General features: G+C 32.3%; 73 protein-coding genes, 8 long non-coding RNA genes and 1 pseudogene across 98 annotated transcripts; 41 read left to right on the forward strand and 41 right to left on the reverse strand.

The window, feature by feature from the left end:
• Window positions 1-17619: 17619 nt before the first annotated feature.
• LOC126669283 (protein TIME FOR COFFEE) lies at window positions 17620-24449 on the forward strand. 2 transcript variants are annotated; one of them, XM_050362718.2, is made up of 12 exons: window positions 17620-17974; window positions 18055-18600; window positions 18698-18891; window positions 18972-19287; window positions 19413-19833; window positions 19941-20001; window positions 20107-20199; window positions 20304-20553; window positions 20671-20737; window positions 20819-20885; window positions 20982-21344; window positions 21441-24449. In XM_050362718.2, the coding sequence occupies exons 1-12, from the start codon at window positions 17875-17877 to the stop codon at window positions 23910-23912; spliced, it is 4950 nt and encodes a 1649-aa protein (XP_050218675.1). In that variant the 5' UTR covers window positions 17620-17874; the 3' UTR covers window positions 23913-24449. The 2 variants fall into 2 exon arrangements, with proteins under 2 accessions (XP_050218675.1, XP_050218674.1); XM_050362717.2 differs by having other exon boundaries at window positions 17621-17974; window positions 18052-18600.
• Window positions 24450-30271: 5822 nt separating this feature from the next.
• LOC126669981 (uncharacterized) lies at window positions 30272-30957 on the forward strand. Its single transcript, XR_007638600.2, has 2 exons — window positions 30272-30642; window positions 30769-30957. It is a non-coding gene; the product is annotated as an uncharacterized LOC126669981 (long non-coding RNA).
• A 994-nt stretch (window positions 30958-31951) lies between these two features.
• On the reverse strand, window positions 31952-37781 carry LOC126669257 (vacuole membrane protein KMS1). Its single transcript, XM_050362676.2, has 8 exons — window positions 37422-37781; window positions 36596-36807; window positions 36272-36350; window positions 35209-35508; window positions 33436-33593; window positions 33231-33347; window positions 32595-32774; window positions 31952-32411 (listed from the first exon to the last, which is right to left on the reverse strand). The coding sequence occupies exons 1-8, from the start codon at window positions 37477-37479 to the stop codon at window positions 32235-32237; spliced, it is 1281 nt and encodes a 426-aa protein (XP_050218633.1). The 5' UTR covers window positions 37480-37781; the 3' UTR covers window positions 31952-32234.
• Window positions 37782-57163: 19382 nt separating this feature from the next.
• On the reverse strand, window positions 57164-58086 carry LOC126667468 (uncharacterized). The gene is made up of 2 exons (XM_050360449.1): window positions 57805-58086; window positions 57164-57448 (listed from the first exon to the last, which is right to left on the reverse strand). The coding sequence occupies exons 1-2, from the start codon at window positions 58084-58086 to the stop codon at window positions 57164-57166; spliced, it is 567 nt and encodes a 188-aa protein (XP_050216406.1).
• A 2695-nt stretch (window positions 58087-60781) lies between these two features.
• On the reverse strand, window positions 60782-61930 carry LOC130015055 (uncharacterized). Its single transcript, XR_008790068.1, has 2 exons — window positions 61586-61930; window positions 60782-60967 (listed from the first exon to the last, which is right to left on the reverse strand). It is a non-coding gene; the product is annotated as an uncharacterized LOC130015055 (long non-coding RNA).
• Window positions 61931-66945: 5015 nt separating this feature from the next.
• LOC126669411 (probable linoleate 9S-lipoxygenase 5) lies at window positions 66946-72960 on the forward strand. The gene is made up of 9 exons (XM_050362874.2): window positions 66946-67391; window positions 68782-69074; window positions 69573-69813; window positions 70468-70797; window positions 70885-70970; window positions 71151-71258; window positions 71366-71670; window positions 71743-72006; window positions 72092-72960. Exons 1-9 carry the CDS (start codon window positions 67184-67186, stop codon window positions 72858-72860), a joined length of 2604 nt encoding a protein of 867 aa, XP_050218831.1. The 5' UTR covers window positions 66946-67183; the 3' UTR covers window positions 72861-72960.
• A 3788-nt stretch (window positions 72961-76748) lies between these two features.
• Window positions 76749-78891, reverse strand: LOC126666660 (suppressor of disruption of TFIIS). Its single transcript, XM_050359496.1, has 7 exons — window positions 78656-78891; window positions 78504-78569; window positions 78313-78410; window positions 78184-78221; window positions 77996-78083; window positions 77697-77906; window positions 76749-77203 (listed from the first exon to the last, which is right to left on the reverse strand). Exons 1-7 carry the CDS (start codon window positions 78696-78698, stop codon window positions 76958-76960), a joined length of 789 nt encoding a protein of 262 aa, XP_050215453.1. The 5' UTR covers window positions 78699-78891; the 3' UTR covers window positions 76749-76957.
• Window positions 78892-81185: 2294 nt separating this feature from the next.
• Window positions 81186-85074, reverse strand: LOC126667008 (thermospermine synthase ACAULIS5-like). The gene is made up of 10 exons (XM_050359951.2): window positions 84566-85074; window positions 84008-84074; window positions 83794-83888; window positions 83592-83694; window positions 82466-82554; window positions 82222-82378; window positions 82071-82146; window positions 81822-81880; window positions 81598-81734; window positions 81186-81475 (listed from the first exon to the last, which is right to left on the reverse strand). The coding sequence occupies exons 1-10, from the start codon at window positions 84709-84711 to the stop codon at window positions 81397-81399; spliced, it is 1008 nt and encodes a 335-aa protein (XP_050215908.1). The 5' UTR covers window positions 84712-85074; the 3' UTR covers window positions 81186-81396.
• A 4233-nt stretch (window positions 85075-89307) lies between these two features.
• On the forward strand, window positions 89308-94823 carry LOC126669208 (amine oxidase [copper-containing] alpha 3, peroxisomal-like). Its single transcript, XM_050362615.2, has 5 exons — window positions 89308-90184; window positions 91007-91391; window positions 91534-91647; window positions 93383-93921; window positions 94514-94823. Exons 1-5 carry the CDS (start codon window positions 89400-89402, stop codon window positions 94710-94712), a joined length of 2022 nt encoding a protein of 673 aa, XP_050218572.1. The 5' UTR covers window positions 89308-89399; the 3' UTR covers window positions 94713-94823.
• Window positions 94824-101802: 6979 nt separating this feature from the next.
• LOC126669209 (primary amine oxidase-like) lies at window positions 101803-112768 on the forward strand. The gene is made up of 5 exons (XM_050362616.2): window positions 101803-102644; window positions 103563-103947; window positions 104375-104488; window positions 109642-110180; window positions 112061-112768. The coding sequence occupies exons 1-5, from the start codon at window positions 101863-101865 to the stop codon at window positions 112257-112259; spliced, it is 2019 nt and encodes a 672-aa protein (XP_050218573.1). The 5' UTR covers window positions 101803-101862; the 3' UTR covers window positions 112260-112768.
• A 1217-nt stretch (window positions 112769-113985) lies between these two features.
• LOC126670270 (primary amine oxidase-like) lies at window positions 113986-131136 on the forward strand. Its single transcript, XM_050363962.1, has 5 exons — window positions 113986-114752; window positions 115609-115993; window positions 117138-117251; window positions 117337-117875; window positions 130796-131136. Exons 1-5 carry the CDS (start codon window positions 113986-113988, stop codon window positions 131001-131003), a joined length of 2013 nt encoding a protein of 670 aa, XP_050219919.1. The 3' UTR covers window positions 131004-131136.
• A 10056-nt stretch (window positions 131137-141192) lies between these two features.
• Window positions 141193-146920, forward strand: LOC126667470 (amine oxidase [copper-containing] alpha 2, peroxisomal-like). Its single transcript, XM_050360451.1, has 5 exons — window positions 141193-141968; window positions 143387-143771; window positions 144653-144766; window positions 145466-146004; window positions 146725-146920. Exons 1-5 carry the CDS (start codon window positions 141193-141195, stop codon window positions 146918-146920), a joined length of 2010 nt encoding a protein of 669 aa, XP_050216408.1.
• Window positions 146921-152362: 5442 nt separating this feature from the next.
• On the forward strand, window positions 152363-154931 carry LOC126670273 (uncharacterized). Its single transcript, XR_007638703.2, has 3 exons — window positions 152363-152593; window positions 154293-154365; window positions 154767-154931. It is a non-coding gene; the product is annotated as an uncharacterized LOC126670273 (long non-coding RNA).
• A 4962-nt stretch (window positions 154932-159893) lies between these two features.
• On the forward strand, window positions 159894-162462 carry LOC126670272 (uncharacterized). The gene is made up of 3 exons (XR_007638702.2): window positions 159894-160124; window positions 161824-161896; window positions 162298-162462. It is a non-coding gene; the product is annotated as an uncharacterized LOC126670272 (long non-coding RNA).
• A 2913-nt stretch (window positions 162463-165375) lies between these two features.
• Window positions 165376-168535, forward strand: LOC126670271 (amine oxidase [copper-containing] alpha 2, peroxisomal-like). The gene is made up of 5 exons (XM_050363963.2): window positions 165376-166142; window positions 166557-166941; window positions 167204-167317; window positions 167404-167942; window positions 168242-168535. Exons 1-5 carry the CDS (start codon window positions 165376-165378, stop codon window positions 168408-168410), a joined length of 1974 nt encoding a protein of 657 aa, XP_050219920.1. The 3' UTR covers window positions 168411-168535.
• Window positions 168536-169353: 818 nt separating this feature from the next.
• Window positions 169354-174409, forward strand: LOC126669454 (pentatricopeptide repeat-containing protein At4g19440, chloroplastic-like). 4 transcript variants are annotated; one of them, XM_050362923.1, is made up of 5 exons: window positions 169354-171235; window positions 171356-171489; window positions 172021-172124; window positions 172419-172479; window positions 174250-174409. In XM_050362923.1, the coding sequence occupies exon 1, from the start codon at window positions 169475-169477 to the stop codon at window positions 171161-171163; it is 1689 nt and encodes a 562-aa protein (XP_050218880.1). In that variant the 5' UTR covers window positions 169354-169474; the 3' UTR covers window positions 171164-171235; window positions 171356-171489; window positions 172021-172124; window positions 172419-172479; window positions 174250-174409. The 4 variants fall into 4 exon arrangements, with proteins under 4 accessions (XP_050218880.1, XP_050218879.1, XP_050218878.1 ...); XM_050362922.2 differs by lacking the exon at window positions 174250-174409 and having other exon boundaries at window positions 172419-172518; XM_050362921.1 differs by lacking the exons at window positions 172419-172479; window positions 174250-174409 and having other exon boundaries at window positions 172021-172371.
• LOC126669453 (primary amine oxidase 1) lies at window positions 171491-174284 on the reverse strand. Its single transcript, XM_050362920.2, has 4 exons — window positions 173106-174284; window positions 172920-173033; window positions 172015-172559; window positions 171491-171818 (listed from the first exon to the last, which is right to left on the reverse strand). Exons 1-4 carry the CDS (start codon window positions 174225-174227, stop codon window positions 171656-171658), a joined length of 1944 nt encoding a protein of 647 aa, XP_050218877.1. The 5' UTR covers window positions 174228-174284; the 3' UTR covers window positions 171491-171655.
• Window positions 174410-178080: 3671 nt separating the features above from the next.
• LOC126670431 (heat shock 70 kDa protein 8) lies at window positions 178081-181052 on the forward strand. Its single transcript, XM_050364157.2, has 2 exons — window positions 178081-178239; window positions 179130-181052. Exon 2 carries the CDS (start codon window positions 179146-179148, stop codon window positions 180865-180867), a length of 1722 nt encoding a protein of 573 aa, XP_050220114.1. The 5' UTR covers window positions 178081-178239; window positions 179130-179145; the 3' UTR covers window positions 180868-181052.
• Window positions 181053-184495: 3443 nt separating this feature from the next.
• Window positions 184496-188320, reverse strand: LOC126666797 (uncharacterized). Its single transcript, XM_050359670.2, has 7 exons — window positions 188085-188320; window positions 187880-187997; window positions 187453-187541; window positions 187315-187361; window positions 187012-187100; window positions 186096-186229; window positions 184496-185362 (listed from the first exon to the last, which is right to left on the reverse strand). Exons 1-7 carry the CDS (start codon window positions 188169-188171, stop codon window positions 184643-184645), a joined length of 1284 nt encoding a protein of 427 aa, XP_050215627.1. The 5' UTR covers window positions 188172-188320; the 3' UTR covers window positions 184496-184642.
• Window positions 188321-202393: 14073 nt separating this feature from the next.
• LOC126669193 (uncharacterized) lies at window positions 202394-203606 on the forward strand. The gene is made up of 2 exons (XM_050362595.1): window positions 202394-202709; window positions 203302-203606. Exons 1-2 carry the CDS (start codon window positions 202409-202411, stop codon window positions 203415-203417), a joined length of 417 nt encoding a protein of 138 aa, XP_050218552.1. The 5' UTR covers window positions 202394-202408; the 3' UTR covers window positions 203418-203606.
• An 817-nt stretch (window positions 203607-204423) lies between these two features.
• LOC126669192 (uncharacterized) lies at window positions 204424-208427 on the reverse strand. Its single transcript, XM_050362594.1, has 10 exons — window positions 208091-208427; window positions 207912-208006; window positions 207480-207544; window positions 207263-207306; window positions 207030-207107; window positions 206711-206864; window positions 205944-206120; window positions 205666-205725; window positions 205447-205574; window positions 204424-204664 (listed from the first exon to the last, which is right to left on the reverse strand). Exons 1-9 carry the CDS (start codon window positions 208228-208230, stop codon window positions 205464-205466), a joined length of 924 nt encoding a protein of 307 aa, XP_050218551.1. The 5' UTR covers window positions 208231-208427; the 3' UTR covers window positions 204424-204664; window positions 205447-205463.
• A 4286-nt stretch (window positions 208428-212713) lies between these two features.
• On the reverse strand, window positions 212714-218628 carry LOC126667478 (uncharacterized). Its single transcript, XM_050360458.1, has 2 exons — window positions 216886-218628; window positions 212714-216796 (listed from the first exon to the last, which is right to left on the reverse strand). Exons 1-2 carry the CDS (start codon window positions 218626-218628, stop codon window positions 212714-212716), a joined length of 5826 nt encoding a protein of 1941 aa, XP_050216415.1.
• A 1373-nt stretch (window positions 218629-220001) lies between these two features.
• Window positions 220002-223229, forward strand: LOC126669767 (probable serine/threonine-protein kinase WNK9). The gene is made up of 7 exons (XM_050363318.2): window positions 220002-220176; window positions 220261-220298; window positions 220444-220671; window positions 221034-221254; window positions 221384-221541; window positions 221629-221977; window positions 222095-223229. Exons 1-7 carry the CDS (start codon window positions 220111-220113, stop codon window positions 223096-223098), a joined length of 2064 nt encoding a protein of 687 aa, XP_050219275.1. The 5' UTR covers window positions 220002-220110; the 3' UTR covers window positions 223099-223229.
• A 3347-nt stretch (window positions 223230-226576) lies between these two features.
• Window positions 226577-229846, reverse strand: LOC126669791 (uncharacterized). Its single transcript, XM_050363349.2, has 6 exons — window positions 229517-229846; window positions 228997-229108; window positions 228789-228844; window positions 228545-228676; window positions 228317-228433; window positions 226577-227252 (listed from the first exon to the last, which is right to left on the reverse strand). Exons 1-6 carry the CDS (start codon window positions 229763-229765, stop codon window positions 227145-227147), a joined length of 774 nt encoding a protein of 257 aa, XP_050219306.1. The 5' UTR covers window positions 229766-229846; the 3' UTR covers window positions 226577-227144.
• A 1744-nt stretch (window positions 229847-231590) lies between these two features.
• LOC126666705 (uncharacterized) lies at window positions 231591-234402 on the reverse strand. 2 transcript variants are annotated; one of them, XM_050359554.2, is made up of 6 exons: window positions 233881-234402; window positions 233650-233752; window positions 233003-233046; window positions 232434-232598; window positions 232186-232296; window positions 231591-231907 (listed from the first exon to the last, which is right to left on the reverse strand). In XM_050359554.2, the coding sequence occupies exons 1-6, from the start codon at window positions 234250-234252 to the stop codon at window positions 231815-231817; spliced, it is 888 nt and encodes a 295-aa protein (XP_050215511.1). In that variant the 5' UTR covers window positions 234253-234402; the 3' UTR covers window positions 231591-231814. The 2 variants fall into 2 exon arrangements, with proteins under 2 accessions (XP_050215511.1, XP_050215509.1); XM_050359552.2 differs by having other exon boundaries at window positions 233003-233058; window positions 233881-234395.
• Window positions 234403-236475: 2073 nt separating this feature from the next.
• Window positions 236476-240045, reverse strand: LOC126669741 (uncharacterized). Its single transcript, XM_050363287.1, has 6 exons — window positions 239656-240045; window positions 238469-238571; window positions 238209-238264; window positions 237397-237561; window positions 236946-237056; window positions 236476-236692 (listed from the first exon to the last, which is right to left on the reverse strand). The coding sequence occupies exons 1-6, from the start codon at window positions 240022-240024 to the stop codon at window positions 236600-236602; spliced, it is 897 nt and encodes a 298-aa protein (XP_050219244.1). The 5' UTR covers window positions 240025-240045; the 3' UTR covers window positions 236476-236599.
• A 1993-nt stretch (window positions 240046-242038) lies between these two features.
• Window positions 242039-243808, reverse strand: LOC126669742 (uncharacterized). The gene is made up of 4 exons (XM_050363289.2): window positions 243348-243808; window positions 242650-242752; window positions 242356-242411; window positions 242039-242207 (listed from the first exon to the last, which is right to left on the reverse strand). The coding sequence occupies exons 1-4, from the start codon at window positions 243717-243719 to the stop codon at window positions 242124-242126; spliced, it is 615 nt and encodes a 204-aa protein (XP_050219246.1). The 5' UTR covers window positions 243720-243808; the 3' UTR covers window positions 242039-242123.
• Window positions 243809-244727: 919 nt separating this feature from the next.
• On the forward strand, window positions 244728-252584 carry LOC126670500 (uncharacterized). Its single transcript, XM_050364251.2, has 8 exons — window positions 244728-247464; window positions 247998-248130; window positions 248239-248327; window positions 248563-248801; window positions 249556-249642; window positions 250161-250260; window positions 250379-250592; window positions 250673-252584. Exons 1-8 carry the CDS (start codon window positions 245107-245109, stop codon window positions 251908-251910), a joined length of 4458 nt encoding a protein of 1485 aa, XP_050220208.1. The 5' UTR covers window positions 244728-245106; the 3' UTR covers window positions 251911-252584.
• A 527-nt stretch (window positions 252585-253111) lies between these two features.
• Window positions 253112-257742, forward strand: LOC126670403 (uncharacterized). The gene is made up of 8 exons (XM_050364116.2): window positions 253112-253408; window positions 253512-253645; window positions 253863-253967; window positions 254050-254142; window positions 255470-255544; window positions 255761-255823; window positions 257121-257230; window positions 257402-257742. Exons 1-8 carry the CDS (start codon window positions 253171-253173, stop codon window positions 257427-257429), a joined length of 846 nt encoding a protein of 281 aa, XP_050220073.1. The 5' UTR covers window positions 253112-253170; the 3' UTR covers window positions 257430-257742.
• LOC126670404 (photosystem II D1 precursor processing protein PSB27-H2, chloroplastic) lies at window positions 257635-259114 on the reverse strand. Of its 2 annotated transcripts, none has more exons than XM_050364118.2 (4): window positions 259004-259114; window positions 258689-258799; window positions 257977-258371; window positions 257635-257892 (listed from the first exon to the last, which is right to left on the reverse strand). In XM_050364118.2, the coding sequence occupies exons 2-4, from the start codon at window positions 258756-258758 to the stop codon at window positions 257755-257757; spliced, it is 603 nt and encodes a 200-aa protein (XP_050220075.1). In that variant the 5' UTR covers window positions 258759-258799; window positions 259004-259114; the 3' UTR covers window positions 257635-257754. The 2 variants fall into 2 exon arrangements, with proteins under 2 accessions (XP_050220075.1, XP_050220074.1); XM_050364117.2 differs by having other exon boundaries at window positions 258689-258850.
• Window positions 259115-259744: 630 nt separating this feature from the next.
• Window positions 259745-268467, forward strand: LOC126670402 (uncharacterized). Its single transcript, XM_050364115.2, has 3 exons — window positions 259745-260853; window positions 265192-265499; window positions 267898-268467. Exons 1-3 carry the CDS (start codon window positions 259991-259993, stop codon window positions 268248-268250), a joined length of 1524 nt encoding a protein of 507 aa, XP_050220072.1. The 5' UTR covers window positions 259745-259990; the 3' UTR covers window positions 268251-268467.
• A 5568-nt stretch (window positions 268468-274035) lies between these two features.
• Window positions 274036-277538, forward strand: LOC126667686 (FRIGIDA-like protein 4a). Its single transcript, XM_050360733.2, has 3 exons — window positions 274036-275086; window positions 275862-276037; window positions 276738-277538. The coding sequence occupies exons 1-3, from the start codon at window positions 274195-274197 to the stop codon at window positions 277233-277235; spliced, it is 1566 nt and encodes a 521-aa protein (XP_050216690.1). The 5' UTR covers window positions 274036-274194; the 3' UTR covers window positions 277236-277538.
• Window positions 277539-278130: 592 nt separating this feature from the next.
• Window positions 278131-279992, forward strand: LOC126670467 (uncharacterized). Its single transcript, XM_056104790.1, has one exon. The coding sequence runs from the start codon at window positions 278461-278463 to the stop codon at window positions 279457-279459; it is 999 nt and encodes a 332-aa protein (XP_055960765.1). The 5' UTR covers window positions 278131-278460; the 3' UTR covers window positions 279460-279992.
• Window positions 279993-280199: 207 nt separating this feature from the next.
• On the reverse strand, window positions 280200-280853 carry LOC126670468 (ferredoxin C 1, chloroplastic). The gene has a single exon (XM_050364206.2). The coding sequence runs from the start codon at window positions 280730-280732 to the stop codon at window positions 280286-280288; it is 447 nt and encodes a 148-aa protein (XP_050220163.1). The 5' UTR covers window positions 280733-280853; the 3' UTR covers window positions 280200-280285.
• Window positions 280854-282124: 1271 nt separating this feature from the next.
• Window positions 282125-285341, forward strand: LOC126670462 (cysteine synthase-like). 2 transcript variants are annotated; one of them, XM_050364203.2, is made up of 11 exons: window positions 282125-282217; window positions 282469-282532; window positions 282646-282755; window positions 283037-283094; window positions 283471-283734; window positions 283845-283982; window positions 284241-284292; window positions 284431-284510; window positions 284761-284820; window positions 284924-285004; window positions 285088-285341. In XM_050364203.2, the coding sequence occupies exons 2-11, from the start codon at window positions 282491-282493 to the stop codon at window positions 285178-285180; spliced, it is 978 nt and encodes a 325-aa protein (XP_050220160.1). In that variant the 5' UTR covers window positions 282125-282217; window positions 282469-282490; the 3' UTR covers window positions 285181-285341. The 2 variants fall into 2 exon arrangements, with proteins under 2 accessions (XP_050220160.1, XP_050220161.1); XM_050364204.2 differs by having other exon boundaries at window positions 282131-282214; window positions 282467-282532.
• A 1740-nt stretch (window positions 285342-287081) lies between these two features.
• On the forward strand, window positions 287082-288618 carry LOC126669127 (prefoldin subunit 2). Its single transcript, XM_050362473.2, has 2 exons — window positions 287082-287279; window positions 287986-288618. The coding sequence occupies exon 2, from the start codon at window positions 287992-287994 to the stop codon at window positions 288433-288435; it is 444 nt and encodes a 147-aa protein (XP_050218430.1). The 5' UTR covers window positions 287082-287279; window positions 287986-287991; the 3' UTR covers window positions 288436-288618.
• Window positions 288619-288813: 195 nt separating this feature from the next.
• On the reverse strand, window positions 288814-289483 carry LOC126669126 (preprotein translocase subunit SECE1). Its single transcript, XM_050362472.1, has one exon. It carries the CDS (start codon window positions 289460-289462, stop codon window positions 288950-288952), a length of 513 nt encoding a protein of 170 aa, XP_050218429.1. The 5' UTR covers window positions 289463-289483; the 3' UTR covers window positions 288814-288949.
• Window positions 289484-294459: 4976 nt separating this feature from the next.
• Window positions 294460-295503, reverse strand: LOC126669125 (transcription repressor OFP12-like). Its single transcript, XM_050362471.1, has one exon. The coding sequence runs from the start codon at window positions 295352-295354 to the stop codon at window positions 294686-294688; it is 669 nt and encodes a 222-aa protein (XP_050218428.1). The 5' UTR covers window positions 295355-295503; the 3' UTR covers window positions 294460-294685.
• A 4903-nt stretch (window positions 295504-300406) lies between these two features.
• On the reverse strand, window positions 300407-302935 carry LOC126670410 (late embryogenesis abundant protein D-34-like). Its single transcript, XM_050364124.2, has 4 exons — window positions 302834-302935; window positions 301807-302441; window positions 300855-301142; window positions 300407-300778 (listed from the first exon to the last, which is right to left on the reverse strand). Exons 2-4 carry the CDS (start codon window positions 302125-302127, stop codon window positions 300617-300619), a joined length of 771 nt encoding a protein of 256 aa, XP_050220081.1. The 5' UTR covers window positions 302128-302441; window positions 302834-302935; the 3' UTR covers window positions 300407-300616.
• Window positions 302936-303077: 142 nt separating this feature from the next.
• Window positions 303078-304982, reverse strand: LOC126670411 (uncharacterized). The gene is made up of 4 exons (XM_050364125.2): window positions 304823-304982; window positions 304502-304729; window positions 303506-303581; window positions 303078-303400 (listed from the first exon to the last, which is right to left on the reverse strand). Exons 1-4 carry the CDS (start codon window positions 304904-304906, stop codon window positions 303366-303368), a joined length of 423 nt encoding a protein of 140 aa, XP_050220082.1. The 5' UTR covers window positions 304907-304982; the 3' UTR covers window positions 303078-303365.
• Window positions 304983-305498: 516 nt separating this feature from the next.
• On the forward strand, window positions 305499-306893 carry LOC126669617 (uncharacterized). Of its 2 annotated transcripts, none has more exons than XM_056104771.1 (3): window positions 305499-305811; window positions 305912-306006; window positions 306589-306893. In XM_056104771.1, the coding sequence occupies exons 1-3, from the start codon at window positions 305625-305627 to the stop codon at window positions 306637-306639; spliced, it is 333 nt and encodes a 110-aa protein (XP_055960746.1). In that variant the 5' UTR covers window positions 305499-305624; the 3' UTR covers window positions 306640-306893. The 2 variants fall into 2 exon arrangements, with proteins under 2 accessions (XP_055960746.1, XP_050219081.1); XM_050363124.2 differs by having other exon boundaries at window positions 305500-305811; window positions 305912-306003; window positions 306586-306893.
• Window positions 306894-309227: 2334 nt separating this feature from the next.
• LOC126668695 (uncharacterized) lies at window positions 309228-311917 on the forward strand. Its single transcript, XM_050361878.2, has 4 exons — window positions 309228-309366; window positions 309460-309547; window positions 309866-310422; window positions 310661-311917. Exons 2-4 carry the CDS (start codon window positions 309492-309494, stop codon window positions 311767-311769), a joined length of 1722 nt encoding a protein of 573 aa, XP_050217835.1. The 5' UTR covers window positions 309228-309366; window positions 309460-309491; the 3' UTR covers window positions 311770-311917.
• Window positions 311918-313133: 1216 nt separating this feature from the next.
• On the forward strand, window positions 313134-316717 carry LOC126669760 (protein OBERON 2). 2 transcript variants are annotated; one of them, XM_050363308.2, is made up of 5 exons: window positions 313134-313466; window positions 313694-314072; window positions 314718-315280; window positions 315395-315461; window positions 316010-316717. In XM_050363308.2, the coding sequence occupies exons 2-5, from the start codon at window positions 313706-313708 to the stop codon at window positions 316444-316446; spliced, it is 1434 nt and encodes a 477-aa protein (XP_050219265.1). In that variant the 5' UTR covers window positions 313134-313466; window positions 313694-313705; the 3' UTR covers window positions 316447-316717. The 2 variants fall into 2 exon arrangements, with proteins under 2 accessions (XP_050219265.1, XP_050219264.1); XM_050363307.2 differs by having other exon boundaries at window positions 313135-313466; window positions 313684-314072.
• Window positions 316718-319027: 2310 nt separating this feature from the next.
• On the reverse strand, window positions 319028-321914 carry LOC126670423 (uncharacterized). Its single transcript, XM_050364145.2, has 2 exons — window positions 321005-321914; window positions 319028-319304 (listed from the first exon to the last, which is right to left on the reverse strand). Exons 1-2 carry the CDS (start codon window positions 321627-321629, stop codon window positions 319300-319302), a joined length of 630 nt encoding a protein of 209 aa, XP_050220102.1. The 5' UTR covers window positions 321630-321914; the 3' UTR covers window positions 319028-319299.
• A 2670-nt stretch (window positions 321915-324584) lies between these two features.
• Window positions 324585-327265, reverse strand: LOC126670195 (uncharacterized). 3 transcript variants are annotated; one of them, XM_050363864.2, is made up of 6 exons: window positions 327157-327265; window positions 326833-326938; window positions 326294-326338; window positions 326077-326185; window positions 325388-325634; window positions 324585-325203 (listed from the first exon to the last, which is right to left on the reverse strand). In XM_050363864.2, the coding sequence occupies exons 1-6, from the start codon at window positions 327199-327201 to the stop codon at window positions 324997-324999; spliced, it is 759 nt and encodes a 252-aa protein (XP_050219821.1). In that variant the 5' UTR covers window positions 327202-327265; the 3' UTR covers window positions 324585-324996. The 3 variants fall into 3 exon arrangements, with proteins under 3 accessions (XP_050219821.1, XP_050219820.1, XP_050219822.1); XM_050363863.2 differs by having other exon boundaries at window positions 326294-326341; XM_050363865.2 differs by lacking the exon at window positions 326294-326338.
• Window positions 327266-328107: 842 nt separating this feature from the next.
• Window positions 328108-331338, forward strand: LOC126667480 (pentatricopeptide repeat-containing protein At4g14820). The gene is made up of 2 exons (XM_050360459.2): window positions 328108-328784; window positions 329310-331338. The coding sequence occupies exons 1-2, from the start codon at window positions 328108-328110 to the stop codon at window positions 330901-330903; spliced, it is 2271 nt and encodes a 756-aa protein (XP_050216416.1). The 3' UTR covers window positions 330904-331338.
• A 52-nt stretch (window positions 331339-331390) lies between these two features.
• Window positions 331391-333078, reverse strand: LOC126670194 (uncharacterized). Its single transcript, XM_050363862.2, has 3 exons — window positions 332311-333078; window positions 331995-332144; window positions 331391-331902 (listed from the first exon to the last, which is right to left on the reverse strand). Exons 1-3 carry the CDS (start codon window positions 332941-332943, stop codon window positions 331615-331617), a joined length of 1071 nt encoding a protein of 356 aa, XP_050219819.1. The 5' UTR covers window positions 332944-333078; the 3' UTR covers window positions 331391-331614.
• Window positions 333079-336391: 3313 nt separating this feature from the next.
• LOC126670196 (uncharacterized) lies at window positions 336392-337186 on the reverse strand. The gene has a single exon (XM_050363866.1). It carries the CDS (start codon window positions 336980-336982, stop codon window positions 336635-336637), a length of 348 nt encoding a protein of 115 aa, XP_050219823.1. The 5' UTR covers window positions 336983-337186; the 3' UTR covers window positions 336392-336634.
• A 22486-nt stretch (window positions 337187-359672) lies between these two features.
• On the reverse strand, window positions 359673-363525 carry LOC126670193 (folate-biopterin transporter 1, chloroplastic). Its single transcript, XM_050363860.2, has 9 exons — window positions 363229-363525; window positions 362888-363117; window positions 362585-362649; window positions 362347-362509; window positions 361132-361280; window positions 360785-361039; window positions 360528-360696; window positions 360341-360433; window positions 359673-360120 (listed from the first exon to the last, which is right to left on the reverse strand). The coding sequence occupies exons 1-9, from the start codon at window positions 363461-363463 to the stop codon at window positions 359821-359823; spliced, it is 1659 nt and encodes a 552-aa protein (XP_050219817.1). The 5' UTR covers window positions 363464-363525; the 3' UTR covers window positions 359673-359820.
• A 5643-nt stretch (window positions 363526-369168) lies between these two features.
• Window positions 369169-371288, reverse strand: LOC126670334 (FCS-Like Zinc finger 8). Its single transcript, XM_050364037.2, has 2 exons — window positions 369903-371288; window positions 369169-369445 (listed from the first exon to the last, which is right to left on the reverse strand). The coding sequence occupies exons 1-2, from the start codon at window positions 370691-370693 to the stop codon at window positions 369331-369333; spliced, it is 906 nt and encodes a 301-aa protein (XP_050219994.1). The 5' UTR covers window positions 370694-371288; the 3' UTR covers window positions 369169-369330.
• Window positions 371289-376427: 5139 nt separating this feature from the next.
• Window positions 376428-377617, reverse strand: LOC126667111 (uncharacterized). Its single transcript, XM_050360082.2, has 2 exons — window positions 377146-377617; window positions 376428-376737 (listed from the first exon to the last, which is right to left on the reverse strand). The coding sequence occupies exons 1-2, from the start codon at window positions 377573-377575 to the stop codon at window positions 376688-376690; spliced, it is 480 nt and encodes a 159-aa protein (XP_050216039.1). The 5' UTR covers window positions 377576-377617; the 3' UTR covers window positions 376428-376687.
• A 2033-nt stretch (window positions 377618-379650) lies between these two features.
• Window positions 379651-380357, forward strand: LOC126670566 (uncharacterized). Its single transcript, XM_050364325.2, has one exon. The coding sequence runs from the start codon at window positions 379744-379746 to the stop codon at window positions 380302-380304; it is 561 nt and encodes a 186-aa protein (XP_050220282.1). The 5' UTR covers window positions 379651-379743; the 3' UTR covers window positions 380305-380357.
• Window positions 380358-380698: 341 nt separating this feature from the next.
• LOC126670568 (uncharacterized) lies at window positions 380699-381317 on the reverse strand (annotated as a pseudogene).
• A 1705-nt stretch (window positions 381318-383022) lies between these two features.
• On the forward strand, window positions 383023-383818 carry LOC126670567 (uncharacterized). Its single transcript, XM_050364326.2, has 2 exons — window positions 383023-383341; window positions 383477-383818. Exons 1-2 carry the CDS (start codon window positions 383077-383079, stop codon window positions 383761-383763), a joined length of 552 nt encoding a protein of 183 aa, XP_050220283.1. The 5' UTR covers window positions 383023-383076; the 3' UTR covers window positions 383764-383818.
• Window positions 383819-385073: 1255 nt separating this feature from the next.
• Window positions 385074-388223, forward strand: LOC126669367 (protein CDC73 homolog). 2 transcript variants are annotated; one of them, XM_050362819.2, is made up of 4 exons: window positions 385076-386289; window positions 386385-386467; window positions 386592-386718; window positions 387928-388223. In XM_050362819.2, the coding sequence occupies exons 1-3, from the start codon at window positions 385212-385214 to the stop codon at window positions 386682-386684; spliced, it is 1254 nt and encodes a 417-aa protein (XP_050218776.1). In that variant the 5' UTR covers window positions 385076-385211; the 3' UTR covers window positions 386685-386718; window positions 387928-388223. The 2 variants fall into 2 exon arrangements, 1 of the variants encoding a protein (XP_050218776.1); XR_007638466.2 differs by lacking the exon at window positions 387928-388223 and having other exon boundaries at window positions 385074-386299; window positions 386592-386717.
• Window positions 388224-388313: 90 nt separating this feature from the next.
• On the reverse strand, window positions 388314-389411 carry LOC126669368 (non-specific lipid transfer protein GPI-anchored 5-like). Its single transcript, XM_050362821.2, has 3 exons — window positions 388925-389411; window positions 388763-388819; window positions 388314-388643 (listed from the first exon to the last, which is right to left on the reverse strand). The coding sequence occupies exons 1-3, from the start codon at window positions 389247-389249 to the stop codon at window positions 388507-388509; spliced, it is 519 nt and encodes a 172-aa protein (XP_050218778.1). The 5' UTR covers window positions 389250-389411; the 3' UTR covers window positions 388314-388506.
• A 1267-nt stretch (window positions 389412-390678) lies between these two features.
• LOC126667488 (uncharacterized) lies at window positions 390679-400369 on the reverse strand. The gene is made up of 17 exons (XM_050360468.2): window positions 399893-400369; window positions 399546-399735; window positions 399074-399382; window positions 398875-398964; window positions 397880-398341; window positions 397614-397721; window positions 397032-397162; window positions 396800-396929; window positions 395712-396072; window positions 395094-395614; window positions 394811-394990; window positions 394579-394737; window positions 394196-394270; window positions 393317-393482; window positions 392486-392637; window positions 391942-392157; window positions 390679-391458 (listed from the first exon to the last, which is right to left on the reverse strand). Exons 1-17 carry the CDS (start codon window positions 400117-400119, stop codon window positions 390793-390795), a joined length of 4143 nt encoding a protein of 1380 aa, XP_050216425.1. The 5' UTR covers window positions 400120-400369; the 3' UTR covers window positions 390679-390792.
• Window positions 400370-401375: 1006 nt separating this feature from the next.
• On the reverse strand, window positions 401376-403205 carry LOC126669743 (non-specific lipid transfer protein GPI-anchored 5-like). The gene is made up of 3 exons (XM_050363290.2): window positions 402797-403205; window positions 402632-402682; window positions 401376-401740 (listed from the first exon to the last, which is right to left on the reverse strand). The coding sequence occupies exons 1-3, from the start codon at window positions 403119-403121 to the stop codon at window positions 401610-401612; spliced, it is 507 nt and encodes a 168-aa protein (XP_050219247.1). The 5' UTR covers window positions 403122-403205; the 3' UTR covers window positions 401376-401609.
• A 1715-nt stretch (window positions 403206-404920) lies between these two features.
• On the forward strand, window positions 404921-406392 carry LOC126667065 (non-specific lipid transfer protein GPI-anchored 20). The gene is made up of 4 exons (XM_050360028.1): window positions 404921-405341; window positions 405451-405477; window positions 405765-405824; window positions 405999-406392. Exons 1-4 carry the CDS (start codon window positions 405008-405010, stop codon window positions 406217-406219), a joined length of 642 nt encoding a protein of 213 aa, XP_050215985.1. The 5' UTR covers window positions 404921-405007; the 3' UTR covers window positions 406220-406392.
• An 801-nt stretch (window positions 406393-407193) lies between these two features.
• LOC126668948 (uncharacterized) lies at window positions 407194-408356 on the forward strand. Its single transcript, XM_050362209.2, has 2 exons — window positions 407194-407689; window positions 407916-408356. Exons 1-2 carry the CDS (start codon window positions 407383-407385, stop codon window positions 408263-408265), a joined length of 657 nt encoding a protein of 218 aa, XP_050218166.1. The 5' UTR covers window positions 407194-407382; the 3' UTR covers window positions 408266-408356.
• Window positions 408357-411229: 2873 nt separating this feature from the next.
• LOC126668947 (GLABROUS1 enhancer-binding protein-like) lies at window positions 411230-412755 on the reverse strand. The gene has a single exon (XM_050362208.2). The coding sequence runs from the start codon at window positions 412630-412632 to the stop codon at window positions 411481-411483; it is 1152 nt and encodes a 383-aa protein (XP_050218165.1). The 5' UTR covers window positions 412633-412755; the 3' UTR covers window positions 411230-411480.
• Window positions 412756-415693: 2938 nt separating this feature from the next.
• Window positions 415694-418432, forward strand: LOC126667713 (sugar transport protein 14-like). Its single transcript, XM_050360763.2, has 4 exons — window positions 415694-415930; window positions 416418-416740; window positions 416830-417459; window positions 417891-418432. The coding sequence occupies exons 1-4, from the start codon at window positions 415789-415791 to the stop codon at window positions 418338-418340; spliced, it is 1545 nt and encodes a 514-aa protein (XP_050216720.1). The 5' UTR covers window positions 415694-415788; the 3' UTR covers window positions 418341-418432.
• Window positions 418433-418509: 77 nt separating this feature from the next.
• LOC126667714 (non-specific lipid transfer protein GPI-anchored 25) lies at window positions 418510-419708 on the forward strand. Its single transcript, XM_050360764.1, has 3 exons — window positions 418510-419096; window positions 419272-419340; window positions 419425-419708. The coding sequence occupies exons 1-3, from the start codon at window positions 418709-418711 to the stop codon at window positions 419706-419708; spliced, it is 741 nt and encodes a 246-aa protein (XP_050216721.1). The 5' UTR covers window positions 418510-418708.
• A 38-nt stretch (window positions 419709-419746) lies between these two features.
• LOC126667712 (probable RNA helicase SDE3) lies at window positions 419747-423782 on the reverse strand. The gene is made up of 5 exons (XM_050360762.2): window positions 423529-423782; window positions 422510-423291; window positions 422276-422440; window positions 420634-422100; window positions 419747-420281 (listed from the first exon to the last, which is right to left on the reverse strand). The coding sequence occupies exons 2-5, from the start codon at window positions 423287-423289 to the stop codon at window positions 420036-420038; spliced, it is 2658 nt and encodes an 885-aa protein (XP_050216719.1). The 5' UTR covers window positions 423290-423291; window positions 423529-423782; the 3' UTR covers window positions 419747-420035.
• Window positions 423783-424511: 729 nt separating this feature from the next.
• On the reverse strand, window positions 424512-426920 carry LOC126669615 (proteasome subunit beta type-2-A). Its single transcript, XM_050363121.2, has 3 exons — window positions 426663-426920; window positions 426426-426549; window positions 424512-424992 (listed from the first exon to the last, which is right to left on the reverse strand). The coding sequence occupies exons 1-3, from the start codon at window positions 426818-426820 to the stop codon at window positions 424666-424668; spliced, it is 609 nt and encodes a 202-aa protein (XP_050219078.1). The 5' UTR covers window positions 426821-426920; the 3' UTR covers window positions 424512-424665.
• A 2235-nt stretch (window positions 426921-429155) lies between these two features.
• LOC126667331 (uncharacterized) lies at window positions 429156-429812 on the forward strand. Its single transcript, XR_007638160.2, has 2 exons — window positions 429156-429448; window positions 429658-429812. It is a non-coding gene; the product is annotated as an uncharacterized LOC126667331 (long non-coding RNA).
• A 5823-nt stretch (window positions 429813-435635) lies between these two features.
• Window positions 435636-436289, forward strand: LOC126667330 (uncharacterized). Its single transcript, XR_007638159.2, has 2 exons — window positions 435636-435864; window positions 436077-436289. It is a non-coding gene; the product is annotated as an uncharacterized LOC126667330 (long non-coding RNA).
• Window positions 436290-436806: 517 nt separating this feature from the next.
• On the reverse strand, window positions 436807-439284 carry LOC126669757 (vicilin Jug r 2.0101). Its single transcript, XM_050363305.2, has 5 exons — window positions 438357-439284; window positions 438076-438251; window positions 437919-437999; window positions 437551-437814; window positions 436807-437476 (listed from the first exon to the last, which is right to left on the reverse strand). The coding sequence occupies exons 1-5, from the start codon at window positions 439051-439053 to the stop codon at window positions 436979-436981; spliced, it is 1716 nt and encodes a 571-aa protein (XP_050219262.1). The 5' UTR covers window positions 439054-439284; the 3' UTR covers window positions 436807-436978.
• Window positions 439285-443186: 3902 nt separating this feature from the next.
• Window positions 443187-447566, reverse strand: LOC126670161 (type IV inositol polyphosphate 5-phosphatase 7-like). The gene is made up of 13 exons (XM_050363832.2): window positions 446989-447566; window positions 446816-446900; window positions 446670-446738; window positions 446475-446559; window positions 446271-446375; window positions 445460-446162; window positions 445176-445369; window positions 444852-444960; window positions 444591-444739; window positions 444189-444444; window positions 443703-443785; window positions 443457-443592; window positions 443187-443358 (listed from the first exon to the last, which is right to left on the reverse strand). Exons 1-10 carry the CDS (start codon window positions 447016-447018, stop codon window positions 444222-444224), a joined length of 1752 nt encoding a protein of 583 aa, XP_050219789.1. The 5' UTR covers window positions 447019-447566; the 3' UTR covers window positions 443187-443358; window positions 443457-443592; window positions 443703-443785; window positions 444189-444221.
• Window positions 447567-465233: 17667 nt separating this feature from the next.
• LOC126669107 (ATP-dependent RNA helicase SUV3, mitochondrial) lies at window positions 465234-471330 on the forward strand. 5 transcript variants are annotated; one of them, XM_050362443.2, is made up of 16 exons: window positions 465235-465384; window positions 465544-465643; window positions 465764-465885; window positions 466022-466212; window positions 466905-467045; window positions 467690-467812; window positions 468216-468293; window positions 468687-468855; window positions 469171-469283; window positions 469376-469456; window positions 470121-470186; window positions 470390-470454; window positions 470631-470676; window positions 470751-470867; window positions 470988-471079; window positions 471159-471330. In XM_050362443.2, the coding sequence occupies exons 1-16, from the start codon at window positions 465315-465317 to the stop codon at window positions 471271-471273; spliced, it is 1689 nt and encodes a 562-aa protein (XP_050218400.1). In that variant the 5' UTR covers window positions 465235-465314; the 3' UTR covers window positions 471274-471330. The 5 variants fall into 5 exon arrangements, with proteins under 5 accessions (XP_050218404.1, XP_050218400.1, XP_050218401.1 ...); XM_050362444.2 differs by having other exon boundaries at window positions 465547-465643; XM_050362445.2 differs by lacking the exon at window positions 470121-470186.
• On the reverse strand, window positions 471300-473112 carry LOC126669106 (pentatricopeptide repeat-containing protein At3g22670, mitochondrial-like). The gene has a single exon (XM_050362442.2). The coding sequence runs from the start codon at window positions 473095-473097 to the stop codon at window positions 471406-471408; it is 1692 nt and encodes a 563-aa protein (XP_050218399.1). The 5' UTR covers window positions 473098-473112; the 3' UTR covers window positions 471300-471405.
• An 850-nt stretch (window positions 473113-473962) lies between these two features.
• Window positions 473963-475569, forward strand: LOC126670091 (protein RDM1). 2 transcript variants are annotated; one of them, XM_050363747.2, is made up of 3 exons: window positions 473963-474103; window positions 474237-474401; window positions 475117-475569. In XM_050363747.2, exons 2-3 carry the CDS (start codon window positions 474257-474259, stop codon window positions 475479-475481), a joined length of 510 nt encoding a protein of 169 aa, XP_050219704.1. In that variant the 5' UTR covers window positions 473963-474103; window positions 474237-474256; the 3' UTR covers window positions 475482-475569. The 2 variants fall into 2 exon arrangements, with proteins under 2 accessions (XP_050219704.1, XP_050219703.1); XM_050363746.2 differs by having other exon boundaries at window positions 473967-474103; window positions 474253-474401.
• Window positions 475570-475622: 53 nt separating this feature from the next.
• Window positions 475623-478192, reverse strand: LOC126670090 (homocysteine S-methyltransferase 3). Its single transcript, XM_050363745.2, has 7 exons — window positions 477851-478192; window positions 477225-477281; window positions 476908-477134; window positions 476571-476700; window positions 476285-476488; window positions 476029-476100; window positions 475623-475938 (listed from the first exon to the last, which is right to left on the reverse strand). Exons 1-7 carry the CDS (start codon window positions 478025-478027, stop codon window positions 475753-475755), a joined length of 1053 nt encoding a protein of 350 aa, XP_050219702.1. The 5' UTR covers window positions 478028-478192; the 3' UTR covers window positions 475623-475752.
• A 6569-nt stretch (window positions 478193-484761) lies between these two features.
• On the forward strand, window positions 484762-486819 carry LOC126668893 (pentatricopeptide repeat-containing protein At2g22410, mitochondrial-like). The gene has a single exon (XM_050362112.1). It carries the CDS (start codon window positions 484823-484825, stop codon window positions 486725-486727), a length of 1905 nt encoding a protein of 634 aa, XP_050218069.1. The 5' UTR covers window positions 484762-484822; the 3' UTR covers window positions 486728-486819.
• A 95-nt stretch (window positions 486820-486914) lies between these two features.
• Window positions 486915-491097, reverse strand: LOC126668894 (serine/threonine-protein kinase STY13-like). Its single transcript, XM_050362113.2, has 6 exons — window positions 489810-491097; window positions 489143-489264; window positions 488696-488901; window positions 488430-488604; window positions 487983-488117; window positions 486915-487264 (listed from the first exon to the last, which is right to left on the reverse strand). The coding sequence occupies exons 1-6, from the start codon at window positions 490132-490134 to the stop codon at window positions 487058-487060; spliced, it is 1170 nt and encodes a 389-aa protein (XP_050218070.1). The 5' UTR covers window positions 490135-491097; the 3' UTR covers window positions 486915-487057.
• A 12077-nt stretch (window positions 491098-503174) lies between these two features.
• LOC126669226 (protein tesmin/TSO1-like CXC 2) lies at window positions 503175-507304 on the forward strand. The gene is made up of 10 exons (XM_050362639.2): window positions 503175-503431; window positions 503883-504043; window positions 504116-504806; window positions 504947-505419; window positions 505524-505592; window positions 505943-506123; window positions 506204-506299; window positions 506382-506448; window positions 506555-506711; window positions 506797-507304. The coding sequence occupies exons 1-10, from the start codon at window positions 503378-503380 to the stop codon at window positions 507137-507139; spliced, it is 2292 nt and encodes a 763-aa protein (XP_050218596.1). The 5' UTR covers window positions 503175-503377; the 3' UTR covers window positions 507140-507304.
• A 66-nt stretch (window positions 507305-507370) lies between these two features.
• On the reverse strand, window positions 507371-514436 carry LOC126669225 (protein NETWORKED 1A-like). Its single transcript, XM_050362638.2, has 5 exons — window positions 514172-514436; window positions 513645-513726; window positions 513307-513554; window positions 508919-513030; window positions 507371-508711 (listed from the first exon to the last, which is right to left on the reverse strand). Exons 3-5 carry the CDS (start codon window positions 513407-513409, stop codon window positions 507557-507559), a joined length of 5370 nt encoding a protein of 1789 aa, XP_050218595.1. The 5' UTR covers window positions 513410-513554; window positions 513645-513726; window positions 514172-514436; the 3' UTR covers window positions 507371-507556.
• A 15720-nt stretch (window positions 514437-530156) lies between these two features.
• Window positions 530157-531549, reverse strand: LOC126666699 (leucine-rich repeat extensin-like protein 6). The gene has a single exon (XM_050359546.2). The coding sequence runs from the start codon at window positions 531499-531501 to the stop codon at window positions 530392-530394; it is 1110 nt and encodes a 369-aa protein (XP_050215503.1). The 5' UTR covers window positions 531502-531549; the 3' UTR covers window positions 530157-530391.
• A 6955-nt stretch (window positions 531550-538504) lies between these two features.
• LOC126669520 (leucine-rich repeat extensin-like protein 6) lies at window positions 538505-540013 on the reverse strand. Its single transcript, XM_050363009.2, has one exon. It carries the CDS (start codon window positions 539955-539957, stop codon window positions 538680-538682), a length of 1278 nt encoding a protein of 425 aa, XP_050218966.1. The 5' UTR covers window positions 539958-540013; the 3' UTR covers window positions 538505-538679.
• Window positions 540014-542623: 2610 nt separating this feature from the next.
• On the forward strand, window positions 542624-546437 carry LOC126670569 (U-box domain-containing protein 70). The gene is made up of 8 exons (XM_050364327.2): window positions 542624-542920; window positions 543901-543994; window positions 544078-544128; window positions 544236-544409; window positions 544578-544757; window positions 544880-544999; window positions 545746-545879; window positions 546060-546437. Exons 1-8 carry the CDS (start codon window positions 542766-542768, stop codon window positions 546133-546135), a joined length of 984 nt encoding a protein of 327 aa, XP_050220284.1. The 5' UTR covers window positions 542624-542765; the 3' UTR covers window positions 546136-546437.
• Window positions 546438-553452: 7015 nt separating this feature from the next.
• LOC126670072 (uncharacterized) lies at window positions 553453-554090 on the forward strand. Its single transcript, XR_007638640.1, has 3 exons — window positions 553453-553595; window positions 553683-553938; window positions 554021-554090. It is a non-coding gene; the product is annotated as an uncharacterized LOC126670072 (long non-coding RNA).
• LOC126670073 (uncharacterized) lies at window positions 554083-554432 on the forward strand. Its single transcript, XR_007638641.1, has 3 exons — window positions 554083-554115; window positions 554214-554283; window positions 554393-554432. It is a non-coding gene; the product is annotated as an uncharacterized LOC126670073 (long non-coding RNA).
• The last annotated feature ends 3143 nt before the right edge of the window (window positions 554433-557575 follow it).

Genomic DNA, 557575 nt, shown 5'->3' on the forward strand with positions numbered 1-557575 from the left:
TCACACAATCACCAATGCTAGTGTACCGAACTGAAGAGATGCAGAACATAATCAATTTAACCCACGCATCACAAAAACCCAACTTTCTGAGCATAAACTCAATAAAATCCCAACGGACCCTGTCATAAGCTTTGCTCATATCAATTTTCAAAGCTGCCATTCCATTCCGACCCCTCCTCTTGCATCGCAAATAATGACCAATCTCATAGGCAATAAGAAAATTATCTGTGATAAGCCTATTTTCCACAAACGCACTCTGATTTTTTGAAATAATTCTTGGCATTAGAGACTTCATACGATTAGCCAATACTTTTGAAATAATCTTGTACACAACATTACACAAGGAAATGGGTCTAAGATCGGACATAGACTCTGGTTTACTGATCTTGGGAATGAGCACCAAAGCGGTATCGTTTAGACCATGATTAAAAAAACCATTTAGCATAAAGTCCCTGCATAACTTCACCACCTCCCCTCCTACTATCCCCCAATAAGATTTAAAAAAAGCTGGATTAAACCCATCAGGACCTGGGGATTTGTCATTGTGCATGCTAAACATTGCTTTCTTAACCTCAGCTTCCGACACAAAACTCATCAACATCTCATTATCAGCTTCACTAACACAAGGATCAAAAGGAATAAAATCAATAGGATCAGCATTATCTTCCAAAAACAGGTTACTAAAATACCTGAACATAATCCCCTCCACCTCCTGCTTCGAGTTCTGCCACTGCCCCGCTTCATCTCTTAGTTTCTTCACCTCATTCTGCCGATTCCTTGCTGAAGCAAAACTATGAAAGAATCGCGAATTTGAATCCCCCTCCGACAGCCAGAAACTCTTCGATCTCTGCTTCCAGTACACCTCCTCTTCTCGAAGAATTTCATGATATTCAGCCACTAACCTGTTGTAAACATCCAGGTTATAACTTGACTGACTAGATTGAGCAGCCTCCATTTTTTTCTTCAATCTATCAATACGATGTCTGAATTTTGGAGCTTTCTCACCACCCCAAACTTTCAAAAATTCTTTTGTAGCTCCAAGCTTATCAGCTATACTTCCATTCACACAGGACCTCCACGCTTCCTTCACTACCCCAGAACTATCTTTTTTGGCTAGCCAAATATTGTTAAACCTAAACTGCCGCGCCACTGGGACTTCCACTCTTCTCTCCAAGGACAAATAGATCGGTAAATGATCAGAAGTTGATGATTCCTGATTATGGACAATAGCGCCTGGAAACAGGTCCAACCAGTCACTTGAGCAAAGCACACGATCAAGTCTCACCTCTACTCTTCTATCCACTGATCTCCCCCTATGCCATGTAAACTTATAACCAGTTGCCTCCACATCTAACAAACCACAAGAAAAGACTGTCTCCCTAAACCCATTAATTAACCAGTTTGGGTAAGGCAAACCTCCTCTTTTCTCTTCTTGCAAAAGGATATCATTAAAATCCCCTATCACACACCACGGCATCGAACTATCCTGACTCAGCTCCCGAAGTAAACTCCATGACTCTCGCCTACGGTTTTTGTCCGGACAACCATAAAACCCAACCAACCTCCATTGGACACCCATCACTGATTTCACCTCCAAGCTAATGAAATTGTCACAAGAATCCAGGACTTTTACTTCATAATCAGACTTCCAAAAAAACGCCAATCCTCCCTTTCTTCGCACGCTATCACAAACACCATCAAATTGCATTGCCTCTTTTAAAGCTGTAATGCGAGGCCCAGTAATCATAGTTTCGCTTAAAAATAAAAAAGAAGGCCTAAGCCTCCTAGCCATGTCACGTAAAAATCTTATTGCCCGCGGGCTGGCCATTCCCCGGCAATTCCACCCTAAGCAACTCATTGCTTCGGGCCGGCCTTATTATCAAGGCCCGCCAGTCTGTAACCTTTCGGATCAATAATCATATCTGAGACATGAAAATTTGGCCCGGAGCTGCTTGGTCCCTCTATTAATCCCAAGTTAGACCTCTTCCTCTTTGGGTCCACAGCCACCTCACCCTCCACATCGTGCAAGAAATCAGAGGCGCCATGATTCAAATTAATTTGATTAGATCTCCTCCCATCCTTCACCACTAAATCAGCAACCTTCCCTCCAAAAATCTCCTTATCAGTTTTATTCCCTTTTCGAAATTCAAAATTTTGATTTGATTTTATTAATGACAGATTTTTTGCAAGCTTTCCATTTAAATCCTCCACGTCATCATCCCCAACCTCGGTCGCCTCCTCCTCCACCGGACCTGTCTTCCTCAGCCACTTATTTCCCATAGAACTCGTCCCCTTCTTCAAGGAAAACCTCAACGTGGAATCATAAGGGAGTTCCTCCTTTGGAATTGGATTGTTAAAATACTTCAAGCAAAATTTCTCAGAATGCCCCATAATTCCGCAACAAAAACAAAACTTTGGAATTCTCTCATATTGAAAATTGATGTAACTCCATGCATTCGCGCTTCTCGTCAACTTCATCCTCTTCTTCAATGGTTTTCGAACATCAAGACGAACTCTAATTCTCATAGAGCTACGGTCCACTCTTTTGACTGTCCTATTATCATGACAGACAAAAATCCCTAAGTAATTCCCAACATCAACACCAAGTTTTTTTGTCGCCAAACCCAAAGGAATGTCCAACAAATGAACCCACAAATCCGCTTCCCACAACTCAACACTTGCTGCTGTCTCCCCTACTTCCAGTTGCCTGCAAATAAACAGATGATATTCAAAAGTCCATGGCCCATCTTCCAACACTCTCTTCATATCCATTTCATGATAGAATTGAAACAGAAACAGATTCGGAGCAGCCTGTGTGATACGAACACCGCAAACAGGTTTCCAAATAGGTGGTAACACCTCTTGAACAGCCAAGCAGTTCACTGTTTTATCAGTGAGAAACCTGCCTATCAAACACCATCTATATTCATCAGAATCATCCACCACATCCGCCTCATCCGCCCCTGAGATATCCAATCCACCGTCATCCTCCTCCTCCACTACCACTCTAGCTTCGGCACCCACCACCTCCACTGAATCAGCCATTCTAAACCAGAAAGATCAAATGGAAAAAATTGCTCAGCAAACCCTAAAACCACAACTAAGCGAGGAATTGTAATTTTAAGGAATAAAGGCCATGCACTGGATGTGGAATAGCCAATAACTGGAATGAAAGAATAAATAGGGGACAAATCTTTTCAATTGTCAGCTCACATGCACTTCCACACACGTCAGTTCCCACTCACACGCCGCCTAACCACCACAAGAACAAACCTACTGCCACACCCGCCACTTGTCGCAAAGCACAAGACCACCTACTTGCCACTATTCAGTGCAAGACCACTACTTTCAATTTAAACGTGTAAAAAATTTACAGTTTTATATTTTCTTCTCCGTTTCTCAGTTTTCTAAATAATCATAGTTTGATTCATTTACTAGTTCTTTTTATTCATTTTCAGTTAAAATTCCATGTGTGTGTTTAACAGTTACTCGATTTCCATATAGATTCGTTGCTGATTTTAGTATTTTAAATAATTTGTTTAGATTTGAAAATGTAAGGAAATGTACGCATCAGAAAATTTGAATCGAATTTCTATTAGACTAAAGACTAAAGACAATTATATGTGCAGAAATATTTTTCCATCAAATCTATCAATCAATAAAATTACAGGCAACCATTTAATAAAAAAGTGGTTGCAACTTTGCATCCTTTGAAAACAAAAATTGCATCCACTTCTTTTTCTATTTCGTTTGTGATAGAAAATTATTTAATTTTTTTAGAAACTATTATGTTTAAAATAAATTATTGATTAATATATTCTTTTGTGAACGAATAATTTTTATTTTAAAAAAAATACCATTTTGTGATTTCTTTGCAAATATACATAATAAATTCTATGAAAATTTATAAATAATTAATCAAAAGTGTGGAGAAGAATAGAATAAATGGCTAAAACGGTCCAATTCAACAACCTTTTTTTGTAAAAAAACATATTTTACTCGGCACCTAAAAGTTCTCGCTTTATCCATTTTATCTATACTATATATAAAAGCACGGATGGGGGGGACAGACAAATTTACCGAATAATCCTTTTCAGTTTAGTATTAAATAAAGGTTTTATAGTCATTACCTAATTAGTTATTTAATTAATCACTATTGTAATTAAAGTCCTAATTAGAATAGGTAGCTAACTTATCTCCAATTTAGTTTTAATATGTAAAAAATAACTAAATTGTCTCCAAATTAGTAGGAATACCTATCTTTTATTTTGATTAAACTACAAAATTAAAATACTGTATTTGGTCAATATATTAATATTTAAATTTCTATCTTATTATTATTTTTAAAGATATTATATTAATAAAATAAAATTAATTATTTAATTATGGTTACTATAAAACCAAAAGAAGAATAAATTCAGTATGGAACAAATTTAATAACCGAATATATTATATTTACTTTTACAAAAATTCTTAACTAATTTAATATTAATCATAAATAAAAAAATTGATATAATTATAATAAATTTACTAATATATTCATTGACGTGTTACGTTACGAGCCACGTGCATAGCACGTAATGCGAAACTAGTATCAAAAATGTATTAGCGATGCATTTTTTGAAGTATCAAATAAATTTACGATATATTTTCAAGGTAACAATAAAAGCGTAAAAAAATTTCGTTTTGTCCACTCTGTATCGTAAATGTATAAGAGAGGTATATAGAGAATGTATGAGCGGCGTATTTTTTAAAGAATGAAATAAGTGTCTATAATGTATCAAAATAAAAGCGTAAGGGTGAAAAGATTTTTGTTTTTTTATGTAAATATATTTTTTGGGGATTATACCGTGTTTTTGAAAATTAAGTGGTGTTTTGGATAGTTTTGTGGTTTTTTCAAAATATAAAATTTGTCATTTTTTTAAATAATTTTTTTGTTTTCAAATAATGTGAGGTTAATTATTCTGAAAAATAAATTGATAAAGTAACCTAGAATATATAGCTGTGCATGCAGCTGTACAGATTCTACTTTGAAATCGTAAGATGCGGAAAGCAATAAAAGAATGGCTAAATGTCCTAAAAAAGTCAAACCTTTCATAAAAATTTCACAAAAATCCTGACCTTTCAATTTTATCAATTTTGGCCAAAAACAAAATATTTGGTTTCAATGTGGCCAACTCTCAATTTGATTTCAATTTGCCTATGTGACGCCTATGTGACATGTCAAATATTGAAAGGTCAGGACTTTTGTGAAACCAAATAATTCATTTTTGGCCAAAATCGAAAAAATTGAAAGGTCCGGACTTTTGTGAAACTAAATAATCAGTTTTTGGCCAAAATCGACAAAATTAAAAGGTCAGAACTTTTGTCAAACTTTTGTAAAAGTTTTGGCCTTTTTATAACATTTGGCCTAAAAGAATTAATCTTTTATATGAATTTTTTTTTGCAAGAGATGGCTACAACACTAGGTAGCACGAACATTTCATTCAAACGACGTGTTCTGTTTTAAAAATATTTCGGATACATGACGTTTCGGACACAAAACTTCATTTTTTACATAAAAATCCTTAAAATACATTGTTTCGCCGTGTCCAAGTGTTCCGTTTTTTCGTGTCCGTATCTGTATACAGTGCTACATAACTACAATATGATGTGTAAATGGTTAATTATATATATTAAAAAAATGTGATTGAATTGAGATTTGAAGATTCGAGATCTAATTAAATTGTAAAAAAAGTTTATGTAAAAAGGTTTATTTCATGGCATAACAATATATATATTAACTTGACATGTGAGACATGATATTAATTATTATACTATATAATAGTCCAGATTGGACGAGTAGATGGCAGAAAAAGTTACTTAATTGATTCATTAAATTATTAATATATCGAGAGTGATGCTTACCACATGAATTTTTTTTTTCCAAAAAATAGAATTTATTAGAACAATACCAAAATACAATTTAGAAAGTCATATCACAAGATTAAAACTATATGATCTTTTAAGTTTTAATTTATCAAAGACTTAATAAACAACAAAAGGAAACAAATACAACAACAAAGAAAACTAGCAAAATATTAATCGAAAATAAAAAGAAACAAGTTGTTGATCCCGCTAAGGTTGCCATGAAATTCGCACCTTATAAATTATACTATTTCTTATAATCATTGAATTAAAAACATAAAATGCGTTCAGAAATTTAATAAAGAAGACAAATAATTAGATTGAAACTCATGTGTAGGGCTGGCAATTTGTCACACATGACATACACGAGATGAAGTAAACTGGATTTATGATGGGTCAATTTATTTATAATACGGTTAAATAGTAATTTAGATATTTTAAATCCATCTAGCTCGTACGTTTAAGACACATCAAAACAAAGTTAAATTTATTTATTAACTATTTTAATTAATTAAATTATATATAACCAAATATACTTATATATTAGTACATATGATTATTAATTTTTGTTTCTTATATTAAAATTTGTAGTTGTTTTAGAAATTTGTAACCATTTTATTAGAAAAATGTGTTAAATAGGTTGTATAGGTTTAATGATAAAATTGTTAAACATATCATATATATGATTTATTATGACTTTTTTAATAAACGGGTTAGGCAGTCTTATATGTATTATCCTGTTTAATAAGTGTGGTGTGTTTGAATTTGACTTTTAACACAATTAATTAAACGGGTCGTGTTCGGGTTGGAAATTTTTTAATAAGAGTATTCCTCCACCATTTATATGTAATAATTGAATGAATTTTATATTTATTTTTTCGGTTTGTTTATTTTAAATGATATTTTGTGTGTTATTTGTAAAGGATGACGTCCAATAAAGATGCCATTCATGAAAGAAAAACATGAATTGATAATGTGCAATGCACAGTAGCAAATTGAGACACCAATTTTGACCAGTTAAGTCATTATTTAAAAGCTGTAGAAAACAATGGAAGCAAATTAGAGACCAATTAAGTTTTTTGACCAAATAAAATTTCTTTCGACCAAATAAAATTTACTGGGTGAAGACTTATATGTAATATTTTTTTCGACCAAATAAAATTTCTTTCTTTTAAATGGAGTACATTTTTCGGACTTTGATACTATCTGTAATCAATATTTGAAACTGATTATTTCTGATTTGAACTATATAAATGATAAAATTGTGACAATTACATTTTATCAGAACTGCATAGTCCGAAAATAGTGGAGCACGAATGTGATTGGACTTGATATATTACATGTGAATGTGATAGGTAGCAGCCATTATAATAATAATAATAATTAAAATAAATAAATAGAATGACTCATAAAACCACAAAAATGACTCATAAAACCACAAAAATCAAGTTTAATTAGCTTGATATTCATTTTTCTAAATCAACTTGCACATAATGATTAAAGATATATTTCTTTTTGAACTTTAGGTTCATCAATTTGGCAGCTCATTTGAGTATGTAAACATGAAAATAATTTGATGGGTAGTTATTGGGAATTGACTCCATTCAGAAGCAAAGTGCTGCCTCCACTTTTGAAGAACACAAATAATATTTGGCATTTTTTAATTGGTTTACTAGCCCTTGTCCATTATAGTTTCACCTACAACTAACTACAAGGATGGAATTGTACATTTTTCAAATTATAAAGGGGCCATTTTTGAATAATTATTGTTCCCTGCTTCCCCTAAGACCAACCACTTTATAAATTTGAAGAACCATTTTTTTGTTGGAATTATATGATCAGCCGTTTGAGAAGTAATCGGATAGAAAAACATTGGTTTAGTTTTATTAGAGACATCTGAACAAATTATGAAGTAGTATTACTTAGATACTTAGATAATTATTGTAAAAAGAATATTAGATATTCAAATGACTGTTATGATTAATACATCATTTGACCCTTAAAATATACTCTTTTATTTTATGAGACTCCTAAATTAATTTTTATATTCTATTAAACCTTTTTTTTATTCTATTTAACCCCTCAACTGCATATTTTTTGCCGATCTAACCTTTTTCTTCCAGCATGAAAGAAGCGCGTGTTTTCAAACGCTTTGAAGCGGGTAAAGGATAATTAAAATGCATAAATTGTTCTATTTAACCCCTGAATTATACTATTTTATTTTATTTGACCCCTGAACTATTTTATTCCTACTGCACCTTCAAACTTTTAATTTTTACTCATTTAACCTCCTCGAAAATACAATTATTTAATTTTCGACCATTTTATATCTAGCATGAATGATTGGAATTTTTAGTGTGTTTCACGAATTTTCAATTTTAAAAATTTTAATATACTAGTTTTTAATTTTTTGCAATTTCAGACTTTTCAAATCAATTCTGAATTTTTCAAATTTGTGTTAAAATTGAAAAACACGCTAAAGTTCATAATTTTTAAAGTAATTAAGTCTTAAATAATTTTTTCAAATAATATGTAAAGTACGTCAATTTTTATTTTAAGTAAAAAAATATTGTTAGACTTAATATATTTTTAACCCCCTAATTTTGTTTTCTATGACCTCTAAACTATTTTAATGTTCTATTGGACCTTTTAGCTATTTTTTGTTCTATTTAACCCCATCTATGTCAGCAATTTTATCCACGTCAACGCGCGTTATGTGCACGTTTCGAATGAGGGGTTAAATAAAATAAAGAAAGAGTTACTAGATTCAATAGAACACGAAATTAGTTTAGAGGTCGTACATAATAAAAATGGTGTATAATTTAAGGGTCATATGATATATCAAGCCGTTATAATTTCCTATAAGGATGTGCATCAGTTACTTCTGTTTCATATTAAAAGAATTAAAGAAAAAAGGTCCAATAGTAAAATAAATACAAATTTTAACTGTTATTTTAATTTTATTAAAACCTTTAAATTTTTATAATAACATTTTAATTTGAACATTTCGTTGAAATTTTAGCCAAAAAAAAATCAATCACTTTAATTGTTCTTATATTTAGCTGAAATTATACATTAACTCTGTAATTAGCAAAATCTGTTTTTCAAAATTTCAAAATTTAACTTTTAATGTTAAAGAAATTCAAAAATACCGTTGAACTCTAATTATAAATTCTATAACTTTGAAGCTTAAAAACAATTTTAAAGCCAGAAATGACCGAAAAAGATGAACGAAACTAATAGATATTGTATTTTAGGTGCTAAATTGAAACAATTATATATTAATTGAAAAAATTGCTAAAATTACAGTCAAATGTTAAAATTAGGATGGAAATTAGGCTATTATAATAAAAATGGATTATCTCAAAGTATCAAACCTTTGCGAGTTTCGACTGTTATATCCAAATTTTTCAAAATCCGCTATTTTAACCAATTTCATAATATTTTAAACTTTTTTTTAGCATTCGTGAATCTAATCAAAAGAGTTGCCATCTCACCCGTAACATCGCTGCCAACTCAGCGGTCATTAAGTGAAGCCGAGTTGGGAGCATTTAAAATCTAACCAGATTAAAGGCATCACTAACCAAACCACGTGATAAACAAACCAAAATCAAACCCAATTTAAAATTTAATATCTAAATCTAAATTAAATAAATTTATTAAAATTGTATTTATTTAAATTAAACGTTAATCATCTCAAAATTTTATTTATTCTACTCAATATAAAATCTACTTAAATTTAAATTTAAAATATAATTAAATCTAAATTAAATAAATTTATTTAATAAGTTTATTAAAGTTAATTTTAATTACATTTAACTAAATTTTAATTAATCTTGAATTTTTTTATTTCAAAAAAATATCATTATAAAAATTTAATTCTGCCACCACTGTCTCGCATTCCGGCTATCGCCGCCTCCTATTTAATTTTTACATAGTTAATAACTTAAAATTAAGTTCTTCAATCTACTTTAGTTTTTCTTTTGACCTTTCTGGTCTAATTATAGAATGCAATTCCAGTTTTATGTTTAAATTGGGTTAAATCTAGTGTAGTTGAAGTTTATATTTGTATTTTTTTTCACATTTTGGAGTAGAGATGCGAGTTTTGCAGTTTAAGAAGGCTAGATCTCAGCAATCAAAGCCTCATCCTCATCAAAGATCACGTATGAACAATTGAATATCTGTAAACCTTCGGTATTTCTACCTCTCAGTCAGTGTTTTAAGAACCAAACCAATGACCGAACCGGTGAGACCACCGGTTCCCGATTTAAATGGTTCAACCGGTTTAACAAGTTAAACAAATTATAAAAAAATTCGAGTTCATCGGTTCAATCCAGTTCGACCCGGTTCAACCAAGAGATTTGGTTTTAAACACAAAACTAGAATTCTTATACGTTTATAATGCTCTTCTATCTTATAATATTTGTTCATTTTTTTATAATTAAAAAAAATATTTATGGAAGGAACTGAACTTAAACTGTTGGGTGTTGTGTTATTTGTATTTGAATTTTATAAATCAATTATGATTATTATTAATATTTATTTTTAGCTAGTCATATTTTACATTTATTATGATATGATTCATTTATGATTCACAAACATAAATTTTCATATATTTTTGTTTTTTCAGCTATGTATTTTTACATTTTCCTCTTTCTTTATTTTTTTAAGGAAAAAAAAAAGCAAACGTAAAAGCCAATAAAGATGGGCCTAGACTTGTCCATGAGAGCCTGCCTCATCCATTTTCTTCATTTCAGCCAAACTGTCTTTGTTCAGCCCAACCTTTTGGAGTTGGACAGTGGACCCAATCTGCTCCATCTTGGTTCTCTTGCATAATAATAATAATAATATAACAACAACTACAGTAATAAGATAATAAAAAAATTATAATATAAATCCATCTTAATGGCATTGCAATTTCCTTAACATTCTTGCACAACAATGGGATTCCACAATTGGTTATATACAATTGCTTTAATTTTAAGATTATTTTTTCTTTATTAAAAATTTAATATGCCAAATTTTCTCTCTTAGGGATAATATATATAATTTATCATAAGCTATAGTTGGATATCCTGTAATGCATATGAAGCTCAATTGGCTTAATTTTTTTCCAAACCACTAAAGTCTCAAATAAAGAAGGGAAAAAAACTAAGTACACAGGAAATAAAACTGAATAAAAAAGAATAGATTAATTTAATAAAATTGTTCATATTTATGTTAAAGAAATTATATAATAAATAATTTTACTGAAAAATGGATTTTAAAATATAATTGAATTAAACAAAGAAAAAATTATATTATATTATAAATGATGTAAGAGTCACATTGTTTAGGTCCATCACCTCCAATACAATTGCAATTTAGTAACCAAGTTGATTATCTTATACATGCTTTAATTTATGAAAGTTTAGCTTAGGGACCATCATAATGGAAAATAAATAATAATTCCAACAAGTATAAACTACATAATGCTTAGCAGTGGACACTTAAAAAAAAAACATATTCTATGAAAATATTAAAAAATAGATTGAGAAAATAGATTGGGTCAAATTAATTAAAATTATAGTATACATTTTAACAGGGTCAAAATGAAAATTTGTAGTAATATCAATCAATTATACAATAATTCTTTTTTAAAATAAAAAAGATACAATTATTTATAAACTACTACTATAAGAGTATCTTAATTTTTTAGTAATTTAGTGGGGTAATCGACTCCACTAATAAAAGAAAGTTTCGTCATTAAAGGTAAACAGTGATGTAGTTTAAAAATACACTAGTTAAAAAAAATCAAACGAAATAAAATAATAGAGATATTTTTATTCGCTTAGTAGAGATTCATTGAATTTGGTTCAAGAAAATAATTTTATATGGGAAATATAAAATCTGAAATGACTAATCTTCTTTGGTCTATTGTTTAAAATAATGAAATCAAAGTGTAAAAAAATATTATAATCTTACCAAGTTTTGAAAGCGAACAAAATTTTAAGATAAACTAAGATATAATTTAATGAGAATAATGAAAATATCATCAATGTCATGCTACTTAATGGAGTACACCTTAATCCCTCTTGCTTAATCATTAATTATTTCTTCATCAATAGAATAGAAATTAGTTCCATTTAACTATAAAAAATGAGAATTAGCCAATCCATATAGGCCACTAACCAAAAAGATAGTACATGATAGGATGTAAAAATACGGAAAAAAATAAATTAGTCTCGACTATGAATCTTCAGTTTAATCGAATAATTTTTTTTATAAAAGATAAATTTATATTTATAAATTTTGAACAACTGCGTACATATATATAGTTTGAACCCGCTATCTCGTTTAAAATAAAAAATATCTATCAACTTATTTGTGCTTTACGAATAATTTAATTCGCTTTTAAATACATTTTTTAAATTGTTATGCAAGAAACCAAATAGAAACATCAATTGAACAGATTAATACGGTTCTATTTGATTTTTTATATATATTTTCATGATATAATATAATTTTATAATTTCTTTGAAACTAATATAATTTTATAATTAGTCTAACTTACTTTAATTTAAATACAATACAAACCCATAATATATGCAACTTATTGTATACACTTATTAGTAGACAAGATAACAACCCTAATTTATCACAACTTTGCACTTTCATAGTGTTGCACGTGGGTCCATGTCTATGTGGCACACCAGACGTGTCCATTAACAAATTTTGTTGATTTAGTTTTTTTGACAAAATTGATCATTTTGTTTTTTCCATTGCATAAACTTGGATCTTGTGATTAAAATAAAATAAATTGATGTTTTTTGTGTATAAAATATTGAAGAAGCAAGCTTTGATTTGTGCCACTATCACAAAAATAGGTTGTCTCTATTGCTTTGAATATTAAACAAATGAAACTATTAATAATAATGGTAAGGTTAGGTCAAAGAAATCCAAATATCCATATACCCATATATTATTATATTATCCAATTAAATAAATATATATTCTTTTAATTTATTAAAAATATTACTATATGATAAGCAATTTTAATCTTGTTTTGATATGGTTGTTTTTCATATTTTTTTGTGTGAATTATAAAAAAGTTAATTAATTGTTATTTGGCTGTTGTCTTTTCTATCGAACTATTCTTAAATTTTAATTTATATTTCAATTATTTATAAATTTTTAATTGTTCATGCAATTTTTATGTGCTAATTCTGACAATTTTAATAACGTGATGTACTAACTGAAATTCCATTTGAACACCTAAACTCATGACACGGAAAAAATAATACAATATTACCGTTCATATAAAATTCAGTTTGTCCACTATTTTTTTCTATTGAGGAAATAAAGTAAGAATAACGATAAAAATAATTTAATTACTTAATTTAATTAAAAACAATAAGAATGTAAACTAAAATTTAGAAGACATCATAAAGTAAAAAGTGACAGTCATTTTTATTTAGGTGGTCGGACTCCGCTCTAAAGAATGGTCGGGTTCCGCCGGGAGTTTTCTCGTCACAAAAAAAGTGATAGTTTAGAGACGATTAATGTAAATTAACCAAAAAAAGATAAAAGGCTAGGTTTCATTTGAAGCATAGATAAGATCACATCAAAGTTTGATTATTTTAACTAAAAATAAAACAAGAAAAATTATTGCACACAACCGTTGCGCCATGTCATTCGTGCAACAAACCAATTACGCGTTAGCCATGTGGAAAATTGAATGATAAAAAAAAATAAGTAATAATTAAAAGATTCCCTATCGCAAATGCTCATTGGCTTGATGTAAAAATGACGTGGCGCAACGGTTGCATGGGATAAACACTCATAAAACAAATACAAACAAAGTGGTGCTAAAGTCACTGTATCATACCACACGCTTTGTCCCACTTTGTGGACTTTCCTATTCTTTTTTACTTTGTAAATTTTTTTTCTTTTCTCAAACATTGCACCGTCAAAATATTAAAAAAATAAAGGATTTAAAATGATATAAAAAGCAAATGTTCATCATAAAAAGAAACATTTTATATTATAATAATTACAAAAAGCTTAATAGGAAATGTTCTTCTATAAATAAAAGTGTGTTCATGCCAGCATGTAAATTCTTGGTCACCCATTAAGTTTTTATTTCTATTCTTAATTCATTTCCATTATTATCATTTATCATCCATTTTAAGTATTGTCAATGTGGATATTCTACCCTGAATTTAGTTTCATTTTATCAAAAAAATAATGCATGGACTTGTTATATTAATATATTTTATAGAAATAAACTTTATTTAGAAACTCTATTTGGAAAATTCCCAAATCTAAGAAAGATTCTATAATAATGGCTCTTAGTTGTTTTCTTGAAAAATTCTTAGATAGATTTAGTCTACCACGTCATCTGTGAACTAAATTTATCATATTATGACACGTCATTAAAATAATAGAATTATCATAATATTCCTATTCAAAAGTCTAAATAAATAATAAATAAAATTACGACATTGCCATTATTTGAACGACGTGTCATAATGTGATAGGTTAGTCCACAAATAACGTGGTAGACTGAGTATACCTAATAATCTCTCTGTTTTCTAATAATATTGAAGAAATATTTTTCATATCTTATATTTTTACTATAATTAAATAGTCCAATAATCAGTCTAATAAATATTAAAAAGTAAAAGTCATGTATAGTTTTTGAATACCAAAAATAATAATCTTATCCTTTTATAGTAAAGTAATTTAATGCACCTTCCACAAAAAAACATACAACACATTAATTAATTGTAATGTTTTTATTATATTAAAGAGAAATTTTTAGGTAGACTCAGTCCAGCACGTCATCCGTAGACTAAACCAATTATATCATAACACCTCATTAAAATGAGGGTATTCTTGTAATATCATTATTCAAAAGTGTATGCAAATAACAAACGAAATTACAAGAATGCCCTCATTTTAATGAGGTGTTATGATTTGTATATAGAAAGTTCACCAATAAAATGAGACGGAAGGGAACATTTCAAGTAAAAAATTATTTATAATTTTAGAAATATTTAATAAAATAAAATTTTAGACAATTCAAAAAGTAAAAAATTAATACTAGTTCATAACTTTATTTATACTATAAATTTAATATTTTATAGAATTGAGATCTCCTATAAAAAGAGGTTTTACTTAACCAAAGCTAAAATATGAAAAGGAAAATAGTAATATCTTTAAAGTTCATGAAAAAATCATAATCGAATTATTATTATGGTGGCAAAAAAGAGCCTTTATCGATGACTGTTTCGGCAGGTCTCATCATTTTGTTATGTAATGGCTCACTCAAGTCTGTTGAGGAGTTATTCATTTGTGTACTTTTCATTACATTCAATGAAATATAACCTTTGTTAAAAAAAGAATTATAAACTCATAAAGAAGAATAATAATTAATCTTTATATAGAATGAAATAGTAAATCAATACACAATGTCAAAATAAAAACATTATTGACCTTGACAATAGATATATGTAAATAAAAAAATATTGAAATTTATAATTAAAATCTAAACTGATAATATATATGTTAGTCTTTTTATTTTTCTTATTGAGGGGGCAATGGCCCTACTGGTCCCTTAGAGGTTCCACCTGTGAATAAAATGTATTATAAAATTCTTATTATTTAAATTTATGTGAAGAAAATATGAAAATATTAAAAAAAATATAATGCGATTACTTTAATTCCATCTCCAATAATTAATATTTAAAATAAAACAGGCAGAGCCTGTATAACAATAAAATATTAGAGCATTATTATGGCAACACTTTGAATATAAAATTGTAATTAAGATTAACAAATAATGTGCAAGGAGATCGAACTTATATGCCTTTTGACATTATTCAATTGCTTTAGAAACAAATTGACAATAAAATAATAAGTAATCACAATTAGTGAATATATATATATTCACATACAGCGACGAAGAAAGCAACGACCACACTGATGACTTAGCAAAACGAAATTGTATACGTGGCTAATTTGTAGATTTTGCGATAGTGAAGGAATGAAAGGCCACTTCAACATATTATTTAATGGATAAATAAATAAAATAATAATTAAATTAATAAAAAAGCGACAAAAAGAACGGGGAGAGGGTATAGAAGGGGATCAATTATGGTGGGTCAACCCATTTAAGTGGGGTCATATATCTGACGTGGCCACAAGGTTTTTTTATTCAAAGAGTGTTTAATTTTAATTTTCTTTCACGGTTATCGGTAATGATAAAGTGACACGGCTTGGTTTTTAAAACTTCCTACTACAACCTATCAAATCGCTTTGCCTGATAGGTGACCTACTTGTAACTTTATCATCTCTCCGCAAGAGAAAAAGAAAGATTTTTTACTGGCTCGTGAGAGCGATTAACAAGATCCAAGGGGGGCGAGAATAAAGTAAAGGAAATAGAAAACGTGGCAGATCCTGAACTCGACACGTTGCGAAAAGACGTTGCCAAGCTGGACTTTTTGTTTATTTTGTCAGATGTGAAAAACCGCGATAAGCGCGTGGGGTTCAAAGCGGGGCCTTTTTTGTAGGTAATTTCATTATTGTTATGTTTTTAACCGCGCGGCTAAATTTGACCGCGGCGTTAGGGGAAGTAGGTTTCATCTGCTAGGGTAGGCCCCACCGTTTTGAATGTGGGATCCATTACACGTCATCAATAAGCTACCACCATCTCTTGAACGTGACAATAAGGCCAACGCGCGGAAATAATTTCCAGAGAGAGATTAATATTTTTCTAATCGCGGGCCCACTTTTCTCGGGAGTTCCGTGACCATAGCTCTGCAGTGATATTATACGTTGGATTAAACCTAATCGACGATCAGTAATCTAAATCGCTAATCAAACATAAAAGTCCGAACCTGTTGGTTCGGCGCCAGATAGGATTTGTTTTCTTCTTTCTAATTTAGTGTTTATTTATTTATTATGATGCTATAAAGCCACGTCATATAGGGAATCGGACGGTGGAAAATGATTTATCTTCAGTCATAATGGTAGATCTCATCCGTTAAAAGAGCCCCAAATGAGTTGCTTTCTCAGGTGGGAGCCACCGGTCTTTCTTTTGGAAATATACTGTAAGTTACTCTCATCCGTAATAATTAAATCTGGAGAACAATATAATTAGCATTAAAATATTATTAATTTAAAAAGTACAGAAACGTGGAACCGAAATAATGGATTTTGACCGGTTGGAACGATATTTTCTGCGGTCACCTAGATTCCATGTGATCGTCATATTGCTTTTACCAAGGTCTTTCTTACCGGCTATACCCGGTAACGACATCGCTTTGGGAAATTCAAGACCAAAACCAACCTATTATTAATTAATTTATTGATCGTGATTCGCGGATAATAATTTATTTTTAGCATCAGATAATTATTAAAATAAGTAAAATTACTTATTTATTTCAAATAGCAGGTAGTGAGAGTGGTGTAAACATGAAAACTTGATGAGAAAGGAAACGGCCGACACGTGGCACTGTAATGCAGAAAAAGTTAAAAGGGATTAGATATTTGAAGGGATGAGATTTTGCCATGTAGGTTAACGATCTCTAATCTCCGTCCAATGTGGTCCTTCATCCAACGCTTGATACGAATTCATGTAAACATCGCAAGTGAATCACAGCCGTTGATTAGAGGACAGAGTGGGTTTGGCTGAGAGTGAAATAGCTAAAAGGATGAGAGAAATCAGAAAATGATGAAGAGGAGGACGTGAAGTTTGAGAGAAAAAGAGAAAAAGATAAGCCAAACAAAGCTTAAGAATAAGATCTTTTAAAACTACGTCGTTTCTTATAATTGTTCAAGAAGATTCAGTTATTCTGCAACTTCCGGTAGCCTCCACAGCAAATCACCTCCGTTTTCCGGCAAAGAATGCTTGGTTTCCGGTGATGAGATATAAGAATCATAATCACCTTCTGGATTTATCTGTACAAAGAAATTTTAGATTAGATGGAGCGCAATAGAGAAGCTAGAAGAGTCAGTATGGCAGCTGGTAATGGCTTAGCGTCAAGAAGACGACACCGAAGTGGTAGCCTAAGAGACTCTCCCGGTAACTAACTTATTTTCTTTCAAATTTTTCTCCAGATCTAAACTGCTTCTAATTGATTTCTTTAATTGTAATTGTAGAAGACGACGGACCGGTGGAGTTACAAGAAACGGCGAGATTAAGAGATCGAGGACCGGTAAAAAAAGATCGGGAACGAGATCGGGATCGAGAGCGTGACCGGGACAGAGAGCGTGACCGGGACCGTGACCGCGACCGAGACAGGGAGCGCGAGCGGGAGAGGGAGAGAGATCGGATGATGAGTAGCGCTAGTAGAGGGAAGAGAAGACGAGGAGATAGATTGATGCACGGGAATAGTATTAGAGAAGACGGAGGCGTAAACGACGATAGTTCTGAAGAAAGTGTAAACGACGAAGAAGAAGACGACGACGACGACGGAGCTGCGGGTTTAGGTTTAGGTAGTTCGATGAGGATGTTACCGCCGAATCCTTCCTCTATTTCTTCTTCTTTGTCTAATCATCATCACCGTAAAAGCTTCCCTCCGCCGTCCAAAGTTTTTAGGTCAGCGGCGGCGGCGCCAGTTAATACAGCGGCAGCAGCCGTAACAACATCGCCGTGGAAGGCGCCTGATGAAATGATTGGCGTGTCGGTTCCTAGAAAAGCTCGGTCAGGTAGAGAGGTGGTTTTGTTTTTCTAAATTTTGATTTTCGTATTAGATTTTGGTTTGATTTAGTAAGTTGATTGATGTGTGTGTTTGTTGTTTTTCAGCTTCAACTAAAAGGTCTCATGAATGGGCGTCAAGTTGTGGAGTTGGTGGTAGTGGTGTTGAGCAAATTCACGGCCAAGCTTCTCCGTCTCCGGTGAGATCGAGTGGTCCTAGTGCTATGTTAGCTTCGGCTTCCGCTTCGCCTGCTCCGGTTTCGCCTCCGTCTTCATCTAATGCTTCAGTTAAAAAGAAAATGGTTAGGGATTTGATTGTTTTTATGCTTGGTTTGCTTGGATTGATCATTGATGGTTAACTGAGTTTTTTTTGGTGGTGCAGAAGCCGAATGGACCTAAGCAGAGACCGCCGAAATCATCACCGAAGTTCAATAGTACTACTTCAAATCAAGAAGAGATTGAGATCGAGATTGCTGAAGTTTTATACGGATTGATGAGACAACCTCAAGGTCCTTCAAAGCAAGAATCAACAAACGATTTGATGAAGTTTGAATCGAGAGATTCGAGTAATAATAATATCAGTAAATCCACTGGTGATGCTAAATCCAGAGTTTCATCTCCGATCTCTAATCTACCTCATTCTTCTTCAATTCCGCCTACTAATTCTAGCTCATCCGCGGCTCCTATGACTATAAGTGGTGAGTTATTTTAGCAAATAAAAACTCAAGGATTCGTTTTTGATTGGTTTCAAAGAAACTGATGAAAAAGTTGGGGAAAATTTGAGATCCGTGAATGATTACTTAATAGTTTTTGATTTTTGCAGCTCCAAAGAGAAAAAGACCAAGACCAGTGAAGTATGAGGAAGATAATCCATCAGTTTATCCAGCAAGAAACAATCCCATTTCGTCTACAATCAAGTCTGATATTGATCAGCCTGCAAAAGTTGAAAATTGTTCTCACAGTTTGGATAAAAACTCAGGATCTTTAGTTGAAAATGGCGCTGTTTATCTTGATACTATCGCCAAACAAGCTGCTGCACCAGCGTCAATAGAGCAAAAGGTTGAGCTGGTGAAGTCTGAGAATGATCTGTTATCTGATTCAAAGCCGGCGATTCAAGAATCAGATAGCAAAAGAGATTCAGTTGTAAATCAAGAAGAGCCCTCTCGGTCGCCTAGAAAAGAATCTCCCTCCATTTCTGCTATGAGATTGGATGATGATCGCGAGGGAGCCACAGCCGCTAAAACGTGAGTATTGAAAATGATTTCCTTTGTATCAGATTTTTATTTTTATTTTCTTGGTTTTTCCAAAAAATGGGGGATTTTACATTTTTTTTCTCTTTCTCATGATTCAGAAATTCGACTGTTTCTGAGATTGAAACCGTGCGAGAAGAGAAGTTCCAAATAGATCTAATGGTGAGGATCTTCAACAATTTTCTTTATCAATCTATATTTTCTTTTTCGAAATTTAATTCTAGAGTTTTTTCATTTATGATTTTAACTTTTCTTCTGGAATGACAGGCTCCACCCCCATTAAGATCATCTCCAGAAAGGGACAGCGAGGTTGATTATGTGGCTGTAGATCCTAAAGCAGTAGTCACAGATATGGAAATGGTGAATAGGCCCCACCCTTTTTTCTAGTTTATCATCAATGAGTCCTGTCTAATGCTGCGCTGTTTAGTGAAAATTAATGTGTTGATTTGTTCTGTGATGTTCAGGAAAAGAAGTCCACGGTCAAAGAAGTTAATAAGGCGGTAAGAATCGGAAAAGATGGGAGTATGGGTTCTGAGGAGAAAAAGGAAAAAGTCATTGCTGAAGAAATTGAATCCCAGAAACCAATTATTAAAGAAAGAAACATTGATCTGCAGCTCGATTTGGAGAAATCTGACAGAGATAGCGGCAATGTTACCGGAAGTGGTAACAAGGCGCATCACCATGTTCAGAAGCAACCGAACAGTGACAAAGCTGGTATGGTTTTGTAATTTTTCTTGAGGGAATGTTTATTTTTCCTTGTGGAGACTTTCTTCTCAGGAATTTTTCCTACTGGAGTGCTGAATCAATTTTTTTCTTCTTTCTCATCTTCAGCTCAATCAAATTCCCTTCCTTTGCCTATGTCTATGGCGAGCTGGCCTGGTGGGCTTCCTCACATGGGGTATGGTCCGGATTGTTTTGTTTGCCTTCTTTTTATATTATCTTTTTTCTTAAAGGAAATTGACAATTTGATAATCGCCAGATATGTGGCACCTCTGCAAGGAGTTGTAACTATGGATGGGAGCTCTGTACCTCAGGCAGCTATACAGGTAATTCATGAATATTTTCTTTTTGAAGTTTCAGGAAGTATGATATATTGATTTTTGATGATTTTTCTTTTCCTTTTGGTTCTAAAATTCTTGTAGCCTCCACATTTGCTTTTTAGCCACCCGAGGCCAAAAAGGTGCGCTACGCATTGCTACATTGCACGGAATATTCATTATCACCAGCAATTTACAAGGATGAATCCCTACTGGCCAGCAGGGGCCGCTGGTTCTGCTTTGCAATTTGGGGCAAAGCCATGCAATGTGAATGTAGTGCCTTCAACTGATTTGCATGCCGGGAGGGCTATTAACGCTGCGCAAGAAAAGGGTCAGAGTCTGGCCATCTTCCCTGGTCAGAGTGTAAAGGATAAGAACTCTCAAGCTGCCAACATTGTAGATGCTGCGCAAAGAAAGCAAATTTTGCTTCAACAACCACTACCTCCAGGAGCACCCAGTAATATCTTGGTATGTTTCTTTGTGCAAGTAGCAGTAATGTTTCTCTATGGAGTTTTAAGGCTGGTTGTCTAAAAATTGTTGGTTTTTGCGTTCTGTTCATTACAGCATGGTCCTGCTTTCATCTTCCCTTTAAATCAGCAACAGGCAGCTGCTGCAGCTGCTGCTTCAGTCCGACCTGGGACTGTGAAGTCTCCTCCTGGTCCAGGTAGCGCACCTTCGTCAAGCACCTCTAGTTCTGCGTCATTGAATGCTGGTGCTACAGCAATGAGCTTCAACTACCCAAATATGCCTGGCAATGAAACCCAGTACTTGGCGATATTGCAGAATAGTGCATACCCAATTCCAATTCCTGCACATGTAGGGGCAACACCAACTTATAGAGGAACCCCCTCGCAGGCGATGCCTTTCTTCAATGGGTCTTTTTATTCATCCCAAATGATCCATCCTTCACATCTTCAACAACAACAGTCCCCAAATCCACACTCTCAACAGGGGCAACAAGCTCACCAGAATGCAAGTATTTCCAGTTCTTCATCATCTCAAAAGCATCTGCAGAATCAGCAGCAGAGGCCTCATGGAAGTATTAATGGTGGCAATGGAAATTTGCAAAGCTTTTCTACTTCAAAAAACCAGTCAGCGCAGCAACAGCTGCAGCATCGGCAGCAGATGCAGAACCAGAATGCCCCCCATCATGGTCGCCAGCATGAGAGTGATTTAGGTGAAGATAGCCCTTCTACTGCTGATAGTCGAGTTGCTCGAGCAACCATGAATATATATGGTCAGAATTTTGCAATACCCATGCATCCGCCAAATTTTGCTTTGATGGCTCCATCAATGAGTGGGGCAACTACTACAAGTGGCAATCCTGGTGAAAAGAAACAACAGCAGCAATCACAATCACAAGGCTCTAAGATTGAGCCATCTCAGGCCTTTGCCATGTCATTTGCTTCCATTAATGGAGCCACAGCTCCTCCGAGCCTTGATATGGCATCAATTGCACAGAATCATGCTATTCTACAGAGTCTTCCAGAAGCTGCCAGACAAGGGTATCAGTTTATGGCAGCTGCGGCTGCCCAAGCAGCTCAGCAGAAGAAGAATTACCGTGCTTCTGAAGAAGGGAAAACTGGTGGTACTGCTGATGGTCCAAATGCAGAAGATGACAGGAAGACGATTCCAGGAGGAAAGTCACAGGCAACTGCTGGGCAGTCGATTGCTTTTTCTCGGCCAGATTTAACAGATGCATCTGTTTTAACCATGCCAGGCAACACTGTGATTGATAGCTCTGTACGACCATTCAATCTAGGATCTGCTCCTGCTCGGACCAGTGGTTCTGTTATGTCAGCCTCTATAAGCACTGGAAATGCTACTAGTATACAGCAGCAAATGCAGCGCAATCAACAGCAACATCAGCAACAGCAACAACATCAACAACAGCTTCAACAACAACAACAGCATCAACAACAACAACATCAACATCATCAGCAAATGATTCAACTCCAAAAGCAGCACCAATTTGCAGCAGCAGCTGCGGCTTCTGCTCGAAGCAAAACGCCCACAACTAATGGGAGTGTATACCCAGAACACATTCCTTCATCTTCGTCAATGTCTGCCAAGTTCTCTAATGCACTCTCAGGGTTTCCCTCAAATCTTATACAAAGCGGCAATAGTCCGGCTCAGTCTCCACAATGGAACAATTCTGTCAGAACCACTACATCCCGAGTTCCTTCGCCATCTCTTGCCTCCACTTCAACATCCCTTAAGAACCTTCCCCAACAGCAACAAGGCCGCATGCAACAAGGACACACACAGATATCTTTCGCTGCCAATCCGAAAGCGTCGGGCGGACCGCAAGGACAGCCAACCCCTAACGGTAATCAGTCTCCATCTCCTCCAGTGGCAGTTGGTTCTCCAACTACTTCAGTTTCTAAGAGTGCTGGTGGGAGCCCAAGGACAACATCAAATTCCACAAGTAACAAAGGGGGGCAATCGTCTACACTTTCCTCTCAGCAGGCCAAGAATTCCTCGTCAGCGCCTGCACAGAAGTCATCTCCGGTGGGTGGGAGGAATGTTCAATCAATTCTCGGGCATCCCCAAAATTCAACGTCATCTTGTAACTCAGCTACAAAGTCTCAGGTACAGCAGCAGCAGATTCCGAAGCATGCACTGCAGCAAGCACAGATGATATACACAAATAGTTTTATGCAAGCTCAAGTTCAGCATGCTGCAGGTTCAACACATTCAAATCCCGCAAGTGGGTTTTATCTCCAAAGACATCGTAGTGACCAGCAGCACCAGCAACAAGGCTCGTCGGTGACATCTTCAGGAGGGATGATGCTTTGTCCTGTGTCAATGTCAAATGCCACTACTACCGATCCTGCAAAGGCAGTTGCAGCCGCAGCTGCTGCAGCAGCTGCAAATAGTATGAAAGGTGGTGGCTTGTCTTCGCAGGGGCTTATGCACGCCCAGTTTGCTGCTGCACAGTCTTCCGGCAAGACACATCTCCTACCTGCTAGTTTCCCATATGTTCATGCTGTTCAGGTGAAGCCAGCAGAGCAGAAACAACCAGCTGCGGATTAGAATGCCTCCACTACATTATATCATGGCAACCCCCAGATGGTGAGCGCCGAAGATAGCCACCCGTGCTGAATGAGATTTGGGTGAACGGGGATCTTATCCCCTTTGGCAGTCCGGGAAGCAGCGGACATAGCCCACGATTTTGGAAAACAAGTCGAGCCAGTGGGATGGTATGTGTACTGAGGTTTTGCTTGCATTGTTCTGTTGCTCTAGTGTATATTAATCATCCTAACCGGACAATGTGCAAATGAATCAAAGGAAAAAAAAAAGAAGAGATCAAAGAAGATGATGATAATGAGCGTGAGAGAAGAAAAGAAAAAGATTTGTATTTTCCTTGTTTAGGGATAGCAATGGAGGATTTAATTTTCAGTTTTAGTAGAATTTTCCTTTTTCTCTTTTGGGGATCTAATTATATTTTCCAGGAAAGATGAGTAGTAATTAGACAAATTTATATATGAACATATATATGCAGAGGGTGTGTATGTATCTGTTAAAACCCCCCTCTAATTTTTTCAAATTTAGCCTTCATTAAGTTTCTCATGATGGTGCTATACTGATGTGGATGCATTAGGAGTTGGGGTATAATGTTACTTGCTTACTATAAGGCTGCTTTTTTGTTTTTTATATTGTGCCTTATCTTGTGGGCCCATTAGATGGTCCCACCTAGTGATGGTGTAGATAGATTTGTTTGGTTAAATTGTAAATATACTAAACTAGTGATAGTGGTGGCAATGGAATTTTCCACTGCAAATTGGCTATCTTTTGACAAAAATGGGTTGTTGGAAAAGGGTTAGTCTCTTTATTGTGAGTATTACTATTACTAACTTTTTATCAGTTTTTAGTTCTGCAAACTTATTATATGAACAGTATCTATCTGTGATATCTATCTTTCATATGATGTGATTTTTTTTAATTTGTCAAATTTGCCCTTCCCTAGTGGTCCCTTAAAAAAGAAGTGGAACAGAATTGGGTCCCATAAAAAAAGGTTTGGTCCTACTTGTACTACTAGTGTGGGTCATCATGTGTGTACAGACAATCATCTGACATCTTCCCTTGCCTGTAGGTTGTGTTTTAAAGCTATTCCTCATCTACACACGTGTACCCACTTTTTATCAATTCTTTATAAATAAAATAAAAAAAGGAACAGAATAACGGATGTGAATTACATTACCGCAGTAAAATAAATTTAAAGAGACAATAAATAGTAGCTAAGCTGAAATAAAAAATTAAATGAAATGAAAAGTATCTTTTTGAATGGAGATAACAAAAAAGGAAAGGTTATCAGAGTCTCATGATAATTGAAAAATTCACATTTAATTATTTTAGTTTATTAAAAATAATTGTTTTTAAATTTAGGTCAAATAATTCCTATCAGTCAGCGAAATCATAAAGTATTTATTTTGTACATTCTGAGTGCTATTTAACCTGAAATTTTAAATATTATTTTAAATTAATTAATTTTAACTTATAAATTCAGAAACGGCGATTTTTTTTGCTAGCCTATAAGTGATGGATGCATTTAACTAGTATACTTTTTTTTACGAATTCAACTGTAAAAAAGTTGAATGTATTTGATAGTTACGAACTTCTATTTTTATAAAAATAGTAATTGACTGTTATAATCTCATGTATTAATAGTTAAATATTCAATGTCATTGCATTATTAGTGAAATTTCATATATGTTCCTTAAATATTAATCTCTTAAATTGTGAGTGAAAATTTAAACTAAAGACCTCTATCCTATAAAAAAGAGCTCCCATCACCAGATTGCACCATCTAATTATGGTTACAAACTTGTTGGTATTAAATAAAAATATTAACCAAATAAATTTGATTTGGCAATAGCATGAAATACAGAGGGAAAATTAAAATAATGAAGGGATTCTTTTTGAAGGGTCCTACAAGAAAGAATCAATTAATGGAAAGAGCAGCCCATGACGCCACTTTATTATAATTATTTTATTATATGAAATATAATTTTATTTTTGCTTTGCTTTGAACCCAACAAAATGGAAAATTTTGAGTTTATATGAAACATTACAAGATTACGTTATCCCATCCAAAGATTAGCTTATCCCAACTTATGACCCCACTCATCCATCCACCCTTATAATAGTTATTTTAATTGTTTTTAGATATTATTAAAGTCTTCATCATCCATTGTGTTTAAACTTTTTTTTGATGATTTAAAACAAAGAAGTCACTATGTTCATTTTTTATATTTGTCAATTAAATTAAAAAATCTGATTAATTACTTTAATCTTTAAAAAATCTGATTAATTACTTTAATCTTTAAATTTACTTTTAACATAAATATATATATATATATATAATATTTGGTTAGATCTAATAATTTAATAATTTATTTTTTAAATAATTTTCTATTTATTTTTAATATGTTGCTTTTCTTAACTTTTTGGACTAGAACTCAGTGGCTACACTATGTAAATTTAGATACAATATAAATGGGCAAAAGGATATTTTGGGTGAGTAAAAAGTTCAAAGGAATATTACTAAATTTATGAATTGAATTGTTAAAAAATATAGGTAGAGGAAATGAGACACGTAGAGGCATGTTAAGTTTGACATAAATGGAGTCCCAGTCCCACCACAAGCTGTATCGTATCCCATAGAGGCCTTCCTGTCCAGTGGACAATGCTGCAAAGATTCATCAATCATTCAATTGTTTTCTTCTTTTTATAATTTGGCTTAATAATCCAAAAATGCCAAATATTTAGTGAAAATCTCCATTATATCCAAATATTTAAATTATCTCGATAATATCCAAACCTATATGATAACGTTTTAAAAATGTTCAACCTCCAAATGGAATGTGTTTGTGCTTATGTGTCACTTAAGTGGCGTGTCAGTGCTTGCCACATCGATAAAAATTAAATCTTAAAAAGAGCAAACATTTAGTAAAAATCTTCATAATGTCCAAAAGTTTAGCAAAAGTCTCCATAATATCCAAAAATATAATATGACGTGTCACGCACAACGTGTCACCTAAGCGACATATCATCAATTTTGGAGGTTGAACATTTTTAAAACGTTATCATATAGGTTTAAATATTATGGAGACGATTTAAACGTTTGGATATAATTAAAACTTTTACTAAACGTTTGGTCTTTTTGAGTAATTAGGCCTTATAATTTCATCAAAGTGAAACTTTTTTTTATAAAGACAAATTATTTTCCCTTTTTATGCTTCAATATTAGTAATTTATTCTTTTCGTTTCATTCTTTTGTTATATTTTTATTTTCACATACATTAAACATGTACTGAATATTGTATATTTTTTTAAAAAATTCTCATTTTTATCTTTTTTTAGAGGACTCTCATTTTTATCTTGTATCATTTTATTGTCACTCTATCACAATTGATTTGGCTATATTCGAGACTCTTAGTCGATTTTTTTAATAAAATTACCATTTTATGACAAAAAAATCAATAATTCTTCTTTTAGATTATTAAAATTTAAAGTTAATATTAGAATTAAAAAACATGTCAAAAGTTCATACTTTAATTTACAATAAATCCTGTAAATATATATATGTATACCAATTTTATTACATCTTCCTAATTAAAAACCATATATTAAGATGGATTCCATCTCTCCCTTTTAATTAGTATTGGTTTTCAGGGCTAATGCAAAAATTTATAAGGAACGACTCTTAGGCCAGTTGTTTTTCTTTTTTTTTTTTTTTTTTTAACAAAGGCTAAAACTTTCATTGATGAAAATGAAAATTACATAGATGAATGGTTCTTCAACAAATTAAAAGAACTATTCTAAAATAATGATGAGAGCTGTTAATACAGTCATCGATTAGGGCTTTTTCAACCATCAAAAGGTTACCCAAAACATACATGGTTCAAATTGAAAATACGATCTTGAAACGCTTGCTTCTTGAAACTTCAAACTTTCCAAATCCCATCTTCAATATAGATCCATTAGTGCTTCCAATTTTTAGATCTACAAGAACATAGATCTAAAACTCGAACGGATCAAAGAGGAGTTAAAAGACTTTATTCAATCAAAATAACATTCAAATAAACACCTTAGAATAAAATTTATTGCAACAAAAAAGTAGATCTGCGATTAATAGTACTATGGGCGGAGAGAAAATGATTTTCCGGTTAACCGGAAAAATCATCATCTCCCACCCTTGAAGAAGATGAAGAAAAAAAGAAGTAAGCACTGGTAGGAAAAAAAATCAAAATTAACAACTTTATAAGAATGCTGCTCAAAATTGATATTATTTAAACTATTGTTCAGTGACGATTTTATCAATGTTAGAAGACAATAAATTTTCATCAATCAAACTAATGAGCGAATGTAAAATTTTTTTATTGATCATATAATACAAGGTATGATTGAAATTTATTTTGAGCTTGCATGTAGGAAATTCTTGTTTGATTAAATTTTTTAAAGATTAAATTATTTTTTAAAAAATGGAACATCGTCAAAAAGCAAATTTAAAGGTTGTAAAAGATAATTTGAAATTTTAGAATATACGGATATTTTTAATTTATTTTATGTCATCACAAGTATACCTTTAAATATCTTTTCTATTGTTTTATTTTATTTTTAAATAGATCAAACATTAAAAATTTATTTTCAGTTGGTCTTATTTAATTAATTTACTCTATCTTCAATAGAATGGTATCTTTAAATATTTATTTAATAATTTATATATTATACTATTAAAAAGGAATAAAGGGTCAACGCGCATCCTGAATTTATGATACGGATCATCTCATCTAATTTATACTTTTTTGAACAATTAAGTTCAATTTTTTTATTTTTGATCAAATAACTTCATAATTGTATTTTTAAAACGCGTAAAATACAAATTGGATGTGAGGCATATAAAAAATATAATTAAATTCTTCTCTAATTGTTACGAAATAATTATTATAAACTATTTTTAAAAAAATATATAAATTAAGTAGTTATTTATCTTAAAAATTAAGAGTTTTAGAGTTATTTATTTTAAAAATATAAATTAGATTAGATAATTTTGTGTCACAAATTCAGGACTAGTTGACCCATTATTTTTAAAAGATATATTATTTTACATGAAATTTTCAGAAGACAAAAGAATTTGTTGGTTTTTTCTTTTTGTTTTTATAGAAAAAGGAAAAAATGGCATGCAAAATAGTCCACGTAAACTTAACCCGTCATTACCAATAACTAGTATCAAAGACACGTTGCTGTTATATAAGAGTGTTATGTCAAATAACTCATGACTAGTTTAACTTGTTTATATTTAGGGGTGAGCATTAGTCGGTTTGATTGGTTCGATTACGAACCGAACAAAACCGACCACTGAAAATGGAAAAATCTCCAAATTGAACTATAAAAATCAAACTAAAAAATTTGATTTGGTTAACAAACACAGATTTTTACTTTTTTTATTTTAAAATTAATTTAACATTAATTTTCTTTTAAAGTACAGTCGTCCATCTGATAATTAATACATATGGTGGATCAAAAATTTATTAATTATTAAAATTATTAATTTATTGAATTTGTATAAAACAATTATAAAAATATAAAAAATATTTTAAAGCATCTATATTAATAGACCTAATATTAATACTAAATTATAAAAAAAACTAACTAAATACACTTTACAAATCACTCAATTTTAAAAAAGTAATTTTACATTCAATTTAAAAAATATCAATTGATATCAAATTAAAAAATAATTATCAAGAACTTGTATTCATAAAGTAAAATAATTTTTAATATCTTTTTATATTAGAGATGCTTCACTTACTTTAACTTGTTTATCTAATAACTTTCATTGAAATTTCTCAAAAAAATAAAAAAGTCATAATTTGATGGTATTTTAGCTTCCACTTTATGAATTAAGGTTAGTATTGCCTCAAATAAATCATCAACTGTTATATATTTCTTTTAAAAAATCTCTCTAATAATTAATATTCATATAGAATATATTTTAAATTTTATTAATTATTAAATAATAGAATTGTTAGTTATCCGACGTGAAACGAAATTGGTTCTCTTAATTTTTTATTAATTATTAGAATTATTAATTTATTGAATATTAACTATTAGAGGGTCGACTGTAACATTGAATAGTTAGTGTCAATAAATTTTTTATATATTAATATATTTATATGTTGTATGAAATTATATTTTTTTTCATTCGGTTTATTCGATTTTTAAAATTAAATTTTTTCCGGTGAATAACCGTACCGAACAATGAACTTTTAGTTCGGTTCAATTTTTAAATGCATATACACGATAGTTAGGGTCACATTAAATGTGACGCTGCCCCACCCACCACCCAAAATTGTGGGTCTCCATTTTATTTAGTTATAGAATTTATTGCTCCACTTTAATCCAATCATTCAAACCTACAATACATCTAAAAATCAACCATTCTTAAGAACCTTTTTCAACAACTACATAATCCACTTCCATAGCTCTTCTTCCTTCAGTTCAATATTCAACCATTCCATGATTCACCAAAACATTCTGAAAACAAATTTCATCATTCTTGATACTTTCTTGAATTCGTCGGATTTTAATTTGAGAACGTTTTTAGGCGGAATTGAACTAACGACATAGCAGATGCAATATTCTCGACGCTTATACCATTTGATATATAGCAAGTTTTTTGGATATTCTTCTTAATTAAGACTCATATCAGAATTTTGATGTTTAAAGATTTTCACCAACAAGCTGAGCTGCAAATCAGGTGATTTTTTTTTCTTTCAAAATTTTGGATTTTTTTTCTTTATTGACGAAAAATGTAAGCAATTCAGACCACCTTGATTTTAATTCTCCGACAATAAAAATAGTATAAACTGAATTTTGTTTTCAGGAACGGAAGCACCAAGTAGATTAATTCATCTTGGTTCACTATCAGAGGTCTCATTCTCACATAATATACACATCAGCATCCGCGTTTAATGACGTCACTATTACATATCATTGACCAAGTCTTATTCAATACTCTTAAATCTTAATTAAAAGCAATAAAAAAATAAAAGTAATTTGAAATTTGAAATGAGTGATGCATCATGGTGGGGTGGGGAGATTAGTAATTATTTCTTTTTTTTAATCTGTCAAATATAAATTTTAATTAAGTGGGTCATAATTAAAATATATCATCTTACGTCTTGTTTATTATTTTAATGTACACTTATTTATTGGAACTAATACCATATCTTATTCTGTAATGGCAAGTAAATCAATAGTGTTTAAACTTGTTAGATTATAGATTATCTTCATGATAAAATAATACAGATAATCACTTCCACATGGGCACCCATTTTAATACTAGTGATGACTAGATATACAAATTTAATTAAATTCTTAATCAGTAGACCATCAATATTTTAATTAATGTCCTACTCATACTAATACTATACTTATTTTAATGTAATAGTGGATTTGCTAATATTATTTATTTGAATATTCAGAACTTGATTTGGTTTGATATATTATTATTGTTGTGAGAATAATTATTTTTATTCATCAGATCTTAAGAATAACATATAATTAACTTCATGATAGTCTGTTGACCAATTTCAAATATATAATACTTGAAAACTAATTTGAAATATAGAGAAGATGAAAACATAGCCGATAAAAAAATGTTCATTTTCTAAATAGCGAAAGCGATATTTACAAATTACATATATAAATTTTACTGTCTTATAACAAGACACGGCATTATTGAATTGAGTCTAGTTTAAAGAAAAAATAAGCTAAATTTTGTTACAGTTATAGATATTTTTTATATTTCGGTCATCATTATTTTTATTTTATTTGTTTAATTTTACTTTCCTTTGTTCTAAAATTAAAAGTTATTATCACAATTCGAATCAATAATTATTTGCAAGTTGAAGTGCCATATAAATTTTTTGTCATCTATATAAGACAATAATTAGCCAGAATTCAGCCTATTGTTGAAAAAATAAATATCGGATTGTCAAAAAACTATAGCTCAATAACCGCAAAATATGTATATTTAAATTTTTAAAGTACAAAATGCCATAGAATAACATAAATCATTTGGCTTGCATTTCGAAAGAATAATTGTAACATCCATTCCAAATTTCAAGGGTTCCTTAACAAATACTTCACCCCAATGAACACTATTTCTATACATACCTTCTAAACAGGAATTTCCTGACGTAAAGATTTCTCTGAGGGTGACTTAAATGTCTCAGGAAACAGCTGCCTAATTCTAAGTTGTAACAAAGGGCAAAAATATAAATCCAAAGAGAAAATAAACTTCGAATGTCGTCTGTTAATCAAGGCGGTCCGGTTCAGGTTAGATTATTAATCAGAATGTGTGGAAGATGACACATTATTTGTCAACTCGGCGATTTGCTTCTCCTGCTGTTTCTTGAGATATCTCTGAGCAGTGGCGTTCACAATTTTGAAAAAGAAGTTCAACAGCATAAGCCACACGATCGTGTTCCACATTGCAGCGAACGACAAATCCCATTTTTTCACCTGCGAGGGAAAAAATTCAATTTAGAACAAAGACTGGCAGTGTGAGCTCAAATTAGATTTGTGCAAGTGTGGAAACAAAATAAGACACTAACAAAAAATTTGCATTTTTTATTTCAAACTTGAACATTGTGTTGTTTATGAACGTAAAACTGTACTGAACGTGTAATAGTTGTTCGAGAGAACCTTGTTATTTGATGGCAGAGGTAGTGCAGGGGCCATGTATTTTTCTTTAATTGTACGCAACTTTGCTGTGACGTTGGGTAGCACAGAAGCGAGACCAGGGACAAAGCTAAGTACCCAAATGCACTCATTCTCTATCCAGTCGAGGAGTTGATTATTGCAAACAGAGATGATGAAAACCGTCTGCCGGGAATACATAAAACAATGAATATTAGCACATAAAAAAAAAAACTGGACACCTTCTATCAACATTTAAAAATGCAGCATCAAGTTCAATTGTTATTACCCTTTCACCACAATCACAGCAACAGAGGATCGAAAGCAAGAGCGTAATTGTCTAAGCAATACAGGTTAATTTCGGCCATCCAACTTGGCAAAAAAGATAAAACAATTCCAAGTTGGCGATTTTGGACAAAACACCTACAGCTTGTTAATTATTAGTGAATGACATCAGATTAGGGTGTAAACTGACCAAAATTGACAAGTTGTAGGTTCTTTTGTCCAAAACCTCAGACTTGGATTCTTTTGGTCTTATGTGCTAAGTTGGAGGGGCGAAATGAACCTTTGTTTGTCTAAGCAGCAAAAGCTAATCTAACCATTCAAATGACCAATGCATAAATTTTTAGAAAAATTAGAAACCTGTATATGAGTTTTGATAATCGCCTTTCCTATCAAAGTTGCAAGGAAAAACTTCCAAAATGAAATCCCGAATTGTCCACACATAATGCCAGCAAGGTCAAACAGGGGATTTGGCACCTGAGAGATGATTACAGTTTATCAGCAACACATATGTATAATAAATACAACATGAATCAATCACACGTAATACGGGAATCAAACTAACCGAAGCAAGTACTAGTATTGTGATGAAGTTTAAATGTTGAGAATGTGACAGAAGCCAGCGTTTGATTGCATTAAGGTGTGAAGCTATGAATCCACTGTCTTCAGATGAGGAAGTATTTAATTCTTCCATTGCATCCACTTTGCTTCCCGATAAGCTTGCTGTATAAAATGTGCATGTTATTGCATGATGGAACTAATAATCAAGCCACTTCTATAAATGTACATTTTCTTTCTTTGCAAACTTATTTGATAGTGAAAATTTAAAGACGGAATGAAGAAAAAACAATTTTCATCTTTTAAAGATCAGCAATACACTCAATTAGACAGCAGTAAATTAATATTCACTAGAATCACTATTGTATATGCACAGAAGCATATTAGAATAAGCATCTATTTTATGCTTTGTTGGTCTCAACACCACACTTCAATAAAAAAACAGCTAAAGGGGAAGTGTCAATACTTTACATAAGATGATACTACTTTACATAAGATGATACTAATTTACATAAAATGATACTAATTTATCTTATTGTACATTGCTTCCGGGATACATTGGTACCAAACGTCAATAAAAGAACAGCTAAAGTAGGGGAAGTGTCAATACTTCACATAAGATGATACTAATATATCTTATTGTACATTGCCTCCGGGATACATTGGTTGTAGGTATACTACATTGCATGGAAACGGAAATGGAAATAGACAAAAAAGTGGAAACCGCGAAATGAATTTCTAAAAAGTAAAAGAAACAGATATGTGGGCGAAACATATAAAAATAAATAATTTAGGAATATATCTATAGATATTAAAAATAAAAATTTTGTTTAAATATAAATATATATATATATATATATATATATATATATATATATATATATATATATATATATATATATATTTAAATATCAAATTTTATTTACAAAAAGAATATTTCATGCAAATAAATTGTTATATATTTATGACAATTAATAAAATAAATTATTTGACTATAATCAAAATTTAAGTCCATAACAAATAATAACGTGGATGATAAAGATTATATATTTAGAGGGTAACGTGAGAAATAAGGTGAAATAAGATTTATGGAAGACTAAATAGTTTTTTTTTTTTAATTGTAAGTAACTCTTTAGATGTTTTTTAGAAACCGAGCATCTAATTTTTATTATAAACAAAAATGGTCCTGAAAAATTTCACATGAGTTTCTAGAAGTTTCTGAAACGGAAATGTTTTTGAAATGAGAAAACGCAGCTTCCTCAAGATTTCCATACATGAGTTCCTTAGCATTAGTACATGCGCGGGACTGAAGATTCCAAAAAAGAAATCCATCCTTCAGTATTTTTATTGTCGGTAAGGGCAGTTAGATAAACATGCTAGTATGTAGCAACCTTTTCAAAATCTATCAGTAATACTTATATATTCTATTACAGATGTCAGATGCCATACCCATATTGAAGTAACTTGCCAAACGAAGATAAAAGGATGCAGAGATGAAGATGACCTAAAATCATCTTCAGGAAAACAGTTTCAGAACAACCTATGACACTTTGATTCTATTGGACAATAAGAAAATCCAAGGGGCTTCAAAACCAGAAGATATATGAAAATCTCACTCTTACAGTAAGAATCAACCTTAGGACGTCGAATATTTGCCAAAAGAAACCAAATCAAGGCTTCTATTCCTATAAAGTATGAAGTCCGCCTCTTTGAACAATTTTCAACAGCTATGTAATGCAATTCTAAAAAGATGATCCAGAACATGATGCAAGAAGCATACCTGCCCTTGAGATGAAATAAGGAGGAAGCTCTCCAAGAGCAGTCCCAACTCCCCATAGAATAGCTTCTATCTGGACCTGTGGCAAAATGCTGCTAAGTGGAATCCGCAACCCATTAGCTGATGGGAACACTGGGTCTCCAAATTCATGGCAATCTTTGTCGAGCCATGAGGGCCCTCTTTTAAGCTGTATGGTATCATATACAGCGCTTTTTAAGTCAACTCGGCCGCATTGCATTGCTTTTAATGTGAACAATGCGATGTGCGGACCAAGATAAAGAACAAAAGTGTGCAAACCAGACCCTGAAATGCGAAGAGAGAGACAGAGCAAGATTAGGAGAAACAGATCCTAGATTTATGATAGGAATACAAGTGCTTATAAAACTAGTATGTCGATCACTTTAATCACCAAAAACTTTATTTGACACGAAAACCACATAATTGAATCCAAAAGCCAGCATTAAACTAATCTATCAATAATTCTTTGCAAGTACAATATGCATAAAGTAATAAACCGTGCAGCATGAGATTCACAACTGAGCAAGACTATTAAGATAACTCATTGGATTATTATGTTTTAATGTAGAATTTAAGAACCTCAGATTGCAAATTTTATTTTGCATTAAATTTTTGTTCTATCATGGACAGGGACACCGTAGAAAAAAGGCTAACATGGAACATTTCGACCACTATTCCTCCGATGTAGATATGAATATGCTGTAACAGTAATTGCATACTTAATGTTCATTTTAATAACTTCCATCAGAAAAAAATCAATTGAAAACATACAAAGTAATACCCCACACCAGCTCTTTGCACATAAGCATTATTTTCAGAACAAAATGCCAAGACTGATAGTTGAGTTGAGTAAACCATATTCAAGAGCCGGCAAGCCTACTTGGCATTAAATTATTGAGCATGATAGAAACACTTTCTAGTCAGGGGAAATTATCTAACAGTGAAACCAAAAATTATATCCGAACTTTTAAAAATGCATATCTCTAGAGAAACTTTTGCCAAGTCCCAACATAGAATCTAGACATTCATCCAAACTATTTCTGCTTACCAAGACCAATGGAAGATGCAACACCAAGGGCAACCCACCACAATCCAAACCGCCAGTAATGAGAAAGTTCTTCCATATGCTGCACGAGCATGCAGAAAAAAGTAAGCACCAATTATGATATATGCATAGAAAGTGTTTAGTACAACAAAAGGATAAAAACATTGTGTACATCTTATTAACAAATGTGGTTAGAAGATTAAATCATTTTGTAATTGAATCATCTATAGCAAACTACAAAAGAGCCTCTTAAACATTTCGATATAAATACATGTTGTGCTTTCACAAAAACATAATAAAGCCTAAGACAATTAGCGACTGCAATACCTTCTCATGAGGCCCGTCAATGGTCACAAGAAGAATCCCAATCGCTGCCACAATGATGCTTAAGAGCATTAGCCAACCACCTTTTGCCAAAAGATACGATACTGATCGCTTAAAATACAGAGCCATAGCAAAAATAAAGAACTTCATTGTTTTAAAAGGTTGCGTTGTCAGTGTCAAGTTTTCTAGCTCTAATTGATGCCTCTCTTGAACACCTACAAAATATACAACAATGTCAGCCATTCATTCAAATCAAATCTATATACTTCATGTCGTTTAACCAAATGTCCATACATTCAAACCATGCAACAGTAATATACAATTCCAAGAAGCACATTATCATCAAGAGCTCAACTATCTTATATGACAATCAAAAGTGCTGAAATCATTAAAATTTAGTAATTAACTCGATAATAACCTCCATAAGACGAGATGAATCAAACAACAAAACTATCACCAGAACATAAACACCAACAAACCTAATTCCTTCTCCAAGTATGCACACATGACTTAGAATTATCTTTTCTTCTAATTATTAAACTCTTCAGACAACAATGTTAACAACTAATAAACGTCCTAAGCCATAAAAATGCCTGCTTTAAGATACCCACAAGCTACCTCAAGCTAAAGCAGCAATCACAATACAATTCAAAATATATCCAACAGTCTAAAATACAGATTCAATGAAACAAATCAACCCGAATTCAAAATTCAAAAAAGATCCAAACTTGTTTAATAAAATTCCAAAAACACAACAAATTTAAAGCCAAAAACATAAATTAACAAAAGAAAAAAATCATATAAAACAGATCAAAAGTGAAGGGCTTACCTGAAATATCCATAATTTCAGAAGAGGAAGAAGAAATTGCTCCTTTGCCTGACCCCATTAAAAAAACATACTAATAAACAAGATTAAAATCTAATCTCTTTTACTTTATCTATGAACTTTTAAATAAAAATACTAAAATTTGTTTTTTAGATCAAAAAACACAAAATAAAGCTCAAATTATTAAAAACTGAAGCGAAAATTAAGAGGGGAAGAGAGTTTGCGTGGAGATCTCGCAGTGGGAGGAGATTTTATAGCTCTCTCTCTCTCTCTAAGTTTTTTTTAGAGTTTCGTGAGAGAAAATAAAAGAAGTGAAAGTGTTTGGATTGCGCCTTAAATAATTTGGTTTGGTTTGGTTTTTCTGTTAAATTTTGATAATTTGAGATTAGTTTGATGAATACCCAGAATTTCAGCATTTATTGATTTTGGATTTTGTTTTGTAATTTCTGTTCCGTCTAATAATTCTTAACTCCTTTTATTTATTTATTTTGCTTGAGTTTTATTTATTGATTGGTTAGTTTTTAATCATTATTAATTGGTCTGATAGTAAAATAAATTTAAATTTTTACAAGTTGTGATGTTTTATCTTTTTTTAATTTTTATAATAATATTCAAATTTTATTATTTTTTGCAATACTAGTCAATTTTTGTTTAATTAATTTAGTTGTTTCAAATTTTAGTTGAATTAATAAATTAACTATGTTATAATTTTTTTAATTTTTAATTAATTAAGATTGTCTATTTTTAGGTCAATTGATGATAATTTTTTTAATTTCAAATCAATTTAGGACAAATTGAGTCATTCTATTTATGAACTTGTCATTTTGTGTAATTGTTGCTTAGTATATTTTAAAATAAAAAATATTTTTTTTATTAAAATGACTAAATGTGAGTTAGTTGATCCTGAAAAAATCGGGATGACCCTTTGCTCATCTCTCTAATGTATTTTACTATTTTGTAAGAGTTGTTAAATTCGTGCATCTATGTCTATCCCTTATGAAATATAAGCAATTATAAATCGAAAGACCCAATTGGATTAAAATGAAATTTAAGGACCCTATTAAAGGAAATGGGGAAGTAATGTAACCTATTGATGATTTTAGTTTTGTTGCATTTCTCAACAATTTTTAGTCATTAATTTTTATTTTTCAATTTTTTTTTATAATTATCCATAATAAATTTTACATAAAAGAGTGTACACAAGTTAATTCGAGTCAATTTAATATATTTATAGATTCAAGTTCAACTTAGTTTTAAACTTTAAAACTCAACTACATAAAATATTTGATATATTTAAATTTGAGTAAGCTACCTAAATTAAATGTGAGTGTTTATCCCATACATTGGTTGTGCCATGTTATATTTATAACAAGCAAATGAGTATTTACAATAGAAATTTTTTTAATTACTTTTTAATTTTTTATTATTAATTTTTCCATGTAATTAACGCTTTATTGATTTGTTGCAGAGATAAATACTGCGCAACGGTTGCGTGTAATAATTTTTCATTAAAAGTTCATTGTGCAAGTCAAATTTCAATTCTTTGATTTTGTCCAAATTAAAGAGGGTTTGCAAAAGTAAAACTTTTAAGATCCTCCAAATTATCAGCATCTGCATTTATAGTGTTAAAATCAAATTAAGGGTCAGCACCAACAACTAAATCCGTCCTGATGGCGAAGGCCAAAAAAGAGGTATAATATCTAAAATTAGCTCTTAACCTAAGAAGCATGGAAACTTCGATAAAGTTGCGTTTCCCGTTTCGGAAACGTTTCGGAAACCGGAAACTTTTAGACACCCGTACGAAACGTTTCGGGCCGTTTCCGTAAATAATAAAAATTAAAAATTTGTAAAAAAATTAAAATTATTAGCCACAAATAAAAAAATCTAACTTGTTATCCATAAATTTTACATTTGCATTACCCACAATACATCAAATATACTTATTTGTGTTGAATTATATTATATTTTTTTATATATTTATAAAATTTTAAATATTAGTATATTAAAATGAATTATTTTGTTAATTATCATAAATATTTAGATAATATTTTTATAAATATATCCCTATATTTTTGTTATTTGCACGTCTCCCCCACGTTTCGTGTCCTTCATTTTGAAAAACTTTCGTTTCCCCGTGTCCGTTTCGTATCGTTTCCGTTTCCCGTTTCCGTTTCCGTGCTACATAGCTCTTAACTAGTCAACACCGAAGGCTAACATGCCATATCTATATGCTTTATAATTATATCTAATCTAATGGTGTGTGTGTTTTCCCGTTTTGATAATTAAGAGAAAAGAGCGCTTGTCGAAAAAATTAAATATACAGCATAATATTAATAAAATATTGTCAAAACGTTTATACTATTTGAACATCATCTTATTAGTATTTAATGGTTTTCAGTATGCTTTAATCAATTGTTCTCTAATCCAATAAAAAATGTGAAATAATATATTTAATTTTCAATATTGTTTTCCTTAATCCTTACGCCGAGTAATATGACATCATCTTTCAAACTCAACACTTAAAAGTGTGAAAATATGTGCATATTCTAAAGATTTTTTTTTCTTTTAGAATGATAAACTAACATTTTTGGTTTTTGATTTCTCATTTATTGTTATTTTAATAAGACTTTATACAAATTTTAAAAATTAAAACAATTATATTTTTTTCATTGATGAAAAAAATTACATTTTGAAAAAAAAAAAGTTTTCTTTTAATATGAGAAAATATTATTTTTTAATTTATCCTCTTTATAAATGTGATATGCACATGACACATTAATTTCCATATTTTCCTTAACATTTTAGTATTATTATAGAATATATATTTTACATGACTAAATAAAAAATATTTTAATTCCTTGAAAACATTTTTCAAAGAAATATTCGATAGATGAAAAAATCAAGGTTTTTGGGGTTGGCATTATTTATTTGGGGAAGATCATGTGTACAATGCACATGCAAAAGATATAAATGGAGTATTATGAACTAATAAGAATGATTAAACGTAATAAATTATAGACCTAATGACAGGAGTTATCAACTAAATAAACTGAAGGCCAAACCCATCCTCAGGTCCCTCTACTCTTCACTTTTTTTTCATTAATTCCTTTTACTTCATTTTCTCCTTATCGAATCCCTTTACTTTCGTTTTCGTTGTTATTACACCCTTTTATGGATGGAACTCAGAGAGTGCAACACACTCTCCGTTACTGAGAGTGGCGAAAAATAAAAATGACATTTTAACCTTAAAAATAAAATAAAAATACATTAAACCTATTGTATTTAGCCTATAATACAATAAAACCCTTGTACTTATCATACAAAACAAATCAAATCCAAACTTTAAACTAAATTAATCAATAAAATAATTAACTCGAAATTTGATTTTTTTTTTAAATAAAATTTAGTTTCGTTACCCTCATATAAATTTTATTTAATTAAATTAAATTTCAATTTATTTTTTTTTAAAAAAAATCAATACCAAAAAAAATTATGCCGGCCACCACTGAAAAGTGGTGGCCTTTTTTTCCTCCATTAATGGAGAAAATGAAGGTTTCTTCCATTAATGGAGGAAACCTGCTCGTTTCCTCCATGAAGGAAACGAGCAGGTGAATCTCGTTTCCTCCATGGGAGGAAACAGATCTCGTTTCCTCCATTATGGAGGAAACGAGACCTGCTTGTTTCCTCCATAATGGAGGAAACATGGAGGAAACATATCTGTTTCCTCCATTATGGAGGAAACTAGCAGGTTTCCTCCAAATGGAGGAAGTCTTTGGTCCATTAATGGAGGAGAGCTTCTCCATTAATGGAGGAAAGAAGAAGACTCTGATTTTATTTTTTAGAAAAAAGTGTTATTTAATTCTTATATTTTAGCCTTATTATTTTTTTATATTTTTTTTATTTTTACACATTATTATTTAACAGAAGTTTAATATTTAACGGAGAGTGTAGCACACTCTCCACATCTCATACGTCTAGGAATATATAAACAATGAAAACGAAAGTAAAGGTACTCGAGAAGGAAAAAATGAAGTAAAAGGATCCAATGAAAAAAAAGTGAAGAGCAGAGGGATCTCAGGATAGGTTTAGCCTAAACTGAATTATGTCTTTTATGGGTCACATGTGCCATGTATCTTGAGTAACAACAAAAAGCATTTCTGTTATCTAATTTTTTAATTTGAAAAAATCTTATACTCCCTCCGTCTTAATAGAATTGTCCACTTTATCTTTATCGCAAGTTTAAAAAAACAATTATATTTTTTGATGTCGTAATTTTTTTTTACTTTTCTTATCATACTCCTATTTAATATAGGGTCCACTTGTAATTTATTCATTAGTAGATTTTAAATAGGAGTAATATAGGAAAATTGAGTGTAAATTTTGGTTACTTTTTTAAAGTGTACAAGAATTTTGGAATAAGGAAATTTCTCAAAATGGACAACTCTATTAGAATAGAGGGAGTATTAATTTGAAGTGGAAGATTGATGAATCTTTAAGTGACCTAATTTTTCTACATACTACATAAGTCGGGGTGTACACTAATCAAATTAAATAAAAAAAATTAAATCAAATTAATAAATTTAATTAAATTGATATGTTGTTATTAAAAAAATTTAAATTTTTAATTTATTTAAAAATTAAAACTTAATTTTTAGTATAAATCAAATTCAAATATTGAATTGAACCTCAAATCGGTCAAATAATTGTACACCCTTAATTTTTTTTAATTTTGTTCAATTTTAAAAACATTTTAATTTGATTTGGTTGAAATAAAATGTATAAAACGAGATTGCATCATTAAAGAAAATAAAGCAAAAGAATTTGGGCCATTTCTGATGTTCTGCAAAACTTGAAGGCCGGTTTCGTGGATGTTTCATGGTGGTATCAAAGTGGATACTTCAGAAAATGCCATTTACATACTGCTAAAGGATACAACAATAATCCAACAACTTTACATAATATAGAGACAATATTTCATTATTCAAAACTTTATAATTGCTACAAAATATAAAATTTCAGATGTTTTAATATTTTAAAATCGTATTAAACTCCCACTTTATTTATAATCCAACCAAATGGATCCAAAATAGTTAAAACTTGCTCTATATTTTTAGAGTTACATCAACTGTATATACGCCAGTGAAACCTAATCCAAGTGGTTAAGGCTCTGCAATGCATTTCTGAAGTTTCCGTTTCAAATTTCAGTAGGGCCCGTTGTTTAGGCTAGTTTAAAAAAATTTAAAAAATCTAACTACTAACCACTAACTGCTAAAATAATTAGATTCTACCTCTAGTAAAAGAAAAGCTATATATATTTTTTAATATTTTTATTTAATTACACATATAAATATTACATCATCTATCCCATTTAGAAAAACACTTTATTACTTTTCTTACACATACAACTTAAAAAAAATATAAAATTATACTTTTTATTTTTATTTAATTGTTAATTTGGATTCCCGTTTTATAACTAATTACTTGTAAAGTATGTTGAAATATAAAAGTAAAGGAGTAAAACATACAATTCAAATCAAAAATTATTTGTAAAATGGACTTTTAAAAAAGGGACGTTATAAAGGATAAAAATGAATTTATTTAAATTATTGTTACTTATATACTTAATATATTATTTTTAGATTCATTAAAAATAAAAGTTACTATTGTATTTATCTTTTTTCAAAATTTTCTATAAATTACTAAATTAACTAACTATTGATAGTACATGATGGATATCGAATCCTACCCTAATGGCAGACTCCATCGGTACAATTTATCTTATTGTGTCTTTTATTATCTATAAATAATTAAATTATTTTAAGTACATAAATTGTAATAAAAATTACTATGATACTTTTATTTGATATTACTCTCTATTTACACTTCTAGCATATGTTAGGTTATGGAAAATGAAATCTTAACTACATAAAAATGGAAAGAATCAAATGGGCTTGAAAGATTGGATGTTTTTTTTGGTATATGGTGTAATTTCTTGGGCTTTTTATGCAATCAATCAACATTGGCTAAATCTTTACTTTTATACGGGTCATATTTTCAGCTATCTAAACTACCATGTGCGGACACAATTCTTACTTTTATACGGATTGTATATATTCAACCCTAATAGTAGAGACATCATAATTTCACTTTTTTTCTCTCTCCTCATTATTCAATTCTCTCTTCCTCTCAACTCAATTTTCTCTCTCTTCGCTCATGTTTCTTTCTTTCACTCTCAGGTCACCTCTTTTTTACCGTTCTCTGCCGTCTTCCGTTGCGTCGTCCTCTGTTCCTCCGCTCCTCCGTCATCGTTCTCATCATCGTCTTCTTCGTCATCTTCGCCAACAATATCATCTCCTTTACTCGTCGTCGTCATCTATTTGATTTCAGATCTATAATTTATTCATTATTCTTCTTTTTCTTTTTTATTTTCAGATCTGCAATTTTTTACTGTTTTTTCACGATTAAACATGTATACATGCTGATTTCATGTTATGTAAAATAAATTTATGATTATATGGAATAATTTTTTGTTATTTCTTCATTTTGTTTTTGTGTTTGGTTGTATTTCTGTGTTTATTTATTCTGCAGCTCGTTTTTTTGATGATGGTTGATTACTGAATTATTATAATGTTACAGTGTTGTTGATTTGTTGTTGATTTTGTGTTGATAATCAGTTGGTATTCCTTGATTTTAACATCGGGAAAAAAATTAATTTTTTTTTGGCAAATTAGATAACTTTATCCGCAAAATAAACTAAATAAAATAAAATTTAATAGAGACTAGATAATTATATGTTAGCATTATCATGTTGACATGTTGTTGATTTCTTGTTGATATTTTATCGATTGTCACAATTTTTCAAAAAGTTATGTTTTATTTTATTCCTTATGTTGATTCGTTGTTGATTTATTGTTGACATTATTTTGATATGTATTTCAACTTTTTTTGATTTTCAATTTTATGTTGACATGTTGTTGATATACTGTTGATAACATGTTGATTTTTTAATCATTGAAAGAAAAATAAAGTTAGTCTTAAATTGATGTATTAATGAACTATTGATATGTTTTTGATAATATGTTGATTGTTTTTGACTTAAATTAATCAATGTTCTCATTTTACAAACATCTTGACTAAATTAGCATTAATTGTTGATTCTTTGTTGATTTATTGTTGACATTATGTTGATAAGTATTTTAACTTTTTTTGATTTTCAATTTTATGTTGACATATTGTTGATATACTGTTGATAACATGTTGATTTTTCAATCATTAAAAGAAAAGCAAAGTAAATTCTCTCTCATCTCTCTAAACCCTCTCTTTCTTTTCAGAAACCCTAGCCGCAATAAGAGGGAGGTGATTTTGGCCACTTTTTGGTTCAAAATCACCTCCCTACCTTCTCGTTTTCTGTTCAAATCTCGTATTTAGTTTATTTTCCGTCAATAATCACAGATCTGAGATCTGTTGGTATTTTTCTTTCTTCCTTTATGGATGTTTTATCTTCCTTTGTGGAGTTCTGGCTCTTATCCTTTATGGGTTTTGTTTTTTCCTTAATGGAATTATCTACGGAGCGTAGATCTGAAGTGCTATTAGTAGAAATCTTATTTTTAATATTCTCCCAATCGGACTCATTCAAAGACCAAAGAGTCGATTTGTGGTTTAAAATAACCTTCGAGTGGAGCGGACGTATCGCCGAATTGCATATCCAAAGAGCTCCGTCAATGCGATTGAAGAAATTAGATATGATTTTCTGTTATTTTACTGATGTTCTATTATTGTACTTCTTAAATGTATTGATTTATTCAATATTTGATCAAGTTGTATTTTTATTTCTTTATTAATGAAATTTTTATTATTCTCAAAAAAAAGAAAGCAAAGTTAGTCTTAAATTGCTGTATTGATGAGTTGTTGACATATTTTTGATAATATGTTGATTGTTTTTGGCTTAAATCAATAAATGTTCTCATTTTACAAACATTTTGATTATATTAGAATTAATTGTTGATATCATGTTGACATTATGTTGATAACTTGTTAATATGATAGTAGTAATTCTACTAAAGAACAATAAAAGTACAAAATGTTTAAAATAAATGAATCAGCTAAAGATGTTAGCAGAGTAAGTAATCAAAACAATATGAAAAAACAACAACAATAATTCAAATGAAAAAATAAAATTATTCTTACATATAAAAATAAAAAAATATTAAATATACACCAGCACAACATTTCACAAATTAAAGAAATCTATTTCAAAATATATTTGTTCCTCAATTCTCTTTGCAGCTGCACAGTTTCTTCAAAATCACTTGTATAATTGTTTTGCATTCCACCTCTCATACCTAACTAAATTTCGACAAAGATGGTTATGATACAGTTTCATTTCATCCAACGAAAGTTTATTTCACAGACAATATTATCTTATTTGTCAATGTTAAAATAAAAAAAATCAGTATATATCAACATAATATCAACATAAAGTCAACATAAAATCAACAACACTGTAACATTACAATAATTCAGCAATCAATCATCATCAACAAATCGTTCTGCAGAATAAAAAAACGCAGAAATACAACAAAACACAAAAAAATGCAGAAATAACAGAATTTTATTATATAAAATCACAAAATTATTCTATATAACATGAAATAAGTATTAAATTCTTTAAAGATACTCTTTATACATGTTTAATGGTGAATCAACAGTAAAAGATAAACAAATTACAGATCTGAAAATAAAAAAAGAACAAAAAATTTCAGATCTAAAATTAAAAAGATAAAAAAAAGATGGCGCGGCGAGACAAAGGCGAAACGATGGAGGCGAAACGGCGGAGGCGCAACAGCGGAGGCGGAACGGCGGAAGCGAAGGAGTAGAAATCGTGAATTTTTTTTTCACAACTCAAAAGAATTTACTGTTATATAAGCAAGAACGGTTGAATAATGATGAAATAGAGATGAAAATGAGAGAAGCAAGAGGAGTCATGCAGTAATGGAGATAACGCACAGCAAAATCGTGGAGAAGAGAAGCGAAAATGGTGGAGAAGAATGAAGAAACCGCCAATTGAGAAGGAAAATAAGAAAACGGTAAAAAAGAAAGAAATTCAAAAAAAAAGGTTAGGTTTCATAAAACTGATGGTGTGAAAAGTAAAGATATGGATTGGGCCGTATAAAAATAAAATCTAGCCCAAATCCTTTATTTTATATAAAAAGCCCTAATTTCTTCATTATATTATAGACAACTGAGAAAAATATCCATAAACTTGAATGTTTCAAAGCCCAGAGTAATGGGCCTAAGGTCTCAAACTCACAATAATAGCGAGGATTCATGGGTCTGTGAGCCTGCTTATTATTGAGCCTGTCTATCTGAATTCGGTTTAAATTTAATTTTACGAGCTAGATTATTTTATACCTATAAAAAAATTTAATTACAAAATAAAAACTGAATTCCATATAGAAAATTTAAATTGAAAATAAATTCAAATTCAGGCAAGATTTGATGAAAAATCAATATTCAACACAACGGACGGGTATCCGGCCTATTGATTAGGTTAGGTATACCTCCAAATGTTTCACCGAAACTAAATAATTTTATAAACATACTGAAAAGAAAAAAAACCTAAAGAAGGTCAATAAAATAGTCGCATATTTATTAAAAATTGGTACTCTATTCCTTGAAGGACAATCTATTTAGGCGTTATGTCATAAAAATTCACGAACTTTACACGTTTTCTCATTTTTAATCATGCATTTTAAATTTTCTCATTTTCATACACGAACTACCACTTTTTCTCAAATTCATACACGGTGCTGAGGTGTCACAGCTCTATTGGTGTAATTCGCTGAGGTGGAGGTCATTTTACACCAATGAATGAGTGCCACCTCAGCACCGTGTATGAATTTGGGAAAAAGTGGTAGTTCGTGTATGAAAATGAGAAAATTTAAACTTCATGATTAAAATGAGAAAACGTGTAAAGTTCGTGATTTCTTTTGACATTAATCCATCTATTTATGTTCTATTGCTTTTATTTTTTATTTTTTTGAGGACCAAAAAATAAAATCGTCCCTATTTTAAAACTTTATGAACGATAGTCACCGATACCCGTCCAATAAGGACCACTTTCATCCTTATTTATAAGGACCTTTTATAAGGAGGATGACCTCTAATAATGATTCTCATCCCTAACAATGGGACATTTTTGATTCCTATAATGAAAAGAACATTTGTTCTCATATATGAATACTAATTTGGTTCCAATATGTAAAAAGAACACGATCATAAAAATATACAGAGACCTATATATATTATAGGGTTAATTCTATAAAAAACACACGAATTTTACACGAAATTTTATTTTAATCACGACTTTTAAAAGTTGCCATGTAAAACCATGACCTTTCATTTTTTTTCCAAATCTATCACCGATTATTTTCCGGTGTATTTTTACCTTTCATTTTTTTCCAAATCAGCCGGATTCCGTTACCACGTCAGTAAAAATACACTAAAAATTAATTTGGTGATAGATTTGAAAAAGAAAAAAAAATTATATGACAACTTTTAAAAGTCGTAAATAAAATGAAACTTCGTGTAGATTATATATTATAATGATAGTGAAAAGTAACAAATTATGTAATGAACAAAAAGTCAACGCGCCCCCTGAATTTATAACACGGGGCATTAAAAAATATCGGGTAATTTAATAAAAAGATAAAGAATTTTGGAGTAGTTGCTTAAAAAAGTAAAAATCGGATTGAATAACTCTGTGTCATTAGTTCAGAGGACACATAACTGAATAATACCAACTTGTCATTAAAAATATTATGTCTGGCTTGATTATCATATTCATGAAAATGAATAATACATTTTCTCCTAATGACATATTCTCATGTAAAAAAAAATTAAGAAGGAAGTCAATGAAAACTTATTAACAATTACTAACTTCTATCTTAGATGAATAAGTACTACTATTATTCTCTCTCTAAAATTTTGGTGCTCTCACTTCTCTCTTAAAAAACTTCATTTCTCTTCATCTTTTTTAGGGTGGGAGAGGATGATTTTCCGGCTAGCCGGAAAGATCATCTTCTCCCCGCCCATATTACTAGTTTTTCTAGATCTACTTGTTTAGTTCAATAAATCTAAAAATAAAAGTCTAGTTTTTGCTTGATTTGGGTTTTGTTTCTTGCTTGTTAGCAATAAAGTTTAAGTCTTTTTCCCTCCTTTGTTTATATTTCTTAGATCCACAAGAAATTTTAGTGTTTGTTTTGAGTTTAACTCCAAAGTATTGTAGATCTAAGAAATGAAAAGGATATGGATCTATCTCTATAGAGTTATAATGAAGATGAAGATCGACGATCGGAAATAGTAGGTTTCAACGGTTCAAGCGGTTTGATTGACAAATCGGTGCAAGAAAATTTCGAAACACCCTTCCAACTATTTCGTTGTGTTAAGTTTTGGGGATTTATGTCTAGAATTTTCTTTGTTTTTCGATTTCTTTTACTTGTATCTTATTGTTGTCTATTATTTTGTAGTTTAATTTTTTTTTGAAAGATCATATATAAGTCCTTGTTATATGACTTTCATCCCTTGTAAGTTGAAACTTCATAATTAACTCTACCTTGGAAAAAAAAATGAAAACTTATTGATAATACTATCATAAATCACATTTATCCAAAAAAATATAGGCCAAACACATATTTAAGTCCCTACACTATCACTATTTTCCAACTTAAGTCCCTGAACTATAAAACATTTAAGATAAGTCCCTACACTATCAAAAACATCTATTTTAAGTCCCTATCGTTGCGCAAGTTAACGGAATGTGGATGACGTTAACAATTACATATCAAAAATGCTATTTTGGTCACCGCACTATCATTTTTTTCCAAATTGAGTCCTTACACTATTAGAAACATCAATTTTAAGTCTTTCTATCACATAATTTAAATAATATTAATAATATTTTTATTTTCTTTTCTTTTTTAATGTTATTAAATTTTTTTAAAACTAGAATCATCTTCGACTATTAATAAAAAATTTGCAATTTAATTTAAAATTTATTAATTTAATTATATAAAAATAATTTTTTATTTATACAATTAATTTTTTATTTTATACAATTAATTTTTTATTTTTAAGAAAAAATTAAATATATTAAAAAACTGTTCGTCTACCTCGCAATCTTTAAAATATCATATTTTTAAAAATATTTATTTTTATTTAACTAAATTAATTTATTTTGAATTAATTAATTTTGAGTAATTAAAAGTTTAAGTTAGATTTATAGTACAAGGACTCAAATGGTAAAAAAATTATAGTGTAAGGACTCAAAATTTTAATTTCATAAATTTTAACTACAACCAATCTCAGAGTCAAGCGTTTGTATCTCACTCTCTAACGGAATGGCACGGAGGGACTTAAATCGGAGACTTTTGATAGTGAAGGGACTTATTTTAAACGTTTTATAGTATAGGGACTTAAGTTGGAAAAAAATGATAGTGCAGGGACCCAAATATGTGTTTGGCCAAAAATATATCATAAATCACATGGCTACTTAAATAAATGCTATGAACAGCTAGCATTCGGTAAGCAATAACAATATAATACTATAATATAATGAGAAAACAGATACCAGAGAAAAATAAGTGTTTATATAAAAGATTATAAGAAAAATACTCTCTAATCAAATGTGTGCACATAATTAAATATCTCACTAAAAAGTAGTGTCTCTTTCTCTAAAATTGTGCTCTCCCTTATTTTTAGGGGTGTAAACGAACCGAGCCGTTCGCGAGCAGCTCGGTGTTCGACTCGATAAGAGCCCGATCCATGTTCGTTCATATTCTAAACAAACCGAGTTCGAGCTTAATTTTATGTTCGTTAATATAAACGAGCCGAACATGAACATAGTGGTGTTCGGCTCATTTACGTTCACGAACAACTCGAATAAGAGTTTGTGAACAAATTCGTGAATGAGCTCGATTAAGAGTTCGTGAACGAGCTCGTATATAGTTCACGAACAAGCTCGTTTAGAAACGCGATTAGGTGTTCGCGAACTAATTCATATTTAAATTAATTTATATAATTATATTTCTAATTTATTCAGCTCATATTCATGAACAAAATCAATTAGATTGTTTTTAATTTATTCAGTTTATATTCGTGTTTGTTCGTTTAACAACTCTGTCTGTTCGTTTATTCACTAAATGAGCAGGCTCGTGAACGAGCTCGTTTAGTACTTATCGAGTTCATTCGCGAGCTTGTTCGAGAATTTGTTCGTTTAGCGGTTAAACGAACACGAGTTGAATACGAACCGAACATGAACACTATAAAATCTAAACGAACCGAACCGAACATGAACATTCGGTTCAAATTTCGACTGAACATGAACCGAACATGAACACCTTGTTCGCTAAAAGAGTCGAACATGAACACTCCGAACCTTGACTCGACTAGGTTCATTTACACCCCTACTTCTGTATAAAAATAAATGACTTTTTTCTTCATCTTCTTGAAGGGTGGGAGAAGATGATATTCCGGTTAACCGGAAAATCATTTTTTCTCCGCCCCAAAATTATACTATTATTTGTCGATCTATTTCTCTTGTTTCAATAAGTCCTTTTTAAGGTGTCTTTTTCCGATTTGGATTTCTATTTTGCTTGAATAAATTTGTAAGATCTTTTCGTACCTCTTTGATTCGATATTTTAGATCAGTCAAGAATCTTTAGCGTCCGTCACATCCATGTTTTTATAGATCTAAGAATGTAGAGGTTTATAGATTTATCTTTTTAGAATTTTTTTTGAAGATGAAAACTTAAAATATTACCCTTTATCGGATAGAACGGATTGCTTGTCAAATCGGAAAAATAATAATAATTCAAATACCCCCCTAAACGGAAGCATAGATATTCGTTTTGTCAAAGTTACGAGATCCATGTCTAATTTTTTTTTCTTTTCGATTTATTTTTTTCCTTATCTTGGATGGCGGTTTAGTATTAATTAGTAATTCAAACTCGAAAGATCATATCATGTTCTTTGAGATATAATTTTCATTACTCGTACTTATATTTTTCATAAATTAATTTTATTTTTGGAAGAAAAAATAATATCCCACTATAAAAACAAAATCAAGAAAATAAAAGGAGAGACTAGAAACTAATCCGATCACAAAATTGTTAGCATATATTAACACAGAGCTAATAAGTAATCCAAAGAGTCTACGGTTGACCTGCAAGAACAAAAAGATAACCAGCCAAACAAACAGAAAAACACATGCCCACATTGAGAAGGATGTTATGATGAAAAAAATAACGAAAATATACACAAATTAACATCATTTGAATTAATGAGAATTCGTAAGCTTAAAAAAAAACATCATCAAATTCATGGATAAAATAAAAAGAGAACAAACAAATAAATAACTGAGCATTTAACTAATATGGCATATGTTATCGGGTCTTCCTGAAGAGATAACTAGTATAGCATATGAAAATGAGATAAAAGAGAGATGTTAAAATGGTAATTTAATATAGCCATAAATAATCTAATTATTAATTGTTACATTTTATATATAAATAAGATAAAGGGTGCATGTTAGAAATTTAGGAGGAGTAATTTAACACAAATATTTTTATTTATACTAAAAGAAACGTTTTACACACACTAATATACTCATGCACTCATACACTACACACGTCACACACTCTCCACTAACTCTTTTGTTTCATACATGTACAAAATTGACATGGCCAACCTATATATAGGCCTTATAAGTTGGTGGATATTTGTTCTAGTTGTTTCTTTAAGTTGGTTTATAGTTTCTAGGTGTTTCATGCTTAACTAGCATAATACCCGCGCTACGCTGCGGATTTTCATTATATAATATATAAATATATACTATATTACAGCAAAAAGGTTTATGCAAAACTTATACAATAATTTTTTTTTACATATACTATTTATATATAGTCATGCACATTACATGCCAATTATTTTATGTACAAAAAAAAAACTAACGTGCACTTGAAGTTGTTTAGTCGTTATGTTTTTTTTTTGCCAGGGCTGCTTGTTTCTTCCTTTTCATGTTTTTCACTTTGTTCTTCTTTATTTTTTTTCCTTTGTTTTTGAATATGTTTTTATAAAATAATATAGAAAATGATATACGCTAAATAATGTAAATTACAGTCTTACAAATAATAAACCATCATGAATAGTAATTTTAATATTTTAAAATAATAAAATAAACATCCATAAAAAATCTAAAAATACATTTTTAAAAAAATTGTTTGTTACTTCTTTTACCGTAATTTATTATCATATGAAGTCTACCATTTTTTTAAAATACCAATATAAATGTCAAATATTCTTATACTACGTACATAAATTGTTACTATATTTATTCATCTCATAATGTAGGTTATTTCGTTAGTTTTAACTGTCAGCTTATGAAATTTACGATTTATTTGTGACAGGTAACAATTTGTTGAACTTAATCATAAAAAGTAACAACTCTAATGTAAAGTCTTCTTGCAATTTTTAATGTTTAATAATAACAGTAATAGTTAAAATCAGATTCATAGATATAAATAATCCAACTATCATATATTATACGATCAAGTATACAACAACTATTTATCTCAAAAAAAAGTATACAACAACTATTATATAAAAAAATATTATTACACACAAAATGTCTAATTTTGTAAAATTTATCAAACGCTAATATTATACATCTGATATTATCAAATTCTACACATCGATCGAGGCATCGAATCTTGTACTAACAAAAGGAATATTTCTTGAACATTTGTATAAAATATTTAAAATATGAGACAAACACATTATATGATTAAGCCAATAATTTTCTATTATTATATCGCGTCTTTTATGTTCTTGTACTAATTTCTCAACACCTGATGCACAATTTATAACTGAATTTTCGCTTTCTTTTATAAAAATCATAAAGTATATGATCATATTCTAATAAAGGTTACGCAAAAGTACGATATTTACTCTCTTCGTCCATAACATATAATTTCCTGAATTTGATTATTAACTAATAATATGCAAATTAAAATCATGATTAATTAGCATACGGGTTCTATTTAATTTTCTCATCATGCATTTAACTCGAGCTCATTGCTCAGGTGTAGGTATGCGGTGAGGAGTTATTGCCATTAAAACCATCTTTACCTAAATATATTGAAACTAAATAAATAAATTTTCTATTCAACAATTTATTTTTTAAATTATAAATTAATAAAAAAAAAATATAAACACACATATAGAGAGTAATTTAAATTAAATAAGATATTGTAAACATATTGTAATTAATAAATGTATTTAATTTTTAACTCTCTTACGTCACATTAATTATTATTTTTACTTGTAATTTGTTTTTCATGAAATCTTTATGTAATGCTTCTTTATTTTTTATTTCTTTACTATTAATATTTAAGAATTTGTTTTTTAACATTCTATTAGTCATTTGGAATCTCAAAATCAATTCAGAAAATATAATTTAATTTATGAAAATAGGTTTTTGAATATTTCTGAATAAGAACCATCGTATATTACTTGTAAATTGATAATTATTTATTACTAAATTTATTTATTATTTTTTGAAAAGTATATTCTAAAGAATATAATATACAAAAAAATAATTATTATCATTATATCAAATTAGAACAATTTTTTTTTTAAATAAAGCAATTCATTTTATTTACATAAAGGAAATTTTTAAAATTGTGTTTTATATATATTAATTTTTTAAAGGAAATACTTTTCCTATGTTTTTTAGCGTTTCCTATTTCAAAAAGATTTTCCCTTGTTACATAAATCACAAATACGCTATAGTGTATATGAGATGATAAACATTTTCTGTGACTTTTTTTCTATTGATTTCTTTTTTCTAAAATTATTCTCATTTATAAAAAAAAAGTTAATTAATTATATTGTACATGTGTATTCATTGTGAAATAAAACTAATATAATCTACACTTATGGCTTAAAAGTGTATAACAGATGAAAGTTAAATATTAATAACGTCAGTCATCATGAATTGAATTGAAAAATATAATGATTTTATACTTTAATAAATTAACAAATACTTTAATATTAATGAAAAAAAACACACAAATCTTTTTATACATTTTACTAAGTTTATTGATATCCGATAAATTGTTTACTGACCTTTATATATGAAATTTAATGTTAGAAGACTATGTGTCTAAAATTAAATAAACCATATATAAAAAAAATTGTATCTAATTATAAGTTTTTCGTAAATATTATACAAACCTAAATAATTTAAAAATTAAACATATTACAAATTAATAATAAATAACTAAAATAAAATCTCACCTTGATCGTATTCCGTTTCTAGAAATTTAAGGCAAGAACAGTAAGCTGAGGATGTGCTTTTATAAACAAAGTGAAATAATTCCAAAGGTTTAAATATAGTTATAGGGTTTATGAGGGCCGGCCTGATGAAGAAATCGTCTAAACGGGTTTTATTTTTTGTGAAATAGGTACTGTGATATATATTAAGTAAAGAAAATATATAAACCCATTTGCATGAGTAGAGGTACATTGACACTTGGACATGTGGATATGTCCTTAACAATTTAACTCTATCTTTTACATGCTTTAAGAAGTTTCATTTTGGCTTTTTGTTAATTTGTACTGTATTTCTTAACTGTAATGATTAGTTTACATCACCATTTGACAAATTAACCTACTAAACATCTCTGTCACTTTAAAATAGTTGTCTCATTCACAAAGTCTAAAGAAACAAAGCGGTGTGCCTACGGTAAGCGACCATATATACTTACCCTTACCATTTGTAACTTAGCTTTTTAATATCTGTAGTTTTATTTTTTATGTCGTTTTTTTTTCAGTTTTAATGTATAGTATAATAGTACAAATTCTAGAGATAGGAAATACTGAAAAATTCCAGGAGAAGAGTTGTTGTTGACTTTTTAACACTCTCCCTCAACAACTACTCTCTTGATGTGTTTCTTTACTTACTATACCAAACTGCTTTTGAATTCCGGTCTTCATATATTTCCTTTTTAATTTTTTACTTGAGATCGCCTCTTCAAATGCCGTAAGCAATTTTTTATTGTCATCTTCAACAAGTGCCACATTAGCGTATTTAGGATTCGGCTTTCTTTGTTTCTCGCTCCGTCTAAGTTGTACCTCATGTTCCACTAGAATCTCTTTTTGAATATCGTCCTCAAGTTGACTTGGTCGTTTTTCTTCCGGTGTCCGTCGATATATTCCTGTGCGCCACATAGAGTTTGCTCTTTTTGGAGATTGACTTCTTCTATTTTCTTCACTTGACTCCACTTCTCGAGTACTCTACTCGATCACCTTGTCTTCTTGAGACTTTTCTTGTATCCTCTCTTCTATCTCTTCGGAGTCAGGAAGAACAATTCCTTGAGAAGACCACCACGAGGAAGTTTCATCGAATACTACATTTCGCAAAGTATAACATTTTCCCGTACTTGGATCACAACACCTCCACCTTTTTCTTTCGTTGTCATAACCCACAAATATGCACTTCAACGCCTTCTTATCGAATTTGCTCCGCAAATGATCTGGCATGAATACATAACACACGCATCCGAAAACTCGAAAGTGACTTACAGTGGATTTTATATTCTTCAGCTTCTCATAGGGTGAAACAGATCCAATCGGTACTTGTGGTAGTCTATTGATCACGTGAGCAGCTGTCTTCATACACTTTGCCCAAAACCGAGGTGGAACATTCTTCGCGTGTAACATGCTTCTACATGTTTCCACTAGATGTCTATTCTTTCTTTCCGCCACTCCATTTTGTTGTGGAGTATTTGGGCAGGTCAACTGTCGACTTATCTTGCAATCTTGCAGATATTTTGAAAATTCACGTGATGTATATTCTCCCCCATTATCAGTATGCAGACACCGAATTCTTCTACCGAGTTCTTTTTCTATCATCTCCTTAAACTCAATAAACTTACATAGTGCTTCCGATTTCTCTTTCATAAAATAGACCCAAACGTACCTCGATAAATCATCAATGAAAGTAATCATGTACCGAAAGCCACTAATTGATGGATGCTTCACTGGTCCAAACACGTCTGAATGAATTAACTTGAGCGGCTCTTTCGCTCTATACTCAGAATCCTCAAATGGTAACTGGTGCGCTTTCCCAAACTGACAGCCAGCACAAATTGTATCTTCTTGAACATTCAGTTGAGGAAGTCCCCTGAGTATAGACTTTTGCATCATCACCTTTAGCTTGTGATAATTCACGTGTCCTAGACGTGCATGCCACAAGTCAGCCGTCTCATTTTTCCTTGTTTTGTCTACATATGCCGTTTGCGCAGACATCACGTAGACAAAATTTAGCATTCGTCCCTCCATCAATGGCTTATTTGGTAATCTCAAATTTTGATACACTTTCACATCCTGGGGTCCGAACATCACATAGTTTCCCGAAGATGTGAGTTGCGACACCGATATTAGATTCTTCTTCATCCCGGGTACATGAAGTACATTTTCCAATGGTACTTCTTTGGAGTTGTATCGGGGCACTACCATTGTCTTACCGATGCGAGTGATAGGTAGCTTCGAGTCATTTGCAGTAATTACGACTCGTTCTCTTTTATACTCCGACATGCTTAGAAATTTTTCTTTGTCTCCACTCATATGATTAGAGCATCCGGAGTCTAAAATCCAATCATTATCATAATTAATAAGATTATCACTCACCGCAGCAGATGCTTGAAAACTAACTCCTCCTCGGTCTCCACCTGTGGGTGTGTGGATGCGATGTTTCCTTCAACTTTTCTATACCAACAATCGCGAGCGTAGTGACCTCGTTTGCCACAAACGAAGCATTGATTATTCGTACGTCGTCTCGTCTCCTCTCGTCGATCATTGTTGGTTTCTAGTTGAGCTCCCCCTTGTTGCCAGCTCCTTCTTTCTTGTTGTCTACGCCAATTTTCATGCATTGGCCTCCCTCCTCTTTTGGATCTCACACCTTGTGGATCCTTCACATTTTTATTACTAAAGAGGGCTTTCTCATCTTATTTGATTGAGGTTTTAGACATTTGCTTGTCTAACTCCTCTTGATTTGCCAACACATTTAATAACTCATTTAAAGTTGGTTCCTTTGACATCCACGGGTTGCGGTCACAAGAGCATTGAATTCTGGACGTAGCCCGTGAGTAATTATTCTTCGCATTCTTGTTTCTGTAATTTTATTTTCCGGATCCAACTTTGAAATTTCTTGGCATAAAGATTTAACTTTAGAAAAGTATTGACTCACCGTTAAATCTTTTTATGATATCGATAATAACTCATTCTCGAGTTGTTGGAGTTTGGCATCGTTCTTCCGTGTGTATACTCCAGCAAGAGTGTCCCACGCCTCTTTGGGCGTTTTCGCATCCTTGACATGTTGTAGCAAGTCGTCCTCCACCGAAATCGATAAAGCGTACATTGCTTTACCGGCCCTAACTTTCCACTTTTTAAGGTCGTTTTCATTTGTCGGGGGTATCGTTTCACTCCCTCCGACGATCTCCCACAGATCTTGACCGAGCAAATAAAATTGCATACGAGTACTCCATGTGCTATAATTATTAGCATTGAGTTTTTCAAGGGTACTCACCGAAGTTGAAAAATCCGCCATATTTTATTTGGTTATTTCTCTAATTAACCAAATCGCTTGGTCCCTGACCAATACTCCGCACGGTCCTTGACTGCGTGCTAGCGATGTTCCAACGTAATACGATTCCGGATCGCTTGCTCGACCTTTCCTCGAACCGGTCCCTGACCGTCCTGCTCCGATACCACTTGTTAGAAATTTAGAAGGACTAATTTAACACAAATATTTTTATTAATACTAAAAGAAACTTTTTACACACACTAATAACTAGTATAGCATATGAAAATGAGATAAAAGAGATGTTAAAATGGTAATTTAATATAGCAATAAATAATCTAATTATTAATTGTTACATTTTATATATAAATAAGATAAAGGGTGAATAGTTATAATTTAGTATTTTTCGAAACGAAACCTGACCCTAGTAATTTTTTTTTATATTTAAACAACTAGAAGCAAATTGTCTATATTTAAAATCTTATTTTTTTTCTAAAAAATAATTCTATACTACTTATCCTCTACATCATTAAATCGAAAAATTTAGAGGTACAAATTTCAACCTTCTTTATCATTTTTTATTTAGATTATACAATTTGTTGATGTTGATGATTGAAAGTGATTCATCATCTTTTTATTTTTAAATATATATACATGTGATTTTGCTTATATTAAAAAAAATTCTTATTAATTCACAATTCACGTGACCTTAATTTATGATATGGTAAACGTTTCAATGGTTATTTGCTTTATTTATCAATAGAGATGATACAAATTTCAAGTACAGTCGACTCTTTAATGGTTAATATTTTATAAAATAATAATTCTAATAATTAATAAAAAATTAAGAGAACCAACTTCGTTTCATGTCGGATAATTAATAATTCTATTATTTAATAATTAATAAAATTTAAAATATATTCTACATGAATATTAATTATTAGAGAGATTTTTTTTAAAAAATATATAATAATTGATGATTTATTTGAGGCAATTCTAATTTTAATTTATAAAGTGGAAGTTAAAATACCATCAAATTATGATTTTTTTATTCTTTTGAGAAATTTTAAAAGAAGTTATTAGATAAACAAATTAAAATAAATAAAGTATCTCTAGTATAAAAAGTATTAAAAATTATTTTATTTTATGAATACAACTTCTTAATAATTATTTTTTAGTTTGATATCAATTGATATTTCTTAAATTGAATATAAAATTATTTTTTTAAATTGAGTGATTTTAAAGTGTATTTAGTTAGGTTTTTATAATATAATATTAATATTAGGTCTATTAATGTAGATGCTTTAAAATATCTTTTATAATTTTTTTATATAAATTCAATAAATTAATAATTCTAATAATTAATAAATTTTTGATCACCATATGTATTAATTATTAGAGGGTCGACTGTAAATGAGATGGTACAATTTGGTTTTCTGCGCAATTTGTAAAGAGGTGTAAATAATATGGCAAAGATAAATTTTTTCATTTTGTTTGATCTTTTTATATATATAAAAAGAGATACAGAAATTATCAAAAAATTTTAACTTTAATCTTATATATGTTGAAGAGAATTATATATGCAATTTAAATTTAAATTTAAATTCTATTCATTATATTTTGAGAAAAAAACAAAAATATTCCAAAATAAATCAAATATTACACAAATAGCCAAAACCCAATTTCTTTACATTCATGACAAAATAAGGAGAAAGTTTACATTTTTTAGCCACACCACTAAATAGTAGACACATGGCACACTTAAAAGTCAAGAAAAACATGTTAAACAGCTGTCAACAGCTGTAAAAACGCGTCAAAACGCGTCAGTAACGCGTCTGACACGCGTGTCAGAAATGCGCGCCAGTCACGCGTCGGCACGTGTCAACGTGTCAGAATTACTTAAACATGTATCATTTATGTATCTATTATGTATCATTGATGTATCTGAACATATTTGCAACTCAATTTCAGTTTTTATGATTTTATTTGGTTAATTAATCAACCAATTTCACTAATTAGGCAATTGTACTAAATTTTTATTATTGGATGAATCTGTTTCAGGTCTCCAAGAACCCAAAAACTTGGATTAGTTGAGAATGTGATTTTGTCAAAATGGATTCTTTAATTAGAGATATAAAACATTTTTATTGAAAATAATGTATCGGTGATGTATCTACAATGTATCAGTCTCTTCAAAATTTAATCGTTGAAAATAATTATTATGGGTTGGAGACTGAGTCGAGAAGTTATAATAAATAGTGTATTTTATGATGTATCAATGATGTATCAATGTTGTATATATATATAATGTATCGTTGATGTATGTAATAACATATACATAAAAACTGAACCAACTTAAATTTTAGTTAGAGATAGCTAAAAGTTTAAGACAAATCAAGCAATATATAGTTGATAAGAGCATATGATTTTATAAATTATAACCTATGATGTATCTATAAAATTTATTTTGTTAAAATAATCAAAAAAATAAAAATATGTATTTACGATGTATTAATTGTGTATCTATGATGTATCAGCAATTTATCTACCATGTATCAGTGGTGTATATACGATATATCATTTATGTATCCAATATATATATACAAAATAAACTGAACAAATAATTATATAATGCCTTCATTAAATTTATCATTAGTTGAAGTTAATCTTACACATACGAGTTTATATCAGAAATGTAAATATTTACAAAACAAACTAAATCTCAGAAATAATCCAGATACATCTCAAAAACAAATCATGTACATTTTAAAAATATTACAGATGCATCTCAAAAACAGTAGAGATACATCTTAGAACTAACTCAGCTACATTTTTCGGAAAGCTACATTCTTCCGAATAAAGATGGTAGTCTAAACTTCTTGTAAAAAATATTGATGAAACCATTCATCTACAAAACAGAAAAGAAAAATCATTGAACAAAAAAAGAGTAATGAACATCATATAATACATACGAAAATATAAAAATAATACATTTCAGATACATCTATTAAACAGATAAGATACATCTGAAAAACAGTGTACATGTGTCTCATAATTTCTAAAAAACATAACATTCTACGATTCCACTTAGATCATCACATGTCACAAATGATCTATTTTTTATATGTTTTTGACACATTATTAATACATGATACATTTCAGATACATAAATAATACATATTACAAACAACTTTATAATTCATATACCAGTGTAAAGTATCACTCTTTTATGCACTGATAACTGAATCACATTATGGAGTTGAACTGATACATATGAATCCAACTATATATGTACACAACATTGATACATCAACGATACACCATTTAGCAGAAAAACAAACATTAGCAAAAACTTTGTTACAATTTTCATTATAAAATCAGAATTTTCATCAACATATAATTGTACCTAAATGAACCAAAAATTGAAAAGCAAACTCCTTTCATAAAATTCATAGCACCCATCATATCATTAACCCAAAAAAACCCGTCTAGCAATATAGAAAAATCTACATACATTGTCACTTACCCTTAACCATCAAAATTGCCTTAGCCACTGCCTGCACCGGAGAAAAAGACATTCACCATGAAAAAAAAATACAACAGTATTACCCTGATCCCTAAATTACCCTTCACCGGAGAAATAAACAAAATGTTTGGAATCCCTGAAGAACTGCTTTTGGCACCAAATTTCGACAGATTCTCCAAGTTTTCGATTCAATATCCATAGATCTAGGAGATTATGCATGAATCCACAGTCATTTCTTCTGCCAAAGCATCTAATAGAGCCCTCCGATGAACAGCTCTGGATCGTAATACTTTACCTCTGTTTCAACAGCAAAATTGTAGAAAGAGATAGAGGAAAAAGCAACCGATGAAAGGAAACAAGAAATAATAGAAAAAAGTAAAAAGTGAGAAGAATTAAGAATGAAGAAATATGTACACGTGTTTGTTGAAGGAGAAGATGATAGTTAATGAAATAAATACAACAAATGAGTCATTAACTGTAAACCAAAAATTGACAGAAAATGTAAAAAAATTAGCAAGTGGCCATTAGAGAAAACAAACACCGGTTTTATAATAATTGTGTAATTTTCTCTTATATTTTAGTGTGTGTGTATATATATTATTTTGTAATTATATATTATCTATTTAAAACTTGAAATAAAAACAAATTTATATTCAAAAAAAACTCTTAAAAACTAAAACTAAAATTTGATATAAAAGATAATAATAAAATAATCAATTTAAAAAGAGGCGTCTACGTAAAACTGATGTGACATGCCACACATTAGCGCCACATAAGTAAAATTGTATAGTTGGACATAATTGAAACGAAATATTGCGTTTTAGGACAAATTGGATAAAATTAAAAAATTTAAAATTTTATAAAATTTTCATAAAATATTTGGCCTTTTAGTTATTTTGCCTTGATATTATTTTTGTAATAGTAGCATATTGTATGACTCTGATTTCTTCTATCAATATATTTACATTTTCGATTAAAAAAAACATAAAAAGAACATAAAATATCACATTAGAATATGAAAGTTGGTCTGGTGGTGGATCTGAGCCAACATTTGAACTTTGAAATGATCTAGTTACGTGTAAAAGAAAAAAAGAACCCACTAATTTTATGATATTTATGTCAATGCTACATTTAATTTAATGAACATCTAATGTTTGTATTTATCTTAATATTTACTTGTACCTTGAAAATAGAATTGTTCTAAATAAAAAATAATAATTGAATGGAATACAAAAATGACTATGAATTCATGCATGTAGATATCAGCCATGCAAATTGACGAGAGGATATATATAAACACACAAGATTATTATGTATAGACTATAGTTTACAAATATTGACCATACTATATAATTATAATTTAGGGTTTGGACAAAACGACGTTGCATTTGCATTATTCAGCTGGTACAATAATAGCCATCAATTATCAAATACTAGCAACAAATAAAACAAATAGATCCTACATTTTTTTTTATGATTGAAAAAAAAACACTTCCAAAAAAATAATAATTAAACACACAATTTTAATATAATATAGTCTAACTTTTATACCATTTGAACTATATTTCCTGCAATTCTTTTTATAAATTAACTAGAAAATTAAATTTGTTCAATTTCAAGTGCATGCACATTATTATATTTGGTAACGTTATTTTCTTTAATTTTTCAATTTGCTGCTGAATATTTAATTTGTAATTTGATGCTCCAAGTAAAGAAGATAATCTCATTGAACAAAGTTTCTCTTAATATATGTGTATATATATAATTTTCTTTTGATATTGGGGTACTATTACTTGTGGGATTTGCTTTTTGGTGAGCTTTCTTTTTATTAATCTTTCGGTGATTAAATTAGGAATAATTTATTTCAGTTTAAAACTATACTTTCCTGATTAAGTACACATTGTTAAATACTTAAATTTCCATCTTTATTCTTCTAAATATGATTCGATACTTTTCATGGCAATCAAGCAAAGCAGAGTATCCACTCCACTATATATAGATAATGCATGTATATATATAATTAATACAAATTTATATATAGCTATTGCAATTTTCATTCAACAATTAATATACCTACATAATAAAAAGATAAAACTCTTCAGGCATTCAGTTATACGTACTTCTTTCCATTTAAATAGAACTAATAATTAAATCACTACAAAATTTAGAGCTAGAGATACGATTTTATGGAACAACCAGGGGCAAACAAAATGACGGACTAATCGGTTCAATTTAATTAAAACTTAGGTCAATTTGATTTTTATTTTTTTTGATTATTTAGTTTCGGTTTTAATTTAAGAAAAACTAAAATCAACCAAACCTACTGACTAATTATATATTTGTATTTTTAAAATATTATATAATTTTTTTTGTATTTTTGTTGGTTTTAATCGAACCAACCGATATTCCAAATTATGTATTTGATTTTTGATTCGATTCGATTCGGTTTTGATTTTTTTTTTCGTCGGTTCGGATGCAGTTAAAGTTAACCTCATCCGTCTTGATTTTAAACTAGTTGGTTTTCAGTTTGGTCAATTCTGGAGAATTTGATTCGGTTTTAGCCAAACCAGCCAAATGCAAACTCCTAAAAACAACTAATTATTGGCGATCTTCATTACTCCATTTTAATAAATAATGTTTTTTTAAAATAAATTAATAAAAGCATTCAGCAATATACTTTAGTTATCACTTTATAAGAGAACATGAGTAATATATAATAAATATATATATATATATAAGAGATTATAAGAGTAGCCATGTTAATGCTGCGTTGGATGGCATAAAGCAAATGTTGAATGGCATAAAGCAAATGTTGGATGGCACAAAGCTTGTAAATTATATACTAAACACATCAAAAGAATATATTCAGCTATGTTGATGTTGGATATTCATGTGTTAGCTTTTCAATTATATCATTGATATGAGTTGATCAATTATTTCTTATAATTACTTTATCATCAATATAGATTAGAACATAAATTTTAATATCGTGACATAAAAAAAAGATAGCGATTTGTTTGAGTTTTTAAAACCAACCCCGCGAGTAAAAAAGGTTGCTCAATCTCATAAACCAAGCTTGTAGATTTTATCCGTCGGTAAATATGTCGACCCGCTCTCGATAAAAAATTACTAACCGGATCTTCAGTGTGAACTTTCTCGGGTTAAAAATCTACTTTCTAGTAGCAGGCAGAATAGTTAAGAGTTTGTGTTTATATTGTATATGATTTCTCTGTCATTTTTCACTGAACATTAGGGGTGTGCAAAAACCGAATTGAACCGAAAAACCGAACCGAACCGAACCGAACCGAAGTTTCAAGATTGGTTTGGTTTTTTGGTTAAAACGGTTTAATTTGGTTTTTGTCAACCTAAAAATTTGATATTCGGTTTTCAATTTGGTTTTAGGTTTTTACAAACCGAACCGACCGAAAAACCGAATAACAAATTATTTTTATTTTTATTTTGAAAAATTTTAAATTTATATGTTTTTTATACCTTTTTAGTATTTATTCTTTAATAATATGTAATATATAAGTGAATAAATTTATTATAATAGATAAAATATACAAACAACATATATAAAATTATTATTAATCAATGTTTTTTTAATTTTTTATATTAAAAAACTGAAAAAAAAATTAATTAAAAAAATCGGTTTTTAACCGGACCGAACCGAACCGAATTTTTCGGTTCGGTTCAATTTCGGTTTTTGGTCTATTTCGGAACCGATTCGGTTTTTGATTTTAGCCTATTTTCGGTTTCGGTTTTTTCGGTTCGGTTCACCGAACCGACCGAAACCGACCGATGCACAGGCCTACTGAACATGCAGCTAAACCCAAGCAAAGATCCCACAAAACAACCAAATGATTACTTCAAAAATCTTGAAAAAAAGGAAAAATATTAAATATATTGAAAGAGACTAATCAACAAGTACCATGGCAATGGTTGTAGGAGTTTCCTACAATCAAGGTTATAGAAAAATTTTATTCTTAATAAAATAGTACTACAAGCGTAAAATATTTATATCATATATCACAGTAAAACGAGTCATTTTCAAAAATATTACTATATTTTATATTTATATTTATTATTGAACCTATGAAAATAATTTCGATATTTATATATAAAGTATAAAAAATTTAAAAATTGTTTAATTAGGGGTATACATTGACGGTTTGGTTATGAAAACTATTTAGTTTAAAAAAAATCAAACAAAATATGTTTGACTTTCTTTGGTTTTTAATTTAATCGAAATATGAGATTTTTTTTTCTAATTTAAAATTTAAAAATAAAAAATTTAATAGATGTAAAATAAGAACCGGATCTAAATTAAAACTGTAATATATCGTATATTTTAATTATTCGAATATATAATAAAAATATTTTATTAAGAAAATACTATATTCTAAAAAAAAATTAAACTATATAGATGTAGTTTGATTTCTTCAATTTTTATGTTCTTAAAAATTAAAAATCAAATCAAAGCAATCCATTTAAATATTTACAACAAATAAATCAAACATGCATGACTATTTTTGTTTTTATTTTATTTGAATTTTTAAATTTTTGCACTTATAATATATGGATAAAGGGAAAGTAGTTTATGATGGTTGGCATGGAGGAATAAGATTCCTTAAACGTCCAATAGAAAAATACATACTCTTTCCCTACAAACAAAGGATCAATTCACTCCCTCAACTTGGCACTATATATCAAATAGATGATTCTCGAACCAAAAATATCAAACAGACTAAAAAGTTATCCATTTCATGTCAAATTCACCCCCTCAATGATTGAGTGTTTTAATTTTATTAATTAACTTAATTAATCATGACTAACTCTAATTTAATCTCTAATTTTAACCTAATTGAAACTCAAAATTAAATTAAACCAAATGAACCTAATTAACTAACCTATATCTAACCTTTTATTCTCACCGCCGCAAGACTTCCGCTAGCTGAGTTTGAACCACGTTGGCCCGCAATCTTTCATGGATGAATAGGGAGTTTGTTCATCCACAAACAAATTATTTGTCAGTTGAGGTTTGTCTATTTTTGTGATTATTTTGGCATTTTGGATGGCGGAGGATGGTGGTAAAGACAATGGTGGTACAAAGACCAGCAAATTCCGTCCAAAAAAGAACTTATTAAATCCAATTTGAGTACACCTGCAGTAAATTCCGTCCAAAATAGAACCTATTAAATCCAATTTGAGAAATACAAGAACCTAATCAACACAAAACTTTAAAAAATGACCAAATTAACAAAATAATAAAAGTATAAGAGCCTTATCATGGATTTGGCCATAAAAGTAGTATACACTTGTAAAAGTTTTTTCGGGCAGGAGTACCATCAGTAAACTGTCGTGTCGCCAACTACAATATTATTAAAATACCCACCAGATCCTCGCCGAAAAATAAAAAATAAAAACCCTTTAGATTAATATATCCTGTAGAATTTGAACTTCACAAACAAAATTCAAGAAAATCTCACTGTATCAAACACCCAAATAAAGCCACCATTGCGAATCTATATAAATACCCACCAACTGATCTTCATTAATCTTTATTTCAAGATCATCAGAATCATTGAGATTCAAGAAATGTTAGAGAAAACAATGGAAGTTTTCTGTGCTCAGCCGGCCGACGGGACGGTGAGGGAGACAATAAAGATAAAAGGAACAGTTGTTTTAATGAAGAAGAATGTGCTTGAGTTCAAAGATGTTAAAGCTTCGTTTCTTGACCGAGTTCATGAGTTGGTCGGAAAAGGTGTTGCTGTGCAGCTTATTAGTGGTGTACATCAAGACCCAGGTCAGCTTCATCTCTTCCATTATTTTTATCTGTTTTAATCATTGTTCTTTAATTGAGGAACAGAATGCACGTGGCTAAGATAATATGCCGGTTAATTATTTGAGTGGCACCTATATTTTGCCTCATATTCAAAATTACTACTCGAGATTGATTCGAAAAATTGAAATTAAAAAAATTGAATGGAACTCAAGCTCGAGAAACTGTGTTTTCGGATATTAATTAAAGAGTCTAGTGCAATTCGCCACTTTAAACGATTCTCTAACACACATAAAATAATAATTTATTTTCTTATTATATTGAATTTTTATATTTCTAGATTAAGTGTATAATATCTTGATTGGTTATATTTTAGATTTTATAGTAATTTTTTTTTAAAATACATCGAATGTGATTTTTTTTAAATATTTGTTTTTCATTTAACTCGAGTCGAGTTTGGACTTGTGTAACACGGTAGAGCTAAAGCTCGAACGTGGCTTAATTCGATTTTGGCTCACTCGGCTCGTTTACATCAACGTAGAAACCATTTTTATAACATGATTACACTGCTCTGATGTCAAGGGTGTTTGCTTTATCCAACAAAGGTTTACTTTGCCCCATCAAGTTGGAACAAAATATCACATAAGTCAAGTTCATTGTTTTGAACAAAAACCACCCTTAAAATAGGCATACAGAACACTTTTAAAATTGGCGTTTTGACTTGTTTTATCCGTTCAACTCCAAATAGTCTAATAGTTTGTTGCCACGTCAACTTCAATTTTTCCAATCATTTTTACCACCTCAGCAAAGGGGATAAAATGAGTCATATTAACCGACGGGTGTTTTACACCAAAGTCATGAATTCATTTTAATTGATATTTTGTGTCAAATTGAGGGAGCAAAATAAACTTTTGTTGTCACTTAAACATACAAACTACCAAACCAAACTAAAAATGGTCTGTTCATTTTACATATTCTAAGTTTCTAAAATTTTAGTTTGCTTGATTTTTTATTTTGCAAAACCAAAAAAATTCAAATTATATACACATAAAATAGTTTTAAAATAATATAATTGTCTTATGTATTTAAATGCTAAAATGTACAACATATTACAGTTTCACTGAAATTTAATTTTAAAATTTAATACTTTTATTTTATTGATTTTTTCTTTAAATTTTTAAAATAGAACAATTATTCTTGTATTTCGTTAAAATCAAAAATTGAATCGAACCAAATTTTAACGCGGTTCGATTTGTATTTTTTCTTTTAAAAAATTCTTTTGACATTTTTACCGTCAAACCGAACCGAATTACCGTTTGCGCAAGTTTACCCAATATTGCATCATATTTCAAGAATATACATCAATTAGTTGTCACATTAAATTAACTTTTAAAACTTTTTTTTTTGTGTTTAGCAAATGGGATGAGAGGAAAGGTTGGAAAGGTATCATACTTGGAGAAATGGGCGACAAAAATGAGTCCATCGTTAAAAGCTTCAGAGACAATGTTCGACATAAATTTTGAATGGGATGAGAGTATGGGAGTTCCTGGAGCTTTAATAATTAGAAATCATCACCATAGCCAGTTCTTCCTCAAGACAGTGAGTTTAGAGGATGTTCCCGAACATGGTAGGGTTCATTTTGTCTGCAATTCCTGGGTTTATCCAACACACTATTATAAGTATGACCGAGTCTTCTTCTCTAACAAGGTAACTCACCTTATTAGCATTTTATAAGACGGAACTCGGTTTTAACGCTTAGCAAAAATCAAATCGAACCATTAATCCGAAGCAAATCAAATTAAATATTAGTTTATTTTGGTTAAAATTGATTGGTTTTTATTTGAATAATAAAAAAATATAGAATTTTGATTTTTATTTCATTTTTATTAATATTTATACGTGTTTAAATAAATGTATAATTTTCTTATGTAAACATTTATATATAAATATAATAGATATGTATAAATACATATATGTGAATAATGTATATACATATTAATTTTATTACTATTATGTATAATGTTTATGGAAATCTATATCAATCAAACTAAACCGAAATCGATAATAAATGTTAATTAAATTGTATCAAAATCTATATATTATTATGTCTTTCTAATTAGGCATAATTACTGTTAATGTTAATTTCTATAGGTACGAAATACAAAATATATTGACTAACTGCCTACCTTGTGAAATGTAAATTAGAGCTATCTGCCATGGCAAACACCTGAGGCACTACGCAAATATAGAGAAGACGAACTTATAAATCTACGAGGAAATGGAAAAGGCAAGCTACATGAGTGGGATAGAGTGTATGACTATGCTTACTACAACGACTTAGGAGATCCAGACAAGGGTCAAGATTATGCCCGGCAAGTTCTCGGTGGAAGTAAAGAGTTCCCATATCCTCGGAGAGGAAGAACCGGTCGAAAACCGACGAAAACAGGTTCGAAATGTTGACTGGTTTTTATGTAATCTATATCTATATCTATACTATATATAAAAGTACGGATGGGGGGGGACAGGCAAATTTACTGAATAATCCTTTTCAGTTTAACACTAAATAAAGGTTTTATAGTCATTAACTAATTAGTTATTTAATTAATCACTATTTTAATTAATGTCCTAATTAGAATAGGTAGCTAAATTATCTCCAATTTAGTTTTTAGTATGTAAAAAATAACTAAATTGTCTCCAAATTAGTAGGAATACCTATCTTTTAGTTTGATTTAACTACAAAATTAAAATACTATATTTGGTCGATATATTATTATTTAAATTTATTATCTTATTATTTTTAAAGATATTATTAATAAAATTAAGTTAATTATGGTTATTATAAAACCAAAAGAAGAATAAATTCAGTATGGAAAAAAATTTAATTACCGAATATATTATATTTACTTTTACAAAAATTCTTAACTAATTTAATATTAATTATAAATAAAAATTGATATAATTATAATAAATTTACAAATATGTATATTGACGAGTTACGTTACGAGCCACGTGCATAGCACGTAATGCGAAACTAGTATGTTTAAATGCATTTATCTTGGACTATTCAATCTAACATTTTCATTTTATCATTGTGCAACAGACCCCAATTCGGAGAGCAGATTGCCACTTTTAAGTCTAGATATATATGTTCCTAGAGATGAACGATTTGGTCACATAAAATTTTCGGATTTTTTAGCCTATGGTCTAAAATCTATAGCTAAGGTATTAGTTCCGGAGATCAAATCGTTATGTGACAAGACTATAAACGAATTTGATAGCTTTGAAGACGTTCTTAATCTCTATGAAGAGGGTGTTCAATTATCTAATGGAACCAAACCTAAGAATCACATCCCATGGGAGATGCTCAAGGAACTTTTGCATATTGATGGCGACCGATTCCTCAAATTCCCAGTGCCTGATGTAATCAAAGGTATAAGATTGTAATTACAAGCTTAGATTCAATATGATTTTCAAGTTTTACTGATACATTACGAGCTTTTGTATGACATATTTGCAGAGGATAAATCTGCTTGGAGGACAGACGAAGAGTTTGGACGAGAAATGCTCGCCGGAGTTAACCCTGTTATTATAAGTCGACTCAAGGTAAAAACACATAGCTTCTACCATACCAACTAATCTTTAGAGAAATACTTTCCTGGAACGGATTCATGTAGACCACTCTTGCATAAGGGCAGTGGAGTTCTTGCGAGAGGGGTCCAAGAAAATCCTGTAACTTCGATGTTTTAAGGACTCCACCGTGACTTAAACTAATAAAACATGCAGGAATTTCCACCAACCAGCAAGTTAGACCCTAAAGAATATGGGAACCAGAAAAGTACAATCACAAAAGAGCTCATAGAAGGGAACATGAATGGTCTCACAGTAGAACAGGTAAGCGTAATGTCCGTATTCTAACAGAAAAACCATTTATATTATATAGTAGGAAAAAACAACTCAAATTTTTTAGTCCCTAACCAGAAGTTTAAAACTTTTTATAGGCAGTCAGAAATAACAAGCTATTTATATTAGATCATCATGATGCATTGATGCCATACCTGACGAGAATAAACTCGACAACCACGAAGACATATGCTTCAAGAACAATCCTTTTACTGCAAGACGATGAAACGTTGAAGCCGTTGGCAATTGAATTAAGTCTTCCCCATCCACAAGGGGAAAGTCATGGTGCTATCAGCAAAGTTTTCACTCCAGCGAAAAATGGTGTTGAGGGCTCAGTATGGCAGCTTGCCAAAGCTTATGCTGCTGTAAATGATTCTGGATATCATCAGCTTATTAGCCACTGGTATGAATTGGCGGCACAGGTAAAAATATATTCGTCGTTATCAAGAATGCTAATTTGCTCCTTCGTTTTCAGGTTGAACACTCATGCGGTGATAGAACCTTTCATTGTGGCCACAAACAGACAGTTGAGTGTTCTTCACCCGATATATAAGCTTCTGCATCCTCACTTCCGAGACACGATGAACATAAATGCGTTTGCTAGGCAGATTCTCATCAATGCTGGTGGGATACTTGAGATGACCGTCTTTCCAGCCAAATATGCCATGGAACTGTCTGCTGTCGTCTACAAGAATTGGGTTTTCACGGAGCAGGCACTCCCCGCTGATCTGCTCAATAGGTATGTCACAGAATCTTGCATTATTGACAAATCATGTAATAATATCTTAAGTTCTAGTTCTTAATCGAATTTGGGTACATTCCAGAGGAGTAGCAGTTCCAGATTCAAGCCAACGACATGGTCTGAGACTTCTGATAGAAGATTATCCTTACGCGGTTGACGGTTTAGAAGTCTGGTCAGCAATTCAGACTTGGGTTGAGGAATTTTGTGCTTTATACTACCCAACAGATGACTTGGTTCAAGATGATTGTGAACTTCAATCATGGTGGACAGAGATTCGCAATGAGGGTCATGGCGACAAGAAAGACGAACCATGGTGGCCTAAGATGCAAACACGAGCAGAACTTACCCAAACATGCACCATTATCATATGGATAGCTTCAGCACTCCACGCAGCTGTCAATTTCGGACAGTACCCTTATGCTGGCTATCTCCCTAACCGTCCAACAGTAAGCCGCCGATTCATGCCCGAGCCAGGAACCCCTGAGTATGCAGAACTTGAGAAAGATCCAAATTTGGCATACCTGAAAACAATCACAGCCCAGCTACAAACTCTCCTCGGCATATCACTTATCGAGGTTTTATCAACGCACTCCTCCGATGAAGTATACCTCGGGCAGAGAGATACACCAGAATGGACATCAGATCACGAAGCATTAGCCACATTCCAAAGATTTTCAGAAAGGCTGCAAGAAATTGAAAGCAAGATTATGGACATGAACAACAATAAGAAATATAAGAACAGAGTTGGGCCAGTGAAGGTGCCTTACACCTTACTCTACCCCGGCACCTCAGATATATCGAAACAGGGAGGACTCACCGGCAGGGGGATTCCCAACAGCGTATCAGTGTAATTTGTTTTTTTCATATATGATTTTGAAGAACTAAGTTGATAGTAGTAGTGTTTTGTGAATTAGTTGTGGCTTAGAACATTAATTTTTAGCCATTTTTTTATTTTTGTGTTTTTCCTTTGTATAAAATGCAGGCGTAAATGTGTGTAAATACATTAATTAATGGTTCACCAACATGTTCTATAATTATGTAGTTGTACTAGTATACACATGTTAGAAAAAAATGCCTTATGAATTCAAAGTGAGACAACATAAGTTAACCATTGATAACTTCTCCTTAGGAACAGTCCTATACAGAAATTAATGTCACCTCAATTTCATACTTTTCTTCATTTTCTATTTTTTACCAATTGTTTTTTTTTTTTACAGTTGTTAAGCCCGCCATGCGTATTGAGTAGGATAAAATTGAAAATAGAGAAAAGGGGCAAATATGCTCCTAACGTTAGGGGCCAGGAGAAAATATGCTCCTTAACATTAGGGGCCAGGAGAAAATATGCTCCTAAAATCTAAAAAGGAATAAATATGCCCCTTTTAAACGGCGTGTTGACAGTATATACACGTTGTGTAAATTTTGCTGACATAGCAAAATGAATCTATATGGCATTATTAAATTCTCGAATTGCATCTTTACAGCTTTTTTAATAATAAAAAACGATTTTAAAATTACAAACTCTAAATTCTCAAATCCAAATCAATTAAGAACTCTAATTTAAACGATTTTTATATTACTTTCACGCCTCAAATTAGAGTTTTTTTATTGATTTGAGTTTGAAATTTTAGAGCTTTTAATTTTAAAATCGTTTTTTATTATAAAAAGAGCTAAAAAAATAGATAAAAGAAATGATTCGTGAATTTAGAAATGCCATATATGATTTCAAGTATAACATGTCAGCAAAATTTATATATATTTGACACACAGTTTATAAGGGCTTATTTGCCCCATTTTATAGACGCTAGGGTTTATTTGTCCCTTTTAGACTTTAAAAGCATATTTGCTCCTAATCTCACACGTTACCAGCATATTTGCCCTTTTCCATTTAAATAATAGAAAAATTGGGTAATTTTTACCAATGGTCCCTAATTTTTTTTTCCCACTAAAATCCTTAAACTTAAATTCATAACTATAAAACTTCATATTTTTCTTCTTTTTCCCACTAAAATCTTTAAACTTCAATTTTATAACAAGAAAATGTCTGATATTCCATTAAATTTTTATAAATGTTTTTTCATCTCGTACTTTTAATTGAGACTTGCGTGTTATATACAAAAGAATTTCAATGACATTCATAGAAAAAATTAAATAACAAAATGAGGTTCTGATCTTTTTGTACATAAATGAAGTCATGATTTTTTTATATAATTGTATACTTTTAGAAAACTATATAAATTAGTTAGTTAATAGTACGAGATGATGATCGAATTCAAATTATTTTTTTATAATATTTGAATTAACTTAAATTTTAAAATGACTTTTTTCTTTAACACGTGAATAGATAGAAATCGGTTCTTATTTATCTACAAATGATGGATTGACGAACAGGGCAGATAAAAAAAAAGGCTATTGATTTTTGATGGGTGGTGGTGGGTATAGAATTATGGATAAGGACATAAGGTGACATGTTTGACAAATTAAAATGGTTGATTTTGATAGGAACTTGCCCCCTAAGGTTGGAGATAACCCTCGACGCGAAGGTGTTGGGGTGACTTTTAGCCCAATCAAGTTAAAGCTAGTAATATAATTAATTGCTCAATTATGTAATCATTACTTTGTGTTATAATCCATGTCAGCTTTTATCGATTTAATTAAATTGAATATTAGTTAAAAAGTTAGTAAATAATAAATTTTGGCGAATCTTATAAATAATTTTAGTTTTTAATGCTGAATTGTTAATTTTTTATGATCCAAAAACAATGAATTTTTTGATAAAAAAATGATGATACGGATTGACTTGTTGATCGATATTCAGAACAATGACAAAACTAAAAATTGATTCATGTGGGGGAAATTTAAGTTTACGAACTATATATCGTTTGACTATTAGACATGTTGATTGATTTTTTTTAAAAAAATAGACTTAAGGATATTTTTTTAAGACCAAACATATGTTTGTCTTTTTTTAGTTTTTTTAAGACCAAACTATATTAGAAACCAAGCCCATACTGAAAAAAAAAATTATTAGGATCATTCCACCGTTGATTATGGGATGTCGGTTCCATGAAACGTTATTGAGAAACCATTGGAAAACTATTAATAGTAATAGTGTAGTAGATTGGTATTATTAAAATGAAGTGATAATTACAATGTTTGAGAAGGACATGCTGGCTCGCTGTTGGCACGTCCATCTTAATCAAGAAGAACACGCCATCCATCGCTATCTTCACTAATAAATAACATAAACTAAGCACATTTTGGCATATTCTATTGCTGGCTCATTACACATTTTGTAACGGTGATCATCATTAATTATTATATAAAACAATAATAGAAACAAACTTTATAATAAAAAAAAGATAATGTACATTATTGTAGATTAATAAAGAAATTGAAAGTGATGGCCATTGCTAAACTCTACCACACAACCACCACCATCGGTCCATCATCCTATCATATGATTTGATGCTTTTGTTTTTATTGCAAAACCAATTAATTATGTCTCTTAACTTTAATACAAAATATTATCATGACGACAAAATGATGTTCAATTTCGTTATCTCATGACGCCCTTTTAGGTGACACCATAGTTGGAATTTGGAAAGCAACATTAAATCATGCATCTATATCATTGGCATATGCATATTTATGTCAATGCAATGATCACATTTTTAGTAGTTAAGTTCATGTACTAAATTAAAATGTTCATATTGACTCCCTACATTATTAATCTTTTTTTGATGAATTACACTATTAATTGTAAACTTATTGAGTCATTTCATCCATTTTCATTAGAGATGAAATCAGTGTGTTTATATGGACAAAATAAACGAAAAAACTTGACTTAAATGAAATTAATAATGTAAACATTTGATGCTAACCTTTTTTTAATAAAAAGACTTAATAGTTAAAAATGTAATAATGCAGTGAACTAAATATATGTTAAGTCTTAATCATTCCAACTATTGGCAATATTACCTTACTAACAAGGCGAAGTAAACTAATCTGCTCACAGTTTTAACTATTTTGTCAAATATAATATAATTTTTAGTTGTTGTCAGTTTTATCCAACATTTTTAAATTTTTCTCAAATATATTCACAACTCATTTGGAGCTGATGTGGCGCAAGGTTGTATACGCTACATATATTATTTTGTACATATAGACAAATAATATTGTGGCACGTCAGTTCAAAACGAGTTATGGGTATGTGGCAAAAATCGAATAGATAATAGACCAAACAAACAAAATTTTGAAATCGTGATAAATTTGATAAAAAATACTAAAATTGTGGTAGATAAATTAAAAGAAACTCATATTTATAAGAACTTAAAATAATATTTTATATAATTTTATTTATAAACTTTGAATTAAATATTTTTACAGCTATCTAACAATATTATATTTACATAACAGTCACCGGAATAAAAATAAGGAGGTTATCTAATCAATTCAAATAAAAATTTGAAATTTTAACGACTATATGAGTTAAAAACGGCTTGAATTGTTAGGATGATAAACTCTTGTTTGAAAAATTGAATATTAAATTAAAAAAAATATAACATTATTCAATATCGATAATTATTAGATAAAAATAATACAATTAGATAACCGTAAATATATAACTTATAACTTTTTAGTTGGTCTAAAATTTGGCATGGATTAATATTTCTGATTATTTAACTTTGAATTCATAGTTAGTGTTGCCAATAATATGCCAATTTATTACAACATCAACATACAAAAGGAAAGGAGATACAATTTTTTTATTTATATAGTAATAAACATACAATTTACACATGAAACAACACATATGCACATTTGATGGATTTCTTCTCCATCAAAATTTTGGATGGATTTCTTCTCCATCAAAATTTTGGTAATATATGTACCCAAATACTTGACAGAAAAGTTAATTACAAGGATCCAATTGCGAATTTTGACCAGATTAAGCTCCAACTGGTGTGGCTGCAAGAGCTAAATCCATTTCACTTCTAGTTCGATTGATTCTTTGATTATCATCATCCAGATCCTCTCCTCTCATCCAAATTTCAGGAATCACTTGAGGTAGATTAATTACCCTCTCCACAGCATAATCAGATTCTTTACTTTTCACTGTTTTACCGACCAGCACGGTCCGTAATCCCAGAGCATTTCCTGCTGCCACATTACGAGTGTTGTCGTCGAGAAATAACTGCACAAATAATACCAACTCATACATGAGCAACTAATAAGCGGGTCCTTCACATTTATCTTTAATTGAGAAAAAATATCAGAGTTATTTGATTCTCGTACTTGACTTAAAATTAATTGACAAAAAGCTAAGTTCAGATTATCCGAGGCCTGCTCGTCGATCTAAAATTGGAGACTTTTATTTTTAATTGACCAAAAAAACAAAGCTAAATCTAAATTATTTGTGCATAAATTTAGATACCACATTTATCTTTTGCTTAAAATTTGGTCCTTGTACTAGACTTAAAATTAGAGAGTTTATTTTTAATTGACAAAAGGCTAAGTATGGAGTATTTGAGTAAGGCGCTTAGATTTAAGAGTCGCCTTATCTAATATTAAGGACTTTTATTTATAATCGAATCTAAATTATTTTATCTTCATGCGTAAATTTAAGTACTGCGTTGATCCTTTCCTCAAAATTAGATTGTTATTTTTTTTATTTTCAGCATACATACAGTGCGAGAGGGATCGATATGAGCGACATGGAGAGCAATCTTCATAGCGTCAATTGATGGCTTGAGAAGAACAGGAAACTCGTCGGGACGAGTCGATTTGGATAGATTTGGATTCATTGTTTCAAAGCATATAATTTGTTCAAAACAATCTTCAATTCCTATTCTTTTCAAGGACCTCATCGCGTGATTCCTGTCCGAATTAGTGAATATCTGAACCAGTAATTAAGAAATTCAATTAGTTTGAGTCTAATGAACTAAAATTAATAAAAAATTAATTAAATTTGATTTCCGAAACTCACTAGTTTTCTTTGAGGAATGCTTAGTAAAATATTTCGTAATTGATTATCAGGCTTGATCAAATGGTACGGCAATTTCCCGTGCACGAAACTGAAAATTCGATACACAAAAAATTAAATTAGAATTTAGAAATATAAACGAAGAGCAATCTGGAAAAATATTAGGGATTAAGAATTTAATAATGAAATACCTATGATAGTCATCTGCATCAATATCATAGCCTAATGCCTGAAATGCAATAAAAAAAAAATCAACCGTCAAACAAATAAATTGATCGTCGTAATATAACATTAACGGCGGTTAAAGAGTAAATAATTACCCGGAGACCGGCGAGAGAGCTGCCGTAAGTTTTGAAAAGTTCAACTCGAAGACTTGAAGCTTTGTTCTCTGCAAATCCGCATTTCTCCACTAGAAAATCTGCAACACATTGAATTTTTTTTTTCATTGCTCATTTTAATTATTCTTAAACAATTATTCATATATAATCAAATAAAATTTGATCATGTTTACCGTCGATATTTTTTCTTAAAGCTTCGGAAATTCCAAGCTTGGAAGAATACAGAGTATCATCCAAATCTGTAATTCAAACAAAATGTGATCATAATTATTTAAAGTTTTAAGAGAAGAGAAAATTAATTGGAAGTATATAATAGAGTAATTACCGAAAATGAGGCAATCAAACGGAGTTTTGCAGCGAGAATCCATTGAAGTGGGAATGGAAATGAAATGAAATGAAATGGAAGAGAAGTTTGTTTTGGTGATTGGAAATATCAGAATTTTGAGAGGTGTAATAGAAAGAGCAGAGCAGGGGATTTGAGGAGGTGGCAGGGAGGGGTATTTATAGCAAATGGGAAAGAAGAGAGAGAGATGGTGTGCTGAGTCACCGTCCAAATCTTCACTTCATAATTGTCTGTTCATTGACGAAACTGTCCTCAACTATCTACTGCCAATGCCTTCGTCTATAATCTCTCTGTCTATTTTAAAAATTCTTACTATTTTATTTTTCGTTCCATTTTAAAAATTTATTTATGTTTTTAGATAAAATTTAAATTTAAATTGTGCATTGCCTCCTTATTTTTTTATTCAAATAAAAAATCAATACATCTAACACAATTTATAAAAATCATTATAAATAAAAATGATAATAATTTTATGTTTTTTTAAACGTGTAAAATACAATGCGACTTTTAAAAGAAAATGGAGGGAGTATAAATATGAACAAGTGGTCGGTCATTTCCACCTTTAGATTTATGCGTCATAACCAATTAATCTACATTTAGTAAATTTAATCAATTATGAATATTATTATCTTATTGTAGGTCTATTCATCTCAAATATATAAATTAAATGTATTCACGGGCCGCAATTATTCAATTTGAAAATTAATTGGCCTAAAATTAAAGAGTATTGTTTAGTTGATAAAATTGTCGTGTGAGTTAATTAATCGTGATGTATATAATTAGTCATTGTGGTAGTTTGTTAGGTGTATAATCAAAACGACACAACTTTAATTTTAATTAATTCAGTTGGATTGATTATTAAAAACAAATTAAATTAACAAATTTTTTTATCGTTTTTAGCTGTAACTAGATCAAATTTTACCAACAAATTATAATTCAAATGGTATAACCATTGGACATTATTCTGCTAAAATCGTCGATTCAATTAATTTTACAAACGCTTTGCCTTTCTCGATCATCATTAAAATAATCAAATTTCAATTTACAAATTTAATTTAATTATGCGAATAATACGAAACTGATCCCATCCATTCCAATCCAGTAGAATAAAAATATATCATAATTTACCACTATAAACTGGACACGTTGTCATCTTCACTTTAAGGAGAAGACGAGGCATTTGGATAATTCTAGATCAAACCTGTCAAAATGCTATGAAAGTTCAGAGATATTTATTTGTAGTTGTCCTTCTGAGTTCTGCATGTAAATTGTGTGGGGAATATTTGAAAGATGTACTGATACAATTTTTTTTTTTATAATTGGGGATGGAGAGCGCTTGTGGTAGGAATTGAACCCACGGTCTTGACAGTTCGCTGTCTAGCTTATACTATTTGAGTTACACCTCCTTGGTTATACTGATACAATTATACTATTTCCATTCACAACAAAATGTAATAGGTATGAATTAAAATTTTCTACTCTAATTCTAAAAAAAAAATTATACTCTATATGTGATTGTTTTCATAGCTATCCAAAAATATATTTCATTTACATCCATATCTAATTTTTGTCGAGTAAAAATTTCTAAAAAATATATATATTAAATTTATATATATTTTATAACTCAAAATAAGGACATTTTAATATAAAATAAAACACTTATATCCATTACGCAAAATAGAACACCACTACCTCATCTGACCATCGCCCGTAAACTTTAAAAATTAAACCCTAAACTCTATAAATTAAAGTTGAAAAAATAAACCATAAATTCTAAACTCATAGTGATGGGTAAAATAAGACTATAAATATTTTAAGGTATCAATATAAACTCTTAGCAATAATGCTAATATAAATATAAACTTGATAAAAAGTGAATTGTATAAGGTATAATTTTTTCTACATAAATGAATCGTGAAATGATATAATTGACTAATTTAAAAAAGGCTTAAATGTACAAAAAATCACCAACTTTCGCGTGTTTTTGGTATTTAACACGAACTTTTAATTTTGGCGTAAAAATACATGAACTATCAAATGTTTGCATATAAGACGAAGTTTGCATATATTTTTTCAAAAAACGATGTCGTTTTAAGGCAAAAACGGTGCCGTTTTATGGGGGAAACGGTGCCGTTTTATGGGGGAAACGGTGTCGTTTTATGCCCAAAATGATGTTCGTGTTATTATTGCAAAAATCAGATAGCTCGTGTATTTTTATGCCAAAATTAAAAGTTTGTGTTAAATACCAAAAACACGCGAAAGTTGGTAATTTTTTATGCATTTAAGCCATTAAAAAAATAATAATAATGTAGGGACTTTGGGTTATGTTTTTTTTTCTTGGAAAATAATATAATTATTAATATGTCAATATTATTAAAAATAAAATAGATTGCTCACGCATTTTAGCAAATTCTTTTTGTAAAATTAGAATTACACAAAAAATAAAAATAGAATTACAAGATTTCCTTATTTTCATCCTTTTTTAATTTTGTAAGAAATAAATAAAATAAGATAAAACACAAACAAGGATCCATTACTATAATATCATTCCATTGAGATACAGAAGTAGAAAAATGTCCAAGCTTTAGAAATTAAATTAACATATAGATAATAAATAAGCATATAAAAAACAAAATAAAAACATTATATTCTACTTTCATTCTGAAAATGCCTACAACTTCTAGTATTGTGCTTCTGATGGGGGCTCCTTTGTATTAATTTTCTTAAGCATGTTCTTGCTTCCCATGCCCATATATGAATCTTGCTGTTCCTTCAGTGTATACATGAGTTTCATTGTTCAGTCTGCAATATAATATATACATATAAGATAAAAATCAGTACTCGTTTTAATTAATTACGGATAGAAAAATATTAATTCGTACAAAACGTAATTAACTTGTTTCGATTAGTAAATTAGGCCTTACGATTTGCGGACGGCTTTGCTCAAGATAGAGGCAGATGAAAATGTTTTACCATCAAGGTACCTATTCTCTCCTTTTATATTCTGTTTTATTCTTAAATCTAACTCATCAGCATTTAGCACCAATGGCGAATCTGAAGCCTGTTAATTACAATCATAATAATTAATTAGTTTTGTCAAATTTTCTTATAAAAAAAGATAATAAAGTTGTTAATTAGTAGAAAATACCATGATCCATCCCCAAGTATCAGCATAGGATGGAATATGAGCCGAGTAAGGCACAACATCTGCACATAAGTACTTGTTAAAAAATGACTAGTTCAAGGGACTAATTTATCAAAAAAAATTAATTTTCGTATTAATTACTCATCCCATACAAGTTGAGGGGACAAATTGTTACTTTAAGTCCTTAGATTAACTTTTTTTTTCCTTTTGTTTCTTTACAAGAAAGTTCAAAAATCGATTTTGGGTACTTACATTTGAAGACCTGCCTTAAAGTGTTGTAGATGCAAGAGAAAACTTCTGTATGGCTGAAAATTCCAGCTGGTCCTGCCTACATAATTTTAAAAAACGTTGGTATTAATTAATTACATTTTTCCAATTGTAAAAATAAACAAAGTATAGGTACCTGTGTGACAAAAATGCCACCCGGATTAAGTCTGGGTTTAACAGTAAATTCATAAAAGGATTTGGTGTAGAGTTTGTAACATGGGCCTCCTTCTATTGGGTCTGCCAAATCCCCTATTATCACATCATAGCAATCTTTCTTACTTTCTAGCTCATTCCTGCAAATTTTATATTTCTAATTATTTCTTCTTGATTAATTAATTAATCAATTATATATTAATTTTTTTAAATAGTCAGAATAAAACCTGGCATCATTGATAATTATATCAAGTCTTGCATCACAGAAAGCTTCTTTGTTCACAGCCAAGTATGCCTTGCAGAAGTCTACCACCTCCTGCTCCATAAATTCATTAAATTGTGCTCAATTGGATTATATAATTAATATTTTATTTATACATGACATAGAGAATACAAATAATGAAAAATAGACATTTGTTCATATTTCACTTAGAAATAAAATAAGAAGACACATAATGATGATAATGAATTGATTATCAGTTTCTTTAGAGAATAATTTAAAATTTAAAATTTAAAAATTTGAGATTTGAGTTTTTTTATTAGTCTATTATAATAACAAAAATATGCATCATTAAGGGCACTAAAAGGGAAAAGAAAAAGAAATATATGAATATTTGTAACCTTACCCAAGTAGTAATAAAGAGAAATAAGAATAATTCATAATGGGATCACTGTATTTTACTTATTTTTCATTTCAGTTACTGTGCTTTGGTTTGTTTTGATGACTACTCTATAATTTTATTTTAACAAGAAGGATTTATGGTCATCGAAAAAAAAAAATCAAGTTAATTTTTAATTAATTACATAAGTACATATAGTATAAAGTAGGCTTAATGGCGTAAAAAATCATAAATTTTAGCGTATTTTGCAAATTTAACATAAACTTTCAATTTTAGAAAATTAATACACAAACTTTTGATTTTTTGCAATTTTAGTACCGATCAATTTTCCTTCAAAAAAATAGAAAAAAATGCTGATGTGGACGCCGGAATAGTGGTTATTCCGGTGTACACATCAGCATTTTTTTCACGAAAAATTGATCGGTGAAAAAATTGCCAAAAAATAAAAGTTTGTGTATTAAGTTTATGTTAAATTTGCAAAACACGCTAAAGTTTGTGATTTTTTACGCAATTAAGCCTATCAAGTATAGTTTGACATAAATAATCAAAAATCGATTGTTACATATGCACAATTTAATTAAAATTCATTTAAATCTCTCAATATCACTAAAATTATAATTTGTTATTTAATAATTAAAATGAATTATTATATGATCATCAATCTAAAATAAATGCAAAATACAGTAACATTGCGAATCAATTATCCAAAAACTAAAATTGAATGTATTATTACCTCATCAATATCACACATGACAACCTTCTCAACAGTCTTATGTCTCAATATTTCTCTTGCAGTTGAACCTTCACCTCCTCCCATGATAAATATTGTCTTTGCACTTAATAAAATCAAATAAACAGGAATTATACAATCATAAATTAATGCTGGATAAATAAATAAGAGAATTAATGGAGAAAAAGAAAATGTATTTAAGTACTTTGGATGATGTAGAAGTGGTGGATGAACTAGAGATTCATGGTAAATAAATTCATCCACCTCTGCACTTTGAAGCTTCCCATCAATCACTAGTGCCTGGAAAAATATAATTACAACAATAACCCATTTTATTTATTAGTTGATATAATTATTATTTATTGAAAGCATAATATAAAAAAATTACAGTGACTAATATTTTGTTAATTAACACAAACCTTTCCAAATGGTTTTGTGTCTAGCAGTGCAATATCCTGATACTTTGAAGCTCCTGTATGCAAAATGCTGCAGCAACCAAATTGTTTTGAAAATTGTTAATTTCTTTATTAATTGTTGGCTTAAATAGTGGTGGAACTAAAAATATTCTTCAAGTGGGGCAGTTTATTTCTTTTATCAAACTAGATGTCGTTTTAGCTATTTTTTTTTAGACCAAATAGTATATTGCTCAACTTTTATAAAAAAAATACTAGACCAAATAACATGTCGTTAATTTGACTCGATTTTTTTAAATTAATATTTGATCCTCTTTAAAATAATTATTAATTGATTTTTTGAAAATCTCAGAACCGGGATGGGGTGGTCACCCACCTCGTCCCGCTCTAATTAAGCCGATGGCTCGAAAGATATATAATGTTTAATTGCTACTACCGTCATGAATTAATTGAAATGTAAATTACTATTTTCTAATGATTTTTAAAAAATTATAACATTTTAGCTTGAGTTAAATAAAATCTCAAAATCTAAGAGCAAAAAGTAATTATCCTTCATAAAGTTACCTATTGAGAGCAAAAGACCATCTCAAATTCTCTTCAATCTCTTCTTCATACCAGCAACTCTTCCTGTAACCATTTGGAGATGAATGCCCTAATTTTCCATTAATCACTCCATTGCTATTCTCATCGGCACAAAAAAGATCACCCATCTCCTAAAATTGCTATAATACTTTGAAAGAAATAGTTGAAAAATGAGAGAAACTATGAGAAACGAGGGAGCAGAGGAGGCCATATAAATGGGAAAAAAGGTGGCAAGAAACTAAATAAAAAATATTAAATGTAGGTATTGATTACAGTAGTGAAGTTTTGGAGCAAATCTATGGAAATGGCCACCAAATTAATATCCTTTTGGATTTTCGTGAACTTATAGTTATGATTTGAGAAAAAGTGTAACAAATGGTGAGAGTATGATTTCCAAAATGTAGTTGATTGCAGTGGCGTGGTTTTGTTATTATTCTGTTTTATATTCCTGGGTTTACTCATTGCATTATGATCTTGACTATATACATGAGATTTTATGAACATACGGACAAACGGGAAATATTCAGATGACTCAGTCCACCACGTTATCCGTGATCAAAGCTACTTAAAAATTTATCCAGATAAAGATTTGATTTAAAAAAATCAAACTCTATACAAGCGAAAATGTAAGAAAAGGATAATAGGTGATGATTATGATGATGAATTAACGGAGTTGGAAAATGTGTGAAAATCTTGTTGGATAGAGAGAGCGTGCAGTGGGGAGTATGATTGAATATTATTCTCCCAAGCTTGCTTCTTCTCAGTAAAATATGGAGGACGGCGTGCCATTCCATGCCAGGCGCACTCATCGTCATCATCACCATCAAAAAAGATTCAACACCCATTCATAACATCATCTCCCCAACAAACACCATTCAAACCTTCCAATTATCCATCAAACAAGCCTAAACTCGCCTTTGGCTCCTTATACTATACTTACATCTTTTGATTAATTAGTTTTTTCGTCGCTAAAAGGCTGAAATCCATCGGTGAATTAATTTTCTTCAGTAAAAGGCTGAAATTCGTCGATAAATCAGGATTTTTCCGTCGGCAATTCGTCGTTTTTTAGTGAAAGCCGTTCTGCATCTATTGTTTCGTCAATTGAATTCTTTTTCAATGGACCGTAAGTCGCGTGTCCTTACATTCTGTCTGTGCGGTTTTAGGACCAGCTAATAAAAAATGTATAGTACATAAATTGGCTAAACATTTTTTTAATATCAATTATAATTAATTAAAAGACATATAATCATAATGCATTCTACTACTTTCTAAGAATTTAATGAGTTTAATAGAAATTTAAATTATTTTATTGGTTCAATATATAGAATCCAAACTGACTATATTATAGCACCAAATGAACTATAAATGAGTTGATATATCATCTAAAACTAGCAAAAGTAGAAGAAATTTGTAGCATGTACAACTAAAATAATTAAATTTTAAAAATAATAAAAATACAAATTAAAGTTTGTCAATAGTTTAGGGAGACAGAAGATAAGCCGAGTATGTTTAGAGCTGTAAATGAATTGGGTCGAGCTGAGTTTTGAGATGTTCATGTTCGGTTTGGTACGTGAATAAGATGTTCACTGTCGGAAAGTGTTTGTTCAAACTTTGAAGGAAGTCTTCATATTTGGTTCGTTACGTGAATAAGGTGATTTTGTTCGGTTCATGTTCGTTCACACTTTCAACGAGATGTTCATGTTGGTTTATTTAAAATTTATAATGTTCATATTCGCTTTTTGATCAACTCGTGTTGGTTCATTTAACTGCTAAAAACACAAACTCGTTTGTTTAGTAGCTAAACAAACGAAACTAAACAAGCAAACACAAACAAGATCTGCGAAATAAAAGAACATGAGTTTTTTGTTCGTCAACACTATACTGTTTTGTTTAAAATTGTTTAGTTTTAATAAATTAAAAGAATATTTGTATTTAATTTAATTATAAGCTATTTCGTGAACTCTTAATGAAGCTTCGATACGAACCGGTCAGACTCTTTATCGAGTTCATATACGAGTCAGTTTACGAACTATTAATCGAGTTTATACAAGAGCTCGTTCACGAACAATTAAACGAGCTCATGTACGAGCTGTTCGTGAAGATAAATAAGACAAACAATATTATATTCATGTTCATCTCATTTAAATAAATGAATATAAAATCAATCATGAGCTTGATTCATTTAAAAAATAAAATTGTTTAAGAAAATACAAAAAGATTAGACTTTCGGATGAAATAAAGCAGCCGCTAACCGTTCCAATGCGTTTTAATATAAACAAAGATCTTATCTAGTCGAACATCAAGCTATTTGTTAGATGTTCGTAAGGTTATAGCCCTAATTACGTCTATGGAAATTACTCGTTTATTACGGTATTAAGATCCCCTCAAAATCATTTTAATTTGAGAAGATTAAGTTTACGACATATATCATTCATTAAAAAATAAATGGTGTAGATTAATTTTATTAAAATTATATTTTATAATTTATATCATTCATTTTATAACGAATAGCGTAGATTTATTAAATTTGACCCTTTATATTTAAAACTTAAAAAAATTATTAACCATTTGTTGACTATTGAATCCACTTCTTGGACCTATATTATCTTTATCAAGCCTTTTGCTTTGCCACGTGTCAACCATTAATCCATACTTTAACCCCAATTTTTAGGGCCTATCTCACAGGTAATACTGCCATCAGCCTGATGTATCATATGCAAAAGGAGTATTTTTCATTGTTATAATTATTATTATTTGAAAAAGACAAGAAGAATTTCTCGAAAAAACAAAACAAAACAAAAGAAGAACAAGGGCCATGAATGACCCAAGAAGCTGAGCCTGAAATGAGATCAAAAGCATTGACATGAATGAGGCTTGGGCTTCGATAGTGGCCCAATATTTATCTTATCATTTTACAATGCAAATCTTATAGTATTTTTTTTTTTAAGCCCATCCGGTTTCCAAGGTTTCGCCCTGACTAATCCGGATCCGACTCGCGTCGCGCACCTGGCATGGTGGGTGAGTCTGCCAGTGGGAATTTTCTGCATTCACAAGGAATCGAACTTGAGACCTTACTTAAGCGATACCAAGCCGCTTAACACTTGGACCAACCCCCATTGGTTATAGTATTTTCTTTTTTGAAATATGGAGTTTATAAATATATATAAGAGTGAGAGTTCTTTGAAAAATAAATAAATATTGGCTTAAAATCTTTATAAAACTACTTTCACCGGGAAAATTATAAAAAGAAAGTTTGAGTATACTTTTAATAAAATTTTAGTATGTTTAATTCATTCTTATTATCAAAAAATAAATAAATTTAGTATATACGTTTAATATATTATTCATATAGTTTTAGTATATATTAGTAAACCATATTCATAAAAAAAACCATAAATATATAGTTGAAAAAAATATATGCTGTAATTTAGTATAACTAGTTTCTTTTGTTTTGTATTGCCGATGATATGATAACATGTCTGAATGGAAATTTTGTAGGGTGTTACTATTCACCGTCCCAACTTTATTACCCACCATCATATATTTATTTTCTCGCCCTTTTGACCAATACCTAATTACCTACAATAAATTTATGTTTATCAATAACATATTGAATATTGTATATATTTTTTATTTTTTATCTTTTGATTTTAAAGTTTTAATTAGTTAATTACTATATTAATAAATTATGGATCAATCTAAAGCAGAATTGTCAGCGTAAGGAATAAACCACAGGTTCCGCCATTCCTAGCCAAGAAAATCAAATGCATTCAGGTCAGGAAATTAAATGCAACAGCTCCTCCCACCAATCCATTATCAAACGTTATTTATGTCTATCTAAAGTAGGACCATTTCTGCTCCGACCAATATTTACAAGGCTGACATTGATTTATTACTATAAAATAGACATAAATGTTAGCGATATTTTTATAGAATAACCTGGTATAGATGTTATAATTATATAGTGCGTTATAAAAAATTTGTGGAAAAAAAAAGTTATATAAAAAATTTAATATGTCACAATAAATATATTTAAATATTGCTATATATAATTACATATGTTTGGTTAGAATATCACATAGATAAAAATAGACAACCATCAAATTAAATGATAGTTCAACAATGTTTATATATTAAGTCTAATGTTTTTGTAACACACAATGGGTGTGATGCTGATGTGGACACACACATGCATTGTGTGTGATTGCATTAGCTGCATGAACTTTATTATATACTTAAGTGATATTTTCAATTTTAAATAGCACTTATCGAATGTTATAATAAATTAGATTCACTGTATATTATTATAAACTAAATTTATTGTAGTAATCTAACGAAATAAACTAATTTGATATTCTTAGAATTTGATCAAAGTTTGCAAATTACAATAAAAGTCAAGGTATTAAAATGATAAGAACTAAAATTCAGATATATATTGGATATTAGTAAAAAAAATTAGATATTAAAACTACAATTAACCCTAGAGCAAGAGCAAGCTTTTTTTTTTTTGGGTACATGGTCAATAACATTTCCCGAGCGAGCCTCAACTATAAGACGACTCTTTTAAATCTTTCACATTCAGATTAATTCTCATTCGAATAGAGTTAGGTCTCTTATGGGAGGCAAATTCTGTCCCCAAATTTTAAATGGCTGCATATGAATACGGTTTGAACTTGTGATTTTATTTAAATCAGAAAAAGACCCAAACAATTCACATGCGCTTTGCTATTTAAATAAATGAGTTTTAATTTTTAAAAATTGGGGAGAGGGGACGCTTTTAATTTAAGTGCGCAGACATAAATTTCACATCACAACGATGGCTTTAACATCGAATTTGTCATTCTTCATCTTCTTCAACTCCATTTTTATTTCTTCAATCTCAAGCTTCACCACCCAGCACCCGTTCGACCCACTGAGTCCATACGAACTCATGCAAATCCAATCAATAGTCAAGAACTCACTCTCTTCCTCAAAATCCAGCTTAATCACTTTCCATTACGTAGGGTTAGATGAACCAGAAAAACCACTCGTTCAATCTTGGCTATCGAAACCGAAAACTAAACCGCCACCTCGACGAGCCCTAGTCATGACTCGGTTTGATAAACAAACCTATGAATTTATAATAAATTTATCATCAAAGCCATTCTCAATAATCTCTACTAAAGTCTATAAAGATTACGGGTACCCTACGCTCGGCAGTGATGAACAAATATCAGCAATTTTACTGCCGTTAAAATACGGCCCGTTTATTGACTCCGTTAGATCAAGAGGACTTCATTTATCTGATGTAGTTTGTTCTACATTTACTGTGGGTTGGTATGGTAAAGAGAGCAACAGAAGAGTGATAAAGTTACAGTGTTACCATATAAATGGCACGTTAAATTTATATTTACTTCCGATAGAGGGGATTAAAATAGTGGTTGATCTTGATGAGATGAAAATTGTTGAATATGTTGATAATGGAAGGGTTCCGGTTCCGAAATCTGAAGGGACTGATTATAGATTATCGGAGCAGAAGCCGCCGTTTGGTCCACATATTAATGGTGCAGCTATCTTGCAACCTAATGGTCCAGGGTTCATTATTGATGGCTATACTATCAAGTAAATTTTCTTACACTTACTGGTTTCTTATCTCTCTTTCGTATAAATTTTTGAGGAGTAAATGTTTAATCCGGTCCCTCATCTTGTAAATCATGATCAAATAACTAATTAATTTCATAGACCTGATTAGCTACATAAAATTATGCACAACCCATCAAATACGTGACATGTGACATTGTTTAGTGTAATTAATCAATCAATAGTTTATAATCATCTATGAAGAATTAGGTTCATGTAATTTTTTTTTCGTATTTCGCCCTCAAATATGTGTGGGTGTATTTATTTTTTGGAAAGTCAGTCATTCTAAAATCTAAAAACATAAGAAAGAGTACTGTTTAGAATTAAGATTTTTTTTTTTAATTATATCAATCTTTTAGATTGTAAAACTTCAACTTTCAATTAAATATCCATATACTAACTCCATAATTAGCAAAAAGTTTTTTTTCAAACTGTTAAATCTAACTCTTATTCTAATAAAATAAAAACAACAAAATTCAATTTAAATTATTTATTTTTTAAGTGTTAAATGTCAAAAAAGGGCAAACTTGAAGTTTAATGTGAAATAAAAAAAATAAATGAGTATTATACTGATGGAGAGATTGACACAATTAAATTGATTGAAAAAAATAGATAGATTTGCAAAAATATAATTGTCAACTTGAGAAAAAATGTCCGTATATTTAGTGATTTGGTTAAATATTGTTATTGACTATATATATACACAAATGACACAATAGATAGAGCTTATGTAATTAATTTTTGTATATATAAGTTATAACAATTAAATATTCAACTTTGGTGGCATGCACACTCTAAAATTAGGTGGATGAACTGGGATTTTCATCTAGCATTTGATGCAAGAGTTGGTCCAGTGATATCTTTAGCGACCATTTATGATCAAGAAAAACAAAGACATCGCAGCGTAATGTACAGAGGACATGTCTCTGAGCTGTTTGTGCCGTACCAAGATCCGACAGAAGACTATTACTACAAAACATATTTTGACTGCGGTGAATTTGGGTTCGGTCTACTGGCAGTTTCATTAGTGCCACAAGCTGATTGCCCTAATAATGCAGTATTCATGGATGGATACCTTGCGGGTCAAGATGGGTCACCCGTTCAAATACCGAATGTCTTTTGCATATTTGAAAGGCATTCAGGTGATGTTATGTGGAGACACACTGAGTTTGGTATCCCTAATATAACGGTTTGAACTTCTTCCTACTTTTTGGGCTTCGATTCACACTTTCTTTTTTATCTAAATAATTGTCTATTTAAACACTAATAACCGATTCGTTTTAAAATTCATTTTTTTAAAAAATATTTTCTTTTTCTTTTATTAACTGCAGGTAACTGAATCTAGGCCAGAAGTGAGTTTAGTGGTGAGGATGGTTGCTACAGTTGGGAACTATGATCACATTTTGGACTGGGAATTCAAGCCTAGTGGTTCTATCAATGTCCAGGTATATTCACACCAATGCTTTACATATCCTTTATTACAGCTAAGTTGACAGAAATATTTCTGAAAATTATTTTTAACAATTTAGTTCTTTAATTATATGAGTCCTGATAACACTACAAGAAATACTAGAATTAGCAGCAAACATTTTTACTATTAATAATGCTAAACTTGTTACTATTAATATATAGCAACAAAAAAAATTGTGACATGTTGCTGCTAATAAAACGTTGCCTTAAATAATTGTTAACAAAATTTGTAGTAAAATGCTGCCATAATTTAACTAATGGCAGTAACTTTTAAAATTTATGCTGCAAAATGTTTTTTAGCAGCAAAAGAAAGTTATCTGCAAAAATATTTGTTGCCATATACAAAATTCTTTATAGTGTAATTATATTCAAAAAAAAAACAAATTAAAGAATAAATTTAATTGATAAAAATAAGATAGAATTAATACTTCATGTTAATTTATGACGAGTTAGTCCATATTTTATACAATTTTTTTATAATAATAAAAATACTTTTATAATAATATATAAATTTTCATAAAATTAAATAGATACTTTCTTGTAATTTAATGTTTTATAAATTATAAACGAATTTATCATACAAGTAAATTAAGTGACTAAAATATTTTTTTATCAGTTTAATCTTTTTTTATTGTATTTACTGTAAGAAATTAGATTATAATATTCCACTAAACATGTTCATTGGTCGGATTTGGGTGGTCTCGGTCTAGACTCGGGCATGCCTGACTACTTTTTATAGGTAAGCCTAAATTTGGTTAGAGCCCGATTCGGCCATCAAACATACTACCAAGCCCGGCCCTAAAGTACTGTTTTTACGGATTCGGGCCGGAGTTGAGCGGGCTCACATTGATTTTATATAATACTAAAAGTTCAAGCCTGTCTATTAGAGCATCTCCAAGGGGAGTCATCATTTTTCCCTCACCATTTTTTAATTTGGTGAATTTTCACCAAATTTACTCCAATGGTCATCACCAAATTCTTCACCAAAAAACATACTTTTTTACTTTTTAATATAATAATCATTTTTAATTCTTAACATTTTATACACTTTTTACCAATTACACCCACAAACTTATTTATACTTATATTCGTCCGAATTATAGTATTATTTATATTTAAAAAAATAAATTGCTATTAATTTTTTTAATTATGAATATCTTATAAAATTTAATTTATATTAAAATTATTTAAAATGAACATTACATTAATATTTTGTCTCGTAAAATTAATTATGTAATATTATTGTCTCGTTAAATTAATTATGTAATATTTTTTTAACTGTCTCGTAAAATTATTAATGTAAGATTTGTATGTTATTGTTTTATGAAATTATTCATTAAATACTTTTATATCATTGTCTCGTTAAATTATTTAAAAAATAAGTAATTAATTAAATACAACCACAAATAAATTATATGTACCAAAATATAAATTGACCATATAAATTGACCATTTTTGATGAAAGAGAGTGTGAGGGAGTCACCAAAATGAATTTGGTGACTTCGATGGGGGGAGTCATCAATTTCCATTTGTCTTAAAAAACAGACTTTTTTGTTATTCGGACTTGAACCGGACTTTGGACAAAAAAATTATGTCCAAGCCGTGCCCTAAAAAGACAGGCTTGGGTGGACAGGCCGGATATTTAAGCCCAAGAACATATGTTTATATTTCACCAATCTTATTTTCATAAATTTTTTAAAATAACTACAGGCTGGTCTAAGTGGAGTTCTAGAGGTGAAAGCAACAAAATACACCCACTCAGACGAAATAGACCAAGAAGTTGACGGAACGTTGTTAGCTGATAATACAATAGGATTAAACCATGACCATTTTTTAACCTACCGACTCGATCTCGACATTGACGGCGTAGAAAATTCATTGGTTAAGCAAAATATGGTAACTAAAAGGGTACTGAATGGAAAAACACCGAGGAAAAGTTACTGGACAGTAGAAAGTGAAACAGCCAAGACAGAATCTGAGGGTAAAATCAAATTAGGGCAGAAACCTGCTAACTTGGTAATTGTAAATCCAAATAAGAAAACTAAATATGGAAACAGCCACGGCTATCGTTTAATTCCGGGGACGGTGGCGCATCCGATTTTGGAAGACGACGATTATCCGCAAATTCGAGGGGCGTTTAGTAATTATAATGTTTGGATAACACCGTATAACAAGTCGGAAATATGGGCAGGTGGGCGTTATGTTGATCAGAGTCATGGTCAAGATACATTAGCAGTTTGGAGCCTCAGGTATATGTTGTTTTGGTCTTAAACTTTTTGCAGCCACTCAACTATACTTTTTTTAAACGGTTTTGAATTATAAAATGTTAAAAACGGTTATTGAATTATAATCTTTTTACAAAATAGTTACCGAACTATAAAAAGTTATAAAACGGTTACCGATGTCTTTATAAAAGGGTGGACAAGAAAAAATATGTATAATAATGAAACTTTTTTTTTTAAAAAAATTAATAGTTCGATAACCGTTTTATAAAATAGTTATTCTCCGGTAACCAATATAATTCTAGTTCAGCGACCTCAAAATATTTAACCTTGTTCTTTGTATAGTTGAAGAATTGTTGGTTGAATTTATTTTTTAGTTTGGTTCCATTATTTTAATTCCATTTACACTAAAATTTAACCATAATATTTTTTTATATCCAATATCAAACTGGACAAGAGTCGCTTTTTTATAATTTCAACTAAACCAAGCTGAATTTATCGATTCGGATTCAATTTAGTTTGATTTTTGTGCATCCAATTTCATAATAGTATTAGATAATTTATTCAATCATGAGGGATATAGTCTAATCATAATGTATGTGTTATTTTGAATGTGCAGGAATAGAGAAATTGAAAACAAAGACATAGTGCTATGGTATGTGTTAGGGATTCATCATATCCCTTGTCAAGAAGATTTCCCCTTGATGCCAACATTAAGTGCTGGATTTGAGATTAGACCAACTAATTTTTTCGAGTTTAATCCTGTCTTGAAGGTGATACCTCCTCAGCCTGTAAACATCCAAAATTTCGGTCCCTAATCTAGCGTTAAGAAAATTTACAGTCACTAAATTACAATATTAATTTTACAGACAAATTTCAAATTCGGTGATTAACCAATTACTAAATGAATTTCGGTGATTAATTACTTATGTGGATGACGGAACAATATGTTGTTACCAAACTATAGTATTTTTATATATAACAAATTACAGTATTACCATATTAAATTACACGGTAAACTTAATCTAAAAAATAACAGTATTACCATATGAATTACACGGTAAATCTTTATTTTGTCCGACCGATAGTGGGGAAAAAATGTTGATCTTGATAAAATAAGATCAAAAAGTACTAAAAAATATAAAATAAAATTAACATAAAGAAAATGAAAATACAATTTAACAAAAAATCATTGTGCAAATAATCAAATAAACACAATATACAAATAAAAGTAAATAAACAATTCTTAACAAATTGAAGTAAAAGAATACACATATCGACAAAGTATATACTCCCTCCGTCTCAATGGAGTTGTCCACTTTGCATTTATCACACAGTTTAAGAAACGCAATTATTGTTTATAGATGTTTTGTAAATTTTCTTTACTTTTCTTATCATACCCTTATTTAATATAGGATCCACTATCAATTTACTTTTAATTTATTCATTAGTGGATTTTAAATAGGGGTAGTATAGGAAAATTGAGTGTAAAATTTAATTATTTTTTGAAAGTGGACAAGAGTTTTGGGACAAATTTTTTTTTCAAAGTGGACAACTCTATTGGGACGGAGGGATTATATTTTTTTAAAGTAGAAATAAAATCTTAACTACATTTTTCTGGGGTTTTTCAGTTGTAATTTACTTTTATTTTTTGAGTCACAAGCTTATTCATGTGCATGTCTCTTTCTTGAAGAATCAACATTGAATTTTGCTTCAACTTCATTTTTTGATGTTCAAACTTTACGTGGTGATCATATCTTAGCCATTGCATGCCTTTTTAGCCATGATTTTTTCCTTATGATGATGAAGGTTTTCAAATAGTTCAGACCACATATTTCTGCAGCTTTTGATCCATGATTTTTATCATGAAAAATAAGAACAAAAATCTAAATTATAGATGATTGAACCAAAATAATGGAGTAATGAGAAAAAGTTGATCATTTAATGTGATGAATAAGAAGTTAATTCGAATTTTATAATGTGAAATTAAAAGAGTAAAATGTGCATGTCGAATGAATAAAAAAATAGAGTGAAACCGAGATTCAAAAGAGAATAAAATAACCTTGTCTAGGAGATATATATTGAGTTTCATCATTAAAAAAAATAAAGGATAAAATAAAGATAGCGAGATATAAATATAAAATTTTCAAATAAATTGCAAATTTTAGGCAAAAGGATTTATGAATCACTAATATATAGTATTTTATTGAACAAAGGATCAATTTACCCCCTGAACTTGGCACGAAGTATCAAATAAGCCCAAGCTCGCAAAACCGGATCAAATCACCCCAGAACTATACAAAACCGGATCGGTTTCACCCTTTTGACCAAAAAAGAGAGTGGAATAACCTAATTTTAAAAATTAAGTATAATTAACTCTAACTAATCTTAATTAAAACACTAATTAATCCTATTTAATTTAAAATTTAATTACTATAAAATTAAGGGTTTTTTCTACTCTTTTGCCTAATTAAGTCCAATCATAATCTAACTTAATCTAATTAACCTAATTAAACATAACCTAATTAACCATACCCAGCCACCAGCCGCCTCCACCACTTTCTTCACCCAACTATGATCAGACCACCATCAACCACCGCCTACTTCATCAACAACCAATAAGAGCTTTAACAAATATAAGATGGACAAGTAGTAATGAAAAAAAAAATCGCCCATTCAAAAAGATGAACAGATAGCAATCAAATTCACATTTAAAGATATGAACAATCGACATCACTACAACTCAAGAAACAAAATCATTCATTTACATTTATTACATAAAACAGAAATTATCCACCAATACTTGCCGCCTTCACCCACCTGACATCTTCTGTGGCATCAGATCTAATCCAAGCCATCACCACCGCAGCACCATCGTCCCTGCCTGACAAGCAGGAGAAACAGTAGCGTCCTTGCCGGACAAGCAGCAGCAACAATATCAGTCTTCAATTCCAGCAGCGGTGGATGAACGGTAGCAGCAACGATCTTCGCCTCCGACGGAAGCAATTGACAAAGAATGAAGAAAAGAGAAGCAGTGGGTCTTCGTCCACCGGAGCAGCAGTTGGTTCTTTTAATTGTTCACCAGAACAGAAACGACAGGTCTTCGTTCACCGGAGTAGCAGCTGCATTTCTTTGAACGACGATGGAGGGTAGGTGAAGAAGAATGTTCGAGTTTGAAAATGAACTGGGTTAAGTTTTTTTTTTTTTATTAATTAGGTTTAGTTTGTAAATGAAAAGGGTATAAAAAGATCCCTCACTTTGTATCTAAAAATTAATTTAATTTGTAAAGTTTAAAAATATAAAGGACGCAATTGAAATTTAAAAATGATTTGATGTCAGTTTGAAAGATAAAATAAAAAATAAGGGACTATTTTAAGCTTTTTACAATTGAAAACCGGAGAGTGTGTTCACTCTCGGTGGTGAGAGTGGGGAAGGGGGTATTTGATACATTTTTGCATAGTTTTGGGGTGATTTGATCCACTTTTGCGAGGTTGGACCTATTTGATCTTTTGTGCCAAGTTCAGGGGGGTTTTTGAACCTTCACTCTATTATAATGTATAGTTTCCTCTTTTAAATAAAAAAACATTATAACACCGGTCTGAAAGAGGAATTCTTATGTTTTAGTTGGTTAATTATTTTAATAAATTATAGTAGGTCCGATCTGAACAAAAAGTTGTGGAATGCAAAAGTTTTAGAAATAGTTAGATTAAATGCAACAGCTCAATCCATATCAAACGTTGTTTTTATGGTAACTGACGGTAGCTTGGATCAAAAAGAGGACCATTTCTGCTTGGACCAATATACACGAGGCTGACATTTTTTTCATAGATTAAATTTTATTGAATGAAGTATGAAAACATTCATCAATAAAATGACCTAGACACTTTAAAATCAAATGATAGAGAGCTGCAGATGCAATTATCCACAAGAAATTTTTTAACCACCGAATGGACCATCTAATAACAAGTACGATTTATGAATAGTAGCAAAAAAACAAATTTAGTATAAAAATAATATTGTTACTATTAATAATTTATAAAAATATTAAAATAAATCTTTTAACTAATATTTCTTGAAGTAAAAATCTTAAGTTAATTCGCATACACATAATTATCAATTTAACCTATCAAAACTTTATAATTCTTTCTAATTTAAAATTTAAACCTAAATCACTAACTATAGAATTAATTGTCATAATTCATAAAATTAACAAATCAAATTACCATAGTTTTTAGGAGTATCACTTTAACCAATAATAAAATTTATTGTAGTGATCTAATAAAATAAATATATTTTATCTCGACTTCGTAGAATTTGGGCCAATTGGCAAAATCGCTATGAACATTTAAAATTGTACTAAAATATAAAGTCTTTAAACGTTAGTTGAGTTATAAGGTTAAGTGTTAGTTGGGTAAAAAATTCATTCTAAAAAATATTGAAATAAAAATTAGACAAACCGAACTATTCTATTCATAAATTTAGTTTTTTTATCAAATATACCATAATTTTTTAAATTTTGTCAGTTTTGGTCCATCATTTTTTCAATTTTCAACAAATATACTCATAACTCGTTTTGAGCTGATATTGTGGCTACATGTACAAAATTTATCATATGTGGCATGTACAATCTTGCGCCATGTCAGCTCCAAATGAGTTATGGGTATATTTGCAAAGATTTGACAGATGATGGATTAAATTGAAAAGATTTAGAGATCGTGGTATTTTTAGCAAAAATGTTAAAGTTGAGGGAAGATAATTTTTTTTTGCCTAAAAATTATTATACGAATTTGAATGAAATTGGAGGTTTTATCCCATTTTAGCTAATAATTAACCCTCTTTAGTTTGAATTACCGAAGTCGAAAATATTTGAATTTTCTGGTCCAATAGACCTATAAATTAATAAAAGTTAAGGCATTAAAATGATAAGAATTAGAATTCAGATATCAATTGGATAATACCTAAATATTTGGATACTAAAAGTGAAATTAACCGGTAAGCAAGCTTTTATTTAACGGCAACAAAGTGCAGACTTCAATTTCACATTATAACAATGGCTTTAACATCAAAGTTATTCTTCATCTTTCTCTTCTCCATTTTTATTGAGTCTCAAGCTTCAGAACTCAGCAAAACCCACTCGACCCACTGAGTCCATATGAATTCATGCAAATCTAATCAATCGTGAAGAACTCACTATCTTTGAGTGTCCTGAACAGATCCTACTATAAGACATGCAACATTTTTAAACATTCCACGTTCAAAATAATTCTCATTCGAGTTGGAAGTTTTAGTCTGGTGCATATATAAATACATCTTAAATCTGCAACCTCACTTAAATTAGAAGAATGTCTTACCAACTTACCTACGTTTTAATATTAAAAATCATGGATTTAATTTCTCTTGCATACTTTTTTTTTTCCAATAATAAAAACATAAGGACAATAATGGGCTACTATGTGTGAAGGAAATGAAATGCAACATATCCACCATTAACCACAACGACGAAACGTTGTTCTCATATTAATTGGCTTGGTTAGAAATAAGGACCATTTCTGCTCGTAGCAATTTGTTTGATCCATTATCCAATGATTTGTCAAAACAAATTCTTTGGCTGGACTCTTTATTGACAATATTCAATCGACTATACCATTTGCCTTTTATCGGCTTTGTGGGTGAAAATAGCTCTACATACGAAGAACTATTTTCATTCTATATTCTAAATTTAAAGAGAGTCCATTGGACTTTTATTTTAAAGTCAAATTCTTTAAATTAAAAAGTTTCACAAGGATAACATTGATTTATAAAAAAATTACTCTCATTGTCCTACACAATCAAAATAAATTATTATTTTCGACGTTCTATAAAAATCAAAATAACAATGATAATCTTTATTATTAGTTATTAACAAAATTATCAAAATATTTTATAATTTTATCATATACATTAATATAATGGTTTTTGATATAAATCACCAATTCATTATAATTCACTTTGAAATTTTAAAAATATTATAATAATTTGGTTAGTGTTGCGAAAAAATTAACTTTTTTGAACTTTTAGAAGTAAGTTGTGATTTTTACCCAATTACTTCTATTCATTCAAAATCTATCAAATTTTATAAAATCGGTGAATATTTTTTAAATATTTTTTCTCCGAAAGATTCCCAATTTGCAACTCCTTCTTTTTAAAAATTAACATTCAATTGCCACATAAATACAATTAAATTAATTTTTAAAAATTACATAAATTTCAAATGAATTTGTGAAATTGAGATAAATTTATAATATTTGAAAGGTTTGATAGGTTTTCAGAAAATTAAAAGGTTTGTCTTTTTAGCACCATTTAACCTAATAATCTAACTATAGTTAATTAGTTTATTGATTCTTGTTCTTTTTGGATAAATTATTGAAAAAAAAGTGTAACTTTTTCTTTTCATGAGATAGAGATAATATAAAGATTAATTTTAAATGTTAGTAAATAAAAGAGCTTTTCTATATCCATTTTAATAATATAATTAACATCTTAACTCAACAAGTATGTGGGTCGAGTTTAAAATTCCAATCGGGTATAACTGAACTCGACTCTTTTATATGCAAGTCTAAATCTGATTAGAGTTTGTTTGGATCTCATATTTACTACTTAAATCCGACATAAATATTATATTTAGGCCAAATGAATAAAAGAGGCTAAATATTTGAAGAAAATTTCACAAATGTCCAAATCTTTCAATTTTATCCAATTTGTCCCGAAATACAGGATTTCGTTTCAATTATGTTCAACTCTAAAGTGGCGGGTTAAAAATTCTGAGGGTCACTCAACTTTCACCGAGTTGCAAAATGGTCACCCAATTTTAAAACGTTACAAAATGGTAACTGTACAATAAAAAAACGACTTCCGGCGGTTCCTAAATTAATTCCGGCCAGATTTTTTCCTATGTGGCACTGGAGTCCTAATCACCCTTATTCTTTTGCCATGTCATCATCTCCTTCCTCCATTATTTTCGAATTAAACACCGAAAATGGAAAATAAATTAACCTAATCTTCTACCACCTACACCCATCATCAGCGCACCCTTCCCGGCGCCGCCCTAGCAGTCGCTCTCCGTCCAAGACAAACTCTTTTCGTCTGGTTTGAACCAGAAGAAGAGAGACTCTTCGTCTGGTTCAAACCCAGATGAAGAGAGATCTCTCTTTATGTGGGTTTGAATCAGACGAAGATAGATCTCTTCGTCTGTTCTGGATTCGTCTCCAGACAAAGAGCCTCTCTTCGTCGTTTGTTTCAAGGAAGGAGGTGGTGGTGGTCTGAAGGCTAGAGATGGTGGCGGCGCTTGGAGGTGAAGGTAGAGGTGGTGTTGGTTGAAGGTAGGAGGTGGTGGCGGCACTTGGAGGTGAAGGTAGGAGGTGGTGGCCGCACTTGGAGGTGAAGGTAGAGGTGGTGGCGGCTGCAAGATGGAGAAGATGAGGTAGTAGGGTTTATTTTTTTTGAATGAAGGAGAAGATGATGTGTCGAATTGACGTGGCAAATTACAAAATTATAGTATGATAGGACAAAAAAGGTGTAAGAGTGACTCGAACTCCGGCTGCCACGTAAGAAAAAAATGGTCGGAATATATTTAGAAACCGTCGGAAGTTGTTTTTTAATTGTATAGTAACCATTTTGTAACGTTTTGAAATTGGGTGACCATTTTGCAACCTGGCGAAAGTTGAGTGACCTTGAAAATCTTTAACCCCTAAAGTGGCGCATGCTTTTATTTATGTGGCGTTTACGTGGCGCTGACAATAGTACCAATGGATTCTGCTGAAGCGTTGGTTCATTTTCTCGCACAAGTGATCTCTCCTTTTCAATTATTAAATTTATTTAACAAAAGTTAAGGTATTAAAATTGATACGAATTAAAATTCAGATATCTATTGGATGCAAGCTTCTATTTAAGTTCAATAAACCTGCAAGAAAAAGAATTCACATCACAACAATGGCTTTAACATCAAAGTTATTCTTTATCTTCCTCTTCTCCATTTTTATTTCTTCAGTCTCAAGCTTCAAAACTCAGCACCCACTCGACCCACTGAGTCCATACGAACTCATGCAAATCCAATCAATAGTGAAGAATTCACTCTCTTCCTCAAAAACCAGCTTAATCACCTTTCATTACGTAGGGTTAGATGAACCAGACAAACCACTGGTTCGTTCTTGGCTATCAAAACCCAAAAGTAAACCGCCACCTCGACGAGCCCTAGCCATAACTCGGTTCAATAAACAAACCCATGAGTTTATAATAAACCTATCATCAAAACCATTTTCAATAATCTCTACTAAAGTCTATAAAGATTACGGGTACCCTACGCTCGGTGGTGATGAACAAACATCAGCAATTTTACTGCCGTTAAAATACGGCCCTTTCATTGACTCCGTTAAATCAAGAGGACTTAATTTATCTGCTGTTGTTTGTTCTTCATTTACTGTGGGTTGGTTTGGAGAAGAGAGCAATAAAAGAGTGATAAAATTACAGTGTTACCATATGAATGACACGGTAAATCTTTATTTACTTCCGATAGAGGGGATAAAAATAGTGGTTGATCTTGATGAAATGAAAATTGTTGAATATGTTGATAGTGAAAGGGTTCCGGTTCCGAAATCTGAAGGGACTGACTACCGATTATCGGAGCAGAAGCCGCCGTTTGGTCCACGTATCAATGGTGCAGCTATTTTGCAACCTAATGGTCCAGGGTTCACCATTGATGGCCATACTATCAAGTACAATTTCGTGCATTTTAATTCTTATACTCAATCTCATTTAAATTATAAAAACATCAATTTTATTTTATATTATGCATCTAGTATAACTTTCTAAAGAGTAGAATTTTCGGAGAAATAGCATTTTTTTAAGTGATTCAAAATATTACTTTATTTCAATTTGTTGACTAAATCTTGATTTGTTATATTTTGGTTATTACACTTCGATAGAAAATTTTCCGGCATACATGACAATCAATTTTTATTTTTACCATATGGAAATCCTTTTTTGCTTATTTCTATATGAAAATTTGTCATGTAAATATGCATAATTTTATTTCAGTTGGCTTAGATTAAATTATGCACATGTGATTGTTTTCAAGCAAAAATAAGGAAAAACTTAATTTTTCAAATATGCATTTTTGCTGAAAGATTTATTTCTCAAAAAAAGAGGATGAAAGATCTAATTGACAAATAAAAAATATTTTTAAATTTTTATTTTATTTTTATGATAACTTAGTTCATAACTTTTTAAAAAATCACACTAGTTTAAAATTTATCCATCTAAATTTATAATTTTTTAAGTATTATAAAATAATTTAATTATTAAATAAACTATTTTTTTCAAATGTATAATAATTTATCATAAAGATAACATAGTTAATATATTCATCATGAAATCATATAATATATATTTATTAAGTAGATTCTTCATTTTTATTTGTTTATTAGATATAATTATACAGACTTGCAAAATTGACAGTTAAACTGTCAAAATTGTTATTAGCAATATTTTTGTCAATTTTATCATAGTTATGATTTTATTTTGAATATGAATGCATTAAAACATAAAAATAATGGAATTTAAATTGTTATAAATTTTTTATTTAAAGTATATCTATCAATTTTATAATAGTCATAAGATATATATATATACAGGTGGGTAAATTGGGTTTTTCATCTGGCATTTGATGCAAGAGTTGGTCCAGTGATATCTTTAGCGACCATTTACGACCAAGAAAAGCACAAACATCGCAGTGTAATGTACAGAGGACATGTATCTGAGCTGTTTGTGCCGTACCAAGATCCGACAGAAGACTATTACTACAAAACATTTTTTGACTGTGGAGAATTTGGGTTCGGTCTATTGGCAGTCTCATTAGTTCCAGAAGCTGATTGCCCCAATAATGCAGTATTCATGGATGGGTACCTTGCGGGTCAAGATGGGTCACCCGTTAAAATACCGAATGTGTTTTGCATATTTGAAAGGCATTCAGGTGATGTTATGTGGAGGCACACTGAGTTCGGCATTCCGAATATAACGGTTTGAGCTTCTTCTCACTTTTTGAATTTTGACCTTATTAATTAGGGTTGAATGTATACTTTATATTTTAAAAGAGAGAACCGAGTCAATTATTTTACTGGATTCGAACTCGATCGAGTTCGAGCAATATTAAAATTGACGGTGTTTCGATTCGAGTAGATACAATTACTCGTATAGTATATCAATCACACATGCATGCAGATTGCCAATTTGCCATCAAAGGTTTGTCTATGTTTTTATATATATATATATATGTACATATTCAATTCCTATTCGTTTTAATTTTTTTTTTTGATAATTGAGGAGGGGAGCGCTTGTGGGAGGATTTGAACCCACGACCTTAGCATTTGCTGCCTAGCGCTTATATCATTTAAGTTGCAGCTCGTTTCAATATTTTTTCAGATCTTAGATTTGCTCTTACTCACAGATAACTGAATCAAGACCAGAAGTGAGTCTAGTGGTTCGGATGGTTGCGACAATCGGGAACTATGATCATATTTTAGACTGGGAATTCAAGCCAAGTGGCTCCATCAAAGTCCAAGTACTATGGCAAAATATTTCACTAAATTATTATTCGTACACAGCAGCCTTGCAACACAGTTACTGATGTTTATTGTTTGAGTCAAAGGAGTGATAAGGATGTTGAAAAATTAAGGAGAGATAAGGATGGATGCTCTAACAATAACATTCAAATCAGTGGAGTGTTGCTGGAGGATACAACAGATTCAAGAGAAACAAATTCAAACCAATATGGTAATCTAAAAGATGAGATAAGATCTTAGAAGATATAGTTTGTTATAGATCTTAATCTTTTACTTCAAGTGTATCTCTTTTACTCTATATAATGTGCTGTAACCATCACAATTTAATTATGAATGAATACAACCATTTTTCTTCTCTAAGCATTTACATTCTCATTTTCTACTTGGTATCAAAGCCAGTTAGCATCTGCTATCACACAAATCCCTCTCACCATGACTTCATTATCTCTAAATGTAGGAAACTTTATCACACTCAAACTCACTCCATCCAATTACCCATTATGGCGTGAACAAGCCTTGGCCCTTGCAGAAAGCCAAGAACTCATTGGTCATCTCACAAATGAAGACCCAACTCCTACTAAATACACAACACCAAATCTAGAAAACAACACAAAAACAGAAAACACAACACCAAAACTGACAGATGAATTCATTTCTTGGAGAAAGTCTGATCGTCTTCTCCGTGGTTGGATTATTGGAACACTCTCTGAAGAATCTCTTGGATTAGCTGTTGGTTTAGACACTGCTCTTGCAGTGTGGGATGCATTAAAAAATGCATACGCACAGGATTCACAAGAACGTGAATTCACTCTACGTCAACAAATGACATATCTTCGCAAAGAAGATGGCAAAACCATTGGAGAACACATTCGTACTTTCAAAGGTCTATGTGACAATCTTGCAGCCATTGGGAAAGTTGTTCCAGACAAAGAAAAAGTTTTTTGTCTCCTTACTAGCCTTGGCCCTCAATATGAAACCTTCACAACCACCATGCTGAAACCACCAAGACCTTCATATTCTGAACTGATATCACAACTTCAGAATCTTGATCAACGACGTAATTGGTTCTCCGGCCGTGTTGATGGATCCATTCCACAGTTCACTCCACAAATGGCATTCTATGGGAAACAACAAAAGTCTTATTCTGAATATCGTGATAACACACAAAGATTCACCTCGACTGGTCGTGGATTTCAGGATCAACAGCGCAGGGATTACAATCAAAGCAATAAAGACAATCTTATCTCTACCAACCAGCCACGGCGCCCTCCGCCATCAGGTGAACGTCGTATGACTCAATCCGAACGGGACTTGTACCGAGAAGAAAAATGCCAATATTGTGGAACTATGGGTCATATTGCAAAAATATGTTGGTGGGTACCAAAAAGATCGACTCAGGATAACGAAATTCCACATGCTCTTGCCGCGCTTACTTTGGACAACACCATAGCTGAGACTGAGTGGACATCCGACACTGGAGCTTCCAACCACATGACAGGTAAACCAAGTATGTTAACGAATATTCGTAAAACTTGTGGAAATGATTCTGTTATTATAGGTGATGGCTCATCATTAGCAATTACCGGTATAGGTGACTCTTGTATTAATCAAAAAAATACAGCCTTACCTTTGCATAATGTGTTGTTAGTACCTGAATTAACTAAAAATTTGCTTTCCGTGAGTCAGTTAACCACTCAATTTCCCGTTAATTGTGAATTTTCTAATGTTGATTTTTGTGTTAAGGAACGAAAGACAGGTCAACCATTAATTATAGGGAGACGCAAGGGTGATCTCTATGTCTTATCCACATTACCAGAGTTACACTTTTCTCATCGATTCAAGTCGGGTTCAGCGGATGTTTGGCATCAACGTTTGGGACATCCTCAAGTTTCAGCATTACAGTTGTTAAAAAATAAAGGGTTGATTGATGTTTTAGGATCAATAAAAACTGAACATCTATGTGATAGTTGTCAGTTAGGAAAACTTAGTAAACTGCCTTTTAATTCTTCTGCACATTCTAGTTTTAGTGTCTTCGAGAAAATTCATTGTGATTTATGGGGACCTGCTCCTGTTCTTTCTCTTGGAAATTTTAAATTTTATGCTTGTTTTGTTGATGATTTCTCTAAGTATACATGGATTGTTCCATTAAAGCACAAATCTGATTTTTTTAGTACTTTTATAGCTTTTGAACAATATGTAGATAGACAATTCAACAAGAAAATTAAAATTTTCCATTCAGATGGAGGTGGAGAATTTATCAATTCAAAGCTATCCTCTCACTTTCTCTCCACAGGCATCATTCATCAGGTATCTTGTCCGTATACTCCTGAACAAACAGGTATGGTTGAAAGAAGACATAGAATTATTCGAGAGCTTGGTATGACTATGTTATTTCATTGTGGTGCACCTTTATTTCTATGGGTAGAAGCCTTCACTACTGCTGTCTATCTTATGAATCGTCTACCTACATCTGCTCTTAATTTCGATACACCGTATTTTAAATTGCATGATACTCAACCAGTTTACTCTTCTCTTCGCGTATTTGGCACCAAATGCTTTCCTTATACTTGGGACACTCTACGAAATAAGTTTGATCCCAAAACAGTTTCTTGTGTTTTTGTAGGATATAGTGATAAACATAAAGGATATAAGTGTTTTCATCCTCAAAGCAAAAAAACTTTTATTTCTAGGCATGTTGTTTTTGATGAACTATGCTTTCCCTATAAAATTGCTCATAATTCTGCTATATCATCTACTGCACCACATGTTATAAGTATATTTGATTCATGGTTACCACATATTAATTGTTCTCCTCATTCAGGTTCAGATTTGGAAATGTCTTCTCCACCATGCCAAAGTACATTACCAGCAATAGCAGTTCACTCCGCTCCTTCTCTGTCAACAACAACTTCGATGCCTTCCTTTGAAGCTTCTTCCCCACAAATGCAAGATGCCACGTTACTAAACGAAACAGCAATATCTTCTTCTTCCGACTTGATCTCTTCGTCACAAGCTGAAACCGACCTCGAGTCTTCACCAAACTTGCAAACTTTACAAAGTGAACCTGCTCACTCATTTGCACAACCAGATCAGCCTTCGGAAGCGCCGCTCTCTCGGGCCATGGTAACTCGTTCACAAGCTGGAATTGTTAAACCCAATCCCAAATATGCCTTATCGAGTATTACAACATTTGATATTCCTCGTGAACCACATAACATCCGATCAGCATTAGCTCATCCTGGTTGGAAGGAAGCAATGATTGAAGAGCTTGCTGGTCTACATTATAATCACACATGGAAACTTGTTCCTCGTACTTCTGACATGCATATCATTGGCTCTAAATGGGTTTTCAAATCTAAGCTTAAACCTGATGGACAGCTCAACCGTCTCAAAGCTCGAGTAGTGGCAAAAGGATATAATCAAATTGATGGAGTTGACTACACTGAAACTTTTTCTCCAGTCATAAAACCTGGAACCATTCGAATGGTCATCACTTTGGCTCTTGTTCGGCGTTGGCCAATTCGCCAACTTGATGTAAAAAAATGCCTTTTTGCATGGTTACATTTCAGAACATATATATATGGAACAACCACCGGGTATGGCAGATCCTCAATATCCAGACCATGTGTGCAAGCTACAACGAGCCCTTTATGGTTTGAAACAAGCACCACGTGCTTGGTTTGATCGTTTTAGTTCTTTCTTACTAAATTATGGTTTTTTTTGTAGTTTGGCTGATCCGTCCTTATTTGTTTTTCATTCGAATCATGGATCGCTAATGTTACTTTTATATGTCGATGACATACTTCTTACAGGTTCCACATTAACACTCGTTGCGGCATTTATTCAACTATTAAACAAAGAGTTTGCAATGAAAGACTTAGGACCCATTCATCATTTCCTTGGCATCGAAGTTCTGGAAACTAACAGTGGTCTTCTTATGTCTCAGTCTCATTATGCTCTTACCATACTTGAGCGGTCTGCGATGGTAGATTGTAAGCCCATTCGTACTCCTCTTGACACGAAGGCCAAGTTCTCTACAAATGACACTCCTTTAACTGATCCAAGTCAGTTTCGAGGAGTAGTTGGTGCGCTTCAATATTTGACTCTTACACGACCTGATCTATCTTATAGTGTTAATTTTGTCTCTCAATTTATTCATTCCCCAACTGTTGCACATTATAAATTGGTGCAACGGATTTTACGTTATGTCAAAGGCACCATTGATATGGGTTTACATTTTAAATCCACCACCGCACTTGATCTTTGTGCTTATTCTGATGCAGATTGGGCAGGTTGTCTCACTACCAGACGTTCTACTACTGGCTATTGCACCTTTCTTGGAAGTAATCTCATTTCTTGGTGTGCCAAGAAACAACACACGATATCCCGCTCAAGTACCGAAGCTGAGTATCGAGCCATGGCCAACACTGCAGCGGAGCTTACTTGGCTCACCTATCTTCTCAAAGATTTGCGCATTCCTTTGTCATCTCCTCCGATAATTTACTGTGACAATCTGAGTGCACTCCATTTGACAGTTAATCCCGTGCTTCATGCTCGAAGTAAACACATCGAATTAGATTATCATTTTGTGCGAGAACGCGTTGCTCTTGGACTGCTTGTTACTCAACACATCTCCACTGATCATCAGGTTGCAGATATCTTTACTAAACCCCTGCCTAAAGCTGCCACTGCATATTTTCGAACCAAACTCTGCCTTCAGCCTCGGCATAGTTTGCGGGGGGATATTCGTACACAGCAGCCTTGCAACACAGTTACTGATGTTTATTGTTTGAGTCAAAGGAGTGATAAGGATGTTGAAAAATTAAGGAGAGATAAGGATGGATGCTCTAACAATAACATTCAAATCAGTGGAGTGTTGCTGGAGGATACAACAGATTCAAGAGAAACAAATTCAAACCAATATGGTAATCTAAAAGATGAGATAAGATCTTAGAAGATATAGTTTGTTATAGATCTTAATCTTTTACTTCAAGTGTATCTCTTTTACTCTATATAATGTGCTGTAACCATCACAATTTAATTATGAATGAATACAACCATTTTTCTTCTCTAAGCATTTACATTCTCATTTTCTACTATTATTACATTCAAACAATCTTATTTTCATTAATTTCTTACAAAATACCCGCAGGTTGGTCTGAGTGGAATTCTCGAGGTGAAGGCAACAGAATACACTCACTCCGAAGAAATACACGAAGAAGTCCCCGGAACATTGTTAGCAGATAATACAATAGGATTAAACCACGACCATTTTTTAACCTACCGACTCGATCTCGACATTGACGGCGTTGAAAATTCACTGGTTAAGCAAAATATGGTAACTAAAAGGGTGGTAAATGGTAAAACACCTAGGAAAAGTTACTGGACAGTAGAAAGTGAAACAGCCAAGACAGAATCTGAGGGTAAAATCAAATTAGGGCAAAAACCTGCTGCATTGGTATTTGTAAATCCAAATAAGAAAACTAAATATGGAAACAGTCATGGCTATCGTTTAATTCCGGGGCCGTTGGCGCATCCGCTTCTAGTAGAGGATGATTACCCGCAAATTCGAGGGGCGTTCACTAATTATAATGTGTGGATTACACCATATAACAAGTCGGAAATATGGGCAGGTGGGCGTTATGTTGATCAAAGTCGTGGTCAAGATACATTAGCCGTTTGGAGCCTCAGGTGCGAATATGTCGTTTTTTTAGTTAAAGAACAGTCGGCTTCTTTCGATTATTTCGGTTGGATTTGCACTAAAATTTAATTTAAATTTTTTTATATTCAAGAAAGAATCGAATTAAAAAATAATTTTTTTTATAGTGTCACACCAGATCAAACAAAATTTATCAGTTTGGTTCTATTTTGGATTTTGCTTACTTCTATATATGACTTTAATTATTTCAAAATTTTATTTTATTTATAAGCCTAATGGATAAAAGAATCAAAATCTTTTTGTTCTTTCGTAACTAACAAAATTTATCAGTTTGGTTCTATTTTGGATTTTGCTTACTTCTATATATGACTTTAATTATTTCAAAATTTTATTTTATTTATAAGCCTAATGGATAAAAGAATCAAAATCTTTTTGTTCTTTCGTAACTCTAACTAAAACTGGTAATTTTGATAACTATAGTCCAATTTTTAGAATTGACAGCAATTATGGTCCAATTTTAAATGTTACTTAATTAACAAAATATGTGATATTAAGTATTAGAAATTAATTATTAGATGTTATCTATGTATAAATACAAAAATAAAGTAAATTTGTTTAGAAAATGCATATATGGATTTTCTTAATTTATTGATTAAAATGTTGAACATATACATGTTAAATTGAACAATTATTAAAATCAGTTAAAATTACTATTAATTTTTCAAATCGTGCTAAAGTTGCTGAAATTAAAAGTTTTAGTTAAATTTTTAAAATATAAAAATGTTTGAATTTTTTTTGAACCAGTGAGCTTATTTATATTTGCTAAAACTATATTCAATTATTTTTTTCAATAACTAGAATACCCATTATTTAGCCATTAATATGAGATTAAATAATAAATTTATGTGCAATATAAAATTAGTTTTAAATTGCCAGTGCTCGTGTAGTACAATGGTAATAGCCATATGCATTTTTATAAGAGATCTCGTGTTCGAATCTCACTTTCCCCTTCCTTAATTATTAAAAAAAATTAGTTTTAAATAGTAGAGTATATATAATCTAGGGTTAAGTTTATTTAACTATCACGTGATTTTATCTTCTAATACAAAGGGTCTTATGAATTTTTTTACATCTTAAAAGATCATATGATATTGTAATTTTAGCAAAAAAAGAAGTCCAATTTCGTTAGTAAAATTAGTTGAATAACTTAATTGACATAATTAAAGTACAATTTAATTGCTCAGTTTATTTCAACCCAAACTAGTCTAAGTATAAATAAAAAAATAAAAAATATATTAATAAATTATATTAGTTTTTAATAATGTAATAAATAATATAGTTTTAAATAAATAAAAATGATAGTTTGTCCATGTATTCCTTTATATTTTATTTGTAGCTGGACACAAACAATTTGAGTGATTAAAATTTATTTTGTTGCAATAATATCCAAATTGTACTTTTTATGTGAATTTTTTTTGAGTTTTTTTACCATTTCTTGGGACTTTTACTATGTTATTATACATCAAAAAATAATAATAATAGCCTAATATTTTAATTGAAAACAACAAGTGTAGCCATCAATTTGACTATTATTGCTACAAAAAATTCAATTTGGATATTATTACAAAAAAAATACAATTTGGATATTATTACAAAAATTAAAAGGTTTGGATATAATTCCAACAAGTCGTATAGGTTTGGTTTTTTTTACCATTAAGCCTTTAATTTATTATAAATGTTGAACATTTTTTGGGAAAACATTTATATCCCCGGACCCACTATGATGTAAATAATTTCAAGTGATCTTTTGTGTCAAAGGTTAAAACCGCATGGTAGTTAAATGAATTTAACTCTATAATCTACGGAGAATTTATTTTAATGGGTAATAATATATGTTATTTTGAATGTACAGGAATAGAGAAATTGATAACAAGGACATAGTGCTATGGTATGTGATAGGGATTCATCATATCCCTTGTCAAGAAGATTTCCCATTGATGCCAACATTGAGTGCTGGATTTGAGATTAGACCAACTAATTTCTTCGAGTTCAATCCTGTCTTGAAGGTGATACCTCCTAAGCTTGTAAACATCCACAATTCCAATCCCTAGTTTAAGGTTAAAAAAAAATTACGGTCACTAAACTGTAGTATATTTTATAAACCGGTTACCAAATTTTAAATTCTTACATATAGATTATTAAATTTTAAATTTTTAAATAATGATGTGCCACTATATGAATTTCAATGATAAATGTTCATGTGGACACCAAAAAAATATGTGGCTACTCAACTGAATCGATGTTAGATTATTATGTACGTGGCTACACATTTTTAGGTCGTTCACATAAGCAATTTATCACCGGAATTAATTGTGTCATTCTATTGTTGGAAAACCTATGTTTAGTTATCTAAATGTAAGAATTTAAAATTGGAGAACCGTTCTATAAAATTACATATAGTTTTGGGATTGTAAGAAAATTTAACCTTCCTATTCTACATGGATATTTGGACTTTATTTGAGAATAATCTCATGAAGAATCAAATAAATTGTAATACTAATATCACTTGCGCTATCATAAATAAACTTGGGTGAGATAATAATAAATATTTAATTCTCTACATGCCATCCTAAAACGCAATCTCTCAATTTGTTAGAAATGAAAAGCTTGAGTAACAATAAAGTATCCCTTCAAAAAGCATATGCGTGTTTTATGCAAATATATATGTAGGTAGATTAATACAAAGTCTTAAATAAGTGAAAGATTATATTAAACAAATTATGGACTCAATAACGAATTAGAAAGGTTAATTTGGCTTTCCATGACTTCTTCAGATAATTAAGATATTAGTTGGTGGAGGGTGGTATGGTCGTGTATTTATGTTCAATTGTTCATGCATTTAAAAGTAGGCAAAATGTATATCTATCCGCAATCCCTTATTTGTTAAACATATAATAATTTTAAAATTTTGTTAGTTGTTTGATTTATTATTTTTTCCAATATTTCTAAATATATTCACAACTTATTTAGAGATATCATGGCGCAATTTTAGACGTTCTTGTGTACCCAATTTATCCTAGTTGGCATACACAATACCATGCTATGTCCATTAAAAAATAAATATGAATATTTGACAACGCTTAAAAAATGATTGTTCAAAATAATAAAATGTTGGAATTTTGATATATTGATATATATTCGACAAACGAGATATATTAGAGGATAAATAAATATATTTTGTCTTAAAAATACTTTTTCTCCAATTATTTTCCACAAATAAAAAAGTTGCAAACTTAAATGTATACAAAAATTCTAAGAATCATATCTGAATATGATTAAATATGAAGATGGTGTGGATATAACATGACTTGAGCGTATTTGAAAAAGTGAAAAAACTGAAGTAGTGACAGATCTATAACTACGGGAACTCGAACTTAATTGTTTGCATTTTAGGTGTTGCTGGGGTTCCGTTCAAACGATCGATACACATAAACTTTGCACATGGATTATGCTGTTTTTGGAAAAAAATTATCGTTCAGGCTTCCGAAACGCGATCCTTTAAACTTACTGTTTTACCTGTGCATGAATTCGCCTACACGGACACTTGAAATTTCGGACTTGTATCAGTTGCTTAATTAGGAAAGTGTAACAACAACAACAAAAGATCTCATTATGGTAATTGGTAAGTTTTTAAGGGATGCCAAACTTCCTCTTAAGAACATGGACCTTCCAAATAGAAAACTATAATTTAAAAGTGAGGATTTTTCATAATGAAATAATAATAATAAAGTGCCCATATAATACGAACATAGGATTAACATTTTTCTTCACATAGCCATGGCATCGACATATTTCAAGTTACTCTTCAATTTTATTCTATTCATTTTCACCATCTCTCCCACCTCAAGCCACCCTCTGGACCCTCTAACTCCCGAAGAGCTAACCCTAGTTCGAACCATTGTGATAGGCGCGACCTCAAACAACGACACAATCTTCCATTACGTAGCATTAGACGAACCAGATAAACCCCTGGTTCTGTACTGGCTATCAAACCCTATGTCCACACCTCCACCTCGACGAGCCCTAGCCATCACCCGAGTCGACAAAGAAACGCACGAATTTATCGTCGACTTATCGACACAGTCAATTATATCCGACAAATTAGTTTCCGACCATCATGGATATCCGACACTAACGCTCGAAGAAGAAACAGAAGTGTCGGAATTGCCATTTTCATACGTTCCATTTATCGAATCGATGAATCGGAGAGGACTCAACTTATCTGCTGTGATTTGTTCTCCTAATACACTCGGTTGGTTCGGACAAGAAAAGACCAAACGGAATGTGAAACTTCAGTGTTTTTATTTAAATAATGGGTCCATTAATTATTATGCTTTTCCGATCGACGGGATATGGATGATCGCTAATCTTGATAAAATGAAGATTGTGGAATATAGCGACAGGTACACAAAACCAATTCCGAAATCTGAAGGGACGGACTATAGATTTTCCGAGCAGAAGCCTCCGTTTGGTCCTCGCATTAATCGTGCGGCTATCTGTCAACCTGATGGACCTGGAATTGAAATCGAAGGCCATATGGTCAGGTCAGGTTTCACCACTATTGCCTGTTTTCTGTTTGATTAACTACAATTTTTGGGCAATTAATTTTCAGGTACTCAAACTGCAGGTTATTAGCCAAAATGGTACCGAACCTTTGCATCTTGAATCAAAATGGTACCCAACTTTTAATTTTGTATCATATGGTATCCAACCTTCTAACGTTTGTCAAAATGATTTTTTAAACAATTTCCGGTCACTTTTGATGATGTGGCAACCGGAAAACTAATTTTTTAACAAATAAAATTTTATATAATTTAAAAAATTAAAATGAACTCTTATTTTACATCAATAAAAAAATTATTTTTCTGGTTGCCACATCATCAAAAGTGGCTGGAAAATTTTAAAAAAACCATTTTGAAACAAATGTGAAAAGGTTGGGTACCATTTTGATACAAATTAAAGGTTGGGTACCATTTTGATACAAGATGCGAAGGTTGGGTACCAATTTAGCTAATGACCCTCAAACTGCCGTCTTATTTTAATTTGATGATTAAATTTTAATTCGTTTTGTTTTAGTAATTAGATTTGAATTTTATTTCAACAAAAGATTTAAATATGATAGCAACTGTTCAAAGATATATTAATTTTTCATGTATATTTTTATTGTGTTTAAAAAAAATTCTCTTGATGTGAATTGTAATTTTTAATTTTTCACCTCCCAAATAAAAGTATTGAGCATTGATTAATTTTTCTTTATTGGCATTTCATTTGTATTTTAATTTTTAAAGTAGCTAAAAACTATAATTAAATATACACACCAAAATATATATTTGAAATTTACGAGTCCCAATAATATTAAGTTGATTATATAAAATATATATATTTCTGATTATTTTACAGATGGGGTAATTGGAAATTCCATGTATCGTTTGATGCACGAGCTGGTACAATGATATCGACAGCATTTATATATGATGAAGAAGCACAAAAGTCTCGCAGTGTATTATACAGAGGGTATGTATCAGAGGTATTTGTACCTTATATGGATCCAACATTGGACAGATTCTCCGATACGTTCTTTGATGCTGGAGAATACGGTTTAGGTTACAATGCAGTTTCATTAGTAGCATTGCTAGATTGCCCCAACAATGCAGTGTTCATGGATGGTTATTATGCAAGATTTGATGGTTTGCCTGTGAAAGTACCCAGAGCGATTTGCTTATTTGAAAGATATGCAGGAGATATCATGTGGAGGCACACTGAAACAGGCATTTCTTCGACAACAGTAAGCCCTAGATTTAGATATATTATATGTTTAAATTAAATGATCAAAACTATCAACTTAAAATTTCTACTCAAAAATATTAATTTTAATTTTTTTTATTAAAGTGACGCTATAATTTTAATTTATGGTAAAATAAACTTATCGAGCTTTAGTGTGTTTTTCAAATATTTAATTATTTTTAAATTTTGCTAGTTTGGTCTATCATCTATTTTATACTTACCATATATATTAGCGACTCGTTTGAAGCTAATGTGGCGCAATGTTGTATATCTATATGTATAAAATTTAGCTTACTTTGCGTACATAACATCATGTCATGTCGGCTTAAAACAAATCGTGGATATATTTAATAAGACTCGAAAAGTTGGTGAACCAAAGGTCCAAAACTGATAATAAAGATCGTACGATATATTTGACAAACAAGCTAAAATTATAGATAAATTAATCCATTTTACTTTAATATATTGGTAAATATCAGTAAAGTTCATAAACAATTTTCTTAGTTGTATATTCTTTGCTAATATTATTATTATTATTTTATCCTTTTACAGGTATATTTATATAGACTTTTTTTTGGTATAATTTATTTAAACATTAATAATTAGTAAAATGATTTTATAGGTCCACATCTTTGGTCAGAATGACATATATATATCTTTAAAAATAATTTATGACAATCTAATCCGTCAATTTTATAATTTATAACAAATATATTTAACCCTCATTTTAAACTTATTTTGGATCAAATAATTCTCATTTTAAACCTATGTAACTATTTCTAATTTAAAATAAAAGACCAATCGTATAAAATAATATATGGAATCTAAATTAATTTATCAACTACGAAAAGTTTTTAAAATATGTTTAAGATGAGAGTTGGATATATATTTGATGGATCAGATGTGATAAATTTTTATAATGATATATTTGATATTTTGATGAAAAATATGAATACATAAAATACTTTTATCTTAATAATATGATACAAAAAATTATAATTATTAATTTATAATATTAATTATACTGTACATATTTTAATATTAAAGTGCATTTAATGAAAAAAATAGACTGTCAAATTCAATACTTAAAGATTTCAATATTTATTACCTTAAATGTTTCAAATTCAGTATTAAATTTTTGGCAGATAAATGAGGTTAGGCCTGATAGAAGTTTGGTTGCAAGGATGGTTAGTAGAGTTGGTAATTATGATTATGCATTTGATAAGGAATTCAAGCTAACCGGTTCCATCCACATGGAGGTATTGGAACAATTAATTGATATTTTTTGCTGGACAAAAACAAATTAATTAGCCTCTCTTCTAAGAAATTGTCTATTTTGAACAGGTTAGTTTAACTGGAATTTTATATATGAAGGCAACAGAATACACTAACAATTGTCAGATCGAAAAGGAAATTTTTGGACCGTTAGTTTCAGAAAATACAATTGGGTCGAACCATGATCATTTCTTCATGTACCGGCTTGATTTGGACATTGATGGAGTTCAAAATTCCATGGTAAAACGCCACTTAGTAACCAAAAGAAACCGAAATTATGATACACCAAGGAAGAGCTATTGGACCGTTGTTAGTAAAACAGCAAAAACCGAATCGGACGCGAAATTACAGTACGGCTTGGACCCGATTCAGGTTCTGATAGTTAACCCAAACGAGAAAACCAGACTTGGAAATAGTCATGGATATCGTTTGGCACCAGCATCAATAGTACACCCACTTCTAACCAGAGATGATTACCCTCAAATTCGTGCGGCTTTCACAGAAAACGATGTGTGGGTTACCCCGTATAACAAGTCGGAAAAATGGGCGTCGGGATGGTATGTTGATCGGAGCCGTGGCCGGGATACATTAGCCGTCTGGACTCGCAGGTGTTGTGCCTTAACTCAAATTAGAATATTTATCTTATGTTTCAATTTGGTATCGGAATTTTCATTTTTATTTATGTCCAAGTATTTTAAATCAAAGAAGTTGATATAATTATAAGGCCTAATGTCTTAAAAACCCCCGACTTTTTAGCCCCTTTTCAATCATACCCTGACGTTGAAAATTTGTCAATTTTACCTTATTTTGCATTTTTGTGTTTCAATTGTACCCTGAAAAATTAAATTAACGTCTTTTGCGTTTGGAAATTTGTTTAAAACATTCTACATGTCTCGCATATATTAATTGTACATTTTTAAAATTTATTTAAATTTAGTTAAATTAATTAAGAATTTAAATTAGTGTTAATTTGATTATGGTTTTTAGTTAGTTTTTAAAAATAAAGGACTTATTCGTACTTTTTTGAATAAAAAAGAATTTAATTTCATGTTTAGACTTAATTAATTGAATGATTTCATCATTTAAGTAAAAAAATTAACAAAAATTAAAATATTGGGGTACAATTGAAAACTGAAAATTTAAAAGTGGGTAAAATTGACAAATTTTCAACGTCGGGGTGGAATTGAAAAAAAGATTAAAGGTGAGGGGTTTTTGAGTGATTAGGCCTAATTACAATCGTTGACATAGTATTTTATAAAATTTATTATTATATAAAGCGCCACGATGATTGATATGTGGGCTAAATATTTTTATGGTTATTGATAACGTAGCACATCTAGTAGGGGCGAAGCAACCTCGCCAGGAACAAACATCGCTAAGTCAAGCATTTCACCGACCTGGTAACAATGTCCGACCTTCTTGAAACCATAGAACGCATGACTTGGGGGGTCACCGGATCGATGGGAATTCAAACATCATCCGAGACAATCATGCCTGATAAGGTCGGACCAAGAATCTCACCCGAGCTCTGAAGTATGTTCAACTCAGACCTAAGCCGAGCTCCGAGCTCCTGAGCCCGAAGGATTGGACCATCTGGTTCGAGCTCTGAACTGCTCTCAGATACGGGAACCAGGATAACTTGACTTCCAAGTTATCCGGGCTCCGAGGTCTTGCCCAAGAGCGCTCACTCGTGTACCAGATTCTGGGACCACAGAAGATCTTCTGACAGGTACGTGAGGAATGTTCCCTCTGACACACCTAACAACCCGTGCCACCCGCAAGGATATTCTACCACGTCAGCATAACTGATTCTTGGGACCACTGGGCTCACAGCCTGCCAGCAAGGCAGGTTTGTCCTTAAACCCCAACTATAAATAGAGGGCTTAAGGACAAACCCTAGGTAATTTCTTTTTCTCTACTCTAAGCACTCTCTTTTCTCTTCTTCTTCTTCCTCTACTTCAAAACCTTACTTGAGCGTCGGAGTGAACGTCCGGTGACCCCCACCGGAGTTCCTTCTGACCTCTGTTTGCTTGTGGTGTGCAGGTCGTTACAGCTCGGATCTAGTTTGGTGATTCATCACTTGGCGCCGTCTGTGGGAAACGTTTTGTATTCCCTTGTTCTACTCTGGTTCTCTTGACGTTGCTGATCAGATCTTGACGAGAAACAATGGCTGATGATCCTGTTTTGGACAGGGTAGATCCTCTGGGAACTACGGTGGCCGACGCTAACTTGGTTGGTGGAGTCTCTGCTAGTGGTCGGACCTCTGTGATCACTGGCTTAACTCCTCCGGCGAATGCTCAGGCGGGAGGATCCAGGGCCTCCGGCAGTGGAGCTGGATTTGTGCCTTTATATGGGTTGGAAAACTATCCAAGGGCGAACCCTTTTGCTTCAGATCCAAGTCACACCCACTTATCAACCCCAGGAACCACCGTGCCTCAGAGTTTCCTCCACAATACCTTGTCTCCCACTCAACTCAACTTCTCAGTAGACGCTACACTGGTGGCTACGGGAACGGGAACAACTTCTGGGCAGGATATACCTCCGGCGGTCTTACAAGCTCAAGAATATTTAGAATACATGGCTCGCCAGCTGCACCAGGCTCAGCAGATGCACTTTGCAGTCATGTCCCAGTATTACCCAAGTTACAATCCCTCAGCCACCCCTGTGGCCCCACCGCCCCGAGCTTCTGAGTTTCAGGATGGTCGTCTTCCGAGAGAAGAAGGTCGGAGCGATCACCCGCGACCCAGACCTAGGGGTCCCACAGAGCATCAAGCACCAAGAGGCGAAGATCATCGTGACACTAATCTGCCGAGAGACGAAGGTCGGCATGATCGCCCTTTTCCGAGAGACGAAGGTCGGAATGATCCTCCTCCTCCTCGAAGGGAGGGGGTGCAAGACGAGAATCTACCACCGGGGACACAGCGCGGTGACGCTGGTTTGGGGAGGGGAGACCCAGACCCGGAGGCAGATCCTCTGCGGACCGCGAGAGCAGGAGCTCCACCGGTCAGGAGAAACGGGGCCGAGAGTGTTCACAGCTCGGGGGCAGCATCTCAGCATCAGAAAACTTTGCATGACGAAGTTACCCGTCTAGTCCAGGCCGAGCTGGATAGGCATAAAGGGCACAAGGCAGAATCTCGACCCTTCACTACCTGTGGCATTGCTAGCCCTTTGTCAAAGGCTATATGGGATGACCCATTTCCAGATAAGTTTAAATATCCGCCCATTGACAGATATAACGGTAAATCCGACCCGATGACTCATTTAAGTTGCTTTCAGGTTGCCATGGGAGTTCAAAGTGTCTCGGACGCCACGGTGTGCAAAGTTTTTCCTTCAACGTTGAGTGATGCGGCGCAAAAATGGTACCAGAACCTCAAGGAGGGCTCTATTACCAGTTTCAGGGAGCTCGCCATGGCTTTCAAAACTCATTTTGCCCCGAGCATCGAACGAAAGAAAAGATCCAGTGATTTGAAGAAGTGCTTTCAAAAGCCGGGAGAAAGCTTAAAGGCTTACATTGCTCGGTTCAATGCCGAGGCGATCATGATAGAAGATTTGAACGATGATACCGCCATCGATGCTATGAAAGATAACACCAGCATGCAAGTCTTCCGAGATAGCCTGATCACCAACCCGGTTGACACTTACACCGAGTTGATGGACAGGGCTTGGAATTATATCAATCTTGACGAGGAAAGGCAGAGGAAGTCTTACGGGACGGCTAGCCCGGTTCCCAGTAAAACGCAGAATACTCAGGGATCTAACCGTAACCAAGATCGGTATCGACCTCTGAACGAGACTTCGGGATACAGAGGTAACAAACCATTCAATGCTCAGACCAGTCCGCCAAGTACGGGGCCTGGTACTAAGCCAAGTTTCAGTATTGGAGGAGGAACGGAAGGATATGTAGATCGAGCAGGAGTGCCGAGACAGTATGTACCACTCAATACTCCGAGGGAACAAATTCTATCCTGGATCAAGCACAACAACGAAGAGATTCGTTACCCGCCGAGGCTAGTGAAAGATGGAGACCGATCCAAGTTCTGTGATTTTCATGATGGTTATGGCCACGAAACAGAGGAGTGCGGACGTTTGCGAAGTGAAATAGACAAGTTGGTCTGTCAGGGGCGATTACAACATTTTGTTGTGGCCAAGGAGGGCCAAGACCGAGGAAATACGAGGGTCAACTCGGTCAGGTCGGAGCCCGGGGGGAGTAGGGAGGCCCAATCCCCATCAAAGAAAACACAAGTCACGGGGGTAATTAACACAATCTCGGGAGGAACCTCAGAGTCCGAATATGGTCGCAAGCGCAGAAAGAAAAAGCAAAAGATGGTCATGTCGGTATCTACTGGGACGCCATGGCCTAACATTGTTTTCGGGCCAGAGGATGCGAAAGGAGTAGATTTTCCTCATGAAGACGCCTTGATCGTATCCGCCATCATTGGATCGAAATGGGTAAAACGATTGCTGGTAGACGATGGAAGCTCGGTTAACTTGTTGACTCTGACAGTCTTTTTGACAATGGGAGGATCCAAGACTGACCTCAAGCCTGTGAACATTCCTCTCCTGGGGCTGGGGGGAGCTCCAGTTACCCCAGAGGGCATGGTCGAGCTGGATCTAGAGCTCGGCATCGAAATACCTCAGGAGGACGGAACAGAGGGAATCCTGGCGGAACCAACACGGAAGGTACGTTCACTGTTCATGATAGTTGACATGCCTCTGGCTTATAATGGTATTCTTGGTAGACCTATGTTGTATAGCACAGGTGCAGTGACTAGTATTCGTTACTTGATGATGAAAATCCCAGTGGAAAACGAGGTCATAACTATCAGGGGAAACCAAACCCTATCTAGGCAATGTTACATGGCCACTATGGGCAGCACGGTGGAAACGATGAACATCGATACACCCGAGCTGCTCATCAGAGAGAAAAAAGCTCAGAAACCCCGAGAAAACTTAGAAACGATCGAACTTACAGAGGGATCCGAGATGTATGTAAAGCTGGGGGTAGATTGGCCAGACGAGCACCGGGAGGCTATCATAGCTCGGATAAAACAGTACGTGGAGGAGTTCACCAACAAGCCAGAGGATATTGGGGGGGTAGACCCTAAGATCATCTCGCACAAGTTAAATGTGGATGCGAAATGCAAACCTGTCAAGCAAAAGAAAAGAACTTTCTCTCTAGAGAAACAGATTGCCATCCGAGATGAAGTGGAGAAGCTCTTGAAAGCCGGGTTCATCAGGAAAGTAGACTACCCTGAATGGCTGGCTAATGTAGTCTTGATCAAGAAGTCCAATGGTAGATGGAGGCTTTGTATAGATTTCACTGATCTAAACAATGCCTGCCCAAAGGACAGTTTTCCTCTGCCAAACATTGACCAACTGGTGGACGCGACGTGCGGATTTGCGGTCTATGCATTCTTAGATGCTTCTCAGGGATATCACCAGATCCCGATGAGTAAAGATGACGAAGAAAAAACAGCTTTCACAACGGATCTGGGGACTTATTGCTACAAGAAGATGCCTTTTGGTTTAAAAAATGCTGGGGCAACCTATCAAAGACTCATGAATCATGTTTTTAAAGATCAACTGGGCAAGAATGTCGAGGTTTATGTGGATGACATAGTCGTGAAATCTAGAGGAATCGAGGAACATGCAGCGGATCTGGCAGAAACTTTTGAAAAGCTGAAAGGTTTTAACCTTAAGCTGAACCCGGAAAAGTGCGTTTTCGCAGTACGCTCGGGGAAATTTCTAGGGCATCTCATCTCGGAGAGAGGCATTGAGGCCAACCCGGAGAAAATCGAGGCAGTAATGAGCATGAAAGCACCCAGCTCGGTGAAGGAGGTACAAAAGTTGAACGGGAGAGTAACGGCGTTGGGCAGATTCATGAGTTGCTCGGCCAAACGATGTTTGCCATTTTTCAAAATCCTGAAAAATACAAAGAATTTCAAGTGGACAGAGGAGTGTAACGCAGCTTTTGAAGAGCTGAAGGTTTACCTCAGCACACCCCCGGTGCTGGGTAGACCTGAGCCTGGGGAAATCTTATACTTGTATCTCTCGGTGAATGACGAGACAGCAGCGGCAGTCCTGGTGAAGGAGGATAAGGGTCTGCAAACCCCGGTTTATTATCTCAGCAGGGTCTTGAAAGGCCCGGAGGTCAGATACCCAAAAATTGAGAAATTTGCTTTGGCATTGAAGGTAGCGGCGGAAAAACTAAGGAGATATTTCGAGGCTCACATCATTGTAGTACGTACGAACCAACCTCTGAGAAAGGCGCTGCAGAGGCCAGAGATGTCCGGACGGCTGGTCAGCTGGTCGGTCCAGCTGGGAGGATATGACATCCGGTACGAACCAAGACCGGCTCTGAAAGCACAAGTACTGGCAGATTTCATAGCTGAGACCACTGCAAGCGACCAACCTGAAGAACCTGACGAACAACTCCTACGGTGGGTATTAGAAGTCGACGGGGCATCAAATCTAGAAGGATCCGGGGCAGGCGTAGTCTTGAAAGGCCCCCACGGAGTCACACTCCGAAGCTCGGTAAAATTTGATTTCCCGGCATCCAACAATGCCGCGGAATATGAGGCTCTGTTGATTGGATTGAGAATGGTAAACGTGGTCAAAGCCGAACACGTAACAATAAGGAGTGATTCTCAGTTAGTCGTTTGTCAAACTCTGGGTACTTTTGAAGCTCGGGATTCGGAAATGAGGAGATATGTAGACAGAGTCAAGTTCTTCTTGAACAAGATTCAGGAGCTCGGAGGAAAATGGGTAATAGAGCAAGTTCCTCGTTTGGAAAACCAAGAGGCCGATGTATTGGCCAAAGCAGCAACAGTGAACGAAAAGATACCAGGAGTCCATTTCTCTGTTTAAAAGCATTCCAGTATCGACAACTATGAAACCATTTTTCTAACTCAGCCTTTGGAAAACTGGATGCAAGGTATAGCCCACTACCTGATGGATGGAACTCTGCCAGAAAACAGAGATAAAGCCTACAAAATCTTGCGACAAGCTCCGTACTACGCGTTCCTCGACGGAGTCTTGTACAAAAAGTCATTCACCCACCCGTGGTCGAGATGCTTGACAGCGGAGGAAGGAGAGTATGTGTTGAGAGAGATACATGAGGGTATTTGCGGAGCACACATAGCTCCTCGCATGTTGGCCAAGAAAGCAGTGTTGCAGGGCTACTACTGGCCCCTGATGGTTAAGCAAGCAGAGGAGATAGTAAAGAAGTGTGAGAACTGCCAGAGACACCAGAATATCCGACATGCTCCTACTACAGAGCAGTGTCCTATTACAAGTCCTTGGCCATTTGCAACGTGGGGAATTGACATCCTGGGGCCTTTCACGCCAACCACGGGGCAGAAAAAGTTCTTGATAGTGGCAGTAGATCACTTTACTAAGTGGCTCGAGGTAGAGGCAGTGAGCACCATCACGGAAGCTCGGATTCGAGATTTCTTCTGGAGACAAATTGTGTGTCGTTTCGGTATACCCAGAGCGTTGGTAACTGATAACGGAAAGCAGTTCAACTGCCGAGCCTTCAAGGAATTTTGCAACGACTTGCACATTGACCTGCGCTTCACGTCAGTAGTTCACCCGCAGAGCAATGGGATGACCGAGGTGACCAACCGAACGATCCTAAAAGGGCTCAAGGCCAGGCTAGGGGAGTTCGATAGACAGTGGCTGGAAGAGCTACCGAAGGTCGTTTGGGCTTACAGAACCACGCCAAGGGCAGGCACAGGAGACACCCCGTTTTCTCTAACATATGGGTGCGAGACCATGATACCGGTGGAAATCGGGATGCCAACTCTAAGGGTCCAGTTCTTCGATGAGGCAAAGAACGAGGAAGAACAGAAATTATGCTTAGACCTGCTGGAAGAGCGAAGAGAACAGGCAGCGCTAAGAATCGAAGCATACAAGCAAAGAATGGCTAAGTATCATAACAAGAGAGTTAAACCCTTGAGTTTCCAAGTCGGCGATCTGGTCCTACGACGGGCAGACATTGCTAAGGGAAATGCTGGAGTGGGAAAGCTCGAACCTAACTGGGAAGGCCCCTATCGAGTCACGGAGGTCGGACGAGCAGGAGCTTATAAAATAGCACACATGTCGGGCAGGGTGCTCCCGAGAACTTGGAACTCCCAGGTTCTTCGGAAATACTATCAATAGTTACTTGTTTTCATTTTCGAGGTACCTAGGGGTTTTTTCACTTATGTTTGAGTTAGGCTTTTGTAAAACTCAAACATAAGTTTTTCCCCTCAATGAATAAAAAAGCTTAAAAAGAATTCATGTCTTTCTCAAAACCCGAGCACTTTACTCGGTAAAAAATCCACGGGCTATGTGCCACCAGCGGGCTATGTGCCATCTACGGGCTATGTGCCATCTACGGGCTATGTGCCACCAGCGGGCTATGAGCCATCCACGGGCTATGTGCCACCAGCGGGCTATGTGCCACCAGCGGGCTATGTGCCATCCACGGGCTATGTGCCATCCACGGGCTATGTGCCATCTACGGGCTATGTGCCACCAGCGGGCTATGTGCCATCCACGGGCTATGTGCCATACACGGGCTATGTGCCACCAGCGGGCTATGTGCCATCTACGGGCTTTGTGCCACCAACGGGCTGTATGTCGCCTGCGGGCTATGACAATCCCGGGTCATCCGGAGATAACAAGTTATCCACGCCGAGCAACTTGATCAAGCTCGACCTATGAACAACTAAGAACCTACCCTAGCATTTTTTATCCCAAGTCTAAGTCAAGAGCCCACGTATAAAAACAACATAGAAACTAGAAAATTTATACTACTAGAAGGAGCTCGGAAACTAAGCTAAGTTAGCCATGAAAAACTTCATTCAGAAAGATAACAGGCAAACCGGCAGGTAAAAAACAAGATATATATACTAAGGCCAAAGTGACCAAACTTTGCAAAAATATTCAAAGCATAACAAAGGAGTTCGGAGCTCAACATTACAAAAACAATGGAAAAATTCATTCAGGAAAAACAAGTATACGAAAGGAAATATTCAAACCAGCAAAAAGAGCTCAAAGCTCAAACATCCTAAAAATTTACAAAGACAAGGAAAACTGTTCAAAACTATAAAACAAAAACTAAACGATGTTCAAAAATTACAAAAACAAAGCAAAACACAACTATGGTTATTTTAAACTGGGCCCTGATCTTGGTCGTCAGCCAGGTATTCATCGATGTCTGCTTGCACATCGTAATCTTCGGGCAGCTCTTTGGCCCGGCGATGTAATTCCACGGCATCCAACTTGAAACTTGATACATCGGTATCAGCCCCGAACCGACTTCTTACATACTCCCCGACCTGGATCTCCCCGACATACAACATTCGTCGGAAGTCCTCGTACATATCCTCCTCCCGAGTAGCCGCTTGGGCAACCTTAGCCTCAGCATCCCTCGCCCGATTGTTGGCCTCCTCCAGTTTTTTCTTCTGGTCGTCCACAGTGTCCCGGAGACCTTTGCTCGCTAGCTCGTTCCGGCGGGTTATGTCGGTAAGCTGCTTGGAAAAGTCCTCCTTTTCAGCCACCTTCTCGGTCTCCAGACGACCAACATCCTTTCGCAGGGACTCCAAAACCCCCAAGTCCTCTGCCCGCCGGTCCTCGGATTCCTTCAAACGGTTTTCCAAGTTGGCCACCAAGGAAGCTCCTTCGGAGGCTCTTCTCTCTGCTTCGGCAGCTCGCTTCTCAACATCCCGGAGTTTAGCCCTCTCCGACAACAGTAGATCCTTGGCCAGAAGGAGGTCCACCTCGCTTTTGTTGACGTTCTGGTCCGCCAGATAGGACATCTGAGCCGCCTGTCGTCAAAACAAAGCATGATTAAAAACAAACAAAATAAACAAACACTTAGAGAAAGTTAATCAAAACAAAGAATACCTGAAGGCAAAGAGAGGAGACCGCAGCCAGAAGATTCTCGGGCTTATATGTCTTGTAATGCGCCAGGTCTATGGGCAACGTGGTCACCCGGGCAACATCCCCTGCAATGGCCATCTCGGTCAGAGATGGGCGAGCCCCGTCATTATGTCGGCTCACCCACTCGGCAAAACTTGTCCGAGTTATTGTCTGGGGACCGGGGGCGGTGGTGCTAGTATCAGAGGAGATCTCCGGCAGATCCGGGATCTCACGTCTCGACCTTGGGGCACTCGGGCCACCTTCCCCAGGAGCTCTTCTCTCAGGGACCTCCTCAGCTTGCCGAGGCCCCACCACGGTCTCAGCTGAACCTAGGTCCACAAAGGGGATATCCCCAACGGGTTCCGCAGTGGGGGGAACCTCAATCCCTCCGGGCAGCTGCACCCGGAGCGGGACGACATGAATACCAGCTCCAGGGGCCTCCCGGTCCCCTGCAGTTCGCGGAGCAGAAGTCGCATCCGCAGCAGTCTGGGTAATGGGAGGGGGCGCCGGAGTGGCACCTCGGCTCGCCGGCCTCTTTCGCTTTTTCCCAGCCAACCTTGATGGGTCCAAAGTATTCACTGTGACAAAACAAAAACATCAGCTAGTCAGACACCAGCACAGGCAAGAAAACAGCAAGACGACGACACGCAAGCGTAAAAATAATAAAAAAATGCACATGTAACAAGCCAAAAATAAACTGGTACCAGCAGGCCCCGAGCTTTTCCAAAATTCAAAAGCAACCTTCGGGCACAGCTCGTCGGCTTGAGCCTTCTCCCCAGTGGGATCAGCATCACGTAGCTTCACCATGTCGACCACCTCTAATGGGGCCGGAGTATGGAACCACTTGTCCGGTTTGTAGCATTTCAAAACCCAGGTAGTCACCATCCCTTGGAAGGCAGTAGGATGGGTGACCTGGAAAAAATCCTCCTTAAAGTCTCGCAGGGAGTCAGTGATCCCGGATATCAGCCCTCCCGGCACCTCTTTCCTCTCACCTCGGAAGCGGATATAGGCAAAATGATTCCTATCTTTCAAGGACAGCAGGTATAAGCAGCAGAAGAGCCGCATCGTGGCGTTCACCCCGGTCTGTTGACACAACTTCAGAAAACAGGAGTAATGACGAACTCCGTTGGGGTGGATCTGCGAAAGAGGCACCTCGAAATAGTTGCTCAATCGCTTGTAGTCTTCAGAAATCGGGAATCGTATACCCGATTGAAGATGCTCCAGGGTGAGCATAATGGCATTCTCGGGGGGAACGTCGTTTAGCCGATGTCCTTCCGGGACCAACGAAAGCCCGTACTCCTCCGGGATGTCAAACGCTGCACGAACAGCAGCTAGAAAGCCCGGGGTACACCGCGATGCTTTCAAATCTCGATCCTCAGGTTTCTCCCCAGCATCAGCAACAACTTTCTTCCCTTTCTTTTTCTTGGCGGGAGCTGGAGCCGATGTCCCTACTCCCTCCACCTCGGAAAAATTTGCTCGGGCAGAACGGACGACATGGAATTCCGTAGATACCTCGTCGGTCCCCATGTCGTCATCATCGTAACCCCTTCCCTCTTCGCGTTCTGACAATTCACCCGACATACCTAGGCCAAGCAGAAACAATCTCGGATGAGACGAGTTTCCAAAAAAAAAAAAAAAAAAAAAAAAACAACAAATCATGAATCAACAGAAGCCTCCTAAGGGGTGAAATCATCAGAACGCCAAGAACACCACAATGAATTCCCAGATTTCGGGACATTCATTTCCAGATTTCAGGCACATAAAATCAAAATCACAACGAAAACACAGAATCTAGATCATCTAAAACACAAAAATACAGCGAAATCATGAAACAGAAACAAACATGGAATCAAACCAGAAGAACACAGAATCTACAAAGCACATTATATCAAAATCCCTACGAACAGAGCATCTAACAAGCCAAGGTAAAAAGTTTATACACAAATGCCAATCTCAGAGAATAAACACATAGCAAAATAAAAATCACACAACAGGAGCAAAAGAACTAACACTAAATCCAGGAAAAGCAAAGAATACTCACTTGTGAAAAACGCAGCAAGATTCTGGAGAAGAACAAAAATAACTGGAAACGTCAAACGCGATTGACGACGAAGCTTTGAAATCTCAAGAACAGAGAAGCAAGGAACCCTTCACACAGCAAGCAGCAATGGAAACTCAAGGCAAGAGAAGAACAAACGGTTTATCTTCGAAGAACAGAGAGCGTTTGTTTTCAGAGGAGAATAAAAATCCAAAAGCTCAGAGAGAATGCAAAAAGTTCCTAAGTTTTTGAAAAACGAAATTTATACCTGAAAAGAGAGGGAAATTGAAAGGACACGCCTTTAATTTTTCTCTCTCTTCCCATTTAAAACGTCTCCTAGGAAACTGCACTAGCAATAACCGCTAGACACGTGGACGAAACGTGCACAGAAGCACAACCGCCATCTAGGAGACCCATCTCTAACAGCTGTCATGCTCACCAGCTCGAAAGGACAGGTCTTTTCACATCCCACCAGCTACTCCTTCTGACAAACGGCCCGGTGTCAGCATTGACCAATACCAGGGCAATCAAATCACCAGTCACGTAACTGGGACCTCGAAGGACACTACCATCTCGGACATAAATATCCGATAAACCAGGGGGGGGACTAGTGATAACGTAGCACATCTAGTAGGGGCGAAGCAACCTCGCCAGGAACAAACATCGCTAAGTCAAGCATTTCACCGACCTGGTAACAATGTCCGACCTTCTTGAAACCATAGAACGCATGACTTGGGGGGTCACCGGATCGATGGGAATTCAAACATCATCCGAGACAATCATGCCTGATAAGGTCGGACCAAGAATCTCACCCGAGCTCTGAAGTATGTTCAACTCAGACCTAAGCCGAGCTTCGAGCTCCTGAGCCCGAAGGATTGGACCATCTGGTTCGAGCTCTGAACTGCTCTCAGATACGGGAACCAGGATAACTTGACTTCCAAGTTATCCGGGCTCCGAGGTCTTGCCCAAGAGCGCTCACTCGTGTACCAGATTCTGGGACCACAGAAGATCTTCTGACAGGTACGTGAGGAATGTTCCCTCTGACACACCTAACAACCCGTGCCACCCGCAAGGATATTCTACCACGTCAGCATAACTGATTCTTGGGACCACTGGGCTCACAGCCTGCCAGCAAGGCAGGTTTGTCCTTAAACCCCAACTATAAATAGAGGGCTTAAGGACAAACCCTAGGTAATTTCTTTTTCTCTACTCTAAGCACTCTCTTTTCTCTTCTTCTTCTTCCTCTACTTCAAAACCTTACTTGAGCGTCGGAGTGAACGTCCGGTGACCCCCACCGGAGTTCCTTCTGACCTCTGTTTGCTTGTGGTGTGCAGGTCGTTACAGCTCGGATCTAGTTTGGTGATTCATCAGTTATCAAATTATAAAAATTACAAAACGGTTATCAAACTTTAGCTTTTCTATGAAACGGTAATCGAAATACAAAAACTACAAAGTGGTTACCGGACTACAGTTTCTTTACAAAACGGTTATTGCCTTGCTTACTAGCCGTATATCTTTGCCGTGTCCCCATCAGCTAATCGATAAGCGTCTTGTAACTTATTATTATTTGGTGTGAATATGCAGGGATAGAGAGATTCATAACAAAGATATAGTTTTATGGCATCTTATGGGGATTCATCATGTTCCTAGCCAAGAAGATTATCCCATAATGCCAACTCTGAAGGCTCGCTTTGAGCTTCATCCCAACAATTATTTTGAAAGAAACCCTGTCTTGAAGGTCATTCCTCCTGAGCCCGTAACTCCGTGTAATTGCACGGCATCTCCGACCTAGTTTATGATTAGTGAAGTTTATAAAAAGCAAAATACTAGTATATTAGATGAAATTGCCAAATATATCTTAGTTTAAAAATTTGTATCAGTTTAAACCAATAGTTATTTCATTTGTATAAATTGTATTCAAGTGAAAAAAATTCAAGAGATCTAATGAATAAAAATTATTATTAATTTTTTAATTTAATTTTACGACAGTCTACTACAGTAAGCCGTCACTTACGCCAGTAACCCTCCACCAGAAGTCGTCCGCCTGACATGCTTCCCTCCAGCAGTTTACTCGCTTTTTTCGGCAGTTTCTATAACTTCGATTATTTTAATTTTGTATTTATTTGTTTTAGTTCATTTAGTTTTTGTTGTAACCTGTAAAAAATGTAGTCATGAAGAAGAAGTACAATGTATACCACAGAGTGACCACTCCATACCATCCTCAAACAAGCGGATAAGTAGAGATGTCAAACCAATAATTGAAGCTGATTTTGGAAAATACAGTCAATATATTGAGAAAGGACTGATCTTTGTAGTTTGATGATGCCTTGTGGGCTTATAGAAAAACATTTAAAACGTTAATTAGTATGTCTCCATATAGGCTTGTTTTTGAAAAATTATGTCACTTGCTGGTAGAGTTGGAGCGCAGAGCGTATTGAGCCATTAAGGAGTTGAACTTCAATGAAAAGGAAGTCGGCGGGAAGCGACTTCTACAATTAAACAAGCTAGATTAGTTCCGGTTGATGACATAAGGAGAAAATCAAGTGGTGGCATGATTCTCATACTAGTGCCTAAGAGATTCACTGAGGGAAGCTTTCTACTCCTCTATAACTCAAGCTTGCGGTTGTTTCTGAGAAATATTGAATTAAATCAAGATGGAGTGGGCCTTATAAAATCCGCCAAGTTTTTTTATCATGGGGCGGTTGACTTAGACAACACAAAAGGCGAAACCTTCAAGGTTAGCGGACAACGTGCAAGCCTTACCTTGGTCCACTAACTGATGAAGTGCAAGAGAAAATTGCTCTTATCGAGCATCTCTAGTTCAGGTTCAAGGTCAAGTTTACGACCATAAATAAGCGCATTTGGAAAGCAATTCCAAGAAAAAATTTTATTTTCATGTTGTTTTGTTCTTAGTTTTCTTTAATTTTTAGGGTGTAGTTGCATTTCTTGCAAAATTTATAATTCAGATTAACACGAGTGCGTTTTTGTTTTTATTGTGCAGGTATTAAGCGATTTATGTAGTTCTGGAGCCAAAAAACAATTATGCCTTGCAGACTAGTATGCCAGGTTGTCTGGTCTGGTGTCAGAGACTGTTGAGTTAGTTTTGTCTTCCTCTGGCAGAAGTTGATCTCTTCGTACGATTGGCAGACTAGTATATCAGGTTGTAAAACCATTGAGCTAATTCTTTAACTTACTAATGAATTTTGCTTTGTTCATTTATGATCCTGGTTTTTCCTTTGTTGCACATGGGTGATATGTCATTGTACTCCCCATTAATGGCATATTCATTAGTACATTCATTCAAGGATATATTAACCATTTGATTACAGAAATGTCCTTCTAGATTTGACTTAGCCTTCAAGCTAGTAGATTTATGAAATTTCTAAAACCTTCAGTACCTAATATATCCTTGACAAGTACTTGATAAAAACATTAGTGAATATTTTGTTATCATCAAAATACAAGCCTCGAAGCTAGGGTCTTAAGCCAACAATAATGATATATATAATTTAAAGATTATTGTTGGGTCTAGCAATAGTTCAAGAGGGGGGGGGGGGGGGGGGAATGGGGACTTAAAAAACTTTTCTGAAAATATGTTAAGCTAATAGGTTAGCTTAAACTATAATATAGAAAGTCTCTTCAAGCTAATCAAATATGGATCGATTTAAGAGTAATGTAAGATTGACTTGTAAAAAATTATTTTGGCAAAAATTAAAAATTAGTAGTTTGAGAAACAGTTTTAGCTTAAAGAAATCTTCTTTTGAAAACAGTTTTGAGTGAAGCTAATAAAACAGAACGGCAAGCATAAATTAAAACACCTGATTTTTATTGTGGTTCGCCAACTCTGCCTATATCCAATCCTTAAGGATCTCCATCCTTGAATGTTTCACTTTTTAATCTCTATTACGGGTTACAGTTAAGAATACAACCCTAGTTCTACCAAGAAACTAGTTTGTAACTTACAAGCTGATTTATTAGCTTCAGCAAACTAATACCCTTTAGAGAAAATAAATCGAGTTCTATCCAGAAGCTAATCTATTCCTCACAAGATGTTTACAGATTGGTGGTACGATTTTTCACTCAAACTAATCCTAGTTCTTCAGAGAGGGATAACCGAAAATTGAAAGCTCTATGATGTGTGGTTGATTAAGTCTTTTCACTAAATATCCCACACCTTTGCAAATGGAGAAAATTGCCTTTTATAGACTCTATAAATTTTCTAGAGAGTAGAGCTGAGTCACATCTTCAATATTCTTCCAATTCTTATCCTTTATGCAAGGTGTACAAAGTGACAAGAGGATGAGCCTATTCTAGGATGAGATGGCCAATCAGGTTGAGCTAACTTTATTTTATAGTGCTGGCAGCCTGATTGTGTAGTACAAAATACACTGTTGGCCTGATTGTTGTTGGTTGAGCTGGATTATGCCAAGCTAATTCATAAAATACCCTTCATCTATATTGTTAAAAAGATTAGGAGGCTTCTAGAAAATGGACGACATTTAAATAAATACTTTAGTGGGTTTAGTTATCATTAAAACAAGGGATAAAAATAAAAGCCTTTAGCCAACAATTATAATATATTTAATAAATTAATTAAAATTAAGAATAGATGAATACATTTTACCTAATAAATGTATAGTTGTTATTTCATTCTCTACATCCCATCTTAAAACGCAATCTCTCAATTTGTTAGGAATCAAAAGCTTGAGTAATTATCAAGCCTCCCTTCAAAAAGCATATGCGTGTTTTATGCACATAAATTTATAGGTAGATTAATACGAAGGCTTTAAATAAGTGTAGATTATATATTTATCATAGAGATTGATTTGGCTTTACATGACTTTTGCTGTTTAAGATACTAATTGGTGGAGGACATGTTCATAAATTTAAAAAGTAGGCTTATCAATTAGGATTTCATACCGCCACATTCATTTTAGGCGAGAATTTATCATTTTTATGGTGAACTAAAGAAATAAAATACTTCTATTAAATATTGGCCTAACATCTAAAAAAATCTCGATTTTTTTATTCTTTTCAATTTTATTCCGACGTTATAAAATCGTTAATTGCATACAAATCCACATGTTTCATTTTTAATGGTACACACAAATACTATATTGATCTTTTTTTTATTAAAAAAATATTCAAATAAGTTACTCATTTCGATTTTTTTAAAATGAAAATGAGTTCAAATAAATTATTAATAAGATTTTTTTTTGAGTTTTTTCAAATAAAAGTACAAATAAAAAAGAGCCCAACTTATATAATTGGGTATAATTGTAATCCAAAGATGTAGATTAGATACAATTGGCGATTTTGCAACATTAGAGTGACATTGAAAATGAGTTAAAATGTCGAGATTTTATGACATATTAAACCTTAAATATTTTACATAATGATAATTACATTGTTTTATGTGCGGGAGTTGTTAAAGCTGATGAATTGCTTGATTGTAATACTCCCTCCGTCGTAATAGAATTGTCTATTTTGCCTTTATCACACAGTTTAAGAAAAATAATCATTATTTTATGAGTTTTGTAAAAAAATATTATTTTTCTTGTTATACTCTTATTTAATATAGGGTACACTTACCATTTACTTTCAATTTACTTATTAGTGGATTTTAAATAGAGGTAATATAGAAAAGTTGAGTGTAAAAATTGTTACTTTTTGAAAGTGGATAAGAGTTTTGGAACAAAAAGAAAATTCAAAATGGACAACTCTATTGGAACGGAGGGAGTAGTTGATTGTTGGATATTAATTCGAACTGAAATTGGATCCATTTGTAAATTAAATTAATTGTGTAAAATATATCAAAAGTTTGAATTATAATATATGGTTTATAAGTGAACTCTTTTAAAGGAGTTTTATTTGTAAAGAGATTGAAACGTGAATTCGTAAGGAAAACATAAACAGGCATCAACAGTTAAAATGAAAAATGATGAATTATTGCTATAAAGCTTAGGTCTAATAAAAATTGGATATTAAACTCTGTAGATCACTAATCTTTTCTCAAATTACAGAAAAATCACTAAAAGAAAATTTATTACAAAATGGTCATTGAATTATACATTTTACTAGTCGTAAACCCGCACATTTATGCGGAATCAAATTGATATTTAATTTAAATAATAATTTTATTAAAAAAATTATTACTAAAAGTGTTAAAAGAAACTAAAAATTTATTTTGTATAAACTGATAAAACAAAACAAAATGAAAATAATTCATTTATAATAATTCTAGTAATAAAGACTTAATTATAATACTAATAAGTCTACTAATAAATTGTTTTGTAGCATTGACTATTTATGGCACATTTCTGCATTTTATTGAAATTTTATTTTTATATAAACTGACAAATTTTGGGTCGAATCATTCACAGTTTATTAAAAGTATTATATAACTTAATATTGCAAAACAGACTTCTTTTCTATTATTTATGTAGATTGTGTATCAACTAAAATTCAATGCATATAATCATACTATATATATATATTATATAGTATGCTTTAATTAGTTGATTTTGATTAAATTTGAATTGTAGAGAATAGTTTATAATTTTAAACGTTTAAGTATTTTACTCCATCTTTCAATATTGTCATATTTTGGTTAATTAATTCTTTGATATTTTATCATTTAAATAGAAAAGTACATGTTACAGAAAATATATAAGAATAAAGCTAAAGGAATGTACGAAAAATACAAAAAAGTTATTTTTTTATTTTTTTATTATTTAAAAATTCAAAACATGAAATGATGATCGCTTATCTTTATGTGTTTAGAGATACTATCTGAAGATAAAGGATTAAAAGTCAATTTTATCTATTAAAATATTATGAATTTTTTTTTTACCAAATATATGGAAAATCACTTTTGAAAAGTAAGTTTAATAAAAATTAAATAGCTAAAATTATAATAAGATCAAAGCAGAAAAAAGACTCCTTAATATCCAATTCTTAAGATAAAACCACATTCACCAATCCAAGTCTTGTCGTAGAGCAATATTATATTACTTTAAATTGAGAGAGATTAACCATGATAGCTATAAATAGATCAAAAAAATTAAATTATGCAAGCAACAATTTTATAACCAACTCATCCATTGTATTGAAAGATTAAAATAAATAGTAGAAAAATATGCTTATAGAAAACATTAAGCACTATTCATATACGTGTCCAACTGTTCGAAACCTCTTCAAATCATTTTTTTTTTGACTTAATAGCATTTTTGCTTCACAAAACAATTTACAAAAATGTTAGCATAATCAAAAGGACAAAAGAACAAACAATATAATAAGAATTATGAATCTTAGCTATAGAAATAATCCTTAACTCTAAAAATTGCAAAATCATTTGTTAAATGGAATGCAACAATTCGGGCTTGTTGTGCCGGATTAAAGCTGGAAATAATCAAAAGAACAAAAACAATTAATTATAATTGATCCAATCATCAACATAGGACATGAAAATAATAAAATTAAAGTTAAATTTATGCTTAATGTTTAATTTTTTTCATATAATAATTAAAAAAATAATATACATACATAGATTTTTATGTTAATATTTTATTGCTCTTGTATTTGCTTGATGCTTCTATATTGAAAAGAAAAGCTATCAATGGTTATCTCGATATATTTTTTCAAACCTACAATACAAAATTGCAGTGAATAAATCTAACAAATAAGGATGAAAGAAATGGTTGATTCTGTATATTTTTTCAAACCTACATCATAAAATTACAGTGAGTAAAATAACAAAAACATCACAAACAATTAGATTGGAAAGCTCTTTTTACCTGTTCATTGAGTTCGTTTGCATTTGAAGAATGGTTTTATAGGTTACTAGTTTCGCATTACGTGCTACGCACGTGGCTCGTAATGTAACTCGTCAATTTAAATAATAATTAAATTTATTATAAATATATAAATATATTTTATTTATAATCAGATATTAAATTAATTAGAATTTTTATTAGAAGCAAATGTATTACTTTAATTTATTAATATTTAATATTTGTTGACATCAAAAATAATTTTTTTATCACAATACTAATATATTTTATATATAATTAATATTAAATTAGTCAGAATTTTTATTGAATTGTGAAATCTTTATATGAATTTATTAATTATACTAATAATAAACATAACAGTAAGTGTCATATCATACTAATTAAAATTCGTCATAACTAATATTTTTTCCTATTAGCGCTTTTCCTTGCCAATTTTTAAAAAATACTTTATAAATTCTATTTTTAATATCAATCAGTATTTTAATATGTAACGTAATATCCAAATCAAATTCACAATTCTAATTTCAATTATATTTTAATTCTAATAATTAAATAAAAATTTCAGTTTTATAATGATTATTAAATGATGATAGAATTAATAAAAAAATTAAAATGACCAATAATAAATTTAAAGAAAATTTTAATAAATTTAAATAAAAAACATGGTATTTGTGTCCAATGCTATAAACCTTATGACTTACTTCTACATATCTATATCTATATATTTATATACTTATATAATTGAAAGAGCCAACAGAGATCTCTCACTGATTCTCAGCAAATTGAATTTTCTCATTAGTTCTCACCAAATAGAGCATTTTCATCGGTTTTCATATTTTTTAAATTACTTATTTAAATTATATTTATTTAATGAGTGTTCTAATTTATATTAACTTTTAATCTCTATACATTATAATATTATAATCTATATTAAGTTCTAATCTCTACATTTTATAGTGTTTAATATATATTAACTTTTAATCTCTACAAATCATTTATCTATTTACATGTTATAAAAAATATTTTTTTAATTTTTATGATTTTAAAATTATGTTTAATTTAATTTTTCCCTAATATTAAAATTATTATTAAAAGGGTATTAATATTAGAGATCATCAATATTTTCAAATAATCTATTATTAATATAAAAAAATATTTTTATTATTATTAGTTTGCATATTATGAATTTTTTTCACATTTTTTATATATGTTTTTAATAAATCTATTATTTAAATAATTTGTTAATTTGATTCCATATAAATACGCTGGACTTACGTCTAATATATAATATAATCTTGGTTTAATGGCGTAAAAAAATCACAAATTTTAGCGTGTTTTGCAAATTTAACATAAACTTTCAATTTTGGCAAATTAATACGCAAACTTTTAATTTTTTGCAATTTTAGCACCGATCAGTTTTCCGTGAAAAAGATGCTGATGTGGACGCCGGAACAATGGCTATCTCAGCGTACATATTAGCATTTTTCTCTATTTTTTTAAGGAAAATTAATCGGTGCTAAAATTGCAAAATAATCAAAAGTTTATGTATTAATTTGCCAAAATTAAAAGTTTATGTTAAATTTGCAAAACACACTAAAATTTGTGATTTTTTACGCCATTAAATCTATAATCTTTAGCTGATTATGTTTCACGTTAAAATTAGTTCAAAAATGCATAAATATAATATTTATAAATCTATATTATATGATACTAAATTAGAGTTTTAGTTTGATTATAATAGTATATTATACTATATGATACGAAGTTAGAGTTTTAGTTAAATTAAAAATACTATATATTGTTGGATGATAATAATTAAAAAAATTATTCTAGATGTGCATTGTACATCTTTTTATTAACACTATTACTATTATTACGCACTAATGCGTTGGTAAAATTAGTAAGCCATGTAACTTTCAAACACTCACAATACTGCAAGCATGTTTTATGTTTTTATCCTTTAATAGGAATTCTTCACTTGGTATTTTTATAATTGGAGGAATACACAATTCGAAAAAAAATATAGAGAAAATATAGATCATAGATTCATATTATATTAAATAATGTTATTCTAATTAGGACTCTAATAAAAAAAATTATAAATTACTATAAAACCTTTATTTAAGTAATCAATTAGCTATAAATTAAAAAGGATTATTAGGTAAATTTGCCTGTCCCCCCCCCCCCCATCCGTGCTTTTATATATAGTATAGATAAAGATTATTATGCAAACGATGACATCGTCTTAACTATTTTTTAGCAAGTTGATATACATTAGCAAGTTTATATTAATTAAAAGTGATTTGTAAAATTTAATTAAAATTAGTCTTTTAAAAAAGATGGAAACTAATGAGAATGCTCTATTTGGTGAAATTGAATGAGAGAACTCTGTTGGTCCTCTCAATTATATAAGTATATAGATTATAAAGGGGTTCAGCCATATAAAACATTGCATTTTACGCAAAAACACAACATTTTTACTAACGTGGCAAACTAAAATTACAAAAAAAAACATAGTTGAGTGACCTTTTTTTTAATAAAAGGTATTATCCAATGACATTTTTATAATTCACGAAAAGTTTAGTGTTCTTTTTGTAACAACATAAACATTTTTGTAATAAAAGGTATAGTTCTATGACCATTTTATAATAAAAAAATTTTTAATGATCTTTTTATAATTTGAAAAAAGTCTAATGATCTACAGAGTTAAATATCCAATAAAAACTGGTAGCCAAACTATTGGGGTCATCGGTTTCTCCTTTAACCGGTTCAATCAGTTGAGTGTGATTTTTTAGAAGAAAAAAAATGCAGTATTTAGGTATTTAACAACAAATTTTTTCATCGTTAATTCTCATTTTCCAGTTCAACATGTGGTTCACTAATTCAACCATAGGTTTATCTACCAGTTCTTTCGGTTCGATTCGACCCAGAGCAACCAAAATTCTGATGTTTTGCGATTTTTAAACTTGGCCACTAGCTGATTTCCCGTCTAACCTGTTCGACTGGCCGGTCCGGTTTGATTTTTAAAATACTGATATTTGCTTTATATAACTTTTCTAATTATTTCCACTTTCAAACGTGCTTTTTTTTTTTTTTACTTCAACCGTCGAAAGTTAAAGAGTCTAGAAATAGTTTTAGCATTATTTTATTTTTTTAGACTAGATGTTAAATTTTGAGATGTTGAAAAATGAGTTTTGCTAATTATGGAATTAGTATATAAAATCAATTAAAAATCGTGACAATAAAAATGATTTTTTTTTTGGATAAAACTGCAACATAAAATAAAGTTGGGAAAAAAAACCTCTCAAATTTAGTATGTTTTTTCATTTTTTTTTATTTGAAAGGTGGTTTTTGAACTAAAAAACTTCTCAAACCCAATCTTTCAAATTCACTGTTTTTATTATTTTTTTATAGGCTTTATCTTAAGCTTTGAAAAAAATTCATCTTTTGGCTAATTTTGGTTCAGATCTAAAAATTATTTTATATTTTAGTGGCTTAATTAGATTAGATCTGATCTAATAGCATTTAAAAATAGTTTAATTTTTATTTTTGGAGATGAAAATATTGGCTTTACAGTGCAAGAGACTTGAATTTCTACAATAATTAAAACTATCATCTTACGACAAATTTGACCAAAGATGAGTATGTTTTGTGTTGATGAGTATGTTTTTTTCGGAGTCACAGTCTTAAATGGCGTAAACTTTTTGAATACCGGAATTTTGCCACTTCTTGTGACTTTAATAAATTTGTATTCATCAAAAAATGTGTATTAAAAAGAAGATATATATCATAAAAAATGATTAAAATTTTTAATGATGACGTTATAATTGCTAGTTGTATTTGTCGTGCTATTAAAATTAGTATCATCATGATAATCGAGACTAATATTTTTTTTTAATTTAAAGGTCGTAATATATCTTCAACAACAATTTTTTATTTTATAATATTATCAGTTTGATAGCACATGATTACTTTATCTTAATGGACATATATAAATATAGTTTTTTTTATAAAAAATCTCATTTGACAGCACATGACTATTTTAATTTATTTAGATGGATGAAGTATATATCTTATGTTCTGGAATTTTATGTAATAGATGATCACTCAGCTTTTGATTAATAAAAACAATTAAAAAAATTACCTATTTAAGGACAATGTAGAATAAACATTTCTCTTCACATAGCTATGGCATCCGCACGCTGCAAATTACTCTTCACTTTTATTCTATTCATTTTCACCATCTTTCCCGTCTCAAGCCAAGGTCTGCGCCATCCTCTGGACCCTCTAAGTCCGGAGGAGCTAACCCTAGTCCGAACCATTGTCATGGATGCGACCTCAAACGATACAATCTTCAGTTACGTAGCATTAGACGAACCAGATAAACCCCTGGTTCTCTACTGGCTATCAAACCCCACCACCAAACCTCCCCCTCGACGAGCCCTAGCCATGACCCGATTCAACAAAGAAACGCACGAGTTCATCGTAGACTTATCGACACGTGCAATTATATCCGACAAATTAGTTGACGATGATCAGGGATATCCGATTCTGACGCTTGGCGAACGAACAGAAGTGGCGCAGTTGCCGTATTCATTTGCTCCGTTTATCGAATCGATGAATCGGAGAGGACTCAACTCGTCTGCTGCGATATGTTCTGCATATACACTCGGTTGGTTCGGACAAGAAAAGACCAAACGAAATGTGAAACTTCAGTGTTTTTATTTGAATAACGGGTCTGTTAATTACTATGCTTTTCCGATCGAAGGGATATGGATGATCGCTAATCTTGATAAAATGAAGATCGTTGAATATAGTGACAGGTATATAAAACCAATGCCGAAATCTGAAGGAACTGACTATAGATTTTCCGAGCAGAAACCTCCGTTTGGTCCTCGTATTAATCGGGCGGCTGTCTGTCAACCTGATGGACCTGGAATTGAAATTAAAGGCCATATGGTCAGGTAATATTGTATCACCACTGTTGTTTGTTTTCTATTTGATTAACTATAATTTTGGATAATTGATTTTTGGTACTCAAACTATCACTTATTTCAGTTTAATGACTTGATTCATTTCATTTTAACATAATATTTTAAGATAAAAATGCATATGGCGGCCCATTGTTATTTGTTTTTGCATGAGGTTTGTTACGGAGGCATAATTTGACCTAAATATATCTTGCGGAAATAAAATTATGCATACATGGCCAGTTTTTAAATAAAAGTAAGCAAATACCGATTGCCACGTGCTAAAAATTAGCAAAGACCAATTGTCAAGTATGAATTTTTTGTGAAAAAATCTCGTGATTAATTAAAAATTAGTAATCAAAATAAAACGAATCAATTTGATCTTATTAGGCTCAAAATTATACAACTTTCGAAAAGTAGATTTCACGGGAAGTTAATTACCCATGTAGTTGGTATGTCGGATATAGAGAATTGTTTTGCTTGGTTAACTTAATTACAAATTTCTCATGAACTACAATTCATTTTTAATTAATTAATTTTTAAAGATAATAATATCGTCAATAACTAATTAAAGTAATTAAATTTAAAAATATAATTGTATTTTGCATCAATTTAAATAGGGAAATGGTAAAAATCATACGAAGACCCCTCTATTTTACCAGTTTTGTTCGAGAGGCTTCTATTTCAAAATTGTTTACATTTAGGTCCCTATATTTGGTAAAATTTTGATTTTCAGGTCCTTTTAAGAGACTGGAGGAACAAATAATTATAAATAGAGAGATAGAAAAAAACTAAAAAGAACCTGAAAATTAAAAATTATATAAATAGAGGGACCGGAAGAATAAAATAATAGTACAAGGGCTTTTTAAATAAAAATAATATAATATAAAAGTTTTTAGATGGATTTAGTCAAGTAGAATTTATTCAAATTCTCCAAAAAAAAAGTCACTTTTAGTCAAAGTAAACTCCTAAAAAAGTATAATAGAAAGAGCGAACAAATCAAAAAATAAATATTACTTTTCAAAAAATTATATTTCCTTAGTGAACTTACTCTCGGTCAATCCAATCCTAAATTCAATTATTAAAATAAAATAAAATTATATTTTGAGTATCCTGAAAATAAATTACCCTCTAATTGTTTTCCTATCATATAATTTATTAGGTTTTTTTGTTAGTTTCTTTTATAATTTTTTTTTATAATTATTAAATCTTCTCTATTTTATTTATCTTGCAAGTCAATCAAAATTTATTATTTTTTATTGAATTTAATTGTGATAAGATGTTATTCGTTCGCAATATGATAGCAACTGTTCAAAGATATATTAATTTTTCGTGTATTTCTTTATTTAAATTTTTTGAAGGTGAAAATTTATTTAATTTGATTATAATCTAATATATTATTATCCATACAGATGGGGAAACTGGAAACTTCATGTATCCTTTGATGCAGGAGCTGGTCCAATAATATCAACAGCACTAATATATGATGAAGAAGCACAAAGGTTTCGCAGTGTATTATATAGAGGATTTGTATCAGAGTTATTCGTACCTTATATGGATCCAACGGTGGGCAGATTCTCGGATACATTCTTTGATGCCGGAGAATATGGTTTAGGTTACAGTGCAGTTTCATTAGAACCGTCGATGGATTGCCCTAATAATGCAGTTTTCATGGATGGTTATTATGCAAGATATGATGGTTTGCCTGTAATAGTACCCAGAGCAATTTGCTTATTTGAAAAAAATGCAGGAGATATCATGTGGAGACACACTGAAACAGGCATTCCTTCAACAATAGTAAGCCCTAGACTTAGATTTATATTATCTTAACATGATGGCTAAACTTATTCTATAGTCTTTGCAGTATTTATTTTTATTTTATTTGGTCTTTCATAAATATTTTGTATTTAAATAATCACTCAAAAATTTATTTTGCATATATATGGTCATTTTAGAGATAAAACGACGGCGTTTTTTGTAATTTCGTCCATAAAAAAAATCATAAATATACAAAATAAATTTTAAAATGATTACTTAAATACAAAATATATATAATCAAGTGAAATAAAAACTAATAGAACATAAACTTTATGATGAGTTTAGCTTAAAATGATCATGCGAATAAAATAAAATTAATTTTATTCAATTCAGTCGAACAAATGTACACTTAAAATGCTAAATCTGGATTTTTAACATAAAAAATCTACCTTTTTTTTTTAGAATTCTACTTAAAGTACTAAATTATTAACTTTTTTTACTAAAGTGATAATTTCAATCTATTAGCAAAATATACTTATAATTCATAGACACTATTTTTACTTATATATGCTCTTAAGTAATGTTATTGATGTATTTAACTGTATTTAGATAGATATAATATTTTGATGCAAATACTATCATATATAACTGTTAATTTATTTTTTTAGTTGTACTAGTATTTACAAATTGAAACTTTCAATATTAATTAAGATATGTTTAATAAAAAGAACAACATTTTATGCAGATAATGTTATAAAAGAAAACAGTAAATTTAGTAGTGAAAAAGTGATAAATTTATTTTATCTGAAAAAATAATATTCATCAATATTCAACTCCTAAAATTTAACTTAAAATTTTTCAGTATTTACTTTTCAATTCTAACAAAAAGGCTAACTTGGATAATTTGTATCCATTTGCAGATAAATGAGGTTAGGCCTGACAGGAGTTTGGTTATAAGAATGGTGGCTACAGTTGGTTATTATAACTATATATATGATTCAGAATTCAAGCTAGATGGTTCCATCCACATGGAGGTATGGAAACAATTAATTTATTTATGAACAAAAGGTGAACGCGCCCCCCAAAACTTGTGACATAAGGTCATCTAATTTAATTTATACTTTTTTGAGCAACTAATCCTAAAACTCTTCATTTTTGGGTCAAATAACCCCATAATTATTTTTATAACTTGTAAAATATAAATCGGAGGTGAGCGATACAAAAAGTAATTAGACATTTCCCTAATTGTTGCGATATAATTATCTTAAATTCTTTTTTTGAAATAAAAATATAAATTATGGGGTTATTTGACTCAAAAATGTAGAGTTTTAGGGTTAGTTGCTCAAAAAAGTATAAATTGGGTTAGATGACCCTGTGTCACAAGTTCAGGGAGCGCGTTGACCCTTTGTTCATTAATTTATGGGATAAGGTCATATATGCTCCTAACTTATGGTTTTAAAAGGTGCATATATATTTCTAACGTTTTTAAATGAGCTCATTTAGACCCTCACAAATAATACGGTTAATGTTATATATTGTTTTTAAAATGTTAGTGACCTAAATGGCCCATTTGAAAACGTTAGAGGTATATATGTACTTTATTAAATTATGAGGGTATAGATGATTTCTAGAATCAAACGTTTAGGGCATATATAATCCAATTTCCTTAATTTATTTACGTTTTCTGCAATTATACAAAACAAATTATCCCAAGAAATTGTCTATTACAACAGGTTGGTCTAACTGGAATTTTAGCTATTAAGGCCACAGAATACACTAACAACCATCAGATTAAAGAGGAGATTTATGGACCATTAGTTTCAAAAAATTCAATTGGGTTGAACCATGATCATTTCTTTATGTACCATCTTGATTTGGACATTGATGGTGTCCACAATTCCATGGTAAAACGCAAATTAGTAACCAAAAGAAACAGAAATACTGATACACCAAGGAAGAGCTATTGGACCGTTATGAGCGAAACACCAAAAACCGAATCGGAGGCGAATTTTCAATACGGTTTGGACCCGGTTCAGGTTCTGATCGTTAATCCGAACAAGAAAACTAGACTCGGAAACAATCATGGGTATCGTTTGTCGCCAGCATCATTTATACACCCACTTCTAACGGAAGATGATTACCCTCAAATTCGTGCGGCTTTCACCGAGAACGATGTGTGGATTACCCCGTATAACAAATCAGAAAAGTGGGTGTCCGGATGGTATGTCGATCGGAGCCGAGGTCAAGACACATTAGCCGTTTGGAGCCGCAGGTAATGTGCCTTACTCGGATTGGAATGTTTATCTTATGTTTCAATTTGCTATCGGAAATTTTATCTTTCTTTAAGTGAAAATATTTTAAATTTTTCAGGTTAGATATGAAAATTAGCGACATTATATTTTAAAAATTTCCCATTATTTAAGGCGTTGAGACCAATGACGGAGCCAAGGTAGTGACAAGGTCACTTGAAAAAAATGATGGTCAATTGACCACTTTTTTTTTAAAAAAATATTAATATTATTGTTACATATTAATTTTTTCATATATATATATATATATATATATATATATATATATATATATATATTGATCATTTTATTTTTTTAATAAATTATAAAATTTTGTCCCCTTCTAAAATATTTTCTAATTTTTCTGTGCCTAAGGAGCTATGTCCATTCAACTTTTTTTCTTCAAGAAGATCCGATCAACTTTCTAAAAATATGGTTCTTAGGTTTTGGATTTTATATAAATGGCCCCTTGATTTATTTATTTTTAGAACTCATCTAACATCTTTTTTTTCAAATAAGGTTATTAAGTTTAAATTTTATACAATTGGCCTCTACTAAATTCTAATCATCGCTGTAACGACTAACGTGCCAATCAATGCGGCGGAAAATATGCTACCGAGTCGCCATTTTAAATTAGAAAATGACGGAATATTGTTACGGATATTGGAACATAAGATAAAGTTTGAAAATGAATTTGGGTGCAGGGACAGGGAGATTGATAACAAAGACATAGTTTTGTGGCATCTGATGGGGATTCATCATGTTCCTAGCCAAGAAGATTATCCTATAATGCCGACTCTGAAGGCTCGGTTTGAGCTTCATCCCAACAATTATTTTGAAAGAAACCCTGTCTTGAAGCTCATTCCTCCTGAGCCTGTAACTCCATGTAATTGCAACTAGCTAGTTTGTGATTGCTCCAAAACAATGGGAATAATGTTTCATCAATCGGTTCATGTCTGATTTTTGTACTTGCTCTATTAATAGAGTTTATAAAAGGCAAGTAGAACTGATATATTAGATGAAATTATCAAATATATGTTAAATGATAAAGTTGTATCGGTTTGAATCGTCGATTTTTTTTTATTAATGTCAATTATGTTCAAATATCAAATAGAATAATATAAGGTTTAACAAATAAACACAAAATATATTTCATCTTTCTCCCACCATATTTCTAATTTTAATTTGTAGTAATTTAATTTTAATGTGTAGTAACTTAATTTCTTTTCTCAACTTCTAACTATATATTCATTATCCCTCATGTCATTCCAGCTCAATTTTTATTAATACTCTTTCTGTCTCATTCTAATTGAAAAAAATTTCATTATTTTAAAAAATTAATAACTTTATTTTTATATCCTCATATTACATTAGATGCATCACAATATACATGTTTAAATATATTAGCTGAAGAGGGTAAAAGAAGATAAATAATGTGAAAAATATTCTATAAATAGAAATCGTCATATAAAATGAAACAACTAAAATAAAAAATTGTTCAAATACAATGGGACAATGGAGTCTTTAACAATTAACGTTGCAACCGGCAGTGTCATATTTGGACCAACATCGAATACATAAATATTTGACAGCCGTAGTATCCTAACAAGATTTTAGTTTACTATCACATCATTAAATTTTGAAAGAAATAGAGATGGAGTAACGAAAAATAGTACAGTAATACAATAATATAGAAAATGAGAAAAAACTATCATAACAATCAAAGTTTAGAAACTATGGTGAAAGAGAAGTAAAGTTAGGAATCATGACCATAATCCGAAAAGAAATTTATGTGATATTTACAAAAAAATAACCAAACTCAACCCAATCTACCAATACCACTCGGTCAATCTATTCACCACCAACCAGACACCACCGTCAGCTGCTAACCAACTACAGATGAAGAATAGGTCTAAGAACGGATTCGTTCATGAAAAATCGATCTGTTCTTCATGAACGGATATGTTCATGAAGAACGGATCGTTCTTCATGATGAAGAACCATTTGTTCTTTATGAACAAACTTGAAGAACAGGTCAGAAAAAATGACCGAAAAAATTTTCGGCGGTGGTTGGATGGTGCCGTGGCGGGAGTGATTAGATGGCGGTTGGCGGCGATGGTGAATGGGTTAACCGTGTGGTTTGGGTTAGATTGAGTTGAGTTGTAATTTTCTTTTATTTTTTTAAATTAAATTTAGGGGTATTTTGGGTGGTTTGACTTTTTAGGGTATTTTGATGACGAAACAGCTGACGTGGCCGTCAATTTTTTTAAAGAATAACAGTTGACCAAAAAAGAGGCACCATGGGTATTTTAGTCATATTTGGGGCTTAAGGTATTTTGTGAGCGTCGCCACAAAAATTAAAGGGTTTCGTGATTATAGAGTTAAAAATCAAAAATCGTGGGTGATTATTAGTCAAGTTACAAAGACAAGAAAAAAATTGATTGAAAGAGAGTAAATTAAAGGCCAAATGTCGTAAAAAGGCTAAACTTTTTATAAAAGTTTCATAAAAGTCCTGACCTTTTAATTTTGTCGATTTTGGCCAAAAATTGATTATTTGGTTTTAATTGTGATCAACTCTCAATTTGATTTCAATTTGTTTATGTGGCGCCTACGTGGCATGCACATATATTGAAAGGTCAGAATCAAAAATTTAGCTCTAATAAACACTAGTAATCAATCACCAACACATACTCTAAAAATAAACAAACTATAAAATTCCTAAGACTTTCAACTCTAGAGTTTTGAAAAAACCGTTAGAAGGTGGTTTTCAAATTTCTAAAAAATCGTCTTATCTAATAATTAGTTTCTTCAAATTTCAAAAAATAAACCAACTCTAAAAATTCTAATTCTTCTACTCTTTAAATTGAGGATATTAAATCCGATAAAGAAACTCATATATCTTAATCGGGTTAAGGATTCCTCCGACCGACTTAAGAGGGAAAAAAACTCCCACTGATTTTTTTTTTAAAAATCCAATAGTTAAAACAAGATGTGGTTTTCCATACCTCAAAGATCACCCCCTTAAAAAATTAATTTCTTCAAACCTCTAAAATAAAAGAGACCTTCAAAAATGAAAATTTATCATAAAAGCAAACTAAATAAATCTTATTAAGTTGAGAAAGAAAAGAAAAAAAAGTGGAAGGGGTGGTTTTCTGGCCAAAAAACTAAAACCATCTCCTCAAAACAATGATTTTAATTTTGAACTTTTAAAAAAAAAGGGATAGAATTTTAGGGAGAGGATTTTTAATTTATATTTATCAATTAAATATTTATTAATAAAATAATTTTAATATATCTATAAATAAAATTAAAATAAAAACAATAAATGTAAAGATGAAAATTTTATTTATCACAAAAAAAAAAATCTAATTGATAAACATAACAAATATTTTTAGACTTTTAATTTTTTTTATGACGACTCAGTTCGTAACTAGATAAAAAATCATATTACTTATAAAATTATCTAAATGTATTTATTTTAATAAATTATTAAGATAATTTTATTGTTATGAAAACTTATAATTTATTTTTTAGAATACATACATATTTATCATAAAATAACATAATTAATATATTGAATTGTAAATTGGGGTTATTTTCCAAATACCTGTTTTGGATAAAGTATTTACACCATTTTGGCTCATCTTTTTCTTTTATCCTACATTACCTAATAAGCTAATTTATTTACCAAAAATACCCACTATATAAAGAAGTCTTATCTCATTTTAGATTAAACTTTTACATAGCCACTTTTTTTCTCTCTCTTCTCTCTCTTCTTCTCTATTCTTTTCTTCTTCTTTTCTTCTTCTTTTTCATTTGATTTTCAGTTTATCTCCTCCGATTACTTTTCCGTTCGTATTTTCCGTTCGTCTTTCCGTTCGCGCTTCCGTTCATCTACTTCCGATGGATTTCTCGTCATTTTCGGTCGTTTTTCCGTTCGTCTTTTCCGTTCGCGCTAGTCCGTTCGTCTTTTCCGTTCGCGCTATGGATTTCTCGACTCGTTTTTAGATTTGTGTAATTTTTTTAGATTTTTTTAATGATTTAAATATTTTGTAAATAAATTATTGTAGATTTATAATTTTTTGTTTATAAAATTGTTCTCTTGTTCATATAATTATTTATTTTGTCTTCTCTTATTCATATATTTATTTATTGCTACTGATTTTGTAAAGAAAATATTGATTTATGGTGCATTTGTAATAATTTTATAATATCTTTACGTTTTAGTGTATTTTTGGTGTATTAATGGTGTATTTCTGCCGTTTTTAGTATATTTATGGTGCATTTACAGTGTTTATGGTGCATTTACAGTGTTTATGGTGTATTTGCAGTGTTTATGGTTTATTTGCAGTGTTTCATGGTTAAACCACAAAAAATGCTATAAATACACTACTTATGCACCACTTATACACTACTTATACACTATATATACACTAATTTTACACTATAAAAACACCATAAAAACACTATATATACACTACCGTTACACTATAAAAAATAAAATAAAAATTCCAGGAAAAAAATCTATAAAAATAAAAATTAACACTATATATACACTAATCTCACATAGGGATGACAATGGGGCGGGGTGGGGACGGGGAAGCCATCCCCATCCCCATCCCCGCGTCTATGGGGAATCTCCATCCCCGTCCCCATTTAACTACTGGGGATAAAATCATCCCCGTTCCCATCCCCATGGATTCTCCATCTCCATGGGGATCTCCGTTCTCCGTACAATTAAATATAATTTATAAATAATTTTATTATTTTCATAAGATATTTGAAAAAAAAATTATTATAGAAAATATTATTACCTTTTATAATATTATATATTTATAACTAAATAGAAACTAATAAAAAAAATTATGTTAAATTATTTAAAATTATTAATAACATACTAAAACTTATAATATAATATAAATATACATAAATATAAATCGGATCCCCATGGGGACGGGAATGGGGATCCCCATGGGGTGGGGACTATACTCCCCGTCCCCTCCCCATCTCCGTGGTTGGGGAATGATTTTCCCCCATCCCCGTACCCATGGGGTAATTGGTGGGGATTCCCCGTCCCATTAAGGACGGATCCCCACGGGGAACGGGGAATCTCCTCCCCATTGCCATCCCTAATCTCACACTATATAAAAAAACTACCGGTCGGTTCGGTCGGTAAAAAACCGAAAATCGAAATTGAAAAACCGAAAAAGGTATTTTGATAAATAAAAAAACAAAACAGGTAAATAAAGTTAGGGCAAAAAGTCAAAAAATAGAACTCAAAACTTGCAATGTAAAGTTGTAATTATTTTGGCGAAACATGTATTTAGGAAAATTAGCACTTGTAAATTATCTAATTTATGTTTATTAATTAGATTCTTCATTTTTTTTATTTGTTTATTAGATATAATTATAAGGACTTGTAAAATTGACAATCAAACAGTTAAAAATTATTATATTTTCGAATTACACTAATTAAAACTATAACTAATTTGATTGAATAAAATCCTAATAAATTTATTTTATTATTTATTTTATATTTATTAAAAAATTAAATTAAATAAATCTAAATCTAAATGGACCTAAAAAATTCTGCCCCGCCCACCGCCGCCGCCGTCAACCAAGACAAAGAGATCATCATTTGGGGACAAACCCAGGCGAAGATCTCAGCCTGGTCGTTCCGACTTTCGAGGCAAAGATCTTCGTCTAGGTGTCTTCTCAGACGAAGATCCTCGTCTGAGAAGAAGCCCAGACGAAGATCTCGCCTGGGGACGAACCCAAATCTTCGTCTGGGTTCGTCCCAGGCAACAATCTTCGTTTGGGCTGGCCGGCAGCGATAGGTGGTAGAGATGGCGGCAGCGGCGGCGATGGAGGCGTCTGACAGTGTAGGCGGAAAGATTTTGGTGGTTTTTATATTAAGATTATTTTATTTTATTAATAGTATTTAAAATTTAGTATAAAATAAATTTATTAAGATTTTGTTTATTTAAATTAATTATAATTTTAATTAGTGTTAATTATAATTAATAGGAAATATATTTATTTTTAAGTATGTGTTAAATTTAAAATAATATAATTAATTAATTTGATTTAAAAAGGAGTTTTATTTTTGTAATGCCCCGTAAAAAAATTAAATTTATTTTTTATGAGTGTCCGATATTAAATTCGGATCGCTTATGGATTCGTGAGACGATTCATGGTTTGAATAATTTTTGGTTGGATTGTGGTTCGATTCGTGGTTCGGTTCGAGATTGGATTTGGTTGTGGGTCTTTTTGGGTTGTGGTTCAACCAAAGTGGTTGAACCACGTTCTTGCTTTTGCTATTTTTGGGCAGTAACGTACAACGTTACTCTACTTCTTTTTCTGGCCTATAAATATGTCTGTTGCGTACCCATTTGTTCCCTTTTTATTTTCACATTAACCCTAGCCGACCTCTGGACATATTTTACACTCTGAACATTCTTTTCTTCATCTCTTCCATCGCTTTCGAATCACGCGTCTTAGTGAGGTTGTGTTCTTCATCATTCTGCTTCCTTCCGGGGCTGCGGGGTATTGTGATCCGTTTTTCTTCGTTTGGTACGTTCATATATCTTCTGTTTAACGTTGTAACGATTCGATGTTCTTGATCGATCTGTGGCTGCCAAATTTATTCATTATATTCTGATTGCCATTGATGATTATGAGCTGCTGTTTTATACCGATTATTGTGGTCATTAATTTGATTGTTATGGTGTTGCGTTGGATCTTTGTGTTCGACTCTTATTGTATCGTTTTTGCTCGATTATCCGCTATTGAATCATTAAGATAAGGGGCTGTTTACATTTTTTATTTTTAGTTATTTTTCATGTGTTTATTAAGTTTTGGTTGTCAATATTATGGCTGTTATTGTTTTGGTTCTATGTTCTTGTTCTAGTTATTAATATATTATTTATAATCTTGGTTAGTCTTGTTTTGGTTACCACGGTTTGTTTGATAAAGAATCTTGAAATTTGTTATTATGATATTGAAGTTGCTGTGTTATTTTCTTATCAAATTCAAGTTAGGAAGATGATGCTTTGGGCGGGTAATTATGTTCAAATTGTTTGGGCTTTGGTCTCGTTAATGATATGGGTTTTTCACTAGCAGGTAAAAGTGGGTGTAATTTATTCAATTCATGTTTAATGATTGTGTTGGGTTAAATCCCTTTAAGGTCCCTTAAATTGATTTATTCTTTATAATTGGTTTGGTATATTTTGATTGGTTGATTCTTTTTGATTAATTTTAATTAACGATTAAAACTAAACTTTCGAATGTCGTTTTGATTTCTAATTTAGTAATTAGTTAGTATTATTTTAAATAAAATAAGTTTATTGATTCGATTTTAATTGATTATTATTTATTAAGATGTCATTTAATTAATCTTTTACATCGGATACTTACTTAGGTAATTATCGTTTTCGAGAATTATGGCTTGTTGCGCCATTTTGGCTAAAGTTACGTTTTAACTTTTAAAACGTCCTTTTTTTAACTTATTTTAGTTAAGTATTTTGGAGTAACTTGAGTTACTTGAAGTTAAAACTAATGAGTTCCGTTTTAAATGTTGATTATTATTTTATCAAAGTTGTTTCTATAATTATAAACTATGATTTATAATTGAATATAAATATATTTATTTTATCAAAGTTATTTTTGGGGATTTTATTTAATTCGAAAGTTTGTCAAATTAATTATACTATTCCTAAGGCATAAAAATAATATTTGAATATTTAAAAATTAAATTAATAATTATTATTAATTATTAAATTGATATTTTTGGCTTAGAATGTCTTTGGAATTAAATTTATATTTTAGCTTTGGTTGTTATTTAATTAATTGAGATAATTGCCGGTAATATTTAATTACTTGAGTTTCAAGCTATTGAGTTCTATTTTGATATTAATTAATATTTTATTTAATATTAATTATAAACTGTGGTTTATAAACTCTGGAATATTAGTTGGGTCGGTTTGGACTTGGGTCACCGACATGTGGGTTTAGCTTGGTAATTTTGAAAAACTCGGCTAACCCACTATTTGAGGAATTGATTTTATTTATCAATTAAATATTATTTTAATAATATTTTCGGATTGGATTTAAGGCGAACTCAATAGTCTTGAATTAATTCCGGCATTACATTTTATTTGAGAATTGTGTTTCTCTGTGATTTATCTGGTTATTTAATTGTGCTAGTCCTACGTGGTGTCTAGTGATCTTAGAGTTAGGGGTCGTACGGATATTAACCTATTTATTATTTTAGACCCGTCGACTGCTCGTGCTTCGGAGTCTACGCAAGGTTAGCTGTTTGCCAAGATCACGTGGATAAGCAAGCAGTGAGTTTGTAGTGCTATTTACCGCTTTATTAAGTACCGCATTTTATTTTAGTATTATAAATGTTTTTGAACTGTTTTAAGCGATTATGGATCTGGATTGAAACGAGCTACTCGATAGGCTTGTATCGAGACTGTGTGCACCAGTATATACTCTGGGATCGGCAGACTATGGTCTTGCTTACGCTGGTAATTTGACGAGGATTTGTTCCCGTCCACTCTGGGTTTATTTTCCAGTATGCTATGTCATACTTACGCTGGGATCATTTCAATACTGTTATTCCGTAATCATACTATATTAGTATAAACTGTTTTGATTTAAGGGTTTTAAACTTAATAAATGTAAATAGTATTGCGAACTCATCTCAGTATATCTGACCCCGTTGTTTTCCCAAATTTTCCAGGTTTATAATTTGAAAGCTGGTCCACTCCGATTCTTTTGATTCTTCGGAGGTTTTTATGTTATTAAACTAGTTTCTGTTTTCAAACTCTTAGACCGCAGTAGAATTAGTTTATTTATTACATTTGATATTATACCTTGGGATTGTCGATATATTCGATTATTTATATTTGGCATGATTACTCTGGATTACGATATTATTATATATAAGGCATGCTGTAGAACATTTAAGATATTTAAGTTATTTATATTAGAACTGTAATATAAATTGCTAGACCTAGGTTGGAGTCTCGGTTGCCCCCGAGCAATTTCTGCAGGTTTAAATATTTATTTGATTTCCGCGAGGCTTGCTACGGGTTTTGGTACAACCATACCCATACCCTAGCGCCGGTCACGATTCATGAAATTGGGTCGTGACAAACTTGGTATCAGAGCTTTAGTTTCAAACCAAGGCCATTTTCATGCTATGTGTTTACTATGTTAAGTTATTATTGAGTCATAGGGACTACTGCGGAATTAGGTTCATGTCTTGTCTTTGAAACGTCATCTTTTGATTTTAAAACTTTCTGCCTACACCGATAGGATTGCGTCGTGTCAGTCGGCATTTATGCTTTGATTTGATGCTTTTATTTTATTTTATTGATGTTATTTTCACTTGGATGATTTTAAACTGCTTTTGATTTCTCGGGAAATCTTGCAACGGTAATATTCTTTATGTCATACTTGGGTATGATGTTAATTGCCTTATCGTAATGATGTTTCTCTTCACTTGGGTGATATATGTTGGCTGTTATGCTTTAAGGATGTTGTGGACGATTAAATTATTTTGTGAGTACTTCTGGTTTTGGACGAGAGCCTTTATTTAAAAAAAAAAAAAACGATATTTGTCAGGATTTGACACTGTTTTGAGTTTAAATGATTTTTGACCGAATTGTTTTTTTGTGAATTTCGTTGTTGGCCACGTTTGATTTTAAACTACCTTTTCATAACTAGTGTTTTGACGTAAAAAGTCAAATGGGTAGTCTGGACACGACACCCTAAAATATTATTTTCAGTATCTTGCAAAAAAAAAATTATATTTGACTAAGGATGGAAAAGGGGTTTGTTCTTTGAAATAAAATGAAATTCTCGAAGTCTTAAAATTAAAATGTTACGTCTAACTTGGTGTTTTCAAAATGATTGTTTTGAAAAAAAAAAAAATTTTGAAAGGTGTTACAGTTTTGGTAATTTTATATTACTTTTGTAATTTTTACCATATTTGGTTGTCAACACTTTGGTGTTGTTGGCCTTATGCTCGATTTACCAGTTTTGACTAAAACTTGTGTTTTTGATAAGGTTGTTAAAAAAAATATATAATTGTTTTCACTTGGGCGATGAGTCTGATGTTGTTATTGGGTGACGTTGAGCTTCTTATTTTGAAAATACTAAGATTTGTTTTGAAATGCGTTTTCCGGACTTGAGAATATTTGTATACTTTTACAATTGGTTATTAGGGGTTTGACTTGGGTCACCCAAATTGGGAGTTGAGTTTGGAAGTGGTAATCACTCGGCTAACTCGACGATTTTAATTTGAGGCGTTTGGGAACAATTATATCTGATGTTTTATAAAAGAGGTTTTCCAGAAAATGAATTTTAACACTGTGGGCCTCGACATAAACTTGAAACCTGTTTTGTAAATACTATCTTTGGAAATTGGTTTTAATGCGTACTTTTGATCAATATCACAATTCGTTTTATTCTGAATTGACGTTTTGAAAATGTTATTACATGATTTAATCATTGTTGGGCTATTTAAGTTACTGCCATGTCAGTGGGAATTCGTTGATCACATAAGATGTTCTATGCTCAATCCTTTGAAATTTATATTGGTTATATATCTTAATGAGTAATTGTTTTACTGCAAAATGCTTAAATGTTTTTCGGATGTGTGAACAATTCTTGACCTATATTATTATGTCGTTATTTTTTTGTTCTCGTTAAGTTATGCCATGGTAGTTTTGTGCTCGTTCGTCTCATTGTGTGAAGTATCACGTGAGGACACTTCTCGCTAGTTTTTCTTTGGCTTAACTTGACATTGGTATCGATGTGCATTTCGAACCTTTGTTTTGACCCTGCGATTAGTTTAGATGTTCTAATTGGTTTAGCTGGATTGAATGTTTGGACTCTGGAAATCGAAGTTATTAATTTTGTCATCAAGAAATTTGAGGAGCGATTCTCAAGAGCTGTTTACAGATTCGAATTCCGAAATTGTCCTGGTCAGAGGAAGGCAGGTTGAGTTATATAACTCAGCCCCGGTGGAATAATTTTTCTCGTGAGTATTTTCCTCGTGCGTGATTTTTCGAGCGTTATGCGTTTTATGTTAGGCTCATTTATGATAAATTGTATTGTCGAAGTTTCGGCTGTTAGCATTCTAATATTAGATATGGCATATTGTGAATCGGGGTTGATCAGTGTAGTAATACACTGGTGTTTTCTTTAGAGGGATCAGTGAAATACCAAACCTCATAATGGAGCTGTGAAGGCGGCCGTGTTGCTTTAATGCCTTTGGAAAATTTTCAATTCGATTTGAGGGGGTATTCATTGTTAGGAAAATTTTAGTTTTGTTGTTGATTTTGGGTTATTTCGTTAATGATGATGCAAATTGGTGGACTAAAATAATAGAGATGGACAAATATGTCAAGATGGACGAGTGCACCTCTCATAGAGTGTAATGTCTAGAGAATGTTTCAAAGGAAAATTGATTTCAAATGTTAACTTGTTAAAGTAATTGAAATATTTTTATCACGTAATTGTGCCCAGACATGTCATGAACATGCATTTGGAATGCCACGAATAGGATACTGCATTGAGCATTAAATATGATCACTAATTAAAAGAGAGATAAATAATACATGCATTTAGTACATTCATCACGGCATTAGATGATTAGGGTTGAATGCAACTCCTTGGAGATGAGAGCTGTCATCACCCTGGCGCACAATTATGTAAAATAAATTTTATCAGTAAAACTTTTCAAGAAAAAAAATGTTTTGAAAAAAAAAAAAACTCGCGAGTTATATTGTGAAAATAGTGTTTAAAAAAAAGTTATTAAATTTCAAACGATTTTGAAATTTTTATTTGGTTGGAAACTAGACAAATACTCTATGATGACGGTGGTAATTTAAGAGGAATTGTAATATAAGGATTTATTTTATATTGTTGGAGTATCCATTTTTTTTTAGGGAGAGCCATGGTTATAAGGTTATACTCGAGGTTTAGTTGTGGTAAGTGTGGAAAAATATCAATAGTAAGTTTGAAGTAAAGAATTGTGTCAGCTTAGAGTATTTAATTTGAGGATTTTAGTTTTAAGAAAATTGGTTATGCTCTACATGTTCATTTACACTGAAAGATTAAAAAGAAATTTTACTTTTACAAATTCGATTTCTATTTAAAAAGTTTTGGTACTAGTATCGGAATATTTCGTAAACGAAGGGATTTTTATTTGCAAAAAAAAAAAAAAAAAAAAAATTAGTTTGAGAAAGAGGTGAAATTTTGTCAAGTTTGACTAAAAGTGGATTTAAATTTTTTTTTTTTTTTTTTCAAAAAATTTCTCAAAAAAAAAAAAAATTTCTAAGTGAACGCTTTTATAAAATCGTGAATTTTATAGTGAAAGTAAAGTTTTGTTATGATTTTGAAATGAGACTGTTTTATTTTGTGGATGCGTTTACTAGAAGAATTTTCAACGAGTTAATTATTTTTAGTTGAAAATAAAATTAAACTGATAATATTAGTAATTTCAAATTAAAGACGGATTGTATTATTATATATTTTGTGGTTGTGAAAAGCATTTTTCTATAAAAATTTTGTTATGAGCAGAACCAATAAACCGATTGATTGCGATCTGATCTAATTGATCTTCTGCACGATTCGAGGTTATAATGATTGAAAAAAATTGTTGTGAGAGGTTTAAGTTTTATAGTTTTTAGAATTTGCTATGTTCTCTTACGTCTTGGTTCAAAGAAAAAATTGATGGTATTGTCGAACTGATCTTAGTTGGTGGAACCGAAACGATTTTAGCGGTGTTTAGTTTTCAGCCGTTAGATTGTGAGGGCATATATAACCAGAACGACATTTTGATTTGCTTGCGTTTTGGCTAGCGGGCGTTTTAAGTTTTTCATATGAGGTATTTGGTGTTGTGACCACTATAGGTGATACAGTGCGTAGGTGTTAATGAATGTAAGATTGTCTTCAGTTGAGAGTGTCTGTAGATTTTCGGTTTGTAGCATTGGAGTTTGGTTTAGTTAGATTACGATTTGAATTTGGGATTGTTCTTACACTTGTGGTATTGCTTTGGTAGTCTTTGAGACTTGAGCTTGTTTTTTTGAAATTTTTCCTCGTATAGTGTATTCATTATTCCCGAATGAAAAATAAATTTTTAATTCGTTCACGCGTGGTGTTTAGAGAGTCGTTTGAGGTACCAGATTGTTAAAAAAAAATTCACGTATGCGTGTGGTGATCTTTCGATTTCTTTTAAATTAGTTTTAAATTTGAGGTCGTGTATCTTTAAGTTGGGGAGATGTAACACCCCATATATCTTTCCACGTGGTTTCATCTAAATTATGTTTCTTTTCGCTTTGACTCTTCTCAGTTTTCATTATGATAGAATTATCTTTTGGTGAGAGTTTTGTTCGAATCTTTTGAGATTGCGGTTTTTATTTTGTTTTCGTTGAGTTGTTACTCGGTCGTGAGTAATTTTGGGAATCAAAATTTTGATGCGTAATTGTTTTCTTTCGTTTCGTTGAGTATACGTTGCTCCGTATTGTGAGTTATGTGTGATTTTATACGTGCTATAATTGATTTTTATATTATTTTGGTGGTGATAAATTCGAGGACGAATTTTTAATAAGTTGGGGAGAATGTAATGCCCCGTAAAAAAATTAAATTTATTTTTTATGAGTGTCCGATATTAAATTCGGATCGCTTATGGATTCGTGAGACGATTCATGGTTTGAATAATTTTTGGTTGGATTGTGGTTCGATTCGTGGTTCGGTTCGAGATTGGATTTGGTTGTGGGTCTTTTTGGGTTGTGGTTCAACCAAAGTGGTTGAACCACGTTCTTGCTTTTGCTATTTTTGGGCAGTAACGTACAACGTTACTCTACTTCTTTTTCTGGCCTATAAATATGTCTGTTGCGTACCCATTTGTTCCCTTTTTATTTTCACATTAACCCTAGCCGACCTCTGGACATATTTTACACTCTGAACATTCTTTTCTTCATCTCTTCCATCGCTTTCGAATCACGCGTCTTAGTGAGGTTGTGTTCTTCATCATTCTGCTTCCTTCCGGGGCTGCGGGGTATTGTGATCCGTTTTTCTTCGTTTGGTACGTTCATATATCTTCTGTTTAACGTTGTAACGATTCGATGTTCTTGATCGATCTGTGGCTGCCAAATTTATTCATTATATTCTGATTGCCATTGATGATTATGAGCTGCTGTTTTATACCGATTATTGTGGTCATTAATTTGATTGTTATGGTGTTGCGTTGGATCTTTGTGTTCGACTCTTATTGTATCGTTTTTGCTCGATTATCCGCTATTGAATCATTAAGATAAGGGGCTGTTTACATTTTTTATTTTTAGTTATTTTTCATGTGTTTATTAAGTTTTGGTTGTCAATATTATGGCTGTTATTGTTTTGGTTCTATGTTCTTGTTCTAGTTATTAATATATTATTTATAATCTTGGTTAGTCTTGTTTTGGTTACCACGGTTTGTTTGATAAAGAATCTTGAAATTTGTTATTATGATATTGAAGTTGCTGTGTTATTTTCTTATCAAATTCAAGTTAGGAAGATGATGCTTTGGGCGGGTAATTATGTTCAAATTGTTTGGGCTTTGGTCTCGTTAATGATATGGGTTTTTCACTAGCAGGTAAAAGTGGGTGTAATTTATTCAATTCATGTTTAATGATTGTGTTGGGTTAAATCCCTTTAAGGTCCCTTAAATTGATTTATTCTTTATAATTGGTTTGGTATATTTTGATTGGTTGATTCTTTTTGATTAATTTTAATTAACGATTAAAACTAAACTTTCGAATGTCGTTTTGATTTCTAATTTAGTAATTAGTTAGTATTATTTTAAATAAAATAAGTTTATTGATTCGATTTTAATTGATTATTATTTATTAAGATGTCATTTAATTAATCTTTTACATCGGATACTTACTTAGGTAATTATCGTTTTCGAGAATTATGGCTTGTTGCGCCATTTTGGCTAAAGTTACGTTTTAACTTTTAAAACGTCCTTTTTTTAACTTATTTTAGTTAAGTATTTTGGAGTAACTTGAGTTACTTGAAGTTAAAACTAATGAGTTCCGTTTTAAATGTTGATTATTATTTTATCAAAGTTGTTTCTATAATTATAAACTATGATTTATAATTGAATATAAATATATTTATTTTATCAAAGTTATTTTTGGGGATTTTATTTAATTCGAAAGTTTGTCAAATTAATTATACTATTCCTAAGGCATAAAAATAATATTTGAATATTTAAAAATTAAATTAATAATTATTATTAATTATTAAATTGATATTTTTGGCTTAGAATGTCTTTGGAATTAAATTTATATTTTAGCTTTGGTTGTTATTTAATTAATTGAGATAATTGCCGGTAATATTTAATTACTTGAGTTTCAAGCTATTGAGTTCTATTTTGATATTAATTAATATTTTATTTAATATTAATTATAAACTGTGGTTTATAAACTCTGGAATATTAGTTGGGTCGGTTTGGACTTGGGTCACCGACATGTGGGTTTAGCTTGGTAATTTTGAAAAACTCGGCTAACCCACTATTTGAGGAATTGATTTTATTTATCAATTAAATATTATTTTAATAATATTTTCGGATTGGATTTAAGGCGAACTCAATAGTCTTGAATTAATTCCGGCATTACATTTTATTTGAGAATTGTGTTTCTCTGTGATTTATCTGGTTATTTAATTGTGCTAGTCCTACGTGGTGTCTAGTGATCTTAGAGTTAGGGGTCGTACGGATATTAACCTATTTATTATTTTAGACCCGTCGACTGCTCGTGCTTCGGAGTCTACGCAAGGTTAGCTGTTTGCCAAGATCACGTGGATAAGCAAGCAGTGAGTTTGTAGTGCTATTTACCGCTTTATTAAGTACCGCATTTTATTTTAGTATTATAAATGTTTTTGAACTGTTTTAAGCGATTATGGATCTGGATTGAAACGAGCTACTCGATAGGCTTGTATCGAGACTGTGTGCACCAGTATATACTCTGGGATCGGCAGACTATGGTCTTGCTTACGCTGGTAATTTGACGAGGATTTGTTCCCGTCCACTCTGGGTTTATTTTCCAGTATGCTATGTCATACTTACGCTGGGATCATTTCAATACTGTTATTCCGTAATCATACTATATTAGTATAAACTGTTTTGATTTAAGGGTTTTAAACTTAATAAATGTAAATAGTATTGCGAACTCATCTCAGTATATCTGACCCCGTTGTTTTCCCAAATTTTCCAGGTTTATAATTTGAAAGCTGGTCCACTCCGATTCTTTTGATTCTTCGGAGGTTTTTATGTTATTAAACTAGTTTCTGTTTTCAAACTCTTAGACCGCAGTAGAATTAGTTTATTTATTACATTTGATATTATACCTTGGGATTGTCGATATATTCGATTATTTATATTTGGCATGATTACTCTGGATTACGATATTATTATATATAAGGCATGCTGTAGAACATTTAAGATATTTAAGTTATTTATATTAGAACTGTAATATAAATTGCTAGACCTAGGTTGGAGTCTCGGTTGCCCCCGAGCAATTTCTGCAGGTTTAAATATTTATTTGATTTCCGCGAGGCTTGCTACGGGTTTTGGTACAACCATACCCATACCCTAGCGCCGGTCACGATTCATGAAATTGGGTCGTGACAATTTTGGTTGGATTTATGTGATTCATCACATGTTTTGGTTTATATAAGACGATGTCGTCATGTTAGCTTAACCCAATTTTTTGCTGACATGGTAGATAGGTGGATGGTTTATTGTTAAAAAAATCGATTTCATTCATAAAATGGCTACAAAATATACTAAATATGCTAAAAGCCAATTATTAAAAATTTAAATATAACTGACAAAACGTGTAAAGATCATGATATTTTTTAATGATTAAACCTAATGATAATTATTTAGTTATCATTTCTTGTCTCTACATCCATCTTGGAACGCAATCTCTCATTTTGTTAGATATCAAAAACTTGAGTAATAATCAGGTCTCACTTCAAAAAGCATATGCCTGCTTTATGCAAATAAATATATAGGAAGATCAATACAAAGTCTATAAATATATAAAGATCATATATTAAACAGATTAAGGACTCTAACAAATTAGAAAGATTGACTTGGCGTACCATGAATTTTCAGAATAAGATATGAGTTGGTGGAGGGTAAGTTCATGTATCAAACGAGATAATATTAAATAAATTTATAAATTATATATATATTCTTTTAATTTAATTACGAACTTTAAAATGTGTCAAACATATACAGAAAGTAAGAGCATATTAAAACAACAAGATGGGTTATTAAAAAAAATATTTTTGTATAAAAAACGGTATTTTTATAAATATTTTTTAAAACCCGTATTTTTATAAAAAGAGTTAATGCCATAGAAATTCACCAACTTTACATGCACGTTGTCTCATTTCAATCACTCCGTTTAAAAATCGTCATTTTCATACACGAACTATCATTTTTTTCTCAAATTCATACACCGTTCAAAAATCCGGTAAATAATGATATGCCATAACAAACTGGAAAGTGATATGTCAACAATGTTTGCCGGATTTTTGAATGGTGTATGAAATTGAGAAAAATTGGTAGTAATTGATGTATGACAATGGCGATTTTTAAACAGCGCGATTAAAATAAAAAACCATGTAAAATTGGTGAATTTTTATGACATTACCTTTATAAAAAAAAAGTAAGATATTATTTTTGTAAATATTTTTTATATTCCTAATATTTATGTAAACACCCCTTAAGAATTAGAGCGGTTATCAGATGTAACAAGCTTCAAACTCTTTGAATTTATTGTTTTAGTTAATGAATGAATTCGCCTACCGGAGGTATGGAGTTTTGGACTCTTGGATCTCAAAAAGAAAAAAGCGACTCAACGAAATTTCATTATGGCAAGTGTTAAAAGGAAGTAGGAAACTTCCTCTAACGTAGAGCCTCCAAATAGAAAAGGCAAAATACCTTTTTATATTTATAATTTAATTTTTTTATTAAATATACTTTTTTTTAGGGTTATGTCAAATGCATTATTTGTAAAAAAAAATGCCACTTTTTACACCATTTTTTATAGTTTCCAATTGTACACTAATAATAAATATATTTACAAAAATATAATACTATATAAATAGAAGTTATATCTTATTTTAGATTAAACTTCTATATAAACTCTCTCTTCCCTTTCTTTTTCTCAAAATTTCCTTTCTTTTTCTTCTTTTTTTTGTTTATTTTCTTGTTCGTCTCTTCCAGTCGTTTTTCGTTTGTCTTTTCCGTACGTGCTTCCGTTCGTTTACTTCCGGTGGATTTTTCGTCTCTTCCGGTTGTTTTTCTGCTAGTTTCTTCTGTTCGCCCTTTTCTATTCGTCTATTCCTTTCGCGCTAAGAATTTGTTATTTTTTAGGTTTTTTGTGATAATTTAAATATTTTATAAATAAATTATTATAGATCTATTTTTTTGGTTTATAAAATTCTTGTATTGTTCATTTTTGTCTTATTTTTATTTATAGATTTCTTGTTTTATATTGATGCTACTGATTTTGTAAACAACGAATGATTTATGGTGTATTTACAGTATTTTTATGGTGTATATACGTTATAGTATATTTCTGGTATATTAATAGTATATTTTTGGTGTTTTTCTATTTTATCCATGTTTTTTGATAATTTTCTGGTGTATCTATATATATTTTTCTAGTGTATTTGTAATGTTTTTATTCTATACACTATAAAAATACAAAAAATACACTAATGATACACTATAAAAACACCATAATTACACTAAAAACACGACATATATATTAGCAAAAAACGATAAAAACAAAAATAAACACAGAGCATAAATCAGTAAACAAGTGAAGAAAATATTTTTAAAATTAATGTATTTTTGAAAATTAAAAAAATACGACTTGTAAATATTTTTGAAAACAATGTAAAATAGTAAATTATAATGTATTGTAGGAAATTTCCTCAAAAGTAATTTGAAAATAACCATTTCCAAACTGAAAATAAAGATGAACTGTGTGAATAATGATTAATGAAATTAAAAATTTATAAAAAGAAAATTTGATATTAGATATAATTTATGATTTGGATATATATGTTATATAAATTCGTAAAATTGGCTGTTCAAAATGTTCAAATTAGATTTTAGAAATATATATAATAAAATAGTCAAAATTATGGATATTAAAAGTTATTTTTTCAGTAGAAAACTATAGTTAAAATCTGTGAATTTTATATTGAAATAGTAATATAAAGTGCCTATTTAAGGGGAACATAGGATTAACAATTTTCTTCACATAGACATGGCATCGACATGTTACAAATTACTCTTCAATTTTATCCTATTCATTTTCACACTCTCTCCCACCTCAAGCCACCCGCTAGACCCTCTATGTCCAGAAGAGCTAACCCTAGTCCGAACCATTGTGACATACTCAACCTCAAACAATGACATAATCTTCAGTTACGTAGCATTAGACGAACCAGATAAACCCCTGGTTCTTTACTGGCTATCAAACCCTACCTCCCCACCTCCACCTCGACGAGCCCTAGCCATCACCCGGTTCGACAAAGAAACGCACGAATTCATCGTAGACTTATCGACACAGTCAATTATATCTGACAAATTAGTTTGTGATGATCAAGGATATCCGACACTGACGCTTGGCGAAAGAACAGAAGTGTCGCTATTGCCGTATGCATACGGTCCGTTTATCGAATCGATGACCCGGAGAGGACTCAACTCGTCTGCTGCCATATGTTCTGCATATACACTCGGTTGGTTCGGACAAGATAAGACCAAACGGAATGTGAAACTTCAGTGTTTTTACTTAAATAACGGGTCTGTTAATTTTTATGCTTTTCCGATCGAAGGGATATGGATGATCGCTAATCTTGATAAAATGGAGATTGTTGAATATAGCGACAGGCACGCGAAACCCATTCCGAAATCTGAAGGAACTGACTATAGATTTTCCGAGCAGAAGCCTCCGTTTGGTCCACGCATTAATCCGGCGGCTAACTGTCAGCCTGATGGACCTGGAATTCAAATTTTAGGCCATATGGTCAGGTCAGGCTTCGCCATTGTTGTTTGTTTTCTATTTGATTAGCTATAATTTAGGATAATTTATTTACACGGTACTCAAACAATCACTTTATTTCAATTTATTGACGGAACTTGATTCAATTTATTTTGTTAATTAAACTTTACTTTCATTTTAATATGAAATTTTACGATAAAATACACATGTAACGGCCGATTTTTGATTTATTTTTTATAGAACTTGCCGCGCATGCATAATTTGACCTAGAAATTTGTCGTATAAATAAAATTACAGTACATAAGTTTTTAGGTAACATAAGCAAAACTCATTGTCACGTGGTAATTAGCAAAAATCGACTGCCATGTATATGTTTTTTTATCAAAAAAAATCTAACATTAATTAAAGTTTATTAACCATTTAATATATTATTTTTCTTAAAGATGGGGCAATTGGAAACTTCATGTATCGTTTGATGCACGAGCTGGTCAGATAATATCCACAGCACTAATATATGATGAAGAATGTCAAAGGTATCGTAGTGTATTATATAGAGGATACGTATCAGAGCTATTTGTACCTTATATGGATCCGACATTAGGCAGATTCTCCGATACATTCTTTGATGCCGGAGAATATGGTTTAGGTTACAATGCAGTTTCATTAGAACCATCGACCGATTGCCCTAATAATGCAATGTTTATGGATGGTTATTATGCAAGTGATGATGGTTTGCCTGTAATAGTACCCAGAGCAATTTGCTTATTTGAAAGATATGCAGGAGATATCATGTGGAGGCACACTGAAACAGCCATTCCTTCAACAATAGTAAGTCCTAGACTTAGATTTATATTATCTTAAAATGACCAAAATTGTATTTTTTTTTCTTGCTATAATGACCAAATTGTTTTTTTTTTGTTGTAATAATAGCCAAATTGATGACCAAATTGCAACAAAAAAATGCAATTTGAGTATTATTAAAACAATTAAAAGGTTTGATTTAAATTACAACAAGTCGTAAAAGTTTGGTTTTTCCTCACCATTAAGCCTAAAAAGAACCGCATAATAGATAATTTGCGTCCATTTGCAGATAAACGAGGTTAGGCCTGATAGGAGTTTGGTTATAAGAATGGTTGCTACAGTTGGTTACTATGATTATATATTTGATTCGGAATTCAAGCCAGATGGTTCCATCAATATGGAGGTATTAATCTTAAAACAATTAATTAACTTTTTTTTTGCTGCAATTAGACAAACACAAATTATCCTAAGAAAATGTCTATTCAACAGGTTGGTCTAACTGGAATTTTAGCTATAAAGGCAACAGAATACACTAACAACCTTCAGATTGAAAAGGAAATTTATGGACCGTTAGTTTCGGAAAATTCAATTGGGTTGAACCATGATCATTTTTTCATGTACCGGCTTGATTTTGACGTTGATGGTATCCACAATTCCATGGTAAAACGCAAATTAGTAACCGAAAGAAACAGAAATTCTGATACACCAAGGAAGAGCTATTGGACCGTGATTAGCGAAACACCGAAAACCGAATCGGAGGCAAATTTTCAATACGGTTTGGACCCGGTTCAGGTTCTGATCGTTAACCCAAACAAGAAAACTAGACTTGGAAACAATCATGGGTATCGTTTATTACCAGCATCATTTATACACCCACTTCTAACAGAAAATGATTACCCTCAAATTCGCGCGGCTTTCACCGAGAATGACGTGTGGATTACCCCGTATAACAAATCGGAAAAATGGGCGTCCGGATGGTATGCCGATCGGAGCCGTGGTCAAGACACACTAGCCGCTTGGAGCCGCAGGTAAATCCGATCAACTTTTTTAAAAAAAATATGGTTATTGGGTTTTAAATTTTATATTAATGGCTCCTCATTTTGTTTAATTTTTAAAACTATCTATTTTTTTAAAATTATTAAGTTTGAAATTTTATATAATTGGCCTCGACTAAATTCTAATCATAGCTGTAACGACTGACGTGCCAATAAATACGCATTATCAAAGAAAATACGCTACCTAGTCGCCATATTAGATTAGAAGATGACAGAATATTATTACATATATTGGAACATAATATAAAGTTTGAAAATGAATATGGGTGCAGGGACAGGGAGATTGATAACAAAGACATAGTTTTATGGCATCTGATGGGGCTTCATCATGTTCCTAGCCAAGAAGATTATCCTATAATGCCGACTCTGAAGGCTCGGTTCGAGCTTCATCCCAACAATTATTTTGAAAGAAACCCTGTCTTGAAGCTCATTCCAACCTAGTTTATATATGATTGCTTCAAAGCAATCAGAATAATGTTTCATTAACTCTCGTTAATGTCTACTATTTCTATAGTTTCTACTTGCTCCATTAAAAAAGTTTATAAAAGGCAAGTAGATCTCATACATTAGACGAAATTATCTAATAAATTTTAAATAAAAAAGTTTTATCGGTTTGAACAATCGATTTTGTATCTATGTTAATTATGTACAAATATCAAATAAAAACAACAAATCTTTTAACTTATTTTTATGATAAATTAGTTCATAACATGAGAAATATACATTAACAATAGATGTGTTAATGTAAATTGAACAAATTTTTTTGATTAGTTTTCAATGTATGTCTTCAGTTTTTGTCTTTTTCCTACCATATTTCTAATTTTAATTTGTAACTTTATTTTATTCTCAACTTCTAATTTATGTATACATTATTTCTAGCGTCATTCCAACTCAATTTCCGTTAATATTTAACAACGTGGCGACCAATTAGTCATTTTTGAACTGACACCAAATATATAAATATTTGACACAGAAAGTGAATAATATACTAGTTCTGATAGAATTTTGATAGGTTGTCACATCATTAAATTTAACAGAAACAGAGCTGAAGTAATACCAGAAGAAAAAAAATTAATATAGTTGAATAAAATGAGAAATTATAATTATGAATTAAGATAATTATCCGAAATGAAATTTACATGATATTTACAAAAGGTCAAGAATTTTATGATTAACAATTGAATAAAATAATTTTGTTTCTCAAAATGAAATTAGTCAAGCATTGTGAATGGAAATTACTCTCAAGTTTTTAACGTTAAGAAACGTTTCTTTTTATTGTATTAAAAAATGAATTTAGCCTAACTTTAGGGATCAAAAATGAAATTATCTCAATTATTCTCTTTTGGGCTCCAACTCTATCACAAGCCCGGCCCATATTTATCTTCGTCTCTCTCGTCTCTCTTCCCGTCGTCCAACTCAACCCTCATTGCTGAACTGAACCTCTCTTCTTTAAAAAAAAATTATACATACAAAAATTCATCCTAAATGTTCATCTAAACCCTAAAATGAATTTAAAACAGCTAACCGTAATCAAATTCACGCGGTTTAACCCTCCATTAACTCGTCCGGTTTGTTCCACGGCAGCGATTCAACTCAACACCCAACCAAAAGAATCAGCTCCGAATCAGACCTTAATCAACGGTCTGTCTTCAATTCTATCACACCCGTCTTTAAATTCATCTCAGAGTAGACAAATTCTACTCCATTTATCTCCTCATGAATTTTACAATTATTTTCTTGCCGTTTTATCAAATACTCATTATAAAAATGTAAACCCTAAAACCGCCTTTGATTTCTTTAATTTTGCATCTCTGACTTGTAATTTTCATTTCACATTACGTTCTTACTGCCTGTTAATTAGATTGCTTATTGCTTGTAATCAAATACCGTCTGCTCGGTTGGTTTTGATTCGTTTGATTGAGGGGAGATTGTGTGCTGTGTATGAGAGTGATTTGCATAATAGGCATTTGGAGATTGGTTCAGCAATTGCTGATTTTCGTTCGGTTTTTGAGCCCGTTATTGCTGTTAGAGTAGTGGATTTGTTGATAAATGTTTATGCTACACAGTTTAAATATTTGGGGTTTGGAGTTATTGCTGAATTGTTTAGTTTGATGGGTAGTAAGGGTTACTCGCCGTCTCTTAAGACTTGCCATATTTTGTTGAGTTCGTTAGTGAAAGCAAATGAGATGAAATTGTGTTATCGAGTGTTCAATGTTATGTGTAGCTGTGGTTTTATTCTGGATGTTTACTTGTTTAGTACTATGGTTTATGCATTTTGCATTGGAGGTAGAGTGGAGGATGCGATTGGTTTGTTTCCGAAAATGGAAGCATTGGGGGTTGCTCCAAATGTCGTTACTTTTAATAATATCATACATGGGTTATGCAAGATTGGGAGATTAGATGAGGCGTTTCAGTTTAAGGAAAAGATGGAAAAAGCACGAGTGGAACCGGGTTTTGTAACTTACGGTGCGCTCATTAATGGTTTAGTTAAGTTGAAAAGATTTGATGAAGCTAATGTTATTTTGAAGGAAATGTCTGATAGAGGTTTTCCGCCTAACAATATTGTGTATAATACTTTAATAGATGGATACTGTAAAGCCGACAACATTGAGGAGGGTGAAAAGTTGTTCGTAGAGATGGTTTCTCTGAATATGGAGCTAGATTCTGTAGTTTATAATATACTAATCCGAGCTTACTGTAGAAATGGGAATGTGATGGAAGGCTTCAGACTTCGGGATGACATGAAAAGTAGAGGCATTCCACGAACTTCTTTCACTTATTCTACTCTTATACATGGACTCTGCAATGTTGGTCTTGTTGACGATGCAAAACAACTTCTTGATGAAATGAGAAAGGAGGGCTTGTTACCGAATGTCGTTTGCTATAATGCACTTATTGGTGGTTACTGTAAGCTAGGGCAGATGCATGAAGTAGATAACATTCTGCTCGAAATGTCTTCAAATAATGTCGATCCTAGTAAAGCTACATACACAATCTTGATAAAAGGGTATTCCAAATTTGGAGATACAGAAAAGGTAGATCAGCTTCGGAATGAGATGGCTCAAAGAGGAATTGTCCTTGATGCCGTCACTGATAATGCCCTTACAAACCCGTTCTGCAAAGAAGGGAAGGTAGAGGAAGCTGATGAAGTTTGTCATCTTATGCTGCCAGAGAACTGTATTTCCAACGAGTAATAGTGCATGTAAAGAGTTTAATTCTTTGTGCAAGTTGATGCTTATTGGCTACTGCTTTTCTAGTTTATTTATGTAAGCAGCTGAACTCGTTTGTTTTGCTAGGATCTTTACATTTGTCAATTTCGTTGATTTACAGATCATTTTGATTCTTTGTCTTTCTAACACTAAAGTTTTTATTCTCTCTTGTTACAGCAATTAAAGCTGAATTCATGTCTTGCCTACAGAAGTCGAATGCTAATTGCATCTTGATTCAAAAAGGAAAATCATAATGGAGGTTTGAAACAGACATGTCGTGGGAGGGAAAATATAGTTGACACAACAGCAAGGTAAAGATAAATATTCATCTTCTGAACTTTTGGTGTAAATCATACTACCCAAGATTTTAAGGCTTGACATAAAACAATTGTGCATATTGTAAAAGGTTTTTTTTTCCAAAGAATTTAACATGTTTACGGAGAAATCTTTAGCATTAAACTGAATGTAATCATCGGATTAATCTTGTTTGAGTAATGGGTTTCTTTCGAAAAAATTTGTTGGCCGAAGCTCAAATCCATCGTGAAGCGTTGGCATCACTGGGAAATCTTCTTGGCATGGATTGTGATGGAATCCCACAGTGTACCATAGAACTAAATCTTTGTTTTCAATTACTCTATTCCTGCACATCACATAATTTGCCATGTTAAAACAACATTGAGCATTTCTTTTCTCCTTTCAGCATAATTTGTTTATGAGATTTTTTTAATAAAAATCTAACTTGCCAATTGCCCCATTCTTGTAGAATTTTCTTTATGTATTTATTATATATTTTGTGTAGTGATGAAATATCAAGATTTAACACTCCAAAATATTACCTGCAGCTCCACAAAGCCAGGCCATCATCGCCACGGCTCCTATCAGCATAGAACCCACCAGCCCATCTCTCTGACTTGTTATAAGCAGTCACCCACATCTGATAGTTCAAGTAAGCAGTTCTAATCTGCGGATAATCGTCATAAGAAAGAAGAGATTTTACCGGTTGACCTGTAATTAACCTGTAACCAACTTGATTTCCAAGTCTAGTCTTCTTATTTGGATTCACAATCAATAGCTCATTCGGCTCCAAACCGAGCAGTATTCTTGCCTCATGTTCTCTTTTAGCTGTTTCTCTAACAACTGTCCAATAACTTTTTCGTGGCGATTGAGCATTTATTGCAAGTACTCTTTCTGTTTGTTGTTTGGCTTTGACAAATGAATTGTCTTTACCATCAATATCAAGGTCAAGGTAGTATGTGATGAAGTGATCATGGTTAACAGCAACAGCATTCTCTGTTATTAAGGTACCATATACATTCTTAGTTATTTGGTCATTATTTGTATATGGTGTGGCTTTCATTTCCACTATACCAGTTAGGGACACCTGCAAAACATTTTATTGTCTTATCCATGTTTAAATTGCCAATATTTTTACTGTTAAATAAAAACATTGCAACATAATTATGTTAAGGGTTAATTACTATTACTCCAATGAGTTTAGATTCAAATGATTGTTTACCCCCTCAATTTTAAAAAATCACTATTTCCCCCTTCGACTTTTATATTTTATATTACTGAAATCCCCTTTATATAAGGGGGTTTCAGTTAAAGAAAAATAAAATGCGAGGAAAAATAGTGATTTTTCAAAATTCATGAGGGAAACAATAAGACCTAAACTCATGGGATAATAGTAATTAACCTTATGTTAATCATTTGTCTTGTGGTGCAAAAATTAGAAGCTTACCCCAACTTTTATGGAGCCAGTTTTCTTGAACTCCCAGTCAAGAATATAATCGTAGTTTCCTAATGTAGCCACCATCCTAACCATCAAACTAATTTCTGGCTCCCCACTCACTATCTGCATAATCAGTCAAATTCTTCAAAAATATATCTCCAAACTTGTAAATCACAATTAACTGGACCAACTTACCACTTCTCCTGGAACATTGATTTCGGTGTGTCTAAAGGCTACATCGCCACTATATCTCTCGAAAATGCATATCACATTAGACATCTTCTGTGCCTGCCCGTCTGATCTAGCTATATACTCATCTAAGTATGCAGCATTGGCCGGACAATCGATCAGCGGCTGGAGGGTAACAGCTGCTCGTCCGAACCCAAATTCACCTACATCCATGAAAGTCCTAAAATACCATTCACTTGTGGGATCCATGTACGGAACAAATGTTTCTGATACATGACCCCTGTATAGCACGCTACGAAATTTCTGCACTTCTGAATCAAATATAGATGCTGTTGAAATGACAATTCCTGCTCTAGCATCAAATGCTAAATGAAAATCCCAGTTAGCCCATCTAACCTTGTGCCCATTTATGCTTAATCCATAATCTGATACATTATAATTGATGTGTTTAGATTTTGTACTCGAACGAAAATCAGTTCCTTCAGGTTTAGGCAAAGGGGCTCTATATCTGTCAGTGTATTCAGTAATTTGCATAGAGTCGAGATCCACTAGAATGCTAATTCCCTCAATTGGCCTTGCGAATACATTAATTGATCCTCCTCTATAGAAACACGGAACTCGAAGTGCACGTTTTGTAACGTGTTCTCCATACCAACCAATTGTGAACGGTATGCAAGAAACTTCCAATATATTTAACCCCCGTTTTGTTATCGAATCAATAAACTTGGGATAGTTCAAGGGCAGTTTACTAGCTCGGAAAAACTCAGTAGAAGTGAGAGGAGGATAGCCATGACCCGTATAGACGTGGTCTGATATGATTGAACCTGTAGCTAAGTCCACAATGAGCTCATGCGTCTCACCACTAGCTCGAACAACAACTTTAGCTTGACGAGGTAAATTTTTCTTATGTTTAGGTGAAGATTGCCATTTGAGAACATCAGCTTTATCTGGTTCTTGAATATCAACATAATGAAAAGTTAGATTAGAAAGATTGCCGAGGCTAGACTTTTGAACTATAAGCCTGATTTGATTTATTTCATCTGTATTTAGAGGGTTTAGAGGGTGATAAAGACTAGCTATTAAGTAGCATTGTAGAATAATAACTAGGATTTTTAATGAAATAGTCATTTTTGCTGCTTTTCTATTTTAGGAGCTGCAAAAGAAAAGTGGGTTATGGATTGAAATCACTGTTGAAGATTATGTAATAAGAGAGATATTATAATTTATTAAAAGAGTTGCTTGGCAATAAGGTTAGATCTCATTTTTTTAAGAGTAAAGATTCTCTTTATATAATTATTCTTTTATTTGCATCCTTTCTTGCAATGGCAGCAAGAATGATTTTACTTCAAATTGTGAAATCAGAAGTTTCTTATACTAACATGCTATCCGCAATGAAGAGGTTTGATATCATGTCATAAACAACCCATTTGTTTCGTGTTATGAACGGGTTGACACATTGTTGACACGAACCCACTCGTGTCTAATGTTTCAATCTGGATTTGTCAATTTTACGTGTTTGGTTAACTAGATTACTGTGTCATGATTCATTTTGACATTTTGTCAAGATATTTGACTTTTTAAAGACTCCTTCGAATCTTGTTTTGTCTAATGAGTAAATTGCAAATTCGACAAACAAGCTCATGAGTTGGCTCAGAACATCAAAAGTGTTTGTAGCTTAATTTTTGTAAAGCAGATCCCACAAACTCTGTAATTAATTTTCTATCTATAAATCCTAACTTTGAAAAAAAATGCTAATCTATAGAACATGTGGTCTATAATGAGTTAAATCACATGCTTCAAGCTTCAAAACCATTAGCGGTTCCGTCACTAAAACAAAGATTGGATTAAGCTTCAAGAAATTTATTCACATGTATAACTTAACCAGAATGATTCAATGAGTGCTCTGCTTTGTACTCTGCCTTAAATTAAAGTCAAGTGCCAGAAATTCAAGTTACTAGCAATTATTGATAACCTTTAGTGTTTTTGAAGCAAAATTTAGAGACTTAAGCCATTAATTTAGTTTATCTTTAAAGAAGAGCAATTTGGCCAAATGATAAGATGATATGGTTTGAAATTTGAGCACCGGATAAATTAGCTTGCTGTAGCCCAAAGCCACTGCTTAATGTTGGCATAATTGACAGCATTATGTTCGTATTTTCTATTCATCCTATCCCTGCATTAAAGAAATTAATACTACCTCCGTTTTTGTTTTTTAGTTGTCGCTTTTATGTATACGTCTATAAATAGTTATCACTTAAGGATTTTTAAGTGATTTTTATAATTATATTTTAATTTCGACTTGCTTATATTTAGTTTTAAAAGCTATATAATTCACTATTGGAGTTAATATATAGGATTATGTTAATTTTTACTTTCAAAATTTAAAACAATAAAGCACTTTTTTAATGTTAGCAATTTATTAAAAAGCGACGACTAAGTTAAAACAGAGGAAGTACTGCTACTTAATATTATCACATTAAATAGTTTTAAAATCTTGTGCTGTAGAATTTTCAATTCATAGCAAAAGGGTACTCAAATTATAATTTTAAGTTTAAGCCAAAACACTTCAAATATATAAAAGTGAATTGATGACAATTGGTAGCGGAATTCTTTTTTTAAAAAATAACGTGCTTCGTAAGGTGTCACGTTTGAAGATGATCAATATAACAATTAATATAGCAGTCGACGTGGTGGTATATTATAAAAATATAATCCATCAGGTCCCTATCAAATCAGAAAAGGACGAGGTGTCATGGCTACAAATTAAAATTAAAATTTTGATATCAATTTGATCCAATTGAAATTTTGGTACTAAACATTAAGAGAGATTCGTAGCATTCAAGCTTATAACCTCAAAACTGCGATCAACCATGAACTTACCAAAGGGTCCATGTAGCTAAGGTATCGCCCCAGGTAGCTAAGATATCGCCCCCTCTGCTCTGATCAACTTATAAACCACACATTATATTTAGTGAATGTTGCTCGATGTCGTATATCATCATCATCCTGTAGGCGCGAACTTGCCGTTGATTCAGTGATAAAACGGTAGCCAATGAAGTTACTCATGTTAGTCTTTTTACTATGAAAAATCACTAATAGATCAGTAACTTGCTACAAACCAAGATTAATGTTTGCATCAGACTCGCTTTTGGATGTTTCACTCACAACTCTCCAGTAGCTATAGCCAGGTGATAGCAATACACTCACGAACAACCGTACAACTTTTTTAAGTGCATCAAGAGGACGTGAATCTTACCCAATTTGGACAATCAAACAATATAAGCCTCAAAAAGACCTAGTTAAAAGCAGCTCAAAACAACGTTTAATAAATAGCTGACTTGAAAATAAATAGAAAACCACAAACCAAGCTTAGAGAATTGCTACAAAAACAAGACCAACTGTTAAATTTTAGAGAACTTGTACGTTCATTAAATTTATTTTATTTTACTTGTTACAATGATTCAATTATATAACTTTATACTTTATTTTTTTATATTTATAAAGATTATTTTAATTAATACTTTTATATTTTATAATAAACATAATATGTTTTTATTTTATCGAGTTATTTATATTTTTTAAAACTATATTAATTCTCAATTATTTTTTGGAAGAGTATATTTTATAATTTCTATAACGTTAATTAAAGTATCAATGACCGTTTGACCTCACAGTTCCAAAGATTAGAAATCTTCTCAAATTATAATGATTATGACTTCAATGGTTATGTTCATTTAATCGACATTTTGGAAAATGCTATTTAACCCACCATATTGTACCACTTTTATTGTTCCTCCTTACGTGACAGCATTTAATTCGTCAAATAATTACCTCCAAAAATGTATATTTTAAATTTTAACTTTTAATTCATCCACTCTTTTAATGACACGTAAGGTGGGTTAAAAAAGATGGGTTAAAAAGGAGGGTTATATTACTCTAAAATAATAGTATAGATCAAAAGTATATAAATTGAATTTGAATTGAAATAACATCATAATAGTTTTCTTTAGAGGCATATTGTAATCGTGTTCTTTAGATCATGTTCTAGACTTTCCTAGACTTGCAAAGATAAATATTTAAAGAAGAAAGGGTGTTTGATGAATAGACACTATTATAATAATATTATCTTTGTGAATCAAGACTAGTATAATCATATTTGTTTTTTTTATTATAATTGGGAGGAGTTCACTTACGGAAGAAACTAAAACTATAATTTTTATAAAATATTATTCAATATTCATATCTTTTATGCTACAGCTCATTTATAATATTATTTTATAAATATAATTCTACTTATCACCATGATTTATGTAATTTCTTTATCTTTATATTTAAATAAGTGAATAATCTCTTCGTTTTAATAGAGTTGTTCAATTTTTTATTATTTAAAAAAAATATAAATAGTATTATAATTATAATATTTTTGCTTTCTCTACAACAGTCACTCATTTTGTATTTTTTATAATATTATAATCAATATTAATAAATATTAGTCTATTAATCATTTTAAAAATTATTACTTATTTATTAAAAACAAATACGAGTTTTGGGATATTTTTTTAAAAAAGTAGATTGTTCTATGAGGACGAAAGTTTAAATTGTATTATAATGTTTATATTAATTTTCTAAATAGAATACATTATTTAAACTAGGCAGAAGATATAAAAAAATCCCCAAATTATTCATAAAAAACACATAAATCTTTTTAATATTTTTTTGCCATTCAAACTTACTATTGTTAAATGATCAAATAAACCCCACACTTGAAAAAAATCACACAAATAAAAATGTAAAAGATTTCGCCACCAAAAAGTAAATTAAAAAATTTTATATCTTAAAAGATATAGGTATTTTTTTTTTTGCTTCTTATGAAAAACCATTGAGAGTTTTAGTGTCAAAAAAATATGAAAAAGACTTATATGCTCTTTTGAATAATTTGAAGTATTTGTTTTATACTTTTATTAGCCTTTAAAGTTTTAGTATTTTAAAAAAAGAAAAAGACAAGCGCCATCTAAAGAACACTAAGCGAGTCTAGGAAATTCTAGAACATGAAAGCACCACCTTTGTATAACTTCTGATCCCCCATGCCATTTCTCTAGCTGCCTCTAATTCTTTTTCCAATCTTCAGTTCACGTTTCAGGTTAGCTTCTCTATCCTATATTTTCTTATTTATTTTTCAACTTATATATAATCTTTTAATTTGTTATTTATATGATTCTTGTTTGTTTCTGATTTAATCAAATTAAGATTCATTTTTGTTTCTTGTTCTTGATTGTGTATTGTCTCAAGAATTGGTTATATTATGAAGGAAACTTATTAGTATTTGACTATTTTTAAGTGTTATGGAATGAAAACTTAGTGTTACTCTGTCATTGTTTGTTCTTCAAATTTTTATTTAGAGAACCCTTAAGGTGTTTGTTGAAATACCCAGCTGAAATACTAGTATCTTGGTTTTATATATGGTGACAGATCAAGAATAGCAACGTCAAAATTACACAGCTTGATGGTGTTTTTTTGGGCTTTATCTCCTAAAATGTTTTGATCTTTTAACCCTTTTTCAATTTTACCCCAACGTTATAAAATTGTCAATTATATCAAATCCGCCAATTTTATAAATTGAAAAGAAAAAAAATACTCAAAACCCTTATAAATAACTTATTTGAACTTTTTTCTATTTAAAAAATTCAAAACGAGGGACTAATTTAGTACCTATAAGTACAATCAAAAGTGAAAGGTGTGAATTTGGGTACAATTGGCGATTTTATAATATCGGGATGACTTTGAAAAGAAATTAAAAGGTCGAGAAAGTAGTAGCTCTATTCAGTAGCATTAAGTATAATACTTGCTCATTAATTTCAGTTTAGCCTCGAAAAATTGTTTTTTTTTTATATAGTTGAAAAAAAGGAAATTGAGTGTTATATCTCATAAAATGTGGAGTGAAGGTCCAAAACTGCATCTCTGTAAAGATTTGTTACGATGATCCTCTGTAACTGATTTTTCCCTTTATCAATTTTTTTTGTATTTCTGCAGTAATTTTGTTGCAGAGATGGCTGAACCGCAGTACATTGTAGCATCTGACAGCGAAACCACTGGGGAGGAGAAATCCTCGTCGCCTTTTCCTGAAATTGCCATTGGGATTGACATTGGTACTTCGCAATGTAGCGTGGCAGTTTGGAAAGGCTCCCAGGTAGAGCTTCTTAAGAATACTAGAAACCAGAAGTTGATGAGATCATATGTCACCTTCAAGGATGATACCCCCTCTGGTGGTGTCAGCAATCAACTGACCCATGAGCATGAAATGTTATCTGGTGCTGCAATCTTCAATATGAAACGCCTGATTGGCAGAGTGGATACCGATCCAGTTGTTCACGCAAGCAGAAGCCTTCCATTTTTGTTACAGACTTTGGACATCGGTGTTCGTCCCGTTATTGCGGCCTTGGTGAACAATGCTTGGCGATCAACGACCCCTGAAGAAGTTCTTGCGATATATTTGGTCGAATTACGGGCCATGGCTGAAGCTCAGCTCAAGCGACCAATCAGAAATGTTGTACTGACCGTTCCAGTGTCATTTAGTAGGTTCCAACTGACACGGATTGAACGATCTTGTGCCATGGCCGGCCTCCACGTCCTTAGGTTGATGCCTGAGCCAACAGCAGTGGCATTGTTATATGCCCAGCAGCAGCAGCAAGCTGTGCATGAGAATATGGGAAGTGGAAGCGAGAAGAACGCACTCATATTTAACATGGGTGCTGGTTATTGTGACGTGGCTGTGACTGCTACTGCTGGAGGGGTGTCGCAGATTAAATCCTTGGCAGGAGCTGCTATTGGAGGAGAAGACATTCTACAGAATACAATGGAACATCTGTTGCCAAATTCAGAGGGCCTTTTTATGAGTCACGGTGTCAATGAGATCAAAGCAAAGGGATTTCTTCGAGTTGCAACCCAAGATGCAATTCACAGGCTTTCCTCACTAACCAGTATCCAGATTGATGTCGATTTGGGAAATGGCACTAAAATATGCAAGGTCCTTGATCGAGAGGAATTTGAGGAAGTGAACCAGAAGGTGTTTGAAAAATGCGAAAATCTTATAAAGCAGTCTTTGCATGACTCAAAGGTAGACGTAGAGGACTTGACTGATGTGATACTCGTAGGCGGGTGTTCACACATCCCGAAGATAAGAAATCTTGTGAAGAACATATGTAAAAAGGATGAGCTCTATGATGGGATGAATCCATTGGAAGCTTCAGTCTACGGGGCAGCGCTTGAAGGCGCAGTGGCATCAGGAATCAGCGATCCATTTGGAAATTTGGATCTATTAACAATCCAAGCTACTCCTCTAGGAATCGGAATAAAAGCTGACGGAAACAACTTTGTTCCTGTCATACCTAGAAATACCACAATGCCTGCAAGAAGAGAACTATCTTTCACCACAAGTAACGATAACCAAACAGAAGCTCTGATCCTTGTTTACGAAGGTGAAGGACAGACAGTGGACGATAATCATTTGCTGGGATATTTCAAGATTGTCGGAATTCCTCCGGTACCCAAGGGATTTCCAGAAATCAATGTTTGTATGGATATTGATGCATCAAATGTGCTGAGAGTTTTTGCTGGAGTTATGATGCCGGGAAAGGAACGTCGTCCGGTGGCGCCTTTTATGGAAGTGAGAATGCCTACTGTTGATGATGGACATGGTTGGTGTGCTCAAGCGTTGCAAAAGACTTATGGTTCCACGCTTGACCTGGTGCAGAAGAAGGTGCAAATGTAATGGTGTTTTTGAGAAGCCAGTTTTAAGTTGGTTTGTAAAATTATGTAGTGTTTCCAAAAAAATTAAGATGTGGTCATGGTGTGAGAAAATAAAATGTGTTTAGTTAATAATTGTTCATGCATAATTTTAGTAGTCTGATGTGAGTAGGAGATGCTTATTATGCTTAATTAAGAGAGTGTTGGTTATGAACTAGTTTGACATCAAAAATCAAAGGCTTAATCACCAGAAAAAACTCTTACCTTTTAATCTCTTTTCAGTTACATCCTGATTTTTTGTCAGTTGCATCCTAATTCGCACCTTTTAATTTTAATTCCATCCTCAAAATTAAATTGGATTTTTTTTCACTCGAAAAAAATTCATAAAAACTCTTATAAAGTAGTCGTTTGAACTTTTTTCACATAAAAATTAAAAATGGATGATTTATTTTAATTTTTTTTTATGGAGAAGAGATCAATTTAGTACTTGAGGGTGGAATTGAAAACCAAAGGTGCAAATTAGAGTGCAGCTGACAGAATTGTAATGTCAAGGTGCATTTAAAAAGGGGCTAGAAGGTGAGGGGTGTTTTGGTGATTAAGCCAAAATCAAAAGCAGCATCCAGTTTTGAACATAAATTAACCACAACCATTAGCTTATACTATGGGTGTAGCGCAATTATTCCAAAAATCTAATTATTTTAATCTCAGTTTTAAGAGAAATCATTTGATATAGTTGATGTTATTTTTGTATCATATAATGTCAAACAAGCTCTCAATAAAAATAGGTGTAATGATCTAAAATTCTACTATTTTCAATTTTTGTCAATTTTAAGACAAATTTGGTTTGATTTAAATACTTATGCTCCATGGGAGGTGATTTTTGGCCCATTCTCTAAAACCCAAACTCTAATTAGTTGTTCTATGGTTTTTATTTAACTTTTACATAGTTTATTTCAAATTTTAGTCTCCTTTAGTTTCTATCTTGACCATTTTTAGTCTAGTTCTAGAATTCTCTCTAGTTTTGGTCTTAGTTAGATTAAATCTAATTTATTTTAGAATTTGTGTTTCTTTACCTTTTAGAGTAAAGATGTGATTTTTGACGGCCAAGAGAGCTGGGATCTCTATAATCACAACCTTCATTCTCACCAGCAATCCCTTCAAATAGTGGAGTCTCGGTGTATCGTTGGTATATCTATTCCTTAGTGAATCATTTTTCGGATCTCACAACGAGTATGGTTCATTTGATATCTCTCAATTGTTTAGTTGGGTTGTGAAATTATAGTGTTGTTTTTCTTTCGTATTTTCTCTCTTTTGGGGAGTGTATTGTACATATTGTCTAGTATGAATGAAATCTCCATTTCTGTTAAAACAAAATCAATGTATGAAAAAAATTAAAAAAAAATCTATATACCCTTTATTTTTAACTTTTGAACTCTTTAAAATCTATGTCATATATATAAGGAAATGGATGCCACAATTGTACAAAATGGGTCCAACACAACAGACAGGTCAGTAAAATCTCCTCATTCAAATTTTCTAATTGAATTATGCTTGACATAATTTATTTATTTTAAAAAATAAGAAAAGTAAATTATTATTTTTAGTAAAAAAAAAAATTAATGTGTGTCATTGGATTTAAAATAGGAGTGTTTATCCCACATAATGATTATATTGAGATTGGTAATTTTATAATTATTGTTTATTTTTTATCACTAAAAATCCTGTATAATTATTCTTAAAAATAAATGTCAAACTACAGATAAAAAATAGAAACAGAGGTAAACAGTGAGACTAAAGCTACAAGGGTACAGTAGAAAATTTGGGGTGATATAATTGACAGAAAATTGATTAAATGATGTAACACCACAAAAAAATGATAAAAAACGAAGCAACTCAAGTTACATTTTGGAGTCTATATCAAATCTGAAACATACATAAAAAAAGTAAGAGCAAAAATATCAGAGGGTGGAAGCAAGAAATTTGATAGAACAATATCTCTGTATCATCTTACTGATTCAGAAGTTAACCCTAAAAACCAAAATGAAAGGGACATTTTCATACCCACAACACAACAAAGAATAAACTCCAAAAACAAACACATGGGTACTTTAAACACTCTCTGTCTTAATATTTTGTCCACATTAATATCCTTTTCAAGCTAACAGACAAATTACTCAATTAGAAATTAGTGCATGCAGTGAGTTACTGTCACCAAAAATTGAAAAGAAAAAAACTCCTATTTATGTAACGTTAAATTTAAGTTAAAGAGTACAACCTTGAGACATCAGAGACATGTATTATACGACAAACAATAATTTACAAGTATATGTATGTTGCTTATTATTATATGATCGAAATCTGTTTTTGTTATTAAATTATTGAGTTACCAATACAGTAACACACACTCTTATTTGTTTTTATATGTTCATACATATACTTAGAATCAGAAGCTCCATTTTGACTTGTTTTAATTTATTAGTATTAATTTAACAAGATAACACCAACACATATTCCTACAAGATGCTACCCACTCTCTGGCCTCTGCCACCACCGTCCACCGTTGAAAATGAAACCTATCCATTTATATTATTTTTCCCATTAAAATTAACTGACGAATTAAGGTATAATTGATTTTCATTATGGCCTTCTTTTCAATCTGCTAATCAAACTTTAATTTGTTTTATTTTAAAGAAAAAAATTCTAATTTTATTTCAACGAGAGATTTCGACAAAAAAAATGCATATATGACGATTTACTTATTTTTACCATATTACAATTGGAGTTATGCCAGTTTTTTTGTCTTTTGTTGGTTTAAGCATATATGCCGAATATAGTGATTTCAATAACTAATATCAGATCGTACTCTATGTTTGAATCTATTTACAACATTAGAGATAATATTATTGTTTCACACTAACCTAATAGTTTGAATTTTTGGGCGGAATTTGATATAGTATAAAAGTTTCTCTATAACCAAAATATGAGAGTTCAATTATTATAATTGCATTGATTAATTAAACCTGCAACTTAAAAGTGTGTACGTCCTTGTTCACATTTCAACTTAAAAAAACGTCCGCATGTAGAAGTGTGTTAAAAATAGTACTATTGTGAAATCTCATCTAATAGTTTGAAAATTTAGATGAATTAATTACTTGCCATATAGTAATGCAAAGCTTACAACTTGATCAGGAGAACATGGTGAAATTTTTCAAACTCGAATACAATTTTTATTAAATTAAAATAAATCCAACAAAGTCTAGATACTCTAAATAAATAGACATAACTCGTTTTGAAAATAGTTTGAATTGAAACCGAGATCTTGCATGGTTTTTGTTGTTCAAGTCATGCGTGCAATTTATTTCCAATGTAAATGTAATGTCCACCGTTTCGACCACGCTATCTTCAACCCATGTGTGCCAAACCATACAAATATTTAAATGCTATACATTATATTAAAAACCCAAAACGTAGACTTTTGTTTTTTAACACATAGTTTAATTATTTGTATAATCATATTTGCTACACAACTCAAAATCAGACATAATGCACATCATTTCATAACCCACCTCCCACGTAGTCTTTTTTTTTTAACTTTTTATTCTTGGGTGTACTTTGGTCAATGCACAAATAAACATAATTAAACAAAACATCAATTGTAGAAATAATTAATTAATTATTATTAGTGCTAATGTCATTGACATTTGACACATAATTAGTTAATGTAATATAATAGCAGTAAAAATAAAAATAAAAATAAAATTACTATATACTCTCTTGCTATTTTTTTTTGCTTGCTTGGCCTAGAACCGTTGTGATACTGACATGTGGCGACGTCTGATTTGAGGAGAGACTATGGAGATGAGTCCACCTAGTGGGGGCCGCATCTTTGACCTATAAACCATCTCATCGTACGGCCGCCTATAGAACTTCACGAAAGGTAAGAAAGATTCTCGAGACTTGTCGGTCTTGCTTACGTGGCACTCCTTCTTGAAAAATAAAGCAGGTGATTGGAGGAAAGACGGCCGTGGGGTCCGCGGATGGGAGATTTTGATTGGGTCACTCGCGGTCACGCGCTGCGGCAACGGGGTTGATGGAAACAGAGTTTTCTTACTGTACTTAGAGTAAGAGGAGTAGCAGCTACCACCGCCGTTGATTGTGCCAAGTGGCGTTCTTACAGACGGTGATGCGAAAGAGTATGACCTGGCGTTGAGTGGTGATATTAGAGCGGGGCCCAGAACGGAGTGGCTGTTGATAGTGGTGGGTCCAACTTTTGATGATGACGTGTCGGTCAAGCTGAGGTGCCAAGGTTTAAGTGAATCGAAATGGTGAGACACAGTGAAGGAAAATCTTGAGGAAGAGCATGAACCCATCTTAGCCGTTGATTTGATAGACGAAGGGTCGAATCTGAGGGATGAGGCTCGCGGATACAAAGAAAAATCACTGAACTCTAGTGATTCCTCAAAATCTAACGATGAAACGACCATCGTGACCGTTGATAGCTCAACAAACGGACGGACGCCCTGCAATCAAACATAAAAATGACGAGTTCTGTTAGACTAACCAATAGATTAATATTATAAACTCATTTATGTCATTAAATACATGCTATTGATGCATGTTTATAAATTTTACTTTATAAAAAATGACTCAAAACTAATCTATAGATTAATATTATAAACTCATTTATCTAGAATTATAAAATATCGAACTGAAAAAATTAATTGAATCAATATTGATTCGATTAGGTTCGCTTGAACAAATTCATTATATTCTTGTCAACTTTATTTAGTTCGATTAAAAAAAAATTCAATTTTAGTTCGGTTTTAACGGAATGTACAACGCTACAATAGTTAGCTACAATTGGAAAGTTAAAGGAAAATTAAAGAAAATAATCATCTCAAAAAAGAATAGGTACCAAAATTCTAAGAATAGGTCACAATTTTCAACTCTAGAACAGAATTAGAAAATTGGAAGTCCAATAATTTTGAAAATAATGGAAAAGTAGATTGAATTAAGGTCCCACAGCCACAAGAAGAAAATAAATTGATCTACTTTAACATAAAAAGAGTAATATTTGACCTAATTTAGACATATGATGTGAAAAACAAAGAAAAAAACAGGTATTTTTAGTCAAACAGTTACAACAACAGTATTAGACTTTTGAGAAATGTAATAGTGAAGACAAATTTAGTTTTTAATTTTGGTACAAAAAGACATTTTACATAACCAAATTAGGTAGATTTTGAATTTTACCTTCCATAGATAGGAGAAGAGAGAAGGTGGGTCTATTACAAAAGACTTGTAAAGCCTGCCTGGATAATACTCCGCTACAATTTTCAGTGTTGCCAGCAACAAGTTCATAAAAGCCGATCCTGATCTGAAAAAGCCTGCATTTTTAAACACATTTTAATTACTTAATTTAACAAAAAAATCAATACCCATTTAATAGTTCAAAAAACCCATTTAGAAGCACTATTATCTAAATCAAACCAATGCGGCTGTCGGTTCACATTTAACCGGTTTCATCAATTAAATAATAAGTCGGAAAATATTTACAGTTTATCGGTTCAATTAATTTTGATTTTTCTGGATTTCCCGGTTCAACCGTATTTCATGTTTTACACGAAAAATGAACCGAGCTGACTTTGGTTCTGGTCGAATCAGCTGGTCCGGTTCAATTTTTAAAACACTAAATTTAGAAGTGTAGACCAAAATTCTTAAATATATTTTGAAGAGTTAATTAAAGCCTGAAATGGCAGAGGATTATCTTAATTAATGCAAAAGCAAGAAAGAAAAAAGAAAAAGGATGAGGATCAACACGACCAATTCTAGGGGAGAATAAACATATTGGATAAAGATGGTAGGGGGAGGTTCAATTCCCGAGAATACCCCTACAGAACCAATAATAATTAATCACACACCAATGACAACGAATGTGACACTTAAAGGGGCACTCCGGACATTGTCTAAGAATATCTCAGATCCTTGCCGGCTCTCCGACATTAATTTCATTTATTAGGTTTCATGCAGCTGCTTCTGCTGCTTTACGAGCGTGCAATTACAGACACTGAGCTCGGAAAATGACTTAAAAGTACACCACAATTTTCAAAATGCATTGAGCTTTCAAAAGGGTAATCTTGTCGTCGGAATCAAAATTAATTAAACTTACTTGCGTCGAAAAGAAGAACAAATTGTTCAACGTTTTTGTGCATTGTGGCTATGGCAACTTCTAGCGTAAAAACCACCAGTCTTGAAAACCTACAAATTTAAAAATAAAACAATTCAAACCCAAGATAAAGAATATTAAAAAATTTATCGATAGCACAGACAAGAACTTGAACGTAGAAATGCGAAATAGTGTTATTTTAAAGTTTTTTCATGTAAAAAATGAAACTTTTGTTCAAAATGTCAAATATCCGAAACGGGACGAATAAAGTTTCCGTGCTACCTCATATAAAGTATAATCACTTACAGTTTTTGTGAATTGAACTTTTGATAATCTTGTTTAATCCGAAAAATCTACAAGAAAATAAAACAAGATTAGTTTTATAACATTTTTCAAGAAAATAATAAAAAGAACACAGAAATTATTCAAGAATTAGTTTATTACAATAACAGGTCTAGATTCTTCGTCATGACCAGCTACATAAGCAACTCCATCAGCTAGTTCAGCAGAGAATTCGTCTGCTATTAATTGTTCTGCAAATATACAAAAATATTAATTAAGATTAAAACAAGAAAAGTTAAAGGCAGTTATAAATTTTGTTTTTTAGCATTAATTAAATAACTCATAAAGTTCATTATCAAGGTTTGAGTTTCTTTATTTTGAACTAGTGCCAACAATGATTACTGTAAGTGGGTTGGTATGAAATTTCACTTTAACGCTCAAATATTCAAAAAAGTTAAAAAAAAAGCAAGATTCCATTATAAGCAGTTAACAATATGAATAGAATTCGAAAACTTTATAAAAGTAATAGAATAAGAAGATCAAAAAAAGGGTATAATAGCAAAAAAAAAGTATCATACTAACTACTTACCAGTCCCTAAACTTTCTCTCCATGACAGACAAGTCCTTAAGTGCTTAGCAGCTTTTTTGACATTGTCACCTTTTGATCTTAGAAACCGTTCTACACAGCCATTGTTACAGAATTTCTCCTGTTTTTGAAGTAAAATCATATCAAATTAGGTCAAGAAAACGATGAACATGAAGAAAATAAAATCAAGAAATGAACAGATTTTTACCTGTTTAACTGTTAATGGCGATTGTTTTCTTAGAATATCAAGAACAGCTTCAACTTTTTCGTTAATATTATTTTCCTTCTTGCCCATTTCGAGGAAAAACAAGAGTAATTTCAAGAAAACTGAGAGGAAAAAAACACTAATATACCAAACTTCTGCTTCACGCAACCATTAAAAACACAGTAGAGAGAGAACGAGAGATTTAGAGAGAGAAGTGGAAATAAAATGGATTTTGAATAAAAGTAAAGAGAGGTGTTATATATATATATAGCAAACGACAGCTAATAACGCCGTTATGTAGCAGACAAAAATATTTAAAAAATATTTTTCATTGTCAATGATAGTGTTCATCATATTATGATAGCGATTCGTAACGGTAAAACGTCGCCGTATAACCTTATTATTATTACTGGCTATCGCAGTCTTAAATTCTAGTTTTAGACATGCATTTAATTTCACTCTTTATTTAAGAATGGAAAATACTTTTACATTTATTGAGTTCATTAAATATTTACATTTTGATGGGAATATTTTCGATGATAATAGGTAGCCAAAAGGGAGAAGCTTGTACCGATTGAACGTAGAATTTCCTAATTAATGCATGTATAATTCTTTTTCTATTATTCTAAAATAAATGTGCAATTTAAATTTTAAAGTACCAAATTTAAATATAATATTGTCACTATCACGAGGTGGCAAATATAGGACAATGACTATATTTCAAAATTTCTTACTGATAAATTGGTGCATCTTTTATAGCAATGTACATTTATTTCATTATTATAGCACAAAATCCAAATAAAACAAAATATTTAACCTAAAGTAATGAACTTTTATGTTTATTTGACCTTAGTAAATAAAATTGAACTTTTTTTTTCTTTTTGATAATTGGTGAGTAGGAGCGGTTGTGAAAGGACTTGAACCCGTGACCTATAAGATTGTTTTCTGACGCGTATTCAATTTGAGCTATAATTTATTAGTATATGAAATTGAACTTAATTACCGCTCCATATTAATTTATGGATCAAAATAATTTTGTTAATTTTGTAGGAAGTGCATGCATATGAATTACAAGTTGTTGAAAGGTTGGGGGCAGGAGACCCGTGAAGAGATAGTAAAAGGTGATGAGTTTAGAGCAAAAAAGATGGTAATAACAACAACTGTTGTTTTGGCTACTTCAGTTCAGTTTCATCTTAGTTTCAGTTGGTATACAGGAATTGACTTTGTTTGTACACTTCATGAATCAACAGTACCATTCTGTTCATTTGACTCTTGTGTCTATGAAGAGAGTTGTTTCTTTGTTGTGAAAAGGGTGAAAATTGTAAAGGTAAAATTGTACATGTTCAAGTGAACCCCAAATATTATCAAAAGGACATGGAGTATATGGTGTAGCTAGGTGCCAGCTTCGGTCGGTTCGGAATTGGATTGAAACCGACAGTGCCAAGTATTTGAAATTACCGATCAAACCGTAATTTTTTTCCAAATTACACTAAAAAAAAATTGATTGATATTTTCGGTCGGTTCAGTCTAATTTCAGTTTATAAATTCGGACTGGACTTCTACACAAAATCAATCAAATGAAAATCTTAAGGTAAAATAACAAAAAAGCCCCAATATTTAGATACAAAGTCAAAAGAAAAACTTTCTTACTTTTGAAAAGTTCGTTTTTCGGTTACTTCGGATTTAAAAACCCCCTAACTGAACCGTTAATCAAACTCCACCATACCGTTTTTACCAAAACAGAAGCAAACGACAAACTTCAATTTAGTTCGGTTTGATTTGATTTTTGGGCTGAGTTCAGTTTCTGGTCACCCTAGGTATAGCAATTGACAAGGTTGCTGTCATTGAGAGACATCCCAAAATTAATGACAATAAATGCAACTCTATTCATTAGTTTTGTACTCGCTACTCTATAAATAAAAAAAATAGTGGTGCATGAACTTTTATGAATCTGCAATCTAAATATCTGAACCTTCATCTTTTAGAATTACTTAAATGAAAGTTTTTAGTCATATTTAAATCACCGTAACACTAACAAGATCAAAAAATAATATGTGATTTATTGTCATAATTTGTTTTTTTATATTACGTTGAAGAAAAATTATTTACATACATTGCTTTCCCTCCCCAATTATCAAAAAAAAATAATTATTTGCATATGTTGTATCGTTTTTTATTAATATGTCAAAAATTAAGCAAATATGTGATTATTTTATTTTTTTAGCACAATAGTAATCGGTAAAAAGAAACAAAAATTTCATTTTATGAACTTTTAAAAATTGAAATACTAATTATACGAAAATACTAATTTAAAAATGTTTTGTCACAAATTACATGTTCTTTTAAAGTTTTAAAAGAAATAGAAGTTTAAAATATTGAAAAAAGTAGATTTAAAAAAGTTAAGTACCATTGATGTATTTTTTTCCTATAATTTAATGGCTATGCCATTTGCGGCATACTTACCAACTTGCATGCCATGTGATATAGTGGCTACGAAATCAGCTTGCCTCAATATGCTTTGGTGAAAACTGAGATGAGAATTAATTTCCTCATGATTACTCAATAAACTGACCGAGTCTTTTTCAATTTGTTTGATAATGAAAATTTACCACGTCATCTGTATGACATGTCATTGAAATAATGGCGCTATCGTAATATTATTATTTAAAAGTGTAAAAAAATAATAAATAAATTATGATAGTGCCACTGTTTTAAAAACGTGTCATAATGTGATAGGCTAGTTCACGGATGACGTGATAAACTAAATAGTGTTATATGGATGCGGACTTGGACGCAGATTTGAAAATTATGAAAAAATATCATTTGCTAAAAATTTTGGAATCTTGTCCAACTTTAAAATATGGAACTGTGAATTTTTTGAGTTTATTTTGATGAACAATAACAATCTATACAAACCAGTTTTGTTGGGAATGTCCGTCGTTTTTCACCAAAGTCATTTTTTTTAACAGGGGCAAAATCATATTAGATGAAAAACAGAATTCAGAATTTATAAAGATTACAAGAGTATTAATTATCAAAAAAAAAAATAGATTACGAGAGTGAAGCTTAAACCTTTATTTAATATGCTCAGTTTTTTTAGTTATTTTTAGAATTTTGTTTATCCTTTTTGTTTTAGAGTGTTTTTTAATTTTTTTATTTATATGGCTTAAATACTTTACGAAAGCAGTCTTTAATTAATTGAAAATTTATAGATAATTTCTCTTTAATTTCAAATTTTCAAATTTTCTTGAATCAACAAATTGTTGGATGTCTAAGATTATCTAAAATCTCTTAAAATATATTAAATTATTATTTACTATAATTTTTAAAAAAAATAACATAATTAGAGTTATATTGAAATTTTCTCTATGTTATACTTCATATGTCCTAAATTTGATAATTATTTTTATTTTTTATTTATTAAAAACTATAAATAGTAATTTATTACTTTAATGATTAATTGTCATTTTATAATATAATATGTTTTAATATATTTGACCTAATTGCATTTAAAACCACGAACATTAGCGTGCTTTACAATATTAACACGAACTTTCAATTTTGATATTGGACACCAATTTTTAAATTTTAACAATTCGAAATACTGGATAATTTTCCGTCAAAAAAAGGTTGTCGTGGACGCCATAACAATTTTTATTCTGGTGTCCACATCAGAATTTCTAACAAAAAATTAATAGGTACTTAATTAATTAACTGTGAATTCGAAATCGAAATTTAAACTCATTCAGAATATCTCATATTCCATGTATGAAAAAAATAATTTCAATAAAATTATATGATTGCACAATTTTCTTAAAAATACAGTTTGATACATAGTACATAAGGTGTTTTAAATGGCTTAATTATAAATGATATTTTTATGGATTTTATACTAACTTTATCTCGAACCAAATACATTTTTATGAAATGGAAAATTTTACTTTTAAATTTTAAAACATTGTATATGTAAGTATAATTTGAATTCATGACCCATTTAAAATAAAAGAGCGTATTCCAACCTTACTATGCACTGAAATTATTGAAAACGTCTATATTTGTCCGACATGGTAGTTTAAATGAATCTATTTTAAAGATGGACAGATAAAAAAAAATTAAATTGTAATTTAATGGAAAAGGATCAAATATATCCTCCATGTTTGACCTGAATATCAAATTGGCCCTTTATATTTAGAAAGGTGCTGAAACACATTTAATTTTTTTTTTAAAAGCTCAAATAAATCCCCATATCGTTAAAAATATCATTGACTCTTACTTATGTGAATCTGACGTAGCGCATTGAACCTGAGACAGTTGAAATATGCCATACGAATTTGGCCAGTGATCCAAATAATATTTAGTTGTTCTCTTCTTGTATGAAAAGGTTATTAACCTTCTTTCCATGTATGTAAAAAAAAATCAAATGTGCTCTTCATGTTTAAAAAACCTCAGATATCCATGAATTATTGTTACTTGGCAACTTGAATCAGAGGAGGTTATTTATAAATTTAATAGAGTCGGATCAACTCGCGAACTATTTGAGCTATTTGACATTGACTTGTCAAATATTCGAAATCAACTCGATCAATAAAGAGTTGAGTTTGAGTTTGAAGTACTCGAGTTAACTATCAAATTGTAGTTATCATTAAAATATTTGACTCGATAAACTTGCGAGCTTTTAAGACTAAATTTCCAAATAATCAACAAGCGATCTCTTGCACATATAATAGAGTAAGCTCAAAGAGCCTCAGACTTGATGATAACCTCTCCAATGTTCAAGTAAAGTAAGATTTTCAGCAAAGTAGTGCAAGTTTTTAGGTCCTAAAATGCCTTACTCTTATCAACATGTGTATAGAGATATTTATAAGCTTTTGTGGAATAAATTTAAATTTTTTCATATATAAAGACGCATCTAATTTTTTTTCATGCATTAAAAGTATATTTGAATTTTTTTTTCATATGGTCAGAATATATTTGAATATTTTCATATATGAAGAGACCAAAGAATAAAAAAAGATGGCATATTTAAGCTGCCTCGAATTCAAGGCGTCGCGTCAGATTTCACATAAGTTACAGTTTTTCTAATGGTTAAAAAGAAGGGTTTATTTGAACTTTTCAAAAAAAATTAAATGTGTTTTGGCATTTTTCCAAATAGAAAGGACTAAATTAATTTTTGAGTTAAACATGGAGGATATATTTGAATTTTTTTCCTATCACAATTGCAAGTATAAAGGAGCACAAAATCCAACAAAGTCAAAAGGTCTCAAGTCCGATGAGTGATTAATAAGCACATTGAATAGAAATTCCGTTGTTGTTACGGCGGTGATAAATACCCACTAAATCTTGGACATTCTCCACGTGTCCCTGCATTTTATAATTAGTTTTTTAATTAATGTAATCGTATTACTACTATTTGATTAATTATTTAATAGTAATTGAAATTTGAAATAACTTCTTCTTCGACTCAACCAACTTAGCTAACTTCCTTCCAAAAGTCAACAAGGAACCCACATTAGACAGAATATACAGAATAAATAAATAAGGAATTGGTGTTAATATTTTATTATTTTGGGAAGAAAATTTAATATTTTATCATAGAAAACAGAAAAATGAAGATGTTAGAGATCTTCATAGAGTGAAATAGACCGACCATAATCGACTGAATTGATAATATTTATTCGATAGTTCGATTAGAATTTAAATCGGTTTGATTTCAGTTTTTAATGTTATTTTTATTATTTGGTTAGATTCCAATTTTAATTTAGAAAAAATTAAAATTGATCGAACATATCAAATAATTAAATATTAATAGTTCTATTTTATATATATTTTTATTAGTAATAACTGGTACTCCCTCCGTCCCGTTTAAGAAGGGACATATCCCATTTTTATTTGTCCCATCTAAGAAGGTCATATCGTATTTTCTGTGGGAGTATTTTTTTTTTCTGCTTTTCAGTTTTTAATTTAGTTTGTTTTGAATATTGTATTAGGTCGGTTTCAGTTAAAGTGTAATTTCAGTCGATTTAACTTTGAGCTGGTCGCTTTTTAATTTAGTCGATTTTTGACTTGGTTGGTTTGGAGAAATTTGGTCCGGTTTTAGTTGAGCTGACCGAATGCTAACCTTAGAGTGAAATGCGTAGTTTAGGGTAAAATGAGGATTCCAAAGCCAAATGTAAGCTTTATCGTACTAATTGAATAATAATATACATTACATGTATAGAAATTTGAGGGTGTAATTTAGTGAAGAGATTTGTTTTGTTTGTCTTCATTCAGTTGAGTTATTCCTTCTCTAATAATTAATTAATTCCTTATTCATATTTATATAAGCCTTCTCATATACAAACTATCTTTCACTTTTTCATAAAAGAAATAAAATACTATAAAAGCAAGTTATCACATATTTTAGTACACTTTTTTATTGATCATAATACTGAAGGATTAACAACTCTATATTATTGATAATAATTGTCATATTTTTTAACATTCACAAACACAAAAGGCAATCTTATATATATAATTAATTTAGTTTTTGTATTTTATATGAATATTCGAGTAAGTTGTTGCAATTTTTTGATATGATTTTTTTTATTTAATCTATTTTATATTGGACGATTTTTTTTTGATCGGGGGGAGGTTTGTGGGAAGAATTGAATTCACGACTTTAACACTTTGTGTCGAACGCTTATTCCATTTAAACGACAACTTTTAAATAATTTTAGTGTGTACATGTATATAGTAGTTATTTTAATAGTAACAAATAATTATAAATGTTGTGCCTAGTGGTAATATTGTGTGAGGTAGTGTGTGTTAGTTGGGCAGACTTTGATTTTATAGGGTATGATTTTCGCCTTAATCAAATAAAATCCATTTATATAATTTTGACCTACCAAACACTTTGTCTTTAGATTTCAAATTTTGAAATACCACCAAACCTCACTCCCTCCTCTGGCCTATCCTCCGTAGTTCACACTTGCAATCACTAAACTATAAACATTTCTATCATCATTTAATCATGACCCTTTTTTGAATTCAAACTATATATTATATCTAATATTTCCCTCTCTAGGTTCTATTCTCTTTCATTCTTCTTCCTAATTCATCTTTATAAGTTGATTAAACTTGTAACTAAGCATAACCTTCTTTTTAGGATCTTTTGCATTATACAATTCAAATCCAGATTCAGTTTAATTAACATCAATTTACTATTTAATAGTCAAACATCTGTTTAAAATGTTACAAATATCTCACTTAATCTTAAGTTTGAATATTTAATCAACCATAGATATTATGAAAATTGCTTACTTAGACCTTGTTGTCGTGAGGTTATGCACAACGAAGTGAACGACAATTAAGCAACAAATATTAAAAAATCTAACATATTCTTTCATTAATCCACATTTTTCTCGCATTAATATGTTTTTGATGAAGTGAGTTTATGTAAAATCTCTCATGAAATTGATATAGAGTATTTTTTTTTTAAGTCAATACAATCTAGTAATTGAGTACCTTCAGACCTCAGACACCGTCGGCCTTTTCGTTCATGGTTCGAAAATTGACCAACAAACATATGTTACATGATTAATAATTATATCTGCAAAAGTATAGTAGTAAAAAGCCACTCCACTATCACACTATATGTTACAGCAAATTAAATGGCATACCCACTAAAAACCCTTTTGTGGTTAGTGGAAAATTTAAGCTCATGAATCATGCATAATTATTTTTTAAATTTATTTGCATTTTCATGATTGCCTCTTGAAAATTTTAAATTATTTAATGATGTTTGATAATATTATTAACTTTATTCACAAATAACGCGCATATGAATTTTTCTTAAATTGAATTAGTTTGATAATTCAATATTTATTTATAATATAATTTGAACGTTGCTAAAAGGAAAGCAAAATGGAGGAAAGAAAAAAAAAAGGATGATTGAAAAATGGGGCATCGCAGAAGGAACTTTTGTAGGTATTTAGGAACCGTTACAAGGTTTAAAAATAAAGATGTCTAAAAACTTTTAAATGATATGATGATTTGATCTTATGAAATATCAAATTTGTGGGCTGTCTAGTTTGACCACTACACCTCTTATCTTAAATATGCTTCATTTGCTAAGGTCCCATATGTTTTTTTAGTTGTAAATGCGGCATTGGTCCCCTCCATTTTTCTAAGTTGTGAATATAGTTATATATTGGCTAATTAATCACCGACGGTCCTCGACCTTTGCTCTAAGCTTCCGTAAACCCCCCAACCTTTCAAAAGCTTCCCTAAACCCCCCAACCTTTATGGCGGCGCTCATTCACGGTCCTTATGGACGAAAATACCCCTAAGCGCCGTCTTTTTTTGGCGGCTACAATTCTAAAAAAAAAAAAGACGGCGCCACGTGTCATCTGACATGTGGCAAAATATCTAAAAAAAATTGAAAAACCCAAAACACCCTTACAACTATTAAAATTTAATTAAAACAAAAATAAAAAATTAAAGCAAATCAACCCATTCAAACCACTGAATTATCGAAACCGAACCGCCACAACCGAACCCGCCTCCGGTCATCTTCTCAGGTGAGAAAACGACCAAGCTCGTCGTCTTCTCACCTGAGAAGACGACCGTCTTCTCAGATCTGAGAAGACGAGATGCTGCTCGTCTTCTCCGGTTGGGAAGACGAGCATCAGCTCGTCTTCTCCGGTTGGGAAGACGAGCAGCAGCTCGTCTTCTCCGGTTGGGAAGACGAGCAGCAGCTCGTCTTCCCTGAGAAGACGGGCTGATGCTCGTCTTCTCCGTTTTTGAGAAGACGAGCAGCAGCTCGTCTTCTCCGTTTTTCAGAAGACGAGCTGTTACTCGTCTTCTGCACATCTGTTCTTGAAGAACAGATTCAGATCTGCTCTCCAAGAGCAGATTCCGATGGGTAGGCGGCGGGTGGTGGTCGGCGGCGGGTGCGGTGAGTGGTTCGGGTTGGCGGGCGGATTGACCGTGGGTTGGGTTTGATTAAGTAAATTTGATTTGGTTTAATTTTTTAGGGGGTATTTTGGGTGTTTCAATTTTGTTTTGACATTAAATGACGTGTCAGTTAACATGTGGCGCCACTATTTGTTTTTTTCCAAAACAAAGGACAGCCGCCAAAACCAAAAGGGTAGTTTCGTCTATAAGGGCCGTGAATGGCGCCGCCACAAAGGTTGGGGGGTTTAGGGAAGCTTTTGAAAGGTTGGGGGGTTTACGGAAGGTTAGGGTAAAAGTCGAGGACCGTCGGTGATTATTAGCCTTATATATTGCATTATTTTCTTTTTAAATTTAAAGATTTGCTTGAAGTTTTGAATGGATATATTGAGATAAAAAAAAACATAATAGTTGTTCTTGAGCAAGTCAAAGTGAAAACTTAACAGATAAAAAAAAACAAAGTGAAAACTTAGGGTCAAAAGCTTGAGTGGCATCAAATCTTTGTTTGATGCATGCATCAATTTGGTACCTTATTTTTAAGGGTTAGTCAGTAAAAAATACCCTCGTATATTTGATTTTATTCGTAGATGGCACAAAATTTTAAAAATTTCAAATTTTTGTCAATTTTCAATTTTCAGCTTCAATTATAGCCATGTGTCTAAGTTAGAGTGGAAAAGGTTCAATATAACCTTCACATTGTTTCATGTTTGAATTTTTTTGATGATAAAAATACACACGGAAACAATATGAAGGGCATATTTGAATTTTTATTCACTCCAATTTGTTCATTGAAACTGAAAATTAAAAATTAAATTCAAATTAAAGATTTTAAAGTTTAAGCCATAAAAAAAGTCAAAAATATAAAATATTTTTAGATGATTAAGACAATATGTATTCTTTTGATGCCATTTATTTTTTATTTAAGGCAGGGATATTTTAAAAAAATTATGTCATAATGTGGCAATGGGAGTTATATAAGTATTGAATGGTGACAAATGTTTCCTTTATGTATCAGTTTAGTATCAAATGTTTTTTTCTTGAATTAATCTGGTAGCAAATCTTTTCCTTATGTATCAATCTGGTACTTTATTTTTTTTAAGAAAAATGCTTTATAACCCACCTTTTATAACCTTCCTTACTTTATGTGGCGATGGTTCGTTCGTCCGGTCCCTTCCAAAAGTGTATATCTCAAAAACCATAATTGAATTCATTCGCTCTTTTATTGCCACGTCAAGTGTTACAAGAAAATGGGTTAAAAAATATGGATCATTTAGCATAACTCATTTTTCAATTTATAAAACCGAGGCTGACGAATATACAAAAAATATTCTTATTGTTACATCAGAAGTAATTGACCTGAATTTCATATATCACTCAAAACATACTTCCTATGTTTATTTCTAATTGTCGCTTTAGGAAAATGTTTTTATCTATCAATAGTTGTCACTTTAAAATTTCTATGTGGTTTTTACAATAGTATTCTAAATTTGACCTTATTATTAAATTACTTCATTAAATAATAGTTCAATTGTTAAAGATAAATCATCTAATAGTGGGTTAATAACTCTAATTCTAAAATTAAATTTGTTAATAGTGGAGTTTATAAATAAGGTCATACTAGTCTTTGTGTTTGTAATTTTAAACTAAAGAAGTAATTTTTAATCTTAGCAATCTAACCTAAAAGCGAACTAAAAATGAACGGAGGGAGTAATAAAAACAATCAAATAAAAAAGGTACCAAATAGATATATGAAAGAAAGATTTGGTACCATGCAGGCTATTAACCCAAAAATCTAAGGGGTGAGATTTTCAATTATCCAATGGAAGACATTTAAATAAAAGAAAAGGTAATAATTTAAATGCTTAATCATCGAGAAAAAAACCCACCTTTTAACCTTTTTTCAGTCTCACCCGATGTTGTAATTTTGTCCAATTCATCCGAATTCGCACATTTGGGTTTTAATTCCACCCTCAAATATTAAATTGATCTCTTCTCCATTAAAAAAAATTCAAATAAGTCATTCATTTTTAACTTTTTATGTGAAAAAGAGTTCAAATTAGTAGTTTATAAGGATTTTTATGAATTTTTTTCGAGTGTAAAATAGTCCAATTTGATTTTAAGGGTGAAACTGAAAACCAAAGGTACGAATTTGGGTGAATTGAACAAAATTACGATATCGGGGTGCAATTGAGAAGGGGCCGAAAGGTGGAGATTTTTTTGGTGATCGAGTCTAATATAAATAAAAGAAAGGCCAAATGTTTTAAAAAGGTCAAACCTTTCATAAAAGTTTCACAAAAGTCCTGACTTTTCAATTTTGTCGATTTTGGCCAAAAACAAATTATTTGGTTTCAATTGTGGCCAACTCTCAATTTGATTTCAATTTGCCTATGTGGAGCCTATGTGGCATGCCAAATATTGAAAGGTCAGGACTTTTGTGAAACCAAATAATCCATTTTTGGTTAAAATCGACAAAATTAAAAGGTCAGGACTTTTGTGAAACCAAATAATCAATTTTTGGCCAAAATCGAAAAAATTGAAAGGTCAGGATTTTTGTGAAACTTTTGTGAAAGGTTTGGCCTTTTCACAACATTTGGCCTAAAAGAAAATGTAAAGTATCTGAAATAAATATGAACTCAAGTGAATCAAATTGAATAATTAATGGATTGAAATTCAAGATGAAATCACATAATTCATTATTAATGGATTGAATTTCAAGATGAAATCGCACCAAACCCACGGCCAAACATACACAGGTCAGTCTGAAGTAAAATTTGTGCCTCTAATTTTACTGTGTGTCCTATAACTCAGAATTGTCAGAAATAATCAAATTCAATAATTCATCATTTACGATTCGTATTATTGGATTTGGATTTGATTTCCAGCTTTTATTTACCCTACCACTGAGACCATTTGTATTGTAGCTTATTGTTCTATTTGATTCCTTCTCTAACTAATTTTCAGGAGATAATACATATAGCAGATGATTTTGATGCCAACATTTATCAATATTATCAATCCGTACCCACTAAATCAATCAAATTTTCAAACTTTATATGATGAATTGAGATTACTTTTCATTGCAATTTTCAGTCAGTAAGATTCTGCTTTGTCCATATGCTAGCAAATCACCACCTACCATTTTCTTTACCATACAACTGAATTTTTGTTATCTATAAACATGAAAATAGTGATCATTCCGTTCTTTGAATTGTGATTCAGGATCATATAACTCATTTTCAACTATTTTGATCAATTAAAGACAATATTCTCAAGTTTTAGGTCAATTAAGGACCATATTCTTTATTTTTTTTATTAATTCAATGGTCTTTTTGGTCCTTTAAATTTGTTCATATCGTATAGTTTATCCAGAAAATAGACAGTGTTATTCTTAATTGATAAAATGACTGAAGCTGAGTTATATGACCCTAAGTTACAAGTTGAAGGACCGGAATGACCGTTTACTCTAAATGAAAATGAATACCTAAATGGCATAGTATTTGATATACTAAAAGTTTTAAGAATAATGAGAGATGTTAGGTATTAGTCTTAATCCCCACATCTAATTCTATTGATGAAAGTTTTATCCTATGGATAAAGATGACCATTTTCCATATTACAACTACAAAGTACGTATAAAACCAATAAATAAATGAGTGATAATATTTTATACTTTTGAATTGATTTTTATTGTTGATTTATATCTCTCTTTCTCAAGCTCTTATTCCTTTTTTTTGGATAATTTACTCTGATGATCTCCCAACTTTCTGTTCTCTCCTCCCATTATAATTCTATTTATTTGTGACAGTAAAATCTTTCAACTTTAATTTCAATGCACTAAACTTTTATACACTTAGTTTACTTTCATTTCTTTCATTAATTTTAGATGACACGGTGATGAACTAGACCACATAGGCACAAATAACAAAATTATATATTTAATCCATACAAAGATCATGTCACGTGTTAAGACTGAGTACCGTTGCTTAGACAATATTGGTATTACAACTGAATGTGGCACGTCGTGATTTTAATGTATAACGTGGTGCGATGTGGATTAAATAAATAGTTTTCTTATACATATAGATGTTCAACTTATCACCCCAATTAAAATTAAAGGAAATAAAGCTAAACAAACAAGAGAAATTTCTTATCAAAAAAAAACAAGAGAAAGTTTTGATGTCATAAAATCAAAATTAAGGGATCTTATTATTACAAAACAAAGAAAAAAAAAGACTAAAATGTGGAAAAAATAAAGTTGAAATGAGCCTCATTTCTAATTCCCTAAGCTAGACAAATATGTTCTTTCATGTTAATTGTCAAAACAATGCAAAGTAAGGCCCATATAAAAAGTGTTGGGTTTGGATGTCCAACCCAATCAAAACAACTTATGTAAAACATAAGCCATAGTCTTCTAACCAAAGTAATTTCATTAAAGAAATTCATATGATTCAAACTTTGGTCAAATGACAACTACCCCTCACATCTAAACTATTGACACTCACTCTTACATATAAGCAATGCTTTAAATCTTCCTTAAATAGGAAGCTCTACTTGATGGGTACTAAAGAACATATTCACAAGCAGAAACTATAGCTTCTTCATTTGGAATTGAAGAAATGTACCATTTATAACATTGAATATGAATGTGGTTTGGTGATACTGATAATTAATAATTTTCCTGAAATTCATTTGAAATAAACAATAAGGAAAATCATTTGCTAGAAATGATTCATTTGAGGAACAATTCTAATCTGTCTTCAACCATCCTTATTACAGATAAACCTTTTAGTTTTACCATAGCTAAATCTCACTTTCCAGTCAGCAAATCTATGCACTTTAAAGGCAACCAAAGGACAGGTGGAGATAGGAAGAAGCATACTTGTACAAGACTCTTCACTATAAAGCTGATGTTTACTTAAAACACAAAGAAACCCACGAGTGTGTGCCATAGAGTGCAAAACCCAACCAAATCCAATATGATATTATAAACAAAATTCATTTTCTTAGTTAGGTTCGGTTCGGTTTTGGACTTGTAAAGTTAAGTTTTCATATACACCGAACTGAAAAAATTGAATCGAGAACGGTTCGATTTTGGAGATAAAAGAATGTCAGTCAAACTGATTTGAAAAAACCGAATAAATTTGTTTTCACGTTTTTTTAAAAGAAAATCAAATCGGTTTGATTCGATTCGAACCGAATGCACATCCCTATGAGTGTATCACCCTAAAAATGAATCCTTGATGTTTCTATACCATGTGTCATCTACTCTCTTGTATAATTCTTGATGTTCTTCATTCCTGTAGTTATGTCAACAAGGTATGACAGTTTCTAGAAAATATAAATTAGGGTGAGGAAGAGCTGAGATTTGTAAAACTAAAGAAGTGTATAAAGCACAGATGATTGGTGGGGTGGCTTGCTTGCTTCTTCTACTACAAGTGAAAAAGGGTTTGAAAATGACACTGCACCAATATCCAAAATGTGAATTGCATGATTGGACTGCAATTTTTCTCCTGCAACAGTCCCCTTATTTAACTCACCCTTGTCTTACCAAATCTTACAATTTTTCTGTCTCTATTATTTTACCTCTCGGCTCTCACTTACATGAGCCACACCCACTTCTCCAAATGAGATGGCTCCAATCCCTCCTCTCTCCATTGAAGAAACTTTGGTTTCGTCTGCATTCGACTCCGAAAAAGAGTACGTAATCACTTAATCTCTGCTACATTCATCCCACCAATGATCACTCTCTAATTGCCATTGATCTTCGTATATTTTTATTGCTTACGATTTCACATTGTCATTACCACATTGTATTGTTTTCTGAAACAACTTAATAGGCTAAATCGATAGTAGGCATTCTTACCCTCTTTTCTGTTTCTTAATCCGTTTTGCTTCCACCAGAGTAACCTATTCATTGTGTCCTTTTATCTCGATATTCTACCGAAACAACTTAAAAGGCTGAATTGACAGTTGTCATTCTTTCCCTCGTTTCTGTTTCCTAATCCGTTTTGCTTCCACCGGAGTAACCTATTGTGTCCTTTTACCTCGATATCGATACTCTATCTCGAATGTGTATTTAGTTTTTCTGCAATATGATTAGATATTCACAATCTATTCTTACAGATTCTTTTACCTAAACTGATATTTGGTAGTTTTAACTAAACGGATTCTTTTATATTGATATCCTATCCCATATAATTATTTAAATTTGCTTCAATATGATTTAATATGCACACTCTAGTCTTACGGATTCTTTTAACTAATCCGATATTTGGTTTGAATTTCTCAGGTAGAGGGATATACATTCTATACGAGGATGTGAAATCTTGCCCTTATGAAGATGTGCAAGTTCTATGGTCAATACTAGTGGAGTCGCATACGCCTTCCATGCCATCAAAACAATGAAGGGCAAAAATACCAACACAGTACATAGTTGCATAAAAATGAGAGTTTTATGTACATAAAAATATTTATGATGTTTTATTTACTTTTGTGAAAGGTTTTTTTTCCATTTTTTGTTTTCTATTTTTCCATTTTAAGTTACTTGTCATCTCAGTTACATATTAGAAATAGAAACATCACTTTCCCTGTCTAGCATTTTGTTTTCCAATTATTTTTCCTCTTTTTAACTTGACAAAGATTTTTACTTTTATAACTCAAATACCGTCTTTAATTGCAAAATTCTAAACATACTTAATGATTAATCACCAAATGAAGAAGCAAAGGGTGAAGTGTAACTCTACTATTCTTCTATTTTAGCTTCTTATTGTTGGTTTGTCAACTTCAGCAGTTGGAAATAGCAGTTTGTTTCTTGTTTTCATATCCTACTGAAGTTGACCTAAAGAATGGGATGAATAGATCAACTTACATAATTATTCTATTCCTTCACTAAATTTTTAAACAATTACAGACTACAAGAAATCACAAACCAGCACCATTAATTTACTAGGTTATATGTATTTGTGAAATAAACGAAGAAAATTAATTATGTGATTGTATTGTGTAGGGGAATACTTTTTGTTTAATTCTAAACATGCATATTTTTACTTAACTAACTTTAAACTAGTAAGAAACTTAAATACTTTACCTAACAAGATTAATTATTCTAATCACGGGTTGCATGAATTTATTTTTTTAATTGGGTGAAAGGAAGGCGTCTAGTTAAGTAATAAGAAAATGAAACTTACACTTGATCTTCAGTAAACAAATTATAAAAATAATAAAAGAAACACAAGGACAAATGAATTTATTTTTTTAATTGGGCGAAAGGCAGGCATCTAGTTAAGTAATAAGAAAATGAAACTTACACTTGATCTTCAATAAACAAATTATAAAAACAACGAAAGAAACATAAGGACAATACTAATAAATATATTACTATTTATGAATAGCATTCTTTTCGAACTTGTAATAACTTGAAAGCAAATGCACAGAATTATTATTAAATTTCATATTGTGCATTTTAACAAAATCAATGATATGATCACAATATATGACATTCTAAGAAGATTATGATTATTGAGTGCAATGCATAAAACCTGGCAAGGAGGAGGCAGGTGAAAAATGAAAGTAAGCATAGAAAAATCCAGAGGATTTCTTCATTCGCTGCTTCAAATTTGAAAGGCCTTTCAATCAGCCTCAAAGTCTGGGTTCTGCAAAAACTTTTCAACTTTTAGACTAAAAAACCAGGAAGATCAAACAATGAGAAGTATATGATACGACTGAATACAAAATTGATTATGGAATGTTAGCGCCCATAACGGCGTACTGATGAACTTGGTGATGTCATGTCATGTCAACAATCCCCTAGTCATGGAAGGCAATGCAAAGAATTTTTTTCCACGAGCAATCATCACTATAAACTTTGGGATATGAGAAGATTTCAGTTAGTAGAACAAAAAAAAATTATAACCGTTTATTTTCCACAGAAAAGCACCAGATCTCTTAGCTAGATGTTTCAGTCCTTTTTCAAAAGAAAGTTATTTAGTTCAGATCCATGATTGGTAGAAGGAATGCTAATTTTTTTTTGCCAACTCTCAGTGAAGCTTGGGACTAAAAATCCTAAAGACTCAAAAGATCTATAAAAAATTTAAAGATACTAAGAAACAATTGAATACTGAAATGATGATCTTTAATTTTGATTATATTCAAATGATTTATTTTCCTAATTATCATAATCATACATAGTAATATAATTGCAAGAAAATATATTTTTATAAATAAAATCTGATATATAAAAAAATTACAGTAAATGTTAATAATTATAAATATATCCTTACATTTTTATTATTAACACATTTTCATTTCTTATATTATGGAAATAATGGTTTTCGTGTCCGTTTCCATTTCCATGCGATATAGGTCCGAAATAAGCAACCAAATTAAAATTATTGTTCTTGAAAGAAATTCAAGAGACATTTTTGGAAAAAAATACCTGAAGAGTCTGCACTATTACAAGGCTGATGGAGATGTGTGGTCGATCACACCTGGAAGCCAATTTTTAAAGTACTCTGTGCTGCTAATTTCTGCACGGGAAAGGGCGCCCAGGGGAGTAACAGTAATCTGAAATGACACAAGGTATTCTGTTAACTATAAAAAATATTCAGAAAAGAAATAGAAAAGAAAATATACTATTTGGATTTATATTTCATACATATCCTTCCTGAAGAAATTTGTGATCAGAATCTTCTTCTTCAACTTGTGCTCCCCTCACCTATAAGATTATCAAGTAGACAGATATTTTCTTTAAAAAAAGACTAGTAAAAAAGTGATTAGAAGACAGCATTGTTAAGAAATAGATTTAGCCTTAGGAAATGAAAATGTTCAGAGAATATAATGAGAAGTGAAGAACATAAGTACTACGTCGGCAAAAACATGGACAAAGAACCTTTAAATAAAAAAATTAAACATAGAAAAAAGGAAGTGGCTTACTTCTCTCCTGAACCACATTTGTTCTTCGGATGCATTTGACCCATCAACCTCTGTCTCCACTATCGAATTTGTGTCCATTGTCATTGTTGATAACATTTTCCTTGCTTCCATGCCAGAGTGAACTTGTCTCCACCCCATCTTAAATATGCTTTTACCCTGCTGAGTTAGCTTATAGCCCTAAGACACAAAAAGTCAAAACACCACAGTAACATGTTAGTTTTATGCATAAATAGAATGAATAGTAATTAAATGTTGAAACTAGGATGTGATATGCCTTATGCTCTAAAGTCGAAGGCCACTTTTGATAAACAATCATTCATTAAATCAGCCATTCCTTCACCCAACACCCCAGATTGGCTCCTCTTTGCTAGAAGTCACTCAATAATGATAACATTACTCCAGAAACTTATGAATAATATGTTTCAGCTGAATGAAGAACCTCATATGTTAAGGTTACATGTTCAATGAAACCAACAGAACCACTAAGCAGTACATTTTAAACTCGACAAAAGAAACATGGCCAAACAGGATTGATTTTACAGTTTTCTAAAGCCTGTAAGGAGATCATAAAATACTAGAAGGATTCAGTTGATTGCTCCTGATAAGCATTGGCTTCCTTTTCTTCTAGATACTTCCATCAGATTTCAGCAATATTAAAAATGAATTATAAACACCCATCCCAAAGGATGCTGATGCCGACAGGTTTCCTTAATTTTATATGCAAAACTTATACCAAATAAAGGTTAGCAGGTAAGTATGAAATTTACCTTATGATTTGCAACATTTGTTGGCAAATCTATATTCAGGAAACACCCTGAATGATACGTTTTATTCTTGATCTCAACAATTAAGGCACTTATGATTGGCATACAAGCCTCAGCAGCAAGTGTGTAATCCTGAACAGTGCTTTTACCTCCGACCCTATAGGCTCGCAAAAATTTGTCATATAGGAAAATGAATACTCCTTGTACATATTAAAGGAAAAATAGAGCCAAATACATATAAGGAATAACTGTACACCTTCTAATAAAAACAAAATCCTTATCCTTGATTTAGACATTTGAGTTGGGAATTATGCCTGCTTACCAATCATAGGAAATAGAGACTGAGGGTACACCAAAAAAGAAGGCCTCCCGAGCACCGGCAACTGTGCCAGAGTATTGACTGCATAAACCAGAAGATGACTAAAGTAAAATCATAATGGTAAGTTACTGGATGCCAGTATAGTTGATTAGAAATTAAAGGGGAAACCGAACACTGCCGCTGATTTTTTTTAAAGAATAATAAAAAAAACATAGAAGCGTAATAATAGCACTAACATGTGATAGCCACAGTTGCTTCCCATGTTTATACCACTTAAAACCTGTGAAGTAGGAAATTTAATAAATCAGTACATTTAGGATACACATCGATAACAAGAAATGATCAAAACTTGTCTATAATAAGATAATGTGTTTTAACAATTAAGATCTTAAATTAATCCCATCTAGCTATTTGTTCATTGACATATTAGCTACAGGCTTAGCATAGAGTTACCAGATCAGGAATTGAAGGAAAGAGGGCTTTCGAGACTCCCACAGAAGCACAATCAGCCGGTGTTCCTGAACAAATTCCACGTAATACTTAATAATTTTGTTGATAAAATGGTGATGTTAATTATAACGAGAGGCATATAACAAAATCAGCAAACAGAGATTTTCATGAGGCATATATACATTCTATACTGCTCGCAATGTTTTCCTTACTTAAAAAAACAAATAACTATACAAAATTAGACATAAACACAGCAGGATCACAATATTTTCCATTCACATAATTATAATTTATGATATAAATGCGAACAAAAAATTATAATAACGAGATTTCTAATAAGATAAACTTGGTCATTATTAGAAGCTTAAATACACTCGATTAATTTCTCATAGTACAGTAAAATAAGTGATTAAAAATAAAAGCAGAGTAAAATACCACAAACTGCATAAGCTAAGGTTCCTTCAATATCTGCACGACGAGCAGAAATCGGATGCCGGTAAGTAATTGAATGACTAACCGCTGATTTTTCCCTATAAAATAATTCGTAAAAAATCAGTTCTATTTTACTTAATTACGTTAAACTCAGGAAATGAAATGAAAAGCGTACGACGTACGAATCAGGAGCGCAAACAAGGACATTGAAACGATTAGCGGAGACGAGGACGCGAACAAGCGAGCAGAGACCGGGAGCGTCAATGCCGTCGTCGTTGGTGATCAAGATCGTCGCCTTTTGATCGTCACTGTTGTTTTCCATTTTTTCAGCTTCAATTATTAGAGCACGGCACTAAAAGTGTGAGAGAATAATATAAGAAAATTAGTAATGGAAAAATGGCGTGGAAAGTTTGTGATGATTGTGTTTTATAGTAAATTGTAGGGCTTGGATTGGATTCGATTCGATTCGATTCTCGTTCGTTAATTATGAGGTGCCGGACGGTAGTGACTGCTGCTGGTGGCCATAAATATATGCTGCCCATTGGCGTTCCCAACAACATCTGCTGCTTTTTTCTTCACGTTTTAAATCTTTTATATTTATTTTTCTGTTTTCTTTTTTATATTACAATTTACAACAATTTTACCACTGAATATTGAGTGAATGATCAAAAAAATCCCTGAACTTGGTATGAAATATCAAATAAGCCCAACCTCGCAAAAATGGATCAAATTACCCCGAAACTATGCAAAAACGTATCAAATACCTCCTTCCCCACTCTCACCTTAGAGAGTGAACACACTCTCTGATTTTAAGTGGTTTGAGATGGTTAAAAGTATAAAACAGCCCTTAATATTAATTTTATTCACAAAAATTATATTTAATTATTTTTAAAAATATATTATTTTTTTTATAATTTCAAAAGTTTAAAAACCCTATTGATTTCTAAATAAAAAAACAAGGACTATTTTTAGGGTTTAATTAGATTTAATTTTGGTTAATTATGATTGATTAGAAGTGTAATTAGATAATTAGGAAAAAAGATAAAAAAAATTCCCAATTTTATTAATTTGATGTTAAACTAAATAGAATTAATTGGTATTTTAATTAGAGTTAATTAGGGTTAATTAGGATTAATTTTTACAATTAAATTATTTCACTCTCTTTTTTGGTTAAAAGGGTGAAACCGATCCGGTTTTGCATAGTTGTGGGGTGATTTGATCCGATTTTGCGAGATTGGGCTTATTTGATACTTCGTGCCAAGTTCAGGGGGTAAATTGAACCTTCACTCACAGAATATTCATAGTTTTTTTAAATTGTGATTTTGTATATTTATAGTATTTAATAATCAACTAATCGGGCTGGTTCAGTTGGATTAAAGGCCCGGTTCCTTTGTACTATACAAAAGTCAGCCCACTAAAAGAGAAAATTGGATTCTTTGATGCTGTTTTCCGAAAGTAAGCCCATCTAGACTGTACGAATTAGGGGTGAGAGCAAAATGTCCGACCGTCCTTTTGACCGACCGAAATAAAAAAACAATTGAAAAAAGAATTAATGTCAAAAAAAATCACAAACTTTACATGTTTTTTTATTTTAATCACGCAGTTTAAATTTTCTCATTTTCATACATGAACTATCATTTTTTTTTTCAAATTCATATACGGTGCTGAGGTGGCACTCATTCATTGGTGTAAAATGACCTCCACCTCAGCGAATTACACCAATGGAGCCGTGACACCTCAGTACCGTGCATGAATTTGAGAAAAAGTGATAGTTCGTGCATGAAAATGAGAAAATTTAAACTACGTGATTAAAATGAAAAAACGTGTAAAGTTCGTGAATTTTTATGACATTAACCTTTAAAAAAATTACATCTATACCTCATTTTTTGAAACTTTTACAAAAATTCTTTTTTATCTCTAATCTATCAATGCATTATCAAAAGAAGTGTATCTTTACAAAAATTTCCAAAAAAATAAGATATTTTTGAAAAAAAGCCCAAAAAAATTGCGCAGTTGCGTTAAAATAGAGGCCAGATTTATTTTGATAGAAGTTTTGGATATTCACTTTAGTTTAGTTTTGCATTTTCAATCAAAAAACCGACTGAATAATTAAAATTATAATTTTTTTGGGTATTTTTGTCGGTTTTAGGTGAACTGACTGATATTAAAGGAAAAATTTCAGTTTTCTATTCGGTTTAATTTTGAAATTTTTTCAGTCCAATTTCAATTAAAGTTTAATATTTGATGAGTTTAATTTTAAACCTATAATAGATCGATCAATTTGATTTTAGAAGTTTCAAGTCGGTTTTAACAGGACATGTTCATGGGCTGAGTACCCGCCCAGGCCAGTACCTTTAAGGCCGGCTTTAAACATTAATTTTTTGTTCCAAATCCGGTCCGAGCCTGATTCCAATAAAGTTCGATCCAAGCCTACAAAAATAGAATATAAAAGCCGGATTTGAGTAGTAATAATGAGGTTCGGTCTGGGATCGAGCCGGACATAGACTTACTAAAAATGAAACAGTCCAATAAGTCTGGTCCGGGCTTGAGCCGAACTTGGACTTGCTTAAAAAATGAAACAGTCTGGTCCGAACCCAGCCAAATAGGTCTAATTTTAACTAAACGGGGTGAATTTCTCACCCCTGATAGGAACTAGGAATTTAAAACACACAGTCCAATCATCTTTTCTATGGGGGATAAATTTTTTTTAGACCATAACCAAAGTGACCTACTTACATCATCAAATATTAATTAGATAAATTATCTTCAAATTCGCTCCAACCACAATCATCTTTTCCTATACTAAAAAAATATATTTTTTTTTCATCTTTAATACTATCTTAATCATTTTTTTACTCAAAAATTAATGATTTTATAAATTTACAATATTTATTTAGTGCTCATATAATATGATAAATTAGCTTTTCAATGCTGGTACGCCATATGATTGTGTTGTGCATGTCTCCATTCTTATCCTATGTAGTATAGGCCATCTTCAAACATGGAAATACCTATTAAATGAAATTGGTTCGAGTCATGCCATAATTTTATGGTGGACATGGACAATACATGTGTTTTATGTATAAAAATTGCCAAGTGACATATATGCTTTTACTATCAGGCGATTGCAATATTGTTAAAGGCGCTGTTACCAAATTTTTAGGTCATCTTCGATTTCAATCTAACATCAGAATATAGGATAAATCCAGAAATTAGTATAAAAGTTTATCCAAGCCAACACCATTTTTTTTATCATTGGGAATAGGGATTTTTAACGCTTATAAGAAAAATTAAATCTACATTGTCAATAAATATTATCTAGTACTTATATTATTTAAGCTTAAATACACAAAAAAAATCACCAATTTTCGCGTGTTTTTAGTATTTAACATAATCTTTTAATTTTGAAAAAAAAATACATGAACTTTCAAAATTTTGCAATCAAAGACACCGGCACCGTTTTGGATGTAAAACGGCAACATTTTATATTAAAACAACGCCGTTTTGGATGTAAAATAACACTATTTTTGAAAGGAAAACACGCGTGATCTTAATTGCAAAAAATTGGAAAGTTCATGTTAAATATGCCAAAATTATAAGATTATATTAAATATAACAAAAACAAGCGAAAATTGATAATTTTTGGTGCATTTAAACTTATTATTTAAATTATAGTATAATACTATAATTTATCAATTGGTCAACCCAACACAATTTTTTATTGTTATTGTTGTGTTGAAATAGCACTACACTCAAAGAGTAAAATATACTATTTCCTTTGTTTTTATTTAAACATCTATTGATAGAAAATGTACTTGTCTATCGATAAATGTCACAAAAATTTCTAGATTATTTGTATAATAATATTTAGACTTTTTCCATCTATATGATCACTCTATTAATATATAATTCAATTTTTAAAATTATATTTTCATTAATGGGGAGTAATAAATAGAGTTATATTCTCTTTCATATATACTGAATTGTATGAAAAAGTAGCAGATAATTTAAGAAATTAATTTAAAAGACTGAACCACAAAATTTCCTCCATTTTGTTTTGCATGTTTAAATTTTAAAATAATGAGAGAATAACAATGAATAATCTACTGTTGCATTGCCTTTCACAATTACACAACCATCAATCTCCATACTCCATATTAATCATTATTACCCAATTTAGGATCATCTTCTACATGACAATCTCTATACCACTACCGCATATTTTTAATCAAGCACGTAAATAATTGAAAGTAAGACTTTATATTAGAATAGATATGACATCTCGACAAAGCTGTATTTTTCTATTCCAAAAATATTTACTTTTCATTAACAATATATGGTATAGACGTTGAATAATATTATGTTAAAATTCTGAATTTAATTTTTCCTATAAGCACTTTTTTCTTAATAATATAAGAGATTCACGCATCAAAATTGTTTTAATTGGCTTTAATAAAGCTAAAAAAATTCATTAATTGTAAATAGACTGGTTTGTCGTTGCATAAAAATTTGATAACTGTAAAAACATATCTTACTCATCTAGCCAAGTTAAAAAAATTAATAAATATTATTTTATTTAAACATGAGCCACCAAATAAAATTTTATATCAACGTAATAAAACCTTTGCACTTGTTATTCATATCAAAATAAAATAGTCATGTATGATCAAATTAAGGATATTACGAAATAGATATTGTTATCAAAAGTATACATTAAAGCCGTTGAACTAAAGAAAATTGAATTGACAACTCTAGTTTTATTTTATTTTTTTTATAACAAGGACTGGCCAAAGCCAGGAGACAAACTAGATATTCCTATGCATACGAGGCAGTGAAACACCAGCAATATCATCTACAAGAATGCTTGAAACATCATCAACTTGATTTTCATGGAGAGCCAAACCAAGAGGATGAGAAAAACCAATGTTAGCCAGCCTGTCCGCGCAACGGTTGCCTTCACGATAAATGTGACAAACTTGAATATGCCAATTACGTTTCAAAAGATCTCTAATAGCCCATAACAGATTTGTATTGGCATTGATAGTTAAATCTTCATTGGTGATAGCATCAACAGCAAGTTTGCTATCCATTTCAAGGATAACTTGTTTGTGACCTCTACTCCAAGCAAGATTAAGACCATCTAAAGCACCCCATAATTCAGCTTGAAGCACTGAACACCGCCCTATCAATCTGCTGTAACCGAACATCCATTCACCGCTGCTATTACGAGCAACTCCTCCAGAAGCAGCCCTGTTTGTAGGACCCCGTACAGCACCGTCAGAGTTAAGTTTTAGCCAGTTGGGAGGAGGAGGATCCCAACCAATTAAATGCTCAACTTTTGGACCTAAACCTGGATTAGATAACATGGCAAACTGCTGAGCTTTGATGGTGAAGTTCACCATTTGATTAATCATCATAACAATCGCGTCTGAGCTCCTTCTATCGTTCTTGAACACCAAATTGTTCCGATGGGTCCACAAATTCCAACAAGTGATTCCAAAAGTGGTAATCCAATTGCTTGTCTCCGTCGAAAGATTACTCTGTAAATTGTCAAAAAACCAAACATCAAAATCAGCAGTAAAGAATCTATTAAATAGAACGGGAGGAATTAATTTTCTCCAAACTTCCCTCGCAAAAATGCAATGGCGGAGGACATGATCTCTGTCTTCTGTATGATACCCGCAGATCATGCAAGATGTTTCATCAGTCATGTGTCTTCTACCACGTTCCGAGTTAGTCATCAATCTGTTCTTAGCAGCGAGCCACAACATGGTACGGACTCTTTGAGCACCAGGCCAATTCCAAACTGCCCTCCATTTGCTATTATCCTCTTCCCAAATGTCATTATCCTGCACAATATATGCAGATTTAACACTGAACAAACCTGAACTAGTTAATCCCCAGTACGGTTGGTCTGTTCCCTCATGCTGAGCTGGAGGCTTAATTGCCGCTAGGTGAAGAAGAACAGAATATGGGACCAACTGAGATATATAGTCCCAATTCCACGAATTAATAGACACAACATCCTTCACTTTCTTTGATAAATCATTCTCATTAAGCGGGGAAAAGGCTAGGAGCTTTAAAGGACCGAGGTCACCAAGCCAACTATCATTCCAGAAGTTGATATCACTGCCGTCTCCAAGAGACCAATGAATACCAAAGGAAATGGTACTCCACAGATGAAACAGGTTTCTCCAGAGAATAGAGCAAGGGCCAGAGATTTTGTAAGAATTTCCATTATTGTGCCATCCATATTTACTTCTAATCACTTGAACCCAGAGCAACTCCGGATTTGTAATAACCAAGTACCCAATCTTCATTAAGAAAGCATTATTTTGTCTTTTCAAATCTTGAATGCCGCTGCCACCATTGCGACAGGGAGTACACATATCGCTCCACTTGACTAGAGAAGGCTTATAGGAGCCGTTTTGGTTACCCCACACAAAATTCCGAACTAAGCGATTAATCTGATCGCATAATCCTTTCGGGAGAGCGGTAGTTTGCATGGTATATCCTGGAATAGCCATTAGAACGGACTTAGCTAAAGTAAGTCTGCCTGCCATCGAAAGAAGACTAGCATTCCATCCGGATAACTTCTTCTTAATTTTCTCTAAGATGTATAGGTATGTATCTTTAGTAACCCGAGAGTGCAACAAGGGGACACCAAGATAAATGCCTAAATCTTGAGTTCTCTGAAAGCCCATGACATTGGCAATGCTCTCCGCCTTTTGAACCTGCACATTAGAAGAAAAAAAGATTTTTGTTTTGTTTAAGCTGACCCTGAGCCCTGAGCTATTCGAAAATTCCTCAAGGATGGATTTGATAGCAAGCCCTTGCTCTTCACTAGCTTTGCCAAAAAGGACCAAATCATCTGCAAAAAACAAATGGGAAAAATCAGGACCATTTCTATTAAGCTTAATAGGGCTCCACTCCCTGTTTTGAATTGCTAGGCAAATCCGATGGGAGAGACGCTCCATACATAAAACAAAAATATAAGGGGAGAGAGGATCCCCCTGACGGATCCCTCTAGAAGGTTTAAATTCCTGGGAAGCCGATCCATTCCAAAGAAGGTTCATCTGAGATGATGAAATGCAGTGCATTATGACCCTGATAATGTGAGCAGGAATGCCAACATCCAAGAGGGTATCTTCTATAAAATTCCAATTTAAACGATCATAAGCTTTTTCGAGGTCAACTTTTATTGCAAACCAACCCTCTTTTCCTTTTTTGATCCGCATGGAATGAATAACTTCCTGCGCGATAATAATGTTATCTGTGATGTTGCGACCTGCAATAAAGCTCACTTGAGTCGGGTTAATAATACGAGGCATAATAGATTTGAGCCGGTTAGTAATAATTTTAGTAACCAATTTGTACATAACCGTGCATAAGCTAATGGGTCTAAAATCCTTGATTGTCTCTGGTTTACTGGACTTGGGAATAAGCGTAATCAAGGTTTTATTCAACTCTGTATCCATAACTCCATATCTGAAAGTTTGTTGAATGAAGTAACACACCGAATTTCCCACAACAGCCCAATCGTTTTGATAAAAGCCAGCCGGGAGTCCGTCAATGCCAGGAGCTTTCCAAGGCTTCATCTGGAAAAGAGCTTGATGGATTTCCCCATGAGTGATACCCATGTTGAGGGAATTAAGCATAAAATCACTAAGAGCAGGGAAATATCCACGGGTATTGTAAATCGGTCTAGCAATATCATCTTCAGTATACAACTCAGTGAAGAATGAGACAGCCATATTCTGCAGGTAAACATCATCGTCACACCAACTGCCATCCAGCTTTTTAAGCATACAGATACGGTTCTTCTTCCTTCTCGCTATGGTTTTAGCATGAAAGTACGAAGTGTTTCTGTCGCCAAACATAATCCACTCGCACCGAGATTTCTGCAACCAAAACGACTCCTCCCGCAAGAGAATCTCATTGAGCTCAGCTTGAAGGTGAGTTTCTAGATTGGAAAGATAGCTACAATTCCGGGTCTCTAGCACTTTTTGAATCCCGTTAAGTCTCCCCATTAATTGCTTCTTTTGCTTGAAAATATTACCAAAAACATTGACGTTCCACTCACTAATCTCATTAGTAACCAAATTGATATTCTCTGTGAGGGGCCGCTGATGTTGCCAACCTTTAGTAACCACCTTTTCGAAATCTTGATGGGTTATCCAAGAAGACAGAAAGCGAAAAGGCTTAGTAACCGTCGTAACCTGCTGGATAGAGTTCAGCTTAATGAGAATTGGCCGATGGTCGGAGTGAATTCTAGGAAGGTGGTGTGTGATGGCGTTAGGGAAAATATTACACCAATTGTTGTTGCATAAACCCCTGTCAAGACGCTGAAATAAATTTCCCCGTCTCCAAGTATAAGCAGGCCCCCTAAAATCAAGTTGAGTAAGAGCATTAGAGTCCACAAAATCATTAAAGAGTGGGCAACCAGACTTCCTTCGACAAGATCCACCTCTCCGATCATTAGAACTCAAGATTGCATTAAAGTCGCCAGCCAGGAGCCAGGGATCATTATTTCCAATGTCAAGCAAGGAAAGATCTCGCCAAAGATCACGACGAGTAGAGGATTGAGGGCTGCCATACACGGCCGTAAACCATAAAGTCTCATTTTTATCACCCAGGGTAATGAAGGAGTGGATGAATTGCCGATGATTAAGAACCACATTCACATGAACATTTGAATTCCAAAGGATCCAAATGCCACCAGAGAAACCACGAGCTTCGACTCGATGCGAGAATTCAAAGCGCGATTGCTTAATAACTTTATCAGCTTTTATACCTGCAATTCTGGGTTCAACTATAACAAGTAGAGAGGGATTATAACAATCTTGAAAAGACTTAAGGGTGCGAATAAAGTTGCTACTCGCAGCCCCCTGGCAATTCCAAATAAATAAATTAATATTTTTATTAAACATAAAAAAGATATTAAAAAGAGGAACAGGGGATCAAACCACCATCAGACGAGAATGCTTGAGTCCTCCAAGGAGAGACTCCTGGCTGGCTGCTCATGGCTCACAAAGTCAGCGGAAGTGGGGGCGTGGTCATCTGACTGAACACCCATCTCCAAAATCAGCTCTTCGATAGTAGAGTTTTGAGGCAAACATGCCTCTCTTTTTTTCCTGGCCTTCACACTTCCTTTAGAGTTCTTATTAATTTTAATGCTCCACTTACTTTGAGGTTTATCCGGACCTTTCGGGCTAAATTTATCTCTCAAAGAGAGATTTTTTAATTTGGAAAGATGATTATTATTCTCTTGTGAAGAAGCAATAGAGAAAACAATATGATTTTTTGGGTCTAATGAGGTAGAGCAGCGGTTGACAGGTAATTTAGCGCTAGTAGAAGCCTCGGCTTCGTGACCCTTGTCATGGAAACTTCTGGGAGGAATACTCGATTTATCCTGAGGAACTTGTGCATGGTTATGCATGGGACGGATGTTTTGCGTGCCGCTAGAATTATTGGGCTTTTTGTTGATCTTACCGTTATTTCTTATCTCTTGGGCCTTGCTGGCATTCTCAATGTAATCAGTTGTGGTTGCCTTGATTAAAGTCGAAAAGGAATTTTCCTTCTTACCGTTAGTGGAATCTTGACCATGATTTTCTTCTTCCAAATTAGCTATAGAATCATATCGGGACCCGGAAGATATTTTGTCGCTGATTGCTTGGTTATTGCCTTTGAAACCAGGTTTCCTTCTTTGGTTCGTCACCTGCATCCAAGGGCCAAATCGTGATTCTTCCGCCGTCGTTGCCGGAATTTGGTCATTATTATCAATCACTTGACGAACTTGCTGAGGACTGTTAACGTCAACTTTTTTGAATTGACAATGGTTTTCCCGATGACCGTACCTCCCACAATCGAAACAAATAATGGGCAGGCCTTCATACTCAACTCTCTGAAGCCGACCATCGATCAAGATACTAGAAATTAGAGGTTTAGTAAGATCTAAATTGATAGCGAGCCTAGCAAATTTTCCTCGCTCCTTAGCTTCCGTATTATAATCAATTTTGATAACCTTCCCAATTGTATTGGCAATGGCATTAAGCACATGATTATGATAGTATTGGATTGGGAGCCCTGGAAAACGAACCCTGGCAGTAACTAAAGTAGCAGCAGTGTTGTCTGACGAGAAGGCGGGATTCCAAGGTTGAATGGTAAGGTAATGGCCAAAGAGAACCCAAGGGCCACCAGATAAAACCTTGATGTAATCATCCATAGAATAAAACCTGACAAGGAAGAAGTTATTGTCCAGATCAACAAGGCTTGGGTAATCTTTTGGGTTCCATAGTTTGATGATTCGACTGAAAAGCGTTCTATACCCGATAGTTTTCCCAAGCAACCTGATGATTATACAAAACTTCATGTTTTGGGCAATTAAATTATGGACTCTATCAGAGAAGTTGATCACGGGTACGCCTTTATCATTACCAATCTCAAAATCGGCATCTGAAAGACTAATTCCAGCCTCCTCTTCATCGCATTCATTTGTAGGAATTCGCTCCTTATTAAGGAGTTTATCCTTGAATGACGTCTTCTCACTAGGTTGGTTATCTTTGATAGGTTCTCTGTCAATGATTTCAATATCCATGTCTGCATCCTCATTCAATCTGCTATTACCATCCTCCAGACGGAACTTCACCTTCTTAGTAGACCGATTTGGATCATTGTTGTCAAGATTTTCTGTTTCAGTACAGAGAGAATTTTCTGTCATTGTTTTTGGTGCTGTTATTATTACATCAACTCTAGTTTTATTGTTTCAGTCTCTAATTATTTTTTTGTAATATTTTGTTCTCTTCGACATTCAAAGCATCCTCTATATTGACATAAAATATATAAAGATACTCATTATCCCATTTAGAAAATTATATTTTATTCATTTAATTTAATCTTACATAATGTTTTTTTTTAACAAATGCTAAAACTTTCATTGATGAGAATGAAAATTACATAGATAAATAGTTCTTCAACATATTGAAAGAAACTATTCTAGATTAATGATGAGAGCTATTAATACAATCATCGATTAGGGTTTTTTCAACCATTAAAAGGTTATCCAAAATATAAATGTTTTAAATTGAAAATAAAATCTTGAAACCGCTTGGTTTTTGGAGTTTCAAATCTCATCTTCAACATAGATCCATAAATTATCTTCCAACTCTTAGATCTACAACAACATTCACCTTAAAAAAAACTTATTGAAATAAGGAAAGTAGATCTACGATTAATAGTATTATGGGCGGAGAGAAGATGATTTTTCGGTAAACCGGAAAAATCTTCTTTTCCCACCCTTAAAAAGATGAAGAAGAAAAAAAAATTTGGTTTTAGAGAGAAGGGAGAGTTTAGAGAGAGAAAATGAGAGGCTGTCTATTAATCTTACATAATGTTAGTATTACTTTATACTAACCTTTTTTTTAATCGAAATAAATTATTATTACTCCCTCCGTCCCACAAAGATAGGCCGTTTGGACAAACACGGGAATTAAGAAAAAAATAGTTAGATTAGTTAAAATTAGTATATTTGTGTATTTTTCCATTTTTAGCCTTTAATATTTTTTTAAATAAACAAATAATGTATTGGTGCCTAATTTTTGTATTGGTGTATTTTGCATTGGTATTAAAAAATGACATTTATTTCATATTGGAACATGGAGCAATTAATTAAGTTCAAGATAACAATGTACATTTATTAGGGATAAGTAAGACTTTTAGGTTTAAAATTATTAACTAAAAATAAAAGGTGGCCTATAATTTGGAACGCCCAAAATAGAAACGTGGCCTATTTTTGTGGGACGGAGGGAGTATTATTATTTAATACATAACTTATATTCAAATAATCATTAACAACAACAAATAAAAAAATTAAATATAATGAGGAATATTTGAATAAATGTTTGTCAGTTTTTGAAGCTTTTCTTAATGAATACAACTCGTGGCGAGTGAGAACGATTTAGTGAGTGGTGGTTTTGTCAGGTTCTGTCTCAAAGGTTGGTGAAACCTTGTGATATCTCTGCCTCGTTGTCTCTGAGTGGTTGGCTGTTAACTTTGTTCTTTTAATGGACTAACCGAGGTACAGTACTTTCTTCTTCTTCGTCTTCCATTTTTACTATTTTTTCTCCTATTAATATTCTTTCAATCACCCATTTTTATTGCCTCCACATTTTTTCATCTTCAAGCATAGCAAATATTACCAGAAATGAACGGTCTCGAACCAGATTCTTCTGAGTTTGTTGAAGTTGATCCTACCGGAAGATATGGCCGAGTATGTTACATTTTCATATATATATATTTGCATTCTTTCATCTTTTTTGTTGGTGTTTTTTAATATTTTTGTTTGTTTTTGCAGTACAATGAAATTCTGGGCAAAGGAGCTTCAAAAACTGTGTATGTTTTCTAAACAAACGGACTTTTTTTGAGCGGGTGTGGGAGGAATTAAGCCCACCACTTTAGCAGTTTACTGCCCAGCGTTTATACTATTTGTTTAGAATTTTTGTTTTTTAATGAGTTTGTTTTAAATTTGTTGTTGCAGTTATAAAGCATTTGATGAATATGAAGGAATTGAGGTAGCATGGAATCAACTGAAGCTTTATGATTTCCTGCAAAGTCCTGAAGATCTTGAAAGACTCTACTGTGAAATTCACTTGCTCAAAACCTTAAAACATGAGAATATTATGAAATTCTATACTTCTTGGGTTGATACAGCTAACAGGAACATTAATTTCATCACTGAGATGTTCACATCTGGTACTCTTAGACAGTAAGCATAATAATTAGTACAGTTTTGAAAGCTTTTGGTAGTTTTTAGGTTTAATAGCATAAAAAATCGCGAACTTTAGCGTGTTTTGCAATTTTAGCACTGAGCATATCAGAAGAAATGCTGATATGGACGCCGGAACAGTGATTATTCCGGTGTGCACATCAGCATTTTTCTAAGGCAAATTGCTCGGTGTCTAAAATCGCACAAAAATGATAGTTCCTGTATTAATTTGCCAAAATTAGAAGCTCGTGTAAAATTTGCAAAACACGATAAAATTTATGATTTTTTATGGTATTAAACCTAGTTTTTATTAGGGTGATTGAATTTTCAATATTGGTGGTTTTTTTATTTTGTTTCTGCAGGTATAGACTAAAACACAGAAGAGTGAATATTAGAGCTGTTAAGCATTGGTGTAGGCAGATATTGAATGGTCTTCTTTATCTCCATAGCCTTAATCCTCCTGTGATTCATAGAGATCTTAAATGTGATAACATTTTTGTTAATGGCAATCAAGGGGAAGTCAAGATTGGTGATCTTGGCCTTGCTGCAATTCTGAAGAAATCGTGCGCGGCTCGTTGTGTCGGTAAGTATCAACTCAAATATTCATTCTTTTTCTCCAGAAGTTGAATGCTATTATGAGACCAGAAACTGTAGATTTGTCTGTCAAAAATACATTTGTTATGTTGCTTTTTTTGTTCTTGTTTTCACTTAGGAACTCCTGAATTTATGGCTCCAGAAGTGTATGAAGAGGAATACAATGAATTAGTTGATATATATGCATTTGGGATGTGTGTATTGGAGATGGTCACATTTGAATATCCATATAGTGAATGCAACCACCCTGCTCAGATTTACAAGAAAGTTTCATCTGTAGGAACTGCAAATTCTTAGCCTTTTATGTTTCAGATTGAAATCTTTGTTTCCAATCAGTTTTCACAAATTGCATTTTCGATATAGGGGAGAAAACCGGATTCTTTATACAAAGTGAACGATCCTGAGGTGCGATTATTTGTAGAAAAATGTCTAGCAACTGCGTCGAGTAGGCTCTCTGCTAGAGAGCTTTTGGAGGACCCTTTTCTTCAAATTGATGATTATGGATATGATTTGAGGTCATTAGAGTATTGCCGATATCCAAACGATATTGAGAATGAGCTAAAATACAATCCGGTTGTGTTCGAACCTAGTGAGATTGATCTCTTTTCTTGTCAAGAAGGTGACCCCTTGGAAAATGTTGATATCACAATACAAGGTAGGAAGAGAGAGGATGATGACTTATTCTTAAGGCTTAGAATTGCAGATGAAGAAGGTTAGTTTTAATTTAATATTCAAATCAATTAATCAGTTATTGTTCTTTAAGTTGATGAACTTGAGATCATAATTTAGCATAGAAGCAATATCAAGAATTTGATTCCTCTCTATACAGGCCGAATTCGAAATATCTACTTCTCATTTGACCTTGAGACTGACACGGCGCTGAATGTTGCGGCAGAAATGATTTCTGAGCTCGGTATCACGGATCAAGGTGTGTTGAAGATAGCGGATATGATTGATGATGAAATCGCGCAGTTAGTTCCGGAATGGAAGAAAAGACAGGGAAAAGAGGAAACTACAATAGCTGAAGGGAATGATAGTTTCTGTCAAAATTGTGATTCAATCAATTACCTATCAGATTATGTATCATCCAATAGTCCAGATGTCAAGAACTTGCAAGTTCTCGAGTGTGCCGAGCATAAATGTGCTAATATCCATGGCAGATTTGAGGAGATCACATATCAAGTTGACGGGCCGGAAAAATGCTCTAGCACAGCCAGTATGCCGATTGCATCAAGCCAATCCAATGGCGTAGGCTATACCGATATCCGGGCACAACGAGGAGTACCAGAAGTAAGCTCACAAGACGTTCATTGTGACGAAAGACACAATGAAGTCGATAAGTCTGTCAACGAAAAGGCGGAGAGAGTCGTAAAAACCGACAGTCTTTGTGAATCTAATAAAAGGAACTCTGTATCTTCAAGCCCTTCATCAGCTGCTCATTGGGATGATTATGAGAATGAAATCAGGCAAGAATTGAGATGGCTTAAAGCAAAATATGAGTTGCAGATAAGGGAACTTAGAGATCAGCAGTTACGAACATCATCTGTCCGAAATCCAAATTCTGATAATACGGAGCATGATAACGGAGTTCGTTCTCCTCCAAGTTTGCATACATTAAAAAGAGACAAATATAAGCCTATCCTGAAATCTGTTCCCTCAGGAAAGCAACTTAGTACGGATTATTCTCCTGATGCTGATTATGAAAATTTTGAAGCAATGAACGAGGGATATAGCCCTGAGCAAATGGTAACTGCTAAGAGTTTCTACAGAGGAGCATTGCTTCCATTTCCTCTTCACAGGACAACTTCTCTTCCTGTCGATGCTCTTGAATGATGTTTAACAGTTTGGTTGTGTACACTAATACCCTCATACCATTAATATTTGGTCATATCTCTATATTGATTGGAAAGATAAAGAGGCTTGTAATTACCAATTCATTTCAAAAGTAAATAAATTTCATCAAATTGTCTCTCATTACCCAGAAGGAAATCCATTGTATGTTCATGTCATTAATCTTTAATTAATTGCAAAATGATGAACTTTATCATGTTTTGCAAAACGATGAATTTTGACAATATCGGACACAATTAACAATCTTTTATCGAAAAATTGCTCGGTGTTCTAAATAGCAAAAAATTAACAGTTCGTGTTTCATATTATCCAAATTTAAAGTATATATCACAAACACAAAAAATAAAGGAAATTTCAGAGTAGTTTCTGTAGTAGTGAAAGTGGAATGGTCCCCATTCATTTTTGATGGTTGATGTGGTTCAACAAGTATATATCACAAACACTAAACATAAAATACTTTTTGGCATGTGAGGTTCTGCGTAACCAAGTTGACAACTTGAGTGTGTGGGTGATGCAAGTTATGGCACATTGCTACAATTTGGTACTGTTCCCATGGGATGTCAAATTATGTGCCTGCCTGCCATATCCTATATAAGGCTATAACTAACAAACTTGTGGGCTACTTGCTTAAAGGAGATATCCTTCATAATTATTAACCAAGGAGTAAAGCGTCATTTCCGTCATTATATTTATGATTCGGATTTAAATAACTCATTTTTATTTATTTTAAGAATAACATTCTCTATTTTTAGATTAATTAAGAATAAAATTGTACATGTGAATAAATTCAGAAATCAAAATGACCTAGTTTTGTCCTTAATTAACTTTAAAATAAAAAGTATTATTATTAGTTAGCTTAAAATAGAGAAATTTTATCCTTAATTGATTAAAATGGTTGCGGGTAAGTAATTTGATCTCGGATCACAAGTTTAAACACTGGATTGACCCTTTACTTATTAACTAAGAATGTAGATTCGGCTAGATTACTCCATTAAATGATAATTCCACTTTCAAAACTAAATTTCTCACTACTACCTAGTGGTAATAATTCTATTTTCAAAGCTAAATTCTTTATTAGTTGAGTTAATAAATAAGGTTATATTAGTCTTTATCGTTATAATTTAAGACAAAATAGACACTTTCTTAATATTAGCAATTTATCTAAAAGCGACAGCTAAATAAAAACGGAGGAAGTAAATCAAATTAAATTAAGCAGGTCAATTCAATCAATTTTTTTGATTTGATTTGTAGTTAACTTTACATAATTTTTTTAATTCAAAATTGACCCAAGCTTATAAAATTATTATTTTTCAAATCAAACTAAATTTATGAGTTAATTTGTTTTTTAAAAGGAAAGGATAGTAATGAGGTAACAATGTGTGCTTAATTTAATAGAAGCTCATACATTTATGTAATAAAGCTAACTAATGATAATGACTACTATAAAGTATGATGGGCTAATTTATGGAAATAATTGGGTGGGATGATGAGTGTAGACCTTTTTGTTGAGCCGATAATCATATTGTTTATTTAATTTCCTTTATTACAACTTTCATTACAGAGTAATTTAAAAGACCTTTATTTATGATTAGTAGATGAATTACCCATTAGTTAGGCTGATTATGTCAATTCGTTTACCCAACTCACCAAATTTTGCAAACGGTTCATTTGTGTTTTAGATTCGTTAACTGAACTGAAGTAGCTGAAATAGAAGGAAGAATCAAATTTAACCAAATTGCAATATATTAGTAATAATTTGATTACGGTCTAATTACTTTAAATTTTAGTCATATCAAATCATAAGCGTTGACATCATTCTCAAGATTGCAGGTTCAAATCTTACCACAAGCGTTCTCTCCTTCTTAATTATCATAAAAAAACAATCAAATAAAGAAATCAATTTAAATAATAATATCAAATGGCCTGTTAATTTTTTAATTTTATAAATCAAAAATCAAACGAAATTGTCAAAATTCAACTCATTTCTATAATTTTGATTCTACTTGATTCCATAAATCAATTTTATTTTTACCACTTCTGCATATGAGTTTATAATTTTTTAGGGCTTAATACTTAAAAACCACTCACCTTAAACTTTTTTTTCGTTTATACCATGACCTAGGAAAAAATTCATTTATACCCTGACGTATGTATTTATGTTTCACCTCTACCCCGAGGCACTAAATTAACCTCTTTTCATTAAGAAAAAAGTTTAAAATAGTTTTTCATTTTTAACCTAAACTAATTAGAGATTAATTAGAAATGAATTTTTCTCTAAATGAAGGACTATTTTAAACTTTTTTTTAAATGAAAAGAGGTTAATTTAGTACTTCGGGGTAGAGGTGAAACATAAACACATACGTCAGGGTATAAATGAACTTTTTTCTAGGTCAGGGTATAAACGAAAAAAAAAGTTCAAGGTGAGTGGTTTTTAAATAACTAGTGACGCTTTACGTGTTTCACACGTGGCTCGTAGGGTGACTCGTGAAACAATAGTAATAATAACTGTATTTATTATAAATTAAACAAATTATATTTATACCTAATTAATAATTATTTCTATAATTATCAATTGCATTTAAATATAAAAAATAAAATAATTATTGAAATAGTCGTTAATTAGGAATAGTTTATCTAATTTATAGATAATATGAATAGAAAATATCAAATAATAATTAAATAATTTAAAAGTAGTTTATTTTAATTAGAATTATAGATGATTAAATAATAATTATAATGACAATTATTAAATATTTATAATCTAACCACAATTTGTTTAATAAAAGATTGTCTATTTAAATAATTTGGATAAGTGGTCAATAATTCAAGTATATACTGGTTAATAAATCAAGTGTATAGTTAAATGATAAGAGATGTAATAGTTTTAATAAATATTTTTATTATAACAATTTGTTTAAATTTTCAAAATTTATAACGTTTAATTTAATGAAGGTGTTAAATTTTCAAAAGTAAGTGAAATGTGGTTAGACTTAATTTTACATATGAGTTAGTTATATAAGTTAGTTATGAAAGTTTTGGTTTTGTGATTTCGGAGGTTTTTATATGTAATGAGGAGTTTGGGAAAATTGAAGGCAATATGTAATAGGAGTTTAAAATTGACTTTATCTTGATTTTAGGCAGCTAACTACGGATCAGTATTAAGGGCATGTAATTAGGAGGTTTTTAGATGTAATTAGGAGTTCGAGAGATTTTTTAGATGAATTATTAATCATTAAATAGTATGAAGGGTATTAATGTAAAAGTGCCTGTCCCCCCCATCCGTGCTTTTATATATAGTATAGATTAAGCCGTTTTTTTAGGTACCAGTGGCCAACAGACCCAAAAATAAGAGCACATCCTTGCTCTGTTTAATTGAGTCTCCCACTAACATAATTGTATATTATTTTGGTTTAAAAGAAATTGCGAATAATAAAATTAATATTATAAGAATTTAATTAAATAAAATAAAAGTTAAGAGATTTGATTGAAAAAAATTATAATCTTTCTAAATACAAAACAAACCAAATTTTCTACCGTGTATGCATATAAAGATATTTGTTTTCTTAAGCAAAAATGTAGCAATTAATTACCATGTTCATATAAGCCATAATTGGAAGGAGAAATATAATACGGTAAGATCACATATAAAGCAGCACAATGGTGATTTTTAAGGGCCAAATATACAGATTGAACCTCCACGTTTGATTCGGTTTTGAATTTGAACCCTGATGAATTTTTTTTGATGGAGGCACTTAATGTTATAAAAAAATTCACTCGGACCTCCTGAACTTAAAATACCACATGCCTGTCAGTGATTGGCCAACTCACCACTGACGTATTAGGTTTGATGATCCACATTAATCAGTCATAATAAACATGTGGCATTTTAGGTTCGGAGTCCGATGTGAATTATTTTATAACGTTAACTACCTCTATCGGAAAAAAAATTTATTAGGATTCAAATTGAAAACCAAATCAAATATAAGGGTTCAATATGTATATTTAGTCTTGTTTGAGCCTTCGAGGTATCAAAATGCATTTGCATTAATAGGCTTCAAGTGTGGAAATCTTCCTTCTAATTCGTACTTTGACAAAATGTCATTTTCATGTTGGGGAGTCCATAGAACCTGTATATTCTATTACAAAAATAAAATTAGTTGTAAGATAAAGACTCGTACAATTTCTATATAATTAAGGCAAAATGTATATTGAGATTGTTGTATTATTCACATTTTCTTGAATTGTGTCTTCTTTTATTTGTCAATAGTAAGTCCACATACCTTTACTTTTATAGATATTAGATCTTTCGTCACGAAAATAAAGTGTGTACGTTTTTATGCGTTGTTAGTAGGGCTGTGTAAAAACCGAAACAAACCGAACCGTTTCATTGAACCGAACCGAAATTACAATTATGGTTTGATTTTTTTGGTGACTATGGTTTGGTTCGGTTTGTAATTAGGTAAAAGTTTGATGTTCGGTTTTCGGTTCGGTTTGAGCATTTTAAAAACCGAAAAAATTGAAAAACTAAAAAACCGAACAATTAAATAAAAAATAAAAAATATATAAATATATGTAAATTTATATTTTTTGGTTTTAATATTTTAATTATAGTTGATATATAAGTTAATAAATTTCATACAACATATAATTATGCTAATAAATATATAAAAATATTTATTAAACACTCATTATTTAATATTAGAATTTATTTTATGATAAAAAAAATTAAAAAATGGAAAAAGTAAAAAATTTTAGTTTTTTACCGAACCAAACCAAACCAAACTGATTTTTTTGGTTCGGTTTGGTGTAAGTCAAAATTAAAATTCGGTCCGGTTCGGTGTGAAATTTTTACCAAATTTCGGTGTTCGGTTTGTTCGGTTCAGTGACCGAACCGACCAAAACAACCGAACGCACAGTCCTAGTTGTTAGTGCCATCAACATAATTTTTTTAATCATTTTTTGACATTAATTTTTTTAAAATTAGGTTCCTATTTTTATTTTTTTTACTAAAACTAAGTTCTTCCATTGATTTTTGTTTTCGGTCTGACTTGACATTGTTAATATTTTTTTTATGGCAGAGGAATTTAATGTTTATAAAATTAAAAATATAAAAATTATAGTGGAGGAAATATGTGTTTTGCCCCCAATAATTGCTGCAATATTCATCTTGACTTGTTGACAACAAAACAAAAGAACTTACTAGAATATCGCTACTATCAACGGCAATCAAAAATTTGAGGGCTTCCTTAATGTCATCAATGGTTTTCATGATGGGCGGTGTTTTATATCCGCCTTTAGCAGCCACCAAAAATGTAACCTGTAAATGAAGTTAACGAACATAATAATCAAGAATACGAAATTCAAATTAAACGGTACTGTAAGAAAGAATACGGAATGGTTCGTAAAATGTAAACGGCATGCATTCTACCACGATGTAATGATCTTCATGTTCATGTCTTGTCGCGCTGTTCAACGACTCTATGTCAAATTTTTTGTATTCTTTCGTAGGGACCTCTTCAAATCTATTTAATACATCAGAATTGCACCAATATTTTTCTACCTGCGCCGGAAAAATTTATAAAAATACAGATTAAACGTTTGATTCGACAATCAACTATTTTTAAAAAAGTATCAGATTGTAAATTTATATATCTTTTGAAAAACCGACTTACAGATGAACTTGCGGAGAGAATAAATTGTGAATATCCGAGCAATGCATTCGTGGTTTCTGCATCCAAAATAAGGTGATTTCTTCATTTAGGTAAGCACACTAATTTATTATTATTATTATTATTATTATTATTATTATTATTATTATTATTATTATTATTATTATTATTATATGGTGTAAAAAAGAAAAACTCAGAAGAAATTAAGAACCTATCATTATATGTCGCCATCCTTCGACCTCGAGTGTAGCTGTATTTGTTGCCATGACACTCATATCAACTAGTCTTTGCAGTGATGGACGACCCTCTCCTTTCAATCCAACCTGAATAAAATAAAATTTGAACTTTTTCTAAACTGCAAAAAAAATTCATTGAATAAAGGATTATCTATTATGTCATGGTCCATTCCATTACCTCAAATTCACTCATTTCAATGAATTAAGGACAAACTCTTTATTTTTAGAACAATTATAAAAAAAATTCTACATGAATCTAGTTCGTCATGTAGGACTATGAACTATCCATTGAATGTAAGATATATATGTACATGTCGGTGTCTTAATTAATCAATAAAGAGCATTTAATTATAACAAAAAGTTACCAATTAATGTCATATTTATTGATTGATTGAAACATTAAGCACGTGAGTGGCTCCGCAATACACGGTGCTCTGAACGATTAACACATAAATTGAGTATTTACAGTTGATCATAAAATTTTAATAGATATACCTGTAGTGTGAGAATAGTTCTTCTGCCAATACAAGCGATAATGGAACCTCCAATACAAAGTCCCACAATAACTGCCACTATTATTACAACAATTGGGCTTTTAGAACTTGCAGCTTCAGAAACCACCGCAGCGCCATTTCTGACAGTACCGCCACAAGATTTTCGGACATGGGACAGTAACAGAACTAAAACTAGACCAAAAGATTTCTGTAAACAGTTTCTAAACGCCATGAAATGTATGTTTAACATTAAACTTTTGCACGGTTACATTTAAACTTGTATGGCAAGTTATTGTCACCCTTTGTTAATTGGATGGGATTTCTTCCTCGAAATTTCGTGCAATGATGGGGATGGATATTCTTATTTAAATTTAGATTCTACTATTAGTTTATTATTCTTGGATTTTGATCCCGTTGAATCTATCATATTATATAATTGTTATTGTTTTAATTAAATGTTATGGTGAACTTTGCAGTGGCAGTTTCGTTTCCAAATGTGAAAGGTAGAAAAAACGCCAAGTATTTTCTTTTTGGATTTTCCTAATGACCAAACAGAAACGATAAGAATCCTGAATTCAGACAATTACAGAAACAATAGATAAATTAAGATTGCTCCATTTAATCAGCATTGTTTTTCATAGAACCAAATCATAGAACCAAATTTACATTACCAAATATAAACCTATAGCGGCGGTATAAACGAGTTGAGCTACTCCTATATTATTCGAGATTGGCTAAAAAAAATTAGGTCGAGTTTGAGTTAATCTCGAGCCGAGCTCGAATATCAACCATAAAGGATCGTGAGGCTCGCAAGCCTAAATGAGCCCAAATGCTCTTGCACATTTATTTAAAATAATAATTTTTTTTATTATATAGAGCTTTTTTATACCTCCAAATTTTAGGTGTGTATCATTTAATTTAGGCCTAATCACTCAAAAAAACCCTACCCTTATCCCCTTTTGCAAATATATCCCGACGTAGGAATTTCTCCAATTTTACCCTAGTTTGCCCTTTTATGTTTCAATTGTACACTAAAGCATTAAATTGACCTCTTTTCATTTGAAAAAAAAGTTTAAAATAATTCTCCATTTTTAGCCTATATTTCAATTAGACCCTAATATTATTAATAATATAAAAATAAAAGATTATTTTAAACTTTTTTATAAATGAAAAGAGATCAATTTAATGTTTTGGGTACAATTGAAACATAAAAGGTCAAATTAGGGTAAAATTTAAGAAATTCCTAAGTCAGTGTATATTTGCAAAAGAGGCTAAAGGTGAGGGAGTTTTGAGTGATTAAGTCTTTAATTTATTTGATTATATATTTTATATTAAAGAATTTAAATACATAAAAATGCTTATTTAAATAATTGTTTTAATTTGTATTGAATTCAAATCGAGCTCGAGTATCTCAATATTGTCCGATCTCGAACTTGAGATCTTAGGTTCATTTGAGCTCGAGCTTGATCTAACTTAAAGTCGGCCTGTTTACACCTATACCGGTAAGTAGTTTGTATACACTGCTTAATAGTTAATTTAGTCATTTAGTGCAAGTACTTTTTAAACTTCATTGATGAAGTGTAAATATACATCATTACATGTATTTATCAGGACATTTCTACATGTTAATTATAATTGTGAAGAAAAAAAAACGTAAAAGCCGGTCAGGATTATCAACTTCTTCAAAGTATGACGAACTTTTTAAACTATTGCTGAGCTTAGACTTTAATTAGACTTTAATTAATACTCTCTCCGTCCCAATAGAATTGTCCATTTTGAGAAATTTTTTTGTCCCAAAACTGTTGTACACTTTCAAAAACGTATGTAACTTTTACACTTAATTTTTCTATATACCCCTATTTAAAATCCACTAATGAGTAAATTGAAAGTGAGCCCTATATTAAATAGGAGTATGACAAGAAAAGTAAAGAAAATTTCACAAAACCCATAAACAATAATTGCTTTTCTTAAACTGTGTGATAAAGGCAAAGTGGACAACTCTATTGGGACGGAGGGAGTATATTAATTTACTACTTTTGGTATTGATTACTAAGCTAGAGAATTACCTCAAACAATGGCTAAAGAAGTCCAGCAACTTGAAATTAGCTAAAATTTAATCAACGCTACAAAATAATACTTAGTCTGCTAGAATGCAACTCAATAATACAATACAAGAGACGTAAGGTGTATTATTGAGTTGCATTCTAAGCAGTTACAAGAAACATAAGTTACTTTATACACCATTAGCCCCTTCCAAAAATAATAGCATCATTTCTTGAAATCGAGCTCTGCATATGTATCAAATAGGTCTCAAAAGTGGGTAATCTTCGAGCAATTCGTCCTCTGACAAAGTATCATTCTCGTCTTGTGGAGTCCACAATACCTCAACAGCCTATAGGTAAAAAAATATGAGTACATATTATGTAGCATGAAAATATGAAAACGACAAACGGTGAAGTGATATTTTTTAACAGAATAAGCTATAATTATATACTTTAGGAGTTTCACAAGCGTTTATGAAAAGGAAAATGAAACGCCAAACATAAAACTCGAGAAGTTCCCGTGCAAATATATATAAATATATCTAGTATGGAGTGAAATAACCTAAACACATGGTTAACTGGATATTTGATAATTCAAGAGTTAAGAAGATTGAAATTCACATCATACCAGAAGCTCCTCAGAAGAAAATTCCAAAGATTGCAAGACTCTTTTCAAGTCATCAATGCTTTTAATGGTAGAAGCTTCATAAGTGTTTTTAGCAGCTATAAATATTGTCACCTGTCAATATGGATAAAATCATCAAATTTAACTTTAAGGAAATAAAATCTCTAACAAAAAGAACTCTGTTATAACTTAAAATGTGCTAAAGGAAAATGTAAAACATCTCTCAAGAAAATATAATCAGATAACTTTACCACAATGTACTCTTTGTCAAGTTTATCAGCTTTACAAATTACTGCTTTCTGCCTCCTAATATTATTGACATTAACCAGAGATTCAATGTCAATTTTCTGCCTTTCTTCCTTTAGGAGTTGCCTAAAGTTATTTTCTAAACTTGGAATTCCCGCATGATATTTCACCTGCGATAAAAATTGTTTACGACAGTTGCTCATTTTTAGTCTTTTCTAGAAAACATCATCAATCGGAAGATAGAATTCAATAATCAATTGCACATTTCTTGCTTAAACACATTTCACTTCTTTTAAACATTACAATATAATTAGAAAAAAATAGAAATTCTGATATAACTGTATAGCAAGTAATACATAAAAATTTGACATTAAAGTAAACTACAAATTACTCGCACATATGAGACTAGACCAAAATTTCATTTTTTTCTGTGTATTTAAAAAATGAAAAAATCACTATTTTTCTCTAATTAAAATGCACCAAATAACAGTAATTTTGACCTAAGTTCAAGGTGAGTAATTATCACTAAAATAAAGCTTCGGCATAGTTGTTAATGAAGATAAAAGTTACTTACAGTTGCATAACCAGAGATGAAGTGTTGACGATGTTGGAGTAAAGCTAATACAGTTTCTGCATCATAATTACAAACAGAGAACATTACACATGTTAGCAACAAGAAAATGATTACTAGTCTACTACACATCTTTCAATTGCGAATAAGCTGGTAAAGGGTATGAACTGATAGATACCGAATCCTATCACTATTAGGATTCGGCGGGACTACTCTGAATGATTCCCTCATTCACTTGAAATGCAAGCATCGACCAACCGAACTCTATCATGAAAAAGATTCGTATATTATGACATTCCAATTAATCAGTATACAGAGATAAAGATATTGTTTATCTAAAAAGGACTTCCAATCTAGACTTATTTCCGCGATTATAGACCCTTTGCTACAATATGATTCCACATTCTACCTCTATATAAAGTCCTGAGGTATGTACATTAAAATCGATATTCTAATAATCTCAATTAAGCTCAAAAGTTACTGATCTCTCAAAAGGCTAACTTAAGCATCGGAGTGACTATCAGAGCACCACCTTACGACAAACAGTCTGACTTGATTTTGTCAGACGGGCCTCAGTCGGAAGTCAGGTTCCATACGATTTAGGATTAACAATTGCAGAAAACGGAAGCTAATGGTCCGAATAAACTAACCTGACAGTATTAAATTCCATCCTTTGGATGAAGAAGTGTCAGCAGTTTTGGCAATTTCATTGAGCTGTTTCTGAAGTGAATTAGCCTTTCCTGTTAATCCAACCTGTTCAAAATAAAAAATAATTTGAAATGTTTATCCAAACAGTTTTCAATTAAGAACTAAACATTTTAACAAACAGAAACATTAAAATAGTAAAATGCTCAAAATCTACAAAATTTAAACTAAAATACCTGAACCATTATAAGACTGCTTTCCTTATTTTTAGCCCCAAAATAAAACATAAAAAATGCAACAAAAGCGAAAACGATTAGAACCACCGCCGTCAATATAGAAGACCCGCCGTCTTCACTTCCGCCGTTACTCCTCTCATCTTTTGATGAGTATGAACTGTACGCTTTATTCGTATCGTGATGATAATAATGGTGATGAGAATCAGAATGTGAAGATGACGACGACGATTGGTCAGAACTTGAGAAAGCGTCGCCGCCCATTCTGCCGCCAGAAGCGGCGAACGATGTGCAAAGAAGAAGGCAAATCCATAGTATTAACAGAGTAATTGCGAAAATTGCTTGGTTTGATAATCCGATCTTGATCGATGCCATTGTAATTTTGTGTGTTTTCTTGGATTTTGATTGCTTGGATTGTAATTTGAATTGTAGAGAGCGAAATTTATTTTTTGCTCTTTAAATAAAGTATTGAAAGAAACTTAGCGCGGTGGGTTTCTTTTCTTTTATTTGGCACTTTCCCGGAATGAATTTTTTTAAGTCAAAGGGAAGTTAGTTAAATTGGAAATTGGCTCTAAATCTGAATTTTTTTTTAGTATATGGAATATACTGGTTGGCCCAAGATAATGTAGCTAAACCAAGTTAACTAACTTTCACTCTCTCTCTCAAAAAATTTTCCTCTCCCTTCTCTCTAAACAACTTCCTCTCTACTTCATCTCTTAAAGGGTGGGAGGAGGTGATTTTCCGATCTCAATCGGAAATCGCCTCCTCTCCGCCGATAAAAGTTTAATCTTTTATAAACTTAAGCCTTATTTCAATAAATTTATCCGTTTAATAGCTTTTTCGGTATGGATTTTAGTGTTTTTTTTTGCTTGAAAGTTTATGTTTTTATGTTTTTATGGTGTGTGTTTTTAGATCTATTAAGAATCTCAAGTGATTGTTCAAACTTCATAGTCAATTTTTTATAGATCTAAAATTTTTGGATGGATATTGTTCTAACTTTTTAGAACTTCATTGAAGATGAGGATCGGAAATACTTAACTTCAACGGATCAAGCGGTTTGCCGGTCAAATCGGAAGGACAAATCGAAGACCCGCTCCAACTGAACTTCACTCTTAAGTTCTTGTTCGGTCCTTTTATGCGGAATCGATGTTTAGATTTGCTTAATTTCGATTTATTTTTTGCTTGTATCTTGGGTTGTTTGTTAGTATTTTAAATTAAAATTGAAAGATCATATATTAATTTTGTTATATGACTTTCCAATGTAATTTACTCTTCATCAATGAATTCTATCTTTGGTAAAAAAAAAATATACTGGTTGATTATTTAATGAAAGATTTTATGATCATTTAAAAATAGTAATGTAGTAATTTGATTTATTAGTAAGTAATTACATTAGTCAAATTGCTTTAATTAAGGAAGTAAGAAATTTAAATCAGGAAAGTGAAAAACTTATTGACTAAACTTGCATAAATATGGGAAGGAGTAATAAACTCCAGAACTCTAAACCTAGCTTAATAATTAGGAATAAAATTTTCAAACAATCATTAACATGGCATTTTTTTAATGGCCATCTTCAATGCATCGAAAAGGTTCAATTTTATCCCTAATGTCTATGCTGATATTCGAATAAGCTCATCATGCTATACAGTACTCCCTCTGTTCTTTCTTAGTTGTACATTTAGCAAAATATATTTGTTTCTAATTAGTTGTCCATTTAGAATTTCAATGTAATTTTAGCTATTATCTTCCAAATTTACCCATCCCTAATAAATAACTCTATGTTTTAACTTAAAAGACATTTATTGACTAATAGGATTATACTAGTATTTCTCTTTAAAAATCAAGACAAAAGGAGCACTATCTTGGTATGTGCAATATTAACTAAATGGACAATTAAAAAAGAACGGAGGGAGTATATCTTAAATATAACTTAGGTTTTGGAATAACTCTTTTATGTCTCTTTAAAATATTATTAAACACTCCAATTTATACGGGGCATAATTGATAGTATGTTTTTTTAAAACTTGCGGGATATATTTAAAATAAAAAAGTGTTAAGAGGGATTTATTAATTTCAGAGGTAAACATTAAGAGTATCTTTTTTATTTCAAAAGCTATATTTTTATAATAACTATAAAATTATCAAAATAGACCACCAATAATTGAGATATAATCAATTTCTTTAAAAAAATACACTAAATATTTATAATTTAGAAATATAAATAATAAATTAAACTCCCTTCAAAATTAATACTCCCTTCTAAATTAATACTTAGTACTATAAAATTGTAAATTCTTGAATAATAGTTTGTAATCTCATCACGTGATTGTATGCTAAAAAATATTGAATATTAATTTAAAATAAAGTATTTAAGTTTATTTTAAAAGAATACTTTTATTTTTATAATCGATAATTTTTATTATCTACGCAATTTCTATGTTAATTTTATAATTTACAATGAGATGGTTATGTAATTTCATAATTTTTCTTCATATTCACTCTCACTTTGGGAAGATCATTTTTCTATGAATCCCACCTACAAAAACTCATGCAAACTCATCGCAATTTTTCTTAACTCTAAGTTTGTGTCTTTGTAAATATAGGAACGGGGAACCCACTTTTCTATCATTTCCTCCAAGTTCTCTTCAATCCAAACAAAAGGTGCTAGAAATCTTTTTTTTTATCAAATACAATACAAATATAGACATTATCATCTCATAAATTAAATAGGTCTCAAAAGTGGATAATTTTCAAGCAATTCATCCTCTGGCAGAGTATCATTCTCATCCTGTGGAGTCCAGAGCACTTCAACAGCCTATATATATATATAACAAAATATGAGTAAATATTATGTAGCTCGAAAATAGAAAGACGGAGAAGATAAAAAACAGACAACTGAACCATATTTTTTTGTATAAAAAAATTATAAATATGTATAAATTTAGAGTTCATAAACGTTTTCGAAAATAAAAACAAAATGTGAAATTGTGAAACTCGAGAAGTTTGTACGAAATGATATTAACCTTGAAAACCGGAAAAATTAAAGAATATGGAAATTCACATCATACCATGAGTTTCTCTGAAGAAAACTTCAAAGATTGCAAGGCTGTTTTTAATTCATCAATACTTTTAATGGCAGAAAGTTTGTAACAGCCTTTAGCAGCTATGAATATTGTCACCTGTCAATAAATTGAAGTGAAGAAAGTAAAATCTACAGCAATGTTTTTTTACTTTAATGGTAATTTGCCCCCTCAATTGCAATTGATGATCAATTAGAACATGTTTTGATTTTGTAGTATATTTAGTCATAAATCAGTTGTAAAAATGAGGTAACTTAATAAAAAAAAAGGCCACGTTTATAACTAAATCGACTTTAAAATTAAAATTCTTGCTAATCGACCATCACTTGCAAAAGTTAAGGGGAAAATTCACCACTTAAATAAAAAAAAACCTTTGTTATAATGTTCCAAAAGATAATGTAAAAAATCTTTGAAAAGTAATATAATCAAACAATTTTACCACAATGTAACTTTTGTCAGACTTGCGAGATTTGTGAATAATTCTTATCTGCCTTCTAACATTGTTGACGTTAACCAGAGATTCAATGTCTATTTTTTGTCTTTCTTCATTTAAGAGTTGTTTAAGGTTCTTCTCCAGAGTTTCAATGTCCGTGTGATTTTTCTCCTGCAGTAATTTTTTTTAACATAGTTATAATTGCTCACTTGAGTCCTTGTCAGAAAATTGTAAAGACAAAAAATTAAGTAATCAAATTATCAAAAAGAAAATATTCAGTAATCAAATTGCAGATTATATCAATTTGCTTACAATTCACAAATTTCAAGTCTCAGAGAATATAAAAGGTCAGGAAACAAATTAAATGTAAAAATTGGAAGCTATTACAAAAAATAGTAAAGAGAAAAAAAATGGAAAATCCGATGATTGCAGAACAAATAATGCATCAGATTTTTTGCCATTAAAATAAATCTTCAGCTTAGTTGTTAATCAATTTAAATTCTAGGATAAATGATTTTTATCTCTAGATAAAAATGACTTTTATCTGTAATTTTATTTATTTTGTTAAATATATTTAAAAAAAAACAATATGGTTGTTAATTTTTCGAATTGAGACAAACATGCCTGGCGTGAATCGCTTTGATTAGTCCATTGATAAAAAAAGAAAAACTCTGTAAATTTGATTGAATTGAGATTTAAATATAATTATTTCAGTTTGTAAAATTAACGATATAAAATGCCTAATTTATTTTAGAAATTGTTGGACAAAATGGTTAAAGTTATGACTAGAAAAATCATTTTGACTAAATTCTACTTACAGTCATATAACCAGAGATGAAGTAATGCTGATGTTGGAGTAAAGTCGATGTCGTTTCTGCGCCATAATGAAAAACATAGAACAAATATTACATATTGAGGGGTCATGCTCGGTTCGATCACCAAACCGAATAAATTAAAACCAAATATATTAAAAAAATTAACCGAACCGTAATTAATATATATACAGATCAATGAATTGTCACCGATCCGAAATAATTGTTTGGGTAACAAATGGAAGCTGATGGTCTAAAAGCCTAACCTGACAGGATGAGATTCCATCCTTTGGATGAAGAAGTGTCTGTAGTTTTGGCAATTTCATTGAGCTTTTTCTGAAGTGTATTAGCCTTCCCTGTTAATCCAACCTGCAAAATGGAGATAAATTATCATACCAATTTTCAAATATTAAATCAAGAAAAATCAATTTCTTCCCTACAGTTCAGATTACATGATAAATCATACAATAGACATTAAATATTTACAGAATAGACAAGTTAATTATTTATCTAGAGAAACTTTGGGCCGTGAACAGAAGTAATTCTTACTTTTTTATGAGTTTTTTTAATGTGATTTGGAGAAATAATTTTTTAAAAATGACTAATAATCTAAGAGATTCAAATATTTGATGCTTTTATCAATATTAAATATATTTTTAAATTTTGTCAACATTATAACCTGCTTTAAAATTTAAAAAAATGCTGATGCGGGAAATTGTTTGGTGTTTCAAATTGCAAAAAAAAAATTAAAAATTAATGTTCGACATTACAGAAGCAATACAATATAATGCACCTGATGTTTGGGTAAAGGAGAAATATACCCTCACGGTTCAAAAAGGTGTAAATATGTATAACGTTTTTAAATAGGCTCCCTTAAACCCTCACAATGAACATATATATGATCTTTTTAAAAAAACATGTAAGTGGGCTAAAAGAGCGATTTAAAAACGTCAGTGACCTTTTTGCATTTTCCTGAACTATGAGGGCGTAGATGATACTTAGCTCAAACGTTATAGGCAAATATGATCCTTTCTCCTTTTCAGAATCATTATAAATTTGAAAAATTCCAATCAGTCTAATTAATTTAAAAACATTTCCTAAAATTTTGTAAAACAGAAAACAAATAAATTCTTAGGTAGATTCGGTCCACCACGTCATCTGTGGTCTAAACCAATCATATCATAACACATCATTAAAATGATGGTATTCTTATAATATCATTATTCAAAAATGTATGCAAATAACAAACTAAATTATAAGAATATCCTCATTTTAATGAGATATTATAATATAATTGGCTTATCCACGGATGACGTGGTAGACCGAGTCTACGTAAGAATTTCTCCAGAAAACAATAGAATCGAAGCTAGGTTTTGATTGCACTTAGTTGGAAACAATAAATAGTATAATGCACAAAAACTACAAGGAAAAAATTTGGTTAAATTATGTATACCTGGATCATTATAAGACTGCTTCCGTTTGATATACCGATACAGTAGGCCATAGGAATCAAAATTACTAAGAGAATGCAAATTATCATAAGCCCCTCCCACCACCAAGGAGACCAAGTACTTGTGTTACTAGATGAACTGTACCCTGTAGCTGTATTCGTATGATGATGATAATGATGACGGTGATGATAATTAGAATATGAAGGACGACTCGATGAGGATGATGATCGGCGAGATTTAGAGAACGAAGAACCGCCCATTCTGCCGCCCGAAGCTGCAAAAGATGTGCATACAAGAAGAGAGAGCAGTAAAATTAACAGAGTAACTGCAAAAATTGCTTGCTTTGATAATCCGATTTTGAACGACGACATTGTAATCTTGTGTGTTTTCTTGGAATTTGATTGTTTGGATTGGAGAAATTAGGATGAGTTTATTTATATGCATTTTCTATAATGTGGCTTTCCCGGAATATGTTTGGCGCTTTCCAGGAAAATTAGTAAATTGGTAATGCTTTTGATTAATATCCAATTGGGATATTTAAAATTATATTTAAATTTTTACTTAATCTCAGTTAGTTATGAAATAAGGCACGGGAATACCAATAACATCCTGGAGGATTAAATTGTCGAAAACTTCTTTATTATGCAAAACAAGCTTTGACACACAACTTTAATATACTTATTAGTTTTTTATTTTTTATAAATAAAGCTAATAGATTAAAAAAATTGATGACTTGTTTTTTTCAATAGAACTCTGATGTTGTAATTTCATCAATTGTACTTTTTTTTTTGTATTTTTGACTTTCAATAGCACATTAAATTGAAAAAAATTAGACGATTTTATTACTATAAGGATGAAAAATATTTAAAACAACTAAATTTATATTATATTTTTTTATTTGGACAAATTCAAACAAGTCATTTAACTTAAAAAAAATTCAAATAAATCCTAAATAATAAATTAGACAAAAAGAATGAATTAATTTTTAATTTTTATTAAAAAATTGAATCGAATAAAAATCGATATTTCAACTCCTTCGTCAGACCTGCCACCGCGACCCGCTACCGCTCATCTTTCATGGGAGGACGAGCTCGAGCAGCACGTCCTCCTTCCGTTGCTCGTCCTCCATGGAAGGAGGACGAGCAAGGTCTGCTCGTCCCATGGAAGACGAGCTTGGCGACAGATCCGAATGAGGTGTCGATGGGTTCGAGGGAGGCGCCGACGAAGTCAGATGCGTTTTTAATTAAATTATATTAAATGCTTTTTTTATTAATTTTAAAAATTTGTAGAGAAGATTGTTTATTTGTGATATTTATAACGTTAAATGCTATTTAGAATATATATATATATATATTAAATATGAAGGATCTATTTTGAATTCTATCCAAATAAAAAGAGTTCAGTTTGATGTTTTAGGTGCTATTGAAAGTCAAAAATACAAAAAAAAAGGGTACTATTTAAAAAGATTACACTATCATTTTGGAACAATGAACTTTAGTTTACATTTTCTTTTTTTGCCTTTATTATATTAAAATATACACTTTTTTATGTTTTATTTTGAATCTATACTATTATAGTCATGTATTTCATATATTTCCTTCCATTTTCACTATCATTTTGGGATGAGTTTTTTCTACGAATCCCACCTATAAAAACTCATCCATATTTTTCTCGACTCCCACTTTTTTTCTTTGCAAATATATAAACCCACTTTTCTGTCATTTCCTCCTAAATTCTCTTTCCAAAGAAGAGGTTAGAAATCTTATTAGTAATCAAATTCATATAAAACTACTAAACACTATCAACCTATAAATCAAATAGGTCTCAACAGTGGATAATCTTCAAGCAAATCCTCCTCTGACAAAGTATCATTCTCATCTTGTGGAGTCCAGAGTACCTCAACAGCCTACAGATAAATAAAACATAAGTTCATATTATGTTGCGCAGAAATAGAGACACAATCACGAAAATACGAGACGACTAATGCGAAACAACATTTAGAGTTTCATAAACGTTTATAAAAGAAAAAGTATAGCGCTAAAATGCAAACTTGAGAGGTTTCCGTGCGAGATAAAGTATAGATATATTTAATACAGAGTAAATTAACCTAAACACGCGGTAAAATAGATATTAGAAAATAAAAAAATAAAAACTCACATCATACCTTAAGTTTCTTTGAAGAAAATTTCAGAGATTGCAAGGCAGTTTTCAAATCATCAATACATTTAGTGGCAGAAAATTTGTAAGAGCCTCTAGCAGCTATGATCATTGTCACCTGTCAATAAACATCACATTAAAGTGAAGAAAATAGAATTTACAACAAATAAAACTGATCTGTTATATATTGTGACAAAGAATAATATAAAATTAATGTAATCACATAATTACCACAATGTAACTTTTGTCGGGTTTACTAGATTTCGGAGTAACTTTTATCTGCCTCCTAACATTGTTAACATTAACCAGAGATTCAATGTCTATTTTTTTGTCTTTCTTCCTTTAGGAGTTGTTTAAAGCTCTTCCCCAGATTATGAACGTCCAACTGAGCTTTAACCTGAAACGAAAATTGCCGATTTTAATATACTTTCTTTTTTACAAAAGAAGAACATCAAAATAATTAATTGCAGTTTATATAAATTTTCTTACAATTCACATCAAATAAATCTTCAGCTAAGCTGTTAATCAATATAAAATAAACTTACAGTTGTGTAACCAGAGATGAAATATTGTTGATGTTGGAGTAATGTTGATGTCGTTTCTGGACAATAATGAAAAACATAGAAAATATATCACTTTCATACACTGATAAGCTAATGAAGGGGTAGGGGAGAGGAGGCATGTGCACTATTCGGGTATAACTGAATAAACACCGAATCAAACCAAGAAATTTAATTTAATTTGGTTTTTGATTAATTTGATTCGATTATGGTTAATAATTTTGAAAAATTCGTTTAATTCGGTCTGGTTAGATTTTTATTATGAGGGAATTAACTAACCTGTGAGGATGAGATTCCATCCGTTCGATGAAGAAGTGTCTGCAGTTTTGGCAATTTCATTGAGCTGTTTCTGAAGTGAATTAGCCTTCCCTGTTAATCCAACCTGTACAAAATGGAGAGAAGAAAAATCATACATTAAACATATTAAGGACTCATAGAATAATATGTGCAAGTTATCTAAAGAAATTTAGGGCCGTGCACAACTTTTAGGAGTAAAACTCAGGGCTGTAAATGAACCGAATCAAGCCGAGACGAGCCAAGTTTTGAGGTGAACGTGTTCGGTTCTTTACAAGAATGAGGTGTTCATATTCAATTCGTATTCGATCGAACTTTGAACGAAATGTCCATGTTAGGTTTGTGTTCAGCTTGTATTCGTTTATTTAGTTGTTAAACGAATAAACTCGCAACAAGCTCGCAAACGGATTAAACGAGCTCGTTCTTCTAGCATTTATCGAGATCATCTAAAAGCTATTTCACAAACTCTTAATTTGAGAGTATATATGAGTTGTTTGTGACCATACCGAACACCACTATTATATCCATATTCGGCTCGTTTAAACTCAAGCTCAATTCGTTTATGGTAGAACAAATACAAACCGAGCTCTTATACATTAAAATAATATAAATTAAAATAGTATAAATTAAAATAGCATAATGCTCAGTAACTACAAAATAAATTAAAAAAAAATGCGACATACCTGAACCATTATGAGACTGCATTGCTGTGCTTTAGAGACGCAATAGAAGAGAGCAAACAGAATAAAAAGGAAAGCTCCAAAGAAACCGCAGATGATCAAAAGAGCCATCCATGGAGAATACCCATCATCATAATTAGAATGTGAATAACGACGTGATGATGAAGAATGATCTGGATGATCATAACTATAAGACTCTGACGATGACGACGACGAGGAGGATGACGAGGAGGATGAAGAACTGGAGAAAGAGTCGCCGCCCATTCTGCCGCCAGAAGCGGCAAAAGCTGTGCTTAGAAGAAGAGAGAGCAGTAAAATTAACAGAGTAACTGTAAAAATCGCCTGCTTTGATAATCCGATTTTAAACGACGCCATTGTAATTTTGTGTGTTTTTTTGGATTTTGATTGTTTGGATTGGAGTTTGTTTATATGGTATGGTATTCTTTTTCCTTGTTCAAATAAAGTGTTGAAAGTTGCGCGGTAGGTTTGTTTTCTTTAATTCGGCTCTCAGATATGTTAGGAGTTGGAGTTCAAGTAGAATTCAAAATCTGATGCAGAGATTTTTTTAATTTTTTTTTTTAAAATAATTAAATAAATTTTATGTGGTATTTTTATTTTATTAGAGGTCTAATTATTCAAAAATATTATCTTTTTAATTTTTTTAGAAACGTCAATTTTAATTTTTAATTTAATTTCGATTAGTGCATTTTAGTTATAATTAATTATAAATATTTCTTAAAATAATTCATTTTTATGATTATAGACATAGTTAATAAAGTTAAAAAGTTTGGTCCTATAACGACAAAAATTAATTAGTTTAATAGTATAAATTAATTCAATTTAGATCATTTAAACTATAAAGGTTGTTAACAAGTCGAAACGAATACAAATCAGGCTAAGTTGGAGTTCAAATTAGAATGCGTTATACAAACCCGAGCTCGAGCTGGAATGAGTTTAAATTACTTATAACCCAACTTCGAATGGTCTCGATTACCAAAACATTCTTTAGTTTTTACCACAACTGTTTGCATTTTAAACCCAGAAAACCAACCTGATCTCATCACAGGGAACAAAACCCAGACTCTCATCACCTACTTTTATTTACAGTCCACACGCGCTATTTATATTTACTGCAACCCACGCTCCTCCTTAAATCTATATTTACAGTCAAAACTTTGAAAATCACCATTAACATCAATCAACCCAATACAATCACGCCACGTCAAAAACCAAGCAGGCCCCATTCAACGTGGCATGATCCTAACGGTGATTCCTCAACAGGATTTGGAGGGAAAAAGTAATCACAAGAAAGAGAAAAAAAACACGTAAAATACGAAAATACAGAAAACAAAAAAGAAATACAGAATAGAAAAACAGACACTAATGGCTTTATTGTTGTTGAGTTTGCTGTTTATATCGTGACATTTAAATATAAACAGGAGAAATAAAATAAAGAAAAAAAACCCATTAAATTCCTTTTATCTCTCTCTCTCTCGTTTTCTTCGCCGGGAAGTTGCGTCATCAAATCGTTAATTAACTCTGTCAGCTCGTTGCTCAACCGGTACTATTATTTTCTTGATTTACCGTTAAACTTACGTTTTCGAGTTGCTATATGATCAGATCTGGAATCGTTTGATTAGAGAGAGAGAGAGAGATTTAGGGTTCTTGATTTTTTTTTGGTTTAACCTGCTCAGAATTAGGGATGGTGTTTTTGAAGGGAATTTTATTAACCTAGGGGTGATAATTGTGTGCATCTGTGTGGATGGACGAGGGAAGAAGATCTGGTGATCCGTCAGGGTTTATAGTGAAGAATAGAAGCTCATCGGGTTGTTTGGTTGTGAGAAAAAAGGGTAATAATGGTAACAATAACGGTGTTGGAATTGGAATTGGAATTGGAGGAGGAGGAGGTGTTGGTTCCTCTGGTTCAAGAAAGTTTTCTAGGTCTAAAAAGGATAAAAAGAGAGCTAGGTTGGATATGGGCGATTCCGATTCTAGTGATGAGCTGCCAATGCCGCCCCGGAGAAGAGTCGGGCCTGAAACTATTAGAGTTTGTAATGGTTTGAGTCTTTTTGAAAAAAGTGGTGTTTGTGCTGAAGAAAGTGATATTGTTGGTAGGAAAAGGAGTAGGAGTAATGAGGTTGATGATGTGATTGGTAGGAGTTGTGGCGCTGAGGAGGATTTTAGTGGCATGAAAAGGAATAGATTAGATGTGTTTGAGTTTGATGAATATGAAGGGAATGATGTAGAAATGATGAGGAGGAGGTCACACTTTGATGACGATGATGATGATGGAATGGATGGAAGGGGGAGGTTTCTTGGGTCAATGATGGCCGATAGAAATGGGGTCGATAGGGATTTTGAGACGGGATCTAGTAGACATCCTGTTATTGATAGAAGAAAGGGTTCTTATTTTGAGAGGCCAAGTGGGGTAAGTCGGGGAGATCATGTCGATAGGGATGAGAGTGGGAATCATCCCCAAGCATTTTATAGGGATAAGCATGATTTGAATGAACCCATCAGGGTTCAGGGGAAAAATGGTGTTTTAAAGGTAATGGTGAACAAGAAGAAGAGCATTGGTGGAATGGAAGTGGAGGAAAAGAGAAAGGGTTTGAGGCCAGAAGATACTCTGAACAGGAATGCTCTTATTCGTCCTCCTCTGTACTCAGAGTCTAAGATCGCTGAAAAAGTGAGTTCTGTAGCTGGGTCACTAAAAAGTCCATTGATTGTGGCGAGATCCAAGGGTAAAAATTTTTCAGCTAGGAAGGGCAAAGTTAGAAATCAAGATCCTGAGGACAGTGATACCTCATTAAAATTGGGACCAAAAAAAGTAGATTCACATAACTCTAACAAAGTGCCATTATCCACTAAGAACCTCAAGGAACATAGTGAGGATTCAGAGGATAGTGATACTTTGTTGAAGTTGGGACCAAATAGTGCAGAAGCTCGTAAATCTGGGAAAGGGACAAGCGGTGGTGGTGAAATAACTCCGAGCAATCAGGTCCAGATAAACAAGGATAAAGAAGGGAAAGTTAAGCGTGGTACTGGCACAGCAAAGCAAAAGCTGCGTGAACGGATAAGGGAGATGCTTTTGAATGCACGTTGGACAATAGACTATAGACCAAGAAGGAATAGAGACTACCTTGATGCAGTTTATATAAGTCCGAGTGGAACAGCTTACTGGTCCATAATCAAGGCGTATGATGCACTTGTAAAGTATTCAAATGGTGATGTGGAGGAGTTAAAAGCCAAGGGTGACCCATTTACTCCGCTATCTGATGAGGTGCTCAGCCAACTCACAAGAAAGACACGAAAGAAGATGGAGAAAGAAATGAAATTGAAAAAGAAGCAAATGAATCTCAGTGAAAATGAGAAGGCAAGAGGATTGGGAGCAAGAAAATCATCGAGTTCTAGGCATGATGAGGAAAGTATGGATAGTGGCAGCCATGAAGAAAAATTGTGCTCCTTTATAAAACAGGGAGGTAAGTCATTGAAGAGTAGAGTGAATGGTAACATCTCTCTCAATTTAAACTCAAAAGGAAAGGGTCCCACTCATCATATGAATGATGAGCTGGAGCAAACTACTTCTGGAACTAACTCTCATCAAGGAAGAAAAAGTAGAAAACTTGGCAGATGTACTTTGTTGGCACGGAATTCTAATGAGGTGCTGAACTCAGAAAATGAAGGGTTTGTTTCATATGCTGGCAAAAGAACACTGCTTGCCTGGCTGATCGATTGTGGAACTGTACAGTTGAGCCAAAAGGTGCATTACATGAATCGTCGAAGAACAAGAGTAATGCTGGAGGGCTGGGTTACGAGAGATGGTATTCATTGTGGTTGCTGTAGTAAAATTCTCACAGTTTCAAAGTTTGAGATTCATGCAGGGAGCAAACTGCGCCAGCCATTTCAAAATATATATCTAGATTCTGGAGTTTCCCTTTTGGATTGCCAGATCGATGCCTGGAATAGACAGGAATCAGTTGAGCACACTGGTTTTTACTCTGTAGATGTTGATGGTGACGATCCTAATGATGATACTTGCGGTATATGTGGAGACGGTGGGGATTTGATATGTTGTGATGGTTGTCCATCAACATATCATCAGAGCTGCCTAGGCATACAGGTATTTTTGAATTAACATACTGAATGCTATTGGAATTCTGTACATATGCAAAATATGAACAATTCCTTATGTTTCTTTTAAGCATAAATTTTCTTACTTTTAAAAATCCTTTAGGCTGTAGTTGGGAATAGTGCACTCATCATTTAATAAGGTGTAGTTGGATATTGACCTATCTTGCAACTTCAGTTTAGTAGAAATCATAAACCATTTCTTGGTGAGCTTACTGGCTCTTTAAATGTTTGAACATTCAAAAAACAGTTCTGGTCATATCTTCATGTTGGATTTATGGATTTCATATATATGCCCTCTAATTATGTGAATTTTTGAACAAAACATTGGCAAAAGTTTTGGCATTGTAAATTTTGGTTGCATAGCCTGGTAATTATGAATCTCGATTGCTCATCAGAGAAAACTTAGTTAAGTTGTAGCTGACAGCAGTTACATTCTTAGTGTTTACGCTTAGCAGCTTTGCTTGCATCTTCATTGAATATTTTAGCTCCCGAGGTACTACTCATGCTGTCTTCTTGTTGCAGATGCTTCCCCCAGGTGATTGGCATTGCCCAAACTGTACATGCAAATTCTGTGGGATAGCCAGTGAAAATATTGTTCAGAAAGATCATACAACTGTCTCTGAGCTACTTACTTGCAGCTTGTGTGCGAAAAGATGTACTTGTTTTCTTTGTTTTCTTCTTGAGTTTGGATCTTGTTCTTATATTATTTTTGGTTTGGTTTCTTTTTATACGCTCTTTGGTGCTAAGTTGTAATTTTCTGTAGATCACAAATCATGCCTCAAGGAGATGGATGCTCTTTATACAGATCCCAATAATGTAATTCCTTGTTTTTGTGGAAAGACATGCAGAGAGGTATATTTTTTCCTTGGATTTCATAGTGTCTTTATCCTCTTTTTTGCTCTCTCCCTTTTTTTTTTCTATTTTCCTTTTTTTTCTATTTTCCTTTTTTTTCTATTTTCCTTTTGCTATATGGAATTTTTTTTGTTTTCACACCAGCTTCTTAATGGCTTTTGTTTGCTTAAACATTGTTCATGCCGATTTTATTCAGATACATTGGCTAACACTTGTTCTTCTGTTCCCTGTGCAGCTTTTTGAGCAATTGCAGAAGTATCTTGGGGTCAAACATGAACTAGAATCTGGATTTTCATGGTCTCTTATCCGTAGAATGGATGTAAACTTCGACATGTCTCCCCAAGGACTGCCACAAAGAGTAGAATGCAATTCGAAGTTGGCTGTTGCATTGTCTGTTATGGATGAATGCTTTTTGCCAATTATGGACAGGAGGAGTGGGATCAATCTAATTTGTAATGTTCTGTATAATTGTGGGTATGCATCCTTGGATTATGAAACTGCTAATCATTGTTTTGGTATTCTTTTAGCTTTTTGTACTAGTGTATGCATCTTCTTAATTTTATAAGCATGGATAATGATACATTTCAAGCAAGCTGTGAACTTAAGTTTAGTTGTATGTGAATTTTGATCGCCATCAATGGTTAAACAGTGACTATGCAATCCAATTTCTGTACATGTTTTTGGCATCAATTGCTTGGAAAAGGAGATGTATGTGTCGTGTACTTTTTTGTGGTTTTAGATGTGGTTGATCTGCCAAGATTCTCCTGTTTTCTTGTTTTCACATAACATCCATTTGAATTACAGTTTTCACAACCCCCTTATGGTATTGCTCGAACCTTTTTCACTCACTAGAGCTGTTATGCATTTAGTTACCTATACAAGTATTCTGACATTTGAAGTATGCACATCTACTCCGACTGTTCTGGAGGCATAACATGCCCGTGTGAAAATTCAAGTTTTTAATTGCTCTTAATTCTCAGGGGTTTTGCTTCTCTTGTTTCTTTCTGCTATCAGCATATGAAGGCTTCGTGTTTGTTGTATTACATGCTTTGGTTATGTTGTTTTGCTTTTATTAGTATTTAGCTTCTCATTCATTTTGCATTTAGTAAAACTTGTTTTGATTGTACCTGGAAAGTTTCTGCGGCTCATGAGCTATCTATGTCTTCCTTTTTGTACTTTCCCATTTCTTTTCTCGTTTCTTAATTGCTTCAATCTGTATCTTTCCCAGATCAAACTTTAACAGACTGAATTATAGTGGTTTTTACACTGCTATTCTGGAGAGGGGTGATGATATTATTTCTGCCGCATCCATCAGGTATAAGTTACTGGTCATTTGTTAAATATTGGATATGCATTTTTTCACCTTCATGACATATTAAAGGAGAGAGTGGAAATTAGAAGGAAGTCTTGTGAGAAATTGAATAAAATACTTTGGGGGAGAAGGATTCAGTCATTTTATTTTGAGATAGAGTTTATCTTTCAGAATTCTTTTAGAGGATTGAGGGGATTTTGTACGATGGAAGGAAAATTTCTTTTCTGGTATATGTTGCATAGGATTTAGAGGAGGCATGCTCCCTGAGGTTCTGTTAACTTGCATTCATCATTGTCATGGATAACTTGCCTTAGCTAGTTTATTTAGTCATTTTTGTGGTCCTACGCGTGGAATTTAAACAATCCCTCCATTTACTACCTAATTAGGTCTTAGCAGAGAGCTTCTGTTTTTAACTGTTTTTGAAAAATGAGCAATCATTTGTTCTTAGGATCTATTGTTTGTATTACGGACTAGCATACAGTTGAATCCTGACCATTCTGTTGTCCATTATTGGAGTGTAGGTTCCATGGAACTCAGTTGGCAGAAATGCCATTCATTGGTACCCGCCATATATATAGGCGTCAAGGGATGTGCAGTCGGCTTCTTTCTGCGATTGAATCAGTAAGTAATAAAAATAGTACTTTGCTATCAGAATCATGGGGTTTTGCATTATTATCCATCTTTTCCCCATTTTCCCCCTTCTTTTAGAAATGTCAGTAATTTCATTATGGTTTTGTAGGTACTCTGCTCCCTGAGAGTTCAGAAACTAATTATCCCTGCAGTTTCCGAACTTACAAATACATGGACAGGGGTTTTTGGTTTTACAACTCTGGATGAATCACTTAAGCAAGAACTGAAGTCTATGAATATGTTGGTGTTCCCTGGAATGGACATGTTACAGAAGCAGCTATTGGAGAAAGAAAACATCGATAAAAAAAAGACTAATAGCATAGGTTTTAGTAAAACTGGATTTTCGTTTTTCCTCAATTTCGTTTGCATATTTCTTTGTTTAACACTGCATTTCTTTTGATAGGTCTGGAAGGATCAGAATCGGAAGATCGCCCATGTATCACACCTGAGGTGGCTGCTAAATCTGATATCGCTTCTTTAGCTATGCATGATCTTAACGAATGTGATGGTGGCTGGGAGCATGCCAGCGGGACAAATGACAAAGTGGTTACCACAAATTCTGATCCCCAATGTACGAGTGTTGATGCAGATTTTGTTTCAGGAAATAAGCTAGATGGATCTGCCACAGAGAAGAAAAGTCTATGCAACTCTGACACAAGTAATGGCATGCACAAATTGGATAAGCCAAATGGATCTGCCACAGAGAAAAAAAGTCTATGCAACTCCGACACAAGTAATGGCATGCACAAATTGGATATCAAAACAGAATCAGATTCTCTTGCTGAAGATAATATGCACAAATTGGATATCAAAACAGAATCAGTTTCTCCTGCTGAAGATAATATGCACAAATTGGATATTAAAACAGAATCAGTTTCTCCTGCTGAAGATAATGCCAATTCTAGCACTGAAAGTGATCCATATTCTTCAAATTCTGATCCCCGAGGTCTTGATGTTTCATTAGATGATATTTCTGTGAACCCTGGTTCTCTGGATGATCCTAATGAAGCCAAAGATGTACTCTCGCTACATAGAAATACATTTGCTGGTCTTGAATCAGTCGACAAGGTGGCCGAGTTAGATTTCAATAGTAAATGTCTCATTAACACACAAGTGGCTACTCCTGTCAGAGATGATATTCAGGTTTGTAAAGAGGGTGATGTACAGAATGCCCATGCATTAAATCTAAATGTGTGTGCTTCTGATGAAATTAAAATCTCAATCAAAATAGAAGAGGCTAAATCTCCTGATTGCGAATCAGTGGGCATGTTAGTTGAAGTAGCTCCCAAGGGGAAACATCTTTTTGACCCTGATGCAGGTAGTGTTGCAATGGAGATAGAAAATAAACCTGGAGTGGATTCTCCTATTGAGGATAAGTCTGAGTACCGAAAAGAAGACTTGGAAACATTAAATGCTGAGGTGGCATGTCCTGAAGCTGTCCCTTCCACAGATGGTGAAACTACTGATAAATCCAGCCAGAAGAAAGATGAATGTATAGATGCTGCTGAAGCTGTTGTCCCTTTCACAGAGGATGAGACTCTATCTGACGATATTTCTACTCAGAAGATAGATGAATTTCCAAGTAAACCTGAAGCTGTTCCTTCCACAGACGGCGCAACTGATAGTAAATACACACAGTAGATAGATGAATTTTCAAGTGTGCCTGTTTCTACATGCAGTGGTGCTGACGAGAGTTACAAGCATATTAACCTGGATCCGAAATATAGTTTGTGAGGGAAGGAATTCACATCCAGCTTCGGAAGCAAAATATTCTAAACAGACCTGCAGATCGATAACTTGATGACTGATGCAGGTAAGAAGAAGTTGATTCTGGATTTGATACATGCTCAGTGTTCCATATACAACTTGTATTTTCTCTCAATTTGGAATATTCCTATACATGGGTTTGGGCAACGGTGCTGTTGATTAAAGGGTTTATCGATAAACTATAGATTTTCTGGTGAAAAGTAATTAGTATGGGCGATTATGATTTTGAAGTTTCTGGTTTAACTTTGAAGCACATCAAAGATTAAGCAGCAAAATGGGCTGGTTGTGGGAAGTACAAAAGTTGGTATTATTGGGGAGATGAGAATAACCCCAATGTTAGTAATGCCTATGAGCGTGTGTGTATATATCCAAGCACCAGCCAAGTTGCAAATTTGGTGTATTAATTCATTTTTATTTAGCGACCAACAGTCTCTATATCTATGTTAACTTGTGACATAACATAGGCGGTTGCTGACAGATTATTGAACAGCATTTTTCTTGTAATTACAACCTCTGGTCCTTCAAATCCATTGTTTTGTGTTCATATACTTCATTTTTGCATTTTGATGTTAGTTTTATAACCACCCTCGTTCAAATGGTGTAACCGCTTAATAGCGGTTTAATCCCTTCAACAAATGTCTTCCTCCTCCCAATGATAAAAAATAAACATTTTGCACGGGCAAGTTTTGTTTGCGAATTTTGAGTTTAAATTTTTTACAGTTTTGTTTTTGACCATATTAGGTAGACTTGCACGCAATGAACAATTAATAATAAATTCATTTTTTAATTAGTTAGTTTGTAAATACTGTTATCAATTAATTAGTTTCCTTTAGTCTATAGTTATTATTGAAATTGACACGTTTGATCTAATTGATTGATAAAAATTGACAAATTTAAAGGAAAAAAAAAGACATAAAAGGTTAATTTTATTGCTAATGAGTTGTATTGTATAAATTTAGGGAGTCAACTGATATATTTAGCAAACTTGAAGAACAATGTTTGGTCAGATTCTGAAATATTACAAAAAAACTTAAAATCCAAAACAATAAAAAACTGTACTTAAAACGACATCGTAGTACCCCCATCAAGCAAATATACAGTACAAGCAGAAGCATACTCCTTCTCCGACCATTAATGGAAGTTTCAGTTTCCGCTTCTCGCCTCCTCCGGAGCACTACAACTTTACCTCCGGTCACCAATCTAAAAACTACAATCTCTCACACAAATCCAGTATCCGTACGTATTCCCCATCCAATGTTTTCTCCACCTCCGCCGTCAATTAAAATGAACTCCTCCTCTCTCCATGGTCTTGCCAGCGCCGCCGCGTCTCAAAACAACGGCTCTACTGTTACGTCTTCATCAGTCGATTCTAGTAAATTTTTATATACTCTTAAACCTAATTTCACTTTTTATGTTTTAATTATTATATTAATAGATTCTTGTATGTATTAATTTTATTGTTTTTTCTTCCTCAGGTGAAAATGGAGTTCGAATTGGTGAAGTCAAGAGAGTCACGAAGGAGACTAATGTCTCTGTTAAATTAAATTTGGACGGAACTGGAGTTTCTGATTCTAATACCGGAATTCCATTTCTTGATCACATGTTAGATGTTAGTATTCCTTTTTTTTTCTATTATTTACTTTGAGAAGTCGAAATCGAAAAATTGCGTGGATTAAAATTCCGTTGAAATTTATAACAGGGAATTTTTATGGAATGAAATAATGCTAAGAATGATATGTGTTTTTGTTTTTGTTTGGTCAAGAATTTAGTTAAATAGACCAGAGCATGTTTTCCAGTGTATTCTCTTATTTATTTGTTTTCATCAGCAAATTGCTTCGCACGGGCTGTTGGATGTGCATGTGAAGGCAACCGGAGATATTCATATCGATGATCATCATACTAATGAAGATGTTGCACTTGCTATTGGAACGGTATTTCAACTTGCGTTTTTCTTCTTATTATAATATGCTTTTGTTGATTATACTTGGTTTATGATTCTTGATTGGTGTACAGGCATTACTGCAAGCACTTGGTGATAGGAGAGGAATTAAGCGGTTTGGTGACTTCTCAGCTCCTCTTGACGAGGCTTTGGTACATGTTTCATTGGTGGGTTCTGTGCACTAATTTGTCTTAGAGTCATTTGTTAGTGATTACGGATTAAAACCGGTGTTAGATTAAATTTTGAACATTAGAACTGGCAATATGTGGATATGAGCGGATTGACTGGGATGCTTGACAATTTGGTAATAATTTGCTGGATTGATAGCAAGTATGCCATTGGAGGCTTAAGCCTATCATTTTCCTGAGGGGTTGCAAGTGGATTATGAGACATGGTACATGTTTCATTGGTGGGTTCTGTGCACTAATTTGTCTTAGAGTTATTTGTTATAGATTACGGATTAAAACCGGTGTTAATTTAAATTTTGAACATTAGAACTGGCAATATGTGGATATGAGCGGCTTGACTGGGATGCTTGACAATTTGGTAATAATTTGCTCGATTGATAGCAAGTATGCCATTGGAGGCTTAAGCCTATCATTTTCCTGAGGGGTTGCAAGTGGATTATGAGACATGGTCTTCGGAGGGCCATAAAATTAAGTAGGGAGTGAGAAAATTGAAAGTATTCTGGGAGGTATTATAGATATATAACACAACTTCTAGGAACCATTTAGCTTAACTTTTAGGGTACTACTGCTATTCACAAGGGGAACAAAGGAAAGAGTTTCTGAAAATGAAGATGGGATACTATCCAAGAATGTTTTTTCCTTGATGAGAATGCTGTATTTTAATTCAAAAGCATAATTATGTATGGGCATCATATTACCTTACTTACTGTGCATTAGGCCTTGAAATCATGCGATGAGTACTGATATGTTAATTATTTTCTAGGATAATGAAACTTAAAGTATTTGGAGGTGTGCTTTAGGTAACGTCTAGAGAAATAAAAGCATTAAAAACAGAGCTTTGTATGGTGAACTTCTGTGTAATTGAAAGCTTTATTTACGAATGGCAATGGTGAATAACAATTGTGAAATTTCTGTACAACTGAAAGTTGTGTTTTCCAAAATTTCTTTTTAACTGTATCCTAGTTGAAATGTCCCTTGTTTAATAATTTCATTGCTGAATGGTATGTGTGGCTTCTTTAACATTAAGTTGTTCTGGTCTGGTGCTAAATTCATTATGGCTGTGTGCAACCATCCTTTTTTACAAGTTTAAATACTGTTAGGTACATCTAGATTTAGGCGGGGTGTTTGCTATTTCCTAGAACTAAAAATGTCATTTGATTTGGATGGATTCAGTTCTCTGGTAACACATCTGATTGAAGTAATGCCAAGGTGTAGCATACAAGAGCAACATTACCTTCCGGATGTGTGCTGACTTTTTACTTCTGCAAATATTGATTTTGTTAATTTTAAACTTATTTTATTTCAGGATTTATCCGGACGGCCCCATTTGAGCTATGGGTTGGAAATTCCCACTGAGAGAGTTGGAACCTATGACACTCAGGTGCTTCACTTTACCGCGTTGAACGTATTTAATGTTTTACCAAGTTTTGCATGGCTGCTAGACTTGACTCCAGAGATTATAGCTAGATATATTATGTGTGCACCTTTGGAGAATCTTAATGCTCCATACCTTTAGCTGTTAGGTTCCTTTCTCTGTGTTTTTAAAATTTTCAATAATAAAGATTTGGTAATTGACAATTGTACTTTCATTTTGTAGCTGGTGGAGCATTTTTTCCAGTCTCTAGTGAATACTTCTGGTATGACACTTCACATCCGGCAGGTAATATTGCCAAGAGGTGTTTAAATCTTCAATGCAACTCACTATCACTCTAATATTTGGTTGTGTGATTTTTATTTTTATTTAAATTAGGCTTAATTACTTAAAAAAACCCCACCTTTAATCTTTATTTCGTTTATACCCTAACCTAGAAAAACTGTCACATATACCCTTGACGTTGTCATTATGTTTCGCCTCTACCCTCGAGGTATTAAATTGACCTCTTTTCATTTGAAAAAGAGTTTAAAATAATCCTTCATTTTTAGCATATATTCTAATTACACGTCAATGTTATTAATTATACAAAAACACCTTCTTCTTTAAAAAATTCAACTAATAATAATAATTTAATTTTATATTAATTATCAATAATTTGTTAAAAATAAAAAACCGTAAATTTTTTTACATCAGACTAGTTAATTTCAACCTAATACCGTATTTTAATTTTAAAATCTATTTTTAATTTTTTTTTAAAAAATTATAAAAAAATAGCTCCTCCTCGATGGGAGGAGGAGCTTCTCCTTCCTTCCATGGAAGGAAGGAGCTCGCAGCTCCTTCCTCCATGAGGAAGGAGAACGCTGCTCCTTCCTCATGGAGGAAGGAGCACGCTGCTCCTTCCTCCATGTGAGGAAGGAGCAGTGCGAGCTCCTTCCTCCATGGATGGAGGAGTCCATGGAGGAAGGAGCTTATTTCCGTAAAAAATAAAAAAATTAAAAAAAATAATATTAGCGGTTTTTTAAATAGGAGTACGGTTATAAATAGGACTTAATAAAAATAATTTTTTTTATTTATTTATTTTATTTAAATTAATTAATTTTAAGACTTATTTGAACGTTTTTAAAGATGAAGTATTAGTTTGTACATTTTTTAATAGAAAAGGGTATAAAATAACCCTTAAATTTAGTTGTTTTTAATAAATCATCTTTTTTTTGAAATTTGGGGTAGAGGTGAAACATAATGACAACGTCAAGGGTATATGTGACAGTTTTTCTAGGTCAGGGTATCAACGAAATAAAGATTAAAGGTGGGTTTTTTTTAAGTAATTAAGCCTTTAAATTAAGAGTATAATTATAGGAATGAACCATCGTTATAATCTCTGTTGGTGTTTCACTTATGCTGGGTAACTAATCGTTGTTGCAATTTAAAATATAAGTGTTTTACACATTTCCCTTGCGTGCTCACTTTAATTATTTATCACACACCATGGTTCAGGCAAATGATTTCCTTCATAATATTTTACTATAATTGTTTTAGTTATTTTCTTGTTCTAACTTTCTATTGAAATTTTGTATGAGCACAGCTTGCTGGAAAAAATTCTCATCATATTATTGAAGCAACCTTCAAAGCCTTTGCTAGAGCTCTTAGACAAGCAACAGAATACGACTCCCGTCGTCTTGGGACTGTACCAAGGTTTGCTATCTTCTTTAAAGCAGATATACTGCTGGTATTTGTTTCTCATTGTATATAGACTCGGAATTTTCGTTGCGCCATGTGTTTTTTGTTGATTTAATTAGTCAATCATGAATTCTTAGCATTTCATGTTGAAGACCCTTTAAAAGTTTGCATGGTTTTGATTTGCAGCTCAAAAGGTGTTCTATCACGAACTTGATGCTTCTTGATCATGCAAAGATGGTTTAAGCTGTCATTCGAGTTTCTTTAACTGTGTGAATATATTTATTAAGTGCATTTTGGTGATCTACTGCTGGGAGCTTGATTTAGTGAGTTGAGGACCATTACTAATGCTGATGCAAGAATGATGAATGGTCTTGGTGTATAATTGAGTTCCACTGAAGCCTGAAGGCTATGGAGGACGGTTGTCATCACAACTATATTGTATTTTGTGAACATGATGAGTTCAAAATAATGCTGTACTATCAACAATGTATCTTTTTTCTAATTTAATGAATATGCATCTTGCTAAAGTTACTTGTCTGCTACAAAAATTCCTCGGCGGCATTTAAAATATTCAATATCTCGGACTTAACATCTTCACGGAGAGCTGCCGATGGGCCTGCCTTTGAGTAAAAGCTTGCCAAGGATCTAATCGCCTTTTCGATCTCAATATATGATTCCTGCAACGAACGAGTAGCTAGCAAATCAGGGACTGAATATAACTATTTGTTCCCAACTTCTAACAGATTCTTACAGACACATACCTCACGAGTCACCTGTTCTTGTCCTCTCCAATTGCCCAGATAGTCTCTAATGGACTCCTTTGCTGCATCAGCAGTTCGTCTAAATTTAGAACCATTTTTAGGGTCTTCTTCCAATGACTCGCGTAGCGTCTTTATAACCTCTCTTGCTGATTTTAAGTAAGCCTTTGGCAGCAGTTTTCCAGATTTTGTTTTCTCATTAGGATCAAAAAAAGATTTGATAGCCCCACCAACTCCATCATTTTCCTCTTCATCTTCGGCTCTTACTGGTGAAGGCGTCGAGATGCAACTTACGTTCAGAATGGTAAAAATTGAAGCACTTAAGACTAGGAAACGTTGACGACTCAACCGAGCAGATTGAGATGACAGAACAGCATTACACCCCAATTTCGGCTTATCTGCCACGTTGCATAAAAACCATTTCACAAATAAGGTTATGCACAACAGCTGAGTTACTAGGGAGTGAGTTGTTGATGCTGCAGATTGCAGAGCGCAATGGCAATGTATGTCATATTGTGGCATAATTGTTACATTTATAATTCAAATGCTGTGTCCTTAAAGTGACTAAGCAACATAGTCTAATACACACACAAAGGTTTTAGGTAGGGGTGTAAACAATTTGGGCAACTTTAGTTATTCAAGATTGACTAGAAAGAAACTCAAAATCGACTCGAAATATGCAAATAGAGCTTGAGTGACTCAGGTTGATGCTTACCTTCATAGTTGAGTATTGAGATTTTGCGAGTAACAAAGGGGGATAACTTGAGTGTCAAAATCCCAGCCATTTCTTGTTTTGCAGCCCACTTATTAAATCCACTGCATCTTTCTAGCAACACAATCAATCAATGTCTTGAATTCTGCTACGTACCTCTGATAACTATATCAGCCAGATTATATATCTTCTCAATTATTTCCACAAATTCAACCGACAGTACATAATTGAAGTAGAAGCTAATGCTATTAAATACTAAATTATAGCTGAGCTACTAATAAGAATAACAAGTGATATCATAATGATTCATGGGTTTACCTTGCTTTTTTGTTTACACAAAATGCACAGCTTTTCAACCTCAAATCCTCCCTTCCCTTCTTACCAGTTTATTATCCAAATGGATACACAGAATTGAGAGGGATAGACTAGTCAGTAGATTCTGGGTACGACGCCGTTTTAATTCTATTTAAACACACAAAACTTGAAAGTGCAGGGGACCATCGGTTCGTTTACTGATTGATTTAATAAAAACAGAATTAATAGAATTAATTTACCTCTTAAACTGATTTATTAGCAGAGCAGTATCTTATTCTTTTGTAAGGCAATCTGCAAATCCAATTGCGCACTTGTTAGCGCGTAATGCTCGTTTTTTTTTATCAAATCATCGGGATTGGTTTTCGAATTTTCCTGAATATCTTACGTCTGTAAGTGTTTCAATTTATTCTCAATAAAGTTATTTGATTATAAAAAAAAATTAAAATTATTAATTAATGTAATATATATGATTTTTTTTCATATATATTATCGTTTTAGTTTATTAAACTAATCAATTAATATAGTATATTTACTTTTAAAATAAATATACAATTTATTATCTAAGAATAAATAGATATTCAATTAACTAATCCTAATTATTTGAACAACTGATTTAAGGAAATTATTGATTAGATCAAATTAAATAAATTGTCCGAATTAATTTAATTATCAATTTTTTAATTGAATTTTACTGAAATAATTCAGTTAAACTGATTTTACTCGGTTTAACCGGAATAAATTCTAGAGCCAAAATAGCCGGAATAAATTGCCCCTACCCACCTGCGCATATCTCCTTCGTCCTGCTCAGTTCAACTTTATGATTTGGAACTCCTCTCGTTTTACCAGATACATCTACAATACAAAATCTCTCTGCTGCCATGAATTGATTAGCAATTTAGCAGTAGAATAAATTATCTATTTAGTTTAAGTTTTGAAGAAAATCTCAACCCTAGGTGGTTAATTTTATCAATCGCAGTCTGATTACGGAGGATGGCCGGTGGTTCCCACGCGAAATCATCCGCTTCTCACCGCAAATCACGCTGGGAATCCTCCTCCAATAATCGTCCACCACCGTCAGATTCCAAATCCAACGACCAAAAACCTCCATCATCAAATTCAAATCCATCTCCCAAGAACCGTAACACCACCACTACCGGTCCATCTCCCAAACCTACTCCTCCTAACAACAACACTTCACAGCCTACTCCAGCGGGTCCCACATTTCCCTTCCGCCATGACCAGGCTCCACCACCGCTACCTCCGCCTCCGCCTGCATACGGCTTTCACATGCTGGAGCGTCGCACCATCGCTCTCGCCGACGGAAGCGTCCGCTCTTACTTTGCTCTCCCGCCTGATTACCAAGACATCCCCCTTCATCATCGCCTTCCGCCGCTGTTCTCGCGCTTCCCTCCTCCTCCTCATCATCATCCTGATTTTAGCGGTCCCCGCTTCCCTCCTATGAGCCCCGAAGGGTTAGGGTTTCGTGAAAACAATAATAGTAATAATAATAATAATAATAATAATAATAATCAAAATAAGAGGAAGTTTGGTGGTGGTGAGGAGGAATTTAGGTTTGGTAATAATAATAATCATTTGGCGGGAACAAGCACCAGTAATAATAGTCCTTTTAAGAGGAACTTTGTTGATGATTCTAGAGCAGGAAAATTCATGAGGATTGGTGATAATTATAATAATGTTAATACTACTGTTAATAAGCATCTTGAAGTTGATCAGGATAAGCTTAACAAGCTTTTTTTGCATTTTTCTAAATTGATTAATGAGAATGAGGCTGACAGAAGGCGGTATTTGGAGAACGGCAAGCAAGGGAGAGTTACCTGTATTGCTTGCGGCAGGTTTTGATCCTCCCACTGAGTTTCTTATCATTAGTTATTCATTCTATATAATATGTGCCCGTATGACTTATCTTACATTTTTTTAGGATGTATATTGAAAATAGTGTTTGGGCTGCTGTGATGATTCTAGAGCAGGAACTGACATTAGGTTAACTTAGAACTTTGAACAATTTTAGCAGCTTGTGTTATGTGTGTGTTTTGAGATGAACTATGAAGCTGCACTGCTGTCAGCGTATAAAGTTTGATGAGTGGTGCTCTATCTTTGCTGGCTCCTTATGTTAGTAATTAGAAACTTAGTTTGTTGAATGACTGTTTTTCTGTTTGACTGTGCCAACTTTCTGATAGGTGTGGGTTAGTTATGTATCTCTTTGTTTGTGTTTGGTAAATATTTTGCCCAAAAAATTGAGATCCATGATAACCTATGATACCTGCTTCTTCACTCCTTGTAGCGTGATGCCAAGCTTGTGAAAAACATTACTGTTGATCTAGAATATTTGCTTAGGCAATATGATGTTTGTGGCTCAGTCTGTCAGCTGTTTTTTTGGGCCATTATTGTGGCATTTTTATTCAGGATCTGTTTTTATGGAGGTTTTCTGTGCTTTAGGATTATTTTGTTATCATGTCGGGAGGATGGTATTCTATACTGACACGAGTACCTACTTCTTGTAGACTTTTTGAAGTTATTTGTTTGTGATAACAAAATTCCATCTTCTTTTTTAAATGGTTAACGATTGGCTTAAGTTACTCAATCATTCTTTTTAATATGGAACAATTTATGCTTGGTTGCTACTTCTAGTTTATTAGACTGAATTTTACTATTTGGAAATTTTAAGGGCCGAGTAAAAGAGTTTATGTTGCATCATGCCAATTTTGTAGAAAATAGTAACAGTGTCTAGAAAGTTTTACTTATGACAGTTCTTAAGTAGGATGTGATTGGTCAATGGTGACATTTGTAACCTAGCTTAGGTTGTTATCTTGATGCAATAATTGAGTATAGAAATGGTGATAGTTGTGGCTTGTTAGAGATAATTTTATTGTTTAAGTTTTCCCTAACAGTTTAAACTTTTAGGTGAATCAATTATTCAATATGGTATCATAGTTTCTATGGTAGAAAGATTTAAAATCATGTTAGGGAAAACGTAGAATGATGAAGTGGGTCAGTACTTGTTCATACTTAAAGTTCGATGGACATTCGCGTGCGGGTGTGTGTTAGAAATAATACTATTGTTGGAGCCCTTTCTAACATGCTGTGCTTTTAGGTGACTTGGTTATTGAACATAGCTCAACTTGTAGATTGTTTTGTTGACAATCTTTTATGGCTATCTCATCAATAATCTTTATGGGGTAGGGTTTTTTTTTTTTTTGATAGAATGGGGTAGGGTTTATTTGGTTGATGTGCTTGATGGTTATTTTTTAGGCTGTCCTGATTAGGAGAATAAAATTCCAAATTCAGTTGAGTTGATTAATTTCAAGTTCATCCTGTCTCAGCTTTTGTTATTAGCGGCTCATGATTGGCTCAAGTTTCTGTGTGATGTTAGATATTAGATACTTTTACCTCCGGTTTAAGAGGCTGTACTCTTTTGAAATATTTAGGAACCCTGGTTCACAGAGTGTAGAGAATACTGCGAACTGTTAGAAGGCAAATAGTTGCCAAAATTTGTTTTTGTGTGCTAATACGTCTATATTTTGAAAAGCAATATGATTGTAGATAGTGTTTCACTTTTAGGTATTTAGTTTGTACGAAAATATATCTTTACCTGTTTTTTTGTCTTGCTTTTTTGGTTTTCATTAGCAGTTTTTAGGTCCTTGTTAAAATTTTCAACTTTTTTTAAGCTTCAATGTTGAGTTGGGATTATTGATAATTATAAATAGAGGTGGCAAATATGCTTTCTGATTAGTTTAGAGAAAGTGTCTGACATCATTGGAAATTCAGCCAACCGGTTAATCTATAGTAGACAAATGCTGGTTCATTGTTAAACAGAGTAGAAAACAACTCTAGTCATTTATTGCGCCTCCATGCTTTCTATAGAATCATCATGTGTGCACGATTTCAATAGGTCTTCTCCTCTTGGTAATGCTTACATTGGAAGCACTGGTCATAATATTGCTATATTTCTATAAGCAGTCATGGTCCTGTTTTGAATTAGAACTGGCTCGGTTTGGAACCTGTATTTCATTAGATTCTATCCATAGAATCATCATCTGTGTGCAAAGTGGATGTCTTCTTTTCCTCTTCGTAATGCTTACTTTATTAACTCTGATCAGACTACTAGTTTCACTCTCGATGTATCAGATTTCACTAACTTGGGCGCATGTTATTACATTCTCTGTAAATTTTTCTTTATTTTATTTTATGACTGAGAGTGCTTGGAATTCCATTTTAATATTATTCAGATATACTTTAATTACCTACGATGCTCGTTCTACCGGGCTGTTTAAATTCTTACTCCCTCACCTCCCCCTCTCATAGGGGATGTTCTGAGGTGCCTTTCTGATGTTATCATTATTTTGTGGTTGAGTTTTTTCTGTTCTTTTATAGTTCCATTTGTTCTTAAGATAACACTGTTTGTTCTATAAGTTGCGCTGTTTTGATAGTAACAAGCTGAATTGACTTTCTACTGAAGTCTGCTATATTCACATAACTCTGAGCTGGTTGGCCTAACGTAGATGTTCATGGCTAAATCATTATTATCTATGAGAATTAGCTCTTACGTATTTCAGCTGATGCTATTAAATTTAAGATTAGCATTCAACTCAAGCTGTCTTCCCTCGTTCTCCCTTCTCTTACAAGTAATTGCAGCTAGCATTGTACATATTCTTGATCATACCCGTATTCATTAATCATTATATAGGATTAATCTTGTTTGCCAACTGCGAAATAACTCTTCTTTTCCTTTCTTTAACTAAGATACTTATTGGCTTATACTTATTTAATGGGATATCCAATTTTAAATTGAACATGATATGTAGGGCTACCTTTGCATTATTATGCCGTGTACATTCTTTCGTTTGCAAGTTAACTTGGATGCTTTTATTGTTCGACCCTTTGTCGAGCAAAGGGATTGATCTGCATTTTTAGTTTTTGCTCAAGTCGAATCAACAAAAATGTTGCTCATTAGTCTTTACTGTTGTTAATGTTGATTTGACTCTACTTTTTTCTTTTGTCATCTAGTGTTGCTTTACTTGTGTTAACGTGCATTTTCTTGTTGTATGGTATGATGTAGCATAGCTTTGGTAGGTGCTGGACTCTTTTTTTCTATGGTTATATAAACCATATCTCTTTGAGTTGCTCTATCTTCTCTTTCTTTGTTCCATTCTTTGTTGATTTCCTACTTTATGCTGTATTTCTCAAAATGTTTTGAGCAAACTTCCAACAAAATTTAAGATGTGTTTAGATTACAGAGTGCAATTTTTGCACTTTTAGAGTGCTCCTTTCTTGGAGGTTGAATGAATGCCCGACAAGAAATTCCATATTTACTGTAGTTGCGAGTCTTGTGACCATACAGTCCATACCTCTGTGTTATTTATTATGATATGTGAAAACGATTTGCACAAAAGTGTTTGTGGTTCTGATGTCTTACAGTGATTAAGTTCCATGGTATGTGAAGTATAATGAATGGGCTATTTGAGAACTGCCGAGGGTTACAGCGAATAGAAGAGAAATGGATCATGACCAAATATATATAACATAATGGTATTCTGATCATGTAAAGAAACAATGGAAATATCATGGAATCATTAGTTTTTGTCTTCATTTATTTTAGCCGTAAAATTGTGTGCAGATTGCTTTATAATTTCTTTAGGAATTTGTTCAACTTCTTCCTTGCCTGGCTTCCATATTTGTACTATACGATTGCGTCGTAGTATGACATTTTAGGCATATTTTACTTAATTACTTCTCTTTGGTTGAATTTTCTGAGTCGATCATCTTACTTTGTTTTCATTTTTTTGAAATGGATGAAGATAATATTGAACAAAAGATGGTGTAATCAATATCTAGCATTTCTTGTTCTTTCGATTCCTTTCCATTAATGCATTTTATTTTTATTCTTAACCAGTCTATTATTTTGGCTACATTTGTGGATAATTTGTAATGACCTTGTAGCATAATGATCAAGGTGATTTGAACCCATACTTTTGCCTATATTGGATATTATTATGGTTTTGTTTCTTGGATGAAGTTCAATCTTTTATTCTGGTTTATGTTTCTTCATTGATCGAAGATTACTTAGTTTGCTGTCTTTGTTTCTCATTTTATTTGAAATTTAAGACTAACCGCAATATTTTAGAGAAGACCTGAATTGTTATTTTTCAATGCCCTTGACATGAAAAATACAGGTTATCCAAAGAATTTCCAGACACACATGCTCTGGTAATGCACACATACAACTCAGATAATGCTGACCTGCGTGTGGATCACTTGGGCTTACACAAAGCTCTATGTGTTCTTAAGGGATGGAACTACTCAAAGCCCCCTGATAATGCGAAGGTCTATCAGTTCTTACCTGCTGATGAGGCAGCAGCAAACCGGGATGATTTGGTTATGTGGCCCCCTATGGTGATAATTCATAACACAATTACAGGAAAGGGTAAAGATGAGCGTATGGAAGGTTTGGGAAACAAAGCAATGGATAGCAAAATAAGAGGTATCAATGTGCCCCTTTAAATTAATGATGTTTTTGATAATAGTAATTAGTCGGGGATCTTTTTTCCATTCTGTAGAATCATGACTTGCTGTAGCATTCCTTTGTTGTAGTTATCCTTTTAGGTTCCTGTTCCTAGAAATGTTACAGTTACGTTAGTCCTGTTTTGTTGTAGTGTAAGTTTTAATTGTTAAATATTAAGAATCATTTTTTGTTCAACGACAATTACTTGACTAATGCACTTAGTGTTGGCCATTTGGAGTACTTCTCCACCTGTAGAAGTTGTTGCTAAATAGAGGATGACATGCTATCTTACATAGATTTTATTTAAGGCTCGTTTAGACTTTGGTTGCTCTTGATCTAACTCCTGTGAAACCTAGTAGCTTTGAAGTCTATCCAGTAAAAGAAATACTGCCACAACTAAAACTTTACATTTAGGTCAACTTTCTTTATATCGTTATACAGCTTTTGGGTTATGGATCTGTTGGCGTTTAAAGGTTGTGTTTGGGCAGGAAGTCATGCATGATTGCAGCTAATTATTGGACTTTAGACTTAGGATTGAAATTCGTCTTTAAAAATGAACAAAATATGAAGGCATTGTTTGTGCTGTCAAGAACGAGTTAGCCAGTTATTTACAGTAGAAAAATTCAAATTGAAACCAAGTTTAAGTATTTCTTAAATCAAAAGTCTAGGAAATTGTAATCAAATAGATGCTTTTATGACTTTTCTTCCACGTGTCTGTTGGGAAAAATAACTACTCCCTCCGTTTTTTTACTTGTCCATTTAGCCAAAATTGTACATTTAAGCAAGTATCAAATTAAACTTAAATTATAAATATAAATACTAATATAGCCCTATTAGTTGATAAATGCTTTGTAAATTGAATCATAGATTCATTTATTAGAATGGGTATATTTGGAAGATAATAATTAAAATCATTTTGAAATTCTAAATCGACGAGAAATTATAGACAAATACATTTGGCTAATTCGACAAGTAAAAAAAAACGGAGTATTCCTTTTTTCTGGAAAGTTAGGCGTAAACCATAAAAATATATACCCATGGGTGATAAACATTGCTTATGTTACCCGATGGCTGCAATCATGGTCTCATGCTTTATATACTGATTATTGACATAATTTTTGAATAGATGATTGGGGTAAATTTAAGTTCAGATAAGGTTTTTTTTTTCTTTGTTGTGTGTGTATCTTCAACCTCTACTTCTTGTCTTCCTCTTCTTATATTAAGACGTTGTAATTTTGTTGTTTTTAAGATGTTAATAGTTCTGCTTCGTACTATTTTTTTGTTATTTTTAAGATAGGCTAGTGTGCTTGATTAGGTGTCTTTGGGAATATTTATTGTTTCTTTCCCATTTCTTGACCTAGAATGTTGTGCTTGCATTTGGATGCCTAATGCCTAGTACTGAAACTTGCATGTGTGTTTACTGTGTTCTGTTCGTCCATTTGAGCCTTCTCTTCTTAGATGATCTTGCCACTGAAAAACTGGTAGAAGTTCCTTCTGATTGATTGATAATATCTACTGCTACGTGTAATTAGTTTCATGAGTTGTATAGCTCTGAACTTTGAGTGGTATTGTATATGTCGGCAAAGAGATAATTCTTATTGCAGATAGAAACAAGTTTTGTAAAGCATTATTGATGTGTGTCCGATGTGTACCCCATATTAAGGGTTGGGGTGGTGTGCTGTTGATTTTGCAAATTGTCAGCACACAATGATGCATCTTTACCAGCTAATTATGTACCATTTTAGGCGCTATATTGTTATTACAATATAATTGAGGATCTGCCCTCTAGTCGCCAAAAACGTTAAATTGCTTGGGAATGTTTCGAACTACATTTTCTTTCTTTTAAAGTACCTCCTTCAGATGGATAAAATATACATGTAGTTATGGTGGGTTATTAACTTATAATCCTGCTGTATATGATGCCAAAGTTTCAAATTAGTGTTAGACATCACATTTGACTCTATCAATCTCGTTGTATTTACTATCTTGCCTCTTACTGAACGTTTATATTTTGGCCTCTAGTCTTCCCTTCTCATGAGTTCCGTTTTTTATGTTAAATTTCCTACCAAAATGTTAGTCCCCTATCTAAAAGGGGATGTTTCAGTGTCAGGCAGGGACGCATTGCTTACTTTTTATTTGAATGACTACATATTATGAATACTTTCCAGTTTATCTTTATGAATGTTTGACACATAGCTTGAGGCTACTTTTTGGCTGGCAAATTCATTTCCGTGGGAATTTAAAATTAAAAAGGAACTTAGAACGTGTGGCGAGGGTCTTCAGGGGATCCAGTGTTGCTTTCTGATATTTGGGTTGGTTGTTTGGCAATAAATGTTCATTCCTTTTTGTTTTTGAATCCTAAAATGGCATATTTCAGATCTTGGATTTCCTGGTGGCAAGTCAAAGTCCTTATATGGAAGGGAAGGTCATCTGGGCATAACCCTTATAAAGTTTAGTGGTGATCAAACAGGCCTGAAGGAGGCTATGAGGCTGGCAGAACACTATGAGAAGGAAAATCTTGGTCGTAAGGCTTGGGGGCGCATCCAGCCTGTGACATTGGGCAAGGATGATGAGAAGAACCCAAACCTTGTAAAGGTAGAAAGGAATGGGGAGAAAAAGAGGATTTTATACGGCTATCTTGCAACCGCCGCTGATCTCCACAAGGTTGATTTTGAAACAAGGAAGAGAGTAACAATTGCGAACCAGAGAGAGTATAAAGCATCCACGTAGAATTTAAATGACATACGAGGTACAATTTTATCTCCTAATTTTATTTATTAACTTTATTTTTTTTGAACTATGTTTTCCGCTGGGGATGATCAAGAGAGCGCAATGTTCGTGTCTTGCTCAACTAAACTACCAGCTAATTGGCTTGTGATAATAATGTATCCTAATTCATAATTATGTAGTTTATGCGAATTGATGATCCAAGATTTTTACCAACTTATACTAGAGAATATGAGTTGAGCCTGTTGAGGTTTCATATAGGCTGATTGCTAGCTGTAGTTTTAAACATGAGGTGATTAGGCTTCTGGAGTGATGCTGCCGTTCATTTAATTCACGTACTGACAGCTTGTTGGAAACAAGAATTTAGGTCACAATTGTTAGACTTTACACGTTCTTGATGCAAACATGTTCAAACATATGAGTTTTCATTATTTATGCCTACTACATGGTAGGGCTGTGCATTCGGTTCCAAGCGAACCAAACCGAACCTAAACTCCCTTCTTTTAATACCAAACCGAACCAAAATTATGAGAAGTGTAATTTACAAACTAAACCGGTTGTTTTTTCGGTTTGGTTTACTTTAAAATTTAACTGATTTTTTCTGTATTTAAAACCGAACTGAATTTATCGGTTTGGTTTTGGTTTTTTAGTTTCGGTCATTTTTTGCACGCCCCTAGCATTAATTGTGCCATCCACTGCTTTGCGGCAGCTGGTACATATGCTTGTAATAAATGAGAAGTTTTGAGAAGACTTCACATGCTGGTTCGTTGAAATTATAGCATCGAGCTGGATAGTTAGATGGATGGCTTGAAGTATTTTACCTAAAGGTAATTTAGAATTGAAAAACAAAAGTCAGGAATATATTTTGCTCTCTATGAACCAGTGCATCACAAATTTTCAGCTGGCATGATTGATCAGTAATAATAACCGTAAATATGGTGGGTGGCACTGGCACACTTTAGATTAAGGTAAGATGAATCCTAATAAGGCCGGATAGGTACACATCATTGCCTTAATTTTAAAAGTTAAGGATCCGATATAGGCGGATATCACCTGCGCGCGCGTGTATATAGAAGAGTTGGAATTATTATACTATAAAAAGATAATTTTTTATTATACTAAAAGATTGCATTGTCTTTGAATCTTAATGTGTTTTAGTTTCTCAAATTCTTGTGATAATATAAGGTTGAAAATAGCATGTTTACCTAAATTTAATCATAGCTGTCCTTGTTATCTGTCTGATTCAATTGAAATAGCAAACATAAACTCAGGTATGTTTAATTTAGTAGCTGTTTAGGACCGCAAAAGGGAACCTTCCCTTGGGCCCTTTTGGGTGGGGACTTTTCTGTGAAAGGAAATGGGACACATCATTGTTCTTTGTGTTGAAAGCCGCCATATGTATCATTATCTTAGGTTTTGAGCCCAATTATTTAGCTCTGGGCTACCAATATGCACCGTTGTTCTAAAATCGAACCGATAGGAAATTAGAAGTTTCTCTAAAAACTTAAAATACGGTTCAACTTTCTTTAAATAAGAAAAAAATCGGAAAAATTGAGAACTGTTGAACTTGTTATATCATTTGATTTTTATTTACTGGTTAGAGTTTGATATGTTTATTAGTTTTTCAATTCATTAGTGAGTTAGAATTTTATGTTTTTAAAATGTAAAAACTTGTTCTAGAAAGACATGTTGTGTAGTTATGTGCATTTAATTATTTAACTGCTTGAATTGGTTGATCGTGAACCAGTGATCACACTGGTTCGATCTTCGGTTTGGTTTTAAAAATTATGACATGCACAGTATGGTTTTTCTTTTGGGCTTAGGTGATCAATGACTCTTGCAAATTATTAGCAGTCATGATGATGTTCCAGTTTCTGCATATTTAAGTTAGTTAGTTTTGGATTAAAGACAATTTAGGGCATAGTTAACAACATCAATTGAATTGTTTTTATTTGATATGCAATAATGCGGACGCTTATAGAAATTGTCAGTCTAATTAGACGATGTATATTAATTCTCCCTTGTGTCTTATCATGGTGTTATGGGCGGGTCTTAGTAATTTGAGTTTTGGTGTGTGATGACAAAATGGTTAGCATAATGTTATGCAAAGAATACAATCAAATGTCTCAAATCACCATTAGAATTGACCCACCACCATCCATGTTTTGCACGTACGAGACACTAATAATACACACTAGGGGTACTAATTTGAATTTTAGTAAACTTAGTATTATGACATAGACTCGCCCAAATAATTACACCTACTTGTGGACCACTTATTATCATCATTATTATTATCATAGGAAGTAGACGAAGAAAAATTTGACGCAGAAGCGACAAGTTTAACTACAAATTTTCAAATTTTAAATATGTTTTGAAACTTAGAGCTAATCTTTTAGAGTACGGCCAAAAACAGTTTAGTTTTAATCAACTATTATTATTTTGAATCCAAAGTATTGGTAGCTATTGCGAGTCGATATCACCACTAACTTTTATCTGTGGTGTAACATAAGAACTGTAGTTGTTGCCCATCACACACTATTATTGTCCAATCTTCAATGTTGTGTTGGCCACTTCCATTGGTAGCCTTTAAATTTTCTTTTTCAATTTTGTTTAGTTGGATGGATAGAATCTGTTTCTCAGTTATATTGATTCTCTTGTCTTTTCTATAAGTAAAAATTAGAGATTACTCTAGCACTACCACATATATTATAATTTATAGGTTTATTTTTTTTGTTAAAATTAAATAATATGATCTTTTAATTTTAAGTTTGCTAATATTGGTCAGCCCTTTTATTTTTAATGTCAGTTAAATAAGTTAAATTTTGGTATAAGTACAAATATAGGTTATGTTTTTACCAAATTAGTTATTTGACGAATTTAATTATTATAAAATATCTATTTGTACTTTAATTTTTTAATAATCGAGTAATTTTTTCAGTTTTAAAATGTACAAAATTTAAAACTAAGTACAAAAAGTAAATAAAATATAAGTTGGACTCATTCAACTATTAGATCTTATAAAAATATAAATTTAATTTATTATATATCAAAAATAAGATGCTATGACAGATTAAATTGGACGACATGACTAAAATGTTAACTTAAATTAAAAGGAAAACACGTTTGATTTTCAAATAGAAGAGGTAAAATTAAAATTACGTCATATGAAAAGTGTCAGAGTAATTTGCTCTAAAAATTATTATAGTACATAACATATTTACATTGGTTAATCGGATGTATGGTCGGGAGAAGAAATATCAAAATCAAACTGGATTTTAAAGTAACTTTTGATTTGGAGTACAATTTTGTTTCTTAAGATGAAGATAACAAATAGATAGTTAATTTAGAAATCAAATAAAAGGTAATTTATGGTAAAAAAAATATACATTTTAATTATTTAAACATACAAAAAAATTATTTCTAAGAAGATAATTTTTAAAAAAAAAATATAATTTATAAAGGGTTTTTGTATATTAATTCCAAATATTTTACCTCTTTTGCGATTTAATCACATTTTTTAATTTTTTTATAAATATAATTTTTAAAATTTACATCATATGTTTCAACCTCTCGATGTTTTAGTATTGTATAACACTTGTTTGTCGTCGTTCGATATAAAAAGACGCCATTTTATACATATTTTATCTGGTGAAAAACAACTATAGGCTATATAATGCCAAAAAAATAAAAGATTAAAATGTGCGATAATTTTAAACAATAAAATTAAATCATTATATAAAGGTAAAATATTGAGATTTCTAATAAAAATAATTCAAATTCAAATGATATAGATGTTGTGTGATCTTTTGTTTTCTTAGTTTTCTAATATCCTTAAATTTTTTTAATAAATAAATCCAACTGATTATTTTTAATTTGGTCACGGTTCAAATTTTGTAAATCTCTAAAGTCACCTATCACTGTTGTTTTAAGGAAATGATCAGCTATTGAGTTGATATAATTCATTCAAATTATTAAACAATTTATTTGTGTCCCATTAAAGATATTTGAGCAAATTATTTTGAAGTTACTTCACATTCTGATCTCTCTAGTTTGATAATCGGATTATTTGTTCTCTCATTTTTGTTCTCGTCGACATTTAGTCCTTCTGTCTATTTTTAGTGTTAGTCAATCGAGTTAAAAATTTAAATCAAAAAAATAATTTAAAAAAAACGATATGGTCTTCTATTTTTATTTTTATTTACGATTTCATCTCTCAAATTTGAAATTAATTTATTCCTCAGTCTTTTTACTTGGCTGACTAATACCAAAAAAGGATGTGACAGAATCAAAAATGAAGAGTTAAATCGTTTGATTTTTAAAATAAAAGAGTTTAAAATGTAAATTCTAACAAATATAAAGGGCTTTAAAATAATTTATTCAAAATATTTTATTAGTATAATATTAGAGTGATGCGCATGCCTGAAAATATGTGTGTAGTTATCCCCTCATTCTCTTGCTCTTGTTTGTATGGTTTATAATAATGAAATTTATGCAGAGGAGAGTCCGGCAATGACTTTACTTTAATCTGACTCCACCCATGTGGCGGTCAGTGGTGTAGGCCCACCACCGACTATCACCACCACCACCACCACCTCCTCCACCACTCCTCTCTTACTTTTTTCGTATTTCCTTATATGTCCTTTGCTTTTTTTACGATCTAACTTCGGTTTTCGCAAAAGTAATTTCTTCTTCTCTTTACTTCATTTATCCAAACATTCCCCATCATGCTCCTCTGCCTAACTTTTATTTTAGCCGCTAATTAGCCGAGCCAGCCTTCCATTTTTTTTGGCTTTTGTTAATTAACACTATAAATTTCAATTTAAAGAAAAAATTCTAAAAGAATATTAATTTAAAAAACATGTTTTAAAAATAACTTCTTTATCTTTATTCTAGAAATAATTTTTATTTTTAGCTATTTGCATATTAAATTCTGATATTTTACGTTTGAAGCAAGTTAGAGATATTGTTCAAAATTTCCTATCACATGTCCTTTTTTTTAAATAGTTAAGAACAATTCGCTTTTCTCTATCTAAAAGTGTAAGAGAAAAAATCATAATTGCATGCTATTTTATATAAAATAAAAAAATAAATTTTTCTCAAATTTAAATGAACTCGAGAAGTCTTATTTACAATTTATATCGTTCATTTTAAAATAAACATTATAGATTAATTGGATTAAAATTATATTTTTTTTATTTATATTATTTATTTTGTGATGAATGGTTTAATCGTCAACAAGACTTTAAATGAAGGTCTAATTACTTAAAAAATTCCCACCTTGTAACATTTTTTCATTTATACCTTCATTTAGAAAAAAGTTAATTTGTTTCTTTTTTTTTATTTTTTATTTTCGTCTCTAACCTAAAGAGCTAATTTGACCTCTTTTTATTTAGAAAAATATTTAAAATGATCCTTTATATTTAGCTAATATTCTAATTAAACATTAATATTATTAATCATTTATAATGTTTTCATCCTTTTGTTAATTTGTCAAAAATTTAAATTTTAGAGTAGAGATGAAAAAAAAATCAAGAAAAGGGTACAAATGAACTTTTTTTAAATAAGGATATAAAAATATTATAAGTTGGTCTTTTTTTTAAATAATTAGGCCTTAAATGAATTTGAAGGATCCAAAAATAAAATACTACTGGCAAGTATAATTGTGACCCTCTTCTTTGGTGGGTTGCTGTCAGGTAATGCGTACACTTTAGTTTCATACGCACCCCAAGCGTACTCTAGATTTTCCCCTCTCTCTTATTACCCGCCTTTTTTCACTCAGTCGCCATTACACGTGCCTCACGCTTATCTTTCCACGTCATCACTGTCTCTCTTTGCTTTATCACCTCATTTTCTCTCCTCTTTACCTTTCAGTCAAATTATCACAGTTAGGGTTCCTCCTCTTCCTTCTCTAGCTACTGAGTCACACCATACGATTCTTCATAACATGGGGTCAGTCCCCGATCCAGGCGAGTTGAACGAGTTAACTCAGCCGAGTTTCGACGAGTTTCAGCGCCAAACCTCACTGATGACGAGCTGCACGCTTCTCTGGAAAGAACTCTCCGATCACTTCACAACGCTCGAGCAGAATCTCCAGAAGAAATCCGACGCTTTGAAACGGAAGCTCCAGACGTTAGATTCTGAAACCAAAACCTCACTCGTGAACCTCAAGAAACGGGAGGTTACAATTGACGGAAGCGTAGAGATCGCGATGGAGCGCGTCGATGAACATAAGGAAGCGGCTCTGAAGTCAGTTGCAGGCTCCGACGATCATCCTGACGGCGAGGTGGATAACGGCGACGGATTATTGGAGATTCTGAAGTTATTCTGTTTGAAGATGAAATCAGTTGAGTTTTGGAAATTTATCACGACGAGGAAGAAAGAAATCGAGGTTTTACGTAGTCAGATTCCGGTAGCGTTATCGGAATGTGTTGATCCTTGTAGATTCGTATTAGAAGCTATATCGGAGGTTTTTCCTGTGGATAAACGGTGCGATAAGAGCGGAAATGATTTAGGCTGGGCTTGTGTTTTGACTCTGGAGAGTTTGATTCCGGTTGTTGTTGACCCAGTAATCGGGAAATCACGACTATTAGTGACGCCAAGTGTTAAAAAAAGGGCGACGAATATTGCGGAGACGTGGAAGAGAAGTTTGGAGGAGCGAGGTGGAATTGAGAATGTGAAAACGCCAGATGTGCATACGTTTTTGCAGCATTTGGTAACTTTTGGGATTGTTAAGAAGGAGGATGTTGATTTGTATAGGAAGCTTGTTGTTGGTTCGGCTTGGCGTAAACAGATGCCGAAACTTGCTGTTTCTCTTGGTTTGGGTGATAAAATGCCTGGTAATGGTTTTAGATTTTGTTTTTTAGCTTTCAATTATGCATGATAGGTTAATTATATATGAATTTTGTTGGTATGCTGTTCATTATATGTTAGATTGTGGTAGTTTTTGTGTATAGCTGCTTGAGTTGAGGAGTCTGATTATGGCATAACATCTTGTGGAGTTGTGGTGGTAACTCATGTGGTGAAAGTGATTTTGTTGTTTTGCTTGACATTTGATGTCTCTTGTAGAGAAATATGGAGTGTTTAACATTGTTGAAGTCTTTTTCTGGATAACTCATATGGAACAGTCCTCAACTATGTCCTTTAAAACTAATTAATAATTTGTAATTTCTGATTGTTACTAGTAAGATGTATATTACATGTCTATTATGCTTACTTTTTTCGAACAATCTATGTTCTGGTATATATGAGGACGATACATTTCTCTTTTTGTAGGATTGATAAGGATTTATGTGTATAATGGTGATGTAGCAACATTATATTCTTATTTTTGGTTTTACCAGAAATAAATTAGTTGGTGTTTTTAAAAATCTGGATGAATGATTTGTATGGGTGTCATCGCTTGAAAAAAGATAATTTAATAAGTAACTTTACTACATTCACTATTGGTATGTTTGAACTTTTTACTATGTAAAGGTATTAAGGTTTGGTTGTCTATTACATGGAGTATCATATGGGTCCTATCATGATTATTTCACATGTTCCAGAAAATTGGAGTTGAGATTCTGTAATTCTATTACTGGGGTGATAATTCTGAGTTGTTGGTGTTTGCAGATATGATTGAAGAACTAATTAGTCGGGGGCAGCAGCTTGATGCCGTGCATTTTACTTATGAAGTTGGCCTGGTGGACAAATTTCCCCCTGTTCCTTTGCTGAAAGCATTTCTGAAGGATGCGAAGAAGGCTGCAGCTTCTATCTTGGAGGATCCTGAGAATACTGGTCGAGCTGCGGTACTTCACTTCATCATGAATCCTTTTAAGTTATTCATTTTCCTAATGTAGGTGGTTCTTATTCTAAAGGAAGTTTTTTTCTCTTGGATTCAACGCAAGTTCCTCTGTTGAAATATGCTCAAATCAAAACCCCCAGTCCCTACTATATTCACTACTTGCAAAAACTGTACATCTGTACTTTGTTGCAGTGCTTGACGCCTTGACCCTATAGTCATTAATTGGTCATGCAGGAATAGTTTGGTAATTTGGTTTACAGCAAACGGAGTTTACAAGTCATTATTGTTGAACTACTGTTAATCTTGACATCCATGATGTCTTGCGAGCTTGGTCAATAGTAAGCCAATATGGATTTCTATGTCCTGATCTCCTCCTGACTTGATAGGAAGATATATGACGTTACTCTCTAGTTGTCCTTGTTTTATTTTGTTTGTCATGACCTTTAACTTTAAGCTAAGACGACATTGCGTATTAGATGAGAATGATGTGTCAGATGATGGCATGAATATATATAATTTGTTGATATGAGCTATTTTGGGTGGATAGCTAATTGCAAAGGCTACGACTAAATTACATTTGTCTATGGCCAACCTCGTAGCTAAATCTTGTATTGTTGAGTAGATTCCTTAATTGTGTCAAAGATTTAAAATTTTGATGCGTGCATCTTATAGACTAATGATGGTCACTTTATTGGATTTTTTAGCACCTTGCTGCTCGAAAGGAGCAGTCAGCACTCCGATCTATCATCAAGTGCATTGAAGAATACAAACTAGAGGCTCAGTTCCCACCGGAGAATCTCAAAAAACGTCTTGAACAGCTAGAGAAGGTCAAGCCCGAGAAGAAAAGGCCAGTTGCAGTTCCTGCCAACAAAAGAACCCGCACTAGCAACAATGGGCCAATGCCTCCAGCCAAGGCTGGCCGCTTGATGAACGCTTACGTGTCATCTTTCCCACCGCCTCCCGCATTTGTTAGGTCTCCCTCACACACGCAGTATCCAAGTCCCGTGGCAGCTTATCCTTCTCCGCCGCCCGTTTATGGCACCAGGAGCCCACCATCTCCATATGCTTACTCTCCAGAACCTGTTCCTCCTCCTCCTCCTCCCATGGCTGGATCATATCCTGGAGCTCCGTTGAGTTATCCCGCATATGGAGGGTATGTAAATGGGTATGCTCCAGCTTATCAGCAGGCTTACTACCGATAGACATGACTACTACTCTCGACAAAGTCGGTAACCACTACTGATATGATGACATCAATCTCATTTGCTTTCTCAACTGGCTTGTTTGTAATCACTAACCTTTTTAATGGTAGCGATGTGTGTGTTAATTAATTATAACTGTTATATACTTCTTGCTTTATCATCATGGTAAGAAGCTGTATTTCTAATGTTGATCAAACTGTAGCTCTAGGTGATTGTGAAAGTCATCCTAATGATGGAAACATAACTATGTTGAACTACAAGTACTATGATTGATTCTAGGATTAGTTTGTACTTTGTAGAGAAGTTTTTTCTGTGTGTTTTAATTTGACTCGGTTTCTTAGGATTAGCATTTTTCCAAATAAATTGATGCTCAAGGGATACCTTTTTACAAATCTGGCCATTTTCTTACGCTGGTTTGGACGTTTCAATGTATGTTTTTAAAACAAGAACACTATTAATGTGGAATTTCACCTCAGTTGAATTTTATATGAACCAAGTAGATCAATTTATTTTAAAACCTTCTGATTGTATTGATCAATTAAATCAATTTGGCATTACTTTTTTTATAATCTAAAATAAATTAATAAAGTGCAATTTGGTTTTGTAGAGTTTACTCTTGTAAATTGAAATTTTAGACATGGAATTATTAATGAGCGCAGGATCATTCTGGTCATTAAATTTATAGGTTATATTCATATAAATCAAATTTACTATATTTTGATAATCAAGTCCATAACTTTTCAAATAAGACTAATTACACGGTACTACATTTATATTATATGTTAAATTTAATTTATCTATTCAATATTTTAACAGTTAATGTTTACGTGTTTAGAAAATATATGGCAACGTGATTTGACTTATTCGATTTATTTTAAAGAATTATAAACTAAGTTATCACAATATGTAAGTTTTTAAATTATATGTGTCATTCTAAGAAAGTTTAAGAAGCAGAATGAACCTTTTCTCAGTTATAAATTAAACTAATTTCTGAACTGACAAATTAAAACAAATCAAACCCCAGAGCACCATTTTCATAAGCCGAGCAGAGTCTAAAACTCTGAACCGATCAGAAACATTGCCACAGTTTCTTGAATATTACCAAAGGTAGCCGCCAGAACTAATTCAGATCACCATGTTGATGTATAAGTATATCTATTCAGCTTCATCGGATTGCCCACCAGGTGTTTGATGTTTTATCCAAGTGAAAACTGAGTGCTCTAACATGACATTAGCAATCTTGAAAAAAACCACTAATCTCACGTCGTTACTGAGCTCTCATATTATCTACCGGTCACGTAATTTCTGCTCAAAAACTTCAGCTTCCATTGCTAATAGAATTATCTCAGCAACAAAAACATTTCACCCTGCCGGAAACTCTAGTAATATTCACCTTTCTCCGTTGTTCAGCAATGAAAAACAGTCATATAATGGCTATAATATTGAGCTTCTGGACGATGAAACTTGGCAGGTTAAATCAGGTTTAACCCGTCTGTGGAACGCGTCGGCGAATACGGGAGAAGCCAATTCTGCTACTGCATCAGCATTTGATGAGCAGGGTGAGGGTAATGCAGCATTACAGAATGATTCTGAGCTTGATGAGATTGATAATATGAGAATTCGAGGTAATCTTTTCTATAAGCTTGATAAGAATTCCAAGGAGTTTGAAGAGTATAATCTTGATTTTCATAAGAAGAAACAATCAAAGAAGAGTGGCAATCTTAAAGAAAGCAAAAAGAACGAAAACCCGAAAGCTGAAAAGCCTCCGAAGATAGTGGTGAATGAAAAGATTTATTCTTTAAATCTTGATTTTGTGGATGGTGTTAAGAGTGTTGAGAAAAAGAAAGTTAGAACGCCGACTTTCAATCAGCTTACGGGTCCTTACCATGAGCCATTTTGTTTGGATATTTTCATATCGAAAGGTTCTGTTCGCGCCTGCGTCATTCACAGAGTTACGAGCAAGGTTGTGGCTGTGGCGCATTCCATATCAAAAGATTTGAAATTTGATCTTTCTTCGACGAAGAATGCAGCTGCTTGTGCTGCTGTTGGAGCAATTCTTGCACAGAGAGCACTTGCTGATGATATTCATGATATAGTTTATACGCCAAGGAAAAGAGAGAAATTGGAAGGTAAGCTTCAGATTGTGCTTCAGTCTATTATTGATAACGGCATTAATGTGAAAGTGAAACTTAAGCAAAGGAAACATCAAAGGGCTAGAATCTAAAACGAGTGTTTAGAGCACTGTTGCCTGGTTGGTTAGTCAAGTTGAGTGATGGGTTGAGTTGCATGGTTGGTTAGTCAAGTTGGGTGATGGGTTGAGTTGCAATGGAATTACAGTTGTGCGTGCTGAGAAGATGACTTACATGTAAAGCATTGCAAGCTCTCATTCGTATGCTTGGGATAACAAGAAGCATTAGAGCAAGTAGTTTATTGTATGATGTAGTAAGCAAAGATGGCCTTCTATGTAGCACGAACACAGATGCAGGAAAAACAAGACATTTGTACGGACACAGCAAAATAGTGTTATTTTAAGATTTCCTATGTTAAACATGAAGTTTTGTATCTGAAACGCCAGGTTTCTGACACGATTTGGAAACGAAAAACGTTGATTGATGAAGTGTTTGTGCTACTTAGAGGGCATTGTAATAATTATTGTCCTGTGTAATTGTTCATAGATGCCTAATATTACTTATTTAAGACTTCCATTTCTTCTCAATGATTTATTGTTTAAAGTCTGATTAATCTTGTTGGACATCATTGTCAACTGTTTCTATATCATCTAACAACTTTTTCATAGGTTTACTAGAAAGTTGAAGCCTTCTTCAGAGAATCTATAAATTAATTTAATGATATGGAAAGGCTGCCATTTTCGCATAAATGCGTAATTGGGAAACGCCGAAATACATTTTTACTATCATAGGTTATAAATATAGCATTTCGGAATATCAGAGGCGCTCCAAGAAATAAAAAATGAAATGCCGAATGTAGGACTCGAGAAGCTGTGTATTCAATGTCAAAATTATTAAACTGAAGCATCAATCACAAAAATTTCAGTCATTAGCAGTTGCTAGTTGCAACGACAGAAGCTCCTCTTCAGGAATGGTCTGAATGCGGCAATCGGATCTCGGATAAGCTACACAGAGAAGTGCATAGCCAAGCTCTATGACATCATCACTAAGCATACCTTCACTCTGATCGACTGTGCCGCTAATGACCTTGGCCGGACAAGTCATGCATACACCAAGCTTGCAGTCATAAGACACGTCGAGGCCGGAGTCCAACGCCTTGGACAGAATGCTCTCGTCAGGTTCTACCTCAAGCTCCGTAGACTGTCCTTGGTGCTCAATCACAACTTTGTAGGAGCTGACTACAGTGTTCAGGGATCTTGTTTTGTTTCTGTAGCCAAGGGAAAATAGTTTTGAGGGTAAGTTCTGTTTGGTGAGAGTGAAAGAAGGAGAAGGAGAAGGAAAATGAGGAGTGAAATGCAGGGCTGCCATGGATGCCTTTTTTTGCTTTTTCTGAGAGGGATCTTTTGTGAGTATTGAAGTAATTTGTGGTGCTTGATGGGATAAGGTTTTTGATAGGAGCTGGCGCTGAAGCCTTCCCCAGCCCTCACTTGGCACGAAAACTTATCGACTCTTATGTTCAGTATCTTATTTCCGTAAAAATATTTTTAAAATTGTGAAAATTTATTTTAATAAGAATAAAAATTATAGTTTTACTGTTTTTCATTTTTAATTATAAATATATATTTTCATTTGAAATGAAAATCATCTTTTTTAAAAAAGCAAAGTGATTTTTTTCTATTTATAACTTTGACAATTTCATCAAATATATTTCTAATTTTTTTCCGTCAATTTTACGAATTAGTATAATATATATATTCGGAGCGTGGATTGCCTTTGTTTTATTTGATTGGTTTGGTTAGGAAAAAAAATTTCATATCTATGATTGTATTGATGTTTGGATATAATTATCTTAATTTGAAAAATTGAGAGATCTTATTATCCAAACGTTTTTAAGGATATATTTAATAAAATTGTCAAAATTGTGGATAGAAAAAATTATTTTACCGAAAAAAATATAAAATGGCACATTTTTCTTTTTGATTTGACATTAATTAAATTAAATTATTTTATAATGCTTTTTTGTTTTAATATTACTCCCTCTATTTTTTTTAGTTGTCACTTTAGGCAAATGTGTTTTTCCATCAATAGTTGTCTTTTTAGAAATTTAAAATAATATTAGCTAGTATCTTCCAAATTTATCCCTCCCATAATAAATGACTCTATGACTCAATTTATAAAAGCATTTATTAAATAGTAGGGTTATTTGAGTATTTACTCTCATAATTTAAGACAAAAACCCCACTTTCTTAATATGTACAATTTTAGCTAAATGGACAATTAAAAAAAATGGAGGGAGTATAATTTTAGAGACAAAAGATAAAAAGTGTTTTTTTTTGCGAGGAAGATAAATAGTAAATTTAATTTAAAAAGGATACTATTTTAAAATTACATCCTTTTCAAGTTCACATCCATCAAAAGATGCATTCTCATACAATTTGTAACAAAAATAATCCAATGCATCATTTTAAAACGCATTTCTTTCTATTTTAGATATATGTTTATTATTAAAATAGTAAAAATAAAATTTATTGAGGAAAAGTATGTTGTAGAATAAGGTGTACATTGTTACACAAGATACTTTCTCAATTTGTGAATGTCCTATGATAATTTAAGAGTCAATTGATCTCATCACATCCATAGTTTACTGTTTAACTTGGTCATAAAATCAGGTCAGATGCATACACAACTCTTATATGTCAATTTTTTGTTTTTTAGTACAACAAATCCTCCAATTTTACACATATTTATTGATCAATATAGTACCTCCTTCTCAAAATAGCTCTGCAGCTCATATCAAAAATCACTACTACCATATAAATACAATCCATTATAAATATTATCAATCCTCAAAAGGTAATTACTTTTTTTTTATCTTTGTTCACATTTTATTTTTTTGATCAAATGTATTTTAAATTAATGAATACAATTAGATAACTCAAATTGTTCATACAAAATGGAATTTGGGCTCTTTTGTTTTTTGAATTTTCTCTGTAGATTATGTGATAGAATTATGCATACACAGAGCGTAATTTTTTATTGGAAAGAATTAAATTTGATGGATTTTATTTATTTTGGCTGTTCAATTGTTTTGTTTTTCTTTTCAGTAAATTGTGGTAATCTGAAGAGATGGCAATGGAGAAAGACCAAATTGCTAAAGATGTAACTGAAGTAAGTTAATGTTCTCACTGGTGTGGTGGCTAAAATTTCAATCTTGTTTTATGGTGATTTTTCTTTCTTATTAAGTGCTTAAGTTTTTCATTTTGTTTCACTTTTGTCCCCAGCTAATTGGAAACACTCCATTAGTTTATCTTAATAATGTTGTGGATGGTTGCGTTGCTCGTATTGCTGCTAAGTTAGAGATGATGGAACCATGTTCTAGTGTCAAAGACAGGTTCATTTCCTCTTTAAGTTTTGTTTTACTTTTTATGATTATCATTAATTTTTGTAAAATTATGATTGGATTTTAAAGAGGTTGCTTCTTGTTTCCGACTGGTAGCGATCTATGTTGCATGGAAACTTTTCGATTCTTATATTTGGACGTTTCTTCTCCGTTTTTTTAAAATGCTTTGAGAATCGTTTCGTCGTTTCTCGTTTTGTCATTCGCAATTTCAGCATTTATGTTTTCGTGCTATATTGGTAGCGAATAGCAATTGTCATTGATATGATGTGCAGGATAGGTTACAGCATGATTTCAGATGCAGAGGCTAAGGATCTTATTACACCAGGGAAGGTTAGTTATGAATCATTTTATTGCTATTAAATTTAAGTATAATTACTATAATTCTCACGAGTGTAGGTCCGAAATAATGTTTTTTTACCTCAATTTTGAAATCACTAGTTTGTCCTTGACTTTAAGTTTTATATAATTGAAATCACAAATGGAGTTTTAGTTAGAAAGACTAAAATGTCAAGTGGAAAATAGTAATTTTTAAAAATTTATGGAGAGAACAGTAATTCAACAAGTTATAAATTAAACATCTTTCAATTTTTGAAGCATTTTCGGTAAGGAATACAAAATAACGGAAACTAAAACTCAACAAGTTTCCGTGCAACATAGGTGGGATTCCAAACTGTTGATTTTAACTAGTTCTGGTTTTTGGTTGAAGAGTGTTCTGATTGAGCCTACGAGTGGAAATACCGGCATAGGATTAGCATTCATGGCAGCTGCGAAAGGATATAGGCTGATTATCACAATGCCTGCATCAATGAGTCTCGAAAGGCGAATTATTCTCCGTGCATTTGGGGCTGAGTTGGTTCTTACTGATCCTGCTAAGGGGATGAAAGGCGCTGTTCAGAAAGCGGAAGAGATTTTGGCTAACACGCCTAACGCTTATATTCTCCAACAGTTTGAAAATGCTGCCAATCCAAAGGTGTTTTTTTTTTTTTTTTACAATTTTCTTGAATCAAATCCATATTTTGGTTTTTGTTATTTAACAAGGGGTTGTACCATTTACTTGGCTTGAATGGTTCTTGTTTTTAGGTACATTATGAGACGACGGGGCCGGAGATATGGAAAGGATCGGGAGGGAAAATAGATGCCCTTGTTTCAGGAATAGGAACCGGAGGAACCATAACAGGTGCTGGAAAATACCTCAAAGAGCAGAATCCTAACATTAAGGTCTGGTCAGGGTGAACCTGAAATGAAATTCATTCATTAGTATGATCAGCATAAGTTGACAGAAGCTATGTTGCACGAAAATGCTGAAACAAAATCGGCGAAATGATATTTTCTTAATAGATTAGGTTATAAATGTAAAGTTTCGCAGTTTCAGAAATGTAGAACTCGACAAGTTTTCTTGCAACACAGGACATAAGCTGTAACTTGCATTGCATCCGATCCTCCGAGTTTCAGTTTCTTATTTTTAATATTTTGCAGTTGTATGGTGTGGAGCCAGTTGAGAGTCCTGTTTTATCTGGAGGAAAACCCGGTAAGTTAGTTAAATTGAATATGATGCATCTCTTCCCTCAGACAAGTTCCTCATTTGTGGGAAATATAATTATTTTCAACATTGAATTCTTTCAGTTTCCTGTCTATTTTATTTGCTTAAAATTGCTTTATTCTGTAGGTCCACATAAGATCCAAGGAATTGGTGCCGGCTTTATCCCAGGAGTTTTGGAAGTTGATCTAATAGATGAAGTTGTTCAAGTAAGTATTTAAGCATAGCTCTGATTCACAAACAATTGTTTTTATAATCATTACTCTGCTGTCAATGTTGTTAACACGGAAACAAAAACGTTGAAATAGGTTTTACAAGAACATATTATAAAACATAGAGGTCGAAATTTCAGAAGTATTTTTAGAAACACAAACGAAATGCCAAAATGTAGAAGTCGAAAAGATTCATCTTCACCTGAAATCAGATTGAAAAAACTAATTAGTAGTATTAATTTTGCAGGTATCAAGTGAAGAAGCAATTGAAACTGCAAAATTTGTTGCCCTCAAAGAAGGTTTGCTTGTAAGTTATTATCAACTCTGAAAAACAACAAATCATTTCTGTCAACTCGCTTATTATTCTTGAACACCGATCGATCATTTTTACCTGCGAATTGGCAATGTAGGTGGGAATATCATGCGGTGCTGCTACTGCAGCTGCGGTGAAGATTGCGAAGAGGCCAGAAAATGCTGGAAAACTTATAGTTGTAAGTGTGTTTAGTTAAATTAATTTTGCTAAAAGCAGTGTTTGGTGTGAATCTTAGTGGAAGTGATTTGTTTATACGAACAGGTGATTTTTCCGAGCTTCGGAGAGAGGTACCTGTCGTCTGTGCTTTTCGACTCGGTGCGACGGGAGGCTGAGAGCATGACATTTGAGTCCTAAGCTGTTCTGATTTCTGAACTTTTTGCTATGTTCTTGTGGTTGGGATAGGATTTATGTTATGTTATTTGTGACTAATGACTATAAATACAAATTTCTTGTATTTCACTAAACACTTCAACTCTGTGAGTTAATGAAATTTATGGGATGTATCTTCTTATCTAGATCCGGTTAATAATATTATTATATAATGATTTTATAAATTGATATTGATAAAAAATTATGAATATATGCTGAATGATGATATTATTTTTGCATGTGAAGGCTTGGCCTAACGGCCCAAGTCCTTCCATTGCGTATGAGGTCGGGGGTTCGAACCCCCGTACCTTCTCAGGCCGTGGTTTACCTGGTTTAATTTAAAAAATGCATACTAACTCCCAACTAACTCTTGTTAACAATTAATATAGTATAAATCTCTATCTCTTGATAAAAAAAATGATATTATTTTTGATTATTTTATTTAGAGGTGGCAAATAGATGCCCAACCCAAGCACCCAACCCAACCCGCCCAAAGAAATACAACCCATTTGCACCCAAAAAAAGTTTGGGTAATTTTTGACCCAACCCATTTTAGCCCAAAATTTTTTGGGCTAAAATGGGTTTATAAGAATGACCCAATGGGTGAAATTAAGTCCAAACAAATTTTAATATGAAGAGTATTTGAGTTTTTAAAATAATATTTATAAGTTGTATAATTTATTTTTCAAAATAATTTTTTCCAGAAATTTCTTTTTCCGGAATTGTTTTTTTCCAGAAAATTTTTTTTTTTCAGAAATTTATTTTTTTTCAGAAATTTATTTTTTTCCAGAAATTTATTTTTTTTTTCGGAAAATTTATTTTTTTCCAGAAAATTATTTTTTTAGAAAAATTTATTTTTTTCAGAAATTTATTTGTTTTCCAGAAAATTATTTTTTTTTCGAAAAATTTATTTTTTTTCAGAAATTTATTTTTTTCCAGAAATTTATTTTTTTTTCGGAAAATTTATTTTTTTCCAGAAAATTATTTTTTTAGAAAAATTTATTTTTTTTCAGAAATTTATTTTTTTTCCAGAAAATTATTTTTTTTTCGAAAAATTTATTTTTTTTCAGAAATTTGTTTTTTTCCAGAAATTTATTTTTTTTCGGAAAATTTATTTTTTTCGAAAAATTTATTTTTTTCCCGGAAAATTAATTTTTTCCAGAAAATTATTTTTTCAGGAGAATTAATTTTTTCCCGGAAAATATTTGTTTCTGAAAATTAATATTTTGAAAAGTAATTTCTTTGAAAAAAATTTAATTTGGTATTTTTTATTTTGAACTTTTTATCTCAAATATAGATTTCAAGTATTTCACTTTATATTTTGGGTAATTTTGGGTTTTCATGACCCAACCCAACCCAAAATTACCCAACCCAAAACTGCCCAAAAATATTGTGACCCAAAATTACCCAACCCAAAAATGCCCAAACCCAAAGAAACCCACCCAAACCCGCCCAAGAACACCCATTTGCCACCTCTAATTTTATTTAATTAATTAAAATTTCATATAAAATTCACACGATCGGAAGGATTCATAGGAGTTTTTTCTATTTACTAAGAAAATAAAGAATTACCTTTCTCTTTATTTTCAGCTCAAAGTAAATTATATTGATATAAATGAACTTTTAGATTTTGAAAAAAATTTGAAAATCCAGAAAATTAATGGGAATCTTTAAATAAAGTTTAAACTTTTAAAACTGAAAGTAACCTTTTCTTTATAATGATAATATATAATTTAATATTTAAAGAATCATGATAATATATATTTTAAAAATTAAAATTAAATTAATTTATTTTATTTATTATAAACTATATGCATCAAAGATATATATGAATTATAGTTCAAATATTATATAAATAATTTAACAGTACCAACAAAATAAATAATAATTTAACAGAACCATTTCATTTTCTAGTGCTCAAGACGGCGAACAGACAGAGCACAATAGGGCTTTGCTTTGCTAGCTCAAAACCCTTGTTACCGAGTTCCGATTATCGACTCATTCATTGCTACTGCGGAAGCGCGAGTCGCAACCGTGCCATTTCGATCGTCTAGACCTCCATTTGTTCTTCTTGAACTTATCAGGTAGGTTTTCCTCTTGTTTTTAATTTTCTTTGTTCATTTGCAATATTTTGTAATACTTCTTTATTTGGGAGATTCGCTTTAGTTTCTAATCTGCAAATTGCCTCTCCAATTCGTTGATGTGAATTTAGAAATCAAAATTTGATCAGTAAAGCATGAAGATTGCAAATTAAATATAATGGATTTGGATCTTTCAAACCCTAATTATTTTGGTGCTAGAACTGATATTACCAAAGCCATTGGGTTCATTTAGTTACTGTGATTTCAAACTTTTACTATTGCAAATTAGAGTAAAGTGATATTTGGAAGTTAGGTATTGCAGAATATTAATTCTATTTGTTAGTGGTGGAATCAATGAAAACAATCTAAAGTATGCTGGTAGAATCAATCGTAGAAATCCGAGATGCTTATATAAGAGTAGGTTAAAAGCTTGTTAAAATGTGTTTTCTTTCGTAAGTAACTGACATATCATACATCGTTTTATGAAATATTTGAAATCGTCGGTGGCGTTTATGTATATTTAGGTCTAATATTTGGAGCTATGAATGAATTGAAATTTAACAATTGTGACACGAATTTTTGATTTCATTTTGAAATTTGAGATTCAACAAAAATTAGTTAATGCGATTCAAGATTTGATGAGTAAACTGCAGTTGAGTTTGTTGAGAAGGCTTGATTTCATTAGCACATAATTTCTTTGTTTATGCAGACAATCATGGCCAGCAAAGCCGAAGGTGATAGGCAGGAACCAATAAACGAACAAGCAGTTGTGAACGCATACACTGCTATGAGAACTGAACTGAATCAAATTTACTCCAAGATCACTGAACTTGAGATGGAAGCCAGCGAGCACTCATTGGTCATTAACGCCATTCAACCGCTAGACCAATCTAGACGATGCTACCGAATGATCGGAGGTGTACTTGTTGAGAGAACCATCAAAGAGGTCATGCCTGCTGTTCAACGCAATAAGGAGGGAATTGAGGAGGTAATATCAAGGCTTAACGAGGCCTTGGAGAAGAAGAAGAAGGACATTGCCGACTTTGAATCAAAATACAAAATCAGGATAAGGAAACCCGAGAATGAAGTGCAAGATGGCGGCAAGAAGGAAGGCGCTTCTCAAGGTGTTCTTGTAGGTCCTGCAAGTTCAAGTGAATGATACGTTCCATTATCTAGTATCCTCCATTTAAACAGTTTTCTCATGTGTTTTTGATAATGTGAACATTTTGTTATATCATCGAAAGAGTTTGCTGATTGTAATTGTAGACTAGAAGATATTATTGAACTAGAGATCGTGTTAGATCCTTTTTGTGAATGACAGTGCAACTATTTTATGGTGGAATTTTTTTAATTCGCAAGCACCACATCAAAACGGATTGCTTCTAAGTTCTGCGAAAGAGTGAGAGCACAGAATTAATGATTTGAACGCTTTTGGAGTGATTTTAGAATTAATGATGAACGGATCTTGTATGAATTTTTTTTATTTTACGAATCGGAGCTCAGTGATCGTGGCAGCAAGGCCACACGACACTTACACTTTAGAGGAAAAATTGCAAGCAGCTGAATTACAAAATTTACATGTTACAGTGCAGCTTTTCAAAGGAACAAATAAAAAAAATTAGACAAAACAAAACTGATCGAGATTTTTGTATTCTTTACAATGCCTGGCTTGATTAGCCAAAGAAATCCTGAACACCTCTACCAACAAAAACTCTATCAGATAACTCAGCAAAAACGGCATTGACAGTAAGCAAAACGACACTAGAACCGGCAATAACGCCGAGAACAACGCCGGTAATGCCCAACACTTTACCAAAAGCAGGCCATTCAATCTCTTGAACTTCCTCAGCCACTCCACTCAGTAAACCTCCGTCTTCCTTCTCTTTCTCCTTCCTCTCCATCATCGCCTTCTTAATCTCCTCCCCTAACTCGCTTCTCGACTTATCCTCCATTAATTCCGCTTCCTGAACCGCCTCCGATTCAACGCTCTTTTTACTCTCTTCCTCCACTGCTCGAATCAAGAAAACTCTGTTTCTTCTCGATTTTGCATTAATTGCGGTCTTGAGTTTTCCGATTGTAGTGATCGGCGGCGGTTTAAATTGTGAGATTGTGTTTGGTTGGTTGATTCTCAACGGCGGTGGAGTTGTCAGTGTGAAGTTGAGCGAGAGAGAAGAAGCGACGGCCATGTTTTAGTGGATAAAGAAAAGAGACGAGGAATGTTCATGAGATGTGTTCCGGTGCTTGCTTCATGGGCTACTGGGCTTGGATCTGCTAAGATCGGCCCATTTCATATTCAAGCCTTTTATCCAGGTTAGGCTCTAGTATTACATATTTCTCCTTTTGAATTTGTTTTTTTTGGTTCATTATAAACATAGTTTAGATAGCTAATTCTTCCAAATCTCTTGATGTTGTGTAGTTCATAAATTTTAATGATCTTAGAAGATGGAAAATTGAATATCATATGCTATTCTTACACTTGTGAAAATATTAATTAACAAAAGTTAATTTTCCTTTTAAACTTGACATAAAAAAAATCAAATAAGATTAAAATCGTGCCTTTAAATAAAAAAAAACAATTTTAATACTGGCGTTTACACTTGTTTTACTCCTTGATTGAGGTGGCAGAAAACAATTAGAATACTATATATAAATTAGACTGAAATGACAAAACTGTTGGAGTGTGATGTGTAAATTGGAGTTGAGAAGTAAAACGAGTCAAAACCTTGCAAAATGAAAATGTCGTTGTCCAAATCATAATTTATCTTTATTTTTAATTTTTGGTGTTAAATTCAAGGGATAAAATGAATTTTTGGTGGAAAATTAATCACTCTACGTTTGATTATATTGGATTTTGGGTACTTGTTAATCCAAATATACATAATAAAATACTAACTCTCTGAATCTATTTAATGAAAAATAAATCTCCTTGTGACATAAAAATACATATTTTGTGAGAGCTAAAATTGTAAAGAACAGATCCTTAATTGGTGATAGGTGAGAGCTGGAATCTGGATTGTGGGTCTGAGTCAAAAACAATCATATATTCAGGAAAAAAATGAAATAAATTTACATATATATTGTCACTGTCCTTCCACAGAGACAAGAATAGCTATACAATAAGCCAAAATGTATTCAATATAACTGACAATACAATTTCCAACGAGAAAGAAAAATTAAAGAACATAGCCCATGAAACAGGAGCTCCAATAATAAAACGTTTCAACAAATCATATGCCATTCTTGCTTCCACAACGGGAAAAAGGTCATTTATGCCCCTATGGTTTATCTTTAAGATCAATTAAGCCCTCAACGTCCGGAAAGGTTCAAATATGCCCTTAACGTCTTAAAATATTGACAACCAGGCCCCTATTTCGACGTATAAATGAAACGTTATGGGTGTGGTTGTCCAAATCGGGGGCCTGATTGTTCATTTTCTAAGACGTTAGGAGCATATTTGAACCTTTTTGTACGTTCAGGGCTTACTTGATTCTAAAGTCAAACCTTAAGGGCATAAATGACCCTTTTCCCCTTCCACAACCAAACAAAATTTGAATCAAATCTTCCCATCATTTTAAAATTTTCCAAATTTCTTGTGTTTTTCATGGCATCTGCATTATTTGATACAGTAAAATGGTCTAATTTCTGATTTGAACAGTTTTGGCATTATATATATGTATATAAAACATAATCCTGGTAGAGCCTAAAAGCAAAAACCCTTGGTTCAGAAAATTATTTCCCTCTTGATTGACATGATCAACTTGACTCCATTACCTGACAAAACTGTAAACAAATTGCTGCATTATTTCAAAAATAATGTCTCAAAATCTAATTTGTTGGTGATCAAAATAATGTTTCAAAAATAATGTCTCAAAATCTAATAGAACTTAGGATTTATGGTGATCAAAATTCAATAGAGTTAGTTGGTAGTTAATTCATGCTAACCTTCAGACAATAAATGTACATGTATATTTAATTTTGATGTAACCAAGTGTATCAATAGTAGCTATTGTTATGTCATGCTCAAAACTGAATCATGGTCATTATCAAAAAGATATAAATATTCTCATCTTCATCTTATGTTCGTAACAAATTTACTTATTTTCATTTATTCATAAATCATTGGACCCAATTTTTAGATGCATATTCCTATGAAAAACATGTCCTCAGGTGAAATCCTTAAGATGCTGATAAAAATTAAAAACTTTTCCTTTTTACTGGAAGTGGAGAGACCTGCAAAAACATCTTCTCATCCTACAAAATAGTATGCGATGTATTCATGTATATCAAGACCAAGGGTCATTCGATCTCTAAATTTATGCGTCAAAATTAATTAACTCATATTTAGCAATTTTAATCAATCAGGGACAATAATCTCTAATATAAGGTCAATTAACCTCCTAGGGTCATCGTGGCTGTGAATGCATTCATTTTATACAATTTTAAGGATTAGTTAAATGAAATGAGATTGTATGGTCATTAATTGATTAAAATCATGAAATGTGAGTTAATTGACTATGAGTATAAATTTAGGAAGCACGACGACCCTTTGTTTTATATCATTACTAAGCCTGAAAAAGTTGAACTTATGATGTGCATTAACCTTATGCATTTTAGCTCTTGCATGTTTGTAAAATTGTTGGCTTTTGTCATAGAAATCATGAACTTCTAAACAATAGTTTATTAGCCATGCTAGCAAGTTTAATATCATAACCTAACCAGCCAATAAGATAGTAATTTTATATGAAAAAGTAAGATAAAGAAGACGATCTTTTATAGAAAAGAACTTTGTCATTTAATGAACATTTTAGAGGCCGTCCTAACACATATCTGCTCCTGCTCTTGGTTCAAAGTTGGTGTCTTTATGGGGAAGTAAAAAAAAAACATTACTCACCATAGACAAATGTGTTATAAGATTCTCCAAGGTGAGTTACGCTTCTATTTGGCACTATTTGTTCATTACTTGGACATATAAACTGCTTGCATTTGGCCTCATTTATTTCATGCTTTATCTATCTTCAATTAATTTATCTTTTGAGTGTTTCTTTTTGCTTTACAAATATTTTGGATTCTTTTAATTGTCTAGTATTATTTATTAACTGTTTTCATGCCTCAAATGAAATTTTAAAAAACAATGAGGACCGTCTGATTGTTACCCCTTTAGGAGGCACACTTTGATTTAATACTACACATCCCACCAAATGTCATAACTCACAGCCCAAATATGAGGACTATCATGATATTTAATAATGCAAACACTTAGGACAAATGGTCTGGTGTTAGCCTTACCTAAACCAACTAACTTGTTTTTTGGTGGGCAGTGTAAATTATGATGGTTTAAAACAGTATTATAAAAAAAGCAAACCGATGTGGTCGTCGGTTCACGGTTCAAAATTAAAATATTTAATCTTTATTATAGCTAGCAAATAGATTGCACTTCAATTAGTAAATAAATAACTATGCGGTTTTTATATTTTAACCAATTTTATAGTTTTTACTTGTGGGGTATTTTTGGCTTAAAAATATTGAACCATATTTCCAGATTGACTTTCGATCTCGGTCGACGGTCGATCAGATTCGGTTCTTAAATATTATAACACTTATCTAAAATGTATCATTCTTTTGCAGTAGTTATTAGTATTTTATATCTCTGTTTTTCTTTTATTGATAATCGTTAGTATCTCTTTGGATCCTCTTGATTTGTCTCCACTTCTGTCTTGCATAAAACTGAAAAGAACAAACTCAATTATATTTATAGTGCTCTGCATATTATATTCCAATCTCAAGTCTTGCTCTCTTCTAAGAACATTTGGGGGTTCTCAATGCAACTTTTTAAACGATGGTTTCATGGAGTACTGATTCGAATTAATAGCTAAAATTGATCCTTACTTATTTCACTATTGAACTAATTATAGACATTTGCTGCTGCTGTATGAAAATAATTTTCTTTATTACTATTTCAAGTCAAATTTTGCTTATGAGACAATTGGTGTTTAATTAATTCTATTAAATATATTTTATTAGTTTATGTTAATATATGATCAGTCAAGAATCAACTTAGTATATATGTGCTTAGTTAGGAAAAACTTAATTTCTGAAATAAAATTAAAATTTAATCACCAAAATAAAATAAATAAAATTTTAATGACAAAAATAAAATAACTCAAAAAAATTCTGACTCCATAATAAATTACCCATAGTCATAAAGAATATTATACCAAAAAAGGGATTAATAAATTTTTAGTGTCTGAACTTTTAAAAAAAATAATAATATAGTGTCTTAACAAAAATTTATGTCAATATAATGTCTGAATTTATTAAATAATTACAGATTATTTGATCCGGCCGGTTTTGTTTCGGTAGCATGTAAAAATGTCGGTTAGTCACCTGTATATTTCAGGTACGTCATACGCCATGTCACCTTTTTCTGACATAAACTGACTGGAAAAACTCATTTGCATTTAACAAGTTTATTTACCAGTTTAATATAGTTTTTTATCTATTGTCATTTTTTAAAAAGTTCAGACATTAAAACAATTATTAATCCCTACCAGAAAAAGTATACACAGTGAACCAAGTTGCAACCATGTTAGAACCAGGTGTCCTGCCCCTATGAAACTAGGTCCTCAATTATGTGTACAGAACTCCCAAATACATGTTAGTGTTTATAGCTACTAACAAATCAGACAGGACCACCAATAATAACAAAATATTCATAAGTAATAATGAACTTTGCCTATTATCACCAATCGAGGAATTGGTTTGTCAAAATATATATTTCCAATCAAATTAACGTCCAAGATGAGCAACATAGGTGGGTTAAATATTTTTGCGGTTATTAAACTATAGATGTTTTAAAAATGATTATGTGATGCTTTATTTGTTAGTATTTTTTTATCATTGATTATTTTCCAACAACATAATTTATTCAATCACGGCCAATAATTGCCAGTATGACGATTGATAGTTTAAGTGACAAAGTTGAACACCCAATAATCCATCGGCCATATAGATAAGGTAACTTTATGTTGTTCGGTTATTAAAATGTAATAAAATGAAAAATTGGTAACCGATTTTGCAAAATTGTATAATTTAATTATAACAAAAATATTTAACCGTTAACATAAGTTAAGGCACATGTATTACTTTTGTGATTCGGTTGTTTTTTCTTCAACAAAAGAACAAATTTCTCAACTAAGTAAAGATTTTGATAGCATGCATCGAGATATTAACACATCCCACGCTTTCGTTGGTTTCCAAAGTAACAAAATACATTTCTACGTTTGTCTTCTTGCATGAAAATCACCCCTTTCCCCGAAGACAAAGTAATTCCATTAAACAAGGAACAAAACTGAACCTATCTCTAGCATTTCTTGACAAAATAATAACAAAGGAAACGACAATATGCTATGCTATACTAATTTATCCAACGTAAAATTGACATTATGCTGCCGGCGGCCGCCTTCGGGCTTCGGGAGGGTGTCGTCGGACTCTGATGAAGATAGTAAGCAAATGACTATATCGGCAAAAGCACTAATGATAAACTGGTGAGTGTGTTTAGGGTTCAGATTAAGATAACAAGAGAGCAACTCATGCAAATATCTCCACTCAGCTCGTACGTCCTTTAGCTTTCTTGCTTCAATCATTTCTTGCATAGAATGTTTAAAATCAGTGTACGGATCAGGTGAGTATTTTTTAACTGCGACGCCTCCATTGAGTGGAGTGGGAGGCTGAGCTGGTTCTGGTGTTTCTGGGGACTCTATAATGGAGTTGGACCGGCCGGGGGAGGAGAAGAAGAAGCGCTGAGAAGCGAATACCGCAGCGAAATCCGGGGGTGAGTTGGTGTCGGATTCGGAATCGGAGGAGGTAAATGAATAAGTGGAAGGGGTACTGAGGGATTTGGAAGTGGAAGTTGAGCTTATGTCGTAGAGAGAATTCATGTTCTTGATCATAATTGATTTGGTGGGGATGCTGTTTGGTGGTAACAGATGGGCTTGTTCTTGTTCTGAGTTTAATGGATTTGAACAAATAGGGGCGGTGGGTAAGCATTTTAGCAGGTTTTTCCAGAAGATGATAGACATTTTTTACAAAGAGAAGTATACAATTTGTGTACTGTGGGTAGCTCTAGGAGGATAAAAGGAGAAGATGGATGGTGGGTGGGGTATTTATTTGGTGAGAGAGCACTGTATATGAATGTGGATTGGTTGCAATGTTTTCTATTTGTTTTTTCTCTAGGCTTTATAGACTATCTTGTAGGCTTTTTATATATATATAATCAAATTTCCTAAGGTGGTACCTAAAATAAATTTCACTTTTATTTTTGTTATATCGTCTATTATAACTGCAAAGGAGGAGATTTTTGAGCGTTTTTGGGCAGAATCGACTCTAAAATTTTAGGAGAATCATATCTAGCGCGTATTCCACTTGAGTTAAATCTCTTTGACTTTCACTTAAATTTCTATAGCTAATGTGAAAATAATGCAATTGGAGTAATGATCTCTTGTCCCTCGGATTCCCCCAAATTGGTATTTAGCCACTATTCCATTATATAATTTGCTCATACTTTAATGAAACAATAAGAGTATTCAAAAATCTAAAGCTATATTGTACCACTTTAATTTCTCATTAATCATGTACTATTGCTATTTTACAAGGGAGTGTTTCTTCTCTTTTGTGATAATTTTTGGTGCTTATGGAAGATTTTATTTCTATTTTAGCAGAATGTTGTCGGACGCGCATATCATCTTAGTTATAGCTAATCGGTAAGGGAATACTTGCCCTTAATTTTGGTAGCCTAGAGCTTCTGTGACTTATAAACATGTAGTTTATTTTGTTACACTTTTTATTACTAAAAAGTTCATATAGTTCTCTAAGTTGTGAAGATGAATCATAAAATTCGTGTCTTATAAATGCCTAGATGCAGTTGTACCAAACTGAACTCCCTTTTACCATGAAAATACAAAAATACTGGAAACAGTATCAGCACATGCACATGTCTTCCAGAGTTGTTGTTATATGGTACTTCTGCTTTTGTTCAGTTACTTCTTTTAAGCTCCTCTGTGGGTCAACATTACAATTCTTCAGGGCTAACTTTGTTATTCACAATAATTCATTCCCCCATCAAATTTACAGTTTTGTTCCCATTCAATTGCTTCTTTTAATTATGTTTTTAATATCAATTAGGGATCTTAATCAGTATTTAGGAGTTTTCTTGAATGTTCATACTGAGAAAAACATGTTATATATAGATAGAATAGTAACTTTTAAGCTACCTAATTGCTGTGTTGTGGGCCAAATGTCTGAAAGGAATATATTGTACCAGAGAATCATTGTAAACTATCATGCATTTGATGAGGAAGATAATGCAATCATTAAGTTTCTATTATTATAATTGTATAATCAGCTATTGTCTATAGTAAATATTAGTTTAAAGGTTACTTGACTCCATTTAAATAGGTTATACTTAATTTTATGATAAATTAATTTTACCAGAAAAAGATTTACAAAAATTTAAAAGAGTGTATATCTAATTTATGAAAAATAATATAGTATTATTAAAATATATGTTTAACTGAATCAAAAAAAAATATATGTTTAATATACAAAATTATAGAGAAAAACGTCTAAATACGAATTAATTTATCATAAAAAAATATTTATATTAATTAGACTCATTATTTTTTTTTCTCTTTTTAAATATGATTATATGATTTGTAAAGTTAACAGCTGGCAAAATTACTTTCTAAAAATATTTCTGTCGATTTAATTGTAATTACCCAACAACTTTAAATTATGTAAATAGCTTTCATTCTCTTCTTTATTACCTTACCCAAACCAGATTCTGATATAAAATTCTGGATAGCATCACTATGTTTTAAAATTACCAAATAGAGCTAGTGAGAAAAGGATTAGTGAGATAAAAGTTTTCTGAAAATGAGATATGTCATATTCATTAGGATTATTCCTCAAAAATAATACTATTCATTAGGATTAAACATAAATTAAATTATAATTTTAGCATGATTTATAAATATAATACAAATTTTAAAATTTCAATAATATCAATCATCAACTTTAATATTTTCACAAATCAAAACACCGAACTACTTTTACTACAGGAAACCGATGTAAACACCACAATACAATATATACTGTTCAACAAAAAATAGATCAGAATATAAAACTTAGTGATTGACTTTTCCAAATTTTAGAACTCGTAAACTTTTAAGTTTTTTTATATATATTTTTTACAATTAACTTTATTCATTATCAGGAAGCAAACTATTTATACAGAACTGCTATAAGATGCCAAGTGTACTAACCAAAGTAATCACAATACAAATAGAGAAGAATTACTCTGCCCTATACACTTCTCTAGCATAGATGTTGTTTATGATTATCTTACCAACACACCATGAAATAAAATATCAGCAAGTTGTTTACCATCTAAAGAAACAATTAACAACGGTGGCTGATTAAAAAAAATAAAGAAAACTAAGAGATCCATCTATTTATTTCAGAAAACACAAAATAAAACCAATCTCAAAAGAAATTAAAAAAATAATATGAGGTTGCCTATTTTCCTATTAAATTTATACGAAGACGTCAAAATAGATTGGTGGATTGCGTTTATATTATGTCATTCGCCCATGTTGATATGATTAAAATCAATAGAAATATGATTTATTTACATTTAATCGCATCAACACAAACACAATACAAAATTTAAATAGATTACATGTATCGACTTCTATAACTTGTTTAATTTAACAGGTCGACAATGATTTACACAAACACAACTCATTTAATCGAAAACATTCAACTACTGCAGAAAAAGAGCAAGACGATACGCTTAAACTGCGTCAACGCACGACTTAAATTGTATCTATCCGTATATAAAACGAACACGTTCAGTCTCAGTCTTAATCTGTTTTTATTTATATTTTTTGTAGGGAAACCCAACCTGGAGAGGGTAGCAATATTAGTGAAAAGAATGTTATAAGATATTAAAAGCAGAGGAAAATAGAAAAGTTACGGAAGCAAAAACAGAACTGATAACTGAAGTATATAAATGAAGTCGGGTGGGGGTGGATTATGCAGGCTTTGAGCGTCACATTGTATTGAGATTTATGAAAGTTGGTTACATCCTCTCTATGCATAATTGTCCTTCTATAACCAAACCGGCTCACAGCCAATCACACATGTACGGACCCTTTCCTCTTCTCAGAAACAAATACTCCTTCCGTTCCAAAAGAGTTGTCCACTTTGCATTTATCACACAGTTTAAGAAAAGTAATTATTGTTTATTAATTTTGTAAAAAAAATTTACTTTTCTTGTCATACCCCTATTTAATATAGGTCCACTTTCAATTTACTCATTAGTGGATTTTAGATAAGGTTAATATAAGAAAACCGAGTGTAAAAATTAGTTAATTTTTGAAAGTGGATAAGAGTTTTGGGACAAAAATATTTTTCAAAGTGGACAACTTTATTAAGACGGAGGGAGTAGTTATTTTTGTGGGTCTTCACTTTTTTATTTTATTCCAAATGTCTTTTTCTCCTCATTTTGCACTCCATATTTATTTTACTAAGGGCATCTCTAATTCTAAAGCATCACTTAATATTAATTAGGTGATTTATCACCAAATCTACTCCAACCACAATCACTTTTTTCTACACTAAAAAAAATATTCCCTTTTATTTTTAATATTTTAATCAATTTTTTACTTTAATTATATACTTTTATCAATAATACCCACAAACTTATTTTTATTACATATTAGTTCGAATAATATATATAATAATAATTATATTTTATAAAATAAAAATAATTAAATAATTTATATTATAAATATTTATATTATTTAAAATTTAATTTTTATTAAAATGACTTAAAAAAATACATTAATTTATTCAAATAAACAAAATCAAAAGACTATAAGTAAGCGATTACATAAATCAATCATCACAATTATAATGTTGTCCCGTTAAATTATTTATATAATAATTTTATGTTAATTTTAATAATTTGTGAAAAGTAAATGATTATGATATTTAAATATTTTTATGTGTAAAATTATTCTATAATATTATAAATAAATAATATTTATATATATCCATATATATTTAAGTATTTAATTATGAATGTGTTTAATTAAATAAAAATAAATTAAAAATATTGAACTATACTTTTGCTAAATAATAAAATAATGAATAGTAAATAGGTGTTCAAATAATAAATCATCTAATATAATGACAGAGGGGATTTTAGTGTCACTTGTTTTAAAACAAGTGATACATTGGAGATGAAATGTCACTTGTTTTAAAACAAGTGACGTGCATTGGAGATGGCCTAAGTTCCACCTTTTGATTAATCCATTAACTAGTTTCAAAATGCACAAACATTAAGTAATCTTATGTTCAAATAGTGATTCATTTTTTTTATAAATACTAAAAGGATTTCTTTGCAATAGAAAATAATAAATTAAGAGTGGTAACTCATATACGCAATTCGTAAAACAAATCGGATCTATATATAGATATAAAAAAAATGAAAATTATTATTATTAAATAATTATATTTAATATTAAATTCAAACATAATATGTTTAAAATAAAAACTATAGAGATGATACATAAACACATTTAAATGTTAATTAATCGACCTATTTAAGTAATATATTTGAATCTGTTTAATAACTTAAAATATATTTAGTTTAGAATAAAATAAAACTATTACTATCTAACATCAAAACTATGTACAATATAAAATATTTTAAAATTATGAAAAAAAATATTTTTAATGTATCTAAACAAATTTAGCGTATAAAATCCAATCAAACTGCTTATAACACAACAATCAAAATTCGCATTGTTCAATCATTATAGAGATTATTCTTCAGTCGAAATTTATCAAATAATAATTTTTGATAAGATAAAAATTTGTATCCTTATTTTTCTACCAATTTCACTCGAAATACTCTTCCATACCCAACTTTTTTTTCTTTTTCCCTCCTTCCACTCATATTCTCCTCAATGATTAGAAACTTTAAAAATTTCAAATTACACTTCCCTTCCTTGGAATTAAGAAACCAAGTAAGTATGAATCTCACTAGCTCCAACACAACACACAAATAACCGAAACCATTTTAGGCCATGACCTAAAACATAGCCACATTTTTATTATGATTAACAACCAGATTTACTCATTATTACTAGCCACGCAATACAGCAACTCAAACTAAGGTGTACCACATTGAAATTCAAATAGAAACGCTTGCTTGGACTAGAAGTAAACTATAAACCCTAAACCATTACCCTAATACATAACCCACAACAAAATGATCATATATCGTTCTCGTTGAACCTCGCAGCTGCAATGATTGTTTCTGCTACACCACCCGAATACATGCTCAGATTCGGACTGTTCCTTAGCTCAGCACTCGCCACTCCCTCAGCATCCGCTCTTGTCACCACCTTATCCGCCGCCAAATTTGCGCTCGCACCCTGCATATGGATCCTTGCACATTAGTACAATCACTGATCACGTTTTCTGAGATGCAAAACTAAGGAACTAAGGTACCGTAAGGATGTCCGTGAGTTTAACTTTGTCCTCATCGCGGTTTTCTGTTGCATTGCAAGAAGCTGCAGACTGAGCCGTGGCTGCGAGTCCGCCTGGGATGATCACATTGCTGCCGGTTGCTCTGACCTCGGCAGCCTGAATAGCCGCAGCATCGCTCTGGTCTACTGGCTTGTTACCAGCTGTATGTGCTGCTGCTTCTAGTGCTTCTCCTATTGTAATTACATTCTGCACAGTCCCTGCTGTCAGGCCGACCGCCCCTGGACTAGGTTGTACAGATTGCCCAACAATCTCCAACAAACATCAACACCATTAGTTCCATATCCAATGACACTCATTCAGAGAAAATTACATATCATATATCCTATTAAATTAAATAGAAATAAATTACCATATTTTGCAATTTCCAAATAAATTTGTATCTTTAGTATAAAAAAATCACCAATTGAAAATTTAAACCACAAATATTGATATTAATTTATGTTTCGAATTGCAAAAAATCATATTAAACTCATAAATTAACCCTAAATTAAAAAACCACATTAAATTGTAAATTAATCCTAAATAAAACTCCTGAAATAAATTACTTCCAATAATAGATAACATATATAGTAAAATTGTACTCTGAATTATAAATTGGGCAAAATTATACTGAAAATTATGAAGTGGGCAAAATTGCTAAATATAATTGTTTTTCCTCAAAGTCTAAATATAAATTTTAAAATAGGCATATTATAAATTTTAAGGTGACAAATGTATTCTTTCTAATTCTATATTAATACTTTTTACAAGGATTAAAAATTATAAAGCTACTGAATAAAGCGATATTGACCTTAAACAATTAACTCTCAGTTATGATTAAATATGACAATTGCACCAAATTTTTTTAGAGTAATGCTATAAAACTCTCTTTTTAAGTAGATAAAAAAATAAAGGGGAAAATGGAGTGAAAGACCTGTCCGGCAACTTTTTCAGTGATTATGCGAGCACCGGGAACTTGAGTTTCAGTAACAGTAACACCTTGTGCAGTGGCATCAGTAGCATCACGATGACCGACGATACCAGCTCTCTCGTTCAGAGTTGCAGCAGATTGCATGGCAGCAGCTACTCCGCCTTTCTGAGTCTGCCCAAACACCATAGTTTCAGCGCTCTGCATCAGGTTAGCATCTTCCGGTGCTATACTCTTCGATGCTAGATCACCGGAGACGTTGAATACGTCGCCGTATCTGATCGGATCTTCATCTTGCTGCGGCCTCCTTGGTTGTTCTTGGCTCATCTTTTCATAAACTTCTGCTAGCTACTTCTTCTTAATTTATTCGCAGTACTTGATTACATTTTTGAGCAAGATTATATATAACGTGAAAAATGATAGATACAGAGGAACGTGGCAACTTTATGACACGTGCTAAGTGTAGAATAGTGCGATGTAATGATACACGTGGCATTTGTTGGCTTTGCAATTGTACACATGGCATCAGCTGATTGAGGTGGCAAAACTCTATATAAAAAATACTGTTTATTTAATATATTTAGTTATCGGTGAGTCGGTGATACTTTTGGCGGCAATGTGGGCGGTCGCTTCATTTTATTCTGAAACATGAAAAAAAAAATTCTTAAAAAAATTAAATAAATTTTTCTTAATCAGTTAAAATGAGAGATATGTCCTTTGATTTAAAAAAATTTACAAAATATCAAATACTATGTCGTCCGCGTTGAAATGTCGTTTAAAAAGAAATGAGGTTTATTATAATTTTAATGCGCAAGTTAATTGGTAAAACATTCTCTTCATTTAAATGAAGTCGCGGATTCGTATTTTATTTATATGCAATCGTTTAAAATTTAAAAATCGAATTTACCTCTCATGAAAGACATTTGAGCGAAAATTAGTTTAAATGCATAAAGTTGAAAGATGCTGAACGACGTACATTTCATAAAAAAGTTGCACCACCTAAATAAAACATAAAAGTTATGATGAACTTCACCTTGTTTAGTATATTTGCCCCTGCTCAGTGCATGTCCTCACCAGTCGCAGATAAGATAAGGAGAAGGCCAATCAGCCATAGTCCTTTTATTATTTGGTGTCTTGTTTCTTGTCTATTTCTGCTCAATCAACCACCACAACATTTTAAAGCCTAGTTTGTTTACTTTTTTATTGGTGGATAATCTCCAGGTGGCAGTAAAAACTTATGGCCGGATTGCATTTGCAGCCACATTCCAAAAGCAAGATAAATGAAAATGGTGAATGTTCTGTTTAAATAATATTACATAATGCCAACAGGAATTATTTATTAGCACTGCCTGATGGAAATTTACTTCAATTTGAGAACACAAATACATATATAGCTTCTAACAATGCCATAACTGTAGCTAAATGCTAATCACTTCCAAAAAGGAACCACAGCTCCTCAGTACATGATCATAAGAGTAACAGGGACCAACAGCGAACACGGGTTACCCAGTGCAACATCTTGCCGTATTTATTTATTTTTCTCGCAACATCGGCTGTGTGCAGTTCTATTCTTCTAGACTTTGGACCTCCAGTCCATTACCTGCACATTAGCACCAGGATGAAGTGCATAAGTCGTCCGAATCGTTAAATCTTTAAACACCAGGCGCATAAGAAACTATGGTACGTCAGTGATGAAAAAGCTTACCATCTGGATCAAAGAAGAAAACCTGCCTAATTGGTCGTCCAGGAACCGACTTCTGAAAAGATTCTATTCCCTTATCCTGAAATTTTCAAGCTCTAGATTAGCTACTTCATAAAAGAAACATGTGTGATATGCCAATCATTCATAAGATCAATTCATTGCTTAAACAGAAGGCTGAAAAATGACTCAAGATATTAACATAGGATTCCATCTTAAAGCTCCTAATCAGATTCACTCCTTCACAAGATAAAAGTAATCAATTCCCCGACATATACAACTTGTTTAAAAAGTGTATAGGTGCAAGATTTCAGTTCGATTGTATTATAATTGTTTGATGCTTCTGTATGAAAAGCTTTGCTAGTAACTCAATTCTTTCAACTTAAAAGGAGAAACCACACACACTACCGAATCCAATTAAGCTCTTACACATGAATTATCTCACAAAAGGCAAAAATATTTTCTGGGTTGCTCTGGGAAGTGTGGATCACTAGATAGAGAAGAACTAAATCAAACAAGTTCAACATTAATGTCATTTAATTACCATGTGACATCTAAATTCAGCTTCTTTTATCCACTACTATCACAATAGGATTAGGATCCTCTCATGTTGTAATAATCATGTTAGATCATATTAAGTCGATCTATAACCAATGAGTTATAATCCATATATTATAAGCGCTGGACAACTTTTTGCTAGTCGTTGGTTCAATTCCTCCCACTACTATCAAAAGTTGATCGATAACATGTAGTGCACAACCAGATAGGTCATTCTAAGTTAATCTAACAGGTTAAAATTAATAATAATGTCATTAACAATTAGTATTTTTAAAAATTAAATAATCGTTAATTCAATCTTAACCTTAGAACATGACCTACCATGTTCATCCTAATCCATCAGATTCAATTCTAAAAAAATCACCAGCACAAACAACTTTATCAATTGCAGGAACAATTAATCAAGTTCAGCAAACATTAAATTCAAAAAAGAAAAACACAAACCTTGAGAGCTTGAACAAAGGAGTCAAAATTGGAGACAGTGAAGCAGATATGATGGCCTCTCTGGAGATGACTAGGATCAATAACTGGGGAAGTAGCACTGTAAGGACCTTCTGGAAGCTTAGTGGTGGGAGTTCTTTCAATTAAATGAAAAGTGAAAGCATTAGGCAGATTCAACCATATCACCTTGAACCCAAAATCCGGACACTTTATCTCCTCAAACCCAAAAATCTATTACAACAACATTCAAACCCACAAACAAATAATTGTCAGAGATTGAACTTTTTTCACTGTTACAATCAAATAAAAAAGTTAGATTAGAACCTGTTTGTAGAAGTTGGCAAGGCGGGTAACATCTGTGGATTCTCTGGATATATGATTCAGGTAAGCACCTTTGGCTACTGCCATTTCTTAATTTCTTCGACCTTCGGTGTATTAGATGAACAAGAATTGTAGTAATAATTGTTTTTGTTTTCTTAATCTCTGAAGATGAACTGGATACTTATATGTGGACGAAAACGACACTTCGTTTTCTTGATGGATTACGTGGCCTGCGTATTTTATCATCAGTGACGCATGGACAAGAAAAACTTGCACTAATGGTGCCTAAACTTTTATAAATATTCTATTTTAATGTCTGAATATTAATTGCTAATGAAGCCTAACCCATATGGCTAATGCACTTCACTGCATTGGTTCTATATTTTTAGCACACAAATGACTAAAGAACGCATTTTTAGTAATCTAATTTTATAATAAAAATATTAATTTACAATATAATTAATAAATATTTCTTTAACATTTTTTGTGCAAAATAAATAAATGTCAACTAAATGTTGTATTTAAAATATATTTATAATATTTTAAGACCGATTTAATGGGTCAAATTGGTTTTAGTGTGTCTATGAGACCGAAAAACTCTTATCCCTGCTCTATCGCCGATTGTTTCTCTGTCAATGCCAGCATTTTCTCACTGCTTTTTTTTTTCTTTTATAACAAACAAACACTACATAAATAAATTAAAAAACCGTCCATCTCTGCAATCCTTCAAGGAGACAGAGAACAGAACCAAAGGCCTGAAGAAACTGTCCGTCAGGACAAATTTCCATTATTAAATAGCATTGTAATGGAAACAATTACAGGTATTCAAAAGCCAGAGGCTGTTTCTCATCTCCGAGAAGGTATCATTTTGCTTCTTTCAGGATGGAATGGTTTGCAGATGGCCGTTAAAAACCAGTGGGGCGGCCGTGATTCTCTCCAGAAATCTCATCAGCTTGTCTCCGATATCCTGTCTTGGTTCTTACATTCCAGAGGTTTTTTTTCTATTCTTTTTTCAGTTTCTGTATTTCATTTTTGTTTCAGATTCTTTTACGTTGTTTTAATGGAAATTTTTGAAATTGCATATGTAAACAGGGCCACTTTATGTTGAGGACTTGGAGAATTTGCTTCATGAAAATCTGTTGCTTTCTTTCAACACTGAGATCGAAGATGGTAGTCTTGAAGAGGTATTATTTCCATCATTTTTTGAGATTATTTTCTATGTACTACTGTATACATGTCCGTAGATTCAGATTTGATGGATTCGGACTGATCATAAGCCTGCGTATCCGCCCTGTCTATCTAGGATCGGGTTTAAATAGTTATTTATTGTTTCAATCCGAGTTCATAATAAGTCTGAAATTTGTATAAATATAATATACGACTCAGGCTTAAGTAGTAAATATTAAGCCTGAACCGGATTTGTGCAGGACTTATGCATGTGAAAAAATAGTCAAGGTTGGCTGGACATGTTCCGTGTCCGCCAAAATTCGGCCTATGAACATGTATAGTTTGGACCAGATCCAATCGAACTTTACTCTTTTAAACACAAGTCGAAGTTTGATGTGTATCCAGTTCGAACTAATATTTGTGTCCAAGCCCGACTCATGTATTGCATTTATCTGGATTCAAAATAATTTTTAGATAATAAGGAAACCTTGCATAAATGGGCCGGGCCTGAACGGCTACTCAGGCCGGTCACCAGTTCTAGACTTCAGGGTCAAATTTGTTGTCCATTTATACTGATGAACCATTGGTAAATTGAGCAGATTGCAGAAGAGCTGATAATGATGTTGGAAGAATACGTGCATAGGATTGGTTAGTTGACAAGGTTTATGTATTGTGTCCTAACATAAATTGTTGGCCTGAGCTTTGAGGTGATATAATTAAGCTGTCTTGATTTTTAAGCTTAAATTATGGGAACGTGCAATTTGAATCCATAATCACCCTTGCCTTTTGGGGCATCGCATTTATGTCTGTGACTGTACCCCGCTGATATAGTGATATGTAATAGTGGTAGGGAATTCATGTAATAATACTAATAGAACCTTATTTATTGAAGAGAAAACTTAGCTAATGATAGTTACTCTCTCCGTTTTTTTTATTTTTTCATTTAGTCAAAATTATATATATATATTAAGAAAGTAGATTTTTTATCTTAAATTACAGAAATAAATATTAATATAACCTTACTATATAATAAATGTTTTGTAAATTGAGTTATAAAGTCATTTATTAGAGAGGTATAAATCTGAAAAATAATAGCTAATATTATCTTAAAATCCTCAATGGACAACTAATTATAAATAAATTCATTTAACTAAATGGCCAACTAAATTAAAACGGAGAGAACAACTTTAAATTTCCACTTTTACGCTTGACATTCTTATTTGGTCACTAATTGCATCTTCTTCTTGATGCTTTGATGGATAGAATACTTTCATCATTTTAGATCATATAGCTTCGGTTGTTCTTTTTGGGCCATGCATGAGAAAAATTCCGATTTTGGAAATGACTTTTGAAACAAAAAATGGATAAAAAGATTCGGGTTTTGTAATAAGAATTGGTGGTTCCGATTTAGAACGTCCTTATCCGGATTTCCAAATCAGTTTTGATCGAATTCTGAATATAACAGGTCTCGATTTAGTCTGGTTTCCTTGACATGCCAAGTTTAACATTGCAATTGGATACACTTTCTTAAGTTAACCCCAAATTTGGCCCGACATCTCTTTTATTGGAACTAAGAAGAATCCAAGAATTAACAGTTCATCAATTTCAATCTTCTTTCATCAAATTAAATACTGCCGCAATGGCCAAACATTTCTTATATTAGCAACATGTAAAAATATTTACAGCATGTGTGATACCACGCTCTGATTGGCACGTGGCACAACAATATGACAAGGCATGTACTAAAGCTTAAAAAACTAACCCAATCTAAGGTAACCGGTTACATTCTTGAAATGTAAATTTTTTCTACTGTGCATGTGACTTCCACGCTCTGACATGAAAATATGACAAGACAAGGCAGGTGCTAAGGCTTAAAAAAGAAACACAATCTAATGTGATTGGTAAGCAGTAAATTTGCGAACAAAGGATTAATTTACCCCCTCAACTTATCACAAAATACAATCTCAAGCAAGTCTCCTTTTTAACTACAACATAAAGGCAAAGAGATAAAGTTTGTGAATCATTTAAAGGAAAAATGGATGTATTTTGTCATTTCGTATTGGTTTTATACATCTATAAGAAATTGTATTTCACAAATTAAAAAAAAGAGTCACTTCATATTGTTCTAATTTGTTCCTTTAAACATTTTTTTTTATTTTAAGTTAAACAAATTGAAAAATAAACTAAAATCAACAATTTTGAAAGTTTGAACTCTAAACAAAAAATGTCGAAGAGATGAAAGTTTTTCCGGATAATTAAACCCTTTGTAATGATAAAACCATTTATTACACTCTTATATCACATTTGTGGTTTGTCAATAAATGTGAAATAAAATAGGTAAATTTTTTAATGTTTGTTTTTTTAGGAAATAAAAGTAAAATCTATCTCAAATTTAGGTTTTATTTTAAATTTATTTAAAATAAGATTAGAGTTGGTCAAAAAACACTGCAAACTGAATCCGACATAAAATTGACAGACAAGCGATTATGAACCGATTTAAATCTATGTTCAATCGTATCCAAATCAAAAATGTTGGTTTGTGAACGGTGGCCACCAATAAATCATATGAATGGTTAAAAAAAATTCTCCTCCTCTCCCTAACTATACGAATAATTGCATTGGTTATACACGTCGATAATTATGTGAGGATTGTATACGGATCATATACCTAAAAATACAAAAAAAAAATTAGCATAAAATGAACAGTGCACATTAATGATTTTATTTGATGTATAAAATTTAAATTTGATAAAATAAACCGTTTAAAAAAATTAAGTTGACTTGTAATGCAAATTTATTTAAATCAAGCTCAAATTTGTATAAAATTATTTCTCGTTTTATTTAATTATCGTGTCTAAAATGTCTTTAATAATTAATACTCACTCCTTTCCATTTTAATTGAACATGTTTTTTATTTTGGGCGTCAAATTCTAATTGACAATTTCTATTTATAGAATACTTTTCACACTAATTTTTTTTTTTACCCTCTTCAATTAATGCATATAAAAAATATATTTTTAAAAAATTATGATGCATTAGATATAATGTAAGGATATAAAAGTAAAATTACTAAAATTTATTAAATAATGTACAGTTGAAATTTTTTTCAATTAGAATAGGACGGAAGGAGTAATAAAAATGTAATTATGGTTAAAATAATTTTTGGTTCGGTTAGATCTTAAATGGCTACCGGTTTGGTTTACAAAATACTAGTTAGATCTTAAGTGTAAACACTGCACTAAGGGGCCGTGTAGCTTTTTTGGCATATCCTGACCATAGTTATAACTTATCTCATCTGCTCTGTATTACCTCACTTCGTCTTCACCACTCCATTTCCTAACAATTCTGGTCCCCGATCGAACTCAAATTACACCGACTCTGTATTTTTTAACCTCAATTTCTTAAATCTTGATTTAATTTTCATATTTCTAGTTTTTTATTTGCAGATCTAACCAAATTGGTTTGTATTACAGGTTTGAAGAATAAATTTAAGGATCTTCGTGTGATGATGACAGATCCATATCCTATGCATCCAGATCAAGTTGCAGACTATCACCATGAGTAAGATCACTGTTATTTCTACACCTTGTTGAATATTTTTACGTGATTTGAGTTGAAATTGGAAATTTAAGTGAATTCAGTTTAGAATTGTTTGAACCTAAGTAACTAGATTTATTTAATTGAATTCTTGTCTTAAATGTAGTTAGAGCTTATTTGAGCTGTTGTCTGGAAAATGTTTGACTATTTTTATTTAGTAATCTTTAAATGATGTTATATGTACTGGGTTTTGTAGTTTGATATCTGGATTTGTCGACACTAGTGATCGGTTTGGTTATTGTCTATTTACTTTTATTATTTCAATTTTTGTTGCTTTTGAAGCTTATTTCATGGAAACGAAGATGAGTATGACAATAAGCCGGCGTCAGAGACTGGTCAGCCGGACGAGCATTTTGTTAACAAGGGAGAATATCTGCAGAATGACGATATTGTGCAGATTGCGCATTCTGCATTGCAGAATGAGCTGTTTGCGGACAATGATATGGAGAATGAGGTAGAGAACAACTTGCATAACGAGCAATATGGGGCGCAGGATGTCCCTTTTGAAATTGATAATAATACTGATACTCAGATGGAGGATCATAATTTGCTTTGGCCGGTTCTACCTGGTGAATCTGGCGAAGGATTGCCTTATGCTCCAATTGACTGGCCGTTTCCTGGTGATGTTTGGACGTGGAGAGTAGGAAGGAGATATAATAATACCGGCTACTTTCAAGATAGATTTCTGCAAATTCCAAAACGTATTGGAAGACAGACATTTGCAAGCAAGAATGCAGTTGCCAATTATATTAAGTCAAACTTTGCTGGCGCAGACGTGGATGCGTTTTTTGCATCCTTTGCTTGGAAGATCCCAGTGAAAATACCATCTCCAAAGAAAGGTTTGTTTAACCCTTTTCTCTATTATCGATACTTGCTCTTGGCCTTCATTTTTTCTGTTTTCCCTAAAAAAAATTTGCAAGTTTTTTTTTTCTTAGTGTGTTGTGGGGTTTGTCCAGTAGAAGTTACGTTTTTTTATGAAATCAGACTAGCTGTTAATGAACATAAGAATTTAAAATTAAATTAGTTATCTTGAATCAAAATTACATGTCTTAACTAATTTTCTCATTTCTAATCCAGTGGAATCTGCACCTCCTGCACCGTCACAGGAAGAAAAAGTAGCGGGTCAAGAAGAAGAGAAAGCAAATGATGTTTATTCTTCCGGTAGGAAAAGAAGAGCTGTAGTTGCATCATCTGCACCGCCGAAGGAGATAGAAGAGAATGGAGAGCCAATATCATCCGCATCTAAGCGGAGAAGACAAAGTACTTCTAAAATTTCACCACCCCCATCTAAACCCACCAAGCAAACAAGGCAAAAGGGAGGTAAATCAACACCTGCATCTAAGAAAGCTAAACAGAACGAAGCTGCACTATCATCCCCACCTAGTCGAAAAACTAGGCAAACGGGCAAGAGATCATCTCATTCTGCCCATAATGAGGAAGTCATAGAGGAACCGATAGAGGAGCCGATTCCAGAGGATTTTGATAACTATCTCAGCTCTTTGGAAGACATTATCAGCCAACCTCTCACTATAGTCAATATATCATCTCCTTCTCCAGTCAATGATTCTGTTGCTGCACAAATTGAAATGGCAGAAGCTCGAAGTAAGATCTCTTCCCTTCTTCTTATGGATTTTCCTTCGTTAATTTCACCGAAGAACATTACCGAACTTACAACTCTAGCATCCAAACTTCGAAAAGATCCTAATATGAATGCTGAACAACTTGTGAAACTGAAATTGATCGAGGAAATCCCTTCGTTCAGTGAGGTATTTATAGAGAGCAGGGAATTAATTGACCAGGTTGATGAATTCTTTGCCACTCTTGAGGCTAAGAAGGCCAAGATTGCTTCCTTGAAAAACGAGTATAGTGAATTGAAGGAAAAGGCAGATCAGCTGCAAAGCCAGGTGGACGCCAACTCTATGGGCGTTGATGAAATTGACAGACAAATTGCTTTACTTAGATCAAGGAGAGCTGAGCTTACTAGTGCAATTGAGACTAACAAAGCGGCCAAGACTGAGGTGAGTTCTGCTCAAAAGATGGTGGCGAGTGCAATTCCGAAAGTTGTCCATGAAATTCAAAACGCCAACGCTAAGATACCGAATTTGGAGCTGAAAAGGACAAATGCAGTGAAGCGTGAAGCTGAAATTCGAGCAAAATTCGCTCCTCTTGAAGGATTTGCTCTTTAAGTATGTTTATGTTTGTAGGTAGAACTATGTTTTTAACCTGTCACTGTTATTCTGTTAGCTTCGACTAGAAAAAAATGTTTTTTTCTGTTATGATCATAAAACTTTGTAAGCTTATTATGAAACTAATTTGTGCGGTCTTTTTCTTGTATATCACCATTATATTTAATGTCATGTAACGGCTGACTTGATCCTGGGAGTATTAACCAGCTGGTTAACAAATAAAGCTGTAAGTTTATGTTGTGGGTCTTTTTTAACAATATGGGATTTTATATGCTGTTGTCACAAGACAGTCATATTGAGGAAAAAACATATCTGGTTCATGCATTTATCCATTTTTTTACATTAATTCTGCATTTTAATTTATCAATATTGAGTATTTATACTTGGATTTGTGAACATTGAATATCTATATTTTTAATTTTCTAGACGTTTGTTCTTTCCGTTGCGGAAATAAAATGCGAGTGTGAGCATATTTTGCAGGACGAGCTTGCCTAAGTAACTCAGAGTCACTCTCCATCAATCCTTATTTCATTTCTTTCTATTCGGTTCGAAAGTTATTTTATCGTTGTTGTTCCTCACTGAGTAGAAGTCGTTTTTGTTTAGATGATTTTTTGGAATCTTTCTATCTCAAGACATTAGGCAAGCCATGTGAAGCAAGGCCAAGCTCTCCCTGGCAAAGGCAAGCAAGTCCAAAGGTCTTCTTTTTAGGGCTCGTCAATTTGCAATGAACTCCATGACATGCTCATTATCCCTTTACTAGGTCTTGAGTTGAGATTAATCCCTCTTATTACGGAATACCAATCTGCCTTCACCCCCATTAAGTTATTCGTTTTCATACTTTAACTCTATTAAAATTTAGTCCACATATTTTTGTATTTATTGATATTAAGTCATTTAATACTTTTATATATTCATTGATTGTTTAATCCTTTCTAAAATTTAAATTATTATGTTTAGATGAAATAAATTTTAATTTTAAATTAAATTAAATTAAATTAATAATAAGTCATGTTGAATTCGAGCACATATATATTAAATAATAAGAAAAATGTTAAATTATATACTTTTTCAAAAGAAATTTAGATATATTAATTTTTTTAATATTAGATATAAGTTCATTAAAGTATGATATTTAAATTATAAAAATTAATGACTTAGTATTTAATTTTCTCAATAAGTTAAAGTTATTTTAAAAACTAATAATATATAGGATCAATTGATACAAAAAAATAAGAATATATTTATATAGAAGAAATAACATATTCTTTCCAATCTGAATCGATACTAGTAATATTTTTTGTCAGAGGAATTCATTGTTTTACAAAAGTAAATAAATAAATATTATGCTTTTGGCAATACTTCTTTCAAAAGGAATAATTAACTAATTATTCTAAAACTGGTTTAACTAATTGGGCAAAACTGTCATTTTGAGTTTCGACCAATGCCGGTGATGGAATCTTCGAGTTCGCGCGACCGACCAGTGTTAATCTAACTGATTTATTTTTTGTTTCGTCATGTATTAGGGTTTCACCATTGACATTCGGTTCTGTAATTAAGCTCAGTTTCATTACAGATCGATCTTTCAATTTATTTCTTTTAAACAGTAAGAAACCTAACAATGTCCATTGTCCGAAAGTTCTATTTTCTTGAATAATCAACGATTTTAGTTTCCACGAACAGAGCTTCTCGACCCGCCGGTAAATTCTTGCACTGCTTATTTTACTTAATTTATAATCTTTCTGTTGTTTATGTTTATGTAAAGTTGTTTTTGAGAATCAATTTGTCCAAAAAAAATGTTATTGTTTTTGATTTTTCAAGAATTGTAAACTCTGAACTAATGTTTAGTTAGGTTTATGTTTTTTTTTATGAAACATGGTGAATCAAGTTGCTAACAAATGTTTCACACTGGATTAGGGTTTATCAGGGTCTTTGTAGAATGGAATCTATGGAAATTGATAAAGAAAGTAATGGAAATAGATCGAATTCGAAGGAAAATGTTTTCAATTTAAAGCGGGTTGCACCCGAAAAGTCGGGTGAAGGATTGCCTTATGCTCCTGTTAATTGGCCCAAACATGGTGATGTTTGGTCATGGAGGGTGGGGAGGCGAATTGCCCCCAATGGTCATTTCATGGATAGGTACTTATATGTTCCACCCCGGCTTTCGCGAAGTAGAAAGAGGACTGGATTTGCAAGCAAACTTGCAGTTGAACGATATATCAGATCACTAATCCCAGATGCAGATATAGGCGCATTTTTTGCTTCGTTCAGCTGGAGAATACCCGCAAAGAAGTCACTAATTAATGGTCAGTTTTGCGTTTTTATTTCTGTATACTATCTATAGATTCTCACATGTTTGAAAATTGAAAGGATGCCCCCTAGTGTAATGGCTTAATGAACTCGGTTGTAGTCTTTTTTTGCTATACCGAGTTGAATGTAAACTACTTGGAGATTAATTCATGGGAGCGCCATCAACCATCCAATGTTTCTGATTAACAGTTAGATGGGTGAAATTGTTTTGCCCATATTCTTAGTTAGTACCCCATAGCACATCTTTATTAGAAAGTCAACAGGGGCAAAGCAAACTTTTGCTAATTCTTCACTGTCTGTGGAACCTCACTGCAGTATGATAAAACTTAAATGCTGTTGAATTTGTTTCAATACAAGTGATTCAGATATGTGAAGCTGCTTTGGTCTATAGGTTTAATGGCCGTGCTCCTTCCATTCATAAAACGTTGATATTATATTAGTGGCAATTATGTTTATTTACTTGTAATGCATCTTCACTGTATATACTTGGCATCAGATGGTTTGCTTAGCACTCATTGATTAAGCTTACATGTTTCTGCATACGTAGGATAGTCCCTCCCATTTTGCTGATTGATGTCTGAAGCATCATTTTATTAATGGGTCAAGAGAGTTTCGTTGTCTAACAATCTTTACCCACACAGGTAGTCTTGAGGAACATGTTTTTCAACCTTTTGAAGAGATGGTTGAAAACTCCGAATCTGATTCCCATTCTGATGGTGTGGCGTGCATCGCTGGAAATAAGAAATGCAAGAGTCTCATGGCTCAAGAAAAAAATCCTTCGGTAGCTGCAATGCCTTGTGATATTTGTTGTAGCGAACCTTGCTTTTGCCGTGAATGTTGTTGTATTCTGTGCTGCAAGACAACAAATTCAAAGTATGGAGAATTCAATTACATCAAGTGCGAGTCATTGGTCAGTGATGGTTGTATCTGTGGGCATGTTGCACATGTTGACTGCGCTCTTCGAACTTACATGGCTGGGACAGTTGGAGGAAGCATTGGGCTAGATGTGGAGTATTACTGCCGCCGTTGTGATGCAAAGACTGATTTGATTCCACATGTTACGAGGCTTTTGGAAACATGTGAATCTATTGATTCATGTGAACAATTGGAAAAAATGTTAACTGTTGGCACTTGTATTTTACGTGGATCCCAGAAATACAACGCAAAGACGCTGCTGAACCGAATTGAATCAGCCATTTCAAAGGTAAAGCCATAATTGGTATGAAAAAATAATGGCATCCTTGGTTTTCAGGAAAATTATCATTTTTCTCCTTTCGGGTGCTAAAATTAGCAGTATGGTGTTTTTCTATTACATCAGCTTAAATCTGGGACCAGTCTTGAAGATATTTGGAGAGTTGAAAAGGATGTCTCAGCTATTTCTACTGGTAAATTTCTTATTCCTTTTTACTCAAATTGAAATGCGGACATTGATTTTCCAACAACTTATTAGAGACTTTATGGAATACTCAATAGGCAATTGAAGCAATTCATGTTTCCTAGAAAAAAATCTTCCGTGATGGAACTTTTTTTTTGCTTCAAATAGTTCTTTTGGGTGTTTCTGTGGTATTAAAGTTACCCGCAAGTGATTTTAGCTAGCATGATTAGTATGCCTGGTTTTAGGAAATAGGCAAATGTAATTTTCTGGAATAATATTGAGAGAATAGAAGAAAGCAGACTTTGCTGGTTGGTGTTAGTTTGGCTTAAGGTTGGAATATTAAAGAAGATTGCCGGTTTTCTAAAAGGAGGTGATGATTATATTGTGCTTCGGTAAATTGCTGATTTTCTGGTGATTGATTTAAACTGTTCAATAGGCTATCTGGAGGATATTCATTAGTGTCAAAAAAATTTACAAAAATATAACATGTGTATATTTTAGAAAAAATCATTTAGTCTTAGTTAACATCATTAACATGTATATATTATATGCACACAGAACAAAGTCCTAGCACGAAGGTGGATGTTACTGATCAGCAAGAGCTTGTAGATAATAGAACAACTTTGCCTGATTCTTTATCAACGCCTTCTGATATCCGGGCTGAAATTCTGAAACTCGAGGAGGAGATCGACGACGTCCTCTACGAACTACGAAAGTCACAGGCATCTGAATATAGAATAGCGGAGGAACGGCTCTTTGCTCAAAAGAAGTATCTTGTGAATCTCTATCAACAACTTGAAAAAGAGAAATGGCAGTTGGCACGGCAAACATCGGGTACCAATACAGATGTTCTTCTAAAAGCTGTCTTGAAAAGGGGTGATCAAATACAGCAGGAAGTAGCAAAACTCAAGGATATGGAAGAAGTGGCCAGAGGATTCGGCAGGACTTCAAAAAGTATCCTGAAGGAACATTTTCGTTTGGAAGTTGAAGAATGAATTTGAATCATTCTTAGACACCCTTCAAATGTTCGTGTTGTATTTTATTCTTGTTTTTTTCTTAATATTTGTACAATATCCTAATTACACTGCGGCACGTGTTAGTTGTGACGCGCATGTTAGTTGTGTCGTATAAGGGATCTGGTTGTGTAGGTAGAGAGATCTCATTTTAAGGATGATAGTTAGTTCCGTAATTGCGCTGACTGTTCTTTTAAAAGTACCGTTAATTGTAATATTTAAGGCGAGGTGTAGTAATTTTAGCTTCTCTTCAGATGAATTGTGATTTTTGATATGCATTTGTGAATTAATGTGCATGAAGGTGTGAAGTCGGGGGGGCTTGCCTGGACGAATGGGGGGAAGATTTTTGCTGGAAAATCTCATTGAAAATTGCAAAGGTTTCTTTAAACCGGTAGAAGGTAATTTCAGTCACCCAGTGGCGGAGCCGGGCGCTTACTCCGGTCTTGCTCGGAGGCGTAAGTTAGTTAGTGAAAATTGTTGATTAAGATTTACTCTCTTAAATTTTCTGGCTACACACATTATTATGATTGTTGAATTTTATAATGTACAGATAATAAAATGTTAGAAATGTGAAATAAGATCCTCTCATTTAATTTGCATTATATTTTTATCTATACTATCCATTTTTTAGTAAGCATGTAGATTAAATGAATTTGACCTTTTATGTTCATAGAAGTTGAGGATCTTAATTCTAAAAATGTAGGCGGTAGCAATGATTTATAAGTTAATATATTTGAGTGCCTATTAAAGAGTTACTACAATTCATCTCCAATAAAAATTCACATTTTAATTTATTTATTGTAATAGGCCAAATGACCAAAAAAGGCCAAACTTTTAATGAAAATTTCACAAAAGTTCAAACCTTTCAATTTTATATAATGTCCTGAAACGCATGATTTCGTTTTAATAATAGAGGAAATTAGATCAGCCACGACCAAATCCATATTTAATCTCAGTAATACAGACGCGCTTATCCTCTTGCCAAAATACACCAGTCTTCTTCCTCCCTTCTTCTTTACGTTTTTTCTTGATTTTTTTACGCTCAAAATATTGAAAAGTACAGAAATCTCATAACCAACAATAACAAAGGTATTTTATATCGTAAAGCTGCCGCTAAAACGGTGACGAGTTGTGAATCTATGGGTTTGCTGGCGATGGCGGCGACGATGGGTTGTCGATTGATGGGTTCGACAGCGGCAGCGATGGGTTGTCGATTGATGGGTTCGACGGCGGCGGCGATGGGTTGTCGATTGATGGTTTCGACTGCGGCGGCGATGGGTTGTCAATTGATGGGTTCGACGGCGGTGGCGATGGGTTCAACAACGGCAGCGATGGGTTGTCGATTGCTGGGCCGGCAATGGGTTGCCGATTGTTGGATTTTCTGGTGGAGGTGCAGAGAGCGGTGAGAAATCTGGCAACAAGAGGAGCGACAACCACAATAATGAGGTTGGATCCGGCTGAGATTATGATTAAAGCTAGTTGGAACAGAATTGTTAATTAAAAATTTGAGTTAGTTCCAAAACTTTGTGAATGTTTCAATTTGAAATCCTAAGACAAAATGACTTCCTGTTTATTATGTACTTAATTTTTTACATTATTTTCTTTTTATAAATTTTAGGAGTCTGATTTATTTTTTAGTAAAACGTTAGGAAACTGTTAGTAAACAATTAGTAAATTAATTTACCCTTTAGTAAACTATTAGTAAACGGTTAGTAAACTGCTAGTTAAAACAATATTTAGTGAACCGTTAGTAAACTGTTAGAAACCGAAATCGTATTATTGCAAATAAAAAAAGTATTTTTATAAAAAAAATTGGTCAAACTGTAAATTTCAACTAGTTGTGGTCAAAAGGTATTTTTGAGAATAAGTATGTGTTTGGTAGGTATTTGTCTAAAAATCCCTTAATAATATTCAACTATATAATTTTGTTCATATGGGCCTTGCGTGGCGCTGATGTGACCTTTTTTAGACATTTGGCCAATATAATATTATGGCTTTTTCTACTGATAAAAGGCAATGAATAAATATAATTAGAAGTCAAGTCTTCCATATTTTGGAGTTTTCTCTTTTTTGTTTTACTGGATTAATGAAGAAATATGTATTACATTTCTTCACGATATGGAAAATAATGAAGGCTATCCTAGCAATTTTAAATTTTTGAATAAAGTTTCCAAGTATTCTTCACTTTTTTTAATATTCAAAAATATATATATAAAAAAAATTCATTGTTTTCCAGAATATATTCTAAAAGCTTTTAAAAAAGTTTGGATTTCTGCAAGGTCTTTTACACTCAGCTTCCTAGCAGGGGCAGCTGCCCTCGAGTACATTATTGATTCTCAATCATACTCTCAAAATCAGAAAACCTAAGATTATACCGAGGTCTGAGAAATGATTTTCATATCAACTTTGATGGTGTATTTCCGAATAAATTCAGATATGCGCACAAGAATGAACTCCTAAAAACAATGTTCGACACATGCATTTTGCAGTTCGAGTTGCGAACATGATGCTACCCAAGGTTTATCGTGGAATCTGAAAGGATGACCATACAGCACAGAATTAGTTGAATGTAAGTTTCAAATGGACGATTGATGGTTTCCCTTTAAGAAATTCTCTGATATGTCACAATGAAAGCAAATAAAAAGGCATTGCCGTATTGGCATAAGAAATTCCAGTCTTGGAAAATCCACGTAGGGTTATCATCTTTATGTCTCATTTTAAAGAAGAAAACGTGGGTATCAATCTTATCTTTTAATTAAATAATAATATTGGAAAAAAAAAAGGTATTCAATCAGTGCTGCACAATACTAGTACTAGCTTGTACAAGTCCACAGTTCATCCTGCAAAAGCAAAACAAGCTGGATGATGCTCATGAATGATATGATGTAGCACGGAAATGGAAACTCCGAAAAGAAATAACACTGAATACGAAACGTTGAAACATAAGACTCGATAAGTTTCGGTGCAACACAACATACACACAAAAACCTTTCTTCGAGTTCGGCAAGGATAAAAAAAGAAAGGCTGAAAGGCTAGATGATAAGGCCATTCGTCGAAAAAGTGATGACATCCAAATTATATGCTCAAAGAATGGAGTAGAGTCAGATAGCAGAAAGAAACTTTAATAAAGGAACATTTACACAAACTGAGTCATCAACTAGTTTACTTCATAAATTTTGTCCTAAAATACAATATCTAAATCAATTTAGTCCCAAAAACAAATTCTAAAACAATTTAATCCAGAAAATACAAAACCTAAATCAGCTTAAAATAATGTTAAAACTAGCAGAGCTATCAAAGAAAGCAGTATCAAAAAATAACGCACCAATAAAGACATTCCATGACAGTGATATGAATCACCTATTCAATCAAGAATCAAAAAGGAAGACAAATAAGTCATACCCCTTGAAACTTTGTATAGGCAATAAAAAAAAGCAGAGAAGATTACATAAATTTATCACTTTACAAAACCTTAAAATGCTAGATTTCACGAGGCATATTTAAAGTGCAAAATGAATAATACATTATATTATGTATATATATGCGCCAAGTTACATGAAAACTTTTCGAGTTCTATGTTTCAAAGTTTCATTTTTTTCGCTTAAAAAACTCCAAAACTATATTTATAACATACTCCTATAAAAACTAATGGTTTGCTGTTTCTCATTTTCGTGTTAGCATTTCTGTTTATGTAGTAAGGCTCAATACAGGAATAGGTGGCTTTAAAAAGAACCTAGTGGATGAAAAAGGCATATATTCTTTAACCAAGAAGAGAAGAAATGACAAAGTTTCAGCAATAATGCAGCGCAACGTGTTTCGGTGAACCAAATTTCTAAAATGCAATCAAAATTGAGATCAGAATGAACACAAAGATATTCCACGAAAAACATTGGCAAGAAAAAGGACTTCCACTGAAATTTGCTTTCTTCAAAACCAGAATATGTGGGAGGTAAAACAAATGCAAACCTATGTTAAAACCTAAGGAAACTAAAGAACACCTTTCAATAAAGAACTACACAATTCTATAATTTATGCAAATTATTGCAATTCTACTCATCTAATCTTCAACATTTTAATTATGAACAGAATCGTACCGTTCACCAATCAATAGAACAAACTTAACCAAAACCAAAAACAACAACTAGAACACCAATGAACTATAGCTCAAATGATATAAGCGCTAGGCATCATTTTGCCAAAGTCGTGGGTTCAATTACTCCCATAAGCGCTCTCCCTTTCCAATGATAAAAAAACAACTAGAACCCAATTCGCATAATCAAAATTCAATCTTTAATCTCATCACTACCTAGCTCATTATGCAAAAAGAATACAATAATAAGAATATTCAAGGAAATCATGCTTCATTTGATAACAAAACCAGATGCATACATGAAACAGCTTCAAAAAACTAACTTCCACAATTAACATTCAACAAAAATCCAAAAGCTAGAATTTAGAAGAGATTATGATATGATCACCATTCATCACTGTACAAGCACAAGCCTAGCATTACTATTACTATTATTATTATTACCCATACCTCCTCTAAACTCTCCATTATTATCCTCCACCTCCTCATCCCCCTTCGGCACCGTGACAATCAACTCCCCGTCCGTTAAAACCGCGCTAGCAAGCTCCGGCCGCGTCGATTCCGGCAACCGAAACCTCCACACATCCAACTCCAAATCATCCAACGAAGACAATTCAAGATACCCATTAGGCCTAATCACAATCTTAGTAACCCCAGGATGGATTTCAATAGTGTGGGCCCTTACTTCTCCAATACCATCGGTTTCCGCTACAAATCGGAAACAATCAGGGTTTTCCTCCACCGACACGTCAGCATCCGACCGGAATGGAAGCTCAAGAACACGGCTGAAGATGTGGGGTAGCCGCCTCAGCTTCTTGGTGTGGGACCCATCTGGGTCCCGCCGGTGATCGGTGTAGAACTGGATTGTTATGTTGTTTCGTTTCTTGGGCATCGGATGCACCTTCATGGCGGTTTCTTGTTCTTGGTATTGGCGGTTCTTGGCTATAGAAGAACAGAAAATTGGGCAAGATTGTTCAAGAATTAATAGAAAAAGAACGGAGACGATGATAAAGATTCGTTGGGTGATGGGTAATTTTGATTTTCGAAGGGAATCAAGAAATGAAAATGTAATCATAAAGAAAATTGAAGGAGTGGTGGTTCTTGGTTCTGGTTTGGTTTGATTTGATTTGAATAGAACCCTACTAATAATGAGTTCTTGAAGATGAAATTTGTGTTTATATGCATATTTATTGATTCTTCTTCATTGTATTTGTGCACCAGATTGATTGCAAGATAAAATATTCTGTGGGATTGGAAAATGTTTTTTTTTTTTTAATTTGAAATAAAACTTTGGATTAAAATGAAAATAAAAATAAAAGGATTTGTTCTTGAAATCTCCTCCTTTTTGGAGTGCAGAATCACTGAAGAGATAAAAGGGTTGGGTTTCTAAGATTATCCCTTTTTTGTCCTATAAATATAAATATAACTACGGAAATGCCATTCTTGTATAGGCTTTTTTTCAATAAGGAAAATTAAAGAAAAATAAGAAAGATATTTATTTTGTCAGAAACTCACAAGCAAGAGATGATCTTATAATTTAAAATTTAAAATTTAAAATCCAATGGTTTGGAAATTTAAACAAAATTTTTCTAAAAGCAAATGACTTTATTTTCAAATTGGAGGAAGAAGAAGCCACTAGCTTAGGTTCAAAGAAACTTTCATGAAATTAATGTTCTCATAAAAGAAGAGAATGCAAATTCAATTAAATGTATATAAATTTTACTTTTTTTTTTCAAGATATAAGATTTGTTAAAAAAATTTAGCAAAAAAGGTCATTTTTACCCCTTCAAATTGGCACAAAAGATTAAACGTGTTCAAATTTATATTTTTGAACAGAAATACTTACAATTTGGTAAACTTTGTCCGTTTTACCTTATGTTGAAAAATAATAGCGCCGAAATATTTATATATAAAGAGACAAAATGATCCAATTTTATTAAACTGTGGATTTATTAGTTCAAACCGGTCAATTTGGACAATTGTGATATTTTGTGTCAAAAAGGAGTGAAATGAACTTTGTTGAATTCTGTAGAGACAAAAAGAAGTAGTAAGGTCATACCCACGGAAAGTTCTTACCTAAACCTAGTCCATGAAAAATTCATGGACCTATCCAATGAGGTGTTAGAGAAATGAGAAGAAAGAGAAAATAATAATAAAAAAAAAATTGTGTTAGATTTTCTAACACCTTATTAGGTAGGTGCATGGAAAATTCATGAAGCGGGATTAAGTAAGAACTAACTGCCCTTTGAGGTTAAAATATTCCACGTTCAAAAAAAATATATTCCATAAACTAGTTATGGATGTGCCATGCATAATTGATCATGTAGATAATCCATTTCAGAACTTTAAAATTTATATAAATAATATATAATTAGTACTTTAGTTAAGGCCTAACTGCCTTTTCAATAGTGATGATCTTGCTTACTTCTTATTAGCATAAAAGGATTCTTGGACAACTCTATTTAACCAAATTATGTGTCACCCTATTCCTAAAGAAAAAACACAAAATTCCATCTAAACTTCGTATAACATAAAAGTTTTTTCTTCACTCTCTCTAAAGAAAAAGCTCTCCCTTCTCTCTAAAACTTTTTTTTCATTTTAATCTTGTAGAGGGTGGGAGAAGGTGATTTCCGATTTTAATCGGAAAATCATCTTCTCTCCGCCCAAATTATTACTATTTCTACGGCTTTCTTTATATTTATGTATTTTTAGATTTAAAAATTTTCTAGATCTAGAATTTTATTAAGACTTGTTGAAGTTTTTGTTGAATGTTCTTGATGATTGGAGGTGTTGTGAGGTAAAAATTTATCTTTTTGAAGATGAAGATCGGAAAACATGAATTTTCAAGAGATCTAGCTTTCAAGAATCAAGCGGTTTCAAGAATCAAGCGGTTTCAAGATCGTATTTTCAATATTTATGTATTTGGGTAACCTTTTGATGGTTGGAAAAGCCCTATTCGATGACTGTATCAAACAGCTCTCATCATTATTCTAGATTAGCTCTTCAATTTGTTGAAGAACTATTCATTTATGTAATTTTCATTTTATCAATGAAAATTTTTAGCCTTTGAGAAAGAAAAAAAAAACTTCGTATAACATTATGTTTCAATACATTAAATACTTTACATTTCAGTATCTTTTAAAAAATTATTAAAAATTAAAATATAAATAGTTAATAAAAATATTATATATAAATAAAAATTATCAACTAAAATAAAACATCAAAAAAAATTATCCAAATGAGAAAATACAATTTTGTGATGAGAACAAAGATGTCATAAACCACATGAAGACAAATAAATGAAGTTTCCATGATGCTTCCTAAAATGGCTATGGTGTTTATGCTTAACTCATAGACCATCTCAAAGCCTCGACCTCGATTTATTATTTTAAGATTTATTTGAGTTAATTACTATTATCTCATAATTTATATAACAATTATTATTTTTCCATAAATTTTAAAAAATTACCATTCCGTGTATTTTAAAAAGTTTATATTCTTCTTAATATTTTACTTCCTCCGTTCCACTTTAATTGATGTTTTAGGTAAAAATGTACAAGTGTTCCAAATCGTATGACGTTTTAAGTTTTAACTTTCTCTATATGCTCCCAACTGATTTCACAATACTTCTATAATAAACTAAAGCCAATTAATAATTAGGCGAGTTACTATAGGGACAGTATTGTATTCTACATATCCATTAATGCATTCCATAAACTTTATGCAAATTCTTAAACGACAATTAAAATGGAATGGGGAGAGTAATAAAAAGCTTAAAAGTCTAACACACGGTGCCTGTTGCATAAGAGAAGATTAGTAATTTTTTAAAATTAAAGAGAAAAGTAGTAAGTCAAACCTATGGTCAAGGAGATTATAGTAATTATCAGTATGTATTTTGGTTTAAATATTGAATTGAGAATGATTTTGGCCAAGCGCGTGTGGTAGGGTCCTGAAATTGCTGTAATTTCTGCTTCTTTTACTTTACTTGCACGGTAAGTGATCATCCCCTAGGCTAGCTGCCCTCAGTAACTAGTCTAACAAAATTAAATCACCCACTTCAGCACTAAATATTACAATCAAGACCCATGCCGGAATTTGTAAGTTCACTGTTTCACCGGCATATCTACTATGACTATGAACACAGGAAACTTGAATTTTCCTTGCGTTCGTCATACATATATTATCATGTCGATAATTTATTGGAGATAAGCGGACTCGAATAGGTGACATCCCTACAGGACAAACGACCGCGACCCCCCAACTGATTCTACCAAAGAGGCCAACAAAGTTCCAGATTATACTTTACCGGAAAAGTGTAGACAAAAGTAAGTAGTTCGCCAGATAATTAAGTTTGCCAATAGGAAGATTATCACTGCAATAAACACAAGTTACCCTTTGGCATTTGCTGCAATTCTTCCTTAGTGTTTTTTCCAAAATATTCATCAAGTTAGTTCTGGTTGTGCATATTTCAAGCCTAAAGATTCATGATGGTGCAGCCGACGCCTGCGGTGAGCTCTTCTGTTGTGACTACGAGTATTTGCTTTGGCAGGTGTGCTTGAGGAGCTTCGGTGCTTTATCTCCTCCACTGCAGCCATACGACCGAAAATACTATCTAGGGGGTCTTCCATCACATCAGCATCATGATTCATCTACAAAAATAAGATATATCAGCGACTATGAAAACTCAAATTTCATGACAAATTTTCAAATGAGAAATCTGATAGAAAGGCTGGTTTCATATTTCAGTTCAACACAAAAGCAATATTGAAGGATAAATGTGCTCTTTTGTTATTTGCTAGCGATCATTTGTTAAAATATGGTTATCATGCTTACACGAACTTGCTTGGATTCTGCAGGTGCCTTTCTGCTGTCAGAGTCATTGCCGGAGACATGTGGATCGCCCATAGAGTCACCATCGTTTTCACTTTGAGCATGACCAACATTTTCCCCGAAGAAGTTTCGATAACGCCATCTTATTATTGGTTTATCCGAGCTTGAGTCATCAAAAACTCTCTCTTGATAGAAGTGCCTATTCAGACGCCGCATGGTCCAAGGATCATCCTGGTGTTTATTCACAATACTGTCAATTGAATATCATCAGCATAAAATATTTCCTCAGAAAATTTTTAGCTCAAAAAAACAAAATGAAAGAGAGAATATTGCTGAAAGCTGGAGGAAAGGAGCAAAACGGTTCTATGCTAATTGATTAAACAAGTTATGATCAAGAAATAGAAGCATCGACATAAAATTAAGTTGCCTCCTCATTAACAGCTTATAAAATAATCAAAACTTGAAGAGTTGAAGCGACCCAAAAACTAAAGTCCAGTGTGCAGATATGCATTCGGCCCTTATGTTATAAGTCTAAACAAGTTGCTTTGGGCCTGTTTAGTAGCTTAGAAGAGCACATATGCCTTGTCAGCATATCTAGTAGTTTAAACCAGTAAAATCTTAATCTATTGCAGGATTTTGAATAATCCCACAAGGATAGTACTTATAAGAAAGAATAATATGAATAAACCTACATGTTTGCTAGCTCCCTCTGGATCCTACTTCCATCCAGATCAAGAATATGATCAACACAAGAATTCAGGGACCTGTTAAATCCCCGCATCCCAGCGATAGCAGCAGCTCCTGATATAAGGTCAGCCTTGTTAAGCTTCAATAACAACAGTGATTCAAACTGACATTAGCATTCAGCTTAAGTGGATGAGATGAGACAGATAAATGAAAGTATACTACCTACTGAAAGATAGGCTCGAGCAAAGTTACTTAGCTTCCATGTTGCTGCTGGAAGCCGGAAATTATCAGCAAAACATAGTTTAAAATTTTACAATAAAGAAACAGCAACTACAAAAAAAATAAAAATCATACATCACATACTACCGTCCTTCATAAGAAATAAAAGATGTTTACGCTGCAAGCATCACTAGTCGGCTAGGTAGCACGGACACTTCATTCAATCGACGTTTCCCGTTTCGGAAACATTTCGGATACTTGACGTTTCGGACACGAAACTTCATTTTATACATAGGAAACTTTAAAATTATACTGTTTCGCCGTGTCCAAGTGTCCCGTTTCCCCGTATCCGTGTCCGTGTCCGTGCTACCTAGCTAGTCGGTAAATAGTTTGGCATAACCGTTGCATTGAATAATTATTCTTGGAATTAATAGTAGGCTTAAGTTAACCTTAATGATCAATGTATTGTAGTACCTAATTAGAAAGAATAATCTAAAACCTTCGGTTCAAAACTTAAAAAACTGAAATAAAAATGAATTTACCTGCTAATGCAACAGAGCCTCCAATAAGAGCTCCACTAGTAAATTCTCTGATAGCCTTAGATTTACATGTCAGAAGTACATTTACTTCTTCAGATGTCAAATTATCCTATCCAAACAAACAAAATTAAATTAGAATATAACACAATTCCCTACAAAATCAAGAAAAAAAATTCAAATTCCTTGCTGATGTTATTGATGCAAGCTAGTGAAAGGGGGGAAAATTAAATTTTAGGGATTATACGAGGTGTTTGTGACCTCATTTTTTGCAATCAATGTAAAAACAAAACAGAAAAAGAAAAATTGAGCGGAGATGAGAAGTTTTACCTGCGATCTCAAGACTTGTTCAAGATGAACTAACGCTTCCCCCATTTGCTTCAATACTCTTCTTTTGATCTCAATTTCTATAGAAAAATAGCAGCGATTTGGTTTTCTAGTTTTTGGACGCGAAAAGGTGAAATTTTGGGGGATTAACGGGCCGGGCCGGGTCTGGCCTGAATAAGGCCAAGCTCAAATTGGAATGTGCGTTATACGAATGTTTATCTAATACAACGGATGTGCCACATCATTTTTACAACAAGCAGATAAACATTTGCGATAGGAAATCTTTATTTATTATTTTTTTATCATTAAACATTTACACATAGCTAACGCCTCATTGTTTTGTTGTACGAATGACATGGCGCAACCGTTATGCTGTACAATTATTCGTGTTATAAAAGCTCGAGGTCGAATGTGTTATGCGAGTTTGAAATTTAGCTTGGGGTTCAATAAAAGTAAAAATAATTATTAAAAGATATAAATATTCGATGAATTTTATTTTATTTTATTTTACTATAATATTTAAAATTTAAACGATTAACATGACTAAATTTAAAAGTATAATATAATAAAAAAATTGATTATTATGTTATATATAGAAGAGGGTGGTTTTTTTGTTCAAAGGCTAAAAGAAGAGAGTAGTTTAAATTCGTCTAAATTCACGAGTCTTATGAGCTTCTCTGAGGCCATGTTTGGTTCATGTAATAGATTCGAAATAAAATAGCTATTTCGTATTAAATAATTATTTTTTATTTTAATTCATGAAATAGTAACTCTATGTAATTGTTATTTCATGATTTTGTAAAATAACTATTCCTCTTAAAAATAAATAATAGCTATTTCATTCTTTATAGAATAACTATTCTATTCCATATTATTCTATTACACGAACCAAACATAGCCTAAATGATATTGAATGTCGGTTCGAGATATAATTAACCGAGATATAATTGGAGTATGTCAAGTTTGAGGTCGAATAGCCAAACTCATCCTACTTCTTCCAAAACCCAAAATCCTCACATAGCCGTAGAATTAGAACCAATGTCAAGTATAGTAACCTCACCCACCACTCCTCTCCCTCTAAATTCAACCACCATCAACGCCACTTTACTTCCATTTCTTTCATCTTCTTCACCGTCCGCTTCTCTCTACTGCCTCAAGCAAATCCATGCCCAAATTCTCCGCTCCAATCTTTCCCACTCTATCCTTCTCAAACTCATTATTTCCTCTTCTTCTTCCTCCATCTCCAGCCTCAGTTATGCCCTTTCAGTCTTTAACCACCTCCCCTCGACTCCCCACCCTCCCCTCTCCAACAACCTCTTACGGGCTTTATCTCGGAGCTCCAAACCCGAAACTGTTCTTTTACTGTATGTAAAGATAAGGGAGAATGGATTATTTGGTTTGGATAGGTTTAGTTTTCCTTTTCTTCTTCAAGCTGCTGCAAAAGTTGGTGCTGTAAATGAAGGAATGGAGATTCATGGAGCTGTTGCTAAGTTGGGTTTTGATAAAGACCCGTTTTTGCAAACGGGTTTGATGAGTTTGTATGTTGGGTGTGGGAAGATTTTGGAGGCAAGATTAGTGTTTGATAAAATGTCTTATAGAGATGTTGTTAGTTGGAGTGTCATGATTAATGGGTAGGTTTATATAGTCCATTAATCTTTTTGCCGGAACGCATATCTGGGTCTCTGCACTATCACACTTTTAACGATTGAGTCTTTATAGTAAAAAACGTCTGCATTGAATTCATACACTATCAATTTCATCCTTTAAGTCCTTCCGTCCATTTTTGTTAAGTTCATCTTTAACGGAAATGGATGGAAGAACTCATGCGGTTGCAATTGATAGTGTAGGGATACAATGTGGACGTTTTTTTAATACAAATCACACTTTTAACGATTTGAGTCTTTATAGTAAGAAAAACGTCCGCATTGAATTCCTACACTATCAATTTCACCCTTCAGTGAACTCAACGAAAGTGGACGGAAGTACTCATGTGGTTGCAATTGATAGTGTAGAAATTCATAGTGGACGTTTTTTTAGTGCAGGGACTCGATTGTTAAAAGTGTGATACTGCAGAGACCAGATATGTGTTATGCCAATTTTTTTATTTGTCTCTGAAATCAAGTCTTTTTTTGTGACTGATGTTTGTTTTCTTACAGGTACTGTCACAGTGGACTGTTTGATGATGCATTGCAGCTTTTTGAAGAGATGAGAAGGTCAAATGTTGAGCCAGATAAGATGGTGCTTTCTACTATAATATCAGCTTGTGCTCGAGCAGGGAATTTAAGCTATGGGAAAGAAGTTCATAATTTCCTTATTGAGAATGATATTGTGCTTGATCCTCATTTGGTGAGCGGCTTAATCTCTTTGTATGCAAGTTGTGGTTGTATGGATATGGCTAAAGAATTGTTTACTAATATGTCATCTAGAAATTTGGTTGTTTCAACTACTATGGTGTCTGGCTACTTAAAAGTTGGAAAAATTGAAGATGCTCGCTTGATTTTTAATCAAATTTACGAGAAGGATTTAATCTGTTGGAGCGTAATGATCTCTGGTTATGCTGAGAGTGATCAGCCTCAAGAAGCGATTAATCTTTTTAATGAGATGAAAATCTTAGGAGTACAACCAGATGAAGTTACCATGCTGAGTGTAATCTCGGCTTGTGCTCATCTCGGCGTGCTGGATCAAGCTAAACAGATCCATAGGATTGTAGACGAAAGTGGGTTTGGAAAAGTTTTGTCCGTCAACAATGCGCTTGTGGATATGTATGCCAAATGTGGATGTTTAGGAGCAGCAACAGCAGTTTTTGAGAAGATGGAAAGAAGAAATGTGATATCTTGGACTAGTATGATAAATGCCTTTGCAATTCATGGGGATGCCCACAATGCACTAAACTACTTTCATCAAATGAAAGTGGAAGATATTGAACCTAATGCAGTGACATTTATTGGCTTGCTTTATGCTTGTAGCCATGCAGGTCTAGTTGAAGAAGGCCAGAAAATCTTTGCATCAATGATTAACGAACATAACATTACTCCTAAACAAGAACACTATGGTTGCATGGTCGATCTATTTGGTCGAGCTAAGCTCATAAGAGAAGCACTCAATCTTGTGGAGACAATGCCTTTGGCACCTAACGTTGTCATTTGGGGTTCTCTGATGGCTGCTTGTCGAGTTCACGGAGAGATTGAATTGGGAGAATTTGCTGCAAAACGGGTACTTGAGTTGGAACCGGATCATGATGGAGCACTTGTTTTCTTATCAAACGTTTACGCTAAGGAAAAACAATGGCAAGATGTTGGGGAACTAAGAAACTTGATGAAGAAGAGAGGCATAGTAAAAGAAAGGGGATATAGTAGAATAGAACTAACAAACGGAGTGCATGAATTCTCCGTGGCAGATAGAAAACACGAACAAGCAGATGAGATTTATGAGAAGTTAGATGAGGTGGTTAAGAAGTTAAAATTAGTTGGTTACTGTCCTAATACAAGTAGTGTTTTGGTTGATTTAGAAGAGGAAATTAAAGAAGAAGTGGTTTTATGGCATAGTGAGAAATTAGCCCTTTCTTATGGACTGATAAGTGGGGCAAAAGGGTCGTGCATACGCATAGTTAAGAATCTTAGGGTTTGCGATGACTGCCATTGCTTCATGAAAATGATCTCTAAGGTTTATGAAACAGAGATTGTTATCAGAGATAGAACTAGATTTCACCACTTCAAACATGGTTTGTGCTCTTGCAATGACTACTGGTAAACTTCTTTTTCTTTGGCAGATTTGAGTAGTAGTAATGGGTATTAGTATTGCCATCAAAGAAAGGTTCATTTTACCTTTTCAATTTGGCAAAAAAGATCAAAAGAGTACATTTTTGTGGTTTTGGACCAAAAATTTAATAGTTTGTCAATTGCGGGCTAGTTTACACTCTAATGCTGACCCAAAATTGATAAATTATAGGTGTTTTTATTGAAAAACACGAAACTATATTCTTTTGATCTTTGGTGCCAAGTTAGAAAGGCGAAATGAACTTATATTGAATGTAGTGGATACACTATATATGAACTTGTTTAGTCATGAAATGCTATGTAGCACAAAAACGGGGAAGCAATAGTGAAACATAAGAATGCAAGTTATAAGATGTAAATATAGAGTTTTAGAGTTTAAACAAAATGCTGAAACGTCGGACTCCCTTAATTTATGTGCAACATTGTGTGTGATGTATAGCTTTTGTTATTGAAACAGAGACTAAAACAATCAAATTATCTTTAGTAAAAATCATAGCATCAATTCAGCATTTACAATTCAGTGATTGAACATCATACCATGATACTCTGTCATCTTGTGGCATTTCATAAAGAACCATGTTCAATCAAGAGGAAGAAAAAAAATGAAATAAATATGAAATAACCTATCTCACAAGAAATGAGAGCTAAATCTAAGACAAAATGCATCTGATATCAGCCAGTTCCGTTAAGTTGGGATCATGATATGGTCTTGTGCTCTAAAATTACTATATCTGTCTTCAACAATTGAGAACCACCAGAATTCTTGCTTAATCCTTGTTATCACTCTTGAACTCCACCACTTGATGAGCTCTGCTACTGATGAAGCTAAGCTCGGACAATCCAGGATCGAGCTCCGGGAATACTCCAAAACCCATGTACTCGGATCTAATTGGACCACTGATGAACCCAGTTTCTTGTGAACCCAAGAATTGTTCGTGTTTCGAACCGAGTATCCGGTTACTCCATCTGACCACTTTTGGATCGTAATAAACAAAGAAAAGAAAATTGATTAGCAAAACTCATGTCTGTAAATTGATAACTTTGGGGCGGTTTATTAGTTGTTACCTCAGTTAATCTGCCTGATAATACAGTAAATGATCGCGAAGAAAGTCCTGTTTTGATCATTCCTGCTGTCTGTAAAGGCCAGCCCCAAATTCTCACCTCTTCCGTTGCTGATTTGTACAACACGCATTGTGAATTCAACGGCAAACCATCCTGCAAATTGGGCGCACTCAGAATTTTTTTATAGGATCCGCAAAATTTATGTTTTATAATAATTTTAAAATGGTGGGCGAAATATAAAATTTAAGGTGGGTGATGCAGAAATTTATTATTTAAAATCAAATTGACAAGTAACATAATTGAGGTCCAGAATCTAAACCTGATTGATTTTCCAAATTGAGTCTTTATTGCTGCAATCCGAAAACTTCTTGTCATCAACAATGCCGTTAAATTCATTCTGCAAGAATCTCAATTTCCCACTTAAATCTTGCACAACCCAAGACCTCTCTCCAATTTTTCTCACCAAATCATCAGACAACGCAGGCTTTAAAACCCTAGAAATTTCTGGTAAAACCCCAGTTTCCACTACAAAAAACAAGCTCAAACCGGAAACCAACCTCAAAAAGAACCATCCAAATCCACACTCGGACCCCCTCTTCTTCTTCGGCTTCTTCGCCTCCTCATTCTTCTCACGAAAATTCACCCTAGCCGTTGATTTGAGGGGTGGAGAGTCCAAATCGGTGAAAGAATTTGAACTGGGTGTCGACAAAATCGAAGGACGAAATGAAACAGGAGTGCTCGCGATTTTAGGACGCGAAACGGAGAGCTTAGTGAGGGAAGAGTTTTGAATTAGGTCAAGAGTGGCATTGATGCTTGCTAAGCAAATTTCACAGTTGCAATTGGCGTCTTTTTTGCAGCCTGGATAATAACAGCTGTCTCTGTCTTCCATTGTTGTGGAGGAAGAATTGGTGGATTTTGAGGAAGATGAAGCTGCCGCTTGATTTGATTTCATTTCTTGTTTTGATTTGTTCTTGATTCTTGTTTGTGGTTGAGTTTTTTTTATTTATTTCTTGGAATGACGGTGGGTTTAAGCGGATAGGACGGTTTTCAAATTTGAATTGCCAACGGTCTTATGACGTGGCGAATTAGGTTTTCATTTGTATTACAATGCTACGTGACTGCAGCAGAAATACCCCCAAGACTTTTCAAAATTTATTTCCTTAAAACTGTTGTTTTTAAAAAACTGCAAAATAAAATCAGCAGCTTTTTTTGTTACAACAGCAGTATTTATTTATATTTATTTAATCTAACAATAAAATTTATGGTCATTTAAATAATAAAAGCTAGCTGTGCAAATGGAAAAATTCTACATAAAAGTTTGCATCATATCGTAACGAATTAAAAAACTATTTATCGTTTTCTTATAAAGAATTTTATAATTTAAAAATAATGATATTTTAAATTAACTCCAATTGAATGTAAATTAAAATTATTTAAAATATTATTCATCTGAATATTGAAATTAAGTGAAATTAAAATGGATTAAATGCAAAAAAAAAAATGATAATTGGGAAGGAAAATCGTTGGGTAATTGATCCTGAAGATCACTGAACTTTCGAATTTTTTCATTTCAGTCACTAAACTATTTTTTTTCATTTCGATCACTGAACTTTCATTTTTTTTTGGTATTGCAGACCAAAAATGCTTAGGTGGCAGCCGGAAGTTGACATGTGACATCCGGATTTTACAAATTTTACTTTGAAAATTTATCACACATACATAATTTCACTTTGAAAATGACTTTTTGGATCAAATATTGCATATATAGCAACTTTTCAGGTTAAAAAAAATTAATTCCGGCTGCCACCTAAGCATTTTTGCCCGGAAAATACCAAAATGAAAAAAAATGAAAGTTCAGTGATCAAAATGAAAAAAAATTGTTTAATGACTGAAATAAAAAAAAACTCGAAAGTTCAGTGATCTTCAAGATTAATTACCTAAAATCGTTTGTGGGAAGAATTGAATCACGGCCTACTAATTTGCTGCGCTTATTTAAATGCAAATTAAAACTTGACAATGCAAGATATAGAATATTGAATTTTTGAAAAAATGTTAATGTAGACATGAATTAAGATATACTATATTTGTGGGTATTATTGACCTAAACATAAGGTTGATATTAATTATTCTTCGATAATATGTAATAAAGTAATTCAGTTGTTTTATGGTCTTATGGTTTCTATTTAATTTCTATATAGTTTATTTCTAGTTTTAGTCTTCTTTAGTTTATCTCTTGGCCATTTTTGGTTTAGTGCTAGAATTTTTATAGTTTTGTGTATTAGTTAGGTTAGATCTAGTCTAACCTAATTTAAGATTTGTATTTCTTCACCGATTAGAGTAGAGATGCGAGTTTTGCGGTCAAGGGAGTTGGATCTCTGCAATCAACGCTACCATCCTCATCAGAGATCATTACAATCAGTTGAGTCTCGGTAAATCGCCGGTTTTTCTACCCCTCAGTGGATTTGGACCTCACAACGAGCATGATTCATTTGATACCTCTCAATTGTTTGTTTAGCTGGGATGTGAAATTTCAGTATTTGTTCTTCATGTGGAATATTTTCCTGTAATTTCTATATTTTGTATTTTCTTCCTTTTGGGAATGTATTGTACGTTTTGTCTAATATTAATGAAATTATCATTATGTTAAAAAAAAAGTAATTCAACTGATTATGAATTTCTTTCTAATTGGAGAGTATAATAGAGAAAGAATGAAAGGTTTTGAAATAATTAAAAGTAGGCTATACTATTCCATCATACATGATCTCAATCCTTGGAATTGGGCACGTAAAAGGATGTGTTATCTCTAAGGAATCCCCACAAATTTTTAATGTTATTTGACATAAACTAGATGATACATGTGTTACTAATAAAATCAACAAATAATATAACATATATATTCCAAATATTTTTGATGAGAAGTCAATCTCTCCTAGCTTGAGGCTCTTAAGTTGCCACACAAGATCATACAATAAAATGATGGCAAAAAATATTAAAACTAAATTTGGACCAAAAAGATAGAAAAAGAAAACTCGATTGTTATTTTTCCCTAGCTTATCAGGCATCTAATTAACGGTTGGATTGGAACTAGATGATGGTGTTTATGAGTATACTCTTTTGTGTACAATAAAATTAAGAAATCAAATTACCAATTATATCCATTTTGACTAATTAGTAAAGATTTTAATTTAAATACTTCTTTTAGGTAAATTAATCACATGGAACATGATTACTAGTGGATAATTTTAGTCTTTACATAATTAACACCATCTTGGACTGTTGGGAATTCAAGATCTTCTCCAACATGTATGAATAATTGAATATATATTGATGTTACAAGTCACCATATAATTTAGGCAAAACTCATCATCGGGTCCCTAAGCTTTTACTTTTTCTGTATTTGGGTCCTCCAACTTTAGTTATAAAATAGTCGGAGGATTCAATTACAAGGGACCCCATTATGGCTTTTGCCATTAATTAATCCCTTTCTTCTTATATTTTATTTCCTGATTATGGGGACCTATGAAGCGATAAGTTTAATTAATCCCTTTTTCATATTTTATTTCTTGATTATGGGGACCTAGCTAGCTAAAAGTTTAATTAATCCCTTTTTTCATATTTTATTTCTTGATTATGGGGACCTAGTTAGCTATAAGTTCAACTAATCTTCTCCTTAATCAATTTTTGCAATTATGGGTCACATCTCCATAATGATCCCCACAATCTTAGCTAGAAGATGAAGTCATACATTGCAGGCATCTCATTTTTTGTCAATTTTTTTTTGTTATAAGTAACCAATAATACCACTCATTGTGGAAAAATTAAACTTTGGTTTATAATGGTAATAATTAAGTAAATTGCTTATGAGTTACAGTTGAAAAAGACAAAAAAAATTGCTTAGGGCATAGTGTTGAAAACTGAAATAGTAATTTCTAGGTGTAGTGGGAAGTTGACCTTTATTGTTGTATTTTAATATGGAAAAGTTAAGATGGTTGATGATTCTCTTGATTTCTGAAATATAACAGAACCAGATGAAAAAAAATAAAAAATTGGCATCATCAGGAAAACCAAAATTACTCGATTTTAAAACCTTCATCATACTGAAAGTGTCAATGATATGAAAATTGAAGCATTTGCTCTAGTAATTAGTTAGAAAATAGAAAATTGAAGCATTTTTTCCATTGAACACTTGACTAATTCATAATCATAATAATTAAAATTAACAAATGAACTATTGTTCAAATGATATAAGCGTTTAGCAGCACTCTGTTAGGCTGCGGTTCAATTCCAAAAACACATGTTCAGAAAAAAAAATTCTCATCAAAATGTTATGTTTAATTTAGGAAAGAAAAAAGAGAAAAAGAAAAGCATACCATATTCGTACTTGTTAAGAGGCTAAAAAATAAAATTAAGAAAGAAACCTCCTTAATTTGAGCCTGTACAAATACAAGAAAAATTCCATAATTAAAATATCAGCAAAGGAAAAGCCCTTTTCATTTTCATCTTTCTTAGTTCAAAGTCCAAAAAATTTCATCTTTCCGGGGGAATTTCGGATGCGAAAACATTTCCAAAATGAAAAAACACAGTCTCCGCAAAGTTTTAGTGGAAAACACAGCTTTTTCAAAGTTTCCGTGCATCATAAGCCATCAGTAGAGTCTCGTGCTCGCTGATCTACCGAATTTTTTAGCAGAAGAAGGCGAAGAAGAAGAAGGCGATGACAAATCACCCGACCTTCTTCGAAGCATCTGCCGCATACCATTAGCAACTCCAACAGCAGGATTAGAGTTAAATTTACCACAAAAAGACATGTGAGCTCTCACTGCTTCTTCCATACCAAACTGCTTCTTACCTCTACTCACTTCATCTCTAACTGCTTCAGAACATAGCCCACAGAGCCATTTACCGTTAAATTTGGTCTTAACTTCAGTGATATAATCTTGAGTACAATCCTCTTTCAGACCACAACACTCACACTTCACTGATTCAATCTCCATCTCATATGTCTAAATTAGGGCAAAAATGTTAGTAGTTGAACATAAAATGTTTGTAATAATAGTGCAGTTTAATTTAGGAAAAAAAGGGTTTGTTTTGTTTGTTTGGTGGAAGAGGAAATAAATGGAAGAAGAGAGGTGGAATAGAAGGGGAAAGGGTGCCATAATTTGCTCCATGTTATAAGGGACATTGAGCTGTGGAAAATCAGACATTTGGGGTCCCATTTCTAATGTTTATTGCTCTCTTCTGTTGGCTACATTAGTAAAAACAAATGTTACTATATACAATAATCGAGCAAACCGGATCATCGCGGTTTTTGAATTTATTCATTATAATCGATTAATTCATCCTTAGTAATTTTAGTTGGACGGAAAAAAATTTCTTTAGTTTTAGGCTAAATAGCCTTTAAAACATATATATTCGCAAACTGCGGTAATCCAATTTAAAAATTAATTAGAAACTATTGTTTTTAATTGGTCATAATAGTTATATGCGAGTTAGTTGATTTTTACGCACAAATTCAGTAATCACGATTTTTTTTTATAATTGGGAATTGGAAAGCGTTTAGAATGATTTGAACTCATAATCTATTAATTTGCTGCTGAGCGATTACACCATTTGAGTTATACATTAGTAGAAACCGCCATGATGCTTTGTTCCGAATAAGCTATTCTAGTTGTGTTTTATTGACCAACTAACTAACTGGTCATGGGGTAGTTCAACCGCCAATGGTGTAAACTATCTAATTCATTTGATAGTAAATAAAGCATATAATTGTAGTTTTATGGGTGGAGTCAGTATTTTTTTGTATTAGTATATAAAATAGATAGACTGAATGTGAAACTTCACTAAGGAGCTATAGATAATCAGCATACCTGGCAATTTTAGTTAGGAGAAATTAATTAATACCACGACATAATATAGAGTTAAGCAAATTTAAATTAATATAAATAAATTTGGATCATAAATAGGACACACCTAATCCGTTTAAATACATTTAAATAGTTAAAATTAAATATTATTAATCTTAAATTTAAAATATAACTAAATTTTTACTTATATTTTTATTTTATTTTATATAAAATACTGGCTCTGTCCCATAAAAGCAAATAAATTTTTTATGTTGGACATTTCAAGAGTAATTATTCCAGAAGATCACTGAATTTTGGAGTTTTTTCATTTCAGTCACTAAACTATTTTTTTTCATTTTGATCACTGAACTTTCATTTTTTTTTCATTTTGGTATTTTCCGGCCAAAAATGCTTAGGTGGCAGCCGGAATTAATTTTTTTTAACCTGAAAAGTTGCTATATATGCATTATTTGATCGAAAAAGTCATTTTCAAAGTGAAATTATGTATGTGTGATAAATTTTTCAAGTAAAACTTGTAAAATCCGGATATCACATGTCAACTTCCGGCTGCCACCTAAGCATTTTTGGCCTGAAATACCAAAATGAAAAAAATGAAAGTTTAGTGATCGAAATGAAAAAAAAAAAGTTTAGTGACTGAAATGAAAAAATTCGAAAGTTCAGTGATCTTCAGAATCAATTACCCGATATTTCAATATGTAGACATAGTTGTTTGAGGAAATTCCAATTCATGATCCAAATTTTATAATTATTTTCTGAAATTAGAATAATTTGAGAAACATTCCTTGAAAAAATAGCCATATGAATATATCATTCAACCAAATAATTAAAAAATTCCCCTCCGAAGATTTTTTTTCTTTTTTAGTTCTACCACTATTTAAAAATTAAAAATGAAAATTGAACCCTACGAGATCTAATGGCACAGGAGCGGAGTGATACACCTTAGAAATGTAGCTGTCACCCTTTTGTTTTTGTAAACCGAAATAGATCCGATTTATTGGGCGGGTATAGAAAAATAATTTGATAGTCATCGACAGTTGAAGAAATTGACAACTTTGATTTCTTCTCGTCTTCCAATAATGCTAACACCATCATCCAATAATGTTTGCCTGTGTGGACTAAAAATGGGGGCTTAATTAAAACATATAAAAAATCATTGCAAAAATATGCATCTTTCAGTCTCATTATCAAAAAAACAAAATATTAAATTGACCAAATTTATTGTAGAATGAATCATTTATTTAAAATAAGATACACTGTGTGATTATTTACTACTACAATTAAAAAATATATGATATCAATTAATAATTAACTACTATTATTTGTGTCCCAATAAAGATAGATAAATTTAGTGTTTTAAAATATAAGTAAACTTGATGTTTAATAGTTAACATGTAGTAATATCAATATTATCCTTCGGTAATTTTAATCATTTTTATTATGTTTTGTTGATCACCATCAATTATCATATTATTTTGATATAAAAATTAATAATAAATTTAATTTTTAATTTAATTATTGGAATTTTCAAAAATTATTTTATAATTAAATTAAGAATATGATGAAAAGCTAACAAAAAAAATAATGAATTTAATCCGTGTTACTTAATTATTATGCAAACTTAACTTTATTTATTTAAATGGGACCGATGCAGTATTAATAATCTAATTCTCATTAATTAATTATTATAAATAAACACATTAAGTATTGTCACACTTTAAATAAAATTGTAATCTTATATGGTGAACTTTGTTCTTTTTTATTTATATCAAGGACATTGCCTCTTTATTGTTTTAGTTAATCACAACATTCAATTTTGCTCATATGTTTGATTTTCTCAATTGTTAAATTTGTTATTGTTCAATTTCTAATTTTCTCTATCTACTCCTGTTTTAGGCAGCTGCTTTAGTTTAATGTTCATTGCGAAATTATTGAAAAATTCTTTGAAACGTGACGTGATACTGGCTTCATCTTAGCATCATTTAGGGAAACAATTGATCAATTATTAGATTCAGAGGATTAGCCTTTAGAGTTTCCAAAGTTTTTGATTTTTGATTTTTGGTTGGTTTTACTAGTATTTTAGTATTTTGATTAACCATGCTTTCATAGTTAAACCGTTTTATTTCAATAAGCTCATTGAATAATTGCATACTTCCATTGCTTACAAACAAGCTAGCTCCGACAAGCACATTCCATCCTCAGGTGGTGGAATCAGGGTTCCGATTCAAAGGGCAAAAGTTTTTCGTTCGACTGTTTACAAAAATAAAATTAGCTAAGTGTTGTTGTTCAGCTACTTTTTAATCTTTTTAATTCAAAAAACATATGGATCGGCTTATTTTATAAAATGTTAAGTCAAATGATACGTCGTTTAGCTATTTAAAAACTAAAAACGATACTTTTGGTCCATTTAAAAAAAATTGTAAAAATAAAAATGAAATTGACTTATTAAAGAATAAATGAAAACATGCATTTGAAGGTTTGGCCTAATGGCTAAATCCTTCAATATGCATGAGGTTGGGAGTTCAAACCCCCTAATTCTCCTCAGGTTGTGATTTTTCTAGTTTAACTTTAAAAATTGCATATCAAACTCCACTAATTTCTGACTTTAAAAATTGCATATCAAACTCCACTAATTTCTGCTAACAATTAACTTAGAGTAGGTCTATATCTGATAAAAAAACATGAAAAGCTATCTCTAAATTTATCCTTAAAAATCATAAAAAAATAAAAAAAATCAACACCTCTTAACAGTTACTCTACTACTATAGCTGTTACTTTGTTGAAGCTAGACAAACCAAGAGAAGATGGTGTTGAAGGATTGGTTTCCCAGCAGTCCTTTGTTAGAAAATTATATATATTTTTCATGTTAAAAAAATATATGTGTCAAATGGACAATGCATTATGTCTTAATATGACACATTAGACATTAAGGTGTCAAGTATACAATATAAATTTGACACATTATGCATTAAGTGTCATGCATTTAAACATTCATTTGACACCTAATTATGGTCTAATTAAATTAATATAAATTATTATGATATGGATTAATCTCATCCGTTGATTTGGTTATGTGATGGACGTACCGGATTGAATTGAAATGTCTATATATAGCATGAACTTTGGTCCTCTCTCTACCACCAAAAAAAAACACAACTCTAACTCCATCTAAAAGAGAGTGATTAAGAAATTAAGGGTTAAGGGAGAGAAATCAATTTTCACTCATGGCTTCAAATGAAAATTCTCTTGGAAATTCAAGTAAGTTTTCTATCAATATTTATTTACGGTATTATGAAATTATTTAGTTTTAAAGATCCTTAGGTTTATGTTAATGATGTCTTGTTAATGCAAAATATAGCAAGTCGTATTATGCGGTTAATTACATTTAGTTAAATTCTGTCTAAGGAGGTCGGTACTTAAGCGGTCCGCTTGTGACCCTCCGATCTTTCCTGGGAATTTTTCTACTGTAATTATATTCGACATAATACGTGACTCGTATAATTGTTTGCATTATCTAACAAGTGGTATCGGAGCGTATGGTTGAAAAAACTAAATAATTTCTATACATAATAGATTTACGTATAATTGATAGATTTATGTTAATAATAGATTTATGATTTAATTACATATAAAACATAAAGTTCATGATAGTTAATTTAATTATTAGTTCATGATGAAATTATAATTTACATGTGTTTTATATGTAAATAAATATATTAATTGTTATAGTTTAAAGTTACCAAAGTAACTTAAACTAGAATGAATTTGACGTATATAGTTTAAAGTTACCAAAGTAACTTAAACTAGAATAAACTTTACATATATAGTTTAAAGTTATCAAAGTAACTTAAACTATAATATATGTATTTTAATACCATAATAATGTATAATGTTTGACAATCGATAAAAAAAAAAAAAATTAAATATTTATCCAAAGATAAATTATTATTTTATGATTGTTGAACAATATTAAGATATTTTAGTTAAATATATTTAATTATCCAAAGATAATAAATATATTTAATTAAAATGTGATAATTATCCATTATGTTTATATATATGGTATTTAAAGTATGATGTAGTATCTACCCAAAGGAGAACTACTTTAAGAATTTTTCTGAATATAAATTAATTGTGAGCTTTATGTTATATTTTGCAGCTGTTGCAATTCATTCACATGCATCATCTGTTACTGTTTTTAATGGTACAAACTTCTCTGAATGGCACGAGCAAGTTGATTTCCATTTAGACTCTATGGATCTCAACTTAGCTTTATTAGAAGTTAAGCCCGCTGCTATAACTGATATAAGTAGTGAGGCTGAGAAGTTACACCTTAAAGCATGGGAACGCAGTAACAGATTATGCCTAAAATTTTTTCGAATGACAATTGCCAACAACATTAAGTCTACTATTCCACAAACAGAAAATGCTAAAGAATTTCTAGCATTCGTGGAAGATCGTTTTCGTTCTGCTGATAAGTCTCTCGCTGGTACATTAATGGCAAAGCTCACGACCATAAAGTATGATGGGTCAAAGAGTATGCAAGATCATATCATCGAGATGACTAATATCGCAGCAAGACTGAAGTCCTTGGGATTGGCTGTGGAAGATTCCTTTTTAGTGCAATTTATGTTGAACTCGCTTCCTCCTGAATATGGGCCTTTCCAAATTAATTATAACACTATAAAGGATAAGTGGGATATTAATGAATTGGCTGGTAGGCTTGTTCAGGAGGAAACGAGGTTAAAAACTCAAAGGAATCACATGGTCAATCTTGTGGGTCAAGGAGCTGAAAAAAGAATGAAAGTCAAAGCCAAAAAGTTTAAGAAAACCAAAAGGCCGACTAATGTTTCTCAGGCCGAAGAAAAGGAACGAAAGATTGATAGATGTCATTTCTGTAAGAAAGAAGGACACTATCAGAAAGATTGCTTAAAACGCAAAGCTTGGTTCGAAAAGAAAGGGATTCACTACGATCCAAACTACAAACCCAACAAGTGATTTCCTATTTATGGGAAATCGCATGAAGGCACCGATTGAAGGAATTGGGACTTATCGTCTAATCTTGGATAATGGCTATCAATTAGACTTATCTGAGACCATTTATGTACCTTCAATCAGTAGAAACCTTATTTCTGTTTCTAAACTAGATGTTTGTGGTTTTAATGGAAAATTTGGATCTAATAGTTTTAGTTTGTTTAAGAATTCTAGAATTATTGGTTCTGGTTTTCTTGTTAATGGTTTATACAAACTAAAACTTGATAATATTTTTTCTGAATCTTTGCTCGCTGTAAATAGCAGTATTGGTCTTAAACGTAGCATGATGAATGAAAATTCTGCTTACTTGTGGCATAAACGTTTGGGTCATATATCCAAGGAAAGATTACAGAGATTAGTAAAACATGAAATTCTTCCAAATTTGGATTTTACTAATTTCGAAATATGTGTGGATTGCATTAAAGGTAAGCAAACCAAACATATTAAGAAAGGAGCCACAAGAAGCACTCAGCTTCTTGAAATAATACACACCGATATTTGTGGACCTTTTGACACTCCGACTATTAATGGAGAAAAATATTTTATCACTTTTATTGATGATTTTTCACGTTATGGTTATATCTATTTGCTTCATGAAAAATCTCAATCAGTTAATGCCCTTGAGACATACATAAAGGAGGTTGAGAGGCAATTAGATAAAAAGGTGAAAAATATAAGATCTGATAGAGGTGGTGAATATTATGGAAAATATAATGAGTCTGGACAGTGTCCTGGTCCATTTGCAAAGCTCCTCGAAAATCATGGCATATGTGCACAATACACTATGCCAGGCACACCTCAACAAAATGGTGTAGCAGAAAGGCGTAATCGGACTTTAATGGATATGGTCAGGAGTATGATGAGTAACTCCTCTTTACCCAAATTTTTGTGGATGTATGCTCTTAAAACCGCAACATATTTATTAAATAGGGTTCCTAGTAAGGCAGTTCAAAAGACTCCTTTTGAATTGTGGACTGGAAGGAAACCTAGTTTACGACACCTGCATGTTTGGGGTTGTCCAGCGGAAGCAAGAATTTATAATCCACATGAAAGAAAATTAGATTCTCGAACTGTTAGTGGTTACTTTATTGGTTACCCAGAGAAATCTAAAGGGTATATATTTTACTGTCCAAAATATAGTCCGAGGATTGTTGAAACCGGAAATGCAAAATTTATTGAGAATGGTGATGTTAGTGGGAGTAATGAACAACAAAGTATGGAGATAAAGGAAGTTAAAGTAAATGTCCCATTATATATGGATATTCCTTCATCTATTACTTTGCCGAATGTTGTTTCTGATGTTGAAAGAAACAATAATAACATTGAACAACATTCGAATGAAGAACCATCCCATCAAATAACTAACTCACAAATGACTATTGCAAATGAACCACAAGAAATAGTAGTAAGAAGATCTCAAAGGGAAAGGAGATCAGCTATTTCAAATGATTATGTGGTATATTTGCAAGAGTCAGATTTTGAAATTAATGAGGATCCGGTTTCATATTCACAAGCCATTAATAGTGCTGAATCTGATAAATGGATCGATGCTATGAAAGATGAGTTAAATTCTATGAAGCAAAACAATGTTTGGAATCTTGTTAAATTGCCATCTGATTGTAAAAGAGTCGGGTGTAAATGGGTCTTTAAGACAAAGCGCGACTCAAAAGGCAATATTGAAAGATATAAAGCCAGACTTGTTGCTAAAGGTTATACTCAAAAAGATGGCATTGATTATAAGGAGACATTTTCTCCTGTCTCAAAGAAAGATTCACTAAGAATAATTATGGCACTAGTAGCTCATTATGACTTAGAGTTACATCAAATGGATGTGAAAACAGCCTTTTTAAATGGAGATTTAGAAGAGGAAGTTTACATGGATCAACCTGAAGGTTTTTCCATTGAAGGTGAAAGTCAAATGGTGTGTAAACTTAAAAAATCAATATATGGACTTAAACAAGCTTCCAGACAATGGTATATTAAGTTTAATACCATTATTACATCTTTTGATTTTAAAGAAAATAATGTTGACAGATGCATATATCAAAAGATTAGTGGAAGTAAGTTTATATTTCTGGTTCTGTATGTTGATGATATTTTGCTTGCTGCTAATGATTTGGGTATAATGTATAAGACTAAAGAATTTCTTGCAAAGAACTTTGAAATGAAAGATATGGGAGAGGCATCCTATGTGATTGGAATAGAAATATTTCGTGATAGATCACATGGATTGTTAGGATTGTCTCAAAAAACATATATTGAAAAAGTTCTTGAAAAATTCAATATGGATAAATGTTCACCTGGGGTTGTTCCCTTACAGAAAGGTGACAAATTTAGTCTTATGCAGTGTCCGAAAAATGATGTAGAACGAAAAGAAATGGAATCAATTCCATATGCTTCTGTTGTTGGAAGTTTAATGTACTTGCAAACCTGTACTAGACCGGACATTAGTTTCGCGGTTGGTATGTTAGGGAGGTATCAAAGTAATCCTGGAATTGATCACTGGAAAGCTGCAAAGAAAGTGTTACGGTACCTACAAGGAACAAAGAATTATATGCTCACATATAAAAGATCCAATGAACTTGAGGTAATTGGATATTCAGATTCAGATTTTGCTGGATGCATTGATAGTAGAAAGTCCACATTTGGTTATGTGTTTCTATTAGCAGAAGCAGCAGTATCGTGGAAAAGTGCAAAACAAACTATCATTGCTTCATCCACTATGGAAGCAGAATTTGTAGCATGTTTTGAAGCTACAATTCATGCATTATGGATGCGGAACTTTATTTCAGGACTTGGGGTTGTCGACACCATTACCAGGCCGCTGAAAATTTATTGTGATAATTCCGCAGCAGTGTTCTTCTCTAAAAATGACAAATACTCGAAAGGTACCAAACATATGGAATTAAAGTATTTTGTTGTTAAAGAGGAGATTCAGAAACAAAGAGTGTTTATTCAGCACATTAGTACTGAATTTATGATAGCGGATCCTTTAACGAAAGGTCTACAACCAAAATTATTTAAGGAACATGTTCTAAAGATGGGTCTTGGTTGTAATGATGATGAGGATAATTGATTATGTAATAACACTCTGAGCTCTATTATGTGTTTCTGATATACATTAACGATTTCTTGTTTCTTATGTTAGTATACACTAATGATTTAAACGATAAACAAGAAAGTCATTTATTTGACATTATTGTGGACCATTATGACATTTTGAATGTATTTAAGTATCGATATGATATGAAAAATTCTAAGTGTTGTAGTATATGGAAGGAAATGTTCGATTAAATAGGACATAACCGCCATAACTCACATTGAACGATTTTTATATTATATATTATGATGAAATCATAAAGAGATTAATCATTATGAATACAATAAATTTTTATTAATTTTAATTAGACCAAGTGGGAGAATGTTAGAAAATTATATATATTTTTCATGTTAAAAAAATATGTGTCAAATGGACAATGCATTATGTCTTAATATGACACATTAGACATTAAGGTGTCAAGTATACAATATAAATTTGACACATTATGCATTAAGTGTCATGCATTTAAACATTCATTTGACACCTAATTATGGTCTAATTAAATTAATATAAATTATTATGATATGGATTAATCTCATCCGTTGATTTGGTTATGTGATGGACGTACCGGATTGAATTGAAATGTCTATATATAGCATGAACTTTGGTCCTCTCTCTACCACCAAAAAAAAACACAACTCTAACTCCATCTAAAAGAGAGTGATTAAGAAATTAAGGGTTAAGGGAGAGAAATCAATTTTCACTCATGGCTTCAAATGAAAATTCTCTTGGAAATTCAAGTAAGTTTTCTATCAATATTTATTTACGGTATTATGAAATTATTTAGTTTTAAAGATCCTTAGGTTTATGTTAATGATGTCTTGTTAATGCAAAATATAGCAAGTCGTATTATGCGGTTAATTACATTTAGTTAAATTCTGTCTAAGGAGGTCGGTACTTAAGCGGTCCGCTTGTGACCCTCCGATCTTTCCTGGGAATTTTTCTACTGTAATTATATTCGACATAATACGTGACTCGTATAATTGTTTGCATTATCTAACATCCTTCCCGTCTCTCCAGTGAGGAGGGTTGACCGACCCTTTACGGCCTTGCAGGTTCTGCACATGCCATCGTCAAAACAATTATCATTGCATAAGGGAAGTGCTAGCTCTATTTAAAAAAAAAAAATCAAATCGTCATTAAAATCGAAACAATTATAAGTGTAATAATTTGAAAAAATATAAAACCAATCTCGAGAACCTGATATGAAACGGACATTACGTGCTAACACGTGTGCTATCCGATTCGCAAACCGTTTTACAATAGTAAAATATAAATTATAAAAAAGGTTATTTATTAATTTAGATCTTAACTGATTCATAATTATATATTTTCAATAAATAATATTTTTTAAAATTTATTATTCAGAAAGTAATAATAATATTATTTAGTTCAATTTTTAAATGTTCAAAATAAATAAAGTAATAATAAAGTAGCATTTTTTTAAGTAATCAATTATTTCTTACCTCTCAAACCGAATCAAATAAAAAAAATCAGTATATTTTTTTATTAATTCAATTTGACTATGGTTAATAATTTTTTAAAAATTAATTAAATTGGTTTTGTTTGTTTTTTGTTATAAAATTTTCTAAGTATCTTTGTTCTTTTTTCACAAGACATAAATATCAAGATGTCTTCTAAATTTGTAAATTACAATATCAAAATTAATTTTTTATTATTTGTTTTAATAATAGTGATATTATTATTATTTGGTTATTTGGTTAATCAAAATAACAGACCGAGCCAAATAATTATTTTGGTTAGGTTATAATTCAGATTACATATATTTTACTTACAGTTCAATTAAAAAAGTCAAAAAAGAAATCAACTACATTTAGTTTTGTGCATTTAATTTGAATGTGAACCGACCGATGCAGACCCCTACCGATAGCTATACATACGACGAATGAATATCCAAAATTGCAGTGAAAACAATAGTGTAGTAGTAGTATATTGATAAATAGAGAAACACAAAAGGTCCACAGACAAAGCATGGCCAATCATGTGGGGTTTTTGCTAGGGCTTGATATCGAACTATTGGCTAAGCTTCGGTGCAGTCAGCGTCATTGCATCCAAATTTACGATGACTTGTCCGGTGGATGTCCGGCAACGATCCGGTGGATTCAATGGTGTTTCATATTACACGGATATATAAGCTGCTCCATATGCATGCATGGATAATTCAATCTATATACTTGTAGAATTTGCTATCTTTCCATTTTTAGCATATACCTAATCTATCATGTTGATTAGAGAGCAACAGTAAGGGATGAAAAAGAATTTGGGATTAGTCGCAAATTATTCAAGATCGAGTATTTCAATTCAAATTTGAATATCAATTAAAAAGACTGTAAATTTTTTAAGTTTAAACGAATCTAATCGAGCCTTTTACATAACATAAAATCATAATTGGTAGTAAACTTGAATCGAGTTATCATTTCAATTTAATAGCTCAAATTTATTATTTTAATTCGAATTTGACACAATTCAAACTTGCTCAGCTCGTTTACACACCTAACAGTAGTCCATCTTAATCTATTTTCCACCTCCAATCATATAGCTATATATGAATATAAAACTTGAGACTAATTATTGGTTTGAATGTTTTGTCAGGTTTCAAGGCATTAAAATACTATGTTAGTATTAATGAAAAATTAGTTAGCCAAAATCATTATTAAAACAAACGAAATTATAAGATACTCTTAATTTTAGCATGATATGAATAAAGATTCCAGCATGGATTTTAGCTCTATATCCATTGGCTCGAAGGAGTCAACGATTGTTCACATGGGATTTTTGTTTGGTTGTTTAAATTGAATCATGGAATTAGTGGAGAGGTTGAGTTTGTTAAAAATTGAATGCTATTCACATGTTAGTCCACATGCAACCTCTTCCACTTCCGGCCACTTATTACCTCCCATTCCCAACCAACCATTCTTTCTACCCACACTTTTCTATCGATCAATCATTAGGTTTAATTAGTTTTCCTAAAATTCAACTTCATTGCCGTTTTAAGCATAAGCAAACTATAGATTTTGTCATTAGTTACTTCGAAAACAACATTATTGACTATTGTTAGTTGTTACGGGTTGGGGGTGTGAATAAACACACCTAAACCGAATAGAAACAACAAATTTTGTTTGGTTTTATAAAATAAATTTAACTTTTTAGCTCTTATCAAGTGTTGTTTAGCAATAAAATACTAGACATATTTATTATTATTCACCTTAATTTTATGAAAATATGTTAGCAACTTAACTACTATCATAGTGGTCTTCAAGATTTATTACAAATCAATAGAATCAAAAGAGAGAAAAGCAGCTTTATTAATCAATCAAAAGTTTTACAAAAGATAATGAGCTCATTTGGCTCAGCTTCCTATTTATACTAAAACAGGAAAAAATAACTGCTACTCTAACTGCTGCACACAAGAAACTTGTGTTTGCTGAGCTGTTGATTAGCTGTAAAAGCACACGTGATTGTTGAGTTGCTGAGCTGGATTAACACACCAACAAGCACACAATCACATGGATTGATGACCTGGATGAATCAGAAGGAGAAGGCTGAAACTTCAGATGCAAGGCAAGCAGAACAATCATAGCAGAAAGCCAATGTTAGCTTTTGCACACACCAGGATGCAGTATACTGTAATACCCCCCCTCAAGCTGGAGAGTATATATCCAGGACTCCCAGCTTGCCAATGTTAGCTTGAAACACACCAGGAGGCAAAGCTTTGGTGAAGCAATCTGCTAATTGATTAGCAGAAGTAACTTGCAGCAGATGAATGAGGCCAGAATGTATTTTCTCACGAATGATGTGACAATCTATTTCAATATGTTTAGACCTCTCATGGAATACTGGATTGTGAGCTAATTGAATAGCTGAACTGCTGTCACTATAAACCTGTGCTGGAAGAGGACATGACTGTTGGAGATCAGACAGTAAGTAAGAAAGCCATTGTAACTCACAAGTGAGAGAAGCAAGAGATCTATATTCAGCCTCTGCACTAGATCTTGAAACTGTGGATTGCTTCTTTGATCTCCAAGAAATCAAAGAGTCTCCTAGAAAAATGCAAGATCCTGAAATAGACCTTCTGGAATCTGGACATGTAGCCCAGTCTGCATCAGCAAAAGCTTTGAGAAGAAGAGTGGAAGTAGCTGAAAAGAACAATCCTTTGCCAGGAGATCCTTTGATGTAACGAAGGACTCTATTGGCAGCATTGAGATGAGAATTAGTGGGGCAATCCAAGAATTGGGAAAGTTGTTGCACTGCAAAAGACAAATCAGGTCTTGTTGTGCATAGATACAAAAGTTTGCCAATTAACTTCCTATAGGAAGTATTATCTGATAATAAATCACTCTCATCCTTAATCAATCTTTTTGAAGTAACCATAGGAGTAGGAACAGGTTTTGCATCTATAAAACCAGTTTCTTGAAGGAGATCCATGGCATATTTCCTCTAAGAGAGATTGATTCCTGCTGAAGAATAAGCTACCTCAAGACCAAGAAAGTATTTAAGAGTTCCCAAATCTTTTATACTGAATTCTTTGTGCAGAAAGGTCTTGATAGATGCTATATCAGACAGAGAGTTACTGGCCAATATCACATCATCAACATAAATGAGCAGAATGACAAATGAAGTTGATGTGTGTTTAATCATGAGAGAGGGATCAGAAGATGTAGGTTTGAAACCTTGAGAAATAAGAGAGCCTGTTAACTTAGAATGCCATTGCCTGCTAGCCTGTTTGAGGCCATAAAGTGATTTCTGTAACTTGCAGACCAAAGAAGAATCTGTTGCTTCAAAACCAGGGGGTAGCTTCATATAAACTTCTTCAGAAAGGTCTCCATGAAGAAAGGCATTGTTTATATCAAGCTGATGAAGATGCCAGTTATTGACTGCTGACAATGCTAACAATGTTCTGATTGTTGTCATTTTGGCTACTGGGGAGAAAGTATCCAAATAATCAAGTCCCTCTTGCTGTGTATACCCCTTTGCAACTAATCTAGCCTTGTATCTGTCCACCTCTCCTTTTGAATTGTACTTGACTTTATAGACCCACTTGCAACCAATTGGTTGTTTGTGTGATGGTAAAGGAGTGAGAGTCCATGTTTGGTTATCAGATAAAGCTTGTAGTTCAGCTTGCATGGCATGTTGCCAAAGAACATGTTTGATTGCTTCATTATAGCTTTTAGGTTCAGAAGTACTATCAATATTTAAGACAAAATGTCTGTGAGAAGGAGAAAGATTGGAATAAGATAGTACAGAAGAGAGATGTGATGAGGTGTAGTAGTTTGATGAGAAACAGAAGAAGGGAGAGTAACTTGATAGTCTTTTAGAAAAGAAGGTGGATGTGAGATTCTGGAAGATTTTCTAAGAACAGGAAAATCATTGTCCTGAAATAGGGAAGTAACTGGTGGTGAGGTTTGTGGTGGTGAAGTCCAAGGGATGCTAGTTTGTGAGGGAGGTGGTGATGGTGGTTGAAAAGAAGTAAGAGTTGGGGTTTCTGGGAGAGAAAAGGAATATGATATGTCTGAATTTTGCATTGGAGAGGATGTAACAGAAAGAGTTTTTGAGAAAGGAAACATATGTTCAAAGAAGACTACATTTCTGGAAATATGAATCTTTTTGGAATCTAAAGAGTAGAGAATGAAGCCTTTTGTATTAGGAGGGAACCCCAGAAAAACACATTTGATAGCTCTACTGTCAAATTTTGTTCTATGAACAGGTAGAGTACTAGAAAAACTCAAACAACCAAAAACCTTGAGGTTTGCCAATGATGGAGATTCATTGTAGAGTTTCTGATAAGGGGATTGATCTTGAATAACAGGAGAAGGTATCCTATTAATCAAGTACACAGCATGCAGTATGCAATAATTCCAAAAATATAAAGGAAGTGAGGATTGAAACCTGATAGCTCTAGCCACATTAAGAATGTGTTGGTGCTTGCGTTCCACTATGCTATTCTGTTCTGGGGTGTACACACAGCTTGTCTGATGTATGATCCCATGGTTTTTGTAGAAATCTGGTTGATCAAATTCTGCACCATTATCTGTTCTAACAACTTTGACAGTTTTAGAAAATTGGTTTTGAACATATGTAATGAAGTCTTGCAGGTGAAATCTTGCCTCAGATTTATGCTTCATGAGAAAAACCCAGGTAAACCTTGAGTAACCATCAACTATTGTCAAGAAGTACCTATAACCATGCATAGAAGTGACAGCTAAAGGGCCCCAAATATCAACATGAATTAGTTCAAAAATGCTCTTGCTAGCAGAGGTACTGATAGGAAAAGATAACTTCTTCTGTTTAGCATATTGACATATATCACAAACTGAATTTGAAGACAGTTTTATTGATGAATCTAACTTCTGCATAAGCTTGATTCTATTATTGGACAGATGTCCTAGTCTATAATGCCAAACATCCATATCAGTTTGTTGTTTTGAACTACAAATTATTGAATTACAATTGGACAGAGATTCTGTATTAGGTGTAAACTGGTAAAGTCCTTCTTTCTTTTCAGCTGAACCAATCTTCTTCCAATTGTTCATATCCTGAATGAAACAGGTATCACGATAGATGATCAAGCAGATCTTAGCATCATCAGTCAACTTGCTGACAGAAATAAGATTGAAATTAAAAGCTGGAACATATAGAACATTATGCAGTATGAGGTCAGGACTCAATTGTATTGATCCTATATGAGTAACTGCAATTAATGCTCCATTGGGCAGTCTCACACTGACATTATGAACAGCTTTGCTAGTTTTGAAATACTCAAGCTTGCAAACTATGTGATCTGTAGCTCCAGTGTCTAAGATCCACATGTTTTTATAAGCCTTTGCAGAGAAAAAGCATGAATGAACAATACCTTCTGGCTTGAAAGTTGCAGTAAGAGAATTCACTTGAGAGTGTCCCTGAGAAGTACTTGCTTCATTGTTTCCTGCTTGAATCAAACTCATGATCTTTTGAATCTGATCAGGTGTGAAAGGAAAAATTTGTCCTGCATTAGCATTGTAATTCATGTTAGTATCAACAGGAGTGTTGTTCCTGGATATTTCTTGTTTGAAGCTGCTCTTGTTTCCAACTGATCTCTCCTCATCAAAATCCTGATACTCATAATCTGGATACTGAACCTGGTTTGCATATGCATTTTCTGGTCTAGGCTTTGGTTGAAAACCAGGTGGGAATCCATGTTTTCTGTAACAATAGTCCACAGTATGCCCTGAGTTTCCACAGTGAGAACATAACTTCTGTTTACCAGCAAAATATGAGTTAAAACCTCCTCTTTTAAACATATTGTTTCCTCTGAAATTGCCTGTGCCTCTTCCTCTGGCATAGCAAATGTTAGATTCATATTCTGGATCATAATCATAATCCTGTGTTCCTTTTGCCATGAAAACATTTGAATCTGTAGTAGGCTTACTACCTGAGCCAGACAGTTGTCTCTCATATTGAATAACCATAGAAAAAACTTTGTTAATTGGAGGTAAAGGTTCTGTCATGATGATTTGAGTTCTCACATTTGCAAAATTCTCATTCAATCCTTTAAGGAATCTTATCACTTGATCATTTGATTGAATTACTCTTAATGCATTTGTAATTCCACAAGGACACCTTGGTTCACAGAAACAACTAGGCAATGACCTTAAACTGATCAGTTCATCCCAAAGAGTTTTGAGATGTGTGAAATACTCTGTAACAGACAAAGTATGTTGTTTAAAACTGTGAATTTCTTCCTGTAAATCTCCAATTCTATAGGAATCACCTTGTGAAAATCTGTCTTTCAAATCAATCCAGATTTCTAAAGCACTATCAAGATTAGATATACTATCTGCTATAGTCTGACTAAGGGCTCTATATAACCACGACATCACCAAAGTATTACACCTCTCCCAAACATGAAAATTCTCATCATCAGGACTGTGAACAGGTATGGAACCATCAACAAACTTATACTTATTCTTAGAAATCAAAGCCATACGCATAGATCTATACCAAGCATGATAATTGCTTCCATTTAACAAATTTGAGACTAAAACAAGTGATGGATTCTCACCAGGATGAACAAAAAATGGACTCGACATAGTATCTTCAGGTCTGATAAAATTTCCTGCCATTGTAGCAGCTTCAAACTCCAAACGAAGAAGATGATCACTATCTTTCAACAAATCAACGAATCAACAAGAGCACTAGGCTCTGATACCATATTACAAATCAATAGAATCAAAAGAGAGAAAAGCAGCTTTATTAATCAATCAAAAGTTTTACAAAAGATAATGAGCTCATTTGGCTCAGCTTCCTATTTATACTAAAACAGGAAAAAATAACTGCTACTCTAACTGCAACACACAAGAAACTTGTGTTTGCTGAGCTGTTGATTAGCTGTAAAAGCACACGTGATTGTTGAGTTGCTGAGCTGGATTAACACACCAACAAGCACACAATCACATGGATTGATGACCTGGATGAATCAGAAGGAGAAGGCTGAAACTTCAGATGCAAGGCAAGCAGAACAATCATAGCAGAAAGCCAATGTTAGCTTTTGCACACACCAGGATGCAGTATACTGTAATAAGATTGATATTGTTTAGCATGAAATCTCATATTAGAACTCGTTTTGGAGCTTAACTCGTAAGAATTATCTCCAACATTTCCCGTTATCATTCTTCCCGGAAAATCCAAACTTGTAATTTTCAGAACGAATTAAAATATAACTAGTTAGGAAAAAATAATCCAACCAATAATTAAGTAGCATTAAATTGCAGTCTCTTGATTTTTTTTTTTATTAATATTTGTTGAATCTCGATACTCATTACTTGGAATATCAAGAAATGAGAAAGAAAAAAAAATAGAATGTGGTGGACTACTAATTTTAAAATTGTTTTTATGATGTGAGAGCATTTGTCACATTTATTATGGAATTTGGTGCCTTGTCTGCCCTTTTTGTTGTTAAATTTGCTTCAATCATTTGGGACTCTAATAACTACTTCCAACTGTTTAGAGTACTTAGGAGTTAGGACCTTTTGGCTGTTTAAACTCTAATATAATCTGATAAAATTTGTTTTTTTAGTTATGCTAAATCAGTTTTAATTTAAATGCACTGAGATTCAATAAAAAAATTAATAATATTTTCATTATAACAAAAGGAGAAAAGAGACATGTCAAATGTACAAATGGACTTTTTTTTTTTTATCTGAAATTGTAGTCAAGAAATCAGGAATCGCACCCGAGCATCTCAACTAGGTTGACACCCTCTTAGCAAATACATCATTTTCCTTGCTACCTATATTAAATAGAAAAAAAAAAAAACCAAATCCGGGTACAAAAGAAGAAAACAAACTAATTAAAACACCAACTTCTTCAAAGAAGCTACTAACTAAATGAAACTAAATCAATGATTAAAGCTAAATTAGGACGGCGCATATGAGAAAAGCACCAGGAATCAACTGAGTAAAGAACGTGAATTTGCATGAACTAGCAAATATCCATGCAATTTCCATAATAATGTAGGGGACCCGCCTATTAAGGAAGAACAACGCCACCAAAGGCAATAAACATCACTAGAAGCAGCAATATGCACCACCAGCTGCACAACATCATGAACAGAAATCACCAAAGTCAGCAGATCAGTATAGAACAACTCGACGAGTAATGAGGCAGGTCTACGAGACGGGTTGCTAAGCTCTAGACTCTCCTTGAGACCAAACCCAACTCTAAATCTGTCGAGACCACTTCCTATCCAACGAATGGAGAAGTTAAATAATTCGAAACCTTTCTTTTCCAGAAAAATCTTCATACAAAGATTGATTGCAAAAATTCGGGGGTTGATTCCACCAAATTGAACCTTGAATGGAAACACCATGATGAGCCAGAATATCCGCCACTCCATTGCCTTCTCTGAAAATATGAGAAACCACAAAATTAATGCTATTAATGTACTTTAAACAAGCAATCCACTTCACTCTTAACTTCCAGGGAATTTGCATGTCCTTTCTCTTAAAAAGATTCACAACATAAATGGAATCACATTCTAGCCAAACAAATTGAAAACCCATGTCCGCTGCTTTTAGAACAGCAAATATAGCAGCCTCAATCTCTGCTAAAAAAGCAAACGAAACACCCATATTAATAGAAAAGCAACCTTGACAATATCCTCTTGCATTTCTGAAAATACCACCACCTCCTGCAGGACCCGGAGTACCCAATGCAGAACCGTCAGTATTCACCTTAATCCACCCCATCGGAGGCGGACGCCAATAAACTGAAACAACTCTAATGGATTTTTTAGGAACTCTCCTAATATGAAGGCGAGACAAAATAGTCATGTCTGATAGAGAGTTATTACAATGACGAAGTTTTAAAAAGTCACAATCCTTTAGAGCGCAAAAGATTTTTCGAATCACTCCATGAATATTAGGTTGGTGATCTTCAAAAATAATCAAATTTCGATGCTTCCAAATTAACCACACGGTTGTCACCACTGCCACATTCCAAACTGAATAGATTTGGGGACTAAATTTTTCTTTAGACGCATCCATAATCAACGTTTGCAGAGAACCATAACTGTTTATTTTTCTGCCAAAGATATAAGAAATTGTTGACCAGAGATTTTGAGCAAACGGACATGAAACAAAGAGATGTTCAATATCCTCTTTAGCCATATTACACAAACTGCATCTAGAGGCTAAATAAAACCCTTTTTTCTGTAAATTGCTTTCAGTGGGTAAATATCCAAGGAAAGCTCTCCAACACATCATAGACCTCGAAGGAGGCAAGATCTCCTTCCAAATAAAATTGGACCATGGAACCGTATCAATTGCTCCAATAATCCGAAAGTAAGCCAGCTTAACTTTAAAATTGCCTTCCAAAGAACACTCCCATAAACAGGTATCTACTGTATCACAACAAGGGTTGATTAAATTGATAGCATTACCCACCTCTGTAGAAATAGAGTTAGGCAAACACCAATTATTATCCTTGAGAAAATCAGCCACCATATCATCTTTTTTAGCCTGTACAGCATATGTCAAATTCATTCTATCTGCTACCGAGGGCACTATCCATTCATCAGTCCAAAATTTCAGATTAGAATCAGCTCCAATAATCCATCTACAATCAGCCCTATTAGAAACATAAACTTCCTTGATAGAACTCCAAAATGAAGAGCCAATAGGATGCTTTTTAGCAAGGCCTGAAACGGTCACAAACCTTGTTTTTAGAACATTAAGAGGAAAAATATTTGAACTAAGCATGTCCCAAGCAATCTTTGACAGCATAGCTTCATTCATTGCTTGAAGATTTTTAATGCCCAAACCACCATTTTTAATAGCTCTACAACAGATTTTCCAAGGAACTGTAACAAGTTTCGACTTTTCAATGGAACCTGTCCAAATAAAATTTCGCATACATTTCTCCAAATGACTAATAAGACTTTTAGGCCATTTGTATATAGAGAAAGAATGCAGTAAGGAGCTGAAAATAACCGAATTAACAAGAGTAACTCTACCTGCCATAGAAAGCTAAAAAGACGATAATTTATATAATTTATTATTTATTTTATCTCTATTAATTAGTGGTCTTGTAAATCGTATTTAGAATTATATTTACTAATTTTAAAAGGAAAAATTGGGATTAAAGAAAAATAACATTGAAATTATGAATGAAGACAAATTAAAACAGGGTATGTCTATTCTTAAACGGGATGAAAAAATATTTTATTTATCTTAAAGAAATGTTGAACACGTATATAGGCACCGGGCAATTAATGTAAATGTGGCTCCATATGAGAACAAAATAAATCTTCATCTTGATCTCATCAACACATGTGAAGCATTTATCAGTCGAACATTACTGAACATTATTTTCAAATTTTGAGTTTTTCTCTGCCATTACAGGCACTGAGTGCATACAAATATGGTATGATATTTTCATTAGACAATCAATCTTATTCTTTTATACTGTAACTAATTAAATTAGAGATTGACAAATTTATATAATTTGATAAATTTAACAATCAAAACCTGATTGTTGATACATATTTCTAATGCTAAAAAGAAATTAATTATATAAACATAAACTAAAGATCCTATCATCTCTTCAAGAAATTAATTATATTTTTCTTTTTATCGTCTATCTTTTATGGGTTGTTATTCACTCTAAACGAGTTTATTTTCTTCAAACCGGGAGCTTTGAAGATATTTTTTCTTGAATTTTTTTATGAAATTGTAGATTTTATCTTTATATTTATGCATCCTAAGATCTTGGTACTTCTGCGTCTAAAAATCGATTAAAACAAATGTATCATTGAAAGTTGAAACTTAAATTTTCTTGTGTTTTCAGTTTGAAAAATTAGTTTACAATTTTACTTTTACTGCAACTTCAATATAACTGTCTAGATTTGTTATAACTTTTTAAAACAATAGTTGTAGTCATTTAAATTTATAATATTTGTGCTAATATAGCTAAATTTATATATTGATATAGATTATTGATGTATTGTTTTAACTAATAACACTTTAGATTTTTTATATATATATAATTGGGGAGGGGGGAACGCTTGTAGGAGGAATCGAACCCACGACCTAGCAGTTTACTGCTTAACGCTTATACCGTTTGAGTTATAGCTCATTGGTAACACTTTAGGTAGTCTTATTTGTTGTATTTACTAGTCGAATTTCGTGGTTAAAATTGAAACTCTTGTAGTTTTTTTATGTAGAAACATCTTGCATCGGAAAAAATATCCCTATAATAAAACCATCTCATTTATTTTTGTTAAAGATGAAATTAAATATTTTGAATGGCCCTACAACGTGGAAAGCAATATCTGGTTGATTCATTTGTTCCCTTTACCCCTGGTGGTGGGCTATAGATGGGCCTCAGCTTTGCTTTGGTCCATATCTGACGTTGTTGTTGACCCCAATTGTGTTCTCTCAGTCAAAGCCCAATCCAAAACACACAAATGTTGCTGTCGTTTCATACGACGACACCCTCCTCATCAGGTCAGTGTAGGAATTAGCTCAAGTCCTAGTTGCTAAAACAATGAGATAAATTAAAATCAAAATTACATTGGATCATTTAAATCAACATTTCAAAAAAAAAAAAAAAACTGTACTTGTCCTATTGGAGCAACAATCATATAAATTAAAAATAAATCAAAACATTTAAATATATTTTACTATTTATACAAATTTTTAGTTTTATCAATTTAAAATACGGACTATCAATTTTTTTTATATAGTTTATGAATTTTCAATTGTCAATTTAAAACATGAACTATCAATTTTTATCATTTGAAACACCAAACAATCTTTTTATAAAAAAAAATACAGACATGGACGCTAAAATAGAGACTTGATAATAAAAATAATTTTTTAATCTTGTCAATGGAAGGTTTTCTTTTGTAACTTTGACATCTACACCAACATTTTTTTTTATCAGAAATCTATTTGGTATTTCAAATTACAAAAAAATTAACAATTCCCATTTTACATTGTCAAAATTAGAAATTCATATTAAATTTATTTAATAAACTAAAATTAAATAATTTATTTCATAAATAACTATAATTACTATGGAACAATTATGGTTTTTCTAAATTTTAAATATCATAATTTCTCTGATATTTAGATATAAGTAACTAAAATTCAATATCAACAAAAATAAAATTTACTTAGTATCAACCCAATCTCACAAGTTAGATAGTTATTATTTAAATCAAAAAAATTATTTACAGCATTCTAATCATCTCTTTTTATCAAATTCAAAGGCTAAAAGTGGAACAAAATAAAAAAATGCATGTGAAATATTGGGATCTTCTTGAGCATCCTATATTTCATCAACTAGACTTCATCTCAATGTCCCCACCCTCCTCCATTACTGGATCACAACCATCTGAAGGAAGAAGCCCTAACAGTGGTAAGGGCAACAAGGAGCTCAGATTGCAGAGAATGATCAATGTGGCTAAGTTGTCAAAGCTATCCTTTGTGATCCCAAAAAGTTGGGTTAGACCGGCACCGATCAGCCCTCCGACAACACTTCCTCCGTTTGATATCGACATGAGTGTTGCAAAAAGTGTTGCTTCCATTCCTTCCGGACATAATTTCGCTGCTAATACCAGAACTGGCATGAATGAAGCCTGCAAAAAAGAAAACATTAACAGTTTTCCTCTAACGAGCTTTCATAAAACACATTGCATATTCTTTACGTCGAAACCACACCAAACTGAAAAACCAAATGTTTTTATGGTATCAAACTGAACCAAACTGAATTTGTCGGCTCGGTTCAGTTTGGTCCGTTTTATCACACCCCTAGGAAGAGTTCTTCTAAAAAGACAAGTACATGGAATAGCAAATCACCTGAGCAAGAACTGTTAGAATCAAAGAATCCCCAATCGCAAACCACTCATCACTTATACCGAATTTTCGATTTAGTCCAGTAACAAGAAAAACCTGGAAGAAAAAAAAAACATCATTCACAATTGAACGTCCAACACCAAACTAATTTACAGTTGAGACTTGATCAAAGGTAAATCACAACACAAACCTGAGTCATCCCAAGAGCTGTACCAGTAATGGTAGTGAAAACAAAAATCTTCCTCAGCGGAACTTTTTTCAGAAAGCCATTATACAGTCCAACCCCAGCCAATGACGCGACAGATGTAACTAGCTTGACACGTCCTAGAAATTCTGGGGTGAAACCAAGTTTATTTGTGCTGAAAACGAAGATAACATTGTTGCGGTTTACATAATTTTCAACAACATGAAACAAAATTAAATGAGAATAGGCACTGGTCCTCATACGTGAAGTAAAACATAGCAGAGTCTGAATGTGGTGTTGCCTGCCACAGGAAGATAAATAATGTGGGAAAAAATACGTTTGGCTGCTTGACTGCATCCCACAACTGAATAATATTTTGCTTTGAACTTTCCAGAAAGCCAGGGCCAGTTGAAGTAACATTCTGTCCTCTTGCTGAACCAAGAACACGCTGTTCTTTCACAAGAACAGCAACTGCAGAAGTTAGCAGTGGTAGCAATGCTGTCACACCAAAAACAAACCTGAGACAACAAATGCGGCACCCCAATGATGTATATAAGGGTCATCGATAAAGTACTAGGAAATCAAACTAATGCACAGCCACGTTAGGTACCTTACACCATAAGCATCCACAAGAGAGCCACTAAAGTAAGAGCTAACAATTCCACCAAAAGCTGAAGAACCCCAACATAAAGACTGAAGAGATCCTGACATGCTTTGTGACTCACCACGTGCTCTCTCTACTACCATGGAATCGACAACCTACACATTGCCAATAAGTAGTAAAAACAATCTGATTGAAGAAAGTAACTAAAGATGTAGTGTTTAGTATAAGAGTTATAAGTCAAAAATGCTTTCTAGGCAGCAATTCCATTGAGACAGTTTTTTTTTTGTGAAATAATTATCAAAACTAGTAAACTGGTTTTTCTAATGCCATGTCTCCACATTAAAAGACATGCAAATAACCAACATGCATTATTGTAAATCTGCACCAACAAAGACGTTAAGTTCTTACCTTGTGAACACATGAAGGGAAAAACACATCCTAAAGAACATTCAAACACCCAAGAGGCAGTAACAAAAATTTAATTGCATAATGCAAGGACCAAAATCCTTTAAGTGGTACCATACTACATGCTGACAAGGCCACCTATGTCTAATAGTTGGTGAGATTACAAGACTGATGCCCCATTGTCCCTTAAACTTAAGAGACCAAAAATTTTGTAGCCAGTTGTACCCGGATTGAACTCGACAAAAGTTTGCTTGAAGATGTGATTCAGTTGTTAAAAATGATTTACGCATGATTCTGATCTTTGAGCCTTTGGGTAGCACAGTTGCCTATCTTACTGTCTAACTTTAATTGCAATCTCAAGTTACTAAAACTGATGTGAGTTTGATAGACTATTGATATGCCTAACATCCGATTCACTCCAAAATATTTTTACAGTAGGTAGCACGGACACTTCATTCAATCGACGTTTCCCGTTTCGAAAACGTTTCGGACATTCGACGTTTCGGACACGAAATTTTATTTTTTACATAGGAAACTTTAAATTTATACCGTTTCGCCGTGTCCAAGTGTCCCGTTTCCCCGTATCCGTGTCCGTGTCCGTGTCCGTGCTACCTAGGTGACTTGTGAATACAAATCTTCTTTCAAAAAGCGGTTTGTGTGACACGCTAGATTCAACCATACAGATATCATTCACTTAATCCAGTGTAACACAATGGTTCCATGAGTAGCAACTCATTATTCCTTAACCAATTCAAAAGCTAATACACAACTCTATCCAAACAACTTCACAAATACAGCAGAGTTAAAGATACTCACAACATCAGAGAAGGCAACAGAAAGTGATCCAAGAAGAATACAAAAAGCCGCACTATACTTGCTATCAACTAACATAGCCATTAAGCTCCAAGAAAATGCACCAAGAAGTCCCGAAAGAACTAAGTAAGATCTTCTTCGGTAACCAAAAAGGGGGACAGAATCACTGCAAAAGAAATACAAATACAAGCATTGAGTTACAAATTAATCAAAACGGATAAAACTAGTAAAAATAACCCACCTAATAAATCCATATAGAGGTTTGATAAGCCATGGTAATGCAGAAAAACCAGATATCACGGCTGTCTAGTCAACGATGTAGATTGTCAGTCCTTAAAGCATACAATATAGAAGGCAATTCATCATAATGTAACTCTTCAGTCTTATAATGAATGTGTCCCGTTTCGGAAATATTTGAGACACTTCACGTTTTGGACACGAAACTTCATTTTTTACATAAAAAAAACCCCTTAAAATAACACTGTTTAGCCGTGTCCGTGCTGAAAAGTAAGAATTTAACTGAAAGAGAGAAAAAAATACAAACCTCAGCAGGATCTAAATGCAAATCATCTTTGAGATAGAAACTAACGGCAAGCCTAGAAAGCCCTAAAACACCTTGTACAAAATACACCATTGCCACCGCTACATTATCCGGCGACAAATCAACACCAAAACATTTGATTCTGCTCCTATTTTTACGCATTCCATTATTTTTACCACTCTCTTCTTCCACATTACTAGCCGTTAGCATTTCACCTTTATCACCATCACCGCCTATCCAAATCCATCAACATGACCACATTCAAATCCGTAATTATCAGCTCTAATTAATTAGTTAACACGTTTGAACAACTTAATTATCTACTGGTAAAAAAAAAAACTTACTGTTCACGGAAATCAGAAGCCGTGACTCGTCGCTTCGGTCCCGCCGGTGAGACGGCATAGCTATTGACATGTCTTTATCTGCTAGTTTCCGTCTTGATTTCTTCCGGCGAGAAATGACGGAGAAAGGTTTTCTCCGGCGGTGGAGATCAAGAGAAGGAGAAATATAAGAGATAAAGGTAAATTGTTTGTCATGAGAGGGTAATCTGGGGATTAAAGTGAAATTTATTGCAGCCATTAAATAGTAATTATTGAACCTCTGTTTTATCTGAAGTCAACAACACTTTAGAAGTGGCACTTGCTACAGTTAGGGAATGACTTAAGTGTCCCCGAGAGTAAGTAGCTAATGTGATGACACGTAAATAATTTGTTACCCGAGTATATTTCTCGGGAAATTTAAGGGTCATTGTAGCCCACGGACTATTATTTCGTGACCCTATTTATGTAGGCTCATTTGGATTAGGCCCATTTATAGTAGTAAGTCCAATTATGATAAGAGCTAAAATTTTTATTTTTTTTAAATGATAAGACCTAATTTTAATGCCTTCTTTGATCTTTCATGCAATTATTTCATTTAAGATTATTTTATAATTTCCAAGTTTGTTCTTATTTATAACGTTTCTTCCTATCAAATGATAATATAAGACCCTCGAATTTCAAAATTAACTAAATCACATTTGATTTTTTTTTTTAGTTAATTAGATCCTCAAACTTGTCTTTTAGAGTCAAATAAATCAGTTTACTCAATTAGACCACAAAGTAATGTCTCGAAATTAATTATTTCATACGTTTGAGGTATACAAATTAGGAGTTATTTGTATATTAAGAGAGTTTGGGATCTAATTGGCTAAGAAGTTAAATGATTTATTTGATCTCAAAATATAGTTTTAAAAATTTATTGATTAAAAAAATAAAAATTGATTTATTTGACTATGAGATACACGTTAAAAGTATGATTTGACTTTTGCTTTTGTAAATAAAGTAAATACATATTGTTGTTTTTTCTACATATGTATTCATTGTAATTTGTTCTATAAATGTCACTATTCAGACATGAACTACCTTTTCCTTAATAAATTTTAATAATTATTATTCTTTGCTAACATTTTAATTATTTTAAACTAAAATCTACATTTGTAAGGGGATTTCAAGTATTTTAAACATAAAAGTCAAAAGAAAACTTATTTAAAAAAATAGTAATTTGAATCCAAAACTCAGTGGATCACAATAATTATTTTTAAAATTTATGTGGAGGATTTATTATATCACCAAATCTAGTAAGAATTATTGTTCAAAGTTTAGGAATAGTGAACATTTGAAGTTGGGATTGCAATGGGAAATTAAAAGGGACAAATGAAAACCACTAATTTTAGTACACAAGCTTACATACACAAATTGAAGAGATAGAACCAAAAAAAAAATCTATTAAAAATAGACAAATCACTAAATGGGGCCATCTTAATTTTTAGTGATGTCAATGTTATTGATACTGAAGGATATAATAAGACATCATTAAGATAATATCTAGATATGAGACATTCAAATCAAAATACATGCCATATTACTTGAATCGTACCCTTAATATTATTATCTCTAATTATTTGTATATATGCCTTCAATTAAATGCAATAATTATGTTTCCAACCCAAACCCACCTGGTTGCTTATTAGGTGGGAAACTTGACACAAAGCTTAATTAATTAAGATTCCAAATTTCTTAATTATTTCCTGAATTAGCTGTATTTACTTCTTCCTAATCTCTTCTAGTTTGATTACTATTTCACGTAATCAATCTAATTTTTAAATGCATATATCTATTATCAGTGGCAAATCTATTATCAGTGACAAATCAATCTAATTTTTTATTGTAGGGCAAAATTCATAGTGAATTCAAAAATAAGGAAAAATTAAACCAGAGCTACCGAGAAATTATAGATAGATTAGATGTTAAGTTCGGACTGATTATTATTTTTGTCACTATTTATTATTCTAGGTGCATCAATCATGTTGAATAAAAATCATTTAACATGTTTTGTTGTTTAATTAGTTACTATTAGAGTTGGAATTTGATTCTTGACACGAATTCGATGCTAATTAAATTATACACACCCAATTAGATTTTATTTCAACGGACGTAATTTAAAAAACAAATTTTTGATCCATGAACCACAGGGGAAGGGAGAAGAGAATTAATTCCATTCACAGTCTGGGTAATTAAAAAGTGGGAAGTATGAAGCACTGGCATTTGCCACACCAATCAATATGGGTGTGTATTTAGTTCCACCAAAGAATTTTTTTTAAAAATAAATTATATCTAACTGAATATTTTTAGATCAATTCAATTTTTTTTGTTCGATATCTAAGTATAATTTTATATATTTAAAATCGAACCAAATTAAAAATTTAAAAAGATATATTATCAAATTGAACCAAATCGAAGTGAATTTATCAGTTTAGTTCGGTTATTCCATTTGCCCAGCACAACAATACAAGGAAATGAAAAGTGTAAGGAGTCAAATGATCCCATATTGATTCTAAGAAATAAGGTGATATTTAGCCACTAACCTCCCAATCTCTTCGCATTTTAAATAATATCATTAGTGGAGTTTTTTGTTTTCTTCAAAGGCTTGAATTCATTAGACTAATAACTAAATTATTTCATTTTTCTCTCTATAAATTTATATCTCATATCTTGAAAAAAAAACCTCAGCACAAACTATTTTTATTGTTGTTTAAAGGGGCATTCATCATCCTTTTAGTTGGAAAACTGCCTCCTCTTCTACACTATTAATATGCAAAGTTTTTATTTACTTTTTTAATCAATAAATTGTTTTTAATATGGAATTTGTTTTATATGAATTGTAGGAATTTTTAATTTTTTATAAATTATAGGCTGATCCCCTGAAAAACCCCCCACCTTTCAACCCCCTTCATTTGCACCCTCACCTTTCAAAATTTCCAATTTTACCCAAATTTCCACCTTTCATTTTCAATTGCACCCTAAAATATTAAAGTAGCTCTTTTTCACTATAAAAAAGTTCAAATCGATAATTTATATTTTAATTCATATTCTAAATAGTCCTCAATGTTTAAATTTCAACAATAAAACCATATTTCCTAAAAATTTAAAAGTTAAATTTTTTTATATAAAATATAAATCAATTAAGAATATCATTAAATATGGTTTTGTTGTTGAAATTTAAACATTAAGGACTATTTAGAACATGGATTAAATTATAAATTATCGATTTCAACTTTTTTTAATGACAAAAGCCCAATTTAATACTTATAGGGTGCAATTGAAAATGAAAGGTGATAATTTGGGTAAAATTGGAGATTTTGAAAGGAAAGGGTGCAAATGAAGGGGGATTGAAAGGTGGGGGGTTTTTCAGGGGTTAAGCCTAAATTATAAGCATGCGTAACTATTTATTTTGGTCAAAAAAATTAGAGTCATCTTTTAATTTATAGTATATTGAAGATTTTCAGTTGATCAAAGTATTTTAAAAATTTGATTGAAAATTTAATTATTATTTTTATATAGGAGATCATCAAATATTATAGCTTATTTGTTAAATTAGTACGTTGTATATGTTATGTTATTTTTTTCTTAACTATATGTATAATGTATAATGTTTTAAAGCTTGATTTCACAAGCCACCACTTGTAATAACTTGAATAAGAAAACTTTTCAGATTGCAAAAATGTATGCAAGGATTGTTGATAGGAAAAATAAAAATTAATTATAAACCAAATAATTCAGTAAGATTTATCCGTTTAGCATTAATCTTAATTATTTTGCTAACCGGTATTAGATATATAACCGGGGCAAGTGAGAGCATGAATTTTATATTTTAGAGATGTGTCAGGTTTATCTTTTAGTTTAAACTTTAATATTGGGAATAATTTGAGAATCAAATCTGCTATTTAAATATGTATATACAGGAAGATACCTAGAGGTGAAACCATTGTGAATCCTGTTGCAAATAAGACCTTGCCCTTGCGATAATTTGCGAGGATTTTGAATATCTTATAGAGCATTATTCCTTTCAATTAATTATTCATCTTAATATTTTTCTAGATTAAAATAATTAGTCTTGAAATCATTATTCTTATAGAGTATGTTCCAACTTAATAATTGTTTTTTGAACTGAACTAACTCAATAATACAGTCAGTAAAGCTTGACAAAGTGAACATAATCAAGAGAAATAATAATAATTAAGAAATTTCGAGGGCCTAATTTGTTTTTATAAGATAATAAAAGAATCTAATTTATTTATGCTTGTTGGTCCACCTTTGTGATTTAATCACTACACAAAAAAGATATCATAAAATCCTCTATCAGACATCATCATCACACCAACTTTTGAAACCAAAAGGCTATTTGCAAGAAAAAGTTTCATCTTTCCAAAAAAAATACTTAAACACCATTTTTAAAACTTCATAGATAATGATATGTATATATTAGGGATTATTTATAAAATACCATAGTTTTAAAACTTAATTTCTCCGTTATTTGATTTTTGACTCCTTTATATTTCATACCGTTTTTAATTTCAAAAAAAGAAATTAGGCATGTCTCGATCGAGATATGAGTAAAAAAAAAATAAGACATGTCTTAATTGAATGATATTTTTATAGTGTTTTTATGATGTATTTAATAATTTTTTGAAAACAAGGCATGCCTCGATCGAGACAGTGCATGTTCGGTAGGGGTGTGCATTCGGTTCAAACAGAACCGAACCGAACCGAATTTTGGCCTTTTTAAAAAACCGAACCGAACCGAAATTTTAGGAAAATGAAAAATTTCAAACCGAACCGAATCGAACCAGTTAGTTCGGTCGGTTATTTCGGTTCGGTTTGATTATTTCGGTTTGGTTTACATAGAAATCTATCTGAATTTTTTTTTAACCTAAAACCGAACCGAACCGACCAACCAAAATTTCTTTGAAATCTCAAATCGAACCGAATTTGTCGGTTTGGTTCGGTTTTCGATTTCGGTTCGGTTTTGCACATCCCTAATGTTCGGTCAAGAAATGAGTTAAAAAGAGATTATTTTTGAAATTATTTTTTAAAAGTGGATACTCAGTGAAATTAGCAAAACATGGCTGGAAATGTTGTACTTAGTTTCAAAAAGTAAGATAATTTTGAAATTATCCCTATATATGAACTTTCATAGTTTTAATTTTGAAATAATTATATTATACCCAAATGCATACATTCTTTATAAAATTGCACCGTAATTTATTTTTTTTCTAAATTTACTTTTCTTTAGAACGTATACAACATTCTCAATTATAATTTTTGTTGACGGAATTATGGCAAATATTAAATTTAATGAGTTTAAAATAAAATCGCTTCGTCAGAAGAAAAACAATACAGTTTGAGTTAGTTCCACATTGTTAATTACGTGATAAATTATTTCTAAACAAAGTATTATTTGCTTAGTATTTAAAAATTATAGTGTTCAAATTGCTATTTTATAAAAGATAAAGCATCTTTTTGTAAATAATCCACAACAAAACTACATAAGCTCAAACATTAAACACTTGTTCTTTTCTTTTATTAGAGTTGCTGGAGAGATTCTTAGGTAGAATTATTCCACCACATCATCTGTGGACTAAGCCTATCATATAATAACACGTTATTAAAATGATGGCAATCTTGTAAATTCGTTTATTATTTATTTACACTTTTAAATAGTAATATTACAGAATTGCCATCATTTTAATGATTGTCATTATGTGATAGACTTAGTTCACGGATGACGTGATGGACTGAGTCTATCTAAAAATTTCTCAGAGTTACTAATCAAACTGAATTTAAATTTTAAAATTGAGTTCGAACTTTATAATATTTCGACTCAATTCGGCTAAATTATACCACTATTAGAAAGTACAAAATGAAAACCATCGGAGAATACTAAAAAGAATAATAAATCAAGAATGCATTCAAGAACCTTCTTCATTGATTGATGTTAAATAATAACATTTCTTGAATGTATATGTTGTAAGCTTCTACAAAGTTATTATCTGGTTTTGTTCTTGATTGATGGGTGGCTATGGGAGGCAAAATAATTAAAAATAGCTAGAGATTATTTATGAAAAATTAGGATGAACAAATTCCATAGAGATCATCGTCCTCATAGTCTAGCTTATCTATTCCGGCCTCAATTAGCATCTCCCCGTACCGGCATTCACTGCTACAAAATGCTTTTTCACCTCTGCAACACAAATTAGATTAAATTTAAACAATCATTAAGCTGCTACCAAATTTTGGATTTCTATACTGAATCAGCACAATTGTAAATTGGCAGAACGGAACCCGAAATAGGTCAAGCTCGAGCTCGACTGTGTTATACAGCCTTGAGTTTACATTCGGGCTCTTAAATTTAGAGTATAAAAGGTTAATATGTATATACATAAAAATTATTTATAAAAGACTTGTTCATTTAGATTCTCGAGTTTCACGGGCCCTTTTAATTGATATTCGAGCTAAGCTCATATAAAACTGGAATAGTTCGAATTCTACTTGGAAGTTTTTCGTGACGATCTCGAGTTTTTTTTGAGTCGATAGTGAGTAACTTACTTACAAGTAGTCCTACTCGTTTACCTCAAGCTTAACAGTAAATGATATCAAAAGAATTGGAAATATTCCATAAATGGTAAATTGAAACTAACCTGTACATGTAAACGTCATTTCCCTGCGAAAGATTCTTCTTACAAGCATAGCAGAAGCTCAAGAAATTCTCCGATGGACTATTTGACCCGTCACTCAAAAACCCGTTATTAGTTTCCTCTGTTTTTGAAGGAGAAAATTCAACTACACCACAACAGCTTTCAACAATGCAATCCTCAAATATATGAGTAGTTTTTGGATTAGGTCCGTACGAAATCACACACGTGTAATCTTCAGAAAGCTCCATCTCACTTGCAGAGAGGTATCCATTGAAAACTCGAGAAGAATTCGGAGTATCCATACCCATACCCGCAGGATCACATTCTGATTTTTTAACTGGAGAGTGAAAATAACCAGAGGAAAAAGAACCCACCTGAGAATTTCTTGTTTTAATGCCGAAATCACCCGGAGATTGTGGTGATTTACCCGTTGGTGAAACGGGTAAATTAGGAACTTGGATCTTCAAATTCGACCCGAATAGAACCATTCTGCTTTCGGATTTTGATAAACTTGAATCCGTTTTATGATCATCGTGATTCAGAGCTTCAACAATGGCGAGACCGATTCCTTTCGAGTCAAGATTATCCCAGGTACGGGTTTTGAACGGTTTGCTGTCGAGAGTTGAAGTCGGACTCGCGAGTGACTCGGTGGTTTCAGAAATATTCTTAAAGGTGGTGAAACCAGTAAACAATCTTGGTTTTGAATAATTATCTACTGGAGATGGAATTAACGAGCTGTAATCCGCCATTAGAGCTTGCTTACTACTAATTACTCTTGATCTATTTCTTATCATCACTAGAAAAAACAATAATTTTCCCAGAAACCAAACAGAAAACAGAAAATTTCTGATAGTAAAATTATAAAATTATGTTTTCTTTCCCCCCGATTTTCTCGCTCAAGAAGACCCTAACGAGTCATAATCAAGAAGACAACGAGTCACAGAAGAAAGTTTTTTTTTTTGTTTTGTTCTGATTTCTTTAAATTTATAAAAACTTTACGAATCAGACAAAAGATTCCAAATTGGAGAGCCCCAAAAAACACACAATTTAAAGAACCTAATAGATGACAACAAAATAATTTCAGTGATCAGTGACACTGTTACACTACTATTTATTTTTTCTTTGGCTTAGTGGTTTTATTACTTTTTGGACCCTTTAAAGCCCACTATACATCAGACCTGAAAAATCGCCATGAAAGTAAAAATAGAGAGAGAAATTAATAATGCTCGTGGGATGATTTTAGAGAGAGAAGTAGCAGTTTTTTCACGTTGTGAATTATGCAGAAGTGGGTTGAGTATGAAACTATGGATTTGTTTTGAATAATTTGAAATGATGATGATGAAGAATGATGGGTATTTTTGTGTCTTTTTCTTTGTTTGGTTACGATTATGATGAACATGAGAATATAAACAACACTAACTCGAAGGCTGACATGACTGCCCAACCGTACCAAACCAGACCCTTAATTGAGAATTATCATCTAAATAATTATTTATAATATTTTTATTTATTTTGTATATAATTTATAAGATTTTAATGTATAATAATTTTTCGAGCAAATTACTTAGAGGCCCCTGAGAGGTATACCATAATTGACAGTTTGGTACCTCTTGTTTCAAAAGTCTATTTAATGATCCCTCCGTTTTAATTCTGTTTACTGAGAGATCCTTCTGTTAATTTGAAGGACTAAATTATTTAACGGATTGAAACTCGGGTACTAAATCGTTTAAAAATGAGGGACCAAATCGTTTAATAAAATTAAAAATGAGGTACCAAATCGTTCACAAAACTAAAGATGGGGTACTAAATCGTTTGAAAATAAGTGTCGAAATTAATGGAGGGACCTAATAGTTAACGGAATTAGAACTGATAGACCATTAAGTAGACTTTTGAAACAAGCGGTACTAAACTGTTAATTATATTATATCTTAGGGATCTTAGCGTAATTTGCTTTAATTTTTAAGATAAACTAAATTCTGATACTACTTTAAGAAGCGGCGAAATAATTCTAGTAATCTAGAGAGAAAAAATCCATTTTCTTCGATTTCGAGCGTAGGGGACGGTAATCTTCGACTTTTAGCCGGATATCATCGTCTCTTAGCTCGTTTTTTTCACCGTTTTGTTGTTTGTTTAAATAAATTGCTCTGTTTTATTGGAGTTTTAGTGTATTTTTGTGTGGTTTCTGTAATCCTTGGATCGTTCAAGATTAATTAGTGTTTGTTCAAACTTTAAATTCAAGTCCTTGAAGATTTAAGGTTTTCTTTTCTTCGTTCGAAGTATTTTAGCAGCGGAACAAGTGGTTAATAAAAATTATGGGGTACGACTGGTGTCAGGAAATTCTTCATATTTGAATTCATCCTATTTTTAGTCAACTCTTAAATTTGTATCTTTAAATTTCTATTTTTTTGTTTCGTTTCTTTTTGTAGATCGATTATAGGATTTCAATTGTTTTATTTTTTTTTTATAATTTTGATCTATGATGTACTTCGACGTTATGGTGTAATCTGTTAATCTATCCATATTAACTATCTTTTGAATAAAAAAAATATACCACTTTAAATTTTAATAAAAGAAAGTAGAAAGTATTGCAAGGTGCCGTTTGGAAATGATGAGTTATAGAGTGTGAAGGATGATCATTAGTCACGCTTTACTAGACACTAAGCAGACCACAACTGCTACACAGGTCCACACCACTTCTGGACTCCAGTCTTCAACCTTTTACCACCTCCTATCTTGTTTATTTATTTTGTCAATTTTATTCAAAACAATTTATATATTTTATTTATAATAACAAATATACAGAAATAACTAATTTAAATAATATAAATTAATAAGATTATAAGTTAATTATTTATTAAATAAACAGATATATATTTTATAAGTATTAATAAATAATATAATAAGTGTAAATTATTATTTTTATTTTGTTAATAAATAATTATTAAATTTTCATTTAATTGAATATAGACAAAATTTAATAACCATTTTAATTATGTATAACAATAACAATAATAAAATTTAAATAAATATGTTAAAACTTATTTAACTATGATTTTGGTTAAAGGTTATAATATATCCTTACAAGTTTTATTGAATAATATTTAAGCCCTTCAACTTTCACTAAGTTTGACTCTGTCCTTTAAATATTAAAAGTAATCCAAAACATTCCCTTCAGACTACTCCGTCAGCGAATCAATAAAACATTTGTTGAAATAATATTATTATGGATTTAATTAAGTTAAATAAAGTCTTTATTTAGAGATGTATTTATTTATCTATTCTATAATTACAAAAATATGTTCTAAAATTTTGGTCCAATAATTTGTTGACGTGTATTTATATATTTTATTTCAAAATAATTAAAATTAATAAAATACTATATTTTTGTATTAATTTAGATTTACACCTTGTTTATTAATGATAACATACATTTTTTGTACTTCCCAGTAAAATTATATTCTAATTAAAAATAATTCTTAAACGCAAATACAAAATAAAAACGATCATCCTTAACCGCACCAATATAACCAACATTATAACTCAAAGCATCATCTGTGAACACCAATAGTTACTATCAAAGAATGAAATGCACTCTTAAAACACCAAACATCATTGCCTAACGTCAAATGCATATATCGCACTTAAATCAATTTAAGGATGAAAACCTGTTAATTCTTCATTTAAACAGTTTCCATTGCCGTCACTTCTAATCCATAACTGTGAATTAAACTCCGTCATTGATGAATCGAGATCCCATGATTAAAACACAAATTTCTTCTCATTTTCATCTATGTTAGTCAAGTTAAACATAAAATTAGTTTGAACATTGCAAAGATCGTTGAAGATAGCAAAAAGCATATATAGATTATTTTTTTTTATTTGTTGGTATGTTTATAGTCAAATTTATGGTAAATTGATTATTTTTTGTTAATTTAATTGTTAATATATTTACCAAGAGAAACAATCGTACACATGCTATATTTTTATTGCTTTTTATGTGTTATACAAATAAAATTGGTGGAACTTTAATAGCATGACTGAAAATTTAGCAGGAAAATTAATTATTTTTTGTTAATTTAATTGTTAATATATTTACCAAGAGAAACAATCGTACACATGCTATATTTTTAGTGCTTTTTATGTGTTATACAGATAAAATTGGTGGAACTTTAATAGCATGAATGGAAATTTAGCAGGAAACTAACTCAACTATGAATCACTCGGTCAAAGGAATTATATGAACTAGTTTTATAACTTAAAGAGCTAAGTTAAACCGAGTCTGAACTGAAGGACTTAAACATTATTGAAGAAAAAATTTAAGGATTTATAATAGCCTTTTGCCTTAATAATTTTGATTTACAAAACCGTAATAATGTTATTGTCTAGAAATAGACGTAGCACTAATTTTCAATCTAGTAAATTTAGTAGGGTCCAAATAAAGTTTTGATAAGACTAAGAGAATTGACACCACCTAAACAAACAACAGTCTTTAATGGAAAATATTTTTGGTTTTATTGCTTAACTTAGGTTTATAAGCAGCCAAATATTTGATGTGATATGGATAAAGACCCCATAATTCAACAAATTCTTCAAGTAATGGAACATCCTAATCTCAAGCTATGCAAATTTTACTAAATCACATGTGATTTCTTCCATTCTCATTTACAATAATGCAATTCGTTGAAAATTAAAATTTAAAGTTGGAACTTTTTTTCCATCGACAATTACGAAAACATGGGATTTTTATACAAATGCGGATGTTTTCTTTGGAAATATCTATTATTAATGCTATTAATACAAAAATACAATTTAATGTAAAAAATTATACCGGCAAAGTTTCAATATACTTAGGTAATACCGCTAATACAATCCTAAGGGCATCTCCAACCCAACTCTAAAAAAGAGTTGGGTCCCACCATTTAGAGTTGGGCAACTCCAACCCAACTCTAAAAATCCACTTTTTTAGAATTTTTGAATACTATTCACATCTTTATAAAGACTATTTTGTACTTTTTCATGTTTATCAATTGTTAGTTTAACCCATTAACTTTAATTTATACAATATGTCCTACTATATTCAAATATTAAAAATTTATATTTATTATTATACTTTTATATGATTTTTAATGAAATTATAAATATTAAATAAAATTATAAATAACAAAATCTTCCTTAATTAAAATTCAATCACATCATTGTCATTCACTACTACATATTTCAAATTGTTTCCTTTGTACCTCACAGATACGTTTATCAATTTAGTTTTGTGTATTACAATGGTGGATTGGTTGATTTTATAAATAAAAAATCGACAACAGTCAAGTTTGTTCAATTTTTTGTCAAAACAATTTAAAATATGCTATTAAAATGTGGCGGCTTGATCGAGCTGCAGGACAACAATAATTTTTTTACATTTTTGCAACATTGACATCGAATGACAATAAGTGGAGAATACCAAAATAATCAGCAAAGCGAGGAGCATCTCCCTGCGAAATTTGATGGTCATTTGCACGGATAAGACGGACGTATAGTAGTGAATTGAGAATGATATTTTCACAAATTTTAAATTTCAAACAATAGTTTTCACAAAAGTTAAAATATAATTTTACTAACTCAAATATTCTGTTCTATTTTTACCATTATAGTTAGTCCTCCCCTATTTCATATAAATCCTAAAAAAATGGACAAGAATCATGGCAATGAAACCCATTTGGTAGGAAGTGAGAACCCACTTCAAATATTCCCGTTCTCATAAAATTGATTAGTGCTTTGTGGCTCCACTCTCATGTTCATTGCCATGCCTGCCAATTCCATTAGCTATTCAACTCTAAAATGAAAAGTTGTTTGATAGAGACTACAGTCTGATTTGCTAGCCACTCGTTGTTCGATCAAGTAGTGCAGCTGCCGACAATTTTCAGTCCACATACCAAAATCTTCTTACACTCTTACCATTTTATATTTACTGCTTAAATAGACCTTAATTTCAAGATCACTAAACCTATTTGTTTTCAATTTACATAATAAATTTTAGTTTATAGTCTATTCAAGCACATCAATGAAATAAAGTTGACAAGGATTCCTTTACCCATCTAATAAATTTGTAGTTATTTTTCATTTTCTTGTCTCCACTAATTGTTTCTTATGGTGGTGGTTATTTTCATCATGTTCTTTCACACTATCGTATCAATTAATCGAAGATTAAGTTATCTTATTGCATGTATAGGTGATAGGTTAGTGTTTTCAATGTATATTGATAAACATAAGAAGTATTTGCTTGTTTTGATCCGACTTATTAATGTATAAAGATAAATTCGGCAATCATATCAACTCTTACATAGCGCTACATAGTATTTTCTTTCAATTTGTGATTAGCTGAATTGAAATATAATAATTTTTTATATTAATTTGCATCTACATGACTTTCGCGTTATTCTATTTTAACAGGCACGAAAGATATATTATTGTTACAAAATTGAATTTAATTATTTTCTAATTAAAATTAGATATATTTTTGTTATAATCTAACATAAAAAGAGCATGGGCCAATTAACAAGGTTTCCTTTCAGATTTGGGCTTTTACATAGGCCCATATAGGCGGATGGCCCATGGAAAACTTCTTGCTAGCATTGGCAAGATACATAAAGCTCAAATGAAATGATACTCAGAATTCTACCTAGTGAATTTCAAATTCCTAATTTTCTATGTATGTTAAAGCATCTTCTTTGGAGTTGATGGTGTTCCATCTTAAGTAGCGGGTTACTTTATCATCACTAGCCCATTTCAGGATATCATCGGCATCGGAAAGCTTGAACGGACGGATAGAAATTCTTGATGGGTCCTGAAAAGTGGCGATTACAAATTTATCAGGAAAAGGAATGAAAATGGGTAAGAATTTGTATCAAGAGTTTGTTCCGAGACACATAGTCCTGAAGACAAATATATTAGTCTTAACTTATTTTGCACGGAATCTCATAAAGACCTATAATTTTAAGCTTAAGTGTCAAAAAAAAAAAACTGATTGAACTGGCTAGTCCAGTTCGGTTCTTTAATCACCGATAGACAGCAATCCAGTCCACTACTAGCTTCCATTTCAATGGCAAATTTAAAAATATTACTCAAAAGCAAGTTTATTATTACAGGGGATGTTTTAATCAAAAGTATTACAAAACCTTGTCTGTTGACAGAAAACTATAGAGAACATAATCTCTAATTTCACCTTTACAATACATATATTGTCTCAACAAACCTTCTCTCAAGAATCCAACCTTTTCGGCTACTCTTTGCGATCCCTTATTATGTACCTCTACAAAAGCTTCAAGCCTGCCTAAATCAGACAGGTCGTCGAACACAGTAGACAAGGCCAGCTTCATAGCAATTGTAGTAATCCCTTGTCCCCAATACTCTGTAGCTAATGCATATCCAATGTTAGCTCTGCATTTATCGTCCCCGGAGTATTGCCAAACGGAGATATATCCGATTGAAGAATCGTCCAAGCATATAGACCGACGCCAAGGATGAGGTATCGCGACCTTTTCGAGGTGTTCTAGGGCTTCTTCTTTAGAGGTAATGGAATTCCATCTTAAATTCCAGGTTACTTTATCATCGCCGGCCCATTTTAGGAAATCGTCAACGTCGGAAAGTTTGAATGGACGAATAGAAATTCTTGATGGATCCATTATCTGAGGTACAAGCTAAGAGAGGTAATTGCCTATTTTTATAAGCCTAGAGATGCTTGTATTTATCGTTGAGTCGCTTTCAATTTCAAAGTCTAAATAAATTTATTAATTGTGCATTATTAGGTGCGACAAAGCTTTAATTTCTAAACAAGTACTTACTCAATAAAAAGAGTACACATATATAGTTCTTGGTTTTCATTAGACAATGAAGGTATCTTTGTGCTGTGTTGACTCCATTTAATGTGTAGAATTATGAAGTTTAGTGTATATGTGATTTTTCATTTTTGAGTTTATTATTTTATAATTTTTTTATTTATATAACATTTCTGAAAATATATTTTAATTCGACTTAAGTATGATTAGATGTTGAATAGTATTGGATCGATATCATATACTCCCTTTATTCTTTTTTATTTGTTTATTTTTAACAAAACACACATATTAAGAAAGTCATTAATATTTTATGTAAATGACTAAATAACCTTACATTGATATACTAAAAGTCCACATATTAATAAATGCTATCTCTATTCCACTAATTAAACTAAAGGGTAACAATGGGAAAAAAATTAAAATTTGTCATTAAAATTTATAATTGACAAATATTCTCGAACAAGAAAATTTCAAAAAAGGACAAATAAAAGAGAACAGAGAGAGTACATGTCAAGGAGTTTATAGTTCTACTTGGTCTATTTGATTTACATGATAATTTATGATCACTATAACATTATTTTGATGGTGCTTTCGTTTATAAAGAAAAAATTACTGGGATCTATTTATCATCATTAATGAATTATAGTTATTTTAATCTACTTAAAAACAAATAGTACTTCCACAACTTGCTCTTTGAGAGCTTCAGTTATTGGTTGATGAAGTTTTTGTATCCGATGCAATTTACATTTTATTTCTAAACCCAACCTAACAAAGATAAAAAAAAATTAAGAAAAATACAGGCAAAATTTATTTTAAGCTCCATGTATTATATTTGTTTTATTTATTTAGTCTTAAAAAATATTTGGGATTCATAAAGTTCATCTTCCTTTGTTTTTTCAATTTAAAAGTCATTATCTTAACAAAAAACGGAGCAAAATAAGAATATACAACCACATGTCATTAGTTAATGTTTATAATTTACAAATCAATATCAAAAATAGTATTTATACCTCACTAAAAACTAAGTTAAGAACATAATCTACTCGAGAGTTCACTACTAGAAAACACCAAATTACCGATTGAAAAATTCTGATTTAATGACGGATTTTAGCTTTTTAGCGGTGGAAAAATCCGTTGCTAAAATTCTGTTTTTAGTAGTGGATTATGCCTTAACTTCACTCTTATTGATATATGAGTTATGATTGAATGGCTTGTGACTGTTAATTACCGATGTATGTTTGTAAACTTTTATTTTTATTAAAATAAGAATTTGATGATTAACAAAATAAAATACTGAGGCCTAATATATAAGTTCTCATTTACTTGTAAAATGAGATGAATTTCGCAAAAAAAATAAGTTATTATGGCCTCGCGTAGAGGTAAATTCATTAAAAGAGTAATTTTTTTAAAAAATAGCATCTATTTTTTTCTTAATTTATTTTTTTATTTTATTTTTCAGAAAATTAAGAGTTTGGCTTCCTTTTAACTAAAGATATGATTTGTCTAAAAAAACCTAAGTAAGTTCTATTTTTCTATTAAATTGGTGTAAAATACGCCCACGTACTGAATTTAGTTAGCTAGTTAGTTATTGAAAATATTATATTTTTAAAATTTAATTACTTAAAAATAAAATATTATTTTTGAAAAGTTGATAAGTTAACCAAATAAATAATTATCTATTTTCTGCATATTAACTTTCTGAATAAATACTATTTTTCGGAACATTTATTCAGCAAAAATTAAATAATTACAAATCAAAAGAGGCCTATATTTTCAATGTTTTAGAGGTCAAACAAGGCGGCCATGAAAGAAACATCATCTTTTTATAGCTTTTGTCCTAAAAATAATTATATAATACATTCCTTGCCAATCACTCCAAGAAAACCTAACATTCACCCTAAAGCTTTTAGTCCACTTTCTTTATTTAAGTCATTGTTCCAAGTTACCATAATTTCACTTGATCACACTTTTATTTGCATAGATTTCAATTTCTTTGTTCCACAGTTGAGTCCATAATGGAGCAATCTTCTTTACCACAAACAGAGTCACAACCAAATACAGAAGACTTCTCAAACATCTCACTCAGGCCATTTAATCTCTCCGACATAGATGATTTTATGGTTTGGGCCACCGACGAGAAAGTTGCCCATTTTTGCACTTGGTATCCTTATACTAGCAAAGAAGATGGCTTAAACCATATCAAAAATGTTATTATACCACATCCATGGTTCATGGCAATATGCCTCAACTCCAGGCCAATCGGTGGCATTTTGCTGACAACGTATTCAGGTAATGATGCATGCAGGGGTGAGATCGGCTACTTCTTGGCGTATAAATTCTGGGGCAAGGGAATTGGTACTAGGGCGGTGAAAATGGCGGCGGAGATTATACTCCGGCAGCACCCGGAAATGGAGAGACTTGAAGCTTTTGTGGATTTGCAAAATGTGGGATCTCAGAAAGTGCTGGAGAAAGTTGGGTTTGAGAGAGAATGTGTTCTTAGAAAATATTTGATTATAAAGGGTAAGACTAGAGATATGGTTTTATTTAGTCTTCTTTCTACTTATCCTCTACTTTGATATATGCTTGTAATGTACTTTAATAATTCAATCAATATATTTAGATTTTGATAGATTTGTAGTTCAAATTATCAAATATATATTACTTATAAATATGCATATCAACTTTTTTTGTTAATTAATAAGAGAAGCGCTTCAGAAAAAAATAAACTTACGACAACAGATTGTTGTTTAGCATTTATAACATTTGAGTTATATAGATGCATATCATCTTTCATTTGTTTTGATCCGGGTATGACCTTGCTCCAACTCAAAATAATACGTTGTACGGAAATTACAACAATGTCGACAATAAGAAACGCTAAAAACAGAAAACAGTCTAAATGATATTTTTTCATAAAAGCAAGTTATAAATATAAAATCTTAAAATTATTTTTACAAACGAAAAATAAATTTCCGTATAATAAAGAGAGATGATTACAAAATATTATCAGTTGACAAGAAACTAAATAAGTAAAAATCTCGAATTTCACCACGATACTTTTGTACTTTCCTCAATAAACCTTCTCTTACAAACCCAACTTTCTCTAACAATCTTTGAGATTTCTTGTTGTCTAAGAAAGTACCAGCTTCAAGCCTAATCAGATCAGGCAAATCCTTAAACACTCTCGAGCGACAATGCCATCTTCAATGCAATCGTCGCTATTCCTTGTCCCCAATACTCAACGCCGATGGCATATCCAATAATTAGCTCTGTAATTTCCATCATCCGATCCTTGCCAAACAGCAATATATCCGATCGAACGATCATCGACACAGATTGAGTGATGCCATGGATGAGGTATGGCTACGTTTTTCAGATGTGATAGTGCTTCTTCTGTTGAAGTTATGGCGTCCCACCTTACATTCTGGGATACTTGATCATTGGCGATCCATTTCAAGAAGTCGTCGGCGTCGGAAAGGTTGAAGGGACGGAGGGAAATTCTTGATGGATCCATAAGGTAGAAAGGTAAATGGGTTAAGGTTACTGGTATGGGTTTAACGGGAAAGACATATATTAATATTCATATATGCATGCATTTATTTTAGGTCTAATCACTCAAAAACCCCTCACCTTTAAACTTTTTTTCAATTCCACCCCGACGTTGAAAATTTATCAATTTTACCCACTTTTAAATTTTCCGTTTTCAATTGTACTCCAATATTTTAATTTTTATTAATTTTTTTACTTAAATGATGAAATCATTCAATTAATTAAGTCTAAACATGAAATTAAATTCTTTTTTATTCAAAAAAATACAAATAAGTCCTTTATTTTTAAAAACTAACTAAAAACCATAATCAAATTAACACTAATTTAAATTCTTAATTAATTTAACTAAATTTTAATAAATTTTAAAAATATACAATTAATATATGTGAGACATGGAGAATATTTTAAACAAATTTCCAAACGCAAAATACGTTAATTTAATTTTTCAGGGTAAAATTAAAACACAAAAATGCAAAATAGGGTAAAATTGACAAATTTTCAACGTCAGGGTATGATTGAAAAGGGGTTAAAAGGTCGGGTTTTTTTAAGACATTAGGCCTTTATTTTATAATCGTATTTTATGAGAAATTATTACATATACTTAGTCTACCACGTTATCCGTGGATTGAGTCAATTACATTATAACATATTATTAAAATAATAGCACCATTGTAATTTCGTTTGTTATTTTTTAATTTTTTTTAATAGTGATATTACAAAAGTGTCATGATGTATTATGATATAATTGATTCACTCCATAAATAACATGATAGACTAAATATATGTAATAATTACTCGTATTTAATTTATGGATCCCTAACAAAAATTACTTTGTCCAGATTCTGAATTTAAATATGATGACTATATATTAGTCTGAGGTTTAGTAACCACCAAATAATTTTAAACCTTACGAAAAAATGGTTAAGTCTAATTCAGATATTTGTTTGACACTAAAACACAATTTTTTCACATCTAATTGAATAAAATTATTTATTTGATACCAAAACATAAATTTTAAAATACAATTAATTTAAATAGTTAAAATTGACTTATTTAATATCAAACCACAAATTTAAAAACCGAATTATTTTTTTCCGGTGGTCATCATAATCATTACTAATTCATCTAAATATTTCTCAACAAATGGTGAAACATATTTTTAATGTGAACAAGAGTCAATGAGGTATTTAGACTGGTGTCTCGGGATCAAATAAGTCCATTTTAATCTTTTAAGTCAATTAGATCTAAATTTTATATTTTCGGGGTCAAATAAGTCTATTTTAACTTTTTGGGTCAGTTAAACTAAAACTTTCTTAATTTAGTTTAAGTAATCCCGTAATTGTATATTTCAAATGTAGATTTAGATGTAAATTTGGAGTTTAATTGATTCAAGTGATTTATTTGACTGCATAATTAAGTATAAATTTTAAGCCTAATTAACTCTAAAAATTAAAAAAATAATTTATTTGATCTACAATGGTTTAAGAGTCGTGGATCCTTTTTTTTTTAAATATTTTAGAGGGTCGTCGATCCTTTATTTTATTTTTTTAATATTTTAGAGGTCAAACAAGGCGGCCATAGAAGAAACAACATCAATTTTTAGCTCTTGGTCTATAAATAATTATATAAGACCTAAATGCTTGCCCACCACTCCAAGAAATTAACATTGACCCCAAAGCTTTTAGTCGCTTTCTCTATTGAAAGTCTTTGTTCCAAATTGCATATATATCATTTGACTATATGCTTTTATAAGCATAAATTTCAAGATTCATATTTATTTTTTCCAGAACTAAGAACACATGGAGCAGTCTAATTCTTTGTCTCAATCAAATGCAGATGACTTCTCAAATATTTCACTCAGGCCATTTCATCTCTCTGATATAGACGATTTTATGGTTTGGGTCTCCGACGAGAAAGTTGCACATTTTTGCAGCTGGGAGCCTTATGATACCAAAGAAAATGCCTTAAACTATCTCAAAAACAAAGCTATACCACACCCATGTTTTCTGGCAATATGCCTCAACTCCAGGCCGATCGGTGCCATTTCCATAACCCTGAACTCAGGTAATCATGAGCGAACCTAATCGTATCATATAAATTAAATTTTCATTAGTACTAATAATTTTAAATCTAATAAGATAATTTCTTTGTACACCTTTTTAAAACTATAATAAAAAATTTCTGAATCCGCTACTGCAGGTAACGACGTATGCAGGAGTGAACTTGGATATGTTCTGGCTTCCGCATACTGGGGCAAGGGAATTGCTACCAAAGCAGTGAAATTGATGGCCGAGTTTATATTCCGGCAACGGCCGGAGCTGGAGAGACTTGAAGCTTTGGTAGATGTACAAAATGTGGGATCGCTGAAAGTTCTAGAGAAAGTTGGGTTTAAGAGAGAAGGTGTTCTTAGGAAATATATTATTTTGAAGGGTAAAACTAGAGATATGGTGATGTTTAGTCTTCTTTCTACTGAACTTGTACTTTAATTTGCTTATGTATTTTCATGTACATGAAAATTCAATCAATATTTATATTTCAAAAGATTTGTGGCAGAAATTTTCAAATATACCGACCAAATATAGATTAAAACTTAAATAGACTCTAATTTGGGACTAACGATTTCTTTTAAGAAAATAATATAAAATTTATAGTAAATTTAAAGTTAGATGGAAGTTAAGCACAAACAACCAATAATCATAAATAGATTAAAAGTTAGATCATAAAAAAAATAAAATTTTAATTCACTCGCAGTTCAAGAGATTTGAATCAATTCTTGTAATGAATAAAATAAAAATGATGTGTAGAAAAAAAATTATAGTATATTTTATCTAGACTATCATTCATATATCACGATAATTCATCTTTTATTGTTTTTTTTTTACTTTAAACTTGTTAAATTTTTATATAAATAAATGAGCGGGATTTTAATTCTTAATCATTCTATTCAACTTAAATTTTACTTTAAATATAAAAGTTATTTTAAATTTTAATGGGTTAATAATCTAAAGATATTCCATTTTGTAATTTTTTTTATTTATGGTCAAAACTTTTGTATCATCAATTTTAATTCAATTTTATTTTTCAGTTTTTTAAAGTATTTTGTTCAAATTACAGCAAAAAATGTTTAAATATGTTATTCATATTATTCCAATTTGTTTTTAAGTATTAATAATTCTAAAAATAAGGAGCATATTTGGAACTTTTTTGACTCCAATTTAAACTGAAAAATTGATGATCTAAAAGTTCAAGTCAAAATTAAAAATATTCAAAAAGATGAAATACTTTTTTAATGAGCCTTCCAAATTTAAATCAACTTCAAATATAAAAGTATTTGATCTCAACTCTATCGGGACTGTTGGAGTATGATTTTTCCGCAAAGGTGGCATTCACACAATTTCTAAGTGCTCTTTGGGAGGCTCTCACCGGCATTTGGAGGCATGTTACGTAAATAGAGAAAATTCTGCTCTTGTAAGCTTTTTTTTAATAAGTTTTGATTTTTGTTTTGTTTTGTAATTTTTTTTTTTTTTATAAAAAATAGCATATTGTATAGAAGAAAAAACAATTAGATTGTATTTTTGTAAAAAATAAATAATCAAAGCATATTTTAACAAAAACAGATTATGAGAAGATATTCTTGTAAACAGTCAACCGAAAATAGAGTTTATTTTTATAAAAATTCCATGTAAATATCCAAATATTGTTAAACAAAATTGGGCTTCCCTTCTTGATGGGCCTGCATATACCACTACTTTGAAATTGAAAAGCCCAAACTCAAAAGTCTACTATACACAGATGAGTATGCTTTGGTCATCCCTACTAACTGAGTTCGACCGTCTTGACTCAGCAAATCCAAGTCCTCCAATAAATCAAAACCAGGCGCACCATTTCTCAACTCTACCTCTCCGGAAACTGTCACAATCATAATTGAACAGTCATGGACCCATTATCAGCCCTTCGAGACTTCACAATCCGCGGCGAGGCCGACAAAATCATCAGAATCAACGACGAATTTCGCTTCGCCAACGACTACTCTTTCCCTTACAATGCTAAAACCGCCTATCGCTCTCATCAAGGTAGTCTCTACACTCTCGAAACCCTTGTTTACTTCATCCAAAACCCTCACCTCAAACACACCGATTATTTGCAACACGCACGCGCCGCCGGTGTCCCCTCCATCACCTTCGTCGACCGTAAACCCCTCTTCGAGTATCTCACCGGTAAACTCAACACCAACGATTCTATTGTTTTCCCTCTTCCCCAAAACCCTAACCCTAATTCTGATATTGAAATTAATCTCCCGCTTGTTGATTCTTATAATGTTATTAATAATGTTGATGCTGACGTGGTAATGGGTGATACTGATAATAATAATAATGTTAATGTTAATGTTATAGAAGAGAGCTTGATTAGCATGATTAATTCAATGGAGAGGCCAGTTAAAGATAGGGAAGCTTTATTAGAGTGTAAAAGTAAAGATTTCTATGGTGTTTTAGTAGCGTCTACTCGGCGCGAAGAGGAACGGCAGAGAATTGAATCACAACAGAGGAAAGATGGGTTAGTTGCTAAGAGTAGATTGATGGGGACCGAGGATAGAGGAGGGTATGCTGGCGGAGGTGGCGGTGGTGATGATATGGGTTATGATGCCAATTCGAAATCGAAGATGTTGCATTTGAAGGGTGGGCGATTTGGGGAAGGTGTGCCGATTATTTTAGTTCCGAGTGCTTTTCAGACTTTGATTACTATTTATAATGTGAAGGAGTTTCTGGAGGATGGTGTTTATGTTCCTACTGATGTGAAGGTTAAAATGAAAGGGGCTAAACCGGATTGTGTTACTGTTCAGAAGAAGTTTAGCACTGATAAACAAAGAGTTATGACTGCTTATGAGATTAGGGATAAACCCTCTGCTCTTAAGCCTGAGGATTGGGATCGAGTTGTGGCTGTTTTTGTGTTGGGGAAAGAATGGCAGTTTAAAGATTGGCCTTTTAAGGATCATGTTGAGATATTTAATAAAAGTGAGTGCAGGTGATTTTTTGGATTTGTATTTTGTCAATTTCAGTACATATTAGGGTTGAATTGTCGTAATGTTCTCTACTTCAATTTTATGCAGTCATTGGATTTTTCATGCGGTTTGAAGATGACAGTATAGAATCAGCCAAGACTGTGAAGCAGTGGAATGTAAAGATCATCTCGGTGAGCATTCTTCTTTTAACTGCTTTTTGCTTGCAGTGTTGGTTCATATTTTCATACCTTTTGCTTATTATTGCTTCTTTTGCTAGAATTAGGTCTCATATTAATAATCAATTAATACATGCAGATAAGCAAAAACAAGAGACACCAGGACAGGGCTGCAGCTTTGGAGGTCTGGGACAGATTAGAAGAATTTGTGCGCTCTCGTTCACATTCTTGAGGACCACAGTTGTATTTGATAATTCCAAATTTTGGTAAGAATATACTAGTATATCTATTTTCTTTTTGATAGATGATGAATCAATTTTCCTTTCTGCGGTGGATTATGTGTATAAAGTGTTAGCATTCAAATAGTGATTTCTCTTGGTATCTGTTTGTGAATTTAAAATGGACGGAGTGCAGCTCATGAATGCACTGTCTTGACATAATTGACGGTTTCTAAAAGTCTTTAGTATAGTTAATATTTTGACTTGGATTCCAATTCTTAAGATGCGAGTTACAGTTTTTTGTTGTTGAGCTGCCATAGATGTGTGGATGAAATAAAACATAGTATTGCAAGTTAGATCACTTGTCATGATCTTCTATATTCCGTAGAGTTGATATTGATTTTTAATGATCTGTCATCTACCTGGAAGTGCTCATCCTCTCTGATTTTCAACTAACTTATCTTATGATTGCTTATAACCATCTGTAGTTAGGTTTGATATTCTAAATATGACTACATTCATAGTGGTGTTAAATATAATACCGATCAAATTTGAACAGTTTGAGGTTGCATTTCACAAATTGAGTCAGAGTCGGACTGTTGAATGGAACTGTGGAGAAAACAGTAAAACTTGTGTGGCTTTTTATTTTGTATAGAAGTTATAGCATTGCTAAGCTGGGACAACTTGTTATTGTTTGCTAACGCCTTACATCTTGTCAGAAAAAAGACGGAGAAAAAAATTGTCGTTAGTTTAATGATAGGGATTTACTGAAATTTAAAAGGAGCCTTGATTTATTGGATGGCTGCAAATGACCTTGCCCCTTATACCTCACATTTGCATTTTTAAATTCTGGCTTAGAAAATATCTATGTTTCAACTGTCAAAACAATGCTTGATTGTTAGAAGAGATGGATACTATTTGAACTTTTTGAAACAGTACTGATAAATTGGCTATGCTCTACATCAACTGTTCAGTAGGATAGTCATGTTAGTTATATAGCTCACCAACTTACTTGAGGTATCGTTGAACAATATTTATGTATTCCTGAGATCCTCTATGTTAACAATTTTTTTCGTAGGTTTACTAAAATATATTTATTTTCAAATTTAGACCACACTACAATAGATAGGATGTTTGCTGCCATTTTGGGACCAGAATTTCCATTATTATAGATTTGCAGTGGTTTTTGTGTTCTGAACATATAAAGTTTTCTACTGCTTGCATAGTTGATCATTAATTTCCGACTATCTGGTGCAGGTATCAACATAGAAACATGATCAAGACAATACGAGCTGTGCGTTGTGGTTTTGCCCTGCGAAAGAGCGGGAAGGATGCTTTGTTCTGCATTCATGGAGATGTCTACGGTTCATCCATTTTTGCCTTTGGTCAAGTCTATTGCATTGGCTTGTTGCGGCCTACTAGGTCGATTTTGACGATCCCTTTTTTTTTCAATGTATTTTTCTGTGTAATATTATAGAAGACGAAAATGATGTTGACTATTGTACAGATGTTTTGTTATTAACAAAATAATGAATAACCTCAGTTCATATGCATATGAGAATTTTACTGCCTTTGGTTAATAAGTTCATATTTCTGCTGCCGCATTGGCTTTTATTTTTATCTTTTTAAGAATTTGATGAACATTGGGAGGAACTAATTTTCTTTATTCAGTAGGGAAGAGAACCAATGCCTCTTCAATAATTCAAAACTACACCATCCTCGAAGGAGTTCATGAAAAATAATATAAAAAAATACAAATTAATCATAAATTACATGTATAACAAACAAAATTATGCAAGAATGTGAAATAGTGGAGTGGAGTAGCTGAATGGATCATCAGTATGCTGTTAAGATTGAACCATATGAAGCAGCAAAGAGAAGGAATCCAAGAGATAATACTGATAACTTCATGGAGCTTCCATCTGATGTGCCTTCTGCTTCTGTTGATGGTACTTCTTTAGATCCTGTTTCTTCTGCAACCACAAGATCGGAACGGGTTAAATAATAGGAAAAAAACTCAACAATAAAGTTAATAGTTTTTGCAATCAGTTTTTACAGTTGATTTACATGCAATTAATGGAGCAATTTGTACCTGTCGGAGTAGTCGGAAGTGGCGGTGTTCCTTCAGGAGGGGTGACCGGAGATGCAGCTGTTAACATACAGACAATTTAAATTAGTGAAACAGGATTTCTGATTCTGTACCACATGAAAAATTGAGTTTGAGACCAAAAGAACAGGATTCCGGATTTCGTACCATTGCAGCTACTGATAGGTGGAGTCTGAACATTGCAAGCACCAGGTAAGGCTAGAGCCTGAGTCTGGTTAATGTTGATGCCAAGCGACGATCCACTGCCACTTAGAACCTCGCACAAGCACTGTGGCGACGAGCGAACGACACTAGAAAGCTGCGCGCAGCACTGTGAAGCCGGAGTTGAGGAGTTTCCTGTTATGTAATTAAGACATGGAGACATGCTTATTAACACATTTGTGCAACTGAATTGAGCCGTGGCTCCTGTCCACAGCGTGCTCACCACGGCCACCACGGCCAACAAACTCAGTACTAGATCTTTGCGTGCCATTGAAGTAACTTTAGGGTTTGTATGATTTCCTGTAAATATTGGGGTTTGATTAGATTGATGGTATGGAGAGAGAAGAGTAGAGTTTTTATAGGAAAGTTGAAGGATGAGTATGGAATTTGTGGGTGACCAAATTTTCCTAGTCTCTTGGATTGTTCAGCAAACAACTATGCCAGCTTGTAATGAAGTTTATAGTTATGTATGTTGGTGACCAACTTCTTCTGTTTGACAGAGTGAGACTCTGTTTTTCATAGGGTTCAAATGGGATGACTTGTTAGAAATTCTAACTAATGCTTAGGGGTGAGTATTCGGTTGGTTCGGTTAAAGTCAAACCGAAAACCCAAAAACCAAATGAACCGATCGATCGAATGCTTTAAACCGAACCGACAAAAAAACAAACCGAATAAGTCGGTAATTCGGTTGGTTTGGTTAAAAGAATTACAAATATTTTGTTTATTCAGTCGATTCTGTTAATTTGGATATTAAATTTCAAACCATGTTGATAACCGGAAACTAAAAGTTTAAAATTTTAGAGGAACCTATCCTAAATTCCACAAACTTTACAATTTTTCTTTACTTCGTCCCTAAGACATTATTTTTTCTTTACTTAATCCATATACTTTACCTTTTTTTTTACCTCGTCTCGATTTTTTTTTACTTAATCCATGTATTTTACTATTTCTCTTTACTTAGTCCTACAACATACCAAAATTAGGAGGTGTTGTGCATTATTCGTTAGTTAACAGTGAACAAATTTAAAACACTTTTTCAATTAAAAATACTAAAAGCCACGACTATTAGGAAGGAAACAAGAGGATATATATATATATAGAGAGAGAAAAAAGTATTATATCACCTATTTAATTTTTTCTACTGTACCGGAGAGTGCACTTTTCAAGGACTAAATAAAGAAAAATGATAAATCACATTAACTTTAGGATAGGTTATTATGTTATGCCATTTCTAAAACCAAACCGACCAAATCAAAATTTATCATCAAATCTAACCTACTGAAAGTCATCAGTTCAATCATTTTATTCAGTATGTTGGATATTTTGCTTATTATGCTTCCAAGAAGCATTACGTGTTTCTGACTCAAACATTTTGTACAAGAATATGACCTTTTAGAATCTTACAAATTAAGTATGGAAAGCAGAAAATTCTGGAGGAAGAAGATTACTTGTCTAGGCACAGAGCAATTCAATTACATGTAGGGATACACATAAACCAAATCAATAAATTTAGTTCTATTCAGTTTGACAATTAAAAAAATTAGTTTTTCGATATGAAAGTGAAAAAAAAAATCAGTTAAATTTTGGTATAAACCGAACTGAAAAAACCGACCCTATATAAAAAATTTAGTTAATATCGTCACTCAGGCGGCAGATGCATTGACTTGCAAAATTGTACTGAGCACGAATCGGATCTCTAATAAGAAGAAAAAGAAATAAAATTTCTAAAAAGTAAAATGAATATCAAAGAAACTGAATTCCACAACCTGCAACCTACTGAATTTCTACAGCATTGCAATTCGAAAATAAAATTTTCAAGTAGGCACATTTTGTATGTACATTTGACTACTAAAGACCTGGGAATGAAGTTTCTTAAACACAACTTCTACAGAAGATGTGTCTACATCAAAACTATATCTTTGTCCTCCGTACTGTATGTAGAGGTACCCTTTAGGAGAAAGGGGCGGAGGCAAAATCTGAGACATGAGAGGAAAACACGAAGCCGGAGGAGCCGGCTGATCTTTCTTCTTTAAAGAGTAATATATGTCTGCTAGTAGAAGCCATATAAGATCAGGATCTATACACGCAAGTCCGCGTAATGCATTAACAGACGCGTCATGAAGCCCGGAAACGCCACTACACGCTATTGCCACTACAAGACCACTAACCTTCTTGAGGACGGCTTCCAATGATGAAGAACTCTGTTTGTTTCTGGACAAATCAGCAATCATGTTGAGTACAGCAACCTGGACTTTCAGGCTTGAAACTTCAGCCATGGAGTCGTCTGGAGAAATAGGGGCGCTTCTGTAAGGAAGTTGCAAGGGAATTCTTTGTTCTTTTGAGAAGGGTTTTTTCTGAAATGGGGATGTAGAAAGAAGTTTCCAGAAGTGGGCCCCATCAGTGTGGAAGCGGCGTGAAAAGAAATCTCCTCCACAGATTTGTACTACGGTGGTTATCACACTCAGACATCTCCGAACAGCCTGCCAAACACATGAAGTTATGATACAGCAAAAAGGGTTCACTTTAAATATCACAACAATGATGGAAATTCAACTATTTTACACATCAACTACAAAGACAATTGTTTTGCATTTACAAAAAGTTATGATTAGGGGGTGCAAAAATCGACCAAAACCGAATAACCGGACCGAATTGAAAAATTTGATTTGGTTTGATATTATAATAAAAATTAGATTTTTCGGTTCAGTTCAGTTTTAAACATAAAAAGATTCAGTTAAGTTTTAATGTTAATCGAACTGAACTGAAAAATTGACTGAACTGGCTGATTTGGTCTGGTATGAAAATCTAAATTTCCCCATAATTTGGTTCCCTTCGGTTCTGGAAAAGAGGGGAATTTTGGTTTGGTTTGAACCAAATGGACACCCCTGATTATGATGGTAGTAGTGACCAGCTCATGATTTTGCATTTAGAATAATCAAAGCAAGAAAAAGATGAATATTTACCACTGGAATTTTGTTTCGAATGCAGGCAACCAGGAAAGGCCATATTTTATTCATTGCTGGAAGTAATCTGTTCTCGTCAGTTCCTTCGTCAGCAGCCTCAGAAGCATCTTGAAGATGATATAATGAGTATGAACGAATCATATCTTCAATGGCTTCTTTAGTTTGATTCTCATGCCGATAAGCTTCTTCCACTTTGGCTAGTGTTGTGATGCCATCCTTAACAATAATGTCATTTGATGCAATTAAGCAAGAGTTCAAACCTCTAATGGAATTTTAAGGATTTCAAATTTAAATAGTTCAATTCAAACTTCTAAATTTATATTCAGAATATTTTCGGTACCAATAGCAGCTAAACTTAAAATAACAACAATATTTGAAAATTGAAAACTATGGGATTCATATGACTATTATTTGTCTAGAAGCTAGTTCGCTTAACAATTGAAATCATATATAACACAACACACTTATTTCTTAATAGCTTAAAATCATCAAGTGGAATGCGTGCACATTGTGAAAATTTAAGAAAAATAAGCAAGATAGATACCTCAACTATATCAAGGGCTATTAAGCAGGCTGCTTGTTTCGTTGAAGCTAGTAGAGGGGCTGCGGCAGTTAAGCATGAACAAGCAATTGATCCCACTGTTCTTCTGAATCTTCTGGAATCATTCAACTGGAACAAAACACTCTCCCATTGCTCTACATGGATCATCATATCGTATCATAGTAAGTACACAATTCTCAAAAATACAATTCAATAGACGGTGATAGGAAAGCAGTAAATTGACATGAAATCAGGTACTTCTTTGTTATGATATATTCAGAATCTATTCAACAAAATAACAAAAAAAAAAAAACAGGACAGAACCAATTGATAATTAACCTGCTGCTAGAGGGGAAAAAGTAACAAATGAGATGAAATGGGGTAGACATAACAAACCATCCACTGATAAAATCCAGAAGAAAGCAACAAAATTATATAAATCAAGCCATAATCAAAATGTTAGCTTATCAGATAACACCGTTACTAGACATAAGTAGGACCCAAATTGAACCTGAGAAAGAGTACAGGTTTCAACTCGAGGGATGCCAAAGAAAACACTTTGTTGGCCAGGCACGACTACAAAATCTATGAAAACAGAATAAATGGGTTGGTGTATCACGGCAAAGCTCGTGTCATGACAAAGATATGACCATGCCAGGCACAAAAGAAGTTCTCTTTTCTGTTGTGAAGATTCCTAAAATAGCTAAAAAGTAAGTTGCAATATATACCTCATTTAAGCATGTCAAGCAATGCCAGGCAACCTGTACAATCAGATAAAATTTGATGCTAACCATTTACACAGAAATGCTACAAACAAGAATGGTAACTAATCACCTAAGTCCACTTGTGACATAATAGTGTCGCTGCCAGAATGTGATGGTGCATCTTGGCTGGATTTCTCTTTATCCACTCTGGCCTTCACGTGTGCAAGATATGATTCTGCACTAGCAGGCAACAATGAAGCCTCGCGTTTTGATGCCTTGGTAATTTCAGCTACGGCCTAGAGATTAAAAATTTGATTTTAAGATGATTTCGTGGATGCAATGATGTGGATTATAATGGGAAAACTGAAAATCACCATCTCCAAAAAGATGAACTCCTAAAAAGTTGCAATACAGCAGGAAATTTAACACTGCATAATCCTTCCATCAAATGCCGACTTGGCTTTGACTTTAAGATAAAATTCTAATTCTGGTTCAGATATGAAAACATTTATTGTTTTCAATTACAACGCAAGTCTTACAATTTCAGCGGTATATGTGCCAGTACTTCTCAATAAACTGAAACTGGCAATTCTACTTTGAACTAACAACATTACCTAGCGCAAGTTCCCTATGCTATATACTGATGCTTTCCTCAATTTCATCTATGTGAACTGAATTGAAGAATATTTTCAGTATTATTACCATAAATTCCTGGTTAGTTCTCATATTTTCTTGAACTATGAATGGGCCTATGTCAAAAGAGGATTTTAAGTCATCAGCAATTAACATCAATTTTGACATGCGAAGATATCTAAGAAGTAAAAGAGAAATTCCACCACGGTCAGATGCCACTCCAACACAGTTATCCCAAGCTTCGTTTATTTTCAAAAGTATGCGGACCACCAAGTATTGCAGCATGTCGACAGTTTAGAATTTGCAATACAATTACAAAGCAAGCAAAATTGACAAATCTAAGAGCTACCGTAATTAAAGAGTATGTTAATATGACCTTCATAAAGGGAATAGTCAATTCTGGGTGTTGATGCCTGCCGAGAATCTCCAGTTCTTGTGACGCAGAGCGCATCTGTACAGTATTACAACATTAATCCATAAGCATTCAATTCAGTTCAAAGTGCTAATGTGAGATCAATGAGGTTAAAAGAAAGATAGAAAAAAATAAAAATCAGGAAGCTATATTTTGTAGAAAGTGCATGTGAAAGAGAGAAATCCTTAATTACTTTAAATACAAGAACTCAAATCAAATCTTGAGAAGGAGCACATTGATGATGAAGTTTCAAAGAACTGACAAGCAGCACAGATTTTCCTCAGGGTTCTGATGAACTTGAGCAAGTGAATTATTCAAATAAAAAAACTTGGTACACAGAGACGTACCGGTTCCTCCAATAATGGCATTATTTTATGAGCCACGCCAATGTAAGAAAGCATGGAAGCAAGAACATTAGGAACATGTGGATTAAGATCTAAATGACGTAACTGCCGACATATTGAATCAACTATGTAGTCTGCATTGGCCAAGACTAACTGCCCAACCTGCATAATATCAATTAGAAAGGGTCATGACATAATCTTGCAGAAAGAAAAAGATTTTGTTACAGAAACTCACTGTCGCATAGCCAGATGAAGCAGAAAGAACATGTAAAACAGCATCAGAAGCACTTCTAACATGGAAGTTTGAGGATATAAGACCCTCAAGCAACAGATAAAGAGATGAGTGTAGAAATCCACTAGAAGCAAAATCTTTTCCAAGGCACAGAGCAAAGGTACCAATGCCATCAATAATAACCTGTTGTAGAAAACAAAACGTAAAATCCTTGCTTTATACATGAAGAATGATGTTTAACATTTGCAGGATTCAAGAAACTAATAAGAACAAAACGAATAAACACCTGGTGTAGCATAGCAGTATCATGAAAGAAGTGCAAAGCAAGTTCTTCAACTTCACCATCAGGTTGAATGCGTGAAGGTCTATGATCCACCGGAAGATCCCACACTTCAGATGATAGATATTCATGTAAGATTCTTCCAATACAGTCAATCAAGGAACTCCTTGAAGCCTTTAGCAGTGAAAGCTTCCAGATAGACTGAGTAAGCTCAGGACTTTCAAATGTGAAATGACCACTGGCACCTCTTGCATCAAATTCTTGAATCTCTTCCCTCTTAAACACGGACTTCTCAAACATATTTGTAAGACTATCCACTGACTGATATGATAGACCAAACATCATCTCATTTAAGATACATGCAGCAGTACTGGCCTGCCGCAGTAATTGTCCTGAGCCAGTTCTGTTATACCAAGACTGCCAGCTCTCGTTATTGTATTCTTTAACACGGACTTCAGATATCAGTTTACGCAGGTAATCAAGTGGGATATCGGTGACAACAGATATATGCCCTTCACTTCTGAAATCTAGAAACAAGCAAAAAGAAAGATACTTGGCTTTAGCACAAAGCAGATATGGTAATAATTTAAAACAAGAAACTGAATTTCCATGAGTCGAAATGACCTGCCATTAAAGATAAACCTACTAGTCTAAGAATTCCTGCAAGAGCCTGGTATAACTTCCGACTGCCAGCATAAACAAACCAAGGGGGCATGCGGGGAATTTCATATTTACTCTCCAAAGTTTCTGATGATCGAATTCTTATTCCTTGAATATCATAAAATTCTGAGATACCAGAGGAAGCAGCATCCATGACAGCCTGGTGACAATTGGCAGAGAGAGAACTAGCTTTCAGCTCAGCAATAGAAGGAAGATAACCAACAGACGATGGCCTTGCCAAGGTTAGCTTGTTAAGAGCACCAGCAAACACTGAATTTGGACCCAGACAGAGAGCAAAAACATCCAAGAATCTTGCAGCTGTTACCTATGCATTTAAAAAAAGAACAGGCACCGGTCAGAAACTTACCTCTGTATTGACAAATGAAACAAAAACAGACTCTGAAGCTTCCTTCAACCAAAAAGTAAGCCCATTGGACAAAAGGACTCTCCTGAGTTACTCTAATAAAATAGTCAAGATTGTCTGCTCAAAGTAGATAGCCAAAATAGTAGGTTTCTTCCACCATATAGTAGAAAGCAAAACCAAACTAGTTCGGTATTTGTTAAACAATGTAGAAACTCCATGGGCTCGAGAGCAGTAGGTCAAACATCACAACGGTGGCCATATATGTGAGGTTAGAATCCATCTTGTACAAAATTAATTGGGTTGTACTAAGAACCAATCTTCTCCACTTATATACCACTAACTTCCTTATACATTCCCCTCGTGGTACTACATTCTCCAAAAATAATTATAACAGCCATGAACTTATTACACTCAAGTTAATCATTCAGCACAGTTAATTCATGACATTGTGTAAATAGTAATGTAGCCATGATACATTTTATATACTATCACTAAGCACAGTTGTTTCATGGTATTATTTAAAGATCTTGCTGGTTGGCTCCACTTCAAAAAGCATGAATGGGAACATTATGATCCACGTATCAATAAAAAAAATTCAAATAAATGATGAAGGTAAATCATCAAAAGAAAATAACTAAGGGAATTTGTCAACAAAAAACACTAACTACTTATGAACACAATAACATACCGGGGAAAGAAGTTGATCCAACAGAAATTGAGGACCAGAAAAATATACGACCACAAGTAATTGCTGGGCATGTGAGAGTGCCAGGGACTCTTCGTTGCTCAGGATCACTTTCGGAAGCTTCTCAATGAGCCTTCATAGGTTCAAATCAAAAAATAAAATTCTTAGTAGGACAGTTGCTTCCAATTCAACAAATGTTTTATGCGCCAAAATGTCTAGTTTCAAATTAGCACACCTGCCAAATATCTCTGCCATATCCTGTTGTACGTGATGTTTTCCACTTGAAGATAATAAATATTCAAAGAACTCCCGAGCTTGAGCTGACAAATCTTCGAAATCATCAACAATCAAGACACACAAGCATTCCTGCAGTGATACCAGTCAGAATATGCATCAACTCAAGAAGGTCTCACCCAGCACAAAAGTGGCGTACCCAGAATTGTGGGGGCGGGGGGGTGTTGAAGGACTACATGTACAATATAAGAGTAGTTGGAGGACTTTAAAGGCAAAAAAAGTGGCCTAGGGTGGGCAGTGGCCCCAGTCACTCCTCTTTCGTTCTGTCCAATTGTAATATAAACTTAAATTTAGAGGTTGAAATCCGTCCATCCATATTGAATAATTTTACAAATGAGAGGCCGATGTCCCAGTCTCTCACAATCAGTCGCCAACCAACTCTCTAATCTAGCCAGTGAGATAGAAAATACGATAGAGAAGGTTATGTTTTAGTTCATTTTTTTTTTCAAATAAGTTTTACTTTACAATAATTAAAAGATGAAAAAATATTGCCTATAAGTGTCAATGTAAGTTAGCAACTTACCAGAAGCAGCAATCTGCTGTCTTTCAGAGTATAACTACACTTTGATAAGAGTCCTTGTATAGCAGCCAACAGTCCTTGTCTCACCTTTTTTGCTGGATGAATACAGATCTGAATAAAATGTAAGTGATTTAACAATTAACAGTCTACAAAAGAATTGAGGAAGACATGTCAACTAAGACTTGAGATTTATTCAGAAATTTTGATACATATGCTATAGCCTTGAGAACAGCTTCAGCAAAACACCAAAATGGAATGTAAAGACATACATGCGGAAAGGTTGCAACCAAAAGTTTACTCAAATGTGCTGAAGTTTTCTCAATCCAACCTCTTGTACGGTCCACATGCAAAGGCCCTATTTCCTTTCCAAGTTTGTTGTGAGCATTGGTAACCACATTTTCTGGTTCAACAATTGATTCTTCAGCCACCATTTCTCTCTGACTTAGACTGCTATTGGGCAAATGGCGAAGCTCATCCATAAGTGAATGGACAGATTCGTCTTTGTTTGAACTAAACCCAGCCATGACATTTGGAGATACATCAATGCTAGAAAAGTTAGCATCATCCCCAAGAACTATCATAAGATACTCAGCCAAGCCTCTAATTGCTTGGTTAGTAGCCTCCCCACTGCCAGCTGCCCCACTTGTCATTGATTTTGAAACATGCAAAACTTTGGCAAATTGACTAACAACACCAGGCAGAAAGAAAGCCAATGCATCTGCGGTCCCAACCTGCATAAATTAAATTGTTTTGCAATTAAATTAGCCAATGTATGACATAAGGAACAAGGCATTTTCAATAAAATCAAGGATTCACAATACATTAACAAACCATTTAATTCAAAGGGCCTTGTTCTTTTTTAGTCGTAGAGATAATACTAAGGGAAGTATCTAATAGCAAAATCACATTAACAGAAAGAAATTTGATCTCTAACAGAGCTTAATCTTATTCTATCAAGAACTAAAGAAACACCCTACAAAGAAGTCCAGGAGCAGATAAGTTTCTCATTGCATCTCCAGTCCCAAAATAAATCATAGTTATATATATCATATCAACAAAATCCACAAACTTGGAAAAAGCCATCGAATTTATTCAATCCATCTAAAAGCTAAAGTTTAAATAATTCAAACTTCAAAGGTTTCCAGACCAAAGCATTCACAGAAAAAAAAATAGTGGAGCACTCGGTTAAAAAGCAAATGAATCACTGTATGTGTGGGACTTCAGTCCCTTAAGCCCTAGTGGGTTACTAGGATTAGGTAATCACCTTAGATACAAGCACACGTAAAGTCAAAAAGGCCTCAACACGGAGCTTTCCACTGCCTCGGTGTCCCCTTGCAGCCTCAGTATCTGCAGCCTGGGCACAAAATCCATGATTTGTTCGATTGAAAAATAGGATGAAAGATTTAGGAAAGACAAAACTATATCAAGTTCTTAGAGAAAAGCAACTAGGAAAGTGCAAGTACCTTTAGTAGAAGTGATAACCAGTGTCCAACAGCAGCAGCAGCAGCTTGTGACTGGAGAAATGCAAGTGAACATTCCCCCTGTTCTAAATCATACTTTGGAGGTCTATTACCCAAATCCTGTATATCATGACTTTCTAACAAAGCAGGCAAAGCAAGACTTTGCTTGCACGAACAAGTTTCATCTGAGCATGGAAGGAATCTCAAAAGTAGAGACTTAAAACACTTTATTACTCCTTCACGAAACTCTTCTGAGGCCTCAGAGGGAGAAAGCAGAGCCGCATGAGTCAATTTTTTCATCAGCACAACCATCTAAGCACATAATCATATTGATTTTGAAGGTTAGATATAGCTCGATCCATATTGAGGTAATAGTAAGCTAATTGCACTAGCTAAATAAGTATATATTAAGAAATATCCATTAAATATAGCATAGAATATAAAAATGGCTACATTTTGAAGGAAAATTAGGTACCTGATCCACAGATCCTAAATGACATTTATAGAGAAGCTCCTCCAAACACTGCAAGACATATTCTGCAACTTTATCACTCACTTTACGAGGCAAATTCGAGACATTAATCGCGGAGGCCTCGTTTCTCTTTGCTTGTGCTCTACTGTCAACTGCTGCATCCAATAGAAGCAGCAAAGGGAACAAAGTATAGCTGAAACATATCATGATATACATGACAAAAATTACACGTGTTAATTTCTTGAATTCAATTTAAACTGCAAGTTAACTGAACTCAATTTAGTCAATTCTAATACTAATTGCAATTAAAACGATGAAATTAGAAGAAAAAAAGTAGAAGATAGACTTACTCAAAGAATGGTTGGAGAACAGCTGAGGGAGAGGATTGGAGTAACTGCAGAAGTGAAGCGATTGCAGAGAAATTTTCCTTTTTAGGGTTTTGGAGAAGTTCTAGAAGCTCTAAGCAGTATAGCTTCAGCTGCGTAAAAACGCTGCTATTGTGTAATTCTGACGATTCTACTGATTCGTCGCCGTCGCCGTCGTCGTCTACTCCGGTGAGATTATTGAAATCTTCCATTTGTGTAAATTATAAATTATGGATTACAGAAGTTTAATTTTTAGTTTTGTTTAATAAGTTAATTTGGAAGAGATTCAATTGAAGAGAAGAAGAGAACAGAGGCGCGAATTTGAAGTGAAGTTCAGTTATGTTCCGGAAACTGGAAGTGTCAAATTGAGTTTGATCTAGTAACATTGTCGTTCACACGACATAATGAGTGTCGCTTGCTAAATCAATCTTGTCGTTTCACTCTCTGGAATAATAGTTTAGGGAGCTGGCTGAGTTTGGGTTAGATTATAAATTTGCAAACAATTTAAACATATTTTTTTTGCCAAAGAATTTAAACATATTGATAAGTGTGAAAATTGAGAAAAAGAAAAAGATAAATTTCGATTTAAATTGACCATCAAATTAAAATCTAAGCTAATTGACCATCACTTGTAAGTTGAATGAGAACGAACACCAATACAATTCATCTAACACAAAAACGAACACCAATACAATTCATCTAACACAAAAAAATAATAAATTTGGATTGTGGTTAAACATGTCTCGGGTTATAAATAAAATAACGTGTCGTATCCGAGTTGACACTCAAATTCATTCAATCTGTTTATAAGCTGACTTAAAACTTGTTTTATCTGAATTGACGCTCGAACACATTCAACCCATTTATAACATGACTTAAAAAGTATTGTATCTAAAGTGACTATCAAACCTATTCCATTTGTTTTTAACATGACTTAAAGCGTGTCATGTCGTGTCAATATGAACTAACGTATATCAATAAATACGTGAAATGTGTTGTTTTAGTGTTATCTATATTCCACTTATTTAAATAAATTGGTTAAACGTATCGTGTTAATATAACACACTCAGTCAATATATTATAAATAAATTAAATGAGTCATTTGGTTATGATCTATCATTGACCTACCGGATCGATTAAATAGGTTATACAGATTGACATGCATAATCCATTTGAATTTTTTATTGTGTTTGTATTGACACGATTATTAAATAAATTATGTTCATGTTGATATGATTATTTAATATGTTATGTTCGTGCTAACTCTAATTATATCAACAAAGTAAGTTGATATAATAATAATACGACTCGTCAAATAAATAAGACCCGTCAAACCGTTTTGACACCCTTAATAAATCTGTGATGAGTCTAAAAATAGATTTTTAATGTAAGAATGTGTGGATCGTTAGGGCAATAGGTAATGATATGATGACTATTATTTTAGAGAAATATTGTGGTAGCATGAACGAACACAAACGAAAGCTTGCTTTTTATTGTACTGATAAATATAACGAAGCAAGACTATTACAACAGTTTAAGCAATCATAAATCACTCCCACAATACACACTTAAAAGCAATTAAAGCTTTAATTTGTAGACCATACAATACATTAAACGAAGCACACCACACAAAATATAAAAACTCAAATAGGTATAGATATGTAGAAGCTCAAAGACACCGGTGACCGGCCCCGGGTAAAAGTCAGAAGAAGCTGCTGAAAGTAGAGCCGCATGATGCCATGAACATTGCAAAGAGAGCCATTTGAAGAATCGTATCGATGTTCAGGCCACCTGAAGAGCTCTCTGCAGTTGTTGGAGTTGCTTTAGATCCTCCTGCACCCACCGGTTCATCATCATTAGCACACAAGCTTTTACATTATGTAAACAAACATCATGCACAAGCATGAGGCAGCTGTAGTGGATGGAGATAATTGATTCTCATTGTACTCAAACAATCACTTATTTCAAGTTGATGATGAAACTTTGCTTAGTTTTATTTTAATTATTAAATTTTAATTTCATATTTACGAGAGATTTTCCGGTCATAACAAACTTGACAATCGTATTTTATTTTATTTTTAAAATTTATCATATATGCATAATTTTATTTCAGCGTGAAGTTTAAGAATAAATTATGCATGCGTAATAAATTTTCATACAAAAATAAACCAAAATCAATTGTCATATATATATATATATATATTTTTGACAGAAAAATTTCTTTGTTGAAATAAATGTAAAAGTTTACTCACCAAAATAAATAAAGCCGGTAATTTAGATGTCATGAGAATTCAATTACCCCATGGATAGTGTAGACCTTGAGGGTTTATGATAAAATTAACAAATTTATCGTAAACAAAGATCGTATTAGCTTGGTCCAACATTTTTAGAATTTTTATTAGTTATATTCATATAGCAAATAGAAAAAGTGGATAGGATAAAAATAAACTCTATTTGACCCCCTTAACTTATTTTTATGACAAATGGGTCCTTAACCGGAGAAAAATGAATAAAAATCAAGAAATTATTTATCCAATTAATAAGAAAATTATTAAAATTTTATAATATTATCAAACAAATTATGAACCTTTCCTCCAAATATGGACTAGTTTATCATGATAATAACTTAAGATACTAGATTTTATTTTATTTTTATCAATTAATATGTTTGTCAATTTGAGCATAGCGTGAATATATTAATTCATTTTGCCTTTGAAGAATGACCTGGCAAACCTCCAGGAGAATCAGCAGAATACATAGCAGGTCCATCAGCAGCTGCAAAAGAAAATGAAATTAATTATAAGTAATATTATATATGTTCAGTACCCTGTTAGAGTCAATAAAGATAAAAAAAAAAACACTTGTGATAAATTGTAGCAATATTAGTACCATTGCACTTGCTAACAGGAGGGGTCTGCACATTACAGGCAGCAGGAAGTGCTAGCGCAAGTGTCTGGTTAATAGTAACCCCCAATGAGGCACCACCACCGTTTAGTACAGTACAGAGACACTGCGGCTGTGACCGGACCACACTCGCCAGCTGCGAGCAGCACGAAGAAGACGGAGTCGACGAGCTTCCACTTACAAAGTTTAGGCACGGAGCTAGACTAATGATCACATTGCTGCAACTGTCTGATTGAGCCGTGGCTCTAGCCCACCACATGGCCACAAGGAGAATAACTAGATTTGTGTTGATTATTCCCCTTGAGGCCATGTTGGTTAATTAGTAAAACTTGATTCTTGAAAGCGTTACTGATTGAATTTTCTGTTTATATGAAGATTGTGTACAAAATGTTGTTCATGTAGAGGCTAATTTATATGGTTAATTTTTTTATTAGTTTATTGAAATAGTAGACTTTTTATGTGAGGCCTTGGTGAACTAGAAATACAATATGAGGTAAGATTTGCAATTGTCTTATAAAACTAATTACGTGCCATTTCACAATTCATGTATCATGTATGATTTTTAAGATACATTGTACATGAGTTCAAATAATCATGCTGCTTGGAATTTTTGTTCACACTTCACAGGCAGCACTGAGTGTAACTAGACTTATTTTTTATATGGAGTAGCAATTTCTAGAAATATATTTTCTGGAGTTTTCAAGAATTAATGAGATGGGCATCTCTATAATAAGTACTGTTTATTTGAGGGGGAAAAAACCATTTGAAATCTTATTTTCTCAATCGACTAGTATAATGTTATGGAATTAGTTTTTATATAGTCCGTATTGAAGTGGAAGGCCCTCATGGTACTAGTATTTTCAGAATTTGTTCGCATGGTTCTAAAGTATTGTGAAAATGTTCTTTGAAAAATGGATTTAGCATAGTAACATGTCCATAAACAAGTAATTATGCAATAGATGTGTGTAACATTATTTAGCAACACATGTGTGTAACATTATTTAGCAACACATTTAAATTTATTTTTGTTATTTAAACAATTAACACATATCTAAAATAGAACTCTAAGTGTTTGGGAAAATAAAATATATTCAGGGACTTGATTGTATTGAATTAATAATTTTAGAATAAACAATTAGGAGTTTATTCTATGAATAGCCCATTTTCAAGTCTTTAAACTGTACCACTTTTGATTATCTGGTCCTTAAACTAATATTTGTTATTTTCTAATCCTTCGACTTAGCGAAAATGCATGTTAAAGTCTCTAATTAACGAAAATGATGTTGTCTAATGTAAATATTTCCGTTTTGAAAATGTAATGAAACGACGTCATTTTTGTTACTCAACGCGCATTTTTATGTAGAGGGACCAGAAAGAACAAAAATTAGTTTAAGAACCAGATAATAAAAAATGGTATAGTTTATGGAACTGAAAATGAATTATTCCTTTATTCTATAATTGGATGAGTAGGAGTTGAACCATCACTTAATAATGGAAATGCATGGCCTTTTCTGATATGGGTATCTGTTTTATAGTCTTTCTTCTTCTGGAAAGGCTTAACAACCTCAAAATTAAGGATTCATAAAATACAATACCAAATGATGAACAAATGTGCAAAAATTTGTCAATTGCATTTAGATAACTTATGAGAATGTTAACCTTAGAGGTAATAATAAGACCATAATTAACTTTTGAATGGTTTATTAATTTTTTTATTTAATTTATTCATTGTTATATTTTTAATAAAAAAACTTAACGAATATGATGAGAAGTAACTCATTTTCTTACTTTCACATTAAAGATGAAAAAATCTCATTTAAATAGACAAACGCAGACGTTGAAGATTTATGTTTAAATTTTTCTGCGCATTTTACACAAAGAAAATATTATTGAAACCACTCGATCCAGGTCGGTTCTTTTGAGTTTTGACACAAAAGAAGGGAAATTTTTGTAGTTGGCCTCAATTGAGCCAAAAGGCATAGAGTCCACATCATAAAATCCAAGTGGCTAACCCACATTTTTTCAGCACACACAAATTAGTTAAAGTAGTTGAGCTTCAAAATCAATAAACCTACCTCTAATTTCCTCCTATAAATTGACTCATATTTTCTTCACCAAGCACACCAAACTTCAAGAACCAATCATCTCCAATTTTCTCTTCCAACACCACAAAACAATTATTCTTTTAAAACCATAATGGATTTTTCTCTACAATTTTCAAGAATTATAACTTTAGCTTATACATTCTTGATTTTTCTTCCTGCTCATGGCCAAATCACTACCCCATGCACACCTTCATTGCTAGCTTCATTCACTCCTTGCATGAATTTTCTTACAAATAGTACTGCAACTGGTTCTAATCCCACCGCGGATTGTTGCGGTTCGATTAAGAATCTGACCAGTAATGGCATGGACTGTCTGTGTCTGATTGTAACCGGAAGTGTTCCGTTCCAAATTCCGTTCAACAGAAGCTTAGCCCTCTCTCTCCCTCGTGCTTGTAACTTGCCCGGCGTTCCGGTTCAGTGCAAAGGTACATAATTAATTCCTACAATACAAATGGTTAATTAATATTTTCAAGAATTTGTGAAAAATATAGTTAAGATACCTTGAATTAATTTAATTTTAATTTTGTCTTGCAGCCTCTAGTTCTCCACTTCCTGCTCCAGGTATAACTTCTGTTACTGTTTTACTATGTTGCACGAAACTTTTCAAATTTTAATTTATGTTTTTCGTTTTCGGCACGAAACTCTATATTTATAACATTCTTGTGAAAAAAGTGTCGATTCGTCCATTTTACTCTCATTTCAGCGTTTTTCATATTATTTTAAATGTACTTCATCATAGTTAACGAGTGTATATATGACAATTAATCATATAAATAATAATTGAACGTCGATAATTTGCAACAAATAAATTTTTTGAATAGCAGGAGTAATATGTTATTGATCTGCAGGCCCTGCCTCACTTGGACCGACTCAATCTCCTCGGAATTCTCCATCAACTAGTCCTACAGGTAATAACCAGATAATTTTTACTTGTATTGCACGGAAATTTGTCGAGTTTAATATTTAAAAAGTTTAAATTTGTAATTGTATAAATGTTTTCTTTTCCGTGATATATAGAATTTTACTGATCATAATATAAGCACTGGTACGTAATAATACTAACAATTGTGATAATTGAGCAGCTTCAGTTGTTCCTGAGCCAACTTCATCAACTAGTCCACCAGAAACCAGCACAACACCACTTCTGACTCCACCGTCGCCAACAACGAGCAGCGGTACCCCGACATCGGCAGCCGGAAGCCGCCCGGTCCTGACTCCACCATCGTCTGCTGTCTCCGCTTACAGCTTTTCACCTTCTCTTCTGCTATTTGCATTAGCATGTCTAGTTTTGAAAAATTACTAGATTGCTACTTGTAATTTATTAGTAGTAACATTCTTTTGTTTGGGTGTGTGATTATTTATTTTGTGATTACAGTTTACATGTTGAGAGCCCTATTGGGAGATTATTTATTGAGTATTATCTGTATTATTTTTATGTTTTGGTGAATAAAATATTTACTTATTTTATTATGGCAATTCACTAGTTGATTAGTCATGGTTAGTCAATTGCTAATCAAGTCTAGCCAATCACTTTAAAAGATAACTTCCACATGAAAACAAATGGAACAGAGGAGTTTTTATTCGAGAAAAATGCCATTCTAGTTTCTAAATTTAAGCGTCATGATCAATTAACTCACACTTAATCGTTTTTATTAATTAAGAATTATATTCTGCATTTTTAGATTAATTAACTCTCAAATTGTACGAAATAAATGAGTTCAGAAACTGTGACAATTAAATTTACGAGTTAATTGACCTAAAAATAGAGAATATTGTCCTTCATTGACATAACAGTTGAGAATAACTAAATTTCAGTTACTTGATTTTGATACACAATATCAAAGAACCGTGATGACCCTTTATTCATTTTCATTTCATGCAATATTCATTCCTTTGTCATAAACTTAAGGCCTCCCGGTATGTAAAAGTAAAAGTAAAAGTAAACTATGACTTTGCAATTTCATGACTCCTCACAATTTGTGTGACTGGTTTCAATAATTACACCGGAAAAAAAAAAGAAATGCTAAATCACACGAATATATATAACACTAATCACACGAATTTGACTTTTTCAACCAAAATCATAAATGACTATCTTTATGATTTGAAAAATGCCATTCTAGTTTCTAAATTTAAGCGTCATGATCAATTAACTCACACTTAATCGTTTTTATTAATTAAGAATTATATTCTGTATTTTTAGATTAATTAACTCTCAAATTGTACGAAATAAATATAAAGCTTTGAAACTTCTAAAGCGTTTCTAAAATGAAAATATAACGTAAAATTCATAAAACTCGAGAAGTTTCGGTGCAGCATAGCTAACAAGTAAAGGCAAAGAAATGGGAAAAACCTGAAGAGGTTCAATAGGAATGAGATGAGTAAGTTAGAACATGCAAATTAGTCCTACAGTTAACTCATGTATTACAGACATTTTCAAAACATGGTAACCTCTGAACTAAAATCATGAGTTCAATAAAACAATTCCTCATTTGGTTCTTCATCTTCTCACTCAGTCTTCAAGCTCTTACAACAAAAGGCCAAAACCAAGTTTGTTCTCTTGAGGGGATTGACTTAGGGCTTTGCTTAAATCAAGGAAATATTTCTTTCTCCATTGATGCTACGTGCTGCAAAGTTCTCAACAAAGTCGTACGAACCGGCTATAATTGTTTATGTCTGTTAATCGCACAATCGTTTCCTCTTATTAGCACTCCGATCTCATTGCCCTTGTCGGATTGCTTCATTTCTGTGCCTTCTTTGACTCTTTGCAAAGGTAATGCATAATTTTTACAACTTTTTTTTAAATGTTTTGAGTTATTTTAAGATCTAATGAATAAAAAAAATCCAAATCATTTTGATTTTTCATAAATTTTTAATTTGAGCTGATATTGCTATTAACTTTTAAAATTGGTCTAAAATTGGCAAAATAAAAACTTCAAAAGATAGGAGTTTTTGGATCATTAGCCCTTGTTTTTATATATAGGTTCTTGTTTATGCAGTTGTGGCTCCAATGCCAATTACATTTCCACAAAATAGTACAAATCATCCCTATCAAGCTTCTCTACCTGCTCAAGATATGCCTGTATCTCCACCGCATGATCATATAGAATTTACTGTAAATTCAACTGCCAACAACAGCTCGACTGCGCCGGCGTCTCCTCCACGAGAAGAGAACAGCGGTAATATTGCGGCTACGCAACCGCAGTCTGATAAAATTACTTGTCCTGAAACGCCTCTGTTTAAGCAGAAGAATGAGAAATCGAAAGGAGGAAACAAGGCTAATAGTATTTTATTACACCAGAATTTGTTGGTGTTCTTGGCTTTGTTTTTGTGCATTGTAATGACTTAAATCTCTTATTCTAGTTTAGACATTAGACAATCATGTGAAATTTTATATCCATAAAACTTAATCAAGAAGAGGAAATTTAGTCTACTCAAAAGTACGTCCGATGGTATAGTACAAAAATGGGAGCCAAGAAAGGAAGAAGTTGAATAAATGCCTAAGAGATTATCTGCACACAGTTTTACAACTAAACTAAATGAAGACAAACTCGCGATTTTGTGATTTTGCCGTCCTGTTACATGATTAGAAAACCATCATAGACCGGGACTAGGTAAGAATTTCCCTATACTTCACATACTAGGAACTTCATCACCGTACTACTTTCTATTTCCAAGTCTATAAATAGCTTAATCAGTGTACATGACACCAGAGCCTCGTACACTTTTCTGCTCATCGTTACCACATATCATCATAAATAACACAGATTTGGTCATTAGACTCACAATTACAGTAATATGAAAGTTCTTTATTCAACCTCAAAAGAGGAGCACTTTATAAGTACAGAAATGGCAGTCTGTAAGTCTAAACACATCTTAAATTTTGTCAGATGTTTGCCCAAAACATTTTGAGAAATACAGCGTAAAATAGGAAACCGACAGAGAATAGTGCAAAGGAGGAGATGATTAAACTAACCATAGATGACAAATAAAAAGTAGATTCAAATCACAATTAACAACAGTAAAGACTAAAGAACAACAATTTGTCGATTGTCTACGTAAAGCAAAAACTAAAAATGCAGATCAAGCCCTTTGCTCAACAAAGGGTAGGAAATGAGAACATCCAAGTTAACTTGCAAACAGAAGTATGTACACTACATATAAATGCAAAGGTAGCCCTACATATCATGTTCCATCCAAAATTGGATATCCCATAAAACAAGTATAAGCCAATAATTACCAGCTGATGTGAAACTCTCTTAGATCATAAAAGCTCACAGTTAGACAAATATAGCAGACTTCAAAAGTAAATAGTCAATAGAGCTCGTAGAGGCAGTTGCCAACCGACAACGTTATCTAAGAAGAATGGAACTACAAAGGAACAGAAAAAAACTCAACCATAAAGTAATGATAGCATTGTATAGACACGTCAGAACAACCCCTATAAGAGAAGAAGACGAGGGAAGAAGAATTTAACCAGATAAATTAAAAATTGCACTGACCATACATGGATAGCTAACAAGCAACCGGAATTCAGCTTTGTTTAGGGATTCTCAGTCATAAAATTAAATTAATAAAAATTAACAGAATTTAATAAAAGGCGCCCAAGTTAAAGAAAGTTGATAAATAAAGGTTGAAACTGGTAGTCTGATCACATTTCTAAAATAATCGTTACGTAGAGGAAAAGAGATATCCACTTTGCACACACATAATGATTCTACAGATAGAATGTAATAAAATATAGGTTCTACAAGTCATATCATGACCAGTGCTTCCGAAATAAGCATTACTAAGAGGAAAAGACCTATTAAAATTGCGCACACGCGATGATTCTACAGAAAGCATAGAGGACAATCATATTGCTTCTCAAAGTATAGATGTATTAACAACCAAAAAATAAATTTTAGCAACTATTTTCCTTCTAGCTATTCCCAGTATTCTCCACACTCTGCGAACCAAGGCTCCTACATATTCCAAAAGAGTAAAGCCTCTTAAACCAGAGGTAGCTATCAAGTATCTAATATATCAAATATTATACAGCAACATAAACCAATCACGAGCCACTAATACTACAAAATTGAGACAAGATGAACTATATGTGTGAACAAGTACATACCCACTTTACCTATTAATTAATCAATTAGGAATTAACAAGGATCGAACTCTAGATCTTTCGACCTTAGAGTATGAAACCATGTCAAATAACTAATTCACCTATAAGTTTAAACTATTAAGTGAAACTCCAATAATAGTATTATCTCTATTAACAAGCCTATGATCATCATTTTCTTTACTTAAAAGACATTGCATCAGCATAACAACCTAAAGCTGAGCTACAAATGTCACCATCAACCAATCAGATCCTACTTTAAAAACTCCCATAAGTAAATTTTCTAGACACTATTACCATTCTCTATAAAATTCGCATGATGCAACAAGAAGTCTTTTACTCAACCCTAAAAGTTTCCAAATAATAAAATTCAGTCTACTAAACCAAGCGTAAATTGTTTCATATTCAAAGGAATGAATGAGTGTAACTTAAGCCAATCATGAGCCATTTTCAAAACAAAATGCAGTTTTGTTATCACAATCCGAAAGTCTACCAGAAATAGGAGTCATCAAGCACATCAACCAGATAAAACTTACATGAAACATGATCCTGAATGAACTGCCACAATAATGGCCCAAAAATAGCTGAAAAACAGAGCCACAAACATCATATTCATCTACCTTAAAAACTTTGACTAAGCACATTTTTCTAGATCAATGGTATTCTTCTACACAAGCTTGGCATCATGCAACAAGGAGCGAAGAAGCAGATATCATTGATTATCATAGATACTATTTTCTCGCGCAAAATATTCAACAAACACAAACAATGAGATAGACAACTAACTCACACCTATCAGAAAATTGACAGCAGCCAACAGAGTAGCAGTCATGTGACAAACTAAAGTTATCCGAAGCTCTCATAATTAACATAAGGAACAGGAAGAGATAAAACACCGCTCATCAAACTTTATACACTGACAGCAGTATAGCTTCATGTTTCATCTCAAAACACACACATAACACACAAACTGCAAAAGTAGTTTCAAAGTTCTAACCTAGTCCAATTTGGACGTAGCAGTGCTATAAGTGTAGACTCTTCATCAAAAAGCATCAAGAACGTGATAGAATTCCCTATGAGCTGCAAATCAAAACCATGCACACTTTTCAAGAGTCTTCAACTATCAATTCAGGATTGCCTTTTTAATCAACACAAAACACATGGCACAAGAATGCAGATTTTTTTTAGCAAATTATAAATAAATTGCATTAAAAACATAACATAGTCTCATATCGCAAAATAAACCATTAAAGTTATTAACAGTCATATTAGCTAATAAAAAAACTACTACTTAAACCGAAAAATTTAAAATAAACCAAATTAAACATATTCACCGAAATTCCACATTGATGCTTGCCATACAAAAACAACTTCTTCAACTACTTTTTGCTTTGCTGCCACACAACACAGTCGACTCTGCAAAAGCTCTCTTCCACCTTCCCAAAAGCCGAATCCTACTCCTTCTTATAAGAGGCCATGACCAGCTGCGCTTGCTCTTTCAAAAAATCAACTCGATCAATAAACAGTTGCAGGTCAGTCAGTTGCAATTTCTTCCACCTCTCTTCCATCTCAGATTTTTTATGTTCGTCCACCAACTCCATACCCTTCATCGCCACAAAATTTCCCATTTCAGTAAGACCACCAATAGGAAAACGAACACTCTTATCCACTTTCCGGCTAACAACACTATTCAGAATACCAACACTTTTCTCCACTTTCACACCACTATTAGGAACACCAACACTCTTACTCACTTTCTGGCTTTCCTTATCAACATCCAACCCCAATTCAGCCTTCAAAGCAGTCAAATTCTTACTATTATTATTAGCGATCTTTTTTCCTTTACCAGTACCAGTAGACTCCAATCCGGTAATAGACCCATTGACACCCCAAATCAATTTCGACAAGTCATAACTTTTCTGATAATGGGCATTAGAGAACGTCATCTCATCGCCATTTTTTACAATGTGACGCTCAAATTTCTTTTTCATTCTCACTACTTTATCTTTTAACTGTGCCATACTAGCAGGAAAATGAACAGACTTCATAATATAATCATAAAACGAGGTCATATCCTTGTTAGGGTCAACTTTTTTTTCTGCAACAAAATTGATTATACCTTCTAATAGGACTATCTCATCGTCTTCGCTCCAGAGTCTTTCGAACCGCTGTTTCTTATTATCCTCAGAGTTCTCAGAGTTCTTTGTTTTCTTCTTTGTCAGTTTGCTGTCGGCGTCAGCTTCACTGGCCCTTTTCACTCCGGCGGCTTTTGCTGACGGCTTCGGCGGCGGTTTGGATCTGGCGGGTTTGGTTGAGGGTTTTGGTGGCGGTTTGGTTATGGTTTTAAGAGGAGTTGCGTCTAAGGGTTTGGATGCAAGGACAGGGGCGTTGTTTGGTTGGTCTGTTTCCGATTCGGATTCTGACTCGGATCCGGATTCGGAATCGGAGGAGGAAACGGGTTTCGTTGGGGTTTGGGTTTGGGTTTGGGTTTGGGGATCTTCTTCCTCGGAAGAAGATGCTTCTGCGTCTTGTTCTGTTGAGGTGGAACCTTCGTCTTCCTCAGAGGAAGCGGCGGGTGGATCTTCAGAGGGGCGTTTGGGTGCCATCGGAAAAGAATGCGTAAAATTGGTTAGGTCGTTTGGGTGCCGAGCAGAAGTACAGTGGGTGTGGTGGGTTGCTAGGGTTTCCTTTGTTTTGTGCTTTTATTTGATTTTTATCTAATGGATTTGGTCGTTCAAACTTCAAATACTACAATTTAGGTAGTGCGTAATAAATGAAGGAATACTGTAAGTATTATTTTGATATGTTAAATTTTTTAAATCAAATTTTTAAATTATCAAAATGCTAAATAGATTAAGTTGGGAGTAGGGATGGCAATGGGGAGGGGATTCCCCTATCCCCATGGGGACCCCCTAATGGGGCGGGGAATTCCCACCAATTGTCCCCATGGGTACGGGGATGGGGGAAGATTATTCCCCATCCACGAGGGTGGGGAGGGGACGGGGAGTGTAGTCCCCACCCCATGGGGATCCCCATCCCCGTCCACATGGGGACCCGATTTAATTTTATATAATTTATTACACTTTTTAATATATTAGCTATAATTTTTAATAATTTTATTTAATTATCAGAATATTAAGTAATGATTTTTAACGATTTTTTATTTTATTTTAATTATATTATTTTAATATTTAAAGTTGCTGAATATTTTAGATGATTAATTAATTTTTGGATAATTTAATTTATAATTCTTTATTATTATTAATATTGAACAGATCATATTTTTTTCTTAAATGTTTCATGAAAATAATAAAAATATTTAAATATTTATATTAGAATTAGACGGGGATGTGGGGATCCCCATGGGGATGGGGAATCCACGGGTATGGGGATGGAGATGAATTAAACCCCATCAAATAAATGGGGACGGGGATGGGGATTCCCCACAGAAGTGGGGACGGGGACGGGGATAGCTTCCCCAACCCCACCCCGCCCCATTGCCATCCCTAGTTGGGAGACAAAAGATTCCGATGGGTGAAAGAATGCAAATTTAGGTGTCATATGGATGAAAGAGTGCAAATTTAAGAGTTAAAAATATCTTCATCACTTAACACATTAGCTAAAAACACATGTTCATGTGTTCTTTTTTGTTTGAAAAGAATGTTCATGTGTTCTTATTTTATAATCAAACACATCAAAAAAATTACAAATTGAGTGGTCACATAGGTTAATAGAAAGATACAAAAATTAAATAGAATGGGTCACTTAAAAAGTCAAAAGAATACACTAAGCCAGTATAATTTGTTGTTTGTGCAACTTAAGGACCATAATTAACTAGTATTGTTAAATAATCTATAATATTATTTTAATAATTTCTTGTCATTTTATTCTTCAGTCTTCATGTATATGAAATATTTATGATAGATAAACATACTCAAAATATACTATTGTTTTCTATTTTTCATGCAATGAAGTAATTTTTTGGTTCAAACTAAATTTTAAAAAGCTGTTATAATATTTATTTATTATCTATTTTATTTTATTTAAAATATCAAACTAGTACTCCATCTGTCCCATTTTATTTATCACTTCTCATTTTTAGTATACATTATAAAAACACAAAACATACACCAATAATATACTACTGATATACTATAAAAATATTGTAGTTACACTAAAAAATACAATAGATACACTAACAAAAAACGATAAAAAAAAACAAAAAAAACACATAACATAAATCGGTAAAAAAGTGAAAATTAAAATTTAAATATTTCTGATAAATTAAAAAAATACGACATGTAAATATTTTTAAAAATAATATAAAATCATAAATAAAATACAACATAGTGTATTATAAAAAAATTCCTCAAACAAAAATACTTATTACTAAATTGTAAACATAGCGGAATTAAGAGATTCAATGGGTGGCTATTGTCTTTACTTTAGAACCGGTCATTGATTTCTTAAATATATCTTATTATATTTTAATTGTTTTGTTTATTATGTTTTTCAAATTACTAACAATTTTTTCCCTCACTTGTCTTCTTTTTTTATTGTATAGTTCCACATATAGGATGTTCATAATTGGGTATCATCATTAGCAAATAAATATTCCTTATTAGCAAATTTAGGATGCATAAGCAAATAAATATTTATTATTAGCAATACTATATATCCACAAAAAATTAAATTTAGATAGGTACATAAAATGATTGATAGAGATAAGCCACCATTGATATTGACTTGCATATCATTTTTGTATATCAAAACAATAAGTTGCAACTTATTCCTAGCAACTACCCCAGTGATTGGTTTTGCATGCCTTAAAGGTCAAAAATGTAGATCATCACCCATGACTGATGACTGTACATATACTAAATTAATCTTTGTAGACAATGCACCAAAAAGTCCAAATTCAAGATATTGTGCATCACTAAACATTTATTATTTCAATATCTAAATTTTAATTTTTTTAATTAATATTCTTATTTTTTTAAAATAATATATAAACAAATACTTTTAGCTATTTTTGATGTGCTAAACCATTTACAATAGATTCTACATTTATTTAAATTTCCATGACATCTTAATGAAAAATAAGAAATTATCTATATAAAATTCCAATGTAAATCATATTATCAAATTTAAAAAATAGCTTCAATTTTATTATCAGTATGGTGAATGAAAAATTGTTAAAAATCCATTTAATACACTTTTACAAATTTAAAATATCAAATAAAAAATTAAGACGCTAAAGAAATCCAATTGAAAAAAAATCATATAACATTTAATAAAGAGATCAAGCTTCTTGAATTTGTATCAATCAATTAATTTACGCTTAATTAATATAAACAGAAAATTAATCGACTAAAATAACCAAAAATAAGACCGCAATGGTATAAATTTTTCTTAACATGGCTTTTTTGTTAAAAAAAGCAATTGTTTTATTTTAAACCCATTTTCTGCTGGATGTAGAATTTGAATATCAAGTTTCTCAATAATAAAAGAATAATTAAAATTGAGAGTATCAAACAATTGGCTACTAATTAAGCTGATAAGATAATATTCAATAAATTAGGAAAATGGTTTTGTCATATCCACTTTGTCAGTATATGTCCTGATCTAATCACACTACAGTACAGTCCAACCATAAAAGGGTTGACTTAGACTTTTTCTCCTTCTTATATCATCTCTGCAAAAAGTACTCAATCCACTGCCTTCTGCATTACACACCAAACCCCAAAAACTGCACAGAAACAATGGCAGGTGGAGGATTTGCTGACGATGGACCCCTTAAAAGAGCTCATCTGTATGAGTATAAGATTACCAGTTACTTCGTTTTTGCTTGTATAGTTGCAGCTCTCGGTGGTTCTCTCTTTGGCTATGATCTTGGTGTTTCTGGTTTGTTTTTTTTCTTTTTCTTTCGTTTTGATTCACTTTTAAGATTTGAAATGTAGGATCTTGAATAAAGTAAGAGCAGTTTTTAGATGTTGTGCTTTTGGTTCAAGCGATTTTTGTTGAGTTTATTTACAATTGGTGTGTTTAGTTTACCACGTTTCATCTTTGCAGCGATTTAAGGACTCGCATACAGGTTCAGATTTTCATTTCTTGGCATTTTTGGCCCAAATTTATTGTTCTTTTACCAAATGACTCCTTTTCGGCGGATTTTAATGACTAAAACGTCACTATATAATGGCTAAAAATGCCAAGAAATGAAAGATCGAACCATTTTATGCCACTTTTGAAGATAAACATGCTTAAGTCGCTATAAATGTGTTAATTTTTTATGGTTGGATTCAAGATTACATTTATGTGATGTTTATCAGTAGTATATGATAAATTGAAGAAAATTAGTAGTAATTGAACTGGTGTGTTAAATTTTCGTTAGGTGGAGTAACTTCCATGGATGATTTCTTGAAGGATTTCTTCCCAAAAGTGTATAGAAGGAAGCAAGAGCATCTTAACGAGACAGATTACTGTAAATATGATAATCAACTCCTCACACTCTTTACATCCTCATTGTACTTCGCGGCTCTTGTTTCTACATTCGGAGCTTCACATATTACCCGAAACAAAGGCCGAAGAGCTAGTATTCTTGTCGGATCAGTAAGCTTCTTTTTAGGAGCAGTTCTCAACGCAGCTGCGGTTAACATTTTGATGCTGATCATCGGACGGATTTTTCTTGGCATAGGCATTGGATTTGGCAATCAAGTAAGTCCCCTGCGTGCATCTAAATTTGAATACCGGAATGTTTATCCTCAATTTGAGATGCTAATTGCATTGTTTTTGTGATGGTTCAGGCAGTTCCGTTGTATCTTTCCGAAATGGCTCCAGCGAAAATCCGAGGAGCTGTGAACCAATTGTTTCAACTGACAACCTGCTTAGGCATCCTGATTGCGAATCTTATAAATTACGGAACAGAAAAAATCCATCCATGGGGATGGAGGCTATCGCTGGGATTGGCAACGGTTCCTGCAACTCTAATGTTTATCGGAGGTCTTTTCCTCCCCGAAACTCCGAATAGTCTGGTAGAGCAAGGAAGATTAGAAGAAGGTCGAAAAGTACTAGAGAAAATTAGAGGGACAACTAAAGTTGATGCAGAGTTTGATGATCTTATCGATGCAAGCAATGCAGCAAGAGCAATAAAGCATCCATTCAAGAACCTTCTCAAGCGAAAGAATCGTCCACAATTGATCATAGGAGCTTTAGGAATCCCTGCATTCCAACAGTTAACCGGCATGAATTCTATACTGTTTTACGCTCCTGTCATATTTCAGAGCTTAGGTTTCGGTTCTGGTGCATCTCTATATTCATCAACCATAACAAGCGGAGCTCTTGTTCTTGGTGCCCTCATTTCAATGTCTTTAGTAGACAAATTTGGCAGAAGAGCTTTCTTTCTTGAAGCTGGAACTGAAATGTTATGCTACATGGTAACTACGCTAACCTTCGCTCTTTCAATTCAATCAAAACCTGAAATACTTATGTTTCAACATGGCTTTATATACTCGCCACGGCTTGCACCTCGGTCAAGGTTCAAACCGTAGTGAGGTGAGAAACTTTGTTTGTCTTGGAGCATGGCCATGGAACAGGCCTTCGGCACCACAGCCATGGTGAAAACCGCGGTAGAAAACGAAGCAAGTGTCCACTGAACAGGTTATGGCTTGAATCAACAGTGATAACAGAATTAACTAGAATTTTAGTATAAATACTTGACGTAACTGTGATAATAGAATCAACTCTCGATGTAGATCACAATGATCGAACCACGTAAATTCTCGTGTTCTTGTTTGATCTTTCTTCTGTTTAATTCCGCATTACTTCCGTGCCAACAACTTATAACCGTTGGTTCAAAAATTTGCAGGTTGCTGTGGCAGTAACACTGGCAGTAAAATTCGGACAAGGAGTAGAGCTTCCAAAAGGAATCGGAATCTTCCTAGTAATCATCATTTGCTTGTTCGTCTTAGCTTACGGAAGATCGTGGGGTCCTCTCGGTTGGCTAGTTCCGAGCGAAATCTTCCCATTGGAGACGAGATCAGCAGGGCAAAGCATAGTGGTGTGTGTGAACATGTTATTCACAGCTCTAATAGCACAATGTTTTCTGGTGTCACTCTGTCACCTTCGATATGGAATATTCTTGGTGTTTGGTGGCTTGATTTTGATAATGAGTAGCTTCATTTTCTTCCTCCTGCCAGAAACAAAGCAAGTGCCCATTGAAGAAGTGTATCTTCTATGGCAAAATCATTGGTTCTGGAAGCGCATTGTCGGAGATCATCAAGTCGAGTTAGATGAGAAAAACACAAGACAAGTTTAACAATATTTGCTGAATGCTGTATTCTGTTTATCAATGTATGAATTATAGAATCTTTTAACAAACAATAAAAAAAACATTCAGTTACTGGCTAATTCTGATTTAATCTTACTATGTCAACATAGATACGACGTCGTTTAAGAAATTACAAGTGGTATTTCACTATTTTCAATTTTTCTGTATCAGTCAGACTAACAAACTTTAGAGCAGTTGATACGCTGTCGTTTAATATTAGGAAGGGTATTTTAGTCAATGTTACTTACAAACCAAAAGGATTTTCCCGCCATAATCAAGAAATGAGGCCATACATGTAACTAACTTGTAACAGCCAATCAATAAAAAATTCCTCTGTTTCTTCTCTCAAAAGAAACATGTCCGCCATTTCTGGCATCTCAATTATAACTACCGCCGTCACTCTCCTCCTCCTGACCGCCGGAGCTTCAGCTCAGCAGCCATCGTCTCCGTCTCCGTCACCACCGCCACTTGTAGGCTGCACCGACGAGTTAGTTGCAATCTCACCATGCCTCGGCTACATCTCAACGGAGCCAAATAACCTGACGCAAACTCCAAATTCTCAGTGCTGCGATGCTTTACAGAAAGCTTTCAATTCCAGCGCAGGTAACTGCTTCTGTTACCTACAAAAGAAGCCTCTGATCTTCGGATTCCCGCTAAACCAATCAAGACTTGTTTCTTTGCCTTCTATTTGTTTGGCGGCGGCGGCGACGGAAAGTAAATCTGATTTGGATTCGATTTGTTCAGGTTAGGGTTTGCCGAAAATCTATTTCATGATCATTAACCTTTGTTAAGTTTTTTCACTGGTTTGCAAGGCGCATTTTAGCAAATTTAGTTTAGGAAATATAGAGTGTGGTTAGATCCATTGGATTTACATGGACTCGCTGTCCATAATTGTAATTTGCTTTGTTCATGTTTACAGAGTCACCAGCATTGCCTCCTCTCAATAGCATAACAGGACCTGAAGTGGTTCAAAAACCAAATCCTTCTGGTAATTAGACTCAATTACTGTTTGTTAATTATCATTAGTCTTAATTAACCATTTGGTTTTTGATTTTAATCATATGATTTGCAGGTGTTGATAACGTTGGGTCTCCTACAACAAGCTTGCCAAGAGGAGTAGCTGACGGTTCATCCTCACCGGTAAATTCTTCAGAACCAGAACCTGTTACTGGCGGAAATTCTTCTCCGATAGCAGAAAAGGGTCGCCCCCCACCATCATTGCTGCCACCAAAACCAACGAGCAAATCATCTGCAGGACAGGGTATTGGCGGTATTAGCGGTAGCAGCAGGTACTGTTGGTTCCTTCTCGAAGCGCTAATAAAATCTGCAATTGTTGCTGTTTTCACTCATATGTAATGTAGCAGCATACTGTCTTAGTTCTACCTGAGGATCTATTTGCTTGAAAATGATAACATTGTTCTCTGTATAGTCTCTGAAACTGAGAATCGAGACTCGAGTTTGATACATAGTCTGTATAAGTATTTTAGAGTACGTAGAAGTTAGAACTAAATCGCCTCTTTTTCTTAGCTCTCTCTAATGTTCACGGTTCTCTCTAATGTTCACGGTGGTATTACATCACTACATGGTTGTACTCAAATTGCCACAATTATTTCCATGGCAACCTTCCACCATCAAAAACATAGGAACATCTTATCTAAGCATCAAAAAAGAAATTAGCACATTTTACTTCCAACCATCAGACCACTCAGTTTCATCTGTACAAGGTTTTGGAACTTCTGTTTGATAGGAGTCTTGATTCCATCCAACCTCGTCAGAGCAGCTAGGGTTTTTGTCGTCATGGTAATCATAGCCGGCACCATCTTCATATGTCTGATCTCCATCAACATAATCCTCTCTTTCTGGCAGACTACAGCCCTGATAAGAGTTGTTGTCTGCACAATACCATAAAAGCTTACTCCAGTATGTGTCCTGCAAATTTCAAACAGCACAACAGAAGTATTTCAGCAAAAGCATGAAAACTGTAACCAGCTATTTTAAAAGTGCATGGCATTAAGTTTGACAGATCAAATTGTAATCTGGTACGTAATTTATATATTGGTTCACGCTGCAGCGTACACTCACTGCCGTTGGCGTAGTTTATATTTTGGTCCACTGAACTTTAGAATTGTACGAATGATTTGTAGTATGAAAATATGATATGCATAATATTGCTCATGTTAGCTAAAATTCGGTCTCCAAAATACAGTTAAGCATTTTAAGTTGCGATGGACTTCTATCTATTTGCTTAAATATCTTTTACAGCTATGGAAAAAAGCATCACCTGGTTGATGATGTGTGGATTTCCGATAATGACTAGCAGCAGTATAGCACGGGTAATAGCCACATTAAACCTTTTTGGATTGCTTAAGAAACCCAAACAATGAACTTTGTCAGACTCATTGTGTTTCACTGTTGATCTAACGGTGGAAACGACAATAACTTTCCTTTCCTGTCCTTGAAACTGTTCGACACTGCCAACTTTTATGTCGGGCATATCTAAATCCTCAAAGGCCTTCTTTAGTTTAGTAACTTGCTGCCTATAAGGTGTAATGATCCCTATATCAGACTCATTCAAATTCCCCCTTTCAATTAGTTTGATTGTGATCTCCACCACCTTGCTAGCTTCAATTCGGTTAAACCATGACGGGTTATTTCCTTCCCTTTCATCACACCCTTGTATACCAAAGAAGAGAACTGGAAATTCCCTGCCAGGAAGCAGATTTACAGAAGATAATAGGGAAACTGTGTCCTCATTGGACTCTTTGCTCGCAATCAAAATCCCATCATAGAACAAGTCTGAAGGTAGCTGCAGGATATCTGGGTGGCACCTATAGTTTCTAACCAAATTTGTTACGTAATTTGCGTCTCCATTGGCGTAATACTCGCACTCATAAAGCCTTTGCAAGTATGATTTGCTTAATCCATGAGCCCCGGCATTTCTCGAGTAGATTACAGGACCTAATTGCATTGGGTCTCCAGCAAGAACAACCACTGTATCCCTACGGCAGAGGTTGGATATAGGGATCATGCTTTCTGGCTCCGAAGCTTGGCCAGCCTCATCGAGAAAAATATGAGAGAAATGGCCTCGTTTAACACCCTCAGAAAATAAATGACAAGCACTCATATAAGTCGATATTATGATCCTAAAGCGTGTGAGAGCGCCGAGTGGAGGACATTTGAAGAGATTCTCATCAAAGAAACAAAAGCGAATATGATCAGGCTTGACATCTTCATATGGTCGGGAAGTCGCATTAAGTCGGAAAATTTCATTTTCCTGTACTTTGATAGCCTTCTCAGACAGAAGCTTGTCAAGCAAGTGATCCGCTGCATTATTTGACGGCGCGCACACAAGAATCCGTGAATTTCTTCGATTTGCATATAGCTGAAGAATTGCCTCTACTATTGTCATAGTTTTACCAGTCCCAGGAGGGCCATAAATCATATAGGGTGGGGCCCCTCTACAACCTAGGATCATCTCTATCGAACACATCTGCTCTTCATTAAGATTACAAGTTATAGGCACCAGAGTTGTTTTAGTTTCAATAAACCTATTTCCAGAGGACTCAGATGGAAAAAGGATTGTTGTTTCCAAATTATCAGCAGCATCTACAGCCTGATACTGTCTTCTCATGTTGACTCGATTATAAGTGAAGTGTACATCATACAGATTTCCATCCGAATGCATGGAGTGAAATTGCGGGTCAAACTTTAAATACACTTCATCAGTCTCAACACGATGAATAAAGCCCTGAGACAATCATTTTTACAAATTAGCCAATTAAAACAGCAAAAAACAGCCCACTGTAGTCAACAACCAAAAGAACCGCATAATGCGCAATGACTTTATAAGAGTTGGAGTTTAACCAAACTTAGACTCTATATATATGATACCGGAGAAATAAATTTTAATACGAAGCAAAAACCTGATAAGGTTGGGTTAGTTCATCATCATTTGAGGGCTTGACAAAGATGTAATCTCCGTAGACAAGTGAAGGTCTCCGCTCAGCAAGCCCTAAAACGACGAGGGACAGGAAATTCCCCCTTCTCCTCATCTTAACAGCCTCCATATTGTAAGATCTCATGTCTTCCTGAACAATCAAATCACCAATTTCAGATCAATAAAAAATGAATTTCACACCAAACAAAAATAACCTTACCTCCAATTGTATTTCTTCCATGATCAACAAGGTTTTGAAGTAGGAAGCATAATTCTTTCTTGTTAAACCTTCCATTATAACGTCAGGGACCTGCTCGCTCTCAATCAATTCTCGATCTTCCCTTGGGATATCATAACGAGGAAGCCTACTTTTTACTGGCCGGCCTGCTTTCCTGATAGGACGAGAACCTTCCACGAAGGTGTCAACAGCAAAATGCTTCTTTTTCGTAGTTCTACAATATCGCTTTCTCGAAGCCAAAGACCTCGATATCTTATCTTCCGCCAATAGAATAACCACCCGTTCAATATTATCATCGCCCACATCAAAATGCACAGCTGTGCTGTACATTCCAATTTCCGGCGGTTTGCAATTTAGCCAAACCGTTAACGTGTCACCCGGCTGAAGCATTCTATCCTCAAGGTCATAAGACTCAACAAAACCACCGCCGCTGTTCCCATCATTCCCCGACGGAGGCTTCATCAAAGAGAGAGTAAACGAGTTCTCGGGATTCGACGCGTAAATTTTAGTCCACAAATCAACTGCTTCATCAGTGGTGTTCCTAATAGTGATTGAATGTGAAGCAGTTTCTCCAACAATCACAGATTGAGGCTTCCCATTTTCGAACGGGAATGGAACGGAAATTACAATAGGACCCTCTTCAATAGGATCATAACTACAAACAGATCTATCATCTTGGTAATCAATAAACCCTATTTCACCTTTATCTCCAATCACTGAGTACTCATCATCATCACCCCACTTACCATCAACTGAACCCATTACTAATCACCAAAACAAAATAATCAGCAAAATATATAAAGCATGCTCAACACCAACAACAAAAATAGTTGAAACTATCAAAGAAAAGTAAAATACCAAATGCAGCAACTTAAAGAGATTATAAATTTAAAAAAAAAAATCACAAACCACAAAACAATATTTGAAAAATTAAACATAAACCAGCATATAATTAATTAGATTGTTATTACATAATACATAGAGAAGAGGAAGACACTGACCTAAAGTTGAAAGTAGAGTTTGAGAGTGAGAGTGAGACAGAATTCAAACTGAGAGCAGTTTAGAGAATGGGGAAGAGGTCATTTGATTTTACTTATGTTGGGCAAAATTTGTTAACCGGTTCGTAACCTAGTAAAAATTCAATTGAGACCATCGACATTTTTGAGAATTGTATGCGTGGATCAGTTAGGGTGTAGATGTGCTTGGTGGTACTATGAAGTTATTAACATGATTGAACAACAATAAATACAAGTAACTTTGAAGTTCCAAGTCTCCTCATTTACCAATATTATGAAATTTACTGATTAAAAAAAGATAACAATAATTAAGGTATGAGTTTGGATTGAATGTTTTTAAAATTTAAAATCAATAATTTTCAAAGTCTTATAAGGTATGAGTTTGGATTGAATGCTCAAACTGATTCAAATGTTTAGCGAAAACTTTAAATATATCCAAACTTTTTAATTGTATTAATTATAGTCAATTGTAATTTATTTTATGTTAATTATAGTCAACTGTAATTTATAATATATATCCAAACGTTTGAATGAATTTAATGAGAATAGAAACAAAATCAAAATAAAATAAAATAAATCTGAACATAGTTGATATTTTCTTTAAACATATAAATTGACATGATCATTAAATCCTTTTAGAATAACAATTCATCATGTATTAGAAAATTGTTAATTTTAACCTTTTCACCTCTTAAATAAAAAATGAAATTGAATAAATCCACCAATTTTATAAAATCCATAGTTTTTCATTCAAAATCTCTCAATCTAAGAGAAACTATCATTTACTTTTCCTAGAGTGTTTTGAGTATTCAAAATAACTCTTCATTTTCCATTCTCTTCCTTTAATTGAAGAGAGATCTTAGGGAAGACCTCTTCGGAGAGGAAATGGACGTGGTCAAAACATATAAAGATCGGCGTGGTCACTCATAAAGGCTCGACAAAAACCGTAAGTTCCCCGACAGTCCAAATTCTTCTCAAGGGGACATGCAATTAAATGTAAAAGACCAGAAGAAGCACATGGCCAGTACAAGAAACCAGTTCTGGATATTCAAATATAAGATTACCTATTCAACATTCAAATTTGACATTAAATATAGAAATCAATCCCAAATGCAGAAAAGTTTAAGCTGATGCCACATCCTTGACAGATTCACGCCATGCGTACTCCCTTGCTCCATCTTTGTCGACAATCTTGATCACAAAATTTGGGGGAGCCACGACCAATCTGGATCGGATCTCCATTATGCACTTATCTACCAATCCAATTGCTTCTTCCATAGTCATGTCGCTACGGTAGTGTCTGTCCATCATGGAGAGAGAAAAATATGACCCGTATCCAAATGCTCCCCTGTCAACCTTGTGAAGTGTAGCAATATAGTCGATGTAGTAAAGAGAAGGACCGGTCTCTTTGTCATATCCAGCCAGAAGAATGTTAACAGAGTATGGGTTCTAAAAAATGAACATTCAATTTCGTAAGACAAATGTTAATCAGTTATTTGTATCTGCTAAGAATTTTACTCATCAAAGCAATGGCATGCACAGGCTAAAGTTATTAAGTGAAAACCCGATCCAGCTTGCAGTAATCAATTGAAACCAAGAGATGTTGCACTGCGATACCGTTATCATTGTACATAAACTTTTAAAACCCCCAACGCTGCCCTTACTGGAATCTCAAAATAAACCAAACAATGAACAATTACAAAGAAGATTGATACAGCTTAGATAAATGAAATTGAGAAAATTTGTATAGCTACTCCATCTCTACCCTTTCCCGAGCCTTCTATGTCTCTCGACTGCAACAGTAATCTCAGCCAAGGGCATATATGCAAATATTCTTGCAAGGACATTAGCGTCAGAAGGATTGCTTCTGAAACGTAAACCTCAATATAAGCTATGTATGCTTCCTCTCAAGCTAAAGTAATCTCACCTAATCACATGTTCCCATAAACATACTTAACATATTGAGGCACTGGAGAAAAAAGAAGTCTACTTATGCACCCAACAGGACAGAAAGAGACCAGTTCTAGATCTATCTCCACAAGATGGCAAACAGGCATGCTCAAGGCCAAAAGATCCAATAAGGGTTACACAAGTCTTAAATTATGGAAGAGGAGGGTATATATCACAAGCAGTAGAATAATACACAATAAAAGATTTGTCTGCCAAACCATCCTCAAAACATAATTCCAGAAATGGATGTTTCATCAAGACACATACTAAAAAAACAAGCAAACAGGTAACCTAATTAAGATGTATCCTTTGACATGATTGATCCTGCCTTGCTATAAAAATAAGCATCCCAAAAATCGAATAGCTGATGCAATGTCTATCGAACAATGATGCTAACCTATTTTAAATGAGTAAATGACAAACAAATCTTGAAGCACCTTAAGAAATTAGCATTCTCCCAGCCAGCATATCCAACAAAAATTCCATTCCAAACTTAACATGGCGCCTTAAAGAACCCAGCTCAAGACTGAATAATTCATCAAAACATACATAAAATCTGGACTACATCCTGCATTCATTTCTTAACCAGAACCCATATTTACCTGCTCTTATCCTATACTCTACCACTTCCTAATAACAGACTGAGCATTTTATCTCACAATTTGAGAGGCTTTGACTATATTTACGATTCACAATCCAGTACATGAATTTTCCATTGCACCGTTTACCTAATTCAAGTAAGTTTTTATTAAATGGGACATAATGTGACGCATCTTATAAACTGAGCACAGAGTTCTGAAAACCTAATTGCATCACTTAATAGTACTCAAGTAGAAACCAATCCTAATAAATAAAGCATTCACAAAACGGGAAAAAAAACTAATCCTAAACCCTAAAATCTACATTAAAATGCAAAACAAATTAAATATTACCTTTCTCAAAGCAGTAGCGAGCTCACCGCGAGTAAAATTAGCAGCAGCAGCAGTCGTCAACGGGATTCCGTTGCGAAACTGATACAGCGACACATTCTTCTGTATATACTCCGTAAATTGAACTCTACACACCAAACAAACAAAATTAACAAAAATAAATCACAATTTTAAGTTAATTAATGAACAAACTATTGCTCAACAGTAACAGTAAAATTAAAGAAAGACATAAAAATAAACCTGTCGCCGGGTTCGCCGCTGGCGGCGATGAGTTTGTGAGAGTCGAGGATCATTATTTTGTCTTCATTAGATTTGTGGACGAGGATGCTGTGAACGGCCGATGTATCGGAGGCTACTATGGCGAAATCGGTGCCGACTAATCCAAAAACACACTCCATTCTTTTCTTGATCTGTTTTCTTTTTGGTTTTCGATTTTAGTGAAGTTTTAATTTGTTCTTCTTGAGGAACAAGTCGGAGAGGAAGGGGTAATTTGGTAACTTTGTTAATGTCTAATTGTCAAAATAATCCCTAACGTTCGCATTTCTTTCATTTTAGCTATGCTTATTCATGGGCCGGTCTTGACTTTTTTAAAGGCAAGCCCAAGACCAGTCTGAGCCCGATTCAGATTTCAACTATACTACATAAATCCGGTCTTGCACTATTTTTATCGACTCAACCGGGCTTGGGCGGATCTATATTGATTTTTTTATAATATTACAAGCTCAAGCCCGCTTATAATATGTCGGGGGGGGGGGGGGGGGGGGGGGTTCAGATTCGAACTTAAAATCAAAAATTATTATCCAAGTCCGACTTAAGGCGAACGGATCTAAATAGATTGGGCGGATACCCAATCGCATGAACAGGTCTAATTTTAACACAAACTCTTATATTTAATAAAATAAAGTATTTTGGTAACTTTGTTAAAGCCTACTCATAAAAAAAAATCCCTAACTTTCATATTTCTTTCAATTTAGCACAACTTATATTTTATCAAATTTAATGTTGTATTTCTTTATACCAATATTGAGAAAACCATAATTTTTGAAGTCTAAAAAAACTAAAAATCCAAAAGTTTCAAAAGTCAAAAGCCTATAAAAGTTAAAAAGTTTTAATACGTTACGGCAGACAATCTTTTTTTTATTAAAGGACAGTTGGTAGAGAATGTACAAGTTGAAGAACATGAGAAGTTGAAAAAAAGTGAGCATCTGATGGTTTTCTAAATAACTTTAAAAGAGAAAAAAGATGATGATTGCAAACCCTAAATAAATCAATTAAAAATTCAAAAAATCATAAAGGAAAAAACAATGTTAATTTCATAATTTTTAAATTCATACCTATTGTAATTTGTGTTTTCTTAATTCAAATTCTTCAACATTAATTTTAATAGTAATTTCAATTGGAACTTCAATTTCAGTTTTTTTTTTAATTACAAAAGGTTTATTTCAATTTAAATTTTTTACGTCGATTGTTTAAGAACTCATTAAATTGTTTCGGTTCTTTTAAAACTGTCACAATCGCTTAATTTGGAATCTTCAATTTGGAGTATTATCATCTGACACGCTTACACACAAAGACCACCAATCATTTTTTGAAACTTCGCAGAGAACAATTTGGCACAACCAGTAGGACATCGAAAAGATGGCTCAAAAAATACTAATATTTTGAGAAAAAATATAGCTAACTCTCAGGAGGAAGACAATACGCCTGCTATAGCAAGACTAGAAAGACTCATCTATATTGTTGTTGAATAGTTTGAGAAATCAGTTGCGCCTCTTAATCATAAAATTTAAAAGGCGCCACAAAATATGATTTCTGCATTGAAACCTTTTAATATAGTTGACTAATATTATTAATAAATAAACTGAATGACTAAGAGGCGCAAGTGATATTATATGAGTTTAATAAAAATTATATTATAGTGTTTTAGTTTTTTTTTTCAATGTTGAAAAGTAAGAGAATTTTAAAAAATCAATAAACTGAAAAAAAAATGATTAATTAAGCATTATATCTCCTAAAGTATAATTGTTAATTTAAAACTATACCAGAAATAAATTTAAATACTAAATTAATTTATTTTTTTCAATTCAGTAATTTTACTTAGTTGATTGATTGTAAACTGAACAAAAAAATTTAAAATATAATTGAAAATAGAATTAAAAAATCATATCGATTGATTTTCAAACAATAGAGACAAAACTGTAAATTACATCATATGTGAGTGGTGCTAGAATAATTTGCTCTTTTTAAAATTATGTTTATTAAAACGAATAAAATTATAATAACCTGTTTATATAAATTAAACATCAGTATTAAATCATTAAAACTACAAATTACATAATTTTTACTTTAATAAATAATTCTAAGTAAAAAAATGTTCTAAAAAAAATCTCTATAAGTAAATATCAACTGTATTGTATTTAATTAATTAACATTATAATAATTTGATTAATAATAATAGAAAATATTACCAAAAGTTATCTATTGTTGAATTACTGATTATGCAATGTGAAAAGGATTTAACTTTTTAAAATTTAATTAATAAAATTATTAATCTATTAAAAGTAGTATAAAAGTAGAATAATACTATTTTTTTGATCCAGTGAAAATAAAAATAGTTGTGAGACAATCGATATGAGCCCTCAATATTATTGTTTTTGCTGGAATTTAAACAAATTTTCAGCAAATTTCCAAGAATAGCAAATTACAGAAAACATAGAAGTAAACATTAGCGCCATTGAAGGAGCATCATTGATGAATCCATTAAAACTGCTATAAAATAAAGAGAAGGTAAGGATCTAATTGTGCAAAAATCTTAAATTAAAATATAAAAATGGCAAACAAGATTGTTGCACTATTTGTTATGTGCCTTGTTGTTGTTGCTGCTGTGCAGCTAATTCCTCAAGCTGAGGCTGATATTTTTGCAAATTGCTTCGTTCAATGTGAAAAAGATTGCATCGCGGCCGGTCAGGGCAAAACCAACTGCGAAATGAAGTGCGACACCGACTGCTTCGACAAAGAGATCGCGGGTACGTAATTTGTTTGCCCGGAATTTATTAAATTTTATCGATTAGATTAAATGTATCAATTTTGAAAATAATCTTAGAGGGTTAGTTGATTACAAATTTAGATTATCGTTACAAATTGATAAAAAAATTAATTGTGGTATTAATTGTTCATCGCGTATAAATTATATGCTTGTGATTACTACTAAATGTATTTCTAATATTATGTGCAGCTAAGATGGTTCCCCATCCTTGAGCTTTATGAACACTTCTGGAGTGGATCATGGTTACTAATTCATAATATGTATTAGAATGGCACAACAATACTTTCTTTGTATTTTTGCTCATTTGTAATAAAAAAAATACTAATTAACCATTTTATTTTAAATATTCTATGTCATCTTTGTTTTACGGTTTATGAATATCTCAAGAAAAAGAAGGGTGAGCATATAGCGAGCTCGGTGAAAAATCAATCGGTTGCATTAATAAAATAACTTTTTGTATTTAACCGAACCAACTAAATTATCAATTTTAACTAAATCCGATCTAGCGTTTAATTTAAATAGATAAAAATGTATGAAAAAAATAATTTAAAAACTTATAAAATATTCAACCATACCTAATTTTAAAAATCTTGATTGTAGCTGACCCAATTATTCATTAACCATATCAAATTAATTGAACTTTCTGAATGAATCAAAAAATTTAATCGAAATTAAATAGAATCGGTTTTAACTGGCTAATCTTAGACCTCGCTTGGTTAAGGGCAAATAAATTACGAAAGTTGTACTTTCCGAGAAGTAGCAATTTTTTTTTTTGGTTCACTTTATACATTATACTTCACGGGAAATTGGATGTTGGGCTTCCCCTTAACTAGGAAAATAACTTCCCTAGCAAAATACAAGAAAGTAGAACTTCTCTAGTATTTTTTGTTGGATTTTTTTAATTTAGCCTTAATTATTTTCTTTTTTTCTTTTAAAATTCATATAAAAATATTTTTATTATTTTATAATTTTTATTTATAATAAAATTAAATATTTTTATTAAATATTTTATATTATGTAAAATTTAAATAAAAAAATATAAGTTTAAATTTTAATATTTAAAAACTCAAATAGTATTTGAATTGTAAAATAAGAGTTAATAAGCAAAAATTAAATTATTTATTGCTCAATTTTGTTGGTAAAAATACGCAAGCGTACGTAGCCAACTTGTAATACAGACTATGAAGTCCGGATATCGTACCCACAGAGAAAGCTCTAAAGACAACCAATTAAGGAACTCGATTCGAATAGCCGAAAAGATAGTTTTTTGTTTTTTGTGTAATTAAAAGACAGAAATTAACAATTGTAATTTAAAGTAAACTAAAGCTGTAATTCAAATGGTGTTTTAACAATAATGGGAAAAGCAGGGATTATTAATCTTTGTTATGCTGTTTACTTGATTTGGGTTATGGATTGTATTGTTCTGATGAGGTTCGAACTAATCTAAGGCACCTAAAATTCTCTCTCGAGCAATTACAGGCAAAAGCATTAAACTCACTAATACTAGGTTAATTATTCACTCTCGCACAATGATTAACCTATGTATAAATCAATTTAATGGTTGTTAAGCAAATTCAAAGAACTCGCACTCGTTAATTCACTCTCGCACAATTAACTCTTGCGCTCTTAATTATATTGTTCTATTCCAATTTTACTCTCTCGAGCTAAAACTAAAACAAATGGCATAGACTAAGTGATCAATTTAGGCTAAGCGTTAAGCACAATAATTAAAACCCATCAAGAACAAAAACCCATAAATCCAATTCAATTAGACAGACATAATTGCGATTAATAATCTCCAACGAAGGGTTTAGCTAGACATAATAATGAAATAACTAAAAACAATAATTAACGAATTCATTCTGCGATTAAATAAACACTGAATATGAAATTAATATCAATCGTACCTTATTTGAAGTAAACTAATAATGAACAATGAAAATCCAGCGATAATAATGAAGAAAGAATACTAAAACTGTAATAATCTATAATCTAATCTCAAAAACAAAGTCGCGAACCCTAATACAATATTTTAGAAAGGTATTTATACTAAGTCTTTTTGTAATCTTCGAGCTATGTCAAATTCCCATAATACCCAGGTCTTTTATTTGTCGAAATCCATTGACAGAGGCTAAAAACGTCATATCAGCATCCCTTAAACGGACAGCGCACGACGTGCAGGGGTCAAGGGCAAGTCGTGCCCTCTATAAAACCCAACCGCACGACGTGCACAGCCAAACCGCACGTCGTGCGGTACCAATTTTTTCCAAGCACGTCGTGCTCAGCGACGTGCTTTCCCATCTCAACAGTTCTGGACACTGGAGTTGACGTGCTCTCAACGTGCTCTCAACGTGCACGACGTGCACCACTAATTTTGTGCCGAAATGATCTCGTTTCTTGCTCCAAGCGCTGCCCGGCTCTCTCGTAAGTCCAAAATCGCTCTAATAAGCTCCAAAACCATCCGTTTACGTGCATATACCTGAAATGCTTAGACATAACAATAAAAACCACAACTAACATGATTTCGACGTTAAATACGCAATAAAAAGACCTGAAAGTACCTAGAAAATAGGAGTATTTCTGCTCCTATCAAATTTAAAAATATTTATTTGTTTAATAATATAAAAATTATCAAACAGCAACCAGCCCTACCACTCAATCCTCATGCGGAACAACAAGCAGAAAGATCTCATCCAACATCAGCGGCATGGCAATTTCCCATCGAGGGTCTACTAGAATCCCGATGGGTTACTGATCGCGAAAATAAAGTCGCCGATCTCAATAAAGAATTGGAATCTGGAAGGACATTTATGTCTTTTAATAAAAAAATATAATATATTATATTAAAATCAATTTCGTACTTCCTGAGAAGTAAAAATCAAAACAAGCAACATTTATCAAACTTCCTGAGAAGTTAACTTCTCATGAACTATACTTTCCGGAAAGTACTTTCCTGCAAATGCTATAAAACGAAGATTACTAGTTATTATAGATCTACTCTTTTAGCTCAATAAATCTAAGATTTAAAATCTAGTTTTTGTTTGATTTGAGTTTTGTTTCTTACTTGTTAGAATAAAGTTTAAATCTTTTTTCCTTCTTTGATTAGATTTATTAGATCCACGAGAAATTGTAGTGTTTGTTTGAATTTTAACTCTAAAGTATTGTGGATCTAAGAAATGAAAAGGATTTGTATCTATTTTTATAGAGTTTCAATGAAGATGATATTGAAGATCGAAAACTGTAGGTTTCAACGGATCAAGCGGTTTGAATGACAAATCAATACAAGTCAATATCGAAACACCCTTCTAACAAAATCGTTGTGTTAAGTTTAAGAATCTATATCTAGAATTTTCTTATTTTTCGACTATATTTTTGCTTATATTTTTATTGTTATCTATTATTTTATAGTTTATTTTTTTGAAAGATCATCTGTAATTTTTTGTTATATGACTTTATTGTTGTAAGTTGAATTTTCATAATTAACTCTATCTTGGTTTAATTTTTTCTATGCACATGCTCTGATTCATTTTCTGGGTTTGGGAAAAATAGCTTATGTTTCTTGGTGGGTGAAGGTGGCGATAGGAGATGGATGGTGGTGGTATGGGTGGGTTATTAGGGTTTTAAAATTTAAAATTAGATTTGATTTGGTTAATTGCAGGTTTAATTAAGTTTATTTATAAAAAAATAGGATTAATTAGACTTAATTAAGAGAAAAATGCAAAAAATGATCCCCAAATTTTTAAAAATTAGAGTTTTTATTAATTAGAATTAATTAAAGTTTATATTAGGGTTAATATTTTAAAAGTTAAGTTGAAACGATTTAAAATTTGAGGGTGTAAATATTTTTCTAAAAAATTTAAAAATTTATTTGGACTTTTTATCTTGTATTCGCCAAGGTTGTATTCGTGTGGCATGCGTAAGCGCCACATAAGCGCAAGCATGTGCCAATTGAGAATTGAACAAAATTGAAACGATATCATGCGTTTCAAGATAAATTTGATAAAATTGAAAAGTTTGTAATTTTGTAAAATTTTCATGAAAAATTTGAACTTTTTATAATATTTAGCCAAGAATGAATGTGATTTGAAGAATGAATGCTACTACACTCCCTTTTTTCTCAAAGACTACAATTTCCATTAATAGTAACAAAAATTATATGAACGGTTTCTCAACACATTGAGTCAACTATTCTAGAAAAAATGACGAGAGCTGTAAAAATACAGTCATCGACTAGGGCTAAACTAACCACTAAGGGTCACCCAATTATATAGGCTAAAATAAATAGATTTAATAATTAAATCTAGACTTTTTGACCGTTCTCAGGGAGTCCAGACCGTGAACGTTCCAACTTCAGGTTTTCATTGTTGTCGGTGGTCCTGATTAACAGGAATCACCGCTAAAAATACCATATCCGACTCTCCACAAACATAGTCTTCAGAATGAGATAATATTTTTGGAATACAACCATCTTCTTATTCTGCAATTGCATTTTTCTTTCAATTTACCAGTTTCATTTTGCTGAAAGACTGTCACAATAGAGATATCTGTAAACAGTATCGTTTTACCACTAAATTGGAGCTGGGCTTTCTTAAACTGATTATTCCTTGAGCTGGGCTTTTTCATCCCATTTCCTTTAACTTTTAATTTCAGGTCATTAACACTTTCTCCCTGCTTTGAATTTGCCTTTGACTCGCGCCAATAAATCTTTTCCTCTTGGCTCCTTTTCCTTATTAATGTCAATATCAAAAAGATTTGTAACAACCACATTCTTACCAATCTCAGCAGATATGAGAGTTTGAAATTTCTTTGTTGACCTATCCTTAGCGAATCAATACTAGAGGAAATCTCTCCCCTGATCTTGCTCTTTCCACTATCTCTTCCCTCTGCAGCAAGGCAGATTATCATCTTCCTCCACATTTCCAGAGTTAATTCTTGCACGTTTTCCCCTACTAGTCATACCTTGCATTGGACCTGCTCTGATAAGATCTGAATGCTTGTACCTTCCGGACACATCTGCACCTCCATGACATTCCAACACAGGATGGTAAAAAATGCCACACCTGTAACACAATTTAAGGAGTTTTTCTATAACGTAAAACTATTGTTACAACGGTGCCTTTATCATCAATACGAATCTTTAAACCTCGTTTCAAAGGCTTTGAAATATTGATTTTAACACGGGCTCGGATATACTTACCTAAACAATCTCCAGAAGTTTCAGGATCCACCTTCTCCGCAACATCAATTTGAGACCCTAAGGAGAGACATGTTTCTCTGTTCATACAAATCAATGGCAAATTATGAATTTGCACCCAAAATGACACCATCCCAAATTTCATATTTGTATAGTCCTCTAATCTAGTTGGACAATCAAGCACTACAAGATTTTCCTTAGAATTTCAAGGTCCAACTTACAAAACTCTTCTTCTATCTTCTTGGCAATCAAAGTGGAAAACAAACAAGTTATTTCTCAAGGATTCAACCACGAGAGCTTTCTTGTTTTCCACATGCAATTAATAGTGGAAATAACTTCCTCACGGTTCATTTTTTTCGTTGATATAATTTTTCCAATCAGCGAATTAACAACTTTTTGTTCTCCAACACTGCGAGCTTTCTCTACAAGGTCACATACCGCCACTTCTTTATCATTCGATAGTGATAGAGATTGATACAGAGAAATAATATCCATATTCTATCTCTAAAAAGCAAAACCTTTTAGGGTTTTAAAGAAAGAAGGCTATTCTGTCATAGACAACACTAAATTACAGTACAATGCTAGCTACTATACTGTCAATGAAATAAAATTTGTAAATTTAATTTGTTGTACTGATGAGATATGTAAGATGAAAAATTATGATTTATAAATAATAAAAAGATCTGTATTTAATTTTTTAAATTATAATTTATCCCATTTATAATAATAGAAAATATCACCAAAATATATTATTAGAGTTACTAATTATATAATTTTAAAGTGATTTAAATTTCTATTAATTTATTTAAACTAATAAAAAATTGTAGTAATTCTATGTTTTTATCCATTGATAAAATTCCAAGAATAGGATATTACAGAAATATGGAAGTAAAATTACCGCCATTGAAGGTGCATCACTCGTGAATTCATTTAAACTGCTATAAATAAAGAGAAGGTATAAGGACCTAATTGTGCAAAAATCATAAATTGAAACTAAAAAAGAAAAATGGCAAACAAGATTGTTGCACTATTTGTTATGTGCCTGGTTGTTGTTGCTGCTGTGCAGCTAATTCCTCAAGCTCAGGCTGATACTTTTGAATATTGCTTCGTTCATTGTGAAAAAGATTGCATCGCCTCCGGTCAGGGCAAAACCAACTGCCAAACGAAGTGCAACTCCGACTGCTTCGACAAAGTGATCGCCGGTACGTATTTTATTTGCCAGTAATTTATTAAATTTTATCGATTAGATTAAATTTACTATTTTCGAAAAAAAATCATAGAGAGTTAATTGATTACAAATTTTGATTAATCGATACTAATTGATAAATTAGATTAATTTCGGTATTAATTGTTCATTGCGTATAAATTACATGCTTCTAATTACTGCTTAATGTATTTCTAATATTATGTGCAGGTAAGGATCCCAATCCTTGAGCTTTATGAACACTTATGGAGTGGATCATGCTACTAATTCATAATGTGTATAATAATGGCACAACAATGAAGGAGTACCTTTTTTGTATTTTTGATCATTTGTAATAAAAAATTATTAATTAACCATTTTATTTTAATATATGTATTTTTTGTATAATAAAAAAAATTATTAATTAACTATTTTATTTTTATATATGCGCTTTCATTATTTCTTTCTAGTTTCCGAATATTTTAAGGCAAAAATGGTGAGCAAATGGCCTGTTCGGTAAATTCAATTGATATAATCAATATTAAATTAATTTAAATTTAACCGAACCGATCACATTATTAATTTTAACCAAAATTGATTCATCATTGAATTTATTTAAACTGATCAACTTTAAAAAGATAATAATTTAAACTATATAAAACTTTGGTCAATTTAGTTAATTAAATTTTTAAAATTCCCATTCCTAACTGATCCAAGTTTTTTATAAAAACGATCAAATTAGCCGAACTGTTTAAATTAATCAAAATCTTTAACCGAAATTTAAAAAAGTCGGTTGAAACAATTAATTATTGAAAAAATCACCCCTAAATTTATCACCACTGTGGCAAGAAGTACAAATTTTTTAGCCGATTTTTATAATTTTCCAAAAAAAATGATTAAAAAATGTGAAATTTCAGAGTTTAAAGACAGGAAGAACAATTATTCATTCAAAAAGAAGAAAAAGATTGGAGCAGAAACATCTCTTATTTATTATTAAGTGTGAAAATTAATCTTCTTAATTTCCACAGCTACAAAATATACACATTACTCATCCACTCCATAGATAATTTACATAATTTCAACACAGCAAAGTCCCTATATTTTACACACATAACACATAACCTCATCTTTCCCTAAAAGAAACCATCAAACTCCAAAATTGATGGAAAAGTCCTCTCCTCTCCTCTCTGTTGCCTCTGACTCTGTTGAGGAACAAAATGTGATTCCTTCTGGTTCCTGAATATCTTCTCTATCAGTTCGGCCGGCGCATTAAACGACAGCTCGTTCGCCTCTCTCTCAATCTGCTTCATAATATTATCTTTTTGTCCAGCAAGGAAATTTCTCTCGTTGCTCCAGGCATTGATTCCGAATGCCAGTGTTTGCAGATTCTCATTTTGCGAAGCCAGAATTGCTATAGGATGACCTGCCGGTACTATAAACACGTCTCCGGTCGATAAATCGGAGCTGATCTTCTGATATTGTTTTCTAGCAGTAGTTCTGTCTTGTTCTTGTTCTTGTTCCTGCCTTTGGCTTGCTAGATGTGGACAAGCCATTTCCATGCGTCCACTGCCTTCAACTACTAAAACAATCATCGTCGCCCTCGAATTGTAGTGCGGTACCATTAACGATCCCTACAAAATTTACTTGTTTCAGGTATTTAGAACACAAGAAAAATGGCTGATTCAGACATGATTGCGAAGCTTACTTTGTTGATTTCAGCAAATGAGACAGAGACATCAATGTCCTGAAGCTGCTTGTAATCATTTGGTGAAGCTTCCATTAAGTTTCCATATCTATTGGAGTATAATGGCCGTTGATTGAGAAGATTAAACGGACCTTGGCTTTTCTGCCGTGATGATGATGATGATGAAACGCGGCCTGTTAAGGCTTTAAGCTGCTTTTGAGAAGCTTTTAGGATCACACCTTGTGTTTGCTGTCCGAACAGCTTGTTTAGCTCATCTCTTGGAGTCTATGTTGCATTAGCCAATCATAATACCAAATTGATTAGTACTATAAAATCAATCCTGAAAAAGAATTATACACAAGGCGTATGTATATAGTTCGTATACATACATCAAGAGCTGCCTCAAGAACATCATTGCTGAAGACTGTATAAAATGACTCAGGATTTTCACCTCCTGCAGCAAAGTATTCCTGCACGGATTTGAAAGAAACTGTCAATCATACTATGTAGCACGGAAACGAAAACGCTGAACGGAAAGAGAATTACCATGAATCTTCCAGGAACATTGACAGGCACAAAAAGCTTAGCCAGGCTAAGTTTTTCATTATTGTCATGGTTAATCATGTACACAGTGGCTCCTGCAGGAATCTTGACAACGTCCCCTGTCTCCAAGTTGTAGGTTTCTCTCTTGTCTCTCAACACATAGCTAATAGTCCCTTTACCTAAAAAATTAATTTAAAGAAAAAACACTCATTTTATACGATGGTTTCATTATATATACAGTACTTGTAAATTGATTATAAAAATATTTCAAAGAACTAACTCACCATTTAAGACAACAACAAGAGATTCTGCATCACAATGGTGTGGAACAACAAAAGTATTAGGGCTAGCTTCCATTAACGAGAGACGATAATTTTCGATCCCACGAAGAAGTTCAGAGCTTTTAGTGAACTGTTCAAGAACCCTAATATGACCTTCTTCAGTTCTGAACCGAGACTGTAGTCTCTGTGAATGGAAGTAATATGGATTATCCCTCTGTTGTCTCTCAATCTCTCTGGTTTTCGTCTCAGTTTCTGAATTTCCTCTTCTTCCATGTTCTCTTTCCCATTCTTCCTTCTGTTCTTTATATTTCCTCTCACAGCTACTCTGACATTGCTGTTTCTGTCTTTGTTCTTGTTTCTGATCGCAAAGTTGACGGCACCGCTCATATTGACGGCGAGGATCATCTCTCTTCTCTTTTTCTAGCTTCTCTCGCGCCTGTTTTTCTTGGCCTTGTTCTTGCTCCTCACTCCTCCGTTTGACCGCTTCCTCTTCGCAGCGTTGCCGGCATATCTGCAGACCTCTCCGGTCGGTTTCTTCTCTTTCGCAGCTTTTCTGGCAGCGCTGAATCTCCTTCCACGGTGACTTCGGATCTTCTCCGGGCCCCCTCTCTGTAAAATCTCCATATCTGCGTTCATAACCGAGAGAGGAATGAGAAAGGAAGAGCAGTATCAGCAAGAACACGAAATTCTTGATCGACATGGCTGGATATAAGTGTTTGAAACTGTTTTAAGTTGGTGGTGATCGATGTGAATTGAAAGTGAGGAAACGAGGTTATTTATACTATTCAAGAAAATTACATGCAGGTTGACACGAATGTGTTGTACGTAAGTTGCGAGGGAAAGAAGTGGATTCTTGTGCCAGTTGCGAGGCGCTACATATTTATCTACGGAATGGTACTGTAAATGAGGACAAATTATGTGTTAGTATGCAGAAATTTTGTTTGTTTCATGCGGTGGAATTTGTGCAGATTCATATTCATTATTCATATGTATGCTGCCAAATTTAATAGCATTTCAATCTTATCTTATGATTTATTTAGTTTGTATTTCCTATAAACTTATACATTTCTTTCTGTGTTCTTAAATATGATTTTAAATAGATGTAATGGAAGACATGGTTTCGTGGAAGATGCAGAGAGTTGAGAGTAGATAGAATGAGCCAGTTGTTGAGTTGCATGATATAGACTGCATAAGACAAAGTTTTATACTATTATTGAATACTTTTATCCTTATCGGTAGATCCACAGAACAATGACAACATATAGATTCTAAACTCCATTGCGAGAGATGACAATTATATATGGACAAGATGAGCTAAATTTTAGGTTCTGAACAAAATATTGATTTGTACGTGTGGGTGACGTTTTTTTATTATTATTATTATTGCATAATTGAAATCAGCAGTAGAATCAGAATTTTTTTTAGCTCAGGCTAAATGAAATGTAAATAATATTTTTTCCGTTCCGTTTAAGAAGGAACATATTTCACTTTTATATGTTTATCTAAGGTCATATTATATTTTCAGTGTTAATTTAAATTGCTTCAATTTTTATCCGTTTACTTATTTTAATATTGTACTAATGGAATCTAATTTACAATACATTTATTCTATTATTATGTGAGATTACACTAATTAATATGAGTAAAAATGATAAAATAAAATATTGTCTTATTTTATTAATTTTGATATAAAATTGATTTGTCCCTTCTTAAACGGGACAGAAGAAGCATATAAACACCGTTTATATAAAATAAATATCAATAAGAAGGACAATAATCAATATTATGATCACTTTCTATATTAATTTCCATCATTATGGGACAATTGCATTTAGCTAATACATATTACTATCACTCAATAATTCATATTCTATTTAATTATGTAGTCGGTCTTAATAATGTTCACTGATGAAAATGTCATTTCAATTAATGCAGAAAATGTTCTTCCATATAACTAAATTAATTTGAATAATTTTAAAAAATAAATTTAATATAATTACTGTATAAATATATAAATTAAATTATAAGTATAGTTAAGAAAAACTTACTCAAGCATGAAGGTGTTTTGATTTTTGTAAAAATAAATTCTATATTAGAATTTTTTTTATGGAATATTTCAATTTGATTTTAAAAATAAAAACTTAAATATATTTAAATTAAAGATTTTGAAAATTTCAGTTAAAAATTGGAAAAAAAAATATACTCTCAAATTGAATTTTATTTATGAATGAAAATTAATAAAATTGAAATATTAGTCTAAAAGTAGATAAAATTTAGAAGAATTTTTAATTAAAATCAAAAAGACGGTGCCGTTTTCATTTGTTTCAAACAAATGAGAGGCCTGTTTGGGCCTATTTTTCAGGATATAAAATGGCGACATGGTTTGGGCCATAGCTTTCTTCTATGGGCTGAGTACACAAAACCTCTAAAAGAATGTCCACTTTTCATTTATACCTTGCAACTTTTTCTTTTTGGAATTTTAAACAAATGTTTTTTAAAACAAACGGTCATTTCAGTCTTTCAATTTGTGCGTAGGTATTTAATAAATTTTTTTTATAATTAGAAAAAGAGGGAGTGTTTGTACGAAAAATCGATCCCATGATCTATTTGAGTTATAGCTCATTGATAGGAATTTAATAATTTTAATTAATTAAAGACAATAATTTTATATTTAAACTAATTTAGAACAAAATTATCTTAAATAAGTTCACTGATCGGAATAATCCAATTTCATCCTTAATTGACCTGAAAATAAAGAATATTATTCTTAAATGACCTGAAAGAATATTGTCTTTAATTGATCGTTCTACTCTATTTCTTTTATTCTTTTCACTCGGCCTAAATGATCCGAATTACAAAAAAAAAAACTGTAAAAGGAAAAGATGGATGAAAGTTGAAGCAGCACACATCATGATTCCGATCGGTCAGATTTATAATTATATGATCTGTGTTCTGTAGTTTTGGAGAAAATTGATCACTTTGCAGACAAAGAAAAGGGTAACCAATTCACCCTTTTCAGTAAATTAAAAGCATGAGATTTCAGATATATCATATCTATTGCAATCCTGTTATTGCATTTGCAATGAGTATTAACTCAAAAAGCATTCTGCAAAATTATAATGAATTTCTCAGATGAATTTCGCAAGGTATTAACTCTTTTTCCGCTTTTCGTAGTTACCCCGATCCTATGTTTAGGCGTTTTGTTTCTGATTTTTAGAACTTTTTGCAGAAATTTTGAACTTCTATATATATATAACCTATTCTTGTTAAAAAAATTATTGTTTCGTCCATTTTCCATTTCATTTTTTCTCGGTTTTAATATATATGTTTTTGTGCTATATAATTAGTCGATAGATGATAGTATCACATTGCTTATATATATCGTTGATACGAAAGCTATATGAAAGAAAAAAATAAACAAACAAGTACAAAAAGTTTACGTGGTTTGGTCAATATGATCTACATCTACGATAGAGAAAGTTTATACTAAAAAGAAAATGTATTCTGTTCACAAAAGTATTTATACGAAACCCCTAATGACACATTAATAATAAGATATACAAATCTCAGCACATATATATACCAGAGATTTAAGAAATTGACAGTGAGTAAAAGATTAAATCACGTGCCTAGAAAAGGTGATGAATAATCATAGATGACCAATTAATCCTTTTATCAGTTGGTTCATGATAGCAACGTAACAAGGACTTGACAGACAATTTTGGTTGCAATTGAGGACCATTTCTAACTAAAGCCTTTCCTGGAAAAAGTATATGACATTACATTTTGATTAATTTTTTTTAAAGGGACACTTTATTTTTTTGCTTAATTGATAAATAATGTCTTTTCTTATTTTCAAAGAGAACAATTTTGATTAAAATGGATAAATTTTGTGTACGTAATGTAGCTTTGTTAGGCACATACGTGTCTTGTCATGTAAGTCAATTTTATACCCAAAAATTTTGAAATTAAACTTTCTTGTGATAATGAAATTCACTTGCTAAATTAGTTAAGCTTATTATAGCAAAACAATTTAATATGCAGCTTAAGATTTAAGAACTTGGTAAATGTGGTACAGACCTGTAGGCATGTTGCTACAAAATACGAAAGAGCAAAAACCGAATAAAATCAATTGTCCAAATCAAACGAAAATGAAATTTATCATGGTTCGATTAAAATAATGAAATAAAATTGATTTGGATATGAATGAACAAAAAGTTTATTTTAGGTTTCATTTGATTTCTATCATTCATTACCCGAACCGGCCAAAAAATCAAACCTCAAAATGATGTCATTTTCATTCATAAATATAAGTAAATCGTATATACAACATGATGCATTAATTTAGCTACCGTGTATAGTTTTGTCATAAATTTATATTAACATACTAACACAATTTTATTTTATTATAGATTTTTGTTCAGCAAACCAAAATTTTATAAATATTTAGTGTAGTTTGAGTTTTAAATTTATCATTATTTTTACATTTTAGTGAACCAAACCGCACACCATTCCAAATCCAGTTGCTAAAGCAAAGTAAATAATATCCCTGTTTTAACATTCTTGAAAAGTAAGTGTCTACAATGGCAGGTTTGGACATATTAACCAGTGCAGTATATTTAACCAGCTGTGTAAAAAAAAGCATGATTCAGAGCAAACAGTTTAAAATCATGGCTCCCAATAACCTGTCAAAGCTGTAACAACTGATCATTGCTTTACCAGTTTGTCATTCACCCCACAGTTTCAAACAATAAAAAAGTAAAAACATTACTGTAAAAAGCTTTAGATTATCATCACAACAGCCACCTTTGTCAGTTAAATCATTCTGGAATCTAAATTAAACTTCAATTCTATATATATATTTTTCACTTTTCGTATTGAATATCCATCAAATCATTGTATTGACCATCATTTTTCATCTTCTTCCAGACATCAAAAAACAAAAACAAAAATGTTTCTCTAACACTAAGAAAGAATTTAATAAATTAATCTCTTGGCAGAGTTCCTGGAAGTTCAAAAGGAAAAAAAAAACAAAAAAGCCTGTTAGCTAAGTTATCTTCTGACGCAAGTAACAGAGAAAACATAACTAAATAAGAACAGTACCTTAATGCAATTTGCTATTTATGTTAGCAAATCAGAACCAGGTAAATGTTAGTGACTAGCTATGTCTGGTGATCAAAGTTGCAATGATTTGATGGTGTGTAGTTTAATTAGCTGACCAAAATACAAGAATTTACACCTGATAAGAAAGAAAATGGAGGGAGACAAGTTAAAGAAAATGTGCAGAAAAGTTAAAGAAACTGTACAGCAAAACCAAGAAATTAAAGTTAAAGAATGTAGAACACCAACCTTTTTTGGTTAGTGGGCAACGGAATGTCTCCATCACCCTTCAAAAAAAACAAAAAATTGTTCAAAGTGATTCCCGCCTGCAACTGTGGACCAAATACAACATAAGAATAGGAACAAAGTTAAAGATTTTCTCAATTTGTATCAATGTGAATAATATTATGGCAAATGTATATTCTGTTTTTACAGTTGCATTTAGTATCATCTTAATGCCACCAAATTGATGGTCCCTTGCTTGCATGCCAAGCCAATTTTGTTGTACACATTCATCAGTAATGAAAAAGATGGTCAAAAGTGGATAATGTTTTGAAAACGTAAAAAAACACGGCCGGATATTCGCCTGAAAAATGCACAACTTACCGGAAGTTGTGTCAACTGTGTTTCAATCATTCATCTGTATCTAACTGTTTAAATTGCAAAAGGAATGCAAATTTGGTGCATGTGGCCGAATCATGTGACGTTGGATCAGAGAGAGAACATATTACATACCTACAGTGTGGGTCATAGCTATTTCCTCATCCATCAGAAAAAGTTGAGTTCTGTATATCCTTGAGAGTATGGCAAAAGCTCCTCCACCTCTATCCTGGAACTCGAGTAGCTCATACTTTTCTTCAACCGGCCGTGGGGAGACTCGACCTCTGCCCAAAATATGCCATAAACTGGCCTATGATCCGAGAATCTAGATTCTCCACGAACGTAAGATAACTGCTGGAGGCCTTCTCCATGCCATAAAATTCTGTCACACCTTCATATAAAGTAATCAATCAGCATCGAAGATTATAAGACTCAATAATCACGCCAGAAACTAAAACAATATTGACTTAAATCTAATTAGTTATTTCCTACATTTGATTAATTTATTATGCATTCAGTTATTGGAGATATACTTACCACGCTGGAGTTCTACGCTTCTCCTTTGGATGCAAATCATCTCCTGCGTATCTGTCCGAATTTGTTGAGTACTTGTACGTAGGAGGGAAATAAATTTTCCCTTCGTTCCATCCGACAAAAACACGACCTCTCCTCTGCTCATTCCGTAGCTGCAAGATAACCATTAACAAAAAGTCAGATGAAAGTTTACTCAATACACAAGTGATGCTTACTCAAAAACAGAGAAGAAAACTTAAGGAAATGTCTGTATTGCAAACATGCCTGGTCACTCTCCAACAATGTCCTCCAATTTTGCATCTCAACCAGTGCCTTAGCAGATCGATAAGACATAGCAATGCGATAATTCAAGTCTCCGAGCCAAATAACTCGACTGCATCAATATAAGCCATAGTAAGAGAACAATTTGACAATAGTATGAATAAAGAGAGAGTAAATGTTCAAAAAGGTCTATAAGACTCTTTACTGGACTAGAACAACCTTACTAGTGAACATTAAAACACAACCATTAGTGACTTTTGGCACTTCTTGATGATAAATTATAATATGACTATACTTTATACAGTAGTTAATGAAAAAGGATCATACTCATGCTCAAGAATTGTTTCCGGGGACTTCTCATCACCCGCATTGCTAACACGTGGAAACCTTGTCTTCTTCAGAATTTCCATGACATCTGAATTCCTTCTAATCTCATCACCGTCCTTCTGTCCGGAGGTAAGGTGAGTACAGATGAAGCAAAAGGTCGTTTCATGCAAGGACATGCTGACTGAAATAGATCCCTGCAACACCAAACAGAATAATTCTCAGAATAGATCAAAAAGGAAGATGAAATGAAACTTGCAGAAATATTTGATTCACTTGAACAATACCTTATTACCAAGATAACCCATTAATCCTCTGCCAACACAAGAAACTTTCATGTTTTTAACGTGATCTCGCAATTCACTTCGGACCCATATGGTTAGAAATATGCCAACCATTTGCTTACTTGCCACTAAACAGTACCTTGAATACCCTGGCCTTCTATATCCATCTTCAGTAGAGGCTGATCCACTGTAGGAACCACCGTAGGACATTGGTGATTGCAATACAGTACTTGGTGAATCCCCTGGTCCATTATCATCATCTGAAGAACCCCATCTAGAATAATCACTAGGCCTAGAGTAATCACTGGGCCTTGAAAAATCACTTGGTCGACTGTGACCCCATCGATTACTGGGATCATAGTCACTTGGCCTGTGACCAAAAATAACCCGGTCACAGACGCTAAATCGCCTATCTAGTCTTGGCTGGGGAATTGATGGGTCATGGTCCATTCTCCAGCTGTAGGGTGTCTGGAATGACCGACGATGAAAGAAAGACGAGTTCTTCTGCCTAGACGATCCCTCAAAATCTGCATCCATTTCTACGACTGGTTGAGGGACTGGTGATGGAGTATAACACCCTCCACTGCCACTAGTTCCTGGAAGATTGTTTAGAGTCTTCCTAATGAGGGACAACCATTTCTTGGCAGGGCCATTGTCTTCAGCACCAAGAACATTACCAGCATTCAAAGGAACTATTTCTTGAAATCTGAAATGCATACGGAAAACAAATGTGTCCACTTCACATTAATAACAGGCTTTTTATGTAGAGAATTTGTAACAAAAATTAAAGAAGAGTATGAGCATGAAATCACACCCAAGAACATAGATATCTGCAGGAGGTGACGCGTGAAGCCAATCATCGAGACTCAAATTACTAGGCGGAGATCTTCCTGCCACATTCCATGTAGCTACAAAAATACTGCACCCAAATTGGCAAACAAAATCAGTAAGTACTTGCACATCACATGAAAGAAAACATAGTAAAAAAAATGAAATGTATGACAAAACAAGCAAGCACCTGTGATTCTGCACATCTATGATTCTAGGATGGTCAAGATTCATTCTCCCTCGCCGGACCTGCTCGGGAATCTTGGTAAATTTCTCTGCATCAAAATCCAAGGAAATCTTACAAAATAGGCATGGAAAAAGAATTCTAAACTTCAAAAAAGGCATATTTTACAAGAGAAATTCTCAGATGCAAGGGATATTCAACCTGTTTTGCTTTTCTTGATGGTGCATGGCTCCCTCTCAGAGAAGCTAGTTCTGTATTCCACTTCACCCCCTGAAAAAACAGAATCAATGTTTAAGCATCAGTCTTGAAATTGAACTACATTAGCAAAATTGTTCTAATTTGCCAACCTCCATAAACAACATCTGCTTGAAAGTCCTCATTTTTGCTCTTGATATTGAACCACTTTCTGACCATTCTCTTGGACCATGAGAGCTAAAACAAACAAAAAACCAATCATCATCAAACAACCATTATAATCACACAATGAAACAAATAGAAAACCAAGAAAAAGAAAAAAAACCTTGCTTTTCTTGGAGTTCTCATCTCTCATTTTTCACCAAAACTTCATAAAGCTATATTCTTCAACTTCCCAAACCCCCCAAATTTTCACCAACAATCTCAAAAACTAAAAAAACATAACCCCATTTCGACTCCAATTTCTGGGTTTCAGCTTAGAAACAAGAAAACACTAACAAGCACAATTCTTTAACACTTAACAAACTCCAATGCAAACCAAAACTAAAGCTGAAAACTCAACCAAATAGACAAATGAACAAACAAGTGTTTGAAACTGCCAAAGATAAGGCCAAAAAACACAAACACAAAGGAACAAAAACCAAACCACCAATTGGGTTTTGTTTGGGGAGTTGCTTAAGGAGACCAAAGAGTTTGAATGTAAGGAAATGAAATGGGGGATTGTTAGGAGAATGCAGGAGACATAAGAGAGGAGATAAAAATGTATAGTGTACGAGAAACTTTATTTCTTTAGATTTCTGCTCTCACTAAGCATGTCCCCTCTTTGAAACAAAGAGCCTCGTTCTCAGTGAAACAGCAAAGTATCGAATTTGAACAGAATAAAGTGCACCAAATTAGAGACAATTATAAGACTTGGTCTTCACCCCCTTTTTCTTTTTTTTCTTTTCTTTTTAAGGTTTTTGGCAATGTTTAAACTCGACCCGGTTATTAAAATTGGTAAAGACAGAAGGTTAATGATTAGAGGTTTAGTTAAAGGGATCGAATCAATTTTAGAAAATTGACAATGCAATTCTTTAAAATATTTATGTATTTTATATGTATAAAATAACATATATCTTCGATTAATTAAGTGAATTGATTAGAAAAAGATAATTTTTTTTTTTAAATTGTGTTGTTCTGCCGTGAAGTTTGGAATGAGTAAATAGCTGGATTTGAATGGAAAAATAGAATAAATTTTAAAAAAAATAAACCCACAAAACCTAGTTTATTTGGACCATATTATACGGGTCAACATATACCCAGACAAGTCAACCGGTTTTAAACAGTTACTATATAGAAAAAAATTTAAGGGCATTTTGATCCGGCTGAAGCACCGGTTTTCTGGTTTTTTTGGTTGAACCGGCCGCATCGGGTTTAACAACAGCGGCTTTTAGTGGCATTCTCCAAATCTACTGTGCAGGTCGGTTAGCTGGTTTTTTCGTAAAAAATGATATTGGGTAAGTAAATGAATAATGTGCCCTTGATAGTCAAAAACATTGTGCAAAAATATTTATTTTGTTTTTGGTCTAAGATCAAAGTGAAAGAAAGCAATTTAAAGGAAAAAGATAAAGGGGGATGTAATATGTTGTGGTATTACTTTATTATTTTTCTTGCTTTTATTGTTATTTTGTTTGGTAATTGTTTTTTATAGTTTTTGGGTTTTGTGTTTCTTCTTTTCTTGGGTTAGGAATGTTTTGAGAATTGGCAAAGGGATGCCTCTTCTATATGGGCTTTTTTGTGGAGATTTTCTTGCTTTTGTTCACTGTATTTCCTTTTTCTTATTCTAGTAAGTATATATATTTTACTATGATTTTGTGTAGATTTTAATGGCATGAAATGCAATGTTTTAGGAATCAAAACAGACCGGCCAGTTTAACCGGTTCAATTATAAATCAAATATCAGTCTAATCCGAATTTTTTTCTAAAAACCGCATTTCGACCGTTATATGTTTTTTTGTCTATATGATTCTGAACGAGATCTGTAAATAACACTATATTAAAGCAATGTTGATTTTGCCGTCTCTTTGAAATATTGGTTCTGGAGTTGTTAAAACTCGACATTTTACGATAAAGTAACCCATTTACTGTAGTCACTATATTACACCTTGTCGAAGGCTATATAGGCGGAAAAAAATATGTTGGCTTATTTTTATAAGTTTAATTATTTTTAAACTAAAAAAGTTCATAAGATTTCAATTTAAAAATTCCAAAAATAGCGTATTATATAAAATTAATTATATTCAATGTTGGAATGGATTGATTAGTGATTACAGTTAGGGATTACAATGAGGGAATGTAGGGAATGTTGCTAACCAATTTAGAGTGTTCTTTTGGCTAAGCCAGAAGAAGTGTCCTTAAAAACAAGGGCACTTATCCCAATTTTAAGGCCCCCTTGTTTCTTTTATTCCATTTCTGTGCTTCTGATATTTTTTTATTGGTTGATGTGATTTTGGAGCAACGAAACTCTTGAGCCTAAACCTGCCTATGGCTCCTCCTTTATGGGCGGCGGCTCCTACTTAGACAGTCAACACTAAATTAAAATGGCTCCTAAAATTTAAAACCCATCATTAAACTAACCAAAATTAGATTTTTAATTTTTTTATTGCTTATCTAATGATTGTTGAAGCTTACATATTGATTATAGGGAAATTATTGAATAATGAAAAGTGATTATAAATAGTACAACTAATAAACTTGACGGCGGAGACAATCATAGTTTAGGACATAAAAGGGGAAATTTATATGTCTAAATATCCAAATGGGAGCCCTTTGTGATCTCAATTGATTACAAAATCAGAATCTAAAATACATTAGTTTCCATCTTAAACTAGTACATATTGATAATTTAGTATAAAAATAATTTTTTTGATTAAATTAGTCAAAACTTTTTAAATTTTTATAAATTTATCTTCTAAATTCTGTCTGTATAGTTTAAATTCCACGCGTGTATTATATAATTATGATTAAGTTAATAATAATAAAAAAAGTTGACTAATTTAATAATAAAATAAAAAATTATATAATTGGCAAGCGAATGTAAATTAAGAAAGAAAATTATATTTAAATTATAAAATTGTGTTTTTTTTGTTGGTAATGTTGCCAAATTGACCTAATTTAGGATTAGAAGCCGTGTAAAAATGGTATAATTGTTATGAAAATTGGTGGTGGGGGTATCCGAGATTTGAGTAAACAAAACAATGCTTTTATTATGAAAATTGGCTTTTCAGTCATCACGACACCGGAGCTTCTCTGGGTTCAAGTTCTTCGCAATAAATACGGCTGGTCGCGCAATGATAATACTTACAAATCGAAAAGCTCTAGTTCCACTCTCTGGCGTAACTTGGCTCATGTTTGGGACAACATTCTCTTTGGTATCCACTGGACCATTGGTGACGGAGCTAACGTCAATTTTTGGGAGGACAACTGGCTCGGTGGCCTTGGTCCCCTCAAACTCCTGGCCTTCTCTCCTATTCCTGATCATGTTTTACTTTTAAAAGTGAAAGATTATGTCGTTAATGGTCTGTGGAATTGGGAAGCCCTTAATGGGTTATTACCTAACTCGGTTCTCTTACATCTCGCTGCCCTTGTCACTCCTTCTGCTGCTCATGGTGAAGATCGGTTATATTGGGGTTTAACCAGCTCCGGTAACTTTTCGGTTCGCTCTGCCTATAATTTGCAGGATATTCATCATGGTGGCGAAGAAGACAGTAAGTGGAAGAACATATGGAGTTGGCCAGGGGCTCAGCGCATTCGTACCTTCTTGTGGATTGCTGCCAAACAAAAGCTTCTAACTAATTTTGAGCGAGGGAGACGTCATATGACAGATGATCTCTCTTGTCCCACCTGCGGAGAAGCTTCTGAAGACACTGATCACGTTCTTCGAAAGTGCATTCGTGCTAGGGAAGTTTGGAAAAAATTAATTAATCCTGATCTGTTTCAACGTTTCTTTAGTGGCCATTTCAATGACTGGTTTTTTGATAATTTGCAGGCTAAAAATGATTTACATCAGCAGAATTGGATTGTTCTCTTCGGCATTACTTGTTGGAGTCTTTGGAACCAGCGTAACAACCTTATTTTCAAAGCAGAAAATCGCTGCTCCGAGGAAATCATTCACTCGATTCGTTCGTTGGTGAACTATACTCTTCAGGCTCGCCGCTTTGCTCTTCTTTCGAATCCAGCTGCTGTTCCTCGGCAGTCTTGCCTCATTGGTTGGTCTCCGCCGCCTCCCAACTGGATCATGATCAACTCGGATGGTGCGGTTCGATCTCCAAACAATAACGCTTCTTGTGGTGGCCTTGCTCGCAACAAACATGGCGATTGGCTTTTTGGATTCAGCAGACATATTGGGAGTTGCTCCGTGCTCCAATCTGAACTTTGGGGTGCTCTTGATGGCCTTGAGTTAGCTTGGAGTAAAGGGTTCCGAAATGTTTTCCTTGATATGGATAGCAAGCTTGCTGTCGATGCCCTGTTGGAGAATACGAATCATATCAATGCAAATACTTCTCTTTTCAATGCTATCAGAAATGTTCTGAACAGGAGTTGGAATGTGGTTATTCGCCACACGTATAGAGAAGGTAACCGGTGCGCTGACTGGATGGCTAATCATGGTTTCTCGCTTGCTTTTGGACTCTCTATTTTCGAAGCTGCCCCTGCGGGTATCAACGGTTTTTTATTAGATGACATTGCTGGGGTCTCCATCCCTAGGATGTGCAGATTTTGATTTTTTTTGGTTTTCTTTGGCTTTGGCCCCTCCCTGTAATCAAAAAAAAAAAAAAAAAAAAAAAAAAAAAAAAAAAAGACACCAAATAGGTGTCCCATGACATGGTGTGTGGTTTTGCTTTATTTGTTAGAGAAAGCAAACCTCATTTAGTAGAGTTTAAATTGTAGTAATGACCAACAAATAATGTAGTGGATAATGATTATATTAATGTCACATCATATCCCAATTAATTAAACTTATAATTTTAATATAAATTATGCATATCTTAATTCTAATCAACAGATCGATAACTTGAATCAATTGATCAATCCTTCTGTATGAAAGGGCCAAACGTTTCGTCAAAAAAAATACTCTCTTAAAATTTTGAAAAATTTTCATGACTACTGGATCAAATTTACCTTCAAATCTGAAGAATTAAAAAACTTTAGATTCGCGTGGAAGCAACTAGTTTCGATAAGGAAATAAGGTATATGAATTGTTTATTTTTTTGAGGGAAATTTAATTTGCTCTACATTTCTAATTGCTTATACATATTGCATTAGAATAAGAGGGTTGAACCATTCAATATAAGCATAGCCAAATTGAACACTAAAATAGCAAATGGGTAAAATGTCATTTTTAATTCTTCTAAAAATGTATAATGAGTGTACTTCCATTGAGTTCCAATCAATGTTATCTAATCAGCAAAAAGAAATTGATTGTAATTAAGAAAAATGGTAGGTTATGTGCTCTCTCTTTTGTATGAATTTTAGAAAAACAAAACAGATTTAGGTTTTTGGATCATCTAATGTGGGTCTTATGAAATCATTTCAAGCAATATAAGGTTGAAAAAGTGAAGATTGAATAATAATAATAATACCAAAGAAACTTGTAAAGTGGAGACTTGTAGCAAAGACTAAAGAGCATTATGGGTCCATATTTTGGTAATTGAATATTTTTATATATCTAAATTGGCCCCTACATTTATATTTATGTGACACAACTTTAATATGTTTATTAATACAGTTTTTTGGACAACCTGAATGGTATCATGAGCAATCAAGGTTTTTGGATTCAATAAGGCCATCAAGAAAAAGTTGAGTTTCAGTCACCATTTCTGTAACTCTTTAAAAATCACATGACTTATAATAAAAATTGGATTTGGCAAAACTACAATCTCCTCATTCAAAAATTGCAATCAGACTGACATGTCTGTAACAACTATGTTGCGTTAAAGGTAACAAAATAAACGCTAAAGCGTAGATGAGTTGGTAAAACGCTCTTCTAACTTAAGTGAGGTCGCGGATTCAAACCGTACTCATGTATGCAGTCGTTTAAAATTTGAGACCAGATTTAGCCTCCCACAAGGGACCTACACGGCTCGAGTGGAGATTAGTCTGAATGTGAAAGGTTTGAAAATGTCGTCTTATAGTTCAGACACGTTCAGAAAATCTCATGGATCCTGTAAAGAAAAGGTGACAAAATTAATCTCCAATCTCTTCTTTAAAAAAACAAAAAAAAATGAATAAAGTTGGACTATAACTTTTATGGCTACAAATTAGTGCAGTTGTAGATCATGAAGGGAAATAATGGACCGTTGGTGAATAAATGTAGATATAAGTTCTACAACCTGAAATCATTCCTACATATCAACTTAGGAATTAAACTATAATATTACTATTATTTAATGATAGGGACATAGTATTATTAAATTTGTGTATGTTAGATTTTATATTAATTAACTAGCGTACCAATTCCATGAATAAGTGGTATATAACAGAGTAAAAGGAAATGGCATGTACTTAGATTCAACTAATTAAGCTGTCATGAATTGATTATTCCACCTATTTTTCCAACATTTTTCAAATGTATTAAAGATTAAAGCTCAACTTCTTATAAATATGGACCTCACAGGTCATCCTAATATTTCTTTTGCAATTTATTTTATGAGCAAATTGTTGAACATTAAGCGATGAAATCTTACATTAAAACAGTATGAGTGAAATAAAAAACATATAAATAAAAAGGATTAATTAATTTATTATTTCAGAATTTTTGGTTAGATTAATGCGCAGTCTAATTTACTATTTTTGATTCGTGAATATATTCTTCATATATTGCACCGGATAAAATAAAATGACTCCAAAAAAAAATTCGAGTGATAAGTGGAGTCATTCCGGAATAACCACGTATTGGAGCCGCATATCAATTTTAAAATGACTAACTTAATATCTTTTTTTTTTCTTTTTTTTGATATGTGTATACTTTTTTTAAGAAATTTACGGTCGGAAGCATAACAGATGGCCGGCTCTGCTTCGTTGTATTCCCGACATTGGTTCGAATGCAGATAAAATTGTTTTACCTACCATAATTTCTGTTACAAAAACCATTTTTACTACTATAAAACAGTATTTCATAATCAATTGTGTAATAATATAATTTCTAAACGGGTCAAAAGTAAAACATAAATATTTTTTTTTTATCCAATTCTATCTTTACAATCTTTTTCATAGGTGAATCTTTAACAACTTAAATAGAGATTTACGAGGCAGTCAAAGGAACATATTATTGAAGATTTTCTTTTTGTTGTTTTCTTTGTTTCTTTTTGGCCCATTCCTCTTCTTTATGATGGTTTTTAAGGCAACATATTTCCTTTCATCTTTTGGTTTTCAATTTCTACAAACCATGCTAAATTATACACTTCACAACAAATATAAACTTTGACATAAAAATTAAATTGTCATCCAAAATGAAAATAAAAATATAAAAAGCAAATTGACATGTCATGATGTTAATTACATATGTTAATACGTCATTCTAACGGCCAAATGAACGTAACCATGATGTGCACTTGAGTTGATTTTTAATATATGCTAATATGCAAGGATATCAAAATGGATCATAACACGATAACACTATTCGTCTAATATGTAAATTTGGCGAATCTGTGTTAAAATTTAGCGGGTTTGTATCATAAACGTGTCAACCCGTTTATGACACGAAATAAATAGGTCGTGTCACGGCTTGACTCGCGAACCCATGTAACCTGCCTAACCCGCTTAAAAATAATATTATTTATAATAATATAGAAATAAAATAGTTATAATTTTATAAAATAAAAAATAAAATTATTAAATTAATTAATTATAATTATATAAATTTATAACTAAATTTTTTTAATATTTTAAATGTTAAATGAGTCGTGTTAGTCGTGTCGTGTGATTGTGTAAATCGTGTTACCCGTTTATCTTAACGTGTTAATTGTGTGTCACTCATTTAAAATTCATGTCGTGTTAGGGTTCAAGGTTTTGACACGATTAGTTAAACAGATCGTGTTCGTATTCGTATTAATTGACCATAATCGTGTCAACAGAGTGGATCGACACAACACGTTTACGACCCGCCAACCCATTCTAACACCTCTATAATATGATTAATAAGAATATGTAAGATATTTTTATTTAATTAATAATTAAGTGTCTAATATTTAGGAAAAAGGGATTTTAAATAGTTCCGGAAAGGCTATTTAATTCTACATATTGTATGGATGCATGATGTCTATTACATGTATGCTTCTTCTGACATAGAAATTGGATTTTTCCTTTGTGCATGTTTAATTTGTCTTATGAAATATTTCTTTGCTCAATTAAAATAAGTATATGAACTCATAATGATTTTAACACAACGGTAGATTTTTTTTTCAGTCGGAGTTTAATTTTTAGTTCATTTTTAATTTTTTGACAATTCGAGTATGATCTTTCTCAATCTGAAATTCACTATATGCCCACCTCTATTATAAAAAAAAGATTATATTATCAATCGTTTTAAGGTGGTTTCGCTTCTATTTAAGGTAAACAAACACTAAAATGAATATTTGTAAATGTTCAATTGGTTCGATTTAAAATTAAGTGAGTAAAAGATTTTGACTACATATACATTTAAGACTTATTGTCCTTTTAAATTTCGTTTTCACATAATTGTTACATGTACAATATACAGGAGGAGATTTATGGTTTGAAACAAGGAAATCTGTCTGTAACAGAGTATTATACACAATTGAAGTCATTATGGGATGAGTTGCTTAATATTAGAGCCTTACCTACATGTTCTTGCCTTCCAAAATGTTCTTGTGGATTGCTGGAATTGATAAAACAACATCAATCGGGTGATAGAGTGATAAAATTTCTGAAAGGATTAACTGAGAGTTACAACAATGTTAGAACACAAATTTTAATGATGGAGCCACTTCCACACATCAATAAAGTTTTTTCTATGGTAATTCAGCATGAAAGACAGATTTCAGGAGAAGGAAGTAGGTCTATTGGAGAATCCAATGTATTCATGGCAAAAGGAGAAAATGAGAATTCTTATGATAACACAGAATATGAATCTAGTGTCTGTTATGCCAGAGGAAGAGGCATGAATCAATTCAGAGGTTTTAGAGGAAGAGGAGGTTATTCTAATTCTTGGAACAACAAGCAGAAAAAGTGCACTTACTGTGGGAGAGATGGACATACAGTTGATATCTGTTACAAGAAACATGGATATCCACCAGGATATTTTTCAAGATTCAATGAAGAAAATAAACCAGAGAGTTCTTATGCTAACCAAGTACAAGTTGATAATTCTTCTGTGCAGAATTTCAATAATGAGCAATTTGAAAAACAGATGAATATTGCAGACAGCAGCTCTTCTAACAAGGTTTATACCTTTACTCCTGAGCAATATGGAAAGATTATGGCTCTTATTCAAGCAAACTCATCCAAACAACCTGAAATAGCTCATGCTAATTCATTGGTTTCAAATTTCACAGCAACAAAGGAAGAAAAAGGTACTATTCACTCTTGTTTTTTCAGTGCTACAAGTTATAGAGATACTTGGATCATGGACACAGGTGCCACTGATCACATATTATGCAACTATGATTTTTTCCAGGATAGTATTCCTGTTCAGAATGTTAATGTTAAACTACCTACTGGTCAACATATACCAGTAACACACATAGGGACTGTGAAACTCAGTGATGAACTGATTCTAAGAGATGTCTTATATGTTCCATCTTTTGACTTCAATCTAGTATCAGCTAGTAAATTGACATCAGACAATAAAATTTGCTTAATCTTGCATTATGAATCTTGCTACATACAGGATATCCTCAGTTGGAGGATGATTGGTACAGCTGATAAAAAGGATGGTCTGTATCATTTGCAACCAAAATGTTCTGTTCAAAAAAGATGTAATGCAGCTACATCTTCTTCAAGTCAAGATCCAGCTCATCTTTGGCATCTTCGTATGGGACACTTATCCAATAGTAGATTGAAGCTATTGCAGCAAATAGATTCAACTGTTAATTCTGGATTTAATGATGTTTGTGATGTCTGTCATTATTGCCTTTTCCAGTTAGTCATTCTGTTGTTAAGGATGTATTTGATTTGATTCACATTGACATTTGGGGACCTATGTCAACTCCATCTGTCCAAGGATATAGATATTTCTTGACTGTGGTTGATGATTTTTCCAGATATACTTGGATTTTTCTAATGAAAACTAAGAGTGAAGCCAGAACTCATTTGCAGCATTTCTTTCAATATGTTCTTACTCAGTTTTCAAAAGGCATTAAAGTCATTCGTTCAGATAATGGCTTGGAATTTGATTTTCAAGAATTCTATCTTAAGCATGGAATTATACATCAAACCAGCTGTGCCTACACTCCACAGCAAAATGGAACAGTTGAGAGGAAGCACCAGCACATTCTCAACATTGCAAGAGCTTTAAGGTTTCAATCCTCTTTACCCTTACATTTTTGGTCATTTTGTATTATGCAAGTTGTGTTCCTCATCAATAGAACACCATCCCCTATTATTCACAATAAGACACCTTATCAATTGCTTCATGATACAACACCCTGCTACTCTGCTATAAAAGTCTTTGGATGCTTAGCATTTGCCAGTACTAATGCAGTCCATAGACACAAGTTTGATGAAAGGGCCATAAAATGTGTATTTCTGGGATTTCCATCAAATACAAAAGGGTACATTTTGTATAACCTTACAACTCACACAACTTTCATATCCAGACATGTCATATTTTATGAGCATGTCTTTCCATACCACAAATTGCTGGAATCTTCTCTTCCTTCCAGTTTTGATGAATGCATTGCTTTTGACTGTCCTCTTCCAGTCTCCAATCCCACTTTCAATTCTTCTTCATCACCCACACATTCACATCCCTGGACATCTTCACCAACTCCTTCTCATTCTTCTCCCACACCTCTCTTTCAACCTGTTGATTTTCCTGCACTCAGAAGATCAACCAGACATACATTCTTACCTTCTCATCTAAAAAACTTTACCTATTCTTTACCACCTTCTCTCAATAAAAACCTAACCAGTCCCCACACCATCTCTACTGTGCTTTCTTATAATAACCTCTCCCCCATTCACAAACATTTTTCCTTGGCCATTACTAACCTTTCTGAACCTAAATCCTATCATGAAGCATGTAAACATCTTAGTTGGCAAGCAGCTATGTCATCTGAGATTAAAGCTTTGGAACAGAATAACACTTGGATTCTTACTGATCTACCAAGTGATAAAAATGCAATAGGATGCAAGTGGGTTTACAAGATAAAGTATAATTCAGATGGTTCAGTAGAAAGATACAAGGCTAGATTGGTAGCCAAGGGTTATACTCAAACAGAAGGTGTAGACTACATGGACACTTTCTCTCCTGTGGCAAAAATGACTACCATTAGAACCTTATTAGCTCTTGCTGCAAAGAATAAATGGCATCTACACCAACTGGACATCAATAATGCATTCTTACATGGGGATCTTGATGAAGAAGTATACATGAAACTTCCTCCTGGCTTTACTGGTGCTGCAAACAAAGTCTGCAAACTGCAGAAGTCCCTCTATGGACTCAAACAAGCCAGCAGACAGTGGAACTCCAAATTAACATCTGCTTTACTTGAGCAAGGATTTCATCAGGCATCCTCTGATTCTTCTTTACTCATTAAAGCAACTGGATCCACTTTTATAGCTTTACTCATCTATGTAGATGATGTTGTACTAGCTAGCAATTCACTTCAAGCAATTACTGCTATCAAGAAGTATCTTCATCACACTTTCAGTATCAAAGACTTAGGTCTTTTGAAGTATTTCTTAGGATTTGAAGTGGCCAGGACAGTTGCAGGGATTAATTTGTCACAGAGAAAATATACCATTGACTTGCTGCAAGATACTGGTTTCCTTGATGCTAAACCAGTCTCTACACCAATGGTTGTTTCTCACAGATTATACAAAGGTGATTCTGATTTGTTATCTGATAATTCAGCTTACAGAAAGCTCATTGGCAAACTCTTATATCTCTGCAATACTAGACCAGATTTATCTTTTGTTATTCAACAACTCTCTCAATTTTTGGATTGTCCTACATCCAATCATCTTCAGGCTGCACATAGAGTGTTGAGGTATTTAAAGAAATCTCCTGGTCAGGGTCTATTTTATAGCAGCAATCCATCCATGACAATTACAGCTTTTTCAGATGCAGACTGGGCCACATGTCCAGATTCCAGGAAATCAGTTTCTGGTTTCTGTGTGATGATTGGTGAATCACTTATTTCCTGGAAATCTAAGAAACAATCTACTGTATCCAGGTCAAGCTCAGAAGCTGAATACAGGGCTTTAGCATCTCTTACATGTGAATTGCAATAGCTTACCTATCTTCTTCATGATCTGCATCAGCCTGTATCTTTACCAATTTCTTTATACTGTGATAACAACTCTGCAATTCAGCTTGCAAAGAATCCTGTGTTTCATGAGAGGACAAAACACATAGAGATTGATTGTCATGTGGTTAGGGAGAAGATTCAGTCCAAGCTTATTCATCTGCTTCCTGTTTCTAGCTCAGACCAGTTAGCAGATTGCTTTACAAAAGCTCTTGCTCCAACTGCTTTTAGTTCATCTTTTTCCAAGCTTGGCATTTCTGACATCTATGCTTCAAGCTTGAGGGGGGGTAATGCTGCTAATACAGTTGCTGACCTGGACCTGAAGGAGCCACATCAGCAAATAGTTACTTAGCTTGCAAGGAAGCTGCATCCCATGCTTTTTGCATGAAGAAGAGGAATCTTTGTTTGTTACAGAAGAACGGTTATTCAGTTAGGGAATTTATAATCTGCTGCAGTTGTTTGTAGAATAGATTAGCTGATCTAGTTAGTCTATAAATAAGCCAATATGAGCTCATAGGTTGTAATCACAATTTTCTCAATTAATAAAGATTCTATTTTCCTCTCAACTGCTTTCTTCTTCTTCTTCTAGAAATTGGCAGTTACCAATTTCTTCATACAAATAATTAGAGGACGAAGCTGACCCAAATTTTTTGTGGTTTGTTAATTTTCTATATAAACATATAACTTTTTATTCATAAAAAAAATATAACTTTTTTTTTTCATGATATATTATTATGTTAGCTATAAGGTCACTGTATTTCGCCAAATTGGGGTCAACAAGTACCATCGGCACTACGATAATTTGGGAGAATGTCTGCAATTAGGACCACATCTATAAATTCAAACAATACCAAACATTTTATCTAATTGCACCACATCCATAAATTTAAACAAGACCAAACCTTATATCAAACTCACGTAGTAATTTAAATTGAAATACCTTCTGATTGCCACGTCGAAAATCGCAACTTGACCTAATTTATGACTATAAAACGACTGTGTTTCGTACGTGAATTTAAGTGATATTGTAAAATTTAGTATCTAAAATCAACATTTATATTGTTTGATTCATTATTTAAAAAAGTAGTCATTCATCTGATCAAGGCTACAATTATGCATCCAACTAATATGTTTGGTTAAATGAATTTTACCATTTCTATAAAATATAGGGTTATTTGTATTTAAAATATTTATTTTCATGGTTATAATAATTTAACCATTTAAGATGTACCACACCACATTACATGCTTCTAATTTTGGCAATGTATAAGCCAACACTATTTTTTTTTACGGGTTTTAATGACTGAAACGATACCCAATAATAATTAGAACCACAAATGTCAGAAAATAAAAAGTTGAATATTTTTATGCCATAGTTTAAACAACGTGCTTAAATTTTTGCAAATGTGAATTGTGTGACTTTTTTTGTAAATAATCCTAAAATTTATTTTTTATTTTTCTTTTGTAGATTTTCTTCCTTCATAAATGTCATATAACTTTTTGTGAAGTTTATGATATTAGATTTTGATATTTTTATGAACTTATTGGAGTGAGAATAAATTACAATTAATGATAATTTTATTTGTAATATACTTTCAACCAAACTCATTTAAAGACTAAACAGATAACCACTGGATAGAAAAATATATGTCAAATTGCACAGTTAAAAAGTTCTATAAACACGTTTTTAATATTGGATTAGTTCTTTTTTTATATTTCTTAAATATTATACTTCCTATAACCTTTAATTGATATTATATTTGTTATTAACCAAACAAAAATCATAATCCCAAAGGAAGTTTTAGTTTTTGAGCAAGCACATAGAGAATGGAAAATCAAGATATGAGAAAATGGGTCATAAGAGCCACTCACCACTCACTTGCATTGACATATATATGTGGTAGATAATTAATTGCTCTATTTTTCTTTTTCATACTTATAATTAGTGCATTATACATTTAATGTCACTCCTCCAAATTGCCTATCAAATCGTCCTCTTCAGTTCTCAACATTTTTCTCTCATCTCCTTCAATTTATTGATCATGTAGCACTTATATTAAACTGATTGATTGATAAGAATATCAGTTTGATCAAATGTGTCAATATATTGCTCAATTCTATCCCATCTCTAATAGCCAACGCTCTGTGAAAGCTACGAACTTAAAAATGGAGAACAATTTGAAAAAATAACCTCAAATTTTTGTGTTTAACCCCGAATCAAATTGTTCGGGATAACGTTTTGAAGTTGCCATGCACCCACTTCTTTAAAGCTATATGGGCCACCTTATAGTCACTGTCTTTATCATTTCATTCTCATAATAATAATCTTATATTATTTTGAATTTAATGATTAATCACCTATAACCTTGGATTTTGCCAAAGAATAAAGAGAAAATTAGAGAAAATACTCTTTTTTTGAAAATAATATGACTTCCTACCTCAATAAGGAAAAGATAAAAAAAATACCTCATTATTTTAATGTTTTTATTTTTTTACTCTAACACCTATTTATATTATAATTATATCTGACTTTTATTGTTATTTTACTTTAGCCATATTTGACAACTATCATTTATTTTCTTTTTCTCTCTCTCCTTTTCTCTTTCTTCTTCATTCCTTTTGTTCTCATTCTCTACACTTTTTTTCCACCATTCTTTTTTTTTCATTTTATTCTTCTTCTTCATTCATTTTATTCTTCTTCTTCATTCATTTTTTATTTTTATTTCTTCTTCATCGTTAATTCATCATTCCGTCGTCGCTCCGCCATCATTCCGCCGCTGCTCATCCGTTTTTCATATTCAATTTTAGCGTTTTTTCCTTGACTCGTGGTGATTAATACGATTTGTTTAACTTTCAGATCTAAATAAATTACTCTTGAATTTTCTCAATTTTAGATCTAAAAATCTGCATTAAAAACGTTTTTATACACAAAAAATGATTTTCTGAAAAAAAACAGCTTCTGATTATCATATGAGTATCATCACTGCATTATCATGCAAGTATCATAACACTGCATAAAAAATTAATTTTTTTATTAAAAAACAGCGTCTGATTATCATGTTATTATCATGTCGCATAACATTAATTATATGATTTATGATAAGGTTATGATAATACAAATGTACGATAATGATAATAGTATGATAATGTTTTTATGGTAATATAATGATAAGCTTATAACAGTATGATAATATGATACTTACATGAATTTTTTTTTACAAAATAGTGTCATATGATAATATTTTATCATATGATAACGAGATGATAATATTTATGGTACATATATGATAATATCTATGATAATGTATGATAAAATAATGTCTGATTATCATGTCGTTATCATAACACTGGAGTATGATAATTAGATGATAATGAATTATGATAAGGTTATGATAACTGGATGATAACGTACGTGAAAATAGAATTACAAAAAGATTCATGACACCAGTATGATAATCAGATGATAATAAAATAATAAAATTATGATAATAGTATGATAATATGATACATGTATGTAAAAATATGACAGAAAAATTATGATAATGAGATGATAATGTAAAGATAATATGATATCTGTATGAAAAAATAATTACAAAAAAATTATGATAACGAGATGATAATGTGAAGATAATAGTATGATTATATGATACATGTATGAAAAAAACAATTACAAAAAAATTATGATAATAAGATGATAAAGTGAAGATAATAGTATGATAATATGACCTTATTATACTTCATTATCATACTATTTTCTTCACATTATCATCTTGTTATCATAATTTTTATGTAATTATTTTCATATAGGTATCATATTATCATACTGTTATCATAATTTTATTATTATGTCGTTGTCATAACATTATTATTTAGGTACAATAATACATTATCATCTCGGTATCATATGATTATATTAAGATAACGAGATGATAATACAGTGATAACAATATGATAATCAATTTTTTTGTAGAAAATCTTTCTTTTTACAGTGTTATGATAACAACATGATAATACAGTGATACTTATATGATAATCAAAGACTGTTTTTTTTTTATAAAAAATTATTTTTTTTCTACAGTGTTATGATAATCATATGATAATCAGATACTGTTTTTTTGCAGAAAATCGTTTTTTGTGCAGAAAATCGTTTTTTCATAATAACATCGTTTTTCATGCAGATTTTTAGATCTAAAATTGAAAAACAAATCAAAAGTAATTTATTTAGATCTGAATGTTATAAAAATCACAATAATCACCATAAATTAAAGAAAAGTTTGCTAAAATAAAATATGAAAGAACAATGCAGCGACGATGGAGCAATGAAGAAACGGCGGTGGAGCGATGAAGGAACGAAGAAGAAAGAAAGAAAATGGAGAAGAAAAGAAGAAATAAAAAAGAAAAAGAAAATTGACGAAGAAAAAAAGAAATAGAGAAGAAGAAGAGAGATGAGAGAGGAGAGAGAGAGAGAGACATATAAAAATATGACAGCTGTAACATGATAAGAGAAATTATAATTAGAGTAAAAAATTAAAGAAAAGTAGGTATTATTATAATATAAACATGCTTTAGAGTAAAAAAATAAAAGCATTAAAATGATGAGGTGTTTTCTCTATCTTTTCCTTATTAAGGTAGGAAATCAAATTATTTTAAAAAATAGAGTATTATCCTAATCTTCTCAAGAATAAATTTAGTTTAATTTGTCTCTAGCTACCTGCATAGAGAATGGATTTTGTTATGTTACGGAAAGACATACATTGGGCCGGTATCTGTCCGACCATCTTGGACCGAGCTTTAACCTTTTTTTTCCTACTTTAAGTCAGTTTTGAACCCGAGCCCGTAATAAGTCTGTTTTTATATGTGGAATTGACCTTTTGTAATTGATTAAATTTTAATGTAGGTCAATCAACTTGATTTTACATAAATTTAATATATGAGCTGAGTTTAGAAAGAAAACATTAAATCTGAACTGAATTTAAACTTGCATTTTCAGAAATAAAGTCCAATTGGATCTGATCTAATCCGAATCTGTCTAAAATGCGGTCTATGAACACATATAAAGTTAACCTATATAAGAGAATCATTAAATGGCTAAATGCTTTATTTGCTTGCAAGTTATTTGGAGATTTCTTAGGAAATTAATATTTTGTACTTAGGTAGTACGAAATCATTGCTTTTTTTAGTTCAAGATAAACTCAAACAATTCTCCTTTATCTTTCTTTTGCTATTGACAATTAATCACATGTTAAAACAATATCTGAAAAAACATGATTACTAATCATAGGAGTGGATATTAAAGCTAAAATTGATCGCGTGTTGAATCATTATAAAATTAAAAATATTACACTACCCAAAATAAAATATTATAAAAATTCAGTGATTGTCATTTACGCCACATAGGCAACATATTACATGAAATTAGATAAAAAAATCCCGCTTTAAAAAAATTTAAATTCAATAATTAAATTGAAATAGATCAAATATCATGATCAAATAAAACACTACAAAAATTTAAGGGATAATGTCAAAAAAATTCACAAACTTTACATGTTTTTCCATTTTAATCACGCAGTTTAAATTTTGTCATTTTCATACATGAACTACCACTTTTTTCCAAATTCATACACGGTGCTGACGTGTCACGGCTCCATTGGTGTAATTTGCTGAGGTGGAGGTCATTTACACCAATGAATGAGTGCCACCTCAGCGTCGTGTATGAATTTGGGAAAAAGTGATAGTTCGTGCATGAAAATGACAAAATTTAAATTACGTGATTAAAATGAAAAAATATATAAAGTTCGTGATTTTTTTTGATATTAATTCAAAATTTAATGATTTTCAAATTATCTATGCTGATTCTTAACGACATTTTTTGGTTTGTCAAAGGCTATAATTTCATCGGATATGGATTTCCAAGTTCAGAACACAATACCTAAGTGGGCCTCGGTTGAAGAAATTGGGCCCATGATGTACATTTCATAGAACAAGGGGTATGTTTGCTATAAGTTACAAAAAAACAGGTCAAATCAAAAATAACCTAAAACTGAGGGGTTCATATGTAACAAAAATAATAAAGCCTTAAATTTGTTTCATAAACCGCAAGTCACTCCCATTCTCACATTGTCTTCTTTTTCAATTGTTTAAAATTTTAAATGATTCAGAGGTAAACAAGTTAAATTTTTAAGAAATGGCTTCTTTAGTTCTTCGTCTTCGGCATAAGAAAATTTCTTATTTGGGGCTCTCTCACCTTCTAAAAGGTTCAATTTCATAATCTTTGTAGTTTTTTTTCATGTTTCTTTAATTTTAGCATGATTTGTTAGAGCTAATTCACAGTTAATAATGTTCAAGATTGGTTTCATGTTGGTTATAATAAGTTTTTATTCAATGAAATGTTTTACAAATTTATGTGTTCATAGCAGAGAAATTGGAGCCATGTGAGGTGAAGCTTGAATGCAATGTATTGAGACATTACAGCAGTGATAATCGTAGAGCTAAGATTGATCTTACAGACTTGACGTAAGCATTGCTTTTTACTTGTTTTTAAACTTCTTGTAATTGTTGGGTTACTTAGGATCTTAATCTTTGATTGTGGTTTAACATTACTATCCTATTAGCTAAATATGTTTATTAATTCAGTTGTCCTCATTCGTGGTACCCGAATGCTCGGAGAAAGCAGCGGAAGGTTTTTGTTCATGTGGGCCCCACGAACAGTGGTAAAACATATCACGCTTTGAAGCGATTAGAGTCGAGTTCATCTGGTATACTTTTAATTTTCTTTACTATAATTGTCATTGATGTTAGTATCCTGAGATATTTAGAGAGAGCAATAATGGAGCAAATGAGGCATGAGAACTATGTTGATCTTCTATTGGCATTCTCTTTATCAATTGGCAGGGATATATTGTGGTCCTTTGAGGTTGTTGGCATGGGAGGTGGCAAAAAGGTTGAACAATGCACAAGTTCCTTGTGACTTGATTACAGGACAGGAAAGAGAGGAAGTTGATGATGCAAGACATAAGGCTGTGACCGTTGAAATGGCTGATGTAAACTCTGATTACAGTTGTGCTGTTGTTGATGAAATTCAGGTATGATGCATCTGATTGGAAGAGTTGATTCTCGTCTAATCTTATCAATATATGTAAGACTCAAATGATCAGTTCAGATGCAGCATAGGAATAGCAGAATTCATACTGAAATAGACACATGTGTTTTTGGAATAGCAGCCTTTGATCCTTCATCACTTTGAAATATTCTTGATCAACCAAAATTTAACCAAATATCATTATCCTCTGTAAGTGTCCGTTTCATCTAGTTCTGAAACAAATTAGTATAACTTAGTTCTTATAATATATAGATTTGTACAGTCTTTTTTACTTTACCTAAAAGAAATAGTTGTATCTATGAGTGCTGAATTTACATATTTTAGATTGTAGAAGTGGTGAAAATGTATGTTTGGTCTCTGGACCTGATATGATTCTAAATAAGTCATGATAAGGACTAGGCTTTCCATTCTAACATGTATGTATCATGAAGTATAGATTTTGGTACTTGGGACTTCTGTATTCATCAGCTAATTGGACTACCACTGTCAACTTCAAAATAGTTTAGGGTCTCTTTTGATGTCAAGGTAGGCAGTTATATAGTTCAACATCTCACATATAGCTTGTATGCAAATAACGGTTTCAACATAAATCCCAGTATGAGGTATTGGATGTTAGGGTGATAGTTAATGGATTTCTAATCTTTGGTTCTTTCTAGTTCCTTTTTCATTTTTCAGATGGTTGGTTGTAAAACAAGGGGTTTCTCATTTACGCGTGCTCTGTTGGGAATTTCTGCTGATGAACTCCACCTTTGTGGCGATCCTGCTGCTGTTCCTCTTATTGAGGAAATACTAAAGGTGACGGGTGATGATATCAAGGTAAAACAATTGTTTCCAATGCATTTTTGGACTATTCTTCCCTTTTTAAAGTTTTTATTCGCCAAGGTAATAGCAGCTATATTGGTTTTTTCGCTATCAGATGAAACCCTCCAACTGTTGTTGACTAAACATGTTGTAGTGATCTGAACGCTATCTTGTGTCATACTTGATTGTTTGAATGCGTATGGCGGCGATAAATAATGAAGCATAATGCAATGACATATTCCTGTTTGCTTATCTTCATGCTTCCAAATTTCTAATTTAATGCATGTGGTTTCTTCTTCGCCATCTTCTCTTTTTTCCTTCATTTGGAAAGATATAGCAAGATATTAATAATATAGTATCACGAATCATGCTATGCTGATGCAAATTTTTTGTGTAGTTTTTTAATAGATGTTGAACTGTCCCTGCAGCAAAAGGGAGCACAGGGACGGCAACAAAAGTTAGACTCTCATTTTAAGAGAGACAAAGTTCACAATGAAAATTAATAGCATAATTTAAAATCATATTTGTAGGTGTAATTAAATGTAGTTAACAATCAATTGTTTCTTTGATTCATTAGTTACATGTTTGTCAGTGATGTTTGCATGAAAGAAATTGTTGTTGAAATTTCATTATGTTTTCTGTCCGTTTTGATGCCCCAGGTTCAATACTACGAGAGACTTTTACCATTAATACCATTAAAAAGACCTCTCGGATCCTTTCTTAATATTAAAACAGGCGATTGCATTGTAACATTTTCACGTCGTGAAATATATCGGTTGAAGGTTAGTGATATTTTCATAAAAAAAATTAAATCTTCTTTCGTATTCATCGTTGTTTTTCCCCCTTCATCTTGACTTGTTTAGGTGCATCTAGTTACGTACACCATCTTGTCAATTCCTATGTATTGTGGTATCATGTGTGCTGTTCTACATTATTTTCTTTTATGTCCTTCATTCTCTTCATGTCTGATAATATTCTGTTGAAAATTGGAGTATTCAGATCTTGCAACTGGATAATTGGTAATAGAAAAAAAGAAGCGAAAACCTAGTAGCATTGGGGGAGTTGGTTCACATTTCTTGTTTACAGTGCATGCTAATGCTACTCAGTACTCAGTTTAAGTGTAGAACATTTCTTTGGTTGTTTTACCATCTTTTTCTAAGTGTGTTTCTCTTCTGTTGTTTCCAGAAAAAAATTGAAAGCGCAGGAAAGCATCTCTGTTCTGTTGTTTATGGTTCGCTGCCACCAGAAACAAGAACAAGACAGGTGCATGATCCTATTTGCTTTTGAGAATCTTTGTAGTTTACATTGTTGGAGTACTAAAATTTTCTGAACTTTCAATATGCATTCTCATTTGGCACTTCTCTTCTCATGTTTCGATTCTACAATTTTTAGCTATCATGTTTATTATACAATTGATCTCCCCCAATGAGTTTCTTTTTCATAATAAACCTTTTGTTTCTTTTGAACTCTCTCTTTTCTTTCTAAAATAATTTTAATGCCTTTTGCGGAAATTAGCATTTTACTGAAGACATATTTTGTAGTATATGGTTTCAGAAATTGAAATTTTATGCAGTTAATTGTTTACTTAGCTTTGTTATTCCTTTTGTTATGTCTATAATAACAGGAGTATGATTAACATGTTCTGTAGGATTGCAGGCAACAATGTTCAATGATGCCAGCAGTGAATTTGATGTTCTTGTGGCCAGTGATGCCATTGGAATGGGTCTTAACTTGAACATCTCTAGAATCATATTTTCAACAATGAAAAAGTTTGATGGAGTTGAGATGCGATCTCTAACAGTACCAGAGATTAAACAAATTGCAGGTAACTTATCGCACAGCTCTTAACACGAGGAATATCACCTTGGTCACATTTTTGGTCTCATCATGGTTTTTACTTTATATATTTTGTTGATGTACTTTAAGTCGATCGGTCAAAGGATCGGGAGTTGGTATAATATGTCCTTTTGTTATGTTCTAATACTACTGCTACCTAGTTAGATGTATTGTCAGTGTTTATATGTCAGTTATTGTATTTTGTGGTTTACTTAATTATTGTTTATTTTTTTATCCATTTCCTTTGGTTGTTATTTATGTACGTCTTTTGCTTTCTCCTCATTTGTGGATGTAATGCTTGCAGGGCGGGCTGGAAGGTATGGATCAAATTACCCAGTTGGAGAAGTGACTTGTCTAAGTGCAAATGATCTGCCCTTGCTTCACTCATCGTTGGAATCACCATCTCCTGTTCTTGAAGTGACTAACACTGTTCCTACACTATTTTACATGTGATAGTTTCACACCTTAGGATATTGCTTCTCACTAATTCTAAGTTATATAAACTGCAGAGAGCTGGATTATTTCCTACCTTTGATTTGATGTATATGTATTCAAGGTTACACCCAGAAAAAGGATTTTACCAGATATTGGTTAGCTACTTTACAACCCTCTTTAATATAATTATATTGGATATATTATGTGTGTTGATTAATTCATGTCATTCTTGCATATTCAGTAGCAACAAATGGCTATATTGTAACTTTATTCTCATGCAGTTGATGCAAATCATTGTGACAATCTGTTGCATCTTCTCACGAGCATAAACTCTGTGGATGGGATGTCCATACATTTTTTTCTCTTTTGTGTGGAGTTTTTTTCTTATAGGTCTGACAAATAAATACGGTTTTCAGTGTCAACTTGCTGCTATGTATAATTAACTTAATACACATTGATTGATAGATTTAACTTCGGGAGAAATAGAATAAACAAATTTAGGATATTCTACAATCCAATTTTTACATAATGCAAACGGAAAAAACTATATCATGTTATTATTTTATGCAGTATTATCATGTGCATGAACTTTGCTTTTTTGTAAATCGTAACAATATATCCTATGCTGTTTTAAGTTCCCTGTATCAGTGATTTTGGTTCAGAGTTTAGCTTGATTTTTGATACCTTTTAAAGATTTTGGAAATTGACATCTTTCTTGTTTATTAATTATTATTATAATGGTAATCTTTCAATGACTTTATACATGTTATTTGCTATTCTGTTGACCTTTTTACCTTTACCTCCCCCAACACCCTGCAGGAACATTTTGTTGAGAATGCCAAATTATCTCCAAATTATTTCATTGCTGATTGTGAGGAAATATTGGTATGTAAACATCTATGTGCATATTTATGTTTTGTTACCTTTCAATTGAAGAAAAATGTATATCTTACCATTCTTGTTTGCAACTTGATATATGTAACATTTCCTCTCGTTTGCCTTTCTACTCTTTTGCCTTTCTACTCCTTGGTCCTTTTTGAAATCTTAGTAAGTTTACTGTCTGATTTTCTTAAATTGATTAATATCAGAAAGTTGCCGCTGTAATCGATGAAATGCCACTTTCGCTGAATGATAAGTACCTGTTCTGTATCAGGTATCAATTTTTTTTCTTTGTCAAAATGAAAGCATTTCAAAATCTTGGCTTTTTTCGTAGAACTTGAAACTTCCATGATTATCTGGTTTCTTTATCATATTCTTCACTGGCTAATATGTATTCAATTATGGATTATCTATTTAGGGAAGGAAATTTAATTCCTAATTTGTATGCAGCCCAGTTGATATGAACGATGAGATCTCGTCTCAGGGTCTTACACAGGTAAACTTGTTGAATGTGCGAATTTATTATCCGAGCAAAAAAGCGAAGTTAACAGTTGCATTTTGATGGACCAGTTCGCTGAAAATTACGCAAGGAAAGGCGTTGTTCGACTTAAAGAAATATTTACCCCAGGGACACTTCAGGTGCCTAAAACACAACATGCACTTCAGGAACTTGAATCTATTCACAAGGTTGATTCTTTTGCTACTCAAATTTAGAAATGTATTATTGAATAGATTATATCTTGCTTAACTGCATTTCCAAGGTTTTTTTTTCCGTCTGATATCTGTTTTTTCCTGGTCTAATGGTAGGTATTGGATCTCTACGTATGGTTGAGTTTCCGATTGGAGGATTCATTTCCAGACCATGAGCTGGCAGCTTCACAAAAATCTCTGTGTAGCCTGTAAGTAGTTGGATCTAATGTCTTTTATTGGTTTCCATCTAGTTTTTATATTTACTCTTACATTGTAATGAACTTGTAGGCTAATTGAGGAGTTTCTTGAAAGATTAGGATGGCAGAAGCCAACAGCAAAGAGGCTATCACCATGGAAGATTTCAACTTCTCTATTGTCTAAACATAATTTTCAACATTTGTAAATAATTCATGTCATGAAAAACATCAGTTAAAATCAATAAAATATCCTTTTTAATGCTTTTTATGTTTCTAAAAGTCGACAGAATGAAGTAAAATACATAACTAGATCTCATCAAAGATCCTCTAAGCCTAAATTAAAGTGTAGTCTGCAACATCAAGTTCTGAATCTTTTCCTTAGCTTCTGTCAGATTATTTTTCTCAAGTTCCTCCACCAACATCTTGTACGACCGATCTCGAGGAATCATTCCCTTCAATACCATTTCTTCAAAGAACGAACAAGCAAGTTCGAGCTGCCCGCTCCTACATAACCCGTTTACCAAAAGAGCATATGTACCCAGCTCGATACTCACATTGTTCTTAAACATGTGAGTCAACAGAAACTTTAGCACCTTAATTCTCTTTTTTCTGCAGCACATCTTCAACAAAGGTGCATACGTCTGTATATCCGGTTTGCACGAATCTTCTTCCATTCTTCTAAGTAACTTAAGCGAATTCTCTTCATCCAAATGAGTACAAGCAGATGTAATCATAGTATTATACGTCACTAAATCACGATTAACTCCTTGTTGTTTCATATCCTCAAAAACATCCCAAGCATCCTTCAATCTACCAGATTGAGATAAGATATAAATCAAAGAGCTGTAAAATGAAGTATCTGGCACACAACCATTCCTCTTCATCGTCTCGTAAACCTCCAAAGCTTTCGTAACTTGCTTCGCTTTCCCTAAAGCATGCATACAAATAGTATAGGTTATCACATTAGGCTTGCAATCATTCTCTTGCATCTCAGCTAACACCGCATCCACATTTCTAAAATCTTTCAATGTGCAATACAATTCAATGAAACAAGTGTACGAAACAACATCAGGTTGAAACCCATGTTTCACCATTTCATTCATGATCATTCTCGCATTATCCGACATTCTTGCCCTACAATACCCGTGTATCAAAACATTGAAACTATGCAAATCCACGGGTATACTCTCTTTAAACTCCGTAAACACACTATAAGCTTGCTCGACGCTTCCCCCTTTAACTAACGCATCCATTAGTACATTCACTGCCTCTATGTCTATACTAAGACCAAATTTTTCAATTCCTCTGAATGCTTCAATGGCATCCTGAAAATTACCAGCTTTCGCAAGGCGTCTCATAACCTTAGTCATTGTAACCAACGAAACGTACCCTTTTAAATCTTTCATTTCCCCAACTAAATCCCACATGAGACTAAACTCCTTGCGCTTCCCCAAGATATCAACCATCAAATCATACAACTCGGGCGAATGCACATAACCTGTTTGAGTTTTTGCCCAAGTGAAAACTCCAAACGCTGGAACCCAGTTATTACTAAACCTATTCAAAAGCTGTGAAATCAAACCGACTGTTGGGTTAACACCACACCCGTGTAGCGCCTCGACAACGCCATCCGTTGACGGGTAGTGTTTGTTTAAGATTTCACTCAGTGTATCAATGTCGCTAGCTTCGCGTTGGAACAGCAAGTGATTGCCGATTTCAACGGTGGTTGTGTGGTTGTGAGGCTCAACCCACTCGGTGAGTGAGGGGATGATGAAATCGCCGTCTGGGAGTTGTGGGTTCTTGGCGTTGGTAAACCAAGTTGGGAGATCGGTTAACTCGGGCGAGTCGGGTGTAATGAGAGGTGTAGGGAGGGTTTTGAGTAATAAGGGGCTGTAAATGGGAGTTTTTGAAGAGGAAAAGAGTTGGTAGAGTTTGTGAATTTGGTGTTTTTGTGACATTTTGTTTAGACAACTCAAAAAATTTCGAAGTGAAAGGAACTGAGAGTCTGAGATGGTTAAGTGCAGCAGCATTCAAATTTTGGCTCTTTCAAAACTTCATATACTAAGGGCCAAATTCATCTTAAGACCCTTATACTTTCATTTTTTTATTTATTTAGTCTTTTTCTAAAATTTTGTATTCATCAAGTCTCTGTACTTTACGGATTAGTTTACTCGGTCTTTTTGGATGGAATCACTACGCGTGTGTTCAGTTTTTGTTATCAAAAATGATAAGTGGGTTTTGATTAATAGGTTAAGTTTTTATTTGATTTTTTTTTAAATTTTTATTTATCTAGCCATTCTTCAAGTTCGTTTCACGTGCATTTTATGGAAAGTTTAGTGCAAGCTTCTTATCCATCCAAAAAAGGATTTAGAGATTCAAAATAAATAAAATATATGGACTAAATAAAATTAATTTTAAAAAAAATAACTAAATAAACAAAAAGATGAAAGTATATGGGCTTAAAATAGATTTTGTATATATTAAACAAAAAAAGGTGGATCCACCCCTATATCTCGCAGTCAAATAATCACTTGTAATTTTTTACTCAATTATGTTTTTGAATTTGTATTTTGAATTTAAACAAAATAATGCGTTTGGGATATATAAATTTAAAATATTTGATCTAGAAACACGTTTGAGGTATATAAATTTAAAATATTTGATCTGAAAACATAATTTGGAATCTAAAGTTTGAAAATGACTTATTTAAATAAACACAAAAAATTAAAATTTAATTCATTTCATTTCAACTCACTTGCTTAAAAGCCGGGTTGACTCTTTGGAATGTTACTGCAGTAGATTATGCTACTAGCAATTAACCAGCCACTGTGAAAGAATGACACATGTAAATAAACTGATATAAATACAACATGATTCGAACATCCGTACAAAGTGAATTGACATGTGCGTCACCAAAAACGCAGCGTTTGACTTCGTAAATCGCGCACTTTATGTTCTCCAAGCTCAAATTTGGGTAAAATAAACCCTAATTATTACTCTTCGTCATCTCCGTTCAACGATTAACAATTTGCTAAGGTAATCTTAGTTCCCCATGTTTTTGATCATTAGCTTTTCAAGTTTACTTAACTAATTTCATCGCAGAACATGAGAGTTATATTTTATTGCTTTCTTAAATTATTTTTTAAAAAATGTACAATAATTTTAGCAGAATGATTAATTTGCAGAAGAATGAAGAGAACAATGCCATGGAATGATCAGGTTGATATATTATCATCAGATGAATTTTCCTCTTCGTCTTCTGTAGACATGAACACTAATGATGGAGTTCATAAGATTACTGTGGATCTACCTATTAAGCAATTATCATCCCAAGGTATTGTTTATTCATTTATTTGATCTTAATTAAGCCTTTGTGTTTTTTTTTAGTAAAACATGTTCATAGGATTTAATTCTTGAAAATTTCATGTCACTTAGAGAGTGAATTTAGAGTGATTGAATTGACCAGTAATGCCCGAATATGGATTGCGATACAGTGCCGAATTTGCTCGATTCTATAGAAATCGATAGGGAAATTTAGAATTAAATGGAATTTAGCATGAAAAATTATTATGAATCGTAGTATATTTAGACTTAGCTGAAACACTGTTAATTAACGTTTTCATGTGCTACCCTTTTGTATACCGGAGCTTATATCACTTTTTGTATCGGATAAAAGTTAATTACTTGAATCATTGGCCTTGTGGTTGATGCATTTTTTCTCCATGGAAAGATGCCTAATATTTACTGTCCGAGATATTGTTGGTCAAGAAATTAATGTGATTGGTGAAGTACAATAATTATTAGGAAATAATCGAGTTCGGGCTGTAAATATATGAGTGCTATAGCCTATAGATGGTTTAATGAGAGGAAGGGAAATGATCGACATAGGAGCTTCTCTTAGTGATCCAGTTGGAGGAGTGACACTAGAACGATTTTTCAACGTGTTTGGAGAATCCGTTGTTAGAAATTGCATTTTGTATTTTATTGGAATGCTAAAAAAATTGTTCGTGCCTTTTAATCTTACAATGCCAGTGTGATTTACTATTTAGGTGTATTGATAAGAAGAGCTGAAATGTATCAAGATTATATGAGGAAGCTTCCAATTCCGACACAGCATGGCTCTGTCATTCTGTTTACTTCGTGGGTGGGTCTAGGGAATTCGATTAAGCAATTGTATGAGCAGCCCTTACATTACCTTACAAACCTTCTTCTAAGACAGTGGGATCAGCTGAGGTTTGACAATGGAGATGAACAGCCTTTGGATATGATAATTCATCCTTGCAAGGCTGAAGCCGCAGTCTGGCTTGTCGAAGAAATTCACAGGAATACCTCATCACATCATCATCTGGCTAAACTTTGGCTGTCTGACCCAATGCATTATACCTATGTTGACTCTATTTTCCCACAACTATAAAGTGAAATGTCGGCGACCGTAACTGCTATGCTCTGACTTGTCGTGTAAGATGATTTCCGAGCTAATGTATATTTTTTTGTTTGTTTAATTTTTTGTGTTTGGCAGCTTGCTATGGTATTTTTAATTCTGCCTAGTAGGAGATGAGAAAGTTGATAGTTGTTTATTTCATTCAAGAGACTGACAAAGACCATACATCAATAACCTACATAAACTCTGAAACAGAGACAGCTTAAGGCCACAAGGCTCTTGCCGAACTATTTTCAAACAGTCTTTACTTCTCGGTTTTGGAAGTTAAAGACGGTGAAGATTGATCGGAATTGGAGAGCTCTCTGCAAATAGCCCTAATTGTATTAGGTGTCGTCCTGCAGCATCCACCGAAAAGAGAAGCCCCAGCTTCATGCCACTTTCCTATGTATGAAACAAAGCCTTCATCCGATTCTCCGCTTGATTTTGATTTCTGTGGCCCAAAACAATCACTTCATCGCCATTTTTCACATTTATATTCAACAAAGTCTGAAACACAAATGAATTCGACATGAAAGCTTACCACCCACTGCTTGTGCTCGGCATCATAAGTCTCCCCGCTATTGGGATATATGGCTATCGGCTTATCCGTAACCTGTCAGATCAATAACCCAACAACCATTATAACCACTTATTGACATATAATTTTATAGAACATATTGTTTCTGTTTTTTTTTTCGTTTGAACATTTCTCGTTTCAGTATTTCCGTGCTGCTGAAGTTTAATTAGGATTAAATTCGTCTAGTTGTTAATATAATTAAAGCATATAACTCATGTACCTTGGCAATAGAGAGGATAAGACCATGGATATATCTAGGAGGGGTACAATTGACACCAACAGCAACAACTTGGTTGCAAGAATCTGCAATTGAAGCACATTCCAGGATAGAATCCCCACTCACTACATTGATTCCATCCTTGGAATTGAAGCAAAACCATGCTGGAATATTTATACCTTCCTCTTCAAGCAACTCAGCATATGCCTAATTAACAACAAAACACATCATCATCCAATTTGTTGATCAAGGAATCTGAATTCTGCACGATGTAAACGAATATATATACCTTTGCTTCAAGCTTGTTCGGAATCGTCTCGAATGCAATTAAGTCGGCACCTGACCTGGCTAGAATCTCTAACCTTCTCCTGTGAAAATCCTTCAATGTTTGGATAGAAACTGCATCTCCATAGTTGCCACTGTAAACGAACAAGTACATGACAACTCATTGAGACCAGGGTTCCGTGAATCAAATTGGACCAGCCGGTTCAACCAAATCAATTGAAAACCGGAAAAATTAAATATATGGTTTAATTTCTTTGAACTAGAACGTGAAAAATTATTTAATAATTTAAACCGTATGTATTCCCTTATTAATTCAATATTTAAGTAAGTTATATTTTTACCTATACTCCGAGCCGTCAGCCAAATAGGCTCCATAACTGCCGATGGAAGCAGCGACAAGAATCGGACGCCTCGAAATGTTTCGATCATCCATGAAATCCCAAGAACCTTTTGTAGAATTTTCATAATAAATTTCCCTTGCTTCACACGCAATCTCAACACTTCTTCTTAGTAATAATTCTGCTTCTTCAGTTGACAATCCTTTGCTCTCAAAACCCTGAATTGTAGCCTGTCACCATTTTTTTATAATTAAAAAATTAGATTAGCCAATTGCCTGTCACGATTCTTCTGGTAATTAAGTAGTAAAGTAAAAAAATACCTGATAAGATGCTGTCAATATAATATTAGCACCAGCATCAAGATAATCCAAGTGAACCTGCAAAATTAAGAAATAACAATTGATTATTGAAATTTATCATTAAAAATAATTTAAATATGTTCTTGCATTAGGCTGCAGACAAGTGTCGGAAATAGACATGTTTATAGGTCGGGTTTAACAATCAAGTTTGACTATTTTAATATAAGTCTAAGCCCAGTGAAGTTCGGGCTATGTTTTCTAAAATTTATATAGAAATCAGATTTATTACCGAATCGGACTTGAAGTAAGAATTCATTGCCCAAGCCGCGTCTAAGACGGGTAGGTTTGGACGGACGGGACGGATATCTAGACCCATGAATAATTACAGTGGGAAATCATAAAAATTGTTAATTAGCTAGACAAGATAGGTTTAGCCACGTCTATATGTCAGAAGATAATTAACTCCACTTATTTTACTTACAACTAAGCCTGACACTGACATTTTACACATAGATTCTGTAATATATTTTCTATGTTTGAAACCATAAACAAATTATTTCAAACAAATATAACAGCATTAAAACACCAAGCGGCAAAAACAACATCAAAATTATATTATAAGAAACAAATAAAGAAAAAAAATATACTCTTCGAACAAGATGAGGAGAGCTGATAAGGCATTTGGCACTCCAGAGAGGATCGTTGAGGTCAGCACCGTGCCGCTCAAGTTCAGTGGCGAAGCCGCCGTCGATGACGGCGTAGCCACCGCAGTTTTGGAGGAAATCGGACATAAATGAGTTGCAAGTCATATTGTGTAGTCGCATGTTTGAAGAGAAGAAATGAGAGGAGTGTATATAAAGAGAATTAAAGAAATACGCAAAGTGTTGTGCAAATTAGTATTTGATTATAGGGGTAGCTGTAAGAAGTATAAGAAGGATAACGTTTTGGTTTCTTGAAACTGAATACAAACATAAATTAAAATGTTAGTAATTGGCATGTGACTTGCGAACGTTTTCTGTTTTTATAGACCAAGAGAATATTCATTTTATTTGGTGAGGAAATCAAATGGGTGGAGTGAAAATGAGAGGAGTAAAAATTAAAATGCTTGAAATATATAATTTTGATCATTTTATTAAATAAATATTTCAAAGAATATAAGGCAATTTGATCTGTTAATTTTGTAAATTCAGACAATTATATCTAATTTTGTATTAATTATTAATTTTGCTTTTTATTGGATCAATCAAGTAAATCCACGTAAGCAATCCATAACATGCAAGACATGTTCTAAATATATTTGTCTCAATTTATAAAGTTAACGTGTTTAAATTATCTAAATTATTTTTAAAAATATATTTGATAAAATAATTAAATTTATAATTATCCAAAAAATGTTTTTTTCCTATTGTTAGAAAGAGTGTAAAAAAATGGAAGTTAGGAAAATTTGTAAATCTTTTTAATTATTATAATATTACTATTATATTCTTACTTTTAAATAAATAAATATAAAAATAAAATTATACTTGTAGGTTTATTATTTTTTTACTCATTTTTTTCAAAATTTTGAATGAGTCTCGTGCCTAAATTTTTCAATCATTCTTCTTTTTCTATATTTTCCATTCCCTCTCTCTTGAACAATGAAAAAATTAGAATATTCTAAAAATTTCCACCCATGTTTTTCATTCCTTCCATTTTCTATAGATTTCAAACAAGGGAGGTGCCATTCTCCGTTAGAAAATCAGAGGAGATAGACCAATCTATCACGTTATTTGTGTACTAGTCTATCATAATATGTTATTAAAATAGTGGCATTATCGTAATTTTATTTGTTATTATTTTTTTACACATTTGAACACTAATATTATGATAGTGCCATTATTTTAATGACGTGTCATAATATAATAATCTTAATCCACAGATAATGACATAATGTGATAAATTGAATCTACCTAAAAAAATTCAGATTAGACTTTAGAGTTAGAACACACATAAACTTAAAAATATGTGATAAACACCAAAGAATAAATGTCAACTGCAATCTTTTATAATCCCTTGGATTAAAAATTAATATATAAGGCCAAATAATTTAACTATCAACAACTATTGGATATTGTTATTTTTAAATTTTATTCATTAAGTTCATTACTTTTTAAGCTCTATCAAATATATCCATATCGAATTTAGAGCTGATGTTACAAGATGATGTATATGACAAATATGATATATTTTCTATACGAGGACATATAATATTGCGCTATGTTAACTTGAAACTAGTAGTATACTTGCTAAAAGTAATAAAAAAATCAGTAGACAACAACCTAAGTATAATGTATAAATATGTTGAACTTAAAAAATACCAAAATTAAATATCTTGAAAAGCCTCTTTTCAATTTTTTTAAATTATTTAAAATCGACTCATCTGATAATACAATTTACAATTTATCATAGGATTTTGATACTGCTAAAATCTCAATTTGCTTGTCAATATGAATTTTCTAAAATATATTTTTTTGAAAAATTATAATAAAAGATTGTAAAATTGAAACGTATTATTTCAGATGTTTTAAACGATGAAATTTGGTTGAAAATATCATAGGTCATGAGCGTTATTTATAAATTATCTACTGATATTATGATTTTTAAATTTAAAAACCTAAATCTATTCATAAAAAAAAAACCTAAATCTAAAATTTATAACGGTTAATAGTTTAGAATGGTTAGAAATTTTTCGGTTTTGCGATTTCTAAATATATAACCATAAAAAGTTAAAAAGTAAATTTTATAAAATTAAATTTTAGGTGTAGTTTAATTACAATTTAAAATTCTATTCCATTTTTTTTACTAACAATAATATAAAACAGAAAAGGTATTTATTTGAACATTTCAATATATATATATATATATAGTCAATCTGTAAAAATATAATTTTTTTTATAAATCAGTTAACTGCAGTTTTAAAATTTCAAATTCTAAACCTAAACCATTAGCCATTAACCATAAAATTTAAAAATATCATATATAAACCTAAATCTTTGGACCGGTTAATGATATTTTTTGATTTAATTTTTTGATTTTCATTCGGATGATCAATTTGATCGGGTTTTTTTAATCAGCCCCTACCATGGAGTAGTGATTAAGCTATGCATAATACATAACTGTGGTAAAAATGTAAAGGCGATTGTGTGAAAAAATGCAGAAGAAATGAAGTGAAAGAAAAGAAATAGATGGAGATTAATGAAACAGTGTAGCGTATGCACACTTATCTTTTTCTCCACACAAACACACACGCATACGCAGTTACGTATATCGGTAAATGCCGTAGAGGAAATTCCAATAATAACATTAATCTATATACATAAATGAAGCATTCTAATTCTAATATTTTTTATATTTTATTATTGCATAGTTAAATAAAAGGTTAATAATTTTATATATTCATAGTTTTTTTTTAAAGAGATATATATATTATATCACTCAAATAAATTAAATTAATCAAGTAAATATGTGCAAGTAATTCACGCCAAATCAGAATCATTATGTCTCATTTCACAAACTATCAGATCGGGCTATAATTTTCTTTTAAGGATGCATCCGTCAAATGGTAAAAACTATAGACATATAAAATTATTATTTTAAGTAACTAATTTAATTAAAATATTTAAGAATAAATCATAAAAAATGGAAAGAATAAAAAAATATTTCAAGTAACTAATTTAATTAAAATATTTAAGAATAACTAGTTTTAAAAAAAATACTTTGTTGTGCATGTAAATTTGAAATGTAAAAATATGATAATTAAACAAATATATAGCAGTGTTAGTTATTGTTATTATTTCTTATAAGCATATGATTGCATGTATCTAGCCAAGTTTAGAGTGCCCATTCTCTGAAGCAAAAAAAATGAAATAAGAGTAAATATGTTTTAGGCAATTGTGGTTGAATCTGGCCTGCATAAGGTCCAAGAGCCTTAATTACTTAAAAACCACCCAACTTGTAACTTTTTTTCATTTATACCATGATTTAGGAAAATTTTCAATTGTACCCTATTTTTGATTTTTATGTTTCATCTCTACCCTAATGAGTTGAATTGACCTATTTTTTTTTGAAAAAAAGTTTAAATTAATCCTTCATTTTTAACCTATATTCTAATAAAACATTAATATTAATCATTTATGTATCTTGTTTTTAATATTTTCATCTTTAAATTAATTAAATTATCAAAAAAATTACTTTTGGGGTACAAACGAAACATAAAAATCGAAAACATGGTACAATTGAAAATTTTCGTAGGTCGTGATATAAATGAAAAAAAATTACAAGTTGATTGGTTTTTAAGTAGTTAGTTCTAAATAAAATGATAAGGTTAGTGGAATCTTTTAACTTCAGTTTCAAATAAATCAAGCTTTTTGATCCTATATTCATGACATCATCTTATCCTATTAAAAAAGTATACCATGAAAATGATAATAATAATAATTTAATTTGTTTTAATTAAATTTTTTATATATTTATTCATAAAAAAAAACTTTTTATATATTTGATAATGTATTATGATGTATCCACATTGCATATTAAGTGGTGAACATGAAAATCTTCTTAACGAGTAAATTTTCCCAAACCACTCCTAACTATTTTGGTCTAAGTAGACATCCATTAACCACTTAATGGATTGTCCATTAGAATTTCCTTATTGGGCTACAAAATTAGGCTGTTCTCGTCCCCATTTCACCTAATCTGCTAAGTTAGTGGAGGATATTAGTGTTTGGTTTCAGGCCCATAAATGAGTTTCTAATAGGAAGTTCCACACGTCTTTTATGAGAAATTTGTACATCGGTTTTTTTTCCCCCAAAGAATGAGTTATACTTTTCTAATTAAATTAATTAACATATTATTATATCCTTACATTTAATTAGCCAATGTAATTATTGAGAATAATATTATTTTTAAATTTTAATTAATTAAAAATAAAATACAATTTTATAAAAAGTTATTGAGTGAAATAAGTAATAATAATATTAATTTTCTCCACACTAACTTCCTCAGTAATTAACTTCCCGAAAATTGTATGTGCTCGAACCAAGTGCCCGAATTTCATAGTATAAAAAATATATAAATGAATAATTTCTCAACACATTTGAATAACTCAATTCATAACATAATGATAAAAGTCGTTTTTTCCTCGTGTTTGTTCTTCCATGGAAAGAACAGACCCAAATCTTTCATGGGAATAGCAGGCCGGAAAAAATAATTCATGCAGTGATTGTGGATGAAACCGGTCGAAAAATGGTGTGCGACGGTTAAAAGCCAAGTGATTAGATTTGATGAGGTTGTATTTGGTAGAACTGGATCTATTTAATTAAGGCTAATCACCTCAAAAACTACCGACCTTTCATTTTTTTCCGATAACACCCCGACCTTTTAATTTCGTCAATTGCACCCTATTTCGTATTTTTACGTTTCAATAGCACACTAAAGTATTAAATTGAACTCTTTTCGTTTGGATAAAATTCAAAATAAATCCTTCATATTTTTAAAAAAACTCTAAATATCATATGATGTTTTACATTATACATACAAACCCTCTTCTCTATAACAAAAAATAACTAAATTAATAACAAAAAATAAATAAATCCGTTCGAACGCCGCCGCTCTCCGTCACTCTCTCCGTTCAAATGCCGCTCTCCGTCACCGGTCTTCCATGGAAGACGAGTTGCGCGTCTTCCATGGAAGACCTTCCTTTGGGGAAGACGAGCTGGTCTTCCCCAAAGGAAGACTAGCAGCTGGTCTTCCATGGCCCGTTGAAGACCAGCAGCTATGCTGGTCTTCAACGGGAAGACCAGCAGATCTGCTGGTCTTCCATGGCCGGAAGGAGGCCAGTTGCTGGTCCCGGCAGCGGCGGTGGGTGGTGGCGGATTCGGAAGCGGCAGCGGGTCGAGCGGAAAAGATGTCGGGAAATTTTTTTTTTGTTTATTTTGAATTAGTGGAGAAGATGGTTTATTTGAACATATTTTAAGTTAAGGAATTTGTTAAAATTTAGCCAAGTAGAATATAGTATAAAATGATCCTTAGATTTGGTTATTTTATAAAATTTAATCCTTATAATCATGAAATCGTCTATTTTTTTTAATTTGGGGTGCTATTGAAACGTAAAAATACGAAATAGGGTGCAATTGACGAAATTGCAAGGTCAGGGTGTTATCGAAAAAAAATGAAAGGTCGGTAGTTTTTGAGGAGATTAGCCTTTAATTAAATTTTTGAATATTTTAATTATTTTAGATTTTTGACAGCTCATAATTTTTGACATAGTTAACGATTTCAGGTAGAAGTGTAATAAGGCCTAAACTGAGATTTCATGCTTGATAATATTAGCCCAAAATCTCAATTCTTTGCTTTGCTCTGAGTGAAGGTTCAATTTACCCCCTGAACTTGGCACGAAGTATCAAATAAGCCCAACCTCGCAAAACCGGATCAAATCACCCCACAACTATGCAAAACCGGATCGGTTTCACCCTTTTGACCAAAAAAGAGAGTGGAATAACTTAATCTTAAAAATTAATCCTAATTAACCCTATTTAACTATAATTAATTTTAATTAAAACACTAATTAATCCTATATAATTAACACAAAATTGAGGGTTTTTTTTTACCTTTTTTCCTAATCTTCTTCTTCTTCCACTACAACCTCCGGCTATCCCATCACCATCGACCGAAAACTCCGGCTACCCCCCACCGCCGACCGAAAATTCCGGCTACCCACCACCGCCGATTACCCAGACCCAGCGGGTCTGTTCCATTGTGAAGAACAGACCCGCTGGGTCTGCGTGAAGAACAGACCCAGCGGGTCTGTTCTTCATCGTGAAGAACAGATCCTACCGGATCTGTTCTTCACAAATGGAGAACAGATCCGGTGGGGATCTGTTCTTCAGGCGCGAAGAACAGATCCCACCGGATCTGTTCTTCATCGTTGCAAAGAACAGATCCGGTGGGATCTGTTCTTCGCGTGAAGAACAGATCCACACCGGATCTGTTCTTCGCGACTATGAAGAACAGATCCGGTGGGATCTGTTCTTCGCACCTGAAGAACAGATCCCCCCGGATCTGTTTTCCATCGATTCCGGCAGTCAGACTGCCGGAATTTTTTTCTTATTGCCGGAATTTTTTTTCCGGTTGGTGAGTTGGTTGGGTTAATGGGTTTGGGTTAATGAGTTTAGGTTAAATGATATAGAATGGTTAAAGTTAAAAATGGGTCCCTGTTTTTTTAGTTAAAAATTAATATGAATTTAAACTTATGAAATTATAAAAAATTAATACGTTTTTAAAATTAATTAATTATCAATTTTGTAAATAATATAAATATTAAGGATTATATTAAGCTTTTAACCATCCAAAACCACCTAAAACCGGAGAGTGTATTCACTCTCTAAGGTGAGAGTGGGGAAGGGGGTGTTTGATCCGTTTTTGCATAGTTGTGGGGTGATTTGATCCACTTTTACGAGGTTGGGCTTATTTGATATTTCGTGCCAAGTTGAGGGGGTAAATTGAACCTTCACTCGCTTTGCTCTTGAACTTGATTCATACCAAAATTCCCACAAAATCATGACCAAACAAAACAATTTCGCATGAAACAAATCCCATCTTCTCTAAACTTCCCATTCCCTAGACCCCAAAAATTATTGCATAACTATAATCCACTACCATTTTTATCAAACCCATTCTCATCATCATCATCATCACCAAAATCAACCAAATGGAACTCAACAACCAACGTCATCATCACTCACCCAATTCTCCTAATCATGGAGTCCTGCACTTCCATGGCCCAGCTAAAGCAAATCCAAGCCCACATGACTACAACAGCTCTCATCACCCACACATTCCCGGTCAGCCGTGTCTTAGCTTTTTCCGCTCTCGCCGGCACCGGAGATATCAACCATGCTCATCTGCTGTTCAACCAGATCAAATCCCGAAACACTTATATTTGGAATACAATGATCAGAGGCTATTGTAACTCTAAATTGCCCGTCGTGGGTATGTTTTTCTTTAACCGAATGGTTCAAGAACGAGTTCAAATGGACGCTCGGAGCTTTGTTTTTGCGCTGAAAGCGTGTGAGCAATTCTCGGGAGTTTTAGAGGGGGAATCGGTCCATTGTGTAATTTGGAAGATGGGTTTTGCTTGTGGTTTGTTGGTTCAAAATGGGTTAATTCATTTCTATAGTGGGTATGGTTGTTCGAGTTTTGCCCGTCAAGTGTTCGATGAAATGCCTGTGAGAGATGTTGTTTCTTGGACTTCCATGATTGGTTATTATTCTGTTCATAATTGTTATGGTGAGGCTCTGGAAGTGTTTGATTCCATGCTGTTGAGTGGCGTTGAGCCGAATGAAGTTACAATGATCTCGGTGCTTTCGGCTTGCGCTCAGAAAAGGGATTTGAGTTTGGGAGAAAGTTTATGTGAATATATGAGAAGGAAGAGTTTGAATTATAGTCTGAATTTGATGAATGCTATTTTGGATATGTATGTAAAATGTGGTTGCTTGGGGAAAGCTAGAGAGGTTTTTGATAACATGAGAATTAGAGATGTGTTCTCATGGACTAGTATTGTAAACGGGTATGCGAAAAGCGGTGAACTAGAGTTGGCAAGAAAATTGTTTGATGACATTCCTGAGAGTCAGAGAAATGTGGTTTCTTGGAATGCCATGATTGCTGGCTACTCCCAAAACAATCGACCAAAGGAAGCTGTCGATTTGTTTCGCGAGATGGTGGAGACAGGCTTGATCCCAATTGAGAATACATTAGTGTGTGCGCTCTCTGCCTGCGGTCAGCTAGGGTTTTTCGACTTGGGCCGGTGGATCCATATGTTCCACGTTGAGGGAAAAAACAATGGAACTAGTGTGATTATAGCAAACGCATTGATAAACATGTATGCTAAATGTGGAGCGATAGATGCTGCTGCTGAAGTTTTTGATGGCATGCCGAAGAGAAATTTGGTTTCTTGGAATTCAATGATTGTTGCTTACGCTAGTCATGGATATGCCAAACAAGCTATTCTTGAGTTTGAGCAAATGACAAGAGAAGGATGTAAGCCAGATGATATTACATTTGTGGGTGTGTTAACAGCCTGTAGTCACGGCGGACTAGTAGCTGAAGGCCAAACATATTTCCGAGGTATGGAAAGAAAATTTGGTAGCAAGCCTAAGGAAGAACACTATGCTTGTATGATTGATTTACTTGGTCGAGTCGGACTGCTAGACGATGCTTATGAGTTAATTACCAAGATGCCGATGCAGCCGAGCGAAGCTGCTTGGGGTGCTCTTTTAAATGCTAGTAAGATGCATGGAAATATTGAAATGGCTAAGCTTGCTGCTCGGGAAGTTTTACTCTTGAATCCTGAAGATAGTGGCGCTTACGTTTTGCTAGCAACAACTTGCGCTAATGGCAGAAGATGGAGTGACGTAAAGACGATCAGAAGTGTAATGAAGGAGAGGCAGCTTAAGAAGATTCCTGGCCATAGCTTAATAGAGGGTTGAGAGTGAATTTTATGAGCCACTATCCCAACTAATTCAGACCGTGCCGAGTAGGATCAGTTAGCCCGATAAAGCTATCAAAAAGTTTCTAAAACTGCTCGATACTCGCGGCTCAAACGAGATTCTTGAAGTCACAATAAATTTGCTTCTGTTTTCACGTGATTTCTCAAAAAAATTGTACAGTCAATCATAAGAGTTAAGAACTTTTCTTTACTGTGAAAAAAATGTTGGTGTAGGGCTAAAAAGTACTAGTCAACATGAATTGGCTTGTGCTTTCAAGCAAAACAAGTAAAAACATAAAAGAATGGTATATAAGGAACAATTCTAGAAAATTTAGGGACCACGAGCAGGTGTAAAACAGAAACACCCCGATGCTTGATCGTCAGATATCATCCCTCCGCCCTTGCTTGTATCGATTGCTTCCAATAATCTTACCACCTCTGCCATTTCAAGACGTTTGTTTGCATTTGCATCCCAGCATTTTCGCATTATACTTGCTAAAGAACTTGGACAACATCTGGGCATCTCCGGCCGTAAATTCTGCCAATGAAAACACAACTTTAATTGAATCTAGCTGAATTTGAAACTATACAAGTTTAACTTTTTGTAAAAAGTATCATTGCGCCCCTAATTATTAAAAACGAAACGCGCTCCGAGGCTCCTGCCTTTTGGAGAAAAGGCGCCGAAGGAAAAGATAATACATATGTTGAAACAATGTTCAAAACAAGGACATTTTAGGGTATTATTTTAATAAAAAAAAACAAATTGGGGAATTAGTAGCCAAATTATTCAGGTTTTATTTAAAAATACATAAACAAAGGCCTTTTTCAGCAAGGCGCGCCTACACTCAAGGCAGAGGGCTGGAGACACGCGACTCGTGAAAGTCGCCCGCCTCTCTGCAGTTGAGGCCCCATGGCCGTTGACTGAGGTGCGCCTCTCACGATTATTCTCCGTTTTTATTGCAACATTTTATGTTTCAACATTTCTGTTTCCATGCAACATACATAAGGGAAGGCATAAACTAAGAGATGCGTTGTTTTAACATTCTCTGACAGCACAAAATTTATAGTTTTATCAACCCAAAAATTAGATAACGGTAATTATAACCGTCACTAGAATCACTACTAAAGATGAGTTTTTTTAATTGACTAACGAATCAAAATTAAAGAGAACTAGGCTTATTCAAGTTCTAACTTCGTAAATTGAAAAATGGAACATAATTTGAATATGTTAAATAAATGTTTAGAGCATAACTGACCTGACGAACAACAGCAGAGGACACATCGGCAAAGCTAAGATCAGGGTAAGGCATATCACAGCAATAAATTTCCCATAAGCATATGCCAAAGCTATAGACATCACAGCTTCTGTTATATGGTTTTCCCTCTAGAACCTGCATAAGTATCTTGTTAGAAATTATTCAATAGGTTAAAATTAAAAAGTTAACTGCATTTCCATTTTTCTTCTAAAATTACCGATCAAAGAAAATGTAGGACGACTTTACAATGGAATGAACCAAGATAGACCAGCATTATTGAATATTGATATAAAAGTTTAACATTACCAAACCATCGGAATTTCATTCCAAAGTTTTCATTCCGAGAATGAAATGACCCAACTCACATTATTTTTCTTTAAATTAGTGTAAAGTTTAAAACTATTTCTAAATCAAAAGAATGTAACAAGTAGAGTGAATAAATCATACCTCTGGAGCCATATATCCAAGGGTACCTGTTTCACCAGTCATATCCCTTGGATTTTGAGCTTCAACGCGGGCAACACCAAAATCGGCAATTTTAAGATTTCTATGAGTATCTAGTAACATATTTTCTGTTTTAACATCACGATGCACAATCTTCTTTGAATGTAGGTAGCTAAGTCTGCATACAAGTAAAAACAATCGAGTTTATATCAGAAATATTTTCTTGCTAAATCTTAAAAACGAACAAACAAACAAGAACCAAAACTCACCCTCTAGCGAGATCCAAAGCAAGTTGGATTACAACCTTAAAAGGAAGTTTCTTTCGTCTATTCCTTATCAAATATTGTTTGAGTGTTCCGCCAGCCAGATACTCAACAACCACACAACATGCTCTAGAAGGAAGAGAAGCTTGATCACCAGATTGGTTTTTTGACGGAATCTTGAGATTTGATGTTCCCATTGATGCTCCAACAAACTAATGAAAAATAAATCAGAGACTTAGAAACATAGTACATGAATTTTAGGCCTGTAACTTCTTAAGCATGTAAGTTCCAACCAACGAGACATGCTAAAATTTCGGCTGTTAAAATATCATCATCGCATATATATCGAGAAGCGCGTCATGACATGTACAAAAGTTTGTGTACTTATAATACAGAATGAAATAGTGGTATTCTCATGTATAATGAAGTGAATAGAAGTTCAAGAGTTAGTACGCTTGTAACGTTAGGATTGTCAAGCTTGTGCCAAACAGCAACTTCTTGCCGAAATGATGCCCGCAAAGTGGCAGTTTCAGCAGTTGCGGACATACCATCCATTCCCCAGTCCAATACCTTCACTACATTATTCAAAATACCCAAAATCAGTAAATAATCAATAATAACAATTAACAATGCCATGATCAGTAAGCTGGCAATGAGTTCGATATTTTTAACAACCGTATACAATTCAAAAACGTGTTAATCCTAATGGCAATATTTTCTTCAAAAGGATACGATTGACGCATACAAATATCATAATATCTTGAGATTGTATTCAACAGTTATTAGTTGTAATTTTAAAAATCTTAATAAGTCTTTATGATTAGAAACCAGGTTCTTAACTAGCAAAGTGGCTTCGACATCTCAGACCTACTCACGATTCTCGTTAAAGATTTCATGGATTAGATGCTAAACAATTTAGGTGGCTCATCTGATCAGACTGTTAAAGCCTCCAAATTTAGAGCAGAGTAGTCTTAGCATGTGACTAATCAGGACACAAATTCATGGCAAGAAATAAATCATTATCGGTCCCCAACTACACAAACCTAAAGAAATATAATTTCCGCATTGGTTCCTAATATAGCACGAAACGGAAAACAATCAAACAGAGAAATAGAATTACCTGCAACTTCTTGATTATCATAAGTACCGCGATAAACAGTTCCGTAAGTTCCATGGGCAACAACATGTTTAATTTCCAACTTTGACAAATCAATCTCCCATTCTTCTTTAGGCCCTGGATTCTCAACACTCCTCGACCAAACTTTGCTAAGATGCTTCTCTAGCTGTACATCTAAGTTCTTAAGATCGATTTTATCAGCGCGAAAAATCATATCTTTGCTACTCATACTTCTTCCTGTACCTTTCACCGTCGCGCTCACATTACCATCAGATTTCTTCTCTGCCATGGCAGAAACAGCTGCATCCTCAATTCTTGTTGAATCCATTATATAATAAATATATCGGACATACACATACAATTTCTTATATAATAAGAACAATGGAATCAAAAACCAATTAGAATTTGAAAACAAACTACTTGTTTCCTTATCCTAAAAGGATCTGATCAATTTAATATCCAAATTCTCATCATTATATCAATACTTTAAAATAAAAAAATAAATCATCAATCAACAATGAGACCTAATATCAAATTACCAAACAAATATTGACCTTATCACCTAAAAACCAATCAAAAAAATTTATTATTTGTAAAATAGATTGCCTACCAATCATAAAAAGAGTAAGCAATACATTTCTAATATATTTTGCCTCAAAAACTTGACCTTTATATTGTAATTAAATATGAAAGAAAAAACACAAATTTCCCTATCAACAACTCTGGAATTACTTCACCATGTAGATTAAATTTCCAGCATTATTCAGGACAGAGACCAATTACCTAAAAAATAATTTTAATCTATAATTTTTTTAAAATATTAAAATTTTAAAATTCAAATTCAAACAAAACCCTCAAAATTAAAAAAAGCTTTGATCATATAATTAAAAAAACAAGTCTGACCTCTCTCCCAATGAAACCAAAAAAGTTTCATTTAAGAGAGACGAAAAAGTTGACTTTGAATTCATAATTTTTTTTTCATATAATTCTCTCTTTTTTAGGCTCACCACTCTATTCAAATCAATCATACAATAACCAGTCAATTTTTTTGAGGCTAAACAATCACAAAAAAAAATAAAAAAATTGGCTATGAAATTAAAAAGAAAAAAAGCAAAAAACTAAACAGAAGTTTTTAAATGGAGAGTGAAAGAGAGAGACAATTGTGGCTAAAATTGGGGAATGGCGTGAGGGACTGCTTCAAAATCTTAAAAAGGGAACAGAATGGAAGAAATTTACCATTTTGAGGCAAACATATGAACAATTATATTAAATTAAAGGCATAAATCAGAACAGAATCTGTAAAGTACATTAACATTACCATTAATATTAATATACCCCCTTATTATTCCCCTTCCATTCTATTCTTAACTAATTTACCTGTAATCTCTTTTAATGGTCTATTTTGCCCCCTCACTTACCTTTTATTTATAAGGGCCGGAATTGGAAAGCTTATGCTATTTGAATTATGTTTTTTTTTTAATTATTGAAGAAGGGAAAATGCATGTCAAAAAATTTGATCCTATGACATAGCAGTTTGTTACTCAGCGCTTATACCATTTGAGTTATAGCCGTTAATTGACTTAATTCTAATGCATTCCCTCCTAGGAATTTTGAGTTTGTTTCCAACGTTTATACCATTTGAATTATAGTTCACTTGTAATATTGAATTAATCTCAAATTATCAAAAGTATGTATTAATGTGGACAAAATTGAAAATTTAGCTCTTAAACTTTTTAAATAAAAATGGACATTATATTTTAGTAGTAATTTATTTACGTATTATTCGAGATGAATCAACAATCAAATCATATCAATCATGACATCATTTTCCTGCAAAAAAATAAAAAATGATATATTTATTGAGTCGGTGAATCGAGAACTATCAACTACGGCTACGGCTGAGTAAAATATCCAACCAAAAATAAAATGATTGAATAAATCAAAAATTTGAGATTTAAAAATTTTGGTTTTCGGTTAAGTTTTGAAATTTAAAATTTTAGTTTTTGGCTTTCGGTTTTTGGTTTTTCGGTTTTCAACTCGGTTTGAAATTTAGATTATTCAAATTAACCAAACTAGCTGAATAAATTAAAAAAATTAATTTTAAAATTTATCCTTGTATTTTTGGTTTTAACCAAACTGACGGTACAACCGATCTATTAAGTTTAGCTCGTTTTGAATTTTTTTTCAAATTTTTTCCATCAGCTCGGTTTCTATTAAAATTTCATATTCGGTCGATTCAATTTTAAGTACTCAGTCAATCGATTAGATCGGTTTTGACATTAAACCAACCGAATGCTCATTCCTACCGGTGGCTACTAGTGAAATCGTTGAGAAAAATAAAAGTGTGGGACCATATAGTTTCGTTGATTTCGCTGACTAACATTCAAAATGGACAGAAGGATTAAATCGTTGACAAAAATAGAAATGAGATGCTATATCATTCGATTTTCAAATAAGAGGGACTAAAATGTGAATTATGTCAAATGTGAAGGGTGTCGTAATAATACTAAAATGAGGGTATATTTGTCTATATGAGAAAGGGTGGAATGCAAGTAGCAATGCTCCATTAAAATCCGTTGTGTTATTTCTTTACTAAAAAGGTCAAATCATGTTTCGGAGCTATCAAAGTCCATCGTTTGGGTGTTTACTATGCTGCTCTTCTGCTCCACCAAAGTGCATGCCTCTTTGCATTTTATTATTCTTTTTATATGTTTTTATTACTATTATTATTCTTTTTTTAAGGTGTGATGCTATAGAGGTCATTGGCAGCAACGATCATAAGCAGCAATAATCATATCCGATGGGGCGGATATTCATGTTTTTTAGAGGTATTAAATACAACTCGCTCATTCCCTAGACGGATAGATAAAAATAACAAAAGTCGACCAATGGTAGTCGAAACTTAGAACCTAATGAAATCTGAGTTACTTTTTTATAATCAACTCTTAAATTTATCATCGATTAAAATAATTTGAATGTAAATGAATAAAAAATTTATAATTTTAAGGTTTAATTGCTTTATAAGTCACGGGTTTTAATGTGTTTTATAATTTTAACATGAACTTTCAATTTTGACTATTTAAATATGAACTATTCTTGTGCATATGAAATTAGTTCGACTTATTTTTCGGAGGAAATGAGGGATTCTTCTCTTCTTCTTGTTGAAAGCGGCATAACCGGCTTTCTCTATTTCCTTTTTTTTGCGTTATTATATTCGTTGTGTTGTTGCTTAAATTCGAAACGTCGAATAATTTTTTGTTGGAAAAATGCTGATGCGAACGCCTGAATATACACATTAACGATGTTCATATCAGTAATTTTTAATGGAAAATTATTTGGTGTTAAAATTGCAAAAATTTCAAAATTATTGTACGATATTGCAAAGATTAAAAAATTTGTATTAAATTTGCTAAAGACACTAAAGTTTGTGAGTTTTACTAATTTTTATTTGATTTCAGTTATTGATTAGCAATACTGATAAAAAAAAACTGGATTTCAAAAGGTTTTTCTAGACGGACAATTATACAACACAACAATTACGCTATATCAATTATGTAACAAATCAATAATGCGTTAACAATGTGCAATATTTAATAATAAAAAAATAGTAACAATTTAAAAAAATTGTCGCAAATTTTTATCAACTTTATTGTAAATATGACATGGTACACACATCCTTTCTAAACTAGATAATTTGCCAATTTATTAGGTACAAAAGCATACAATACAAGGTTAAATACTTAATTCTAATTCTCCAGGGCTGATTTTGAAAAGGAGGAATAACAAAAGCCTGAAACAAATACTGATCCGATTTGATTCATTATTATATGTCTTTAATTTCCTTAATTACGTTTAGGTTTAAAGTATGGGTAGAACATTCCATTAGATAATGAAAGTTACATTTCTCTGTAATATTTAGGATAAGATAACTTAGATAAGATAAACTTAGCAGACTTCACTACATTATATAGGAGACAGTGGATGGGCTCTCTTTACTCTTTTGGGCCTCTTTAATCTTGGAGACTGCGAAAAGAGAGCCCATTATGAAGACATAGATAATTAAAGATGATTAACATAATCTTAATATGCATGTGAATTGGTAAGTCGTTTTTAAAATTTAAATGAGGCTGTAGATTCAAATTGCACTTATATATGATTAATATATGGAGCTTTTTAAAATTTAAGATCAAAACTTTACCTTCTATAAGAGACGAATCTGACTCAAACGGACATTAGTTTAAATGTGAAAGGCTTATGACGTATCCTATAATTGAAAGTAGGACGATTTCAAACACAACCTGCTTAAAAGATATAACACGACACAAAATAAATGAGTTCAATTATTAATTGGTAAATTCATTTATGATATAGTTAAATAGCATACAGGTTAAATTTGTTTAAGACACATTTAAATATATCTATTAATTGTAATAATTAATTAATTAATTTTATGTGGCCAATATACTCATAGAACATATATATCATTTATTATATGAAAGTTTGTGGCTATTTATGATATTTGTTATTTGATTATACTCTTATTAAAAAATATTAAATAAATTAAACATGTTATTAATAAAACGTGTTAAATGTAAATGGATTGAATTAGTGTTTTTTTACATGCAATCTATATCTACCCTTTTAATAAATAAGCTAGACAACTTGATACGTGTTAATCCAGTTAATAAACTATATCGTGTTTGAACTTGATATTTTTAAAAACGTGTTAAATTCGGATTAAAAAAATATATCTATTTTCAAATGGATACACGGCATATTATGACATTTAACACAAATTGTCACTCCTAATTGGAATTTATCTAGAATATATCGTGTACCATGTACTAAAAAAGATAATTAATATATTGTGAAACGATGAACATAATTAGGTCAAAATTAAAATAATCGAACGAATTAATTTAATTTAATTTAACAATAAAAAAATAATTTGAATATGATAGGTAATAATTATTCTACCAAATTGTGATTGCTGATATGAAGATTGAAATATGTTGAAATATATTTCATAATTTGGTTAATAAAAAGGGTCATTCTCATCATTGATTTGATATCATATATTATACACTTTATTAATAATATGCAATACCATTTAAATATATATATAAAAATCTCAACCCATCATATGTATAATGATGCATTCCGAGTTGTTTTAACCCTTCCTCCTCATCATATGTATAATGATACATTCCGAATTGATTTAAACCCTTCCTCCTTCTAATATTAATAATTAACATCGACCATTTGTGTCTATATGTAATTATATCGCACACCAGTCATGATCAAACGACAGACTTCCTAATTATTTGAGTTGATCTTTGATTAGAATCTGCCACAAGCAAATCTTAAAAAAAAAATTATGTAAAACCGACTCGTAAAATATAACACGAACACTTACGTAAATTATATAATTTATTAGTTCAAATAAATTACATATTTGATGAGTGTTATTTAATTTATAATTACATGAACACTAGTGAACACCACTGAAAAAATAACTTATAAAAATATAGAGCATAAGCATCTAGTCTTGTAAAATTAAAAACAGATTAATTATTTGGACATTAGTTTGGAAACACTACGAAAGAAGTGAACAAAGACAGATAGGAGAAGATGTCATTAAGGAAACTTCGTTCAACACCATGTCAACCAAAAATCCAAAAACGAACCCAACCCACAAAATTTAACTATTTATGTAATTTTCTAGGAGCGGGGCTCGGTTTACAATACAACAAATGTTGTGCATCGCATCTGGCTAATAATCACCCACGGCCCCTGACTTTAAGGGTACCTTACGACAAACCCCCTGATAAAAAAAAACGATCAGTAAACCCCCTAATCTTTGTGACGGCGCTCGCTAAACCCCCTAAGCCCCAAATATGACGAAAATATCCCTGCCGCCGTCTTTTTCAATCAACTGTTATTCTTTACAAAAAAAAACTAACGGCGCCACGTCAGCTGCCACGTCAGCAAAATAACTTAAAAACTTCAAACACCTAAAATACCCCTAATTTAATTAGAAAAGACAAAAATTAAACAAATCAACCCACTTTAAACCATTTAATTAACCAACCCAACCGCCAACACCACCCAACCACCGCCGCCACCGCAACCACCACCGCCACCGCCGGACCGGAAAATTTTCCCATCTGGGTCTATTCTTCGTGGAAGGACAGACGGATCTGTTCTTCCACGAAGAACAGACCTATCTGGGGTCTGTTCTTCGTGGAAGGACAGACGGCGTTGTTCTTCCATGAAGAACAGATCCAAGGTCTGTTCTTCGTGGAAGAACAGATCCAAACAGACCTGGGTTCTGTTTTTCCACGAAGAACAGACCGGCCGGAAAAAAATCGTCCATGGCGGCGGTCGGTGGTGGTGGCCGGAGAGCGGTGGGGTGGTGGTGGCGGTTAGGGTGAAGTGGTTTGGTTGAATGTCATTGGGTTAGATTTGATTGGGTTGGGTGTTCTAGGGGTATTTTAGGTGTTTTAATTTTTTAGGATAGTTTGGTGATGTGGCAGCTGACGTGGCGCCATTATTTATTTTTTTTATTTTAGAAAAAAGGTCAGTTGACCAAAAAAACGGCGCCAGGGGTATTTTTGTCTAAAAGGGGTTTAGCGAGCGCCGTCACAAAGATTAGGGGGTTTACTGATCGTTTTTTTTTATCAGGGGGTTTGTCGTAAGGTACCCCTAAAGTTAAGGGCCGTGGGTGATTATTAGCCTGTGCATCTACTTTAGCTGGAGTTTCAAATTAAACCAAATCAAACCAAAATTGTAAGTATGGTTTGGCCATGGAGAAAATATAGTTTAGTTTTTAAATTCTTATAAATGATCGGTTTGTGATTTCCGGTTCGGTTTGTGATCTCCGGTTTATAACTGAATAATCACCGTTTTCTTATCCATATGTTGTGTATCAGTTGTGTCTTTCATATATTTCTTTTACGAATAATATATTCTTTTATTATGAAGACTTGTTAAATTTTTTAATAATAATTTTGATTTGTATGGTTTGAATGGATTCATGGTTCATTTAACTTTTATTGGAGCTTCAGCTGTAAGTTTCTTAATAATTCGTATCGTGTTCACTACCATTAAAATATATTCAAAATAGAATAAGTTAAAAATATAAGTAGTAAAAGTGTAAATGGTGCTAAAAATTAACACTAGAATTCTCTAAATATTACACCGCTAAATTTTATTTTGAATTCTGATATTTTATATTCTTTTGATCTAAATTCTAAATTGTTATGTTTAACTTGTTGTTTCAATTATTTTTAAAACAGTTGATTTATAATTTAGTGTGATGATTCTATGAGTCAAACCTTTCATAAAAATTTTACAAAAGTTCAAATCTTTCAGTTTTATCTAATTTGTCTTGAAACGCAGAATTTTATTTCAATTATGTCCAACTACACGATTTTACTTATGTGGCGCTGATGTGTGACAATGCCACATCAGCGCTACATAGGCGGCACATCAGTAAAATCGCGTAGTTAGGCATTATTGAATAAATCTGTGTTAAAATTAAAAGTTTGGATTTTTGTGAAACTTTTCTCAAAAGTTTGGCCCTTTTTTGGTCATTTGGTCTTCTATAAATATAATGTAATCTAAGCAAAATCAATCTCGAGACTTTTATACTTACCACTTTTATATAAAAAGTCCCTATTATAAAAAGAAATTAATTTTGGTCCATCTAATTATTTAATTGTCGATTTTCATGCTTTTTAGTAGGATTGAAAACGAAATTAAATTTGCAAATAGAAGGATTGAAATAAAACAAATAAGGGTATGGAAAACAAAAATTAGGCAAATAGAAGTACTAATTCTTTTTTTTGGTAGGAACTTTTTGCATAAAAACAACAAAATACAGGGGCCTCATATGATGAATTTAGTCTATAATCTATTCTAATCTTGTAAAAATGAAAGAAAAAACATTTCCAAAAAGAATCTGTAACCAAAAGTTGTAAATGAACCAAAACTCATCCCATTAAATAGTTTGGTTCGGGTTTGAACTTATACTATCGGTTTGGACATTCGGCAAATTTCAGTTTGGTCTGATTCAGACAATTTTAAATCATAACAACAAAGTGAACCAACCGCATGCACACGCAAAAACACAACACAACATGGTCCTCATGATTACTTTAAATGTGCGACTTTTTATTTTGTTCATTTAGAATTTGCAAGACCATGTTTTCTAAATTCACTATTAATTAGTAATTAATTAATTCAGTCCCTACGTACGTATTCTATTCATATGCAATCTGACATACACTAAAGTCCTCAAAGACTTTTATTTTTCTCATTTTTAATTCATTTGATTATATCATCTTTCTGACTTTCTTCTCATTTTAATATACATTAATTACCAATATAATCGTACTTGGGCCTAATTAGTATTATGATTCTTCAATCTTTCTCATATGTTTTATTATGATTATAAGTTAATGAGTAATGACTTTGTCTATAATAGGGTACTGGTATTAAAAAATCAAATCAATAATTCAATCAAATGAAACCAAAACCAACACTCTGGAAAGTTAATAGCTCAATTTTAGTCTAAAAATTAAAAATTATTTTTCTTTAATTTATAATTTCAACAATTATAAACTAATATAAACCAACATAAACCAAAACAATAAAAATATTGTACATATTAAAAAAGATAAGATTCACATATACCCTTAATGTTTGAACTCAAAATTATCTATACCCTCATAATATGGAAAGGTGCATATATGCCCCTAACGTTTTTAAATGGACTCATTTAGACTCTCACTCTTAATACGGTTAGGGGCATATATGATCATTTTTCAATGAATATTAATGGCCTAAATGAGCTTATTTAAAAATATTAGGGCATATATGTACATTTTTGAACCATGAAGGCACATATAATCCTGTGAATAAACGTTCGAGCATGTATGACCTTTTTTCCTATTAAAAATGTAATTGTTATTTCTAAAAATAAATTTCAATAATACTACTATTTTTTAAATTTACTCTAAGAAATACCATATTTTAGTATCATTCAATATATAATTATTAATTTTTAACAATTTTGATTTTCATATATTTATTATTAATAGATAATTTGTTTTATATAATTTTAGAATAACATATTATTAAAATTTTATAGCACAAAATTCTATTTAACACACACACACACATATATTTAATTTTTTTATTTATGTAATAATTAAAATATTATTTGAATGATGGTTGAAACTGAGCTAAAAAAAATATTATTAAACCAAATCAAATTTGTTGGTTTGTTATCTAGCTATATAATCTGATTTTTGTTCCAAAATTCTAAAACTAATATAATTTATTTGGACTAACATATTAGTTCTAAATCATTCATATTAAACCATATTAATTCTAAATCAGTCATATTAAACTATATATATACACACTCTTACTCAATATATATGTCAGAGAATTTTATATAAATATATTAATTGAGAATATTGCAGTATATACATATAACAAAAATACGTTTGTGTGTGCCTGCAAAATATTAAAGTAGCGCATGTTGGACGACATTATGATTTTGGCATGAAGTCCATAGTCCAGAGAATGTGGGGAGGTGGGAAAGAACACAAAATTTAAATAAAACAAACGTATCATTATAATATATAGTTTGCTTTTCTTAATTTGGTCCTCATATTATATATGTTAGCTAGTAGAGTTATATTCAATGCAAGGCATGAAATCTCACGTGATTCGCCCATTTTTATGCCCAATGGACCACGCAATTGCCCTATTAAATAACACCTCTGTTTCATAATTGCACAATCTATTGACATGATAATTCTTTATTCAAAAAAAGTTTATGAATATTGAGTATTTTTTTTTGTTTTTTCTTGTTCACTTCTGCAAGTACTATAACATTATCATAATAGATAGGCTTAATGGTTCAAAAAATTTCATCTTTTTACCAATCTAATCAAAAGTTTTAATTTCAACAATGTTATGTTAACAATTAATTATATAGAGGACATATAGTATTATATATAAGAGTTGGTAAATACGTAAGTTATTTTCAAAACCTTGATGTGAATGCCCAACAACAAACACATTATAATAATGTAGCCAATTGTTTCATTCCTCTTATGGATTTATTTTGCAAATAATTGTCTTGATAATGAACCTTATTGGTAAATTAATTAATTGGGATGTACATGTCTTGTTTAATTATTTTTGGGTGGATATGATAAATATAGACATCATCAATGGTTAAAATGGAGAGATATTATTGTCCATGGACCATGGTACAAATTTAGTTGGTTTTTGTAGACTTGCATATATGATATAGTTTACCTACTATTTAACCTAACTTTTGAAAATATTTAGGCGCCAAAGCTGAAATATCCAGTTGTTACCCATAATTCTATTATTATATACTTTGCATTAAAGACAGCTTTTGGACCGTTTCAAGTGTTTTGTCCATAATAGCCTTGTTGGTTGTTAGCCTTCAGAATTTAAGGTTACTGCTAATTAAAGGCTATAAAGGTAACATAGAGTAAAAATGGAAGGGATATGTAGGTGTTATTTCTTCAAAAACAATTCACGGGCTATTCATGTTATCCACTTAATGTTCGTATTCACTATTCAATGAGACAACTTATTAAATTTGGTAATATATTAAGAAAAATAAAATAAATATACTATTTATAAGCTTGGTACGGTTAATGTATTTATTCTGCAAAATAGGCTTAATCACCCAAAAAAAACTCACATTTTAACCCCTTTTCAGTTGCACTCTGACGTTATTATTTTATCAGTTGCACTCTGACGTTATAATTTTATGAGGAAATTACACCATTTACCAAAAAACATAAAAATAATTACAAAAATATATGTTGACTTTTTTCATTTATAAAAATATTAATAATATTTACAAAAGTACAAAAAAATAAAAAATAATATCAAACATACGGTGTATACTGTGGGTATAATATTAGTATACTAATAAACTAACATTATATCAACATTGTACCAAAATTATACCAACATTATACATACTGAGATTTTGTTAATATTAAATAAAAATTTACCAAAATTACATCAAATCGTATACTGAAAATTAAATTAATAATATACCAAAATTATACCATCAGTATACCAAGAGTATACAAATTCTCTAGTTCATTACCAACTATAGTGAAAAATACACATAAAAAAAAATACATGTTATCAACTAGAAAATATGTATAAAAATTTATAATCAATATACCAAAAATATACTGAAATTATACCAATAATAAACCAAATATTATTTTTAAATTATCTGATTTATAGTTTTAATATTCCAAAATTATACCATAATTATACCGACATTATACAAATCGTACTTTTGTAATTAATTTTCATTTTTTGATACTTTTGTAATTAATTTTAAATCAGTCGTATTTTTGTAAATAAAAAAAGTTTACAGGTACTTTTGTAAATATTTTTAAAATTTTAGGTACTTTTGTCATCGTCCCTAATTTTATCATTTGCACCCAAATTCGCATCTTTCGGGTTCAATTCCACCTCAAAATCAAATTGTACCTTTTTCCACTCGAAAAAAATTCATAAAAACCCTTATAAAGTATTTGTTTGAACTTTTTTCCACACAAAGAGTTAAAATTGAATGATTTATTTAATTTTTTTTAAATGGAGAAGAGATTAATTTAGTAGTTGAGGGTGAAATTGAAACTCAAAGGTGCAAATCTGGGTGCAACTGACAAAATTGCAACGTCAGAGTGCAATTGAAAAGGAGTTAGAAGGTGAATTTTTTTTGGTGATTAAGCCTGCAAAATAATATAATTTGTACACTTACAAATTTATAGGGGTAGTTTTTTTTTTTATGTATATTAAAAAAAGTTTATCCTTTAAATTATACCATTATAAAGAAACTGTCCATTTATAGCAGTCAAAATTTATGACAAAAATTATCATTCAAAATTTTATAACCATCTCAAATTTCGTCGTAATTCTTTCACAATTTTATTATACTTACAATTTAAACTAAAAAAAATTCCATTTAACTTGTAAAAAATAAATATGCAATGGCTATAACTTATAAGGTATAAGTAAGAGATAGAGTGGACGATATCTAGTAAGTTATTAATTATTTTCAATTATTTTTTATTTAATCTTTGAAAAATTCCACTTCTTTCTTCTTCTCAAATTATCATTTTTTTTTTAAATTTCGTCTGCTAAATCTAGTCCTTAATCAGAAAGATAACTAAAAGATGAAACAATCCTTAAAAAGAAAATTGACATTAACTATGATATGGTAATTTCAGTGATCACATGTGGCTAAAATTTAAAGCACGTTAATGAATTAATGACAAGGAATACAGTGAACTAAGATAATGTCAATTATTTAAGAATTATGACCAAAAGATATCACAATTCAAGTCTTTTGGTCCTTATATAGTATAGTTGATAATTGCCCCTTAATATATTTTATTTCCTATGTAATCTCACCGTTATCTCTACAAATTATGAGTTGCTTACATTAAATTTGCGTTATTATTCACACTAATTAACTGAAAATGCAAAAACCGTCATTACACAATAAAATGAATTTATTTAAAGCAGTCAACATAAGATTGAGCAGCTCGAGATTAAAGAATAAGCATCTCAGATTCTAACTTTCCTTTTTTTCCTTATAAAAAACTGCTAATATAGATTAAAGTTTTATTTATTTATTAAATTTCATTAAACTGAATCCGAACAGTTATGTCTATTTACGAAAATTAAAAATAAATTACCAAACTATTTTATCAATAAAGTACAGTCTTCAACTAAATTTTTTAATTACCCGCCAGCTGTTTTTAATATCAAAAACTACAATTAGTATAACGTAAAATTAATAACAATGTTCTGAACTAAATAAAAATGGTAATGAGAATTAGAGAATCAGAGGAAGCAAAAATTAGCTTAAAGTTGACAAATTTGTACATATATGCAATGCATGACACTGAACTATTTATTTACAGACAAAAAGACAACAAAAACAAGAGAAATACAAGGAAACAAAATAGAAGTGGACTCATGTCTGTAAACTGTAAGAATAAATAAATAACAAAGCAAAAATCAAAAAGAAAAAGAAAAGAAAATTTAATAAAGATGGGAAAATCAAGAACCGCAAAAATCAAGAGTACGTTACTTTTAAAAAAAGTAAAAGCTTACGAAGAAGAAGAAGAAGAAGGCAGCTGTTAGTTTTTAACGGAGACATTAAAATTTTAGTAATTAATTTAATGGCGGTGGGGCTAATTTGGTGGTGGTGGGTCAATCCAGTTTTGGTTTTTTATATATTTATTTATATTTATGTAAACGAGAATAAAGAAAAAAAAAAGATAAATTCATAATATCCTTTTGTTTTCCCGCTTCTGCTTGAATCTCATCTTCTTCTTCTTCAGAGAGTAACTCACTCTCTCACTCTCTAACTCGTTCTCTAGCTCACTCTATAACTCGTTCTACTCGCACTCAATTTGAAAAACGAGTTAAACTATACATTCAAATAAAGAAAACTCTACGGCTATGTTAATTCTGTGGCTATGATGGGTACGCCGGAGAAGACTCAGATCACCACTCCTCTTTCTAAATTTGAGGTCTTCATTTTAATCTTGAATTGGGATTTGACTCTATATTTTATGAGTGTGTGCATGTGCTTGTTTTGGTTTGGTTTGTTTGTGGCTGTGGGTTTGAGTTGAATTATCTGTTTTTTTTATCGATTAGTAGTGGTTTTTCTTGGTTTTGTCAGCTGGTTATAATGTCTGAATTTTAGTACAGATCTGTAACTAAACTGTAAATTTTTCTATTTGTTTCTGTGTTGAATTATGCAATTGTGGGAGGAATTAAACCTACGAGCGCTTATACCATTTGAGTTATAACTTATTGTTAGACTTCAATTGCTAGAAAATTAAATTAATTGTTCATGTTTGGTATGTTAATTGGTCTGTACAATTATCTTATGATTATTGCTGTTTTAATTTAGATTATATGATTTTTTTTTCTTTGTTAATGAAGCTAATGTACTTTGTGTTATTTGTTTTGATTCAGGATTCCCCTGTCTTCAACTATATCAATAGCCTGTCTCCTATCAGGCCTGTGAAGTCCACACACGTTACTCAAACATTCCAGTCTCTAAGCTTTTCGACTCTTCCGTCCATTTTCACTTCTCCGCACGTTAGCTCGCACAAGGAATCGAGGTTTCTTCGAAGGTAAATTGATTTCATTTCGGCTTTTCTGTTTAATTTAAGCTATTCCAAGAACTTATACTCGTTTAGTTTCAGGCATAACGGCTCAGATCCATCAAAAGCCGAGTTTTCCTCTGAAAACGGGAAGAATTCTGCCACTGAAGAGTGTGAGCCCTTGGATGTAACCCAGCTCCATGATAACTCTTCTGAGCTACATGGAAATTTTGATGCAAGGGTGACCATTGGAGAAGGTTCTGCTGAACCTTCTAATGAACATGCTAAGTTTGCAATTGAGTTGCCAACGAGGCTAAAATATAATTGTGGCAGCCCTGAAAATGACACAATGCCTCATTGTGGTCCTCAGATGGATTGTTTGTCAAAGTTAACAGGCATGTCTATATCACAAAATTGTTCGTCTGAAGCGGAAGCATGTCTGCAGGGGATGTATCGGGCTGAGCAGAAAAAGGAAGTCGCGGAGTGCGACTGGGAAAATATGATAACAGATGCTGCTGACCTGTTAATTTTTAATTCACCAGTTGACACAGAGTCTTTCAACGGGCTATTGCATAAATCGGTGGATCCCCATGCGAATTTTCCTGATGAGGTGCATGATATGCAAATGGATGCTGTTGCTTCCTGTGAACAGCACGAGATGGAACATCCTTCGACTCAACCTGGAGAAACTATTGAGGCAAAGGAAATGAACCAGACATGGGACAATCTTGCTGCAAATAACAATCCAAATGAGGAAGTGGATACCGAGGTTGAAACTTCCATGCAACTTCAGGTAACATTGTGACATTTATACAGCATATTTGGTGATGCTTATGTAATTTCAAAAAATATGTTGTTGCAGAATTTTTACTAGTTCTTTGTACAAAAAATTGTTTGGATGATCTGAGAATATTTTGTTCTTATTGTTTGTAGGTTGTTTCTAATTTGCATCGTGGCATGCGAAGGCGTTGTCTAGATTTTGAGATGGTTGGAGCGCGTAGGAAGAACATAGTTGATGGTTCAACTTCAAGTAATTTCATGGGGAGGCAATCTGAGGAAAACTTTTCCTCTGAAGATAAGCAACTGGTTCCTTTTAAGCCTGACACTGATTCTTCAAGACGTATCTTACCTGGAATAGGATTACACTTAAATGCTTTGGCAATATCCTCCAAGGAAAGCAAAAATGTGAAGCTTGAAAATATGTCTTGTGGTATAAGTTTGGTCAGAACTGTTGCTTTCTTTCATTCCCCGACTAATGACGAAGAACTAAATGAACCATCGACTTTAGCTTCTGAAAGAGACTTGAATCCATGTGAAGATGGTTTGCCGCTTGTGGATGATGTTTATCAGACATCCTCTCGTTTAGTTGCTGAAGAGTTCAATCATAATAGCCCCAAAAAGAAGAGGCATGCTCTTTTAATTTGTTTTTTCTCATATTAACCTTGCATGATATTATACACTTGGGTTATTTTAGTTTGTTCTGAAATTATTGTTTTAAATTGTTTTTCAGGCGGAAAGTAGAAGGAGAAAGTGATGCGTGCAAGCGTTGTAACTGTAAAAAGTCGAAGTGTTTGAAACTGTAAGTTCTTATCTCTTTTAAAGTTTTCCTATCAGGAATTTCAAGTTTTATAACAGGTTTCTAGATGCCAGTGGTTTGACATTTTTTTAAAAGAAAAAAGCACGGCATTGAATCTTTTTTGTGAGGTTCCGTAGTTTGACATTTTCCAACATCAATTTGGACGCTGATCTCCTTTCTGTGTTCTTGATGTTTTCGCAAATGCAATGTTTATATTTCTTAAAGCATTTACCTGGCTGTGTCTATATATTCTTTGTCTGGTGCCATTCGTCGGTTTTACGGATACTCGTAACAGAAAGAAACTGGTTTGCTCCATACGCTGCTTGTATTTATTTCCTGTGCTATCCTTGCAGTTACTGTGAATGTTTTGCTGCTGGCATCTACTGTATAGAACCTTGTTCATGTCAAGATTGCTTCAACAAGCCTATTCATGAAGATACTGTTCTTGCAACTCGCAAACAGATCGAGTCACGAAATCCACTTGCATTTGCTCCAAAAGTGATTAGAAACACTGAACCAGTAGCTGAAATTGGGGTAAGAGTTAAGTCTATTTGCTCTCCCATTTGGTGAGCTATTTCAAACCTCTTATCAACTCGTGTATTTCTCTAAATTAGGATGAATCCACCAAAACACCTGCCTCAGCACGACATAAAAGAGGATGCAACTGCAAGAAATCTAGTTGCCTAAAGAAATACTGTGAATGCTATCAGGTTTTTCTCTTGGCTTGATTTCGTCGATTATTATGCTTTCCATGCTTTATATAGACTAATAAATTATTGTTTTCTTGCGAAGGGCGGTGTTGGATGCTCCATTAATTGTAGGTGTGAAGGGTGCAAGAATGCATTTGGTAGAAAGGATGGTGAGCTCAGTGAAAAAAGTTTTCAATGTTGCTTTATGAGTTGTTGATGCTGTAATTAGTTGCTAATGATGAAATTTCTGGATGTTTTTTGTTTTTGGAATTTTAGGATCTGCTCTAACAGAAACGGAAGCTGAACCAGAAGAAGAAATCGAAGGAGATGAAAACAACGGAATTGACAAGGCTAGACAGAACATTGAAATCGAGAACAACGAAGAACAAAATCCAAATTCTGCTCTTCCCGCCACACCATTACGGCTTTGCAGGTTTTGTTTCTGTGCAATTTGTTTTTGGCATATTAAGTTGAATTTATTTCTTTCAGATCCTTAAATCGTTTTTTACGCATGGCAGACCGCTGCTTCAGCTGCCATTTTCATCCAAAAGCAAACCACCAAGATCTTTTCTTGGTATTGGATCATCATCCTCTTCAGGATTGTACACCGGCCAAATGTATAGTAAACCAAATATTCTGAGACCTCAACAGAAGAACCAATTGGAAACCGTTCCAGACGACGAGCTACCAGAGATCCTGAGAGGCAATTACACTCCAACAACTGGCATCAAGACTTCTCCGAACAGCAAGAGAGTCTCTCCTCCCCAGAGTACTTTAGGATCATCGCCCGGTCTGAGGAGTGGCCGGAAGTTGATATTACAATCCATACCTTCATTTCCTTCTCTCACTCCCCAGCATTAAATTGCAATCTTAAGAGATTAGATGAAATTCTTTCAAATCTTTTGTTGTTTTTTGAGATGTAGTCCGAGTGTAGTTTTAGTTCTTGCCTGTATAATAATTTGCTGTTATAATGTTCAAGTACTTTACTTTAAGTCAATGTATAATATTGTAATTTTGTTTTTCTAATCTTTTCGTTCAAAGATTCCGGATTCTATATTTATAACCTATTTTTATAAAAAAAATAAAAGCGAGTTTCGGAATCTGCATTAATAATTTTCAGCTGAAAATGTAATATAAATGCTGAAGTAAAACAGCTTATTGTGCTAAATCAGGCTAGTTTTTTTAGTTCTCTCTTAAGCTGAAAAAAACAAAACAGAAATATTCTTTAAGTACTACAAGGTCAGCAACATTTCAAAGATACTAACTATCAAATAAGCTTCAATTTTCATGCGTTGAAGGTCTTGCACAGCCGCAGAAACAACCTTTTTTCCGCCGTCGGGTACTTTTTCGGCTACCGCTGTAAATAAAGTCCCTCAAGATGATGCCTGCAAGCTTGCGTTTGCTTTTGTTATTCTTTTCATCCTCCATTTTTAGCAGCATGTATTGGATGCTTTGTAACTCGAACTGGAACCGACCAATTTTTTCCGATCCTTTCCGTGCTTGTTCCGTTAGTCTTTTTCTAGCGTCTCCGGTCTCCTCCGATGTGTATCCGTCTACAGATGAGGGACTCTCTTCCATATCTTTTGTTAACTGATCATTAGCTTCAACCAGCTGCACAACAGCCTCCTCAACTACTTGTAACTGTCGTTTCAATCTTTCAAATTCAAGGTTTTTGCTAGCCTTCTTGCTCCTCTTCGTTGTTTCCATTTTCGTTTTCAAATTTGCCACGGTTGTTTGAAGCGACGCTAATTTCTGAGCATCAGAAGCAAGCCTCTCCAAGGTCTTGATTTGGCTCCCATCTCGATTAGCCTGTTTCTTGAAGCTTCTAGATACCTCCAGCTTGTCAATTTCCACTTCCCTCTCCACCTGTAACTCTAAAGACGGATTCCGACTCCTGTGTTTGGTACCTTTGAATCGCCGACCAGCATCAACATTCTTTAACTGTGCATCTTCCCGCTTATGTGCATCACTAGACGCTGGAACAAGACTAAGGTCTCGTTCAGCAGATTCCCACATCTCAAGCATCTGATTATTATCAGCATCGGCATTCTCTCGCTTGCTTCTTCCATATAAAGAAATATCTGAAACCTGATCAAGCGGAATATCTTTCATCGAGATGCCATTCTTCACATCAGAAATTTTGGTTTTACTCGTAAATGACTTAGGATTATCAGCTGGCTCATTCTCAATGTCTTCCGCTTCCTTTCGGAAGCTCTCTCTTTTTGATCGGCATCTCAATGATGAATCTAGCCTGACATTTACATTTAGTCGTTTCTGTGTCACCAGCTTATCCATTTCAGTTACCACAGTCTTCTCAATTGCTTTAACTCTATTTTGTATCACGAGCAAATCAGAAACTCCATCTGGTATTGTTTCATTGTGCATCAGTTCTTGATTGCTCCTTTCCTGTGGCTCAATGAGCATTTCTGCACCCTGACGATGGAAGAAGATTTAATGCATTAATATGCTGACATATAGGTAAAGTGCACTTAAACGGAACAAGACCCGAAGAAAACTCAAAAAGAACTCGGACATAACATGCAAGAACAAGAACTCGCGCTATGGCCATAGAGAATGACTTTATTTAGCTTATGGAATTGCTTCAAATTCAAAAATTATACGGAAAAGGAAAGAACTTACAATCAGTTCTTGATTTCCAGCCACAACAGATGGCGTGTGAAGAAGCGCATTGCATTCAAGAGATTCTACGTTGTCTCTTAGAGAAGCTATGACGGGAGCATATGCAGACAACTGAGCCTTCAGCTGTCCCATCTCAGTTTCAAGGAATCCAAATCTTTCTTTCATGAACTCAATTGTGCTATCTTTGGTGGCATTTTCATCTTCAAGACTCTCACAAACTGCAGTCAGCTCATGAACTTTATTTTCAAGCAAGACCTCACGTACGGAAGATATCTGAAGATCGAAATAGAACGACGAAGCCTCAGCCTCCCAAAGTTGAAACTCGTTACTTCTCTCCTGCAACTCCAAATTCAAGTTCTCCTCTCTAGCCCTTCGTTCTTCAACTTCCTTGCATAACATATCCACTTCTAACTCCAGATTTTCATTTGCTTCTTTAAGAAATTCGATTTCTATTTTCTGACTTTTGTTGTCTTTAGACAGTTCAACTATCCGCTTTGCAATACTCTCTCTAGCTATTCTTGATTCTTTACATTCCTTCTTCAGCACCTCAATAATATTGCATAACTCAGCATTGGTGTTGTGTGTAACCTTAAGCTTATGTTCCACTTCCAAAAACTCAGCAGCTCTCTCTCTGAGAAAATCCTGCCCAATTAAAATTTGATAATTTAATTGATCAGTTATGTCTTTGTCTTCTTGCAGCTCCTGGTGCAATTTCTTAATTGTTTCAGTTACATGTAAACTCTCTGTTTCTTTGGCCTCAAGCTTCTGCTCCAACAGCTTAACCTTCTTCTCGAGGTCATTGTTAGTCACACAGAGACAACTGAGATCTTCGGAAAGGGTATGGAGTTCCTCAACTTTCTGACTCCCAAAGCTTTTGAAAACCGCTGCTAGATTGCCGAGAGAAAGTGCTTCCTCGAGAATGTCACTGTTTTCTGCGTCAAGTATAAATATTTCCCGTCTTAGATCAGAAAATTTATTGAGCAAAGATCTGTTTTCTTCAAGCGCCTTAATGTTCTGTTCTTCCAATGCCATGCACGAACCCTGCAAATTCGCAAGATTCGCATGCTGAGCATTAAATTCCGCCTTTAGAACTTCCTCGTGCTGCTCTCTCATATTTAGTTCCAACCTCAATTGCCTGTTCATCTCGACAAGCTCATGCTGTCCCTTATCCAGCAAGGTACACTTCTTTGTCACTATCTCAAACTCCCTATCAAGAACTTTTTTCTCAGACTCGAGTAGGGCGCCATCTGATCTTAGTTCCCCAAGTAGAGTAAGGAGCACTGAGTTCTCAACAACCAATTGCTGCTTCTCCTCTTCACTTTTTAGGAGTGAGCCTTTTAGGTCCTCAATGTCGCCGAGAATATGTAGTAGAGGAATTTGCCCCTCTTCAGTCCCGTCTTCTTGCTCATTATCCAAATCAAATTGAACTGCCTTGAACACTTGATGAACTCCCATTCTCAGCTTTTCAACTTCATCCAACAAGAATTCCACCTCCACCTGCTGCTCAAGATTCTCAGTTTCCAACTCCGATATCAGTTTATTTGACAATTTGGATGCCTCGACGTGTTTCTTGCATTCAATTAACAAAGATAAGTTCTTCTCCTCCAAATCTTGTATAAACTTTTGCAAGATGAAAATCTCAACCTGAGCATTTGCAGCCTTATCTAGTTCTTCTTCAAATTCTTTCTTACTCAACTTGCTTTCTTCCTTCAGCAGAACGACCTGGTTTTCCAGACCCGCCAATCGGGACTCACTGGACTGTATATAATATACACGCTCTTGTTTCTCCAAGCCAAGGTAACTCTGTAATTCTTTTACTACGGACAGTGTCGATTCTTTCTCATTCTCTAGATCAGAATATTTTTCTTCTAATTTTGTAAACCTTCTTTCTAGGTTTCCCAGTCTCTGTTCAACATTTTCTAGCTGAATCACTAGAGTGGATCTTTCATTTTGAAGATTGCACTTATCATTTTTCAGCATCTGGCACAATTCTTCCAAGCCTTTGGATTTTTCCCTCAGACCTTCGAGTTCAACATTTGCGCGCGAGAGTGAACTTTCCAGCAAACCGTCTTTCTCCAAAAGCTTTTGCATATTCTCAGCCATTATTTGTAACTGAGAAAGCAGGATGGATTTTTCCTCAACAAGACCGGATTTTTCGCCCTGAAGAAACTGGCACGACTCCTTCAACTCTTTGACCGTCTCTATGGATCCTTCCAATTTGCTACGCAATTCCGACAGAGATCTCTCCAAAGCTAAGTTCTTATCCAGAAGCTCATTTACATCCCTTAGCTTCTCAAACAGATGTTCCTTTTCATCTCTTTCTTTTTGGCAGACTCCTTTTAACTTCGAGTTCTCCTCTTGCAAGCTCCTGATTGATGAACTAAGGCATTTGGGATCAAGACCAGCTGCGCCCGCTTGTTCTATCAAAGCCTGGTAGATCCCGTTCAAGCCCTCGAGCTCCTCCTTCAAATGGTTTATCTCTTCCTGCAGGGAATTACTTTGAGCCAGTTGCAGGGCTAGGTCCTCTTCGAGTTTATCTTTCATTTCCTTTAAGCTACGAATTTCATCTCGCAGATTATTTATTGAAATGCCGGAAGAGCAGTTCAATTCATTGAGGCTCGAGTTTTCCTCCTTGACCTGCTGGAGGTCTCTCTGCAGGTCATTGTTGCATATCTCCAAATCATTCAACATTTCGAGCCTCTTCTGAAGCTCTAGCGCCAAATCTCTTTGCTGTTCTTGAGATTGAGAGTGCAACTGCTGCAAAGTTTTCAAAGCAGCTTCAACTTGAAGAAACCGTGACTGCTCATATTGCAGTGAACTCTCAAGTTTCCCCAGTTCGTTTTCCTTCTCCGACAGTTGTTGATCTTTTGTGGCTATCTTCTGTACCAGATTGTCTGCCTCCAACTGAAGAGATTGATTTGAGCTTTCTAGCAAAATATACTGTTCTTCTACACTCTTACATTTTGCAGCCCCGGTTGATAGTTCACTGTTGAGTCTTTCCACATCTTCTCTGGCACGAGAAATTTCACTCTCCATTTTAGCTATTCTCTCCAAACACTGCTCATACTGAAGTTCCACAGCTTCTTTCTCTTCATTCAATCTAGCAAGAGCTTGCTTCAAATCTTTAACTTCAATTTCTGCATTTTCAATTTGCTCATTAAGCATTCTAGAATTTGCCTCTGCAACAGAGATTTTCGCTTCCAGAATTGATATCATCTTCAGACATTGATTGTACTGAAGAAGATGAGTTTCCTTTAGAGTCTCCAGGGCGTCTCGTTCTTGCTTGAGATTTTGAGCTTCTATTTCTGCTCGAATGGCTCTCTCATTAAGGCCCTTTGCATCTTCTTGCGTTTGAGAAAGCATACTCTCCATACAAGATATTCTTTCCAAGCATTTATTATACTGAAGAAGACCAACGTCTCGCTCGGCTTCTAACTTAACAAGAGTCTCCTTCAGGATTTTAACCTCAATTTCAGCTCTGCTTGCTCGTTCGTCAAGCCCCTCAGCTTCGTTAAGTTCTCTCTCCAAGCTTGATAACTTCTCCAAGGTCTGCTGGTATTGAAGACGAAAAGCTTCCTTTTCAGCTTCAATTTCCTCAAGAGAATTCTTCAAATTTTGAACTTCAGCTTCGGCTTTCTTTTCAGATTCGCCCTCCGCAATTTCATGAACGTTTGAAGAGTTCTTCATATTGGCTTCAGAACCTTTAAAACCTCCTTTTCCTGATCCAAACATCTCATTGAGCTGTTTTAAACCACTTCTGCTTATTCCAGAGTCTGGTGTATCCTTATGAGGATCATCTGCATCGAGAAATGCATGAATAGGATGTGCCATTACTGGTGTACGAGGCTCACCCTCGGAACCTGAAGGTGTATCATCAGCCAGCACAAAAGGTACTTGGTTGGGAAATACTTCTGCCATGGTTCGATGGGCTTGGCGAAGCTCACCAGTTGCATGATCATACCTCTCTGCCAACGCACGGTAAGCTCGGTAGAACTCCTCAACTAATTTCATCAGCTCTGGCCTCTTTTTATAGTACATTTCTGCCCTCCTTGCAAATGAATCTGCATCTTCTTCAATGAGCTTGATCATCGCTTTAACTTTAGCATCCATATCTGTTTAAACAAATTTATCTTAATTTAGAAAAAAAAATCAAATATTTTTAAAATACAGATATATGCAAACATATCAGTTGATTGATTCCATAAAGAATCTAGTGAACTGGAACTGATTCTTATAGCATTACTAATTTTCAGAAGATAGAAATAGTTTATGAAATAAGGTTCCAATTAATAGAAAGATATTCATATCAGATTGATAATTAAACATACAAGTTCATTAAAGAGAAAAACTATGGCATTAAACAAATAATTGTCAAGAAAAGAACAGACCTGTAAGATTTTCCTGAAGCCACTTTGAATTCTTTGGACTGTTATGGCTGTCCCACCACCAAGAATACAATCGCCTCGATTCAGAATGCGATAAAGTCGCCATGATACCGGCCACCAGCAAAGCAACTGATATAGACTTTGCAAAAGTCCGGTCCTGGATCCAGGCCAGACTAATGGTTTATCTTTTCCTAACCACCTAATTATTAAATCTAAAGGAGACTGACAGATCTCTGGTTCACTTCTTGAACCTGCACATACCAAGATCATCAAAAACTCAACATTATGTTAAATTTGAATATTGTTTTTCAAAAATACAGAATCTTAGTATGCAAATTTACCCGCTCAATTGTACCAATGTCCACTCTATCTCCAGATAATCGAAATCCTAATCAAACAATGACGAAATTCAGATCTTCAAACCTGTAAATTCAAGAAGTCATAAGTCAAAACATAACCAAATGTTGAAGAACTAGAAAAACAGACCAAACACAGAGAACTCAAAACAAAAACCAGTGATGTGCAGCACTAAAACTCATTGACCACAGTAATCCAGTGTATGTCATTATGCAAATTATCAAAAAAAAAATTTAAAAAAAAAGAACATAACATTTAACACATAAACCTAATGATTAACCAAAAAAAACTAATCAAACCAAATCTAAAATCAAAACCAGTGCAGAACACAAGTTGATCATACAACAACTGCAGTACAGAAATATGATTATACGATGATAGAACTTTGATCTGAAAACAAAAACAACAAAATTACAAAAAGAGAAAAAAAAGCTTAAATCTTTATCAAAATGGGTACCACAAAAACTAAAAAAGGAGTCTACTTTATGATCATTATGGATCAAAAACCTACCAAAATATTGGAACCCAGAAATGGTCAGCAGCTGAAATGCTAATTTCCCAGCTGCAACATTAGTTTCCCTCACCCCATTTTCTCTCTCTAAAACACTCTCAAAGGTAAAGACTCCAACTTTTTCTTTGTATGATTATAAACCATTTGCATTATAGGAATTTGGTAAAGAGTTTGTAATGACTGTAATAAAAAGAACAAAAGCTGACAAAGAGACAGAGAATGAGTACAGTAACACTGTAACAGCAAAGATTAAAGTAAGATTCTAAAAAATGAGGGTTTATAATATAATAAACGTACAAATTTGGTCTAATGGTCTAACAGTTTCCGTCTAAAAACGCGGATTCAAATTTCGGCTATGCCCTTCAATAAATAGAGTGGTAAGACTGAACTGTTGGCCGTTATAATCCGAAATCGCTTGTCCATATCTCGAGATCTGACAGTGATCTTAAACTCCGACTCAGGGTGGTATTATAGTATATGTATTTGTAATTTTTAAAGTGTATTTGGAATTAGTTAGGAGAATGAACTTGGATTAGTGTCAATGTTAATTATTGTTATGATTTGATTAATGTTGGAGATACTGATAAACGGTCACATTCTTCAGAATTGTTTTTTATTTTTTCGGTATTTATTGTCGTTGCCTTTTATGAGGCATGAGATGAGGACCAATGAATGTGTTAAGTCAAACAAAATGACTAATCTGCCATTGCTTAAGATCTCAAAAATGTTCTTTCTTGGGTTCTCAAATCTGACTTTTTACTATCTTTTCTCCATTATTGAAATTAAACTTAACTTAATCTTTGCTAAATTACAAAACAAATAATAATGGAATAGAAGTCTTTATGTTTAGGTGGTTCGTGGTGATACTTTTCTTTTTCAATTGTATACTTAGTGTTTGTTTTCAATTTTTCTTTGTCATTTTCCATCATTAAACTTTTAATTTTAATTAAAATTCCGCATAATTCTAAATAAATTCGATTTAAACTCATATAAATTTAATTTTTAAATCAAACTTAAATTTATGTATGATAAAAATCAAATTCTATTTAAATCTGTATACACCATGTCCATAATTTGGTATGAAAATCACAGAAGATCATACTACAGGCTATGTATGGAAAATTTCAATAATTCTATAAAAGAATTAATTATTGGGTTGGATATCCATCGTTCCGGGCTTATATTATATTATGTGGGACGATAGAATATGTGAAATCTATTAATGACAAAAAAAATTAACTCTCATCTCTTATACAATTATAAACTAACGCATCCTTACATTATTTTCTATCAAAATAGCAAAAAAATAAATTAAATAACATCACATCACATCAAAATTTAAATAAATGATGATAAAAATAGATGTATAACTCTATGAAAAAAAAAGATATAGCTACTCAATTTGTCACATTAATAAAACATGCTGGCATAATAAATTTTTCAATCACATTATTAAAATGAACACATTATATTGTGGTACCAAAAAGAGTATGTGGCATGACAATATAAATTAGGTGCTACATTAAGAAGTTTGTTGACTATTGACTAAATTGCTACAAATATAAGTTAAGAGAAAATCATAAATTTCCAGCGCATTTATACACCACACTAGTATACAATATTTGTAGAAAGATTGATTCTGATTCCAATAACAATTTTTCATGATTTTTTTTAAAAAAAATAGATTTATAATACAGATCAATAAAAGATTTGTTTTTAAATTGTTTAGTACTATTATCACATGGGCTAGCATTAAAATGTAGTAGGCAGCTAAATAAATTTAGTACAAGCTGTGGAAGCATTTATTTGATTTTACATTAGGAAATATGACAAAATTATTTGTTATTTTACTTGCATTTGCATTGATTAATTTTTTTAATGGCTCTATTTGGTTTTGTTTATGAAGGTTGTAAGAAAATTAAATTGAAAAGTGGGCCATTTTTAAGGTGGTTCAATCTTTGTCATTAGTTGATAATAGAATTATTAAGGCTAAAATTAATCCAAAAAGTTCCTTCAAAGTTTCTCCATTTGGTAGAGGAGGTGGCTGCATCAAACTAAATTATACAATTACATGTCTCTAAATGTCTTCGTTTAGGAATAAGAAATATCATCTACAAAATAAAGGTTAAATGCAATTTGTTTTTATTTCTCACCCTTTTTTTGTTACAGGGAAAGAGGCAAAGGCCTAAGAGAAACTAAAAAAATGATGCTTCTATTGTAAGAGACACCATGCAGATCATGCTTGAGCCAAGGGATGAGGCTGTCAGGGGGAGCGGTATGCTCAATATAACACATAGACGTAGCATTAGTAAGAGATGCTAAATGATCCGCGGCAAAGTTTGCTTCCCGGTAGATATGCGTCACTTTCACTTCCCAATTTATACTAATGAGAGATCGAATAGTCATCAGCATATTCGAATGCTGGCCTGCCAAGGAAGAACTCTTGATTTTGTCCACCACAAGCTTACTGTCAACTTCAAGTATAACTCTTTGCCGCTTTAATTTTCAGGCTAGAAGAAGGCCTTGAAGGACTCCTCTAAATTTAGCACCATTAACTGTATCCTTGCCAATAGTCATAGAAAAACTCCCAATCCAGTTCCCGTTACTATCACGCAGAATACCCCCTGCTTTAGCAATGCCAGTAGCTGGATTGAAAGCACCGTCTGTGTTAAGCTTCGTCCACAGCGAAGGGGGAGCAGACCAGCTAACCATGGTATCATGACGCAACACTAAAGGATTCTGGAAAGCCTTCTTGTTCTCCTGAGCTTTCAAAATGTACTCAACCCTTTGCTTAATATCTTGAATAATATAGTGAACTGAAATAGCTTTGTCACCAAACAAGATTTGATTTCTCCACAACCAGATTCTCCAAACGGTAACTCCAAAAGTGCAGTTCCAATTCAGCCTGCTGTCCAAAAGTGCAGTTCCATTTCTCACCCTTAATTAAGGTGGTGTTTGATAACCTAACCTATTACTTAAATTAATGCATTAAGTATTTAATTATTTTAACTTGATTTGATAACTCAAAAAAGTTCAACTTAACTTATTCAGTTAAGTCAAAAACTACTTAAAATAATAAGTCAAAAATTTGACTTATTTTTTTTACTGAAAACATTAAAGCATTAAATATTAGTTTTATCATTGAATAAACTTTATATCCTTATTATTTTCAATTATTACTCTCAAATAAAAATATTTTATCTTACATATATTAATTTTGTTTATTTTTCCTAACATCACAATGAGTGTATTATATTTAAATCAGCACTTAAAATTGCAAGGTACTATATTTTTCATTATAAATATTTTAGTTTCTATTTTTACTTTTCTATTTATACTTTATATATCATTTATTTAATATTTCCGCTTTTTAATACAATTTGGACTTCTGTTTGTAACACACAACATTTATTATCATATTTAAACGGTTTTTCAGAGTTTTAAAATTAATATTTTATTTTAAAGGCTAATTTTCAAGTTAAAGGGGAGTATCATTATAATATTTAAGGACTAATTATCGACATATGCAACTAAAATTTATGATTTTTAATTAATGATATATGTAATATTTCTAATATCTTTTATATATTTTTTAGTAATACTTTAAAAATGTAAATTATATATAATTTATATTTATTAATTGATTTTTAAAATAGTTAATCTTTAAAGGTTTAATATGTAAATATAATAATTTTAATAATATTCGGTAATTGCACACTTGCAGTTATCAAATAGACTTATTTGATTCAGCACTTAACAAATTCAGTAATTATTATTTTCAGCACTTAAAATTCAGCACTTAAATTTTCAGCACTTAATTTTCAGTTTTATCAAACGCCACCTAAGCAAACAAAATTTAAAACTAATGATTAATTTACCATCCTTTACTTTTGGTTAATTTTCCTTCCTTGATTGAAACTTGGGTTGGAAATCATGATTAATAGTGTATTAATGAAAGTTAAGAATGTTAATTAACCTAATCTTAAAAACAAGATCAAAGGTTCTATAAAAATATGTTCTAACAAATAAAATTGGACCTTCTCACCATTTATTTTCTTAATACAAAAAAAACATGTTATTATGAGATCATAATTAGGGGTGTATATCCTGTTAAACCGAACTAAACCGAAATTTTGCCTTTTTCTGAAAATTAGACCAAACCGAAATTTTAGAAAACAACAATTTTTCAAAACAAATTCAATTTGGTTTGATTTTTTGGTTCAATTTATATAAAAAACTGACTAAAATTATTTTAAAATTTCAAACCGAATTGAATTTGTCGGTGTAGTTTGATTACCAATTTCGATCAGTTTTTGCACACTTAATCATACTATTGGTAGCCTGACTTTAAATAAGTACCGTTGAATTCCATCAATGATATGATTGTGGGCCCATTGGGCTTTTAGCTAAGCTAGTGAGCCCCAAACACATTGTTGATCAATTGTTCTTAATATATGTTAGTAATGATTCAACTAAATTTGGAAAGGCAACTTTCATGTGCACTTTTAAGATGAAAAAGTTTACTTTCTCACTATAATACTTAGTTTTTTAAATTTATCTTTTAAAATTAATAAAAGGTTAAATAATCTAAATATAATAGACTGCATAGCGGAAGACATTTTAAATTTATCACGAGAAATTTTTAGATAGACCGAATCTACTACGTCATTTGTAAACTAAGTCAATTATATTATAATATCTCATTAAAATGATAGTGAAATTTTAATAATTTTTTCATATTTTAATGAGGCTTAAATGCACCAACTTTCGCGTGTTTTTGGTATTTGACACGAACTTTTAATTTTGGCATATAAATACACGAACTATTAAATTTTTGCATATATGACCAAGTTTCCGTTTTAGGTGAAAAACGGTGCCGTTTTAGATATAAAACGTTGCCGTTTTAGGTCAAAAATGGTGTCATTTTATGTCAAAAACGGTGCCCGTGTTATATATGCAAAAAAATGATAGTTCGTGTATTTATATGCCAAAATTAAAAGTTCGTGTCGAATACCAAAAACACGCGAAAGTTGGTGATTTTTGGAGCAATTAAGCCTTTTAATGATGATATTATAATTTTATCATTTTAATGACGTGTTATAATGTGATTGGTTTAATTTACGGATAACGTGGTAGACTCGGTCTACCTAATAAGATATCAAATCATACATCCTAAAACATCCTTTAGAGAACAATTATCATTTAACTATTCGTTTTCTAATATAATTATTTTAAATTTGTTAATCGTGCAATTTCTTGCCATTTCCATGTGAACCATTATTGCCTAAAAGTAAATATAATTTTACTGCTATGAAATGTTTGAGTATTGGCGTAGTTTAATTTAAATTTCAAAGTATTACATTATTAATTTGATGTAAATTGATTACCAAATTTAAAGGCAGTGCTGGTTAGAGCTAGAAAGTCACCGACCCAAGTGATGTGATCTCTCTGTCTTTCCATTTCTCTTACTTAAATTATTGAGTGTGTAAGGAGAAAAAGTCTTTTGGTATGGCTATGAAAATTGTGGTTGTAGAAGAAGAAGATCTTAAATTATACATCTAATGTAGCTAGGCTACCACTCTTATTTCACACTTATTATTGGGGGTGCATCGGATTCCAATTGAATTAAATTTTTTTATTAATTTTTAAATTAAAGAGAACTATTTTTAGAAAAACTATTTAAAACGGCAAATTAGTCGGCAGGGTTGAGCGTTCGGTTAAAACCAAGTTGAAATCTCCAAAATCGGATTAACTGATCGGCCAAATGCTTAGATCCGAAAAAATTGAAGATGAAATCCTAACCAAATCAAACTAACCAACTTTAAAAGAAAAATAAAGGTAAACCAAACCAAATTGAAAATTAATTTTTGAAAATATTAGTCGGTTTAGTTAAAATAGACAAAAAGTACACAGAAATATTATTCGGCTATTTGGTCGGTTCGGTTAATTTAAATTTATCAAAGTCAAAATTGAAACTAAATCAAATAACCAAAAAAAAATAAAAATAAAACCGAACTTACCTCAATTTTGATTGAACCAATCGAAAATCATTGGTTCAATTGGTAAAGACGACATGTGGGGCATTTTGCTCACCCTACCAGTTAGTTCGATGAAATTATAAGTTCATTTGATTCTTTTATTCGATCTGTATTGAAATTTAACTATGACCAATACCGAACAAATTAAGTATATTTTTTTATAATATTAAACCGAACCAAATCGAATATATTGGTTCGATTTGGTATAATTTTGGCACATACCCACCTTCAACACCAAACTTCCTTCTCACCAAACAACCATTATAGCATTGAGGAAAGACAACTATTGTCTTTGAAATTCTTGAAAAAGTAGAATAGTTTTTGCAATTGGAATGGACCCATAATGCATAATATGTATATTATGTTTCTGTTTTTTAGTTGAAAAGCTAGATATGCAATTTTATTTTTTTCCTTTTATAGATTTTGAAATAAAAAGTATAGAATTTGGGTAGCAAGAAAATATGTTGAGCTAACCAAGTGGCCTACATAATCTGTTTTTTGTACAATTGAAAAGGAAAAGCCATTCACCATTCTGCACCTCTCCATGTGATACATCTGCCTTTCTTTCACATGACTTGGCTATGGTGAAAATACACAATATAACATTGACTATAAGTTTGTTGTTTAAATCAAAAATACGCAAACGTTTAGTATTTTATTGGAATTAATTCAAATATTAAATCTAAAAAAAATTATTATAAATAACCGTTGCGCCATGTCATCCGTACAACAAATCCATGATTCGTTAGCCATGTGGAAAAGTTAATGATAAAAAAATTAAACAATAATCAAAAGATTTTCCGTAAATTTTTATTGATTTGTTGTAAATATGAATACACTTTCTCCAATGTGGGATCGGTATTTCCTCTTGATGCATTAGACGAGGTGGGATAAACATTCTAAGTTTAAATATAATCGCTCAATTGAATTGTATTTAAATTTAAATTTTAAGATAGAAACTTATTAATTGAAAATAAAAAGAAAAAAAATCGATGAATCTCAATTAATGTTGAAATAAGTGTGTGTGAACACACTTTAGTGTGAAAAATCCAAAATAAGGAAAGTGCATTAATTCCCACATTGGTAAGGAGTGTGACTTATCATGTGTTTATATGGAGTGGTTTATTCACTTGGGTTTGGGCCCCAAGGGGTACCCAGTTTTGTAAGTGGGTTAGGAGTTAAATCCTTACCGATTTACCACACACGCGCCGGCCGGCCTGGCCTGGTTGGTTCGAGCACTAATTTTTTATAACGTTTTTATTTGAATTTTTTGCAACTAAACACTATCCCTGAATCAGCTCCCTCGCATTTAATTGTATTTGACTGATTTTATTTTATTTAAAACGGATTTCAGTTTTAATGGCTTTTAATGCTTTGTCCCCTTCAACTTTCCTATAAATAGAGGTTTTCCTCTCATTTGTAAAATACACCAGAAACCAGAGCTCAATTTTGAGTAAAGAAAAACACATCAGTGTTTATAATTTCGATCTTGAGCAATCAGAATAAGTGTTTTTTGAACTGTCATCACAGTGCAGTGGTGGCAGTAGTTCGACTGTTTTATCCTAGAGACAACGTGGTTGATCGTCAGCTTTGCACCTTCGAGCTGAGCCGCGAAACGTCTAAAAGAGAGCGACCTAGTCCGCGACTCAGCCTTTTCAGAATTCTAAGTTTCAACAGCGATTGTTCCAACAATTTTTAGACGTGTCCCTTAACAATTGCTACTATGAATTCTGAAGAGGTCACTGCCTTCGGTTCCTCCGGCGTTGGTACCAACAAACCATTCCGGTTTGAAGGTCTGCATTTCAAACGGTGGAGACAAAAACTGAGTTCTTCTTAACAATGAAGAAAGTTGTTGCTGTGCTTACCACTTATATGCCAGTGGTTGATGAGGATGCTGCGGATGAAGAAAAAGAGAAACAAAATGCAGAAATTCAAAACTGGATGAACATGGATTACATGTGCAAAAATTTCATACTCAATGCTCTATGTGATGATCTATACGATTATTACAATAATGGAAAATCTGCAAGGGAAACTTGGGAAGCGTTGCAAAAGAAGTATGATACCGAGGAAGCGGGGACGAAAAAATATGCAGTCAGCCGCTACCTCAAGTATCAAATGACGGATGATAAGTCTGTAGAGGCGCAATCTCATGAAGTGCAGAAAATCGCTCACGAGATCATTTCAGAAGGTATGGTACTAGACGAACAATTTCAAGTTGCTGTTTTAATTGATAAGTTGCCTCCTTCGTGGAAGGATTTTAAGAATTCTCTAAGGCATAAAACTAAGGAATTTTCTTTGAAAAGTCTAATTACTCGACTTCAAATTGAAGAAGAGGCAAGAAAACAGGATCAGAAAGATGAAGTGTTTGTTGTATCTAACAGCACTAGAAAGTTCAGTTCTGCGGTTCTGAAGCCGAAAGGCAAAAATTTTAAGAATCAGAATCGCAATGTGAACTCGAACCAATATGTGAACAGTAACAAAACTAAACAGAATGGAAATCAGAATGTGAGACAGCAACCACCTGTCAGAAATGACCTGCCACAGTCTTTGTGTTTTAACTGTGGAAAACCAGGTCATATGGCACGCAAGTGTCGGAACAGACCAGGTACATCCCCTCAGGCTAACCTGACTGAAGAGCCGTTTGTGGCTATGATCACAGAGATGATGTCTGAGATCAATCTTGTTGGTGGATCTGATGGGTGGTGGGTAGACACTGGTGCATCTCGCCATGTCTGCCATGACCGTACTATGTTTAAGACATACTCTGCTGTTGAAGATAAGAAAGTGTTGTTGGGTGACACTCACACCACTATTGTTGCTGGAATTGGAAGTGTCGAACTGAAGTTCACTTCGGGAAAGACGCTAATATTGAAGGATGTCATGCACACTCCTATGATGAGAAAGAATCTGGTGTCTGGCTATCTTCTCAACAAGGCTGGGTTTTTTCAGACTATTGGGGGTGATGTGTATACCATCACTAAAAATGGTACTTTTGTGGGAAAGGGTTATGCTTGTGAGAATATGTTCAAAATGAATGTTGACATTAATAAAGTTTCTACTTCAGTTTACTTATTGTGTGATTTTAATGTTTGGCATGCTAGACTCTGTCATGTTAATAAACGGATTATTAATAATATGAGTAACCTAGGATTAATTCCTAAAATGACCTTAAATGATTTTGAAAAATGTGAATTTTGCAGTCAGGCTAAAATAACAAAAACATCACATAAATCAGTAATTAGAGAATCTGAGCCATTAGATTTAATTCATTCTGATATATGCGAACTTGATGGAACCTTGACCAGAAATGGCAAACGTTATTTTATCATTTTTATCGATGATTGTTCTGATTTTACTTTAGTGTACTTGATGAAAAATAAGAGTGATGCACTTGACATGTTCAAGTTATTTGTTACAGAAATTGAAAATTAATTCAATAAGAAAATCAAAAGATTTCGCAGTGATAGAGGTACTGAATATGAATCAAGCTTGTTTATAGACTTCTATAACTCGCATGGTATAGTACATGAAAGAACAGCGCCATATTCTCCTGAAATGAACGGTAAAGCCGAGAGAAAAAATAGAACACTAACAGAAGCTGTAGTATCTATTTTATTGAATTCAGGTGCTGCTTCTTATTGGTGGGGCGAAATCCTATTGACTGTTTGTTATGTACTCAATAGAGTTCCTAAATCAAACAGTAAGATCTCACCATATGAGATCCTAAAGAAAAGACAACCAAATTTGTCTTATTTGAGAACATGGGCCTATTTGGCCTATGTTAGGATTCCTGATCCAAAATGAATAAAATTAGCTAGTAGAGCCTATGAATGTGTGTTCATTGGGTATACAGTCAATAGCAAGGCATACAGATTTTATGACTTGACTGCACGAGTGATTATTGAATCCGTGGATGCTGATTTTTATGAACAGAAATTTCCTTTTAAATTAGGAAATAGTGGGGGCGAATCATCTGGTAATATTCCTGTTGTCAGGAATAAAGAGATTACAGATGATATAGAACCAGAGATCAGAAGGAGTAAAAGAGCTAGAATCACGAAAGATTTTGGTCCTGATTTCCAAGTTTATTCCTTAGAGGAGGATCCGGCAAACCTCCAGGAAGCTCTAACTTCTTTAGATGCTGATCTTTGGCAAGAAGCCATAAATGATGAGATGGAATCTTTGGAGTCCAATAAGACTTGGCATTTGACTGATTTACCCCCCGGTTGCAAGACCATAGGTTGTAAGTGGATTTTGAAAAAGAAAATGAAACCTGATGGCACAGTTGATAAATATAAAGCTCGACTAGTGGCTAAGGGTTATAGACAACGTGAAAACGTTGATTTCTTTGATACCTATTCACCAGTTACTAGAATAACATCCATTAGAGTGCTGATTTCGATCGCTGCACTTTATGATTTGGTAGTACACCAAATGGATGTTAAGACTGCTTTTCTGAATGGTGAATTGGAGGAAGAAATTTACATGGACCAACCTGAAGGCTTTGTGATACATGGACAGGAACAGAAAGTGTGCAAGTTAGACAAATCCTTGTATGGTCTAAAACAGGCACCTAAGCAATGGCATGAGAAATTTGATAATCTTGTCATCTCAAATGGCTTTAAAGTGAATGAAAGTGACAAATGTATATATTATAAATATGAGAATGAGCTTTGTACTTTCATATGTTTATATGTTGATGACTTGTTGATTTTTGGATCAAATATTCATGTTGTGAATGCTGTGAAATCAATATTGGGTGCCAACTTTGATATGAAAGATTTAGGTGAAGCGAATGTCATTCTTGGCATAAAGATAACTAGATCTGAAAAAGGAATTTCTTTAGATCAATCTCACTATGTTGAGAAGATTCTAAAGAAATATAACTACTTCGACTGTAAACCTGCGTGTACACCTTATGATCCAAGTGTAAAACTTTTTAAGAACACTGGTGATAGTGTACGACAGTCTGATTATGCGAGCATCATTGGCAGCCTTCGGTATGCCACTGATTGTACTAGACCCGACATAGCATATGTCGTTGGATTACTGTGTAGGTTTACTAGTAGACCAAGTATTGAGCATTGGAATGCTATCGAAAGGGTTATGAGATACCTTAAGAGAACAATGAATCTTGGACTACATTATCAGAAGCATCCTGCTGTACTTGAAGGGTACAGTGATGCCGATTGAAATACATTGTCAGATGATTCCAAAGCTACGAGCGGCTATATCTTTAGTATAGCTGGTGGAGCTGTTTCTTGGAAATCAAAGAAACAGACGATTTTGGCTCAATCTACGATGGAGTCAGAAATGATAGCACTAGCTGCTGCTAGTGAAGAAGCAGGATGGCTAAGAAGCCTGCTAGCTGAGATTCCTTTATGGGAAAGACCGATACCAGCTGTGTTGATCCATTGCGATAGTACCGCGGCTATTGCAAAAATTGAGAACCGTTACTATAACGGTAAGAAACAACAGATACGTCGTAAGCACAACACTGTTAGAGAATTTATCTCAACAGGAGCTGTTAGAGTGGATCATGTACGCACTGATGACAACTTAGTAGATCCTTTGACGAAAGGATTAGCTAGAGAGAAAGTCCATAAAACTTCCAAGGGAATGGGACTATTGCCTATAGAATGAGTCATTCATAATGTAACCCGACCTAACTGACTGGAGATCCCAAGAAATAGGTTCAATGGGTAATAACAAGTTATGATTGATATGAGACAGAATATGCAATATCGAAGCATGATTCCTGAAACGATTAGAGGATGAGTTAATAGAATCTCTTAATGAAGTCTATACTCCATATGGAGTGGAGTACCTAGCTACAGGAGTACTCTTGATAGCTTCACCTTTGTGAATGTGGAAGTGGGGCCGTTTTCCATGAAATTTTTTTTTGGCAAAAATTTCTAGAGCGTTCACTAAACTGGGATAGACGTGCAGGGCCATAAATGCACGGGCTTTTGAGTACACTTAATGAAAAGGTTGTGTGTGGTTTGATGTCCGAGATAGAGTTCAAGACTACGAGTCACTCTTGTTGAATTAGAATCCTACTCACTACGCAAAAGTTCAAATCGAAAGATACTTTTGCTTATGCACAATCTTATTGATACAGAAATTGCTCGAGATATTTTAAAGTTTTTCAAGTGGGGGATTGTTGAAATAAGTGTGTGTGAACACACTTTAGTGTGAAAAATCCAAAATAAGGAAAGTGCATTAATTCCCACATTGGTAAGGAGTGTGACTTATCATGGGTTTATATGGAGTGGTTTACTCACTTGGGTTTGGGCCCCAAGGGGTACCCAGTTTTGTGAGTGGGTTAGGAGTTAAATCCTTACCGATTTACCACACACGCGCGCGCCGTCCGGCCGGCCTGGTTTGGTTGGTTCGGTTCGAGCGCTAATTTTTTATAACGTTTTTATTTGAATTTTTTGCAACTAAACACTATCCCTCATTCGTAAAATACACCAGAAACCAGAGCTCAATCTTGAGTAAAGAAAAACACATCAGTGTTTATAATTTCGATCTTGAGCAATCAGAATAAGTGTTTTTTGAACTGTCATCACAGTGCAGTGGTGGCAGTAGTTCGGCTGTTTTATCCTAGGGACAACGTGGTTGATCGTCAGCTTTGCACCTTCGAGCTGAGCCGCGAAACGTCTAAAAGAGAGCGATCTAGTCCGCGACTCAGACTTTTCAAAATTTTAAGTTTCAACAACGATTGTTCCAACAATTAATTTTGAAGATCATATTAAAATGGATTTTCTCTTTTATCAGCTTGCACATTGCTAAGCATGATTGCTCCTCCTTGGTACGGTCTGCGTCCTGTTGGGCTTAATCATTACAGCTTTTCTATGGACTTGTTAGGCCTCCCCACGTGCATGCATACCCCAACAATACATCATACTTCTCAAATTCATATTTCTCCTTTTTATAACAAATAAGTATCATTTTGGATTAAAAAAAGAAGTAACATTTTGGAATCAAACTTTTTGAACTGAAAGAAAAAATTGAGTAAAGAATCAATGTGTCGTTGAGTTTATGAGTGAAGATTAAATAACTTTTTTTCAATTATTTTAATCAAGTAAAATCATACTCTGTATTTTTTGATCAATTTTAAAAAATATGAATATATTTAAAAAACAAAATGATCCAATTTTATCTTTAATTAATTTGAAAATAAAAAATTTGACTCTTAAATGACTTTTTTTTGTCATAGGCGAAAATCATTGAAAGAAATGTGAGTATATACAAGGAAAAATGACTACTCAACAATGATGAATAAGCCAATTTAGAATAAAATGATGAGTATTGCAGAAGCAGTCGTGGACAAATGCTTTTTTAACCACCAAATAGGCCATCCAATTTGATTTCCGACGTACAAATTGAAACCTAATTTATGGAAATCTAGAAATTAGATTGTGAATATCCGCTAAAATTACACCTGCATCTCTATCTTCACTAGAGGAGGAATTAACTGTGTTAATAAGAGCTTGACAATCTCTTCAAAAAGTAAATTTTGATATTCAGTACGCAATAATTCCTCCGTTGATGTACGTAATCCCAATGCTTCCACCACAATAGGCTCAACTACACTGGAAAAATATCGGCCTCCAGCAAAGATAAATGACCTGTAAAATCACGAACCACAAAGCCAATAGCCCCTATTCAAGAGCTAGAATCTATAGCACCAACCCATCGGTGGAGGTAACAATGAAAGAGCTTCAACATATACAGTTGAAACAATACTCGGTATGCCATTAAATGTAATGCGTTGTTGTGCTATCAACATATATTTTTAGAATAATTCATTAGCTTTAGCTATGATTACTGAGGTTGTCCACCGTTTTTGTTGAAAAACCAACTCGTTACGAGATTTCTATATACACTATGATATAAAAACACATAGATTGATGTCTTATGTATTCCTCCCTAAATGATGCATACCATTTACGAAAACATTCCACCAACCTACCATGGAACTATGAGGCAATAATTCAGATCGGAGGTTAAATTTTGATTCGAACCAAATCTGAAAGTCAACCAACAATATAGATAAAATTAGAGAAAAAGAAAATATATAAAGTAAGTAGTACCAAATCTTGAAGTTACAGTACATTTTATTTTGAGTAGAAAGCTTAAATTACTAAACATTATAAACATATATCCCTGAATTGAAAGCAAATCAGATTATATTTGAAATATAACTGTAGATAAGTAGTAATTAGTAAAGTAGTTAGTTTAAGATTAATTGTTTTCAAAATTTTAGAATATTATGAAAAAGACAACTTTCTCATGACTCTTAAATGACTTAAAACAGAAGAAAATAGTGTCACATAAATATAGTCGAATTGACACTTTCTCAAAAAAATAATAATAATTAAAATCTCATGTCAAACAACCTTTAGAACTAAAGAACACATTGGAAGAGCCCAAGAGAACTGGGCTCCGTAGCCATAGCTTTCTTATTGCGGATCAACCTTGTCCATAAAAACGCATAAATTGGAGCAATCAATTCAATTTTATTCTAATCAATTTAATTTAAAAGTTTTATTAAATTTTATTTTTGTTTCAAGTGCAATAAATTTTGCATAATTACCATTTTTCAGTTTTTTCTTTCAGTCATTATCATTTCCATTAGCTTTTAATGTAACTCATCTTTTCCAGCATCATCATAAGAAAATCAATTACACATTATCAAAAACAATTGCGGGGAAGGTCCTTCTACTCTGTTGCCACTTGCCACTGATATGGTGCTATCAAAGTTAAAATGGAAAACCACAAAACCATCTATAAAATTTCATTTATTTAATCTTTTCAATTTTTATAATTTTTGTCCTATAAAAGACATCGTATATACATAACTAAATACCTAAAGGTATATCACTAATATATCTCAAACACATCTCCAAGAAGAACACAAAGTGACATTTTTAAAATAAAGTAAAACACATAAAGCGTGCAAAATTAATTATTTTAATTTTTTGTTTTAAAAATCACCGGTTTTAAACGTTTTTGCAATTTTCCAAATTTCAAAAGCCATATCATGAAATATTTCAAATTGCCTCTAGCTAGAAATATATTTGACTTGGATGCTGAAAGTAGAAACTGATTTTGAAAAACCTTAAATTGAAGACAAGTAAATTAGATGAAATTAGTTCTAATATAGATATTTGAACACAGCTCTAAATTTGATCCATTCAATATGTTAAGAAACCAGGTTTGTCATTTACTTTTATCTTGTTCTTATATCGCTTTGCAGATAATAAAAGGCCTATATTTTACAGGCCCTCGCAACTAAAGCTATATCAAAAATCAAGAGTCAAAAATCACATAAAGTGATATATCTAGTGCTATGAATATACGATAACTTCTGTTTAAAGTGATATATGATAGACTAATGGGCTGAAAAAACTCTGACCTTTGTTTTGGTTTTCAATTCCACCCCGATGTTGTAATTTTTTTAATTTTACATTATTTGTTGGGTTGGGCTATTTAAAAATGATGGCCCATGAATAACATTTTTACTAAAAATTCTCTCAGAATAACAAACATGAATTATAATTTTATAACAATAATGTATAGTTTGTAGTTACTGAATCATAAACATTTACATAAAATTATCACTTGATTTGTCATACTTTGATAATTAAAATTATATTGAATTAATAGAAGATTATTACAGCTCTTTAGATTAAAAAATTGTTTATGCCACAATAGAAATTTGTGTAGCTATCCAATGTTTCGGTCGCTTAATAAGTAAATTTTTCTTTACCACCTTCTGTATAATGTGCCTTCACCCCTAAGTCTATGAATCTTGTCTTTGACGATTATGACTCATTTGATGGAAAATGTGTTATTACCAAAATATTTATGTTATTCAAAATATTCGTACATGAATGAGATAAAATTAAAGTTCATAAAGGTTGAGTCAAATAAAATTGAATAATACATGGGCCTTTATATGGGCTAAGCCATTTACATATCTAACATTATAAATAGTACACTAATGGTTAAAAAGTAGAAAATAAAAATAAACAGCACACAATTAATACTATAGTAACTGGAATTGAATATAAACCAAATTTCTTCAATTCTATTTATCATCTCTGCTGTGACCATTAATTGGTCACCAAACTAATCAATCATAATTAATGCCATGCAGCCGTGACAGTTTTAGCTGGCTGGACATGTACCGGCAGCACAATTAATAACCGGCTGCGAGTAAAATAATCTGCATTCTTCATTTGATCTCTGCCTAGGCCTGTCCGGAATACAATTTTTCCGGTCATCCTTCGCCGGTAACCTAAGGCACAAAGGTGGCTCACTGGAGAAGAAGTTATAGGAGTAAGTGAAATTTTGCAAGTTCGGCAAGGAACATATACTCTCTGGAATATGACCGGAAAACTTATTACGTGCAACGTTTAGCTGCTCCAGATTCGTGAGTTGTCCGATGGATTCCGGCAAAGATCCCGATAGCTTGTTACAGCTAACGTCAAGAACTTTTAACTCTTTTAAGAACCCTATTTCTTGAACTAGACATCCTTTTAATCCCAAGTTAGAAAGAATAGTCTCTTCAAGCGCCGCCATTCTTCCTATACTCGGCGGAATACAACCGCTAATCTTGTTGTTTGCCAGAACCAACACTGAAACCGGCGAGTTACCTAAATTTTCCGGCAATGCTGACACAAATTTATTATCGTTGAGGAAAAGCGCATCAAGATTCAGATCAAAGACTTGTTTTGGAATATCTCCGGTGAACTCGTTGAATCTAATATCAAGAAATTTGAGTGAAGGAAGAAAAAAAACTACGCACGGAAACGAACCGCTAAATTTGTTGTTACTTAAATCAAGCTCATAAAGAAGACGGAGTTTGATAAAACTCGCCGGAATAGTTCCGAAAAAGCGGTTAGAGTTTAAGTGAAAAAGAGCAAGGTCTTTAAGAAGCCCTAGCTCTTCCGGCAAGAACCCGGCAATGTTGGCGTGGTTGAGGTCGATTCCGGCGACTGTTAATTTGAGAGGGTCGTCGAGGGCAGGTGCGCAATAAACGCCGGTGTAGTTGCAGACATTATGGCCGTACCAATTGGCGGTGAATTGATTAGGGTCGGAAGTGAATGATAGTTTCCAAGCTTGGAGAGCTATGTAAGCTTCCATAAGTCTAGGGTTTGGGATTGATAAGAGAGGAAAAGGATAAATATTTTGGTGAGATGGTTCTGTAAGGAAGAGGATGATGGCGATGAGGATGGGCCGGAGAGATAGAGAGGTATATGAGTTCTTCATTTTCATATACAAAAGCTTTGTGAGGTGATGACAGGTTTTTATAAGTTGGAATACCACTTTGGTTTATTATAGTTGAGGCGAGCTGATAATTTGAGATTGATCTTTACTTATTCTATATATGAGTTTAAACTCTCGTAGAATAAAACTTATTTAAATTCAAGTCGACTTTTCAATTTTAAATTTTATAGAAGAGTCGAGCTCGAGTTTAACATCATTTCAATTCGACTTGATTACACTCTTGATATTATGATAGTATCGAATGATACTTGCTAAATAAATTTATCTATTCAAAATTATAGTTCGCTGGTTAAAAATATTATTATTGTTAAATCTTGCCAGTTTTGGTTTATTATTATTTTGCCTTTGTCAAATATGCCAACTACTCGTTTGGTGCTGACATGGTGCAATATTAAACATTCATGAATATGAATTTATTTTATTTGACATACAACATCACATTATGTTAACTCCAAATTAAATATGAATATATTACACTTGATGGAACAAAAATTAAATCATAGTATATATGATAAGCGAGATATAGTTACTGATAGATGAACTCGTTCATAATTTTAAGTAGTAATTGGATTTGGGAGTCATAAGTATGATTTCTCTTTCTGCTTAATTCAAAATCAAAATAATAAAAATAAATATAATTATGTGTTGAGAAACTAGATTTGTGAAGAGTGAATAGAGACTGAAAATTACTTAGAATTTCATTTATCAAAGATGTCCAAAATATTAAGTCTCTTTTGTCTCCTATATATATATGCTTAATTTCGATTGGTTGCATTTTTGGCTTACTATATGCATAAATGTATATAGATTCTCCCACAGGAAAATTCCATAGCCAAGGCCATAATGTGGATTCATGTATAAATGAAGAAAATACAAGGAATTCTTTTTCATGTCTGAATATGGAGATGCATAGGTAAATAAGTATAAAATATGCTTTATTGGTCATGTCACTATCTTGCTAGCTAAGTGAATTTCAAGCAATTCTAATGATGCATAATAAATTAGGCATGTGGGAAGGTGCTGTAGATTTTTGATTTAGTTGTTTTAATCCACATGCTTCACCACCTATATTATGACCATCATTATAATCTAGCAGTTGGATGTTAAATTGATCAAACACACATAAATTTTTCAGCAATAGATGTACTATTAGTTTGCTGAAGGCAATTTTTCTTTTTATCAATTTATAACGATAACTATGACTATGATTAAATTGATAGAAATGTTTTAAAAGAATTTGACAGTTTGTTTTTTTTACATTGGTATTCTATTTATTCAAAAAAAATAAAATTGGTCCAATCCGTTAAAAATACAAATTTTAATCTAATTTTAATAAACATGTTTCATTGTAGCTGACTATCCAATATTTTCAAATAAAATTAAGTTTTTTGACAATTTTTCATTTATGATCATACTTTAAAATTTTGTCAATTGTAGTTTAATTTTGATAAGTGTCTTTTGATTGAAAAAAATGGCCTTTTTCTATAAGTATGTCTAGTTGGTTACAATTAAAATGCATTATTAAAATTAAGTAAAAATCGACGTTTATTAAAAAATGTAACCATAAATGAGCAAAGTCGAAAATGTTTGATATTAAAAGTATGCCCTAATTTAATTAATTTGTGGAATATTAATATAACTTGTATTTAGCGAATAACACTATCTAAATTAATTTTAAAAATATTTCAGTCCATTTAATCAAATAGTAATTATATATAGATAAAGTTATTTTCCTTTTCTTAAAATTAATGACACCATTAATTATGTTGATCTAAGTAATCATGTTACTTACATATATATTGAAGCAAAGAAGAGGTTTATAATTAAATATATCTGTTTTGGACCACCCGCATTTCTTTGTGTTTCCTGAAATGTATGTGTATAAGCAGCACATAATAAATGAAGGAAGATAACATGAGAACAGGAGGATGAGTTAGGCTACAATGTCTTTAATGCAAACACGTTACCACTGTAAATGAATTACCTCTAGCTGAGTTGCCGATCGCCATCCACCATCATTATCTGTTCGATAAACCGAAAAGATTCTTATCAAGTTGCTTTCTGGCCTAGGTTTACTCATTGGCTTCGATACACTGCAAGGAGGGACACTAGCGTAGCCAGAAAATATTATCGGGAGCGAAGTATATAAGGGAACAATTCACACATAGTCGACTACACCGTTAATAGCGGAGTTCCAAGTTAGGAGTTTTTAGTGGAAACAAATTATGGGTCTGTTTAATTCAGCAGTTTCTTATAACTGATCGCTCATAGTTGTTGCTGAAAACTGTTAGTTTTTAGATGGTAACTGATAGCTAATAGACTATACGTGTTTGGTGAAATTCAATTAAATGTTTACATGTAAAATGACCTTAAAGAGTGTGATTTTTTATTTTTATTTATTAAGCTATAAATATACTATATTATTTAATAAAAATAATAAAATTTATTTTTTTATATAAAAAATAACATTTAATTTAATTTTAGTTATATTGTTTTGATAAATTTATGATTTATTTAGAAAATTATTGAATCATAGCTATTTTAATATAAATATGATAATTTTATATAATTTATAAATAATTTAAATAATTTTATATATTTTAGAAATAATATATTTTAGTAGGGATAGTTTTGTCCAAATAATTAAAAATATTAAAACAACTAAAAGTTCCAAAATGAAGTTTTTTCAACAGTAGCTATTTGAAGGTTTGAAAAACTCTTAAAAAAATAAAAAAACAATAAAAAATTTAATTCATATCTATACAATTAAATTACTAATAGTTTAATACTGTAAATTTATAAAGCATTTTGTAATAGTTACAAATTGTTATTTTTAAAATAAATAAAGAAAAATATGATAATACTAAGTTTTACTTTGTCCTTACTTTTTTTTGTACTTGAATTCAATTAAAATTTTAACTTTAAGTTATATTTATTTCGAACCGTCCAAATTCGGAACCCTCGAGTTGTAATTCGGCATGTAAGCACAATTTGAATGGTTTACGGCTATTTCAATATTTTTTAAACCATAAACCAGCAGTTTCCAATTAAAACTGCCGATTTATAAACCGTCTCATGGACAGATAAATTTCGAGTGAAGTTCAATCTAATATAAAAACTCCACACTTAAAAGAGAAATTGTTAATAACAAATGTGATAAAAAAATTTTATTGACAATATATGAATAGAATGTAGAATATATAAGTGAAAATGACTACATAAACCTATTATCTTAAATTCTTATGCTTAATAAAATGTATTGTTTATGTTTGTGGTTGCCATTATGGGCTCATAGATACATTCTCTCATATATTGCATCTTGTCCAACATTTTGTTAATGATTTCAGATCAAATGGGATCTACATAATAACTAACTCTCATATCAGATTCTTCTTTACATCAACAATAAATATTAAATCTTTATGGTTATTAAATTTTACTTTAGTATAAAAAAATTATTGCTTCATGTTGTTTGACAAGATCCGATTGCCATATAGATAAATTTAGCATGAAATTGTTAAAAAAAAACTCACCTTTGCTTATAATTTTAAATTTTAGTATTTAGAATGAAATAAATTTATAAATTTATGATTAAAATGAGAACCTAGTGAACCTAAAAATTCAAGCAAGTTCTATATAACTTTCTATGAGTAATTTTTTAGTGAGAAATTACTAATGTTACCGACATCATTTAATCACAAAAAAAGAAGACATGAATAGCATGGAGCAGAGTAAATAATAATAATGTTAATAAGTGGTTGGGTCCATATTCCATATGTAAAAATTAGTTTTGGCAGTCTATGGACACATACATCTTGTTGTAGGATTTACTATAAATACAAGAATCGAAGATTGCATTTTAATGTGAAACCGGAGAGCAGGTAAGCTTTTAAAGTTCACACGACAGCTAGCATCGCCTCTGGTGTATATTCGATTTAAACCGAATCAAATTAACTTTTTTTTTTGTGAGAGAATCTTAAATTTTTTGAAATATCAAATTAAATGCATCGAATTTATTAGTCCGGTTTGATTTTCTATTTGATTCGATTGTATTAAATTTCTAACAACTCATTGAATAAGTGCATAGAAAATTCATAGAGCAGCTTTTGGTTAGAATTTTCGTTTGTAAATGATACTAATCCAAAATTCTAAAATTATCTAGAATTCTCACTATTTTAGATTTTCTAAAGTATTTTTACTCCAACTCAATACAACAAAATTTATCTATATTATTTTAGGCTAATAATCATCCATAAACTCTAATTTTAAAGGCCCTTATAAAAAAAACCCAGATGTTTAAAACGATAAAAAAATCCCCTAAATTTTGTGATGGCACTCAAGAAACCCCCCAAATTTCAAATATGACCAAAATACTCCTATTGTTGTCTTTTTCGTTCAGCTGGCATTCTTAAAAAATATATTAATGCCATATCAGCTGACGCATCATCAAAATACCCTACAAAATCAAACCACCAAAATTACTTCTAAAACTATTAAAATTTAATTAAAAATAATAAATAATTTAACAGCTCAACCCAATTAAACACAAATATAATTTTCTTTTAAAATTTACATCTTTGTATAAAATTTAACATGGCGTTGGATTAAATTAAAATTAGGGGGAGCCACATCCAAATAAAATTAATTAAATCCATCAAAAATTCAAGGTAAAGCACTAAACATAGATTTTGAAAATTTCAAAAGTGGCTTTACTTTTTTGCTTCATGTCTGTTTCACTCTTTTTAGAGCCGGTGTTGTTTTTTTTCCTTTTCTTTTTTTAAATTAGAAGTCGGAGTTGTTAGATGTGTTATGAATCCATTTTTCAACTTTTTTTTATGAAGGGTTAGTGTCATAAAGATTTACCAATTTTACACGTTTTCTCATTTTAATCACGCAGTTTAAATTTTCTTATTTTCGTGCACGAACTACCATTTTTTCTCAAATTCATGCACGGTGCTGAGGTGTCAGGGCTCCATTGATGTAATTGGCTGAGGTGTAGGTCATTTTACACTAATGAATAAGTGTCATCTCAGCACCGTGCATGAATTTGAAAAAAAGTGGTAGTTCGTGTATGAAAATGAGAAAATTTAAATTGCTTGATTAAAATGAGAAAACATGTAAAGTTCGTGATTTTTTTTGACATTAACCCTTTTATAAATTCATGGATGTTTTTTTATATATAATTGAGAAAGGGAAACGTTTGTGAGAGAATTTGAACCATGACCTAATAATTTATTGTCTAGCGCTTATATCATTTGAATTATAATTCATTGGTTAGATTCATGGATGTCAATTTAAGTTATAAACGTGGAAAGGGATTAATTAGGGATAACAAATTTATACATCTAAAAACATACTATAAAGCATTTATCAAATATATAATCAATAAATTTTTTTTACCAGTTCAGCTATGAAGTATTCCAATTATATCAAAGAAAATAAAAAAAAAGGAAGGATCCAATTAATAAAAATAAAATATAATTTATTCTTTCAATTTATTTTTAAATTAGTTCATAATTAATGAAAAAATTATATAATTTTAAGAAATTATCTATCTAATTTACATAAAAAAAATTCTTCAGTTTTGTCGAAGAATTATAATTTGTTTCTCTAACTATGGACTATTTTATCTAACAAATAACTTAAACATTCAAGTTTATCTTAATATTATTTATCTAAATAAAGTTTTTGTTAATATTAAAAAATGTTGAACCAAACTATTATTTTTTTTATTCAGAATATGCTTATAAATTTACAATAATTATAAATATAATAATTCATCTTCGCAATAAATTTATGTCTCCTAACCATTTTCATATATTATTTTACTAAATAGTTTCAGCTAAGGGCAGGGCGGACCTAGAAAAAACATATGGTGGACAATTATATTCATTTTATAATTTTGAATCTTTTGAAAAAGTATCAATATAGAGTCAAACGTTATAGTTTTATCACTTTATTTTTTTTAGAGTTATAGTTTTATCACTTTAATAATTATATTTTGCTCACCTAAAACTTTATATTTTGTGAATTTTTTTTATTTTATAAACTTTCAGTACAATTTTGCCCATTTTATAGAAAAACTACGATTCCAGCACGAGCCAAGAATATCTAATTTTGATTTATATGGATTGTAAAATTTTAAAAGAGCTCATTAACTAATGAGTCAATATCCAAGAAACGTATTTATATTGTCAATATAGCATTCAGAATATCATTTCATTCAAAATTTATATTTCACATAACTCAGTATTTGAAGCCGGTACAATTTTATTCTTAAAAGTAGGTGAACTTTAACACCATGAAGGTTCCAAAAATAGTGTATTACTTGAACCCGTCAACAATTAAACTAAATTAAATTAAGCATCCCTATCTTTAGATCTTAAAATGATTGGGCTCAATTTCAACTTTTATACACTAACAAAAAAATACAGTACCAGTGAGGAAACATCATTATTCATTCCAAAAGTATGTACAGTCACACAAATAAGTAATAACAGAACTCCGACAATATTATTTTTCAAGCAAAACATCAATATAAAACAAACAAACAATAGCTCTTTATTTTTTATTTTTACACGAGCTTTGATGCTTATTTGATTCAAATGAACTAATTAAATAATGAACAAAGGGTCAACGCGCCCCTTTAACTTGTAACACGGGGTCATCTAACCCAATTTATACTTTTTTGAGCAACTAACCCCAAAACTCTTCATTTTTGGGTCAAATAACCCCACAATTTAAATTTTTATTTTAAAAAGTAGATTTCGAATAATTATATCATAACAATTAGGGAAATATCTAATTATTTTTTTACATCTCTCGTCTCCAATTTATATTTTACACATTTTAAAAATATAATTATGGGTTATTTGACCCAAAATTGAAGAGTTTTGGGGTTAGTTGCTCAAAAAAGTATAAATTGGGTTAGATGACCCCGTGATACAAGTTTAGGGGGCGCGTTGACCCTTTGTTCATTAAATAATAGTCGTCTAATATAATAGTGGGATACTTGATGATTCTAAAAAAAAAATCTAATTTTTTTATTACAATAAAAAAGAGTTTAGAATCTGAAACCCCCAAATTTAAATAATACGCCAACTACTAAGCTATAAGAATATTTTAAAAAAAAAAAAATTTATTAATTAATATATATAGTCCCTTAATTAAGGATATTTATAATAATAATGCACTGGTGGTGGGGGTGGCGGAGATGGTGATGGTGGAGGAGGAGGCGGTGGTGGAGGTGGAGGTGGAGGAGGCGGTGGTGGAGGAGGAGGTGGCGGTGGAGGAGGAGGTGGCGGTGGCGGTGGCGGTGGAGGAGGTGGTGGCGGTGGCGGTGGATTTCTTGAACATCCAAATGCGTTACAATTAACAGGATAACCATAAAATGCCTTACATTCTTCAGGCGATCTCTGCTTAGGCGTAAACGGTAAGCAGTTTTGACGATCATCTTTAGCTTGCAGCTTAAGGCAACTCGGTGGCTCACTATAGAAATAGTTGTAAGAATATGTAAAATTCTCAAGCCTGGGCAATAAACATATACTCTCAGGAATCTTGCCGGAAAATTTATTATGCGCCACATTTAGCTGCTCCAAGCTTTTCATTTCACCGATAGATTCCGGCAATGAACCAACAAGCTTATTAAAGCTTAAATCAAAAACTGTAACTTTATTCAACAGCCCAATATCAGATTGAACACAACCTGTCAATCCCACATTCGTCAGGATTATTTCGTTTAGGGTTTTCGCCATTTTTGTCAAACTTGAAGGAACACAGCCACTAATTTCATTGTTAGCTAATACAATAACAGAAACTGATGAATTCCCGAAATTCTCAGGCAAAGATGACTTGAATTTATTGTTGTTGATGAAAATAGCATCGAGTTGTAAATCGAACAGTTCGGAAGGGACATTGCCGTAAAATTCATTGAATCTTATGTCAAGAAATTTGAGTGAAGGTAGGCAAAGAAGAACAGGTGGGAATTTACCACTAAATTGGTTGTTACTTATGTCGAGTTCGTAAAGAAGGCGAAAATATCGAAAGCTATCCGGTATAGTACCGGAGAACCGGTTAGAATTCAGGTGAAAAAGAGCTAGGTCGGCGAGAAGACCGAGTTCCTCCGGTAAACAACCGGCTATGTCTGCATGGTTTAGGTCAATACCTGCAACAGTAATGGTGTAAGGGTCATCTAGGGCAGGTGCACAATAGACTCCTGTGTAGTTGCAGACATTATAACCATACCAATTTGAAGTAAAATTTTTAGGGTCAGAAGTGATTGCATGTTTTAAAGCTTGAAGAGCTGTGTAAGCTTTTGAGAGTCTAGGGTTTAGAATGGGTTCTGGAGATGAATAATTATAAGAAGAAGAAGAAGCTTGAGAGCAATTAGGGTTTGAGAAGAGTACTATAATTGTTAGGATGCCTAAAAGGGCTAGTTTGAACATTTTGGAAATGAGAAAAATAAAATTATCAAATTAATGATGAGTTTGAAGTGATAATCAAAGGATTAGGAGAGGTTTGATTTATACGTGTGGATATTGACTGTAATATTTGAAAGATGAATTTTCTTAATTAGATTAAATTTGGATATCAAATTAAAAGCAAAATAATTTTTTTAAATTTCGATTATTTTCCATTTGTATTTGATTAATTGTGAGAGGAATTCATCAAAAAGAATCGTGAGAGGAAAAGCTAGCTGATGAGGTAAGTACGTATATGAAGATTAGTGGAATACAGAGAGGTTTCACATTTGATTGATTTGACTTAATTGATGAAGAAATTAAAAGATGTGAATTAATCACATAAAGGTCAATACTTAATTGATTTATCGACTGAACATACATGAAAATCTGAAAATTAAGCTTCTGGATATAATTTATATATTAATAAAATGTGAAACATGAGTTAGTTAACACTTCAATTTTGGTAAGTTTTTTATGTTTTCTTTCATGTCAATACGTCGACGTTTAACTTTCTTGTGTTCCTATTATCTAAAACCGGAAGAAGTCGAAAATAAAGGTATTATCTAGTACTACAAGATAATGATTTGATATTTCAGTTAATGTTTGGTAATCCATAAGTCTTACTACCTAAGCTTAAGAAAATCATTACTTGTTGGTGGCTGCATACATTTTAAAATATACAATAAAATCATTATAGAGGACAATCATAAAAAACTAGATTAATCTAATTTAATTTTAATTAATTAAACATTATAATTATCCAAGTTGACAAAGCAAATGGATATGTATAAGTATAACTATAAGCATACGTTTGTACATAGATGGTAGTAGTAATTATTAGGAAAGAGTATTAAAATAGTTTCCCATTAAATCATTGAGGTAATATAATATATGTTGGTTAGTTTTAATTTTGATTGTGGCGTCTAGAGGTAGGAAATTAAAACACCGGATTTGATATAGATCAATTTATTTTCTTTGATATTTGGTAGTGCTAGCTATTGTGATGGTAACATTTTATTTTTTTAAGCTCCACTTGCAAGTGTAAAATACTATAAAAAGATAGTCAAACATTAGCAAGACAAACATGCTTCAACATAAAATAATAAACAAAATGAATAATCCTTTTAATGGAAGAGACTCAAAATTTTCAAGAAAAGTATATCAATTATATAATTCTTAATTTGATTGGAATTTTTATGATTTATAGATTGATAGTATTTTAAGTATGATTTTCTTTAACACTACCATTAATTATCACTAATAAAAATGTGATTGCCCTCTAATGTATCGCAACCTATATTTTGGGCTCTAATATAAAAATAAATTGTGAAATTAAATTTTATATACGAAAAGTGAATGTAAATAGTACTTTATAAGCTGAATTAGTATAAAAAGAGCACCTAATTGAAAACTGAAGAGAAATTTGAGAGTCAACATACCAAACTCTTTAGACAATGTCAGCTATATCATGAAAAGAGTTGATAATTAATTTTCAAACTGCAAAATTACTTTTTTATTCATTTTTCATCTTCTTCTTTACCATAGCTCATTATTCCTTTCTATTTAAAAATTGCTAATTACATCACAAAAATTGATCAAGTGGCTATCACTTTGGAAAGAGTATACCTGAAGAACTTTTCAAAGAGGGTTAATTTTAAAATTTATTAAATTAAGAGATTATATCTAAATAATTAAAATTGAATCAGTTGGATTTGTCAAACATTTCCCAGGCCCATGGTGGTAGTATATATTTATAGTGAAATTATTTATATAGTGCCTAATGATAATTTAGTGTTTGAATTTTTATTTCTTTGAAATTAATATTTTTATTTACGAACCCTTTAGTTTTTTTTTATAGCAACATGGTGTTAATAAAGCATAGTAGAAACCGTAACCACTAACCAAGTAGCTAGCGCATTCACTTGCTAAATGGAGGGTTTTCTATGGTAACGATTGCATATTTAATGGAACTATTCTTTTCCGGTCAATAAATTTATAAATGTTACCATTAATTAAAAAAGGCAATCTTTCTTCTAAAAAAACAGGGTACTAATAAAGCCATAAATTAAACTTAAATATATATGTCATTATGAGATAAGGTGAAATTAGAAAGAGGTTGAATATTTCACAAATATTTTTGTATATTAAACAAGGATTAGCAAAGATTAGACAAGATTGAAATACAAAAAAATTAGAACAGTCATAACTAACTCTCAGCGAGGTTCTCATTTTTTACTGATATTTATCCTTCATGATTTTGCGTTGCTAAATCATTATTTTATTTCAGAAAAGAAATGAGCGAATTCAGCATAGCAATTATGACTAGAGCATGCGTTATTAAACAATAAGGACTACTTTAGTATTTATGACCTAACATAGGGAAGCAAATAGCAATTAGGACCAGAGTATTAGTTTTTCAAACAACAAGGACTGCTTTAGCATTTATGGCATAGCCTAGGGAGGCAAGTAGCAATTATGCCTAGAATTTTCCTTTTTTGAAACAAAAAGGACTACTTTAGCATTTATGACCAAACCTAGGGAGGAAAATGTCAATTATGACTAGAGTATTAGTTTTTAAACAATAAGGACTGATTTAGAAATTATGATCTAACCTAGGGAGGCAAATTACAATTTATAATGAAGTAATTAAACGGTCGGGATTCTAGTCATCACCCGCGAAATAGCTGCCTGCTTAATCACAGAACTCAAAAATTACTAAGATCTCTGATAAACCCTAATTGCAGTAACTGTACAATCTAATTTTATTTTGGTGGTGTTATTGGAGCAGCTATGGTAGGATCAGGTACAGCAGCTTCCACAGAGGGAAATGGAGTTTCATTGAAAGATAAAGGCAATGAATTCTTTAAAGCCCGCAATTATCTCAAAGCTGCTGCTCTGTATACTCAGGCTATTAAGCTTGACCCTTCAAATCACACTCTCTATAGGTACCTCTACCAAATTAGGGTTTAATTTTTTTATTTACTTATTTATTTATGTTTGGATTGTTAGTCTCTTAATGTTGATTGTAATTCCATATTTGATTGGCTAAAACTTGGCTTTTGTTTGATTGTTAATCGCGTGGTATACGGATGATAACCTATAATTTTGATTTAGGGCTGGTAAAAATAGAAATAAGGCAAGATGTTTAATCGGCAAGTTAGCTTATAGTCAGTTCGATGTGGTGATTTATTGTCATGGAGTGCCTAAATTGCTATCATTTTTATGCTTCTCATATTGGAAGTATTTAAAATTATGTCGTAATTAATATATATTCATCAGTTATAATGCGAGTAAAAGGCAAATGCGTCTGTCCACTTTGTCTATGAAAAGATTTATAGAATGATGAAATGTGTGCGAGCTTCATTTTGATGGGGTGCGTTTTACTTGCATTTCAGAGTTTAATCACATCTATTTTCTGGTGTAGATACTAGAAAGTAGTATGGCAGATATCTATCACTCTGAGACTAATTTTACTGGCCCTGTTCCATTTCAAAGCCATAATTTAATGACATGCAGTGTGCTTTTCCCTCCATGGCTCCATTCCTCTATGGCCTAACTGTTCCAAATGTAATTGTAATTTTGGAACTACCCATAGCCAAATCTTAAGAGGGTTCTGTGTTTTCTATCTTCAAATCTAGATATTTTTCTGGATTGTGGATTCTCTTCTTTATGTAATTTCATTTAATTGGCTCTCATTATGCTCATGTGTTGTCGATTATCTAGGCTAATTGTAGTGTCATCTTCATAATCTCCTTCTCACACAAAAAGGCACGAGAATTAGATGGTGGGCAATAACTATCTGTCTTTTGTTGGTCATCTACAAATGTGGATCAAAATATTTTGTCAATATTCATTTTATGTTAAGCTGTTTGTGGTTTACCTTACCTGTATTTCTTCCACTGCATGATATTCAACCATTTTCCAGCAATCGTGCTGCAGCATTTCTGCAATTGGTTAAGCTTAGTAAAGCACTTGCCGATGCTGAGACAACAATCACATTGAATCCACAATGGGAAAAGGTGTGCAAATGTACAATTCTTTGGCATGACTTGCATGTAATTTCCTATCTGCTCATTACATTTGCCAATTTGATTACCACCAGGGATATTTCAGGAAAGGGTGTGTATTGGAAGCAATGGAACAGTATGATGATGTATGTCTAGAGATCTTATTACTTTAGATTATTTGGTATCTTTTTCTGCTGGAGCATATGATTGTGATTTAAATCTGATAATAGTTGACCTGTTCAACTAATTACAGGCCTTGGATGCGTTCCAAACAGCTTTACAGTATAATCCACAGAGCACTGAGGTATCAAGAAAAATTAAGAGGATATCCCAATTGGCAAAAGAGAAAAAACGTGCTCAAGAAGTGGAAAGCCTGAGGTCTAATGTTGACTTGACAAAGCACTTGGATAAATTCAAATCTGAAATGGTGAGTGTGCAAGTGAAAAATTAATAATTTTTTCCCTCGTCCTCCATTTTGTGTTTTCCCTTGCTTCAAATTTGTTTTTCTACATCTGCTTCTGAATGGTGAATTTTAGTTATAATATTTTCAGTGCTTTGTTATGAAGAAGGATTAATTAGGTTTTTCCATTTGCAGTCTGAAAAAATTGGATCTGAAGAATGTCTGAAAGAAATTTTCTCTTTCCTTGTTGAGACAATGGAGACAGCTGTAAAATCATGGCATGACACTTCTAAAGTTGATCCTAGAGTGTACTTTCTTCTTGATAAGGAAAAGACGCAAACCGATAAATATGCTCCAGTTGTTAATGTTGATAAGGTATGTGCTAAGGCTCTTAATGTCTATAGACTCTGTTGTATACAAAGTTTACATCTTTTCTTTTATGGTTTGTATGCCAAAGACATTCTTGGTGGCTTCAATTCACTTGATCATTTATGCAGGCCTTTGAATCACCCGAAACACACAGCAGCTGTTTCACATTTCTTAGGCAGTATGTTGAACAGTCATTCGCAAAAGCAGCTTGCTTAGTGACGCCTAAAAATATCATATTTTACCCACAGGTAAAGTTTTACTTCATAACAATTGTAATTCTGCTTAGGTCTGTATTTTGGGCACGTAGTCCATCCACAAGAGATGCATTATTTACATAACTGTTAACATTGAGAACCTTGGAAGGCTCACCTCTTAAAGCTAAGCTCTAGGGGAAGAAATCCCAGAATTTTGTACAGCCACATAACCTTTCTCATTTAATTGACGCGGGACTGGATTTTTCCGTTAGGAGGAAACATCATTCTGGTAGTGGTAGGTAAAACTTCTGCTCTCTTCTCGCAATGGCTAGACTTTTAGGTCGAGCTCTGCTAAGGTACTCAAATCTAACAGATTTCTTGTGTAGGTTTGTTAGAATTCTAAATGCATATTCAAAAGAGAGCATTGATCTATGTCTATCTTCACTTGCTCAATTTTATTGGTCTACTGGAATCCATTGTCCTTGTAGCTTTTGGGTATTATAGTCATCTACAATTTCTAAAGTTGTAAGTTGATAGGTTTTGAAAATGGTAATGAGTTGCTTATAGTTGAGTTATTCATTCATCAAAGTCCTAACCTAAGATGCTTAAAAGTTCTGTGACATGATGTATCTTTTATGTTCGGTTTAGTTTTGCTTGCTAGCCAGTTCACATTTTGTAGGCCTTGTTGGTAGTTTCTGAGATGCAACAATACTGAAAAGCTAGTGTACTTAGCGGATATATCTAGTTTTGATGTGCGTATGGCATCCTCAACAAGATCTTAACATTGCATGCCTTTTCAGGTTTGGAAAGGTCAGGGATCAAGGAAATGGAAGCATGGGCAACAAGATGGCTTCTTTGTTCAATTTGAGTCGCCTTTCTTGCGACAAGTATGGTTTATTGCGAGTTCTAATGAGAAGGGGCAAACACTTTGCAGGTTCTCTCTCTCTCCTGTTCATTAACTTTCTCTTCAATTACTCTGCAACTCATCATGAAGAACTGCATGCAATGAGCTTATTACATTCATTTATAATTTTGCCGATGCTTACAAGCTAATCCAAAAGGATTGTTCCAATGGTTTTTTCTGTTATACTCAATTTATCTTGTCCATCTCCAGGGATCCAGAGACGCTAGATATTGGTGCACATGAATTGTTTCCGCGATTGTTCAAAGAGAAGCTGCCTAATCCCTAATGAATTCACTTATCTTCCAGAAAACTCAGAATGCAAGCTTCAACTGAAGGGCCACAAATGAAAAAGGTGCCTTTTGTTCTCCACTGTGCATGTATTCAAAATTTTGAAATGTTTTTTTAGTTGCTGCATTTCTGGAGTCTTTTTGTATGACTGCTTTGTAGTATTGTCAAGTCGGTGTTTCGCCCTTGTATTGAGTGGGTAAATCCCCATCCAAAATAGTAAAACTTAGCATTCAAGATATGAACCACTCAAATCTATGTTATATTTTGATTTTGATGCATAAAAGTACAAAGATGGATTAATTAGTGAGTTTGACAAGCTATAGTTGGACCCAGATGTAGTATCAGACATTGGGTTGTGAATCGAATTGATCAACCCAAACTGGATTCACTTTGCAAGAATGTAGCATGAAGCTGCATGCTTCTACAGCCTCACCCACTGTTAGGTAAATCCATTCCCGACCAATTGCTTCAATGAACTTAGTTTTGTCTAGCTTCTTAATCACTTTACTTCTTGGATTTGCCAGTACTAGCTACATCCAAATCATACTACTTTTATAATTTCAAAATAATAACTTAATCAACTATATATGTATGTATGTATGTATATATGTAGTGTCGGTGCTTCATGGATACGTACATTAAGGCCTCTTCTATCAGTGTTCTTTTTAACTTCTTCGGGCATGCTAATCGTATCTATGCTCCCAATAGCTGTAAATTGAATTTGAAATATTAGGGGATGACTGATAGAGAGAAGTCATTTTGGTCTTTAAATGTGTATCGCTAAATTGAATGGACCCATTTCATTAATTGAGGTCAAGTAAATTAATAGCTTTCTAAAATTAGATTAGATGGATTCAATTTGAGATGAAATAATAATTAAATTTTGATTGTTTGATATGAAATTATAAACTTCTAGATTTATATTCAGTCTTAATGAATGAAATTAGACTCGAATGATTCTTTCTAATACTTGTTTATTGACAAAAACACATACCAGTCATATCAAAGTATCACATAGTGTAAACTGGGTTCTCCTGTGAATTTTAGCCTATTTTCTTCTTCATTTATCCATCTTGAAACTTGATTACAAATTAAAATTAGCCAATATTGTACTTTTATTTTTGCATTCTATAGATTATTATATTTAATATACCTTTCCCTTAAGTAGTTGGCATTAGCAAAGTAGATAGGTGCATCAATTTGAAGAATGACAACTCCAGGAACACTCTTAGCCATTGGATATTGTTCCATGCTTCTGTAAATCATTGAATTCGGAATGTTTCCTAGGCAGAAACTCCTTGGCCTGGCGCTAAACAAAAGCATCCTTAGCGGTGAAAAAGGACTCATACATGGTGCTCTTCTAGTCAATAGTCTAAAAAATCAACTCAGACCGTTGATTCTTTTGGGGTTTGCAATATTTGCCTTCTTAAGTCAAAAAATATAGACACTTGTTCTGAGGTAGACTCAGTCCACTACGGTATCCGTGAATTAAAACAATTAGTATATTATAACACCTCATTAAAATGAGGATATTCTTATAATATCATTATTCAAAAGTGTATGCAAATAACAAACTAAATTACAAGAATACCTTCATTTTAATGAGGTATGATATGATTGGCTTGGTCTATGAGTGACGTGATAGACTGAGCAGATATCAAAGGAAGGTTAGAAAATGAAATAAATTCGAACACTGAGTCATTAATGGTAAAGACTAAATGGTTAGAAAATGTAAAAAAAAATGAAAGGGACTAGTAGAGAAAAAAAAGCGCGGTAATATAATATTTGTGTAATTTTCTCTATAATTAATACATTTACATGCATGTTAAATATGGAGGGTTGAAATTTTTTCACCTAAATAAGATAGGTAAATTTTGTTATACAAAATATTCACACACTGTTCATAACATACCTTTTAAAATAAAAAAAATAATATTCAAAAATTATTTTTGATTTTGACTAATTATTGAATCGAGTTAGATTAATTAACTTATGGAAAAATAAAAAATAAATTATTTAAAAAGAATCAAATATTTTTATTATTTGAGCTAATGTGAATTAGTTTATGTTCTATACATTCCAATTTTGTCATAGTGTTTTCTGAAATAAATAAATTTAATAATATTAAAATAAACTAGTAATTCAATTTTTTTATTTTATTTATTTTATTTTGAATTATATGATATTAGGCATAATTGCTCGAAATTGTAGCAATCATGGAGAAAATTATAAAACAAAAAGTAGTGCTTTGTAAATCGAACTGTGTAGTCATCGATTTTTGATTTAAATGGATCAACCACTAATTGAGTAATTATTTTTTCAAAAATATTTATTCGGGACTAACTTGGGTCCTGGTGAGTTTGATGGACCAATAGCAGTCTCCTTGCCTTTGGGGTAAGTGTTTATGCGATGCTTTTCATGAATTTAAATACCGTTATACTTGTTATTCAAATATCATATTTTATTTTTGTTGCTTGAGCAATATCCAGAAATAGTTTATGCCTTAAACAGAGACCTGTAGTGATGGGTTTGGTAGTAAATTTGTTTTTGTTTGGTCTGTTTTATCATTTATGTAATTTATTTTTCAGGAAAGTTGAGTTGAGCTTTTTGACTAAAAAATGATTTTGGTGTATTTTTAAATTTGATGAATATTATTTGTTAATGATTTCTTGTTTATATAGTTTTTATTTTATTTTCTATGATTTAAATACTATTTATTTTAAAATTTATATAATATAAATTTGTTTTAAGTTTATATCATTTATTTCTTGTTTATTTTATAATTATATTCTCTTCATTTTTTTTATTTTTTTTACATACTTTATTAATTGCTGTTTATAAGTTTAAAACATGTTATAATCATCAAATAATAATTTGTAGATGTGCTAGAATGTCATAAATTTATAAAATAAATTTGAAAAAAATAAAATAAGATTTGCACTTGCAACGGATTTCAAATGGGTTATTAATATTACATTTTGATAACATTTGAAAACTCTTTCCACTTTAAAATCATTGAGATGGTTAAAATACAATTTTCACCTGTTTCAATGTCAATCAATTATGGCTTTATGCAAATACTTTGATGATCTAACATAAATTTTATGTATATTATCTATATATACTATATAAGAACAAAACGGATGGGGAAAGAGACACATTTACGTTAATGTCCTTTTTATTTATAAAATTTAATTATTAATTAACAACTCTTAAGATAATAACTAAGATTAGTGTATTAATTAAAATAAATTACTATGTTAAGATAAGTTAAAATAATAACTAAAATAAACTACTACATTGAGATAATTGTCTATAATACTAATTAAAATAAACTACTCTAACTATTTAATGATTATTTTAATTATTTTTTAATCGTATAGAATTTTAAATAAGATAAACTATTTCAATGAATTACTATTTTTATTTTTATTTTATATTTTCTATTAGAATTTTTTATAATTATAAAATTTGAGTACCAATTAATTAAAACAGTCACTTAAAGTATTTACTAAGATAAATTATTTCAAATTAACTATTATTTAAAATTTCATTATTACGGTTTATTTTTATCCATTTTCATTTGTTTTTCATTTATTTTATATTTTTTTATTAAAGATTTGTAAATTTAAGACATGTTGAATCATCAAATGATGTTGAATACAATATGAAGTAAACTTAAAAAGATTATGTTTTGTTACTAAAAACCACATTTTAAATTGATCAATTATCATGTCCACATACATTATTATTATCGAATAACTTGCATCTCGAACATGTTTCATTTTTAATAACATATAAAGAGCGCCCAAAGTCAATATGTATATTTTATGTTGCATTTAGATTTTATTTATTTATTAAATTTCTGATCTCTTTTAATCGTTTATCATTATATATAGTTCAATAATTGTTTTATTTTAAATTTAGCTTTGATTTATGTTTCATTTTTTTTTACTTTATTTTTATAAATATAAAAAATGTTAAACCATCAAATGATGATTATAAAGTATGTAGAAAGGTTATTAACTACTCATTTTTTATATATATTTTTCTTTTAAATTAATTAATTGTATATTTAAATCGTTTTATTTTGTCGGAAAAAAACTTAAAATCCGTGTTAAACTATCTAACGAGAATTTTACATATTGCGGTAGAAGGTCACATGTTTTATATATTTGATATTTTATTTTAATTTATAGAATATTTATTTTCAAATTATTTTTAATAAATTTATATAGAAAAAATCGTAAACTATAATTTTTTGATTCGTTTAACTGCAAACAAATAATGATACTATTTTTGTCTGATTTAACTACAAACAAATATGGCCCAATTACTTAAAAACCACTCACCTTATAACTTTTTTTCATTTATATCATGACCTAGAAAAATTTTCAAGAGAAAATAACAAGAAAAGTCATAAAATGAACTTTATTTTCGCAAAATACCATTTTATCAAAAAGTTTACGCACAATACCATTTTTTCAAAAAGTTTACATTTAATGTCATAATAATCAATTTTCTTTCACTAGCACCATCTCTTCCTTTCTAGAATATAGCTGACCATTACCCTTTCTTACCATTGGTTGTAAAGTTATGACTTCTTACTCACCATTCAGTTTAGAATGGTGAACTGCGCATTTGGTTGTAAAGTTATCTTCATGTCCTTCATTTTTATTAGGTCTGCTTCCTAAGTTTTATATAATTCATTTGAATATTAAGTAATGGAGATTCAAGTGGAAATTTTATTTTGCTTAAATTTAAATATTTATTTTATTTTACTACTTTTTTAATTTTTTAATTGAAATATTTATAGAGCAGATATAAACTCCATTTTCAAAGAAAATTCAAAAAAAGTAAAGATGAGGATTATTTAAGAAAGAGACAAAAAAAAGTAGATGTTGTCAATGTAGTTTCAAAACTTCGGACTAAATATTACATGCAGCACCTAACACTTTTTAAATAAACAAGCTTAATTTAGAATACAATCAATAAAAGACATTTATAAGTTCTAAAACATTAATTATCTATTTATGAATAAATATATATTTAAAATAAACTAAAAGTAGCGAAGAGGGTGATTACTTATAAAATGTACTAGAATTACTTTACGTATTACGCACGTAACCCGTAATATGATAAGTATTATTACATATATCTGATATATTTTTGATATATATTTGATACATCGTTTCTACATATCTGATACATCTCTGATACATATTTGATACATATTCGGCCGTTCAAACTCCTTTTTCTATTTTTTATCGATTTAATTAAATCAACCGACTAATTCGATCGGCTTGTTTTTATTTTTTAAAGTTTTATATATTTAATTTATATTTAAAAATATAAATATGTTACTTTGTTTTTCTTAAATATAATTCAGATTTCGTGATTAAAAAATAAATACATCTCCGATACATATTTGATACATCTCCGATACATATTTGATACATCTCCGATACATATTTGATACATCTCTGATACATATTTGATTACTAATTTATCTTTTCCAAAATCTTTTGATCGAGAAAGTGAATTATATGTAGTAAATTGGAGTTTAATTAACTGAATGTAAAGTTTTGGTGTTTTGTGGTATAAATGTAAAATAAATGAGTTAAATGGTAATTAGTGTAATTGGAGGCCAATTTTTGACATTTTTGTTGTTTTCTCAATTTTCAATTGTACCCTATTTTCGATTTTTATATTTCGTTTGTACCTTAAAAGTAAATTTTTTGATAATTTAATTAATTTAAAGATGAAAATTTTAAAAACAAGATATATAATAATGATTAGCATTAATATTTTATTAGAATATAGGTTAAAAATAAAGGACTAATTTAAACTATTTTTTTAAAAAAAAAAGTTTAATTCAACTCATTAGGTAGAGATGAAATATAAAAATTAAAAATAGAGTACAATTGAAAATTTTCCTAGGTCATGGTATAATAAAAAAAAGTTATAAGGTGGGTGATTTTTAAGTAATTAGACCAAACAAATAATGATACTATTTGATTTCCGGAGAAAACCCTAACGCCTCCAGTCTGCTCCTCCCTAGCTACCCCGCTGTTCGTTTGACGCTGCCATTGTAATACTGTCAACTTCATCACTGTGAGTTGATAAAAGTATCGGTCAATTGGGTCCCTGCTAGGGTTTGAACTTTTATTTACCTTATATTTCACGAAACAGCTCCAACATTGAGTCAAATGACATAAATAGGATGTTGAGTTTTCAGAATCATTAAACTTCCGTGTTATTTCATTTTGATCAAAAAATAAATATACAGTATGTTTCAAAGTAAGAATATAATTCTAAAATTTAATAGCAACCAAAAATTCCTTAGTAATTTCGGTCAAATTGAGTCCTGTATAGCAATCAGATCTTTCCGTGTATATTAAAATTTTACGATTATTGAAATTTCATTTGGCGCAAGAAATGTTTTTATTTCATATATATATATATATATATATATATATATATATATCTAGCTGTTTTTATAAGTGTTGGGATGCTTTCAATAATGGAGTTTGATTTTAGTTTAATTTCATGGCCAAATATGGAAACCAAAAAGTTAAATGAACTTTCTATTTTGCTTTCAGCATGTTCTAGTTCCAAACAGAACTTATTTATTCTTATATTAATTTGAATTTTTTAGCAACTCATTTTTTCTCTGGATTAATATGATGATCTGCAAGTTTAGACTATTTGCAAAGAGCACTCAATTCAAGTCAGAGATTCTTTTACGTCTGGTGTTCACTATATGTATTTAAAAACTTGTCTGTCCATTGTACATCTGGCATATTGCGTTAGAAATTGTTTCTTTAAACCATGTTATAATTTTTTTCTACGTATGAGACATAATAAAAACCTCTTTAATATGCACATGCATAATTCAGAATGTTGAGGTTTATTTGTCACTTCCTAGCATATATATATATATATACACACACACTATGATCTACCAATGTGCTAGAATTTGCATCACCTAAAAGGCTTCAGCTAAATTGGTTTCAGTTTCAGCTAGGGCTTGACATGTTTCTTTATAGTTTTACTGTTTACATTTTATTATATGTTATTCAAACAAATCAACCTCCAGTTGGGTCACCATTAATTGTTGTCCTACAACAGTTTGCTGGACTTTTCGCATATTGCTTTGTTTCTAATCATGTAATATCTTTATGATCGATGATTCATGAGTATTCTTATTTTAAACATCAAACAATAATGAGTAATTGTGAATTTAATTTTGTTCTATTTTTTGCATTTATAACATGTTGTATTCAATGTACAGTACTTCCTTGTTCAGTTTATATAACTTCGCCGGAATGGACTCTCCAAATTCAGAGCAGCAATCAAGGTTGCAAGATTTGAATGATAAACTTGAGAAGGATTCAAACGATCGGGATTCATATGTATCACGAAGTTTTTTGTATGCAGAATTGAAAAACTTTACAAGTATGTTCACAAATTCTGGTGAATTTTAAGATGATTCTTTTTATTTAAATGGTATAAGTGTTAACTACTATTGTTTTTAATGTTCAGAGGCTTATGAGGATATTAACACAGCGTTAAATCTAACCCAAAAGAAAGATAATCTTAAAGACAAAGAATCTGTTGCAAGATTTTATGTTCACCGAGCACAAATTTACTATTCTGGGAAACAATATAAGCGTACGTATAAAAGTATGTAAATTTAGAGTAGGCAGAGACACAATTTTGAAGGAACAATATGAAAATTATGATGATGATCTATCACAACTTAACAAAACCTATGACAAATGTTGGAACAAAGCTCGAGGTAAGTTTAATTTATTTATACATACGATTGCAATTAAAGAAATATTGAATTGATATCGAGTTATTTATTTTACCTACATGAGATGCTGAGAACAAAGGCAAAAGTCCCGTTGAGATAAAAGATCGTAAGAAAAAGAACTTTGATAGGAGAAGAAGGCTACTGCGGATCCAGCAATCGGTGAGTCTTTAGCAAATTCAAATTCAAATGTATATTATTTATTAATGTTACTATTTATTTATTTATTTTTGATTAAAATGTTAATATTTTTTTTGTAGAAAAAATTGAAGAATTAACCGTGCATGATGAGGATGTGGTGGGTAAGACAGCGAGCGTCAGTACTATCAGGTTAGTATCTAATTTTGTTTCCTTCAATTAACTGCAATAAATTATTTAACAGTCTACTATCTACTGATAATTGATTAATGATTATTTATGTATGCCATTTTCAACACAGGTCAGTATACTGAGCTTCACAGACATACTAGCTTAGTAATGGATTCACTCTGCTTCAATGATCATTTTGGCTAGCTGACCATTTAATATTTCGGTCTATCGCAAAAGTAATCGTGGCTTCAAATTTGGTCTAACTTTATGTTTCTACAGATTAAATTGGCAATTTTGTTTTTTTTTATTAGTTCTATGATTATAATGATTTGATATAATGGTAAATTTGCAATTTTGTTTTTTTATTGGTTTTACGATTGGCTAAAACTAAGTTATGTTGAGTGCTCATCTTCTTCTGGTACCATAAGATCAGTTAAATGCTATTTTCTCTTGTTATTAAGAAAAATTTCTATTGCAGCGGCAATATCAAATGCATGTGAAATATATATGTTAGTAGTGGTATGTCAGTGTATTTGTCAAACAATATTGAGTACAAGTGATATATATTAGTAGTGGTACTTCATTTTTAATCATAATACTATTGGCAGGGCTACAAAAATATTCTAAAATTGTGCCGTCAAAAAATTAATTTTATTGTTTATTAAAAAGGAGAAATTTTAATATGATAAAAAAATTAAGTATAAGTATTTTATTCAAATAAGGCTAATTAAAAAATAAAAAAAAATATTCAAAAGAAGAAAATGAATGCCTATTATAGTAATGTCTAAAATTTAGAAATTGGTCTGGCCCTATCAATAGCTGATCTGGAAATATCGCCACCTAAAAAATTATTATTATATATTGAATTTAGTGAAGAAGAAAGTTTTTTGTATCATAAATAACATTAGAGACTAATTAGAAAATAGGTTAAAAATAAAAATTTATTTTAAACTTTTATCCAAGTAAAAAAAAGTCAATTTAATTATTTTGGATCAATTGAAACACAAAAGGATAAATTAGGATAGAATTGGAAAAATCCATACATCAAGATATATTTGCAAAAGCGGCTAAAGGTGAGGGAGTTTTGAGTGATAAGGCCTGAATGAAATGTAAATTCTTGCGTCTTCCTTTTGTTTTGAATACCGGGATTGCTATGTTACGTCATTCTACAATATTTATGCATGTATTGATTTTTTTTTCCATTTATAAATATGATGTGTTGTAAAATGATGGTGACACATTTTAGGCTAATAATCACCCATGGCCTCAGACTTTTAGGGTTACGGGCGCAAAATCCCCTAATGTTTAAAAACGGACGCTAAACCTCCTGATCTTTGTGGCGGCGCTCACTAAACCCCCTGATGACGAAAATACCTCTGGCGCCGTCATTTTTAGTCAACTGACATTTAAAAAAAATAAAAAAAATTGGCGGCGCCACGTCGCCTGCCACATCACCAAACTATCCTAAAAAATTAAGACACCCAAAATATCCTAAAAAAATCATACAACCCTATCTAACCCAAACCAATTATATCCCTAACCAACCCATTTCAACAAAACCAACCTCCGCCGCTCGCCGCCTACCGATCATCTTCTCCGGCATGAGCCGCGCCTATCGCCCGCCGATCATCTTCTCCGGTATGAGCCTCCGCCCGCCGGTCTGTCCATGAAGAACAGATCTCCGTTCTTCATGGGTTTGAACCCATGAAGAATGATGTTCTTCATGAGTTCAGATCCATATCTGTTCTTCATGGCTGTCCATGAAGAACAGCAGATCTGTTCTTCATGGAGCCATGATGAATAGATCATCATTCTTCATGGACAACAATGAAGAACAAATGTTGTTCTTCATGGATCTGAACCCATGAAGAACGATTCTTCATGGGTTCAAATCCATGAAGAACACTGTTCTTCATGGAGCGTTTTCGAGAAAAAAATTAAGGACCGGAAAATTTTCCTGTCATCTTTAAATTGGAGAAGATGCCGAAATTCTTTTTAGCGATGGTTGGGTGGAGGTGGTGGTTGGGTTAATCAAATGGTTTAGATTAAATCGGGTTGGTTTTTTTTTTTGTCTTTTTCTGAATTAAATTAGGGTATTTTGGGGGTTTGAAATTTTTAATGTATTTTGCTGACGTGGCGTGGTCAGTTTTTTTTTTAAATTACAGTTGACTGAAAAAGACGGCGTCAGGGGTATTTTGGTCATATTTGGGGTTTAGGGGATTTAGTGAGCGCCGCCACAAAAATCGGGGGTTTAGCGCCCGTTTTTAAATATCAATAGATTTTGTGTCCGAAGCCCTAAAAGTTAGGGGTCATGGGTGATTATTAACTCACATTTACATAAGATAATTTTTTTGGCTTTTAAATTAAAGTTTTGTTCTGTTCGCGAATTTCAAATTTGAAACTAATAGACTTACATAATCTTTATTCCAGATACTAATATTGGTTTCAATCAAAGTGATTGATAGCTAGTGATCAAAAAGAAAGAATTTAAGAATCAATAGAGAAGACTAAATAAATCTTTACTACAAAAATAAAAATATTGAAATTTCTTCAAGTTCATTTAAATTTGAGAGAATCATGTTCACGATTTACATCATTCATTATAAAATGAACGGTGTATAATAATTTGATTAACACCGATCATTTTACAATAAATGATGTGGATCGTGAATATGACCTCCTCAAGTTTTAAATAAATTTAACCAGTCCAAAATAAAATTACACTATGATTATTGATCTCATTGATGGATTAAGGTATTCGACATGCTATCTTTCTGGTTCGTTATATAAAATTTTCATCTTGTGGAAGATTTCATTTGCTATATCTAATTTTCATTTTGTGGAAGAACTAATTATTTTAAAATCAAACTAAACCGGTCATCTCGGTTAGTTTGCTTGTTCATTTATTTTAATTTGGTTTATATTATAACTAACTATACCATTTAAGATTAAGATGAGACCGTAATTTTGAATAAAAATGAAATAGAATTTCATTAATAAATAAAAACTATGTTTCACGCATTTACTTTTAATAAAATAAGTAATTCATAAAAAAAAGTATGTTGATTATATCAAAACTAGAAAGAAATAAAAAAATTCCGCCAAATTCAATCTCATATGAGGTAAGCATGTCAAGGATAGGTTATGTCGACCTTTTCAAACTCTTTTTCTATATAAAAAAAATTTTGAAGAGTTGAGTATAGGCGTAGATTTGAAGATTTTCAGATAGATCAACCTTTCAAATTACTGAAAAGACAAATTTTACATCAAAATTAGTTTTTTTTTTTGTCATAGTACATCAAAATTAGTTTGT

Source organism: Mercurialis annua, linkage group LG2 (assembly GCF_937616625.2).
Source record: "Mercurialis annua linkage group LG2, ddMerAnnu1.2, whole genome shotgun sequence".
In the NCBI taxonomy this organism is placed as follows: domain Eukaryota; kingdom Viridiplantae; phylum Streptophyta; class Magnoliopsida; order Malpighiales; family Euphorbiaceae; genus Mercurialis; species Mercurialis annua.

What these genes read in the sequence shown, in the direction of transcription:
- LOC126669757 (XM_050363305.2), bottom strand. Translation starts at nt 439,053, where the DNA reads ATGTCGATCAAGAATTTCGTGTTCTTGCTGATACTGCTCTTCCTTTCT. An exon ending in TCTTGTTGTTGTCTTAAATG is followed by an intron (nt 438,252 to 438,356) that starts GTGAGTTAGTTC and finishes TTAATTTTTTAG; the next exon opens with GTAAAGGGACTATTAGCTAT. An exon ending in TTCTTGAGGCAGCTCTTGAT is followed by an intron (nt 437,815 to 437,918) that starts GTATGTATACGA and finishes AATGCAACATAG; the next exon opens with ACTCCAAGAGATGAGCTAAA.
- LOC126670161 (XM_050363832.2), bottom strand. Translation starts at nt 447,018, where the DNA reads ATGAGAGATGAGAACTCCAAGAAAAGCAAG. An exon ending in ATAGATGTGCAGAATCACAG is followed by an intron (nt 446,376 to 446,474) that starts GTGCTTGCTTGT and finishes ATTTGGGTGCAG; the next exon opens with TATTTTTGTAGCTACATGGA. An exon ending in GAAACAATTCTTGAGCATGA is followed by an intron (nt 444,961 to 445,175) that starts GTATGATCCTTT and finishes ATATTGATGCAG; the next exon opens with TCGAGTTATTTGGCTCGGAG.
- LOC126666660 (XM_050359496.1), bottom strand. Translation starts at nt 78,698, where the DNA reads ATGGATTCTCGCTGCAAAACTCCGTTTGATTGCCTCATTTTCG. An exon ending in GCATTCCTCAAAGAAAACTA is followed by an intron (nt 77,907 to 77,995) that starts GTGAGTTTCGGA and finishes TTACTGGTTCAG; the next exon opens with ATATTCACTAATTCGGACAG. An exon ending in ATATCGATCCCTCTCGCACT is followed by an intron (nt 77,204 to 77,696) that starts GTATGTATGCTG and finishes TTATTTGTGCAG; the next exon opens with TTATTTCTCGACGACAACAC.
- LOC126670566 (XM_050364325.2), top strand. Translation starts at nt 379,744, where the DNA reads ATGGAGCAATCTTCTTTACCACAAACAGAGTCACAACCAAATACAGAA.
- LOC126667468 (XM_050360449.1), bottom strand. Translation starts at nt 58,086, where the DNA reads ATGGCGGATTTTTCAACTTCGGTGAGTACCCTTGAAAAACTCAATGCT. An exon ending in CGTGGGACACTCTTGCTGGA is followed by an intron (nt 57,449 to 57,804) that starts GTATACACACGG and finishes AAAAATGTGAAG; the next exon opens with GATCCACAAGGTGTGAGATC.
- LOC126667008 (XM_050359951.2), bottom strand. Translation starts at nt 84,711, where the DNA reads ATGGGTGATCTTTTTTGTGCCGATGAGAATAGCAATGGAGTGATTAAT. An exon ending in ATAATTATCAATGATGCCAG is followed by an intron (nt 82,379 to 82,465) that starts GTTTTATTCTGA and finishes TAAAATTTGCAG; the next exon opens with GAATGAGCTAGAAAGTAAGA. An exon ending in TTTAAGGCAGGTCTTCAAAT is followed by an intron (nt 81,881 to 82,070) that starts GTAAGTACCCAA and finishes ACTTATGTGCAG; the next exon opens with ATGTTGTGCCTTACTCGGCT.
- LOC126669127 (XM_050362473.2), top strand. Translation starts at nt 287,992, where the DNA reads ATGGCCAGCAAAGCCGAAGGTGATAGGCAGGAACCAATAAACGAACAA.
- LOC126670334 (XM_050364037.2), bottom strand. Translation starts at nt 370,693, where the DNA reads ATGATAAGAAATAGATCAAGAGTAATTAGTAGTAAGCAAGCTCTAATG. An exon ending in AATGACGTTTACATGTACAG is followed by an intron (nt 369,446 to 369,902) that starts GTTAGTTTCAAT and finishes TTTGTGTTGCAG; the next exon opens with AGGTGAAAAAGCATTTTGTA.
- LOC126669743 (XM_050363290.2), bottom strand. Translation starts at nt 403,121, where the DNA reads ATGGCCTCAAGGGGAATAATCAACACAAATCTAGTTATTCTCCTTGTG. An exon ending in TCCTGTTAGCAAGTGCAATG is followed by an intron (nt 402,683 to 402,796) that starts GTACTAATATTG and finishes TTTCTTTTGCAG; the next exon opens with CTGCTGATGGACCTGCTATG. An exon ending in TTCTCCTGGAGGTTTGCCAG is followed by an intron (nt 401,741 to 402,631) that starts GTCATTCTTCAA and finishes CGGTGGGTGCAG; the next exon opens with GAGGATCTAAAGCAACTCCA.
- LOC126670091 (XM_050363747.2), top strand. Translation starts at nt 474,257, where the DNA reads ATGAAGAGAACAATGCCATGGAATGATCAGGTTGATATATTATCATCA. An exon ending in TAAGCAATTATCATCCCAAG is followed by an intron (nt 474,402 to 475,116) that starts GTATTGTTTATT and finishes TTTACTATTTAG; the next exon opens with GTGTATTGATAAGAAGAGCT.
- LOC126669226 (XM_050362639.2), top strand. Translation starts at nt 503,378, where the DNA reads ATGATGGGTACGCCGGAGAAGACTCAGATCACCACTCCTCTTTCTAAA. An exon ending in CTCCTCTTTCTAAATTTGAG is followed by an intron (nt 503,432 to 503,882) that starts GTCTTCATTTTA and finishes GTTTTGATTCAG; the next exon opens with GATTCCCCTGTCTTCAACTA. An exon ending in AAACTTCCATGCAACTTCAG is followed by an intron (nt 504,807 to 504,946) that starts GTAACATTGTGA and finishes TATTGTTTGTAG; the next exon opens with GTTGTTTCTAATTTGCATCG.
- LOC126670194 (XM_050363862.2), bottom strand. Translation starts at nt 332,943, where the DNA reads ATGAAATCAAATCAAGCGGCAGCTTCATCTTCCTCAAAATCCACCAAT. An exon ending in CAATTTGGAAAATCAATCAG is followed by an intron (nt 332,145 to 332,310) that starts GTTTAGATTCTG and finishes CCCAATTTGCAG; the next exon opens with GATGGTTTGCCGTTGAATTC. An exon ending in TATCAGGCAGATTAACTGAG is followed by an intron (nt 331,903 to 331,994) that starts GTAACAACTAAT and finishes ACGATCCAAAAG; the next exon opens with TGGTCAGATGGAGTAACCGG.
- LOC126670410 (XM_050364124.2), bottom strand. Translation starts at nt 302,127, where the DNA reads ATGAGCCAAGAACAACCAAGGAGGCCGCAGCAAGATGAAGATCCGATC. An exon ending in CTGAAAAAGTTGCCGGACAG is followed by an intron (nt 301,143 to 301,806) that starts GTCTTTCACTCC and finishes TGTTTGTTGGAG; the next exon opens with ATTGTTGGGCAATCTGTACA. An exon ending in AACTCACGGACATCCTTACG is followed by an intron (nt 300,779 to 300,854) that starts GTACCTTAGTTC and finishes ATCCATATGCAG; the next exon opens with GGTGCGAGCGCAAATTTGGC.
- LOC126670271 (XM_050363963.2), top strand. Translation starts at nt 165,376, where the DNA reads ATGGCATCGACATGTTACAAATTACTCTTCAATTTTATCCTATTCATT. An exon ending in CAGCCATTCCTTCAACAATA is followed by an intron (nt 166,942 to 167,203) that starts GTAAGTCCTAGA and finishes GTCCATTTGCAG; the next exon opens with ATAAACGAGGTTAGGCCTGA. An exon ending in ATGGTTCCATCAATATGGAG is followed by an intron (nt 167,318 to 167,403) that starts GTATTAATCTTA and finishes TCTATTCAACAG; the next exon opens with GTTGGTCTAACTGGAATTTT.
- LOC126668695 (XM_050361878.2), top strand. Translation starts at nt 309,492, where the DNA reads ATGATGACAGATCCATATCCTATGCATCCAGATCAAGTTGCAGACTAT. An exon ending in GTTGCAGACTATCACCATGA is followed by an intron (nt 309,548 to 309,865) that starts GTAAGATCACTG and finishes TTGCTTTTGAAG; the next exon opens with CTTATTTCATGGAAACGAAG. An exon ending in AATACCATCTCCAAAGAAAG is followed by an intron (nt 310,423 to 310,660) that starts GTTTGTTTAACC and finishes TTTCTAATCCAG; the next exon opens with TGGAATCTGCACCTCCTGCA.
- LOC126666699 (XM_050359546.2), bottom strand. Translation starts at nt 531,501, where the DNA reads ATGAAAATGAAGAACTCATATACCTCTCTATCTCTCCGGCCCATCCTC.
- LOC126669767 (XM_050363318.2), top strand. Translation starts at nt 220,111, where the DNA reads ATGAACGGTCTCGAACCAGATTCTTCTGAGTTTGTTGAAGTTGATCCT. An exon ending in GTGCGCGGCTCGTTGTGTCG is followed by an intron (nt 221,255 to 221,383) that starts GTAAGTATCAAC and finishes GTTTTCACTTAG; the next exon opens with GAACTCCTGAATTTATGGCT. An exon ending in TTTACAAGAAAGTTTCATCT is followed by an intron (nt 221,542 to 221,628) that starts GTAGGAACTGCA and finishes TTTTCGATATAG; the next exon opens with GGGAGAAAACCGGATTCTTT.
- LOC126670193 (XM_050363860.2), bottom strand. Translation starts at nt 363,463, where the DNA reads ATGGCTGCAATAAATTTCACTTTAATCCCCAGATTACCCTCTCATGAC. An exon ending in GTGGATGCTTATGGTGTAAG is followed by an intron (nt 361,040 to 361,131) that starts GTACCTAACGTG and finishes TTGTTGTCTCAG; the next exon opens with GTTTGTTTTTGGTGTGACAG. An exon ending in TTCTAACAGTTCTTGCTCAG is followed by an intron (nt 360,121 to 360,340) that starts GTGATTTGCTAT and finishes TCTTTTTTGCAG; the next exon opens with GCTTCATTCATGCCAGTTCT.
- LOC126667470 (XM_050360451.1), top strand. Translation starts at nt 141,193, where the DNA reads ATGGCATCCGCACGCTGCAAATTACTCTTCACTTTTATTCTATTCATT. An exon ending in CAGGCATTCCTTCAACAATA is followed by an intron (nt 143,772 to 144,652) that starts GTAAGCCCTAGA and finishes ATCCATTTGCAG; the next exon opens with ATAAATGAGGTTAGGCCTGA. An exon ending in TTAGCCGTTTGGAGCCGCAG is followed by an intron (nt 146,005 to 146,724) that starts GTAATGTGCCTT and finishes ATTTGGGTGCAG; the next exon opens with GGACAGGGAGATTGATAACA.
- LOC126669193 (XM_050362595.1), top strand. Translation starts at nt 202,409, where the DNA reads ATGATTGGTGGGGTGGCTTGCTTGCTTCTTCTACTACAAGTGAAAAAG. An exon ending in GCATTCGACTCCGAAAAAGA is followed by an intron (nt 202,710 to 203,301) that starts GTACGTAATCAC and finishes TGAATTTCTCAG; the next exon opens with GTAGAGGGATATACATTCTA.
- LOC126670569 (XM_050364327.2), top strand. Translation starts at nt 542,766, where the DNA reads ATGGTAGGATCAGGTACAGCAGCTTCCACAGAGGGAAATGGAGTTTCA. An exon ending in TCAAATCACACTCTCTATAG is followed by an intron (nt 542,921 to 543,900) that starts GTACCTCTACCA and finishes ACCATTTTCCAG; the next exon opens with CAATCGTGCTGCAGCATTTC. An exon ending in ATATCATATTTTACCCACAG is followed by an intron (nt 545,000 to 545,745) that starts GTAAAGTTTTAC and finishes ATGCCTTTTCAG; the next exon opens with GTTTGGAAAGGTCAGGGATC.
- LOC126668948 (XM_050362209.2), top strand. Translation starts at nt 407,383, where the DNA reads ATGAGTTCAATAAAACAATTCCTCATTTGGTTCTTCATCTTCTCACTC. An exon ending in TTCTTTGACTCTTTGCAAAG is followed by an intron (nt 407,690 to 407,915) that starts GTAATGCATAAT and finishes TTGTTTATGCAG; the next exon opens with TTGTGGCTCCAATGCCAATT.
- LOC126669126 (XM_050362472.1), bottom strand. Translation starts at nt 289,462, where the DNA reads ATGGCCGTCGCTTCTTCTCTCTCGCTCAACTTCACACTGACAACTCCA.
- LOC126669742 (XM_050363289.2), bottom strand. Translation starts at nt 243,719, where the DNA reads ATGGCGTCGTTTAAAATCGGATTATCAAAGCAGGCGATTTTTACAGTT. An exon ending in GCAGTCTCATAATGGTTCAG is followed by an intron (nt 242,753 to 243,347) that starts GTATGTCGCATT and finishes CATTTTGTACAG; the next exon opens with GTTGGATTAACAGGGAAGGC. An exon ending in TCATCTCTGGTTACACAACT is followed by an intron (nt 242,208 to 242,355) that starts GTAAGTTTATTT and finishes TTTTCGTTTCAG; the next exon opens with GTTAAAGCTCAGTTGGACGT.
- LOC126670404 (XM_050364118.2), bottom strand. Translation starts at nt 258,758, where the DNA reads ATGGCTGGGATTTTGACACTCAAGTTATCCCCCTTTGTTACTCGCAAA. An exon ending in CTCAATACTCAACTATGAAG is followed by an intron (nt 258,372 to 258,688) that starts GTAAGCATCAAC and finishes GCAACGTGGCAG; the next exon opens with ATAAGCCGAAATTGGGGTGT. An exon ending in AAGAACAGGTGACTCGTGAG is followed by an intron (nt 257,893 to 257,976) that starts GTATGTGTCTGT and finishes CGTTCGTTGCAG; the next exon opens with GAATCATATATTGAGATCGA.
- LOC126670423 (XM_050364145.2), bottom strand. Translation starts at nt 321,629, where the DNA reads ATGATTACATTTTCATTTCTTGATTCCCTTCGAAAATCAAAATTACCC.
- LOC126668893 (XM_050362112.1), top strand. Translation starts at nt 484,823, where the DNA reads ATGAAACAAATCCCATCTTCTCTAAACTTCCCATTCCCTAGACCCCAA.
- LOC126669615 (XM_050363121.2), bottom strand. Translation starts at nt 426,820, where the DNA reads ATGGAGTGTGTTTTTGGATTAGTCGGCACCGATTTCGCCATAGTAGCC. An exon ending in AGCGGCGAACCCGGCGACAG is followed by an intron (nt 426,550 to 426,662) that starts GTTTATTTTTAT and finishes TTTGGTGTGTAG; the next exon opens with AGTTCAATTTACGGAGTATA. An exon ending in TCGCTACTGCTTTGAGAAAG is followed by an intron (nt 424,993 to 426,425) that starts GTAATATTTAAT and finishes TTCATTTTTTAG; the next exon opens with AACCCATACTCTGTTAACAT.
- LOC126669760 (XM_050363308.2), top strand. Translation starts at nt 313,706, where the DNA reads ATGGAATCTATGGAAATTGATAAAGAAAGTAATGGAAATAGATCGAAT. An exon ending in AAAGAAGTCACTAATTAATG is followed by an intron (nt 314,073 to 314,717) that starts GTCAGTTTTGCG and finishes TTACCCACACAG; the next exon opens with GTAGTCTTGAGGAACATGTT. An exon ending in TGTCTCAGCTATTTCTACTG is followed by an intron (nt 315,462 to 316,009) that starts GTAAATTTCTTA and finishes ATATGCACACAG; the next exon opens with AACAAAGTCCTAGCACGAAG.
- LOC126666797 (XM_050359670.2), bottom strand. Translation starts at nt 188,171, where the DNA reads ATGGGCAAGAAGGAAAATAATATTAACGAAAAAGTTGAAGCTGTTCTT. An exon ending in GAGAGAAAGTTTAGGGACTG is followed by an intron (nt 187,542 to 187,879) that starts GTAAGTAGTTAG and finishes GTATATTTGCAG; the next exon opens with AACAATTAATAGCAGACGAA. An exon ending in AAGTTCAATTCACAAAAACT is followed by an intron (nt 187,101 to 187,314) that starts GTAAGTGATTAT and finishes TTAAATTTGTAG; the next exon opens with GTTTTCAAGACTGGTGGTTT.
- LOC126669107 (XM_050362443.2), top strand. Translation starts at nt 465,315, where the DNA reads ATGGCTTCTTTAGTTCTTCGTCTTCGGCATAAGAAAATTTCTTATTTG. An exon ending in ATTGATCTTACAGACTTGAC is followed by an intron (nt 465,644 to 465,763) that starts GTAAGCATTGCT and finishes TTATTAATTCAG; the next exon opens with TTGTCCTCATTCGTGGTACC. An exon ending in CGTCTCAGGGTCTTACACAG is followed by an intron (nt 470,677 to 470,750) that starts GTAAACTTGTTG and finishes TTGATGGACCAG; the next exon opens with TTCGCTGAAAATTACGCAAG.
- LOC126670567 (XM_050364326.2), top strand. Translation starts at nt 383,077, where the DNA reads ATGGAGCAGTCTAATTCTTTGTCTCAATCAAATGCAGATGACTTCTCA. An exon ending in TTCCATAACCCTGAACTCAG is followed by an intron (nt 383,342 to 383,476) that starts GTAATCATGAGC and finishes CCGCTACTGCAG; the next exon opens with GTAACGACGTATGCAGGAGT.
- LOC126669257 (XM_050362676.2), bottom strand. Translation starts at nt 37,479, where the DNA reads ATGGGGTCAGGCAAAGGAGCAATTTCTTCTTCCTCTTCTGAAATTATG. An exon ending in TTGACGGGCCTCATGAGAAG is followed by an intron (nt 36,351 to 36,595) that starts GTATTGCAGTCG and finishes ATGCTCGTGCAG; the next exon opens with CATATGGAAGAACTTTCTCA. An exon ending in CAATACTAGTACTTGCTTCG is followed by an intron (nt 33,348 to 33,435) that starts GTTAGTTTGATT and finishes ATCATCTCTCAG; the next exon opens with GTGCCAAATCCCCTGTTTGA.
- LOC126669125 (XM_050362471.1), bottom strand. Translation starts at nt 295,354, where the DNA reads ATGTCTATCATCTTCTGGAAAAACCTGCTAAAATGCTTACCCACCGCC.
- LOC126670270 (XM_050363962.1), top strand. Translation starts at nt 113,986, where the DNA reads ATGGCATCGACATATTTCAAGTTACTCTTCAATTTTATTCTATTCATT. An exon ending in ATCGAAGGCCATATGGTCAG is followed by an intron (nt 114,753 to 115,608) that starts GTCAGGTTTCAC and finishes ATTATTTTACAG; the next exon opens with ATGGGGTAATTGGAAATTCC. An exon ending in TTAGCCGTCTGGACTCGCAG is followed by an intron (nt 117,876 to 130,795) that starts GTGTTGTGCCTT and finishes GTGAATATGCAG; the next exon opens with GGATAGAGAGATTCATAACA.
- LOC126670500 (XM_050364251.2), top strand. Translation starts at nt 245,107, where the DNA reads ATGGACGAGGGAAGAAGATCTGGTGATCCGTCAGGGTTTATAGTGAAG. An exon ending in TTCTTTCTGCGATTGAATCA is followed by an intron (nt 250,261 to 250,378) that starts GTAAGTAATAAA and finishes ATGGTTTTGTAG; the next exon opens with GTACTCTGCTCCCTGAGAGT. An exon ending in AAAAAAGACTAATAGCATAG is followed by an intron (nt 250,593 to 250,672) that starts GTTTTAGTAAAA and finishes TTCTTTTGATAG; the next exon opens with GTCTGGAAGGATCAGAATCG.
- LOC126670402 (XM_050364115.2), top strand. Translation starts at nt 259,991, where the DNA reads ATGGCCGGTGGTTCCCACGCGAAATCATCCGCTTCTCACCGCAAATCA. An exon ending in ACCTGTATTGCTTGCGGCAG is followed by an intron (nt 260,854 to 265,191) that starts GTTTTGATCCTC and finishes TGAAAAATACAG; the next exon opens with GTTATCCAAAGAATTTCCAG. An exon ending in AATGGATAGCAAAATAAGAG is followed by an intron (nt 265,500 to 267,897) that starts GTATCAATGTGC and finishes GGCATATTTCAG; the next exon opens with ATCTTGGATTTCCTGGTGGC.
- LOC126669741 (XM_050363287.1), bottom strand. Translation starts at nt 240,024, where the DNA reads ATGTCGTCGTTCAAAATCGGATTATCAAAGCAAGCAATTTTTGCAGTT. An exon ending in GCAGTCTTATAATGATCCAG is followed by an intron (nt 238,572 to 239,655) that starts GTATACATAATT and finishes TCCATTTTGCAG; the next exon opens with GTTGGATTAACAGGGAAGGC. An exon ending in CTGACAAAAGTTACATTGTG is followed by an intron (nt 237,057 to 237,396) that starts GTAAAATTGTTT and finishes ATTTATTGACAG; the next exon opens with GTGACAATATTCATAGCTGC.
- LOC126669367 (XM_050362819.2), top strand. Translation starts at nt 385,212, where the DNA reads ATGGACCCATTATCAGCCCTTCGAGACTTCACAATCCGCGGCGAGGCC. An exon ending in TGTTGAGATATTTAATAAAA is followed by an intron (nt 386,290 to 386,384) that starts GTGAGTGCAGGT and finishes AATTTTATGCAG; the next exon opens with TCATTGGATTTTTCATGCGG. An exon ending in GGAATGTAAAGATCATCTCG is followed by an intron (nt 386,468 to 386,591) that starts GTGAGCATTCTT and finishes TAATACATGCAG; the next exon opens with ATAAGCAAAAACAAGAGACA.
- LOC126667065 (XM_050360028.1), top strand. Translation starts at nt 405,008, where the DNA reads ATGGATTTTTCTCTACAATTTTCAAGAATTATAACTTTAGCTTATACA. An exon ending in CGTTCCGGTTCAGTGCAAAG is followed by an intron (nt 405,342 to 405,450) that starts GTACATAATTAA and finishes TTTGTCTTGCAG; the next exon opens with CCTCTAGTTCTCCACTTCCT. An exon ending in TTCTCCACTTCCTGCTCCAG is followed by an intron (nt 405,478 to 405,764) that starts GTATAACTTCTG and finishes ATTGATCTGCAG; the next exon opens with GCCCTGCCTCACTTGGACCG.
- LOC126669106 (XM_050362442.2), bottom strand. Translation starts at nt 473,097, where the DNA reads ATGCTGCTGCACTTAACCATCTCAGACTCTCAGTTCCTTTCACTTCGA.
- LOC126670411 (XM_050364125.2), bottom strand. Translation starts at nt 304,906, where the DNA reads ATGGCAGTAGCCAAAGGTGCTTACCTGAATCATATATCCAGAGAATCC. An exon ending in TTGCCAACTTCTACAAACAG is followed by an intron (nt 304,730 to 304,822) that starts GTTCTAATCTAA and finishes TTGTTGTAATAG; the next exon opens with ATTTTTGGGTTTGAGGAGAT. An exon ending in TTTCTTCTTTGATCCAGATG is followed by an intron (nt 303,401 to 303,505) that starts GTAAGCTTTTTC and finishes GCTAATGTGCAG; the next exon opens with GTAATGGACTGGAGGTCCAA.
- LOC126667686 (XM_050360733.2), top strand. Translation starts at nt 274,195, where the DNA reads ATGGGGTCAGTCCCCGATCCAGGCGAGTTGAACGAGTTAACTCAGCCG. An exon ending in TTTGGGTGATAAAATGCCTG is followed by an intron (nt 275,087 to 275,861) that starts GTAATGGTTTTA and finishes TGGTGTTTGCAG; the next exon opens with ATATGATTGAAGAACTAATT. An exon ending in AGAATACTGGTCGAGCTGCG is followed by an intron (nt 276,038 to 276,737) that starts GTACTTCACTTC and finishes TGGATTTTTTAG; the next exon opens with CACCTTGCTGCTCGAAAGGA.
- LOC126667111 (XM_050360082.2), bottom strand. Translation starts at nt 377,575, where the DNA reads ATGGATCCATCAAGAATTTCTATTCGTCCATTCAAACTTTCCGACGTT. An exon ending in GGTTGGATTCTTGAGAGAAG is followed by an intron (nt 376,738 to 377,145) that starts GTTTGTTGAGAC and finishes GCCACTTTTCAG; the next exon opens with GACCCATCAAGAATTTCTAT.
- LOC126667712 (XM_050360762.2), bottom strand. Translation starts at nt 423,289, where the DNA reads ATGGGTTCAGTTGATGGTAAGTGGGGTGATGATGATGAGTACTCAGTG. An exon ending in TGGAAGAAATACAATTGGAG is followed by an intron (nt 422,441 to 422,509) that starts GTAAGGTTATTT and finishes TTGATTGTTCAG; the next exon opens with GAAGACATGAGATCTTACAA. An exon ending in ATCCACACATCATCAACCAG is followed by an intron (nt 420,282 to 420,633) that starts GTGATGCTTTTT and finishes TGAAATTTGCAG; the next exon opens with GACACATACTGGAGTAAGCT.
- LOC126670403 (XM_050364116.2), top strand. Translation starts at nt 253,171, where the DNA reads ATGGAAGTTTCAGTTTCCGCTTCTCGCCTCCTCCGGAGCACTACAACT. An exon ending in GTCTTCATCAGTCGATTCTA is followed by an intron (nt 253,409 to 253,511) that starts GTAAATTTTTAT and finishes TTTCTTCCTCAG; the next exon opens with GTGAAAATGGAGTTCGAATT. An exon ending in CTTTGGTACATGTTTCATTG is followed by an intron (nt 254,143 to 255,469) that starts GTGGGTTCTGTG and finishes ATTTTATTTCAG; the next exon opens with GATTTATCCGGACGGCCCCA.
- LOC126670468 (XM_050364206.2), bottom strand. Translation starts at nt 280,732, where the DNA reads ATGGCAGCCCTGCATTTCACTCCTCATTTTCCTTCTCCTTCTCCTTCT.
- LOC126669617 (XM_056104771.1), top strand. Translation starts at nt 305,625, where the DNA reads ATGGAAACAATTACAGGTATTCAAAAGCCAGAGGCTGTTTCTCATCTC. An exon ending in TTGGTTCTTACATTCCAGAG is followed by an intron (nt 305,812 to 305,911) that starts GTTTTTTTTCTA and finishes ATATGTAAACAG; the next exon opens with GGCCACTTTATGTTGAGGAC. An exon ending in ATGGTAGTCTTGAAGAGGTA is followed by an intron (nt 306,007 to 306,588) that starts TTATTTCCATCA and finishes ATTGAGCAGATT; the next exon opens with GCAGAAGAGCTGATAATGAT.
- LOC126669208 (XM_050362615.2), top strand. Translation starts at nt 89,400, where the DNA reads ATGGCTTTAACATCGAATTTGTCATTCTTCATCTTCTTCAACTCCATT. An exon ending in ATTGATGGCTATACTATCAA is followed by an intron (nt 90,185 to 91,006) that starts GTAAATTTTCTT and finishes CTCTAAAATTAG; the next exon opens with GTGGATGAACTGGGATTTTC. An exon ending in TTGGTATCCCTAATATAACG is followed by an intron (nt 91,392 to 91,533) that starts GTTTGAACTTCT and finishes TATTAACTGCAG; the next exon opens with GTAACTGAATCTAGGCCAGA.
- LOC126667713 (XM_050360763.2), top strand. Translation starts at nt 415,789, where the DNA reads ATGGCAGGTGGAGGATTTGCTGACGATGGACCCCTTAAAAGAGCTCAT. An exon ending in GCATTGGATTTGGCAATCAA is followed by an intron (nt 416,741 to 416,829) that starts GTAAGTCCCCTG and finishes GTGATGGTTCAG; the next exon opens with GCAGTTCCGTTGTATCTTTC. An exon ending in CTGAAATGTTATGCTACATG is followed by an intron (nt 417,460 to 417,890) that starts GTAACTACGCTA and finishes AAAAATTTGCAG; the next exon opens with GTTGCTGTGGCAGTAACACT.
- LOC126669791 (XM_050363349.2), bottom strand. Translation starts at nt 229,765, where the DNA reads ATGTTAAACATACATTTCATGGCGTTTAGAAACTGTTTACAGAAATCT. An exon ending in TTCTCTCCGCAAGTTCATCT is followed by an intron (nt 228,677 to 228,788) that starts GTAAGTCGGTTT and finishes TTTCCGGCGCAG; the next exon opens with GTAGAAAAATATTGGTGCAA. An exon ending in TTGATAGTAGCGATATTCTA is followed by an intron (nt 227,253 to 228,316) that starts GTAAGTTCTTTT and finishes TTTTTGTAATAG; the next exon opens with AATATACAGGTTCTATGGAC.
- LOC126670462 (XM_050364203.2), top strand. Translation starts at nt 282,491, where the DNA reads ATGGCAATGGAGAAAGACCAAATTGCTAAAGATGTAACTGAA. An exon ending in TTGCTAAAGATGTAACTGAA is followed by an intron (nt 282,533 to 282,645) that starts GTAAGTTAATGT and finishes TTTTGTCCCCAG; the next exon opens with CTAATTGGAAACACTCCATT. An exon ending in AGCAGAATCCTAACATTAAG is followed by an intron (nt 283,983 to 284,240) that starts GTCTGGTCAGGG and finishes AATATTTTGCAG; the next exon opens with TTGTATGGTGTGGAGCCAGT.
- LOC126670090 (XM_050363745.2), bottom strand. Translation starts at nt 478,027, where the DNA reads ATGCGACTACACAATATGACTTGCAACTCATTTATGTCCGATTTCCTC. An exon ending in GCTGACGGCTCGGAGTATAG is followed by an intron (nt 476,701 to 476,907) that starts GTAAAAATATAA and finishes GTTCGTTTACAG; the next exon opens with TGGCAACTATGGAGATGCAG. An exon ending in CCGAGCACAAGCAGTGGGTG is followed by an intron (nt 475,939 to 476,028) that starts GTAAGCTTTCAT and finishes TTTGGGCCACAG; the next exon opens with AAATCAAAATCAAGCGGAGA.
- LOC126669209 (XM_050362616.2), top strand. Translation starts at nt 101,863, where the DNA reads ATGGCTTTAACATCAAAGTTATTCTTTATCTTCCTCTTCTCCATTTTT. An exon ending in TCGGCATTCCGAATATAACG is followed by an intron (nt 103,948 to 104,374) that starts GTTTGAGCTTCT and finishes TCTTACTCACAG; the next exon opens with ATAACTGAATCAAGACCAGA. An exon ending in TTAGCCGTTTGGAGCCTCAG is followed by an intron (nt 110,181 to 112,060) that starts GTGCGAATATGT and finishes TTGAATGTACAG; the next exon opens with GAATAGAGAAATTGATAACA.
- LOC126666705 (XM_050359552.2), bottom strand. Translation starts at nt 234,252, where the DNA reads ATGGCATCGATCAAGATCGGATTATCAAACCAAGCAATTTTCGCAATT. An exon ending in TCATCTCTGGTTATGCAACT is followed by an intron (nt 232,599 to 233,002) that starts GTAAGTAACTTT and finishes TTTTTATCGCAG; the next exon opens with GTGAAATATCATGCGGGAAT. An exon ending in TTGACAAAGAGTACATTGTG is followed by an intron (nt 232,297 to 232,433) that starts GTAAAGTTATCT and finishes CCATATTGACAG; the next exon opens with GTGACAATATTTATAGCTGC.
- LOC126669454 (XM_050362923.1), top strand. Translation starts at nt 169,475, where the DNA reads ATGAATTTAAAACAGCTAACCGTAATCAAATTCACGCGGTTTAACCCT.
- LOC126669453 (XM_050362920.2), bottom strand. Translation starts at nt 174,227, where the DNA reads ATGACTATTTCATTAAAAATCCTAGTTATTATTCTACAATGCTACTTA. An exon ending in CTGGCTCCATAAAAGTTGGG is followed by an intron (nt 172,560 to 172,919) that starts GTAAGCTTCTAA and finishes AATGTTTTGCAG; the next exon opens with GTGTCCCTAACTGGTATAGT. An exon ending in CTGGCTTTGTGGAGCTGCAG is followed by an intron (nt 171,819 to 172,014) that starts GTAATATTTTGG and finishes TGTGATGTGCAG; the next exon opens with GAATAGAGTAATTGAAAACA.
- LOC126670431 (XM_050364157.2), top strand. Translation starts at nt 179,146, where the DNA reads ATGGCTGAACCGCAGTACATTGTAGCATCTGACAGCGAAACCACTGGG.
- LOC126667480 (XM_050360459.2), top strand. Translation starts at nt 328,108, where the DNA reads ATGTCAAGTTTGAGGTCGAATAGCCAAACTCATCCTACTTCTTCCAAA. An exon ending in TGGAGTGTCATGATTAATGG is followed by an intron (nt 328,785 to 329,309) that starts GTAGGTTTATAT and finishes GTTTTCTTACAG; the next exon opens with GTACTGTCACAGTGGACTGT.
- LOC126667488 (XM_050360468.2), bottom strand. Translation starts at nt 400,119, where the DNA reads ATGGAAGATTTCAATAATCTCACCGGAGTAGACGACGACGGCGACGGC. An exon ending in ATTTAGGATCTGTGGATCAG is followed by an intron (nt 399,383 to 399,545) that starts GTACCTAATTTT and finishes TTATGTGCTTAG; the next exon opens with ATGGTTGTGCTGATGAAAAA. An exon ending in ATACTGCTATGCTACACCAG is followed by an intron (nt 394,991 to 395,093) that starts GTGTTTATTCGT and finishes TTTCTACAACAG; the next exon opens with GTTATTATTGATGGCATTGG.
- LOC126669283 (XM_050362717.2), top strand. Translation starts at nt 17,875, where the DNA reads ATGGAGCGCAATAGAGAAGCTAGAAGAGTCAGTATGGCAGCTGGTAAT. An exon ending in CTTCAGTTAAAAAGAAAATG is followed by an intron (nt 18,892 to 18,971) that starts GTTAGGGATTTG and finishes TTGGTGGTGCAG; the next exon opens with AAGCCGAATGGACCTAAGCA. An exon ending in AGTTCCAAATAGATCTAATG is followed by an intron (nt 20,002 to 20,106) that starts GTGAGGATCTTC and finishes CTGGAATGACAG; the next exon opens with GCTCCACCCCCATTAAGATC.
- LOC126669192 (XM_050362594.1), bottom strand. Translation starts at nt 208,230, where the DNA reads ATGGAAAACAACAGTGACGATCAAAAGGCGACGATCTTGATCACCAAC. An exon ending in TTCCTTCAATTCCTGATCTG is followed by an intron (nt 207,307 to 207,479) that starts GTAACTCTATGC and finishes CCTACTTCACAG; the next exon opens with GTTTTAAGTGGTATAAACAT. An exon ending in AATTTCTTCAGGAAGGATAT is followed by an intron (nt 205,575 to 205,665) that starts GTATGAAATATA and finishes GTGTCATTTCAG; the next exon opens with ATTACTGTTACTCCCCTGGG.
- LOC126670196 (XM_050363866.1), bottom strand. Translation starts at nt 336,982, where the DNA reads ATGGAGATTGAATCAGTGAAGTGTGAGTGTTGTGGTCTGAAAGAGGAT.
- LOC126669368 (XM_050362821.2), bottom strand. Translation starts at nt 389,249, where the DNA reads ATGGCACGCAAAGATCTAGTACTGAGTTTGTTGGCCGTGGTGGCCGTG. An exon ending in ACCTATCAGTAGCTGCAATG is followed by an intron (nt 388,820 to 388,924) that starts GTACGAAATCCG and finishes GTATGTTAACAG; the next exon opens with CTGCATCTCCGGTCACCCCT. An exon ending in ACTTCCGACTACTCCGACAG is followed by an intron (nt 388,644 to 388,762) that starts GTACAAATTGCT and finishes TTGTGGTTGCAG; the next exon opens with AAGAAACAGGATCTAAAGAA.
- LOC126669225 (XM_050362638.2), bottom strand. Translation starts at nt 513,409, where the DNA reads ATGGCGACTTTATCGCATTCTGAATCGAGGCGATTGTATTCTTGGTGG. An exon ending in GCTTCAGGAAAATCTTACAG is followed by an intron (nt 513,031 to 513,306) that starts GTCTGTTCTTTT and finishes TTGTTTAAACAG; the next exon opens with ATATGGATGCTAAAGTTAAA. An exon ending in CTGGAAATCAAGAACTGATT is followed by an intron (nt 508,712 to 508,918) that starts GTAAGTTCTTTC and finishes TTCCATCGTCAG; the next exon opens with GGTGCAGAAATGCTCATTGA.
- LOC126669520 (XM_050363009.2), bottom strand. Translation starts at nt 539,957, where the DNA reads ATGTTCAAACTAGCCCTTTTAGGCATCCTAACAATTATAGTACTCTTC.
- LOC126667714 (XM_050360764.1), top strand. Translation starts at nt 418,709, where the DNA reads ATGTCCGCCATTTCTGGCATCTCAATTATAACTACCGCCGTCACTCTC. An exon ending in TTTGGATTCGATTTGTTCAG is followed by an intron (nt 419,097 to 419,271) that starts GTTAGGGTTTGC and finishes TCATGTTTACAG; the next exon opens with AGTCACCAGCATTGCCTCCT. An exon ending in TCAAAAACCAAATCCTTCTG is followed by an intron (nt 419,341 to 419,424) that starts GTAATTAGACTC and finishes TATGATTTGCAG; the next exon opens with GTGTTGATAACGTTGGGTCT.
- LOC126669411 (XM_050362874.2), top strand. Translation starts at nt 67,184, where the DNA reads ATGTTAGAGAAAACAATGGAAGTTTTCTGTGCTCAGCCGGCCGACGGG. An exon ending in TCGAAAACCGACGAAAACAG is followed by an intron (nt 69,814 to 70,467) that starts GTTCGAAATGTT and finishes ATTGTGCAACAG; the next exon opens with ACCCCAATTCGGAGAGCAGA. An exon ending in CCCGCTGATCTGCTCAATAG is followed by an intron (nt 72,007 to 72,091) that starts GTATGTCACAGA and finishes GGTACATTCCAG; the next exon opens with AGGAGTAGCAGTTCCAGATT.
- LOC126668947 (XM_050362208.2), bottom strand. Translation starts at nt 412,632, where the DNA reads ATGGCACCCAAACGCCCCTCTGAAGATCCACCCGCCGCTTCCTCTGAG.
- LOC126670467 (XM_056104790.1), top strand. Translation starts at nt 278,461, where the DNA reads ATGACATTAGCAATCTTGAAAAAAACCACTAATCTCACGTCGTTACTG.
- LOC126667478 (XM_050360458.1), bottom strand. Translation starts at nt 218,628, where the DNA reads ATGACAGAAAATTCTCTCTGTACTGAAACAGAAAATCTTGACAACAAT. An exon ending in TGGAGGACTCAAGCATTCTC is followed by an intron (nt 216,797 to 216,885) that starts GTCTGATGGTGG and finishes TGGAATTGCCAG; the next exon opens with GGGGCTGCGAGTAGCAACTT.
- LOC126668894 (XM_050362113.2), bottom strand. Translation starts at nt 490,134, where the DNA reads ATGGATTCAACAAGAATTGAGGATGCAGCTGTTTCTGCCATGGCAGAG. An exon ending in ACAATCCTAACGTTACAAGC is followed by an intron (nt 488,902 to 489,142) that starts GTACTAACTCTT and finishes ATTTTTCATTAG; the next exon opens with TTTGTTGGAGCATCAATGGG. An exon ending in TTGGATATATGGCTCCAGAG is followed by an intron (nt 488,118 to 488,429) that starts GTATGATTTATT and finishes ATACTTATGCAG; the next exon opens with GTTCTAGAGGGAAAACCATA.
- LOC126670195 (XM_050363863.2), bottom strand. Translation starts at nt 327,201, where the DNA reads ATGGGGGAAGCGTTAGTTCATCTTGAACAAGTCTTGAGATCGCAG. An exon ending in AACAAGTCTTGAGATCGCAG is followed by an intron (nt 326,939 to 327,156) that starts GTAAAACTTCTC and finishes TTGTTTGGATAG; the next exon opens with GATAATTTGACATCTGAAGA. An exon ending in AGGCTCTGTTGCATTAGCAG is followed by an intron (nt 326,342 to 326,832) that starts GTAAATTCATTT and finishes TCCGGCTTCCAG; the next exon opens with CAGCAACATGGAAGCTAAGT.